General features: G+C 43.3%; 8 protein-coding genes and 1 long non-coding RNA gene across 11 annotated transcripts in view; 3 read left to right on the top strand and 6 right to left on the bottom strand.

The window, feature by feature from the left end:
- Positions 1-11,471, top strand: part of MTTP (microsomal triglyceride transfer protein) — a 58,267-nt gene extending 46,796 nt beyond the window's left edge. The window contains exons 14-18 of the mRNA XM_075609285.1: positions 256-377; positions 2,506-2,733; positions 7,781-7,905; positions 9,208-9,378; positions 10,331-11,471. Coding sequence (XP_075465400.1) covers positions 256-377; positions 2,506-2,733; positions 7,781-7,905; positions 9,208-9,378; positions 10,331-10,499 — 815 coding nt within the window. The 3' untranslated portion in view covers positions 10,500-11,471. The remainder of the gene's footprint in view (positions 1-255; positions 378-2,505; positions 2,734-7,780; positions 7,906-9,207; positions 9,379-10,330) is intronic.
- A 14,177-nt stretch (positions 11,472-25,648) lies between these two features.
- On the bottom strand, positions 25,649-41,945 carry C1H4orf54 (chromosome 1 C4orf54 homolog). The gene is made up of 2 exons (XM_075609241.1): positions 37,151-41,945; positions 25,649-29,306 (listed from the first exon to the last, which is right to left on the bottom strand). The coding sequence occupies exon 1, from the start codon at positions 41,853-41,855 to the stop codon at positions 37,164-37,166; it is 4,692 nt and encodes a 1,563-aa protein (XP_075465356.1). The 5' UTR covers positions 41,856-41,945; the 3' UTR covers positions 25,649-29,306; positions 37,151-37,163.
- DAPP1 (dual adaptor of phosphotyrosine and 3-phosphoinositides 1) lies at positions 40,272-240,721 on the top strand. 3 transcript variants are annotated; one of them, XM_075609271.1, is made up of 10 exons: positions 40,272-40,556; positions 42,182-42,238; positions 199,542-199,664; positions 204,013-204,146; positions 227,217-227,347; positions 229,407-229,454; positions 232,453-232,515; positions 235,238-235,323; positions 237,732-237,819; positions 239,022-240,721. In XM_075609271.1, exons 2-10 carry the CDS (start codon positions 42,216-42,218, stop codon positions 239,061-239,063), a joined length of 738 nt encoding a protein of 245 aa, XP_075465386.1. In that variant the 5' UTR covers positions 40,272-40,556; positions 42,182-42,215; the 3' UTR covers positions 239,064-240,721. The 3 variants fall into 3 exon arrangements, with proteins under 3 accessions (XP_075465386.1, XP_075465376.1, XP_075465367.1); XM_075609261.1 differs by lacking the exons at positions 40,272-40,556; positions 42,182-42,238 and adding an exon at positions 165,443-165,681; XM_075609252.1 differs by lacking the exons at positions 40,272-40,556; positions 42,182-42,238 and adding an exon at positions 199,224-199,381.
- Positions 100,083-107,146, bottom strand: LOC142499620 (uncharacterized). Its single transcript, XR_012802702.1, has 2 exons — positions 106,439-107,146; positions 100,083-102,490 (listed from the first exon to the last, which is right to left on the bottom strand). It is a non-coding gene; the product is annotated as an uncharacterized LOC142499620 (long non-coding RNA).
- Positions 240,722-247,714: 6,993 nt separating the features above from the next.
- On the bottom strand, positions 247,715-270,184 carry LAMTOR3 (late endosomal/lysosomal adaptor, MAPK and MTOR activator 3). Its single transcript, XM_075609220.1, has 7 exons — positions 270,026-270,184; positions 262,089-262,124; positions 260,045-260,079; positions 252,142-252,200; positions 251,235-251,368; positions 250,828-250,891; positions 247,715-249,433 (listed from the first exon to the last, which is right to left on the bottom strand). Exons 2-7 carry the CDS (start codon positions 262,095-262,097, stop codon positions 249,360-249,362), a joined length of 375 nt encoding a protein of 124 aa, XP_075465335.1. The 5' UTR covers positions 262,098-262,124; positions 270,026-270,184; the 3' UTR covers positions 247,715-249,359.
- Positions 270,185-277,442: 7,258 nt separating this feature from the next.
- DNAJB14 (DnaJ heat shock protein family (Hsp40) member B14) lies at positions 277,443-306,117 on the bottom strand. Its single transcript, XM_075609206.1, has 8 exons — positions 305,790-306,117; positions 297,103-297,277; positions 288,498-288,643; positions 286,978-287,163; positions 285,454-285,548; positions 284,206-284,315; positions 283,004-283,176; positions 277,443-281,152 (listed from the first exon to the last, which is right to left on the bottom strand). Exons 1-8 carry the CDS (start codon positions 305,920-305,922, stop codon positions 281,028-281,030), a joined length of 1,143 nt encoding a protein of 380 aa, XP_075465321.1. The 5' UTR covers positions 305,923-306,117; the 3' UTR covers positions 277,443-281,027.
- Positions 306,118-312,510: 6,393 nt separating this feature from the next.
- Positions 312,511-317,278, bottom strand: H2AZ1 (H2A.Z variant histone 1). The gene is made up of 5 exons (XM_075609191.1): positions 317,120-317,278; positions 316,571-316,648; positions 315,652-315,765; positions 313,661-313,790; positions 312,511-313,505 (listed from the first exon to the last, which is right to left on the bottom strand). The coding sequence occupies exons 1-5, from the start codon at positions 317,120-317,122 to the stop codon at positions 313,444-313,446; spliced, it is 387 nt and encodes a 128-aa protein (XP_075465306.1). The 5' UTR covers positions 317,123-317,278; the 3' UTR covers positions 312,511-313,443.
- Positions 317,279-327,734: 10,456 nt separating this feature from the next.
- LOC142471025 (uncharacterized) lies at positions 327,735-330,906 on the top strand. The gene is made up of 3 exons (XM_075577825.1): positions 327,735-328,036; positions 329,428-329,505; positions 329,869-330,906. Exons 1-3 carry the CDS (start codon positions 327,760-327,762, stop codon positions 330,891-330,893), a joined length of 1,380 nt encoding a protein of 459 aa, XP_075433940.1. The 5' UTR covers positions 327,735-327,759; the 3' UTR covers positions 330,894-330,906.
- A 92,247-nt stretch (positions 330,907-423,153) lies between these two features.
- DDIT4L (DNA damage inducible transcript 4 like) lies at positions 423,154-427,923 on the bottom strand. The gene is made up of 2 exons (XM_075577815.1): positions 427,558-427,923; positions 423,154-424,755 (listed from the first exon to the last, which is right to left on the bottom strand). The coding sequence occupies exons 1-2, from the start codon at positions 427,562-427,564 to the stop codon at positions 424,268-424,270; spliced, it is 495 nt and encodes a 164-aa protein (XP_075433930.1). The 5' UTR covers positions 427,565-427,923; the 3' UTR covers positions 423,154-424,267.
- Between the last annotated feature and the right edge of the window lie 81,168 nt (positions 427,924-509,091).

Below are 509,091 nucleotides of genomic sequence, written 5' to 3'. Positions count from 1 at the left end.
TCCGCGTGCGGCTAAGGATTTTAGTTGATATATTCATAGAAGAATCAGCGATTTCATCAAGGCAAACTTGAATTTATGGACTCGACGCTTCGTTCTAGGAACTTCTTCAAGACGTGAGAACGGTCTGGACAGGACCGAAACGTTGATTGAATAAATTCACATTTGCCTTGATGACAGCCCTGTGAGTGCTGACTCTTCTAAGAATATGCTGTATATATATTTCGTAGATGATGGTTTATTTCTTCTTGATTGCAGGTAGATCTGATTCATCAGCTACCTATAGTCTAGATATCCTCTACTCTGGATCTGGCATTCTACGGAGAAGTAACATGGATACATTTGTGTATGCCAAAAACACTGAACTACATGCCATTCAGGTAATACTCATGTATTCTTTTTATAATAAAGAAACTGATCATATGTCATTATCAACCACATAGAGGCGGTCCTCGGTTATCCAACGGAATCCGTTCTGGAAGTAACGTTGGATAGTGAAACAGTTGTAAAGTGAGTCCCATGTTAATCAGTGGCAGTGAGCATTGGATAACGCATTCAGGCATCGAAAAACAGCCCATAGGGTTGCATTGTAAAGCGTTGGATATCCCATTTGTTGTAAAGTGAAACGTTGGATAACGAGGACTATCTGTATAGCTTTTCCTTCTGCATACTCCATAAAGGTATGGAATTATATAGTGTCACCGATACATTCAGTTTTAGGGCTAGGTCTTAACTCACTTGGTTCTGTTTTGCTAAATAGTTTTGTTTTGGAGGTGTTCGGCCCCACTTTCAGGTTCTGAGCTCCTTACCAATTCTCCAATTAGCAATAAAACATTTCTGTGTCAGTCTGAAGTTCACGCTCTGTGTACACGGCGGCGAGTGTCTATGACTGACATAAATAAGAAATGCATATATTATTACTTTATATTATTACTTTTCACAAAGGAGTTTTTGATGCTATAGGAAGCTTGTTTCTGGCTTTGGCCAGTTATTAATTGCACTGAAACCCAGAAAGCATTAGGCTTAATTCATTTAACCCTTTAGACAATTTCACATATTACACTATCTTTAGTCCACAGGGCAATAAGAAATAATATGCATTTAGTTTAGGTAGCCGCTGAAATGGAGTTTACCTTGATGGGGTGACAGGCTTGAATCATTTTGTGATCAAGAGATGCAACTAAATGACCCTTTTGTTATTAGACTTCGGATCAAAATGTAGAATTTCACTAATCAGCTGCAAGCCAATTTGGGAAGAGGGTAGGGTTTGTATATTTCTTTTCCAAATAGTGTACAGACATACCCCGGTTTAAAGACACTCACTTTAAGTACACTCACGAGTAAGGACATATCGCCCAATAAGCAAATGGCAGCTCGCGCATGCACCTGTCAGCACGTCCTGATCAGCAATACCAGCCCCTACCTGTACCGAAGCTGTGCGCAAGCGGGGAGACTGTAGAGCCTATTACTAATGCGTTATTTACATCAGTTATACATGTATAGGACGATTGCAGTACAGTACATGCATCGATAAGTGGAAAAAGGGTAGGGCTTCACTTTAAGTACATTTTCGCTTTACATACATGCTCTGGACCCATTGTGTACGTTAATGCGGGGCATGTATGTACTGTTACAAATACATTATTTGCAAATCATTCTAAATTAGCAGTTCAACAGCTGTCTGTTTCTGGACTGTGGACAGGGGGTGAGCAGAAAACCACAAAGCACATGTGAACTGGCTCTTTTGTGTCTCTTGCGTATAATGTAGATAATTGAATTGAAATTACTGCCATTAGTGTTTAGATTACATTAAGATATTGATAATTGGGTGTTACTCTACTCCATTAAATTATTTATATCATTACTTCAAATGCCTTGTGTTAAAGCAGAAATCCCCTCCAAAATAAAGTCCCTTTTTTTTTAAATGAACCGAGGGTTTATTTGTAACTGAACCACAGTGCTCAAAGCTCGGGGGACCCCCTGATTGCCAAGATATATTTCATTTTTTACTATTGTCAGTACTTGCAAAGAAAAACAAAGATGGTTGCTTTCCATTTGCCACCCCAGTGACAATATTGTTTATCTCAGACAAGACTTCATAAATACAAATGTCAAAATGCAATATCTATGGGATCCCTACAGCTTAGAGGTATCCAGTGTCTTTTCACCACTTTCTAAATATGGTTGTGTGTGTTTTTAGGTACTGTAGCAACTAATGGGGTTTACTCACTAAAGTCTTTTCACTGCTAAACTAAAGAAAAAAAAGCAGTCCGTTAATTATTTATTTATTTTTAAATCCTATTGCTTTGTTTTCCTTGTAATAAATCGGTGGCTGTTTTTGTACCATTTTTGCAGCCGAGAGGTTTTCATAAATACCCCTCTTATTGTTTGTCATAAAATGTATTCAGGGTTGCATGCATTTTTAGCTGTGTCCTTGTCACTCTACCACTGTAATTAACAAAAAAAATGCAAATAAATAATTAAAAGAATGCAAAACATTGGTTCTAGGTTGTAATTGAAGCTCAAGGTCTTGAGTCCTTAATAGCTGCAACTGCTGATGAAGGCGAGGAAGAACTGGAGTCCTTTGCTGGAATGTCAGCAATCTTGTTTGACGTTCAGCTTCGGCCAGTTACCTTTTTCCAAGGATACAGCGATTTAATGTCAAAAGTGTTCTCGGCAACTGGCGACCCAATAAGTGTGGTGAAAGGACTTGTACTCTTAACGGACCATTCTGAGGTAAAAGTAACACAGTTTGAACTCGGTTGCCCATTAGTTTTATCAAGCTCTGTTATTGGTTAATGTACTGTACTCACACGGGCCTTAACTCCAAATAACTTGAATGGGAGTTAGCACCTGTGCGGGTGCATTAACACACAATGGAGCTTGATAAATAACACCCTTAGTTTGTTTTTGGACTGAGAAATAGAGCATTTAGGCCAAGGCTCCCGAACATGTTAAAACAAAATATGGATTTTAATCTGCCTATGCCAGTAACCAATATTACCCTGTATTTTGTTTTTATTTTTTCAACTTTAGTAAGGTAAAATGCAAATTCTAGATTTATGTTGTTTAATGTCATATTGCCTCCAACACAAATGTAACCTATAAAAATATTTGCACCTGGATTTAAAACTGGTTGAAGAATAGACAACAGAGAGTTGTTATAAATGAAACTTTATCAGGTTGGGTTAAAGTCGTGAGTGGCGTACCTCAAGGTTCAGTATTGGGACTACTGCTTTTTAACTTGCTTATTAATGGCCTTGAGGTTGGCATAGAGAGCAAAGTCTCCATCTTTGGTGATGACACTTAATTGTGTAAGGTAGTAGAATCAGAGCAGGATGTAATTTCTCTCCAGAAGGACTTGGAGAGACTGGAAACTTGGGCAGGTAAATGGCAGATGAGGTTTAATACAGATAAATGTAATGATATGCACTTGGGAAGCAATAATAAACAGATTACTTACAAATTAAATGGGGAAAAATTAGGTCAATCCTTGATTGAGAAGGATTTAGGAGTGCCTGTAGACAGCAGACTTGGCAATAGTGTCCAATGTCAGGCAGTAACTGCAAAGGCAAATAATATCTTATCTTGCATTAAACAGGCAATGCAACAAAAGAAAAAGCACACATAAAAAAGAATTTATACATGTGTGGTGGGGGTGCCCATTCATAGCAGCTTATTGGCTGGAAATCAAAATGTGGTCACAAAGGTTTTTCGGTTTGGACCTACCAATGGATCCCTGGTTATTTCTTTTAAACAAACCATATGACCCCTTCACGAGACATGAAAATAAATTACTCTGCCACATAGCTTCAGCCGCAAGACGCGAAATAGCGGCAGTATGGAAACAAACAATGATTCCCTCAATCTCCAAAGTTAAAAATAAAGTCTGGCAGATTTGCTACATGGAAAAAATGGTTAGTCTTAATAACGACACCTACAAAGATTTTCAGAAGGTGTGGTTACCTTGGATTCTGAGTGAAAATCAACCAAAAATTAATACCCACTTAATTTTGTTGTAACAAAAAAAAAGGAAAGAAAACAAAAAATGATATTTATATTAACTGTGTGATAGAATATTTTAAGAAATCTTGTTAGGTAAAATTGTAAATGAATGTGAACTTTCTCCCATCTCTATTTTCTGTACCTTTCCCTCCCCCCCATTTTTTATTTTCTTCATTCCTCCCCTCTCCCTAAAAAATTTTTAATAAAAATTAAGTTTAAAAATAAAATAAAAAATGAATTCAAGCGTGATAGTAATAGTGAACAAATATTAAATATAATGGGTGGATATGGAGAGGTGCAGCTGATGCAAGGGTGTTTCCCAACACCCTTAGAAGATACAGCAAGAAACCTTAAACGTATTAAACGAGCAATGGATGGAAGGGAAGTAAGCATAATGATGCCCCTTTATAAAATATTAGAAAGACACCTTGAATACAGAGTACAGTTTTGAGCACCACTTTATAAAAAAATAGACAGTATGGAACTAGAGAAAATGCAGAGAAGAGACACCAAATAAATAAAGGAGATGGATAATCTGATTTATGAAGGGAGGCTAGCTAAATTTGATTTGTTTACATTAGAAAAGTCGCGTCCAAGAGGGGATATGATAACTATATATAAATATATTCAGGGTCAATGCAAGGAGCTTTCAAAAGAACTATTCATCCTAACGGCAGTACAAATGACACAGGGTTATCTCTTAAGGTTGCAGGAAAGGAGATTTCACCAGCAATAAAGGAAAGGGTTCTTTACAAAAATGGGAGTTAGAATGTGGAATTCGTTACCCATGAAGACTGTGATGGTAGATATCTTCACGAAAAGGTTGGCCATCTTTTTAGAAAGGAAAGGGATATACAAATAAACATGGGAAGGGTGTTGATCCAGGGAGAAAACTGATTGCCACTATTGGAGTCGAGAAGGAATTTATTTTTCCACTTTATGAAACAACATTGGATAATGTTTCACTGTTTTTTTTTGTTTCCTTCCTCTGGATCAATATACTGTAAATACAAATGTATGATGACAGTATCGGTCGTCTAAATTTATAAAAGGGTGAACTCGAAGGGCATATGTATTTTTTCAACCTGATCTTCTATGTAACCACAAAAAAAATCAATGTTATCTATGTTTATTTAAAATCTTCTGTGTACACGCCCCATAATCTTGTGAGCGCCTAAGGCCGTGCTTATAGTGCCGGAGACGCGAATTCGCCCAAAAACAAAAGCATTTCTGCCGCCGCGTGCGCTTATAGAAAGCCTGTTGCCGGCAAAATTTGATTTTTCAAGGGCCGTCGCATCACGTGACAGCCCTTTAACAAATCAAATTGTGGGAATTCCGCGATGCCGCCAACCGGCGAAACATAAATTTCGCCGGTGGCGACAGCGACGGGTGACATCACCCATCGTGTCGCCGTCGGCGGCACTATAGGCAAAGCCTAAGGCTGCGCTCATAGTGCCGGCGACGCGACCGGTGATGTCACCCGTCGCCATTGCGAAAGTTGTAATCAGGTTTGGAGACGTCGCTGGCTAAAAGAGGAGTGAAGTCAGCAAGGGGGAAGACAGAGGGGCTATGTGATTGGCTTATAGGCAGTCACATGAGGAGACCGTCTCTGCAAAATCAAATTCTAGTGACTACAAGGATTTTGGTCGCGCCGTCGCTCCATCGCCATCGCATCCACTATAAGCGCACGCGATGACATCAATACAATTGTTTTGAAAAGGCGTCGTGGCATCAGCACTTTAAGCGCAGCCTTAGATGTTTCAGCTACCAACTTGTACCCCCTAATCATTTAAGAAATGAAACCAACAGTTCCTATTTTTTTCCATAATCTGAATTGGGTGGATCGTCTAAAACTAAACTGCCCTACTCACAACTCGGTATTCATCAGGACACTCTGATTAAACAGTTGACTGGAGGGAAGGAGAGAGAAGCTTCAATCTGTGGCAGCATTGTCCCTGCTCCCTCTACACAGGGGATAAAGCGATACTAGGCCACTGCACTCAGACCACTCGGTGCATGGGCCCACCAGGGATTTTTCTAGGCCTCGTTGGGCCATTCCAATCCTGCTGGAGGGTCCTTGGAGCTGAGAAAAGAAAGTTTTAGCTCTGGAGAATTTTCCATCTAAATTCTGGGGGGGGGGGGGGAATAAAAACATCTCTAAAAAATCAAATAGGGGAGATTGCTACTTAAATGGCAGTTCAGCTTAGAAGACATTTGTTTTCAACCCACTAGTTTCAATGTTTTTCTTCAACTTTAAAGAAATTGTGCCCTGTGGAAAATCACAATGTTTGTCTCCGCAACACTGCTGTAAATCTCTTACCCTGTCAATTATTGTCCGTCAACCTTAATAGTTTTACTAATAATAATCGCTTGATTATTTCATTATTTCTCAAAGAGAAAAATAACTAGGAGGAATAACAATTGGCTGGTACCAAAGGGGATTCCACAGTCTTACTACTTATCATTACCGGGGAAGCATTACGGCCCATACTTACTAGCATGCCTGTCGACAGATTTCCCAGGGGCCAAAATCTCCAGCCTTGACCTGGACACTGGCAAAGCCGTTAAGTAGGGAGGACCGAGGTTGCCCAATAGGCCCATTCCGTCAGCAGGCCAGGGACAACTATTCCTTTTTGCAAAGTGATGCTATTCCAAGTTAATGGGCCATAAGGTGTCTTGTGTAGCTAGGTGTCTTATGGAACAGAACTGATTAGTCAATATGGGCCTAAAAGTTTAACAATATTTATACTCAGAATTTTTCAAATTAGGCATCAGTCACTAATATGTAAACCTGTCTGAGATATGTGAGGGTGCGCGTACATGTTCTTTATAATTACTGTGCAGTTTAGAGTTTGTATCGTTTTCTTTACTCGCCATAACTTGTTTGTGCACCTGGTATGTAGCCGCGCATCATCCTCACACTGCTGAAAACCAAGGGCCAAACCAGCTGTGAGTAGGTTTTCTGGCCATGCACACCTTTGGCCCAGGCTTTGCTTTAATAGCTGTGTAGAATAGTAGGCAGGAGCTTAATGGGATTCATGTTAAAGTGGCTAAGAAACAAAGAGTTGAGGTATGAGTATGAGGCCTCATATGTCTGATATTACCTAGACTCCCTGTCTGCAGTGGAAGCGCTGTATGATTATGGAGTAAGGCAGGTTTCGGGGACCTGTTTATAAAATGTGCTCAAAGGTGCTCTTTATCATTGTAGGTATATATTTATTTATATAGCACCACCAATGTACTGTGGACTTTATATCATTATAATACAGACAGTGCAGGGGGGAAAATATACAAAGTTTCACAAGTGCGTTAAATAGGGACTTAAACAATACTAATTAGGAAGTCCCTGCCCTACAGAGCTTACAATCTAAATGTAATAATGGGAGATATACAGAACACAATAGGAGCAACTGCAGTATACAACATATTTGAGGGGAAAGTCAGTGTATCAGCAGTGTGAAGAGAAGCCAGAGTCCAAAATGACTATAATATTTCAAACATTAAACATATCTCCGCCATTTGTGTCTTAGGCATAAGGGTACGTTTAACCACTTAAATGATGATTGATTATAATACCTCTAGAGTAAATGTAGATGTAAAATGGAACCAAGAATTACAGACATGTTGTTTGGAAAGAAGAAACATGACTAACAGATCTGCACCTTCATCAACCCCCAGTAAAATGAGCCTGGCAACCTTTTGCCATAATAACATTGAAAATAGGTTTCAAATGTTCCCCTACAGAGTTGATAATGACACTGTGCTATTTCCCTCCTAGATCATTCAGCTGCAGTCTGGGCTGAAGGCCAGTGCGGAGTTCCAGGGTGGACTGGCCATTGATATCTCGGGTGGAATGGATTTCAGTCTGTGGTACAGAGAATCCAAAACCAGTGTTAATAATCGGTGAGATATCCAACTACACAATATTACTCGGCATGCAGAATGTTAGGTGACGACTGCCAGAAATGTTATGAAACCTGCTGTGCCCTTATTTACACCTCAAACTAATTATCGCATATTTCATCTTAATGTGCAATGCTCTGACCTTAGAAGTTGAAATGAGATTTGCTGGAGTTGTGATATTTTCTGCAGGACATGGAGGGCCATATTTACTCATTTGTGCTATGCCTTTTGATACTTTATTGCATGTGAATGAGCCAAAATGGGACTTACAGCACTGCAAGGTGTATTATGGCACAGAGCTGCTTAGCAGATATAGCCCATTCATTTGGATTAGATGTAAGGCACCTTAGTACCAGGTTAGTACAATTTAGTAAACCTGGGTTTAAACGTGGTATTTAACCCTTTCAGTGCTCGAACACAGCACCACAGAGCCAAAGCCATTCCGGCAAGTCACAACCGGGTCATTTCTTATGTAGCGATCACGTGATCGCAAGGTCACTGAGTGGGCTCTTCCTCTACTAGACAGAGCAACACAGGAAAAAAGCGCAAACCCAAACCACCTAATTATAATTGAATAATACAACATTTATATCACCATTTGGGGAGATGCAGCTGGTATAAAAGGTGTTTCTCAACACCCTAAGATTGACGCAACAAGAAAACTCCAAAGCGCAAAACTCCCCTCCGGCATGTGAAAAAAAGAAAACGTAGTGCAAATGTGTATTACACAGACAAACTATTAATACAAGGATGAGTAGAAATGTAATTCAGGCGTTTCCAGATTACTGATCTGGAGCAGATAATAGGCAGGAACTCTCCCGAACCATAAACAAAAAGAAGAGGAAATATAGCGTCACACAGTTAGTCTACTAGACAGATCAGGTTCAGTGCTCCTGTGGAGCGGTGAACTCAATGTCCCCTAGAAAATGAGCATAGAATAAGTGACGCTAAGTGGATGTCACAATGGCCACCAGTGTGCCAGCCCTGAACATCATAAGGGCAATAAAGAGCATTTACAATTTGCAAATGGGGCAGACAGACTAAAAACATGTGGAAGTGATAAAAGAAAATCAAGCAATTTGCCTAATGACGTTTCAGCCTTAACAAGCATTATTGTGAATGTATGACAGTGCTTTAGGTGAAGGGATGTAAATGTGTAAAAAGAAAACTTCTAGGTCCCAAGTTCAGCTCACCAAAACTTCTAGGTCCCAAGTTCAGCTCACCAATATTACAATTAATCTTTGTAATGTTTCAATAGTTAACTGCTCATATAACTATTAGTTTTTTACTTTATCTCAACAGAGGGGCCATGGTGATTGCCGGCAATGTAACTGTTGATTCAGTGTTTGTAAGTGCTGGTATGGAAACCCGCTTTGAAACAGAGGCATCCTTTGACTTCCTTACAACTGTGAAATTTTCCTCATATCCATTTTTGGTTTGCATGCAAATGGATAAGAGTGCATTTCCATTCAGGTAATACATTGAAATGAGCTACACAGCATATTCCTATGCGGTTCAGTATAACAGAAGTTCGTGTGATTGACTGTTCATTGCAGATCTAACTTGCGTAGCCAAGTGGAAATCAGATTGACTTGGCCTGTTTGATTCAACATTAACAGAAGGACTCGGAGTTGATCGTCAGCGCGGACAACACCAGTCAGATTTGAGGGCACTATGCTGAAAAGTTGTATTTTAATAGAAGTACTGCTTCTTATCAGTGAGACTCCATTGAAAACTTTGAGACCACATACGCTACAAACCAGTGACACATACAGAACATCAAAGAGTTGTAATATCTAAGCGCTTAGGTGGTGTTAAAAGGAAAATACCTGCCCTACAAGAGTGCAAAAAAAATAATGCGGGAATTTTCTGGCCTGAGCAAAGACAGACACTTATAGGCCAAGCTAATCAGCATGTAGTTATTCAAGACATACTTTCAGGCATGCTTAAAATATTCTTAAGAAGATTTTTGTTTATATACATATATATTTATATATGTTTACTGTATATATTAATGTGTGTGTATATATACGGTACAGTAGGTTAGTGAATTATTTCAAAAGGATGTGCCACTAGGCGTCCATATTAGATGGTCCTCTGAATAGGTTTAAAGTGTTATTTGTTAAAACAGTTGCAAAATAGAGGCTACGTTTTGAACATCATGTAATTCTATCATTGCAAAAGGCATTGAGTGTGTTGTGTTGGCTTGCAATGTGTTGCAGTATTCTGCAGCAAGGTTGAAAGTTTGGGGTTAAGCATAAATATAAATAATAACGCTTCAATAACCAAGAATGGTTGGCTAATAAGCCAAAAACCACTGTACGTTGTTTTGTCTAATAGCAAAATAAGGTTTGATTATTAGTAGTGAAAACTATATTAATCACATGGATTAACAATCAGTAAGGCAATCTCCTTGTGTTTGTAGACAATACGTCACAAAGTATGAAAGCCTGCCCTCCGGCAAATCGTATGTCTCCCGGAAAGGAAAAGTACGAACTGTGGCAGGTACAGAACTCCCTCTGCATCAAGAGAACTCCAACATGTGCAGCAAAGTGTTTGCAGAACAATCCAGCTCCGCAGACAGCTGGTTTTGAAAGCCAAAGGAAGCATTCCAAACTGCTGAATCAGTGGCATCTAGGTGGATAGTTGTGTATCTACTGTACAGGCAGTCCTCGGTTATCCGACACAATGCGTTACTCAAAATGGCGTTGGATAGCGAAACGTTGTAAAGCGAAACACGCTTTCCCATAGGAACACTGTTTAAATGAAAGGTTCCGTTCCTGAAGGCATTTTTAATGCTAACACACAAAATATTTTACGCAGACAATAAGATATGCAGCACACACAAATTATATAGTGCATATACTGTATTATATATATAATATAACATAATATATAATATAATATAAAAATATTATATAGTATAATATATATATTATATACACATAAACAACTTTGCAAAGCGTCGTAAGAGCGTTGGATAAGCCGTTTTGGCGTTGTAAAAATGAACATAGGTATGCATTGCATAGCGTTGGATAAGCCATTCGTTGTAAAACGAAGCGTTGTAAAACGAGGACTGCCTGTACGTGTTTAGTGCATGCATAAAGTTTACATATTTACATGTATTTAAGTATTTTGTTAACATTTCTAAAAGAAAAGTTGGGGGTGCACTAATGTAGAAATAAGTTTGTGTTTTTTTTAACCTCTTCAGTACTGGAGATGTCTGCAAAACATTTGCGGTGAAGAATTCACCCCCCCCCCCCCCCCATCCTCCCGGCACTGAAAAAGTTTAAGGGAACAAATTTAGCTAATTAATGCATTTGGTATTATTTTTTCCCAGTGTGTATACACAATTACATTCAAATCTGTCAGTAGCAGGCATAGAAATGACACACCAGTCCACCTTGTGTATATCTAACTCCATAACTGGTGGTTAGTTAATGAGAAGCCGGCTTCCCCATTACTAAAGGAGCTTGGGGTGCTTGTTAAGAGCCACATAGAGATCTGTTTTACTAAGTGTAACATGTGTGACAAGAGAATTTGAAAATAAAACAGGTAACATTTAATACTGCTTCTGACGTGTATGTATGGGATATAAGCAATATATGAAAATAACTGTGTGCAGCTTTATAAACAGGAGACAAAGAAGTGGGGCAAATGTTATATATTAACGCAAAAACTTCATTTTATTCAATGACATGATTGCATGTTATGCAGCCAACATGAATCTCAGATGTAATAACGACTTGGAAAAAGGTTAGCAATGCACACTTTCTAAAAATATTCTAAACAATTGAGAGGGGGTTACCGGTGTAAATATCTTGGGTGTGCAGACAACTTCGCACAACAATTCACAAATCCAGGTTGCAAAAAAAACTTCAAGTGTATACATTTTATATATTTGAAAATAGAGTGGTATATAATATACATTCATATCCTCTGACCATGGCACTGGGGCATCGGCAGAACTCAGCAGGGGACGGGGCCAATGACTGTAACCGGAAATGTGGTGTAACAAAGGTGTAAATAGTCTCCACTGTGTAGGAAAATGGGGGCCACACTTGTTAAAACATGCCTAACACATTGAATTACAGGTTGTACTAGCAAGCTGCTTAATGAACAACTTTAACATTGAAACCCGGGTTACCACTACTTCTTATCATTACTGTTTCAACATGTTGTTCCAATTTAAAAAGTACATGCTACTGGGTGGTTTTTTTGGTCTCACTTCTGCAAAATTGGAGCAAAAGTAGCACCCAAGAGGGCACCGTATCAAAGTCTCCTGGTTCAAAACTGGAGCAAATGACTGCACCCGATTTTATCAAAGTGAAATATGTCATTGCGTTCTGTGGGACATTGGAACCTATGTACTGTACTAAGATCATATTTGAGATTTTTCAGTGCTTAAAAAAAATATATTGTGCTAAAAGGTAGTACAAAAGCTGTACATCCTATGCATGAAAGTCGTTATGTGACTTTATACACAGTATGTGATGCTTAATTCATTGCTTGAACTAAGCTTGACGCGTTATGTTGAACATCTGATTGATACAATTGAAATGAAAACAGATTGATGTATTGTATTTTTTATTTATAACATGTTTAAGTACATATTATAAGTGTAAAATTATATACACTGTGAAAATAATACATTTTGTTAACCTAAATAAGGAAACATTCATAGCAACTTCATTTTGCGCTAACACTATAAGCAGACTCTTTGGGATTTACACCAGGTGCAACGTAGCAGACAATTTCCGCTACAGGTTAAACTCATTTTTTTTAGCAAAAATCCAATTATTTTTAGTATATATCTGTGCGCCAATAAATGGAACTAAAAACATGTTTTATGCTATTAGAGCACATTGAGAAAAAATGTTGGTACATAGACATACACAAGCGCAATATCATTTGTGATTTCCGTGTGTCAATTAAAAAACAAAACACAATTTGCAATGCTTAGGGGCCTATTCTAGTAGCTCTGAATTGTGACAACCCACTTTTAAAGTGCACTTTAGAAGTGAACTTGCATGTTCTGTTATTCTGTAAGCCCTTCTCGTGTCCAAAACTAGCAAAAAAAAGGCATTTTTTTAGAAGTGCAAAATGCTAAAATGCTTCTAACAATTCACCTCAATGCAGGCGAGATAGAACTTGTGATTTCCTTCCAAAGCCTGAAAAAGGGGGAGGAAGGCGAGGAGGAAACTTAATAGTGTCTCCAGTTTTAAATGTGTCCCTTCAAACTGGCCTCCACATAAATTAGGGAGAGATGCCTGTGCTGAACAATGAACATACCTGAGGTACCCTGGGAGATGTGCTAGAGCTGCCCTGAATAGTAGAGTTTGTGGGTTCAAATCCTGTTGGGACTGACACTAGTACCTCCTTCATCACAAGGGCCCATAGACTGATTGGTTTAAAGACATATTTTAGGAAGTATGACTCGTTTAAATATTCTTTGCATAGACATTAGCATATCTCCCAGGGTACCTCAGGTGTCTTCCATTTTTAGCACAGGCATCTCTCCCTAATTTATTTGGAGGGAGGTTTGAGGGGACATATATATATATAACTGGAGATATAATTAGCTTGTCTCACTGCTATAGCACGTTAACTGCCATTCAAGTCAATAGAACACAGGATAGAGGTGTGTGATAATCCATGTCAGACATGCAGAATTATTTATAGGGATACTTTTGTTGATTTTAAAACTGTGTCATTCTGTTCATTATTGAATTAGAAATATAGCTTCTTAAAAGTAAATGCAGTATTGTTGAGTGGCCCAAAGTTACATGCAGCCAATCCTGTTCTAAGATAATAAGCATTCTGAACCTGTTTCCCTGAGAAGGGTAAGCCACATACTGCAAAGACAGCCGGGCCATGCTTTACAGTGTAGGGCTAGGAAGCGGTTAGATTAAAAACTTTTACATTTGCTTGAAGCACAGGAAACAATGATACGCGAATGATTGCAAACTAGAAATGATACAGAGCAGCACTGCTCTTTTAACCGCCTTTACTGAAAGCCGAGCTCGCCACTAAATTCAAACACAGATTTATTTGTTTGGCTCTTTTGAAATTGCTGCTTCCACTCTCTTGTACGATGTTTATCGCCATCTTTTTGACACTTTCAATTCCTGAAACAAAGTCGTGATAAGCGATGTCACACAATGGATTAAAAAAAAATCTAGGGATTGTCAGCAAAACCCATAAAAAATAGCCGTAACTTCTTTATCTTTAGGAATTTTTGAATATGTGAAGTGTTGTGCCTGGTTCTAAATACATTTTGGCGGATATTTCTGATTAAGCGAATGTCAAAGTATGATATACATTATGTCCCATCTATGCAGTCACACAATTCATATACAAGAACAGAACACCCTGTCTGAAGGCCATGAAGTGGCATCTGTTGAGATACAGTGAACTTCTTTACGATTGTCACAAGACGTCTTTTGCCAGAGTGAATAAACGAGTGCTCTGTAAAACGAGGCAATTTTAGAGTTGGTAGCATGCAATATTCATAAGCTCGGTTATCATGACAGCGCACTTGTTTTTGAAAATAGCAGCTCCAAGCAGCTGGGCATAATGGGAATTCCTGCGGCTTTATACTTAACAGCTGTGAGCGCGAAGGTAATGACTAAAACGCAGAGGCTCCATGGCTACAGCAACAACAGAACTGCTAATCTTCCAAAAATAAGAATACAGCAAGGTATCCTGCAAGTGTGTATGCGTTAAACACACTATTACAATCCATGCAAAAATGTACCGCTGTCATCCTGGGACTTTTATATTTCAGTCAATTAGAACAGTCTTGATGGAATTATCACTGGGATGCCTTGTGTTATCTGTAACATTTAAAGACAGTACTGATATCGCACTGCTGACTCCTCAAGTCCTCAAACAAAACATAGCTGTTCCATAAATAACCCAGAAAATGCAAGCACTGGGAAGAGAAACAACTCTCACTTGGATGTGTACGATATATCCTGTTGCAAGCAAGCGGTGCAAAGAAAGTAAATCGCATATATATGCAACAATGGTATACAGATATATAAAGTCAAACTTTCAAAAACAAGACTTCTGATGAAATTAGGGGGGTTAGTCAATCTGGAATAATCGTTAGAACCAAAATAGCATATATTTAAAAACAAAAAACAAATTGTGATATGTGTTTTTCTTGGCTGTTTCTGATTGATTAACACCCAGATTTCAGTCAATCAGAAGCCTTGGTTTGAAAGTTTTAGCTTAGATAAGAGACCACTCAGACCGGCACATGCAAAAACATTTGGGGGGCCCCCATCGTTTACCACACAACTCAGTGAATTTCCATTCTCCCCGCAGCATCTGACAAATGCTTTTAACTTGAGCAACCACATTGATCCTACACTCCTCTGAGTGGGCATTAAAGCACTGCAAAACATGAGTCTAAATTCTGATGTGTTCTGTCTCTAATAAGAAAACTTGCTCTTTCTGTGCTCCATTGCAGTGCAGGTCTATTCAGCAGCAATGTATTTAGCTTCTACAGTGCCAGGGCTGACCACACATGGGTGCACACATCAAAAGTGGAGAAATGCAAGGCGGAGCTGTGCGCAGAGGGGGCTGCAATACTCTAAAGACCTGGGTGACCCATGGAAAGTTGCTGGAAACTTGAGGCACCAAGGAGTAAGACTTACTGTTCCCATCACCGCAGACGCACAAGCCAAAGTCTGCGCGCTGAGAACAGCGTCTGCTGCAATCGCACGGGGTCCATGCTTCTCACTGGCGGTTTTAATCCTTCGGCGCCACGACCACTGCAGTCGTGTGTCCGCGAGCGAGATCAAAAACGTACCATCACATTACAAACACGTGACATTGGTCATGACCTTACACACATAGCCTTCTACAAGTCTGTTACTTGCACTGTATTAGGGATAGACACTGTTGTTCAAGAAGAATGTATGGGTCCCTTAATATGTACGTTCAACACTGTCCAATATAAATAACCACCAGCATGCTATGAGTTTGCAAACATCATAGCCCTTTATTTCTGCTATTATGGAAATATGTGCATCATCTATCAATGCTTAGCCAGGACGCTCTCTTTTTACTTACCGTCATTGTTTAGAAAGTAGATTTTTTTATAAATGTACCTTTGCATATACAGTAGATCATTTAGAGAATAGATTATCTATCATTATTTGTCTACCTTCATTTTCAATCCTAGATATCCCAGTGTGGTTTCTTGTTATATAGAGGGGTTTTTCCAGGCTCACTCCACACACGCATCATATTAGTCCTGATCGTATTTGGTCTCATATATTTAGGAGTACAGTAGGTAGGCTTTTTAAGTCAGTGTTGTGTCTGATTTTGTGTATGTGTGTTATTTCTTTTGTTTATAGTTTTGGATCTAATTGATGTAATAAATGCGTATTTTTTCACATTTATATAGATTTGTCTGAGTGCTTTTTGTGAGGGATATTTTTCTCTTCATTGTGGTTTCTATACATTGTATATGCCTCCAGCACCACCGATAGAGGTTGTTCTATTATTTAATAGTGACTCTCTTTCAGTTTAGAGACATTTGCTAATGTTGATCAGTTTGTTTTGATGCGGTATTCTGTTTCTGTGTTGTGTGTGTGTATATATATATATATATATATATATATATATATATATATATATATATATATATATATATATATATATATATATATATATATATATATATATATATATATATATACCATATATTTTAAGTTATGGTGGGTGAAAAAGGTGACAGAAAACCTCCACCGATAGCATATAGCCAAATAAGAATATCACTTGTGAGCACATTCACGTCTTAGACAGGTCTGCAACCCTTCCTTTCAACCATTATCACCTCGCATACAGTGCTCCCACTGAAGCAAGGGATTATGGGAGATGACATGCAAATGAGCACACAATGTGTCACCTTTTGCCTGGAATATCCATGGGGTCCATGTGAATGGATATTCCAGGCAAAAGGTGACACATTGTGTGCTCATTTGCATGTCATCTCCCAGAATCACTTGCTTCAGTGGGAGCACTGTATGCAAGGTGATAATGGTTGAAAGGCAGGGTTCCAGACCTGTGAATGTGCTCACAAGTGATATTCTTTATTGGATATATATATATATCTATATCTATATCTATATATATATATATATATATATATATGCAATACGATACCGTGTGGCGACGAATATCAGAGGCAGCACTCCAAATGGTTGTCAAAAGAATATATTGTATTAACACCATTATCATTCCAACGTTTCGGTCCGCGTGCGGGACCTTTATCAAGGTGATGATCATCACCTTCTTTTGACAACCATTTGGAGTGTCGCCACACGGTATCGTATTACTTATTTGTACCATATAGGATTTGCAGCCACCTTATTGATTTCCCAGACGGAGTGCCTGTTGTTCTTTGCTATATATATATATATATATATATATATATATATATATATATATATATATATATATATATATATATATATATATATATATATATATAGCAACTGTAAATATTACTGTATGTTCATTTGCATGTCTTAGACAGGTCTGCAACCCTGTCTTTCCCCATTGTCACCCAGCATACAGCACTTCCACTGCAGCAAGGGATTCTGGGAAATGACATGCAAATGAGCACTCAGTGCCACCTTTTGTCTCAAGCTCGTATTACACAAGCCAATCCTCAAGCCAATGCATGCTGTTTTAAACACAGCTTTTAAACAGAGGCTGGGATGAGATGCAAAGCCATTAGACCTACTCACATACATGTTTCAACCTTGATGGGTATCATCAGTGTGAGGCTGGTCTTAATGGCTAGCAGGTTTGAGACTAGACTAGGTAATCACCACTGTCATTAAGGTTATGGTGGGTAAAAAAAGTGACAAAAACCCTCCACAGTAAAGCATAAAGCAACTGTAAATATTACTGTATGTTCATTTGCATGTCTTAGACAGGTCTGCAACCCTGTCTTTCCCCATTGTCACCCAGCATACAGCACTTCCACTGCAGCAAGGGATTCTGGGAAATGACATGCAAATGAGCACTCAGTGCCACCTTTTGTCTCAAGCTCGTATTACACAAGCCAATCCTCAAGCCAATGCATGCTGTTTTAAACACAGCTTTTAAACAGAGGCTGGGATGAGATGCAAAGCCATTAGACCTACTCACATACATGTTTCAACCTTGATGGGTATCATCAGTGTGAGGCTGGTCTTAATGGCTAGCAGGTTTGAGACTAGACTAGGTAATCACCACTGTCATTAAGGTTATGGTGGGTAAAAAAAGTGACAAAAACCCTCCACAGTAAAGCATATATATATATATTCATTCAGGGTTTAAGCTCACCTCACCCCACTTTTTAAGAAGCAAGTTTTTCCATGCTCCTGTGCAGGACAGGTCCATTAAGGCCATTCTCCCTCCACTGCTGAGGTAAATGAGAATTTTCACAGGTACTGTTGGGACCTTTTGCTTTGGCCAAAGGGTTTAACTAAATGACCCTTATTCATGAGAATACTAACTTTGAAGTATTTAACTATGTATTTTGTCACATTGCATGTAGCATTGAGTATTTTGGTCTTCTGTTGTATACATTTGGCCACGCTCAGTAGCACTCCTTTTTACACACACACACACACACACACACACACACACACACACACACACACACACACACACACACACACACACACACACACACACACACACACACACACACACACACACACACATCACCATTCTCACGTCCGATAAAGGATATATATATATATATATATATATATATATATATATATATATATATATATATATATGATGTGGTAGGTTCTGGTGTTTGAGCTTGCTGGAATTGTGATAAGATCACTTGTGTGCACATTCACACGTAAATGTGATTTTATATATATATATATATATATATATATATAAATATATATATATATATATTCTGACTGGCAACAGTTGCTTGGAGATTAGGTGGCACCTCCCCCCTGAACTCGCCCCTCCCCACCTTTTTAACTTGGGAGGTTCTAGCAACTTGCTGAATGGACAGTACTCACTGCAGTTCCTTCCCCTCATACAGAGGTAACAGGAAGGGTTCACAGTTTTAGTGTTAGGACCTGCATTTTTGGTTTACCTTGACGTTGGTATGCAGGCTTACGACGCTTTGGCCAAAGAGTTTAACTAAATAACCAAATTATTACTATTATTATTCAAGTATTTATACTTTATACTCATTACCATATATGTTTTGTCAATTTGATGTAGCATTGGGCACCCATGTCTTCTGTTGTACGTATACATTTGCCACGCTCAGTAGCACTCATTTTGGCATAAATATATATTCATGATGTGGTGGATGTAGGAGTTTGAGCTATCTGGGAATGTGTGTTAATATATATATATTATCTAAAGAGGGACCTTTTTTCAATATTTGGAAAGAATATCTCAGGGCGCTAAGTGAATATCACAAAAAAAGTGTCAAGAAAAACACAATTGAAAAAACAACTAGTATTGTGTAGTGACACTTCTCAGCATGTCGCTGCGCTTCTCTTTTTTCAACATTTGCCTGATATTTTGGCTTGATAACCTACACTATGTTTTCCATGAGTATTTTTCCATACAGTATTAAAGTCAACATGTAAGTAAAGTCGTTTGAGCCGTGTCAGTCTATATGGGGAGAATTCATCCCTGCATTTGGATAGCAGCCCTGAATGACTGAAACCTGTCTAAAAACAGAAGTTGAAACCTAACACATCCCTAAGTGAGAGGCCGAGCAATCTCAATGCAGCAATAACACAGGCTTAAAAATACATTTACTCGCCATATGTTAGCTTCCCACTGCAGGCATGGTTGCCTTTATATTTCCGCATTGCTTTTACGTTAACTCCAGAGCATTTTGTTACAGACAAATTCAATGCAGAAGGTGTTTATGTACATTGGGAGTTATTCGTCAAAGGGGTATGTATGTAAAAGCAAAAGTGGTGCATGTCTGGGGTAAATAAAATCTGCACCATATGTATCAAGGGGTAAATTCCATTGAAATCTACAGGATTGTTTTGTTAATGCATCTGGTGCATTTTATTTTGCCCCAAAATTGCATTACTTTTCCCTTGAAACATACACCCCAAAGTCTCAATGGTGCAATACTGGCATACAAGCAGCAGTAGATTTATACAAGAAATACAATCCATTGTTTTCCACATCAGGTTGACGTAAAGCTTGAATAAGTATGAGTCTCCTGCCTTTTTCATGAAAAAAACAATTGCCTCGTTTTTGTGACCCTTAATGGGTGGCTTTTCAGGCTTTAATATGCTACTGTTTGATCTTCTTTAAAGAGGCAATCCATGCCGGTACCTCCAGGGTTCACTATATGGCTGATTTTCAAAGCTTCCGCGGCCTGCGGGCCAATAGGAAGCCCTGACATTACCCGATACGGCTTCCTATTGGCCCATGTGATGAGCAAGCTGAACACTGCAGAACACTACAGAGGTACACCGGCACTCCCTACGGAGGGAGGGAAGTATCTCTGGAAGAAGGGAACCCCAGAGCTGAAATTAATGGGGTTCAGCGTCGGGGACCCCCTGCTTCAAATCTGTATTAAAAAAAAAATGAAGGAAATAAATAAACCCCTTTGATTGCTCCTTTAGACCAACCCGATTTCTGCTCTGTGTATCTGTATGTCTGCCCTGCACTTTCACCTCTGGCAGCATTTTGTCTACTTTTCTGTTATCTTTGAAAACTATTCCCACAAGATTCACTTGGAGACATCTTCAAGAAGATCTCCCTCTGGTACTTTGCGGAAGCTTACTACGTAGACGTCCCTTGTATTTTAAAGTTGCCGCCCAAATAACCATATCATTAAAATAACTATAACATAGGCGTCGAAATAATGTAACATTTCGAAGATTTCTAGTTGAGGTTTGAAGACAGAGCAGCGTTATTGGTAAAATAGCAGATTTCCAAAGGCACACAACAGAGAAACATTTAACCTTCCATTATAAAACTTGATATTCGACTCAAATGATCTCCAATAAATGAATAAATAATGACAAAACACCAGGTATGCTTTTCAGTATTTTATTAAAAAATACAATATACTTATAACACTTGTAGACACTATACAAATCTTTTTATAATAAAAACTTTCATATTCTAAGGTTCAAAGCATTATTTCTACCTAAACGTTATACTATTATGATCGCTCTGACATTTCTTGCATATCTGTTCTCTCGCACTCACTGCATCATATGTGATTACCTTAGACTTCAGTTACTCACTCAACAGACCACCATGAACATCCTCCAAGCTTGCACACCTTCACAAGCATGGGTATGTTAAATCCAACCACAATTCTCTTGCACTTTCCCAAGCCACCTATAACATTCTGTGCTTTCCATAAATAAAAACTCCCAATATTTCACTGGAACATCTACCTACCAATGTTTTACCTTAGCAGCAAGTGGTGTAACCAGAGGGACAAATTAGGGAACACATGGCAGGAGTTATTCCAAAAGGTACTGCAGGACTGATTGCTTATACGACACTTCCTGGATCAGATTTACTAAACACCGGTATTTAAGTCAAATTCCCAGCAGATTTGCCTTTATAAAAAAAAGTGCACATTTTATTAGGTTCAAAAAGATCATGAAGATCACTAACTATAGAATCTCCACCAATCTATTCCCTGCTCTATGACTGAAGGGTAACCTTTCAGTAATTTGCCAGTACAAAGACCCAATAAAACGGAGCCATATGTGTCTACTGCAGTGACAATTGATCCTCTGATCACCGGAGTGGCCACAACGCGTTGTTTTGCAGGTCGCACCGGAAAGTGGTTAACAAACGTTCTTCTATGTACCTAATAATACCAAAGTGAGATGTGGTGTCACATTATTGCCTAATTAGGAGTCTCGTTTAAAGCACCTGTACATATCTTACATTTAACTCAACAATAATGACAAAATAATAAGTTGTGCACCATGGCAAAAGGCAAATACAGTATGTATGGTATGTTTTTCATGCCACTTTCTTGCTTGCTTTTGAATTGAGTGTGCTGGTCGTCCATTATCTTTTCTGACTTTGGGGGTTATGTATCAAGGAATGAATCCTGCCTGCAAAACCAGGGGCAAACTGGTGCAAGAATCCATGCAGCAAATATATTAAAGCGAAAAGATTGCACTGCATCCTATGGGACTTTGTCTTTGGTAGTGCAGTTTTTTTTGCATCAGTTCGACAGATGGTCCAAGGCCCGCCGGCAAATAATGATCACGTGACCGTTCCTCAGAGTGGTCATGTGATCGTGGCGGCTCTTAACCTGGAAACAGAAGGCCTATTCCATTTCCCTGCACAACAGGTCTCCTATGGAGCACAGGATGTGATCTCCCCGGGAAAACACTCTGCGGGCATGATGTGGCCACAATGTCATGAGGCCCCTGGAGTGCCACTCCCCATAAAGTAGTGGCTACATCTGTGGGCACCCAAAGGGTTACTATTTACCAGCTAATAAATATCACGCAAAGCCTCAATAATTGGCTGATTTCTATAAAACTATGCAGTGTCAGTTTGTTACCATGGTGTTTAACCAGCATGAATTTAAGCCTTGGTAAATACAGAGGAGATTGGTTTACCCCATGGGATTGATAAATAGCACACACCGAATGACTACTAGTGTGTATGAGATCTGCCCCTTAGGCCTTAATGAAATCATTCCCATCTATGGCTAGTCGAGGCTGAGCCCCTGTACTACCCATTGCTCTTTAGCCGTATAAAAATGTTCACTCCTACACCCCCCCCCCCCCCCAAAAGGAAAATAACTTTTCTTTATTAACGGTTTGTACTATTTAGCCAAATATATCATTTCTAGCGGTAAAATAAATGCGTTATCCAATACGGATTCAACACACACTGGATGGCTTATTGATAAATTAAATATGAACGGCAGAATGAAACAAATGATTAGTATTTTTAGGCCTTACACAAGACTCGTAAAACGCATGCACAACCTTAACCCCCTGAGAGTTGTGTACAAACCTTTACTTTGTAAACTGTAAAATTAAGCGATTCACTGAGCATCAATTTAATAAAAAAATATATGACTCTGGCATTCAAACAGTTGTTACTCTTATGATGCAAAACTGAAGTCATTTACTGTACCGCCCAGTCATGGCTTTCTTCAAAGAAGCAAATCTTTGATATAAACCAGTAACACTCAACCAAAGTATTTGGAGTCAAACGTGGTAATACATTAGTTTAACAAAGCACTGCTGTGCAACATGTTGCTGGCCTCTCTGATAGCGTAAGGGTGAAGAAACTGCGGTACAGATCCACAAAAGGATGATAAGCTATAGCACGCCTCTGCTCCCATTCATAATAAGCACGCCTCCGATCCCATTCGCAATAAGCACGCCTCCACTCCCATTCATAAGCACGTCTCCGCTCCCAATTAATAATAAACACACCTCTGCTCTCATTCATAATAAGCACGCCTCCGCTCCCTTTCATAATAAGCACGCCTCCGCTCTCATTCATAATAAGCACGCCTCCGCTCTCATTCATAATAAGCACGCCTCCGCTCCCAATTAATAATAAACACACCTCTGCTCTCATTCATAATAAGCACGCCTCCGCTCCCTTTCATAATAAGCACGCCTCCACTCCTATTCATAATAAGCACGCCTCCGCTCCCATTAATAATAAGCACGCCTCCGCTCCCATTCATAATAAGCACGCCTCCCCTCCCATTCATAATAAGCACGCCTCCACTCCCATTAATAATAAGCACGCCTCCCCTCCCATTCATAATAAGCACGCCTCCACTCCCATTAATAATAAGCGCGCCTCCGCTCCCATTCATAATAAGCACGCCTCCCCTCCCATTCACATGTAGCGCGCCTCCACTCCCATTCACATGTAGCGCGCCTCCACTCCCATTCACATGTAGCGCGCCTCCACTCCCATTCACATGTAGCGCGCCTCCACTCCCATTCACATGTAGCGCGCCTCCACTCCCATTCACATGTAGCGCGCCTCCACTCCCATTCACATGTAGCGCGCCTCCACTCCCATTCACATGTAGCGCGCCTCCACTCCCATTCACATGTAGCGCGCCTCCACTCCCATTCACATGTAGCGCGCCTCCACTCCCATTCACATGTAGCGCGCCTCCACTCCCATTCACATGTAGCGCGCCTCCACTCCCATTCACATGTAGCGCGCCTCCACTCCCATTCACATGTAGCGCGCCTCCACTCCCATTCACATGTAGCGCGCCTCCACTCCCATTCACATGTAGCGCGCCTCCACTCCCATTCACATGTAGCACGCCTCCACTCCTATTCACATGTAGCGCGCCTCCACTCCCATTCACATGTAGCGCGCCTCCACTCCCATTCACATGTAGCGCGCCTCCACTCCCATTCACATGTAGCGCGCCTCCACTCCCATTCACATGTAGCGCGCCTCCACTCCCATTCACATGTAGCGCGCCTCCACTCCCATTCACATGTAACGCGCCTCCACTCCCATTCACATGTAGCGCGCCTCCACTCCCATTCACATGTAGCGCGCCTCCACTCCCATTCACATGTAGCGCGCCTCCACTCCCATTCACATGTAGCGCGCCTCCACTCCCATTCACATGTAGCGCGCCTCCACTCCCATTCACATGTAGCGCGCCTCCACTCCCATTCACATGTAGCGCGCCTCCACTCCCATTCACATGTAGCACGGCTCCACTCCCATTCACATGTAGCGCGCCTCCACTCCCATTCACATGTAGCGCGCCTCCACTCCCATTCATAGCTCTGCTAAAGCTTAGCATGCTTTTGTGGATGTGGGCCTCAGTGTAGCTTCTAACTTGGCAGAATCCGATACTGTATATCACATAACAGAGATTTAAAAAAAAACTGAAGCACAAAGCTGTCAGTGTAGGCACGGTTGGCTAAACGTAAATAGGGTTTACTGTAGCAACTGCACTAAATTCTAACCATCAACTTAAAGAGGATCTGGACGGGACAAGGCACTTTACGGATTGTTTGCCATAATTGCCTCTAACATTGATACGTTCAGAATTTCTAGACGATTGCCCAATAAAACTGAACGTACCACTGGAATAAAAGACCTGTGATCATATTGTCCCTTCACCTGTTAAAGTTATATTTTAATTTAGTTCATTTCTATTTGAGGTACTCCACATCTTCATATTTATCATGTTATTTACACATAGAATACCTGTGCACACACAGCTAAAAGGGCATCTTTTTCTATCCTTTTCAATATGAATGCTTTAGTATACCCTTAGTGGAGTACCAGTCTATGTTTACACTGAAATATCTTACACTTCCAGTACTTGTATCATATTCTTAACATGATTTGTAAACAGGATTTCAGAAACCCAAACAAGCTCTCCTCTTTGACAAACATGAGTCAGAGGAAAGCAGTTTACAGCACCAGTTCAAATGAAGACCCAGTCATACAGAATGAAAACACTGAATCGTAGTATGCAGTGTTAATTGCATTTCTAAACATTTGCGTCTATATTTACTAAGCGATGCTATGTCATAGGATGCCTGCCAGTGCTGGAAGACACGGTAGAACTGAATGGTGCATAAGGTGTCGCCCGGTGTTGCAATCTGTGCTATGTAACAGCACCGTTTTGTAAATGTAGCTCTTGATGTTTAAGTATAAATCAAAGACCCCAAACCACTTCTCTAAAAACCCAAATAATGACCATCACTGCAGTATCTTGATTAAGGAGAAAAACCATATTTACGCGAGGCAGGCTACGCCCTTTTTAAAATTAAGCCGCAAAAACGTACAAAACGGTGCAAAAAAATATCTTATACATTTGCCAAGCTTAACATACTGTATTAGTGTCCATGGGTTTTTCATAGCAGTTGCATATGATATAGAAACGTGTAGGCAGGATAGGGTCTGTAATTGTGTGAGAATAACTCCTCCACAAGCTATCTATAAATTCCCAGTCCTTCAAGTCTTCTGTGTTCATCTATGACACATGAAACCACACTAAATTCCTGCACAAGTTTTTCTCCCTGGGTTGTTAAGACACACACACCTGTAACTTTTATGCACAAGTTCATAGGGAAACAAGAAGCAACTCACGTGCTTGACGGAATTATGAGAATCATGAAAGGACAGGTCATTTAATTCACTTTCTTGTAGACAATTCCAGTATTATAATGTGGAAGTGACCAGCAATGTGATGCATCTGAAGACTGTGATGAGCAATCAAGTGGGAACACTGAAGACAAATTGGACTTGGAAAGGAAACAGATACATCTAACAGGCAGAATGGCAGCCCAAATAGGTTCATTTAAGGAAAGCAATAGTGAAGTCACAATGAGCCCAAAACCCAAAAGATGGGAGGACAATAAGTATCTGATTGTAAGGAATTTCACAGGACAGGTTGTAATTAAAACTTAATTCATATTTTGTAGGAAACAAGAGAGTAAAAGTAAAAATAGATTTTGCCTACTTTGTGACACTGCCCCTTTAGAATATCATAGTTTATTATTCCAGGAAATTAAGTACTAGAAGACATTTGTTTTCGCCTTGTGAAACAAACTTGGCAAGTATTTGGTAACTGGTAAGTAATTAGTTGTATTGAGGTATTTTGCTTGGCCGTCCTCGGATAATTATATGTTCAAATAAATATCTCATGAAGTGCAAGAGTAAACAAAAAGTTGAACTTGATCCGTGTATCTAATATTCAGCCGCAATTATTATGTTACTGCACTCTAATTTGTAATGCAGCACAAAACTACCCTCACAGGATGGAGTCCAAAATGCACAACAAAAGAAAACAAATGTCCATGTAATAACACAGGAATACCTCACTTTGTATTATCTGTGAGTGCTATTAAGCAATTTCTTTTTGCGGAAAAACTGGTTTAATTTCAGAACAATAAAAACAGTGCTATAATGATTAAAGAACAAAACACTGTAGCTTTAATCAGAGATTTAAATGTAAAATGAATCGAGGCTTTTTCACCAGTTTAATACCAGGGAGCCTTTTAGAAATGTTGATCAGAGCTGTATTGAGCAGGTGGGCACTTTTCAAAGCAAGATTCACTTGTGAGATATACACAGAATTTAATTGTGTTACAGCAGAATAATGTATACTACATTTTGAAAATACATTACCAGCCTTCCCCATGCCAATTTGCAGGGTTCTGTTGAAAAAAACCCAGAGGCATATGTATCAATACAAAACTGGTTTAATTATGGGGCAAATATCTATATCTGGCCCACATGTATCAAAGAGAAACCCCCCATTAAAATGAATATGATTTTTTTTCTTTGCTACACCTGGTGTAGTATATTTTGCCCCAGAATTGTACCATTGCCTAGAGGGTTTTCATGCCGTCCTTCCCAATCTATTCCAGCACAGTTATGTCTTAGCTGAATGATAGAATCTGCAGGACAATGAAGAGGCTACCATATGTATAAAGAATGGTCGCAAAATGTGCTTTTCGCACCTCAAATCATTTACAGCGTGTGTTGATGTTGGTGTGTTCTGTTGCATGTTCTTACATTTATTGGCCTTATTCCTTTGCATGATGTGTGTCATGTTCATACATATGGATGAACGAAGAAATATTTGCGTCTACTGGAATTTGTCATTTACGCCAAGCAAAACTGGCTAGACAACGTTGATGCATTTATGGCACACAGATGTGGCGCCTGCTTACAGTTTAATATTACATGTAACTGCAAGTGCACCACCGACAAAATGCAAACTCGTCCTCTACCCTCACCCCGTAGCACCATGTTTTCTTTGTGAAAAATAAGTTGACGCACACGCAACACATACAAATTGGTTTTATACGTTGGCGCCCGGAAATGCACACACTTGCTTCTCCTCTGTACGGCTGTTTCACGATAAAATCACTTGTGGTGACTTTTTTACACACAGCCCCCACTGTCTACATAAAGGGTTACAAAGTCAGGAAGATCATGTCATTTCCGGAGCCATGCTGGTAAGAGAGAGCACCATAGAACAGAATCAGTTGTACCGATTAAAGGGGCTATTTATCAGCCTCCCAAAAATCCTTCTGCCAGTCTGGGGCAATATTGATGTACTGCTCTACATTTATCAAAGAGGGAAAAAATCCCATTGGTGGCAGATTTTTCTTGATAAATTTGGTGCGCTTTTTCTACCCTAGTTTTGCATCCAGAAGACTTTGATAAATGACCCCAAAAAGGCCTTACTAACCCTGGCAGATAAACAAGTGATTCTATTCAAATTACATTTTAATTTTGTACGTAATTACTTCTGTCTCAAAACAATCTAAATTGCAATCCTTCTTTAAGGATTAAAGTTATTAGATAGAACATTTACCAGTGAATGTTTCACAGTGCTTCAAGGAAGATGATATAAAGTCAGCTTCGTGCTAATTCAAACTATTTGACAACTCTTCTCATGATAAGTCTGCAATGATCATGATGCCAATATAAATTAGCTGAAGGCACTTATTATACAAATAAATTTAAAAAAAAACACACACATTGCTTTTAATCCCTGTTGAGAACTCCTAAAGTGAAACATTACATTCATGTTTGTCACATTTACCTGTAATACTTGTCAGTCAGGCATGGCTTATCTACCATGAAACAGACATAAGAGGCTGGAAAATATGCCAAAACTGCACACGTTTTTTGTTTGTTTAAAAGGTCAAAGGGTGCCTGACAAAGTTAACCCTTTCACTACATAAAAGGCACTTCTGGCAGCAAAGCAGTTGGTTAATCTATGACAGTTATGTCAGAGACTGGCTGTAATTGGCCCATGGAGAATCCCATACAGTATCTGAGCTGATAATAAACCCCTATATGCTGCTCCGTAGGCAGTTTGCACAATTAATGGCATACTTTTAAAACACCTGGATAGATGAAAGTGAAATCTACTTACTGTCTTAAGGTCGTCTAAGAGAAACATTGGCAGCAGCAAAAGAACAAGAACACTGCAGAAGCGTTTATATCATTATAAGATAAGCATTCCTAAGGGGGATCCGTAGAACTTTCTCCTGCAATATTACATAAACCAACTTGTTTTCAACAAGCAGAACACAGTCGAATAAATACTAATTTGTGTAAGCACTCCAGGCTTCAATGGAAAATCTATTCTCTGCTAAGTATTCTACGTTCTATGAACCCAAACTCACACAATCCATTGGCTGTGACATTACTTTCTCCGTGGGCTCTTCCACATGCATTATTCAGAAGCTTCTGCTGTCCACGATGTTTCACAAGGCGGGTAGGAAGCATTTCTAGTAGGCTTCTTTCACGCCCTTTAAACGTTTCGTTATGCAAGTTCCGTGTCCTCTTGTACCACACGTGGAACCTGGTGCAGCGTTATCGTGTCAGCCACAAGGAAGGGATGCTCGCTGTGTGATGAATACAAAAAGTATTTATCACCATGGGATGTTAAAAGTACTAAATTAGATAGAAGTATATGTGCACTCAAATATTAAAGATACTTGTGGGTGATGAAACGCAATAGTGAAATCCCATAGAAATGTAGCAAAATGAGTAACACTCCAAAAGAGTGGTTAGAATTTATTCATGCACAACACTAAGTAATCGCTCGACCCAGGCAAATAATTAAGGTAGGTGCAAAAGGGGTAAATAAAGCATGAACAACAAGGTAAACACTCTATAGACAAGGTGTTTATAGAACCCCAGATAGCATGCACTCTAACCTATAGAATCATAGTATAAGAATAGTGAGTGCAGAAAAGAAGAGTAACTACTGAGTAATCAGTGGTGGAGGAGACGGGTACAGTAAGGTAGCCATTATGTGCAGTCTATTATTGCTGAATTTAATGGTGGATATGTAGTGTTTGGAGAGTATAGGTTATATGTAGAATAATTAGTATTCATCCGGTAATTATCAAATACTAGAATCTGATAAAAGGCAAATATGTTACTAGCAAATTTTTAACAAATCATCATAGACCTATTAGAGTGCCCAAAATAAAGACAAAAACTAACTAAATTGAAAGTGCACAAATAATGCAGTGTGTCCAAGGTAAAAAAACAACCATATTAAACTGATGTGCATCCTTACTTTCCCCAAGGGTAGGGCTGCTAGCAAATACACGAAAACTAGAGTGTAGATATTAGTATCAGTTATCAGTCTAATAGGATGCAGCTGTTTAGTATCAAGGAGAAAGTAGTTGACTTGTGCCTGGATAGGCTTTCACATACTGTACAGCGATCAGCTGATTTCCTAGTACACTTAGTAATAGGACTTAGCTGAGTCCGTGGCAGTCTGATCTAGTATCAGAGTTAATGCACGGAAGGTCAAAAACACCCCTTGTAATACTGAGAAGCAGAAACTAAATAAAGCAGATGAAAAGTGCTAGGTTTGTATCACAATGGAAATGATGGTGGCAAATGTTACGAGTAATGCCTATGTAGGAAAAGTATAGCGTTCCTATACCCTGCACTTGCCTAAGATGGCTGGCCCTATAAAGAACAGGGGTAAATGCTACGTGTCCAGACTGGTGGCCAGTAGGAGATGCACAATGAACACACTGTTGGACAGAAGCTGCAACTGTTCGTGGGCCGAGGCGCCCGGCGAGAAGCGCTCTGCCTGGATAGTGACGCAGAGGGGGATGAGTTATGCTGACATGACATCAGTGGTTCCATTTCGACGTACATTTCGAGCGTCCTGGCAAGCTTTGTTGAGGACAAAGTTTCCCATGCTGTAGTATTTATACATCCTACCTTTCAGTCCAACACAGCAGATCTTTCGCAAGGTCTCCTCCAGCATCGGCTATCAATAAGGTAGAGAAAGGTCTGTTGTGTTGGACCAAAACGTTGGATGAATAAATACTAACCACTTGACCACCATTTTGGAGGGCTACTCTTTTCGCTTAATTTCGTGTTTACAGTACTAAAATAATCCTTTGTTTTGCGGGAAGGGGGCCAAATTTAATTTTAGGGATTCTAAACCCCTACCATGATCATGGTTTTAAATTTTAAACAACTAGAATTCATTATTTATGTTTGCACCCTTTGTTTAAATTGCATTGTAAATAATGCAATCAGTGCATTGTAATGATTAAATCATTGTAAATAAAAACATTTACTAGTTGGGAGTAAACGTATTAAAAGAAGCTTGACAAATACCTCAATTTAAATAAAATGCTATAAATATGAAGGTGCTATGTATCAAGGTTCCCCTGGTACAAAACTGGGGTAAACATTTATACCAGGTTTCTAATTACATTATTTTTGTTGAAACTATGAATGTAAACATGCATGACAGAATATACATTTCATGGTACCCAGACACAAATGGATACAGACTAGCGGGAAATACAGTAATGAGTTTCTTAAGACAGAAGCCACAGCAGTTGTAGCTGGTCTTGTGAAGTCAGTGGACATGCTCAGAATGCATAGTTTGTGACGTGTGCTGGTGTGGAATATCATCTTCTCTCACCTCCCTCCCCCATCTCCTCTCTCACCCCACCCTCACCTTCTCTCACCTCCCTCCCCCTTCTCCTCTCTCACCCCACCCTCACCTTCTCTCACCCCTTACTTTTCCTCTTCTCTCATCCCTCCGTCTCCTCGCACACAATTAATGCTGACCAGTGATTTGCGGAGGTCACAGGCTGGCAGTTGCGGCGGTAGACACGGAGCAGGGTGGCAGCAGAGACCGGTGGTGGAGCCTGCTACTTTCCCGTCTCTCTCCCTCCCTCTCCTTTACCCTCTCTCTCCCCCCTCCTCTTTCCTTCCCCCTCTCCCCCTCCTCTTTCCTTCCCCCCTCTCTCCTTCCCCCCTTTTTCTGCCCCTTCCCCTCTTTCCCCTCTGTCTCTCCCCCTATATCGTTCTCCCACACCTAAGGAACACACAATATGCTGTGCGGTGTGGGGTTTAAGGGGAAGATGGTGAGATTAAATCAGGGAGGCCCTGCACCTTTAATTTATCCTGGGCCACAAGATTTCTATTTTCAGCCCAGTATGTGTGTCTGTCTCTCGGTGTGTGTGGGGTCTCTGCGGTATCTCCGTCTCAGGCTGTAGAGTGGTGTTGGTGCTGCACCGAGTGCCGAAGGCCTCTGCGCATGCACCAAGGACCCTTCTCCCGACGTCACTTATATGATGCGGGTTAGTTACCACCAATGACATTTTCCCCATCAAAACTCTGTAGGTGCCAGCAACGAAGTTTCACTTCAAAAATGTCATTGAAACCACTTTTGCCTTGATAAATGTGATTCCAACTTATAAAATCAGCCAAGTAATTAGCTCTAAAGCAAGACCCTTGAACACATTATAAGAAATACTGGTGGCATTTTGAACTGATTAACCACAGTATTATTGTGCTATATTAATGTCCTCAAACTCCCCAACCAAGTCCTCAAGCCCCCCAACAGGTCAGGTTTACAGGATATCCCTGCTTCAGCATAGGTGTCTCAATCAGTTTCTGTTTCAGCACAGGTGGCTCAGAGGCTCAGTCTTTGACTGAGCCCCTTATTGAGCCACCTGTGCTGAAGCAGGGATATCATGAATACCTGACCTGTTGGGGGGAAGGGGGGGGAGGGGCTTGAGGACTGGAGTTGAGCACCCCTGCACTAACACACAAGTAATAGCCAGCAGGAGAGTGTCGGCAATGGGACATGTGCATGAAGGGAAATGTGGTGTCATTCAGGGTCACAAGCAATGCTCTAGATGTATCAAAGCAAAAATCCTATTGCTTTCAATATGACGTATCTCTTCCATCAAAGTGCATTTCTTGGCCCCATAATTGCACCAAGTTTGATATATATAGATAGATAGATAGATAGATAGATAGATAGATAGATAGATAGATAGATAGATAGATAGATAGATAGATAGATAGAAAATATATATATATAAATATATACCCCATAGGGTTTTTAAGAATTATCTTTGGTGAATTATTATATGTATCAAGCTAAAAGTCGTGTAATTCTAGGATAGAAAACCTGCACCATATGTACTAAAGATACATATCCCATTGAAATCAATAGGATTTTGTGTGTTTTGATACACCTGTACCAATATGTCCCGCCCCCCTCCCCCCCCCCCAAGAATTGCAACACTTTTGCCATAATAAATAGGTTGATGTGAGAAATAGGACTTTTGGGGCGTATAAGCTAACAGGCTCTTTGAATCTTTTGGTGCGTCAAAATCGTTGTGCTGAAAAGTTGTACAAACCTGAATAAAAGGTGTGCAGTATGTACAGTATGAACGTGCTTATGTGACTTCTTACATAGGGCGCATAGCTTGTTGTCTGAAAATACTTTTGACGCATTGCGTTGTGTTGCATACCTGACTGATACAATTTACTCTCCAGGGTGCATACCGTCCAATTGTCATTAAACCAGCACAGAGACAAAGAAAAACAGGACAGGCACCCAATGTATAAACAGGTGAAATGTATGCTCTACGTTTCAGCTCCTAATGGAGCCTTTATCAAGAGCATCCATGCTTTTGATAAAGGATCCATTGGGAGCCACAAGGTAGAGAATACATTTCACCTATTATACATTGGGTGCCTGTCCCATTTTTCTTTATCTCTGTGCTGCTTTGCTGACTCTTGGACAGTACGCACCCTACATCGACTATCACGTGAGTGCCCCGTCTCTAGATAGATAGATAGATAGATAGATAGATAGATAGATAGATAGATAGATAGATAGATAGATAGATAGATAGATAGATAGGAGTGAAGGGATTGGGACACACACTTAACTAGTATAAGCCTGACTACTGGAGAGGGTGCTGCTATCAGAGTACCTACAAGGTACTGTGCAAAAATGACAAAGGGGTAAGCACACCATAAATAAGCAACATTTCGGCTATCCTCTGGAAGCTCTTGCTAAAGGCTCCAGAGGGTAGCCAAAATGTTGGACCAATAAAAGACATTTTTTGCATATTTTTGGTGCGCCCGTCCCTTTGTTATTTTGCATGTATGAATGAATGAATGAATGACACACACACAGAAAAAGAATCCCAAAGGGAGCACACGGGTATACCAAAAATATCTCACAATTTTATTTAAGTACACATATAATAGAAACAAGTGTAAGGGGGGATTAAAACAAATCTCTTGGACAACCAACACGAATCCTCAAAATAAAGTGCATAAACTGTGCACACAGATACGGATCACATGGAAGAAGAAAAAAGTGTAAATACACATGTGAGAGGAGAAAAGCATATCATTGACATATAGAAATGAAGAAAGCCTGCATGTGTGGATAATATTGTCCAACTAAATCAGATGAAACCACACAGCTATTCTGGGAAAGAAGATGCTGGTCAAAACGCATATGAGTGGGGTCATTCTGCTGGACACCCTTATTCTCGCTTGTTGGAGAAAAACGTATTTATAGCCTCATTGCTTTGGGATTTATTCTCTATCTTTATGGACTTGTGTTCATTTTGATTATAATATGAACGTACCTGTTTTATTATGCACACCTTTGGATTATGGGGGTTTTTCTATGGTGATTAAGGATCATGCACATGAGATATCTAATCTCTTACTGTCATATAGCATACAGTTAATGGATTTCTGATTATGAACTTTGGATCCAGTGCTGTCTCTTCATGGAAATTGATGTCATATTATAACAGTGAGAGGGGCTTTTCTGCTACAAACATTTAGGAAAGGAGACATTTTTCATGCTTGCTTGCTTTACATCTGGACACTGCTCCATGCTTTTTCTCCCCTGTATGCTGTAGGGAGTTGTTTCAATAGCAGTGTGGTTTAATCTGATTTAGTTGGACAATATTATCCACACATGCAGGCTTTCTCCATTTCCATATGTCAATTATATGCTTTTCCCCTCTCACACGTGTGTATTAACACTTTTTTCATCCATCTGGTCCGTATCTGTGTGCACAAAGCCACCTTATACCACAGCCATTCAGCCATCTTATCTTGGTTGTGAGTGAGTTTTGTGGTGCATCGTATAGAATATTTTTCAATCCATTATTCCACAACATTGGACAATTATAGTCCAAGGAATATTCGTTAATGCACTTTATTTTGAGGATTTGTGTTGGGTGTCCAAGCGATTTGTTTTAATCCCCCTTTGCACTTGTTTTTATTATACGTGTACTTAAATAAAATTGTGAGATATTTTTGGTATACCCGTGGGCTCCCTTTGAGATTCTTTTTCTCCTTCTATGAATGTATAAATGTCCCCAGAGCACCACCGGCTAACAGTAATGTACGTTTATATACACACACACACGCCTTTTTTATTTTAGGGGGAACATGTTAGAATGTGGTTCCTGTACCTTTTTTCATAGACCATGTGGTTTTAAAGTTTTATTGTGATCTAAAAAATAAAAAACTACTTGTTATGTTTTAGAAAACAATTAGAATATAATCATTTTTATTTAAAAAAATAATAACAGATTTAAAACGATTTTGAAATGTGAACAAATGTGAATATATATTATTGTGCATGTCCAAGAATAATTCCGTCCCTGGTCCCATCCTCACATCAGCGTTCCTGCACCTTTTGTTGCAGAAAAAAAAGCACTGTATATACACATACTTCCCCCCCTTGTTTTTACCTGTAATTATTTATTAGAATTTAACTATAAACATTGTTTGTTTTCTCATTGGTTCCTCTCCCCCAATGCAACCAAGAGGACTATTTATCAAATCTCATCCTGACTGTAAAACTGGGGCAAAACTTCTCCAAAACAGTGTCAGGTTTATCAAAAGGAAGCCATTTGTTTTTCCTTTGATAAATCAGGCACGAATCTATTACACTATTTTTGATGCTGTCGTGAGATGTTATACTTCTCAAAGTCTCTTTGTTTGGGATTTTTATTTGTAGAACTTTTGGATAAATTGTATATATTCCAAAACGCCAATCAGGCGGTTTTCGGACAAAAATCCCTATTGACGGAAAGAGGCATTTTCTGCCAAAAACAGCCCAAATGGCTGCTGAGACGTGTATAAAAATGTATCCTTTAGTATGCTAGCACCTCAAATTGGTAATCTTTAAAGCAGCAGTCTGTGCTGATCACCATTTTTTATTGTATTTTTTTTTACTTACTTTACAGATTTCACTTTAACATTTATTAAAATCTAATGCTACGTTTACAGTTTTTATTTTTAAATCTGATGCTCCATTCAGGAGATATACATGGTTAAACTATTATGTGTCCGGGAGTTTAAATTGGAGCTCTCCCAAAGCTCAGTGCAGTCTAAAGGTCACCACAATGACCTTAAGAGCCAGAGATGGGAAAATTAATGATTTTTAACATTAGAAACTTTTTTTTTTCTTTAAAGAGCAGAACATGCCAAGGGGACAAGATACTAACTTATATACAAGGGGATTGATACTTTTACATACAATGTATGTGCCATCTTTATTGCCACGTTAAGTTTACTCATAGCTCTAAACCTATGGATTGGCCAGGGGGAGAGGGAGGGTGAGATGTATTTTTCTGAAGATAAAGATAGATTGAGGATGTCTCTTTATCAAAGTCTCCTGGCTGCAATAGTGCAGCAACACGTGAACAAACAACAACAGATGTATCAATGTAAAGACATCCCAGTGAAATCAGTGTGACTTTTTTCCTTTCATAAATGTGATGCAAATCTATTTGCCTCGATCCTGTAACCGGGAAGCTTTAATAAATAGACCCTAAAAATGTATGGGAGCACCAAGGTCTATTTATCGAACAGAAATGTGGCTGCACAACGAGCTCAACATTGGAGCAAGGTAAATTTGGTGCATTTTCTTTGCTTCAATTCAGCCCCCAGGTTTTGCAGCTGGGCTCTATTTATCAAAGTCTCCTGGCTGCAAAACCAACGCAAAAATAGAGCCGTAATTGTCTAAGAAACGAAATCCCATTACAAGTAATTAGGGGTCTGTTTACTTAAGTCACACAGGTGCAAAAGTAGGGCAGAAAAACAGAGCTATATTCATCAAAGAAAAGCAATCCCATTGAAACCAGTGGGAGTTTTTCCTTTGATAAATCTAGTGCAATTCTTTTGCACAGACTTTACCCCAGTTTCGCAGCTAGAAGACTTTAGTAAATAACCCCATGGAGTTTTTCCATTTGATACATCTAGTGCAATTCTTTTGCACTGGTTTGGCCTTGGTTTCTCTTCCAGGCGGTCTATTTATCAAGTTCCCCTGGCTGTAAAATTGGAGCAAAATAAGCATGATTAAAAATTGCACCACAACGAGCGAGACTCAATAAACGGTGAGTTGAGATATATTTACCAGGTTCTTCTCCTCATCTGTGCTCCACGACAAACCTCATGGTGGTGCCATCAAAGGACGGCGGAGCCACGATCCTCGGCCCTGGCTGGGACAGAATGCTGATAACCTGCTTCCCCTCTGGACAGCCTAGGGAGCCCCTCCTGATATTTGTGGGTTGCCCAGTTGGTGCACTGGCTGCTGCTGCAGATCCTGTGGCCAGGTAATAAGGACACTCTGGCAACCCCATCTCCCCGGGATGCACACCCTCTCCTCCGGGCATCTCGTAACTGTGCTCGCTGCCTGGGTGGGAGAGCTGAGTCTGCAAGGTGCCGCCAGGTAGGACGGCTGTGGTGGTCGTGGGTAAATACCCGGGGTAAATCATATAGGCGGCTCCATAAGCCCCAGGGCTGAGGGCCATGGGTGGCATGTGGAGGGGCACAGGGGTGACAGGAGGAGGGGGCATGGGGACTTCCACGTACTGACCAGTTTCAGGGTCAAAGAGCCTCCTTTTGACAGGCTGCACTGGGGTGTCCACCAGGTAGTACTGACCCGTGGCTAGGTCCACAAGCATTTTGCGTTGAGTCTGCTGGAGGTACAACTCGGGGGCGGTGGCTGTGGTAAGGGGGGACGAGTAGAAGATTGGGTTGTGGGCGCTGGTCAAAGCCATGGGCAGAGTTTGGTAGGGGTGGTGGTAGATGGTGGCTGGAGGGAAAGTATCTGGGGACTGCAGCTCTGATGATGCGGAGGGCGCCCTGCTGGGCTGGAAAGTCTCCTTGTGCTTTGTGCGCCAGTCAGTGGGCGCTTTGATCGGGCTCTTTGGACTCGCCGATTGAGTTTTGTTGCTGATGGGTGGGAGGCTGCACAATGCCGCAGAATCTCGGATATTCGCCGCTGGCTCTCGGATACTCGCCGTCGGTTTCCCTCCTGCACTGTCGCTGGCAACCTTGACCGGGATGGTGAGGTAGTTTTCAAAATCGGCACTGGCTTTCCTGACCTGTGACGGCTGCTGCGCTGCTACCCTCTCCGGCTCTGCCTTCTTCCACTCCTGCACGGGGGGCTGTGGGATTTTTAGGGACCTGGGGGGCTGTGGCCGAGTGTTCTTGGTGTTCAGTGAGGACTCCAGGCTGTGGTGCTTGCTCGGAGCCGCATTCACCGTGAACACACTGCGGTTGCCGCCGCCGGGCGGGTTTTTGTCTGGTTGCTCCTGGCTTCTCCCCTCTCCAAACCTTGTCACTTGAAACGTTCTGTTCGGCGTTTTCTCCCTAGGATTCTCGGTCAGGGGCTTTGTCTGGCTCTTCTCTGCGTTCGGATATGAATTCCTGCGAACCAGAGGCTCTGGGGCTCGGGGAGTACGGGGCGCAGGTGCTTTCTTATGATCCCTTGCTTCTGCTGCTCCTATCTTTTCCCTGGTGTCCTCCGCGGCCATTGTCTTACCATCCCCTCCGGATTCCTCGCATGCGATGAGTGATAGGACGTGGCTTCCTGTCAGAGGCACTGGGTCGTTCTTCCGCTTCCACTCCTTGTCGAAGACGTACAGTTGCTCCATGGTCTTGACAGCAGCGGTGAGCTTCTCCAAAGCTGCTCGGGACTGTGGGGATTTTGGATCCGCTTTTGCTTCTTGCTCCTTCGGCTTCTCCTGCTTCCATTTAGACGCTTTGGAAACGATCTTTACCACGGGCATCCGTGGACCAGTTTTATTGGGTGCTATGGTAGCTACTGGGAGTCTGCCTGAAGCCCTGTGAACCAGGATGGTGTCAGCAGAGCCTGGCAACGACTTGTCAGCCTCAGCCCCACTGTCTGTTTCACCCTCCCCGCACCCTTCCTTATTCTTGACCGCTTGGCAGGTGATCACTATGGGTGACAACGAGGAGGAGATCTTGGATGCCACTGACAGCTTTGACCTCGAGTCTGTGTAGCTCTGATCGGACATGACGCTCCCCTTGTCACTATTGTCCCCTGTGTCATGATGATAGGAGCCCTTTAGTAGCTTCCTCACATCTCTCACCTGGTGGATGGCTCCTTGGACTTTGGGTTTGGTTTCTCTGACATCCCTCACCAGGAACTGGGGCATCTTCTCCAGAACCTCAGCTCTGGACGGGACTTGACTCCTCAGCTCTTCGGCTGCCTTTGAGAGAATGGCTGCGTTGAATGATGCTGGGTTGGGTGTTAGCAGTTTAGCAATATTAAAAGGGTTGTCTATGTTTTCAGTGGCAAGACCCAGCTTTAATTGGATCTCTTGGGGCTTGGGGGTGATCCTGCTTGTGGAAGCCTCCAAGACATGAAGTTTTTCTGTCTTAAAGTCATTTTGCACTCGGCTGAAGCAGCTCTGATGTGCATAGGTGGACATGGAGTACTTAGTAGCCTGTTTCTCAGCTTGTTTTTCTTTAGGTATGTGTTGTATGCCGGGCACATACAAACGTGACATTTTAGTGGACTTGCTGCTGGATATCTCCCCTAAATCTGCCCTCCAGTCCCTTTCCAGTGGTATCTTTATCTTCCTAGCCTTGGCAGCTTTCTCTTCTATTTTCTTTTCCATTTTTTCAATTTCCTTCTCTTTCCATGACCTGAAGGCACTATTTTGGCTAAGGAGGAAATTCCCTTTCATAGCCGCCGATGCACTTCTCTTCACATCAGAGGCACTCTCTTCCCGGGGCTCAAATGGGGACATTTGCTTAGCTACAACACTATCGAGGGGGGTGAAATCTTTGGGTGTCGATGACTTACCATCGAAAAAGTCTCCTAGATCCTCACTGCTGACCAAGGTCAAGTCTGAGCTGGCCTCTGAAAACCTGGAGTTCTGCCTCTGCAACCCCTTGTCCCTGGGGCCCTCCGTGGCGTTAGACAGACCTTTGTGGGACGTGTCCGTGAGCTCCCCTCTTTCCATCTTGAACTCCTGCTCCAGCTGCATCTTCTTGGAAATTACGTTTTTAAGCAGGCTGGAGGCGAATTTCGACTTGTGCGTCCCCTCCATGGCTGCTTCTGCTGCTGCTGCGCTGCAGGGCGCTTTGCTGAACTCATGCGCGCCCAGCTCTCTTGGCAGCGAGTCTGTAACCCCATCCGTGCAAGCTGATGCATGGTCAGGAGGTTTGCTGGCTCGCTCGTTACCGGGAGCTGCCGCTTTCACGTTGCTGCTGATCAACTTCAGCGTCTCCGTCAACGTTACCACCCGGGATCCGGTGGACTGGATGCGCTTGGCAGCGCACGGTGGGTTCCCCTTCGGCGCCAGCTCGCTGACCACCAGCTGGATGGCTTTGGTCTGGCACTTGTTGGCTTGGATGTAGACCTGCTCCTTGGAAGCGTCCTTCTTCTGCAGCCCGAAGGTGGAGGAGGAGGAGCAGGTGGAAGAGGCTGAAGAGGCATGGTGCTGGTGGGACAGGAGGCTCTGCTCCGCCTTCTGGCTGAGGAAGGATCCCCCTTTCCAGTCCAAGTAAGTGGACCAGCGGTTGGTGCCGGGGTTCAGGTCCGGCAGGGAGGCGGTGGACTCGCCGGAGCTGATGGCCTCAAAGTAAGGGTAGGCGAGGCTGCGGAAGGCGCGGGACGTCAGGCTGCGCACCTCCTTGTCCGCATCGTCCAGCTCGCTGACCGCGCTGGACGCCCCGCTGGAGATGTCCGCATGGAGCCCGCTGCGAGCCTGCAGCCGCGCCGGCACCGCCACCAGCCTGTGCGCGCCCAGCGGCCCCGGAGCGGCGGCGGCGGGAGCGGCGGCGGCGGGAGCGGCAGCGGGGTGATAGCGCTGCGGCTGCTGGAAACCTGACTTGCCCTCGGTGGCTCTGGAGACGCAGTGGCTCATGTCTGTCTCGCGTTTGGCATCAGCAGGGGCGGAGTTTTGCTTCCCCTCGGCGCCGCTAGGCTCATTTATAGCCTTGGAAGCGGTTTTGATTGATAGGAGGATCTGGCCCGCGGGGACCCCGGGCTGGGACTGAGCCTCCCCCGGGCTGGCTGTGCTGCTGCTCCCCGGGCTGGCTCTGCTACTGGCTCTGCTACTGCCCCCTGGGTTGGCTCTGCTGCTGCCCCCTGGGTTGGCTCTGCTGCTGGCTCTGCTGCTGCCCCCTGGGCTGGCTCTGCTGCTGGCTCTGCTGCTGAGCAGCTCGCTGCTGCCCGTGGGGTTGGGGTCGCTGGCGGTGCTCAGGTAGTAACTGCAGTCCTCGTCGGTCGGGGTGTCCCCCTGGCTGTCAAACGAGGCGTACTCCAGGAAGCTGCAGGGGGCGCTGTCCTCCGCCGGCGCGACCCACGTGGAGGGGGCCGGCGCAAAGTCCGGGTATTCCGGGTATCCCGGGTCGGCCTCGCACAGCTGGATCTCGTGGGTAGTGATGTAGTGAGCCTCGTCGTTGTTGCGGGGAGCCGGGGGGTGACCCGCGGTGCCCTCCTCCGGTCCGCCTTTGTCCCGCATGTTTGGGAGCTCGCCAGGCGCTTTGGCTGCGGCGGGGGAGGGTTGTGAAAGGTTTGGGCGATCTCCAGGGGGCTCATGTCTTATCCAGCTGCGCCCTTGTCCTCCCACCACCACTGGGGCAGGGTGGCAGACCCCCTCCTCGTCACCTCCTCCTCTCGCCCCTTCTGCCTCCCCCTCCTTGCGCCCCCCGCTGCCGTTGAGAGTCAGGGTGACCCCGGCGTGGCTGTCCGCTCTCCTCCCCACTGGAATCTCCACGTATCTGTGCGCTCGCTCCGGACACCCCTTCAGCTGCCTGGTTGTGGGGTCCCCGTGCGCCGGGGGGGCTGCCTGTTGCATGGCTGCTGCTGCAGCGGCTTGTGGCTGCCAGCCTGAGTGGCACCAGCGGAGAGGAGAAGCGGCCTCGGCCCTCTACCCCCCAGAAATGAAAGCAAAGCAGATGGGAAATTCTTCTTTTCCTGAATGGGATTCACACGTCACCCTGGGAGCGTTTTAAGTGACATTGACTGCCAGTGAGGGGAAGCTGACACGTGCTTTTATTTTCTGTCCTTTGTAGTCTTGTAGTATTGTCCCACACACACAGCTATGCAGACAAGGGGGTTGAAAACTCCCCTGCTGACAAAGGGATTATTATTTTAATATTCTTATTTTTCATTCATTTTCAGCCACCCCCTTGGAAATGTTCAACTTTTAGCAGTGATGGGTGATCTGAAAACCATTTGGTGAGCTGCATATCAGTGATGTGAACAATTGGGAGGTATTCCGTTCCCTTGGAAATAATGACAACTGCCATAGCCTGTAGCACAACTGGGAGGATAATAATAATAATTACGTTTCCCAGGTGTAAGATTGTTCACTTTGAAAGCAATGAGATTATTTTTTTCGTTGATCAATGTTGTGCTTCTTTAGCAGAAAGACTTTGCTACACAAGGTTACAAGAGAGACACATATTAGCTGATAGGCGCTCATGACTCCAATGTTACACAAGTATCAAGTCAGGGGTCCAGGTATCAGAGCTAAATTGGGGATGTTTTGTGACAGAACAATTGTACCAAAGGAAACATTTCTATAAATTGTTTAAAACACACACACACACACACACACACTTTTTTTGTAGGTAAGCCGTTTTACAGTGTAGTTATACAATTAGGGACAGGACTTACATTTTGACATACTGTATATAAAATTGCAGTACAAAATAGAGACAGGCATCATGGAAAGCACAATGTAAACAATAGTACAAATACTTGCTTACATAATTGAGCAACCTGCATGACTGTATGCACTTTTTTATATCTGAGAGAAGAATTAGTGTACAATTTGTTTTATGAAACATAAGCATTAACATATACAGAAAGCTCTGTGACTAATATCCAGCCTGGGAGTTTTATTGGTTACATTTAAGACATCCAACATATCAATATCAGTGGGGAACTATTTTTAGAGTGGCCGCACATTTGGTGCCAAGGAACCCAAACTTTTGGGATATTTTTAACTAAGTTATTTAGGTAGGCTGTACGTTTTTCCACCGTGACAACTTCTCACAGTGTGTTGATCATTTCTGACTTAAATGGGGAAACCGTTTTTTCTTCCAATTTCTGGCCATGGGAAATCTGACTGCACTGTTAATGTCTTATTCATTTACATGTGCAGGAGTCAAAATTAGGCAACATTAAACCCAGCAGAACAATCCAAGGGTCTTTAGGAACATCAATATCTGTCATTTGGGCTATTTAATAAAAAAAAAAATATTCTCGAGAGGAATAATTTTTGGGCAAGACCACTATATATTGGGAAATGAAACCCACTTGGCCAGAACCAGTTGGGAGCAGGATGGGGAAATCTTAATTGTGTATATATACACACTGTGAGAAGTCGTCACGATGGAAAAACGTACAGCCTAACTAAATAATTTAGTTAAAAATATCCCACAAGTTTGGGTTCCTAGGCACCAAATGTGCGGCCACTTTAAAAATAGTTTCCCACTGATATTGATATATAATCTCTCTGGTGCTGATTTTTTGCCCCAGAATTGCACCACATTTGCGTTGACACATCTACCCCCGTGAAGCCCCGTTCACCAGCGTAGAGCTTGGTAGTAACAAGGTGCATATTGTTTTACCATAAAGGTACTCATTTTACCATAAGGGTACTCATTTTACCGTAAGGGTAACCATTGAAATCAATAGGATTTTTTCTTTGATACATTTGGAGCAATGGTTTTTCCCAAAAATTGCAGCACTTTTGCTATTGATCCATATGCCTGGTAGCACTGTCACTGCTTTTGAAGTGGATGAACCCAGTTAGAATCCCAGGGGACTGTGTACAAAAGTCAAAAATGGTGAAGATCCTAGAAATTAGTCTTAAAATCCTCGATTACCTTTTGCCTGTGCCGATTGGCAGTTGTACATGGTCCTCCTTATGTATTAACTTCAGCGTTAGCGTGCCCTGTGGCAGACAATGCTCCTAGCTGCAGGAACCTATCTACTTCTCTGAAAAGGAGCGTGTTTAGGGGCGTGTCTCTATTTTTACCTGGGGCAGCATTAAAAAAACATAACGAATGAATTAACATTTGCACCCCTGTTTTGCCCTTTTTTTTCTGCCACCTCGGAGATAGTGGTAGTGTGTCAATATTCTTCAAAAGATTAGTTTAGCACCAATCCTTGGTAAGTTGGTTAATTATCAAGCAATGCCTAAACTTTTGGGTAACATTTTCAGTGAAACCGTTTAATTAAAGTATAAAATATATATTTTACAGACTTAAAGTTTAATATATATATATATATATATATATATATATATGTATATATATATGTATATATGAAAAATTATGATATGTATATAGAGTTATACATCTCTCTATTTATATATCTATATATATATATATATATATATACATAGACTCCACAGAAGCAGCCGGCACTCCACTTGCAAGTAGAAAAAATTGGGTGCTTGTCCCATAAAGCAATAATAAACCATACGATACCGTTTGAAGCACGAGATCAGGAGACAGCACTCTGGTAAGTTTGATCACAAGTTTTTGTATTGAAAAAGACACATAAACCAACGTTTCGGTCCCCCAGTGGGACCTTTCTCAAGGTGGCAGTCCCCTTAACTGTCAGAATCCCAACTGTCAGAATCTCCCAGCCCTATTGGTTGCCTGGCAACATGTGGACTGCAGCCCCTGAGGCTGTTGGAACATGCAGTTCCCTTGCTGCTATATCCTATGGAAAGGTAAGTGGACAAACAGGGCACCACGGGGACCCAGGCTATATATACATACATATGTATCAAGGCTTACTTTCCCTAGTAAGTGCGCAGACGAACAAGATAAAGTCTGTGGCCGTGGGGAAAGTGTCTGCCGCGATTACGTTGTGGAGGTCCATGCTTCTGAATGGGATCCTCCTCAGTGTTAATCCTCCGGGCCGAAGATAAGTCTTGGTACATCTGTATATGATATAGATATATATTTATTTAAAACTGCAGACCAAGCAATATCCTGCATGTGTTTTTTTTTAAATAAATCGGTTCTGTGCTATGAGAAAATACTTGTAGCATTTTTTTTTTTTAAAAACAACTGAATGACATTTTTAATGTATTATAATGTAACAGGCATTTTTGTTTCTATAGCAACCTTTTACAAAGTCAGATCCACTTCCTCTTCTGAAACAGGCTCTGACACACCCCTTTTTGTGCCCTGCCCTCTCTAGCAGTGCACCAATTGTAACAAGTGACTGCCTGGTCACATGATCTTCCCCACAGAACTTTGCATCTTTGGTCCTCTGATGCTGCACTGACAGTCATTTAGTGAACCCCCATGCCGAAACTTCACCGATCGATCACAGGAGAACGGATTGATCGGCAACTTAGCTAATTACTTATCATTGTTTGGATTCTATTGACGCATATATTAAATGTATATGTTTTTTTAAACGGAAGCTGGGACTGCTGCTTTAAAAACCTGTATATTATATATATATATATATTTAAGCATAGTGCCGACACTTGTTATTTTATAGTTCCATGTGTGTAGAAGAGAGTGAGAGAGAAAGAGAGAAACAGTTACAGTTATGTGTTTATTCAACAAATAGAGCAGTATTATTTTTTCAGCCACTGACATCTATACAAATGTATAATTTATTTAATATAACTAAATATTTTGCTTATGATTGTGTGCACATTAAAATACTTTTATTATAAATGAGTGATGAGTATTGTCATTGTCAATATTGTTTTATACACTTTTTCATTTAATCTTAACGCTAATTAACCACTAACAATGCCCAGAGGGTTTTGCATGTCCCTTCTGTTTCATTTAAACAGATTCATTACACAGGCTAATAATTAGGGTTGCTTGCGATCACACTACATTCCTGCAATCAATTAAAGGTAAAATTGTATGTATAAAGTGCAACATAAATTTGAGGCGAGCACAGTGATTAGGTTAAGTAAAAAGCATATGTCAGCATATAGGTGTGAAGGCTAAAAACCAGTTTACGTATATCGTCCCCCCACTATCAGCTCTCATTGTGACCTTGGGCAAGTCACTCAATTTCCATGTGCCTCAGGCACCAGTAATTAGATGTTAAGATCTATGGAGCGGGCACTCATTGTGTCTGTGAAACCCTATGTACAGTGCACTGCACCATGTTAGTGCTATATACGAAACAAATACTATTGTCAGTCAAAACAAGCTACGTTTTTAAGCCAAAAATATATCAATCATATGAAGTCTCCCCGATCTAAGAAATAAACACACTTGGTGAAACAACAATTGTACAAAATAATCAAATAATCATGCCTTTGAGTAACGCATATGTACCTATTTGTGTATCCATGTATATAAACCATCAATAAATATTCAGTTTACAGAAATACAAATAACACTTAGGAATTTATGGGGCATATGTATCCAGGCAAAAATGGTTCAATTCTGGAGCAAAACAAACTGCACTGGAGTCTGAGGAGATGTACAGTACCAATGTAAACAAAGTGCAAATAGAAGTTGGTTTTGGCGCATTGCTCCATTTTCTGCTCACATGTGCATCAAATTTATGAAAATGTTTCTTATATTGCACACCTTGTTAGGCAGAAATGTTTATGCCAACTCAGACCTGGTGGATTGTTTTGATGCAAATACAAGATAAAATCTTATAATCCTTTGAGTCATGTAACTGATGTTTCACTCCTTGGGGAAAAACTTGGGGCAAAGATATTGGCGCAAAGAGATGCACATGATGCAATGTTGCGCCGAATTTGCATCACCGGTTCCCCTATGTATCAAAGCATTTTGCTTCAGTGTTGCACTGTCAGCCCAAGCTTGCGACTTGGAGAGTGTCAGTAGAAGGAGTTGGGGAGGAGGTACATGGTGCAAAGATTATAATGAGATGTCGGCGTCTGTCTGCGGAATTCTTTCCCCTTCTATTTGCCAAATAAAACCCTCCATATTTGAAGTGGTGCAAGTCGAGAATTCTGCATCAGATGTAAGAAACTTTGCTTATATATGCCGCAGCTGTGCTCCAAAACACACTTCCAAACACATTTTTCTTCAGGTTCATACATAGACCCCGCTATATTTATCAAATGAAAAATCTTATTGATGTTAGTGGGATTTTTTCCTATGATACATCTGGTTCAGATTTTCACCCTAGAATTGCACCACTTTTGCATGTATACATATTATATAAAGCTTAGGTCCTTATTCTACAGTATATACTGTATGACAAATGGGCTGTTCGTTCACACCTGAAAATCCTCATTGAAGTACTGTATATGGGGATTTTCAGCTGAAAACATCCAGAACTGCCAGTTTGGCGTATATAGAGTTACTGACTTAATGTATATCATTTTGTAAATGACTCCCTTGGAGTATAGGATCAAGGGGGTTATTTATCAAAGACTCCTGGCTTTAAAACGGGTGCAAAAAATTCACTAGAATTATTAATGAAAAGCATTCCTATTGAAACCAATGGGATTCCCCTGATTGATAAATCTTTGCATTACTTTTGTAGTTGGAAGAGTTTGACAAACGACCTCCACGTGCCTTAAATAGTTGACTTCTTTAACATATTCAGAGCTTCTTCCTAAATACATTTCAGGATCTATGGGTGTTATGTATGTTTCTATACCTTTATTTGTATGGCACCATCCATGTACATAGTGCTTTACAGCCGTAATACACATGACAAACTAATGGGGGGAAGTGCTTCAGACATTAAAGTAAACATTAGTAAAAGGGAGTCCCTGTCCTGAACAGGTTACAATCTAAGTATGTATCAAAGACTCCAAAACAAGAGCAATAACATCACCAAATTTATGAAAGAAAATTAATCCTATTAAAATTACTGGGAATATTTGACTATAATAAATCTAGTGCAGTTCTCCTGCTACATTTTTACCTGCGTTTGAAGCCAGGAGATGTAAATGAATGACCCCTTATGTGTAAATGTAACAAAATGGGTTATATGGGATATGCGTTAAAGGTCTTTAGGCTGGGACCAGATATAGGAAGAGGGGGGGAAAAGAATCCCAATGTGGATTTGTAAAGAAAGTGAGCCTAGAAGTTTGTTTTGCCGCATTGCTTCCTTTTCTGCTTGTATTTGTGTCCAGTGTGATGCAAAGTATTAGCCAGAAACGGTAACACGACTTCAGACATGGTAAGCTTAGATGGGTGGGGAGCCGTGTTGGTCCTTGGTTCCATGTAGTAACAAAGGAGGGAGAGGGAGTAGGTGGTATGATACCTTTTATTGGACCAACAAGTAGTTGATATGTTACAAGCTTTTGAACCTCTCAGGGTCCTTCATCGGGTATCCTGAGAGGTTTTGAAAGCTTGTATCACCCGATGAAGGACCCTGAGAGGTCCAAAATCTTGTAACGTACTGTATCAACTACTTGTTGGTCTAATAAAAGGTATCATATCAGCTACTACCTCTTCAGACCTAGCGCATTTCTTGACGCATTCATATGTCTCTGTATCTTGTATTTGCATCTTTATACATACACCTTGATACATCTCATTAAAGAACTAGATTGGTCATCACTTGAGTCTAGGCGCAAAGTTCATCTCTCCTGTCTTGCTTTCAAATATTTTCTGGGAAAGCTACCCACCTATCTGAACAAACTCCTCACCCCTACCACATGCAGCACTTATCGGGGAGATCTGACTCCAAAAGACTGTTCATGGTCCCAAGGTTCAGCAAAGTATCCAGCCGCTCCTCCTCTTACTGTGCACCCCAAAACTGGAACAGTCTACCTGAGACTCAAAGCCGCCACCAGTCTAAGTTCTTTCAAAACTAAAGCTGTCTCACATTTTAATCTGGTCTGTAACTGTTGCATACGGTTATAATATATATTATCTATAACTGTGCATGCTATGTATTGTATATAATGTATACCCTGTTCACTTATGTAACTATATTTGTAACCATGTATTATTTGTCATCTTAACTCTGTGCCCAGGACATACTTGAAAACGAGAGGTAACTCAATGTATTACTTCCTGGTAAAACATTTTTATAAATAAATGGATAATGTGTGTTTCATGTAACGCCTCCTACTGGCATTCCCCAAATCTCAAGCTGACACACTGCAAATCTTGAGCAAAGGGCTATATGTATCAAGGCAAAAGTGGTGTAATTCTGGGGCTAAATGTCTGCACCATATGTGTCAGAGAAATAAAATCCTATTAAAATCAAACGGATTTTTTTGTCTTTGCAACATCTTGTGCCCTTTTATTTTGCCCCAGGATTGAACCAGTTTTACCTATGCCTCATAGAGACATAAGATTAAAATGATGCAATATACTTTACATTTGCTCCTGGTTTGCTTACATGCATCACTCTCATTTACTTCTATGGGAGTTTTTCCTGTGATACACCTGGTGCTGATTATTTTTTTACCAAGAATTACACCACGTTTGCTTTGATAGGGGATTATTTGCCAAAGTATAGGGGCTCTGTGTCAAAATCACATATAACTAAATGCTATTTGCTAATATCTGGTAGCCACAGATGTAGAGGTGCAGCGCACAGCGATAAACTGGATCCACGGGACAGCAGCAGTATAATGAAAATAAAGGTTCTTTATTGAGAAGTCATGGTGCAGACAGGTATGGGTGCAGGAAAAAACCTCTGTCTCTAACGCGTTTCACGCCTTGCTGGCGCTTCGTCGGAGAGTACAGTGTGGTGTGCTGTGGTTGCCCTCTTATAGAGATCCCAATTATCATAATTTGAGACCTCCGTGTAAAATTTGTAAACCGGAAGTGACGCGACTCACTTGGTATACCGGAAGTGACGTATCGCGATATGCGAGTCACTGTTATTTGCCGGCTGGGTATGGTATTAAATAGCGCGTCTTCTAGCCTCCTGGGGAGGGGTTATCTGGGAGTGTGGAGGTAAAGTAAAGCCAAATCTATCCGTATTTAGGTGTATACTAAACCGGAAATGACGTGTCACTATGGCACATACTTTTAAACCGGAAATGACATATCGCTATGATGCCCATGACAATGATTTGTTTACATAATAAATATGTGGTCATGGCAACCCGTGGATTAACCCTGGGGTGAAGACTTTATGCAAATGAGGGAAAGCACAGCACAGATATCTTTGCTGAATAGTTAATAACTCATTTCAAGCAAGATATATTAAAAACAATAGTCAACATTTACAATCCTATCAGAGGACATCAATAGATATTAATGAGAATAAAATGCAGTAATTATGATACTTGGTATGACACAGAACTAGATTAGAGAGGGAACGATATATAGTACATTCTATTGGTCAAGTTCAGAGAGATACAAAGAGATAACCATATAACTTGTGATACACAGAATTATAAAAATATGTATAATATAATATATACATGACCTGATATTAATAATAACAATAATTTTATTGCAAAAAATGTTTCAATTCCCAATCGGTATTTATACCCCCGGGTGCAAGAGACCCGAGGGTATAAATCCAAAACATTTCTCTCTGATTCAGAGTCAATTCTCTATTGCCTCCCCTAATGTGTTTGGGGATATGTTCCAATGCATGGAATGTGAAAGTTTCTAACGAGCCTTGTGGGCATTCATGAAAATGTTTTGCTACCGGTAATTCTATATGATTCTTTTTAATAGAGCGTATGTGCTCAGAAATTCTAATCTTTAACGGACGAATTGTCCTTCCAATGTACACTTTACCACATTGACAATTTATTTTATACACCACATAATTTGTATTACATGTCATGAAATGATTAATTTTATATTTCTGTCCTGTATGTTTATTGGTAATTTCTGACAAAGGGGTGACATACTTACAGTATACACAATTCCCACATTTATGGAAACCTTTGGGTAATTTTGTGTCTCTGGATTCTAGGGCAAATAAACTCGGTGATAGGTGATAACCTATAGTTTTCGCCTTTTTATAGACAAATCTTGGTGTACTAGACACATATTTATTAAGGTCTTTGTCTAATTGTAGAACCTTCCAATGTTTGTCTACAATTTGCTTAATACATTTTGCCTGATTACTGTATGTTGTGATAAAGAGTGGTGTTCCTGAATCTCGTTCCTGTGGTCTATTGTGTTTGAGTTTGTCTGGAAATTTCTTTAGTAGATGTTCTCGCTCTGTGTTAAGTGCTCTGTTGAACGCAGATTCTTCCAAGAAGGTTTCCTCAGTAGAGCAAATCCTTCTTAGTCTGAGATATTGTCCGATTGGTATACCGCGTAAAAGTGGTTTCGGATGACTGCTATTGGCCCTGAGGAGAGAATTGCGGGCATTGGTTTTGCGAAACAGGTTTGTCTGTACCGTGCAATCAGCAGTCATCCGAAACCACTTTTACGCGGTATACCAATCGGACAATATCTCAGACTAAGAAGGATTTGCTCTACTGAGGAAACCTTCTTGGAAGAATCTGAGATATTGAGTGAGAGATTTAGAAACCGAGGCTACCCTGAGGAACATATTCAATCTGCGTTCAACAGAGCACTTAACACAGAGCGAGAACATCTACTAAAGAAATTTCCAGACAAACTCAAACACAATAGACCACAGGAACGAGATTCAGGAACACCACTCTTTATCACAACATACAGTAATCAGGCAAAATGTATTAAGCAAATTGTAGACAAACATTGGAAGGTTCTACAATTAGACAAAGACCTTAATAAATATGTGTCTAGTACACCAAGATTTGTCTATAAAAAGGCGAAAACTATAGGTTATCACCTATCACCGAGTTTATTTGCCCTAGAATCCAGAGACACAAAATTACCCAAAGGTTTCCATAAATGTGGGAATTGTGTATACTGTAAGTATGTCACCCCTTTGTCAGAAATTACCAATAAACATACAGGACAGAAATATAAAATTAATCATTTCATGACATGTAATACAAATTATGTGGTGTATAAAATAAATTGTCAATGTGGTAAAGTGTACATTGGAAGGACAATTCGTCCGTTAAAGATTAGAATTTCTGAGCACATACGCTCTATTAAAAAGAATCATATAGAATTACCGGTAGCAAAACATTTTCATGAATGCCCACAAGGCTCGTTAGAAACTTTCACATTCCATGCATTGGAACATATCCCCAAACACATTAGGGGAGGCAATAGAGAATTGACTCTGAATCAGAGAGAAATGTTTTGGATTTATACCCTCGGGTCTCTTGCACCCGGGGGTATAAATACCGATTGGGAATTGAAACATTTTTTGCAATAAAATTATTGTTATTATTAATATCAGGTCATGTATATATTATATTATACATATTTTTATAATTCTGTGTATCACAAGTTATATGGTTATCTCTTTGTATCTCTCTGAACTTGACCAATAGAATGTACTATATATCGTTCCCTCTCTAATCTAGTTCTGTGTCATACCAAGTATCATAATTACTGCATTTTATTCTCATTAATATCTATTGATGTCCTCTGATAGGATTGTAAATGTTGACTATTGTTTTTAATATATCTTGCTTGAAATGAGTTATTAACTATTCAGCAAAGATATCTGTGCTGTGCTTTCCCTCATTTGCATAAAGTCTTCACCCCAGGGTTAATCCACGGGTTGCCATGACCACATATTTATTATGTAAACAAATCATTGTCATGGGCATCATAGCGATATGTCATTTCCGGTTTAAAAGTATGTGCCATAGTGACACGTCATTTCCGGTTTAGTATACACCTAAATACGGATAGATTTGGCTTTACTTTACCTCCACACTCCCAGATAACCCCTCCCCAGGAGGCTAGAAGACGCGCTATTTAATACCATACCCAGCCGGCAAATAACAGTGACTCGCATATCGCGATACGTCACTTCCGGTATACCAAGTGAGTCGCGTCACTTCCGGTTTACAAATTTTACACGGAGGTCTCAAATTATGATAATTGGGATCTCTATAAGAGGGCAACCACAGCACACCACACTGTACTCTCCGACGAAGCGCCAGCAAGGCGTGAAACGCGTTAGAGACAGAGGTTTTTTCCTGCACCCATACCTGTCTGCACCATGACTTCTCAATAAAGAACCTTTATTTTCATTATACTGCTGCTGTCCCGTGGATCCAGTTTATCGCTGTGCGCTGCACCTCTACATCTGTGGCTACCCGAATCATTTCTACAAGCAGGAGCACGCTTTCCAGAAGGCACAATGGGCAAGGTCACGTGAGTTGTACCTTCAAACAGTACATAGAGGTATTTTATTGGTGTGTTTATAAAAGTGTCAGTACCAGTCCACATTGGCAGTGAGGGGGTGGGGCTCATATATCTCCATCACCCACACTCACCAGGACATTTATTCAGGTCACAGACTACACACGCACCCATATATACCTCACTCAATCATATACCTTACACCCAGCCTATTTCCTTCAATCAAGAAATCATTGTTAATTACAGAGCATGTCACTTGAGCACTATATTTGAACATTGTTCTTCTATTTGCTAATATCACTTCCCCTAAAATAAAGGGTAATGTTCCTAAGCAAAAAAAAAAGTATATATTTTTTTTTTACATATATTAGAAGTGCAATCATTGCTAAACCTCTATGACAGTGGTAGGCAACATGATATACAGTACCTCAAGGGTTGCATGTGCAGTATTGAAGCCCTTTAAAGCTGCAGTTCAGTCAATATCCTGCATGTGTGTTTTTTTTAATAAATCAGTTCTGTAGTAAGAAAAAATACTTTTAGCATTTTCTGTTTTAAAAAAAACAACTTTGAAAGACCAATTTTCTTGTATTCTATTTTAACAGCCATTTGCTAAGGCACTGCCCCTTCATGTCCTGTCACAAGCTCTGGCACACCCCTTTGTCAGCCCTGCCCTCCCTCTTGAACATGTCAGTGCAGGAATGCTCATGAATATTCATGAGCTTCCACTGACAGACAAGCAGATTATAAACAAATCCCAGCTTTTAATATGTCACCAAATTTTGACCTATCAATACATGGAGAACAAATTGACCTGCAGCTATACTGTTCTTTAGCTAATTAGAGATTGCCCACATGAAACTATTGAAGTAAAAAAAAAATGTAAAAAAAAAAAAGAAATATATATATATATTATAACACACAGAAATATCGCTCTACACTTTAATCAATGGTGTCCAAAACACCTGTTAGTAAGTCATGAGTGGTTAGACTTAACAGTGGTGCTGAAGGTTAAATAAATATGAAAGCGACAAAGAGAAAGCAACCTTCTGAAAAGCACACGGACATAGATTAAAGTGTAACAATTTTTTTTTTATTGAAGTGAGTAAAACGGGATAAAGTTAAAAGGTGAGGGGGGGCTCAACACTACCTAGACAATGTGGACCTGGAGGCAAGGGTCTAAAAATAGATCCAAAGCAAGACATGCACAGGACACAGGGGGCTCTGTCTGAGCACACCTGTATGATATTCAACCTACACTGGAATCTTGTGACCACATAAAAAATCACTGTATAAGCTGTGAAAAGGTTGCATGATGTGGATACACAAGTTATAATAGTAACAAAGTGAAAATTACGTCACCACTCAGTGTATGGGTGTCACAGGCAGAAAGGTAGGTCAAAACTCCATGTCAGGTGGAAAAAGGTGGGGGACCCCCTCAGCAAGACTCCCACTCCAACGCGTTTCGACGAGAAACTGTCTTCTTCGACTTAATAAAGGAATATATATCATTTATGTGAATTAAGATTTGGTACTAGATTGGCTGAAGCTACTCTGTATGATCTGATCTTAGAAGCTGCCAAACCTTGGAATGTATCTGTCCACTTCAACTGTATCTATTCTAGTTATAGGTTTGAAGGCCTTAAGCCAAAATCTAAATGCCTCAATTATTGCCTTATATATTTTTCTGGTCCGTGGTCTTACCGAGGGGTTCGTTAATTCCTGAGCATTTAATTAAAGGAATTGTTCTAGTCCCCATTAGAGTTGCTCTCCAATTTGGATTGTGGGTGCTCCTGTAAAAGGTCCTCTGTGCCAAACTGTGGGGGATCCCTAATTGAATACTTAGGCCTTTCTTGACCATGTGGTTAATGGGAACCATCTCCTCAAATACTGTATCTCTTTAATTAGGAGAATCATTCTCTCCGGAAGGATAACACACTACGGGTTAGCTTTACGTGTGATAATGTGTCCACTGTTTTGTTTGTTTCTCCTAAACAAACATAGCTGATACAGAGGGCTCTGAGTGAGTGTCTTCTATTTATGTATGACACCAGCATCCTATTGTTCATCTGAATTAATACCTTTATATTCTGGTATTGATAAGGGGGAAGAGACTGAACGGCTAATTTTGCTGCTTTGAGCTCTTATACATTTATATTGAATTGTGTTTCTTTTTGTCACCACACTCCCCTTGGAGCTCTTTTCTGAGAGAACCCTCCCAAGCCTTTAAGAGACGTGTCTGTAGTGATAATTATACCCAGAAAAGTGTTCTGGATTGGCACTCCCACAGATTACACGTGAGAACAACAAAAAACAAGTATATCAAACGTCTTCCTTATTCGTGTATTAAAATAGTGCAACAGATTTAGTTGGTGGATTTTACCACTAGTGTGAAAACATTATTTTGTGAATACATGTGTATATATATATAAAAAGTGGAGGGAGATATCCATGGAATGGAAAAACCGGTGCACAGCCAAATAACGCAGCACTGGATGATGTGACCATAAAAAAGTTTATCTAGTGCTTACCTTGTAGCCAGTTGTCGGTGATTCCGGTTACCTACATTTATTCTAGTGTTCCATGCACGGACTGTCCGTTACATCTCTCTCCCCTCCCCCCTCCCCCTATCCCTTCATTTGTTCTTGTTGTGGTTCTATGGGGTGGCTTAATTGTTATACACGGATACAACAGGGACTGTATAAATACATTTGGGATGATCCAGCCTTTCCAGCATTTGTTCTTACTCTGAGCACCGGATCAGGTGACTGTCTTACAAGTCACCACACAATTATATAAAAAAGTGCAAACAAATTATTTTGCTCAAACCGCCAGGTAGGAACTTTCTCCAAAGTTCCCTTTGATGAATATGTTCTCTCCAAAGCCAGGGGAGCATAAGAAGGCACCACAAGTGAAAATAGAAAAAGGCACAAAAATAGTGCAATAACATGTTAACAAGTATCAGTGTTAGGTGAATCTTCGCTCTTGGTTTGTACTCTCGTAGGTATATCCACTAGAGCTAGACCTTCGATTAGAATTTTTTGACATTTAACGGTCACAATGAACCATCTGGCTTCAGCCCCGGAAATAAATGACTGATCCAGTCTGAAACTGTAGAGTCCACTAGCTCTATCCTGCCCTGATATAGAGCTTGATACAGGCAGGAGTCGAATCGAGAACTGCAGTTCCTTGATGAAGGGGAATCCTGGTTCAATTCCTGGTGTCGGCTCCTTGTGACTTTGGGCAAGTCACTTTATCTCTCTGTCTCTCAGGCACCAAAATCCATAGATTGTAAGCTCTACGGGGCAGGAACAGTCTGTTAAAATTCTATGTGTTGTGTTCCGCGTACTGTACTGTAATTGTGTTGCCCTTTGAGTCCCATTGGGAGAAAAGCGCTATTTGAAATTAAGTTATTATTAACCTGAAAAGGAAATCTGATTATAAATCCCTTGTTTACTTGTAACCCTTTTATCCCACCCCCCCCCCCTAAGTGAGATAGGGGGGGGGGGTACTCTCCTTCTCTGGTTACTTCAGGTGTAATGGTGCTACAGCCTGCTGGTAACAGGAGGGCTGAGGGCTCCGCGGTGGTGTGGGGAGAGCCAGGACAGGGACAGGGAACAGATTACCTTGTTTTTCCAGCTGGTGCAGTGCCTCCAGCCAGTGAGGATACTCTGGGGTCTTCAGGAAATAGACACGCGCTGACACTCCTCATGCAGAGACAGGAAGCCACACAGCAATGTCTTTTCTTGGTAGCTTTATTGCAGATACAGATACAGCATGTCACAGCAGTTTTGCCTGATCAGTCCTTTGTCTACCTAGTTCAGAGCCATGACTAGTAGCATGATCTTCTCCCCCCCCCCCCCCACCTATTCCCCTCAGCATGGGGGGAAGGGAAGAGACGGCTTTCTTCTTGTGTTGTCTCCTCTATCTCAGCTCACTCAACACACACTGACTCACTAACTGAATAACTGACCACTTAATTTAGGAGGAATGTCCCAATTTGAACATCTCAGGGGAGTGTCTCTAACTTTGACTCATTACAAGCCAAAGCCGGATACAGATTGGCCCACACACAGCAGGGGGCGTTCCAACCAATATCCACCCCTTTGATTGAAAACCTCAGAGTTGCAAGGCCCGCCCTCGAATATTGCTACACATTCAAGGCTGAAATACACATACAAACCTCTTGAAGGAATTAACCTTTCCACTGCCACTGCTCTAACAGGACTGACAGAGGAAAAGCCCAGAAAAAGAAGTAACTGCCAGGAGGCTATGTTACATACTCTTCTCAGGACCCATTTGTGTGATGTTATTTTTCCCAATTGTGACAACCCCTCCCAGTGAATTGGAATTGGAACTTACCAGATTCAGGCTGCGTCCACCTGGTTAAGAGGTCTCTTATTTTTTATAAAAGGGCTTCTTTGTTTTACCCTGTTTGGGTTTGTCTCAGATTGGTCTGTAGGGCCTGACAAACCCACCGTCCTTGTGAAAAGGTCCTATTCTCTGGGAGCCCTCTTCATATCAGAGAATGATTTTCTGACCTTATGTTTGGCCCTAACCTCATTCCGGATTTGGGGACCAAATAGATACTGTATGAGTTCTTGAAATTTGGGAACTTGTGCAACTTTGGTGCTAAGCCAGATAATACTGCTGCACTTAACCAGCAGGACATACAGACACTGGTAACGTCATTAAAGGTGTACCATCCTGCTACAATAATACATCTATTCTGCATGTAAGCTATGGCAGACGCTGGCAGTTTTGGGGTTAAACAGTTAGCACATGGCCCTGCATGTGAGTTGGCTCCTAGTTAGATTACAATGTGGCACCTTCAGGCACATGCTAGTCTGGTGGGCATGAGTCAGAGTTAGTAGGTCATGTGGTTAGTGGGGTGACGGACAGACTGCAAGTTCTGCCCAGGGACTGGGGGTAGAAAGGGTTACACCCCCTGGGTATATAAGTTGGGGACCCTCCCCTTTCTCATTCGGTGGAGTCTGTCCTGTGCTGAGTCCTGGAGTGGCTCTGGTTCCTGCCCTGGCTCTGGTTGAGGCAGGAGTTGCTCCTGAATCCTGCTAAGGCCTATCTGTCCAGGGAGGGGTGAGGGTTAATTGCCTCAGGCATCAGTTCCTGCTGAAGCCTTTCTGCCCCAGGTAAAGCTGAAGATTAATTCCCTCAGGGACCAGTCCTGTTAAGGCCTATCTATCCAGGGAACGGATGGGGAATACATACCTCAGCCATCAGTTCCTCCTGAAGCCTATCTGACCCAGGTAAGGGTGAGGATTAATTACCCCAGGTACTAGCCCCTGTTGAACATTGCCTCTGCCCAGGTAAGGGTGGAGGGTTACATTTGAAGGGCACTGTATGTAAAACTCGCTGCTGATGATATCAAGTCTCCAATAAACTCAGTTCAGTTCTACCCTTCCTGGCACTCCTGACGTGAATTCATTTAATACAAATTCCTTTGAGGGGTTAATCCCTGTAATCCCTCTTTCCCTCAGACTATAGTTCCTTTCGCTGAGGTGGGGGCCTGAGTGCTATGGATCTATATATATGTTTTACAGTGTGCGATACACGTGGTATGGGGCTGGAGCAACTGGACACAACACAACTGTAGTGATTTATATGTAACCCTCTTTCCTGCTGACTAGACAGGCTACTGATGCTGTATATACCTGCTGGCTCACCGAGATTTGAGCCTCCACTAACTGGGAGCCTGGGGCAACAATAGTAAATGGCAGCGCCTCCACTTGCCCAGGATCCCTTAGATGTGAGATTCCCCTGGACAAGAACAATAATAACAACCCACAAGTATATGTAACAGTTTACTATATATATATATATATATATATATATATATATATATATATATATATATATATATATATATACGTTGGTCCTAATAACACATATGCATGAAATAACATTAGCGAACATACACACTCATATGGCAGTTATAACCTTGAATGACATATACACATATAAGAATGATATAGCTGTATACCAGTAGTTCACAGTGCACCCACTGTGCAAGTGTCCCTTCCCCACCACTGTGTGCACCCCACACCGTGTCCAATGTACTGGACAAGTTTCTTGGTCACAACCTTTAGTGTCCCCAAGAAATCCACCCCCCAAGGCGGGATCAGCGCCTGTAGGTACCGGTGTTAGTGCACTTTATAATAATACCTGCCGGGCGCTCCAGCACCCGGTCGCTGATACTTCGAAAAGGATCCGCAGATCCAGCTTCATCTCTCATGAGTAGTTCCTCACTGTCAGGGAGGTCTCTCACGAGGCTTGACTCCGCAATGCAGTCTGATCCCAAACTACAGATCACATTGTAGCTCAGGAAGATGTTGTGTCCCTGACTGCTACTATCAGTAAATGGTAAAGTCCCTATCTAGGGCTGTTCCCTGCAGTACCACAAGCTGGTGGTGACTCAGGGCCTGCGCTGGGGCCTAGGGGAATATTCTGGCCTATGCAGTGGGTCACTGACCTCCTGCACTATGCACCTCCTCTCCCCTTGCCTCCCAGCACCAACTGACATCAACTGCCTGTTTTCTCCAGCGCGAGGAATGTTTCCGAATCAGAGAGCAGAGAGTTCTGACAACCCCATTGGCTGCTGTGACCACCTGGTATCCCAACTCCCTGAGGCTCATAGGACTTGTAGTCCCACACACAGCCTTCCCTGGTAATGGCCGCCGCAACTATCGCGCTACTGGGCATGCGCGAATCGCGCATAACATGGCGGCGCCCTGAGCCAATACCTCCAGGAGTCCCTGTCGCCGCGGCCACCCCGACAGCTCCCACTAGCACCAGGCTAAGAAGGGGTGGTACCGGAGGACTTGGCTACATCCTCCCCCTGGTGGAATCCAACGGTCCCGCTTGGGAACGTATACCAATGTCACTCATATTTACACAATAAAGCATATATATTAATTCAACTTATCACTTGTATACTCTACATGAGAATATACATTTCAATGAACATTACAATCACAGATCTCTCTCTACTGCGAGCCCACTGCTGAGCCTCATAATGGGGTGCCCCAAATTGATCATGTCATTCTCATGGGAGGTTGACCAACTCTTTGACTTCTGCTGAGCTGTTCTTCAGTCACTCCCTCTGGAGAGTAACTAACCTCACTTTGTAACTCAATCTCTTCCCTTGAGGGGCTCGGTGGTTCAACACAGTCTCTTTGAGGCACAAAGCATGGGCTCTGTGGATCTAAGGGCTGAATCACTGGAGTCACCTTATCTGACTTTTGAACATGAGGCCCTTTACCCGTAGCTCCTTTGGGAGATGCCCCTGCGGTCGGAGGGCCCCTTTGATATGTTCCCTCCATAGAGTCCTCAGGGTTGGTATTATTTACAGTCTCTGAACCAACCTCTGTTAAGTTTGGCTCCCCATCTAGAGAAGCAGCTGCTATTTCCGGCTCTTCATCTCCTACTTGAGGTATAGGAAGTAGATGATTTCTATGCCATACCTTTACCCGACCTTCTGAGTCTTTGATACGGTACACCGGGAGGCCAGGCATCTGTGACTCCACCTCATATACACCTTCTCTCCAATGGTCGGCCAGTTTATGCTTCCCGGGAACGCCCAGATTGCGAAGAAGGACAGCATCCCCCGAACGAATTTCCTTATAGCGCACTTTATGATCGTAGCGTCTCAAAAACTGGATTCTACTGATTTATTGACATCTGCTAAGAAAAAAATTTTGGTTGATAGTATTCTGTTTATTTTAACACATAATTATTTCACTTTTAACTCACAGTTTTATAATCAGGTTTGTGGAACCGCAATGGGCACCAGGTTTGCCCCAAGTTATGCAAATCTTTTTATGGACAGTTGGGAAGAAGGGTCCATTTGGAACAACTGTCCATATGGGGCAGACCTGGTGCTCTGGAAACGTTACATAGATGACGTACTTTTCATCTGGTCCGGCGGTGACACAAAATTACAACACTTTTTCACTTATTTAAACAATAATGACAAAAAACTTCAATTCACTTTTAATCACAGCACAGAGCACATTGATTTTTTAGACTTACACATTTATGTCACTAATCACACTCTTCATACTAGAACATTTTTCAAGCCAGTGCAGGCAAATACTTACCTTAGAGCTGACAGTTCGCATGATCCATTATGGATCAGGAATATACCTAGGGGTCAGTTCCTCCGCCTGAGACGCAGTTGCTCTGACATCAGGGATTTTGAGTCTCAGGCTGAGGACCTGAAGTGCAAATTTCTTAGTAGGAATTACCCTGAGCATCTTTTGGATGAGGCTATAAATCAGGTTACTAATTTGAGAAGAGAAGATCTTCTTGTATACAAGAAAAAAGATTTGAAAAAAAGTTTTTCAGAGAAGGTACCGTTTATTACGCAATATAATGGCATGGCACCTAAGATTAAAAAAATAATTAATAAACATTGGCCGATTTTAATGAGGGACACTGTTCTAGCAAGAATTTTACCTCCTAAACCACAAATCATTTTCACTAGGGCATCAAATTTAAAAACTAGAATTGCCCAAAGCTGTCCACTAATCCAACAAAAAGAGAATAGAGCTATGATAGACAAAGGTTTTTTTAAAGTGTTCCAAGTGTACGGCATGTATGTACAGTAATAATGTAAATTTTTTTAAATCAAACGTCACTAAAAAGGAATATCCTATCAAGTCACATATTGACTGTCATATGTGTTATGTCATATATCTACTCCAGTGTCCTTGTGGCCTGCAGTATGTGGGAAGGACAGGAAGAACGTATCAAAGGAGAGTGTATGAACACATATACAACATTAAAAGAGGACTGATCACCCATAGCGTATCCCACCACTTCCTCACACATCACAACAGAAATCCTAGCGGTCTCAAGTGTCAGGCCATTGAGACAATCCCTGCTAGTACAAGAGGTGGTGATAGATTACAAAAATGCAGTATGCGTGAGGCATACTGGATATATGAGCTAAAAACTTTATCCCCCAGAGGGTTAAATATTGACTTTGAGCTAGGAGTGTTCCTATAAACATCAGGTGAAAGTTTTTTATTCAGCACTTTATCTTTTTATGTTCCCACTAAGGTTTTTTTTTTATATTTTTTACTGTGTACTGACTAATATCATTGGTATAATATACATTGCCAAATAGTCACTATTTTATTCATTGTTTTTATGTTATGTTAAATGTTGTGTTAGGTTTTTTTCATGTATGCAAAGCTGAATCAAATGGCAGTGATTTAATATGCTAAACGGATTACCCCATGATTGCACTGATTGACAGACCAATCGGAGCAAATTTTGAGGGTATATAACCCAGCATCACTGCCATCACTTCATATCCCCTGAGGAAGTGTGCTTAGACACACGAAACGCGTAGGGCATTTTTATCCATATATAGGACATTTGGTGGCTTATATTTGCAAGCAGTACAAGTGCTGAGTGCTTTTTTCCAAGAACTGTGGGACAAGGAGGTGCAGATCGCCGTTTCCTGTGTCTTCAACTGGAGATTGCCAGGTTCTGACGTCATATCCGGCTACGTCATTTCCGGTCCGCCACGAGGACGGCGTCACTTCCGGTTTTTGCCAGTAGAGAGACGCAGAAGGAATACAAGGCGTCTGAGGCACCCAGCGGATCTCCCACACGCGGTCACCAGCCCCCATTGGTACTATGTGAATTACCAGCAGCCGTCCTGTGAGTGTTATCTAGGTTTAAACCCACCGGAGCGGTCTGTTAGCCATTTGTCCTTTTTTATTAATTAGTTTAATAAATAACTTTTATCATTAGCTTTGCTTAAGTGTTGTTTGTCTAGGTGTGTCTGTTTGTTTTGTCTGTCTATGTCAGCCAGTTGCAATTATGTCTGTATAAATTGTTTAAACTGTGTTGCACTAAATATTTCTTTTTTCATTGCATCAAGTCATATCTGAATATCCCAGGATACAGAGACTGTTGATTTCCTTGGGACTGGAACTATTTCTACTGGACATCCAGGATTCCATTATTTTTGGACTCAATAGGCGCCGGTATCTCTTTTGTTTATTTGTCTCTTATTACTCGCATTTAATTGAGCCAAAGCTTTCTCTGATGAATTAAATGCCAGCTGCAAACTGTCTTGTAGCCTTTGCACATACTTGAAATGCATCCTATTGGATACCCCATCGGTAGATATCCGCAGACGTACATCCACTGGTAGCCGAGCTTCTCGTCCAAACATCAGAAAGTAAGGAGTATATCCAGTGGACTCATGGCGGGTGTAATTATAAGCATGTACCAAGGACTCTACATGCTTACTCCATTCAGTCATCTGTGAGCCCTTTAGGGTACCAAGCATGTTGAGCAGCGTTCGGTTGAACCGTTCAGGCATAGCGTCCCCTTCTGGGTGGTAAGGTGTCGTCCGTGACTTGTTGATACTCAGCAACTTAAGCAGTTCTCGTATAAGATTACTTTCAAAGTCCCGGCCTTGATCCGAATGCAATCGATTTGGTAGTCCATAATGAATGAAATACTTCTCCCATAAGACTTTAGCTACAGTCACCGCCCGTTGGTCTTTAGTAGGGAAGGCTTGGGCATATCTGATGTAGTGATCTGTGATCACCCGTACATTTCCGATGCCTCGAGTGTCGGGTTCAATACAAAGAAAGTCCATACACACCAGATCCATGGGTCCCGAGCTTTTCAAATGAACCATGGGCGCCGCCCGGGTGGGTAGAGTTTTTTGTTGTATACAGCGTGTACACCGCCTACAGTGTAGTTCCACAGACTCCCTCATTTTGGGCCAAAAGAATCAATCACGAAGTAGCTCAAAGGATTTATCGATACCCAGATGACCGTGATCATCATGTAACGCTCGAAGGACCATTGGTTGTAAGATCTTAGGTTGGAATAATTGTCGTCTATCCGGGTGGTTGTGGTACGGCACTACCCTATACAGTAGACACTTATCGAGTTCGAACTTGTTCATTTCTTTAATCAACAAGGCTGCCATTTCTTCAGGGGCCCATTTAAGCAACGATGGATTATTTTGTTGGAGAGCTTGACGGACTATCCCTGCCACTGGGTCGTGAATTTGATATTGTACCAGATCCTTCCAGGTGATAATTTTATCCGGAGTGATATCCATCCCGTCTGGGTGACAGTACGCTTCTGGGATAGCCTTTGATTGACACCCTAAAGAATCCACTATCCTCAATTCAGAGAAGGCAACTCGGTCTTGCACCACCGTTGCTATGGAGCACAATGCCCGTACTCCTGGTCCCGGAATTTCTTCCCAAACACCCTCATCAGGAGTAGGATTTAATCCTGGTCGTCGAGATAGGGCGTCAGCGCCAATGTTCATAGACCCAGGCTTGTACTTAAGGGTGAATTGATAATTTGAGAGCGCTGCTAACTAGCGGTGGCCGGTAGCATCCAACTTAGCAGAGGTGTTGATGTAAGTCAAAGGGTTGTTATCAGTCCTAACTTCAAATGTGACCCCATACAAGTAGTCATGCAGCTTGTCCACAATAGCCCATTTGAGGGCTAGAAACTCCAATTTGTGTACAGGATAGTTCTGTTCATTGGGCCTTAAACTCCAACTGACATAGGCGACTGGTCGAAGTTCAATATCGTATTTCTGATGCAACACTGCTCTTAAACCGTTAAAACTGGCATCCACGTGTAGAATATATGGCCGCTCAGAGTCTGCATAGGCCAGCACAGGGGCATGTGTTAAGTTTCTCTTTAACCTCAGAAACGCCTTTTCGCAAGCTGGAGTCCACTTATCCCCGAAGGGTGCCTGAGCGGAAGCTGCTTTCCGACCCGTGTCTTCAGGGTAGATTTTGAGAAGGTTGTTGAAAACCTTCGTCTTGCTGGAATAGCCTTCCACAAACCTTCGATAATAACCGCAAAATCCTAGGAAGGATCGCAATTCCATAATGTTAACGGGTCGCGGCCAGTTCACCACAGCTTCTATCTTCCCCGGATCAGTAGATATTCCTTCCGCAGAGACAATGTGACCCACATAGGTCACCGAGGTGCGGCAAAACCGACACTTATCCATTGACAGCTTGAGTCCTTTTGCGCTTAGTCGATTCAGCACTTTTATCAGCCGCTCTTCATGTTCCTCCAGCGTCTTCCCGAACACTATAATGTTATCCAGATACACTAAGCATTCTCTGAGGTTCATATCCCCAATCATCTTTTCCATTAGATGCTGGAAAGTGGCTGGAGCACCGCATATACCTTGGGGCATACACGTGAATTGATAAAACCCCAGTGGGCAGATGAAAGCTGTTTTCTCCTGATCTTCGGAGTTCATCAGTACTTGGTAATACCCGGACCTCAGATCCAACACACTGAACCACTTATTTCCCGACAGTGCGTTTAAGAGGACTTCGATCCGAGGGAGGGTATACTGATCTGGTACAGTACGATTATTCAAGGTTCTATAGTCCACACATAGCCGTACTGACCCGTTCTTTTTCCGCACCACCACGATAGGCGATGCATATGGACTGCGAGATCCCATGACGATGCCGGCCGCCTCCATTTCTTGTAGTAGATTTCTCACATCTTCCACATCCCTAGGAGCGATGCGACGGGACCTTTCTCGAAACGGAGGCGTATCATTTAACCGAATGGTATGTTGTGCGCTGCGGCTACAGCCCACGTCCATATCACTGGTGGAGAATACTGCTCGTCTTGCTTCCAATTTGGTCAGCAACCTCTCTCATTCTTCTGTCAATTTAGAGTTCCCGAAGTCAAACGCCAGTGGGAAAGCTGCTACAGATACAGCTGCTGCCTGTGTACGAGTCTCCATCTTCTCCACAGGAGTGACAGGGTATATTCTCCCCAACTGCTGTCCATAGTCGATATACATGGGGTAGGGAGAAATGTTCTGTACACACACCTCCACTCTATTTGGTAGTTTAGACGGCCATTCCCTCACCTCGGCCAGCAGTTTGTATCCGCGCCGTTGGTCGTCTTCAGGAGTACTTTCCAGCGAGACTAGTCGATCTGTCTTGTTCCTTTCTGGATAGCAGCAGGTAGCAGTCATCACTTTCCCTCCTACTGGTGGGATCTCAGTTAACCCATACTCAATATTGTAGATGACTACGTGCTCTTCTTGTGCCGCTGTACTACAACACTCCTCTCGCAATACAGGGTATTCTGCTAGCGCCGCTAGTGGTAGTTCACCCGCCTCCTGTAGGTACATACGAATTACTGCCTGTACTATGTCAGTATTGGTTCCCAAGATTATCGGAGCACTAGGGAGTTCTTAGGGCTCCGGGCATACCAACGCTTCCACCTCCACAGGGTGATGCTTGCTAGTATTCAGCTGTGGGATTTCCAGATGAACTCGTACCACTCCATCAATAGGGTAGTCTTCATGGCTTAACCCTCGCAATCTCATTGCATCTGCAGACAGCAGGGGCAACCAGTGAAGATGTTGATGGTAGAACTGTCGGTATACTATTATTACTTGGGAACCAGTATCTAGCAACGCTGAAGCCTAGATGCCTTCAATAATGACCTTCACAATGGTAGCAGGTCCTATGCGGCAGCCTGCCTTTGGTGGTACCGATGCTTCATTTGAACTCTTCTGGTGTAGTGGTATCTTCAGATTTCAGGGTGGTACACAGCATAGATTTAGCATTTTCCGCAGCAACCTTCGTCTTCTGTGAACAGAACGAGGCGATGTGATCCTTCTTGCCGCAACGGAAACAGAGGACACCACTTCGATTAGACTGGGCCCGTGGAGTAGAGGACATCTGCCCGGAGGGAAGATCCACGGTATCAGCTTCATCATCATAAGGGTCTTCTTTTTCCTGATGTGCCTCTTTGTTAGATTTCCCTTTAATCTCTCCTCTCTTTTCATTCCTTGGAGGAAGTCCCCATCTTTTTAGCAGGACTTGAATCACGACCTAGCAGAACAGTTTCATGTGCTTGTACTCTATCCATCAATTCTTCAAAGAACAATGCTTGCCCCGGAACGAGGCTACCACTGACTTTGACAGCTACCAGGTGTAGTGACAAGAGACCCATCAGGAGCTGCGTGGTTCTCAGGCCGTTGGCCTCTGACTTGCGCACTACTTTCTTCCACACTAACGTCCAGAGATCCAGGTGAACTCGTCGAAGGAATGCGGACACCATTTCTCCTTCAGTCTGTACCAGGGCGTGGAATTTGGCCATCAAGGAAAAGCCGTCCACTGGTGTGCCGTAGGCCTTGGTGAGCACACGCAGTATGGCTTGGGAATCCGCTTCAGGGTGATCATCCCGGTAGCTCTGTAACATGTGCGAGGCGGGCGGCCGCAGGCATTCCACGATCAGCTGCCGCTTTACGGCCTCTGCGCAGTTCCACTCTGGGAGTACCTGTTCTGTGTGATCCTTCCATTCTTCAAACTCGGATTCACCTAAGGGGGTAGGTTGAATTCCCGAAAATGCTTTAAGTTTGCGGTATTGCTGTGACTGTGCAGAGTGGATGAAGGCATCCGCCAGCTGGAGGACGGCCACATTGGGTAGGGAACCCCCATTAGCCCCACTGTCCCTGGGTGCTGTGTGGTGTGTAGGGGATGGCAAGAGAGAGGAGCCATCCCACAGGGAGTGCTGACGGGTAGTGTCTGGTGCAAACGTGATGTGGGGAAAAGGCGCCTGGATGGTGGTATTGGCTGGCCACGCTGAGGATAGGGGTCTCCCCACCCCTGGTGCACGGAGTGGGGTGGTCGGAAGCTGACGCCTGGGTAGCTCAGGGTAAACCAGTGGGCAACTTCCACCCGTCAGTTCGGTTAAGTGTAGTACGTGGGGAGCAGTCTCGTGACATATTTCAGGTGTAGTTTCCAGCAGAAGCACTTTATACCCCTGGCAGTCTTTGTCATATGTATGATCTAGATACTTGTCCTGTGTAACAGGGAAGTAATCCCTGTTCAAGTAATGTGCCTTTAATCTAGCAGTGTGGTGGTTAACTGCTGGTAGTCAATTAATAAACACCACCTGCCTGATTTAGATTGCTTACAAAAGCCGTTCTGTTGAGACAGGAAGTGTGACTCCTTAGCTCATACTTGAGCTGAACTTTGGAGAGAGAGGAGAGATTTGTCTTTACTCTCACAACTTGTCTTGAGCTCTGCCAGAAGACACAGCATAGCTGATTTCAAGACACAGGGAAAACTATCCACCTGAATCCTGACACACCCTGAGGGAAGGAAGCTGAACCAGGAACAGAGAAGATTTTCCCTCCAAGGAACAGATAAGACTTTCATTCTTAAGAGACTTCTTATATCTGCTTATTTCATGCTATATGTTTTGGGGCTGGGAGACATGCTTAACTAAGGTAGTTGTGTAATTGCATGGTGTTTCACTAGGAATACTCCCAAGTGAATAGAAGCTTTGTTCCCCCCCCCCTTTTTTTTGGATGGTTTCCTGATGAAAAGGAAAAGGCACAATAAAGCCTTGTTATAATTTCACCTTACAAAAGTCTCCAATTGTGTACCTCTGTGAACGTCCATCTGCATATGGTGTCAGAAGTGGGATGAAAGGTGTCTTTGAAGTTAAAAAGGACCGGAGATTTTTTATGTGAATTTTTTTTATGCTCTTTGCCTACAAACAGTCTGAGCAACTTAGAAAAAAAAAACTCATGCAGCAGAGATCAGAGTTAAAGGGATACACACCACTGAAACTTACACTGCACTGAAACTTATAAAACCACAGATGGACTCTTTGCCCCAATCCCAAGAGGAGAGAGACTGCTGAAGCAGCTAAACCGTATTTGCCTATCACAAAGTGTAATATGGTCATTGAAATAGGGGTTTTGCCTTCCAGCCATAGTCAGGGTTCAAGAAGTGAGTCAGCCCTTAAAAAGGGATAGGTGTTTGTTGTTTTCAAAAGTTTCGCTGAAGCAGTGAATACAGATGGTGACCCACGAGTGTTACTGATTTTGCAAATAAAGGTTGCCACACCGCATAGGGCTACCAGCTGTGAATGGAGTATATGCAGAAAAGTGTGAAAATTGATACAAGACTGTGCTGAAGCAGGGGAATTTTTAGCAAACAAATGCTGAGTGAAAAATTGCCCTACAGGGGATAAAGGGATTGCGGAACTGTGTAAAAGGTTTTTCAAAGCCAATTGCTGAGTGTTGAGTCACCCTGCCGGGAATGAAAGAAATAGTCCACTGCAATGAATGTTTTTTTTCTGCAAGTTAAAAAGTCTGCCTATATATATTTTGGGAGTAAAACAGACACCCAAAGTGTGAAGTGTGAATGCCATAATACCCAATGATGAGACTGAAAATTACTGAACTCAGGCAGAAAACCAAATTCTGTTGCTGAAGTGAAGGGAATGCACCTAGCAAGTAAATGGTGTAAAGCAAACAAAAGTTTTTTTTTTACCTAGCAACCACACATTCAGCATACCTAATGAAAGATTATACCTAGCAAGTAAAGGGTGTAAAGCAAATAGATGTTTTTTTTACCTAGCAACTGCACATCTTGTATACCTGATAAGAGAAAATGCATGCACAGTACTGCTGATATTGAAAAAAAATTACCCAAGAAAGAAAAGTCTATAGAGATGCCTGTGAGAGCTACGACCTCTACAAGCAAAATATGCCCATCTGTAGGACTACCACAATTGGGGGTTCTAGCAAATACAGTGGCAACAGCTGCAATAGCGCCTCCTGAGGTCAGGAAGAAAATTACACCTGATAGCCTAAAAATGGAGGACAAGATGCAGCGTTCCTGTAATGAACCCTACCGCACGGAATAGTGGCCCTTCCAGTCCAATAAAGAGGAAGACATCTCTTACAGGGAACCCGAACCGAGTCACACCCACAAAACACCCCAAGAATGGTGGGGGTGCCTGAACTCGGCACGAACAGAAAAGACCGCTCCCTTTGATGACGAATATGATCAGCAGGAGACAGAGTGGGAGCAGCCGATCACCCAATATGTCTGTCAGCTAAAGCAACTGCAAGAAAAGCCTGGCGTATATAATGAAGCTGCTAAAGTATCAAATAAAGAAGGAGACCCCAGTATTCCGGATGGGACGGAGTCATCCAAAACAAAAAAGCGGAAAAAGAAAAGCGGTTCTTCACTTACCGTGGAAGGAACAGACACGTCCGCAGATCCTGTGGAGAAAAAGGGGGACCGAGTTGCCCTGCAGCCTAGAGAAAATGGAGAATTCGTCACGCGGTTAACCGAATATCCAGAGGGCCCAAGGCAGAAGTCGTGTACCCCAAAGAAGTGTCTGTCCGGTGCCAACAGTGAGGAACCCTCAACCAACCATCCCAGGGAAGTGGAGCCGGAACCAGTGAGTGATGATCCCTTGACCAGCCCTGAAGATGCCCTAAACAATTCCAGGCATAACTGTGATATGCTCCATGAACAATTGAAACAAAAGGAAGATGGTTACACAGAGCTACAGAAAAATAACGTGAGGCTACAAAAAGATGTGCTCACAATTTACTCTTTAGCCAGGACAGAATTGGACGATCTCAAGACTGAGCTAGATACTGCAAAGGCTACTATTTCCGCCATGGATGAAAGCAGAGCCAATCTGATAAAATGGTGGCTACGCTAAAGCGGAAGTATGAGGAGGCACTGAAGCAGATGACAGTCTTCCAGCAAGAGGTTCACACTCTTCGCATAGAGCTGAATGCCTCACAACAGGTGGTCAACAGTGTCCGGATAGAAGTGGACGTATCTCAGAAAGAGGTTCAGACACTCCGCAGATCACTGAATGCCTCACATCATGAGACCAACAGCTGCCGCACAGACCTGGAAGTTTCCAGAAAGGAACTACACAGACTCACTGAGGAGCTGGACATTGCTAATAGAAACTATTAGTAATCTTGATACAGATATCGAAGTCTCTCAGAAGGAGCTTCAGACCCTCAACCTAGAGAAGGAAGTCTCACGCCAGGAGATTGTCATTCTCAAAGCAGATGTGCGTAAATGGAAGGAGGACTGCAAAGAGGCCCTGAAGAATACAGAGACTGTAATCTTGAATTTTCTCCTTTTTCAAAGAGAAAACTTAAAACTGAAAGAAGAAAATTTTCAGTTGACAGAAGAAGTCAAGGAAAAGTTTGAAGCAGAGCACCGACTGCAGAACCAACTGCAAGGTCTGCGTACACACCTCCAGTATGCTGAGGAGAAGCAGCAAACGCTGCAGGAAGAAAAGCTGAAGGCTGCTAAAGAGGTACAAGTGCTGGAGGAACGTCTGAATACCCAGCACGTCCCCAAGAGCAGTATGAGGAGCTAAAGGCCACACTGCATGTTACCAGAGCATCATTTTAGGCAGAGCTTCGATACCAGGTGACTCTGTATGAGAGGGAGCGTGAGAAGGCTCAGAAACTGGAGCATGAGCTGGAGAGACAGAGAGACTGTTCCATTCCCTTGAGTCAGTACACCAAGGAGAAAACAGACGCAGCGGCAACCTTGACGACAAAAATTACAGAGCTCCAGAATATGAAGGAGACACTGATACAGACTCAGAGAAAGCAAAGTGTGCAGATAAATTCCCTGAGAAGAGACTTGCAAGACGCACTCAAAAAACAGGGATCTCTCGCGGATGACATTACAGTCCTACAAGGACAAGTATTGACCCTGACTAAGCGTCAGTATCCCACGGCCACAAATACCCATGATGACAAGTCTACAGTGAGAGCTGGGAATACCGCTCGTCTGAAAGACAAGGTTGCAAAATTTGAACCACCTAAACAAGCACTAGCAAAACCTTCAGCCACCCAACAGGCAACAAAGAAGGTAAACGTGCTCAAATCAAAACCAGAAGAATCCTTAGCTGATGAAGCTGAAAAGATGGGACATTCTCTGGAAGTGGGTGTGGAATTGCAACTTAATCTCAAAGAGGCTGAACTAGCAACTCCATTGAGTGGGAAAAGGGCAGAGAGACAGCTTCAAGAGCAGAAAACTCAAAGGGCTGTTTTTAAACGTTCAGCAACTGCTGCTATATAGTCTGCCTACAATAAGACAAGCACCCGACGCGAGGGAAATCTCATGACCGCGCATGTAGAAAAAAGACTATACTTTGAAAAAGTCCTCCTCGAGCGACTGAGGGGTGCTGATCTCAAGCACCTTCAGGAGAAGACACAAATAAACTGGAGAAAGGGCTCCAATCCCAGCAGGACTGAGGGTTCTCTTCCTCCATCCACTCTCATTCAAGTCACAGAGATATCTAGAATGAGAGTGGAAGGATGGGCTTTGGCCGTGGCAAGCCCGAGCTTCCCACAAACAGGGGAGGTATGTAACAGGGGAGTAATCCCTGTTCATGTAATGTGCCTTTAATCTAGCAGTGTGGTGGTTAACTGCTGGTAGTCAATTAATAAACACCACCTGCCTGATTTAGATTTCTTAGAAAAGCCGGTCTGTTGAGACAGGAAGTGTGACTCCTTAGCTCATACTTGAGCTGAACTTTGGAGAGAGAGGATAGATTTGTCTTTACTCTCACAACCTGTCTTGAGCTCTGCCAGAAGACACAGCATAGCTGATTTCAAGACACAGGGAAAACTTCTAAACCTGAATGCTGACACACCCTGAGGGAAGGGAGCTGAACCAGGAACAGAGAAGATTTTCCCTCCAAGGAACAGATAAGACTTTCATTCTTAAGAGACTTCTTATATCTGCTTATTTCATGCTATATGTTTTGGGGCTGGGAGACATGCTTAACTAAGGTAGTTGTGTAATTGCATGGTGTTTCACTAGGAATACTCCCAAGTGAATAGAAGCTTTGTTCCCCCCCCCCCCTGTGTTTGGATGGTTTCCTGATGAAAAGGAAAAGGCACAATAAAGCCTTGTTATAATTTCCCCTTACAAATGTCTCCAATTGTGTACCTCTGTGAACGTCCGTCTACAGCCTGCTGAATTATTTATTTGGTCAGACACTGAGAATACAGAAGTAGGGCCGAGGACTCTGCTCACCGCCACCACGTGTCGCGGTGATACGTTGCACCGCAAGGCCCACTCGCGAACCTCTTGCCTTGAAGGTATAGACATAATTTAGCGATAATTTTGTAAATCTACTTGGGCACACCAGGTCTGAGATCTCAGCAGCGCCTCCAAATGTAACCCTCTTTCCTGCTGACAAGACAGGCTACTGATGCTGTATATACCTGCTGGCTCACCGAGATCTGAGCCTCCGCTAACTGTGAGCCTGGGGCAACAATAGTAAATGGCAGCGCCTCCACCACTTGCCCAGAATCCCCTAGATGTGAGATTCCCCTGGACAAGAACAATAATAACAACCCACAAGTATATGTAACAGTTTACTATATATATATATATATATATATATTATGACTAAAAAGGAGGGAGAGTAGGGTCAAAAAGGTGCACTCAAATGCTGAATTATGAAAAATAGAAATGGACTTTATTAACAAAGAGTATCATGCTTCCGGAAGAAGCCTTTTTGGCGAAACGGCCGTAGGAGCAGAGCTGTGACAGCACCCCTCCATCCTGTGACCCGTGTGCCTTACCATACTGCGTGAGACTTTCCTCCGTTTTACTGCTGATGTCCCACTGCAAGACTTTGGTCTTTATCATCTGATTCTCCTGCTGCCTGACTGAGTAATGCTGGTATTTATCACTGGATTTCCTCAGTGCTTTGTGCACACCACACACAGCAGTGCTCTATGTCCCTGTGTTATTCACACACCACCACTGCTCATTATTTTTGAGCTCTGTATCTCAGGGGACTTTATATGAGCGCTACCAGTGCACTTTATAGATCTACCACTGCTGCTACTTATCTTACATGTGCAGCTCAATTTGGGCATCACTTTATTCAGCTGATTTACAGCACATTTAATGGTCACAACTTTATGTATTTCTAGCTATGGGCCTAACTATCTCTCATCATCATTAAGAGGTTTATGTATATTTACTACAATATATATCCAATCTTTTTCTTGTGGTCTGTATCTACTTACCATTTATATTCATTGCTACTCTTGTTCTGGATCGGCCGATCTCAGTAAACATTACTTGGGGAGAAATATTTTTCCCCTAGTTCTGTTATGTTATATTTGTAATGATATATTGTTACCCTGCTTTGGCTCTTATCAGACCAATTGTACCTCTTTGATGTTTTTACGTTGTGTCGCATAGCGATCTGACATGTGATTTGTGTGGGTCTGTCTTTTGTGTTTTTTATACTCTTTGTTAATAAAGTCCATTTCTATTTTTCATAATTCAGCATTTGAGTGCACCTTTTTGACCCTACTCTCCCTCCTTTTTAGTCATATTATTCCTTTGGGTCGGTAGCACCACCAGAGGGTTACCTTTTACCTTGACCTCTGGTTAACTGATTATTTAATCACACAAGGGTGATTTGATTGCGGCATCTATTGTGTGTTCTATATATATATATATATATATATATATATATATATATATATATATATATATATATATATATATATATACAGTGTTCGACAAACCTATACATTTGCTCGCCCCGGGCGAGTGGATTTAACCCCCGGGCGAGTAAATATTGGCCCAAGCAGCACACGTTTGGTACTAGGTGGCGAGTAGATTTTTTTGTGTGGCGAGTAGGTTTTTTGGTATATATATATATATATATATACACTTTGGTCCTAATAATACATATGCATGAAATAACATTAGCGAACATACACACTTATATGGCAGTTATAACCTTGAATGACATATACACATATAAGAATGATATAGCTGTATACCAGTAGTTCAGAATGCACCCACTGTGCAAGTGTCCATTCCCCACCACCGTGTGCACCGTACACCAAGTCCAATGTACTGGACAAGTTCCTTGGTCACTTAACCTTTAGTGTCCCCAAGAAATCCACCCCCCAAGGCGGGATCAGCGCCTGTAGGTACCGGTGTTGGTGCACTTTATAATAATACCTGCCGGGCGCTCCAGCACCCGGTCGCTGATACTTCGAAAAGGATCCGCAGATCCAGCTTCATCTCTCATGAGTAGTTCCTCATTGTCAGGGCGGTCTCTCACGAGGCTTGACTCCGCAATGCAGTCTGATCCCAAACTACAGATCACATTGTAGCTCAGGAAGATTTTGTGTCCCTGACTGCTACTATCAGTAAATGGTAAAGTCCTTATCTAGGGATGCTCCCTGCAGTACCACAAGCTGGTGGTGTCTCATGGCCTGCGCTGGGGCCTAGGGGAATATTCTGGCCTATGCAGTGAGTCACTGACCCCCTGCACTATGCACCTCCTCTCCCCTTGCCTCCCAGCACCAACTGACATCAACTGCCTGTTTTCTCCAGCGTGCGGAATGTTTCAGAATCAGAGAGCAGAGAGTTCTGACAACCCCATTGGCTGCTGTGACCACCTGGTATCCCAACTCCCTGAGGCCAATGGGACTTGTAGTCCCACACAGAGCCTTCCCTGGTAATGGCCGTCGCTGGGGATGCTCCTATCTAAAATGGCCGTCTCTGTTGTATCACTGCACATGCGCAACTCTATCTGTAGGAGCCGCCACAACTATCGCGCTACAGCGCATGCGCGAATCACGCATAACATGGCGGAGCCCTGAGCCAATACCTCCGGGAGTTTCCGGTGCCGCGGCAGCCCCGGCAGCTCCCACTAGCACCAGGGGAAGAAGGGGTGGTACCAGAGGACCTGGCTACATAAAACTGGCTTTATATAGATGTTATATAACTGGCTTTTATAAATGTAAATATTCCTGTATATTCATTTGCATGTCTTAGACAGGTCTGCAACCCTGTCTTTCACCATTATCACCCAGCAAACAGCATTTCCACTGCAGCAAGGGATTCTGGGAAATGACATGCAAATGAGCACACAGTGCCACCTTTTATCTCATGCTCACATTACATGAGCAACTTTTAGTCAATGCATGCTGCTTTAAACACAGATTTTAAGCAAGGACTTGGGAGATGCAAAGTCAGTTAACCCACTCACAGACATGTTTCAACCTTGATGGGTATCATCAGTGTGAGGTTGGCTCACTGACATTTGCTCAAATGAGATAAGAGTAGGTAATCACCACGACTATTAAGGTTATGGTGGGTAAAAAAAGTGACTAAAACCCTCCACAGTAAAGCATAAAGCAACTGTAAATATTCCTGTATATTCATTTGAATGTCTTAGACAGGTCTGCAACCCTGTCTTTCACCATTATCACCCAGCAAACAGCACTTCCACTGCAGCAAGGGATTCTGGGAAATGACATGCAAATGAGCACACAGTGCCACCTTTTATCTCATGCTCACATTACATGAGCAACCCTTAGTCAATGCATGCTGCTTTAAACACAGCTTTTAAGCAAGGACTTGGGAGATGCAAAGTCAGTTAACCCACTCACAGACATGTTTCAACCTTGATGGGTATCATCAAAGTCACTTTTTTTAAAGACAGGGTTGCAGACCTGTCTAAGACATGCAAATGAATATACAGGAATATTTACAGTTGCTTTATGCTTTACTGTGGAGGGTTTTAGTCACTTTTTTTACCCACCATAACCTTAATAGTCGTGGTATATATATATATATATACATACACTTTTATATAACCTGTGATCCTTAACTGCAGGATCGCCTAATACACATAAATGGGACAGTAACAATATGATCACTGCGCCACTGAGTTATAGAGTCTATTACTCTCAGGCCTCCCTGTCCTGGAGGTACTGGGAGTATGTTAGGAGGGGGGGGGGGGACACCTGTTGGAGCTCATTAGTTCGCAAAGGAACTTCTGTGCAGTATAGCTGCAGGCTGCAGGAGATATCCTCTGTTATTTAGCTATCCCACTCAAACTTGCCACATGGTCCTGCTCAGCTAGGCTCCCTTGCACAGTCTTTTTGGCTACTTTACTCCTTGTAGTGTGGTCTTGATCTGCTGGGCCCTGCTGCATGCACTGGTTCAGCTGTGCAACGCTCCCTCCAAGCAGCTCCCTGAACTCCCCCAGGGTCCTGCAGGAACTGATAGAACTGTCATGGTTGCCCCCCACTTAACAACCACTCTTTCTCTCAGTCCCTCATCCTTCACCAGCCTTCCTACTAGCTTACCACAGTCACATGTCCTGTAGAGAGGAAACTGATAGGGGGCAGTTAGCCTGTGTGCTGCAGGCACATTGGGATTACACCCCCTATCCCCCAATACACACAATACTCCCCTCCCATACTACACACAATACCACCCATCCCTAATATACACAATGCCCCCTCCCCAAAACACATTATATCCCCTCTTGTTTTTCTCCTCTAATTTTTGCAATTCCCACAAACGGATGACACACCTTTGAGCCTAGGATACAGGGGATTGCATCAGGATGCTGCACTTTTAAAGTGAGTCCTATATGGCTACACAGTACCCCTGCTAATTCCGGATGGTTGAAGGTATAGTCAGATCATTTACGCTGTTATTTCTGGACACTGTATGTGATAAACCTTTACTGCTGTGATTTGTGAGGTTTTGAAGACAAGCGTTTTCTGCACCCACCTGTTTATACCAATATGCTTATTGATACCTAAGGGTAACCACTATTTGAATTCCTAATATATGATTATATATCCGACTATCATTCTGAGCACCACACAATGTTTTTCTTTGTGTTACTGATTAACATTAGTGATATTATAGATGGCAATTGTATATGGGATTGAAAGACATCTGTATTTTATGTTATACCGTGCAAAGACTGAACTTGGAAAAAAAACAAGTTTTCATAAACCAGACTTTTTAGGTGAAACCAGATTCATTGTCTGTGTTTTCATTCATGGTTTTGCAAGGGGTCGTCTGGTATATCCCAAATGTTAAAAGCATCATTGGGTCATGGAAAGAAGCTACAAATTAGTCTCAGGTAGCATCTGGGTGACTAAACTTAGCACATGTCATTAATGCCAATGGAGTTAATTTCACATTGCGTGGTGCCAAGCTCACATAAGTGCATATGCTAGCTCACTGGCGCGCAATTTTTTTTGCTGCCCTCCCCCTGCCTGCTTTCTTCCGTGGTGCACCCCCCCCCCCTCCTAACCTCACGCGGCAGGGTCGTGTGCCGTCACGTGACCCGCAGTGTCATTTGACACTGAGTTGCCATGTTCACACGTCCTGAAGCCGGCTGAATCCCGGTAAGTAGAGGTTGCAGAGGCCTTGTGTGGTCCCTCAGCATGTAATTTAAATGCCTTAGGGAAGAGCGCAGGGTCTCTGCAACCGCCCAAGCCCCCCCAAATTAATCTCGCGCCCCCACCACTGTGCTAGTTTACTAACCCTCATATTCAGTTACATTGTCAAGAATTGGACTTCGGCTGAAGTGGATCTCAGTGGCAGGAACAGCAGGGAGCGTATTATGGGTCACAAGCAGAGGTCAGAGGCAGGCGGCAGATAGCGTAGTCAGATAACAAGCAGGGGTCAGAGGCAGACGGCAGATTGCGTAGTCAGGTAACAAGCAGAGGTCGGCAACGAGGAGACTGGAACAGGATGATAGCAATAGCTAGCACAGCAGCAAACACAGGAACCTTGCAGGAGCTAAGGAACCAGTATAAACAGGCAAGGGAGGAACAGGAAAGGGAGGTTTATATAGGCAGGCTGTGAGGTAAAGCACAGGTGCAGAGATGTCAGGTATCAGGGTCTGGAATGTTCCTTAGTTTAGCAGCAGCAATCCCGGTGGACAAGTATAGGTACTGCAGGCTAGAACAAGACATTGAGAGTGGTAGCAGTCCCAGTGGCCAAGCATGGGAACAGCAGGCTAGAGAATATGACATACATGTATTTGGAGGGATTATAAGGAAGAAGGGTTATATACAGTATCGTTTTTTGTGGTACATTTCTGGTGTAGCACAGAAATATAGCAAAGAGCTATAGGATTTGTCTTGAATAAATCTGGTGCATGGTTCCCCCAGAATGTCACCAGTTTTGCAGTAAACAGATAGCGGGTCCTAATGGTTTTCAAATGAGAAGAAAATGATGGAGTTCATTTATCACAACCTGGGGTGAAACCAGTGACAAAAAAAAAGGAATCAAATTTATATCAGGAATAACAAAAACACTGATATCAATGGGATTCATTTCTGTTGATAATTCTGGCGCACCTTTCACCCCAGTTTTGCAGCCAGAAGAATGATAGATCCCTATATCAATCCCTGTATGTATCAAGACAAAAGTGGTGCAATTGGGGGCAATAAAAATGCTCAATATTTATCAAAAAAAAGCAAAAAAACACCAAATTATGGTAAAAAGGATATTACGAAAAAGTATGCCTTTTCAGAGAGGGGTAGACCAATATGCTAACACCTTTTCATGCTTTGTATTCAGGACATGACTATCACCACTTAAAGTAGCAATACTACATTCCCCCACCCCCACCCCCATTTTTTTCTTATTATTATTTGTGTATGTAAAGCATGTGAAAATGTATAATTCCACATTCTTACCTAAGATGGTATTCGTTGGTGCTCCTGTTATAAATATGTCAAAATCCTGACAGTGTGCCTAACAAAATGGCCACCTTCTGACTGTGTGCTGCCGTCTGTGAAATGCTGCAGCTCATATGTAACATTATATTACTAAGTGTAGCACATTATTGTTACAGCTTTCAAAGTAATAGACATTCTGCTGCTTGGAACACAGCAACAGATCTGTTTGTGATACTTTGTTGCCAAAAGGCAGAACTCAAAAAGGTGTCAAAGCCTGTTTCAAAAGAGGAAGTGGATATGACTTTCTAAATGGTTGCTTTAGCAACCAAAAGATGATCAGTGTATTAAAATAATATAATTCCACATTCTTACCTAAGATGGTATTCGTTGGTGCTCCTGTTATAAATATGTCAAAATCCTGACAGTGTGCCTAACAAAATGGCCACCTTCTGACTGTGTGCTGCCGTCTGTGAAATGCTGCAGCTCATATGTAACATTATATTACTAAGTGTAGCACATTATTGTTACAGCTTTCAAAGTAATAGACATTCTGCTGTTTGGAACACAGCAACAGATCTGTTTGTGATACTTTGTTGCCAAAGGGCAGAACTCAAAAAGGTGTCAAAGCCTGTTTCAAAAGAGGAAGTGGATATGACTTTCTAAATGGTTGCTTTAGCAACCAAAAGATGATCAGTGTATTAAAATAAAAAAAATCATTACAAAGGCATTAGGAGTTTAAAAATATGCATACAGTATTATCTAATACTACAGCACTGATTTATTTAAAAAAAATATATAGGATTTTTTGCGTTTTGCTGCTTTAATGACAATATGTGCTGGGAATGTACCATGTGGTTTGCAAAAAACTAAACATCTGAAAAAGTGGCCCCAAACTCCAGATGTTTTCCGTTTTATTGCTTTGTTTACCTATACTGCCATTATTAGACATACAGTATATATACATATTAGTGGAAAAACACTAATGGGCAAATTGGATTTTGAATTAAACAAAATAGACACATTCCTCTTCACACAGGAAGCAAATAAGTGAAACTTTTACTTTCAGAGTGTTTGCTTCTTTCTACGGAAGACGATTACAGCACAATTGCATTGTTTAGATTAGAACATCTTTATTTCCGCTATGAGGGAATGTCACATTAAACCTATCACTGACCTCACTGGATCACTCTTGTCTTAAAAGGACCTTTACCTCATGTACAGATACATGTCTGCCTGCACCTCTCACAGGGACGCACAGTTGACTGACAGCTAGGCCTCAGTTCATAGTCCCCAAGTGAACAAAAGAAGTTCAGACAAGAAAAAAAGTTACATTTTGCCTTCAAGCATTATTAAATATATTTTTAAGGAAGACAATTACATTTTGGCAAGTTGTTTAAAACAATTATTTTTGTTAGCTAATTTTGGATATCCCATTACGTGGCTGTGAACAAGTGGAGTCAAATCTGAATAAATATGAATGCTCCTGGTAGCATGACCGTTTCCTACTAGAGATGTGCGCATGTTTTTACATTTGCAGACGTAGGACCATATGAGGTTTCATGGCAAAAGTTACATTTCATGGTAATCTGGCAAAATTTTGGATTTTTCCATCATTCCCAAGCAGTGTGAAATTGTTAAGGACAAAATTGCACATCAAATTGAAAAACAGAACAACTCTACTTCGAACAACGCAGACAGTGGAATATATACTTATGGGGTGAAACTAAACTAAGGGCTACTCTACCATAAGACACCTTCCTGCACCTTTAGACACCTATTCAAGTGCTGTAAGGTGTCTTATAGCTTTGTAACAATTCCAGTGTAGGGATCAACCCAACCTGCTATATCAAAGCCTGGAGGAGGCAAAGTGTTAGCCAGCTGATATCCAAATATGCTGTTCCACTGAACACATACAGTTACGAAATCCGGCAGTAGTTTATAATGGGAGATAATACAAAGAAAAGTAGTTGTAATATTTCTGAAAAATTCAGCCCTTTGGCATTTTTGAGGTTGGCCCCTTATCAAAAAAGTATGTGTTGTAAATGTCCTGGTAATTGTTATTCAAGAAGCTCCAAAGTGATCAATCACTGTGACTTCAAGTCAATGTGAGTTTTTGGTTGATCGCGGTGCAATCAGCTGCCGTGGGACCTATTTAAGCCCAAAAGTATTCTCTACATTTTGGTCATATTTTTAATTGGCAAAAATAAGTGTAATGCTAAAGGGCCTACATTTTTCCAGCATCTGAAAAGTATGAAAAAAAAAAGGTGTGTGTGCTGTGCACGCGCATAGTAAGTGAAACTTCTTTGACTTTTGTCACAGAAATTGTATTTGTGTTGGTGATGTTTTAATTAAAAATCAAAATACAATTTCATTGACAAAACGCAAATAAATTTGACTTAGAATGCGCGTGCTCGGCACACATCCCCTGTATTAGCTATTTGCACTAAGTGTGAATTCCTCATATGTGCGTGTGACTGACTGAGAGTGTGCGTGACTGAGAGTGTGCGTGACTGAGAGTGTGCGTGACTGAGAGTGTGCGTGACTGAGAGTGTGCGTGACTGAGAGTGTGCGTGACTGAGAGTGTGCGTGACACGCTGAGTGTGCGCGTGACACGCTGAGAGTGTGCGCGTGACACGCTGAGAGTGTGCGCGTGACACGCTGAGAGTGTGCGCGTGACACGCTGAGAGTGTGCGCGTGACACGCTGAGAGTGTGCGCGTGACACGCTGAGAGTGTGCGCGACACGCTGAGAGTGTGCGCGCGTGACACGCTGAGAGTGTGCGCGTGACACGCTGAGAGTGTGCGCGTGACACGCTGAGAGTGTGCGCGTTACACGCTGAGAGTGTGCGCGTGACACGCTGAGAGTGTGCGCGTGACACGCTGAGAGTGTGCGCGTGACACGCTGAGAGTGTGCGCGACACGCAGAGAGTGTGCGCGCGTGACACGCTGAGAGTGTGCGCGCGTGACACGCTGAGAGTGTGCGCGCGTGACACGCTGAGAGTGTGCGCGCGTGACACGCTGAGAGTGTGCGCGCGACGCTGAGAGTGTGCGCGCGCGACGCTGAGAGTGTGCGCGCGCGTGACGCAGAGAGTGTGCGCGCGCGTGACGCAGAGAGTGTGCGCGCGCGTGACGCAGAGAGTGCGCGTGTCAGCGGGCGCGGGGAACAGCGCATGCGCGGCATGGCAGTGCACGTTTGGGGGGAATGGCAGCTGGGACCGGCGGCCGTTAGGAGCGGCACAGCGGCCGGCCGTGTGAGGAGAGTGGCGCCCTTTAGTCAGCGGGACACAGGGAAGCGGAGGTAGGGAAGAGGGAGGAGAGAGGCTGAGCAGCGGCTCCTCCTATCTCAGCCGGAGTACTTGCGGGGCTTCCGCCATCTTATTACACCCGCAGCACCGGAAGCTCTGCGGCAGCCATCTTGCTATACCCATGGCAGTGGCCGTTAGGAGCGGCGTATCGCCGCATGTCACAGCAGGTGTGTGGGCAGCATGTCACAGCGGGTGTGTGTGGGGGAGCAGCGGCTGTTAGGAGCGGCGCCGGCGGCTATCGCCGCCGCCGCCGCATGTCACAGTAGATGCGGGGGGGGGGGGAGGGGGGGAGGGGGGGGGGAGGGGGGGGGGAGGGGGGGGGGCCGTGACGTCACTTCCGTTTCACATTTGTCCCCCATCTCTCCCGTTTTACCCCATCAGAATAGGTGCCACTAAAGAAGTTTCACTTCAAAAAAACTAGCCACAATCTACTTACAGATGCAGCGGGCGTTATTCAAACAAATCATTGCGCCGTTTTCGTGTGCGCTGCTGTACTCCACTGTGGCATTAACGCGGCCAATCGCCCCAGGGACACGTGTTTATCGCGGTTGCTTTGTTTGAATTTCATGGATTCTGTTTCTTTGTGTGCAATGAAATTAATGAATTGTAATGTGTACAGTACTGTGCTACTGCGTCACTTTCAGGTGTTTAAAAACCAGAACAATAAAATGCCATTTTCTCCACTCGCGTCTAAAGGCGGTACGGTTGGAAGAAATCACGCGCCATGACTTGGGTATTCCGAGGTAAACACCGCGTGAAGTGTTTGAATAAAGGCCGCTGCATCTATAAGCCCAGATCAACTACACTATGTTATTCACTTAACAAGAATCTTCAAAGCTCACTAACGCAATGTTAAGTACTGTTTTCAGCGGTAACGAGCCCTTGCGTTACTATAACGGACGTTAGTGCTGATGAACTGTAAAAGAGGTGTTTCCTCGAACATGCATTTCCACAGAGCTCCGTTATAGTTACTGCAAGAATTTAATGATGTGTTATTTAAGTTTTACTTAAAGATGACGTTACGTTATTTCAGACACTGAAATATGGGGTGGAAGCGAGGGAGAGAGTGTTGTTTGAGGGGCTATATAGCACTTGGAACTGTTGGAAAATAGGACCTCCCTCCACCATTTCAGTGTCTGGACGGGAGTAACACCACCTTTAGATAAGACAGGTGTAACGTGAGCCAAGTCTACCTAACGCAAGGCAGTGCTAACGTACTATGGCGTTAAGCCTCCGCGAATGAGATCAGTAACGGTTGGTGCTTTTGCATATAGTTAGCTTTGTGGATTGGTGTTAACCTCAGGACAAATAGCGTACGTTACTGATTTTGATAACATGACGTTATGTGAGCCCTGCTTTTATGGCGCGTTGTGGATCTGGGCCTTAGTATGGTTATCACACATATGAGAACACAGTCTGAGCATTCATTTAATCTTACTTATTAAGTTCATCGTTATAAGAAAGCAGTTCCCGCTGTTATTTATTTGACCCCCTCCTTTTCTTTTTATTAGGATGGGAACCGTGAGATGAAACGAGATTTTCAGCGCCGGGGAAGTTCTAGTCCCAAGATACTTACCGGTAAAAGTAATCCATTGTAGCCACCTACTGGCTGCGTCTTGAGATCGGGGAGGAGGGCCCCCCGAGGCTGAAAATCACATGGTTCAGCTCTTGGGTCCACCTATTTTCCATCCTGTTAAAAAAAGGGGGGGGTTGCGAGCCTTGTAGAGGGAATTACTTCTTTAATCACTGTCTGTAGTATTTTCGCAATGTAAACTTTCGAACTGCATGTTTACCATTCAATGGCTTATCAACTGGCGCTCCAGTTTCTTCCTTCTCTTGCTGTTTCTGTTTCCACCATGTTTATTAGTATTGTATTAAAATCTTGTAGAAAATATGAAAACATGCTCTTCAATTCTCAGAAGACTTCAGTGGCATTTGTTTATTTGACAGAGAGCCAAATCATTTGTAACCTTTTTAAAATACTGTATATATTACATGTAGAATAAGGTCCAGAACTGTGAACCTGCATCACTCTATCCTAGTGATACATTCTTGCAATCTGAAGAATGTTCAGTCAAGAATGGTTCACAAACTTATGATCACACGTGATGCACACATTGTTTGGCAAAACTGGAAAAAAAAGGTTGGTATTTTTTTTTTAACCAAAACAGAGGCATGTCACATTATCTACCTTACAAATTGAAAATGAAAAAAATCATATATGACTGCACAGAATGACCAAATAAAACCTATTTCCACCACTGGTCCAGCAATTTGTAAATGGCAGCAGTAATGTACACTCAGAAGTTTTGAAGAGCAAATGAGTCGAAAGCAGCTAGGACAAAGGACCTTCTCTCACGCTAACATTCACATGTGAAACCGTTGCCTACTGGACACCTGCCAACAATTGTTTTTTTTGGCCGAGTCCAATACATGCATTAGCGAGATCACATGAAACCATTCCGACCTTCTCGTATCCTCCCACATCATGAACGCCCTTTCTCATCTAGCAGGGTCTATGTTTGGTCAATGAAGCTGGAATTCATGGGAGTACAAGTCCAAGGGGTATTTCTCCATTCGCCCTGCAAACATATGGTGATGAAAGATTGGATCAAGCAGCTTTTAAAGCAAAGCCTAGCTCAAACCTGACCTATAAATAGACCCAATACACAGCAAAAGGAACTTCTTGCAGCCTGCCTGTGACTAATTAAAAAGGTGGTTCACTGCTATAAAAGTTGCTAAACATTTTGTAACTTCTGTACAGGTTAAATGCAATAGGATCTAATTTTTTTAACTTGAAATCCAGGAGCACCAAACCTATTACAAATGTTATTGCTTTCAAACGGTAATTGTTTCTCTGATAATAGGAGGCATTCATCTAAAAATCACAGGGGTGCTAAAATAAAAGACATTGGTTCATGATGATGTGAATCATTTCACCTACCCCATCTGTCAATCATGCTTCCATAGGAATTAAGTAGCAGACAGGGGCTGCTAATCAAATGCCCTTGATTAATTGATCATCAGCAAGTGTGACCACCTCTATAAAAGCCGAAGTTTTAGCAGTTTTCTGGTCTGGAGCATTCAGGTGTGTGTTAACACAATGCCAAGGAGGAAAGACATCAGCAATGATCTTAGAGAAGCAATTGTTGCTGCCAATCAATATGGGAAGAGTTATAAGGCCATTTCCAAACAATTTAAAGTCCATCATTCTAAAGTGAGAAAGATTATTCAAAGTGGAAAACATTCAAGACAATTGCCAATCTTCCCAGGATTGGACGTCCCAGCAAATTCACCCCAAGGTCAGACCGTGCAATGCTCAGAGAAATTGCAAAAACACCAAGAGTTACATCTCAGACTCTACAGGCCTCAGTTAGCATGTTAAATGTTAAAGTTCATGACAGTACAATTAGAAAAAGACTGAACAAGTATGGTTTGCTTGGAAGGGTTGCCAGGAGAAAGCCTCTTCTCTCTAATAAGAATATGGCAGCACGGCTTAGGTTTGCAAAGTTGCATCTGAACAAACCACAAGACTTCTGGAACAATGTCCTTTGGACAGATGAGACCAAAGTGGAGATGTTTGGCCATAATGCACAGCACCACGTTTGGCAAAAACCAAACACAGCATATCAGCACAAACACCTCATACCAACTGTCAAGCATGGTGGTGGAGGGGTGATGATTTGGGCTTGTTTTTGCAGCCACAGGACCTGGGAACCTTGCAGTCATTGAGTCGACCATGAACTCCTCTGTATACCAAAGTATTTTAGAGTCAAATGTGAGGCCATCTGTCTGACAGCTAAAGCTTGGTCGAAATTGGGTCATGCAACAGGACAATGATCCCAAGCACACCAGCAAATCTACAACAGAAAGGCTGGGGAAAAAAAAGAATCAAGGTGTTGCAATGGCCCAGTCAAAGTCCAGACCTCAATCTGATTCAAATGCTGTGGCTGGACCTTAAGAGAGCTGTGCATAAACAAATGCCCACAAACCTCAATGAACTGAAGCAACGTTGTAAAGAAGAGTGGGCCAAAATTCCTCCACAACGATGTAAGAGACTGATAAAGTCATACAGAAAACGATTACTTCAAGTTATTGCTGCTAAAGGTGGTTCTACAAGCTATTGAATCATAAGGTATACTTAGTTTTTCACACATGGCTTCTCCATTTTGGCTTTATTTTTGTTAAATAAATCATAACACGGTGTAATATGTCATGTGTTGTTGTTCATCTGAGGTTGTATTTACCTAATTTTAAGACCTGCTATGGAACAGATGATTGTTATTATGTCCTGATATGTAAAACCATGGAATTCAAAGAGGGTGTACTTTCTTTTTCACACCACTGTGTATACAATGCATTTTTATTATATAACTCTGTGTATGGTTATGTTGTTCCAAGTGGGGTCGTTGGAGTCTCCACCAGGGGGAGGATTTAATCCCAAGCCCCGTTTACCTCTGTGTGGGTGCGGGAATGTGGGGGGAGGCTGCAGAGGGACGGTTGCATTAGTGCTCTGGTGCTTCAGAGCTCCACTGCGGACGCTGTTGCAGGGCGCCGCCATATTGTACTTAGCCATGCATACGAGATAGTTCCTGCGCATGCGCAGTACAGAAGAGTTGCGGCAGCCATTTGACCGGCTCCGCAAGGGACTACAGGTCCCAGCAGCCCCCCGGGGCTGCTTACCATGTGGGCAGTATTAGCCTATTAGAAGCAGGAAATGCCGGCTAGCAATGAGTTACATTTGGCATGCTCAGGACCGCGCTAGTCAGTCGGAGCAGGGATACAGGAAGAGAAGGTAGTCTCCAGGGAGCAGTGCTCAGCTGTACTAGGCCAGATCACCCCTTAGGTCCCAGCTATGCCCCCGATTCCCTACAGGTTGTGGCTGCTGCAGGGAAGGCCAATAGATCGGGACACTTCCCAAGTAGCTGGTAGAATGTCAGTACACGGGTGATGGACGCCCCGTGGTGTGCTTGGCCTGCAGTCTAGGACCAGTAGTGGGGCCTGACTGATCCATTGCCTGACGGTGACACCTGGGTACAGGAGTGCCCAGGGAGATATCTTGCATGTGCACCAATGGTCCACAGGGGTTGTGCTGCTCCCTACATTTGGGTGGGATTGACACTGGGGACAGACATGAGGGATATTGGTGCCCCACACCATAAGTACTTTGGGAATATAGACACCCTCGGTTATTATTGTGTTGTACTGTGGTACTGTTCTATTGTGTAGTGTTGTGTTGTATGTGTTCAGTAAATACCACTGTTATATACTCTGTTTGTGACATTACTGACCATATTAGTTCCTGTGAGGGGTTATCCTGCTGCACTAGGATCCCACCCAGGTGGAGGCGCTGTAAACCGAGACACGAGACAACCCCAGGATCCCAGCGGCTGAGGCTTAGGTCTCCTGTAAGCCATGCAGGTAATCAGCAGCACGCATAGTTCCCTTAGACATGGGGAAAGGAGGCTACATATTTGAAGCAGAGGATAAGAGAAAACGGAGTACCACTACTTTTTAAATTTACAAATCTACACTTTCCCATGTTTCATTATTTATTTATTTTTTAAGAAATCCTATTTATATTAACATGGTTTCTGCCAACATAACCCTTAAGCATACATAGTTCATAAACCTTTTGATATAACTTTTTTTTTGCAATGCTATTTTACAGTAACATTATGTTGCGTTGCAGCCGTTCATCAACTTAGTTTATCACATTGCCCAACATTCACACTGTGTAACAGTAAACACTGTCCTTTGCAGCTCATTTAAGAAGACATTTTGCTGTGTCTGCAGAACTCTTATATGCCTCTCTCCAGAGCATGTTGTGAGAGCAGGTGCTGCGGCTCACATGTCAGATACACTACAGCATTTGTAGAGACAATTCTACTTCAGCCTGCCCTCCCATAATGCCCAGTTGAACTGCTACACCCTTTAAGGTTCTTCCTGAAAGCTGGAGCTTTGTCTTCGGCAGGTTACTCAGTTTTACAATAATTGAACTTCTTGAATATCAGAGGCTGAAGATTTGGGCTGTCAAATTTTTAAAGGCAGTATAAAATACAGAATATTATTTTGAAATGGTTAAAGGCCACATAATATTAATAACGTTTTTCAGATTAGGTGTAACTTTTTTCTAAAGATACACACACGTTTACTGTAAATTGTTTGTGTAAATTGAATAGCTTCACACCTTGACACTCAGTTGACTCTATTGGTTAATTTTGTAGACCAATGATTCCCAACAAGAGGTTCGGGTACTCCTAGCGGTCAGTCCAGTGTCTCGAAGGGTTTCACCCAAAGAAACATGTAATGGAGGATACCAGGCAGTATAGTGGGTTACTGAGCCCATGTGGTGACTGCTCACTTATTAAGCCCACAAACTGCATGTTAACGTGGGTGGTATAGCTGTAAATTATAGCAGGAGTTTCCAAAGTCGCTGCCCACAATGCTTTGCATCCACAGCAGCAAGGCATTGTGGGGCGTGACTTTGGAAGATCCCACAGTTTATTGACAGTTATACCACCTATCCTGTTTTCACACACAGAAGTTAAGAGTCTTATTAAGCGTGTGTTCATCCCCTCCTCCCCCACGATGAGCTCAGGATACTATATTGCCTGGGATCCATCACACAGTTTTGTGAGCAGTATGGTAATAAGATTCATCACAACTAAAGGTTCGCGGAACAAAGATATTCCAGCAGGGTGTGTGCCATGTAAAAAAGGTTTAGAACCACTGTTGTGGACAATAATGGTCTGTGCAGTCTCCACAATTGTTTCATGTATAAGCAGGAACTCGAGTCATGTACTAATGTGGGGTCACATATTCTCTGGTGCAAAATCCGATAAGGGATATTAGAGCTCAATCTGGACTTGACTGCCATACAATTCAATGGCAAATAATACCGGATCGAATACCGATAGCTCAGAACAGAGATCAGTGAAGCCCAGTGATATGATAGTGTGGAATTTGTGGAATATAATTATATTGACATTCTGAAAGAAATGGTGAACAAAGTGTGTGCTGCGCTATTCAAAATAAAAAATAAATATTTTTTATGTGACTATTAAATGCCCTAAAAATCACTTAAACTTAGATGTTGCTGTGTGATTGTGTGGCTGACAATAAGTAAATCTGACTACCGTGGTCAGATGCGGTAAATGTGAAAAGAAAAATGTACTGTGCGGCGCCTAGTATGATAATAAATCTTGTGTAAATACAAGGTGTAGCAATAAATAAAGTGGATAAACCTATCTAAACAGATACAACCATGAACAGTGTCCTTTTAGTAGTTGTCCAAATTATTCCATTGCTGATATGGGGGTTCAGCTGGAACTCGGCATATGAAAAAAAGAAAAACATAACAGACACAGTGTAATACTGTATATGAAGAGCAGGGTTAACCTAATGTTTAAGGAATAGTGAATTCCTCAGAGGTAGGAAATAGTCAACAAAGGAAGGTAAAAAAGAGACATTTAAAAAAATATATAACATATGCAATTAGCAAAATCGAATCCACTCATCACGCCGGCAAAAATTGAAATCCTACTTACAAGAGCCAAGTAGGTATTGCGCATTGAATATGTCTTTTACAGGGAGTAGCTGCCTTTCATCCCCGGCGACCACCTATGGAGTCCTAGCTGCATCTAATCCAGACCTGCTAGTGCGCGCAGGTCCACTGCTGGCTGTCGGGGTGTTTGCTCGGCTCCTCTCCCCTTCTACCAATGTCTGGGCCGCTGCTAACCCGGATACACGCTCGCTCTCTCGCGAGAGTTGATGGTGGAAAAGCCGGTTCCAGGTGTGTTGCGATTGACTCAGAAACATTCTCCACGAGGGATGAGTGCACACCTATGCACATTGGTTTGCATGGGCGTAAGGATATGGTAACTCCACCCTACGCGTTTCACGGATTACTCCGCTTCATCCGGGGTATGTTGTATAACATACCCCGGATGAAGCGGAGTAATCAGTGAAATGCGTAGCGTGGAGTTACCATATCCTTACGCCCAAGCAAACCAATGTGCATAGGTTTGCACTCATCCCTCGTGGAGAACTTTTCTGAGCCAATCTCATTATGAAGGAAAGCAGTAGGGTTTTGTGTTTCATAAAATACGTTCTATTTTTGCCACTAATAGCACCTTTTTTTTTGCACTAGACAACAATGGTTACATGTTTCCCCTTCACCTCTTACCAGGAAGCTACATGGATCTTGCATTGAAATTTCAATATTAGATATGCCACATGTATTGATCTGTAATTTGTCCATCAAAGTGATCATTGTTTTGCTCTTGTTATTGTTAGAAATACAACTCTGCTTAGATGTCTATATTGTTAGGGTGACCAGATTCTGAAAATGAAAAGACGGAACACATAAAAAATTATTAATACAACAAATGACATTACTAAAAATGAATATTATAATGATATTTATCTAATAGTGTCACCATTGATGCTGTATTATTCATTCTACCTCTCCCATTCTCTCTCTACCTTCTCCCCAATTTTCTCTCTACTCCTCCCCTCATTAGCTCCCCCCTCCCCCCCAGTCTCTCTCTCCCTTCTCTCCCCTCCATTCTCTCTCCCTCCCCTCCCCATTCTCTCCCTCCCTTCCCTCCCCAATTCCCTCTCTCCCTTCCCCATTCTCCCTCTCCCATTCTCCCTCTCCCTTCCCACCCCCATTCTTTCCTTTTCCTCCCCCTTCCCACCCATTCTCTGCCTTCCCTCCCCCCATTCTCTCCCTTCCCTCCCCCCATTGTCTGACTCTCTCTTTCTTCCTCCATTCCATTCTTTCTCTCTCTCTCTCTCTCTCTCTCTCTCTCTCTCTCTCTCCATTCTCTCTCTCCCTCCTCCATTCTCTCTCCCTCCCTCCCATTTTCTCTCCCTTCCCTCCCCTATTCTCCCTCTCCCATTCTCCCTCTCCTTCCCACCACCATTATCTCCTTTTCCTCCCCCTTCCCACCCATTCTCTCCCTTCCCTCCCCCATTCTCTCCCTCCCTCTTCCTCCGCTCCTCCATTCTCACTCCTCTCTTCTATTCTCTCTCCCCCTTCCTCCTCCATTCTCTCTCCCCCCATTCTCTCTCCCTATCCTCCTCTCTCTCTCCCTCTTCCTCCATTCTCTCTCTACCCCCACCTATTCTCTCTCTGACCTGCACAGACACACAGACACTGACCTGCACAGACACACAGACACTGACCTGCACAGATAGACCTGCACACACACACACACTCAGCCACTGACCTGCACACAGACCTGCAGACACTCACACAGCCACTGACCTGCACTGACACTTACACAACCCCTGACCTGCACAGACACTGACCTGCACAGACACACACTGACCTGCATAGACAGACCTGCACAGACGCACGCACACACAGCCACCGACTTGCATAAACACACACCGACCTGCAGACAGACCTGCACAGACACACACACAGCCATTGACCTGCGCACACAGACCTGCACAGACACACACAGCCACTGACCTGCACACACAGACCTGCACAGACACACACAGCCACTGACCTGCACACACAGACCTGCACAGACACACACACAGCCACTGACCTGCACACACAGACCTGCACAGACACATACACAGCCACTGACCTGCACCCACAGACCTGCACAGACACACACACAGCCACTGACCTGCACACACAGACCTGCACAGACACACACAGCCACTGACCTTCACACACAGACCTGCACAGACACACACAGCCACTGACCTTCACACACAGACCTGCACAGACACACACAGCCACTGACCATCACACACAGACCTGCACAGACACACACACAGCCACTGACCTTCACACACAGACCTGCACAGACACACACACAGCCACTGACCTTCACACACAGACCTGCACAGACACACACAGCCACTGACCTGCACAGACACACAATACACAAAGACTGACCATCACACAAACACACACACACACACACTGTCCCACATGAATCAGCTCTGAGGAGCAGCCAAGCATATATTACCGTTAGCAATGCTGAAAAAATAAAGACATTTTCAAACACTGTACTGTAATTACATTTATCAATGATACACTACATTTGCATTTTATTTTCCAACTAATGCTTTATTATTTGGAAACTTTAAAGAAAGAGAATCTGACATAATTAAACCAATTCTAGATTTGGGAGTTCCTAATAAGGATGAATATGAAGATAGAAGTAATCCTAAAATGCTTTCATTTTATTCATTGTCTAAAATTCATATTCTTCAGTGAGCCACCAAGTAGGTCCATTGGGGAAGATATTGGGCGACCTTACTGGGGGACCTAGTGAATACATGCCTATGGTTACAAATTAACCTACATTTTGACCCATAGGCTTATGTAATTTAATCAAGATATTTTTTCTTCCGCGTCATGGTACAGCAATGATCAAACAATTTACCCGTTTATGTGGAACTTCTTCATTTAATTTCGTTTTTCTAATAAACCCTGTTATGATGACATCACCAATGAAGCTCTTCCATATTGCAAAGTCATCATGCTTTGGTCAGGATCTGCTTCGGATGTAGTTGTCTTTTTACATTGTCAATTGTAATCTTTATAATATTACATTTAATATGGAATACAATACATTTAGTATTCATTTTCTGGATCTTAATTTCTTTTGTTCTAATGGTGGGAGTGAGATGTATCCATTTAATAAGCCTACTTCAGGTAATACTATTTTAAGAGATGAATTTTGCCATGCATCACATACCATAAAAGTATAAGTGTATGGACACTTGTTACGGTTTAAATGTAATTGTAGTAATGTAACGTTCTTTAAAAAATAATCTAAAATGTTCATTAATTATATGATATGAAACTTTTGAGTAATGCTCAAGGTCAGGTTTAAAAAGTACCCCAAAAAACAGTTGATATGTTGCAAAAAGAAAAATAGAAAATAAGTAAGGAAGTTGAATTGATACCATCTTTTATTAAACCATTTAATTCCTGTGCTAAACAGATTAGACATGTTATTGAAAATAAAAAGTGTCATATATTTATGGTACATTGCGACCGTAAAACTTTATTGGGTATAATATCTAGAGAGAAAAGCTCCTTCTCTTCAAAACCAGCTGACATCAAGTGGATTTATGGCTAAAATAAACCATGTAAGTAAAACAGGAAAGTGGCCCCTGATAGTAGCACTCAATTTATGAGCTGTAGTGAGGGCTACCTTTCCTTCCCCTTCCTCCACTCCCTTCCCCTTCCTCCACTCCCTTCCCCCCTTTGCCTCAGTACGTTTAAACAGGAAAGTGGCTTTATAATATATGGTAGTTATTAATTATATATGCATATTCAGACTTTTACTATATATCAATTAAAGGGGATTAAATGAATTATATACAGTATGAAGTATTGTGTGACATATGTACTTCCTTGATGGTGCATTGTATTTATATTTGCATTCTCTTAATTAATTGAAAGCACTTACATGTTTCCCATGCGTAAGATATCTATTTGTTGTAATGGTTATTTTCCTGCTTTACTGTATAAGAAGGAAATGTCTAGCTGAGAACCATCCACCTGACAAATGGATGTCAGGAGTGTACTTGAGACTTTATTTGAAAAATAAATGCTACTTTGCAGAACATTTTCAGGTGTGATATAACTTTATTTTCTTAATAAAAACCATGTTAACCTTCTTTCTGGCAAGCTATTTATTAACAAGGGTTTCACATATACATTTGCGTGTCAGGTATCAAGTTGCTGTTAGCCCTTTTTCAGAACAAAAAAAATATTTCACGAAATAAGGGCAACATTTATTTAAAAAAATAATAATTGCCGCATCAATCAGTATTTTATAACACCTACATGTACCGACGGATTTCATAGGAATAAAAGAGAGCACCCGCTGAGCTTTCTTCTGTGTTCAAGTCTTTGCTTTAGCCTTGTTACAGCACCTTTGTAAAATAAATATACCTGCTGTAAAGAGAAAAAAATAAGATAAACTGAAATACACCTAAAACAAGGGGTTTCACTCGGAAATGAACGCTGTTTGGGCGCTGTCCCAGATTTCCACCTGTAATCTTGCTGAAAAATGTTTTGGTGTTTGGGATTGATCTATGAAACTTTAGAAACTTATCAGAACAATCAGTATCTGCTTAAGGGTATTCGTCAGTTTATGTACTGTACCTTATGTAGAGAGAATAAGTTACTGTATGTTGCACTTAGTAAGGTCACAACCAGGGTAACTGAAGAAACTCACACACCAGCTGCCTCTGTTATTCAAGCTTTATGCTCCTGCAAGGATGGCTCAGAGCCTGGCACAACTACCATGGCATTAGTACATTTAGCAAAGTGATGCAGCTTTAACCTTATAAATGTCTTTAGAGGCCATGAATGTTATCTGCCTAACTTACAACAACTTAGCAAACCAACATGTACTCTTAACTACAACACTATGGCGACTATTGATATCATTTAGTGCAGGGGTGATATCTCTCTCTCTCTCTCTCTCTCTCTCTCTCTCTCTCTCTCTCTCTCTCATCACAGTTAGTGATGTTGCAGTTGAGTTTTACGAGCATAATATTTTAGGCAGTGAATCGTAACAATAAACATCCCTCAGTGGAAGATATTCCCTAATGGGGTAGTAAAGTTTTGTCTCTTCTACTTTCTCTAAGAAGTCACTGTAATTAAATCCAATATATGGGTCAACAGAAAGAATGAAGTAACTGTTGAGAGTCCCTGGAAACAAATTCTTTTGTCCAAGGTCAGTGTTTAATACTATAATACTTACCTAGTAAAATGTGTTTAGCGAAATCTATTCAGGTAAGAGATATTTTCATACTCTCCATGAAGCAAGTCCCAAGGGGGAGTCGAATAACCTGCAGTTGGCAACTAATTTTGACGGTTCTAAATTAGGTTCCTTAGCTACCTACACACGAGACTAACTGACCCTAATTTGCAAGCAATCCACAAGGACACATGCTTATTTAATTAAGGCTAGATATGCAACTTGGACCACAGCTAATGCAGACATTATAACTAGTGGCAACATGAGATTAACCATTTGGCAGCTAAAGCAGTTTAAGAAACAATGGTCTGAAATATATTGCAGGCTAACTAAACGGTAGGCTGCATGGTTTCACGGTGCCATGTACACAGTGCCAGTGTTCAAAGAGAAAGATAAAGACCTGGAAAATGTCAGGCTACACGATTAGGAAGCTGCCCCAAGGCTCGCTATTCCTGAGGCTCGTTTTTTTCCGTCTTTCCAGTAACCCCCTACTTGTAGATGGGACAAGAGGGGGTTAAAAAAAAATATATACCTAGTTTAAAATAACGGTCATATTATGCCAGAAACGGGTGCATGAAAGAAGAAATGTCTTTATTTTTAATTGAAGAGTTCTATTTTGATTCCTATAGTAAGTGAGAATGTACACATCATACACCGATCCCCAGAGTTAAACACAATGTCCTAACATCAGCCAATCTGCTCTCCTTACTTAATTCTTTATCCACATTAAACATGTTTAGTCTTGGTCACTTGCCATTTCCTCTCTTAATAATTCCCTTAATTCATTTAAACAACTTCTCATTTCCTGCAACATCTATTCATGATTAGTTTAATTGTGTATCAGAGTTCAGCCAAGCAATTTATTCTCCTGCAGTTGCAGAGCTGTTTCATCATAGCATATTACATTTGTTAGTGTTAATGTTAATCATAAATTAATGTAGCAGTTTTGTGTCATTGAGATTACACACAGGTTCAGAAGATTACAGATGTAGCAAGAGAAAACCTATGTTGCATGTGTCCCAAGGTCTATATTGATATCCATTCAACCCACCCTCCAAACAACAAGTGGAGACACACCTGTGTTTAAAAAGGAGCATACCTGAGATTTCTATAAGACCTATACTGACAAGCTGGGTCCTAAGGTACCTTGTGAGGAAGGGGGTGCTATTACCCCATAGAGAACAATGAATTCTACTATTCTTATGGAAAACACCTTATGTGGGTCTATTAAAAAGATACAACAAAAAAAACAAACAAAGATGCCCAAAGCTACTTCCAACGTGACAAAAATACACAGTGCAATATCTATATATTCTCTTGATAAAAGGTAATTTAGTTTAACCCTTTGACCAAAGCGTCTTAAGCCTGCTGCCACTTTCAAGGCATGACCGTTAGCAGGTCCTAACACCTCACACACATCTGTGTGTTTATTATCTATTAAAAAGATACCACAAAACACAAACAATTGAATTCCTCCTGGGTGACTTCTGTATGTGAAAGCAGTAGAGGGAGCCAGAAGAATGCTAAAGGAGGTGATTATTGTATCTGGGGGTGTGGGTAGTGATTATTGTATCTGGGGGTGTGGGTAGTGATTATTGTATCTGGGGGTGTGGGTAGTGATTGTTGTATCTGGGGGTGTGGGTAGTGATTATTGTATCTGGGGGTGTGGGTAATGATTGTTGTATCTGGGGGTGTGGGTAGTGATTATTGTATCTGGGGGTGTGGGTAGCGATTATTGTATCTGGGGGCGTGGGTAGTGATTATTGTATCTGGGGGTGTGGGTAGTGATTATTGTATCTGGGGGCGTGGGTAGTGATTATTGTATCTGGGGGTGTGGGTAGTGATTATTGTATCTGGGGGTGTGGGTAGTGATTATTGTATCTGGGGATGTGGGTAGTGATTATTGTATCTGGGGGGGTTGGGTAGTTATAATTGTGTCTGGGGCAGTGAATAGTGATAATTGTATCTGGGGCAGTTAGTAGTGATTATTGTATCTGTTGTTGTGGGTAGGGATTTTTGTATCTGGGGGGGTAGTGATTATTGTGTCTGGGGGTGTTGGTAGGGATTATTGTATCTGGGGGATGGGTAGTGATTTTTGTATCTGGGGGTGTGGGTAGTGATTATTGGGTCTGGGGGTGTTGGTAGGGATTATTGTATCTGGGGGATAGGTAGTGATTATTGTATCTGGGGGGTGGGTAGTGATTATTGTATCTGGGGTGTGGGTAGTGATTTTTGTATCTGGGGGTGTGGGTAGTGATTTTTGTATCTGGGGGTGTGGGTAGGGATTATTGTATCTGGGGGATTTGGGTAGTGATTATTGTATCTGGGGGTGTGGGTAGTGATTATTATATCTGGGGGTGTGGGTAGTGATTATTGTATCTGGGGTGTGGGTAGTGATTATTGTATCTGGTGGTGTAGGTAGTGATTATTGTTATTGGGGGTGTGGGTAGTGAATATTGTATCTGGGGGTGTGGGTAGTGATTATTGTATCTGGGGTGTGGGTAGTGATTATTGTATCTGGGGGTGTGGGTAGTGATTATTGTATCTGGGGGTGTGGGTAGTGAATATTGTATCTGGGGGTGTGGGTAGTGATTATTGTATCTGGGGGTGTGGGTAGTGATTATTGTTACTGGGGGGTGGGTAGTGATTATTGTATCTGGGGGGTGGGTAGTGATTATTGTATCTGGGGTTGTGGGTAGTGATTATTGTATCTGGGGTTGTGGGTAGTGATTATTGTATCTGGGGGTGTCAAGGGTTGATCTTTGGCTGGAGAGGATCCCAGTGGCAGGAACAGCAGGGACCGTGGTCGGGGTCACAACAGAGGCAGGCGGCAGATAGCGTAGTCGGGGTCACAAGCAGATGTCAGCAACGAGGTGACAGGAACAGGACAATAGCACCAGCAGCAGCAAACACTGGAACCTTGCAAGAGCTGGAGGAACCAGTATAAACAGGCACTGACAGACAGGGTGTCAGGTTTTAGGGTCTGGAATGTTCTTTGAGAGAGCTAGCAGAATAGCAGCAGTCCCAGTGGATAAGCAAGAGTACTGCAGGCTAGAACATAACATTACTCCGCCCTACCAAGAGCGTTCTCCGGACGATCCTTCAAAGCTTGTCTGGATATCTCCGGTGGAAGGCTCCGACAAGTCGTGGAGTAACTACGAACTCTTTGAGTTCCCAGGACCTCTCCTATGGGCAATAGCCCCCGTAGTGGACCAGGTATTGTAGTCTCCTTCGGTGTAACCTAGAGTCCAAAATTCTCTCCACAATGATTTCCTCTTCGTTATCCACAAAGACAGGGTCAGGAGGAAGAAGTTTCCAGACAGGAAACGGATTCTCACGGAATGGATTCAGCAGGGAAGTATGAAAAACAGGGTGTATTTTAATGGCCTCTGGAAGCTCTAATCTAAAGGACACTGGATTTATTAGTGCTGATATGCGAAATGGACCGATGTATTTTTGTCCCAATTTAATGGTTGAAACCTTTAATCTTAGATTTCTCATAGAAAGCCAGACCTTATCCCCAACGTTAAATTTTGAGGAGGGTCTGCGATGTTGGTCTGCTGCTCTTTTGTACCTTACTTGAACCTCACAAAGTGTCTCTTTGAGGGTCTCCTGGACGTCTCACAGAATCTCAAGTTTCTCTGTAACTGCCGGAATGGGGCCCGAAGATGGAAAAGAGGAATAAAAGTTGGATGAAATCCAAAATTTGAGAAGAAGGGACTCTTCTGTATCGATGAATGATGTGACTTGTTGTATGAAAACTCAGCTAGTGGTAGAAAATCAATCCAGTCATCGTGGAGATGGCAAACAAAACATTGTAAGTATTGTTCCAATGTCTGATTGGTCCTTTCGGTCTGGCTATTGGATTGTGGATGATAGCTAGACGATAAATTTAAATGAATTCCTAGAGAGGAGCAGAAAGTCCTCCAAAATGTTGAAGTCAATTGCACCCTCTATCAGATATGATCTCATCTGGAGCCCTGTGAAGCCGGAATATCTCTTTCATGATCGACTTGGCTGTCTGGTCTGCTGAAGGGAGATTCTGTGCAGCAATGAAGTCCATTGATATGGACCCCCAAGGACGAGTAGGAAACAGAAGAGGCTGTAGCAAACCCACAGGCGATGCTCGAGGAGTCTTGGACCTAGCACAGGTCTCAGGAGAGGACATAGTCTTTAACATTTTAGAGAGGAGTGGCTCAGTGAGTGAAGACACTGACTGGCACTGAGTTTGAAGCAGAGGAACCTGGTTCAATTCACGATGTCAGCTCCTTGTGACTTTGGGCAAGTCACTTTATCTCCCTGTGCCTCAGGCACTGAAAATAAATAGTGCCCTTTTGTATTCTCCAACGTCTTAGCGTGAAAATACACCGTCTGCCCGACTCGAGATGACTTCAAACCTCCGGAGGATTTAACCCACTCTTATAGCGCTGATGATCTGGGAAAACAAAATGGCGGACGAGCTCGGGAGAAGACAGTAATTGAGTCAGACAACCACCAAGGAAGCTTTGTCAGAAAACTGTTCTCTCATTTATTGAAGGTCTACAGCCGGTTTATATAGCAAACTTGAGCATAGAAAATAGCACAGATATGAGAACATACTTCCCCTTTTACTTCCCAGTCTGTCTATATCAGCAAAATGACAGTTAGACAATTTATGGTCTGAGAAAGGGGCTCAATACCGATTTAGGAGGCCGCTAAGGAAATGGCAGTATATTGTGAAATGCATTGTTGTGTAACTTATGCCCGGTACGGCTGAAGACAAGTTCCTGTTTTCCACAGGGCAAAAATAAGTCTGAATAAGTCTGAACAAACATAGTTCATCTAAAGATAATTAGGTGACAGGTCAGGTCACATTTCTCAGACCTGCCTGCACAGCACAATTGCATATGGCATGTGATTAGTTCCTGAGACTTAAACGTTAGTACAGAATAGTTATAGAAAAATGGTTATCCAGCAATCAAAATGGAGTCCCCCCTTATATGCACATTTACAATCCCCCCTTTTGTCATCACAAAATGACAATTAACCTCTAGGATATGGGGGTCTCGTATTGGATTTGAATGTTATCATAATCCATCAAAGGTATCTGGACTCTAGTGGCAGTAGGTCCAGAGTTATGTATCATATTTGGGAAATTGTGAATGGGGGTATTAACGTTCAGTGATGCATTTGTGTGATCAACTGACTTACCAAAAGGCATAATCATTTTACATAAAGATAAACACATAAATTTGTAACATGAAATAATAACAACTAATACTACAAATATGCAAACGATAAATATCAGTCCCATAACAATTCTCTTTCCCTCATTTTGTCGTGGGTCCATAACCTAACAACTACTATATTGTTTTTGATATTGTTGATATACTTTGTCGTACTGAAATAGTGGTGCAGGTTTTGGGGGTCCGAAGAAAATAAAAATATATATATATATATATGGCCACAGGAGTTCTTGTTTGTAGAGAGATATATATCGGTGTGGCTGGTATGATATCTTTTCTGTTTACCAAGTTGACTATTACTACAAAACCTATTACCAATTTCTAAATTACTATTCACACTGCTCTTCTGTAACTACTAGCACATTATGGCGGCTAAAATTTGTGAAAATTGGTGGGGGCTAATTTCTACCGGGAGCGATTGCACAAATATCCATCTTGCACGCATCTTTCATACTGCATTTATTCAGAATGGCAAAACAGCAAAATGGCTGCTATGGTAAAAAATGGCTGACTTATGATCCTTTCCTTGTGGCTGACACACGCCTCTGGGTGACCTCCCACTTTCCTCATAGCCTCATATCCAATCTTCTTAGTCCCCTCTTATTCTTTAGAGACAGTCTATTTAAAGAACAGTTAACCATTGCATAGTCCTGCTGGACCAGGAGATTGTCCAATTGTGCCTTGTCATTCTTTTTCGGCCATTATATCGGCACAGTTGATTTCTTCTCGGTCTCTTCTTCTGGGGGACTGCTGACATCACCGGAAAGAGGCATAGCGTCGGTGGGGGTGCAACGCACTTCTTGATCAAAGTTTACTGCATATGACACATACATAGAGAGTGATGAGTAGGACAGACACACACACAAAAGCATCCAATAGCTTCGCTTCCAGAGAACTAATCCAACCACCAAGTCCCAACAAATCCCATCCGTCATCTCTACCTTTAAACACTGGACTATTTTCCCCAAATAACATAAACTATTCTAGTTGCAGGGTAATGTTCTATCTTCCCTAGGGCAAACTCTTATTTCTACACCCTTCGTAACCAATTTCTTATAGATGGTTCTACAAATGTCTTATATCATATTGTCTTTTTCTCAAGGGGTTAAATATAACACTCATTTTTCCTGGGGTGCAACCTATTGAATATAGATAGTATATTGGATTATATTATACATAAAATATGGGCTTTGTTTACTAGGATTCCATTGTGTGACAAAAGGTGTGCATATATGCTATACACAAATCAATAAAAATAAAATAACAATTACTAAACAAAATATACCTGTTCCTACCCTATCGTCTTTGTGTGCACACTATTTACAAAAACCTAATAGACTATACATTTATAATTAAAATAACAAAACCTGTAAAGAAAAAAGATTATTAAAAAGTTCAAAGTTCATATGTTGAGGCCTGGAATTTTGGCTGTGTCTCTAGGCTTTTCCACTTTGGATACGGTGTAGATTGAAGCAACTGTGGGTGGTGCTGGGATAAGTTTCATATGCGTAACGTGGATCCAAAAAGAGACCTCTGCCACTTTATTTGCTGTAGTGGTGATGAGTAGTACTTTTAATAGTAGTAGTAGCGCCTTTTCATCTGGGATGAAGAACGTTCTTGCGTAGGAAATGCTTGACCATTAACCCATCTCTCGTAGGTGCACTTTCAACTTTGACATGTGCCTAGAGAGACTCAAAAATATATCAGTTGCATACAATACTTACTAATTGTTTTACTACACAGTCACTGTGGTCTTGACCTTGCTACAATATAAATTCATTCAAATTGGTGCCTCAGCTATTGCCAAACCAAAAGAAAAAAAAAATGGCTAAAATAATTCTGTATAGAACTCCAAACTAATTACTTGTAATATAATTTCTTTGAAAAGTGCCGAGCACACTGCCAACCTTAAAAGGCACTCAGCATTATTCTTAAAAATAATAATAATAATTTCAGATTTCGTTCATCCCGGGCACTAACCCATCTAACTTCTGGGCATAGACAGCTATATGATAAACAGCAATAATACCCCTCCTTTGTTCACATAATTTTATATATGAACAATATTACAGAAAGGATAACAGCATTCAAAACATAACTAACTATTGTTGTTTGATCTGTAGTTAAACTAACTTGAATCCTTTGGGTATAAAATTTGCATTAAAAACACTGAAAACACTACTGAATATAAATATAAGCAACTATTGTCTTCTGACAGAAACATCCTGTAATATAAGAAATTATAGACACAGATTTAAAAACTTTTTTTTTTTTTCTCGGATTGGAACAAGCTTGAAATAGCTTTCTGGGCATCCTGCCAAAACCTTGGAACAAAATAGATAAGAAAAAAAAACTGTTAATTACATTACAATATAATTTGGGACATCTAAAAATGCAGCTCCTCACACGGCCTGATAAGAGAATAAAATGTGACACACAAAAGAAACAAAAATAATACAACAAAAATTACCAAGACAAGGCAATGCAAAACTGTTTGATCCTGCTCGCAAACTATATTAATAAAACAGTTAAACCTAATTTGTAGCTACAGAGCTTCGGTTAATTTTCGTGTCTCAAATGTATCTCCGCACATTTTTTACAACTGGAGAAGGGGGGCTATCTGGGCTGCTATTCTGATTCTCTCTCTCCCTCTCTCTCTCTTGTCATGGAAATAGAGAAGTTGGAAAAGGATGTCTTTCTGGTTTTAAGAAATCATCGTCTGGCCAGAACGAATAAATCCTCAAAATATACCAGTGACCGGGCTGAATTATAATTTTTTTTTTCCTTTTTTTCTGACATTTGCCCATTTTTTGTCCTTTTCTCTATAACCAGTCAAACTCTCCCTTTCCCATTATTGATTAGTTTGCGTTTTAGTGGGGGTGTTTCTCACCTTTAAAATTTAAACTTAACATGAGCAATTAATTATGTTCTTATTTCAGAAACACTTGCAAGTACCTAGATAATAATTGTATATATACAATAAACCGACATTCATATTATTCAATGCACATAAAACTTTCACATAGTTAGGATTCACTCAGATTATACAAGCACACAGGGATTACTCAATCAACCTTTTTACCATATTTATAAAATTTAATAAAACATTCTGGGGAAAAACTAATTTTCCTACCTTGAATTTACACACAAAACATATTTTCCACTAAGATTTACAATACTTGAGATTCTCAATACCGGCGGGAAAGACCCGTCTGAATTTAGACAAGAATATTCTACTAAAAAAAATTCTCTGGTTCCCTTCTTAGGGGCTGGTTTGCAATTACTGGAAAAATATCTTGTCTCTTTACAATCATAGCACTTCCTGTCCTTTCTTTTCCCTTGCTTTCTTAGCTTCTCTGCTCTTTTTTTTTTTTTTTCTTCTTACGTTATGTTAAATATAAATACAGCAGTTTGGAGTTATAACACATTTTTTTTTTTTTTTTTTAGCGTTGTTTGACAGACCTGCATATGCCTGTGCCACAGTGTCAGTGTCTGATTCTGATTCATCCTGTGACTTTTCCCTGTCCCATGAACGGTCCCTGACAGGGGTTAATTCCTGCCTAGAGTCCGTCTCTTCCCCATCCGTACCGATCTGCCTGGCAGGCATATCAATAGGGAGTGGTCTAGGGAGCCTATTGCTTCGGGTTCCCCATGAAGCCATAAGAACTTCTTTATCGGAGACTGCCTCAGAGCCTGTGACCTAGGAAAGGTTAAGGGATCAGGGTTTTTTTTTTTTTTTAGAACAGGGACACTGGGGTAAATTGGGGCTACCTATGGAAATGGTAATTGTCCCGATGCCATAGGGGCAGGGGGCAAATATGCATTTTGAGAGTTATATATATATAAAAAAAATTCAGTTGACAGCACTTAAAAGATGCAATTTTGACACAGGCTGCAGCATATTCCTTATCAGTTTTAACAATGCTCAAATCAACCTCTGCCTCAGCACAATCCTGTGTGTCAGCTAACAATGATTCATATTCGCGTATTTTTTTTTAGCAGTGCGAATAAAATCGTTCCTAGTAGTATTTTTAGGTATGAAAACAGATGATTGCGGTGTAACTAGGACAGGTTTGGCATTACTATGTGCGGGAGTTAATGTTACAGCACATGAATCAGTCAATACCTCTTTAAATTCCTCAGCTAGTTCCCTTACAGAAGCACAAAAATCCTTAACTCTATGATTGCTGGCTCCTGCAGATGACTTAGACGTCACAGAACCTGCTGAAGCAGTGGTTTCTTTAAGTTTTCTTAAAGGCAATTGGTTACGGGGTGATGGTATATCGGAATGAGACGAATCTGAAGTATCGTCTTCCCATTCACTCTCCCTGGAGACAGGGGGTGAAACGAGAGATGAAAATTTTGTGGAGCTTACGGCATTGGGAAGCTTTCTGTTTGGGCTTTCTTTACAGGACGACTTATGATGCTCAGATTCAGATAGGTGTGCCACCTCTGATTCTGCATCGTCTCTCAACTCCACATAGGTGGGTAGAGAGGGCTGTGGGCAAATGCCATTACTCTCCTCCCTGCGTACGGATGCAGGAGGTTTGGGGTGATGACTTGCAGCATAGTGTGATAACGCTGCCAACATGTTAGGATCAAAACTTGGAAAATAGTGGCACAGGTGTGATAGGACTATATGGGGGTACTTGTAACATCACACAAGGCGGTGGCGGTGGGGGTAACACATCAGGAGGTAGAAACTCCTGTGGGGGTGCATTAGGGGCTTGGGAATACATTGTAGTGAGATTATCGGGCGGTGGTGGCCAAATTGGCTCATCACATTTTGGGGCTTTGTTTCGTCTTGCCTCATCAATGTGAGGTGCAACTTTTACCCAAATGCGGCCACATAGTGCCATATAATGCATGTCCCACTCGGGATCAGGCTGAAACCATAGCCATTCAGGATCTCCACCCAAACATAATCCTTTTATCATTATCATATGAAATGCGGCAAAACTACCTTCCCATCATTTAGACAATACAATACACACTTGATTAAAATAACCAAAATCAAGCTCGTTTTGCACTGTAAAAAGATATGGGCAACACAGCGTAATATCATGCACTTATATACTTAGCACTTATATACTTAGCACTTATATACTCAGCACTTATATATCCTACGCACTGATATACTTATCTTGTATATGTTTACGCACAGATAGACTCAGCACTTATATACTTATGCACTTATATATACTTAGCACTTTATATGTCTTATATATCTTATTTTATATATATAACGACATGCCCATGCACAATAATACAGAAAAAAGAAAAAAATCCCTTAAAAATCCCGTACAATCCTCCTCCCCCCTTAAAAAAAAAATACACTTTTCCCACAGACACTGTAAGAGTTTTTCAAGCAGATACCCAACTATATCGCTTGTTCCTATCTCTCAACAGGGACTATAACCCTGTGTATATACTTCTGTCAAGGATTCATGTAATCCTGACTTCACTTTGAGTCCTTTACTCAAGTGTCTCTATGGTTTTTCCTTAACCTTGAATCATCCGGTGCAGCGGTAACTCTAAAAAACTTCTAAACCTTAAAACCTTATGGGCTCTTTGGGCAAGGAGACACAGACGGATAATATACAGATAAAATATATATCTTGTATGCTTACCCCGAATGTGGCTTCTTTCCCAACTTCCGACACCATGAAAATAAATAGTGCCCTTTTGTATTCTCCAACGTCTTAGCGTGAAAATACACCGTCTGCCCGACTCGAGATGACTTCAAACCTCCGGAGGATTTAACCCACTCTTATAGCGCTGATGATCTGGGAAAACAAAATGGCGGACGAGCTCGGGAGAAGACAGTAATTGAGTCAGACAACCACCAAGGAAGCTTTGTCAGAAAACTGTTCTCTCATTTATTGAAGGTCTACAGCCGGTTTATATAGCAAACTTGAGCATAGAAAATAGCACAGATATGAGAACATACTTCCCCTTTTACTTCCCAGTCTGTCTATATCAGCAAAATGACAGTTAGACAATTTATGGTCTGAGAAAGGGGCTCAATACCGATTTAGGAGGCCGCTAAGGAAATGGCAGTATATTGTGAAATGCATTGTTGTGTAACTTATGCCCGGTACGGCTGAAGACAAGTTCCTGTTTTCCACAGGGCAAAAATAAGTCTGAATAAGTCTGAACAAACATAGTTCATCTAAAGATAATTAGGTGACAGGTCAAGTCACATTTCTCAGACCTGCCTGCACAGCACAATTGCATATGGCATGTGATTAGTTCCTGAGACTTAAACGTTAGTACAGAATAGTTATAGAAAAATGGTTATCCAGCAATCAAAATGGAGTCCCCCCTTATATGCACATTTACAGGCACCAAAAACATAGATTGTAAGCTCCACGGGGCAGGGACTGAGTCTGCAAAATGTCTCTGTAAAGTGCTACGTAAAACTAGCAGCGCTATACAAAAACATGCTATTATTATTATTAACATCTTGTGCTAATTTGGGCCACCAAAAAGAGTGGGACAACAATTCCTGTGTCTTGAGAACACCAGGGTGACCAGCAGGTCAGGTGCATTAATTGGAGCACATCTAACCTTACCTCTTCAGGGATGAACAGATGGTCCTTATAGTTCCACAGGCCGTCACATAGAAATAGTTCAGCTTCCGGTGGAGGTTTATTAAGAAAAGAGTAGTTTGAGTAGGCTACCTTAATTCGTGTGAGGAGATTGGCGGAAAACGTAACGCCCAGAAAATGTTTCTTTGGAAGAATAGTTTCTTCTTGCTCTTTATCTGAACAAGGATTAGGCAATAACCGTGACAAGGCGTCAGCTTTCCCATTCTTGGAGCCGGGGCGGTATGAGATGTGGAACTGAAATCTTGTGAAGAAGAGAGCCCACCTCGCTTGTCGCACAGACCGTCTCTTCGTGGAATGAATTCCAAGTTCCTGTGATACGTAAAGACGGTAACCAGATTAATGGAACTGCTACTTAATAATTCATATCTAGTTTTCAGTTAATTGTGCAGTTTCCAGGTTATCTGCTACATAAAAATAGGCTTCACATTAAAAAATGGCCTTTTCAAACATACAGATACCGTTTTTTCAGTTGATTTGTTTTTATTCTTTCTAAGGAATCATGTGTAAGATTTTTCCTTTTTTTTAAAAAGTATAAGTGCTCTATTATCTTACTCAGTGTTTAAATGTCTTGTCTGTTGTTTAAAATCACTGCTTATAGGACACTACCAGTTTGTTCATTTTGTTAATAACATTTGTAAATAAATTTTCATTGTTTTGAATACCGATGTTTGCACGCTGATGTCATAGACCACGCGTCATCTAACGAACCAGGAATTTGAGGGGACTGCTCAGCGCCAAACCTCAGTATTTAAACAGTCTGGTAAGTGTCCTCTAGCTACCTTGATAAAGGCTTTTTTAGCCTGAAACACGTAGGTGCTGTTTAGAGGCCTACATGTCTGTGTCTGTATCCCTGATTCAATACATTTTTCATTACTTTGGGAAGCGTGTTCTCTGCATAATGGAGAAATGAAGATGTAGTGCTCTGCCTTTTTCTTCGTTTCACCAACATATTAATTGAAACCTGTAGCCACCAAAATACATCATTAAATAAAATCACTAACCAATCTGTAAAAAAAAAAAAGCCATCACAATTCAAATCAATTTAATCTAAACAATAAAAAGAAATAGTCACTAGAAGAAATACATTTGCCAAAAAAAGAATTGGCTCCCACTGTATTCATCTGTACCCTAAACAGGCACAGATTAATACATTAGCAGTCAATGGGCAATGAAAAACATAAAAAAAGAAAAATCCAATCAAAAAACCTGTAAAAATAAAAGTACAAACATTCAATATTTATCTTACCTTTAGAAGCGTTGGCCCTCCGAATCCCAGGGAATCGCTGAACTCTCGTACCGTGACGTCACGAAACACAATCCAACACCATCCACTGCGAAGATCCAGGACAGATAACAAAATTCTTCTTTCTTTAATCTTCCATCGTCTTCTTCTTTCTTCATCTGTGATTATTTCTTGCTTTTCTTTATCTTCTGTCTTTATCTTCATCTGTTAATCCAATAACCCCATGTTAAATCTATGCTGTTGACCCGTCGGCTTCTTGAGCTTAAATGAGACGTCATGAACTTAAATATGGCCTGTGACATCACTTTTGGTCGGGAAATGGTTCACACGCCATCTGATTGGCAGTGAAACCCTGTGCCCCTTTTTTTTTAAATGTGACGTCATGAAAGAAACTGAAGCCAGACAACTGAAGCTCCTTATCCTCTTTCTCTCACCCCTTCTTAATTCTCTCTCACACCCCCTCCTCATCCTCTCACCCCCCTCCTCATCCTCTCACCCCCCTTCCTCTCACCCTCTCATCTCCTATATCTCCAAATCTCACCCCTCTTGTCCTCATTTTACCCCTCCCCTCCTCCTCTCACCCCCTCAACAATGCCTACCTGGCTTCGGTGGAAGAGGACTGCGGGAGAAGAGCAGAGCAGTGGCAGAGCGGGAGCGAACTTGAAACAGGATGGTAGAGGAGAATGCTGTAGCAGCGGCAGACACCGGATGTCAGTGAAGACTTCAGGGCTGAACCTCTGGGGCACACTTCTCCCCGGACATCCTCCTCTCCCGCCCTGCTTTTCTCCCACCGTCCAACTCCTCTGCCACCTTGCACCACTCTGGCGGTCCTCCATCCTCTTCTCCTGCCACTGCCCCCCAGTTTACACACCCTTGGAGTAGACACTCAATGTATCAAATCTTCCACAGCAAGAAAATATCGGCACAAATCCACAGAACTCCCTTAACACAGTGCTCAAAATGTGCTGTTACATTCCGTAATAGACGCTATGTTCCCTGAGATTAATCCGCAAAGCTAATTATATGCAGAAACAACGTCCGTTAGATGTCGCATTAGCATACTGTAGGCTTAACACAATGTTACAGTAAGTTAGCAATGCCTTACGTTAGCTTAAAATAACATGGCGTTAAGTCTGTCTTACCCAAAGGTGGCATTACTCCCATCCAGACACTGAAAAGGTGTTTAATTAAAGTTTAAAAAAAAAAAAAGACAGATGAGAAAAAAACCTCAGTAAATAACACTATGATAGCTACATCATACCTAGCTGTGGTCTTACACTTAGTCCCGACCCTGTTAGAGCTATTTCAGGGTCTGGATGGGAGTAACGCCACCTTTAGCTTTAGCTCGTAACGTTAAATCCCCGCGTTATCTATAACAGAGCTCGGCGGATATGCATGTTACAGGGCACACCTCTTTTGCATATCATTCGCACTAACGTCCTTTATTGTAAGTGCAGTTAAGGCTAAAAATACCCCTGTGTGGTTAAGCTTTCAAGATAGCTGTTAGCACTCAGCGATGCATTAACGTAAAGTAATGCATCTTTAAGTAAATGATAGAGCTCTGTGGTTCTGGGCCTGATGGTTTCTTTCCACAAAATAATTCCTCCCATAGGCGACTCCAGGGCCTCAGCTGTAACACGTGACACAGAGAGTGAGGGGGTAAGGTACTTTATTTTATATATATACATATATGTGCATTGTTTTGTATTATACCAAAGCACTACCTTGAACATGGTTACATGCTGCTGACAAAATGTCATTTCGCAATGGCACAATAACCCCATCTTTATTTGCAAAATCTGCTTGTCCACTCCTTCATCCTGCTGAAGTTTACATGGGTCAGTTGATCTTTATTTTTTCATTATCCTTATAGAAGTTTCTCTATCAGGGTAGACAGGTGAAACATGAGTATCCTGAAAGGGCAGTGCTACTGAGCCAATGTAGAGGCATAATCCGTGCTATTGATAATTCAGCACTTCTTGATAGATGAATCAGGAGGATATTATCACATACACCAACAGCGGCTATAATTGATAAAGTGAGTACCCCTGATTGGTTAAAGTCCTATGAGAGAATGAGCAAACCTGACAGTTGTAGACAGGCTGTAAAGTCCCCTCTCAATAAACAGACTGGCGACCCCCTGCCCGACAGTGAGGTGGGTGTTGCAGATAAAATTGATGAAGTAAATGGGGTACTCACAGCTTGGTGGTGTAATACTCTTTGCCAAAGTGCACCAGCACGAAACGCGTTAGAGATTATTTTGCCCATTTGTTTTGTCCGTATGCCACTTAATTAATTGTTTTAACCTTTTTGTGCCTTGGCCCATTCCTGCACTGCTAATTTTCCTCATTGGATGTTTTCTTTGTCTCTATCAGGGTAGTTCATCATAACTTTTAATACTTAGGAGTAAACTGGGAGGTTACTCTGTACCCTCATAATACCCTGCAGTGCAGTGTAAAAGTTTACAATAGTATTTTGACGATGGCACAAATATATATATATATATATATATATATATATATAATATGAAAACGCGTAATTTCCGCCCTTTTATGTTACGGGACTGCTGAGGTAGAGTTTGTGATTTACAATTGAAGGTGACCGTGATGGCCGCACAGTACTATGGGACTGTATGGGTAATAGAAGCATGTTGGACACAACAACCCCCACCCCCATAAAAATGAATGAAAGTGTAATTGTGTAATATAAATCCCCTAAATAACTAAATATACCAAAATAACAAACAACACAGACACACTCAATTCATTTCAGAAATAAATGTACAAAACCACCAGCACCGTACAGTATTTAGGTGGGCCCTTGTCAAGGTTAAAATTTACAAACATATAATGTCGTAAAACACCATCATATCTTACTAACAAATTCTACATACAGGCCTCTTCTGCACTGGAGCCTAACGTGGTGATGTCATTGCATAATGACAACGACAACCGTGATAACAAGCGCAGGTGCCTTTGCTGCATGATTGATATCATTAGTAGCAAGAAACGTGGATAGATCATTTGTCACATGGGATCTGTACTAGCTGTTATGGACTGATACATTAGAAAGCACTTCTAGTGGCCTCTTGCATAGCTTTTGTAGGGTGTAATTTATCAAAGTCTACTGGCTGACAAACTAGGGGGAGGGGTGGGGAATTGCAGCAAATGTAACAAGACAAATGTTTCCTATTGAAACCAATGGGATTTTTCTCTTTGATAAATTTAGTGCAGTATACTGTAGATTGTACCCCCTTATTTACAGCCGGGAGACTTTGATAGAAATTCCCTTTCTATGTTTGTTTCCTATTAGTGAATAAAATAGTGTGAGTTGAGAACAGGTGGTGGGGGTGAGGGAGCTGCTGATAGTTACAATAATAGAGAGTAAGGTCAACAACTGCTTTTTGAATCCTATACTTAGTGACAACTGAAAGAATATAAAGTGATTGCTAATAATTCAGCATATCATCACCCTGAAGAGTACTCCAGTTTCAAATCGACTTTCTAATTCAGGGTCAGGACAAAACCAGCAATGTATGAAAATTGGTAAACCTAGCGTTACAATAGCAAGTACTAAACTCCAACTCCAACCAATATTAAACTTTATTTTATTAAAGCAATTGAAAAACACACATCGGCACATTTGGGGGCTTACGCACTAATGTGTGCCAATGGCTTTGTTAGAGAAAGATTGGCACAATTCTACAAGTACTAAATTTCAATTGCGCTTATGTGCACTTACTGTATGTGCTAGGAGCCAATTTCTCCATCTGTGCCAAAAAAATAAATACATCTGTTTTTAGCGCTCAGAATTGGATTGCTTGGCGTACAGGTGTAAATGATATGTACTAAAAAAAAAAGAATATTTCAGCGCGGCAAAAAAAGGAGAAAGTGCTTCAAAATGGTCCACCAAGTTTAAACTTGGAATGAACACTAAAAAGGCTCCTAATAGTTTTAGCGCAGAATGAAGTTACTGTGTAACAAAACAAAAATGTATATATGATGCAGCATTGATGTTTCATTATATAGTTTCATAAATGTATTATTTTCAAAGTGTGGCTATCATGCATAATATTACTTTAATATTGGATTTTAACTAATAGCAATAGCAGCTATAACTAAAAAAACACACAATTCTGTTTTAATGTAAATTGTATCAATCAGGTATTGTACATGAAACATAATTTCAAACAACAAATTCTGCGTCTTAGGTACTGTATAAGGTCTTCATAATACGACACACGTTTTATTTTATCTTTGTATTACATTTTAGCACTGACATTTTTGATGAAACACAAATTTGAAAAAATATGTTAGTACAATGAGGTTTATTTATCAAAGTTATTTTGGCCTCTAATCCATGGGAAAAGTGTACATTATTTTTTGTAACTAGCATTAGAAAATCTCAATTATTAGTGCAATATTATTTATAAAAGCCATACTACATATATTTAAAAAAAAATCTTAACCTATATGTTGATTGTAAAAAGAAGAGGCACTCATGTAGACATTTCAATTGATAGCCAATATATTGATAGTCAGATCAACTTTCGGTCCTACCTATGGAGGAACGCAAAGCTATAGCAGCGAAACATTGATCTGACTAGATAAATATTTTGAGACATATTAATATATTGAGCATGCCCGTGTGAGCGCTGTTTCTTTGTATCCCGGCTGTTTGCAGTTATCATGAGTGCCCAATTTTTCACCAACCTATAACCTTTTTGGTTGATACATAGCATCTTCCTTCTGCTCCAACCCTAGTAACAGTTCTTTTTAGGGCTCACTCTGGTAGACGATTTTGATGCAGGTTAAAAAAAACAAAACAATTGGCACTCGGATACAAATTTTGTTAGTGCATAGCATTCACATCTGGGTGTCATCCGCATCACAGTTGTTTCCGCCAATACATCTGATTAAATCCATATTGGAAACTTAAGGTGCACAATAAGGGGGCGGGGAGGGGAGACGATGTATTTATTTATTTATAAAAAGTTTTACCAGGAAGTAATACATTGAGAGTTACCTCTCGTTTTCAAGTATGTCCTGGGCATATGAGTTAAGATGACAAATAATACATGGTTAAATAAGTGAACAGGGTATACATTATATACAAGACATTGCATGCACAGTTACAGATAATATGCTGTATATTATAGGCGTATGTAACAGTTACACACCAGATTAAAACGTGAGACAGACTTAGCTTTGAAAGAACTAGTACAGATGCACACAAGCGCAATATCATGTTTGATTTCCAGGTGTCAATTTGACACCAAAAAAAAATCTATGTTAGATGCTTAGTGCATAGGCTCCAACGGTAACAAACATTATAGTGAAGGGAAAGGTTACATTTTTTTTCTTGCCTATTGTCTTTCAGATTTGCCCTAGTTTTAGAAATATTTCCTTTACCACCCTTATTGTGAATGAAGCAATCGGAGAAACCCTGTATTGATTACAAATGTTATTGTGGCAGGGAAGGGGGGGGGTCCCCAAAAGTTAACCTGCAAATAATTAAAAGCTTCGAGAGTTGAAGGGCGCAGAGCACAGAATATGGTCTAAAAAATTATGTGAAAACGTTTCGCAAATCTCAGGAATTTGTGCCAGTTCTTAACATTTGTCCTTGACGCCCAAGTTATTATTTCAAAGGAGAGGGCAATAAACGGCTGGATCATCGGAGTTCCTAATATCAATCTAAAATGAGAAGCTGACAATCATGTTTCCTCTTGTCCTGAAACACACTATCTAGAGTTCCCAGTGCAATCGAGATGTGAACCATATTCAGGCACGTTTGTATCTTTTCATGGACACATGCAATTACAGTCAACAAATATGAGGCACTGTAGACCTGAAGCAGCACAAATTGTGTCTCACACAATGAAAGTGAAGGAAAGTGCTTTTTCCATGCAGCGGTGGACGTCTCTATTATTAGTCACAGTTAAAAGTAAAAAGAATGAACAATGCATAGCAGAAAGGAAAAATATAATCTGGGATATTTAACTTTTCTGTATTTTGAGTAAATATGGGATACCAAGGGGCTTCTTCAACACTAATCAGCTTAATAACATGGCAGTAGTTACAGGAGTTGTTATGACAACATTGCAATGTTATAAATAGCAAGGTCGGTTTCAGTTCAGCAATCTAATTTCACTACTCGTAAACCCCAAATAATCCCTCCTGCCTTCTGGCATTATTTTTTTATGGTGACCCATAGGAGTTTAACTCTTTCCACTGTTTAAAGGTTATTGTTATATGATCCTAACACCACATTAAAGTGTATCAAAATATACAATTAGGTTGTAAGCTCCTCGGAGCAGGGACTCATCTTCCTAAATGTTACGCTTATGTCTGAAGCACTTATTCCCATGACCTGTTATTTATATTATTTGTTATTTATATGATTACCACGTGTATTACTACTGTGAAGCGCTATGTACATTAATGGCGCTATATAAATAAAGACATACAATACAATACATACTAATAAAGACATACAATACAATACATACTAATAAAGACATACAATACAATACATACTAATAAAGACATACAATACAATACATACTAATAAAGACATACAATACTATACGCAACGTCACCAATAAATGAACCCAACATTATGGACTAGTCAGACGTGTAATGCATATATTTTGCTTCTGACCTTTTCAGGACAATTGTTGAGTTCGTTTTATTAAGCGATCATAATGTTGCCGTTCTCTACGTCAATATGTTTTAGCTTTAAATGATTTGGTCAAAGAAGGACAACGTATCTCCCTGTTTGTCACTGGAAGAGATTTGAATAGTTCGGAGAAGCAGCGCACTAGCTAAGACAGGGTAACTTTAGTTGACTGGTAGAACTGCTTGTCTGGACATGTACTGTAAACCCGTGGAGATATTATTTACCTTCAAGTGCAGCAGTAGAGCAGGTGCTGCCACATGATTGCTTTGAGTCAAACAAATTTGGGATATCACTCTTAACCTCTTCAGCGCCACAGGGTGCCTTAAAGTAATGAAAGAGCAGTTCTCTTGCAAGTTTCCACTAAACTAAGACATGTTTCTATATTCTTGTACTACATGTGATTTTGTCCTGTGTGCTAATCAGACTACACTATAAGAACCCAGCATTTGCAACATACATATGTAGCGCACTTACCCCCACCCCCTGGGAGATATGGTGGCTACTGTGTATGTGCTGCTTTACCTGGGGCTCACAGGAGGTCTGAGCCTCCGCTGCTGGGAGCCTGGGGTGTACCTGTTCCATTGGTCGGCAGCGCCTCCACCTGCACGGGATCCTAACAGTGTGGGATAACCCCTTGCAGGTCAATAATGAATACACACTTGTATAATATAACCGGTTTACTGTACACATATAACTAATCTTAATATAGAACCACTCAGGCCTCGCAGGGCCGCAACCCCTCACCATGCCCCAACACTATGTTCACACCCCAATGATATAGTCCCATACCTAAGGGGCCCTCGGCACCCAACCACCCCAGTGTCCATGAGTCGCAACCCCGCCCAAATGTGTAGATCAGCGCTGCCCACTAGAACTGAGGTGTACATTGGTGCACTTGTTATGTTGTGGTACCTGCCGGGTGGTTCCACACCCGGCACACTGCAGCTGTAGGATGGGACCCACAGATCCAGAGTGGTGAACCGCGACGCCTCCGCCTCTACGTGGGTTGGTCCCGCGTGGATTGTACCACTTTTAATAGTCCCTGTTGTAGCAGGTGTCTGCTCCCAGACCACCTGAGGCCAGGATAAAGCCGCGTCCTGGCTTGGTCCCTATCACTGGTGCTACAGGGGCAGTGACCCTATCTACTGGGCCTGTCCCTGCAGCAACCACAAGCTGAAAGGGGAGTCCGATCCAAACTGGGGCCTAAATGTGGGTATCTGGCCTAGTGCAGGTACCACAGACACCTGCACACACAACGTACCCCTTTCTTGTCCCAGCTCCGACTGGCATGGCTGTCAGAGCGCGCCAAATGTATCTTTTGCCCAGCAGGGAAATCCTACATCCCTATTGGCTGTTGCGCAGCACGTTATTGTAGCTCCTGGGGCTGCTGGGGATTGTAGTCCCCACAAATCACCTTCCCTAATCACAGCCGCAACTTGGGCCTATTGCGCATACGCAACTCTACTGCGCATGCGCGCTCACTCACAACATGGCGGCGCCCTGTAGAGGGTGCCGCCGGAGCCTCCGGCGAGCCACTCACCGCTCCACACACCCTGCAGTGCCTCCAGCACCCGTCGCAACACTCTCATGCTCCCTCACTGCAGCGGAGGTGCGGAGGTTAGCGGGGGGACCGGGGAAAGTACCCTGCTACACATATTTTGGAGCTATCACTGCATTTGCTGTTGTATTGATGGGCAGATGTGACCTGGCAATGCTTGATATTCTTGAGTAGACCAAGACCCAGGAGAAGAACGGAAATAATGTACTATTATTTATTCTAATTTTCCCCTTTGGTAAATGTGAGTTTTCTTTTCCTCTCTGCTTGCTGGCAGCTTGTTTCCATGGTCATTGTGCTGCAGAGACTACTTTAATCTAGGCTCAGTGGATGCAGAATAAGGTCAGTCCCCCATAAGTAACGTCCTTAACAATGTGTGCTGATGCAATGATGTGCCAACGTGAGGCAGATGGCATGATTATGCACAGACATACAGTATGTTTGTGTAAACTGTTAAAATTATGCATAACTAATGGTGCTAATCTAAGACCTCATTATCATTATCATATTTTAAAACCAGCTGCTAATGACTGTATTGCCTAACTGGATATGGAGTCATAATTCCACAAATAGCAGTGTCGCACCACTATTTATGAGACTATACCTACATTCTAAAGACATTAAGTCTGTGGGTACAGAGTAGCTATGCTATCATCTGTTTTGATAAGAGAGAATACTAGCCCCGGATGTGCATTATCCTGGCTGAGGATCATCCATAGCTACTCTATGAGTAACACTTTGCTATTGACCCCATCTTCTTCTGCATTAACTATGTAGGACTTTCATTGAAAATTATCATGCAACTACTTTTCTGTTAAATCGTCCAGTACACAATCTGTACATATGTCATTGTTTATATAAACCGGATTAAGCTGCATTTACCGATTGCTCAGTATTCTTCATTCTTTGTTGGACATGTTTGGTCATACTTAGCTTTAATTTGTATTGTAAAATGTTACCTTTTCTGAGGCAGGAGTCCCTGTGATTAAGAAACATCATTCTATTGTTTGTTACCACCGGCATCACAAGGAACTGCATGGTTTACTATAAAGGAACAGACAAAAGGCCCCAACGTGAGTTTGCGTGACCACTACCCATATCTTTAAACTCTCTGGAACCCATAAAGTACTGGATCAATTTGCAACACCATTGCTTTTCAAAGGCTCCTCAAAGTGGATAATAAACTGCTTATGCAAATGTTTTCTATTTTGCCGTGAAATATTTTACCAATCTTCTGCCTTGATCTTGACTTGCCAAGAGAACCCAAAGAAACAAAGCGCTGTGATAATGCGGACGACACAACAACGCAATGTTCTCGTGGTCTGTACGAGCTGCACTGAGCTGCTGGAGTGTGTGAGCCAGGGAAATGAGCTGGATGTATTCCCTTTCTACACAAGAGCCAGGCACGGCAGTCTGGAGCAAAAATGTTGGATTGTCCAAGCCAAGGAGGGCATTTGCCAAGACTATTTTCAGGGATATCATTCTACTACAGTAACAGAACTCATTGTGATCCATTGAATTTAAATGTTTATCTTATCTATATGTCATAAATGAATAGAAACATGAAGTAGCAACCACATTACTGTATATATTGGAGGTAGGGATCCTGGTACTGTAATTGGTATAACATACAAGTTCTTCATAGACGCAGTGCTTACGTTTTTAAGATAATACAAGTCTCTTCTCCTGATGAATGTTTAAAGAACTTCCATGTTGATACTATTTTGCGTGTCTCAGTAATTGCCAATACCTCCATTGACAAAATTATATTTAAAAATCCCTTTTTGAGGTATGGTAAACAACCCTGTGTGATGCTGCATACTTACATTTTAAAACAGAAGTACTTGCTTCAACAGAGATTATAATATAGTCACAAATAGAAACAAAGCAATGCAAAGTATATGCTCCTTTATAGAGCTCTAATAAGCATGCGCTTGTTTATTTCCCTGATCCCTCTATTATATTTCACTGATTAATACACTAAGGGCCTCATGCACTAAAGTCTGATTGAAAGAATCGCCAGGGTTTTTAATTCGCCATTTTTACAGCGTTGCTATCACGGTAATGTAGAAAATGGCTAAAGCGCTCAAATGCAGGTACAATGAGTAAGATAAGCCAAACCACTAAACCAGGGTACTAATAAAAATGATATAGTACTTAATGTGCAATAGTATGGGTATTTGATTTTAGCTTTGTTGATGTTTGCATCGTCGCAATGCGCATGCGCAGTGATTAGCACTGCTTGTATGCGTCATAGGGATGTATTGTATTAGTGGGGCAGTGATTCTCTATGACTTGCCCTTAACCAAGATGGCCACACTGCCTGTGGGACTTGCTTTGCCCTTAGAACGGCACTGGGTCGCTCTGCGCATGCGCGATGACGCGCATAGCGTCATGACGTCATCAGGTCCCGTTTTTTGGCGCGAAACGGCCCACAGGTAAGAGGGTTTTAATGGATGTTATTACATTGTGTTTTATCCTTGAAAAAGAACGCTGTGACGTTCGAAACGCATTGGATGGGTCTCTTGTCACATTAAAGTGCCCTTTTAATTATTTTTTCGTTTTGGGTCCTTCCTGCTCCGTTTATGCTGGTGCGCTTTTTGGTCTCCCTTTTCCTGTTATCACGGTATGCAGAAAGCCACGAATACCAGTGATTGCAACATTTGCAAACATATAGGGGCCTGTATCTCGGGCAGTAGGCGGTCCCGGACCTCAAAACACCAAGGTTCTGCTCCGGAGACCCCCTGCTCATCTACACTAGTAATACAATTTAAATTAAAATATGTGGTAAGCACCAATACACAGCCCACCCACTGTGCCCCCACATAAAACCATTATTTATTTATTTAGTTGAACACACGATTGATAACACAGGCCGGCGGGGTCCCCGGGTGTTCCCCACGGGCATCCGGGGTCCTTGTGTGGTCCCCGTTGGTCCCCGGTGGCCTGTGGCACCATTTGGGTTGTAAAAACAAATAAAGATGGCCTACATGTCAATAAATACACCTCCTCCCACCCCCCACCAAACACATACAGTACAGCAATGTGCAAAATCTAGTGATCCAGATATGGATAATAGATCATTTGCCCATTATTAAACAAAACATTAGCCAGGCAGCATAAATAAAGTAAATTAAAACCTTTCTACTTACCCCTGCCATCATGAAGGGTGTCCCCGTCAGCATACTGCAGGGCCATGTCCTCCAATGCCCGCAAGAATACCCATACAATATGGGCATGATAAGCTACTATAGCAGTCAATGGTCACCTAATACAAAAGCATGAATGTCCAAAATACACAATAATAAAACATATACGGAACCCAGTGACTTGGAACGGCGCTAAACAACAGTGCTGGTGCAAACAGAAAAGTGTAAATGTGAATTATAAGGTGTAACTAAAAATATTCTCAACCTTCACAGGGAATATGTACTGATTCCCTTACAAGTAGTGATGCATCCAGGGTAGGAAGGGAGCGATGGTAACAGGAACACCCAAAAAGAAAAAATGAAGAATAATGGTGCAGCAAGTAAACACAGAATGTGGATCTATGGCAAATCTGGACTCTAATAAAATGCCTACTTACAACAAGTAGATATTAAAACAGCATGTATTGGTGTGGTTCATGGAGACTTCCACTTGGAGTAACAGGTAGGTGTTAAAGCAGCATATACTGGTATTGGAATGGGAGATATTCCATGCAGGCTTCCACTCGCAGTCAGGATCATGCAAAACAGGGAGAGGCCATCGTGTAGATCATAAAAACGTAAACTTTATGTTTAAAAGCACATAAGACATGTACTCACATTGTGTACATAGAACACGATCACATAAGATTTTACTTGAGGCAGTCGGTCAGCAAACGGGATGTTAGCACTACAGCCACTTCAAAGTCCCTCCACGACAGTGCTCCCTCGCCGGATCGCCGATGGAGAGCGTCTGACGTCACGTCCGGGCCTTGGACTGACGACTTCCGGCTTGGAGTAGACAGTGAAGGGGACGGCAGGATCGCAGTGTTGACTCTGTGCCTTCAAAGATGGAGCAGCTTCCAGACTGTGTTACAGCTGTGCTGCAAGCAAGCTCTACGCGTTTCGCTGTATGAAACAGTTTCCTCAGGAGCATAATCACACCCCCAATGGGCTCACAATATATATAGTACACACAATCAAATAATTAATTAAAAGATTAATTAAACATAAACAATTTAATTGCACACAGGTTCTCCCCATTAGGGGGTACATAACTCTGTAGTCAAAAGCGACGACATTACTAAAACATACTCAAAAGCACAGGAGCAGTGCTAATTGATAATTAGCTCAGATCGTGGGAGAGAGGAGAAACTTAAGTTAGTATCAGAGATATGGAGTAATTGCATAATACACAAATATAATCAAATAAAAATTATTTATAAAAAATATATATTTATAAAGAATGAATTAATAAAGAATTATATATAATTAAGAAACATATAATTAGAAATAGAATTGGGAAAGCAAATAAAACAGATAAGAATAAAATACACATATTAAGAAGTGAGGTAAACCTCATGGGGAAAAATAATAAATCTTATACTATATTAGTGAAAGCACTGTATGCCTGCCTGCCTGTCTGGATGTCCGGTGTCCCTAGGGGAAATCTCATTGGTCCCTTGGGCCGCCCGCCCCCGCACACCTCTCATTGGCCTGAGGCGGAGTGACGGGCCACACACACACACACACACACACCCCATCACGTGCGCCGCCCTCCACCGGCTCCGGACGGGAAGCGCGGCCCTCCTACCCCAGCCGCTCCCTTACCTCCCCGGCGCTACCTCCTCCTCAAATAAGTCACAGCACTGCATGTCCCGTCTCAGCTTATGGCGCCAGTAACTCTCCTATTTCAGGCGCACAGGGCGCTTCCTGCCGCCGCCTGCACGCCTCACTCAGCCGGACCCTCGCGCCTCAGGCCCACACAGGCCCACACAGGGCGCTTCCTGCCGCCGCCTGCACGCCTCACTCAGCCGGACCCTCGCGCCTCAGGCCCACACAGGCCGCTTCCTGCCGCCGCCTGCACGCCTCACTCAGCCGGACCCTCGCGCCTCAGGCCCACATAGGCCCACACAGGGCGCTTCCTGCCGCCGCCTGCACGCCTCACTCAGCCGGACCCTCGCGCCTCAGGCCCACACAGGCCCACACAGGGCGCTTCCTGCTGCCGCCTGCACGCCTCACTCAGCCGGACCCTCGCGCCTCAGGCCCACACAGGCCCACACAGGGTGCTTCCTGCCGCCGCCTGCACGCCTCACTCAGCCGGACCCTCGCGCCTCAGGCCCACACAGGGCGCTTCCTGCCGCCGCCTGCACGCCTCACTCAGCCGGACCCTCGCGCCTCAGGCCCACACAGGGTGCTTCCTGCCGCCGCCTGCACGCCTCACTCAGCCGGACCCTCGCGCCTCAAGCCCACACAGGCCCACACAGGGCGCTTCCTGCCGCCGCCTGCACGCTTCACTCAGCCGGACGGCACATCGGGGGACAAAGCGGGCACCGGGGGGGGGGAGCACGAGTCACGGGGAACGGGGGGGGCGAGTCACAGGGAACGGGGGGGGGCGAGCCGCGAGTCACAGGGAACGGGGGGGGCGAGCCGCGAGTAACAGGGAATGGGGGGGGGAGTCACGGGGAGGGGGGGACTGAGTCACGGGGAATGGGGGGGGGGCCACCAGCCGAACCAGCAAGGGGACGGATGCATGAAAGGGGGGGGGGACATGCACATACATAAATTATGACAATACATATGCCCACTGCTCTCCACCCCGTCCCCCACTCCCCTTTCCCCCCCCACTCCCCTTTCCCCCCCACTCCCCTTTCCCCCCCCCCACTCCCCTTTCCCCCCCACTCCCCTTTCCCCCCCCCCACTCCCCTTTCCCCCCCCCACTTCCCTTCCACCACCCCCACTCCCCTTTCCCCCCCACTCCTCTTCCCCTCCCACCCCCCTTTCCCCCCCACTCCCCTTCCCCCCCACTTCCCTTTTTCCCCCCACTCCCCTTTCCCCCCCACTCCCCTTCCCCCCCAATCCCCTTTCCCCCCCCACTCCCCTTTTCCCCCCCCACTCCCCTTTCCCCCCCACTCCCCTTCCCCCCCCCACTCCCCTTTCCCCCCCCCCCCGCTCCCCTTTCCCCCCCTCCGCTCCCCTTCCCCCTCCCTCTGCTCCCCTTTCCCCCCCTCCGCTCCCCTTCCCCCCCCCTCCGCTCCCCTTTCCCCCCCCTCCGCTCCCCTTTCCCCCACCCTCCGCTCCCCTTCCCCCCCCCCTCCGCTCCCCTTTCCCCCCGCCCTCCGCTCCCCTTTTCCCTCCCCCCTCAGCTCCCCTTTTCCCCCCGCCCTCCGCTCCCCTTTTCCCAACCTTTACAACAAATACTCACCTATTGTTCCACGATTTAGAAATAATACTACCTATTACGCATTTACATCCCGGGCAACGCCGGGTCTCTCAGCTAGTATATATATATATATATATATAAACATACTAAAAACTAATATGTGAGAGTGGAAATTAAACTAGAGGAAGGGTATAATTTCGAAATCTGCATTTAGACCATTGGGCATCAGTGTATTTAATCTATGTATCCAATACATCTCCCTTTTGCTCAAATCCAGATCTCTATTGCGCCCTCTCCTATGTTGGGCTACATGCTCAATTGCAGTGAACTGCATACCTCTAGTGCTAGAATTATGGAAGTTAGCAAAGTGTTTTGAGACACTATATGTCTGCACACCCCGTCTAATGTTGCTTAGATGTTCTAAGATGCGGGTTTTAATAGCACTTTTAGTCTTCCCCACATATTGTAGCCCGCATGGGCACTCTAGGACATATATTATATATTCAGTGTAACAGTTCATTGTTTTATTTTATAGTCCTCATTTCAGTTGTTACACTTAAAGCCCTTTTTATCTGGTTGTTTGTACTCGCAGGCTTTGCAGGTTGAGCAACCATAAAATCCTTCTAATTTTTGTAACCATCCATTGTTTTTAGTTTCTAATTTCTTAATAGCACTAGGAGCAATCATATTTTTCAATAAAACATATACAACAAGCACCTAAACCCCCAGAAACAAACATTAAAAGCACTAGCCAACCAAGCAATTACCTAAATAAAACCACTAGCTAATCAATTAATAATAATAATAATTAAAGAAATTATACCACTAGGCATTCAATACAATAATTAAAACCACTAGGCAATCAATTACATAAATCATACCACTAGCCAAACAATACATTTAATACATAAAAGCAGTAATCAACACAACAATGAATTAATACAACCACTAGGCAACACATACATTAAAACCAGTCAGTTGCCAACAAAATACATCATTAAATAAAAACCCAAACAAATCTGTAAAAAAATAAAAAATAAACAAGCCATCACAATTCAAAACAATTTAATTTAAACAATAAACAGAAATAGAGAATATAACAGTCAATAGAAGAAATGCATTTGGCCCAAAATGCATTGGCTACCACTGTATTCAGCAGATGATCAGGGGGTCTCCGGAGCAGAACCGCGTTGGTTTCAGGTCCGGGGACTCCCTACTTCCTGAGATACAGGCCCCGTTATGGGATGCCGGTATCTCCTATGCATAGAAATGTCCCGATCACGTGACGTGGGAAATTTATATGGCGGAGATATCGGCACCCCATAACAGGGCCTGTATCTCAGGAAGTAGGGGGTCCCTGGACCTGAAACCAATGCGGTTCTGATCCGGAGACCCCCTACTCATCTACACTAGCAATAACATTTAAATGTAAAAATATTTAGTAAGCACTAATACACAACCCAAGCCCCCATGCCCCCAGTAAAACCATGCTTTATTTTTTTACACACACAATTTATACCCCAGGCTGGCGGGGGTCCCTGGTGGTCCTGATGGGTGTCCGCAGGCCCCACAGTGCACCCCGGGGGTACCCACTGGTGTCTAAGGGACTCCTGGTGGTCCCTGCTAGGCTCCGTGGGCCTCCAGGTGATCACCGTGGGTGTCTGGGGGTTCTCAGTTTGTTCCCACTGGAGTCTGGGGGCCCTTGGGTGGTTCCCATGGGTGTCTCAGGCTCTCGGGTGGTCCCTGCAGGTCTGCGGAGCTCCCACAGCTGTAGGGCCCCCGTTTCTTCCCTGCAGGTGTCCCCGTGGGTCTTCAGGTGGGCCCGTGGGCATCTGGGGTCCTCGGGTGGTCCCTGTGGGTCCCCACAGGCCTGCGGTACCAATCCTGTATGTCACAAAATAAAACATGGCTCTCCAAATCCCAGGGGAGTGATGGTGGATGCCATATGAAAAAGAAAAAATTACATAGTGCAATATGCTACACACAGTGAATAAATAAAATAAAAAGGAGGCTCCAAAATGACTACTTACAACAGAGCAGAAACAAAGAGCAATATGCCAGTCAGTGCTCATAGTATCTCTCGATGGTACAGGTAGAAATTCTCAGCAGTTTTGGACAAAGAGAAAGCAGACCATAGTGCAGCTCACAAATGATTTATAACACATAAAAACTCACAATTGGAGCCTTACAAGAAGGAGATGGAAAAAAGGCAGGATAGCATTATGCACTGGTAGTCTGGTGAGTCGCGTTCTCACCGCTCCGTTACTCTGCTGCACACGCCGAAAATGTCTTCCGCATTCGTCTGGGTCCGCGACGTCACTTCCGGTCACCACGTCACCGCTGTATACGTCGGGAACACCTCGAGATGCCTCTGGTTGTCTCTCTCTCTCACGTAGACCAGCCTCAAAGCCGCGTTCTATGTGTTTTGCCATACAAGGTTGACGGCTTCTCCCCCCCCCCACCAAACACATACAGTACAGTAATGGGCAAAATAACTATTATCCCGATAACATTAACCAGCATAAATAAAGTAAATAAAACCATTCTACTTACCCATGGCAATATGAAGGGTGTCCTCGTCAGCTTACTGCAGGTCTATGTCCTCCGTTGCCAGAAAAAATACATAGCAAAATACATTCTAATGGCCCTTAACCCTTTAATCAACTTAGTGGTTAATAACCGCTATAGTAATTAAGGGGTTAACCCATCTTGCCCCACAACCCACCCGGGAGGCCTAACCACCCACCCTGGGACCACTATACCCATACTGTACCCATTGATTGCTATAGTGGTACATCATACCCATATAATAATATGGGCATAATAAGCCACTATAGCAATCAATAGGCACCTAATCACAATACATTAATGCACAAAAGACACAATAATAAAACATTCCCAAACACCTAAACACCCCAATTCACAAAATAAAAACACTAGCCAACAAATGCAATTAATACAAGCACTAACCAGCAGAACAATGAATTCATTCAACCCTTACCCAACAAAGCAATTAATTAATAAAAGCACTAACCAGCATGTGACAGGGTGAAGTCAACCCCTATCAGTTATGCCTGGGAAACATATGTCTGAGTGCTTCATCCAGCACTCATAAGGGTTAACTCAGGTGGAAGCTAGCTAATCAGGATGTAAGCTGACACCTGAGAACCAGCAAGCTAGATAAGGATCTTGTTACTAGCAGTAGCTGCCTGTCTCAGATGAGAGCACATGGATAGATGTGCTGTTAGCCAGAAGGATACAGCACACTACTTACTGCAGCCAAAGTAAGATTTGTTTCATTTGTTTGCATGACTGCTTAAAAAGACTCTTACGGTTTGGGTATGGTTTAGCCAGCCAGCCTGCTAGCTAGGACTGCTGTGTTAGTCAGTTTTTCTCCCAAAGTGGAGCAGGATTTCTTTTGTTAAAGGGACAGTGTACCCGCATGTTATGTTGCTGTGGAGAAATAAAGCCACTGAACGTTTTCATTTATCCTGAAACTACACGTGTGGACTGTTCCCTGACCTCGGCTACAGGCCGTCCTGCCACAGGTGGTGTCAGAAGTGGGATGTTGGACGGGCCCTGTATCTGAAGGGCCACACACACAGACGGGAAAAAAAAATGGAGACAATTTTTTCTCAGTTCCTTGAGCAACAGCTCCAGCTAGCAGAGAAGCAAGCTGAGCGACAAGCCCAGCAAGATGAGCAACAGGCCCAGCGAGAGGAAAAGCTACTCCAATTGCTGACCGAAGGCCCAGCCCCAGGCAGACCAGGGATTCCAAATAATCCACCGGTGATGCTGCATAAAATGAAGCCAAACGAAGACCCAGAGGCATTTCTTCTCACTTTTGAAAGGGTAGCCACGGCCCACGGCTGGACAGTTGATCGCTGGGTAACGACTCTGGCTCCACTCCTCATAGGGGAAGCTCAGGCAGCCTACCAGGCTCTTCCAGCAGACGAGGCCATGGACTATCAGCAACTAAAGGCTGCTATTCTGGATCGCCTAGGCCTCACTCCAGAGACCTACCGACAGCGGTTCTGGACAGTCAAATATACAAACAGAGACAGACCCCGGGTCGTAGCCCACCGCTTAGTAGACTTATGTACCAGGTGGATACAACCGGAAAAACATGACAAGGCAGAGATCCTTGAACAGTTTGTGCTCGAGCAGTTCATACAGATACTGCCCCCCTCTTCCCGCTCCTGGGTAAAAAGACACGCTGCATTTTCCCTGGATTCAGCGGTCCGCTTGGTGGAAAACTTCCTGGGCGACGACACCCAACAGATTAGCTGGGAATGGCCGGTGCAAACACCAGTTGCTTCCGGTGATACTAGAGGCAGGAGAGCAGACAATCGAGGGGTCTACAACCCGCCAGCTCGGGAGATCCAGTCAACCCGATCGGAAGACCCGATCCCATCTCGGAGGGTTCCTGGTACAAACTCCCGCAGAGACGCCCGTCCTGGGTCCGAGACCACTGGATCACTCAAGGGAGGCCACCACCCACTGTATTCCCCGAGAACCTGGACTCCTGTCACCCACCCGGTGGAGAGGATAACCCCACCAACCAGAAGGGAGGATCCCATCCAACAGCGGAGAGGTCCAAACGCCGTGCCCCGTCGAGAGCTTCCGCTGACGACCGCGGTTGCGGATTCAGGAGATGAGATGGACTGTTCATATGGCAGAACCACTGCCACAGCTTGTCTCCGAGGGGACCACAATCCGTGGTTAGTCCCAGCATCTCTGGAGGGGACAAAAGTAAACGCCATGCTGGACTCGGGCTCTGGAAAAACCCTGATCCTAGAGGGCCTAATTCCAAGCAATCGACTATCTTATGACTCTCCTTGGAATATCGAGTGTATCCATGGGGATACAAAGAGATACCCAACGGCGAATGTTCTACTGCGTATCAAGGATCAAGAGGCTAGCCTACTAGTGGGAGTTGCTCCCTGGCTACCTGCTCCTGTTCTACTTGGCCGAGACTGGCCCTACCTCGAAACATTGTTGGCCCCTACTCCTACAGAGCCTACTTCTCTGGTACCGGAGAAGCCCGGAGACTTGTTCCCTTTTTCCCCAGAGATTTTTCCCCGTAGACACCATGTCCCAAAGACACATAAACAGGGACGTGCGGAAAAAGAGGACTGGTTAAGAAAGGCTGGGACTCTTGGTAACATCAGTCAGCCCAAAGGACTGCAGGTCATGGCCGGGGATGACCAGGGTGGGGAACAGATAGATACGGGAATTTTGCCAGACCTGGATCTTCCTGACTTCTGTCAGAGGCAGAGGGAGGACCCAGCTCTGGCTAGACAATATGAGAAGGTGGTACAGGTCAACAACAAGATAATGGATGAACAGGGTGTAAAAGTGTTTCCACATTTTGAACTGTTGAATGACATTCTATATCGTGTGAATAAGGTTACACAAACAGGGGAGGTCATTCGACAGATGCTAGTCCCTAAAGGGTTGATTAAAACTGTGTTCACCCTAGCCCATACTCTCCCATGGGGTGGTCATTTGGGCAGAGATAAAACCACGGACCGCATCTCGTCCCGGTTTTACTGGCCAGGCATACATGGTGACATCATGAAACTATGTGAGACATGTCCTGAATGCCAGTTAACTAGCCAAAGAGGACAGAAGCCGGCTCCCTTGGTTCCTCTGCGCTTGGTAGCCGTCCCATTCGAGAGAATTGGGGTAGATCTGGTCGGACCTTTAGAACCCTCTGCGAAGGGACATAAATTTATACTTGTTGTTGTAGATTATGCCACCAGATATCCTGAGGCCTTCCCTCTGAGATAAGCCACTGCTAAACAGATTGCTCACAGGCTGTTAGTACTGTTCTCTAGGGTAGGACTTCCCCAAGTAATGTTAACTGACCAGGGAACAAATTTCATGGCAAAGTTAATGCAGGATGTCCTGAAGTTATTGGAGGTAAAATCCGTCCGGATCTCAGACTACCATCCTCAGACTGATGGATTGGTAGAGAGGTTTAACCGTACTTTAAAAACCATGCTTAGGAAGTTTGTGGACACTGAAAAGCGAGCTTGGGATGAACTTCTCCCTTTCCTGTTGTTTGCGGTACGAGAAGTTCCCCAATCATCTACAAACTTCTCCCCGTTTGAGCTCCTATATGGACGCCAACCTCGGGGTATTCTCGACCTACTGAAGGAATCCTGGGAGGAGGAGCCCTCCCCCTCCAAGAATACCCTTCAGTATGTCATAGACCTTAGAAATCGCCTAGACATGATAGGTCGGTTTGCTAAGGAAAACCTCAAATCTGCTCAAGAACGTCAAGAAAAGCAGTACAAGCAGAATGCTCTCTTGAGGGTCTTCCAACCTGGGGACCAAGTGATGCTACTACTACCGACATCAGAGAGTAAACTCCTTGCGAAGTGGCAGGGTCCTTTCCAAGTTCTCTGCCGCACCGGGGAGGTGAACTATGAGATCTCTCAACCAGGGTCCAGGAAGGGTAAACAAATCTACCACATGAACCTCCTCAAACCCTGGAAAATGATGAGATCGCTGTTCATCCACCCTCGAGAAGGCGAGACGGATTTGGGTCCACAGCTTCCAAAGGGTAGTACGTACAATGACCATCAGGTTCCCATGGGAGGGCAGTTAACAACGGAACAAAGGTCAGACCTACTTGATGTATGTGACCAGTTCCCAGATGTTTTTTCTGAGCTGCCAGGGCAGACTGATTTAGTGTCCCATAGGATTGAGACAGAACCTGGCGTAAAAGTACGGTCCCGTCCCTATAGATTGCCAGAGGGCCGAAAAGACCTGGTAGAGAGGGAGATAATAGACATGTTGGAATTGGGCGTGATCGAGGAGTCCCACAGCGAATGGTGTAGCCCTATCGTGTTGGTCCCTAAACCAGATGGGAAGGTGAGGTTTTGGGTGGATCTGCGAAAGGTAAATGCTGTATCCAAATTTGATGCATATCCAATGCCTAGGGTGGATGAATTGCTTGACTCGCTTGGGAAAGGAGAGTATATCTCTACCCTAGATCTCACGAAAGGATATTGGCAGATACATCTAGCGGAAGAATCCAAATGCAAAACTGCCTTCGCCACCCCTCTCGAGTTATACCAATTCGTCACTATGCCATTTGGGTTACATGGGGCTCCAGCCACGTTCCAAAGGTTAATGGACAAGGTACTACGACCCCATAGGGCATATGCCGCGGCCTACTTGGATGACATTGTCATCTATAGCAGACACTGGCAGTCTCATATAAAAATGTTAATGGCAGTCCTAACGTCCTTAAGAGAAGCAGGGCTCACTGCAAATCCAAAAAAATGTGCCCTGGGTAAATCCACTACAAAGTACTTGGGCTATGCCGTTGGGGGAGGGATAGTAAGGCCACTAGCTAGCAAGGTGGCCGCCATAAAGGAAGTCCCCACCCCACAGACAAAGACACAGGTCCGCTCCCTTTTGGGGTTAGCAGGGTATTACCGGCGGTTTATCCCCAATTTTTCAGAAATATCTGCACCCCTAACAGATCTGACAAAAAAGAGTGCCCCGACTCAAGTTAAATGGTCTTGGGAGTGCCAAGACGCCTTTGACATGCTAAAAATGTGCCTGTCAGAGGGCCCCGCTCTTCGGAGCGCAGATTTTAAAGAGCCCTCCATCATCCAGACGGATGCCTCAGAGGTAGGACTGGGAGCAGTGCTATCTCAGCAATTTGATGGTGTTGAACACCCCATACTGTTCATCAGCCGGAAGCTGTTCCCAAGGGAAGTGAGGTATTCCGTTATTGAGAATGAGTGCCTCGCTGTAAAATGGGCAATTGAGGCCTTGAGACATTATGTCGCTGGAGTACACTTCACCCTGGTCACTGACCATGCGCCCTTGAAGTGGTTAAACACCATGAAGGACACAAATCCAAGGTTGACCAGGTGGTATATGGCCCTCCAACCCTTCTTTTTTGATATTCAGCATAGATCTGGAAAGGACCATGGAAATGCTGATTTTTTGTCAAGAGAAGGAGTGGAGGGTCGGGCTTCAGCCTTGTGGGACACTAGCCACACACAAACAGGGGAGGTATGTGACAGGGTGAAGTCAACCCCTATCAGTTATGCCTGGGAAACATATGTCTGAGTGCTTCATCCAGCACTCATAAGGGTTATCTCAGGTGGAAGCTAGCTAATCAGGATGTAAGCTGACACCTGAGAGCCAGCAAGCTAGATAAGGATCTTGTTACTAGCAGTAGCTGCCTGTCTCAGATGAGAGCACATGGATAGATGTGCTGCTAGCCAGAAGGATACAGCACACTACTTACTGCAGCCAAAGTAAGATTTGTTTCATTTGTTTGCATGACTGCTTAAAAAGACTCTTACGGTTTGGGTATGGTTTAGCCAGCCAGCCTGCTAGCTAGGACTGCTGTGTTAGTCAGTTTTTCTCCCAAAGTGGAGCAGGATTTCTTTTGTTAAAGGGACAGTGTACCCGCATGTTATGTTGCTGTGGAGAAATAAAGCCACAGAACGTTTTCATTTATCCTGAAACTACACGTGTGGACTGTTCCCTGACCTCGGCTACAGGCCGTCCTGCCACACAGCACAAGAATGAATTAATTCAACCATTAACCAATCAAAGCAATTAATTAATAAAAAAAACTCGGCAACATAACCATTAAAAGCATTACCCAACCCAAAACATCATTAATTAAAAACAAAAATCAATCGCAAAAAAACATTAAAAATAAGGCAGCAAAATCACAAACAATTACATCCACATAATAAACACACATAGAAAAAATCACACGCAATACAAAGCAAGCAATTAAAAACAAATTGTGATCTAATAATGTATTGATCTGTATCCTAAAGGGGTACAGATTAATTCATTATCAGTCAATGTGCAAAGAAAAAATTTAAAAAATACACATCTATTCGAAAAACCTGTAAAAAATTACATTTACATACATTCAATATTTTACAGACCTTTAGAAGCAGTGGCCCTGCGACTCCCGGGCAATCAGGAAGCTCACGTACCGCGAAGACCTCAAACTGCATCTGATGCAAACCGCCATGAAGATCAGGTACCCCAATTCTTCTTTCTTTTATCTTCAATCCGCTTCTATTTTCTTCTGTAATTATTTTTTTAATTTTCTATATCTTTTCTCTTCATCTGTCAATCCAAAAAGCCCCATAGTAGATCCCAACCGATGTTGTCTCGTCGTCTTTTTGGGCTCAGATGTGGCGTCACGGCCTTAAATATGGCTTGTGATGTCACATTTGGGCGGGAACTGGTTCAACAGCTAAGGTAATGAAGTCCACCCACAATCCCCCTGCAAGGCCTAAACACCTACCCAGGCCCAAATACCACCATCACCCACCCCCACTACCCACAATAAACCTGGCACAGGTGTTTAACCCCTTCATTACCTTAGCGGTTAGTCGCTACGGTAATGAAGTTGCCTGTAAACGCCTTTTTCAGGCATCAGATTCATGAAGGGGGTCTCCGGTTCTAATATTAATGGATATCAGCTCCGGAGACCCCCGGCATCAATCTGATGCAGGAGAAAGGCCTGACTTTTCCGAAATGCCTTCATCCCCACCTTCTTGCCAACTTTTTCAAAGTCATCCCTAACTCTGAATTTTTTAGGTACCTTCAGATCCGGGCTTTTTATGATAAAATTACTCCCTGCCCTCCGTTGACGAATTTTGAAAAACTCTGTATATTAGAAACATTTCCTGTCGGACTAACCTCTCAATTGTACAAGGAAGTGATCCGTTCTGGTGCTTGGTACCACAGGAAACTTTCATATATAGCTAAATTGGAAGCAGACTTAGGGGAGGAGCTTGAATCAAAAGATTGGGAAGAAATCTTCCTTGCAGCTTCAAAAAGCTCAATCTGCGCAACCTAAAAGGAGATCGCATATAAGGTCCTAATGAGGTGGTATGTTACTCCACTTAAATTATCCAAATTCATCCCAGGTTAATCCCCATTGTGCCCGAGACAATGTAGAGGGCCAGCGGACTTGTTACACATGCTGTGGTCTTGCCCTCATTTGACTCCTTTATCGGAACAAATTAAGGATTGGCTGCAGAGGATTTTGCCAGTGTCAGTGTGGCTGTGGCAGTATGGCTGTGGCAGTGGCAGTGTGGCAGTGGCAGTGTGGCAGTGCCTGTGCCTGTGCGTGTCTGTGCCTGTGCGTGTCTGTGCCTGTGCAGGTCAGTGTCTGTGCAGGTCAGTGTCTGTGCCTGTGCCTGTGCCTGTGCGTGTCTGTGCCTGTGCGTGTCTGTGCCTGTGCAGGTCAGTGCCTGTGCCTGTGCAGGTCAGTGTCTGTGCCTGTGCAGGTCAGTGTCTGTGCAGGTCAGTGTCTGTGCCTGTGCAGGTCAGTGTCTGTGCCTGTGCCTGTCTGTGCCTGTGCGTGTCTGTGCCTGTGCAGGTCAGTGCCTGTGCAGGTCAGTGTCTGTGCCTGTGCAGGTCAGTGTCTGTGCCTGTGCCTGTGCGTGTCTGTGCCTGTGCGTGTCTGTGCCTGTGCAGGTCAGTGCCTGTGCAGGTCAGTGTCTGTGCCTGTGCCTGTGCGTGTCTGTGCCTGTGCGTGTCTGTGCCTGTGCAGGTCAGTGCCTGTGCAGGTCAGTGTCTGTGCCTGTGCAGGTCAGTGTCTGTGCCTGTGCAGGTCAATGTCTGTGCAGGTCAGTGTCTGTACCTGTGCAGGTCAGTGTCTGTGCCTGTGCAGGTCAGTGTCTGTGCAGGTCAGTGTCTGTGCAGGTCAGTGTCTGTGCAGGTCTGTGCCTCTGCAGGTCATTGTCTGTGCCTGTGCAGGTCAGTGTCTGTGCCTGTGCAGGTCAATGTCTGTGCAGGTCAGTGTCTGTGCTGGTGCAGGTCAGTGTCTGTGTCTGTGCAGGTCAGTGTCTGTGCAGGTCAGTGTCTGTGTCTGTGCAGGTCAGTCTCTGTGACTGTGCAGGTCAGTGTCTGTTCAGGTCAGTGTCTGTGCCTGTGCATGTCTGTGCCTGTGCAGGTCATTGTCTGTGTCTGTGCAGGTCAGTGTCTGTTCAAGTCAGTTGTCTGTGCCTGTGCATGTCTGTGCCTGTGCAGGTCATTGTCTGTGCCTGTGCAGGTCAGTGTCTGTGCCTGTGCAGGTCAGTGTCTGTGCCTGTGCAGGTCAATGTCTGTGCAGGTCAGTGTCTGTGCCGGTGCAGGTCAGTGTCTGTGTCTGTGCAGGTCAGTGTCTGTGCAGGTCAGTGTCTGTGCAGGTCAGTGTCTGTGCCTGTGCGGGTCAGTGTCTGTGCAGGTCAGTGTCTGTGCCTGTGCAGGTCAGTGTCTGTTCAGGTCAGTGTCTGTGCCTGTGCATGTCTGGGCCAGTGCAGGTCAGTGTCTGTGCCTTTGCAGGTCAGTGGCTATGCCTGTGCAGGTCAGTGTCTGTGCCTGTGCAGGTCAGTGCCTGTTCAGGTCAGTGTCTGTGCCTGTGCATGTCTGTGCCTGTGCAGATCATTGTCTGTGCCTGTGCAGGTCAGTGTCTGTTCAGGTCAGTGTCTGTGCCTTGTGCATGTCTGTGCCTGTGCAGGTCATTGTCTGTGCCTGTGCAGGTCAGTGTCTGTGCCTGTGCAGGTCAATGTCTGTGCAGGTCAGTGTCTGTGCCGGTGCAGGTCAGTGTCTGTCTGTGCAGGTCAGTGTCTGTGTCTGTGGAGGTCAGTGTCTGTTCAGGTCAGTGTCTGTGCCTGTGCATGTCTGGGCCAGTGCGGGTCAGTGTCTGTGCCTGTGCAGGTCAGTGGCTGTGCCTGTGCAGGTCAGTGTCTGTGCCTGTGCAGGTCAGTGTCTGTGCCTGTGCAGGTCAATGTCTGTGCAGGTCAGTGTCTGTGCCTGTGCAGGTCAATGTCTGTGCAGGTCAGTGTCTGTGCCGGTGCAGGTCAGTGTCTGTGTCTGTGCAGGTCAGTGTCTGTGCCTGTGCAGGTCAGTGTCTGTTCAGGTCAGTGTCTGTGCCTGTGCATGTCTGGGCCAGTGCGGGTCAGTGTCTGTGCCTGTGCAGGTCAGTGGCTGTGCCTGTGCAGGTCAATGTCTGTGCCTGTGCAGGTCAGTGCCTGTGCAGGTCAGTATCTGTGCCTTTGCAGGTCAGTGTCTGTTCAGGTCAGTGTCTGTGCCTGTGCATGTCTGGGCCAGTGCGGGTCAGTGTCTGTGCCTGTGCAGGTCAGTGGCTGTGCCTGTGCAGGTCAGTGTCTGTGCCTGTGCAGGTCAGTGCCTGTGCAGGTCAGTATCTGTGCCTTTGCAGGTCAGTGTCTGTGCCTGTGCAGGTCAGTGTCTGTGCCTGTGCAGGTCAGTGCCTGTGCAGGTCAGTGTCTGTGCCTGTGCAGGTCAATGTCTGTGCAGGTCAGTATCTGTGCGTGGAGATTCAAACCGCACATCCGCGCAACAAAGAAACCTCCTCCTGCCCCCTCTGTGTGCCGCCGAAACCACGACGTAACAGCAAATCTGTGACAGTGTTCCAGGGCACTAAGGAAAAATTCAAAAAGGACTCCAACTTTGTACTAATTGAAAAACAAAATCATATTTCGAACACCAGTTAAAGCAGCAATACTACATTCCTCCTTTTCCTTTTTTTTCCCTTTGTATTTGTAATTGTATATATAAAGCATGATCCATCTGATCGATAATGCGCTCACTTCCCCTGACACTTATTTCAGGCGTGGGCAGAGTCTCTATACCAATACCGATAGCTACGTTATAGCTACGTTACATTCTTACCTAAACTGGCAATCGTTTGGTGCTCCTGTTATTAATCTGTCAAAATCCTGATTGTGTGACTAACATAATGGCTCTTTCAGTCAGTGAAACTCAGCAGCTACAATGTATCAATATATTACTATGGTAACATTATCTATTGTTACAGTTTGCAGCTCAAACTGCTGGAAATATTGGCAACAAATTATCCAAACAGGAAAGTGTTACAAAGATATTGCACTGCTTGGGAGGTGGGCCAAAACGTGCTATAGAAATCAATGGATGCTTTAAAGCTAGTTAAAAATGGCATTAAGAGTTGAATAAAAATAAAATAAACAAAACAATGCATTATTATCTAATACTACAGAACTGCTTTATTTTTTTTTAAACGTGTAAGATTTCACATGTTTTGCTGCTTTAATAAAAAAAGGTAAGACTTTCACCCAAACAATGTTTGCTTATTTGATTACCTTACCTATTTACCACTGCGAGATACATTTTTATGTAGGAGGAAACAGAATTTCCAGCTGGGAGGCTGGGATGTGAATGTGCGCAGCTCCGTCGGTGAAAAAAAACAAGGGCTAGAAAGCGATGCTGGTTAAAAACTATTTATTGGCACATGCAAGTTGTGCGCGGCAGTGAGAAGCAAAATCTCTAACGCGTTTCACACCAACTTGCTTTTTGTCTTTCGAAACGCGTTAGAGGTTTTGCCCTTGTGTTTTCACCAACAGAGCTGTGCATCCTTCACATCCCAGCCTCCCAGCTGGATATCCTGTTTCACTGCATTGTTGGAAGCACGCCCAAGGAATCTGGATCAAGCGGGACGTGTGAGTAAACAACCATTTCCTTTAGATTTATGGGAATATAGAATTGTTATCATCATCCCCTCAGCACAGAGGGGTTTATGCTATTGCTCCAAAGCGAGGATATCAGAGGTTTGGACTGTGGATTTGGGGTGTGGGTTTACATGGGGTATAAAGATCTTGCCCACATCCCCTCAGCATCCCATTGATTACATTATGCTGAAACTGTGAGCTAATATACATTCAGTATATCGAGGGATAAATGGTACTGAAAAACATTAAAGTCTGACCCCACTGCCTATGATACTTCCTATGGAATGTAGCATAGCATCGACTTGCGCTATAGCTCAATATATACTTACCTACATCTATACACATTCTGAAATAAATCTAAACTCTGAAGCACTGAATTTTGGGATTTGTTTCTCTTTCTCTTCATACACTTTAATGTAGCGAGTTAGATTGATAATCCACATAGGTGGGGTAGGGGAGGTTTTCACTATGTATTTATCTTTCTGAACCTGTTTCCTGGTAAAGGTGCCTGCAATGCAGAGTTACCAGCAAAGAAAAACAAGGGATGATCAGATAGCATGTGTTGCAGCTGTAGCATGTTGCAATAGGAAGCAGCAAAGAACGTATTACCAGGAAAAAGAAAAGGAGACAATAACACAAAGCAGGAAGTGATATGTGTTCTATTTCTACACACCCATATATACATTATTGTTAAGTATAATATTATTATAAGTGATATATTATATTATTATATATTCAATATAATATTATAATACTGTGTCTGTGAAAAGCCTACGTACCGCAGCACGCGCTATACTATAATTGTGAGGCGCTTTGAGTTCCCATTAGGAGAAAAGTGCTACAGGAAATAAAGTTATTATTATATTGTCAAGTTGTGAGAACTTATATTGGAGCCGCAAAATGAACATTTCAACAAACCATAAGTCTCTTCTTCCTGTGTAGCATCCACGTCAAATAAATAGGCCCAATTAGGGGGTGGATTAGGCCACCGGGAAATAGAGTCTGTGGGTCCATAGGCCGATGCATCCTCTCCATCCTCTCCCTCCTCCTGTCAGTGCTAGAGAGTCCAACATCCTCCCCGACTGGAGAAGAGAGCTGCGGAGTCCCTGCACTGACGCAGGACCGGCGCAGCACTGAGATCACCTCCTCACCCCAAGCAGGTAAGAGATTTTGGTGGTGTATATGTGTGTATATACTGTAAGGGGGGCTTCATGGCGGTAACAGAGGCCCCGCACTCTTTCTCACAACAATTAAACTGATTTCCAGGGGAGAGCACTGGCCCTATGTAAGTGTCTCATCTTCTCCTTCAGTGTTGTGTTGTCATGGTGACCTGAAGTCATGTGGTAACATGTTGCCATGATAACGCGACATCACATGATGCCACAATGTCATAATGCCGCGTCTTGGGAAGAGAGCCGGTAAGACAGATATTACCGATATCTGTCTCCAATCCACCCTCGGGCCCAATGACAGAATTGTGTTGAGTAGGTATATTTTGGTGATTGATTCGTCCTATATTTATAGTCAGGTGTGAATAATCATATTTAAATCAATTTCCTTTGCTAGATCATTTTGTATTCATGGCAACGAGATGCTTGGCTGGCACCTATGTTCCTATAGCTGCTCTTGTTTATGTAATGTCACTGCGTGTTGAGTGGGAGGTGCTCTCTCATAGTCTCGTTTGACAAATAGATGCCGGTGTTCAGTAAACGCCCATGCGGGGAATCACACTGGTGTCGCGCATTAACTTGCACAGCCGTTCCCAAGGGATTGTGTTGCGATACATTGGCGTTTAGTGAATCACTCCCAATGTGACGTCTGAAGAGATTGTGTATAAATCTGGTGACATTATCATGTGATGAGGCTCAAAGGGACCTTGCTTTATTAAACAGGATAACAGAGCTACTTTGTATGTTTTCACTGAGGCGGTCGCCAGAATCCTTCAAATCCTCAACACAACAGACATTGCCCGTACCTATTGAATGCAACAGAACATCTTTATTTAATACATTTGGTGCATTTTATTCTCCATAATTGCACCACATCCTCCTAAAGATACAGTAGACACAAGGATAATAAGGGTCATCAAAGCTCCATTCCACATTAACTGCCCCTGACTTGAAAGGGCCGTTAATGATGCATCCAGCTTTCCCACAGGGGTTTATGTATCAGATTCACCTGGCTATGAAAGTAGGACAGAGCCAAAAAAAACATCTCCAGATTTATTAATTATTTTGTTGCCCCAGTTTTGCAGGCTTTTTAGACTTTAATAATTAAGTACCATAAACCCTATTTATCTATTTTGGCCTAGATTCACAGAGCTCTGTTATTGACCTAGGAATGCACTAACTTAAGTTAATACATTAAGTGCTTACGAGTATCTTCTAAGCTCAATAACGCAGTAAGTGCTATTTTCTTCCATAATTACACTTACTGAACTTTTATGGACATTAGTACTAATTGTATGCAACAATGTACATCCACAAAGCTCCGTTATAATTAACGCAGAGATTTAACATTACGTTAGATCATGTAGACCCTGAAATAGTTATTTTAAAGGGTCTGGAATAGTGTAAGACCATAAGTAGGTATGATTTAACTAATAATAATAATAGCATGTTCTTGTGTAGCGCTGCTAGTTTTACATAGCGCTTTACAGAGACAGTTTGCAGGCACAGGTCCCTTACCATCTATGTTTTTTGGTGCCTGAGGCACAGGGAGATAAAGTGACTTGCCCAAGGTCATAAGGAGCCTCCACCAGTAATTGAACCAGGTTCCCCTGCTTCCAACTCAGGGCCAGTCGGTGTGTTTACTCACTGAGCCACTCCTTCTCCCTACAATCATACTGTTATTTACTGGGTTACTTTCCTCTCCTGTCTTCATTTTTTTAAATTGTATTAAACACCTATTCAGTGTCTGGATGGGAGTAATGCCACCTTTGGATAAGACAGACATAAAGCCATGTTATTTGAAGCTAACGCAAGGCAATGCTAACTTGACATAGCGTTAAGCCTATGCTAATGAGATCACTAACGGATGTTGTTTATGTATATAATTAGCTTTGTGGATTCATCTTACCCTCGGGGAACACAACGTCCACTATAGATTTTGATAACATGACCTCATGAGCCCTGACATTACCGACCTCTGTGGGTCTGGGCCTTGGTCACTTTATTATGTCCTGCTTGCAATCTAGGTAATGTGTATATGGAAACACAAGTGGAATAATAGAGTTACGCTTGTATTTATTGTATATATCGGTGCTGCTGCATTAACAAGTTTCTTCCATTTCATGCAGCACCTCCCCCACACCCCCCACCCCCCAAAAAAATTGTTTTAAATATTGATGTAATTCTAGATGCAGGTCTCATGTCTATTTATGTTTCAGGCTAGATACACACTGTATCTCCTGGGCTTGACCACCAGGACGCGCACAGATTGTTTCTTACAGACAGCTGACACAGAATAGTAAAGGAATCCATAAAGTGAGTTGATTTACGGTTACTGAAATAGACCAACCCCACTCAAACATGAGGAGCCAGCGACAGCAATGCGCAATGCGAAGGTTAACCCATTCGCTGCTGCAGATGGAAGCCATGCTTTGCAAAGAAATGTGTGGAGCGCCTGTGTCGGCGAAGGCATTGCCGCCTATGTTTTTCTCTGACAACAGTCCTTCTAAGCGTCATTATCGATTAACAAGCCGGCCGAACAATGGACAGTCCTCGCTTGTTTTGAACACTTTGCACAAGAATGGAACCTTCACCTGCACCGAAAAGATCAACAGAATGTCAAGTGACCTGCAATGTCTTCCTTAATGTTAGTTTTTCCGTTCTTAGAATGATTTGAGGATAAATAGAAACTAAGCATATTGACTTACAGTACTTCCTTCTATATGCCCAAATTAAAAAAAATAAACAACAACTGTCAACTAGTGAACTTTCAAATATCATTGTTTTGGAGTAATCACAGATGGTCTTCTCAGGTAAGCCTATGCCACCAGAGAGGATCTCTATTTATAACCTGCATCCCGATAGGAGTTGAGTTGAGTGTTAATGTGACAGAGTATTGGTTTTTAGACTGACCGAACTGCCTGAACTCAAACTGGAAGATGAAACTGCCAGCAGATTGTCAATGTATTATTCATATCTCTCACTGCGGTGACACACAGGAGGAACAGAAAGCGCACCAGAATATTCCCTATTTATTACCGAGAACAGTGCTATTTATTTTAAGGGAGGGTCCAAGTTATCAAACTTTGCACAAGAGTTAAAGAAGGTTCTTTGCTCACAGCAGCAGCCAGTGAGTTAAGCTTGGCCTGTCATCGACCACTTGGGAAATCCCCGGCATGCCAAACTCCTGCCTGCTGCCACATGAGTTTCTTTCTTGTACACGGGTTGCCCTGCGACGGTTTCAAACCATGCGCTTCTTTCCCGTTTCACCTCGGCAGTGGTTAGAGACGGGAAGTGAATGTGTGCATCAATGCCAAACACTACACCCGAACAGCAGCAGCAGCAGCAGTAAATAAATCACTGTCATCTGTGTGCATTTTGCTGTGCCGCAGATATATTAACACAGAGTGACAACAGCAGTTGACAAAGCAACTAAAAATATGGTAATGGGATATGCTGGCTCATCATTTACCACCAATCAGTGGTTTTTCCTAGGGTCAGCTGCTGAACATGTATCTACTCTCCAAAACAACTACAGTACACATATACTACACATATACGTTCATCCATTTAGTCTTAACAGTACATATGTACCGCAGACCATTAACAATTATTTTTATTTGTATCTACTTCTCCACCAGTGCTGCAAACTTTATAAGGATTGCACACACTGGTATCTTGATTAAAAAGAAAAACGTGCATTTAATGTGAACCCCTATCGCTTTAAGTTTTGCATCCCAAAGCAGCACTTTTTTCCCACACTTTCACATTGAAAGTGGCAGGATTCATTATTTAAAGTGGCAGTAACATATAACAGGCAAAATAGCCATTATTGACTTAAGTTAACACATTGTTATGTGCTAATGGGTATCTTCAAAGCTCAGTAACACAGTGTTAACGGAGCAATCCATGCAATATCCTACATGTGTGTTTTTTTAAATAAATCAATTAATTCTGTATTATTTGATACTACCTTATTTTATTTTATTAACTCTTTTCTTTATGCCATTTCTAATGCGTTTTAATATATTCATCTTCTTTTGATATCTATAGCAGGTTTTAGTCCACCTCCCCAGCAGTGCAAGATCATTGCAGCACATTCCTCTTTGTGATAATTTGTTGCAAATGTTCCCAGCAGATTGAGCTGCAAACTGTAACAATAGACAATGTTACCTTAGTTATATAAGAATACAGTGTATCTGCTGCATTACACTGACTTGAAAGATTGAAACTGAACGGCAGCAATTTAGTTAACCCTTTGCTGATCGATCACGGGAGAACGAATTGATTCGCAGCTTAGGCAATTAGTTTTCAATACATGAAATCAAAGGCTGAATATATTAATACCCAAAAAGTTTTTTTTCTTTTTTAAGTGGTGCTTGGATTGCCTTGAAGACCTATTTTAAGCCAGAACGCCCCTTGCATTACAATAATGGATGCTATTGCTAATGATATACAAATGAGGTGTTCCACATCGCAGCTTCATTGACCTCCGCTATCATTAACGCAGGGTTTAACGTTAAGTCATTGTGTTACATCCAAACCTTTCAGAGATCACTAGGTGACAATTAATACAGGCAGTATTTCCCCATCCCAACATCACTTATCACTGTAGCAGCTTTTTTGATAGGCAATCACTTACAATAATGTTTAGAGTGTTATACCTTCCCAAAAAAGGATGCAAAGGGAAAAATAATGTCTAATAAATAGAACACATGTATAATGTCTGTACCTTCTATCTAAGTTTTTTTCGAACTTTACTGTAACCCTTATAGTATTAAATCAATGAAAAACACCATAAAATACATTTTAAAAGTACAGTATTTATGTGTGTGTACCCCCAAAAAAATTCCGGACACCTTAATTGGGTTTTACACAAAGCAACCACAACAACAAAAAATAAAAATAATTAGGAAATCATGTTTGTAAATGAAATATTTTTTTTACTTCAGTCTTACATCATACTGCAACAATAGAACAGAAAAAGTCCAAAATCACAACATTTGGAAACAAAAAGAAATACATCTTATTTTAAAGATGCTGTGTTCTTTTGCATCTACGTGGACTAGAGGCATTAACATCCTCCCCTCCCCCCCCCCAAGCCACGTTGCAAAAGAGGCACCTTTGTGGGTGGTATTGGGTCATCTGCTGGTGTTGATAACCCACTTGACTGTGGCACAGTTGGTGAGGTTAGGCTACATTGTGGCCTGAGCACCTTGATGGCCTGTTGGAACACATTCATTATTTGTCTCTATGACCTGGCCCGTGTCTCTGATTACAGCCATAGACTCCCAATGGTGTCTCTGGCCGTCCAGAATTTGCCACTGGGTGTAGCAAAATTGATGGACAGCGAGCAACTGCTGCGGATACTGCAAGATTGTATAATCACCAAGGGCAGCATTCTCAGCATGGGCCACAGCTGGAGCAGGTGCAGGAGGAGGTGAAGCAGGAACCATAACAACAGGAGTCACTACTGGAGCAGGAGGTAGAACAGGAGCCACTACTGAAGCAGGCGGCAGAACAGGAGTCACTACTGAAGCAGGGGGCAGAACAGGAGTCAATACTGAAGCAGGTGGCAGAACAGGAGTCACTACTGAAGCAGGAGGCAGAACAGGAGCCACTTCTGGAGCAAGAGGCAGAACAGGAGTCACTACTGGAACTGGAGCAGGAGGCAGAACAGGAGTCACTACTGGAACTGGAGCAGGAGGCAGAACAGGAGTCACTACTGGAACTGGAGCAGGAGGCAGAACAGGAGTCACTACTGGAACTGGAGCAGGAGGCAGAGGTTCCACCTCAGTTAAATTTAAAATAAAGAACTCTTCTTGCTTTGGCTGAGAAGTATCCTTCTGGGAAACGTCTCCCTCTGAGGCTGGAGCTTGCGCTGGGAGTTGGTGAGATGGGCCTAAATAGAGAGAGCATACAAATAGGTATGATAACAAAACGATGCCAGATTAATTTTACAAATAAGGGCCACATCATCAAAAAGGTGCGAGATTGCAGCATGTCTTTATTCCTATTCAACTGAATAGGGACTAAAGGCGTGTTTAAGATTAGCACTCTTTTATTATTCTGGTTATATATGTGCAAAATATGTGCAACATGTATACTATATAAATGTTATGAGAAAATGGGATTATGCGTCTTCAAATGTTGAAAAGCTTTCCTAAAGGGTGTTACGTTTTCACATGACATCATTGCCAAATCTATGAATGTCAGTGACCTGAGACAAGATACAAGTTACAGCTATTCGTGCTAGTTGTCCTACTTTGTAAAATGTGCAGGTATCATTTTTTTGTGAACATGTCTAATCATTAACAATGTTTACATCAACAGATATGTGGTCTCAAACAATGGCGTGAATACCAACCAGTCAGTACTATATGGATAATGTTGCATACAGTGATGCCAACTAAAATAATAATCAAGTCACTGAAGTGACCATAGAACCGTTTAAAAAAATATCAATTGGTATACATATTTGTCTGCTGCGTGCCGGTCCACGCCAGAAGTCGGGCCTAACTTCTGCATCCGCGAGTGGACACGGTGCAGCACTGGAGGCTTCCCCCCAAAGGTAAGTATATTGTGTGTGTGTGTGTATTGTGTGTGTGTGTGTGTGTGTGTGTGTGTGTGTGTGTGTGTGTGTGTGTGTGTGTGTGTGTGTGTGTGTGTGTGTGTGTGTGTGTGTGTGTGTGTGTGTGTGTGTTAATTGGTTGGTGCCCACCCCTCTCCTGAAGTCTCAAGTGTGCCATGGGCACAAAAAGTTTGGGTACCCCTGCACTAGACTGTTAATGGACTCCAGGATATTATTCCAGATCCCATTTCTCTCAGAGATGGATGTGTGAAGACACATCTCACCAAATAACTTGACATAGTTATCAGCTATGGCATTTATGAGCAAGTCAAGTTCTTCAGGAGTCAAATCTGACCATCCATATCCTGTCTGCCTGGCTAGAAGGACAACTATCTGATGGCTGGGACATCTTGCTTACCTAGCCTAGGTATGGGATGTGAGTAACGGTTATTATACAGCTATTTATACTTGAAACCTATGCTAATGCATAGCATTGTTTTTTTGGATCTCCGTTAAACTCAGGGAAGCCAACATCTGTTACCTATTTAGGTAACATGACGTTAGTTGCTCTGACTTAACAAAGCGTTGTAGATCTCCCCCAGACGTGTTGAAAGTCATACTGGTGTCAGTTGTATCAATTCTGCTTGTTGTCTCCAATGATGCACTCACCCTCCAATAGAGATGTAGAACAACCAATCCTTAACCGGAGCTGGATGCATGAATAGGCCAGTAGGTCTTTGTTACTCCTCTCCATGGGCCTTTGGGCAAATACACACATTTGTGAAAATATGAAACTTTGCTAGAAATCACCAACTGTAAATATCTAACTTAGGCCCAGAATCCCTAAACTCTGTAAAATCAGAGTAAATAACATGATGTTACCTAAATCAGGAATGGATGTTATTTGCCCTGAGTTTTACAGCGTACTCACAAAATACTGGAGATCATTAGCATAGGGTTAATGTCCAGTTATTATAAGACATACACGTAAAGTCTGCAACCACGTGAAGGCTGTACCTTGGCGTTATTGTAAGCTTGACATGTTTTGGCCAAATATTGAACTAAATGAGCCATACTTATGAGAAGAAAAAAAACATAGAAATAAATGATATCATTTGTCATATCAGATGTGCATTTGGGCTTCTTTGTTAAAGTCAGGTTATTGCCAAATAAGGCTACATTATCTCCAAATAACGTGTCATTATTTAAGTCTTGGTGACACATTCTGAAAGACAGCTTAAGCAGGAGAGGACTAGTGAAGATGAGAAGTAAATCCCAGGATGGTGCTTCCAATGTCCAGGATGACGATTGCAATATAGCTTTAAAAGTCAAGGAACTTATATATCTATTAAATAAATGATATGTGCAGTTTGAAAGGCATAGAACTCACAATAAAGCCATAATTAAGGACTTCAATAATAGGATAAAACTCACTGTGGATGTAGGAATGAATTCCCAATGAAGAGAACCCACCCCACAGTCACGTAAGAGTAATAGTCCTCTGTCCCTAGGCTAGAGCGACAATAGCCTATCTGCATACAAAGTCATTTTAATAAATGTGAATAACTCACTGTTTAGTTGTCCATAGAAATCCTGGTTGAAATGGCGTTCCTCCATCCATAGAATGAGTGTAGATATCCGAAAAAAGATGATGGAGCACTGCTGCAAAATGAAAGGGCTGGGTGTTAGCTAGTGAGAATTAAAAATGCTTTATTCAAAGATGCATAGTAGCCATCGCTACAAAGAGGGTCCTCTAACGCGTTTCACGCCTGCGTGGCGCTTTGTATTGGCTCCATGTAACAATGGTTTTTCAGGCAAAAAGGTGACATGATGTGCTCATTTGCATGTCATTTCCCAGAATCCCTTGCTGCAGTGGAAACACTGTATGCTGGGTGATAATGGTGAAAGGCAGGTTTGCAGACCTGCCTAAGACATGTGAATGTGCTCATAAGTGATCTTTTTATTTGATATATATATATATATATATATATATATATATATATATATATATATATATATATATATATATATATATATATATATACTTGTGCAGCCAACACAACAGACCTGATGAAGGATCCATATGGGACCTGAAATGTTGTTTCTCCTCTGTTCTTGGCTGTTAAAATAAATGATGAATTGCATTGTGAACTTGTGAGTAGAGTTCTACTCTGTGTCTCTGTCCTAGATCCTAGAGGGGATCTGCATTTTATATATATAGTGTTTGCTCAATAGGTAAAGCAGGAAATTACGTTCATTTTTAACAGCTAGAATAATAGTCGAGGAAAGTTTTGTTTTCTTCTAAACGCTCCTGCCTGGCGCTGGTCGTGTGAATTTGTGGGATGGAATTCTGCCGGGACAGGAGCAGGAGACACAGTACCATGGTAGACTGCCGGTAATGAATCAAGATAGTCTCCAAGATGCAGCTCTCCCTACTAGGGGCTGATTAGAGTAAACATGGGATGTGAGCTGGTGACCTTAATGAGAGAAGTACAGTATGATTACATTAGATACTCCACTGAAATAAAAAATATACAACATCTTACCAGGAAACAGATATTGGGGCCTATGCAGAGAGCAGCGCTATTTCGAAATTCGCCATTTTTTGGAGATAATCGCGCAGAAAACAGCAGAAAATGGAGATTTCCGAAAAACGCGCCAATTTTTCTTTTCTATTTGTAAAACTCGCCTCGCGGCTGGCGAAAACCTCAATCTCGCCAGTTTTACAAATATCCTAATGCAGAGAGCCGCGAACGGCATCTAGCGGCTGTTCGCGCCAATAAAATGGCGCGATTGTCTCCTTTTTCCCTCGCCAGAAAAAATTGGCAAGAAGCGGCCGCTCGCGGCCATTGCAAAGGGAAAAAAAAAGGCGCGCATTTGTTTTTACAAGTTTCTGAAGCGCGCATCTCGCCAATTTAAACTCGCCAGACGCATCCATGTTAAACATAGCAGAATTCGCACTTTTCTGCATATGGAGAATAAAACTCTCCAAAAAAGCTACTTTTTAATAAATTCGCCATTTTTCAAATTCGCTGCTCTCTGCATAGGCCCCATTGTCTACATGACACATTTGGTTATTGCGCAACTGATTTCCTGCCATGTACATGATAAAAATGCAACCAGCCCTGTTCTTGCACTACCAAATTTCACTTCCTCTTTCTGGTCCAGTAAATGTAAGTAAACAGGTAAGAAAATGATTTCCAACTAGATTAAAAGAGGACAATATGAATATTATTAGCAGTGGTAGTATTCTTTCTTATATCAATGTATATTTGTTACTAATATTCAGTTTAATTTATATTAAGGCAAACAGATTCCTTGAACGAATCAAAAATACATCTTCAATATGCAGGCAACCTTAGACAAGTCCAATTCAAAATAACTCAAATTCATGCATTACATAATACAAAAAAACAGAGGAATAGATGTAAAACACAAGTAAAAACAAATCACGAGGCAAGAATATATCATCGAATGGATAATTGCATATAGAGTGAATAAATACTAAAGTGCTTATGAAACCTAATATCAATGACAGGAAACAAAGTTTCCAACCGACACCACATAAAAGTTCCCGGGGAAAACAATAACCAGACCACGGAACACAAAATAAATAGTACACTGACTAATCCTAAATACAGCACAAATCAGAGTAACATAAGTAATCTAATCCTGTAAAGATATCATTGCTAGTGCATAGGGCTCATGAGAGGTTGAAACTGGGTATAGAGAACCTGTTGAGTCCCCGCAGGATCACAGATGGAATACAGAAAAAAAAAAATATTGACGAATGTATAACGTCCCAAATGTACTAAATTACTGTACTGAAGTCCCGAACCAATTGTAGTAGAGAAGTACAGTATATCAATAGTAAATGGCCATGGAGGCCGCTAATGTATACTGCTGAGAGGGTCTCCACCTGGGAACAGCAAATCACTGGGTCTCCATAGGATTGTAGATGTGTTTCGTCATCAGCATAACTATGACAGGAAGACTCGCTAGCGGATGTGACGCCTGACGTACGTTTCGCAACAGCTTTGTCAAGGGCAGGAGTCCTCCAGCGTCGCTTTAATAGTGTCAGCCTGGATGACATCATACTCATTTGGTGAATATACAAATATAGAAAATAACCTGGCGCAAAGTGTACAATATAATTGTGAATATTACTATAAAAAGCAATGTCCATCAAAATAAAGGATATAAGTGATGAGAGTGGAGTCCTTCCTTTCAGATGTTTGAGTGGTAAATGGACTCAGTTCCCAAGATTTGTGAAGAAAAACAGGAGGAGTTTTTTTTCCTCCTTTTTTGCTGCAGACTGTTATCCTGTGGTATAATATAAAGTGAATACCCTAACTCAAGCGCTAAACCTAATTAAAGTGTGAATTACACGTGAATATATACCATGAAATTACAAACCAATTGTGATTACAAGAGGCCAAAGCTGCCGTAGGCTTCCCACAATGCAAATTACCTCAATTTGCATACAAAACTGTGAAGGTGAAATGAGGATACCTGGCGCTTAAAGAGTCACTGTGTCCATAGGAAACAAAACCAGTCTTTGAAGAGTGTCTCAAAGTCCAAGACTTGAAGTGAATGGCTGTAGTATTTCTTTGCTGCTGCTATTCTTCAATACACCTGGAATTGATAAAAGGGTACACCATTGCGCAGTACTACTGATGTTTGATTTTAACCCCTTAATTCAACTTCCCCAGTGTGGACTGAATGCACTTACAAGAGTGTCTCTTTCAGAATACAGTGGAGACAATCTGTGCTTTATTCCTTGTTTGTTCTTATGTACCACGAATCCCCTAGGTACTTCCTTGATCTCTTGGGATTTCATGATTCCCAGAATCACCCGAACTCCACGAATCCCCAGATAAGGCAAGTGAACAATAGCAAAAAAGGGGGTCACAAATTTATTAAAAACGGCTTAACCAAGCCTGACAAAACCGGCTACTATGCCTGCACTAAAAACAAGTGAATTGTTACTCACATGTACTCACATGAATACATGCGTTGCAAATCAACACGAGGATGCCGTCCGCAGCTTGTAATGCACCTCCTGTGCTTGCTCCGGAAGAGATGGGCTCTCTCACAGCCTGTCCTTTCCGGTTGGGTGTATTAGAGTCTCTCCCCCCACTCGGCTGCGTTCCGGTTTGCAACCGATGGTTATGGCAGACTCCTCTCCTCCCAAGCCACAGGGATTGCACTGCTCTCACGGGATCCTAACTCCTCCCACCCTAACGCGTTTCGTGACGTAGGCACGCCACTTTCTCAAAGAAACCGGAACGCAGCCGAGTGGGGGGAGAGACTCTAATACACCCAACCGGAATGGACAGGCTGTGAGAGAGCCCATCTCTTCCGGAGCAAGCACAGGAGGTGCATTACAAGCTGCGGACGGCATCCTCGTGTTGATTTGCAACGCATGTATTCATGTGAGTACATGTGAGTAACAATTCACTTGTTTTTAGTGCAGGCATAGTAGCCGGTTTTGTCAGGCTTGGTTAAGCCGTTTTTAATAAATTTGTGACCCCCTTTTTTGCTATTGTTCACTTGCCTTATCTGGGGATTCGTGGAGTTCGGGTGATTCTGGGAATCACGAAATCCCAAGAGATCAAGGAAGTACCTACTGTAGGGGATTCGTGGTACATAAGAACAAATAAGGAATAAAGCACAGATTGTCTCCACTGTACCCTGAAAGAGACACTCTTGTAAGTGCATTCAGTAGTACTGCGCAATGGTGTACCCTTTTATCAATTCCAGGTGTATTGAAGAATAGCAGCAGCAAAGAAATACTACAGCCATTCACTTCAAGTCTTGGACTTTGAGACACTCTTCAAAGACTGGTTTTGTTTCCTATGGACACAGTGACTCTTTAAGCGCCAGGTATCCTCATTTCACCTTCACTGTTATCCTGTGGTGTATGATAAAAACCATAGACAAAAAATTGCGCAGTATTGTTTCATTAAATGAATTCCCCCATATACAGCTTCAACCCGTGCCTACTTACTAGATGCAAAGCAGGCAGCATGCAGTGGAGAGAATCTGTGATTTTCCAAGTCCCAGCGTTTTCAGGCACAGCACGAACCCCACGAGGTGCGCCGTCTTCGGATAGGCTCAGATAAGATCTTTTTCTCCAGGTGTTGTCATCTGTGTCTACTCGCGTATTCCTGTATATGCAACTCCAACCAGGGATAAAAAAGGGGGCAGAGGATTGCGCAATACCTAAAAACCTTTTAATACCTCCAATGCACAAACAGACATATACTCACAGACACAGTGAGTTTTAAAATCAATAGGAGCGCCCGACCCGGCTGTCCAGCAGCAAACACCAGTCCCTGGCATTCCTTGCCGGTAGCCGCGTGTATCTCACGATGCTCCGGTGTCAGCGTGGTGATGTCACCGCTTCCGCTTCCACACAGGTAGCTGAATGTGAAAACAGGCCGGCGTCTCCTTAGGCTCCTCCCTACACGTTTCGTGACGGGGGGCGTCACTTCCTCAGGGGATATAAAAAATCATAGGTATACATCAGAGAATAGCTATAATCCATTTACATTACACTAATCATACTATCATAACTAACCAGATATTATTATCTAGATATATTAATAGGGTTAGCATATTTGATATAACACCCCAAAATAGAACATCAATATATATTAGATACAGTTAAAGTTCATAAAAAAAACCTGTGAGCTGTAATTTTTCATTAAGCCCTTTTGGTTTAACAGTTGCTTTACCGGATTAATAGCATTCGTTCTAGGCCACAGCCTCTAATTCCTAGAGAGACTTGTAAAACCCACTCTAGATCCACCATGAAACTGCAAAAAATGTCTGGCAGCCCTGTCAGCTCTTGCCTCTAGTCTCGTCACTCTGGGCATTTGTGATATTGCATGAATGCTCCAAAATAGAACATCTGTGATCCTGCGGGGACTCAGCAGGTTCTCTACACCCAGTTTCAACCTCTCTTGAGCCATATGCACTAGCAATTATATCTTTACAGGATTAGATTACTTATGTTCTATGCTCTGATTTATGCTGTGTTTAGGATTAGTCAGTGTATCATTTATTTGTGTTCTGTGGTCTGATATTGCTGTACCAGGGTACTTTTGTGGTGCTGGGGTGGAAACTTTGTTTCCTACTATCATTGATATTAGGTTTCATCAGCACTTGAGTATTTATTGACGCTATATGCAATTATCCATTTGATTATATATTCTTGCCCCGCTCCGGATTGTGATTGCTTTCACTTGTGTTTTATATCTATTTTTTTTTATCTATTCCCCCTGTGGGGGGGGGGGGGGATAGGGGGTGAGGTTGGGGACTGCCAATTTAAATAGATTTATGTTAAACCGGATATAAAACCAACTCTTTGCCAGAGAATTCAGAGGAACAATTACAAATAATACGAATTCTAGTATTGAAGATTTTTGTTTGGTGGGTCTGGTGAAACTGTTGACACCAGGAGCGCTTAGTTGTACATTCAACACAGACTGAATTAATATTTATTTTTTTACTTCCTCTGACAGATTTGATCACTGTTGAATTAAAATTTCACATAATGGTGTCATTGTCAAAAATAAATAGGTTTTTATTTTAAATAAGTCCTGTGAAATTCTTTATCTAACAGATATGTATTGGCCTCCTCTTTTTACTCTTTGGCTAATTATAATTACTGGCAAAGGATACCAAGCAGGGAATGACAATTTATCTGGATTGAAGTTCTACAAACAATTTCATATTCAAAGTTGTATGAAATAACTTACAAATAGGTACTTTTTTAAAGGCAGCAATCACCTGCATTTACACATTTAAATATATCCCCACCCTTAGATCCCATGGTCTTAACTGGAGCTGCCCCAGTAAAGGCCTTAGGGTATTTGCAGACAGAAATGCCTGCAGCACATTTCTAGCTGCACAGGGGTTATCATAGTTGGAAACTTTGGTAAGTAACAGTAGTCTAATAATTTTCTTCACCTGTGCAAGACAAATGCATTGTGACTATGGATCTACTAGTGTCGTTTCTAATGCATGCTGGGTGTATTCATTTTGGAGGTCTGCAAGCAGGACGATAACAATAATAATAATATTATTATTATTAACTATTTCATATAGCGCTTTTCTCCCAATTAGACTCAAAGTGCTTCACAATTACAGTATAATGCACCACACATAGGAATTTTTTCAGACACGGCCCCTCCCCAGATGAGCTGACAATCTATGTTTTTGGTGCCCAAGTCACAGGGAGATAAAGTGACTTGGCCAAGGTCACAAGGAGCTGACACTGTGAATTGAACCAGGCTCCCCTGCTTCAAACTACAGATCTTCTACTCGTGATATTTTACCTTCCTAGGTGACCTATAATGAGTTCCAAGTGGTGACTGAGCATGTGATTCCATGCAGACATGTGAGGACATATTACTGCAGTGCTGGACAGGAGACCAAATCCATCACTCTTGACAACATCAATCTGTTCATCTGCAGTGTAGAGACACAAATAAGTCTTGGCAAAATGTATCTGAGGTAGTGCCATCAAATTCAAAATGAATTGAGAAGCAGATTACTGGAAATCAAATATTATATTCATGGTTTAGAAAAGGGTTTCATTACTGCAGAAGATGCCATCTGTTGTTGCCCGAAGGATGCTATTTTATTCCATAGTGGAAGAGTAGAAATATAGAAATGCATCGTGTATAGTACAGCAACATTTTCCATCATTTCATATAATTCACTTAGTTACAGCAATGACAATATTGCAGGATTTCTTAATAAGCGAGATGCATATGTAAGGCTGCGTTCATAGTGCAGGAGAAGTGCGAGCGCCGAAAACAAAAACTAGGCCGGCAATTAGGCCGCCCATCGCACAAGAGCGACGGGGCGACCGGTTCTTCGCGCGACAACCTTGTGTGAATTTGCCGCGTGACGGCTGGGTCACGTGAGCGGGTCGCCCAATGATGACGAACCAGCTATGTGATGTCACGGCTGCGCCCCCCTCTCAACATGCCCCCCCCCCCGTCGCCTGTGCTTGCAGGACAGAAATCTTTCCTGCTGCATACGAGCGTGACGCCGCACGAGCAGTCGCACACACGAACGCATTCACTATGGATGAGGCCTAAGTTATGTACAAGGTACTTTGAAGACGTCCACAAATGTCATTGGTTTATAATTTGCAAATGTCAAAATGTGAATCTAACGTTGCAGGAAATTAGTATAAATACATACAACACACAATGCCGGGATTTAAGTCTCAGAGTGGATAACAACACATTATTGAGGTGCACAGGGTAGGCCATTTGAAACATATGGGTTTACGTGTGCCGTTTCGCAAATGATCTCATCGGACATAGACTCTTTAAAGATTTGACCATACCAGGTCCTGTCTAGGATCAAATCCCTTAAAAGTTATTGTGAAGCTTTAGAAGCTTGGTTCCAAAATAGGGGGAAACAGTTTCAGGCGAGGAGAATCCTACTTGTGCAGCCAACACAACAGACCTGATGAAAGATCCATATGGGACCTTAAATGTTGTTTCTCCTCTGTTCTTGGCTGTTAAAATAAATGATGAATTGCATTGTGAACTTGTGAGTAGAGTTCTACTCTGTGTCTCTGTCCTAGATCCTAGTGGGGATCTGCATTTTTGAGGAATTTGTTTGAGCTTTAGAAGCTTACCACCCAAGAACACCGCTGGTTTTCATTGTTTCATTGGACAAGAAGTGCTCTTCCAGAAATCCACCAAAAAGACCCTCATCTGGATTCCAGAAGGACTGCAATGTGTGTTACTGGTGCTAGGGTTGAGAAGAATCGAACGAAATTGCTGTATGTTTGAGGACCTTCGGCAGTGAACTGACATTATTGCTAAAGATGGTATGATTGAGCAATATGAACAATGCTGCTGCGTTTCATAGATTGTTTAACATTATCATTTTATATTTTTAGTAACCAGTTTGTCATTGGCATTATTATCTTCAAAGTGTTAATGCTATTATTTATGATACTTTTGCACAGATGCAAATTTAGGTTGCCCTATACGAGTTCACCATCTTTATGGGACTTTGTTCTCAGTGGCTCCCCAAGAAATACTGCTGCTGATATAGAATTAAAAAGAAACAGTATTTTTTTGAACAAATATGTGTATAGTTATTCTCGTCAATGGGAGAATTTTTTTTATAAGGGCTTACTTTACTGCCTTTTATGGGAAAAAAACAGTTCAAATTCTACAACCCCTTCAAATAATGCTGTATTTGTGTCTTTATTCCTTGCCTAAAAGGTAAAAGTAAGATCAGTAGGAGGTTAGCTACAAAGGAAACAGGACAGAGATTTAGCCTCCCATACAGGACACCTGCAAGCGCATATTAAACCCCCAAATTAACCACAACATATATATAAGCATATAAGTGTCACAGATGAGTGCTACTGAGCATGGCAATATATATTTAAAACCAGAGACAGAACATGAAACACAGACAGAGCTCAGTGCACATCCAGTGAAACTTATACACGGTACAGTGCCTAAATATATATGTATAGATATCTATTAAATAAAATGGTCTTTTAGTTTAACATTTTGGCCAAAGTGTTGTGATTAATTTACATTTTAAACAGAGATTTAGCCTTACAGACATTATCACTCAAAAACGTACTTGTTCTCTAACTTCATTTTAAATTAAAATATGCATTTATTGTTGATGATTTGGGCCATCTGCCAACAGCAGATTCTATTTCCATGTGAAAAGTGATTACTTGCCATACTATTTGATATTGATAACTTCAAACAGCTGAAACTACCGCTGTCACTTATCATGAATTTGAGTATACATTACTTGATAATCTTCAGTCCATTTGGCATGTGTGTACAGTGTCTGCTAGAACCACTGCCAGCGACTCTACAGATGAGTTTGTTCCCTGTAACAGAATACAGACAGCAGCAAAACCAGAACTTCGCATATATTGCTAAACTGTTTTAAAGCAGGAAGTATGAGGGTCAGAGAAATCAAATGATTGACTTACTTTAAAAAAAAAAAAAGAATAAATTGAAGGAAGACCCCTTACCACATGGTGTAGCCTTACACAGGACTCCTTGTCACAAAAGAATATTCACATAGGATGGGTTGGAACATGTATGTAAAATGGTACAAAATAGTACAAAGTTAGTAATGCCACCACGTGCGTGTATTATACGTGAATAATTACTATACCGTAACCTGTGTCTAAGTGTTTTGGGCAGTACAATAGACCAATGTAAAAATGTGCTGGATAAGTTAAAATAACTTGGACAATTGTCATGTACGAAATGTTTGCTGATGATGATTTTGTAAATTTAAAACAAATGATCATTTTACAGAAAACTTTTTCGAGAAGAAGCATTTATTCATCATAAACACCAGTACTGTACTAGTTATATACATAAATACTGATTGAAGAGCTATTAATAACGTGCTGTTACAGAAAGTGCCGCCACGCGGGTTCAATTCACAAGAGCTTCATTCTGTTAAACAAGGGGCCCCTTGGACTTCAGTTCTATAATATTTATGCCATGTTTATTTTTCTTGATAACAGACTATTTTACAAATAATAAAGGTGTCGATTTGTAAAACGTGTAATTATAAGTAAGATAAATAATATTTGGAAATATAAAGTAGTCGTACTTCATTAATCCCTGCTATCACTGATAATAATGATTAAGATCCCTGAAATGCAATGGTACTAGGTCATATAGAGAGTCAACACTTCCTGTTCCTTATAAAAAATCCCATCTATTTTAAGAGGCTCCCGCCTACTATGTCTTTATAGCACAGATGTAGCATATATACGGTATATTTTATAAATGGTGCTCAAAAATCTTTGTCACCATTTAAGAAAGGATTGTGATCTCCTGTGATGAGGAACAGTACTGTACCAATATTTCAGCAAACTAATTACTAATTACAAACAGTATTAGTTATTGTTATTGTATCTTGTAACATAAGACATTAAACGTTATTATCTTTCATCTGGATTTGTTTTTAGTTCTGTATGTGAGACAGTCTTTATACTACAGGCCAACTTGATACCGATATAATGGACACTGCTGAAGTTAAATACTTTTTTTTTAAAAAGCTGTGTGTGCTGTGCACGCGCATAGTAAGTGAAACTTCTTTGACTTTTGTCACAGAAATTGTATTTGTATTGGTGATGTTTTAATTAAAAATCAAACTACAATTTCAGTGACAAAAAGCAAATAAATTTGACTTATAATGCGCGTGCTCGGCACACATCCCCTGTATTAGCTATTTGCACTAAGTGTGAATTCCTTGTGTGTATGTGTCTCAGTGTGTGTGTGTGTCAGTCAGTGTGTATGTGTATCTGTGTCTGTCAGTGTGTATGTGTATCTGTGTCAGTCAGTGTGTGTGTGTGTGTGTGTGTGTGTGTGTGTGTGTGTGTGTGTGTGTGTGTGTGTGTGTGTGTGTGTGTGTGTGTGTGTGTGTGTGTGTGTCAGTCAGTGTGTGTGTGTGTATGTATGTGTGTCAGTCAGTGTGGGTGTATGTGTGTCAGTCAGTGTGTGTGTGTGTGTGTCAGTCAGTGCGTGTGTGTGTGTGTGTGTGTGTGTGTGTGTGTGTGTGTGTGTGTGTGTGTGTGTGTGTGTGTGTGTGTGTCAGTCAGTGCGTGTGTGTGTGTGTCAGTCAGGGTGGGTCAGTGTGTGTGTATGTGAGTCAGTGTGTGTGTGGGGGGGGGATGTGTGTGGTGTGTGTGGGGGGGGTGTGGGTGCGTGTGTGTGTGGGGGGTGTGTGTGTGTGGGGGTGTGTGTGTGTTCAGTCAGTGAGTGGGGGGGGTGTGGGTGGGTCAGTCAGTGTGCGGGGGGGTGTGGGTGGATCAGTCAGTGTGCGTGGGGGTGTGGGTGGGTCAGTCAGTGTGTGTGTGGGGGTGGGTCAGTCAGTGTGTGTAGTGGTGGGTCAGTCAGTGTGCGGGGGGGTGTGGGTGGGTCAGTCAGTGTGTGTGGGGGTGAGGGTGGGTAAGTCAGTGTGCGTGGGGGTGGGTCAGTCAGTGTGCGGGGGTGTGTGGGTGGGTCAGTCAGTGTGCGGGGGGGTGGGGGTGGGTCAGTCTGTGCGGGGGGGGTGGGGTGGTCAGTCAGTGTGCAGGGGGGGGTGGGTGACTGAGTCAGTGTGCGGGGGGGTGTGGGTGAGTCAGTGTGCGGGGGGGTGTGGGTGGGTCAGTCAGTGTGTGGGGGGTTGTGGTTGGGTCAGTCAGTGTGTGGGGGGGTGTGGGTGGGTCAGTCAGTGTGTGGGGGTGTGTGGGTGGGTCAGTCAGTGTGTGGGGGGGTGTGGGTGAGTCAGTCAGTGTGTGGGGGGGTGTGGGTGGGTCAGTCAGTGTGTGGGGGGGTGTGGGTGGGTCAGTCAGTGTGGGGGTGTGTGGGTGGGTCAGTCAGTGTGTGGGGGGTGTGGGTGGGTCAGTCAGTGTGTGGGGGGTGTGGGTGGGTCAGTCAGTGTGTGGGGAGGTGTGGGGGGGTCATTCAGTGTGTGGGGGTGTGGGGGGTCAGTCAGTGTGTGGGGGGTGTGGGGGGGTAGTCAGTGTGTGGGGGGTGTGGGTGAGTCAGTGTGTGGGGGGGTCAGTCAGTGTGTGGGGGTGTGTGTGTGGGTCAGTCAGTGTGTGGGGGTGTGTGGGGGGGTCAGTCAGTGTGTGGGGGGGTGTGGGTGGGTCAGTCAGTGTGTGGGGGGTGTGGGTGGGTCAGTCAGTGTGTGGGGGTGGTGTGGGTGGGTCAGTCAGTGTGTGGGGGGGTCAGTCAGTGTGTGGGTGGGTGTGGGTGGGTCAGTCAATGTGTGGGATGGTGTGGGTGGGTCAGTCAGGGTGTGTTCAGTCAGTGTGTGGGGGGGTCAGTCAGTGTGTGGGTGGGTCAGTCAGTGTGTGGGGGTGTGTGGGTGGGTCAGTCAGTGTGTGGGTGTGTGTGGGTGGGCCAGTCAGTGTGTGGGGGTGTGTGGGTGGGTCAGTCAGTGTGTGGGGGTGTGTGGGTGGGTCAGTCAGTGTGTGGGTGGGTCAGTCAGTGTGTGGGTGGGTCAGTCAGTGTGTGGGTGGGTCAGTCAGTGTGTGGGGGGTCAGTCAGTGTGTGGGTGGGTCAGTCAGTGTGTGGGTGGGTCAGTCAGTGTGTGGGTGGGTCAGTCAGTGTGTGGGTGGGTCAGTCAGTGTGTATGTGTCCAGCTGCAGCTAGGGGCGGGGTGTAACATTGCGCACCACCTCTCTCCCCCCCTTATGCAAATTCTGAGCGCGCGCGCACACACACAGACACACACACAGAGACACACACACACACACACACAGAGACACACACACACACCCCGCACGCAATCTGCACACACACACCCCGCACGCAATCTGCACACACACACCTCCCGCGGGGTACATGCGCCCGGCACGGGCATGAGTGACCGAGGCCCTGTGCCGCACGGGTTGCGCCCGGGTTTGCGCCATGTGCCACCGCTTCCTGCGGGCGCAAGGGGCCCGCGAACGCCAGCGGCAGTGGAAGGCTGAATGGCGCCGCTGCCAATGGGCGTGAGGAGCATGTGGGTGGGACGACGCGCTGCCAGCCACTTCTGCGCATGTGTGGCGTCCGTCAGCGGCGCCATCACAACTGCACATACGCGGCATGGCAGCGGTCGTGGAACAGTTGGGCCGTTAGGAGCGGCGGCGCGCCGCATATGTCAGCAGCCGGGTGTGTGGGGGGTGTGTGGGGGGGTGTGTGTGGGGGGGTGTGTGTGGGGGGTGCGGCGGCGATTAGGAGCGGGGACAGGGGACGTGTGAGCGGAGCGGCGTCCATTAGGTGACGTCACTTCCGTTTCACATTTCGCCCCCCATCTATCCAGTTTTGCTCTATCAGGACTAGGTGCCACGAAAGAAGTTTCACTTCAAAAATATTCCCCATTCATTGCTGTGGAAACATATTCACTATTTACTTTCCATTATTACTTGATTTATACACAGTGGCGAGAAAGTTTGTGAACCCCTTAGGATTTCCACATATTTCAAACCTAAAATGTTATTAAATCTTAATCTAATTCCTAATAATAAAGATAACCTGATCAAACAAATGACACAAAAACATGATACGTGTTAAATATTTATTTATCCACAAATGATTCAACATTCAATATCCATGTGTGAAAAAGTATGTGAACTTTTAGATTCAGTACCTGCTTCAACCCAGTGACATTTGAGGGCTTCCTTGCATGAACAGCTGGCTTCAGGTCTTGCCACAACATTTCGATGGGGTTTAGGTTCAGACATTGACTAGGCCATTCCAAAAAGCAGCATTTATTCTTCTGCAGCCATTCTTTTGTAGATCTGCTTGTATGTTTAGGATCATTGTCTTGCTGCATTACCCACTTTTGGTTCAGCTTCAGGTAATGGACGGATAGCATGACATTCTCCTCTAGAATCTTCTGATACAATGTAGAATTCATGTTTGAATCAATGATGGCAAGCCGTCCAGGTCCTGAGGCAGGAAAGCATCCCCAAACCATCACACTCCCACCACCATGCTCGATGGTTGGTATAAGGTTCTTCTGTTCGAACGCAGTGTTTGGTTTTCACCAAACATAACATTTCTCATCGAGGCCAAAAAGTTATGCCTTTGACTCGTCTATCCAGAGAACAATGTTTCAGACGTTTTGTGTATCATCTACTGTATGTGCTCTTTGGTAAACTTAAAATGGGCAGAAATGTTCTTTTTAGAGAGCAGTGGTTTCCTCCTGGGTATCCTTCCATGAACACCATTCTTGTTCAGTCTTTTTCTGATAGTTGAGTCATGACACTCACATTAGCGAGACGAGAGTGGCCTGCAGATCTGTGGATCTGTGGATGTTCTTTGTGACTTTCTGGATGATTTGCCGGTTGTTGGAGAGATTTTTGAAGGACGACCGTTCCTGGGTAGAGTGACTGTGATCTTGAACTTTCTCTATTTGTAGACTGTCTGTCTGACAGTGGATTGGTGGAGCCAAAAATCCTTAGATATGGTTTTGTAACCCTTTCTAGACTGATGAGCATCAATAACTACTTTTCTGAGGTCCTCTGAGATTTATTTTGATCATGGCATGACGTGTTTCCACACACATTTATGTGGAAGACCAAACTCACAAAGTTTCTGATCTTTATATATTGTGGGGCCTCCCAAACTGAAACCTGAAAATCTACCTAATTACTTAAACCCCTAATTCTAATTATCCCCTTTAATTTAGCTGAAATAAAATAGGGGTTTACTTACTTTCACATACCCTGACTCTTAATTACTCATTGTTTGTCTAATTCATACATAATTTTGTTTCAAAGACATGGAATTGACTAATATAAACATTATTGGACATTTAAAAAAAGATTGGTTTTGATTCAATAAGGCTATCATGGAAAAACTATGGCATTTCCATAATTATCATGGGGGTTCACAAACTTTTTCTCGCCATTGTATATTGAAAAATATATATAAAAAAAAAATAAGAATCCAGGAAGGAATAGCCAGTCCACTGCCAAAAAAGCAACGCTGGACGTAGTGACCAAAACAGCTGTTCAATATATAAAATCCATACAAGTGGGGTATTGACAAATCCGGGATTCTTCTTTTTATACATGCCTGGCAGAAGTAAATGCAGCGGACCGTGAGTTGTTCTATTAGATTTATTCAACATTATGATGCTGTATTATTATCTTATTATGTGCAGGGTTGGTATGGATTACACGCCACTGGTAGCTCCGCTCTTGCAGGATGTCCATGACTGCCTCACATCTCCCTGTTCAAGGTTCAGTCGCATCTTACATTATTATAATAATAATAATAATAATTGTTTGTGTTTAGCACTGCTAGTTTTACATAGCACTTTACAGACATTTTGCAGGCACAGGTCCCTCCCCCGTAGAACTTACGATCTGTGTTTTTGGTTCCTGAGGCACAGGGAGATAAAGTGACTTGCCCAAGGTCACAAGGAGCTGACACTGGGAATTGAACCAGGTTCCCCTGCTTCACTGAGCCACTCCTTCTCTCTACTATATTCTTGATACTCACGGTCATGCTTATATAGACAGAAGTTTGGACTCAATATAAGGAGCCTTGCAGACACATTGCTCAAAATTAAATTGTGGACTTTTATGCTTACTCACACTGCATGTTTCTTTGATGCACCCTATTTCGGGACTGGTTTCCAGCTCATTGATATGCATATTAAAAAATATAGAATTTTTTTTATATACAATTTGTGCTCTGTGTCACATGAGGACCACTACCCGAGAAGTCCTCTTAGAGAAACCAAACCTACCTCATTAAATACCCCAATCCTGGGATGAATTTCCTTAACAGACCCCAAAACATAATGTATACTGTAGTGTATTATAAAGTAACAGTATAGACAGTATCAATAAAGGGCACCTTAACAAGAACCAGGGGTGTATGCCAGCATTTGCCCAGAGTTTGGAGTTTTGGAGTACAGCCAGTGGGGCACAAATACTTGTGCTGGGCAGCAGGTATAAATAAAAGCAAATAGTGCAGCCATATGACTAGTCTGCAACAAATGGTGTCCTGGAGTAGCGCTGCCACGTGGCATTCTGGTGTGCGACTTCCCTTGGTTTGTGGTGTTTAGCAGTTAGAAGCTCTTGCTGACAATTACCAAGTGTGGGAAAGTCGTGTTCCAGAATTCCTTGCATCACTCCGCAACTCCCTGCAATTACACTCGGGGGCAGCAGGCACTGGAGTACAGGGGATACAAGTAATTTTTGTATTCACCCATACATGGTCATGACCTGCCCTAGAATAATTACTGCAAACCTATGCTTTATGTCACTTAGAGTCCTCTACAATAATATACAGTTAGGTCCAGAAATAATTGGACACTGATACAAGTTTTGTTATTTCGGCTGTGTCCCAAAATAAATTCAAGTTACAGTTAAATAATGAGCTTAAAGTGCAGTCTATCAGCTTTAATTTGAGGGTATTCACATCCAAATTGGAGGAAGGGTTTAGGAATTACATCTCTTTAATATGTAGCCCCCTCTTTTTCAAGGGACCAAAAGTAATTGGACAATTGACTCAAAAGCTGTTTCATGGACAGGTGTGGGCCATTCCTTCGTTATTTCACCATCAATTAAGCAGGTAAAAGGTCTGGAGTTGATTCCAGGTGTGGCATTTGCATTTGGAAGCTGTTACTGTGAACCCACAACATGCGGTCAAAGGAGCTCTCAATGCAAGTGAAACAGGGCATCCTTAGGCTGCAAAAAAAAAGAAAATCCAACAGTTTGGTACATTCTGAGCAAAAAAGTATGCACTGGTGAGCTCTGCAACACAAAAAAGCCTGGACGTCCACGGAATACAACAGTGGTGGATGATCATAGGATCCTTTCCATGGTAAAGAAAAACCCCTTCACAACATCCAGCCAAGTGAAGAACACTCTCCAGGAAGTAGGCATATCATTATCCAAGTCTACCATAAAGAGAAAATTTCACGAGAGCAAACACAGAGTGTTCACCACAAGGTGCAAACCATTCATAAGCCTCAAGAATAGAAAGGCCAGATTAGGCTTTGCCAAACAATATCTAAAAAAGCCAGCCCAGTTCTGGAACAGCATTCTTTGGACAGATGAAACTAAGATCAACCTGTACCAGAATGATGGGAAGATAAAAGTATGGAGAAGGCTTGGAACGGCTCATGATCCGAAGCATACCACATCATCTGTAAAACACGGTGGAGGCAGTGTTTTGGCATGCATGGCTTACAATGGCATTGGGTCACTAGTGTTTATTGATGATGTGACAGAAGACAGAAGCAGCCGGATGAATTCTGAAGTGTATAGGGATATATTGTCTGCTCAGATTCAGCCAAATTCAGCGAAGTTGATTGGACGGCGCTTCACTTTACAGATGGACAATGACCCAAAACACACTGCGAAAGCAACCCAGGAGATTTTTAAGGCAAATAAGTGGAATATTCTGCAATGGCCGAGTCAATCACCTGATCTCAACCCAATCGAGCATGCATTTCACTTGCTGAAGACAAAACTTAAGGCAGAAAGATCCACGAACAAACAACAACTGAAGACAGCTGCAGTAAAGGCCTGGCAAAGCATCACAAAGGAGGAAACCCAGCGTTTGGTGATGTCCATGCGTTCCAGACTTCAAGCAGTCATTGCCTGCAAAGGATTCTCGACAAAGTATTAAAAATGAACATTTTATTTATGATTGTGTTAATTTGTCCAATTACATTTGAGCCCCTGAAATAAGGGGACTGTGTATGAAAATGGTTGCAATTCCTAAACGTTTCATACAATATTTTTGTTCAAACCCTTGAATTAAAGCTGAAAGTCTGCACTTCTATTGCTTCATTTCAAATCCATTGTGGTGGCGTACAGAGCCAAAATTATGAAAATTGTGTCAGTGTCCAATTATTTCTGGACCTAACCGTACCTCTTGCTCGGCAGAAACCAAGCATATTCTATGTATTACTCTAGCCCTAGGATCAGACAAAAAACAAACAAAATACAGATCCCGCATAAAAGTACAGTGTATTGTGCAGTACAATACAGGAAGTCTAAATAAAGGGGTATTTAAAAAAAAAAAACGGTATCACTAAGGGACCACTAGCCAAATATACTCCTGACTGGGCAGGGACCAGACACGTCACATGTAAGTGTGGAGAACCTGGATGTGACACTTACTCTAGCCCTGGAAGCAGGGACCTGAACTGATCACAAAATGAGACGCGCCATACAACTAGAGGATTATGCAGTACAGTTTGCACAATGCTGGATTAAATATTTGAATGTGTAACATTTATCATTTGTATGCCCTATTATCACAACATTCAATCTAGGTCTACACTCCACACGTACATTACACACCTTTATTGAAATTAGACTTGTGCAATTAATTTCTGTGTAGCGCTTATATACATGTATATGTAATTTACACAAGCTAATAGGAATAACTCATTTCAGACTGTTTCGGGTAAGATCAGTTCCCTATACAGTTACATTAACTTCTTCATTGCTGAAGAACTGGCATTAAAAGTGAATCCCTGTAGCAGTGAATAGGTTACCGTTACCCACTCTAGCATCAAAGCGGTTAACCCCACAATTTTTTTTTTTACTTTCCATAGCTATTATATTTGTTTACTAAGCAGAAACAGAGCAAACAAAGCATGTTTAATTAGCAGGATTGTTTGCGCAATTTACGTCTACATTAGATAAAAAGCTGTTCATTTTTTATGTGCAAAAGTTTCCAATTTCAGCAAGCAAATCCTGTTACTTGTGTGCCTTTTAGTTCACCAGGCCCTGTATGTTTTCCACTGCACAATACACCATAGGGGACACTATATAGGGTACCTTCAAATCTGTTATCAGGGTTATGGTGATAACATTTTCGGTCTAGTCAGAATTAATTTGAAAAAGAGGTCCTTCAGTGACACAAAATATCATTTTGTAAGGTGCTCCTATATATAGTGTACTGTGTATTACACGTAGGTAGACCTGTACTTTGTGGGCTGTAATGGGGCCAGTTCTCCGGGCTAAGGTAATACTTTGAGAAAGCATAGTATTTTGTATGATGCATTGCAGAAATACATGATCTGTATTTTGGAGTCTCTTAAACGAACTGCAAAGTGAGCCTGGGTAAATAAAATGGGTCTCTCTGGGTTCTGTGCAGGCATGGCTATGTTGTGATACAGTTGGGGTTTTTTTTTTTGCTTTTATAATGGCATTAATAATAATAATAATAATAATAATAGCATGTTCTTGTATAGCGCTGCTAGCTTTACGTAGGCATTGTGTTATTTGCTGTATATCCCTGAGTAATGAAGAGTGGATATCGAATACGTTTCCAGCCTACTGTGGGTACCTGCCCAAAGGAAATCACAGTCCCCTCCTCCATTTGAACCACGTTTCACATGTAACAATTCCCCCCCTTGCAGTTTTTCTACACAGTGAGTTTCCAGTGCAAAGTGGGGCGGGCCCGAGCGACTTCCTTGTTTGTGTAGCTATGCTGCAGGTCTGGGTGGCTGAGCGTCACGGTGCCGGAGTGACTCGCAGGTGCTGCCACTCATACAGGAATTTCTAACCCGGGCTGTCTGATGAGCGCTGGAGCCCTGATGGAAGCAATGACAACATGACCTTCCATGCACAGTGGGCGAGTAGGAGGGAAGAGACACCTGTGGAGACGGAGGATGAGCAGCAGAATGAAGGCAAAGAACTGGAGTCCCTGGGGTAAAATAAAATCAGTCATACATTATCAAACAGGTGAAACTTGTCTGCCTGTAGGAAGCAGGCAGGAATATGCTGTATGCTGCGTTCATAGCTTCACTTTACTCTCTGCTTCGGATCACCTCCCAGGAAGTGCTAGGTATATTTCCCCTATCATAGAAGGTTTGCTAGGTAGTAAAGCTGATTTTTTTTTTTTTTTAACATAAAGTACACTGCATGTTTTTATTAGAATTCCCAACATATGTGATTGATGGTATCAGCTATGAATTAGTGTGATATATATACGGTACGCTTCAAAACTATGCACACTGCATGTTTCTCTTTTTTTTTTTAAAACATTGGCTGGTACTGTGTATACAATGTAATCGGGATCAAACATCAATAAAATACATGGTTGATTTTCTCATTCCATCCGATACGTCTACACGTATATTTAACTGAAAAGTTAAATATATGTTGGGTATTTGCTGTGGTGTTTTTAGTTTCTTTTTTTCTCAAAGTAGTAGTTTTTTTTTACTACAACAAGAAGTGGTTCTGGTTCAGAGATCAGTGAAACTGCAACTTGAAGTCAAAAAGGAAGAAGATACCAGAAACATCTGTTTATAGCCGGATAGAACAGGCTAGGTGGGGCAAATAACAGCACAAGGTTTATCGAAGAAATGACTTCACATTAGATTCAGTGTATGTATAAATGCAAAGAGAAGTCTGTTTTGACGCACTGCATTTCTGCTTGCAGCGGGTCACATATGTATAAAAGATGTAAGAATTTGTGTCTTACGTGATGAATTAAGTAGAAATAGACGTGCTAGTCCAGTTGCGATACTGCAGTGTAAATGAGTACGTCGGTATTAGGAGATGCCTTTTTTTAATTTGGACTAACAATTCATATTATAAGACAAGCTTTCGAGAGTTCTCTGTCTCTTCCTCATTTCAGCGATAGAGATTTGCAGAGATTCCATGGGACCTATTCACTAAACGTCGAAAAATTCATTGCAACATAGATCGGGTTGGCATGTTCCTACAGAACGCTATGAAATTTGTGTAAAAACGGTATTCACTAAAGAAAAATCTCATTTTATTTAGCGTTTGGTTAAAAAAAAATGCCACACCGCACTAGTTTGTATTTGCTTAACGAGCGAAATGAACTTAACGTTCTATTTTGCTCCAGCAGCCTGGAAGAGCAGCACAGAGAGCGCTACATCTCTCTGCACGGCTCTTACAGGCGAACGCACGGTTTTCATTTTGATTTTAATACCATAGTATGGCAGCCGGGGGGTCTCCGAAGCTGAAATGAATGCGGGTCAGCTCCGGAGACCCCCGGATTCAATCCTATTTAGTAAAAATAAAATAAACTCTGTCATATGCAAATCACGATTCCGATCTCGCCTTCCTTTAGGTAGCAAGGGATGAAAAGCAAGTTTATAACCCGCGATTTGCATCTCGGAGCTTTGTGAATAGCAGTTGCTGGCTGAAAATGCGAGTTTGGGCATTTTGTTTGAGCTGCCACACGACTTGTTACAGCCAGAGTGCTAACGCTCGTTTAAAAAGCCGTTTGCAAGCGATTTTGACGTTATCGAAGCTTTTGTGACATGCTAAATCGCTTGAAAAGTGCACTTAACCAGCGTTGTCACTTATCGAAGTTTAGTGACTAGGCCCCCATGAGTTTAACACAGATGTAAAAAAAAAAAAACAAGATAGCAATCTAAGACAGATTACATTTCATTGCAAGGAGGATGGTAAATAAATAGAGAGGGCAATAAGGGGATACTGAGATGTGAAGGTCATGCAGGACCTTGTATCCATCAGCAGTGTGAAGGAGGATGAAGCAGGGGGAGAAAGGTTTGAAATGAAGGTTAACAAAGTGGTTGGGAGAAACATAGACGCAGATTGTTAGCGAGTGATACCTTAAAGCGTTTTTTTTTTTTTAAATGGTGCACAGAATGGGATACACGCTATTATAGTATGTGTTTCACATACCCTTTCTGCTGACAGTCTCTCAATCACAAGCTGATGCAGGGCACTATAAGAGCATTGGCCCATTGATGCTAAGAGATGCAATATGAATTTAATGTAACCATGTATTGTTATAACTTTGCTCCCAGGACATACTTGAAAGCGAGAGATAACTCTCAATGTATAACTTCCTGGTTAAACATTTTTATAAATAAATATAACCCAAATTAGGTTGACATGCTCTGTGGATCATCTAACAACAAAGTTGGACAGTTAGGAGAATTACGCATTTTGTTTTTACATGAAGGGGCTATGTTTCAAAGTTTTCCGACTTGAAACCTGTGGGAAAAAAACAGAATACAGTAATCAAAATAAATAAAACTTCTTTGCTTCTGTTGTGGGTGTTTTATCCCTATCATATGAGTGGCGCATGTCAATACTGTAGCTTCTGCACTGTTCTGAATTACCACTGCAGAATCCATATTGATCTGGATTTTGTGCAGAATGTGCAGGGTTGATTGAACTGAATTGCACTTTACACAGTGCACATTAGAGCAGGCAAATTGTGCAAATTGCTTCACAAGGAAGGAAGAATGTTTCAGAGCATCAGCTTATCTTACCTTCAGATAAGGGCTTCACTTGGAAGAGAGAAGGGAAGGGGAGGATATGATTGAAGCTTTCAAATGCATAAAGGGTATCAAAAATGTAGGGGAGGGAAGCAGATTTCAGAGAAAGAATTGCTAGTATAAGAGGCCATGCCCCGAAGCTGGAGAGTGGCAGTCTAAGGGGAGATGTGAGGATGTGCAGAAAAGGTGGTGGATCTGTGGATTAGCCTCCCAGCAGAGGTGGTCGAGGCTAATAAAGTACAATAATGACATAAAAAATAAATGCCTGGGATAGACTTCATATAAAAGAAAGCCAAGGATCAAGTCTGAAGCTTCATAGCATATGGGTGAATGGGCAGGCGAGGGGGGTGATGTGGTTCTTCTGTCATATCCAATGCGTTTATACTGTATATTACTGTATGTATTATTTATTTTTTCCAATGATTTAGATTCGTTCCGGTGACGGAAAAATCATTTTTAATCTCATGTTTGCAGGGTAAATGTTATGTCATTTACTTACCTTGTAAAGCAGATTAAAACGTATCTGGTTGCCCAGTGATTGTAGAAGACATCGTGGCGCAACCAGATAACCAGCTGTCGGAGCAAAGAGATTTCCTCCTTCAGCTGATCGATGATATGCACAGCACATGCAGGAAGCCATCGGAAGGAAGGGGCGGGAGCACACATTATACAGGCACAGGGGGTACATGACATGCAATTGGTCAAAGGGGATACACATGCTGTTCCACTTACACCTTTGAGTACCCTAGGACGTCGCTACTGCATCAAGGGGTCAGGCACCCTGGGTGCCCCATGATATCATAGCTACTTCTCCCCACCCCCCAAATGCTTTTTTCAGGGGAGATCGCGTCCTGCACTCCGACGCGATCTGCACTGATGACGAATGGAAGGTGGATGACTCCCCCCCCTCCCATCATTAGTGGCGGAGCGGGCACGGGAGCGTGAGGGCTGGAAGGGTCGCGACCCCCCGGCACTCAAAGGGTTAAAAAAAAACATTTTTAAACTAGCAGAAACCTTTTATAAACCGGTTACAAAGACATATTGTATTTAGTGTAAAGAACTGAATAATAGACTTGAATGAAATCCGTATGGTTTTGAAGTCGGAAGAGTGAATGGGACAAATGGCTCAGCTTTTATCTTAAATGAGTTTCTATGGCCCTTATAAAATGGACTATTAAAATGCTCCTGTGATGGAGAATATTTAAACCCCATTCATTTGGAACGAGCTGAACTCTTCCCCAGCATTGGGAAGCAGCTTCACAGATGATTGAATAGCGGCTTGTGGGTTTCTGGAACGATATTCTCTTGCTTTGAAACCCAGTGCTACTGCTTTAAGCGGTACAGTTACACATACAGCATTCATCTTTTGGGCTCGAGAATGGGCAGCGATTCAGATTACTGAATTTAATAACTCACTGGGGGATGGGAGTTGTTGCTTTTAAATAGGGCAGAGGACAGACCGAAATGAGAGAAATGTGTAAAGATAAGAGAAAAAAGCACAAAGCTGTAGAACACTGAAATGTAGTTATATTTGATTAACAAATTCACAATGCAATTATTGAGCCTGAAGTCTCATTGTTTCTGAAGGTTCGTAAAGTGGCTCATTTACTTGTTAACTTTCTTTTGACTCCCCGAGTGACTTTTTTTTTTATCAGTATATTAATCGTATCTTTTTATCAGTATATTATAGTATAATTGTTTGTGTATTAACCTGTCTGCACTCGAGTGCAACCATATTACTACCACATGATCGCATGGGGGAAGCGATAAAAACATGATCTCCCCATGAAAATGAGCATTGACAACATGACATACATTGTATATCATTGGGACTGTGGTGTACGGGCCCCCATGATGTTGAGGGTATATTATGGGGCACAGAAATGGATTTAAGGCAGGCTACAACTGCAAAAATGTTAAGTAATATTCAAATAGTTTTTTTGTCTTTATTAAATGTAGAGGAAAGTGTGTTTTGACGCACGGCTCAGTTTTTTGGGAGTAGAACTGCAGCATACAGTATGTACGATGTTTCCTACATCTGGTGCAGAACGTGACAAGTACGCCACTTTAGATATAGCAGATGTTTGGGGGGCAAATAAAAGGGAAAAGGAATGGTACACAGAAACGCAGACTGTGATAGAAGTATAGCCGATGTTATTGCACCCGTTATCATGCGATTGTGCGTTACCACACCCGGTGATTTGCATTATCGGGTGATTTGTAATACAATTTAAAGGATCCAAGAGCTGACAAATTACTGAATTTGCTAACCGCAAGGCGCCAATTAGTGCCTTATTGAGCAATAACGGGTACAATAACATCTGCTACATCTCATTATAATCTTGTCAGGAATCGGTGTCCTCCACGCTCTCCACACAGAGCCCTCTCTCCCCTCAGGGAGTCCCTGGACACACAAAATAATCCTGCCTTACCGACCTCTGCGGCTCCTCGCCCCTGCCGCCGTCGCGGGATCACTCCCCTCGGCGATTCCTCTGCTCAGCGCCGGGCGCGCCCACGTCTTCCCGCACCATCCACTGGCTCGGTCCACAGGCGTACACGCGTTACGGAGTGCGCTCATTCTGCACACTCTTCTTCCCGTCCCCCGGACCTCAGGCTCCGCCCCCCACACCACAAGAGCATATTCAGGTTACCAACAAGACTCACCTGGCCTGTTATGCCTGCACCAATCTGCAGTGTCTCCCTGTAGCTCTTCCTGTCCCGCCTCCGTTCTTAATTGGGCCTTCCTGCTTTATCTAGCTCCTCTCTGCTCTCAGTCTTTGCTCGACATAGTCTCTGTATGCAAGTACTTCTGGATTCTCTCAGTGCTTTCACAGGTTCTGACGCAGCTCGTACGACTACCCCCTCTGGCTCTCGATCTCGGCACTCCTTGGACAACGCTCACTCTGGTAACCCCTTGAACACGGCTTGGACAACGACCTATCTCTGCTCTCCACTCCCTGACCTCGGCAAGGCATTCTTCACTCTATCCTACAACCGGTACCGGCAAGTATTGTCTACCTTACTACACCTGGCCTGGCAACACTTTATACCACACTCCGGACACGCTCCCTTTGCTGCGGGTGCGTGTATTACCACTTCCCCCTTCAGCTCAGGGTACGGGTCTGGTCTGCGGGCAGCACCGGCGTAACATTATGTCGAGCCCACAAGACGCAGACCAGACCGAACTTCAACAGTTTCTCTCCAATCTGCTTCAGCAAAACTAGGCCATGGCGGATCAAATTGTGGCACTTACACACCAGGTCGCAGTACTCTCAGACTGAGTACCGACCGCGACCTCGCCAGATGTAAGCCCCCACTCACAAGCGCAGTTAGCAGCTCCGATGTAAGGATTCCTCCCCCCAAGCCTTATGCAGGTGAACCGCAAGAATGTAGGGGGTTCCTAAACCAGTGTGAGGTGCAGTTTGAAATGGCCCCCCATCTCTACAATACTGGTCGCAAGAAGGTAGCCTATATTTATAACCTCCTCACTGGCAGCGCCCTAGCTTGGGCTTCCCCGGTTTGGGAGCGACGTTCTGATCTTACCCAAGATTACACGGCATTTAAAGCAGACTTCCAACAAGTATTCGATTCCCCCGCTCGTCGGGAGATGGCATCTCTTCTCCAGATCACTCAGGGACGGCGAATGGTGACACAGTATGCTGTGGAATTCTGGACTCTAGCAGCCGAGACTAACTGGGGACAAGAGGCTCTCGTCTCCGTATTCTGGCAAGGCCTGGCAGATCCCATCAAGGATGAACTCTCTCGCCAATCCAGGCCGGATCAATTGGAGGTCCTCATTGATTTGGCCGTCCGAGTGGATCAACGTATCCAGGTACGCCGCTCAGAGCGTCAGCGCACTCGCTTCCATAACTTTCAAGTTCCGTTCTCCAGTACTCCCAGCAGCACTCCTGCTCGCCCAAGTGCTACCACACCTCTTCGTTCTGCACTGGAGTTGCCAGAGCCAATGCAATTGGGGGTACAATGCATCCGCACACCGATACGGCAGTTCCGCCACGCCGGGGGATTGTGTTTCTACTGTGGATCCATGGAGCATCTGGTTCGGGAGTGTGCACTGCGTCCGGGAAACGGGAACACCCAGTGAGTACAGAGGGGCTCTCTCTGGGTGTAATGTCTCCACGTCCCCTTCATAAAGGTGAACTCCCTAAAAAAAATATATTTCCGGTCTCCCTTTCAGGCGATAAGTTTCAGACTTCTACCGCCGCTTTCATTGACTCAGGAGCTGGAGGAAACTTTGTGGACCTTGAATTCACCAGGTTAAACCGCATACAGCTCGTGAGGAAGAAGGTTCCCATCGCACTCGTCGGTATCGATGGACGTCCTCTTACCCCGGCCCACATCTCCTTAGAGACGGCCCCCTTGCTTCTGTCCTCACATCTACACAAGGAGATCTTAGTTCTCTATGCCATTCACGCTTCTGGGATACCCATCACCCTTGGTCTTCCTTGGCTACAGCTTAACAATCCTCGCATTGACTGGACTTCCTCTGCTCTCATTTCCTGGAGGCCGAGGTCAGGCGAGACTCATCAACTGCTGGCCAATACCTCTGTTCCCGAAGTTATTCTACCTTCTGTTTATCACCAATTCCGGGACTTTTCAATAAGGTACAGTCAGATCTTTTGCCGCCACACAGAACTTACGATTGTACGATCAATCTGGTTCCAGGTTACTCCCTACCCAAGTCCAAGACCTACCCCTTGTCGTTACTAGAATCTCACGCTATGGATGAATATATTCAGGAGAATCTCAAGAAAAGCTTTATTCGTCACTCCAATTCCCCAGCAGGGGCTGGGTTTTTCTTCGTCAAGAAAAAGGACGGGTCGTTGAGGCCTTGCATCGATTACAGGGGTTTGAACCACATAACTATCAAAAATCGTTACCCCCTTCCCCTTATTACCGAACTGTTCGATAAATTACAGGGGGCCAAAAAAAATTCCAAGTTGGATCTACGTGGTGCCTATAACCTGGTGCGCATCAGGAAGGGGGATGAATGGAAAACGGCCTTCAACACGCGTAGTGGACACTACGAGTATCTTGTAATGCCTTTCGGCTTATGTAACGCTCCTGCTGTCTTCCAGGATTTCATCAACGACGTCTTTCGTAAGGTACTCAATATTTTTGTTATAGTATACTTGGATGATATCCTGATTTTTTCCAAAGTTCTCCAAGACCATATACGCCACACCTCGTACGTCCTTTCCCGTCTCCGTGAACACCATTTGTACGCCAAACTGGAGAAGTGCACCTTTCATCAGACCTCTAATCCGTTCCTGGGGTACATAATTTCCGATGAGGGGTTTATGATGGACTCCGGTAAACTTCAAGCAGTCACTGAATGGCCAAGACCCAATTCTCTCAAGGCCATACAACGTTTTTTAGGGTTTGCTAATTACTATCGTAAATTTATACGGAGTTTTTCTACCATTGTGGCACCTCTCACTCACTCACCAAAAAAAGAGCTGATCCTTCTGCTTCATCCGAGGCCATCTCCGCCTTCGAGACACTCAAGGAAGCTTTTATATCCGCACCTATTCTCTGTCATCCCAACATTGAACTTCCCTTCGTCCTGGCGGTCGATGCTTCTGATTGCGGCGCTGGAGCCGTTCTTTCTCAGAGACCCACGCCTCAAGATAAGTTACATCCCTGTGCATATTTTTCCAAGAAAATCTCATCCGCCGAGGGGAACTATGACGTGGGTAACAGGGAACTCCTGGCCGTGAAGATGGCTCTTCAAGAGTGGAGACACCTGCTGGAGGGGTCGAAAGAGCCGTTTACTATTCTCACGGACCACAAGAATCTTCTTTACATAGAAAACGCTCGACGCCTTGGTCCACGACAGTCTCGTTGGGATCTTTTTTTTTCTCGATTCGATTTTCACCTTTCCTATATCCCCAGGACCAAGAACGTAAAGGCAGACGCACTCTCCCGAATACATTCTTCTGAAGAGAGACCAGAGGAACCTTTGGAGACTATCCTTCCACAAGAGAGGATTCTCGCCACGTCTTCTTTCAAGAATCTTGACAAGATTTTGCACTCCCAGAGACGCATTCCCAAGGGCTTGGTCGTTCCCGACCACAAACTCTTCGTACCTTCCAAATTTGTTCAAGAGGTCCTGTCTTGGGGTCACTCCTCTAAATCTGCAGGTCATCCAGGTTTTAAGAAGACTACTGATCTCATTCGTCGGAATTTCTGGTGGCTAAGGATGTCTCAAGATATTCGGGACTTTACCCGCACCTGCCCCACGTGCGCTCAAAGCAAGACTCTCCATCAAAAGCCTCAGGTTTTTCTGTTACCTCTTCCAGTTCCTGACCGCCCCTGGTCCCACATTTCGATGGACTTCATCGTGGAGTTGCCCAGGTCCAGAGGAATAAACACTATCTTGGTGGTCGTGGAAAGGTTCTCGAAGATGTCCCATTTCATTCCACTTAAAGCATTACCCACCTCCCCCGCCCTTGCTGATATCTTTACAGAGCAGATTTTCCGGATTCATGGGATCCCTTCGTCCATTGTTTCTGACAGAGGTTCTCAGTTCGTATCCAAATTTTGGAGAGCTTTCACGAAGAGATTGGGCATCTCTTCTTCTTTCTCTTCCGCCTATCATCTTCAGTCCAATGGACAAATGGAGAGAATCAATCAATCCCTGGAGAAGTACCTGAGATGTTTCATATCCGATTTCCAGGATAATTGGGCTCAACTCCTTTCTTGGGCAGAGTATGCCGTCAATTCTGCCAAAAAACAAGGCCACCCGGGAGTCGGCCTTTTTTATAAATTATGGGTTCCACCCTCCCTGTCTTCCCATCCCCAACATCTCTTCTGGAGTATCAGCCGTAGATGAACGCATTTCTTCCCTCCAAACCGCATGTCCAGGATTCAGTCTACCCTTCTCGACTCCTCCCGCAGATCGAAACTACAGGCCGATCATCGTCGTCGTTCGGCACCCAGTTTCAAATCAGGGGATTTGGTATGGCTCTCCTCTAAGAATATCCACCTCAAGGTACCATCTCCTAAACTGGCACCTAAGTTCCTGGGTCCCTTCCCTATTTGTGAACAAATCTATCCCGTGGCATACCGGCTCCAACTACCACCCAGTATGAAGATTCCCAATGTCTTTCATGTGTCCCTCTTAAAACCATTCATCTCCAGTCACTTCTTTCCGAATCAGACTCGTAAACCAGAACCCATTACTGTGCAAAATAACGAGGAATACGAAGTTCACTCTCTTTTGGATTCTCGCCTATCCAGGGGCCAGCTCCAGTTCTTGATGCAGAGGAAGGGCTTTGGCCCTGAAGAGAGATGCTGGGTACCTTTAAAGGACATTCATGCCCCGGCCCTTCTTAAGTCCTTCAGGAATTTTTTTCCAGAGAAACCGTTCATGGACCGTCCTGAGGCCGTTCCTGAAGAGGGGAGTACTGTCAGGAATCGGCGTCCTCCGCGCTCCCCACACAGAGCACTCTTTCCCCGCAGGGAGTCCCTGGACACACAAAACAATCCTGCCTTACCGACTTCTGCGACTCCTCGCCCCTGCCGCTGTCGCGGGATCACTCCCCTCAGCGATTCCTCTGCTCAGCGCCTGGCGCGCCCATGCCTCCCCGCACGCTCACCTGCACCATCCACTGGCTCGGTCCACGCACGAACACGCGTTACGGAGCGCGCTCATTCTGCACACTCTTCTTCCTATCCCCCGGACCTCAGGCTCCGCCCCCCACACCACACGAGCATATTCAGGTTACCAACAAGACTCACCTGGCCTGTTATGCCTGCACCAATCTGCAGCATCTCCCTGTAGCTCTTCCTGTCCCGCTTCCGTTCCTAATTGGACCTTCCTGCTTTATCTAGCTCCTCTCTGCTCTCAGTCTTTGCTCGACATAGTCTCTGTATGGAAGTACTTCTGGATTCTCTCAGTGTTTTCACAGGTTCTAACGCGGCTTGTACGACTACCCCCTCTGGCTCTCAATCTCGGCATTCCTTGGACAACGCTCACTCTGGTAACCCCTTGAACACGGCTTGGACTATGACCTATCTCCACTCTCCACTCCCTGACCTCGGCAAGGCATTCTTCACTCTATCTCTACAACTGATACCGGCAAGTATTGTCTACCTTACTACACCTGGCCTGGCAACACTTTATACCACACTCCGGATACGCTCCCTTTGCTGCGGGTGCGTGTATTACCACTTCCCCCTTCAGCTCAGGGGACGGGTCTGGTCTGCGGGCAGCACCGGCGTAACAAATCTGTGTGTCATGTAACGCCTCCCCAACTTCTGCTACTGACACTCCCCAAGTAGCAAACTGAGGACGACAGGGCACGATTGGAGAAAAATACTTTGATACATACAGTAGGTGCGGGGCACAATTCCCCTTATTTATAGACCCTGTAGTAATTTGGGGGTTTTTTTAACTTTTTTTTTAAGCATATTGATAAACATAAAATAAAAAATTAGGTTAACTAAACTGTCTATAGTTTGCAGGATGCAATTACAGCATAGATACCACCAACAGTCTCAAATTAAAACTTTGTATAAAAATGACACTCTTTTCACACACTCCCTCCTGTTGAGATTAAATCCAGGTCCCCGCTGGCTACTGCAGCGCCCGCTGTGGCGGACGCTTCAGGGACAAGAGCCGCCCTAAAATGGGGCCGGGCCCGCTGCGAGGGGCCCGCTGACAGAAACTCCTGCTCTCAAGAAAATTGAGGTCAGGATGCGCGATGGAGCGCTAGGCCACGCCCCCGGTGGTTCAGCCAATGAGGGCGAACCTGCCGGGTGATGTCATGGCCACGCCTCCGTCACGCCCCCCCTGTCTTTCACCCTGCAGCTCACTGCAGACCCGGGGACTCGGCTACAAGCGCCACCAGCCTGGCAGACGCTCGTGCAGCGCAGGCAGCAGGGCCATAGCCTGAGGCTACCGTCCCAGTGTTCACTGCTGCACGCGGGCCTTACGGCGCGTGCATGGGTGAAAGCCGCGGTCTGTGGTTGAGCTTCAGAAGATCGCGACGGGGGGGGGGGGCGTGGCGGGGTGCGGACATGACGTCATGCGGCTGGTTTGCCCTCATTTGCTGAACGGCCGCCGTGACGTGGCCAGCTCTCCGTCGCCACAAGAAAAGACAACATCCTTGTCTTTTAAAAAATGTGGCCGTGATCTCTACATGCGCGTGCAGGCAGCTACTGGGCCCGGCACCATAGAGGAGCGGATCTTGTTCCCGCTGCACACGCGCAGCAGCGGCCACCGGGGACTCGGCCTTATTGAGGAAATGCAATACACTCCAAAATGGTAATTTGTGCTTTTTGCTGAATGGAGCTTTTTGCTTAAAACGGTCTGAATGGCCGCTTTGGAGTATAAAGAATTATCCCGTAAACCAGGAGTGGCCAATTCCAGTCCTCAGGGGGCCACCAACCGGTCAGGTTTTAAAGATATCCCAGCTTCAGCAAAGGTGGCTCAATCAGTGGCTCAGTCATTCACAGCAGGATATCCCTGGTCAGTTGGTGGCCGTTGAGGACTGCAGTTGGTCACCCGTGCCCTAAACAAACATCCCCTCTGACAGGCAGAGCCATAAATGACATCACAGGAAGTGACAGTACCTCCGTGATGCAGGGCACTGAACATGCCAGCACACTGGGGAAGACCATGAAGTGCATTATTTTAAAGTTTGCACCAATTTACCTTGGTTACAGTGTCGTATTCTTGTTAGCCCTTTCTTGCTATTTTATGCACACAAAGTTATTACTTTGCAAGAAAACGGCTGATTATTATTAGATTATTTTCAAATCTTATTTAACATTGCCTTTGTAAAGCTTTTATCTGACGACATGCAAAACATATACAATGATGAAACTTTTTGGTATGCAAATCTAATGTATTAACAAGTAATCATGTGGCTTTCGGTATCTGCCTTTGTAATTATTTGCATCTAATGTAAGCAGTGAGTATTTCACAGGTAAATGCCTTTCTTTAAGGTGCAGTCAGATTTGGCAACATATTATGTAATACCTACTCGTTACCATTTTCCACTGTTATTTAAAATCTTGGCAAGTTTACCTTATTTTTTCAGTATCACGCTGATTATCTTAGTTTTTCCCCCACTGTTGCAGTCTGTGTTGCCTCCATTACGTTAGATGCTGCATTGAATTTTGTCAACAATAAGGAACCCATGAGTGTATCTGCAGGTCTTACTGAGGTTTCCCAAACATGCTTCATTCGCCGTCTTACTGTCACATCATATGGTGATTAACCGGCAGACCAGGATTCTGGGTAATGACATGCAAATGAGGGCAGTTTTGTAGCTTTGCCAATATTCAAAGGTTTGTACAACAGATCCCGGGATAATAAAATGCAGATCCAGAAACCCACTCAAAGGCAAGTGGCATCCTATATTGGACTGATCAGTTTAATCTTGACTAATTCTGCATTGTGAAGCTGGTACGAGTTGCAAACCTGTGACATATGTAGATACTCTCATGGATTGCTTTTCTTTGATGGATTGCTTTTCTTTGATGGATTGCTTTTCTTTGATGTATTTAGCACTGGGGAGGGTATGAAACCATTTTTTCCATTTTTTCCAGTGAACATTTGCTGATTTTCTGTAAGTCTGAAAACAAGGTGATCCTAAATGTAACGTGAAACCCTCTCACATTAAATGGTTTTTAGTGTGTAATGAGGTGTGGGAGTGCTTTACTCTGTTGCAAGTGTTCTGATGAACTATACCTTGAATAAGGTGATATGTCAGAGTATTGTCTCACACCCCACCAAAAATATAAAAAAATATATATACTGGTTCAATAATTGTGAACCTATGAATCTGTGGGGGCCCCCGATGAAGCCTATCAGGTGAAGCATATGCAGGGTATGTCCAGCGTTACTCCCTGGTGCGCAGGCTTATCGGGGAGGTCGGGTGCGATGTCCTGTCAGAGCGTTTCGGGGCCTTCACCGTGGGAAGCACAATGCTCTGACTCTGATCCTGTTTGATACCATCTGAGTTATATTTGATTCAATATCATCATTATATATATTATGTACCATCCGGTGCTACTATTACTATATAGTATGGAGTTTTAGGAGCAATTTGACCTAAGACTCCACTCCGCTTACAGGAGTGCCTTGATAGTGTTTGCTAAGTGTTCACCAGAACAGACCTACAGGCTCAAAATCTCTTGCACCTGTCGGTCTGGTGATATGTTCATGTGTATAGATAGGGGTATGGACAAAGTATATCACTTAGGCAGAGCTAACATCTGACCATAACTACAAGGAGTATAAGTCCACAGCATACAGTATCATGCATCTGATACACAACACAAACATAGGTATACAGGCTCTTTATCCCTGTACCTGTTCCTTTAGTAATATTCAGGGAGCAGAAGTCTGGATAATTTGTGTCCCTTGGATAGAGTTGTTATTCAACAAAGAAACTGAGAACCTGCAATATATCTGGCAACACTAACAACATCTATATAATTATATAATTATACCACAGATTTATAGGTTCACAATTATTGAACCAGTATATATATATTTTTATATTTTTGGTGGAGTGTGAGACAATACTCTTACATATCACCTTATTCAAGGTATAGTTAATCAGAAGACTTACAACAGAGTAAAGCACTCCCACACCTCATTATACAGTACACTAAACCCTTCTACGTGAGAGGGTTTCACGTTACATTTCGGATCACCTTGTTTTCTGACGCTTGAAGGTTTTTTCACAAAATCAGTTATCATAACAATTAATTCAATAGTATAATTGTGATTCATGATAAAGTTAATAGCTGATTTCATAACCAATATTAGCGTTCAGATTTAGCACCCTGACATCTCTCCTCATTTTAATTTATTTTAATTACTTCCTTTTGGCTCATGTTTTTGTTTACTCCACTACATGTATATTTTAATTAAATGTGTTAATAAAGTTATTTTTTAAGCCCGATTAGGGGTGTTCCTCTAGTGCAACACAATAGGGAGCTCTCTCTACCTCTGTCTATTATATTATCCACTCCCAGTCAGCACCGCCCCTTCACCACCTGTGTAGTGGAGTTTCTATAATATCTGACTAAAATCACTTGATCCGCCTTGGTTTGTGCGGGGTACATACTTACCCCTTAGGGGGTACCCACCATTCTTTTCTGTAAGTCTCACTGACTTAGAGTAATTCTCACAAACTATTACCATTCGTGTTCTAATAGACCTCAGAGGTGTCAAACTGAGAAAAATCACCAATTTTCCATTAAAGTGCTATTATTTTGGCCCAGATTATATTAATCTCACTGGTTTTGGTTCTTGGTGGTTGACATACAGTATTTCTTATTGTTTGTACATAAATGTTGAAGAATCTAAGTATTACGTTTATAAATATCACATCAATAAAAGATAATATCAATAACAAGAACATATCCTTAAAAGGCTCCATCCCTGTTTCATTGACAATTAACCAAGGAGTGAGACATTGCTGTAGAGATGGACTTTCTTGTTAGCTATTGGTGTGGGTTATAGGAAGCTGACGAGGGCCGGACTGTGACAGAGGAGGCTTCCAAGATACATATTTTAGGTCTGTTATCTTTAACTACACATAATCTGTAGCAGCTATACACATACTGTAGGAAGATACTTTGCATTAATATACCATGGACATGTACTCATGTTAAGGGTGAAAGTGGAAGCCTTAACACAATGACAAAAAACCTGCACCATGCACTGCATGTATTAAAGAGTTAAAACGTATTGGAATCAATAGGACGTTATCTCCGATACATTTGTAGCAGTCTGTTCAAGAATCAAGAATTGCACCACTTTGCTTTGATACATAGACCCAGATTTACTAAACTCTGATAAGGGGTATCGGAGATGAATCTGGCATTAACTGCTGTTGACTTGAATGGCTGTTAATATGGGTTCAAGCTCCTATACCCTTAGTAAATCTTCCCATTGCCCTGGCGTCATGGCGTCACATTGCCTCGGCGATGCGACGTCACATGACCCCATGGCGACGCGTGACCAGGAGCGTCTGAAACAAAGTAAGTAGAAGTTTACAGAGGCCCTGCAGCTCACACGTCATTATTTTAATGTATTCGGGAAGCGCGTGGGACCTCTGTAAGGCCTGGGACCCGCTGCGCTCGTTGGCGCGGGCGGCAATGTAGCGAGTTCCCCACCAGCAGGGGAATCCTCGCGAGCCGGTCCCGGTCCCCATTGGCTGCACAGCTGACTACACGCTGTGGCGCGTCAGCCGCTAGGAGACACCACAGAATGGTGTTTCCTAGCTTCGACGCGTCACGTGGTGTGGCTGTGAGCCAATGGGGAAGGGAGGCTGCGGGAGGAGGAGAGGCTTCGGGGAGCGGGGAGGAGTGTGGAGTGAAAGCAGGTGAGTGCCTGTCTGTATATGTGTGTGCCTGAGTGCCTGTGTGTGTGTGTATGTATGTGCCTGAGTGCCTGTCTGTGTGTGTGTGTGTGTGTGTATGAGTGCGTGAGTGCCTGCCTGTGTGTGTGTGTGTGTGTGTGTATGTATGTATGTATGTATGAGTGCCTGCGTGTGTGTGTTTTTTTTACTTACCTGCAGCCCGTGGCAGCCCGTGGAGGGAGGGGGGGGAAGAGTAGCGGGTCCCTCCGCTCAAGCCACGCCCCCCCTCCCTGTCAATCCTCCCAGTCAATCCGCCCACCTCCCGCTCCGGCCCCTCACGTCATGGCCGCGCCCCCCCGACCCGTTTGGCCACGCCCCCCCCCGCTCCGAGAAAAGCATCCTGTAGACCGCAGATCGCGGTACAGCGAGTTGCACGCGCCGCCGGCAAGCAAGCCAGCCGTGCGGACGCGTGCAACGGGACCTTAGCCTTAACCCCGCGCCCCCGCAGCGAGTCTCACGCCCCCCCTGGGGGGCGCCCCCCCCCCCCCACTTTGCGCACAGCTTGAGAAGAGGCATCGGTGTCTCATGTACTTTCTTCAGCAGTAATGGTGACTTTTTCCATGCTGTCAATTCTGATACAAATTTTTATTTTCGAATATTTCATTGTGCTTGATTTAAACCACCATATCCATCCTGATGTTTGCATAATGTATGAGACATGATTAGATGATGTTTCACTGGGTTTTTTTATTTGCCTTCCTCTGGATCAATATACTGTAAATACACATATAATATTATTATAATTTCCTTGTAAAGCACCAACATATTCCGCAGCGCTGTACAACGGGGGTATAGAGGATCAATATCTGTCATCTACATTTAACATAGGTTGAAATTGATGGGCAAGGTTTTTTTTTTTCCAACCTCATCTAGTACCTGTATGTAACTATATATACTGTGCTATATATTTTATTTATACCCCAGCACTTTATATAATATTAAGACATAGTACAGGAAAAATATAATGCTATTAGGGATAATAACATGAAATATGAAAGTAAATATTTAGAGAAAGGAGGCCCTGCACTGATGAGATTACATTCATTGTTATATGGAGTCACAGACACATGCAGATTGTGTAAACGTCATGTCACATGTGCACTATCGCCCTGCACTGCAGCACAACAACCAGTGGCAGATTCAGCTTTGCATACAGCAGGTCCAGTGTCAGCTTTTACCTTCTTTGCAGCTGGAGCTTGGGCCGCTCTCCCCCTTCATCATTATGAGCATCATCCCTCCATCCTGGCCTCTGTTTCTTTTCGCTCCCTTTCATATCTGTACAGATTTGTGCATTGATATCCCTGGCTCATTTCTACCGATGTTGATCTGTTTTTCTCTTTGCCATTAGAGGTCGGGAGTTCTTATCCACAAGTCCTCCTTGCCATAAGCGGAGGGACTTCATCATTTACATGGGTGTAACAGGCACTGTAGGGATAGTGGGGCAGATTTAGAAAGGGGTGCTATACCACAAGACTTTTGGCTCTACATTCAGTTGAATGGAACAAAAGGTGTATTCGGTTGCTGGTGAAATTGCATTGCTTTGTAATATGAGCCCGTGTGCTGTTGTAAATAAATCATACTCCAAATAGAACGCTTAAAGCAACATTTTGAATATGCATCTCTTCCCATAAGGATATTTGCAGCTATTTTACCTGCCTGCATCAGTTATTGATACAAGGAGTGGTTAGGAGGAGAAATAGATACATTTTGACGGAGTGACACCACATATTTCTGGTAATTTCTGGTCTATCAGTTTTATTATCTTGCTATAATTTCACTCCAATTCCTTTGCTTGAAAGACAAAAAGAAAGCATCACTGCCCCATCCAATGTTAAAGGGTCAAAGTGGGATCAAAGTAGCCTCCCCCCAAATGTAAATGTAAAAAATAAATCTTACCTAAACCGTGGGGTCTCCAGACATCGAGAGACCTCCCAATTTCCCAGATACTTGCATCTTTTCTTCTGCTGGTATTGACACAAAAAAATACAAATATGGGCGCTGTAAACAATCATGACTGCTGGGTCGCCAATAGCAATCTGCAATGTAATATGCCAAGGGCTTTGCGGCTTTTCTTTTGGCCTCCACCATTTTGTATACAGCGCAAACGTGAGATCCCAGGAGGTCATTGGACCACAGTGCAGCTCCGGGAGTACTTCCCAGTTCAGGTCAAATACAATGAAAAAATAAATAAACAAGCACTGTGCGATAATACAGGAACTGACGCATAGGTCCAAAGCAAAAGTGATGCATGTTCAACTGTGCATTACCCTTCCTACAATGTTGTATGTGTTTCTGAATTCTAGGCCCCTGATGAGTACAGTGAGAAGAGGTGTAATGCAGTTAACAATCCAGTATCTTCAATTCATCAGACTATCATATTATAATTACATTTATAAAACTCTGTGTGGGTACGGAATTTATTTCCCCTTTTATATGTGTGAAAATTCTCTGCCAAGTATGACTAGCTAACTAGAGATTTGCATCAACGTCATTATATTCAATACAGACACAGGCATATTTGTTTTTGCTGCTGCTGCATCTACAGTAGTTGCACATTTCATGACCTTGGAGCCTGCGAGGAAGCTCCCCTTCCCTCCCCCAACCCACATATAAATAAATATACAACAAAGTCTGGAGGTACAAAGGCCACGGCTTTATTTACACAAATAAACCCTGGTGAGTGCCAACCCTGCCAGCGTGCTCTCCCCCCGGGTAAAGGCCGATGGCACCCCAACCACGGCCCGTACACCCACCAAGCCGGGCGCCCGATGGACCGGCCGTTAAGCGATACTGGGCCCAGGGAATCACGTACAAATGAGCCCTGCCCACTCGCTACCCCCAGCCACCACAAGGCTTGAGGGGTTATCTGCACCATAGAACCCCCGCTGACAAGGTTAACGAACACCTACCCCCCCCCAATAGCCGCCGTGACGTAGGCAACACATGTCATGCAGTGCCCACCTCAAACATGGCAGACATAGTTACATCGTAGATGAGGTTGAAAAGACATCCATCCATCAAGTCCAGACAGATACTCCATCCTGTATCCTCACCTACAGTATTTTGATCCAGAGGAAGAAAAAAAAAAGGAAGGTGATGTGAAATAGCGCTAATGGGAATTTAAACAATTGACCCTACTCTGAGGGTGAGCCCTATGGTAGAAAGGCAGCCTGGTGATAAACTGACAGTACAATCAGAATAGACAGCATATACAAAAAAGAGATACCGGCGCCTAATGAGTCCAAAATGATGGAATCCTGGATATCCAGTAGAAATAGTTCCAGTCCCAAGATAATCAACAGTCTCTAAATCTTTGGGTGCTCAGATAGGACTTCATGCAGGGGAAGTGGAACATGTAATGAGAAAAGAGATATTTAGTGCAACACAGCTAAACAAATTATACAGACATAAAATTGCAAACTGGCTGGCACAAAGTGACAAGACAAACAGACACAACTAGACATACAACACTAAGCAAAGCTAATGATAAAAGTTAATTTATTTTAACTATGGATTAAAATAGTAGGATGAATAGCTGATACGCCGCTCCGGTGGGTTAAAACCTAGATAACACTCACAGGACGGCAGATATAAAATCGCATTGAGTCAATGGAGGCTGGTAGCCACGTGTTTGGGGTCCACAGGGTGTCTTGGAAGCCTTATATTCCTTCCGTATCTCTTTGCTGCCAATAACCGGAAGTGACGTCTCCGTCGTGGCGAACCGGTAGTGACGTCGCCAGATGTGACGTCAAAGCCTGGCAATCTCCAGTGAAGCCGCAGGAAACGGCAATCCGCACCTCCTTGCCCCTCGATCGTTCAAACAGGGCACTCAGCACTTGTACTGCTTGTACTGATATCAACCAAAATGTCCAAAATATTAATAAAAATGCCCTACGCGTTTCGTGTGTCTAAACACACTTCCTCAGGGGATATAAAGTGATGGCAGTCCTAACTCAAGGTCAACATTGAGCTCAAAACATTATCCCCTAGAGGGTTAAATGTTGACTTTGAGTTAGGAGTGTTCCTATAAACACCAGGTGGATGTTTTTTATTCGTTTTTTATTTTTTCTCCCCCCCATTAGGGTTTTTTTTATTTTACTGTTTACTGCCAAATGCTATTGGTACAAATTATATTGTCAAATAGCCACTATTTTACCCATTGTTTTTACGTTATGTTAAATGTTGTGTTAGGTTATTAATGTTTTATGTTATGCAAAGCTGAATCAAATGGCAGTGATTTAATATGCTAATTGGAGTACACCCATTATTGCACTGATTGACAGACCAATCGGAGCCAGGTTGAGGGTATTTATACCAGCATCACTGCCATCACTTTATATCCCCTGAGGAAGTGTGTTTAGACACACGAAACGCGTAGGGCATTTTTATTAATATTTTGGACATTTTGGTTGATATCAGTACAAGCAGTACAAGTGCTGAGTGCCCTGTTTGAACGATCGAGGGGCAAGGAGGTGCGGATTGCCGTTTCCTGCGGCTTCACTGGAGATTGCCAGGCTTTGACGTCACATCTGGCGACGTCACTACCGGTTCGCCACGACGGAGACGTCACTTCCGGTTATTGCTAGCAAAGAGATACGGAGGAATATAAGGCTTCCAAGACACCCTGTGGACCCCAAACACGTGGCTACCAGCCTCCATTGACTCAATGCGATTTTATATCTGCCGTCCTGTGAGTGTTATCTAGGTTTTAACCCACCGGAGCGGCATATCAGCTATTCATCCTACTATTTTAATCCATAGTTAAAATAAAGTAACTTTTATCATTAGCTTTGCTTATTGTTGTATGTCTAGTTGTGTCTGTTTGTCTTGTTACTTTGTGCCAGCCAGTTTGCAATTTTATGTCTGTATAATTTGTTTAGCTGTGTTGCACTAAATATCTCTTTTCTCATTACATGTTCCACTTCCCCTGCATGAAGTCCTTTCTGAGCACCCAAAGATTTAGAGACTGTTGATCATCTTGGGACTGGAACTATTTCTACTGGATATCCAGGATTCCATCATTTTGGACTCATTAGGCGCCGGTATCTCTTTTTTGTATATTGATCCAGAGGAAGGCAAACAAAAAACCCCACTGATATAACACAAGGGGAAAAATAAATTCCTTCCCGACTCCAAGAATTGGCAATCAGATTACTCCCTGGATCAACATCCTTCCCATGTGTACTTATTTCTGAAAAGAAGAAAATACAACATAATGTACAATATATTATACGATTGTCCTGGTATTACCCAAACAAAGGGACGGGTGGGCGGGAACTTCTTTTCAGGGACCAGACTGCCCTTTCTCCCCTGCGCTCGTTTGAATCCCCTTAGCTCCGCCCCCCGTGGCACTGGGGAAGGGAGGGGAAGCAGCACGTGAACCGGCACCAAAGGGGAGGGGGAGGGAAGAGAGGGGAGCCTAGTCCCTGCGGTCATGTGCCCCATCGCTGAGGGGCTCCAGGCTGCTTTATCTGTATACATAGCTCCCTTTGGGGTCTGCACTCGGCCACTTTGGACTTTATAGAATTAGCCCTTTTCTCTCCCTTTCTCTGACACGTTTTCTTTACCCTGACTTTTAGTAAAGCCGCAATCATTCATTCATCGTCTTTTGCTTTGTAATTAGTGTTTTCTCTATATATTTTTTAGCTCTACTATTTCACAAACTGTTCATGTCAAGGATTCTCCAGTGTCCTTATAATTTCATGCCTTGTACTATTTATACCCACGTCGTAGGGTTGCCAGGTGCCCAGTATTGAACCGGAGTGTGCTGTATTTGGACACTGTCCAGTAAAACATTACAGGTGGTAATACTGGACATGTATTTGCTCCTATTACCTCTCTGGACATAGTGACCTGTCCTGCATGGGGGCCCGTGGGATTTTCCAAGCTGGGAGAGAGCAGGGCTGTTGCTAGGGGTCTGGGAAGCTTCCTCCATCCTGATTGGCTACTGGGTAATGCAGCCAATCCGGAGTAGGTGTCAGGATTCTGGGGGTGAGGCCAAAAAGAGGAGGAAACAGCAGGGAGCAGAGAGCGAAGAGAGGTGTGTGTCTCAAAAATGTGTGTGTGTGTGTGTCTCGAGCGCATCACACCTTTCACCATTGTGTCCAGTATTTTTTAAGAAGCCACCTGGCAACCCTACCCAGAAAGGGATACATACAGGAGTGAAGGCAACAGAAACAATAAGCACGTAAACAATTGTATATCCCAAATTCTTTGTGACTTAATTAGTACATTGCCTGAAGGACTTCTTGCAGAAGAATGTTCTTCTGGAGAAAAATTATATTAAATTCAATTAGTTCTGTTGTGTATTATCAGGTATACCACGTCTAATGTTTTCTCTTCAAAGGCATAACTATTTGGGCCCAGATACGCTAAGCTCTGTCCGGCTATTTAGCACGATGTTAACCTATGTTAACATCATATTAATAGTAATGCTTATCCACTAAAGAGAATAACGTGACATTAACCCAGTTTTACTTGTTTTAAACAGTGTAGCGTTCATTTTTACAGACGTTAGTGACAATGAGATGCAAAAGGGTCTGTAACCCTAGCAACGCATATCCATTAAAGTCCGTTAAGGTAAACACAGGGACTTAACATTTCGATAGTTAAGTCATGCCTAAACTTGGCGCTACTCCAATCCAGATCCTGAAAAAGGGTGGAGGACGTAAAGGATCTGTATATTCAAATTATTTAAATTGGCATATCTCCCAGGTTTCTCTGGTGTTTCCACCGTCATCTCTCCACATAGATGAGTGTTTGGGAAGTATATAAGTCATTGGGTACTTCAAGTGTAGAGTTAGACTGTGGTAATCAGACCAAGAGTCCGTATGAGACGAGTTCAGCGATTGGTATTGCCACTCCAGGTGTTTGAGCCCTGCATTCTGCTCTATCAACTTTCTCCGTGTCTATCTTGGGTTAGGTGGAGAGGCTTCTTACCATCTCGATTTATCCGACTCAGGCCCTCCCTTAAATGAGTTTTTATAGGAGATGCCACAGCAGTGATGCTGATGAACTATAATCTCTCATCATTAAAATTGTATCCTAAAAGTATGAACGGTGGAATAGTACTTCTCTTGGCAGGTAGTTACATTCTCATTTAGGAGACTTAAATGATGTGCCCACTAACTATTTATTTATTATGCCCATCCTAGACAAACACCTAGATATTTGTTTAACCCTTAATCAACAAAGAAACAAAGTAAAGCAACAATTGTATATGCTGTGAATCTGTCTGTCATTTGCACATCATTACCCAGAATCCCTGGCTGCAGTCGAAGCATTGTAAGCTAAGAGATAATGGGGAAAGAAGGTTTGCAGACCTGTCTGAGACATGTAAATGTACCCAAAGCTGGTATTTTTATTTGCTGTAATGCTTGAAAAGAGTTTAGCTCTCCTCATATAAAGGGAACTAAAATCTTCTTCCAGCTCGATGGGAGCCAGCGTCACAGCACATTGAATAGGGATCATATAGGTAACACAGGTAAAACTGTGACAGAACTTCAGCTCCAGCAGTAAGACACACAGTATACATCTGCTGTACTAACTGTACAATTCAATAGACTCATGAGCGTAAAGTTCCATTCAGTATCACAAGATTACGTGTCCAAAAATGCTACGCAATTATTTCTGCTTAGGTCAAATGTTTAGCTAAATTTGTTTAGTGCTTGTGTGTACTTTATTAGGAACTTGTGTGTTTAGGGCAGAAGAAAAAAAATTGTATTCCCCTTTGAAAGTCACCAAAACATTGTATGGTGATTTATTTTCCCTTCCAATGTTGCCAAGCTATGTCAAATGAGAGGGAGTGGCTCAGTGAGTAAAGACACTGACTGACACTGTGTGTGAAACAGGGGAGCCTGGTTCAATTTCCAGTGTTGACTCCTTGTGACCTTGGGCAAGTCTCCCTGTGCAGGCACCAAAAAAAACATAGATTTTTAAGCTCCACATGGCAGGGACCTGTGCCTGCAAAAATGTCTCTTTAAAGTACTACATAAAACTAGCAGCACTATACAAGAACATGTTGTTGTTATTATTATTAAATAATGATTTTGTGTGTTCTGTATACCCCACAGTCCTGTAACCCACAGTAATTACTGAACATCCTTCCCCACATTACAGATTGTTGTATTGATATTTTAGGAAGTTAGAAGTCATTAGTGTCAACCAGTAGGAGTCAGTCAATGATTGTAAATGTTTATCATTTTGGCAGAGCCTTAATATTTTGCTTCTTGATGCTGTTTCTCTATTAAAAGAAGCTGTGGATGGCCGGGAGTGCTTTTTCTATTGCTGCATGTTCATCTTCAGGTTGAGGGGAGTCCCACATGGTTGATGCACTTTTACCTATTTAAGCTGTACTTGTATTTACATCCTTTATCATGTCAAAAGAATAATCTGTGGGTCTGCCCATTAAAACATTGTGTTGGTTTTCATGTTTCCTATTGGCATTCAGGACCACGTCTAATGTTTTCTCAGACATGAACAGACATGACTTCCTTGTACTCATGATCAACAGAATACTATTCATGGTTTCTCCGAAGCTTCTCAAAGCAAAAAGCTGTTGAAGTGCAAATGCCCGAGTAACCCTACTAACTCAACCACATACCTGGAATAATGACAGTATTACTGAATCATATGTTCCATGTAGCTATTATAAAACAGTCACCCCATACAGGGCAGGGAGGGGAACGGTTAAGAATGTTGTCTCAGGCTCGGTGAGAGCCCAGGCAGGTGCCCAGGTTGGAGACAGCAGCATTTGACCTCTTTTACTCCTTTCCCATACTATATGAGTCTGTTTGGAGGAAGGAGAACATTAAACAAATCGGAGTGACTAGAAAGGGCTCAGGGAAGCCTCAGAAACTGAAGATGGCCCCTTTTCCCCTTTTATTAATGACAGCAGGGCGGCAGGATGCCCCATAAATGTGTGTGAGCATGTGTATGTGAGTGTAGTAGGGTTCCCCATAGATGTGTGTAAGGGCAGTAAGGGGTCACATGGATGGGTTTATGAAGGCAACAGGGAGTCCAGTGCATGTTGGAGAGGGAAGCAGGCTGCAGCACATGTGATTGTATAAGGCCGTGTCCATGCTGCCTCCTAGCGAGCGCGAGACGGAGCGCCTTGACGTCACGCTCGCTTGCAGTAGGGGTGATTCCTGGCCTGAGCTGTTGCCCGTGGGGGGGGGGGGAAAGGCGTGTCGGGGACGTAGCCGTGACATCACAGAGCATGTTCACCCTCATTGGGCGAACCGCTCACGTGACCCAGCCGTCACGCCGCAAATACAAAATGATTTGTCTCGGCAAGCAGCTCTCCAGCCAATGCTCACGTGCGCACGCACCATACACAATCACATTATCCCAATGTGATTCATCGCGCAGCTGCATGGACGCGGCCTAAGATCAGTAGGGTGTCTCGTGCATGCGAGTCTGTAAGGGTAGCAGGGTGGCCAGTGCATATCAAACCAGCACTTCTAGTGGAGAAATGAAATGACAACATAGAAACAAAAGTACCAGAAGGTACCTTTTAAAGGGTCAGAATAGGGGCAGTATCAAAGATGATAAAAAACCTTTTCACTACAAACAAGCACAGGATGATAACCCTCGCCCAGAGGGGTGCAGACACCCCTTGTGTGTAGGGTGCCCACCACTTAATGAAATGTCTCCAGAGTGTCTCTCTCCCTCTCTAGCATGAAGGCTCTTTGACTTTGGTAGTTGCAATGTCTGCTGAAAGTGGTAGTCGTGAGGTAGGGATACAACTAGGTGTGGCTGATACTGGATGGCCAACTGTAGGCACCATAAAAAGGTGTGTTAAAAGACGAGCCATGATTTTTGTGTGTGTTTGTTTTTGTCAATTTGAGTATCATGGTCGAGCCCATTGTAGCTGCAGTGACCTGCAATGGACTTCCTAAGCAGCAAAATATCTAATGTGTTGGGCACACGTCTTTCCCAAGTATATTGACAAAGGCAGTCGTGCTACTGTGTTACTGTGGTGATTATGTCTGCGAGATGAGATGTAAAAGATAATGATAGTCACAGAACAAGCTATCGCATTGTAAGACACTGACATCTGTTCCACCTGCCTCAAAGATAACGCTCTACTGTTGTGGTACCAGATCTGGCAGTGACGACTTCTGATCCTGAACGTGGCTGAAAATCAGCAAAATCTTCTTCTTGCAAAAAGTATTATGAGTGCTCTTATTTACCTGTATTTCTACAGTACCTCTGTTTTTCCTTTGTAAGATCACTTCTGTTGTCTCCCACTGCTTCATCACATCAATACAGTTACAAGAAGTTTGAGCTACTCTGTGTCTCATATTGACAACTCCATATTGGGTAGCCTTCACATTTCCTAGTATGTCTGAATTGGCTGGTGTACATGTAATTAAGGTGTAGAAGAGAGAGTGCTCAACAGCCCTCTGAGAATACGAAGGATGACAGAACTCAGGAAAGAATTACCAGAGGGAAAGGATCGGGCAAAGCAAAGTCAAGTACAGTTCCGAGGTCATACACAATCTGACAGAAATGTACTTGAGCGTTAGGCAAAGTCAAAACAACAGAACACAGGCAGGGTACTTAGCTTGACAGATAGAGTAGTACAGTACTGCGCAAACAGGGGCGCACGCCCCCCAGTGGTGTGGGAGAATTTCTAGGGGGGGGCGCACGGGCGGTTACAGAGGCCCCGCTCTCTTCCCCAATGCCATTAAATGCCAGGGGAGGCGTGAGGCCTCTGTAACTCCCTTACCTGCTCTCTGCCGGGTCTTTGGCGACGCGGCGCCATGGCAACACGGTGTCAAATTACGCCGCGGAGTCAAGTGACGTCACGGGTCGCCATGGCAACGCACGTGAAATGATGTGGCGGGGTGACGTCACATGACCCACGACGTCATTTGACGATGAGTCATTGGAGAGGGGGGGGGGGGCACGAACGTTGCGGCTCCTGAGCAGGGGGGCGCAGGTCAAGAAGTTTGCGCACCCCTGCAATAGTAGATGTGAACTGTTTAGGAACAAAGTTGCAAGGCAGGGAGCAATTGACTTCCTGGCCTTTTAAAAAGGACCTAGCAAGGAAGTGGGAGGGTCCTACATTGCAATGCTTCTGGGAGTTGTAGTTCTTCTTTTCTCTCCAGTCTGGTGGACACATGCAATACTGCAGCCAGGACAAGCTCCCACGAGGGCAGGTTTTCCTGATGGTGCATATCCTTATTTAAGTACACAGTGAAGCGCTTCCCTGTGCTGGGGAAGACTTTAGTCCCATTTATTTGAATGGAGCTGATCTTTTCCCCAGCAAAGGGGTCAGTGGCTTCACAACATATTGAATAGGGAACAAAGTGTGATGCTACCATGTGTTTCCAAGTCCCGCTACCTTTAAAATGGAGATCCTGCTGCACCACTACTGTTTAAATTACATAAATTGTCATTTTGAGCCCAAATTAATTTTTTTAAGGTTTTCATTTCGTTAGAGTATAAATATTATGTAGTAGGCTACCTATAATACCTTAATACCTGTAAGGAAGTTCAAACATGCTTTGAGAAGCCACAAGGCAATAATAAATATGAATAAAAGCAAAGCATCTAATATCTGCCATCAATTTCTATGTTTTCATAATCCTTTCTAAAATAAGGTGCAAAGCAGGCACAGTACCATTACTTTTTTTTAATGCACCCGGTAGAGATGTTGAGACCACAAGTTCAAAAGGTTTGTTGCATACTGATGCTATAGGACAGGGCTGGCCCACTCCAGTCATCAATGGCCACCAACAGGTCAGGTTTTCAGGATAGCCCTGCTTCAGCACAGGTGGCTCAGTCAGAATGACTGAGCCCCTGATTGAGCCACCTGTGCTGAAGCAGGAATATCCTGAAAACCTGACCTGTTGGTTGCCCTTAAGGACTGGAGTTGTCCAGCCCTGCTATAGAAGAAGAATGGGCGAGATCCTTTTGAATAAAATAATACTTTTTTTTATGTTAATGAGAACTGGATGTTTAGGTTTTTGATGAAGAAGAACGTTACAATACTCTGGACTCTTATGTACTATTATATGTACTATATCATACATCGATAACTGGGTTAGTGCCAAGAACAGATCACCTTCGCACAGAAAGAGTAACAAGTACGGGTAGTAGAGTTCAGTAGGGTTTTCCCACAATCCTGCATTGCTGTCTTTGTACGCTAATCCTTTCATCCCCAGTAGGATGTTGTGTATTTTTAGTCGCTACCGAGAACCCACGTTAGAACTGGTAAGCCCTCTGCTTTGATATGGATATGTGACCTTTATCTGTTAATTAAGCTGGCTCTTAGAAACCCAGTTTTCGCCAGTAGATGTTTTAACAGAGGATCTTTGACCTTTAAACAGGTATTATATTTTTCGTTTTAACTCTGGATGTTGTTGAAGGTGTTGAAGCTAAAACCCACTGTTACACTTAGAAAGCAAGTCCCATTTGAGTTGTATTGGGTTTCTGTAAGTGTTACGTTGCCTAAACTCTAGTCACCCAATGAGCCTTAAAGTACAGGGGGAATAATAAAGGCATTGACAGGTCCATGTGTAGTTGCAGTGGTAAGCATCTTTTGGCTGCAAAATGCGGATAAACATGCACAGAAGCCAGAAGCCAATTCTACCACTGTGAACCTATTTAATAGTTGAATGCTGTACCTGTAGGTGATTATTCCCCCAGTACTTGCAAATTTTAAATCATTATTTGATTTTATGTAACTTTAAAATACAAATGACCCCAACCGACTTTTTCTTTTGCTGAATCTGATGCTATAATTTTGCACCCAGCAGACTTTAACCCATTGATTGCCCTCAGGATGTAGTTACTGAGTCATGGGTACTGAGGCCCAGGACGTACTGAGGCCCATGCTCAAAAGTCTGGGGGGGTTTTCCTGGTTAGATCGCGCCCTGCATTCCCATGTACCAGTGATGTCCCTCATCTTTCGTTTCCTCCAAATGGCTGCCACTGTCTCGGGCACCACGACCTACCTGGCTCTCAAATGGTTAATACATAGCTCCCTCCCCCCCAACCCCCAACCCCAAAGTGTCAATGAAACAAAGCAATTTAATTATTTTCACTAACACACCTATTCCCACCTTATTTTGTGCCAGCGTTGGAGCAAAATGGACACAAGGAGCTTTTCTTTTCACTGTACGCCTCTTAGCGTCAATATATCCAGGTACTTGGGTCAATTTTGCTTCTCAGCTTGTGATCTGTCACTATGAGCAGCATGGGGAGGAGTTACATGAAGCCCAGAGTGGAAAAAGATGAATGACTTCCAAGGGGAATTTCTTCTGTAACGGCCCGATATTAGCCACTTCTGCGGATATACAATAAGCCCTGTAGTGGGATATGCAGGAAGCATCGCAAGGCCACTCTTGTGTCAATGTCGATTTTGCACGCGGGAATCTCTGACACACAACCTCCAAGGAGAGTTATTCAAGTGGGTTATGTACCAAAGTCTCAACAGCAAAGTCTCGGGGGCAAAAATTGGTGCAAAAAAAAAAAAGAACACCAGGTTTATCAAAGTTTTTAAAAAAAATCACATTGAAAGCAATGGAGTTTTTCTTCTTTGGTAAATCTGGTGCTAATATTTATTTATTTTTGCCCCATTTTGCAGCTGCTGTCCGTCTTTGATGCATAAACCCCATTGGCCAATCTGGACACATTTGGTAAAATTACGTCAAATACATAAAAGTAAAGCCTATCCGGCATGAAAAAAAAGATATTAGAAAAGACGGTCGAGTAGTTGACCTAAATGTGTTAAAGTGCTCTGATCCATGGCTTGAATTTCTGAAGTTTATGTCTGTCAGCAGGGGATAAGCAACGTCCTAGGACTAGGGACAAAGTGAACATGGCACACAGCATATTACTTTACAGACTGATGAAGGAGTACATATAACACTGTACCTAAGCGTTACCCCTTCCTCCACGTGGAAACATTTTTGCATGCTGTGTGTTCCTGCCTTTTTTTGAGATGTGATTTCCTGATCACCATAACGGGAGTTATTTATAGCAATGCAAGGCTTCAGAAAGAGCTAATTGAGCAGCTCACAAGGCTGAAATGTGAGTCCCATTCCCATTACAGAGAATAGGCTTACTGCACTGTTACAGGGGTCGTGCACACACGCAGAACGCTGGTGCCCATTTCTAAACACCAGCAAATTCCTTGAGATTTTTGCTGATGTTTTTCCCAGTGCAATTTCCTTAAGACTTTCCTGTTATTTTTAGAATAGATTATGAGAGTTATTCAGTAAAGTATTCTAACTGCAAAACTAAAAACACACGCCAATTATCATTGTAAAGGAATCCTACTGAAAGCAATGGGGGGTTTGCCTTTGACTCATTTGGTGCCATTTTTTTTAACACTGGTTTTGCCCTAGGTCTACAAATCTGAAAAGTTCTAGTGGCTTTATTCCTAATGGAACTGGTAAATCAAGTCTTCAAAAACAAAAAAGCCACATTGAAAAAACAATTAGCAAGAACAAAATGGGCTTCTTTAACGATGGTGTTGGTAAATGACTCCTTGATTCAGTGGTTTTCAGCCTTTTTTTTTCTCGGTGCACCCCTAACCACAGTGCTTAGTTGCTGTGGCACCCCTACAACAGGACAGGGTCACAGAAAACACAGGACAGAGAGGTTGTCACAGGAGAAAGAGACAGTCAGAGGGGGCGGGGGAGTCAGAAAACACAAACAGGACAGTCACAGAAAACACAACCCTCCCCCCTCTCCTGATTGGCTTTATTACCCAGCAGCAGCCAATCAGGATAGAGGAAACTACCCTGCTCTCTCCCTGCTCTGAGAGATTGGAGAAATCCCGCTGCAGATCCTCTCACGGAACCCCAGGGTGCCACTGAACCCTGGTTGGGAAACACTGCCTTCGTTAATAAATGACTCCCAGTGTAGCAAATAACCTTAGTAGTGTCTGTGTATCAAAATCTCACGGCTGCAAAACTGGGGAATGCAATTGGGGCACACTATACAGTATTTAGTGTGTCAGTACGGATATAGGATAGCGTATCTGTCGTCTAACTTTAGCATGGGTTGAACTTGATGGACACATGTCTTTTTCAACATCTACTATGTAATTATGTAACTATGTAATAAGACGGTAACAATGGTATTTGAGACTAAGGCTAAATTTCTAATGCTACCAATGACGGAGCTACAGATCAGAATCAACTCTACTACCATCCTAGCCCCTCTCACTAGTTTTAAATATCTGGGCATATGATTTGCTTCCCATTTAACATTAGGGTTGCACATTGATACCCTGACATCCAAAACTAGGTGTGCTGTACAGGAACAAGTCTTCCCTCAGCCAGCTGGTCAGAAAGTGCATTGCACAGTGGATCCTAATGCCAATTATAGACTATGGGGACATAGTATATGGCACGGCACCCTAAACTGAAATTAGCAAACTATACACCCTCTACAACTCAATATGCTGCTTTGTCCTCCAATGTACCTACAACACACATCACTGCGAAATACTCAAAGAACTAGATTGGCCATTACCTGAGTCTAGGCACAAAGTTCATTTTTCCTGTCTTGCCTTCAAATACTTTCTGGGCAAGCTACCTGCTTAATTGAACAAATGCCTCACACTTAACACACACAGCTCTTATCACCTCAAAAAGTCTGTTCACGGTCCCAAGGTTCAACAAGGAATCCATCTGCTCCTCCTGCGATGTTAAGCCTATGCTAGTGAGATGTAGTATGGCTATTTTTGCATATAATTCGCTTTTTGGATACAGTATTAACTCGGCAAAAATGTCCTTTCCAGTTCTAGGTAAAGTCCAATTATGAGCCCTGAGTTTATGAAGCTTTGTGCATCTAGATCAAAGTAATCAATACAAAGCAAAAAATGGTGTGGTGCTAAGATAAAGCGTTGATAAAGCGTCACGGCGTGAAACGCGTAGGTGGGGTGACACCAACGTTTTTTGTCTATGTGACTAATAAATAATCATAAATTATTTATGGAAACGCACTCTGAATCATTTTTTGATTGTTCCATCTGTTAGTGCTTCGTTTTTCTCCTTATATTTTTGTGCAAAGTAAGCAATAGGAATATGCAGAAAAAGATTGGTGCAAATAGCGCTACAAGCTAAAACAATGAATGTAGTGTGTAGTGAAAGCTGATATTCTAACACTCAAATTTACCCAATAATTACTGGGCAAGGCTGCCAGGAATAATTGACCCAAAACTAAGTCAACCAAAACCACAACAAAAACAATACAAACCTAAAAATGTGTCCAAAATCAGTCTGATTAGAGTCCAAGTGAAATAACTGTTTAAATGATGCACTTGAACTTCTGTGATTCCAAACTTGAATGAGTCCACTGCCACTTGACTCGTGATATGTGGAATAAAGAAAAGAGATAACACTCTCCCGGATCTTGAAGTCCTTAGTTGGATGTGTGCTGGGGTCTTGCTTCTACTGCTGCCGAACACTGCACCTTACTGCGTCGCCTGCGACTGTTTACAATGACGCACTCTTACACTCTGACCCTACGCATTTCGTGCGCATGCATGATGAAGTGCACATGCGCACGAAACGCGTAGGGTCAGAGTGTAAGAGTGCGTCATTGTAAACAGTCGCAGGCGACGCAGTAAGGTGCAGCACACCTCCAACTAAGGACTTCAAGATCCGGGAGAGCATGGGAGTGTCTGAAAACGGAGTCATACGGAGTCAGACACCAGCGGAGGACAAGCTGCTTCCAAAGACTGCCATTCACTGTGATTTTCCTCACAGTCTCTTGTGAGTAGGATTCAAGTTTTACATCAACCGGACCAGTTGCCTGTTTATTGTTTTTATTTGTCAATATGTGTTTTATTTTGGATTAAATTAGCTCTTCTTTTTCAGCCTTGCTTTCTATTGTCTATTGTTGTTAGTGGTGTTTGTCCTGTGTTTGTGGTACATGTTTGTTTGGTCTACAGTATTACACTATTATCTCTTTTCTTTATTCCACATATCACGAGTCAAGTAGCAGTGGACTCATTCAAGTTTGGTATCACAGAAGTTCAAGTGCATCATTGAAACAGTTATTTCACTTGGACTCTAATCAGACTGATTTTGGACACATTTGTAGGTGCCGGTTTGTATTGTTTTTGCAATAGGAATATGCACTACAAATGAGCATTGGTGTCTACAGGACGATTTGTGCCAAAAAAATACAGAGATTGACTTCAAACGAGTGACACTCACAGGAAAGCAGTGAGTTGGCACATCTCCTCAAAGGTGCTGTGTCATGTTAAAATACATACAGCTGTACACTGTACTGTCGGGCAGTTCTTTGTCTTGATCTTTTTTCTATGTTAGCCCTGGTAGAGAAGCTTAGCTTATGCAAGTTTGCAGATACTGCAGCACAATATTGTGCAATTTCTTCCTCAGGCGGCTTCCTTGTGCAAAAAAAAAACCATTCGCTTCCATTTCCTCTTGGCCAGAAAAGAAGAAGGTTACAACACTAGCTGCGCTGCTTATTTTTTTTTTTAGGGTGTAACTTTCGAGCAGGGATGTTTGAGGTAACGCATTAACCCTTCAAGTGCCTTATGACGTTGGGGCAATGTCATATTAAGTGGAACCTTGGGGGCGTTATGATGTCACAGAGGTTTTGCTCATTTGTTGGGGAGATTATGACTTCAGCTCTCAGTGAGCGAACACAAGAATGGCACAAAAGAGGAAGTGATCCTTCAGTTTCGTTCCTGACCTCGGGGGCAGATGAACTGGAAACCGGACGGTACGTGGCACCTGTTGCCACAAACCTTCTGACGCCCCAAAAGGGTTCAACATCGCAATGGCAGAAACGTTCGTTTTGTACAAGAAAACCTGTGTGATGTTTTTATTTTTGTATATTTAGCTGCTGGTAGCAGTGAATAACACACTTAATTTCCTGATAGGTGGTACCACGAAAACCTCTCGCGCCATGCAGCCGAGGCTCTCCTTCTTTCAAATGGCAGTGATGGAAGCTATCTCTTAAGGAAAAGTGACTCAAAGCCAAGCCTATACTCGCTGTCAGTAAGGTAGGTCGCTGTGTTTTGTCATTGGTGCCTAATGCTGGGCTGATTTCTATGTGTAAGCGATGGCTTATGGGCTTTCATTTGTAAGACACCTCAGATTTTATTCACTAAAGCTGTGGTGGCCATCTCCAGTCCTCAAGGGCAACCATTGAGCCACCTGTGCTGAAGCGGGAATATCCTTAAAACCTGACCTGTTGATGGCCCTTGAGGACTGGAGTTGACCACCCTTGTAATAGTCTCCAAGCTGCATAACTGGGGCAAAAACCGGTGCAGAAATCATCCTCGTGTCTGTCAAAGAGCAGGAATCCTGTTGAAAGTAACTTGATTACTTTTTTGTTGCATTTGTTTATTTTTTGCCCTGGTTTTGTCCCAGCTGGGCACCTGGGTAAATAATCCCTGTCAACTGAGTGATGGTATCTGTATTGTCAAGAACAATACAGTTAACGTGTCCAGAACTGGAGAGTTCGGCACAAATAATATTACAAGGAGCATCATATCTTAGAAGTCTGCGAAAAAGGATGTACAGTATTACTTCATTATTCATCAAAGTCTCCTGGCGGCACAATATTAATACTAATATATGTTGATGTTAGAGCTCTGCCAGTGTACCCAGCGCCATGCATATCATTTTGCAGGCACAACAGTCAGTTCATGTCACAAAGAGCTTACAATCTAATTCTGGTGCCTGAGCCACAGGGAGATATGACTTGCACAAGGTCAAAGTCACTAGCAGAGGTGACACTGGGCTGTCATCCTTGTTCCCCGGCTTCACAGGTAGTAACGTTAGGGGGCGGCCCCAGTACCTTCTACAGCGCACGCCTCGGCGTGCGCTGTGCGTTCAAGCTCCGCCCCCCAAGTCAGGCTTGTCCCAGTTACTACCCTGTCACGCACATTTCTCCAGCGGTGCGTGACAGGTTTTCAGTCAGGCAGGGGAAATTAAACTCAAGAGTTTGCGACGGAGGTGTGGCCACGCCCCCGCCGGCGGTTCAGCCAACGAGGGCAAACCAGCCACGTGAGGTCATGGCCACGCTCCCGCAAACCCACCGCCACGCCCCCTCCCGTCGCAAATGCTCCCTCTCTCCCAGGACTGTAGATCGCGGTGCAGCGCTGTGCACGCGGCAGCCCCCCGTCCCCCCCCCCCCGGTCGGGCGCGCGTGCAACAGAACGCACTGGGACCTCACCCTTACCACTAAGCTTCTACTTTTACAAAAACCTGGGGTAGGGTAGGTATAGTACACTAGATTCATTGAAATAAATAAACTATTGCTGTGAATGGGATTCATTATATTAAATCAATCTGATATTGTATTTTCCACCAGATTTGCCCCGTTTTAGAGGTAAGAAACCATGATAAATAAATCAATGCAGTTTGCGCCAATTTTGGGGTATGCTTACCAAAGTTTCCAGCCAGCAAACAGTCAACTGTACCACATTTATCAATGGAAAAGTCTTACCATTCAAACCAATGTGATGTTTTTCTTTAATAAATGCAGCGCAATGTCTTTGCACACTTTGTACCCCACTTTTGCAGCTGCGGGACTTTGATACATTTTTGCCGAACTAGAGTTACCTGTAGCTTCTTGAAATATTTGCAAATTGTGTTATTTGGCCATCTCTTAGCACGTATAAAACAGTCTTATAGTTTGCAATGCAAATTGTTCTTTTCCCCCCCCTAGTTGAGCTTCAATTGTAATACTTTTGCTTCTCTGTCTGCGTACAATTATAAATAGCTCTATATATGAGGAAGTGTAGAAACCTGTGTACCAGATTGCACTGCTCATGTGCGTTAGGCTGCGTCCATAGTTTAGCAGTCAGCGCTCCTCCGCGCTCACGCTGAGGCTCGTCAACTCAATCAGGAGCGATTGCATGACCTAGCAGACGAGCCAGCGTGCGCGATCGGGAGGCGGGGGGAGGCGAGTCACTCACGTCACTGGGCCAATAGCCCGCGAAGCACCAACGTTAACGTCACGGTGCCGACGTCACGGAGAGAGAGAGATCATCCCTAGCAAGGGAAGACAAAGGACAGCACTCAAGGATAAATGGCAACAAAAAAAACTGTATTCAGATGGTACAGCACAAACAAGACCAAATATATATATCTATATATATAGATATATATATCTATATATATATATATATATACAGTGTTCGACAAACCTATACATTTGCTCGCCCCGGGCGAGTGGATTTAACCCCCGGGCGAGTAAATATTGGCCCAAGCAGCACACGTTTGGTACTAGGTGGCGAGTAGATTTGTTTGTGTGGCGAGTAGATTTTTTGGTGATTTGTCAACCACTGTATATATATATATATATATATATATATATATAGACAAATACTCTATTTGCCAATAAAATACATTTTATTTGCATATTTTTGGTGTGCCTATCTCTTTGATATATATATATATATATCAAAGAGATAGGCACACCAAAAATATGCAAATAAAATGTATTTTATTGGCAAATAGAGTATTTGTTTTGTATATTCACAGTGTGCCTATCCCTTTGTTATTTGTGTACAGTACCTATTGTGTGCCTGTGTGTGTGTGTGTGTGTGTGTATACAGTATATATACAGTGGTTGACAAATCACCCAAAAATCTACTCGCCGAACCAAAAAATCTACTCGCCACCTAGTCCCGCCCCCAATCCAGCCATGCTTGGGCGGCCATGAGGAGGTCGCATATATATATATATATATAGTGGTGTGAAAAAGAAAGTACACCCTCTTTGAATTCTATGGTTTTACATATCAGGACATAATAACAATCATCAGTTCCTTAGCAAATCTTAAAATTAGGTAAATACAACCTCGGGTGAACAACACATGACATATTACACCGTGTCTGAACGATGTTGTTGTATTTGGAAAAACCATTCGTAGAGTGCGGCTGCCAAATGCTCGCCAAGGTACCTAGTGGGCCCAGCCTCATTGAGGGGCAGTACTTGTTGGTACAGCGCACGCCGAGCCGTGTGCTGTAGAATGCACTGGGACCGCAGCCTTAGTGTGAATCAGGCTGGGATGTGAATATAATCTGATCCACACCGAGTAAAAACCTGCCTTCTTTTGTATCAATTTCATTTGCAAGCAGTGCAGGGCTAGAATGTTACTAGACTGACACATACTGTATATTTTGACAAATGCAGGACGTTTTAAGGGAACTGTCATACGGTCGCTTTGAAAGTACCGTTTCTGCCTTGATAAAACAAGTTTGTAGTTAATTATCACGTTATAACAAACAAAAAAAACTCGATAAAAATAGATATTGTAAAATAATAGCTTAGTTTGAAAAACATATATGCTAATCGAGTTCAACTTTCTGCAGAAGTGTCACTGAATGAGATGCTCATATATATTTATACTGATCCAAAAGAAGGCAGTAAAAACAAGCAATAAAACTAGTACAAGATTTGTGTATATCAATGATGTTGTTAATACAGCCACCATTTACATGAAATCGTGGCACCTCACTCGTTTTTTTTTGTTCCGTATCATAACACAAATACAGTTAGAAAAACGGAGGTAAGGGAAGATACAGTGTATTCGCCTAAAAACTATTATTTTTCACTAAAATCAATGGCAGTTAACACTGGTCTAGGTGTGATTTAGTTAATCTCGGTGTTAATGGTGTTAACGTCCTGAAATCCTAACCACATTGATCTGAGAAGCACTTTTTAAATATGTATTTCTGTATTTCTCCGCATGTCCCTTTGCTATTAAATACTGTAGATTCAGAGCTAGAGATGCTCATCCCGGTTTCCTTTCGAGTCCCGGCAATTTTTTTCCGCAATTTTGTTAATCGACAAAAACGTTGGAGCGCTGGCTGTTTCTTGGCAAAACTCGCGCTCTGTTATGGAGTTTTTTGGTGAGCAGCGCGTTAGAAAAAAGCTAGAAATCAATAAGCGTTGTGAAAAAGTAACGCAGTGACACTTGGAGTAAATGTGCTCATTTCAATAAGACATTCATAGTTGGTGATTTTTGATGGCTGGTAATTTAATATTTCACCCACTTTTTCGACAGTCCGGAATGGCCAGATATTTCTGAATTCATGAACTTGCATAAAAATTTCGCCCATGTCTATCCCCCCCCACCCCCCACCCAGCCCTAAAGGGATTAGGTGGTTATGAGGTTTTTTTTCTTGTTATTCCTATGACTTGATCCGAACTGATAATACAATATACAAACCTGCACCTATGCCAACAATGTAAATGTGGGTTACCTGCAATTACCTGGCAATGTTCAGAGTACAAACTCCAGGCTGATGTATTTTGCACATGCAAATGTAATTCTCATATATAAATTCTCATATTCTCAAATTAAACATTGCACTGTATGTACCGTTGTTTTAGGGCCAAGGAGTCTGTCAAACATTTTCAAGTGCAGCAATGTGGATCTTCATTCAAGTTTGGCTTCAATGAATTTTCATCGTTATCAGAGTTTATTCAACATTTTGCCAACCTGCCATTGATTGGAAGTGAATCAGGTAAGAGGTGAAAACTAAGATCTGAATAATGCGACTAACTAAAAAATACCCTAAAGCTCAGCGCTACAACCAATTAAATGTGATATCACAGGTGAAAAATAATAATAAATGTGATTACAATGACCAAACTCTGTATGTGATTGGTGAAGCTGCCATGGGGTTCCCTCCTAGCAAATTAACTCACAAATTCGCATACAAAATACAATGATAAAACAACGTGGGATCCCCGGCGCTTAAGAATACAGTTTACCGCAGTCCATAGAAATGTCCATAAGGCGCTAAAGTTCTCTTGATGGTTCAAACGGAAATGAAGCAGAGAATCTACTGCTGGCTGGCACCTCGGCAATCCTCCTATAGATGAATAGATAAGGACACACGCACCATTGCGCAGAATCGAGCACTAGGTTACAGGTCTAAAAACCAGAGTGAATGCCTAATTACAAGAAAAATTCTTGATATGTTCAATTGAGAGAATCTGTTCTTTTGCCCACGTTTTCTCCTGGACTCCACGAATCCCACGTGTAGTCACTGCTCAGTCAGCCTCATCTGTTAGTTCACCACAGCTTGTACTTAAAGTATCCTCCGTGGGTCCCCAAGAATAAAATGACAATGGGAGAAATAGTGCAGACTGCTAGAAAATGTAATAAAATGAAAAACAGCCAAGAGCTTACTTACACAAACCTTGCTGCTATAAAACAATTGACAATGTGCCGTCCGCAGCTTGTGGTCGGGTGTTGGGTCTATTACAATGTGCTGCAAACGCTCTCACTGCTCGCAGCCCCAATACCAGCGTGACTCTCCGTGCACCTCGTTGACGTCACACAAATGTTCTGCCAGTCTACACTTTAAAGGTAAGTAAGCTCTTGGCTGTTTTTCTCTGCTTCATTTCTGTTTGAACCATCAAGAGAACTTTAGCGCCTTATGGGCATTTCTATGGACTGGGGTAAACTGTATTCTTAAGCGCCGGGGATCCCACATTGTTTTATCAGTGAAAACTAACATGTTTTATTCTTTAAAGTCTTGATCAATGTAAAACATCACAAACAAGCTAGTAATAAAGTAGACACTACATTCATGTTCTTCTTAATGTATCTTAAAGGTGCACGACCTGTTACTTTACACACATGAATGTACTGATCACCCTTTAGTTGCTACAGCTACATTTAGAAAGTCATATCCACTTCCTCTTTTGATACAGGCTCTGACACCTTTTTTTAGCTCTGCCTTTTGGCAACAAAGTATCACAAACAGATCTGTTGCTGTGTTCCAAACAGCACGTTGTCTATTATTCTGGAAGCTATAAGAATAATATGTTACACTTAGTAATATAATGTTACATTGCAGCTGCAGCATTTCCCTGACTGCAGCGTAGAGACAGAAGGCGGCCATTTCGTTAGGCACACAATCAGGATTTTTACAGATTTAAAACAGGAGCACCAAACGATTGCCATCTTAGGTAAGAATGTAGAATTATACATTGCCACATGTTTTACATATAAAAATAATAAGAAAAAACTAGGGGGAATGCAGTATTGCTTCTTTAAGCTACACGGAAACAAAAATCAATGGTTACTGTCATTAAGTAAAATACACTGTAATAGATTAGGGCACAAGTGAAGCCTTTAATTGAGTATTAAAGTGGCATCCAATAATTGGACATACACTCACAAACTTATCTTCGTGAGAAAAGAATTTCCAAGGCATGCTATTGTGGGCATGTGGTCTCCTCCTTAGTCTGCAGATGCAGTATCTTGGTCTTCCAGGTGGTGGTGTGGAGTCTGGACCTTGCATGTGGTGCCGTGTGAGGACATCACATAGAACTACAAACATGTAGCGGGACCAGGGCAGCCACAGGTGTCCAACGCATTTCACAGGTAGAAGACTGCTTCTTCAAAGCATAGGAGCAGTAGAGCCCACTTGGTCTAATACCAAGATCAAATGTTATAGATGTAATAATAATAATAATAGCATGTTTTTGTATAGCGCTGCTAGTTATACGTAGCGCTTTACAGAGACATTTTGCAGGCACAGGTCTCTGCCCCGTAGAGCTTACAATCTATGTTTTTGGTGCCTGAGGCACAGGGAGATAAAGTGACAAGGTCACAAGGAGCCGACACCGGGAATTGAACCAGGCTCCCCTGCTTCAAACTCTCAGTGCCAGTCAGTGTCTTTTACTCACTGAGCCACTACTTCTCGCCTATTTATACTGTATATGTATGTGCGTGTGCGTGCGTGCGTGCGTGCGTGCCTGTGTGTATATATATATATATATATATATATATATATATATACGCACATTAAAAAATAAAAGGTAAAAATATCTAAAAAAGAAAATAGACCATGAAAAATATTGAAATCTAAAGAAAAATCACAGTAAAACAATCATTATTATTGTATGCCACTTAACAAAAGGTTGTACACTATTAGAGGCTTCTCTCGCTATCTGTTTCCGTTTATTGCTATAATAAATGGCAAAGGGCATAGAAAAGATCTTTGAACCAGGCAGTAACCTCTGGTATCTGTTTCCCATGTGGCTTATGTGGGGCCATATTTACTAAAGGGTGCTATTCTTTTGCACACCGTAGCCCAGAAATATTCCAGTATTGAATATACATAGTGACTGTTGTTCTATGTCCAGTCACCAATAAATTTGGGAAGCTATCAGCAAGAAGTGTGGCCTTATTCCCCTAGTTATAAAGAAGACAATTAGGATCTTCTTGATCAGACTGTGTTGTGAATTCCATAGAATTGGCGTATTAACATATGCATACCTTCAATGCAGTTGTGCAGTGGGAACGAGTCCCAACGGGGTACTGCTAAACTCCTCTAGATGTGGTATATGAATATTTGTAGCAATTGATTAACTCAAGAAAACTCTTTGATAAAGTGCCTGTTGGCAAGAAACGCGTCAGAGGAACCCATCCGTTTTGTTATATGTCTCGAGGCATTATGCCTCAATAAATTTGCCTTATTCTTACCCGCCTCCAGCCCGGATTTTGTTGCAGTGCTTGTTCCTGTTCTTTTTCAATTGTTGCTGTATACCTTCAATACACTCCGTGTTAAAACCTGGCGAGGCAGGAATACAGACGAAGTGGAAAATATGAAAAACTCGAGGCACATAATGTAACTGCCCATATCTCATATGCATATCACCACATCGTTGTCCCTAGGGCTCATTATCATTGTTGGAAATCGTATCTTTAATAGCCGGGGCACAAGTGCGTGTATTGAGGTACGAGCTGGCATCAGGCAGAAAATCAACATGGAAAAGATTAGTGCTTCATAATGGAAAGAATGTGTATCGTTGAACATGTATTTAGATAATCAGGGCTGTCTTACTATATACTCATTGTTATGACATAGGAATGATCTAATTGGCAATTAGTTGGAAATGCTCTCAGCAGACTGAGCTGCTTGACTGAGAGCTTGGGGGTTACAGTATGTATCAAAGTGGTGCAATTCTGGGGCAAAAAGTCTGCATCAAAGGAAACAACCCCATTGACCGCATTAGGAATTTTTCCCCCTCTGATACAGATGGTGCAACTTTTTGCCCCAGAATTGCACCACTTTTGCCTTAATACATAACCCCCTTTTGTGTGCAACAAAATGTGTTATTCTCATGTCGGTTCAACACGCGGCCTGAAAATGAACCCAGCTTGAAGCTGCTTGTGCCTTTTATCTGCTCCAGTGCTCCGTGCTTCTCCGCTGAAATCTCATTTAAGGAAGGATTAACACCAGCAGTGTGAGTGGGTGGCTCGGCTTTCATGCCCATTCAGTCCCCGTGCTTCTGAAGCTGCCAGCAAGGATAGTGTTTTTTTGTGGGTTGTGAGCACCTGTCTGTTGGGAACTGGTCTGAGAGCACAAACTCATTGCACACAGGTCACCAAACAGCTGTCAGCTGCTACTCATTTTATGCTGCACTTGGCCAGGGTCACATTTGAAGTTGATTCCTAGAGGGGAAAGCTGGTTCACCAAGACGCCTCCATGTTAAACCCTGCTAGTGACAGGCAGGCCTGCAGTGCATTGCAGAGCCATGGTGGGAATCCATCCTCGTCAGTCACCTGTGCGTGATGTTACTCGGGAGTGCAAAGTACAACTACTTCTCTATCTACAAACCTACGGTGGGTTTTTTAATCACACACAATGATTTCACACGGGATTGATTTTAAAATCTCACAACACCCCTGTTTATATAACATAAAAAAATTACATGGCAGCCCCAAAAGCTGTGCTCAATGTATTTAATTATATATATATATATATATATATATATATATATATATATATATATATATATATACACACAAAAAGATAGAATCCACAGCACACTCAAAATGAAAAGTTATTTAATCTTTAGAAATACATCAGGCAATCACAGGAACTCCAGAGCGACGTATGTTTCTGACCACAAGGTCTTTTCTCAAGCTCTGTCAGAAACGTACGTCGCTCTGGAGTTCCTGTGATTGCCTGATGTATTTCTAAAGATTAAATAACTTTTAATTTTGAGGGTGCTGCGGATTCTATCTTTTTGTATATCTTACAGACCGGTTGGTGTTCCCTGTCTGTGTGTGTGTGTGTGTGTGTGTGTGTGTGTGTGTGTGTGTGTGTGTGTGTGTGTGTGTGTGTGTGTGTGTGTGTGTGTGTGTGTGTGTGTGTGTGTGTGTATATATATATATATACAGTGCTTGACAAATCACCCAAAAATCTACTCGCCGAACCAAAAAATCTACTCGCCACCTAGTCCCACTAACCCCCCTCTAGTTCCGCCCCAACCCCCCTCTAGTCCCGCCCCTAGTCTCGCCCCCAACCCCGCATTTAAAAAAAAACATAAATGAAATAAATTGAATAAATTCCTAGGAGGAACATTCGTTTTTGACATAAGTTTATTTATTGTATTACATTATACTACAATTAGTCCTTGTTATGTGTGTGTGTGTGTGTGTGTGTGTGTGTATGTGTGTATAAATGTCGAATCTAGAAAAAAAAGTCAGATGTCAATGACTAGTTTCCTGCACCCCTTAACTAGTGCCTGGATGCCCCCGCTTCACAATATTTAAAGCAGCAATCCTGCCTGGGATCTTACCTGATCTGCAGTCCCTCAATGTCCAGGTACCTCATTCCCGCAATGTTATACATTGGAGGGGAGGTGTTCCCTACCTGTCTTCTGGGTTACGGGGGATTCCGATGTCTTACGTGTGAAGCTTGAGTCAGATCTGGAAGAAAGCAGTATAGGTTATTTCGGTGTAGTATAGGGCAGTTAAGATATACAGGGTAAATAAGATATCCAGATCCAGATTGTGAGACAGAGAGAGGGTGAGAGAGAGAGAGGGTGAGAGAGGGTGAGAGAGGGTGAGAGAGACGGAGAGAGGGTGAGAGAGACGGAGAGAGGGTGAGAGAGAGGGTGAGAGAGACGGAGAGAGTGTGAGAGACGGAGAGAGGGTGTGAGAGACGGAGAGAGGGTGAGAGACAGAGAGAGGGTGACTGTGGGGGGATGGGGTGACTGGGTGGGGTGATTGGGGGTGTGGGGTGACTGGGTGGGGTGATTGAGGGTGTGGGGTGACTGGGTGGGGTGATTTGGGGGTGGGTTGACTGGGTGGGGTGATTGGGGGGGTGGGGTGACTGACTTGGTGATTGGGGGGGTGGGGTGACTGGGTGATTGGGTGGGGTGACGGGGTGGGGTGATTGGGGGTGGGGTGATGGGGTGGGGTGACGGGGTGTCTGACTGGGTGGGGATTACTGACTGTCTGACTGGGTGGGGTGACTGGGCGACTGGGCAGGGAGTGGGGGGGTGGGATGACTGACTTTTGACTGACTTTTGACTGACTTTTGACTGACTGGGTGGGGGGGGGGGATGACTGACTGACTTTTGACTGACTGACAATCAGGGCTGTGGGAACCATTTGACGAAAATGTGACGTCATAGGCCTATAAAAGCCTATGTCGTCTAATTTTGAAGCTAGACGCCGAGGAGGATGGACCTCCTACATAGAGAAGAGGACCAGGGCGTGGTGCTAGAAGTAAAGAAGACTCGGAAGAAGACTCAGAAGAAGACAGAAGACAGAAGAAAGAAGAATACAGATTACAGATGAAGCCCCCCTTTGTCGAAATGGATTACAAATAGAAGACAGAAGACACACATGGATTGTAAGTGTTTATTATTTCATGGTTACCTTTGGATTGGTTCGAGAGCTTCCGGTTCACCTGGATTTCGATGAGTGGGCATCTAATGGTAAGTAAACAAAAGAAAAGTTTATTATTTTAACTTTTACAGGTTTTTTTGAGTTTTTATTCATGTTTTTTTTTTTTTTTTTCATTTAATGCCCCTGAATTGATCTATGTCCCTATGGATATACATACATTCAGGGACACTGAATGGGTGTATTCTATGTGATTTTTTTTTATGGAAATGCATTGTTTTGTATGCTCTTGTATTGCCCCTGTATGTTATGTTTATATATATGGATAGACATACAGGTATAATAAATGATTGATTTGCTAATGTTGATGTTTTTTCATGTATTTCAAATGTATTTAGCTGCTTTATTTCTACATTGGTGTCTGTGTAATTTAATTTGTATTTAGTTCAATGTCATTTTTATTGCTCTTTGCAGGAGTATATTTCAGGGTCTTGCTTTTGAATAATGGCTTATTTCTGGTAGTTAGATTTGTATGATGGTTGTTACTTTGAATTATAATTATTTTCTCATTCGTTTGTATTTAGGAATTGAATAGTGAATTGTATAATTGAGTGGGATTGTATTATAATTGATGTAGGAAATTGATTGATTGATGTTAAATGTATTATGTTTACTTGCTTTGTTTCTATTTGAATTTGTGGCTGGCATTGTATGTATAGTGGCTGGCATTGTATGTATAGTGGCTGGCATAATGTATTTTATTTTTAAATTGATTTTGCTAGTGTTACGTGATGCATACATTAATTGCATCATGTACACACAATGCAATTGTGTGACATTTGATATGCATTTGTCTAGCTGCTGTTTTAATTGTAAGATGCAATGTGGTGATTTTAAGATTAACATTTCATGTTTTTATTTATGCATGTTTTATGTGTTTCATAATGGGCAAATAGTCTATTATCCATATCTGGATAATAGTTATTTTGCACATTACTGTACTGTAAGTGTGGGGTGGGGGCGGGGGGGGGGGGTTATTTATGTATTTAAATGGATAAGACAGGTTTATTTTTTTTACATACAGGGTTGGTTCCTTTTGGTCTGCGGGGACCTTTGGAGACCACCTGAGGTCTCCTCGGGCTTCTCACAGGTAAACGGCTGGCATGTCCACGGGGGACACCTGCGGGGAAGAACCGGTGGCCCCATCTGTGCGGGCACCACGGACCCATAGGGACCACCCGTGGGCCACCAGACCCTCGTGGGAACCACCCGAGGCCCCTCAGACACCTGTGGGTCTGACCCGAGGCCCCCCAGACAGCCACGGGCCTACCCGTGGAGACCCCATTGTGGCCCATGGTGACCTGCGGAGACCACCTGGTGGACCACGGCGCCTGGCGGGGACCACCCGTAGGCCTCCAGACTCTGTTCGAAACATGGTGCTGGGCTACTGTGAGGTCTACGGACACCCGTCAGGCCCACCGGGGACTCCCGTGGCCCTGGGGTATTAACCCTGTATGTAAAATAATAAATCATGTATTTATGGGGGGGCACAGGGGGTGGGTTATGTATTTAATAAATATAATGATGTTTATTGTGGGGCTGTGTATTGTTTTTATTGTAGGTACTGGGGGTGGGGGAAGGGGGTATTGGCCCAAGGGTATGTAGGTAGGCCTCCCGCCTAGGTAGTGGCTGAGGGTGGTTAGGCATCACGGGTTGGGTAGTGGGGGAGGGTATTTAGGTCTCCCGAGTTGTGGGTGAGGGTGGGTTAACCCCTTAATGACTGTAGCGGTTAATAACCGCTATGGTGATTAAGGGGTTAGGGGACATTACATTGGCTTTTGTTATTCTTATTTATATTTTGCAGCATCGGAGGGGGCATGGACGGTGATGAAGATGAGGATGGCCTTCATCGTGGCAGCCGGACAAGGGTGACTGCAATATGTATTGAATGTATTTATTATTCTTTATGTATTTTAAATGGGCAAATGCACTATTATTCATTTGTGGATAATAGTAATTTTGCGCATTACTACACTGTATTTGTTGGGGGGGGGGTGTATTTTTTTAAAATGTATTTGTGTTTTGTAAAATTTTTTGGGGTGGCACTGAATTGGTTCTGCAGGCCCGCGGGGACACCTGCGGGTAACACCCGAGGGCCACCGCCAGCCTATAGTATCATTGCTGTGCATATACTGTATGTACTGTATGTTAGGGGGGTATAGGGGTTGTTGGTGTAATGTAATATATATATGTAACGGGTTTCCCCCCCCCAATCTCACATTGGCCCGGGTACTCTAACAACCAACCCCCATTACGTGTTCGTGTTTGGTGGTGCACCTGTAGGCAACAGGACTCCTGAGTCTCCCGCTTGATGGTATTAGGGGATGTCATCAGGACAGGTAGCTGAGGTAGTGGGTGCGAGTTCAACTTACATCATGTGCAGCGCCTCCACCTCATCAGGATCTGTGCTTCCGCAGGGAGATGGTCCTGGTGAGGAACTCCTTCTTGGTGCTGAGTCCACTGCTCACATCCACTGCTGAGTAATTTCACACTCACACAGTGGGGGTATCGTTAACAAGATCATCTTTATTGTAGATTGGGAGGTAGCAGACTGCCCCATGCAGCTGCCGGCTCTAGCCGCACATCTCTCCGTGCTGTCCCTTCGCCAGGTACGCCCTCCCAAATTGAAGTGGGATTCCCTCTTCTCCTAGGGAGATCCTCTCTGTGCCCGGTCCCTGGACACAGAGTGGCTTAGACAGGCTGATTGGTCAACCTGGACCGCTAGTTACTTCACTAGGGTCACAAAGTGTTCCTACAATCCCTTAGGCAGGAAAATACAACTTCCCAACAACTTCCCACAGCTGCTGGAACACACTGTAACTAACTGTGTTGTGCCTTATATACTTCAGGAGGCAGGCGCATCCCTGATGTCACTATCCAGGGACTCAGAGCATACAGCCACTCCCCTCCATACATAGGGCACCTCACCATGGTGTGAGGGAAAACCTCCATAACTACTGCTGGCATACCTGTACTTACCAGGACTTACTGCCAACAGAGAGAAAGTAATATACCATTATTATGCATGGCTATATATATATATATATATATATATATATATATATATATATATATATATATATATATATATATATATAGCCATGCATAATAATGGTATATTATATATATATATTTATTTATTGTGGGGCTGTTGTGTGTGTATTTTTTTTATTGTGGGTAGCGGGGGTGGGTGAAGGGGGTATTAACCCCAACGGTGGTTGTTTAGGGCTTGCGGGTGGGTACCGGGAGGGCTTAACCCCTTCATGACCGTAGCGGTATTAACCGCTAAGGTAATGAAGGGGTTAAGTAAACCCGCAACCCCCCCGCAAGCCCTAAACACCCACCAAGGGCCAAATACCCCCTTCACCCATCCCCGCTACCCACAATAAACCTGGCACAGCTGGTTAACCCCTTCATTGCCTTAGCGGGTAGCCGCTAAGGTAATGAAGTGGGCTTTAAATGCATTTTTCCTGCCTCGGATGCATGCTGGGGGGCTCCGGTGCTGGTATTAATGGGTATCAGCTCCGGAGACCCCCGGCATCAATCCCAGGCAGGAAAAAGGCCTGATTTTTTCTAAGTGCCGTTCCGCCGCTCATCCGCAGCCTCTCCCCAGCAACTTGCCAACTTTTTGGGCAGAGACGGATTGCCGTGAAAATCTCAATTCTAGAGTGGCGAATAGCGGTGCAAAGCTACTCGCCACTACTAGAATTGAGCGGATTTCAAAACATGGCTAGTTGCGGTGCAAAGTGCCTTTTCGCTGCGCCGATGGCGGAAAAAAAACCCGCCAACAAACTTGGCGTTTGTTTTGCTTTTCGCCAAGTTTTTGGGGCTTACTGAATCGTGGTATGCATTTTTGGCACAAAACGGGCTAAATGTGACTTTGCGCCGCTTCCTGCATGAGGCTCATTGTCTGCTCAGATTCAGCCAAATTCAGCGAAGTTGATTGGACGGCACTTCACTTTACAGATGGACAATGACCCAAAACATACTGTGAAAGCAACCTAGGAGTTTTTTTAAGGCAAAAAAGTGGAATATTCTGCAAAGGTCGAGTCAATCACTTGATCTCAACCCAATCGAGCATGCAAGGCAGAAAGACCCATGAATAAACAACAACTGAAGACAGCTGCAGTAAAGGCCTGGCAAAGCATCACAAAGGAGGAAACCCAGCGTTTGGTGATGTCCATGCGTTCCAGACTTCAAGCGGTCATTGCCTGCAAAGGATTCTAGACAAAGTATTAAAAATCAACCTTTTATTTATGATTGTGTTAATTTGTCCAATTACATTTGAGCCCCTGAAATAAGGGGACTGTGTATGAAAATGGTTGCAATTCCTAAACGTTTCATACAATATTTTTGTTAAACCCCCTGAATTAAAGCTGAAAGTCTGGACTTCTATTGCATCTCGGTTGTTTCATTTCAAATCCATTGTGGTGGCGTACAGAGCCAAAATTATGAAAATTGTGTCAGTGTCCAATTATTTCCAGACCAAACTGTATATAGAAAAATAATAATATCATATAAAACAATTGAATTAAAAATTCAGACAATCAATATAACCAATGAAATACAGGGAAATATGATTGAAATATATATTATATTAAAAATTAGACAAGGGATGGTGGATGCTGTATCCCATAGAACAAAGAGGAATGAACCTTGAGGGTTAATGACATTTCTATTAGATGTGTGTGTGTGTGTAAATATAGACCTCCTTGGAAGTGGGGTTAAGATGATAGGTAACTCCAGTAAAAGATGTACATAGACAAACTAACAGTTCCAGTGGTAGTTGGTAGGTAACTGCATATTCTAACAGCAGCTAGATGCGCTGTAGCAGTGGCGTGGAAAAAGACACTCCCGCCCTCCAGAAGAGAGGTTATTAGAAGGGTCAATGATGTCCAATTAATGGAGAAACTTACCTCATTTCTGAACCACACCGCTAGGAAGTACTGTATGATAGGGTCGGGGAGCCCAGGGATGCTGGATAGGGGTGCGCTCCCAGAGGGGGAGAGGATATGGGAGGGCTGAAAAAATATGGTGTTTACCAAATGTTGTATGATATGTACTGTAACTGTTGTTGTTTGTAAGAAATTTGATACAAAATGGTTGTTTCCTCCCCTTTTATTTTTTGTATCCTTCCCCTTTCCATTTATGTGTGAAAAAAATAATAAAAATATACGTTAAAAATATATTTATTTTTTTCAATGATTTGTATATGTATTGGTATATTTCCTTCTTCTAAAATGTACTGGACCATCAAATGTATAATTCTTTGTTTTTTATTCCTCTATTTTTGACTTTGAAAAAAATAAATTATCCGGAGTAATATTAATTGTTCCAGTAGATAGCGATCATCCCTCCAACAAGTCACCTCTAGCTGGTCAGATATTATACTGTACAGTAGTTACTATTATTACCATGCTCATTTAGCAATGCTAGTGTATACACAACACTTTATAATATAAATATGCAACCTCCGTTATTTACCAAACAGAAAATGTATCATAGGGAATTGCTTAAGCTTATTTTGTACATTTAGCATTGAACTATCTACACTATGATTAATGAATGAAGGAAGATCTCTACTGGCTGCAAAACTGCTGCAAAAAAACCATCTTTCAAAACTAATCTCACATAAAGTAATGTTTTTTACTCCCCTGCTCCCTCCTTAACAGCGCGCGGCCTGACTCCCCTGCTCCCTCCTTAACAGCGCGCGGCCTGACTCCCCTGCTCCCTCCTTAACAGCGCGCGGCCTGACTCCCCTGCTCCTTCCTTAACAGCGCGCGGCCTGACTCCCCTGCTCCCTCCTTAACAGCGCGCGGCCTGACTCCCCTGCTCCTTCCTTAACAGCGCGCGGCCTGACTCCCCTGCTCCTTCCTTAACAGCGCGCGGCCTGACTCCCCTGCTCCCTCCTTAACAGCGCGCGGCCTGACTCCCCTGCTCCCTCCTTAACAGCGCGCGGCCTGACTCCCCTGCTCCCTCCTTAACAGCGCGCGGCCTGACTCCCCTGCTCCCTCCTTAACAGCGCGCGGCCTGACTCCCCTGCTCCCTCCTCAACAGCACATGGCAGGACTCCCCTGCTCCCTCCTTAACAGCGCGCGGCCTGACTCCCCTGCTTCCTCCTTAACAGCGCGCGGCCTGACTCCCCTGCTCCCTCCTTAACGGCGCTAGGCCTGACTCCTCTGCTCCCTCCTTAACAGCGCGCGGCCTGACTCCCCTGCTCCCTCCTTAACGGCGCTAGGCCTGACTCCCCTGCTCCCTCCTTAACAGCGCTAGGCCTGACTCCCCTGCTCCCTCCTTAACAGCGCTAGGCCTGACTCCCCTGCTCCCTCCTTAACGGCGCTAGGCCTGACTCCCCTGCTCCCTCCTTAACAGCGCTTGGCCTGACTCCCCTGCTCCTGCCTTTACAGCACACGGCCTGTCTCCCCTGCTCCCTCCTTAACAGCGTGCGGCTTGACTCCCCTGCTCCCTCCTTAACAGCGCGCGGCCTGACTCCCCTGCTCCCTCCTTAACGGCGCTAGGCCTGACTCCCCTGCTCCCTCCTTAACAGCGCTAGGCCTGACTCCCCTGCTCCCTCCTTAACAGCGCTAGGCCTGACTCCCCTGCTCCCTCCTTAACGGCGCTAGGCCTGACTCCCCTGCTCCCTCCTTAACAGCGCTAGGCCTGACTCCCCTGCTCCCTCCTTAACAGCGCTAGGCCTGACTCCCCTGCTCCCTCCTTAACGGCGCTAGGCCTGACTCCCCTGCTCCCTCCTTAACAGCGCTTGGCCTGACTCCCCTGCTCCTGCCTTTACAGCACACGGCCTGTCTCCCCTGCTCCCTCCTTAACAGCGTGCGGCTTGACTCCCCTGCTCCCTCCTTAACAGCGTGCGGCCTGACTCCCCTGCTCCCTCCTTAACGGCGCTAGGCCTGACTCCTCTGCTCCCTCCTTAACAGCGCGCGGCCTGACTCCCCTGCTCCCTCCTTAACGGTGCTAGGCCTGACTCCTCTGCTCCCTCCTTAACAGCGCGCGGCCTGACTCCTCTGCTCCCTCCTTATCAGCGCGCGGCCTGACTCCTCTGCTCCCTCCTTAACAGCGCTTGGCCTGACTCCCCTGCTCCCGCCTTTACAGCGTGCGGCCTGACTACCCTGCTCCCTCCTTAACAGCGTGCGGCCTGACTACCCTGCTCCCTCCTTAAGGCTGCGATTATACAACCGATATGCAGGGCGCGTGCGCATCTGTGACATATGTGCACAAGCACATTCTTCTGCGCACGCGGCTGCTGGCTGAAATCTGTTTTTTTGATTGGACGAATGCGTCACGTGACGCAGCAGTCGCAACCAGAAAACAAATTTCGAAAATGCTCCAACTGTCGCCCGCATTGCAGTAGCGGCGTGACAGTCGCGGTTGCTATAAGCGTTTTGAGGGGATGCATAGTATTTGTTTTTGCTCTACAAGGCGCCACGTGCAGTTTTCTGTATGTTCATGTCCTAACAGCGTACGGCCTGACTCCCCTGCTCCCTCCTTAACAGCGCGCGGCCTGACTCCCCTGCTCCTTCCTTAACAGCGCGCGGCCTGACTCCCCTGCTCCTTCCTTAACAGCGCGCGGCCTGACTCCCCTGCTCCCTCCTTAACAGCGCGCGGCCTGACTCCCCTGCTCCCTCCTTAACAGCGCGCGGCCTGACTCCCCTGCTCCCTCCTTAACAGCGCGCGGCCTGACTCCCCTGCTCCCTCCTTAACAGCGCGCGGCCTGACTCCCCTGCTCCCTCCTCAACAGCACATGGCAGGACTCCCCTGCTCCCTCCTTAACAGCGCGCGGCCTGACTCCCCTGCTTCCTCCTTAACAGCGCGCGGCCTGACTCCCCTGCTCCCTCCTTAACGGCGCTAGGCCTGACTCCTCTGCTCCCTCCTTAACAGCGCGCGGCCTGACTCCCCTGCTCCCTCCTTAACGGCGCTAGGCCTGACTCCCCTGCTCCCTCCTTAACAGCGCTAGGCCTGACTCCCCTGCTCCCTCCTTAACAGCGCTAGGCCTGACTCCCCTGCTCCCTCCTTAACGGCGCTAGGCCTGACTCCCCTGCTCCCTCCTTAACAGCGCTTGGCCTGACTCCCCTGCTCCTGCCTTTACAGCACACGGCCTGTCTCCCCTGCTCCCTCCTTAACAGCGTGCGGCTTGACTCCCCTGCTCCCTCCTTAACAGCGCGCGGCCTGACTCCCCTGCTCCCTCCTTAACGGCGCTAGGCCTGACTCCCCTGCTCCCTCCTTAACAGCGCTAGGCCTGACTCCCCTGCTCCCTCCTTAACAGCGCTAGGCCTGACTCCCCTGCTCCCTCCTTAACGGCGCTAGGCCTGACTCCCCTGCTCCCTCCTTAACAGCGCTAGGCCTGACTCCCCTGCTCCCTCCTTAACAGCGCTAGGCCTGACTCCCCTGCTCCCTCCTTAACGGCGCTAGGCCTGACTCCCCTGCTCCCTCCTTAACAGCGCTTGGCCTGACTCCCCTGCTCCTGCCTTTACAGCACACGGCCTGTCTCCCCTGCTCCCTCCTTAACAGCGTGCGGCTTGACTCCCCTGCTCCCTCCTTAACAGCGTGCGGCCTGACTCCCCTGCTCCCTCCTTAACGGCGCTAGGCCTGACTCCTCTGCTCCCTCCTTAACAGCGCGCGGCCTGACTCCCCTGCTCCCTCCTTAACGGTGCTAGGCCTGACTCCTCTGCTCCCTCCTTAACAGCGCGCGGCCTGACTCCTCTGCTCCCTCCTTATCAGCGCGCGGCCTGACTCCTCTGCTCCCTCCTTAACAGCGCTTGGCCTGACTCCCCTGCTCCCGCCTTTACAGCGTGCGGCCTGACTACCCTGCTCCCTCCTTAACAGCGTGCGGCCTGACTACCCTGCTCCCTCCTTAAGGCTGCGATTATACAACCGATATGCAGGGCGCGTGCGCATCTGTGACATATGTGCACAAGCACATTCTTCTGCGCACGCGGCTGCTGGCTGAAATCTGTTTTTTTGATTGGACGAATGCGTCACGTGACGCAGCAGTCGCAACCAGAAAACAAATTTCGAAAATGCTCCAACTGTCGCCCGCATTGCAGTAGCGGCGTGACAGTCGCGGTTGCTATAAGCGTTTTGAGGGGATGCATAGTATTTGTTTTTGCTCTACAAGGCGCCACGTGCAGTTTTCTGTATGTTCATGTCCTAACAGCGTACGGCCTGACTCTTCTGCTCCTTCCTTAACAGCGTGCGGCCCTGACTCCCCTGCTCCCTCCTTAACAGCTCACTGGCCTGACTCCCCTGCTCCCTCCTTAAAAGCGTATGGCCTGACTCCTCTGCTCCCTCCTTTACAGCGTACGGCCTGACTCCCCTGCTCCCTCCTTAACAGCGTATGGCCTGACTCCCCTGCTCCCTCCTTAACAACTCACAGGCCCGACTCGCCTGCTCCCTCCTTAACAGCTCACAGGCCCGACTCGCCTGCTCCCTCCTTAACAGCTCACTGGCCTGACTCCCCTGCTCCCTCCTTAAAAGCGTATGGCCTGACTCCTCTGCTCCCTCCTTTACAGCGTACGGCCTGACTCCCCTGCTCCCTCCTTAACAGCGTATGGCCTGACTCCCCTGCTCCCTCCTTAACAACTCACAGGCCCGACTCGCCTGCTCCCTCCTTAACAGCTCACAGGCCCGACTCGCCTGCTCCCTCCTTAACAGCGCGCGGCCCGACTCGCCTGCTCCCTCCTTAACAGCGTACGGCCTGACTCCTCTGCTCCCTCCTTTACAGCGCGTGGCCTGACTCCCCTGCTCCCTCCTTAACAGCGCACGACCTGACTCCCCTGCTCCCTCCTTAACAGCATATGGCCTGACTCCCCTGCTCCCTCCTTAACAGAGTATGGCCTGACTCCCCTGCTCCCTCTTTAACAGAGTATGGCCTGACTCCCTTGCTCCTTCCTTAACAGCTCACAGGCCTGGCTCTCCTGCTCCCTCCTTAACAGCGCAAAAACAGACTCCCCTGCTCCCTAATTAGCAGTGCACGGCCTGGCTCCCCTCCTCCCCCCTTATGGTCTCGTCCAGGCTTAGAGCAAGCGCGTTCTCGCTCGAACATCGGGGCTGTTCCCGTGAGCGGTGCATACAATGAGGGTGACCAGGGCAAGCACGCCAAATTCAAAAGTATTTGTCTCGGCAAGCAGCTGAGCGTGGAGCACTCACGAGCACGTGTGCGCACACTCAGGGCAAACACATTGTCGCAATGTGTTTGATCGCGCTGAGCACGACCGCGCATGCGCACTCAGCTTCACCCTGAAAGCGGCCTGGCTCCCCTGCTCCCTCCGTAACAGAATCCATGGGAGTGGAGTTGGGACTCTAAATGCATAGCACAACATGTTCACATAATGTAACTTACAAATTCATGTATTTAACTTATTCACCACACCCCACCTATTTTACTGTGAGAATGGTTTCTTGGGGGTAACAGTGCTGGGTCTCTTTTGCACTTATATTTTCATTTTTTTAGATTTAGATTTTGCTTGAATATTTTTGAGTTTCTAGTTTATATTATTTTTTCCCCTGAATATCCTAAGCAAACTGAGGGCTTCAATATAAATATCTTGCAGATTCTTAAGCAACAAGGTTTATGCTACAAGAGACCTGACAGATTGTAACCCTTTCATTGCTCTTATGACAGGCCCGGTACATTATTAGGGTCTGTATGTTAAGGGCCCTCATGGTATTCAAGTTTGGAACTTATGTTCAATTATTCTTCCCCATACTGTAAATGGTTAGCATTGTATTTGTATTGTATCACTACTGTTCCATTTTATTCTGTGTGTACATTGGCAATATAATGTAAAAATGAATGTATACTTATAGATTTAAAAAAAAAATGTACAAAGGATTTACAGCTTAACCACTTTAAAGCGCGATCCGCTACAATGCGGATCCGCAAACAATGCAGTGTGAGCGTGGCTCCCGTTTTTAAAAAAAATTACTTTTTGGGAGGGGGAGGGGATCCTGCGACGGCGGCAGGGGCGAGGAGCCGCAGAGGTCGGTAAGGCAGGATTGTTTTGTGTGTCCAGGGACTCCCTGAGGGGAAAGAGTGCTCTGTGTGGGGAGCGTGGAGGACGTCGATTCCGTACAGTACCCCCCTCTTCAGGACCGGCCTCAGGACGGTCCATGAACGGACTTCTTGAGCAATGTCCTTTCGACAGATGAGAATAAAGTGGAGTTGTTTGGCCATAATATACAGCGCCACGTTTGGCGAAAACCAAACACAGCATATCAGCACAAACACCTCATACCAACTGCCAAGCACGATGGTGGAGGGGCGATGATTTGGGCTTGTTTTGCAGCCACAAGACCTGGGAACCTTGCAGTCATTGAGTCGACCATGAACTCCTCTGTATACCAAAGTATTCTAGAGTCAAATGTGAGGCCATCTGTTCGACAGCTAATGCTTGGCCGAAATTGGGTCATGCAACCGGACAATGATCCCAAGCACACAATCAAATCTACAACAGAATGGCTGAAAAAGAAAAGAATCAAGGTGTTGCAATGGCCCAGTCAAAGCCAAGACCTCAATCCGATTGAAATGCTGTGCCTGGACCTTAAGAGAGCTGTGCATAAACAAATGCCCACAAACCTCAATGAACGGAAGCAACGTTGTAAAGAAGAGTGGGCCCAAATTCCTCCACAACGATGTGAGAGACTGATAAAGTCATACAGAAAACGATTACTTCAAGTTATTGCTGTTAAAGGTGGTTCTACAAGCTATTGAATCATAAGGTATACTTAGTTTTTCACACGTGGCTTCTCCATTTTGGCTTTATTTTTGTTAAATAAATCATGACACGGTGTAATTTGTCATGTGTTGCTGTTCATCTGAGGTTGTATTTACCTAATTGTAAGACCTCCTAAGGAACAGATGTTTGTTATTATGTCCTGATATGTAAAACCATAGAATTCAAAAAGGGTGTACTTTCTTTTTCACACCACTGTATACACACACACACACTGTCCCCTAATTCTGTCACTGTTACACACACACACACACACACACACACACACACACACACACACACATACATACACACATACACATACACACACACACACTGTCCCCTCAGTCTGTCACTGTTACACACACACATACACGCATGCACGCACATGCACATACACACACCTCTCCCTCCCTCCCTGTACCTCTGCTGGGGGGTGGAGAGAAGGAGCTGGTTCCCGCCCGGCTTCTCGTGGCTCCGTGAGATCCTTCACCCGCTCCCCCCCTCTCGCAGACTCACAGCTTCTCTGCACAGCACACAGATCAGCTGCTGCTGCTGCAGATGCCGGGTAGTGCTACGCAGGGGGGGTGCTGCAGCTGCAAAGTCGGCTTCAGGGAAAGCTGTGAGAGTTATCCCAGCTCTCCCCCTCCGGTGGACGTGGAATCCCTGATCGCGGCTGCCATTTTTTTTTACATCGCGATTCTGGTTATAGCGCGGTCTCATTTTGTGGTCCCCGAGCACCGCGTTATAATGGGCTGTATAATACATCCTGCTTATACATGTGTCGAATACATTGAGTCTTCACACAGAATCGTGATATTTTTCGAGGATGCTTGACATTATCTATATTATAGATACCTGAAAACACACACAATGACCCTTATTCTATAAAGTATGATACTGCTGTACGTAAATCCTTCACTGACTGCAATGGCACTATAATACTTTATAGAATAAAATGCTATGCAGTCCTATGCAAAACCCTCTGCAATCTCAGCCTATTTAGCAATCATGGTTTTTTTTGCATTGCCAAACATGATGATTCATAACAGGTTTTGAAATGTTACAGTCTGTCGTTAACTGCATCTGTTTAAGGGTAATGACCTAGAAATAAACACGTTTTAATTCTAATAAAACAGTGACATTAAGCAAACCCTCATTTTAAGTGAAGTACCTGACATATAGTCATAAACAGATGTTCAGAGATAAAACAATATTACTCTGTGAGGTAAAGCACCACAATTTCCTGGTATCGGTCTTTCTGACTCATATTCTTGCAAGCACTTAGTCACGTGAACTTATTACTTCTCTCTGTAACAATATTTACCATTAGGGCGTTACTGTAATATTATGTAGGACTCTGCAAATGTGCGTAAAGATCTTGGAGGGTTCATATCAAAGTGAAAGACAGCATGTTTGCAGTCGATTTGACACTAAGGCATTTTGACTGTGGATTACAAAGTGACAGACTTAGAGCAAATTGCCCCTATTGTATTCTATTCATAGCACTAAGCAGTTTTAAAAAGGTAGTTACATGGGTAAATTGGGACAGTTATACTGTACAGAAAATAACCAAAGATGCCCAAAGCTACCACCAATGTGACAAAAATACACAGTGCAATACCTATATATTCTCTTGAAAAAGGATCATTTAGTTTAGTTTAACCCTTTGGTCAAAGCGTCTTAAGCTTGCTCCCACTTTAAGACATGACTGTTAGCAGGTCCTAACACTACCTGAGTTAAAATTCTTATTTACCTGTATAATTACAAGAAGAATGATCTGCATTGGATCTGTCTTAACCCAGCAAAATGAAACTGACCTGCCAACTTGGAAAGTGGGGAGGGACAGGCTTAAACCCTGGGGTAGAAGGGGCCACTAACCTCCCAAAAACAGCGGAGACCAGCTGCACAAAGTTAATAAACACACAGATACCCAACAAGCTCTGAGAAACCCCAAACATTACCACATAATATATATTATGTGAGAAGGTGCCGATCGGGGGGTAATATTAAATTATATTGGCGTAGTGCACAGAGCTATCTTAGCAAACGTGTTTCCGCGATGACGTCACACGCATACCCCTCTGAAAATTATTTTGATATATGACATGAACAGTGGAGTCTATGGGGGCTATGCACTAAGCTCAATGGCTTTGCGTTCTGATGTTCAAAAAAAGCACGTCCGTTAAAAAGTGAATCCAGGGACGCGATTCACTAAGGCCTTGAGCTCATTTTTTAACGTACCTGCTCAAAACACCCACAGCGCACGTGTTGCTTTTTTCCCCCTGCTAGTGTACTTAAACCTCACGTATGCTAGCTGATAGAAAAAAAAGCCGCATGTAACATTTGCATGGAGATTTGCCATCTCCATGCAAGGCTGTTACAGGCGATCGTACACTAAATAAATACATTTGATTAATAGAGTACATACGCAGGGGGTCTCCGGAGCTGAACAGCATTGGTTTCAGGTTCGAGGACCCCCTACTTCAGGAGATACAGGCCCCGTTATCCCCTGCAGAATTTCAATGTCCCGGTCACGTGACGCAGAAGCTTGAAAGTGAAGGGGATACCGGCACCCCATAACGGGGCCTGTATCTCCTGAAGTAGGGGGTCGTCGGACCTGAAACCAATGCTGTTCAGCTCCGGAGACCCCCTGCTCATGTACACTAGTAATCAAATGTATATTAAAAAAAGATTTAACAAACATCAATACACAACCCCCCTCCCCCCTCCGCCCTAACACATACAGTACAATAATGTGCAAAATATCTATTATCCAGATATGGATAATAGATTATTTGCCCATTATTAAACACTGCATTAGCATACCTAAATAAAGTCAATAAAAACAGTAGCCACCTATCAGCCACCACAAGCAGTAACAACATCAACAATGAATTAATTAAACCATTAACCAATTAAACCAATTAATTCCTAAACCAACTCAAAATGAATAGTAACACTAACCAATCAAACCAATGAATTACTACAACATTAATTAATGTAACCATTAAAAGACAAAGAAATACATTCAAACAATCTCTGAAGTAACCATAAAACACATTAGCTAACATAATACAACAATATAATTTTTTTACATGACGTCACTTAAAGGGAATGATGCCAGCCAATCAGAATGGCTGTTCTTCATTTGCCTTTAAGATGACGGTGACAGATAAAGATAGAAGAAGGTGATTAAAGAAATGAAAAAAGAAGATTTGGGTACCTGATCCGGATCTTCATGGCGGATGGCATCGGATGCTGTTGGAGGCCTTCAAGGTACGTGAGCTTCCTGTTACCCCGGGAGTCGGAGGACCACCGCTTCTAATGGTAAGTAATATATTGAATGTTTATAAATGTCTCTTTTTACAGGTTTCTTCATTAGATGTGTTTTTTTATTTTTGGGGGGAGGCACATTGACTGATAATATATTAATCTGTACCACTTTAAGGTACAGATTAATACATTATTATGACAATATTTGGGGGGCATTTGTGGCTTGGTATTGCTGTTGGTGTTTTTAATGTCAGTTTTTTATGTGGATGTCATTATTTGTTTTTTCATGCTTAATGTAATAAAATGTTTGCGATTGGTGTTCGCTTGTAGTTAATGTTGTATTATGTTAGCTAATGCGTTTTATGGTTACTTCAGTGATTGTTTGAATGTATTTCTTTGTCTTTTAATGGTTACATTCATTAATGTTGTAGTAATTCATTGGTTTGATTTGTTAGTGTTATTGTTCATTTTGAGTTGGTTTAGGAATTAATTGGTTTAATTGGTTAATGGTTTAATTAATTCCTTGTTGATGTTGTTATTGCTTGTATTCATTGAATTAGCTGGCAACTGTTTTTATTTAGTGAAGTATGTTTTTTTGGAGTTAGGTTTTATTATTGTGTATCTGGTGCATTAATGTATTGTAATTAGGGTGCCCGTTGAGTGCTATAGAGGCTTATCATGTCCATATTATTATTATATGGGTATGATGTACCACTATACTACTCAATGGGTACAGGGTGGGTATAGTCAGTTCAGGGTGGGTGCTTATTGTACTGTATGTGTTAGGGGGGTGTATTTAGTTAGAAATAATGTTTATTATTTTTGTAGGCACAACATTGGTACCGCAGGCCCGCGGGTACCCCGGGACTCCCGCGGGGACCCCGGGACAGCTGCGGGGTCAGCCGGGGACAACCGCGTGACCCCCGGCCTCCCTCGGGGACCCCCACGGGGTCAGCTGGGGACACCCGCCGGACTGTTGTATGGGTGTTGTGCATGCAAAAATGTAAAGCAGGAAATTTTTCAAAGTCCAGCTTTTTTTGCGTCTACTTTGAGCTGACGTGTTCTGTTCAACGCAACTTTCGCATACGCTAAGGTTGCGTTGCTTAGAGCATCCCGCTTAAGGGCAGAATTTAACGCAAACAGGGTAACGAACGAGCAAAGTTGGACTTAGAAAAATGTCCTGAAAAAAGTCAGTTTTAGAGCGCAAAGTGCCTGTTTGCGTCGCTTAGTGCATCGTGTTCAGCACTACGAGCACTTTGCACTCTAACAGTGATTTAACGGAGCTTAGTGCATGACCCCCTATGTATATGGGCAATTTTGAGCGAAATTGGTGCAAATTGCGTTCCCAGAATTTTGCACTCACAGTTCTAACGAGGGAATTTCATAAATGAACTAGCTGAGGGGTAAAGCCCTAAATTAATTTGTACTAAGAGAAAAATCAATATTAGATTTATCAGTGAAATTATATCAATGGAAATTCATCTGTACAGAATGAGGGAAAAAGCCCAAAGGTCTTTATACCTTCTTTTATCAATATATTTCTCCCTTATTTGAACGATTTTTGCCTCTCTCCTGTTATGTTCTCTTCACATTTTACCGGACAAATTAGCCGACTCTTTCTGTTCCAAATCTGTCATTGGAACACCTTGTAATAATAGAAAAGTCTTTGTGTATCAAGTCAATGTTTGTGTTGCCCCAGTTTATGATCATATGCGTCAGCTTGTTTTGTGGGGAGTGTCATCAGGAGCAGTTACATGACGCAGTACACAGATTATAATTAGATCGATCCAACTGCTATGTTTTCTGTGCATTGATACATAGGCCGCAATGTGTACTTTATAACATCATTGTTTATTTTTCTTTCACTGCAGGCAGCCTGATTTTATTGCAACATCCTTATCCTCGTGAGGTAGAGGAGCCCTCAATATATGAGTCTGTTCGGGTTCATACTGCCATGCAGACGGGACGCTCCGAATCTGATCTTGTACCTGTTGCACCCTCAGTAAGTCATAATTAGTCCATCGGATCAACCTTTGCCATTTTTGTTTTCTATTTGTTTTGTTTTTAAGCGTAGTTAGGTTGAGTTGTTACGGATATTGCCGCTGTTTGACCAAACCAGACTATAACATGGTTTCAAAATAACAAATCTAACTTAGTCCAAAAATACTTTCTCTAAATAAAGAATTGTTAGTGGTTTACCATTCTTAATTTGAAGAGTCGCTAGCTGCGAAGTGGCTGCTAAGCTATTATGGCTACTAATGTGCTTCTGAGCCTGGCCTCCACTGTCCTGTGCCTCCACTGTCCTGGGCCTACTCCTCGAGTACTTACTTCTAAAATGTTTTATCAGGAAGTAATACATTGAGAATTACCTCTCGTTTTCAAGTATGTAGACATGCCCCCTCATATTACTACTGTACCTCCTGCAGCAATAAGGAGCACTACAGGGGTTATTCATTAAGCTCCGTTATGGTGTTAACTCTTTCAACACAATGGTAATTTAAACCCATTCAGATGCGCTAACCTGTAACTGAGTTTGATTAATCTAGGGGGATTAGCAGTAAACAGGTCCTCAAAACCTAGGCTCTGTAACCCCTTTATTTAATGTACCTTACAACCTTTGTTAGAGTATAGATGAGAAAATGGCTAGTATCTCCTGTCTGTAGTTTGGGTCAAGGCAGGAAACTGTAATATCATTAAAAATAGAGAGTGGTTTAGCCACGGTCTGGTGTCATTGGCCCATTGCCTACTGCTGAAATTCCACAGATTGCTATCACAAAATATTTGAACTGAGGATTTAAGGAGTCATACAAGAAATAGAAACAAAAATAATAATTGTAGGCCATGAACTCACTGACTTTGAAAAAAAAAATGTTTTTGGAAAAGGCCACACTTTAAAGGTGTGGTTGCGCCTAGTTTTTTGTTGTTTTCCTCGGTGAAAATAGGGTGAGCCCGGAGCTCAACTGCATTCATTTCAGCTTCAGCTCGTCCGCTGTAGCATCCCTAGCTGGGGAAACAAAATGGAAGTTTAAATCTCCTGCGGCACGTAGGACAATAGGAAGTGGCGGCTTCTTTTCGGCCTGTGCATGCGTGCGAGTTAAGGACCAGGAAGTACCGGCAGCACCTACGACGTAAGTATCTCGGGAACAAGAAGGTATCCTGAGCTGAAATGACCACGGTTAAGCTCTGGGCACCCCCTGCTTCATAACTATTAAACAAAAATGAAACTTTAGCAGTGGATTGCTCCATTAAAGCTGCAGTTCAAGCTGCCATTTTTACAAATATTTTTTTTTTACATCCATATGTGCATCCATACAATCTGCACACTAACAAGTGATTAGCTAAGTTGCAGATCAATCGATATGACACTGGGGGGGTTTGTTTGCCTTCCTCTGGATCAATAAGTAAGAATATGTATAGGATAAAGTATCTGTTTTCTAAATGTAGCATAGGTTGAACTTGATGGACGTATGTCTTTTTTCAACCTCATCTACTATGTAACTATGATCCGTTCTCCTGTAATTGATTGCTTTGCACAGGGTTATTTAATTCAATTATTGCTGCGAAACAGTAAACACAATGCAAATTTCTGTGGGGAAGATCATGTGACCAGGCAGTTACTAGATACATTGGTGCACTGCTAGAGAGAGGGCAGGGCTCAAGGGCCAGAGCCTCTCAGAAGAGGAAGGGGGTGTGACTTTGTAAATGGTTGCTATAAAAACAAAAATGCTTGCTACATTAGAATACATTAAAAATGTCTTTTAAAATTAAAATGAAAAAAAAAAATGCTACAAGTATTTTCTCATAGTACAGAACTGATTCATTAAAAAAAAACACATGTAGAATATTGTTTGAACGGCAGCTTTAAGATCTGCAGCCTAAAGGGAAAATAAGTAATTTTCAATGTGTTGGGGACAGTTTGTAATCCCAAGGGACAAGACTGGAAGTGATTGAAGAAGACCATGAGTTTGACATGTTCGTGAGCGCCAAGTAAATTAGTTAACCGGAATACCATATGCGATGAGCACATGTGACATCACTTCTTCATTGTTTTTTTTTTCCAGCTGGGCACCAAAGAAGGATTCCTTACAAAACAGGGCGGGCGTGTAAGGGTAAGGCACCACTGTGGCACTTATCTTTCTACGGATACATTGTGTACGTAAAAAAGATTGCTCTAGAAAAATAAATCAAGTTTGTTTTTTTCATCATATAACTATATTTTTGGGGCTCACGTTTCATGATACATCCAACAATATGTCTGTTGTAACCAGATTCATCGTACTTTCAGCTATAGTAGTTGTTGTGTGGAGCCTCTGCATTATGCTTAGTGTGCTTTCTGTACAGATATTATGGCTTTTACCCCCCCCCCCCCCCCCTTGTCACTCAAGGGAGTTGTTTACTGCAGCAGTAAGGAGCATGCATTTAACCCTAAAACGGCCTGCGCTGGTACCAGGGCTTATGAGTTAGGCAGAGAAATTAGTAGCCCAGGGGGTACCTGGCTACATAAGGTTAGCTGATTTGTCCTACCTATATGAAGAACATAGCAGGAGATGGCAAAAATAATTCATACGTTTGGGGAAATAAGAAGTTATAATGAGATTGGGGCTTTATTTCTCATTCTGCACAAGTGAAGTTCCATTGATAAAGCAGACAACGTGTCACTGATAAATAAAATGTTTGTTCTTAGTAAGACCTGATTTAGAGCTTTGCCCCCCATCTAATTTCTAACATTCCCTTCTTATACTATGTAACCCTTATATGGTACCCCACCCGACATGAGATTGGGGGGTACACTCCTTCTGGTCACTCTGAGTGGTCTTGGTGCTGTGACATGCTGGTCAACAGGAGGGCTGAGTGCTTCGCGGTGTTGTGGGGAGAACCCAGGACAGGGACAGGAGGTGTGGTGTGGGACAGGTTACCTTGTTCTCTCAGGGTGCACAGCGCCTCCAGCCAGCAGGGATCCCCTGGGGTCTCCAGAGGAGAGACCCAGACTGACACTCCATTCTCCGGACACAGGAACAGGGACACACACAGCAGCTTCTTTTCTGTGGATCTGTATTCAGCATAGGTGTGCAGACAGCATACAGCATGATATCACAGGCATGGTGTAATCTCTGCCTCTCTGCTCATGGCAGCTTGAATTCCTCCCCTTCTTACCCAGATGGGGCAAGAGGGGGAGACCTCTTCTTGGCTTCTTATCTCTCTCAGCTCTCTCTCTAGACTAACTGATCACTAACTGAATTTGGGAATATGTCTCAATTTGAATATCCTCAGGGAGTGTCTCTAGCTTTTAATCATTACAACTCAAAGCTGGATACCGATTGGCTCACACACACATCAGGGGGTGTTCCAACCCATATCCACTCTTTGGATTAACGCATTCAAATGTTGCTTAGCCCTGCCCCTGAATATTGCTACATATTCAGAGCTGAAATGCAAAACTGAAGGAATTAACCTTTCCACTGCCTGTTCTAACAGGACTGACAGAGAAAAGGCCCAGAAGAATACATAGCTGCCGAAGGCCAGGCTATACTATAACTGTGGAGTACAAAATGCAATTCTAAAAAATATCACTGTTTGCATATTACTGTAGTCGGATCTGTTTTGCAAGCTGCTTTTCTAATACCTTATTCCTTTAATAGTGATATCTCTAACCCCACTTCCTGATTTTTGCTATAGAGACACGTATGTTTATGGAAACTTTAAAAAAACAAAACATACATTTTAGATAAGAATAATACTACATCATCCGACTGACTTGAATGGGACAATGTTAACACCAGCTTGGTTATGTTGTGATTAATCGGCAAATACAAGTGAATGACAGCAGTTTCTGTACTTACATTTCTTTTTCTGGATAGGCCTGTGACATTCTGCAGCCACGCCATGCTCTGAAAATGTCTCTTCCTGAGCAGATAAGATTTGAACCTGAACATGTGACAATATAATGTGCTAGTGAAAGTCCAAGGCCCGGATCCACAAAAGGGTGCTAATTCTTTAGCACACCTTTATTCCCATTAATCTGAATGGGAGTAAAGGCGGGCTAAAGTTTAGCACCCTTTTGTGGATCTCGGCCTATAATTGTTGACTGAAATGATAACAAGCTAAAATGAAAACGTTCACATTGTGTTATTTCAGCAGCTCCCTGGAGACAGAAAGGAGACAGAAATTGTTTTTCAAAACATGAATAATTAGTTTGGGTATCTTCCAAGTTACAGCACAAAGCAACTCTATGCAGCAAAGGAGAGTCCAAAGGGATTGCTATTGACCTTATTTTAATCCTAGAGCACTATGGCATTTGTGTCAGTTTTACCACGTTTACTGCCACAGGATCCAGCAATGCGTTGCAAACTACTGTATAATAAAACAAGAACATCTAACAGTAACCTCTGACCAATGAAGGCATTGTGTAGGATGTCCCATACACGACATTGTGTAGGATCTCCCATACAGGGCATTGTGTAGGATGTCCCATACCCGACATTGTGTAGGATCTCCCATACAGGGCATTGTGTAGGATCTCCCATACAGGGCATTGTGTAGGATCTCCCATACAGGGCATTGTGTAGGATCTCCCATACAGGGCATTGTGTAGGATCTCCCATACAGGGCATTGTGTAGGATCTCCCATACAAGCCATTGGAGTTTTCCAATGTACTGATGCAGCGGCCGTTATTCGAACACATCACGGCGCCGATTTTGAGTTCTCTGCTGTTCCCCACGCAGCATGAACGCAGCCAATCGCCCCAGGCACCCGCGCTTATCGCGGATGTTTTGTTTGATTTCATGGATTCTGTTTCTTCGTTTGCAATAAAATGGATGAATTGTAATGTGTACAGTACTGTGCTACTGTGCTACTGTGTCAATTTCATGTCTTTAAAAGCCAGAACACTAAAATTCATTTTTCTGCACTTGCCGCGCTCGCATCTTAGTGCGGGAAGGCTGGAATTCATCCCACGGTTTCAAATCAGGATTCCGACGTACATGACGCTGCATCAGTAGGTGGCATCTCCGTGTTTACTTGTGTAAAACTGCTTTATCAACATTTCATTGTGTACTGTGTTCATCATATTACCTAAAAGGTGCTAATAGTTATCTTGTTTATTTCAGAGCTGGAAAACCAGATGGTTTATACTAAATCGTAATGAACTTAAATATTTTAAGGACCAATTGGTAAGTTCTGTTTTCTCAGCCTTTAAAAGTGGGTGTGGTGTGGTTTTTTTCTCTCTCTCTCATATATATACAGTACTAGCTGATATACCCGGCGTTGCCCGGGCGTGGAAGGGCAGGGGGCATGGAGTGGAAGGGCAGGGGGCATGGAGTGGAAGGGCGGGGGGGGAGTGGAAGGGCGGGGGGGAGTGGAAGGGCGGGGGGGGGTGGAAGGGCGTGGAAGTGCGGGGGGGGGCCAAGGGGCGTGGAAGGGCGGGGAGGGCAAAGGCCAGGGGGGCAAAGGGCAGGGAGGGGCGGGGGGGCAAAGGGGTGGGGGGGGAAAGGGCAGGGAGGGGCGGGGGGGCAAAGGGCAGGGAGGGGTGGGGGGGGGGGAAAGGGCAGGGAGGGGCGGGGGGTGGCAAAAGGCAGGGAGGGGCAAAGGGCAGGGAGGGGTGGGGGGGCAAAGGGCAGGGAGGGGCGGCGGGGGCAAAGGGCAGGGAGGGGCGGGGGGCAAAGGGCAGGGAGGGGCAGGGGGGGCAAAGGGCAGGGAGGGGCAGGGGGGGCAAAGGGCAGGTAGGGGCGGGGGGGCAAAGGGTGGGGGGGCAAAGGGCAGGGAGGGGCGGAGGGGCAAAGGGCAGGGAGGGGCGGGGGGGGGCAAGGGGCAGGGAGGGGCGGGGGGGCTAAGGACAGGGAGGTGCAAGAGGGCAGGGAGGGGCAAGAGGGCAGGGGGGCAAGAGGGCAGGAGGGCAAGAGGGCAGGGAGGGAGGGGGGCGGAAAAAGCACGGGTCCCGATGAGCGCCGCGCAGTGTGGTGTTAAGTTTTGTGATCAGTTAAAACATTATTCCTCCAAATACACAATAACACATCTAATAAATGTATGTAGATCATTTCACATTTAAGTATTTGGGATCTGGGAGCTTATGATTAAGGAAGAAAGAACAGCAGACACTCTCAAGTGCTATTTCTACGATGTAAAGCGTTATTGGCTCATCATTAAAGTTATAATATTTTGGTCCCCGACTTTTGTAAGTAGAAGGTAACGTAATTTATTTATTTGCTTAGCTGTGGCGGTCTCCTCCTTGCTGCAGCCCCCCTCCTCCTCCTGAACCACCGCGTCAAATGACGCCGCGGACGTCACCAATGTGACGCCGTGTTGCCGTGGTAACGCAAACGCATGACGTCATTTGTTGCTGCGACATCACGTTGGTGATGTCGACGCCGCGGTTCAGAAGGAGGAGGGGGCGGCAGGTAAGGAGCCGGCCACCACAGCGAAGTGACTTCCCATCAGGTCCGATAGGCCCGAGAATGCAGCTAAAGTGTATGGAGGCAGGCATTTTTGCCGCCCCCAAATCTTGCCGCCCTAGGCCCGGGCCTAGTGGGAATTCCACCATTTTAAAATCCAGATTTGGCGGTACTGTATAATTACTCAGATCTACATTGAATGTAAAGTTCTTCATTGTAGGGGATGTTTAAAAAAAAAATGTATGAAGTGACTGCTGCAAATAATACAAGAATATATATGAACACACTCAGGAAGTGGGGGAAAAGGGCCAAAATAAATGCGGGCATGCTTTAGTATGCTTCTTTTAAAGAACCTGTAACGTTGGCTTACAGTACCTGTTACGCTTCTCACAGAAACAATGTTAGGCTGAGTCCCCAGTCTTCACTGTGGCACGCGTGCCCGGCGGGGGGGGGCGGCGCGTGCACAGCGCTACACCGCGATCTGCGGTCTGGGGGGAGAGGGAAGGGAAGGGAGGGGGCGTGGCTGTGGGTTTCCAGGGTCGTGGCCATGACGTCCCGTGGCTTGTTCGCCCTTATTGGCTGAACCGCCGGCGGGGGCGTGACCACGCCCCCGTCGCAGATGTCAAGGTCAAATTCTCCTGCCTCCCTGAAAACCTGTCGCGCACCGCTGGGGAAAGGTGCGCGACAAGGTAGGGACTGGGACCGGCCGGACTGGGGGGGCGGGGCCTGATAGCACAGAGCACGCCGAGCCGTGCACTGTGGCGGTGACTGGGACCGCAGCCTTAAGGTGAAATGTAATCATACACACATTTGACACTTTGTTGCCAAAATAGCAAAGAGGAAGATGGGAACTGTATGATATTTCCTCTCTTCTGGTCCCAAAAAAAGAACAAACTAAAGCATATCATTCACACTACGCAGTATTTCGGTGCTTCAGTAGATGGACTGTTGCGCAGTATCAGTCACAAAAATGTCACTTGTCCATTATAAGTTATACTGTACATAAAACGGTACAAATTACTGCCTTACAGGAATCATTATACAGATCCCTCCCAATAATCAAACAGGCACCCTCTCACCCCAATAATCATACACACCCCCTCTTCAATTATCATGAACACCCCAGCCCATATTATTAAAACCCTTACTCTTAGCATGGGACAGCGCTGCGGGAAGAGAACTATCTGCGTTCTACTTTGTTCATGAGCCTGATGTTGGACATGATGTAGTATAGTCATCAATCACCACAGTGCCTACCCAAGTCGTGCTCCATAATGCCTTGCAGTTACGCTCATTCCCACATTGGGTTTAAAACAACGTCATGATACTGGGACTAACCAATATTACCACTAGTCCAGGATAAGTAAACAAGTCCATTTTCTGAGCCTTGCTGATGCTACTGTACATCACTTAATTGATGAGATAGACAAGAAGGGGAATCTAGCTTGGTGTTGTGCATTTCTCTAAATGTCTCTCCACTAATGGACCTTTCTTCATTCTGTAGTCCCCAGAGCCAATACGGACATTAGATCTTACAGAGTGCAGTGCTGTACAGTTTGATTATTCACAAGAGAGGGTCAACTGTTTTTGGTAAGTGTGTTGTCAAGTGGAAGATTTGGAGATCTTCTACACATCAAGACTTATCTAGCGTTTGCATTACAGCAGCACCGAGCTACAGTACAAATGTTTGGGCAGCACTGCTCTGTGTAATATTCTTAAATGTGGGCAACATATTCCTTATGCCACTCATACATAGATGCTTTGGTACGTTTCCAAGTTGATATCAACCATTTGAAATAGGGTTTTCAGAAGCCAAGGAGAGGTACATTTACATCCAGCCTGTTACACCTGTGCTCACACTATCCCTTACCTGTGAATGGATAGGAGATTATAAAACATGTAAAACAAGTCTACAGGTAACACATCTTGTTTCATAACTTGGCGGAAATATAGTTAATTGTAGACTCTAATAGCAAGATAAATCAAATGGTGTGCTGGATTATATGCCTAATTCCTTTGTTCTTACATTTAGTTTGTAGCGAAAATAGTAGCCCTCCAAATAGCGGTCAAGTGGTTAATATTAATTCATCCAACGTTTCGGTCCAACACAGCAAACCTTTCAGGTCTTTCATGTCTGCTGTGTTGGACCGAAATGTTGGATGAATAAATATTAACTACTTGACCACTATTTTGAAGGGCTACTATTTTCCCTACAAACTAAATGTGATTCACATTTCTCAATGTCCATGTGAAGATTTGCGTAATATGGAGCTATGTTACATCCCATAGCAGTTCCTTGTCTTTGAATGTGTGTTTTTTTACTCAAGTGAGTAATAACTCTTTTCTAATATAATTCTCATTCATTTTAATATGAGCTCCATTGGAATCTCAAACTTGTGACCAGATGGTGGCCTTATATTTGCTAAGTAGCTGACGATTTCCCGGGGCACAGGACTGGAGTTGCTGCCCCCCCCCCCCCCTCCATGTCAGCGGCCTCGCGAGATCCCCCTCAATCCCTCCTTCTCCTCCCATGTATTTGTCTTCCCTCCCCCTCCTCTATCACTTAATTACCCATCCCCTCCCCGCAAAACACATTACTACAACCCCCCACCCAAAACACAATACCACCCCCCCACATCCCCCAAAACACAATACACCCCCCTACCCACACCCAAAACACAATACACCCCTCTCCCCACAATCAAAACACCATACACCCCCACACCCAAAACACAATACACCCCTTCCTCGCACCGAAAACTCAATACACCCCCCTCACACCCAAAACACAATAGACCCCCCCCCTCACACCAAAAATACAATACAAACCCTCTCCATACACCAATACCCCCCTCCTCACACCCAAAACACAATACACCTCCCCGCACCCAGAACACAATACAGCCCCCTGCCCCCACACCCAAAACACAATATACCTCCCCGCACCCAGAACACAATACAGCCCCCCTGCCCCCCACACCCAAAACACAATACACCCCCTGTAACAGGGACTTATTACTGTTGAGAAAAACTGTCACTAAATCTAGCAGTGTGCTGGATAATTGCCAGGCAATCAACCAGATTCCACCTGCCTAATCAGAGCTCTGTGAAATTGTGTCATGTGAGACACAGGAATGAGATTTCCTTAGCCCACAACTAGGGCTGACCAGAGGAACAGACGTCTTAAGCTGCAGAAGGACTGTATGCTTATAGCAAGACAAGGGGACAGACCTCCAGGAGAGATACCTGGACACAGACATTGTCATAGCACACAAGGGTGTTGATCCAGGAGAGCAGAAAGGCCTTCCCCTACAGCTACAACAACCAGATAAGAGACTTTCTTATTGGACTGTTGTATATCTATATGTATATATATTTGGTGGTGGTAATTAGCTTAGCTACCCACCCAGTTAGAAAGGGACGGAGTAAAGGTGTAGATATTCTCCAAAGAGGAGTAGGCCTTTATTTGGTTTATTTTTAATGTTTTTGCCGTGTTAAAGCAACAGGCTCAGTAAAGCCTCATTTTAGTTTCACCTTAAAACGGTCTCCATTGCATACCACTGCACACATCTCTTACACCCCCCCAAACAATACACTCCTGCACATCCAAAACACAATACCCCGCCCACACCAAAAACACAATACACCTCCACACCCAAAACACAACACACACCCAAAACACAATACACCCCCTCCATCCCCCCACCACACCATAACATAATCCCCCACCCTCCACAAATACACTTATCTCTGCTTGCCACTGCCTAGCCCCAGCTCTCCCCAGCTGCTGCTGTCTCTTCCCACGCTAGGCCTGCGCTTCTCTCCCGCCAGTGTGTGCCAAAAAGGTGTGCCTGACTTCCGGGGGCATTCCAGTGATTTCTATTAATAGGCAATTAGACAAAAGTTGTGCATATGCAATTTAAGGTACCTTTAATACAGTATCATGTGTATTTGCTTGTATTCATGATTATTTCCCCTTTCTTTGTGTTTGTTTAAAGTTTAGTGTTTCCATTAAGGACATATTACATGTGCGCAAAGACAGGGGCAGAAGCTGATGAGTGGATTAAGATTTTAAGGTGGAAAATGGTAAGTGCTTCTCTACATTGTGCTGTCTGTCACTGAGCAAATAGAAACCTGAAAAATTGGAGCACTCCAATGAAACCAGCTGCTGCCATCAATGTCTGTCTCATGTATATCTATTAATGTAATATATAATCACATACTTTAATGAATTACTTTTCTGTAAATACTTACATAGCATTAGAGAAAACACTGTGAACAGCCAATGGAAGAGACACTGTTTTAGAAGAGTACCCATTGACTTATATACCTCCCTGAACATGCCCCTATACAACATATTGGGAGATTCCAGGAGTTCCTGGGAAATATGCCAATTTAAATCATTTGAATATTATTTTGATATTCAAATTTGGTTATTTCCCAGGTATAATGGGTGTGTTCACAGGTTGGCTCAGAGATACTGTTCAACCAATCCTGAGTCAGAAGCTCCTCGTGCTGTTGCTATTATAGAACCTCCATGGTAATTCTGAGCCTCGATGGAGCAAACGTCCCTCTTCCTTTTGCACAGCTTCCCTTTTATGTATGTCTTCATTTATATAGCGCCAACGGCTACTCAGCGCTTCACAAAGACAATACAGTACAGGGAATTATAATAATACAATAAGCGCAGCAAAGTCAGACAAAAGAAAAGGAAATCCCTGCCCCGGAGACCTTACAATTTAAGTGGTGTGGTGGGAGACTTACAGAGACAGCAGGTGAGGGAATAAGTGCAGTCGATGGCAGTGCTTGGCCACAATTGTTAGTTGGAGTGACTGTGGGATAGTAGCAATGAGTCCAGGCTATTATGATGCATCCTTTGCGATGTGAGTTTTATGGTTGGTTGGTATTAAATTAGATAGGTTAATACCATTAGCAGGGAAAGAAGTGGCATGGAGGTGTGGGTCAGAGCAGATGTGTATATGGCTGGGTCCAGGATTAGGAGAGATATCCCCAGCAGCCGGAAGGAGTAGAGCGAGAAAGAAGGTCAATAGAAGATTTGTAGGGGGTGATTTTTATTTAGGGGTGTAGAAGTTGTTGGGAAAGAGGTGTGTACATAGTGGTGCAGTGTATGGGCACATGCATAGGTGGAGGGGAGGAGCTTCCCATTTCTTTTAGAAACATGAATGGCAGAAGGGGCTAATATTAGAAAGGGGAGCCTCTGATTGATCTCTTATCGGTCCGGATGTACTGTGGTTGATTTATTGCTATTTGTTGCTTCTTTTTCACAGTCACACTTAAAGAAACCGACGAGTCGGCGTGAAAAACATTAGCAAACCTTCATGATCTTTGAGACCCATGCACAGTTATAAGAAGCATCCCGGTCGTCTACGAAGCCACACTATGCCTACAGCACGCTCCACAAAACCAGGAGTGTTTGGTACTAGTGTGTGACAAAACCCCACATTGCCTTGTTAATTATCGTATGTAATAGAAAAAAAGAATACATTGTACTTTTAGTAACCTTTCTACAATAATGTTGAAAGCAACAATAAGATTAACTGACTGCCACTGAGAATGGAGTAGATACTCCAAGCTGACGGGACATATGTATTTAAAATGTGTCCCAGACACCTATCCACCTTCAGCCTCAAATACCCCAACATTGTCCTTGATCATGTAGATCTAGTTTACTCCTGGTGTCTTAGAGATATTGTGTGTCCAATGAGGCCCTGCATTTCTCCCGAACCATCTCAAAACTGGATTATATTTTTGCCTTCTCGGAATGACCCCACCGCCTAGACATTGTATTTGCTATTGTGAATTTCTTGAGGGAAACACTAATCTCATAAATACAATTAATGAAGTATCTTGGTAAGGTTATCGGTGATCTAGCCCCTGGGACCTATGGGGATTTATGATCAGTCATGTATTTAAGGAATTATTTGAAAAGTGCAAAATTCAAGTATAGATGATGAGAACTACTAAGTTAGCGTCCATTCATTATACTGTGCAGAGATAATGGGGGCTAGGTTTTATAGATCGTTGGAAATATACTCTAGCAACATTTCTTCCCAACAGCATTCTGGAAGGTTTTGGCAAATCTTGACCACAAATGGCAATGCATATAGATATTGCATTGTTTGTATGTAAAACTTTGATAAACTCATCAGACAAAGAGCTAGCAGGATTTGCTTTTCAATATTGTGGTGTATGTGTAAGGTATTAAGAAGGTAATAAGAAGTTGAGTTTAATTTATGCTGTACAACTGTTGTAGTGATAGAGGGGAAAAAAGGCAACTACTGCCTAAACATCTCACGTGCAGTCATGTTTGTAGCAGACGTTACTGCATTCACTGGCATGTTACTTCGGGATATCAACAAGATGCCAGCGGGAGAAGTGCGCTAGTCAAGAATCAGCCACACGTGGAAAGGGTGCAGGGCAAATACAATATTTCACCTACCCGGGAGCAGGCCAGTGGGTGCAATAACATTTGCATATATCGACACAAGAATACCATACAAAGGTAATGTCGTACTGTACATTTACAGAGCCTCACTTATTCTGAAGTCACTTATGTCCTAGCTATGTTGACCCAATTGAAATAAATGCCATTAATTTATAGATTTTCCTGACCATTACAGTTTTGTCCGTCCCAGCATAAATCCAAGTAATGTGGTATAAGAGAAAAACATGTTTTTGTAGGTAAAAATCTGAAAGAGATTGGTAGTTATTTAGGAAAAGAATAGAATAAATTTGTAACCATGTGCTGGGTTGTTTATGTTCACAGAAGGTTCTTCTACAAATTCATTCATTCATACAGATTCATTCTACAAATGAATGGTTCAAAATACATATTTTCTTTCAAATGAAACTGGTGTTGAAGAGTTGTGGTAGTCCATGTCCCCTTACAGCCACACCCCCACCCCTGTTTTCACATCCTGAATTGTCCGATTACATGAGAGGAGGAGCTTTTCCTCCCTGTCTCACACACACAGCCTGATTCGCCAAGTCATAAGGCATTGCAAACATAATTGGGTTCTGGATATCCTAAACAAATACATAGCAAATGATAAATGTCCCATAAAGATACTATAACAACCTAGCATTCTCTCACCAAACCTACATATCCTTACAATAACAATGCAAAGCAGACTTCCTATGCCACTCAGCTTACCACAAAGTATTGTTTTGGAATCTGTTTTTTTTTTTTTAACGATGTGGATGTATTTTCCCCAATGAGCCATATTATCGAGCTCTATAGAGAACGCGACTTGGAAAACTTGTGCCGATGCTGCATGAGACCCAATGGGATTTGCACTCCTGTCGTTTGTATTCAGAATAGCAAGACAAGTAAAAATACTTAACTTACTAACAAACAGACCTGTCCAAAAAATAGCATATGTCTCACACTTGGCAGTTACTACGCTTAATCTAATAAAAGAGCTCACGTACCAAATAAACCTAAATTGTAATTTAAGTGTAACTGTTTCATTCCTGTACGACTTATTTTTTTAAAATAAAGTTTACATTTAAAACATTTTAAAGCTCAGCTCTGGTTAAAGCAACATAGAATCAATGTAACATGACATTTGTGGGTAATATGGAGGAAGACTCTCTATATAAAACATCTTCTAAGACTATTTCTACATACTGTATATACTGGTGTAGGGCCTTCACTCTAAACGCCAATATACATTTCTAAGCAGATGTTCTTACACCATTGCTCATCAACCCAAGTCCTGAAGAACCCCGACGCTCAATTGAAGGTTGCCAAGAGTTTGCTGGAAAAAAAATCTCGTAATGGTGGATTTTATTTTGAAAACTGTTTGTTTTTCTTTATATTTAATGTAATCATTCAAAAAGGAGAAAATGTATTGAATTAACGTAATTTTTTTCCCCCCTGTACTCCACTAATTGCAGTGAGTACTAATGGGCATTAGCTCTTCCTTCAGCATTGTAGGCCAGGAAACGCTTCTGCAGGGCTCCTGTATATAAGGACCTCCCTCCACCTGCAGAGCAGTCTTCGGTTTCTCCCATAGCTACAAAAATATATAACTGAGACATGTTAATCACAGGGAGGGTACGATGTGCCCACTGCCATTGGTGGAGTACAGGAAAAGAAAATGACGGTAAATTGAATAAATGTTCTCCTTTCCTGTTCCCCACATGGAAGTGGGTACTAATGGGGATATACCAACGCTGACACAATGGGAGGGAAATAAGACAATGACATCAACTTCGAGTTAACTGTTTATTTAATCTATAACCAGTTGCTGAACTTTTCTGCCAAAGCTTGCTTCAGCTGAGGCTTGTACCCCAAGCTTGTAGTATTTAATGAATGTGTGAAATGAGGACCAAACCACAGCTTTACAGATCTGCGTTGGGGGATTCTTGGGCTTTTAATGCACATGAGATAGAAACTGCTCTGGTCGAATATGCCTTTATTCCCTGCTGGACTGGTTTGCATTTAAGGTTGTAGGTCAACTTGATAGTTGAAGTAATGTATCGTGATATGGTTGCCCTTAAAGCTTGTTGCCTTCTTCTAGGACCCTCTGGGATTATAAACAGCCTCTATGATTTTCTGTATTTTTGAACGCTGTGTAGGTATGTCTGCAAACACCTTACTGCATCTAAGTTATGTAGTCTTTCATCTTTATGATTAGTCTGATTAAGGCAGATGGATGGAAGAATTATCTCTTGATTTAGATGAAACGAAGAGATAACATTTGGAAGGAACTGTGATACCGGTCTTAAGAATGCCTTATCCAGGTGAAAAACGAGAAAAAGTTCCTTGCACGAGAGACTAACTCTCCTACTCTTCTTACAGATGTAATTACTATAAAAAATACTGTTTTCCATGTTAGTAGTCTTAATGATGGTATTTGCTGCAATGGCTCAAATGGATGATCTACTAGAGCCTCCAACACTTGCGAGAGATCCCACAGTGGTGCTGTACTTCTTACGTGGGGTCGCAGGTGCCTAACTACCTGTAGAAATCTCATCACTAGCAATATCTGATACGATATCTGCTTTATTAGAAAAGGATAATGCTGACACTTGGACTTTTAAAGAACTTAAACTGAGTTTTTTCTCAAACCCAGATTGCAAGAATTCTACCAGGGTGACAGAAGGGTTGAGACAATAGATGTCCATTTTCTAACCCCATTCCTTAAAATAGCACCAGATAATAAACCGAAGAGGTTGACACTTTCCTGGCTGACATTGGCGTTGATATTGCTCTATCGGAACAGCCTTTTTTCTTTAATGTTTGCTGCTCAAACTCAATGCTGCCAAGGCCAATTTCTTCGGTTCTGGGTGCTACACTGGGCCTTGTTTCAGAAGCTTCTGGGACAGTGGGAGATGCAATGGTAAATCTAGAACTATATTCACTAGATGTGGATACCACATCATTCTTGGCCAGTAAGGTACTCCTGCTACTACCTCTCTGCCTTGTCTCTTCTTATCTTGCTTAGGACCTTCGCTATAAGGAAGTACTGGTGGAAAAATATACGGCAGATCGAGGTTTCAAGGGAAAGTGAAAGCATCCACCTGGCTGGCGAGATTATGAGAGTACCTTGCCAGAAATTGTCCACCTTTCTGTTTTGATATGTCGCCATAAGATCTATTTGGGGTTGTCCCCAACAAAGTATGAATTGTTGAAAAACCTGCGAGTACAATGCCCACTCTCCGGGATGGATAGTGGCTTGGCTTAAGAAATCGTCCGTCGTATTCTGGCGTCCAGGAATGTGAACCGCTGTGATATTGAGATGCCGTCCAGCCCAACTAAGAATTGATGCAGCAAAGGTTAACAACCTTCTGCTTCTGGCACCTCCTTACTTCGCCACGTACTTCATGGTCATGCTGAGGTCGGATTCTCAGAGAGTGGAGGTAAATTTTCCCAACAAAGCCATGCAGTCTCTTGCTGAGACCCGTCTTCACCATCAGCTTTGTGGCTTGTGCTGCCAATTGCTGCATTCTGCTTGGAGTTCGATCAACTCTTCCTTGTTCTGTTTGGAATAGGACTCCCACGAATGTTAGGGACAGAGATGGAATTAATGGACCCTTGTGGACGGTTATTATCCATCCTTGCAGCTCTAAGAGGACAATCACTCTCTGCGTTTGCCATACGAAGATTCCTCTGATATTTCATTAGCAGGTCATCTAGGTAAGGATAGATTTGAATCCTTTCTTTCCAGAGTTCTGCTATCAATGCAACCAGCACTTTGGTGCAAGTCCTGGGAGAGGTCGCTATTCCGAATGGAAGGGCGGTTTACTGGTATTGCTTTCCATATACCATGAATCTTAATTTTTGTGCTCTTGTGCAATTTGTATGTGCAGATACGTATCTTTCAGATCTATGAAGACTAAACATTCTCCGCGTTTGACCTCTTGAATCACATTGTTTCGAGCCATTTTTAATTTCCTTGTATGTAGAAAGGTATTTTACTTCCTTGAGATCCAGAACTCCAGAAGGAAAGAAAGAGAGAGAGAGCTGGATATTGTGATATTCGAAACTGGTTACATCGAGGTTCTTGTTTGAATTGCAGTTGGTAATCTGATGTGACAATCTGCAGAACCCAGTTGTCTTTTATGGACAGCGCCAATACAGCAGCGAGCCAGTCTTCCCCTGGCCGCACACTGCAGGTCACGCCTTATTTCATGCGAACTTGCCTCTCCTGAAGAATCCTCTTCCTTGGGGGTCATGAAAAAGGCTACCTTGTCCCCATCTCCATGTTTGCTTTCAGGCAAAAGGCTTTCCTGGTCGGTAGGATTGCACTTTCCTATAAGGCATGGTTTTGATGTGGTTTAAAGAATCTTTGATTTTCTCCTGGAGAAGAAAAGCACTCTTTCCTCCTGATACCTTTGCTATTATAGTGTTTAGTATTTTTTCCCCCAAATAGCAACTCGCCTTCAAAAAGGTAAAAAGCAATGGTTGTTTTTGGAAGTAGAATCTACTACCCAATGCCTTTGCCACAAGGTCATGCTTCTTGCGGACAGACGTACTACATCCCATGAAGCTTCGGTTATATACTCCGTTGCTAACTTAATTTCGGATAACGTCGACAGAATTGAGGCTCTCGAGACTGCTTTCCAACGCCTCTTCCACATTGGATAACGATATTCTCATAGCTCTGGAAAGTGACACTGTGGTTACCACGGGCTGGCAAGCAAGCCCTGCTGCCAAAAAGGATTTTAGTAGGACACTTCATCCTGTCCATGTTGATATCATCCACTGGTTATGTGCTCCTTCCTGCAATGCGTGTGATTGCAGCATCCACCTTTTGGGGATTTTCCCACCTTTTGACTGTCAGCGAATGGGGACATCATGGAAAATCTATTTGGGGTTATCGCTTTCTTATCAGGCTGACTCCATTCAGCCTCCACCATTGCTTTTATGACACAATGCAACAGAAAACTTCAAGGTTTTTTCCCGGAGAACTCCATTTTTTTGACGCAAATTTTCTAGGTCATCCAGCATCAGCACCTCTCGCATTGCTTTAATCAATGGATTGACTAGATCCAAATTGCATTGATTCTTCATCACACATTTCACGATCAGATGAATCCCAGTACTCCCCTTCAGAGTGATGCTGTATTACTTTGGAGTCCTCCAACGAAGATGCCCCTCTCCCATCCAGGCTTGTTACCTTATCGTCCGGATCTGCTTCATTGCTTGCACCACTGCTGAAACCACAGATTGAGAGACCGTATCCTTCTTCCAGAATGAGAGTAGACATCTGGCTATTGGTTTCAATGGCTGCAGCCTTTGGACTCATCCCAACGTTTTTCTTCTAGGTCTGGCTTACTACAAGCCGCACACATTGTGGCCTTGTTTGGCACCCTTTTCTCATGTATTAAGGAATCCATGCGTGTTTTAGATTATCCCTGATGAAGTAGAGTAATCTACGAAACATGTAGGATTGTCTTTTGATATTGTGGACAAGGAGAGCTTGTTCCAATGTGTCTTCTATGTAACCCTGTGGATACTGGGTCACAGACTTTGCTACATACTATACTTGGATGTTTCATGCTGCAACAGATGAGAAAGGCTTCTGATCAGATAGGAGGCTGTGCGTGCAGATTTTTCCTCGTGAAGCAAGTCACCTGTATCCAGGAGTGGTAACATGTACCCTAAGCACGCCCTGCTTGTTTGAATAACCTTCTTGTACGTGCATTTCTTACACTCTATATTGTCACAATATAATTACTTATTTACCCTATGAGTCGTGCGCTTTGGTTTCTTCTCTTTTGCATGATTGCTGTATGATGTTGAGCCATCCACACTAACAGGCTGCAGACTCTCTACAAATGAGTAAAGGTTTTTGTATTTATTATAATTCACTTATTTCACTATTTAAGAGAACAATTTTGTGGGTTTCTTTAAACCCACCCAGTGCACTTTTTATTTATCATTGGTATAATATATATTTTAGGATTGCATCATATTTATTACATTTATCACAAAATCATGGTTTAGTGCGCAGTTTTTTGTTTTTTCGCGTTTTAGATGACCCTTCGGCCTGAATTTCAAGAACTGTCCCAAAATGAAACAAAACAAACAAAAAAATAAATACCACATGGTATACCACAAATAAATGTATTTCCTATCAATGTTTCGCACTTGTTTCCTAACTAGGGACTCACCTAGAAGATTTTAGCAGGGACCGGTTGCCTGTTCAAGCTTCCATACTCCATTTCAAAAAGCAGCCTTTTGCCTCATAAAAGCTTCAAGAACATCCAGCACCATTAGATGGTATTGCCACTTTAAATACTGTGGTGGGGTCCGCATGGCAGTCGTGTGTGATGTCAGAGCATCATTGCCGTTTAAGGGAATGCGCAGGCGTGTTAGCGCCTGCTCTCCGATTCAACCTTACTGTTCAAAAGGGGCCAGCATGTCTTACCTCCACCTTATGCTCCACACTGCTTGCATTATCGGACGCTTTCTGCCTGGTCACAGGGCCTCCGGACAGTTCTTTCTGTTGGAGCTTCAGGGGTTGAGAGGCTGAGAACCCCCCAGATTGAACTGCAATGAGCCAAGGAGGACCAAGAATTTTGTATTCGCAGCTGAATTCAATCTGAACCCCTTCAGAGTACATCTGCATTGCCCCAAAGGCGGACGCCTGATGGGGCTCCCCGAGAGCTGCTCCCCTCTGCACAGGACCAGCGTGCTAAGGGTTAACATGTGCTTGTACTTTGTGGAACGTCAGCCCCACCCACTGGAATGTTAATGAGGCAAGAGGATAAAGAACTTTGTATACACAGCTGCATTCAATCTAAACCCCTTCAGTGTACAGTACATCTGCGTTGCCCCAAAGGTGGGCAGCCAAAGCGTGTGAGCTGTTTGCTTATGTTAAAGCTGCTCTATTTCAAATCTAAAACTCACCAGGCCTTTATCCCCTGTACCCAATTTTCCAACTCTATCGGTCCATGAAATGTCTGTGAATTGGACTGTGGAACGTCTGATCTTTTAATGTAACCATGTATTATTATCTCTGTGCCCAGGATATACTTGAAAACGAGAGTTAACTCTCAATATATTACTTCCTGGTAAAACATTTTTATAAATAAATATAAACTAATGCAGTCCCGGCGAGTCCTCCTTAAAATAACAAAACCTACTGCTACACTGTGGGACAGGAAAGAGACTGTTCTGCAGGAAGTGGGAGGGCCTTATATACTGTACCAGAGCCCTGCAGAAGTTTCCTGTCCTACAACGCTGGAGGAGGTGGTAATCCCCATTAGTAGCCACTGCCATGTGGGGAACAGGAAAACTTATTAAATATTATGCTGTAGTGACATGGCAATAGTATTCTGATCTACATATAATAAGTGAGCTGGGGTCCTGCAAAGTGCCAATACATTTTAAAGGGTTCCCCATCCTATAAGTTTTTTTTTTTGGGGGGGGGGGGGGTAGAGAGTAATGGTAGTGTAGGGAAAAAATAAATAAAAACAAATTCTGCTGAAATATTTCCAAAGTCACTTTTTTCATACAAATTTGTTTATTTCAAAAATTGTACAATTGCATTACAATATTATGCAAAATGTATCAGAGACACGCTGCACACTTTTTTTTATGTGCATAATTACATTGGAGCGGAAGAGACTGACCAGAACAATATGAATCTTAAGGCAGGGATACCCATTTACCAAGTCAAGAGGACACCAAAAAATAAAAAATTGGAAAAAAGATTCAGCCTATTCACTGCTGTTGTGTACAACACCCAAGTGTAGAATTGAGTAGGGGGGAATAAAATGAATCTCTGTGTTACTTTACTAGTTCTGGTGTCATAAAGGACATCACAAATCAAGACACCCAACTCCGGAGAGAAATGTAATCTTTCTATTTTATACTTGATTTGGAACTGATAGGGCACCTCTGCAGTTTATAGCATTTTGAATCTTTTTATGCATATTGTATGCTACCGTTCAGAAAGAAAGTAAAATTGAGAGACGTGAACTGCACGAATAGAACAATAACAAAACCACAATGAGACTGCATGAGTTCCTGTATGAAGAGCAAAACCAGATGGCAGGTCAGACTGGTATACGATGGATTCTGGGCTGCATTCTTTGTCCCAGATGTCTTTCTACCGTCCTCACAATTTGAAAAGGAGAGTGGAGGTGCATACATGGGTACAAAGCCTTGGTGCGCTACAAGAATTGAGCTATCTCGGTACACAGAGGCATTACGCATGATAGACTTCCCAACAGTTATAAACACATCAAGAGTTGTGCTAAAAACATGCATCATAACTAGAGGCAGAACATGGACACCTTTACTGCAATCACTGATTATCAAGTTGTAACACGTGTGTGTGTGTGGGGGTTGGGGGAGTGGGGGTTGGGGGAGTGGGGGGGGGGGGAGTAAATGGATGCCATCTTCTGATACTACCCCAAATCTTGGTGCTTGCCGCGTTGGTGCTCATCAAGGTCTTCACTTTTTGGCATCTACAAATAAAGCTCTCCAGATTCTTTGATGCAAAAGATCCCCTACAATTTAAACTGCCGTGGTACCCATTGTGTCTGAACTAGATGGGCATATTTCTCCCAGATCCTCATTCACAAGAAATGGTTCCAATTATTTTCACTTGTTTCCTCATATGGGTGCAACCTGACTTGCAAACACCAGAACTGCAGCAGAAGGAAACGACGCAAGCACAAATCTTAAACAATACCAATAATGGGATTTTAATCAGGCATTTAACAAATGAAAAACAGCAACAACAAAAAAAATCCAGTACAGTATTTCATATTGTTTAGTGCACCAGTACGCCCTTTATTGGCATAAGAGCCAGCAAAGCATGGAAGAGAAATGTTGCAGGGCGAACTTGCACTGAAGCTTTTTCTCCACCCCTCTCTATGGTCAAAATCTTCTGCTGGAGGGTCTGCAGCACTTTCTAGAGCAATGGTTGTCAATAATTCTAAGCAGTGCGACATATCAATATTATAAGTAGGGCAGCATGTACCTTCCACAGCACAAGGGTTAAGACAGAGCTTCATACAGATCCGGGCGCTGAGGTAAAGGTTCTCTAGGATGTACACAAGTTTATATTTTTGTCACTTGCTGGTTTGGAAACGGCTTCTGTTCTTTACGCTGAACATGATGCAGGATACACAAGTCCACGTCAAGAAATCTCCACCACCTGCCTCAGCTCTTCAAACAAGGACCCGAGCTCCTTCTCCAAGCTGAGGATCAGACCTGCCAAAGAAATGATAGAACAGAGATACTAAGCACAATGTACATAAACCACTTCTACTGGAGAGCGGGCCCACTTCCACCACAATATCAGTAATAACCAGGAGTCGGCACCACAAAGTCAATAATAAAAAAATAACCCTATCAATAATGAAAAAGAAACTGAGCATTAAGTGGATTGACAAAAAGGTGTACTTTTTATTTTGGGGTTCAAGGAAAAGTGCAGAGGGGCCACAAAAGTTACAAGTCCAAACTTTTACACGTTCACCACTCAGTACTTAAAGTATTGTAAGGCTAAGGCCCCGCTGCACGCGCCCGCACGGCAAGATTGCTTGCTTGCCGGCGGCGCGTGCAAATCACTGCACCGCGATTTGCGGTCTGCAGTGAACTGTGTTGCGCGCTGGGGGGTGCGTTGCCAAACGGGTCGGGTGGGCAGGGGCAATGACGAGGGGGGGCGCTGCCATGTCGTGTGTCAGGGAGGAGGGGAATCTGGTTTATGTTCCAACAGGGACTCATTCCGCCCACAATACATACAGCTCCCAGCAAATACTATTTAGGGCATTGAAATAAATAATAATGCAGAAGTTTGTTCCCACATCCTGCTGATGGTTCTGGACCTCTTGCTTTTGCCTGGAAAATACTGAAGAACATCCATTTCCAGAAGCACGTTTTTAACACAAGCCGGAAGGACCTGCGCCCCCCCCCCCCCCGCGCTGTGCGTCCCCCCTGTCTCTCCCACCACACATACACACACACACACAACACACACTTCCCCCCCCCCCCCCCCCCACACCTTTTGGAGGGGGGGGGGGAGAGGGAGGGAGAGCCATGCACGGCTGCCTCAAAGACTTCCCTCCCAAGCCGCCTCCCTCCCGTAGCTCCTTCCTCCTCCCCTCATTGGCTGTCGCGTGCACCACGTGACGCGTTAGCACTGCAAAATACAAGGAGCTGGTAGCTCCGGCAGGCTGACGCATCACAGCACGTAGTCAGCTGTGCAGTGAGGAGGGACTGGGACCGGCTCGGGAGGCTATCGGGAGATTGTGAGTAGCGATAGATTGTCAGTGCCTCTTCTGAAAAAGACTGCACTATGTAATGATACCAAAGTTCTAGCTTTGTCCCAGCTGCCGACACAAAGGGTTCTGGGTAGCTATGTGCACAGACGTCTTTTTTAGATTTTGAAACATCAACTTGCAAAAATGTCCTAATTTACAGAATAGCAGGGATTACAAATATTGAAGCATGAAGAACTGCAGAGCTAGAGTAACAAGGCCAAGGAAAGCAAAGTCTGTATTCAGCTGGTTCATTCTTGTGTCATGGCCTGAGAGTGATGATTGAAATCTGACCACAGAAACAAACATGCATTTTACAGAGCAAACATGCAAGTGAAATGTATATACCTGTGTTAGCATCACTGCTTGCTATGAAGCTCACTACCAGAGGTAGCCTGTTAAACTGGATCACCTAAAAAGGAAACAAGAACCAAATTCAATATCCTGTGAAGTCTTCTCTCTCTTTGCTTGTAGAGATTGAAAATTACAAAAAGGTGTCTTTAAAAAAAGCAAAAAAAAAAAAAAAGCCCTCAAATGACTACTAACCATGAGATTTCAAGGATACTTTATGGGCATATACAGAAAAGTTTGCAAACAAACCAACCAACTTATGGGAAGCAGCAGTGAGTAACGGAGATTACACCCTACTGTAACTGTATTCTTCCAGAGTTATGTTGGAACAGCTAAATGTGCAGAACAGCATGTCAGGGCGCTAACTGTATTATTACACCGCCGCACTACAGAACAGCCTGTACCTGGTATGTGTTGTAGTAACAGATGATGCTCTTGTTTTTGGAAAGTCCTAGTTTGCTTCCCTGGTCAGTTGCCAGTGCGAATGTGGACAAGAAACCCGGTCGCAAGGCGTGTTCAGGGGCGTTATCGTTAGCCACTGAAAAGAGAGAGGGGAGAACATAAAGAGATAGATATAACATTTCTGCAAGTACTGTTTTCTTATTGTTCCGTAAAACAAATAAACACATGTAATCACAGTACTTGAGTCATTTGGCTTTTTTAATTTGGAATTAAGAATGTTTTTCTTCAATGAGGACTCAATGGTGGTGATGCTTAGTCAAATTAATCATTAGACCACACTCTCTGCCTGTCTAAAAGGAGGGAGAAAGACCGATCTATAGCTACTAGAATGAAAAAGACCGACTGACTTAGGGAATGGGGAGGGGTGAGCTTAAAACTCTGGGAAGGAGGAGCCACTAACCACCAACAGCTGAGACATATTCGCTTGAAAAAGCCAAGTATTTTACTGTGTATTTTTGGCATATTGGATGTAGCATTGGGCTTCTCTGTTGCTTGTTGTATACATTTGCCACGCTCAATAGTTCTCCTTTTTGACATTTATGTACATATGTATTTTGTGGGGGCTCAGGGGTTCTGTGTTGTTTGATCTCAATATAACAATATAAAAGTGTATTTAACATTACACAACTATCACATTCCTTCTCTCTGCCCCTTGAGTATTACTATAAACTTTAGGACATTTTAGAGTTAACCATTAAATTAATTCCTCTCCCCCCACCCCAGGAGGCGCTATGCCTTTGTCACATTGATAATATAGCACATCAGACTAAGCAAGAGGAGAGACAGGAATAACAGGACATGTCCTATTGTAAGATTATGTCAAGCCATGCATTACAGGATATATCTTACCTTTAATAACTGGTACGCCATCCCTGTCCGATACTACAATGGCATGGAGACCTTCCACACTGAAAACAGACAAAAATAATTCACGGTAAATTAATTAATAACAGTGACGATTTTACTCCATCTGTGTAAATGAAGCAGTTGTAATTGGTGTTCGAAAGAAGAATCTCCTGCCAAGTAACATGGATCCACGGTAACAAACTAACATCTGCTGCATATCAGACTTTCTAATCATTAGTCGGATTAAGGCAAGCAACCAAAATATTGACCAATATTATGCAAGGAGTTTGTTGAATAAAATGCAACTTCTGTGGTTCGATGTGACCAGGATGATTTTGTCAAATCCTGTTAAAGCAAAAGGGGAAAATCTGCAAAATAATTTTCTAAACATTTATGGAATATGTACTATAATAAGAGAAATAGAAGGGCTCGATTTTAAACATATTTCCTTTTTAACAAGATGGCCATTCCACTAGTAATCATCCTTATTAGCATGGATTAGCAGAGCTGAAAATCAGTATGTCCGTATCTTATAGCAAATGTGACAAGGTGATAGTGTAAAGAAGGCGCGGAAACAATACTAGTGTTCACCACTCTATAAGTGAATAATTAATAAAGTGTATAAAAATACTTATAATAACTTAAGTGCATATAATATATAAGTGACTGATAATAGTGAAAAAACCGTATATAAATGGTTGTAACCCCTGCTCAAACCCTCTGGAAGGGACTGTCTTCACTGGTCCCAGATGATCGATATATGTTCTCACAACCCAGGGGGAGCATAAAGGAAAAAAACAACGAAAAACACAAACTAAGTGCAGACTGTAAACTTCAATATAGCCGTATGTGAGGAAACTTGGCTCTTCTGTAAAGCCTACTCCCAGGATGGCAGATGAATAAGGGCAATAACTGGATCTGTTGAATCTGTGATGTCGTCTGGATAGACAGGACAGCTCTCACACAAGCATCAGGTAGTTAGGAACATGGAAGAATAAAAAGAAATCTCCATGGTGCAGATCAGTATAAAAAGGATAACTTTATGGTGTAGTTTAAAAATGTGCACTTACAATAACAAAGACAATATCAAGCATTTAGCACTTATACCAAGTGACTAGGAGTGTCTGGATGTGGCCACCGCTCACCGCACCGCAGCTGCTTGTCCTCTCCACGCAGCAGTGATACTGGAATTGCCTCCAGGAACAGGCGTGACTGCCACACCTCCAAGGTATCCCCTCTGTGCCCCGATAAGGCAGGCTCGATCACCGCGCTGCTGTATCTGTCCCCTGGATGCCAGGTGAATCACCTCCAGTCTGATTTTCGTGGCGATCCGTCACTTCCGGTTTGCGCGGGGCTCCGCCGCGTCACTTCCGGCACTGCAGTTTGACAGGCGGCTGGCAGGGCCAATCAACACGTATCCTGGGCGGGTCCTCTCTACGCGTTTCGCCCAATAGGACAATAGGCTTTGTCAGGAGTATAGGACCCCCCCCTCCCCTCTCTACCCTTTTATATTAGAGTCAATTATTAATTAACCCCTGAAATGCTTAACGGAGTATTCGGACCATCATATAGGTTAAGGGTTTCAGCTGTGCATTGGGAGACTATTAATTAAATGTTTAAATGCATATAATACATTTTAAAATTGGTTAAAAATATATAGATTAGTACGAATGGGAAAAGTGACATTTAGATTTTAATGAAGATAGACTTATATGATGGTGTGAATGCCTCAAATTAGAACAACATACAGATTTGAATCGTTCACAAATAATCTTTTTTTATTATATAAAAGAATTAAAAACCCTTTACCAACTTTGGTAAATGTCACTTTTCCCATTCGTACTAATCTATATATTTTTAACCAATTTTAAAATGTATTATATGCATTTAAACATTTAATTAATAGTCTCCCAATGCACAGCTGAAACCCTTAACCTATATGATGGTCCGAATACTCCGTTAGGCATTTCAGGGGTTAATTAATAATTGACTCTAATATAAAAGGGTAGAGAGGGGAGGGGGGGTCCTATACTCCTGACGAAGCCTATTGTCCTATTGGGCGAAACGCGTAGAGAGGACCCGCCCAGGATACGTGTTGATTGGCCCTGCCAGCCGCCTGTCAAACTGCAGTGCCGGAAGTGACGCGGCGGAGCCCCGCGCAAACCGGAAGTGACGGATCGCCACGAAAATCAGACTGGAGGTGATTCACCCGGCATCCAGGGGACAGATACAGCAGCGCGGTGATCGAGCCTGCCTTCTCGGGGCACAGAGGGGATACCTTGGAGGTGTGGCAGTCACGCCTGTTCCTGGAGGCAATTCCAGTATCACTGCTGCGTGGAGAGGACAAGCAGCTGCGGTGCGGTGAGCGGTGGCCACATCCAGACACTCCTAGTCACTTGGTATAAGTGCTAAATGCTTGATATTGTCTTTGTTATTGTAAGTGCACATTTTTAAACTACACCATAAAGTTATCCTTTTTATACTGATCTGCACCATGGAGATTTCTTTTTATTCTTCCATGTTCCTATCTACCTGATGCTTGTGTGAGAGCTGTCCTGTCTATCCAGACGACATCACAGATTCAACAGATCCAGTTATTGCCCTTATTCATCTGCCATCCTGGGAGTAGGCTTTACAGAAGAGCCAAGTTTCCTCACATACGGCTATATTGAAGTTTACAGTCTGCACTTAGTTTGTGTTTTTCGTTGTTTTTTCCTTTATGCTCCCACTGGGTTGTGAGAACACGTATCTAATTACAAACATCCATTCACACCAAACACAGACAAGGGGACATTTTTCTTTTGATCAATACGATGCTACCTCCCTGTGTCAGTTTTGTAGCAGAGAGACTTAAATAACTATCACAGGTTTGAGATGAAAATCTGTTCCCCTGACGAATTGAACCTGCATTATCTAAATGCAGCTCAAGCCTTCTCAGTCAATGGAAATACTGTTTCACAGCGCACCCAGCAGGGGCCCTACATGGACATCACAGCGCACCCAGCAGGGGCCTACATGGACATCACAGCGCACCCAGCAGGGGCCCTACATGGACATCACAGCGCACCCAGCAGGGGGCCTACGTGGAGATCACAGCGCACCCAGCAGGGGGCCTACATGGACATCACAGCGCACCCAGCAGGGGCCCTACATGGACATCACAGAGCACCCAGCAGGGGGCCCTACATGGACATCACAGAGCACCCAGCAGGGGGCCCTACATGGAGATCACAGCGCACCCAGCAGGGGGCCCTATATGGAGATCACAGCGCCACCAGCAGGGGCCCACATGGAGATCACAGCGCACCCAGCAGGGGCCTACATGGAGATCACAGCGCCCCCAGCAGGGGCCTTACATGGAGATCACAGCGCACCCAGCAGGGGCCTACATGGAGATCACCGCGCACCCAGCAGGGGGCCCTACATGGATATCACAGCGCCCCCAGCAGAGGGCCCTATATGGAGATCACAGCGCCCCCAGCAGGGGGCCCTACATGGACATCACAGAGCACCCAGCAGGGGCCTACATGGAGATCACAGCGCCCCCAGCAGGGGGCCCTATATGGAGATCACAGCGCCCCCAGCAGGGGCCTACATGGAGATCACAGCGCACCCAGCAGGGGCCTACATGGAGATCACAGCGCACCCAGCAGGGGCCTTACATGGAGATCACAGCGCACCCAGCAGGGGCCTACATGGAGATCACAGCGCCCCCAGCAGGGGCCTTACATGGAGATCACAGCGCCCCCAGCAGGGGCCTTACATGGAGATCACAGCGCCCCCAGCAGGGGCCTTACATGGAGATCACAGCGCCCCCAGCAGGGGCCTTACATGGAGATCACAGCGCACCCAGCAGGGGGCCCTACATGGAGATCACAGCGCCCCCAGCAGGGGCCTACATGGAGATCACAGCGCCCCCAGCAGGGCCCTACATGGAGATCACAGCGCACCCAGCAGGGGCCTACATGGAGATCACAGCGCACCCAGCAGGGGCCTACATGGAGATCACAGCGCCCCCAGCAGGGGCCTACATGGAGATCACCGCGCACCCAGCAGGGGGCCCTACATGGAGATCACAGCGCCCCCAGCAGGGCCCTACATGGAGATCACAGCGCACCCAGCAGGGGGCCCTACATGGACATCACAGAGCACCCAGCAGGGGCCTACATGGAGATCACAGCGCCCCCAGCAGGGGGCCTACATGGAGATCACAGCGCCCCCAGCAGGGGGCCCTACATGGACATCACAGAGCACCCAGCAGGGGCCTACATGGAGATTACAGCGCCCCCAGCAGGGGCCCTATATGGAGATCACAGCGCCCCCAGCAGGGGCCTACATGGAGATCACAGCGCCCCCAGCAGGGGCCTACATGGAGATCACAGCGCCCCCAGCAGGGGCCTACATGGAGATCACAGCGCACCCAGCAGGGGCCCTACATGGAGATCACAGCGCCCCCAGCAGGGGCCTACATGGAGATCACCGCGCCCCCAGCAGGGCCCTACATGGAGATCACAGCGCCCCCAGCAGGGGCCCTACATGGAGATCAAAGCGCACCCAGCAGGGGGCCCTATATGGAGATCACAGCGCCCCCAGCAGGGGGCCCTACATGGACATCACAGAGCACCCAGCAGGGGCCTACATGGAGATCACAGCGCACCCAGCAGGGGCCCTATATGGAGATCACAGCGCCCCCAGCAGGGGCCCTACATGGAGATCACAGCGCCCCCAGCAGGGGGCCCTATATGGAGATCACAGCGCCCCCAGCAGGGGGCCCTACATGGAGATCACAGCGCCCCCAGCAGGGGGCCCTACATGGAGATCACAGCGCACCCAGCAGGGGCCTACATGGATATCACAGCGCACCCAGCAGGGGCCCTACATGGAGATCACAGCGCCCCCAGCAGGGGCCCTACATGGAGATTACAGCGCCCCCAGCAGGGGCCTTACATGGAGATCACAGCGCCCCCAGCAGGGGCCCTACATGGAGATTACAGCGCCCCCAGCAGGTGCCTTACATGGAGATCACAGCGCCCCCAGCAGGGGCCCTACATGGAGATCACAGCGCCCCCAGCAGGGGCCCTACATGGAGATCACAGCGCCCCCAGCAGGGCCCTACATGGAGATCACAGCGCCCCCAGCAGGGGCCTACATGGAGATCACAGCGCCCCCAGCAGGGGCCCTACATGGAGATTACAGCGCCCCCAGCAGGGCCCTACATGGAGATCACAGCGCCCCCAGCAGGGGCCCTACATGGAGATCACAGCGCACCCAGCAGGGGCCCTACATGGAAATCACAGCGCCCCCAGCAGGGGGCCTACATGGAGATCACAGCGCCCCCAGCAGGGGGCCCTACATGGAGATCACAGCGCCCCCAGTAGGGGGCCCTACATGGATATCACAGCGCCCCCAGCAGGGGGCCCTACATGGAGATCACAGCGCACCCAGCAGGGGGCCCTACATGGAGATCACAGCGCCCCCAGGAGGGGCCCTACATGGAAATCACAGCGCCCCCAGCAGGGGCCTTACATGGAGATCACAGCGCACCCAGCAGGGGCCCTACATGGAGATCACAGCGCCCCCAGCAGGGGCCCTACATGGAGATCACAGCGCCCCCAGCAGGGGCCTTACATGGAGATCACAGCGCACCCAGCAGGGGGCCTTACATGGAGATCACAGCGCCCCCAGCAGGGGGCCTTACATGGAGATCACAGCGCCCCCAGCAGGGGCCTACATGGAGATCACAGCGCACCCAGCAGGGGCCCTACATGGACATCACAGCGCACCCAGCAGGGGCCCTACATGGAGATCACAGCGCCCCCAGCAGGGGCCCTACATGGACATCACAGCGCCCCCAGCAGGGGGCCTACATGGAGATCACAGCGCCCCCAGCAGGGGCCCTACATGGACATCACAGCGCCCCCAGCAGGGGCCTTACATGGAGATCACAGCGCCCCCAGCAGGGGCCCTACATGGAGATCCCAGCGCTCCCAGCAGGGGCCCTACATGGACATCACAGCGCTCCCAGCAGGGGCCCTACATGGACATCACAGCGCCCCCAGCAGGGGCCTACATGGAGATCACAGCGCCCCCAGCAGGGGCCCTACATGGACATCACAGCGCCCCCAGCAGGGGCCTACATGGAGATCACAGCGCACCCAGCAGGGGCCCTACATGGAGATCACAGCGCCCCCAGCAGGGGCCCTACATGGAGATCACAGCGCCCCCAGCAGAGGCCCTACATGGAGATCACAGCGCCCCCAGCAGGGGCCCTACATGGAGATCACAGCGCCCCCAGCAGGGGCCCTACATGGAGATCACAGCGCCCCCAGCAGGGGCCTACATGGAGATCACAGCGCCCCCAGCAGGGGCCCTACATGGAGATCACAGCGCCCCCAGCAGGGGCCTACATGGAGATCACAGCGCCCCCAGCAGGGGCCCTACATGGAGATCACAGCGCACCCAGCAGGGGCCCTACATGGAGATCACAGCGCCCCCAGCAGGGGCCCTACATGGAGATCACAGCGCACCCAGCAGGGGCCCTACATGGAGATCACAGCGCACCCAGCAGGGGGCCCACATGAAATCACAGCGCCCCCAGCAGGGGCCCTACATGGACATCACAGCGCCCCCAGCAGGGGCCTACATGGAGATCACAGCGCCCCCAGCAGGGGCCCTACATGGAGATCACAGCGCCCCCAGCAGGGGCCCTACATGGAGATCACAGCGCCCCCAGCAGGGGCCTACATGGAGATCACAGCGCCCCCAGCAGGGGCCCTACATGGAGATCACAGCGCTCCCAGCAGGGGCCCTACATGGAGATCACAGCGCCCCCAGCAGGGGCCCTACATGAAATCACAGCGCCCCCAGCAGGGGCCCTACATGGATATCACCGCGCCCCCAGCAGGGGCCCTACATGGATATCACCGCGCACCCAGCAGGGGCCTTACATGGAGATCACAGCGCCCCCAGCAGGGGTCTTACATGGAGATCACAGCGCCCCCAGCAGGGGCCTACATGGAGATCACAGCGCCCCCAGCAGGGGGCCTACATGGAGATCACAGCGCCCCCAGCAGGGGGCCCTACATGGATATCACCGCGCACCCAGCAGGGGCCCTACATGGAGATCACAGCGCCCCCAGCAGGGGCCTACATGGAGATCACAGCGCACCCAGCAGGGCCCTACATGAAATCACAGCGCACCCAGCAGGGGCCCTACATGGAGATCACAGCGCCCCCAGCAGGGGCCTACATGGATATCACAGCGCCCCCAGCAGGGGGCCTACATGGAGATCACAGCGCCCCCAGCAGAGGCCCTACATGGAGATCACAGCGCCCCCAGCAGGGGGCCTACATGGAGAACACAGCGCCCCCAGCAGGGGCCCTACATGGAGATCACAGCGCCCCCAGCAGGGGGCCTACATGGAGAACACAGCGCCCCCAGCAGGGGCCTACATGAAATCACAGCGCCCCCAGCAGAGGCCCTACATGGATATCATCGCGCCCCCAGCAGGGGGCCTACATGGATATCACAGCGCCCCCAGCAGAGGCCCTACATGGAGATCACAGCGCCCCCAGCAGGGGGCCTACATGGAGAACACAGCGCCCCCAGCAGGGGCCTACATGAAATCACAGCGCCCCCAGCAGAGGCCCTACATGGATATCATCGCGCCCCCAGCAGGGGGCCCTACATGGAGATCACCGCGCACCCAGCAGGGGGCCCTACATGGATATCACCGCGCACCCAGCAGGGGGCCCTACATGGAGATTACAGCGCCCCCAGCAGGGGCCCTACATGGAGATCACAGCGCCCCCAGCAGGGGCCTACATGGAGAACACAGCGCACCCAGCAGGGGCCTACATGGATAGCCACACAACTGCATTGTCAAATGTAAAATATTTACCCTACCTTGGAAGCTTCTTGTACAGAAATCTCTTCAAGTCCTAGATTAGAAAACAGAAGTAACGGTTATTAGATCATTTATATGTCACACTGGTACATGCAAGCCAAGTCATTCCACTTATTGGGATTAGAGCAGCCGTCTAATTTAGCAAATACAAAAAAGTTACATACACACTAATTATTATAATGCACCAAAATAATCTGCAGCACAGTACAATGGGGCACGCAAACTTTTTTTGCTGTGCCCTTTCCCCCCGCCTGCTCTCCTCCGTTGTGCGCCCCCCCCCCCCTCACACGGCGTCAAATGACGCTGCGGGGTCATGTGATGTCACGTGACCCCACGGCGTCATTTGACCTCGCATTACCAAGGCAACCGTGACGTCACATGACCCTGTGGGTGTCATTTGACGCCGCGTTGCCATGGTCACGTGTCCTGAAGCCGGCTGAATCCAGGTAGTAGAGGTTGCAGAGACGTCGTGCGGCCCCCCGGCATTTAAATGCCTTTGGGATGAGCGCGGGAGCTCTGCAACCGCCTGTGCCCCCCCCCGCACCCCTCCCACCACTGCAATGGGGTGTGAAGACTGTCACGTAAGGCACACCTGTGAGCACGTGGCCTGCATGCGGGACAATGGTTAATACACAGCTCGCACGCTGGCCCAATTTTCACCTTCGCAAAGGTCCCTCAAATGAATATCGCCCCTCCATGCGTCCCAATATACCCTCCTCTCTCTAATACTTATACACGTGAATTGTATCAATAGATTCAGGCGATTATGACGGATGCTAGACTAATTGACCATTTTGCTCCTAAATTTGAATGTCACAGATATCTGGCCTTGGCACCTCTTACCCATGTAGTGTGTGGGGTACGGTTTGATTTGTATAATCGCAATGGTGACATATGTACCTCCTATTATGAAGAGTATATGACATCACATGATACTCATTTTTAATAAAGTCCTCCAACTAAGGCGTGACCTGTGTTTCACCCCTCTCTAATCTCAGGAATGTTAGTTTCCTTTGAGGCTGACAGCCTTGTATCTGGCTATCGTTTATGGCCCTCTAAACTGACATTTCACTTTTAGTGATAGCCCTCCTCAATTAAACCCTCTTTCTAGATTAGCACAGACCCAGAAAGGGTCTCTGTCTGTCATAAACCCAATATATTGTATTTTAAGACAAAACGATAACCCCATTAATCCCTGAAGCACCAGATTGATTAAAATACATAATATCTCAGGGTATTATCATGACAGACCATAAAATAGTAACATTAACATACACTAGTACAGTAAGGAGGCCTTAGAATACACACGTGTGTAAACGGATGTTGGCTGCTAAACAATGATTTAATTCCTGCCGGTTCACTTACTAGCTGTCTCTAATATGATTTCTGAACGCTACAGGACTTTGCTCAAACATTTACACAAGCATAATGATCTGTTGCTATCAAATTTCCCTTCTCCCGCTTCAGTTACCCATGGGAAATTTAGAATAATAAATAACGGTTTATTTTTGCCATGTGGAACGTATGGCGTCAACCAACTGTATATAGTAAAATTTGCAGAAGTTGTCAGTCAATCAATATCATGGATCTTACAATTGAAGTTCTGTGACACAGACAAACATAACTTGAAAAGTTTCTAGAAGGCACGGAATCTAAGATACTTCCAGCTTCTAGTGGTAAAGAATCTGGTCAAAGGTCACTTGTTCTCCTACAGAAAAAGGATTACAAGATTGCCTTCTATTGTCTGGGGAAGTGACCCCAGCATGCAAATAAAGATAAGAACAGCAAAGCGAAGAGCAGATTAATCCAACCTGACCAACTGCCAGCAAAAGGACTAATGTAATTTTATAACAACATCTCACGTTAACGTGTCTCTATACTGAAGAATGACGACTACTCATGTGAAATAAACACTAAAGTCGCTGTCAGGTTTCTCCCATTATTCACAAAAATGACAACACATTTGCAACTGTTCATACACTTAACTCTTTCGCTGCCAGTGACCAGCAACGTATTGCAAAGCAAAAGGGCTGATATACTTACATCTGCCATATTTAACTGCTGTGTTTTGTCAAAGACCTGTGAAAGAAGAAAACACATATTAATACTAGCTGTACCTGGCGTAACATACACCGATCTAGCAGATCTTAAAGGCTATTAAACATAACTCTATTGTCACCCCTCCCTTGAATGCCTTGCTGTCTCTTATCCACCATAGGGCTGTATTATAGTGCACGCGCGTCAATTATAATTGGCTGTGTAAGCCAGACATTTGTATACTTTGGACGTGCGTGCACGGCCGTGACGCTATGAACCAACCACAGCGTGGTCTAACGCTGTGATGTCATAGCCACTCCCCCTAGTTGCACACATCACAGCTTGCCCTATACAAATGAAATACCCACACCATGTGCAACGCCGGGCGTGCGCCCGCACACCAGCGCCTACTATATAACAAGCCTTACCCTCTCCTAGATCATGCTCTGCTCCTTTGTACTTCCTGCCTCCTCTGTGCAAACTACACCCTCCCATTCATCTCATCTGTCTCCTCTTCTCCTTGCTATCTGTTTCCTCCTCCTCCTCCTCTCCTCTCTGCACTCCCTCCTGCCCCACGTGCTCACTGCTTTCCATTCCCACCTCATCTCCTCTACCCTGCCTTGCTGTTTCTCCGTCTCCTTCCCTCGTGCCTGTCTCTCCATCTCCTTCCCCCGTGCCTTGCGTGACGTCGGCGCCGTGGTGAAGGTGTGTGTGTGTCACTGAGGGGTGAAGGTGTGTGTGTGTGTGTCACTGAGGGGTGAAGGTGTGTGTGTCACTGAGGGGTGAAGGTGTGTGTGTCACGGAGGGGTGAAGGTGTGTGTGTGTCACTGAGGGGTGAAGGTGTGTGAGTGTCACGGAGGGGTGAAGGTGTGTGTGTGTGTCACTGAGGGGTGAAGGTGTGTGTGTGTGTCACGGAGGGGTGAAGGTGTGTGTGTGTCACGGAGGGGTGAAGGTGTGTGTGTCACAGAGGGGTGAAGGTGTGTGTGTGTGTCACGGAGGGGTGAAGGTGTGTGAGTGTCACGGAGGGGTGAAGGTGTGTGTGTGTCACGGAGGGGTGAAGGTGTGTGTGTGTCACGGAGGGGTGAAGGTGTGTGTGTGTCACGGAGGGGTGAAGGTGTGTGCGTGTGTCACGGAGGGGTGAAGGTGTGTGAGTGTCACGGAGGGGTGAAGGTGTGTGAGTGTCACGGAGGGGTGAAGGTGTGTGTGCATCACGGAGGGGTGAAGGTGTGTGCATCACGGAGGGGTGAAGGTGTGTGCATCACGGAGGGGTGAAGGTGTGTGCGTGCGTCACAAAGGGGTGAAGGTGTGTGTGTGCGTCACTGAGGGGTGAAGGTGTGTGTTGTGAAGGTGTACATCCCTAAAGTCCGTGTGTGGTGAAGGTATGTGTCACGGAGGTCCGTGTATATAATGCACTCCCCAGGGAACTCCACATTGTAGTCTGTGTGTGTCCCTTTTAATGTTGGCGGCGCTCGTGCGTGCAGCGACAGATACTCCTGTGCATGGTGCCGGCTACTCCTGCGCACTGGTCCTGTGCATGTGTGCTGCATCCGCTACTGTAACCAACGGTTCTGCGCATGCACGAGCGACAGCCACTTCTGCGCATGCCGACTGTCTCTTCTGCCAGCACGGATCTCACTTCCATTACCAACTTTCGTCACCATGAAGGAGATTTCTGCACGCTAAATTTTGGTAGGTGCCAGCAAACAAGTTTCACTTCAAAAACACTGCTTGTAAACACATTCATATCGGGTTACACTAATATTTCTAAAGCTCAATATCAGACTAAAAATACTTATGCATATATATATATATATATAATAAATAAAAAAAGGGGGAGCAATCCAAGCAGTCTTTTCCCTTTTATAAAACAGGTTTAAAGCAGGAACACCTGTTTGCAGAGATGCTTACCTCCGAAGGGGGTGCTGGTATCTCCAGTTTTCAGCTTCCTTGTCACATGGGCCAATAGGAAGCCGAGCATTATGTCGTAACTTCCTATTGGCCCACAGGCCCGGGAGCTATGAAAAGTTGGCATAGTTAACACCCGAGTGGCTACCAGCACCCACTACGGAGGTATCTCCGGGATGCTTCAATCCTGTATTAAAAAAAAAAAGCAACACACACTCCCTCTTTCAAATACCACTTTTATTCAGAAAGTAGAAAATAGGTATTAAAGTTTCACGCTTTTCGCTTGACAAAGGGCTCTGTATAGCCCAAAACAATGCATGTCCGGATGCTTTTCAAAATAACTAAAAGGTTATCGACTTCTCCAAGTGTTTATGAAGCAAGAATGGCAAGATACAGGTGTAGCAACTTTCATGTATTGGATTAGTTTGTCACGTTTGGCGCCAGCCTGAGGAGTATGCAATCTTGAATGTTGTTATCATTGTAAAGTTCTGCACTTGTTTGTTTTTTGGGAGGGGGTTCAGTTTGTTCAATTAAGAGATCACTGCAGTTTATTACATCTGCTATTGAGACATGCTGACAGATGTGTCCTATTTTGTGTTTGTCAATCGATTATTTCAAGTGGCAGCAGGGTTTTGTTTGATTGTTTTTTTTACATTTGGAAAAATGTATATAATTACTTTTTCTTAGACCGGTTTGCAGAGCAAACAATAAATCTTTTTAAACTGGGAAGTGTTGATCTAACTTTAGTTATTCTGGATGTGCAAAGGCAATGACAGACAACACCAACCACATTTTTTAAATGTTGATGTTTAACACTCTGGTAGTACTGCATGAAACTTTAATACCTATTTTCTACTTTCTGAATAAAAGTGGTGGGGGGGGAGGAGACTCAGACAGAGCCACCCTTGTCCGCAACTCTGCGGGGAGTCAGTGAGGGGGGGGGGGGGCAGGACACAGAGAGAGACATACACACCAGAGAGAGACAACCGAACGAGAAAGAGACAGACACACACACACAAGTAATTCAGTTACTATAAATAGACGTGCAAATAGCTAAAACACGCGGTCAAACTTCTTTGTTTTGGAACTGAAATTGTGTTTTGATTTTTAATTAAAAACCATCACAAATACAATTTCTGTGACAAAAGACAGAAGTTTCACTTAAAATGCGTGTGCTCGCCACACACACACACTTTTTAAATTTAATGAGCGCAAGTATTTTTAGCCGGATGTTGAGCTTTAGAAATATGTAGTGTAAACTGATATGAATGTGTTTACAAGCAGTGTTTTTGAAGTGAAACTTCTTTACTGGCACCTACCAAAATTTAGCATGCAGAAATGTTGTGGTGATGTCACCAACTTTCCAAGCATGAGCGTTGGACTGTCCTGCAACTTTTCTGGTAAGCGCCAGCGGGGTGTGGCCTAAACAGTGACTTGCGCTGATTGGCTGAGGTCATGTGACCCCTCAGTGCGCCTCAAACTCAATTTAATGTCTCGGCAAGCGCCCGCGAGTGTATGTGCACGTACCGCGTGGGCGTGGCCAGACATATTTAAATTGATTGTGCTGACCGCGCCAAGCGCAGTCAGCGGCGTCGCAGCCTTAAGTGGAGCTAATGCATGGAGCAACATTGCCAAGATACGAACGATATAGACACGAGGTGAAAAACACTTCGCTTTGCGTTGGCAAAGAATTAGATTACAGTGACTCTTCTAACTGAAAACACAAAAACTAAGGACCTGGCCAGTTTATGAAAAATTGCCTACCAACAATACGGATGACAGCAGCCTTAGGCTAAGGCCCCGCTCCCTCAGTCAGCACGCCCGCACTGCAGACAGGCAGGGCGCTGACAGGCACAGACCGCGATATGCGGTCTGTAGGGAGCCGGAGTGGGAGGGAGGGGGGCGGGATCTGATCGTGGTGCCGTCCACCCCCCCACACACATACACACACACAAACATACATACACACATACACACATACACACACACACTTTATTAGCGAAACGCAGCACAAACCCCAAACATGAATCTCATCCTGGGAGTATCCCTACAGTCCCACCCCCTCCCAACACTGCCCACAATTTTCAATTTAGCCCAGTATCTGAAGAGGAGATTACACAACCGCTCCTCAAACTAAAACTAAGCAGCCAATGTGGACCCGACTTACTACAATCTAGGTTCTTACGACTTGGTGCCCAAGCCATTGCCAAACCAATTGCGTCCATAGTCAACTCTATCCTGTCTGCAGGCCAAATCCCTAAGACCTGGAAAACTGCCAGAGTTGTCCCAATCTTCAAAAGTGGGGACAAAAACACTGTCTCAAACTACAGGCCAATCTCACTTCTCCCAATTCTATCCAAAGTTATGGAAAAATGTGTCCACTCCCAATTAAGCGATTTCTACACCAAGACAAATTTCCCTAGCCAATTCCAGTCTGGGTTTCGTCCCAAACACTCCACCGTAACTACCCTGCTAAAAGTTTGCAATAAAATCCAGTGTGGAATGGAACGGGGTCAACTCACTGGTGCAGTATTCCTAGATTTTGCAAAGGCTTTTGACACAGTTGATCATGTTATCCTGCAAAACAAACTCCAGAGCTCTGGAACAGGGAAGCATGCTTTAAACTGGTATCAGTCCTACCTATCAGGAAGATCCCAACATGTGTCCATCTCAGGCTCTAACTCCAACCCCCTGGATATCACCTGTGGTGTCCCGCAAGGCTCTGTTCTGGGGCCCCTACTCTTCTCAGTGTTCATTAATGATCTTCCCACAGCTTGTAAGGAAGCCTCAATACACATGTATGCAGATGACACAAACCTATATGCACACAGCCATAGCCTCTCTGACCTTCAACACATACTTCAGTCTGACTTTTTGAGACTCGAAAACTGGATTTCCCAAAACAAACTGTTTTTAAACACTGACAAGACTGTAACAATGGTATTTGGGACCAAGACTAAATTTGGAAAGCTTCCAGTGACTGAGCTCCTGATTAGAACCAACACTAACACCACCCTAACACCTGTCACTAGTTTTAAATACCTGGCTTATGGTTTGACTCCCACTTAACATTCGGGATGCACATTGATACCCTGACAACCAAGACCTATGCCAAACTAGGGGTACTTTACAGGAACAAAGCCTCCCTAAGTCTCCTGGTCAGAAAGCGTATTGCACAGCAGATGCTAATGCCAATTATTGACTATGGAGACATAGTATATGGCTCGGCTCCTCAAACCCACCTTAGCAAACTTGACACCCTCTACAATTCAATTTGTCGTTTTGTTCTCCAATGCAACTACAACACACATCACTGCGAAATGCTCAAAGAACTAGATTGGTCATCACTAGAGTCTAGGCGCAAAGTTCACCTTTCCTGTCTCACCCTCAAATACTTTCTGGGCAAGCTACCCAGCTACCTGAACAAGCTCCTCACCCCTACCACATGCAGCACTTATCTGAGATCAGACTCCAAAAGACTATTCATGGTCCCAAGGCTCAACAAAGTATCCGGACGTTCCACCTTCTCCTTCCGTGCACCTCACAACAGGAACAACCTACCAGAGACTCTCATATCCACCACCAGCTTAAGTTCTTTCAAATCTAAGGCTGTCTCACACTTTAATCTGGTCTGTAACTGTTTCATACGCTCATAATATATATTTTCTTTAACTGTGCACGCAATGTCTTGTATATAATGTAAACCTTGTTCATTTATGTAACTGTACTTGTAACCATGTATTATTTGTTTTACTCTGTGCCCAGGACATACTTGAAAACGAGAGGTAACTCTCAATGTATTACTTCCTGGTAAAATATTTTATAAATAAATAAACCTGCAGCTCCTTCCCTGCTCCCCGCCCAAAGCGCCTCCCATCTAGCTCCTTCCCTCCCCTCCATTGGCCGACTCGCGTACCATGTGACGCGTCGCCGCACGGGAACACAGTTCTCTGGTATCCCCTGCTGGCTGACGCGTCACAGTACGTAGTCAGTTGGCAGTGAGGAGGGACTGGGACCGGATCGTGAGGCTACAAGGCAATGGAGAGTAGCGCTCACGCGGCCGCCCGCGCCACCGGGCGCAGCGGGTCCCAGCCCTTAGGCCTCGTTCAGGGTGCCAGAGACAGGAGTTGGAGGGAGGGAGGGCGGCAGTCTGCTGGGCGATGTGTGTTCATCCCCAGCAGACGTTTTCAGGAGGCGGGGGAGGGGGCGGGGCTACAGACCTGAGGTTAGGGATCGAGGCAGCAGTTTTGAAATCATTCTCAAGAATGATTTCATTGGCTGCCGAGGTCCCAGTGACGCTGCTGCAGCTTTAAAAAACGATTTTTTCATTTAGTGAAACTGTAGCCAGCGTCAACTCCGGGCTTCGGAGACAGAGCAGCTGCTACCTTGACAACCAGTATTCAATTTGAATACTTTGTGTCCCACGGCAGTACGCCCTCCCTCCGAAGCCTGCATCCTGAACGAGGCCTTAAACATCAACTATGAGAAGAACAAGGCCCATAGACCCCACCCAACATGTCTAAGGAGCGATTGTGTTCAAAAAAAAAAAAAAAAGTTATGATGCATTTAATAAATGGACAAGAAAAGATAACCGTCAAAGGTTGGGAGGTGTGCGGCTAAATTGAACCCCATGAATTGACAATACCACCCCCTCGTCAGCTCTGTGCAAAGTGCATCACAAGCTCTGTCTTCCTGTTTTCACTTCCTTCTATCTAGCTAAGTGGTCTCCAAACCTTCCAGTAACGAGGGACACATCGTATATTTCCACGGGCCAATGGGAGAAAAAAAATCCTTATATAAATGAATTTGTTTTATTTGGATCTTTTGTGGGTAATCAGCATATGATATGATTCAGAACAAGAGAAATGTGACAATTACAAAGAAAGGATGCCGTGCTTACACTGGGAAATTATTTATAATGAGCAAAAATATATATATTTCACGTTGCTGCGGACCGGATAAAATCTTGATCAGGCCCACAGGCCGTAGTTTGGAGACCTTGATCTAGCTTAATTTAAGGGCGAGCTTGGTATACTCAGCCAGTATGCACAGTAATAATCTTCAGAACCTGAATAGGAGTGTTGGGATGTGAAAAGGCAAAAACTAAAAATCGAATATTTTTTTAAACCCTTTTTTGTTTCTGGATTTCTAAAGGCACGCCGTTAATTATGCAGCAAAGAAAGATATAGCAGCAGCGTCTAACCCCATTACCGCCATGGCACTTTGTTAAAAGGGGTGCCACCTTACAGTCCCTGTAACTTAACTTTTGCCAGGTTCTCAAATTGCCACAATATAAAAAACAAGTTGGGTTGCGTCCCCCCCCTCCCCCCCTCCCCCCCCCCCCACACACACAAAATAAAAACAAAAAATTAAAAAGGTGTTCTCTTATCTCGCCCGATGATTTTAAAAAAAAGTCTTGGTGAAGTGGACCAGCGGTGCGACATCGTTTGCACTAAAACTGTTACAGTCAAGATAAAATAAGTTGTTGGCCATTGCATGGCAACATTATCCAGTCCCTAAACTGGTCATTTCATTAAGAGACACGAAATGACACAACCACCACACTACTAACAGCATAACGCTCCCACTGTCTGCAGTAAGATAGGAGAGGGGAGAGAATAGCAATTACATTCTAAATAGTAAACAAACATGGGGACTTGAACAAGGGGTGGGAGCGCTGCAGTCCTCCCCTCCCCCAAGCATTTTTACATACGGGATAATAGATAGATTACTGATTTTATATGTATATTATTATTATTGCACACCCATCCACCACGTAGTTCCGGCACTACTGTGAATAAATGTAAAGGACTGACTGATGTGAGGTTACATGGCTCGGGTGTATGATATGACCGGATTATAAATGAGAGCGGCTCCAGCTTCCCATTACATGGCTCGGGTGTATGATATGACCGGATTATAAATGAGAGCGGCTCCAGCTTCCCAGGGAGTGACACTTGGCCACTGATCCGGGCCCCGCCTGCGCACAGAACCCTGCCTCTAACATCCGAACCCTGCCGCTAACATCCGAACCCTACCTGCCTTCCACCGTCCGTGACGTCACAAAGCCAGCCAACCTGTCATGTGATCAGCGGCATGGTACGCCAGGAAGTGAGGTCACAAGTCTCGCTCTCTACACCGGCCATAGCCACCCCACTCCCACAATCTCTCGGCGGCCATGTTTCCTGAGGGCAAGGAGCCGCCCGTAAACCACTCACTGAATGTATGGACCAAGAGACCAATCATCCGAGTCGAGCCGATCACATGACATATGGTTACACCATGCAGACGAACTCAATGTTGTCAGCAATGTAATCACTTCCTGCTTTGTAGCGATGGCCACAGAATTGCTGGACTTCTTGTCACGTGGTTAATACAGTAAACAAACTTTAGCGTTGTATCTATTTGTGTAATTGGTTGACGCTCGGAACCTTCAGTTAATTACAGCATCTGAGACTGATGATTTTTCTAATAATGACTATTAGTGGGGAGGGGTGGTGTGTACACGCCTACATACAAAATCCCAAAATACACATTTATTAGTAATATGATTTTTGCACATAGTAAATTGCATGTCGTACAATGCCTACTATGGCTGTGCTTATAGTGCCAGCAACAGCGACGCCGCCTCAAAACAAACGCATTGCCGCCATAGCGTGCGTTTATGGTAAGCGCGACGGCTTGGTCGCGATCGCTGGAAGTCATCTCAATTAGATTTTTCCTGACGTCACCAGCACTATAAGCGTAGCCTGAGGCCTCGTTCAGACAGAAAGCCATGCTACGTTCGCCACTCTTTCGCTGTGTTCTATGGGAGTTTTCAAACTGAAAACGACCCCCGGTGGCTAAGTACAGCGTTGACGCTGCTGCACTTGGAGACAACTGAAGTTGTAATTTCAAGTGGCAGCCGCGTCACGTGTACTTCGCCAGCCAATCACAAACACGCACTTTTTTTTTTTCTTTTTAAAGTCCCGCCTCCAATCATGTCATTCGCTCAGACAGACCGCTCCTTAGTTGTGCTTGCGTTCGCGCCTGCGACGCGCGCTCCTGCAGCCCAGTGATCTCTACTCAAACTGCAGAAGTTGGGTCGCGGCGTGGCGGGGGGCGTAACGCACACGTCACGGTGCTGGTTCACCTTAATTGGCTGAATCAGCTCGTCACGCAACAGTAGCACCAAATTTCAATTTTGGTTGTGGCAGCAAAATGTCACAGTGATAACTCCACTGGTGACAAAGTTCAGCGTTTTCAGTTAGAAAACTCCCACCGAACAACCAGAAATTGCGACGGACGTCGCAACATGTCTGAGCGAGGCCTCAGGCCTCGTCCAGGGTGGCGATGAGCGGGCGCGCTCACGCTGGCCACGATGAAACACATTGCGGAATGTGTGTGGCCAGCGTGAGCAAGCGCCAGCGCCCTCTCGGCGCTTAGAGCAAGAAAATTTGAATTTGCCGCTCGCAAGCGCGCCACGTGAGCGGTTCGCCCAATGAGGGCGAACTAGCTCAGTGACGTCGTGGCCGTGCCCCAAGACGAGCGGTCGACTAGCCGGCCAAGAATCGTCCGGCCGAGCAGGGCGCAGTGCACGAGCGCCAGCGCGCTCGTTCCCTGCCGGTCAGCGGCATCGCGGGATTCCCGCAATTTGATTTGTTAAAGGGCCGTCACGTGACGCGACGGCCCTTGAAAAATCAAATTTTGCCGGCGGTGGGTTTTGGCGATGGCGACATCGCTCCGTCGCTTGTCGCGTGCACTATAAGCACACGCGGCAGCGGCGGCAATGCTTTTGTTTTCGGGCAAATTCGCATCGCCGTCACTATAAGCGCAGCCTATGAAGGGTCTCTTGGTTGGAAACTCCTCAAACATGCACTGGTGTAGTAGATAAAGTGTATCTATTTTCATGTTACAAATGATGGATTGTCTGGGACAGACATCTTTCACCCCTCATATTTTAAAATATTTGAGGCTTTGGGCCCCAGGTTTAATTACTGAGAAAGGATTAAAAAAAAAAACCCATCTAGATTAACTTTTGAATCCAGATATGGGCTTCCTTTCTTGATGTAAAACCTAAGCAGAATACAGGTTAAAAACCATGGCACTACTCTTCCACCAGAGTCCATCCACAACAGCCAGAAACAGCCAGACATTTATCTATGAATATCCCCTCCCCAACTAAAAAAAATTCTAATAAGAAAATGTCATTGCAGGGAAATACCAAATCATGTTAGAATTCAGAGAGATTGAGTGCAGAGCTCCAGTGAGTAAGACCCCCCCCCCCCCCCCCAAAAGGAGTGAGCCATAATATAATAATTTCTCCTTTTCCATTCAACTTTGCTATTAGAAAAATTATCCCAAAAGGGATAAACTGGGGCTCAAAGGGATGGGAAACACTGACATAATGAAGAACATATGCGTAGTCTGGGTAATCCTTCAATAGTAGATATGTTGATATGAAAGACCTGGCCCTTTAGCAAGTAAATAGAATGTAAAATTGGTACATCTTGTGGAGGATAGTACTAGACTAGACTCTTAGGCCGCGGGCATGGTCAGCGCTTAGGCGCTGACTCGCGCTTGGCAGTGAGCCCCTGCAGCCGCAATGAGAGCGACTTTAGCAGGGGCTCGCGTGCGGAAGCGTAGCCAACAATTTCTTTTTAGTTTAAGCGCTCACGGGAGCGCAGGGCCGGTCACGTGAGCGGTTCGCCCAATGAGGACGAACCAGCTTCGTGATGTCACTGGCCCACCCCCCCCGACGGCACGCAAACTAAGGCCAGGGAAAGCATCCGCTTTCCCTCAGCCTCCGCACGGCTGAAGTCTCTATGGACTCAGCCTTACTCTACATAGAGACCAGAAAAAGTCATGCATGTCCTTGTACAGGGGTACGCAGATTTTTTTTTTTTTGCGTGCACCCCCCTTGCCTTAAGAGTTCCAGCTTTCGTGCCCCCCTTGGTAAGAACCCAGCATCAAATGACGTCGCGGGTCATCACGTGACATTTGGCGCGCGTTGTCATGGTGACACGTCGCTGAAGACCCGGCTTGCAGCTGGTAAGTGATGTTACAGAGGCCTAACGCCTCCCCCAGCATTTAATTTAAATGCTTTGGGGGAAGGGCGCAGAGCCTCTGTAATTACCGTGCCCCCCCCCCCCCCACTCTCCCCCTCCCCCAGCAAATCTTTTGGTCCTCACTGCTGGGCACACTCCCCAGTTTGCGCAGCGCTGTCCTAGTACATAGAAAAACCTCCAATTATACAAGACTCTAAGCATAAATGTGATTGCACTCACAATGAGGTGATTTGTTGAATCCACAACTTTTCAAACTTGCAGGTCATCGTTCCAGGCGTGCTTTGCGTGGAAGTAGTAGACGAGAAAAACTGGCAAAGTTGATAAAGCTCTTCTGAGAGAAACATGTCATTGTGATCCTCCACTTGCAATTAAATTATTTTTTTACTTCACCCTCTTGTACTGGAATTCGTTTGTGGGGCGGCGATTTTTGGCTGTTTGCCAGTTTTTCTCTGGTCAACTTTGCTATTAGCATTATTAGATTTCTTTAGAGAAGCCGGTTGGACTGTTAAAAGTAAGTTTCCTGGACGATTATGTGGTATTGCACATTTAAATGCTTTAAAGCGTTAAACAGACGAGGACATGCAACCTCTCTTCATAAAGTCACTGACTATTGGTTACTAAAAATAATGGCGAGTATAAACTGGGCAAATCTCTTCAACCCCATTCGCAATTTCATTCTAATTATATATTAAATGGCTTTAACATTCAAGAAATAACATCCTAATGAATTAATGTTTATTTCTTACAAGGCAGATTTTAGATTCACAAAAAAAAAAGAGAAAAATGGGTACCTACAGTATTTACTAAGCAGTGCCAAACACCGCCTTCTAGCATTGGAAACACCTAATGGCGCATTCAAGGGAATTCTGGTGCAAGAAAGGTGTCTAATAGTGTAGCATCGTTTAGCTTGTATATCCAAATATGTTTGGCTTCATCTGTATATTCCTGATCTACAGAGTTAATGTTTCTGCTGCTGGGGAACCTACAGAATCCTGACCGCAGTGTCCCCAGGCAGTGGGGAAACCTCTCTGTGAGGGGTCACATTCAAAGAACAGACCCACCTTCAGCCAACAGCAGCGGCTTTTCCGGTACCGGAGCCACAGAATTTTGCTGCCCTCCAGGGACAGTAAATGGGGCTGCAACTGTACGACCTAGCTGCAAACCCTAAAGACCAGAGAGGGCCGTCCACAGAAATGTGCAAGGGAGAAAAAGATGTAGCCAACCCGTGGAGTGCTCCTGTGAAATAGTGTCAGCGCTGCCCCCATTTGAAACAAGGGGCGCTTCTCTGCCTGGAGCATAGTGTATGTCCTGCTGCAGCAATAATGTTAGCTACATCAGTACATTCAGGATTAAAGTAGAAAAAGGTGAAAAATCTCAAATTAAATTTATTTATTTTAATATATCAGTTCTGTAGTAGTAGATAATACCGTCTGCATTTTTTAATGCCATTTTCAATGTACTGATCCTTTTGTTGCTATAGCAACTATTTAGAAAGTCATACCCACTTCCTCTTTTGAAACAGGCTGACCCACACACCTTTCTGAGCTCTGCACTTGGCAACAAAGTATTACAAACAGATCTGTTGTTATGTTTCAAACAGCAGACTATTCTTCCAGATTCCACAGTAATGGATAATGTCTTACACTTAGTAATATAATATTGTATATTAGCTGCAGCATTTCACAGACGGCAGCACACAGTTAGAAGGCGGCCATTTAGTTTACAGATTCATAACAGGAGCACCAAACGATTGCCAGCTTAGGTAAGAATGTAGAATTATATATTGTCACATGCTTTACATATAAAAATAAGAAAAAACAAGGGGGGAATACGTATTTCTGCTTTAAACTACACAAACAAAAATTAATGGGAACAGTTATTAAGTATACATTGCCACAAGCTTTACATATACAAATACGAGGGGGGAAAGTGGGTAATATAGTATTGCCGCTTTAAAATTAGCATGCATTATAGATCATGAATATATGCCGACAGCACCGGTGTCCAGAATAACCGGGATAGCTGGCAATACAAGTTTTAGTTCTCTACTGCCAACTAGTTTTACCTATAAGATACTAGAAGCTATCTCGCGAACAAAAAATGGAAGGCGATTAATCATGTCTGCCCGAGGTCATCTTTGTTACACTGAAGCCATTTAGTGTAGTTGTTACAATCCACTCCAGCACTAAAGATGGTAAAATAACATGACATTTACATTGCTAAATATTACTGGGCATAATGTTTGGGACAATATTTCCAAAATACCCTGAGCCGCTTACAAAGAAAAGGTACATAAAACAAGTAGTGTGAACGAAATTCATTTTGTTTGCTCTTACTAAATATTAGGTAGAAGAAAAAAAAACATTCAACCCGGAAATCAAACAAACAAAAAAACCTCATGTGTCACATGTAAAATAATTTTATTTAGATATATGTCTGTTATTTATTACATGAAACATTAAATAATTTAAAAAAAACTTCAAAACCAACTTTGAAATCTTATATTTACGGTTAAGGTATAAACAAAGTCCAATAATCTTGCTTTCATACATTTTATGTTTTCCATTGCAAGGCTTTCATTAACATCTTAGCAAGTTTATGCACAAGCTGCCAACATAAAATCGAAATGCAAGTGGGACAGAAATGGTAAAATAGTGACTTTGAACCTTTATGGAATGGAATGGAGTACAGTTCAGAACCCAGTCACTTCTGGGGAAGAGTACTAGGACACAAACCTCGCTAATGAGAGCCTTGCTGTGCGCAAATGTACCATGGTACACAATAATTATATCTGAGGTATTAGCAGGAAGAATTATGTAAATCCACAGAGCGCTGTCAATTGTAGTATTTGCAAGACCTGTGAACATCCAAGTCAAAAAAAGTAAAGAACCAGGAAAGCAGGGTGGGGGTGGGGGGTGGGGTTAAGGAGAAATGCAAAAATGCAAATATAAAATATATTTAACAATAGCTGAACTGGTCCTTAATATAAGGAGTAGTGTTTAACATACCACACCTGCTGAAAGAAATGGCTTTATTGGTTGAAACAATAATTCACATGTTGGGGGAAGGATGACATCTATACAATTTATTGAGATGTGGGCAGTCTTGAGTACCATAAATAAATGTGCATATGGTTTAACACTTTAATTGTAATGAAAGGAGAGACAGGTTAGAGATACCACCAAAAAATAAAAAGGTGTCTTACTCATGTGGCATTTATGCTAAGCTTTTACAATTTGAAAATTAAGTAAATTGAGTGCCCATGGTAACAGTAAATAACATATTGGCAGAAACAATGACTAATTTGAAGAGTACAAATCTTTATCTGAACCTCAGTGTAAATGGAGTGAGTTATTGTAAGAGAATTGAATGGATAGATTTCAGAAACGTAACAAAACACTGTCAGAATCCAACTGACATTTCCTAAATGTGTTCAATGTATGTACCAGGCAGAGTAAAACAAAGGTTACAGAATCATCCTTAAAGCAGCAATCTGTGTGCTCTGTTTTACTTTTTGTTATTAATACTATGAAACAGGTAGTTCCTGTGAGCAAAACTACCCGGGTGTGAACTCTGACAACCCTCACATCTCAACAATCTCCAGCGTTTCACTTCTGTCCGGCTGAAACAAAACAATATGGTTCAGGGAAGGTTAAAAAACAAACAGATCTGGGGGCATTTCTGCTACAAATACAGATCAGTGTAGAATATGGTCACTGAAGTCATGCTTTATATCAGAAGGAGCTGCAGTGGGAGGTAAAACAACGGCTTTAGCTTCCGTATTGCAAGCCACTTTTGCAAAGAATTGTTTAAGCCGCAATTTGTCAACCATGTGCTGTGGATCAATTTAAACATTCCCTCCCCTCCCCTGGAAAACAAATTCTAAGTGGGATTTCCCTGTATTATTGATTAAATATCGTCATTTTAAGGATTTGTCTTTTAAAAGATTGAGAGATTTAATGAGGCAATCCAAGCACCTTAAAAAAATAAAACTATGTGTTTTAATATATGCAGCCTTTGAAGGTCTTTATTGAAAACCAATTACCTAAGCTGCCAATCGATTGGTTCTCCTGTGATCGATCAGCAAAGATTCTGCTTCCCAGGGTTCACTAAATGACTGCGTTTCAAATCAATCCTTCAGTCAGTGTAACTCAGCAGCTACAATGTATTCTTAGATTATGAAGGTAAAGTGTTACAAAGATGTTACACTGCTGGGGAGGTGGACTAAAGCCTGCTATATAAATCAAAGAATGCTCATTATATTAAAACTTATTAAAAATACCATTAAGAGTTGAATTGTAAACTTAAAAAAAGTAGTAAGTAATATCTAATACTACAGAACGGAGATATATATATATATACATATATATATATATATATAATATATATATATATATATATATATATATATAAATAACACAAAACATGTAGAATATTGCTTGGATTGCTCCTTTAAGACATACATGGTAATTAAGAATTACACTTCAGAGTACTGTAATTGACACAAATTATTATACATGTAATTCCAAATGTTAGCTCTATTTAAATGTTTGATTAGTTTTAATAAATTCTTGAGACTAAAGAGATGTATAGACTCTTTAATAATGTTAAATAAAAAAGTAATGCAGTGCTTCAGCACTCAAGTTTAATGCTGTTTCAGCCATCTGCTAATTTTTCATAAACAATCATTTTCCTCTATTTACCTTTTTCCTACCCCCAATATACTTCCCACTGGTTAAAGGGGAATGGGAATTAAAAAATTTTTTTTTAAAAAAATGGGTCTGCACATATAACAAGTTATTACTATTCAAATGGAATGTATTTTATACATATAAACACGTGATTGAATTAAAAAAAATAAAGTTGTTTGTGGTTACAGAAAAAGATGAAAAAGTAGTGGACAGTAAATGTGTGAAAGAGATTAATCTTCTGTGTAATTTAATATTGCTTCATTAACAGACTTATCGTTTGCTACTTTGACATTCGTTTAACCATACAGTGACAAACCAACTACACATTACCATTCAAGTGGGTTATTAATTATTATTATTATTGTAACTTTAGGGGGAAACAAAACACAGGTTTTCTTAAGAAAAGGAAATTCGTGGAACTTTGTGAAGTACGTCATGCCAAACTGTGGGTGTATACAGGCATACCCCGGTTTAAGGACACTCACTTTAAGTACACTTGCGAGTAAGTACATCTAGCTCAATAGGCAAACGGCAGCTCACGCATGCGCCTGTCTGCACGTCCTGAACAACAATACTGTCTCCCTACCTGTACCGAAGCTGTGTGCAAGCAGGGAGACTACAGAGCCTGTTACACATCAGTTATGCACGTATATGACGATTGCAGTACAGTACATGCATCGATAAGTGGGGAAAAAGGTAGTGCTTCACTTTAAGTACTTTTTCGCTTTACATACATGCTCCGGTCCCATTGCGTATGTTAATGCAGGGTATGCCTGTATATTTTAACAACAAAAAAAGCTCAGAGGCCAGCAACTTGGGGATGCATCAAAAGGTTGTAAAGACTCATGGGTAAAACCAGGTATTGTGCCAAGACCAAATGTTTCTTGGTCAAGATTTAAAAAAAAAAAAAAAGTCATAAGAAAGCAATTGTCATGCACACCAAAGAAATATAGCAAGTCGAAGAAGTAAAGTCATTTTTATGACAAGTAAAAAAAAAAAATGACTTTCTTTTGACTTGCTATATTTTTTGTGGTGTGCTTGTATATATTTTTAGATATGCTTTTACACTATACATCGGGACTTACCAAGTTCACGCCAACCAATAGGTCTGGTTTTCAGGGCAACGCATATCTAGGCACGTTATTAGAGCTAGGTTAATTGGTCAAATAAGTGTTAGAGGATTAATTGATCTCGATATCCTGGCTGCTTAGTCACGTTATTAGAGCTAGGTTAATTGGTCAAATAAGTGTTAGATGATTAATTGATCTCGATATCCTGGCTGCTTAGTCTAGAGTATTGAATTTAATTAGCCCTGTTGTACACTATGGAAAAGAACAAGTTTATTACAGTAACTTAAATGAGCAACTCATGCTTTTTTTATTAAATTACTGTTTAACATAGGCTTGAAGCAGAGTGTCTCTGGATCTGAACCACACTAATTGCAGCTCTGTGGACTTACTGCTCCCCGAGATACAGACCACCGAAGGGGGTGCCGGTATCTCGACAAAATGTAAAGCCCCTGCATCACACAGGCCAACAGCAAGCAGAACCCGATGACATCACAGCTGCCTATTGTCCCGAAGGACATGGGAACTTCGAAACTCTGCCTTTATGTGAACTCTGCTGGCCAAGCGGAGAGGCTACTGACACCCCCTACGGAGCGAAGTATCTCCATAAGCAGGGTGTCACAGGGCTGAAATTAATGGGGTTCAGCTTCGGAGACTCCATACTTCAGATTAACCTATGTTTAATTTTTTTTTTACAAATTGCCAGCTTGGATTGCCTCTTTAATGAAGAACTTGGAAAACAAAACATCCAACCGCCGCTTCTCCAAAATAGCATTATCAATACCAATCTCAGTACCTAAAGTCTTTATCCGTAACCTTAGAACAGATATCCAGTTGCAGCACCATGCGATGCCGGCCCATCCAGCAGTGAAAGGGTCAAGACAATCGCATAACTTGAACCGCCAAAATGACAGCTCGCAAAGGTAGAACGTGTCATTTTTGTGCTGGATAATGGAATGGATTTAAGAAAGTGCATGACAATGTGATTTGTTATCTATTCGGGGGGGGAAAACAATTGCTCAAACATTAGGTTTTCCTGTAAATCTGTTCTACTCTAGTCTCGGTGGCAAATTGTACAGACTAGATGCAAAAGAAAAAAAAAATACACACGTAAATGGAGAGGAAAGGCACAGTGTTATAAGCAGAAATATTTAAAGCAGTCAAGATATGGACTATTCACACATCTGTTATGGCTACATTTAAAAAGACCCTAGAATGTGACACAGGAATTTAGAACAGTCTCCTTTAGTATAAGTGGGTACAGAAGAATTGTCAAGATCAATTTGTTTCCACCTCTAAGCATCACAAGTATGATTTAGTTCTCACTTCATTTGTGAGTTTTGACTTCACCCTTCCCTGGTGGCACAGTTGCTTCCGATTACCTAATAACCTAGTGCAGGACAATGTATGACTATGTACAACTCGGGAGTCTAGCAACAACAACTCTGAGATGCAAGGCATGGTGGACCCCTCTGCCTGTTAAGGTGGCAAAAAACAAAAACCCAAGGAGCACACATCTAATCATTGAAATAAGCCATCAATACTAGCCTGACATGGCAAAAGTTCTGCGCTTCTTTGCACCCTATCTTTATTTTAATACACAGAAAAAAAAAATCAAAGGAATGTTTTTACATTTCACAACTGTAAAGGTTTGATATTTGGTGTCCTGTGAGAACGGTCATTAAAAGGGTGAAAATGTTCACAGTTTAGCTTTATTGCACTGCATCAGCGTTCACTCCGAGCACGAGAATATTCACCACTATGTTGTAAGTTTCTTTACACTACTGTGTAGCCAGACTATATTTAATTTTTGTATGATATATTGGAACAATTAAAAAAAAAAGGATTTTTTTTTTTTTAAATCTGACCAAATTGGTGAAGATGCACCTATAAATTCTGCAACGGTTATATACAAAACAATCTCGTGGAATATTTACATGCCACACAAGAACTCAAAGAAACCAATGTCACCCTGGCATTGGCTACACCTAAAGTGTACACTCCTTAAATAATTTGTTACCATTTGAAAGGAAACCAAAATAACAATTAAAAAAAAAAAAAAATGGACTTTGTCACCTTCAAGTTGTGCCAGGAAGTTATGGATGAGCCATAATTAGCTCACTAAATGGATCATGTTTTACTCCCTACATTAGCTCTCATGATAAAACTACAGTTCTTATTTTACAGGGGAAAAAAAAAAGTATGTATATTAGTATGCAGACTGCACATGATGTTTCATCCACCTCGATAGAGAGAGGTTAGTCGTTGAAGTTCTTTGCAGTTGTCCATGGATACAGACTCTGCTCTTAATTTTAATCCCTGATCCCGATACACTTTTGCAGCGTGTAATAAATCGGATTCTGAAAGAAAAGAAAAAAATGTCAGTGTTTGGCATGTGTATGTTTATTAGTTTGTTACCTTATGGTAACCACTAGAGGGACAGTCTCACTAAGCCTGTCAAACATTTTCTTTGCTCAAAGGTGAGAGTGAAACCCTGGTTTCATCAGCTAAATGTAAATAACTAGGTAGATCTTCAGGTGGGAGTTTGGGAGGCCCCACCCAATATAAAGATCAGAAACGTCGCCATACAGGTGTGTGGAAACATGTCATGCAATGATCAAAAGAAGTCTTGGCGGACCTCAGAAAAGCAGTTATTGATGCTCATCAGTTTAGAAAGGGTTAAAAAAAACATTTATAAGAATTTGCGGCTTTACCAGTTCACTGTCAGATAGTCTACAAATGGAGAAAATTCAAGACCGCAGTCACTCTAGCCAGGAGAGGTCGTCATACCAAAATCTCTCCAAGAACAAACCAGCAAATCATCGAGGAAGTCACAAAGAACCCCAAAGTAACATCCCAAGATCTGCAGGCCGCTCGCGCCTTGGCTAATGTGAGTATTCATGACTCAACTATCAGAAAAAGACTGAACAAGAACAGTGCATGGAAGAATAGCCAAGAGAAAACCACTGCTCTCGAAATAAAAACATTATTACTCATCTGAAGGCCGCCAAAGAGCACATAGATGATCCACAAGACTTCTGGGAAAAAATTCTATGGACAGACGAGTCAAAGGTTGAACTTTTTGGCCACAATGAGAAAGATTGTGTTCAACAAGAACCAAACACTACGTTCGAACAGAAGAACCTCATCCTAATCATCAAGTATGGTGGTGGGAGTGTGATGCTCTGCTTGCAGACCTGGGTGGCTTGCCAGGAGACAGTCAGGTCACCTGTCTGTGAACTGAAGCGAAAGTGGGTAATGCAGCAAGAGAATGATACTAAAAATACAAGCAGATCTACAAAAGAATGGATGCAGAAGAAGAAAGTGTGTGTTTTAGAATGGCCTAGTCTAAGACCGGACCTAAACCCAATTGAAATGTTGTGGCAGGACATGAAGCGAGATGACCATGCAAGGAAGTCCTCAAATGTCCCCGAGTTGAAGCAGTTCTGCAAGGTTGGAATGGGCCAACATTCCACAAAACCGATGTGAGAGACTTACCAACAGTTACAGGAAACGCTTATATGAAGTTATTGCTGCTCAAGTGGGTGTCACCAGGTACTGAATCTAAAGGCTCACCTACTTTTTCACACATGGATATTGAATGTTTAATCATTTGCGGATAAATAAATGTTAAAAGTTAATTTTTTTGCATGGATGGGAAGCAGGGAGTCCGTGGAGTTGAAAAGAATCATTTGCAGCTACGGGGACCCCCTGGTTCCTAATATACATACCTGTAAAAGGTAGCACCGATACCGTCCCCTCCAACAAACAAAATGGCGGTGTAAATGCCCCATATCACGCAGGCTTCCTATTGGCCCGCGTGATGCAGGTGATTTAAATACACGAAAGAACAGTACCAGTGCTACCTTTAACAGTATGTATACTGGGAACCAAGGGGTTCCCAGAACATAATTTATGCGGCTCCGTTCCAGGGACTCCTTGTTCCCCATCTAAGTATATATGTTAAATAAACAAAAATGAAAAAGGGGGGAAGACGGTGCAGAAGGCGGAACGGCTCCTTTCCAACAAGGATCTAGATAAAATGCCACCTACCCAAGAAATGTTTCAGAACTAAAGTCAAATCAGGATTCACCAAAAACTTCACAAAATAGATGCAACTTTCCCAGCAAGTGGAGCAGAACAAGTTACAGGTAGCTGGGACACACTGTGTGGAACTATTTAGGTAATGCACACGGTATATAGCCTCTTACTCTGTTGCCTCTCTCTCCAGCAGTTATTCCGGACATTAGCCACATAATCCTCTTCAATGTTCTTCTCTACTTTCTGTAGCAACAAGCCAGTGTATTCCGACTGAAAGTCTTTATTGACATAGTAGGCAATGCCAAGGTTCTCTGTAAAATGTTTAATGGTTTGACCTACACCACTGTGAAAAGAAATGATATTTGTCAGTAAAGCGACAGACAGCAAAGCTTGCTATGCGTGTTATCACAGCTAGTCTGAACAACGTGCCAGTGCACACATTAATAATAATAATAAGAATAATAAGATATCTTTCTTAGTTGGAATCACCAAACCCCCACAATGTGGATTCAAAATGTGCAGTCACTTATTACTATTATTTGTCGTCTGGGAAAAAAACAAAAACAAATAGAAACATTTCATGGATTAAGTCCATATAATATGTAATTGAAAATGCTTGGCACAATCAGCATTAAAGTCTAGGGATGGAAAGCATACTTTGGTCCCAGAATAAAGTTCTGCTTTTTCCAGTAATAGTCCATCAGAGCACTCCTTAATCACAGAATAGCCTCAGTTCACCCACACTATGAACCACATGGAAACCTTTTCATTTCAACCCAGTCTTCACTTGAGAGTTTCTGCTTTACAAAAGTATGTTTACATGTGTGTCTTTAGCACTGTTCAAGTCAGACGCCTGACATTTTTGGAGCGGTGTGGCTGATGGAGATTCGATTGTAAGCTCTTCAGCGCAGGGATTCCTTGACATGTAATATATAATGGGAATGTTATTTTATTGCATCTGCTACTGCTGTGAAGTGCTATATTACATGGATAGCACAATACAAATACAGATATACACACACATCTAATAACTATGCCTAGGCAAAAGAGTGACTAAAATTCAATTATTCATTCGTGGGTATTATAATTTGAGGTTACCACGGGCTATTATTGCATCTGGAAAAACAGGTGTTAACAAACATCAACATTTACACTGTTTTTAAATAATTAAAAAAAAAACAACATTTAAATATATACATCTATATGTGTTTGTATGTCTGTCAATCTGCCTCATTTATAGACCTGTTTGTAGTGAGAAAAGAAAAAGCAACAAAAACAAAGGACCCCTAGCATAAAAAAAAAAAAAATCTAAATTGTAATGCTAAGACGATGCTGTTTATATTAAGCGCTCAGTTTAATATAGCATACTTACGATCTAGGATAGAGGCTGTATGGTGGGTTGGAGACCATTAACTGGCTAAGTAATGAAACGAGAATCAACACAACTATAGGCATCAGCTGGATGAACGTGGAGAAACCACCCTGTGTAACAAGTCAGAGAGAGAGGAGGTTTACATATAATAGTGTTCAAACCCAAGGAAAGGTGCTTGCACCAATCATTCTGCACACTTTGTTGCCATCGCTCAGACATCCTGCATAAAGCCTCCAAGAGGATTACACACTAAATAAAGGCACACACAATTTGTGTAGCGCTACTTGCCATAACTGCTCCGAGCACTTTGTAATTAGAACTGGGGGCAGGGTTAACGTGAGACTGGGAGACTACCACAGGACTGGGTCAACAATTGTGGAAGCGAGGAAGGTGAAGGGACGCGGAGCCCTTCTGACCCGCCAACAATCAACTAAAGCAGAACATTGTTTATTTAATATTTTTTTAAATAGGATTAAAGCAGGGGTTATCCGCAGCTGAACCTCGTTAATCTCAAGTCCGGGGGTCCCAGCGCCCAGGGATGCTTACCTCCGTAGCATGTATCTCTGAGACAAGTAACAAATACATACAAAAGGGAGGCAGCAGCTTGCTATGATTAAGGGCCAGATTAAAATAAATAAGTGTTTGACATTAACATGGTAGCAGAGACTACGCCACGTACACTGTGGGACAGGCTAAGAGCCGAGTTGGGGACAAGTCCACTGGTCCACAACAGCGAACCAAGACAACCTGGAACAAAAATAATTGAGGGGAAAAGAAAGAAAAAGGAACTGAGCCCACCCCCTCAATTTACAGAAACTATTCACCCAAAAAAGTCTGTAAAGAAATCAAGATGCATCTCTCTAGATTCCCAATTTAATTGCACTAAATCTGGAGAAGAAAAAAAAAGTGATTCTAGTACACGCAAAAATCCCATAACCAAATACAAATGACAGGTAAGTGTAAAATATGCAGTGCTTCCATTATTTTCATAAAGTATCAATTTCTGAAGGTTGGGCCGACTGCAAATAATGTCTACTCTAAGGCTACAATGCCATGGAATCTCTGCGACAGGCGTCAGTGGTCTTATACCTATCAGGCAAGTGTGAGAAGCATGAATAGTGACAAGATAAGATCTGCAGAATGGAGCATTATGACTGGCTAGTATCCCAAACCTGACTTCTTATTGCACATCATAATTGTAGGGCTGAATGACAAAACGTATCTGACGATCATTCATACAACACTCACATCTGCCCTCTCCTCTTCCCTATCGTGACCACTGTGATGCTGATGCTGGTGATGGCTGTACCTAGCCCGGCCATTGGAAAAGGAGTGCACACTTCCTGGGGATGAAAAAGAGACACGTGCCCTTATTTATATCTTATAACATGCAATGCAGAGCAAACCTGTGTAAGCACAAAGACTGCAAATACAAAGCCCTCGGATCAATAATGTAGTGTCTCCAAATAGAAGTATATGCACAGATTCTTCAGCAGAGTACACGTTGAGACTTTCTGCATAGCAACTTTAACTCCTTCACACCCAACACAAGACGCTCAAGGATTGCAAGCCCCCCCGCTTTCTAAATATAACTGACTCAGAAACTGACTCAGAAACTGACTCAGAAACTGACTCAGAAACTGACTCAGAAACTGACTCAGAAACTGACTCAGAAACTGACTCAGAAACTGACTCAGAAACTGACTCAGAAACTGACTCAGAAACTGACTCAGAAACTGACTCAGAAACTGACTCAGAAACTGACTCAGAAACTGACTCAGAAACTGACTCAGAAACTGACTCAGAAACTGACTCAGAAACTGACTCAGAAACTGACTCAGAAACTGACTCAGAAACTGACTCAGAAACTGACTCAGAAACTGACTCAGAAACTGACTCAGAAACTGACTCAGAAACTGACTCAGAAACTGACTCAGAAACTGACTCAGAAACTGACTCAGAAACTGACTCAGAAACTGACTCAGAAACTGACTCAGAAACTGACTCAGAAACTGACTCAGAAACTGACTCAGAAACTGACTCAGAAACTGACTCAGAAACTGACTCAGAAACTGACTCAGAAACCAAGGAAAATATGGAAATACAAGATACAAGGTGTTTTTTTTTTTTAGTGTTCGATATAGGCAAATGTGAGCACATTCTTAAAACATTATTAAGAATGCAACATTACACTAATCCACACTCTTAATCTAAACAACATACAAACCAAATTGCAATACACTGTACTTGTTTTATATCTACTTAACAGCATCTCCCTTAGAGTTCCCATAAAGGGGCTGCAGCAATGAACGTAACTTCGTGCCGTACTTTCAGTTGTTTCTTCAAGGTATTCCTGCTGGTGTCCGTGATGTGATCTTCACCGGGTGCTTGGTCACCACCACCATTGCCTTGAGCACCATTTAAGAATGGCCACAAGTCACCACGCGTCAACATAGTCCTAGGCCCCCCGCCTTCACTTCCACCAAGTTAGATAGGAGCGAAACAATGTACATAAATATAGCAATTATATAAAAAGCCTGCCCTGGTTTCTCACACATTGCATCACTGAACTTAAATGCTTCCATATGTATTTAAACAGCATTATTTTCAAACTACTTGCTTCTGAGACCTTGTTAAAACATGTATTGCTGTACTATTACCAAGCACAGTTGTGCCATTGCAAGGGAATTTGAAAGACAAACCAACCCTGTGTTCAGTTGTCACTTCTTCACATGAAGCGGGTAGTGAAAATGCTGAGGCATACAGTAATACCTGATGGGAAGCCTCCGCCAAAGAACATGTTGAACAAATCCTCTGGAGTTATGTCAGCTTCAAAGCCTCTGTGGAAGTCGAAGCCGCCGTTGCTGTGGTTGTTCTGCACCTGATCTTCACTTCCGGTCAGGTCATATTGCTTGCGCTTTTCTGGATTGCTCAATACTGCATATGCATTTCCAATTTCTGGGGGAAAGGAAGACAGCGTGGCTCAGGGAAACAGACATGTAGGTGGCCAAACTCGAAGACTGCACTCCCTGTAAAATGGATGTGCCCTGAATTGCAAAATTATGCCGTCTCGGTAACTCCAAATAGGAGACGTGGCTACATATTGTGTTGAAACAATTTGACAACTATTCACATTTGGGTACCATAAAACATGGTATGTATGGGAAATTATTGATTGTGGCCATACCGATGTGTCGGCTATTTTAAACGCACCAGTGATTTACTAATGGCATTCTGCGCACCACCACTAGCTCCATTCCATTGCTTTGTAAATATATTATATATAGTGGGACTACAACTTTAAACTCGCCCAACCAAAATAGTACAAGCAAAACGGGACAATACCAGGAACAATAAGCAGCCTTAAAAATATCTCAGAAATCGTATAAAAGCATTTGAAACATAACAGAATGGTGGACATTTTGTAATACCAACAGAGCACGAACAATACAAGATTATACCTTGCAAATGTAGTATGATAAAATAAACGTTGAAATTCTGTGCAGGCCCACAAAAAAATGAAACTAATCGTGTGTGTGTGTGTGTGTGTGTGTGTGTGTGTGTGTGTGTGTGTGTGTGTGTGTGTGTGTGTGTGTGTGTGTGTATATATATATATATATATATATATATGTATATATATATATGTATATATATATATATATATATATATATATATATATATATATATATATATGTGTGTATATATATATATATATGTGTATATATATATATATATATATGTATATGTGTATATATATACACACACATACACACACACACACACACACACACACACACACCTTTATTCAATGTGCTATGAAGCCACTTCCCCTTTCAGGAGAATAGTCATTTGAAGGCAGCTGAACTCTTATCCAGAAGTGGGAAGTGGCAAAACAGCAGAGGCCTTATAGTGACATCTGATATCGCAGTAAGACAACAGTGTTAACATATTTTTCCGCACTCTTAAGCCGCCATTGTCAAAAAATTGATGCAAGAACGTCAGTCTCCATTTATCCCTCAGGTGGGGAAACAAGAGTAACAACTAATGAAAGAAAAAAAGGGGGGGAAATTTCCAGACTTTCCAAAATAATTTCCACTTGTCTGGTATTTCTTGAAAAAGGAACAACCCGTTTAGTTTTCACCTATCTAATTTGGCCATATGGGAGACTGCATTTTAAAATGGTTGCATTAACAAAATGGGTGCTGGATAGGTGTTGCAGGAACCCCGTCTGTGACTTGAAGATCATGTTGCCCTTTCCCAAAAATGTAAGGGAGACCAAAGGAGTATTTACTTTTAAATGCGTCGGTGGCTCCTGGTGCATGGTTTTTATCCGGATGAAACTTCAGTGCAAGCTTTCGATAGGCCCTCTTTAAGTCTTCATCTTCTGCATCGTTACTCAAACCTAGCACCTCGTAGTAACTCTTACATTTCTTTATTCTGTGAACAAACAAGAAACAGCTATACATAAGTAACAGGTTTTGTGTATAAAGGTCCTGGTAGGTCTTATTTAACCAAGTGTGAAAAAGAAATTCAAGCAGTTGGTAGGGAAAAATAAATTGGTTTTTATGCAAGGCATTTTTCATACATTGTAGATAAAAGAACAGAAAAACACAAGTATACATATAAAAGTGTGCAGTCTTGTAACAGACGACCTAATTAGGGGGAGAACTCTAAAACATAATATACTAAACATAGTATTTCACCATTTAAGACTTTGGGTGCCGTTTGACATGGCTACCAAGTCATTGGGTCTGGCATTGCAGGAGCCTCATGATGCAGTAACTACGTCATAATGTAGTTGCTTATTTTTGTAGCAGAGGTTGTGCTACAGACTGTAATCTGGCAGGAAGAGGAACGAAAAAGGAACGCTCTTCCGTTCCGTGATCAAGGAAGCGGTCCCCTGATCACGAGTGCCGGAGGGGACGTGGCACGAAAGGGTTGGGTTAAGAATCAAAATCGTCTCCAGACTGACTGCCCTTACTGTAGGAATTTCTGTGTTGGAGACGGAGTTCTGTAACCAAATGAGACACTAAAATATTAATTGTATTTCATAGAGTTCTGCAAATATTGTGTGATTTAGCCCGGCTATAAAGTAGTTTGATAATAGACACAAATAAACTGTTGTAAAATAGATTAACCTTTTGAAATTGAGCAACACCGTCACTTGCACCATACCCTATCACCTTAATCTCCCTCCCTTCTTAACTTTCAGTCTTCTTTTTAATTGTACATTTTAAATGCGAGTTATAAATATAAATTAATTAATACAGACATATACGACTGGGCAGATAGGATGACTTGCTGGTGCAACTGCCTGTAACCACATCCATTAAAGAAAACAGTTATAAAATGCAACGCAGTTGGTATCTAACTCCCGGTCATTTAAATAAATGGTACAGGAATGTGTATCCCTGCTGCTCCAGAGGTTGTGGGCAGATCGGGTCCAAGATTCACACTTGGTGGCAATGTTGCATATCAAGTTTTTGGAAATGTGTTCACTTACTAACAGAATTTTGGGGCTGACCCGTAATGCAAAAATACTCTGTGTTACTGAATAGACCTATCCCTCATATACCAAGGAACGCCATCAAGCGCATCTCCCACGTATTCGCTGCCGCTAGATGCTGCGTTGCAACTGATTGGAAGAGACCCCAGCACGTCGACGTTCAATAGCAAAGTGTACTCATTGTGTGATGAACATGCAGAGATTGACTAGCCTTAATAGGGATTCCCTTACGTTTCATGGTATGGGATCCTTGGTGTAGTCATACGGCAGACTCATTTCGGTAGATCTTTTAAATCAATATAACCAAGTTTCCCATTTGAAAGGGCAAATTGTGTGTTGGTTTTTGGTAACAGAAGTCGTCTACTTTGTAATTGGTACTCTGTTATTGGATTTATCGGTCCAGCTATAGTTCAGTGGTATCTTGCTCAGCACAATTTATAATTGATTCAAAGAAATAGAGTTATACCTTCACTTGTACCATACCCTTTCCCCATAATCTCCCATCTTAACTTTCTGGGTTATTTTAACTTGTGCATTTTAAAAATTCAACAAAATGCGAGTTATAACTACAAATTAATACAGGCACACGACTGAGCAGAAAGGGTGACTTGCTGTTGCAACTGCCTGCAAGAAACAAGGTGCAGTAATTATGCAACCCACACACAGGTATTGCATCTCTCTCATGTAGCTAACAATACCCGCAGGGATCTAATGAGCAAAGTCGTGTAATCCTTTAATAACGGAATGGTAAAATATTTACAAAGCATCCTCAGAGGAAAGAGACTTACTGTGCATTAGCAGTTAAATGACAGAAAACAAAAACACACGACTCAACGGTCTATGCTCTTCAATATATAATATTGTTTTATTTTTATAGCACAGGCAGTGTGTACCCTGCGCTGCACATAGAATTTTGCCGACACAATGAGTCCCGGCTCCGTGGAGCTTACAATCGCATGTTAGTGTGTGGGGTACAGGGAGATAAAAATGACTTGCACAAGGTCACAAGCAGAGTCGATACTGGGATTCAAATCAGGTTCACCTGCTTCTAAGGCCGTGACATTACCACTGAGCTACTGCTTTAGGCAATGATTTATACTGATATATTATCTAGTGGCAGAGGTAAATAGATAGCAAGGTAGCGCCATTTGCAGATGACAAAGTTGTGCAACATATTTCCCCACTCCACTTGTTTATAGGGGGTAATTCGTTCACCAGGGTTTATTCCTACCATGTTCCTTACTTGGCACAGGAAGCAGACGGGTGGAAAAAGGAGGGGGGCAGCCAATAACGGCTGGCAGCCTGCCTCCCCCCTAAACATATTGATGTGGAAACCAGAGTTAAGCCCAATCACAACCCAAAAAGCTACAGGTGGAGCCAACACCACGTCAAAATGGCAAAAAAGACGTTCAGTGTTAATCATGCCGATGGGAGAAAAATCCAAAAGACAAAAATGTAGATATACACTGATACTACAGATACCATATAATACAACCAAAGCATGAAGTCTCACAATCAGTGGGGCGATCTCAATGCAAATATCAGTTCAATGCGCAGCAGAAATCAAGATGGCAGATAAAATGTTCGTTATAACTAAGGTTTTAAAAATAAAACAGGAAATATAATAATGGCATTCTATTAAACAATGATGTGCCAATATCTACAATACTGTGCAAATTACAGGTCATAGCTGACCTGTAAGAAAACAAAAACATAATGAAGTACAGAAATACAACACAAATGAAGCCACTTTTGAGACTGCAGGAATCCAATTGTGCTCAGGGATGGATTAAACATTACAAGTAAAATCTGCAGTCAAATGTCAGAATATAGGTAGTCCAATCACAGAATGTCCATAAAAATGTGCCTTCTCTTTCAAGAGTATGTCCAAGCCCTTGTGGAAGATTCAACACCGTAAGGGGATAGAGAAGCACACAAACACCACTTGTATCGTGCAGAAAACCCCTTTAATAATTAAAATAATAAAAATACTGCACTCACAAAACCAGTGCTTGGGAATCAGCACATCAAGTAGGGTCACCCTCAGCAAGTCCCAGGGGGAAGGTACGCAAACTTTCTGCGCTGCGCCCCCCTGCCTGATCAGCCCCAGTACTCACGCCCCCCATTACTAGGAAATCGGCGTCAAAGGATGCTGCGGGGTCATGTGACGTCATTTGACGCGCGTTGCCATGGCCACACAGTGTCCGAAGCCAAGGTAAGCAAGTTACAGAGATGTCGCGCGCGCTCCCCGGGATTTAATTTAAATGCTTTGGGGAAGAGCGTGGGACCTCTGTAACCGCTGCACCTTAAACCCCCCCCCCCCCAAAAAAAAATCTAGCACCCCCCAGTTTTAATGGACCGTAAGCAGCGTGTGGGCAATCATATAATTAGCCCTGTTTACAGTAGAGGCAGAACAAACTGTTAGAATACGCACCTACATGCTGACATGTTCCAACTAAAGAATACCCTAACTGCATGCCGACCCGTTCCACCTAAAACATACCCCATCTGCATGCCGACCCGTTCCACCTAAAACATACCCCATCTGCATGCCGACCCGTTCCACCTAAAACATACCCCATCTGCATGCTGACCCGTTCCACATAAAACATACCCCATCTGCATGCTGACCCGTTCCACATAAAACATACCCCAACTGCATGCTGAGCCGTTCCACCTAAAACATACCCCAACTGCATGCTGAGCCGTTCCACCTAAAACATACCCTAACTGCATGCTGAGCCGTTCCACCTAAAACATACCCCATCTGCATGCTGACCCGTTCCACATAAAACATACCCCAACTGCATGCTGAGCCGTTCCACCTAAAACATACCCCAACTGCATGCTGAGCCGTTCCACCTAAAACATACCCCATCTGCATGCTGACCCGTTCCACCTAAAACATACCCCAACTGCATGCTGAGCCGTTCCACCTAAAACATACCCCAACTGCATTCTGACCCGTTCCACCTAAAACATACCCCAACTGCATGCTGAGCCGTTCCACCTAAAACATACCCTAACTGCATGCTGAGCCGTTCCACCTAAAACATACCCCAACTGCATGCTGACCCGTTCCACCTAAAACATACCCCAACTGCATGCTGACCCGTTCCACCTAAAACATACCCCAACTGCATGCTGAGCCGTTCCACATAAAACATACCCCAACTGCATGCTGAGCCGTTCCACATAAAACATACCCCAACTGCATGCTGAGCCGTTCCACCTAAAACATACCCCACCTGCATGCCGACCCGTTCCACCTAAAACATACCCCATCTGCATGCTGACCCGTTCCACCTAAAACATACCCCAACTGCATTCTTACCCGTTCCACCTAAAACATACCCCAACTGCATGCTGAGCCGTTCCACCTAAAACATACCCCATCTGCATGCTGAGCCGTTCCACATAAAACATACCCCAACTGCATGCCGACCCGTTCCACCTAAAACATACCCCAACTGCATTCTGACCCGTTCCACCTAAAACATACCCCAACTGCATGCTGAGCCGTTCCACCTAAAACATACCCCAACTGCATGCTGAGCCGTTCCACCTAAAACATACCCCAACTGCATGCTGAGCCGTTCCACCTAAAACATACCCCAACTGCATGCTGAGCCGTTCCACCTAAAACATACCCTAACTGCATGCTGAGCCGTTCCACCTAAAACATACCCTAACTGCATGCTGAGCCGTTCCACCTAAAACATACCCCAACTGCATGCTGAGCCGTTCCACCTAAAACATACCCCAACTGCATGCTGAGCCGTTCCACCTAAAACATACCCCAACTGCATGCTGAGCCGTTCCACCTAAAACATACCCTAACTGCATGCTGAGCCGTTCCACCTAAAACATACCCCAACTGCATGCTGAGCCGTTCCACCTAAAACATACCCCAACTGCATGCCGAGCCGTTCCACCTAAAACATACCCTAACTGCATGCCGAGCCGTTCCACCTAAAACATACCCCAACTGCATGCTGAGCCGTTCCACCTAAAACATACCCCAACTGCATGCTGAGCCGTTCCACCTAAAACATACCCTAACTGCATGCTGAGCCGTTCCACCTAAAACATACCCTAACTGCATGCTGACCCGTTCCACCTAAAACATACCCCAACTGCATGCTGACCCGTTCCACCTAAAACATACCCCAACTGCATGCTGACCCGTTCCACCTAAAACATACCCCAACTGCATGCTGAGCCGTTCCACCTAAAACATACCCCAACTGCATGCTGAGCCGTTCCACCTAAAACATACCCCAACTGCATGCTGAGCCGTTCCACCTAAAACATACCCTAACTGCATGCTGAGCCGTTCCACCTAAAACATACCCCAACTGCATGCTGAGCCGTTCCACCTAAAACATAACCCAACTGCATGCTGAGCCGTTCCACCTAAAACATAACCCAACTGCATGCTGAGCCGTTCCACCTAAAACATACCCCAACTGCATGCTGAGCCGTTCCACCTAAAACATACCCCAACTGCATGCTGAGCCGTTCCACCTAAAACATACTCCAACTGCATGCTGAGCCGTTCCACCTAAAACATACCCTAACTGCATGCTGAGCCGTTCCACCTAAAACATACCCCAACTGCATGCTGAGCCGTTCCACCTAAAACATACCCCAACTGCATGCTGAGCCGTTCCACCTAAAACATACCCCAACTGCATGCCGACCCGTTCCACCTAAAACATACCCCATCTGCATGCCGACCCGTTCCACCTAAAACATACCCCATCTGCATGCTGACCCGTTCCACCTAAAACATACCTTAACTGCATGCTGAGCCGTTCCACCTAAAACATACCCCAACTGCATGCTGAGCCGTTCCACCTAAAACATACCCCAACTGCATGCTGAGCCGTTCCACCTAAAACATACCCCATCTGCATGCTGACCCGTTCCACCTAAAACATACCCCAACTGCATGCTGACCCGTTCCACCTAAAACATACCCCAACTGCATGTTGACCCGTTCCACCTAAAACATACCCCAACTGCATTCTGACCCGTTCCACCTAAAACATACCCCAACTGCATGCTGACCCGGTCCACCTAAAACATACCCCAACTGCATTCTGAACCGTTCCACCTAAAACATACCCCAACTGCATGCCGACCCGTTCCACCTAAAACATACCCCATCTGCATGCCGACCCGTTCCACCTAAAACATACCCCATCTGCATGCTGACCCGTTCCACCTAAAACATACCTTAACTGCATGCTGAGCCGTTCCACCTAAAACATACCCCAACTGCATGCTGAGCCGTTCCACCTAAAACATACCCCATCTGCATGCTGACCCGTTCCACCTAAAACATACCCCAACTGCATGCTGACCCGTTCCACCTAAAACATACCCCAACTGCATTCTGACCCGTTCCACCTAAAACATACCCCAACTGCATGCTGAGCCGTTCCACCTAAAACATACCCCAACTGCATGCTGACCCGTTCCACCTAAAACATACCTCAACTGCATGCTGAGCCGTTCCACCTAAAACATACCCCAACTGCATGCTGACCCGTTCCACCTAAAACATACCCCAACTGCATGCTGACCCGTTCCACCTAAAACATACCCCAACTGCATGCTGAGCCGTTCCACCTAAAACATACCCTAACTGCATGCTGAGCCGTTCCACCTAAAAACATACCCCAACTGCATGCTGACCCGTTCCACCTAAAACATACCCCAACTGCATGCTGACCCGTTCCACCTAAGACATACACCAACTGCATGCTGACCCGTTCCACCTAAAACATACCCCAACTGCATTCTGACCCGTTCCACCTAAAACATACCCTAACTGCATGCTGACCCGGTCCACCTAAAACATACCCCAACTGCATTCTGAACCGTTCCACCTAAAACATACCCCAACTGCATGCCGACCCGTTCCACCTAAAACATACCCCATCTGCATGCCGACCCGTTCCACCTAAAACATACCCCATCTGCATGCTGACCCGTTCCACCTAAAACATACCTTAACTGCATGCTGAGCCGTTCCACCTAAAACATACCCCAACTGCATGCTGAGCCGTTCCACCTAAAACATACCCCATCTGCATGCTGACCCGTTCCACCTAAAACATACCCCAACTGCATGCTGACCCGTTCCACCTAAAACATACCCCAACTGCATTCTGACCCGTTCCACCTAAAACATACCCCAACTGCATGCTGAGCCGTTCCACCTAAAACATACCCCAACTGCATGCTGACCCGTTCCACCTAAAACATACCCCAACTGCATGCTGACCCGTTCCACCTAAAACATACCCCAACTGCATGCTGAGCCGTTCCACCTAAAACATACCCTAACTGCATGCTGAGCCGTTCCACCGAAAACATACCCCAACTGCATTCTGACCCGTTCCACCTAAAACATACCCCAACTGCATGCTGACCCGGTCCACCTAAAACATACCCCAACTGCATGCTGAGCCGTTCCACATAAAGAATACATAATTGCATGCTGAACAGTTACATCTGAGATGTTGCTACATTTCTTCAGGTACCCAATGAAACAGTAACTGTGCTAGGTGAAAGTGGCTAATCTTGTTCGATACTCTTATCCCAAATCGCCTCATCTTGTGGTTATAATCAGTACTGTACAATTTTATTTCAACAATTTTCCTCAACACATATTCCTCTTCCCAAGAAGAAGTAACATGGCTTGCAAATCGATCTGAACACACTACTGGCAAAACACCCCACGTAAAAGTGAAAGCGACAGGAAATGCTACTCGCGTACACAGAGGGGAAAGAAAAAATGATGGCGCTTTAAAAATCTGAGAGAATAGAGACTTGTGTGAACAGGGAAAGTTATTGTGTGTGCGTGCGTGTGTATGTACGTATGGAAGTACGTGTAAAAGTACATTTCCCTTTCTCTCTGCCAATTTTGCGTTCTCATTTCAGCTCTCCACTTCACACTGAAAAGGTCTGAAATCCCCATGAAATGCCACACACGTACAAACCTAGTAAGAGTAATGCACAATTTACTCACCATGTTTGCTACATTGAAAAAGTCATAATATCAGTTTCTTGTATAGCAGTTGTACATACAATAGTGCACTTACAATGAGTCCCTGTCCCGAAGAGTTTGCAATATCATTTTGGTGACTGAAGCACTAGGAGATGACGTTACTTTGTATATCTGAGAAATATTGATGCAGAATATTAGAACTAAGAATTGCACATTTACATAACGTTATAGGTATTTTTGGATGTTTAAGTGCCACAAAGATGATATAATGAAGTTGCAGTCTAAGTGTGATGCTTTTCTTGCGTCCAAATGTTTACAGTCACAGTGGAGCAGGAAACGGAACTATACATAAGAAGACCAATACCATACCTTTGTACCCCCTCTAACTGGTCTTTGGTGAAACTTTTCCCAACTTCCCCAGAACCAGACGCACCGCTTTCTTTTTCAGTACCGGGCTTGCTTTGCTCTGGGCCACATGACTTCTTTCCGCAATGAGGTCCATTTCCTGCTGCGCTTTCATTTCTTGCAAGGGTCTCCAACAAATCTGCAGAGAAGTCAAACACAGGAGGCGTTAGAGAAGGATATTTGGAGGTGAATGCCTGGTAAAGCAAAATGAAGACAGCTGTCGCCATTTTAATTCCAACTGTTAAAAGAATCTATGAATGCACAACACTTAGCCAAATCTTTCAAATAATTCACCTAAAACACAAAAAAAACCTGTATAGGTGAAGACTATAGCGATAAATATTCTTGAATCAGTATTGGTCAATATCAGTAAAAACCATTGACATTCCCACATATTTAACCGAGTTTAAAGCAAGTTGCTACAGAACAGTACAAGAAATTCACCAACTAAAGCCAATTGTGCTTCTGCAACCCATTTACTCCTAACGTAGCTAAGCAATAGTGACCACAGCACTCGTACACGCATTAGGCCGAGTTCAGGGTGGCTGCTACGCGACGTCCGTCGCAATTTCAGGTTGTTCGGTGGGAGTGTTCAAATTGAAAACTCCACCGGCGGCAAAGTGCCGCGTTGACGCTGCAACATTTTGCCGCTACAACCCGAAATGATATTTCGGGCTACAGTCGTGTCACGTGAGCTGGTTCAGTGAACCAGCTTCGTGACACGTTCGCCACGCCACCAAACTCCGCGACCGACTCCTGCAGCCTGAACACAGATCATACTAAGGAAATAAGCCATTAATATGGAAGACATGTTGAAGACCAGTGACCTTACACAACCATCTCTCTTTACGTGCTGGATGCTCTACCATACAAAAACTAAAGCTTATCCTGATGGCTTTCTGGAAAAAAGTCCTAAATAACAACAAGCAGTTGCACTTACCAGCCACTTGAGAAAAACACTACTGCACTGTGATAACAGACCAAATAGAAGCGTAATCCTGTGATCCACGGAAACCATGATGACAGAAGATGCAAATGGTATAATCCTATATCACCGGAGGAGTCCCAGGGCACAAAATCAATCAAACTAAAACAGGCAGGTTCTGTCATACAATGTCGTACACTAGGCACCACATACAGAATCGCTAAAACAAATAATGCAGCCCTCATCCTGTCAAGTGCAACAGTCCACATCCTACTAAATCAGCCGTCTTGCAGATACACTACAAAATGTGTAGAATTATTTATGTAAATCACAATGGAGTTAAAAAAATTATTCCATGAAGCAGGTTGCAGTGTTTACATTGGCCAATGTGGTTCCTCAATAGTACGACTTCTATTGCAGCTTAGATCTCATAAATACCTATTAAATATGGTAATGCACAGTTAACAATGTTAATCACCATGCATTGAATAGGAGAGATAGGCGTCTCTCCTTGCTGCAAAAGAGTGCTAACCTTTACTACAAAAGCTCCACCAACCAAGACAATTCTATTTGTAGCTCAGATACGGATTGCCTCACAATCTTCTCTTGGGTCCCATTTTGCTTTGGGCACGAGCTATGTACACTACAAACAATAAGAAACTAGATATATGATGCTGAAACATGTTTATGATACAATGACCGACTCAACTTGCAGATTAACCCGCTAGCCGCCAGAGTGTCTGCAATGCAAGCGGACCCCTCTGGTAGGAGAAGAGTTCATTGTTGGGGGGGGGGGGCTTTTGCAAACTTCTCTCCCGAGGTACAATCAAAAGGTCGATGTGCAATTATATTGTATTTGGGCTTGAACCACAAATGCATTGCAGTGACACTGCTGTGACTGGCTCAAGAGTGGCCAATTAACTAGGACAACAATCATCATCATAACCGCACATGGAGGGACAGTATATAAAAAAAAAATAGTATTCAATTGAATTATTACATATCAGAAACAGATCACACAAAGAAGACATACATAGAATACAGCAATAACAGTTAAAACATGCTGAATCCAGTCCAGAGAAAAACATGTCCCCTCATAGCAGTTAATGTAGTCACATCAGGGCAGTCAAAACATTAGGGGGGTGGGGTGTGTGGTGTGTGGTGTGTGGTGTGTGTTGATATATAAAGCGTCCTACCTGTTAGACCGGCCAGTCAAAACGGAACTGGTATGTACAGTAGTTGCCACATGATAAAATATGACATTCTAACAAACATTTTGCTGATAACAGACTTGGCCCAGATAATACTCAATCCCCGTGGCCAGAAAGAAGGCCTCTGTCATACTGGTATATCCCTCATGTCAAGTCCAAAGTTGCAGCCATTCCTCTGAATCAATGAGGGTAGATAAGTCTGGAGCCACCAAAACAGATAATTCATTGGATATTACTTTTGTATTCAAATTGTATTGTAAGTTCACTCTGCCTTATACAATATTTGAATGCACGTCAAACATTTTAAACAACAAAAAAAGGTAAAGAAACAATGAGTGGAAGAGAATACAATATAGTTTTACAGGAGTACTGGTAAATTGACTAAGATTCTGCACTTCCCATATAATCATTATCCACACAAAGTGAATACTTTACATTATTCGATATAGGAGGGACATTGGTATTGTCGGCACAATAGATCAGTTCAAAACAATTGCTAAACTGCTCTGTTATATCCATAATAAAGAGACCAGATCTTGTTATATTTTGATATTTAAGAACATATGTTAGCTTTTCCATTATTCTAAGAAATTCTACTATTTTCCACCATTCTTCCATAGTTGGGATGGAGAGAGGGGGTTGAGGCACGGGGTGTCTTTTTTATCCACGTTCTGACCAAGATATTTTTGGCTGAAAAAAATGAGATGCCTAATTAAGTTTTTGTATGTCTTGGGATGCCTGCTTCAATCAACATAGCCCAAGCAGGGCATTTTCGGGCTGGGTGGAGACATCTCTCTGTGTAATCATTTGAATCTCTCTAAAGATCCTTCATCATAAGTTAGTTAATTCTGGGGTAACTTGCATGCCATCAGTTTAACAGGAGTCAAATCGGTTATATAAAAGATTTTATAGCTCGCTTCTGTTTTATTATTCCAAAAGAATCCCACATTAGGTTTCCTATTTTTTTTTTTTTTTCAAAAAATATTTTGTCGCAGAAATGGGAAGGTAAATAAATAAACCGGTTTAGGAAGCACTGTAATTTTGCCTCACCAAATCAACAGAATTTATTTCCACGAATTCAACAAGGCACCCAGGTCAGTGAGTGCTTTACCATAGGTCAGTTCATACAATCGCTGTAATTTAGCTGGCATCAGCTCCCCGAGGTAAGTAATGTGATCAACTTCTGCCTGGAATTTAATTCCTGGGAAGGTGAATCCTGCCACATCAATTCAGACGTTGCACGATTCATCTTGTATCCCGCTTCCTCTCCATTTATCCGTAGAGTTAGGTCAAGCTGACAAGTATTAGCTGGATGTGGACTTGCAAAAAAGCATATCAGCCCAGATCTTACCCTGTCCACTGGCAATACATGATCCTTAGTAAAGGAAGCAGGGGAGAGGCACTAAACAAGTGCCTCCAGCTCGGATTATCCATTTGAAATTCTGTAGCAGTATAATAAATCCTGGCATGGCGATGCCGCTGTGGTAATGCCCATCACAACAGCTACACACATCACTTGCTCGCAGCCTGTTATAAGTTGCCGTTTGTAAGGCAGACTAGCCTGGGGTCCTTCTGCTTGTTCAAGAGGTCTCACCGATGTCATTCCTCCTACAGTTTGTCACAGATGTACCGATGAGTATATTGGCTGGTTTCTCACTGGGCATCCAATTACAAGAAGAACGCTTTGATGCCCGTCAAAGATCACCGCAAAACAAGGAAAGGCAGCTAAGTAGGTACCCACATACGATGGAATAGCAGAGGGATTAGACGCTGGAAGGACTTGATCAGAGGGGCCTGCAGCCATGTGCCCCGAAGCCTTTCTCCATCTCGCTGGCTTCTTCTGGAGACGTAAAAAAAAGCGGCTTCTCAACAATACGTGCAACGGAAAAGCAGGTCCCAATTACAACCAAAAACACTAATTATGTTCTCACCAGTTATAGAAAGCAGATAATAAACAAAGATATATGAAAATACTAATAAATAGAAGCTATATTTAGAGGAGAATATGAACTCATCATTTAAGCTGTTGCGTATATGTCTTTAATGTACATAGCGCTTCACAGCCGTAATACACGTGACAATCATATACTGTAAATAACAATAATAATAATACAATAATAATACAAATAACACATAATGGGAAGAAGTGCTTCAGACATAAAAGTAATATTTAGGAAAAGGAGTCCCTGCTCCGAAGAGCTCACAAGAGTTGTGTATAGATCCACTTGGCCTCTAATTAAAACAGCTATGGAATTCGAATCAAGATTAAATGTTGAATATTCATTCCTCAAATCACTCAAATTATTTTGACATGTTGATGCTAAGTTTTTGCGTAGCTATTCAAACATACACGAATCCACAAGGACATATCAGTTGATAGAGAACATAGGATGTTTCAGAACTGATATAATGGGACAAACTCTTAGTTGAAGTAGAACCTAAAAAAACTAAATCAGAGGTGAAGACAAATCTGCATATGGTACAACCTGTGCAGTAAAAATAAATAACCTTTAGTCTAAATGGATCCCAGGAAACACCAATTCCCCCCAAATAACCGTGTCTTTATTGATATAGCGCCATTAATGTAAATAGCGCTTCACAGTCGTAATACACGTGACAATCATATAAATAACAAATAACCGTGTATTAACCGACATGTTAAGAATGTCGATAAGTAATGTGTATGTGTAAGGAGAAGCATAAAATCAAGCTCCAGGTGTAAAATGTAATCACCCGCTTCAGATTGTAATATAAAAAGATATGAATAAAAACATCATCAAGATCTTCTCTCTTTTCAAAAATCAACTCTGCCCTATTAGCAGATGGTGCTCAATGAAATGCTTATTTTAAAACCGCAATCCATGCAATATCCTGCATGGGTTTATTTATTTTCAAATAAAATCAGTTCTGTAGTATTAGGTAATATTTACTGCATTTTTTTTAAATTCAACTCTTAATGTCATTTTTAATGAGTTGTAATATACTGAGCATCTTTTGATTTCTATAGCAGATTTAGCAAACCTCCCAAGCAGTGCAAGATCTTTGTAACACTTTCATGTTTGTGATAATTTGTTGCAAATTGTAATAATAATGTTACCTTAGTAATATTAGGATACATTGTATCTGTTGAGTTACATTGACTGAAGGATTGATTGAAACAGATACATTGATACATTGAAACTGAAAGGCGGCCATTACGTGAATCTCTAGGACGCAAGATCAGTCCTGATCAATCAAGGGAGAACTAATCGATCGGCAGCTTAGGTCATTAGTTTTCAATAAAAAGGTAATCAAAGGCTGCATATATTAAAATAAAAATATATATTAAAGGACCAGGCACACTTGGTGTCTATCGCTATTCCCTGGGTTTGTTGTAAATGTTGCCCAATGAAAAAATATATATAATGATTGAGAATTAAATGTGCCAACTTGTACAAGAACTCCGCATGTTCTCTGTGAACACTACTTTGGATAATAAGAAAGTACCTTGCTGCCCTAATGTCTAAATTATGGGAATCGACATCTAAGGAAATTAATTCGACATCTAGGGAAATCAATATTGCCCCAGGGGAAATGCCAATATCTTCAATAACCCTGAGCAAACCATTTAGATAGGTAGGAAATTCCAAAACAAACGTCTCATGTGTCAGTCAGTCAATGAACAGACGCATTTCTCTGAGCCACTATAGAAGTAGGATTGATGCCATATACAAATGCATCCATTTCAAGATAAGTGTGTCAAGTAACTTATTTGTAACCAAGCCAAACTTGTCTGGGGAAGAACACAGATCCTAACAGATGGCTGCATCAGGTTTAGCATTTCAACAGTTTTTTCTCTTTTAATAATAATAATAATAATTAGAAAAAAGGTGGTATTGTATAGGAGAAAAAACAATAATTCTGCAGGTAAACCAAGGCTGCGGCCATGCTGCCGCAGAGCTTGCTCGTGCTCGAGAGCCGTGACATCACCAGCTCTCCAAGCATGAGCGATCGGCTGTCCTGCAATAATTTTAGAGCAGGAGCTGGGGCGTGGCTATAAAGGGAGGGGGCCTGTCATTGGCTGGATCGGGGGACACATCTGTCTGTGTCCCTCCATTTTCTCTCCCCCCCTCGTCAGAGCATGGTCATGTGACCCTGCTCTACGCTCAAAATACTCTTTCCCTTGTCTCCTCAAGCACCAGGCTTGGGAGAGCGTGCGGGCCTGCGCATGAGCGCGCAACCGCGTTAGCGTCGACGGGAGGATGAAGATTCAAAGCGGCCCCCAGTAGGGACTCAGCCTTATGCAGACAATAAAGGCATCATCACTCGTCTTCCTCCTTGGAAGAAACGCTACAGAAAGAAAATATATCTCAGCATTGTAAATTCTGGAAAGTAAATGGCCCCCAAAATAAAAAGTCAGACAATACAATCCCCACTACTGTCTACTAATATTTAAGGGATACATATGAAAGATGCTAAAACTGATGCAAAAATAACGGCAGATTAACTGCAGCGTGAAGAGCAACTACAAGACTAGAAGTAATTGTTATTTAGGCCAGTGTTTCCCAACCAGGGTCCCATGGTACCATAGAGCTCCGTGAGAGGATCGAAAGGGTGCCGTGGGCTTTCCCTGAGCTCCCTGAGAAAGCAGGGCAGTTGTTAGGGGGCTCCGCAGTTTCCTCTATCCCGATTGACTGCTGTTGGGTAATGCAGCCAATCAGGAGGTGGTGTCAGGAGTTTGGGGGGTGTGACCAAGCAGAGGAGGAAGCAGCAAGGGTCTGGAAAGAGGGGTGTGTGCATCTCCTGTGACTCTCTGCTCCCTCAGTCTCCTGTGACGGTCTGTCCTGTTGTGGGGGTGCTTCAGCAACTGAGCACTGTGATTAGGGGTTCCTCAAGAGAAGAAAAAAAAAGTTCATAAGTTCATAAAAGGGTCATAAGAAGAAAACCTCCCACTGTATACACACAAATAGATGGGAAGGAGTAGTTTGGTGCCTTTTAAGAAGACAAACTTGGTTCGAATCACTATCAGCACTAAGAGGGGGAAAGAAAAAAAAATAAGAGATAGTATAAACAGAAATAGATGTGGACGCAGAGGGACAGGGAACCCCAAACAAGTCTAGTAAATATATAACAGAGAAAGGGTCCATGGCACTCTCCAGATGAATAGAAGAAATGTATTGAAACTTAGGGCAGCCAACGTAAAACATACAGAGATAGATCTATATACATACAATACCCAGCCATACAAAAAAAAAACAAATATTAAGTACATACACACATCATTCACAAGATAAATGCCACATGTGCACTATATACAGCACCAAATAGAAATATGTAAATGTAGGTAAACCACAAAACTAAAACGACACAAAAAAGTATACTATAATTTTCATTAAAAATAAAAAAACTGCATGAGTTGCCAATACATCATATTGTACAAGCAATGTATGTTGAGTCTATGAATGAGAGTTGCTGGACTCTAATATTGTGCTGTGTGTAAGTGGTTATGGATTATTACACAGGGTTATACCAATGCAAGAAGTTATGATACTAACCATTTAAAAATCACACAGGAGGAAACAAACAGATCATAGTTACATACATCATAAAGCTGTGATATTCTATTATATTATGTGCAGAGTCTCAGTGATAAGAAAGGTTATAATAATATAACATTATATATGATCACTGGGTAAAATATCAGCGCTCAGTGAGGTCCTCTGTATTAATGTAAAATATCCTCTATCACCCAAGTGGTTATGTTATCAACTTGTGACAGGCCTGATCCTTCTTGTCTTTCAGTGTTGCTGTCCCATTTAAGATGCATCACCACAGGAGGTTATGCATGACCAGAAGGTTGTAAATTGTCACAAAAGAGTATATATATACATACATACATACACATACACTTCACTGTATGTTATGCCCCCTCTTCCTCAAATGTCGGTTATATCATCACACATGGTATCTATACACACAAATACATATCCTCCCCATCATTCCTCACCCTGACACATATATATATATATACACATATATATATATATATATACATATATACACATACATATATATATATATATATATATATATATATATATATATATATATATATATATACACATACATATATATATCCCTTCCTCCTGTGTCATAGTCATGTCATCACACATTTGGTATATTATTGCACCATAGGGATTATTCATTCAACTGCAACAATGCCAATCAGTGATTGGCACGAAAACACTCAATGAAGTTAATAGTAAATTTCTGTACCATAGTCACATTCCAGTGTCATTAACCACTGACCTATCTCCTCTTCAATATCATATCAGTGTGTGTGTGTATCCTCCCCCTGTATCATGTCACACATTCGATATATCAGTGTGTGTGTGTGTGTGTGTGTGTGTGTGTGTGTGTGTGTGTGTGTGTGTGTGTGTGTGTGTGTGTGTGTGTGTGTGTGTGTGTGTGTGTGTGTGTGTGTGTGTGTGTGTGTGTGTGTGTGTGTGTGTGTGTGTGTCCGGCCTCCTCCTGACCTCGGGCTGCTCTGCTCGGGTACAGTTTGTCCGCTTTGCTCAGGAAGCGCCGGGCTCTCTCCCAATCTCCGGCCTCCAGCGCCGCCCGCCCGATCCGCACACACCGCTCCGCTTCGTCCCGGTTACCCTCCATGATCCCGGGGCTCCTCTCCTCCTCCGGCCCCGCTCAGTCAGCGGAACACATGGAAGGGGAAGCGGACGTACAGAAGAGGGAGGAGAGAGGCTGAGCAGCGGCCCCTCCTCCTCTCAGAGCCGGCGGACTTGCGGGGCTTCCGCCATTTTACTACACCCACACCCGAGACTGCATCAGAATCCCCGCGCCAGCCATCTTGCTACACCTTTCTTGCAGATACCCTCAAAAGCACCGGAAGCTCTGCGCCAGCCATTTTAGTATACCCATTTTTCCTGTCTGACAAACAGCAAAACGGAAGCGCTTAGGCAGCCATATTGTTACACCCAGTAAGTCAAACAGCAAAACGGAAGCGCTTAGGCAGCCATATTGTTACACCCAGTAAGTCAAAATAGCTGTGAAAAAAACCCCGCGTTTACTTTGCTACAATTCCCATGGCTGACAAGAAGAGCTGCAGAACCCTCTTCACACATTAGGAAATTATTGACCCACCAGACCTTGTTGACCAAATCATGTTTGACAACCCATATCTGTAGTAACACTGTGTAGTGATGTGCAATATGAAGACCTAAACAAGTTATATTTACCAATTCCGTAACAATACATTCCGTATTAATATAACATGTTGTCCCCAAAGCAGGAGTCTCATTTGAAATATATGGTTACCTTGATGTTATAAAAGTGACTGGACAAGTCTAGTAATATTAATCACTCATTTTATGTAAATTTAATCTGTTTATTCTAATTTTAGGAACCTGAATCTATCACATTTTTAGATTAACACCTAATCCCTGGGTAGATTATGTCCTAGACCAGGATTTAAAACTTTTCTCCTTTAAGGAGTAAAAGGGCAGAGAAATAAAATACTGTATATAGGGAAAAACTTCCTAGTTACAGAATAGCCCTTTAATTTTCCTTGATCTTAGCCCAGCAGGCTTTATAAACCTTTATGAACTTGCATACATGAGTATAAATAGTGAAAATAATATTTCTTGATCCCTAAAAAAACAGGCTTCATAAGATTGTTATTTTTTTTTTTTTTAAATATGAAAGGTTCAGAGGAATACTACAAACGTGTTCCTGCAATAATCTCTGAAACAGTCGATTTCACCATGCTTCAGTTTATTGAATAAGGGCCTAAATGAGACTTTGAAGAGTGTTAACCATGCTTGACCTTGAACTCATTTTACTAGTTTTACTTCTACCACATTAAAAAATTAGTGTTTATGTAACGGTTTTTGTGAACCGGCCTGACCCACCCAATCTCACTTTGGCCCCTGTGGTCTAACCGGTCCCCATTACAGTGTGATAGTGTCTGGTGGTGCACCTGTTGGCAACAGGACTCCTGAGTCTCCCGCATGATGGTGTATGGGGAGGACCTGTCCAGACAGGCAGCTGAGGTAGTGTGCTTGAGTCCTACCTAGGTCCAGTGCAGCGCCTCCACCTCATCAGGGTCCCTTCGGTCACTTGGGGATGGTCCTGGCGAGGAACTCCTCTGTGGTGCTCCTCTCTGTACAATCACTCCACACATGTACACGAGAGGGTTTGTAATTAAGAGCATCTTTATTGCTTGAGGTGGGCTAGCTGCCCCTCGCAGTAGTTTCTCTAGCCACTCATAATCATTAGTGCTTCCCTTTGAAAGGTGTAATTCTCCTTAAATAGGGATTCCCTATCCCAGCCGGGATGTCTTTACTCTGTGCCAGGTCCGTGGACAGTCTTCTTACTCAGCTACTATAACATAACTCTTACTCCTCTCAGAACTCTGGCAGAACTCCCCAGAACCACGCAGAACTAACTCTTAGACACAGTGCTGTGCCTTATGTACACTCTGGAAACTGACACACCTCTGACATCACTAACCATGGAGTCAGAGCCTGTGACCACTCCCACCCATACACAAGGCACCTCACCAGGGTGTGAGGGCAAACCTCCATAATTACTGCTGGCATGCCCACAACTTACCAAGCCTTACTGTCAGCAGGAGAGATGACTGTAGCCATTTTACATGACCGCTACATTTATAAAAAAAAAAAAAAATGCATTTACATCAGTGCATACACCGAAATATTATTTAGAATAGTGCACTGCAATAAAAAAAAAATATTAACTTCATTCCAAAGCCAGAACAAAATGAAACATTTAGAAAAATGTCAAGACCAGTTTCTTGCTGGTAGTTTTAGATTAAATCTGTTTGGTAGCAGGAGAAGTGGAATGCTAAATAGACTTCCACAATAAAAATATCAGAGATGGGGGGGGGGGGGGGGGAGGTGATAAGAAGCAGAGCTGGCTGGTAACCTTTCTCCTGAACTCTGCTGCCTACACTACAGCCATTATTGTCATAAAATTACCTCCTTTAACTCATCATGATAAAAATATAACTCTGGAGATATTTCTGGACACCAGCTAAATATCCACTTTTCTCAATTAAATAAAAGTACTAGGTTATAGTGTATGACCAAGAGCCCCAATAGAGCGTTGCCAAATACAATACTTAAACAATGACATCCATATTTACTACACCTATAAAGCCCAATAACAGCAGCATAGATAACACTTTAGCTGGACACAACGGTGAAAAAACCTGCTGTACCATAGTTACGTGAACTTTCAGATTAATTTTAAATAAGTTACCAATATGTCCCAGCAAAGCAAAATGACATTGGCTCGAAAAGGTCTCGCAATTCTTCACAAATGGAAACGGAGCAAGCACAAATACACAGGACCTATCCATCTTGCATCCCAACTTGGTCTCACAAACAAACATGGAGCTATGTTCCCTGACGAGACACGCTATGGAGTTTTTCATGGACACCAGAATGACATTACAAAAGAAGCACCACAAAGCTGTAAACAAGTTGAAGCACTAAATTACCGCGTTAGGAACTGGCCCAAATCTTTTGGAGCAGACAATTGACATTCAGCAAAGACCTTATTGAACTGAAGACGCAAATACTGGAACTACAAAATTACCAGGAAGACTTAGAAAACAGAAATTGGCGTAACAACCGTATAATTGGGCATTTTGGAAGAAATTGAACAGGTCAAAGTTCCTTGGGACAGCACAACAGTTGGATACTGCCTCACGCCTCTGACAACTCACGTTTGTGTATATATAATATAAATGTTTTAACTATTGCTACATTAAAATACATTATTTCCAACTTATTACAGAAAATATTAAAATGTAGTACACATTACAACAATTTATAGCAGGAATGGCCCCTTCAGGGAAAACAAACGGGAGCTCTGACTGCAGAGACCATAGAGACATGGAAGAGAAGGCAGACCACCCCCTAACCAGCTCCCAAGCTGCACGGGGTACAGTGAGTATATACCCTGCTGCTGAGAGCTCCATGTGGAGACTGAAGAGCAAGGTAGGGACAATCACTCCACTGCCCCATCCCTTGTCCCCCATTGCCATATGTCACTCCCTCCCCACGTTGTGTCCCCCTCCCCATGTGTCTTCTCGTGTCACCCCATCTTCCCACCCCCACCCACTTGTTAGGTTATATACTGTGTCAGTGTATAGTGCGGAGTATAACCTGACGGCACTACACACTGACAGGATCAGGCTATGCACTGTCAGTGTATATAGGTATTAATGTGAATGTTATTCTTATTGTGGCCCTATGGGAGATTGAAGCCACAATGTACTTGTCTCTGTTAGTCAGGTTGCCCACCCCTGATTCAGAGGATACTGACTTTGCTTTTTTCAAAGAGGGTATCAGTCATCGTATTCATTGTACTACTCTGGATTGCAATTCCACAGTTGGATCCTTTAATGATTTCATTTAGGTGTTAGAAATGATCTTTCTGGACATCCTGAGTTTGGACCATTTTGGTCAAGGTATTCTCTGTGGTCTTTGAGTTTGGCTTATCAGGTCAGGAATGTCCCGTTTCTAATCCTAGCTTTCGGAGGAGCAGTTCCAAACCACCCAATGTTGCAGGAAGATTTGGGATCCGTTATAGTTTACCAGAAATTTGAAGGTAAATCCCCTCTATATCAAATGCCTTTGGACCAAAGTATCTCCAAGACACAGTTAAGGGATCTTATTTTTTTTCAAGGGTGGTAGGAGCTAGGTCGCAAAATCTCATGATGGCTGATCCGATTCAAAAAGGATGCGCTACCTAAACTGAAAAAAATAAACAGTTGCCGGATGATATATGTAGCTCTTTTAGTGTCTTCCAACATATTTATTTATAAAAATGTTTTACCAGGCAGTAATACATTGAGAGTTACCTCACATTTTCAAATATGTCCTGGGCATAGAGTTATGATGACATATAATACATGGTGACAAATGCAGTTACATAAGTGAACAGGGTATACATTATATACAAGACATTGCATGCACAGTAAGATAATATATATTATAGGCGTATGTAACAGTTACAGACCAGATTAAAATGTGAGACAGCTTTAGTTTTGAAAGAATTTAGACTGGTGGCGGCTTTGAGTTTCAGGTAGATTGTTCCATTTGTGGGGAGCACAGTAAGAGGAGGAGCGGCCGGATACTTTGTTGAACCTTGGGATCGTGAAGTCTTTTTTCGAGTCTGATCTCAGTTAAGTCCAACATAGGCCCAAGGGCATTAACTAATAACAGTTTGTCTTTGGCATGTCTGGAGAGAGATAGGAATGTAGTAGTTCGCGGTACTCTATATTTCTGGGCAGAAAGTGGATTAAATGTTGCTGCGTGTAATAAATCCTGAATCTTTAAGTAATTGCGTCTAGTTAGATATATTTTAATTACCATCTTTTCCTTTTAAATTTCCTTTGAGAATTATTACTGTTCCAAGTCTGACAGTGAGTGCTTAGCTAGACAGAAAAGTGCTTTCTCACAAATTATTGTATTGATGTGTTGGATCTTTGGTTATGGTGGTAAGTTTTTCATCCTCAGACAGGGTAGGTTGTAGATCTTTGATGATACAATATAGTATGAGAATGGGGTTGTACGTTATGACTAGAGGGATCTGTTCAGTATTTCCTATTAATTTGTACTGTAGTTACCCTTCTCTTGGGACCTGTATTGCTCCATTTCTCTTTGGCTGGCAGTGGCAAAAGCATTAGAAGCAGATTCTTTGATACACAAGGGTCTGTCTGAAAAGTCACTTTTTTCCTGGTGTGGTTGAAAGCGGATTTATCATGGTTGGTATTTCAATGGCAGTTTCCATGCAGACATCTTTTATGGCGATAGGGAAGCGTTTCCCAAATGGTGGGTCGCGACCCGGCACCAAAATTGCCGGGTCGCGAGGCTGGCCGCCCGGTGTCTCCCGCCCCCCCCCCCCCCCAAGTTAAAAAAAATGGCGGCGATTCCCCCCGCGTATGCGCAGGGCCCGCTCCCTTCCTCCCCCCCACTCCCAACGTGGGACAGAGGAGGAAGTACCTGCGATCGGGCAATAAATTAACTGTAGTGGGGGAACATTACATGGTCAGTTTTGTTGAGGGTTGGAAGCTGCTGCAGTCCATGTAAAAGCGAGTAATTGTGCACTGTTGATTCCAATTATAAATATGGTGTGCGTCAACAATACATCAGGCGTTTGATGTTCTTGCAGCAATGCCTCCTCTAGGCTAGATGAAGGTGTTGGACAGGGATACAATAGGGGAGGAAGTGGCCAAAATCTCAATTTGTACCTTGCAAAGTGACATGTTATAGCCATATAGTGATGTAATCTTGCTCTTTAAGATCACCTGTTTGCTGGAGAAACTGGCTAGATTAGAATTTGCTACCATGTGTGGTAGGTAGTCTTTCCCCAAGATCTTACAGTTGAGAAATAAATCTAAAATACTGTCATTTTTCATTCCTTGACACAAAAGGTGGTACTCCTGTGTTTGCCTTTACAGAGGCAAAGCCAGAAGGTCACAAGCAGATACCAAAGGCTAGGAATTTACGTTTTACTATCAATGTCATATAGCCTATACAGAGTTACATCCCAAGTATTTTCAGAGTAAACACGTTAACTGCAGCGGGGTGTAATGTTTGCTTGGGTGTGAATAAACTAGCTGTATCCCATGCAAAGCTTATGTACTTGTTCGTGCTGTTATGTCTGCCAGTGGGTTCTGTCTTATACATCTCCTCAAAACAAGCTGAATGTTTAAATGCATGTATACTTTTTACCTCCTTCCCAAAGTGTTGTGCGCCCGCACCCCACCCAAAAAAAACAAAAACCATTAGAGTAGTCTACCCATTGTAATGCACAACCACGTGCTAAGTGGGGGTTAGCAGCTATTTAAACAACACTTAGGCTTTAGTGATTTAGATATGCCTGAAGCTAGTTTCTACAGGATGGGTTTGACACCTATCCAAATAAGTCAATGGCTCATTCGGGATGACACACAGAAGGGAACCGAAAGGCTTCCATGTAACTAGTGACTAATTTGATTTACTGCCCTATTCCAAATGGAAAACTAACCAGGTATTTTCCCAATTTTGGGGAAAAAATGCTGCAAGGATACCCGTTTAGCATAGACCAAGAAGTTGGGAGGAAAAAAACAAAAAACCAGTCCTGTTCCTCAGCTGTTACCAATGCAGAAGATTTTTGGATGGCAGTGCAGCTGCCTTGGAAAAAATTCGTGGGACCAAACTTGCAAGAAACTGGGTAAAACAAAGTTTAATGGCACTTAAACAGCAACAAACAAACTGACGTGTTTCAGCCGCAACTGGCCTTTGTCAAAGAGTCCTTTTTTCACTGTACCCATGGCCTGAGACACCGATACAAAATATACCCCCTACAGAGGTTAGTGGGAGTCCACAAAGAGTGGCCCTAAGGGTTATTAGTGACAAAGGATTACTGATACGACTACAAAGCTGTGTGTATATGGAACAATATTACTGTTTTCATTGATACATGGACGTTCCCTGTGAGCATTGCATAGGAATTCTATCTCCTATTCCTCCACCTCAGCTGTTACCAAATGAAAATGCAGTGTTAACTGAAGTGGTACCCAACAACAAGGTTAGTGCAGGACTATGTAGCTCATATCAAGTCTTTGTCTCGATTCATCTCCCTTAAGGCAGGATTTAAAGGCACTGCTGTTGTATGGAATATTTGAAGGAACGTGGACACAAAGTGTAAATCTGTTTTTGTCCCCTAATTGCAGCTATCTTGGGGGAAATAGGAAGTAAACAATTGTACATTATTATGCACCAAAGTAGAAAATGGCGGTGGCCAAACAAGGCACACAGCTAAAGTTTGTTTGTACATTTATTGAACAAATTAACTAATGTTAATGGAACAATTGCTGTCTAAGCCTGTACAAAAGAATGCTTGTAACAACTTCAGAATTGGTAAAAAACAATTAAAACCACCCACCAAAATGAGCCACTTTAGAATCAATAGCTTCTTTGAAGCAACAGTAATGTAAATCTGGTTTAAGACTTCAAATCGAGAAACTTTGTTGGTTCAAAATCTCAGTGGAGCCCAAAACAATGTAAAAACAGAACAAAGTTGTGTTTCCAGAGAAGCAGGCCACACAAGTCCATAGCTTAGTTGAGTTTAGAGTCCTGGAATAAATACTGCCATCAACTAAACGGTCTTCTGTTGTCCTTTCTTTCCAATCAGGGACTTGTGAATATGTGGAATGACACCTGGGGGGGGGGAAATAAATTGGTATATTTGAGAACCAATACACTACTCCAATGTAAGGTCACAAGCGTGACCTTCAAACAGTTGCTATACAAATAAATATTAATAAGATCTCATCTACAAGTAGAAGTTGTCTTGAATAGTTTTATGTACTTACCACCACCAGCAATTGTAGCCTTAATAAGGGAGTCCAATTCTTCATCGCCTCTGATGGCGAGCTGCAAGTGCCGTGGAGTGATACGCTTCACCTTAAGGTCTTTGGAAGCATTTCCTGCCAACTCAAGGACCTGAAACAGGATTAAAGGCATTAAAAACCTCTGATGTTTGTTCACAGGGATGCTTTCTTTATTTGTACAACACTAATGTTTGACTAAAGGATGCAAGCCTACACGACAGTAGAACAGTATAGGTAAACCAAAAACCCCTTTCAAAACACATACAGCTGGTGTTTTTCAACCAAGGAATCCCCAAGGGGTTCCCTGTAATGTTCAAATCTTAAAATAGAGGGGGTGGGGGACAGTCAGTCTCTACAACATTTTGACAAGATGGTCACATAAAGTCCCTTTATCGTGATGAAAGCCAGTAAACCCCGTATATAAAGAAGGGACTGAACTAGAGTCCTATAGCTAGTGGAAAACTGCTGCAGAGCTCGTGGGCTCAGGGAAACGCCTCATGTATTGTCATCACAGCGACCTGCGTGAATACCATGACGACCTGTAACACCTCTATGTGTTGTGTCACATACGCAGTCAGGGGGTGGGACTAGATCTATAAACACACGATGAAGCGCATGTGATGCAAAACAATGTGATTTTGTATGTTAATTTATATAAAGTGATTTTATCTTTTAATTGATACTGTCTTTCCTTTGCGCTTTTTAGTTTGCTGCTCTACAGTGTGCCCCATTCAATCGCGGGAAAAAGTTTGAGCATTCTGACTTAATTGGAATTTCCTGGGAGGTCCTAGGATCAGCGCAGACCCAATCCTTAATTTTAAAATTTTACCAAAAACAGAAGAATTTACAAGGCATCTGATCTCAGACGCACTGTTAGAAGGTTGAGGTTTCTCAGAATTTTAAAGGGTTCCTTAAAAAAAAAAAAAAAAAAAGTTGGAAACCACTGACCTAGACATGGAACACCAAGTGTCTACATATAGATAGTTTGAGATATTTGAATTATAATAAAATACAGTTTGAAACCTGGTTCAATTCCTGGTGGCAGCTCCACAGGGACAGTGCCTGCAAAATGTCTCTGTAAAGTGCTACGTAAAACTAGCAGCGCTATACAAGAACAAAAATAAATAAATAAACACTGAAACCTTTATACAATATGGTGCCATGTTTAAAACAGGACTCATGTTTACCAAAACAATAATGCCTTTTTGGTATTCCAACACAAAGCACAATGTTATGGCGTTACAATATTTTGTCCATAAAAGGATATAGATAGAAAAAGAAAAAAAATCTACAGTTCATGCACTACGATAGTATGTGGTTCTTTCGAGATCTTCCCAAACGCCATGTACTCAGCTAGAATAGAGGTTGTTGGTGTGCATCATTTACTCTAGAAACTAGAGCTTTATACAGCAACATAGCATAAAATAGGGCTACAAGCTCATAGCGCCCAATAAAGACACCAACTTTATGCGATGCTGTCTTAAAGGATCAATTCATACGCTTATTTAAAATTTAACAGGAAGGAAGCTGGGACTCTGGATATGAACCCTGTTAATTTCAGCCCCGGGCCCACCCTGCTTCCCAAGATACTTGCCTCCAAAAGGGGGTGCCAGCATCTTTGCAAAGTTTAAAGCTACCCAGAGTCACGCAGACCATTATGAAGCCAAACCGGATGACAGATTCCCATCAGCCCACAGGGAGTGGGAGCTTTGAAGCACCGCCATTATGTGAACCTGCTAGCCGAGTAGCTACCGGCACCCCCCACAGAAATATCTCCAGAAACTGAGGGTCCCCCACTGCTTCAATTCTATCTAAAAAAAAAAAAAAGCCCTCTTGGATGGTCTTAATCACATTATTTATATTACCCCCTCAAACCACTGAAGGTCAACGAGATCAGAGGTGATCCACTCGCCGCCCTCCCACTCATCAGGTTTAGGACTGCAGTACCCTTGACCTAGAATACAGTACTTTACCTCAGCAGTCAGATACTCCAAGATGGCAGCACTATACACTGCAGCCGTAGCACCCACACGTCCGTGACTGGTGGTCCTGGTCTTCAGGTGCCGATGGATACGACCCACTGGAAACTACAAAGGATAAATTAACAAGACGAATAAATGTAAGCTTGTTTGCAAGAGTCAGTGCAAATAAGTTTGCAATCTTTACATATTGCTGGGGTCACTTCCTGCATTCGTAGGGTACGATGGTATTCAACTGCACATAATAAACATGCGATAACCCTGTTCTTCCATCAGTATGTAAACCTAAAGCTTGGTGTATACGTATATTTGAGGCACTTGTCGTCCCCCCCCCCACCTGTACCATCAGATGCATTAGGTCCTACATAGACAACATGTATACTTTACAGTCACCATGCAAATAGAAACAATAGTTAAAACTATACATCTGAAAAAGAAACCAAACAAGCATAAACCTTTCATAAAAGCCAGTTTTTCAAAATGTGGCAGCTACACATTTATAACGAGATGGGGCTCGGTGCAAGCAAATGAGCTGCTCGCTTTGAAGAAAACGTACAGCCTAGAGAATTATTCAATAGAAAGACTATCCTCTAAGATAGAGACAAATAGAACCGTGTGCATCACACACACACACACACACACACACACACACACACACACACACACACACACACACACACACACACACACACACACACACACACACACACACACACACACACACACACACACACACACACACACACACACACACACACACACACACACACACACACACACACACACGATCCAGTTTTTTGTGTTTACACATCGTACAAACTAAAAAATATAGTTTCAAAATAACCATGTGGCACAGCAGCACTCGGTTATAAGCCACCTCTACCTCCCACGTCGTGCTATACACGGCACTGACCTGCAGACCTGCTCTCTGCGAGCGGGAAACCGCCTTTGTCTTGGTCTTCCCGGAGTCCTTCCCAGCCTTGCCGCCAGCCTGCGGGGGGAGAGGAAAGCAGTGAGCAGCGCGGGGCACAGGCAGCGGGGGCCAGAGCAAAGCTAAACAGCGGGCTGAACGCAACCCGGCTACTCAACCCGCCAGTGATCGCCAATGCATCCGCTTCGCCCGCCCGGTGCGGTGCCATAGAGGGGCCCTACAAAGCATTGAATGGGGTTACACTGGGATCGGAAACAAATGTGCAGGGAAAAGGGCGAGGAGACAGACTGCAGGAGCATGGTGAGCAGATGTAGAGCGCGTGATAAAAGCTGCAGTCATGCAGCGCCACAGGAGGCCGGCTAAATAATGTAGTCGATGAACAGCACACAATAAGCACGCACATGCGGGGGCGATTACACCGGGGCAGGCGGGAGCGGGGTCAGGAAGGAGCGATCCCACATTCTAGCAATGCAGCCGCGAGCTGGGCTGAAAGCACACGCGTGCTCAGTGCAAGGCGCCCTCGCGCCTCACCATGCTCTCGAACGGGTTTCAGAACGCTCCACGAAGGATCCACACGAACTTTCCGGCCTGCACGAGATTCAAAAAACGCAACGACTCCCGCTCTCCCCGGCCCACCTTTTATATACAGCGTCTCCTGCATCCGGGAACCCGCGGCCAGCGCAGAACCAATGGGGGAAAGGCCTCGCTGCCCGTACGGAGCGACCAATAGGAGGGAGTGGGGAGGGGTTCTAGAAGTGGAATAGTTAATGACGTGACCGGGTAGGTTTGCGCGCCAAAAAGTTGAAAAGTGAAGGAGACAGCTAACTCAAAGAGCACTAACTCAAAAGTGATAGTAGACCCCCACCCCCCAAAACCAATTGTCTGGAACTTTACACACACACACACACACCTCAAAATGTACGGTTAAAACTTGGCTTCAACTTGGTGTGACTAAAAGTAAAGCACTGTTTTTTCAACTTAATATGTAATTGGAAAGTATTTTTGTATGTTTCTGTTTTTAATGTTATTGTATGATGTTTATTATATGCTTTGCCAATAAAAAAATATTTGAAACAAAAAAAAAAAACGGAGGAAGACAACTTGTAATAATGTATGGTGCATGTGGCATCAGTGACAGCTTTTAGTTGTAGCTCAAGCATTAATTTGAAAACCTGGCATGACTTGTGTTTTTTTTTTTTTTTGTAACTGGAAACCCTCAAATAGTTAGCAATATTTTTATACATTTAGCGCTGCTTCCCCCACCCTCTGGGAGATGAGACGCAACTCGGGCCTCGTTCAAGGTGGCAGAGACAGGTGGAAGGCGCGCGTCCATGTGTCAGTCTGCTGGGCGATGTGTGCACATCATTCCCAGCAGACCTCAAGCGTTCAGGAGGCGGGTCTACAGACCTGAGGTTAGGGATGGGTGTTGCTCTTCTCACTACACTTTCCCGAATGATTTAATTGGCTGCCGAAGTACAAGTGACGCTGCTGCAGCTTGAAAAAACAACTTGAGTTGTTTATGCAAACTGTAGCAAGCGTCAACTCCGTACTTCGGCGACAGGGTAGCTTCTACCATGACAACTGATATTTACTTTAAACACTTTGTTTCGAACGTGCGCGCACACATAAGCACGCGCACGTCGCGAAGCAGGCACCCTGAACGAGGCCTAAGGCTGCGGTCCCAGTCAGCACTGTAGCACGCGTGCCCGGCGGGGGGCGACACGTGCACAGCGCTAACCGCGATCTTCCAGGGAGAGAGGGAGATTGCGATGGGAGGGGGCATGGTGGGGGTTTTGCGGGGGCATGGCCATGACCTCACGCGGCTGGTTCGCCCTCTTTGGGTGAACCGCCGGCGGAGTGGCCACGCCTCCGTCGCAAGTTCTAAACTCAATTTCATTGAGTTTAAAAAACCTGGCAGTACGGCGCGGCTGCACCTTCAGCGGGAAGGTGCGTACTGGGCCCAGCCCCATTGAGGAGTGGTGCTTATACGCACAGAGCATGCCGAGGCGTGCTCTGTAGCAGTCACTGGGACCGCAGCCTAAGTGTAATGTGGTGTGTTTTACCTGTAGGCTTACAGGAGGCCTGAACCTCCGCTGCTGGGAGTCAGGAGTGTACCTGGTTGGTTTCTGTGACAGCGCCTCCATCTGCGAAGGATCTAGGTAGTACCAGATAACCCCCTTCACAGGACCTGAGCACACCCTCACCCTTCCGTGTCCCAGCTCCGACTGGCGTGGCTCTGTTTCGTGCCAAACTGTACTCTCTGAGGCTCGTGAATGCAGTAGCCCTTTGGCTGTGTAATACCCCATGATCGGGCCACCCCAAAGGATCCTGGGAGGTGTAGTTCCTTTGCGGAGTACTTGCTGTAACGGCCACCGCTATCTTGTGCTCTGCACATGCGCGAGGTGTACCAATATGGCCGCCGCAACTCTGAGGTGCCACTGCGCATGCGCGGGTTGCCCGTGCGCCTGCGTGGCCATCCAAGATTGCGCCCTGTTCCTCCGTCCGCCATGGGACACCGGCGACCCGGTAGCCCCATCTATGCGAAGGGGGTCGAAGGGTGGGGGGCGAAGGGCGAAGGGCAGGGGGTGGGGGGCGAAGGATGGGGAGCGAAGGACAGGGGGTGGGGGGCGAGGGCAGGGTGTGGGGGGCGAAGGGCAGGGGTAGGGGGTAGGGGGCGAAGGGCAGGGGTAGGGGATAGGCGGCGAAGGGTGGGGGGTGGGGGTGAAGGGCAGGGGTAGAGGGTGGGGGGTGAAGGGTAGGGGGTAGGGGGTGGGGGGCAGGAGTAGGGGGTGGGGGGCAGTAGTAGGGGGTGGGGGGTGAAGGGCAGGGGGTGGGGGTGAAGGGCAGGGGTAGGTGGTGAAGGGTAGGGGTAGGAGGTGGGGGGTGAAGGGCAGGGGTAGGGCGTGGGGGGTGAAGGGCAGGGGTAGGGGGGGTGAAGGGCAGGGGTAGGGGGTGAAGGGCAGGAGTAGCGGGTGGGGGTGAAGGGCAGGTGGGGGGGTGAAAGTGAGGCACAAATTGTTGGCAGGAGTAAAATGTCCCTCTCCACACACACATGACGGGAGTGAGAGGTGGTGGAGAGTGGGACTGGCGCAGATCCGAGGAGGCTGCTTGGCCCCCCAGCAGCCGGGGAGGTAGCGCCGGGGAGGTAAGGGAGCGCCGGGGAGGTAAGGGAGCGCCGGGGAGGTAAGTGAGCGTTGGCGGCTGGGTTAGGAGGGCCGTGCCGCGCTTCCCTTCCGTCCGGGAGCCGGTTAAGAACGAGGGGGGAGGAGCCTGAAGTTGGCAGCTGTGGCAGGAGGGCCGCGCCGCGCTTCCCCTCCGTCCGGGAGCCGGTGCAGTGCGGCGCACATGATGGGGGGTGGGGGACAGAGGGGGGGGAGAGAGAGTGAGAGTGAGTGTGTGTGTGTGTGTGTGTCCTTTGGCCCGTCACTCCGCCTCAGGCCAATAAGAGGTGTGCGGGGGCGGGCAGGCCAAGGGAGCCATCTCATTGGCCTGAGGCGGAGTGACGGGCCAAAGGTCCAATGTGATTGCCCCTAGGGACAGGGAGACACAGGACAGACAGACAGGCATACAACGGTTTGAGAAATATATATATATATATATATATATATATATATATATATATATATATATATATATACATGAGAACGAAAAGAAAACAGCGCGGCTCCCATAGCATAATACTGTGATTTAATAATTAAAATATACATGCAGATGAATCACGGACACTTACAATGTGCAAGTTAAAATAAGACATAGATGTAAAATCTTTTACAATCACACGATGGAGCCTCCGTGGATGAGTGACATGAGTGACATGTGTGGTGTCCAACACACTCCTGCCGTGGGTGCCAGGAGGGTGCGCGCGCACCCGGTCTCCCCTTGGTTGTAAATCCCGCGAGAGTGTGTGTCCTCCAATGTCACAGGATGCTGACGCGGCAGTCAGACTTCCTGCATCAACCGTAATGAAAATGTACCGGCTCCAAAAGCGATCGAGATGCTAATAAGCTCAAGATATTCTCAAATTATGAGTGCTGTATTAAAAAGTCCAATGCTAGCTCCTTCCCTACGCGTTTCGTCACAATATGCAACTTCCTCAGGGGATGAAGCTATACTGACAGAGATGCCAAATATATATATGCCATTAAAAATAAAGCACATTAGAAACACCTGAATATTGATTGATTGTTAAAACCATTAACTCTTGAAGCGCTGGGGAAGGGGAGGGAGTTGAAACATAAGGAAAACAAAGGGTAAATACATATACATAAAACATGGTGAAAGCTATAAACATAAATATATGTATACATAGGTATGTAACATCTGTATATACGCAATAAGAATGATATTTATGATGATGTTACTAAACACAAATATGAAAACAAAACACAGTTCAAATGTTATTATACAATACACAATGATAAACATATTAGTTGTGTTATTAGTTGTGTTATATAACATATTAGTTGTTATATGAAATAACAGCTTAAAAATAGTAATAATAATGAAAAATAAAAAAGAAAAGAAAAATGAATGTAAAACTAAAAATGAATGTGAAAATAAAAATGAAAATAAAAATAAAAATGAAAAGGGAAATGAATATGATTAAAATGAAGACAACAAACAATGCAATTATGTACATGAAAATAGATACTTCATTTCCCAGTAATAAACACAGGCATCAATTAGAATGGTGTCATTGAGTTGATAATTATATATACACCTGAGATGATGTAGTCATTAGGCGAGTAGGGGGACTACAGAACACTAGACCAGTGTACTGGTATCTATATGTTCATTGAACCCTTTTGGTGACAAAGTGTCCAATGTGTAGATCCAAAAGGTATCTCGCAAACATAACCTCTTGAATCTGTCACCGCCAATGAGAGACACTGGTATATGTTCAATACCCCTAATTGTTAGAGATGCCGGATCTTTGTTATGACAAATAGAAAAATGTTTAGAGAGACTATGAGCCAGATTTCCATTTATGATGTTATGTCTGTGCTCTAGAAACCTGGTACTCATAGGTCGAATCGTTCTCCCTATGTACTGTAGACCACAGGAGCACAAGAGGAGATACACTACGTAGGTGGAGAGACAGTTTATCCTACCCTTGACCTCATGCCCTCTCTTGTTGGAGAAAGAACAGAATTTCTCACCGGCAATAAGATGTTTACATGTAAGACATCTAGTACGTCCACAGGAAAAATTGCCGGAGAGACGGTCAGAGGAAACTGAATCTCCACCGGTAGTCATTCTCAAACGACTGGGGGCCACAATGTTTTTGATGTTTCTAGCTTTTTTGTATGTGACCGGAATATATGCAGGTAGACTAGGTCCCAGAAAAGGACCATTCTTGAGAATGTCCCAGTGGTTGTTCAATATATGTTTAATTTTGTATGCAGACTGATTGAATTTGGTGATAAATCTAGGACACTTGTCTTGATTTGAACCCATATCATGTTTCTTAAGGGGATGGGTAGTGACTTTGGATTTAGATTGAGCAAGAAGAACATCCCTACTAATATTCCTAACCTCATTGAGAGCACCAGTGACAGCCCCTTCCTTATAGCCCTTATGAATAAATTTGGAAACCAATTCCTGTCTCTGAATTTCGAAATCTTTCTGAGATGAGCACACACAATAGCCCCTGAACTTATCCCTGCTCAGGCTCCACCCCCAAACACCACACGGTTACACCACACGGTTACAATCTGGCTTTTGCTGAGTGTCACCTGAGTGTCACCTGGGCTCTAAGAACAGCAGCCAATGCTCTGAAGCTCCCTGGGCTCCTTCAGGCATGCCCTATTTTTCTCCCTCTCCTGGTTGGCTGTTCCAGCTTTATATACCCTCTCTGCCTGTGCTTCCTCGCTCGTCATAGTTTTTGTATGGGTGTTTCACAGTGCTTGTTTTTTGATTCTCTCGCTTTTGACGCGGCTTGGCAGACTTCCCCCTTTGGCTCTCGACTTCGGATTGTTCCTGTTTACATACCTTCTGGCTCCCTTCGACCACAGCTCTCACCTCGATCCTTCCATACTTCTCCTACCCCTGATCTCGGCAACGGCAACGACCATTCTTCTGGAAAAAACGGTATCGGCAAGTATTCACGCAATACTCCCCATCTGGCCTGGCACCATCTAATACCACAACCCGGACACGTCCCTCGCTCTGTCGGTGTGTATTCATACCTGCCACCTCAGTTCTAGGGACAGGTCTGGTCTGCGGGCTACTCCGGCATAACATTATGACGAGCCCACAAGACGCAGACCAGGCCGAACTGAGGCAAGCAATCTCTACGTGGATACAGCAAAACCAGGTCATGGCCGATCAGATTGTGGTTCTAACACGCCAAATGGCCAAACTTTCGGCTCAGGTACCGGAAGCACCTGTTCCTCTTTCTCCTCCACAGACTGCAGAACCAGTCAGACCCAGCAGTCAGGACGTGAGGATACCGCCTCCCAAGCCGTACGCCGGCAACCCGCAGGAGTGCAGAGGTTTCCTTATCCAGTGCGAGGTTCAATTTGAAATGGCACCCCTTCAGTACGACACCGGCCGGAAGAAGGTAGCCTACGTGTACAACCTACTGACGGGCAGCGCGCTGGCATGGGCCTCGCCTGTCTGGGAGTTGCGCCCGGACCTGACACAAGACTACCTAGCATTCAAGAGTGAGTTCCAACAAGTCTTTGATTCCCCTGCACGCCGGGAGAGGTGTCTGTTTCCCATCTCCAGATAACTCAGGGGCGAAGATCGGTGACACAGTATGCGGTGGAATTTCACACGCTTGCTGCTGAGACAAACTGGGGACAAGAGCCGCTCGTCTCCATCTTCTGGCAAGGTCTCTCGGAGTCCATCAAGGATGAGCTTGCTCGGCAACCCAGGCCAGACCAATTGGAGGCACTCATCGACTTGGCCATATGCATTGATCAACGCATCCAGGTACGACGTTCGGAGCGTCAGCATGCCCGGCTACTAACATTCTAAGCACCCTTCCCCAACTCTCCTCAGGTTCCTAGACCGCCTCCTTCACAGCAGCTGGCACTGGAGCCTCCCGAGCCAATGCAATTAGGGGTGCAACAAATCCGGAATCTACTACGACAACACCGCTACGCCGGCGGACTCTGTTTCTACTGTGGATCCCCTGAACATCTGTTCCGTGCATGCCCTTTGCGTCCGGGAAATGGGAACACTCAGTGAGTATGGAGGGGCTCTCACTGGGTGTTATCTCTTCTCGTCCCCTCCCCAGGGAGGCACTGCCTAAGAAACTCACAATTCCTATTTCTCTCGCAGTCGCTGAGTTTCGCACATCTACTGCTGCCTTTATCGACTCTGGTGCTGGAGGAAACTTTGTAGACCTCGATTTCGCCAAACAGAACCGGATACCTTTGGTGAAGAAGGCCCAACCTATTGCCTTGGTTGGGATTGATGTACGTTCGCTGTCTCCAGCCTTTATCTCGCTACAGACCGTACCTCTCCTCCTATCTACCTACTCCCACAGCGAGACCCTGGTCCTTGACTCCATCCAGGCCCCAGGTACACCGGTAACCCTCGGCCTACCTTGGTTGCAGAAGAACAACCCTCCAATTGACTGGGTCTCACCTACCCCCATCACCTGGAAACCGAGGTCAGGGAAGTCTCCCAAACTCTTGGCTAACACAATGACTCAGGATTCCATTCTTCCCCCCGTGTACCACCCTTTCCGCGAGGTCTTTAACAAGGCCCACTCAGAACAATTGCCTCCTCATCGGTCCTACGATTGCCCCATTGATTTGGTCCCAGGATACACCTTGCTCAAGTCCAAGACTTACCCATTGTCGATACCTGAGTCTCAAGCCATGGAAGACTACATAAAGGAGAATCTTGAGAAAGGATTCATACGGCCCTCCAGTTCCCCGGCGGGAGCGGGGTTCTTCGTGAAGAAAAAGGATGGTACTCTGAGGCCATGTATTGATTACCGGGGCTTGAACGGTATCACCATCAAGAACCGCTATCCTCTCCCCTTGATCACGGAACTCTTTGATAAACTGCGAGGGGCTAAGATCTTTTCCAAATTGGATCTCCGTGGGGCTTACAACTTGGTCCGCATCAGGCAGGGCGACGAGTGGAAGACGGCCTTCAACACCCGCTGTGGGCATTATGAGTACCTCGTCATGCCTTTTGGTTTATGTAACGCCCCGGCTGTCTTTCAGGACTTTATTAATGACGTATTTCGTGAGGTGCTCAACATCTTTGTTATTGTCTATTTAGATGACATTTTGATCTTCTCCAAAAATCTCCAGGATTACATTCGTCACACCTCGTACGTCCTCTCACGACTACTCAAACATATCCTGTACCTTCCATCAACACTCTACTCAATTTCTGGGCTACATTATTTCGGACGGATGAATCCAGGTAAACTCCAGGCAGTTACGGAATGGCCCAGACCAGAAACTCTCAAGGCTATCTAGCGCTTTTTAGGATTTGCGAACTACTATCGGAAGTTCATTCGTAATTTCTCTACCCTAGTGGCCCCCATCATGGCGTTGACTAGGAAAGGGGCTGACCCTTCTGCCTGGTCCGCCGAAGCTATCTCCGCCTTCCAGGCCCTTAAAGAGGCATTCGTCACGGAACCGATCCTGCGCCACCCCAACACGGATCTTCCCTTTGTAATAGAAGTTGACGCATCGGACTGCGGTGCAGGGGCTGTACTATCACAGAGGTTCTCGCCCCAGGATAAACTTCACCCTTGTGCGTATTTCTCCAAGAAATTCTCCTCTGCCGAGAGGAATTACGACGTCGGCAACAGAGAGTTATTGGCCGTTAAGATGGCACTACAAGAGTGGAGACATCTGTTGAAAGGGTCAAGGGAGCCATTTTCTATCTTAACGGACCACAAAAATTTACTGTATATTGAAGGAGCACGTCGCCTCGGCCCTCGACAAGCTCGCTGGGCACTCTTCTTCTCTCGCTTCAACTATCACCTATCCTACATCCCTGGAACGAAGAACGTGAAGTTCCCAATCGTATTTATACCCCCGGGTACAAGTGACCCGAGGGTATATATCCCAAACATTTCTTTCTGGTTAAGGACTGCTTCTCTATTGCCCCCTCTAGCATGTCTGGGAACATGTTCTAGGGCATTGAATGTGAAAGTACTAATCGAACCCACAGGACAAGTAGAAAAATGCAGAGAGACAGGAAATCTGTCATCTTTTTTCTTAATTGATCTGAGATGTTCAGATATTCTAATTTTTAGGGGTCTTATTGTTCTCCCTATATATATTCTAATTTTTAGAGGTCCCACAAAGATATACACACAGCATACATGCGAGCTCTAGAAACAAATCGCATAGAACTATTAAAAAAGACCAAGAACAATAAAAGGAATACAATGTCATCAATTAGTGGTGCTAATAACGATAATACAGAGGTACCATTATTCATCACTACATACAGTAATCAAGCAAATCAAATAAAAACAATTATAGAAAAACATTGGAATATCCCACACCTTGACAAAGATATAGGATCTATGATGCAAACTTTTACTAAATGTGTATACAAGAAAGCGAAAACTATTGGTTATCATCTCTCCCCTAGTCTCTATGGGCCTCATGCAGTAAGCGACGATTATGTGAAATCGGCAAGCTTATCGATTAGTCATGTTATTGGCGTTTTTCCCTCTCCGTATGCAGTAAGTGCCGAATACATTCAAAATCAACCAGAAAACAAATCCGCCCACTCTCACGATGATGAGCCGATCACACACAGGTGTATCGGCGTGCGTGGCGGGGTGCTGTTAGGTTGCACAATCACAAATCTTGCTGAATCAGGCGAAACAAGCATGTTTTTGATTGCGCGCCATATTTAAAGGCAACGTGTACTGCTAATCATTCTCTGTGTTGTTGGGAGTGAGAGAGAGAGAGAGATGCACAGAGCTGGACGATTGAAGATTTGCATATTGACTGAGAGACTTGTTGTGTATTGGGTGAGCTTTGTCCTTTGTTGTTTTGTTTACATCTTTGTCTTGTTTTATATGTGGAAGTGGGTCGTGTGATTGCCTGTACATTTCTTGTCTGTTTTTTGTGAGTGCTGGAAGTATGCCCGCAAAGCGTGGGAAGAGTGATGCTGGTGGGAGTGGGAGTGCTACTCGTGGGAGTACGCGTCAGAGTGAACGTTCTGTTCAGGGGAGTGATGTTGCTGGTGCACCGAGTGGTGTTGCTGGGAGTGGGAGTGCTGTTGTTGGGAGTGGGAGTGCTGGTGCTGCGAGTGGTGTTGCTGGGAGTGGGAGTGCTGGTGCTGGGAGTGGGAGTGCTGTTGTTGGGAGTGGGAGTGCTGGTGCTGCGAGTGGTGTTGCTGGGAGTGGGAGTGCTGTTGTTGGGAGTGGGAGTGCTGTTGCTGTGAGTGGGAGTGCTGGTGCTGGGAGTGGGAGTGCTGTTGCTGTGAGTGGGAGTGCTGGTGCTGGGAGTGCTGGTGCTAGGAGTGTGAGTGCTGGTGCTAGGAGTGTGAGTGCTGGTGCTAGGAGTGTGAGTGCTGGTGCTAGGAGTGGGAGTGCTGGTGCTGGGAGTGCTGCTGGTGGCGCAGTTGCTGATGGGGTGTCTGGTGGTGGCGTGCTTGCTGGTGGCCAGCTTTTGGAGGCTCTTCCATTGGAAGAAGGAGAGTCCAGTCAGCACCAGCCAAGCTCTGACCCTAAACCTGCTCGGAAAAAACGTGTGGAGAAGCCACGTAATCCTCGCTTCAATGACCAGGAAAATAGGGCTCTTGTCACTGGCATTCTGGAGCACTATGACAGTCTCTATGGACATTTAGTAGGTAAGTGTAACTTTACATTTATTATTCAAATACATGTGATCCTAGGTCATCTGAGTTTTGTTCATATGCAAATATGGGTACACAATATCTTTCTATGTTCATTAGTGTGGAAACACAGCTTTTTATCATGCCTTACAAGGACAAATAAACACAGGCGGTCAATTTGCCAGAACTGCATACAATATGAATGCAACCTTGCTTACATGTATAGGTTTAGTAGTGAATGCTCATGTGCTGCACATATTACACATAAAACAGCATGTTTGCTATCTCTTGGAACAGCTAGCAGTGTAGGAAACTGGTGCTTATATTATTATTAATTTACCTCATATCTTTTATATGTTTTTCAAGGGCGGACAAGTGCAGCAAGCAAAAAAGAAATGTGGGACACAATAGTCATTGGTGTCAATGCCTGTGGGAATAGTGTCAGGGACAAGTATCATTGTCGGAAAAGATTTGATGATATTAGGTCCAAATTGAAAAAGAAAATACAAGACCAACGCGTGCATGCTACTGGCACTGGAGGTGGGCCCACACCACAACGTCTCATATTGACTCCATTGGAGGAGCTGCTTCGGCCAAAATTACTTACCGTCGTCGTGGAAGGCTTGGCTGGTGACCGTGACATTGGAATTTATCCGTCACAATTTCCAGCAGGTGATAAATATTACTGTACTAGGCGTGTTGTTGCTTACAGTTATTTTGCATATTTACACTGCTTTTTATACTGTCTTCACAATATAAGCATACCTGCATCTATATATGTATATGTCTGATTCTGTATATATATATCTCAAAATAGACATATATGTAGTAGTCCTACTAAAAGCAGTAACTAATATAGCACGTGCCATTGCGTGCTCATTTACATGTGAATTCCCAAAATGCATAGCTGCAGTGGAAGCAATTGATGGTGGGCGAAGATGGGGAACAACAGGGTAGTACACATGTGTAACACATGTTCATGAGAAATTATTAGTAGCTACAGGTACAGAACAGAAATATGTATCATATTATTGTGTATTTTATTGATTTTACTCCGACAAACATGACATTACTGCCTATTTTAAGCATGCATCAAAGAAATTGCATGTAACGGCCTACAAACATCACTGGCACTAACACATCTATAGTTGCTTATGAAAAGGTCCATTTTTGCTTTATGTCATATACAGACAGCATAATGAGGCACACGTATCATATGTTATGTCATTGTTTTCATAACTTAAACACTGCAGATGACTACTTAGCTCATCTACCATTGTGTTAAAGCAGCTGCAATTAATATCTCATCACAGCATACACTTCAACAGAGGGGGTGGGGTTCAGCACACACACTAATTACAGCCTCATTTCACGGTCAACTTAGTTCACACCATTTGCACCTGTTTCAAGTCATTGAAAGGTGTGGCTGATTAGGCTTTTTGGGGAAGGGAATACCTTTCTTACAACCTGAATAGCACAACTGAAGTTAATCACACTCATTTGAAAGCTTAACTCTAGCTACTAAATGCCCCAACAACTCATTACTTATCAAAGCGTACGTCACACATTAGTTCACTCATATCTATAGTTGAACTACTATCAAAGACACATTATCACACACTGCATGTGTTGTCTTGTTGAGTCACAGCCACATTCAGGTGTGCCACATCTTCGATTAATGTACCACACATATCCTCTACCAAAAACAACACTTTTTGCAATATGACCACCTTCATGATAACCATTGTGAATGGTCATCTCATGATAGTTATGTACATTATGATACTGATATCACTACACAACATATGATTTTTATGTACTCATTTAATCTATTTATCCTCACGCATTACTGCAGAAACATAGTATGTTGTATGTTAGGGAACTCAAAAATTCTAAGTACACAGGCATGTACAGTGTTATTACAACTATTTATGTTCACTTTCACACACATTTTCGGTTAAGGAACTGATGTTGTTAGTTAATCATAAATACAGAACATACAATAAGTGTTTGTTCAATATTTACACATGTAAATGTAAAACTTATGTTATTGTTATATATAGTTGCCCCTGGAGGACATGTGTCACCTGAGATGGAACAAGTGTCTTCACCTGGGTCAGCCAGCTCAACACTACTAGAAGGTGAGTGTATCATTTGCTGGCCATATAATATGTGCTCTTCTATATGTTATGTTGTCATGTGCATTATTTGTTTTGCACATCTTCTTTAAATAGGATTACTTAGTGTCAGTGAAAATTAAGTGTAAGGCAACATGTATTGTGTTAGTGATGTTAATTATCATGTAGGACTTCTGAGTTTAGAGCAACTTTTCATTCATTCATATTTCATACTGAGTCCAAACATTATTCGTAAGTCAAGGTAGTTTTTAATGAGGTTATAAAACGTATGCTAACATGTTAGGTGTTACTTAGGACACAGTACAATTACATAGTAACACAGCATACATTAACATGCCATTTAATAATGTGTACATTTCTTTTTAGAACATCATGGTGATGAGGATGATGAGTATGATGAGGATGACGCCACAGAAGAGACTGAAATACAATCATGTGACCATGAAGAGGTGCCAATAGAAACTGTTGTACCGCCAAATCGTCCATCAACTTCCACATACGATGCAATTGTAGCTTCAGAGGGAAAAATAGTGGACGCAGAAAATCGTCGCCATTCAGACATGATGACAGTGCTGGAAAGGATGATTGGACTGCAGGAAGAAACAGTATCACAATTGGCACATCTCCACAGAGTCTTCATTGAAGTGCCTAAACAGTTGCAAAAAATCAACACCTCATTCGAAGCATTAGTTGTTCAGCAAACACAAGCTAATTACTGGAGAATGACTAATGTACCACAATTCAACACCTCCCAGCCAGGATCTGTTCATGCAGGTCAGTTTTCACCACATTCATCTGATATTCATTCACCAGGCCCAAATGTTACCGGTCAAGTAGCAGACATTGCTGTGCAGGTTCCTGATGACATCCTACCGCTGCCATCTGTACAAATTCAGCAGCAGACACCTACAAAGGAGGCGACAAAAACAAAACAAGACACACATGAAACAGACCAACCATCACTTGTGCAGTGTCTACCAACTTGCTCACATGTGTCACTGGGCACAAGCCCTGTCCGTGAACAGTCACTACCCAAAAGCCCTGTAGGTGAATCGCTGCCCAAAAGCCCTGTAGGTGAGTCGCTGCCCAAAAGCCCTGTAGGTGAATCGCTGCCCAAAAGCCCTGTAGGTGAATCGCTGCCCAAAAGCCCTGTAGGTGAATCACTGCCCAAAAGCCCTGTAGGTGAGTCACTGGCCACAAGCCCTGTAGGTGAGTCACTGGCCACAAGCCCCGTAGGTGAACAGTCACTGGCCACAAGCCCTGCCCGTGAAGTGCCAGAGGCCACTCAAAGTGGCTCTGTTGTGCCTAAAGTTGGTGGCAAAAGAAAAAGGAAAATTCAAGAGACAACAAGCAGGCCTGTTACTCGCTCGCAAAAGGAACAAAAAAAATAAATGTTATAATTCAGAAAATATGTCTTTGGCCTTGTTTTGTTGACTTCAGATTATCTAATTACTATTGTATGTATGCTGAAGACTGTGTTGTTTCCAAACTTTCAACTATGTTCTTGTACACGTGAAGTTTTGGAAATGTTAACACTCATAATTAATTGTGTTATAAATATTTATGTTGTAATCGTCTGTTCAGTAATGGTCCACCAGGAGCCAGTTGCTAAGTTTAGAGAAGCTGCCATTGACTTTGCAGCAAAACATTGCATTTGGGTGTGTTAATTGATGTAAGAATTGCATATGCATATTAGTCACATGCAATTATTAAAACACCTAAGTAAGTGCAAACATCTTTCTTGTACGTGTACAGCAGGATTATGTGTAAATTATTACTTACCTTTGCCTTGCTTGGCCATTGTAATTTTGTCCTTTAATCAGTTGTGTGTTCGTTTCTATAACATCTCAGAATGTATAATAATATATATACACACACACACACACACACACACACACACACTGAGTGAGTGTGAGTGAGTGTGAGTGTGTGAGTGTGTATATATATATATGTATATATGTGTATATATATATGTATATATGTGTATATATATATGTATATATGTGTATATATATATGTATATATGTGTATATATATATGTATATATGTGTATATGTGTATATATATATGTATATATGTGTATATATATATGTATATATGTGTATATATATATGTATATATGTGTATATATATATGTATATATGTGTGTATATATATATATATATATATATATATATATATATATATATATATAGTACTATATAAACTGGTATACACAAACTAATACACTTCATGCTTCCTTGTGAAAGCACACTATTTTAATAATACAGGCCTAATGTTTGAGAAATATCCTAAGTATGAGACTCTAACAGTATTGTGCTTAAACAAATGTTTATTACTTCATTCAATCATGTTTCTCACCATTTAAATAGGTTTCATACAAGGTATACTTAATGCCATCAATGTTGTGTGTACTCCTGCAATATAAAAAAAAATAAAATATTATATATAAATATATATATATTTTTATAAGAGATATATTTATATATATATATATATATATATATATATATATATACACACGTATTTAAACTCATGCAGACAGGGAGTTAACCAGACTTTCACATACACACAGAAATGTAAGCGGGGAAAAAACATTTCTTTTTGCAGGTGTGTTTTTACTGATATGCCTGGCTAAGAAATATTTTCACACACTGGTATTTGTTAGTTTTCAAAAAAACACTATGTGAACGCATTCACAGTCTAGGGATGTTTTTCACAAACGAGATAAAAGAAGGAGAAATGTTTCTCCCACAGTCCCATATCACGAACCACAACTGTTAACCCAATTAGACAAACAAATCCAATTGGCGTTTGAAATAAGGAGTCAAAGTAGTTACTTTTGTTGACCTTGACAAGGAAAAACAGGAGTTTGTTAGCCATTCAGCACATTCATTTTGATGAGCAAATAACACAGACCTGCACACAGCTTTTGTGCTACTCAGACATGGCTGATGAATTCGTTAACAATATTAATCCCCTTTTAGGGTATAAGTACATGATCTGTGAAGCCATCTTGAACAGTCGCGGACAGAAAGCAAGCACACGCCAAATCGATGATTTCATTCGAGCAAAATATCCTTATTACCAAGACCGTAAGCATGCACGGAATTTTAATTCCTCAATAAGATTCACTTTATCAAGTAATGACTTTTTTGAACGTGACCAGGATAAGCTACAACACACCTATGGTTTCTGGAAGATTGCCCCGGAAAAACAATTTATCCTGAAAGACGGCACTTATATTGTCGTGAAAGGCATATTTATTCCTAATGGCAATAGCAATGTATCCGCTACTACTGATCCGTTTGAATCGATACGTGCTGCAATATCTGCAGCCTCCATTCCTGAAACCCACATTGTACAAGAACAAAAGTACTATGATTATGTACCAAGCCTTTCAGCTGAAATTGCATTGGAATGGGAACCGGAAGAAATGAACCTACCTCCCGACCAATTATTTGAAGAAAGCAGTGGCGATTCCTATGAGCGCATCCTGGAGGAGATATGTGCCATACTGGATTCAGCGGTTGGGTTAAGCGTGGATGAAAATGGCTTGCATTTCTGGAGCGACCAGTTGCAGCCAGGCGAAGAGTTAATTCTAGAAGAATGGTAAATATAACAATCGTTATGCGTTGACTCTGCGTTTAAATTTTTTTTTTTTTTGTAACCACCATTTTCACTTTCAATGCGTGGATACAGCGTAACATTGCAGACTGCATAACATGTAGCGATCACAAACAAATTGTTTCCTAATACAATATAGTAGGACCTGAAAGAGTAGTACACATTGCTGACGGAATAAATATACGTACTTTCCTATCCCTTTAAACATATTAGCAACATTTTACCATTACTCTAACACATACCTGTTTTGTTATCATGCAACATCTACAACATTGAAAACCGGGTCCACCACGTATGACGTGGGACCCTTGTCATGGGCCAAGGCGTCCTTAAAAAGGATTAGTGATGTAAGTCCCGCCCCCAAGCGACGTGCGCGCCTCAAAGCCTATTGGCTGTCATGTTTTGTTATAGTAACGGTAACTGCAGTGTGTGATGCGTGCGGCTCAGTGTTTGTAGGCGTACCCTGGGCGTTAGCCGAATGTTAATTGAGTGGGAGGAGTGTTAGCGTGCGTTTCACGCTGGCTTAACATGACGTCACACGTATTGCATTTGCGCATTGTGTTATCGGCCGTGCTTTCTGTTCAAACACGTCTGTTTAAAAAGAATACAGATGTACTCGTTTAGAACGAATGTAGTTTCGTCTTCATTGTATTTGAAATAAAGATGTTATGTTTACTGGTATTTTCAACATGTATTGAACGCACAACGTACGCTTTGTTTTGCGCATGCGCTAACAGTTAGTGGAGCCAAGCGTGAAGTGCGTGCGCACACAAAGATGTGCGCGCACATCTTTCAGTATACAGGCAACGTTCACTTCTTATACATAGTTGTGCCTGCTACAAATTTAAAGAAACATTACATACTGATGAACAGTTTTACTTCTAACATATAAGTGAGTGACGTGTGTATCTACACAATCATATAGAGCTGCGTAACGCGTTGTCACGGATGCATATCTAGTAAGGTGCCATCTTTGACCATCATGTGTTTGCTGTATTTCAGAGATGTCGGGGAAGATACAATCGGATCAATGTATGATTTCAGAAGAGTCTACCTTTATATGAGATGATTGTGAGGAGGAGCCACCGACTACTATACTACATATGGAACTAATTTTATATTGCTTGCAGCGCTTATTAACAAACAATTAAAAATGTGATACCCTTATGCCTATATTGCATAAGCACTTAATTAACATAATGATGTTGCAAAAGAGTGCCTCATGAATTTTTATTGAGTGTTCTTTAATGACTACTAACATTTTATGACATGGTGTGTTTTATATATAACAACCATTCCCACTCTGCTAACACATTTGTGTATTCTAATATGTAATGGAACGTATGACTGTCGAAACTATGTAACAATAATAATAATAATATGAGCATGTTCATGTATAGGGCTGCTAGTTGTACGCAGCGATTTACAGACACATGTTTCAGCCTGAGGTCCCTGGCCCGTGGAACGTACAAATGTTTTTTTGCCGCATGAGGCACAGGGAGATAAAGTGACTTGGCCAAGGTCACAAGGAGCCCACACCGGGAATTGAACCAGACTCCCCTGCTTCAAACTATCAGTGCCAGTGTGTGTCTTTACTCAGTGAGCCACTCCTTCTCCCAATGTAAAGGACACTTACAACCAAGTAGCCATTTATTTTTAAAATCTCTTGTTACATGGGTATGTAGATAAAATGGTTTGGGACTGTAGCAAATAATGTTACTGGCCAGATGTTATGGTCCCCTCCAATGCATGATGTTCTGAATATGACATCACCATCATGTTATGAAGTACGTTTCTGTGTATATTTCATTAACCTAACTAACTATAGTTTACTGTGTTTATTAATCGTTTAGAAATACATAGTATAGTCAATATGATGATATAAGCTACCATAATAAAGCTGGTGTTATCATTTGTCGGTGTTATACATGGATCCTACACCAATTGATAGAGACACAAACAGTTGTCTTAAAAAGTGTGTCTATGCTAGTGATGAATGTGCTCCCGTAAGTAAACAAATAAGTACAGTTATCCCCTTTTCTCCAACCACCTCTATATTACATTAATGGAAATTATAAGGAAACCTACATAAAATGTGATGAAATGTGAGTAATCATTTTGTAATACAATGCACATGAAAGCTCAAGAGTAGCTAAATGCATATACATGATACAGAAAGTACATATATGTAACATTTGTGTTTAAACCAATATGTTGGGTTTTTAGTTCCAATAATTATAGGAAGATTGAGGTAGCCACATCTTATGAGAGATGTCAGCAAATATACATACCATGATCAGTCATACTGGAGATATACCTATAATGCAAAGGAACAATATATAAATTGCAAACATTGACATGCCATCTTCAGTACCGTAAACAACACAGCAAAGTGTGTATTTGGTGTTAAATGTACAACACCATGTATATTTCATGACATTCAAAATGTAAATCAGCCTGGTGTACACATCATATGGATGTACATGTTACACTGCACCAATAACATTGTATGTAAGCATACTAGAAGCATGAATGATTATGGGCATAATATGTGTTTTGTCTTAGCATAAGGAATAACACAATGCTAAAATATTATTGCTTTGTTACCCAAGTTGTATTCACATACACACAACTAAAGTACAATTGAAGAGGGATTATATAACCTGTGCAACAATAACATACCGGTGCCACATCCCTTTGTGCACACAGCAGAGAAAAGAAAGGTGTGCAACCCATATTCATCTGTGTCCTAACAGAAGGTTATATAAAGAAACATTATTGTTAATATAACATAATTAAACTATAAAAGTAGTACTAGGAACATATGAGTTTGTACTTACAAGAAAAAAATGAATTGATGAGATTCTGTCGTGTCTGGCCACCACTGGCTGTTTGTTCATTTTCAGCAGCTACATGGGTGGGATGCTCGTCTACCAAAGCCTCAGCTAGGTCTGACTGTACATTGTGCCTGAGTGCAACATTGTGCAAAATGCAACAGGCAAGGATAATATCAGACACTTTTTGAGGCTTGTATAGAAGAGCCCCACCAGTTCTGTCCAGACACCTAAACCTGGTCTTGAGTAGGCCAAATGTCCTCTCTATAACAGATCTTGTAGATATATGGGCTGCATTGTACCTGTCCTCTGCTTCAGTTTGAGGGTTTAGCACCGGAGTCAAGAGCCACGGCCTAATTCCGTATCCTGAGTCACCTATAATGAATGGAGCACACATAAGCTGACATTAGTGATCAAATTGTACAATGCCAACATTCCTAAATCAACATGTGTTTTGTGTTAGAACATGTAAATATGTACTCACCCAGCAGCCAACCAGGTTCAAAATGTCCCTCTTCGAACGCATGGAAGACTGAAGAGTTCCTCAGGATAGAGGAATCGTGACTGGAACCAGGGAACTTGGGTACCACATGCATTATCCTCATCGTGGCATCACATACCACCTGTACATTGAGTGAATGGTAGTGCTTCCGATTGCGGTACACATGCTCACTCTGACTAGGTGCAATCAAAGCAACATGTGTGCAATCGATTGCACCCAGCACACATGGTATCCCTGCTATATTATAAAAGCCAGTCCTGACTTCCAGCCACTCTGTCGCCTCTGTAGGAAAATGAATATAATTCCTAGCGCGTCTATTGAGTGCATAGAGAAACTGGGTCAAGGCCCGCGAGAATGTAGATTGCGAGACCCCGCCCACTATGCCCACAGTTGTCTGGTATGACGCGGAAGCAAGATAATGTAATGAGCACAGCATTTTAACAAGCCCAGGGACTGCACGACCTCTGGCTGTGAAAAAATCTAAATCCCCCCTTATCTCCTCATAAAGAGCTAAGATTGCTGCTGAACTCAAACGATAGCGACTTACAATCTCCTCCTCACTCATCCCATCTAACAGGGTTCTCTCCCTGTACAGACGCGGACGAGGCACAAGTTGTCTCCTCTGTCTTCTCCTCTGATCTCCTGTCCCTCTACCTGTCCCTCGGCCTGTCCCTCTCCCTGTCCCTGTCGTATCCGCGTCACTGTCACTGTCCCTCGGTGTGTCCCTCCCTTGCCCTATATGATTGTCTTCATCATCAAGCATGTCATAGAAAAGAATGTTCCTCCGTCTCCTAAACATTCGCAACATTTTGAAATGAGTAGCTGTGAATGAGCAGGTAATGTGCGTCCTTTAAATAGGTATGTGATGATGTCAGGTGACATAGTAAAATGCAAGGTGTTACATTAACATAATAAAGTACTTCTGTGGCAAGCTGTGTGCACTTGTTGTTCTAAGTATTTGTTGTGTGTATTCTGCAGGGAATGATGATATTTGGCAATGATGTGACGTGAAGCTTTGTACAAAGATTGCTTGCAAATAAATAGTTGCATGTGCAATGCATGTAACACTTGTGAACGCAAGAGTCAGTCATGTAATGAGACAAAAAGGCTGAGATTGACGTGGGAAAAGTTTTGTGTAACATGTGTAATTATCCATGTTATTGTGACATGTTGGCAACAATGAATAGTCGTGTGCATATGCATGCATTTGTGTAAGGAGGATAGTTGGTATAGAATGAGTTTACAAGGTGTCCCAATGATGAATTACTGTACATGTGTGTATAAGTTAGGTTGAAGTGCTTGTAATGCAACGGTTACAATGTAAACATGCAATGTGATTGAGCGTCCAATAAGTGACGTCATGAAAATAGGGAGGACCCAAAAGTATATGTAAACATGAGAAGACAGATGTACATGAACGTTTAAAGATGCGTGTCACATTACAAGCATTGTGTAATGTAAAGGAAGATGAATATACTGTGTATGAGTGACATGTGTGACATGTGTGACATCATGTAAATAATTGTCGCTGAGTTGAGTAAAATGTGTGATATGATGTGAGGTTCTCCTTTAAGAGTGTAGTATAGTATTTTCCCTTGCCACATCATCACATGATGAGTAATGTGACCCGCAAATGCTGAAAACATGTAAAAGTCGAATGTTATGCAAATAAGACACATCAGCTGTGACACAATGCAGGGAATGCCCCCACACTGTAATGCAAATCCCCCTTGTATTGTGAGCAATGAAACGTAAACAGTACTATACTGTTATACGTCCCCGCTCCATTGACTTCCATTGATGTACAGAAGATGTTTTTTTTCTAAGTGCCGTTCCGGCAGCCTTAGCGATCGTTCTCCCGTCCAAACTGCCAACTTTAGTTGGCGGGAGAAATCGGCCATAACATCTCAATTTCGTAGTGCCGATCAGCCCCGATAAGCTGTTTTTTTTTGTTGAATCCAGCCGATTTAAAAAAGTGGCGATCAGTGTCGAAAACAGGCTTATCGGCAGGCGACTGGCCATAACCAAATTATCGGCTCCGAAACCTGGCGATATGAAGCACTTATCGGCGCTTACTGAATCTCAAACCCAATTTTGGCTATAACATGGCCATATTTCCCTTATCAACGCTTACTGCATGAGGCCCTATGTTTCGTCTAAACAGAACAAATCTAATTTACCAATGGGTTTCCACAAATGTGGTAACTGTAACTATTGTAAATATGCCACCCCACTCTCAAAAATTGATTGCAAACACACAGGACAAAAATATAAGATAAAACAGTTTATGACATGTGCTACTAACTATGTTATTTACAAACTAAACTGCGCATGTGGCAATATATATATAGGGAGAACAATAAGACCCCTAAAAATTAGAATATCTGAACATCTCAGATCAATTAAGAAAGAAGATGACAGATTTCCTGTCTCTCTGCATTTTTCTACTTGTCCTGTGGGTTCGATTAGTACTTTCACATTCAATGCCCGCCTAGAACATGTTCCCAGACATGCTAGAGGGGGCAATAGAGATGCAGTCCTTAACCAGAAAGAAATGTTTGGGATTTATACCCTCGGGTCACTTGTACCCGGGGGTATAAATACAGATTGGGAACTTTAACACTTTTTGACATAGTTCTGCTCTTTTTCAATGATTTATTCATTGCCCAATTAATTATCTCTTTATATGTCGTTCTAACCATTATGAATTCTCTGCCTTACTGACTATTATTATGACAATGACTATGTATTTATTATATAGTTCATATTGATTATTCCTATAGATTATTTGATCACTTATATTATTAATTATTATTATTATAGACAGCTCTATTTATTTATATGTATACATTTTTAATCTTAAATATATTTATTTTTTTCATATACAGTGGCGGCCGCCTTTATCCTAATGCGGCCGAATCGGCGCAACTTAGATAACCGCAGGCAGATGCGGGTTTTTTTTTTTTGTCCGGAGTGTATTGCGGTATTTTAGAGCTCGTAATATTAGCATTTTATTATTGCTGTCTGCAATACTGCAATACCGTCTAAAAACTCAGGGGGGGCATTCGCGAGCTGTTGTCTTGGAAGTCTAATACTTTAGCAGTTCAACCTACGTCAGTACACAGTCTGCGTGTGCGCACGCAGTAATTGTAAATTTGCATATTTATACATGCATTTGCAGTGCTGTATATCTCATTTGAAAATTGTTGAAATGCATAGGAGTGTGCTGTAACAGTATCACATTTCGGCATATACAGCGCTCTCCCATCGCTCGCCCCCGCACGCACACAGGATAATTTACTGCACTGCAGTATTTCAACTTCTTATCTTATCTATAGTGCAGTACACCTCTCCCACACCATTCCTTTGAATGTGTGTCTTTCTGGTTTCAATCACATTCCTGCTTGATAGCTGATGATTACTGCGCATGCACCTGTAAATTCACCACTGCTTGCTTGCAAAATTCACAAGCCTGCCTAGACCAACTTGATATTACGATATTCAATCTGTGCTGTAGCTTTTGACTGCGACCCTGTGTGTTTGACTGCACATGGTTGATTTGTGTGCTTTTTATGTACTGTATTTGGGGGTGTAGGGATAAAATTATTATGATGACCTGCCTTTTGAAATTATGTCATTTCTTTGAACTGCAGTACAGCTAATCCTTCATGCTGCTGTACCGTGTACCCCCCTCCCACACGCACACACACAAGGCTCACTCAAGGATTTGAAACTCTCATCGACAGACACCTCTACAGTCATTCAGTTTCTGAAGCTTGCCATTGTGTTTTTAATCCGTGCCTAGCCGAGCATCACCTCTCTGCTGCGCCTGCGTGTAATCCTTTTTGGGATGGGAGCTAGTTGATGATTACTGCGCATGGCAATTTCCCCTCCCCCCAACCCTTTGAGGCTTTGTTTACGGTAACGCTTTTGAAAATCCCTTCTCGAATTTGATATGTAAATCTGATTTGCACAGCACTGTGAGAATTGAAAGTTTAAAAAACATTATCTGATTCATGTTGTTGATGCAGTAAATTACCACTTTTTGTCATTCTTTCTTTTTCTTTGGTGTAGGTGTGGGGGGGGGGTTGTTGTCAATGATTATGATTATCATGAATGTAAATAAATATTTATTTTATTTTATCAGGAACAAAAAAAACAAATATAAAAATAATCATGAATAATACAAAATGCAGTCTTTATTAAGTTCTTCTGTCAGATAGAAATTGAGGGCCGGTGGATAATCATGAATAATGCACATTGATAATAATATTAATTAATAATATATAATATATAATATATATATATATAGTAATATAATTTTTCCCATCTTTATCTTCTTACTCATTCTGTGTACAGTACAGTAGTTCATTGAGAGAGGAGAGGTTTTGTGTACATCATGACTGCAGTTTAGATACTGTACACTTAACTGTACAAACAGTTCACAGACTTTACACGATACCCCCTCTCCCCCAGTCCATACTTTTTTTCTGAAAAGACAAGAAAACAAAAAATTAGTGCAGTTATGTGCATACTGTATTATGGCATTGTGTGCTGTGTAGTACTGTCAAACTAGTCTATACTGGAACTACTGTATACTGTGACTACTGTTAAATAGTTTGGAACCAGAAGGCTGGTGCTGCTCTCTCTGGAAATAAATAAATTGAGCAGTTAGGTGCATACTGTATTATGGCATTGTGTACTGTATACTGTAGCTACTCCATATTGGACTACAGTACGCAGTTGGTACTGTCAAACTAGTCTATACTGGAACTACTGTATACTCTGACTACTGTTAAATACTTTGTAACCAGATGGCTGGTGCTGCTCTCTCTGGAAAGAAAAAAATTGAGCAGTTACTGTAGGTGCATACTGTATTATGACATTGTGTACTGTATAGCTACTCCATATTGGACTACAGTATGCAGTTAGTACTGTCAAACTAGTCTATACTGGAACTACTGTATACTCTGACTACTAGGAAAGAAAAAATCTGTGCCATACTTACCTGTATCATACTGTACTTACAATACTACAGTACAGTACTATACCATACTACCTTCCTGATGCTTGACCATTACGCGCGATCACAATGGGCAACACAGTGGCAATATGGTCAATATATTTATTGCATCGTTCCACGGTGAGTACATCGTTCCAAAAACTCAGTATGCCTTGCGCCAACTCATCCTTTTTGGAGGGTTTCACGACTTTTCGGATATGGTCCTTCAGCTGATGCCAGACCATTTCGATAGGATTGAAGTCTGGCGATCTGTCATTGGAGGGAGGGGGAAAAAAGGACAATTAGTTTAAGAGATACAGTACACAGTAAAAACAGTGGGAAAAAATGAGACACGGTTACCGCACTTACTCCGCTGGCGTCTTCACCCAGTTGATACCGCGCTCAAGGATATGCGCTGTTGACGCGGTGTGCTTCGGATCATTGTCCTGGTAGAAACGGTGACCATCCGGGAACTCACGTGTGATGTATTCCACAATCTCAGGCACAATTTTCTTTTGGAAGAAAGCTTTATTCATGATTCCTATAACAAGAAAAGAAAAGTGCTCAAAAAACTGCACACTAGTACAGTACAGTGCGTAAGGCACAAGCGTGTGACATACATTTTACTGTACCTTCAAAGATGACGATGCATCCTGGTCCACGCCTAGAGATTGCACCCCACACATGGATCTTCACTGGGTGTTTTGGACGCGGCTTCATAGATATGCGACCTTTTTTGTGGAATTCAAAGGTGGCAAATCTCTCCAGCGAAACTAGTAGACTGTCAGTGAAGATCCAATCCTGGAAAGTTTCTCCACTGTCGATCCATGCCTGGGCCTGGACCACTCTCTTGATTTTGTTAACGTTCCTTATCATAGGGTACGCTCTGTAATGACAAGGAATAAATCATTTTATAGTTACAGTACAGTTTCTTAAACAACACTTTTACCTCCTGTACTGTCCAGTACTAACCTCACATGTCCATATTTCCATCCAATTCTGCATCTCATCTTCTTTATGCTGGTCTCGGATACAGTGAGATTGTGATTTTGCTGCAGAGTGTATTTGACCCTTAATGCACTCTTCTCGTCATTCTCTTCACTTATTTTGTCGACTAGAAGAGTTGTCTCCCTACAATGTACAGAAAAACAACAATCCGGTAAGTTACAGTGCAGTCGGCCACAAGCACAGCACATCATTTGCAGTAAAAATAGAGAGATCTAAAAAATATATAGTTCTATTAATATGCAGCAATATAAACAATATACAGGTAAACCCCGTTATAGCGCGGTCCTCAGGGGCCAACCCGATCCGACCGCGCTAGTCCTGGGGTCGCGCTAATTTAAAAAATGGCCGCCGCGCGCCTCATCGGGAGGGAGGAAGTGAGGAGGGAAGGAAGGGGTGGCCGGAAGCCCTACACGTCCCCTAGCAACGGCGAGTCCTCCCACCACCGGCATCCATTTCCTCCCCCCCAGACCCCACACCTACCGGCCCTCCGCGGCATAGCGGGGGTTAAGATGGCGGCGCCCGTGCTGAGAGTGTCTGTGCAGTGGTGGGAGAGCGGGGCCCAGTACACGGTGTGCGCGCTGGGGATCCTACTGGCCCTCTACGCCTACCACGTGGAGAGGGAGAAGGAGAGGGACCCCGGCTACCAGGCAATGTGCAACCTCAGCGAGTGGGTGCGTTGCTCCAGCGTCTTATCCCCAGGTACCGGGGAGGGAGGGGGAGACCCGCACACCGGTCCTGACATGCAGTGAGGGGGAGACCCACACACCAGTCCTGACATGCAGCCGCAGGGAGGAAGGACACCAGAGCAAGGGACCGGTCCTGATCACCACCTCCCCGTGTCAGGAGAGATAAGGACTAAAGGGGGACGAGGGGGTGTGCTTCCCTCACTGGAAGTCTCATCCTCTGAGGGGTTAATATGGCTGTAACAGGGGGGATATGACTTCTGTGCGGTTGTGAGTTTTTTTTTTATTGTAGGTAGGGCTACATTAAACCCCATGCGTGTCAGGGGAGGGGGAGAGAGACAGCACTCATTGCTCTGCACTGACATTCAAGTGGTTAAGGTGTTCATTGTGGCACTCAAGGGGTTAAGGTGCTGAGGTCTGTGGGGGACCTACCTGTCTGAGAGAGATATCTGTTTAGAGTGTGTGCAGTGTGAGCAGTGTATAGCGTGTGCAGTGTGTGCAGTGTAGAGTGTGCATTGTGTGCAGTGTAGAGTGTGTGCAGTGAGTGCTGGGAGTGTATGCAGTGTGTGTGCAGTGTGTGTGCAGTGTGTGTGCAGTGTGCAAAAAAAATAATTTACATTTAAAAAAAATTATTATTTTTTTTTTAAAAACGGGAGCCACGTGAAAACCGCGTTATAACCGATTTCGCGGTATAACGGGGTGCGCTATAACAGGGTTTACCTGTATATACTGTAGTTATATAAATATACCGAAATAACTATAAAATTAGAGAGATCTACACAATATATAGTTCTATTAATATGCAGCAATATAAACAATATACTGTATATACTGTTGTTATTTAAATATACCGAAATAACTATAAAATTAGAGAGATCTACACAATACAGTATATTGTTCTATTAATATGTAGCAATATATTATATATTATTGTATTATATAGTTATATAAATATACTTACGCGTTAGTTACCGTTTTTGTCCTCGTGCATTGTTTGGTTTTTCCGTGTGCATGATAGCACACGGTGGTTGCTGGCACAACAAGGCCAGAAGCAGCTAACCAGCGTTGGATATCTGCAATTCGGTGTCCGCTCGTGTACATCTCCTTAATTCTCATGCTGAGATCCTTTGAAATCTTTTTAACGGGCATTGCTGCAAGTAGAAAGAAATACAAACACAAGAATGTATATTCGATGTTTAGTCGATGTGTATTCAATGTGCAGTGAATCCACAAAATGGATGGTGTATGTATACGTTAATGACTCACATTAGAGTACGCCCACTTTCAACACCTGTACCTCGTCGCCATGCATAAAAGGTTACACACTTTGCATAGCCCACCACTCGATGATCTGTATCTGAACTTGCCCTTGTCCAGATACTGCATTGTGCCGTCTGCTTCCATGGATCAACCCCGATTCTACGGACGCAGGAACCCACTCGCCTCTGCCGTGCCTGTCATGCAGAAAAAGCGAAAGGCAGGAGCCGTTTCCAAGCCAAGGCCAAAGCGACAGGCTAAGGCCAATAAAGAAAACTTTCTGCTGACCCCAAAGGCTAAGGGTTTTAAAACACGTAAGCCTTATTATGTCAAGAAGAAATACGGTGATGTACACTCAACGCAAAACAAATGGCAGCCAACCCATCGAACCCGCAGATCACTTCCTCCAAAAGACTTCGACGACTCTGCCACCGCTCTCCCGGAAATCTACAGCCCATCTTCTCCACTACTCGTCCACGACACTGCCGCCGCTCTCCCGGAAACCCACAGGCCATCTTAGCCACTGCTCTTCGACGATGCTGCCGCTGGTGCCCCTGAAATCCACGGGTCACTTTCTCCATTATGCTATGACGACTCTGCCGCTTCTCGCCCGGAAATCCACAGGTCGCTTTCTCCATCCCTCTTCGACGATGCTGCCGCTTCTCCTCTCCCGGAAATCCACAGGTCACCTTCTCCATCCTTATTCGGCGACGCTGCCGCTTCTCTCCATGGAACCCCCATCTCATCCTCCATAGCACCCATCCACCCAGATGTCCACAGCACGCCATGCACAAGAACCAGCTCTTTAGACCGCATGCTGAATGTGTTAAGTGTGGATATCCCCGGGAACTCTACTGTGCTGGTAAAGATAGATCTGCTTCTGGAGACCATGCTAAATATGGATCAACGGATGCAGAATATGGATCAACGGATGGAGAAGATGGATCAACGGATGGAGAAGATAGAGACTGACATTGTGGGGATACATAATTTGCTCGATGTTCATGCCCCTGTATCCCTGACGCCGGAGCAGGAGGGTGGCATGGATCTGAGGAATGGGACCTTCGACCACCTTCCATCATCAAGCGCACCCCCTCCGCCAGAAGATTTTGTGTACATGTATGCCGTTGAGGAGGAGGATAACATGACAATCCCGTCAAGACCACGCCAGGAGAAAACACGCCGACCAAGACAGGAGGAAAGTTTACTCCCAGACAACCTACCCTCGCCCCCCGCCGCCACAAGCACACCCGCTCACAGAAGAACACCCGCTCCCAGAACCCAACCTACATACGCTTGCATCGATACGGTGCCCGACATCATCCTGCGCGAGCTGCCACCGGCACTCAGGGAGATGTATAGGGTGATGAGTGCTGGTTTACCCCACAAGTATGCCATGTTAATTTTTAAGCACCATGTGTCCTACTTTGTGTACTGCGAGTGGGCCTACAAAGTGAACTATGAAGGAAATCGCGAAAAAAGGGCGCTTCCTGAAAATTTAAGAAGGACTATTGTGGAGGAATTGCGGCGCTATTTTTCAATGACAGATCCTTTAATGAAAAGCGTTCGAGACTCCATTAATGGCATTTTGCGCCATACAACGCATCGGCCCTGGAAGGACAATCTAGTGGGGATCAAATTTGCATGACTGTTCCACTGTTGTTTATTTTTTGTAAATGTTTTTGTAAATGTTTTGACTTTCTGTACTTTAATAAAGGCGATGTTGCATTTTGTATATTTTATGAATAAAGAATTTTTTTAAATAACACCATACTGTTGTCCTGTACTGTACATGTTTTGACTTTCTGTACTTTAATAAAGGAGATGTTGCGTGTTTTAACTTGTATTAATAAAGAAATGTTTTTACTTACTGTACACACAGGACCTGCACAATTCCAGTCCCCGAGGGCCGCAAACAGGCCCGGTTTTCAACGTTATCCTGAAAACCGGGCCTGTTTGCGGCCCTCGAGGACTGGAGTTGTGCAGGACTGACTGACTGTTCTGTACACCATGCTACTGTAAATGTTTTGACTTTCTGTACTTTAATAAAGGCGATGTTGCGTTTTGTATATTTTATGAATAAAGATTTTTTTTTAATAACACCATGTGACTGTTAACCATACTGACTGACTGTAAATGTTTTGACTTTCTGTACATAAATGTTTTCAGTAGCAGTAAACCATACACCTGTTGATGTTTTGAATTGCTGTACACTTTAAATGTTTTTACATTGTACAGTATTTGTAAATAATTTTTTTAGTACTTACTCCACCAATAAAAAAAAATATTGATTTGTTTAAAATTGTTCCATTGTCTCCTTTTATACTGTAATAAAATACAGTGTTTCTAGAATGTACAGTACTGTCCAGGCATACTGTACTGTATACTGTAGGCATGCTCAGTACTGTACATCACAAGAGTATTAAAACAATACATGCTGTACGGTATAGAATACAGTACACATATGTACTGGAATACATGTAGAATAAATGCATACTTTTTATTTTCTCGGGTTTATTATACAGTATATATATAAAAAGTATTGTATACGGTCTGAAAACAACAGCATACTGTTTCAGGTATTCTATCCTGATCAATAACAACGGCCACTAAACTGTAGACTCCGGTACGTGGTTTTTTAAATCCGATTCAGCAATGTGCAGGCATTGTTACACAAAGCGATATTATCCATCGAAATCCCTCCATTAGCCGTTTCCGCATGAGATGACAAAGTTTTCTTTTCTGAGGAAAAACAAAAGTAAAAGTTTTACTGTAATGGTCAGTCCCCTGTTCACATGCGCATGCGCCTACCGTCGATGTGATGACACGCATATGCCAATTTACCAATATACCAATTGTGCAGTATCTACTGTAGAATCTGCTCAGCCAATGATATTGCTTACAGGAGAATCGCTTGACTTTTGAATCGCATTGATATTTTCAAAATAAAAAAAACAGAATAAGATACGGCAACATTACTCACCATAGACTTTCCCAATCAGCTGGCGCCGAGCCGCTGCCAGTCCCATATTCTTGATCATACACGTCGTTGACAGGTGACAGCGGGACTACTACACCTGTAGTCAGCTGATGAGGCTGGAAATCGCTTAGGTACATGCAGGCTTGCTCGAAACTGTATGCGAAATCCAGCTCAGGCTGCAGGTATCCGTGCGGGGACAGACAGCAAGAGTTGTCACTGACGGTCGGACCATTATTGGAAGCCGGTGCTGGTGCTGGCGCATTGCTTGCCAGCGACTGACGTTTCTTAGTTGGTTTTAACACGACCTTTCTCCTTTTGCCGTCTGCATGATCATAGATACGGGAAAAACCCGGTGATACACACCAATACCCTCCAATAAAATCGGGATCAATACGAAAAAAACATGGATCGCTACATAATTTTTTCCTTATTGCACGCTTTCACACATGAGGATCTGGCGAAAATTTGTAAAAGTCATAGTTTTCGATAAAATACTGATAAATTTGAACAACTGTTGCCATCTTATCATCTGTTGCATTAATCGCGGTCCATATTAAATAAGCGTACGTTCTGTCGGGTTTTTGGAACACGGACTGCAATTGTGCACTCATGGCGGGACTCTCAGGACAATAACCAGACCGGAAACGGTGCTTGTCTTTTTTTAATATGAAAAGCCTAAATTGATACATTGTTGTAACTTGTTCCTTCAGTCCCAAGGCCAATTTACAATGGACCACTGTGGTATTAAACGAAACACCTGCAAGTCAACACATTACTGAAGCGCATGCGCATTACAATACATGAATATCTGCCATCTGGCGGATACGCAAAGAATTGCAACCAATTAAATCCGAATCATTATCAATAAACACATCAACCGCGCATCAACCGCGGCTGTGAATGCAACATGAATGCGGTATGAATGCGGTCAGAATGCGGCATGAACGCGGTGAAGTTCGTGACATTCGAAAAAAAATCCCGGAAAAATGCGGTGATGTTGGAGAATAAAAGGGGCCGCGGCTGTACATATTATTATGATCTTTCTTTATTTGTTTCACTATTATCATTATAGATTTATATGCACTATTAATTAATTCATTAAAGTTAAATAGCACACATTTATTATTAGCTGATTAACTTTATATATACTGTATATATTGTTTACTTATTTCTATAAGGATAAATGACCTACTTACTATTCTCTCTATACTTATCTGATATGATATGTCATATATATTTATATATAATATATTAGAGATAATATGATTCTAATTTCCTCAAGATATTCACACAATACAGCATTTTCTGCTTGGATTTTAATTATTGTTGTTTTTAATCACTATATGTTTATCCGCATTGATTGTATAAACTCTGCAGATCATTTGGATAAATGTGACTCCTCTCTCATTGCCATATGATAAAATTGTTCGTTTTCTTTTAGAAACAGTTAGTTTTGACATATATATACACTATTGTCATCTTTGTTGTAAAATACTAGTGTACTTCGATACGTCACTTCCGGGAGGGAGAAGGATGTACTGAGTCTATGAGCCCTCCCTCACTACCATAGGACACTTTTTGTCCTCCTTCTCCACCCGTAGCTCAAGTATTATCTGACGTCTATCTCCATCACCAGCCAATGACTGGACTTATACACTCCGATACGTCACTTCCGGTATCGAGTAACCGGAAATAAGGGACTCACACACAAATTCTGTATACTCTCTGACGAAGCACCGCGTGCGGTGTGAAATGCATAAGAGGGATCTTTTACTTGTCTGCACCATGTTGTCTCATTAATAAAGAAGTTTTTCATTGGATTTTTTGGCCCTGAACTCACTTCTTGCTTGCACGGCTGTGCTCCATCTCTCTTCCCTGCTGGGATGATCCTTCTGCCTTTCTCATCTGGATGCACGCTACTGGAGGAAGTACAGCAGGGCCCTGGGTATACGGCGGGTTCCGTTCCAGAGGCCCGTCGTATAGTGAAAATCGCAGGAAAGCGGATCCGGCGATTTTCAGTGCTACGCATGCGTAAACCGACATTTTCGCTGTTCTGCGCATATGCGACCTGTGGTCTGTGCGCGCAACCGGCGGTCTGCGCATGTACCCGCCCGTTCTGTGCATGCGCGATGTTAAATTCAACAAAAAAATAATAATCTGAGGTTACTGGATATAAAAATAGTTTTCTGCAGCTGCCGCCGTAGCAGCGGATCGCCGAAAAGCAGATTGCCGAGAAGCGGGACCCTGCTGTACAGGCGACCTGATGTGAGATAAGAAACCAATTTTGCATATCTTTGGTTTGCTGGGACACTGTATATGGTATTTTACACTCTGGAGAAGCAGTCCTAATAGGAGGTGACGTAGTGGATAACATTAATCTCTCACATGTATCACCTACTATACATTTTTTCATATGCATCTCACGCATATACGCGTATATACCTATAGACTCCAGCACTCATTGTGATTTAGGTCACCTGTTTTATTTGCCCTCTTCAATCAAGCATTATACTGATTATTCTACATATTCATGTGAATAGTGTCCTGACCCATTTGAGCACTGTAACTACTGAACTTTGTTCTACATACTGTACCATGGAACAAAACCACACTGGGAATACGCAATGTTACTACGCGTGTTGGCAATTATGCACAGCAGCTCGAGCAGGCAATAACGCAATTAAGGACTGATCACTCGTGCTACCAAGAGCTGTCAGAGACATAAATCACTTACCTGACCAGGGCCAACACCGGCAAAAGCCTGCAAGAAAGAGACTTACAGAGTAACATTGACCTGACACGTGACAGCCGCCTTCGAAAAACTATCACGGAAGCTGAGAGTATGGGAAAAGACCTTTTGCTGGAAACCGCATCACAGCGCTACAGCACATCCAGGCATTCATCAAGGTCAGCAAGATCCGTGCAATATAACACGTCCAGCGCAAGCGCTACCAAGGCGTGAGCCACCGCAGAGGCCGCACGCACTAGGACCGAATATGGTCGGAAAGAGGCAGCCATAAGAGCAGAAAGAGAACGCATAGAAGAGGAGGAGCAGACAGCCGCCGCCACTGCCGCCGCCAATGCTGCCGCAGCCACTGCAGCCGCCAATGCCGCCACCGCAGCAGAAACAGCCGCCGCAGCCACTGCGAGTAGGAAGGCCAAATTGGACCCAGACTTAGAAGCCCTAAGCAAGGAAGAGGATGCCGCAGCTGCTCCAGCCAAAGCCGAAATCTTAGAAGCAGCCGTGAGAAAGGACAGCGGGGAGCAACCGTTTAGTCGGATAGCCTCAGAGGATTCAACCCAATGCACTGAAGACTATGTGAGGAGCCTGCTCAGCGTAAACACCAGCGTGCCATCTCAACACAAGAGTGACATCACAGATGCCTTAGACTTACTCGTCCACGTGGCGAAAATGCTGTTCCTTCAAGGGCACACGCAACCTGGGATAGCCACAGCCGCAACAGTGATCCACACGCCAGCACTCATACAGATGCATTACAATAGGCTCGCGATCCAGGTATGCCCACGCGGGGAAACACAGCTCCTCACACTAACCAGCAGGCAACATACGCACGCACCAAGCAAGACGCGACCGCAGGGCTCTCCCGCAAACCATATCAACCAACACACCGATGCATCAGGCCTAACAGACATGGGCAAATACATGATCCGGCATGACATGGTGCAAACAGGACTCACCAACTTCGACGACCGTCCTGAGAATTACCGAATATGGAAATTCACATTCAAGGACACTATCAAGAGTCTGGGCTTCTCCGCAAGGGAAGAACTGAGCCTACTAACCAAATGGCTGGGGAAAGAACATGCGAAGAGGCTCAGGGCAGCGAACGTGAACTACCCCAAGTAGGTCTTGACTTAGTATGGGAAAGGCTAGAGGAGTGCTATGGTAGCCCCGAAGCAGTCGAAGATGCTCTCTTCAAAAGAGTCGACGACTTTCCTAGAATCACAGCCAAAGACTACTTGAAGTTACGAGAGGTCGGGGATCTGCTGCTGGAGCTGGAGTCTGCAAGAACAGACCAATCCCTGACAGGTCTCAACGTCCTGGACTCCGCTCGTGGAGTGAGACCTATCTTGCAGAAGCTACCCTACAACCACCAACAAAGATGGACTTCACAAGGCTCCAAATACAAAAGGGAGAAGCAAGTCGCCTTTCCTCGCCTCACATTCTTCTTGAGCTACATTCGCGAAGCAGCAAGGACAAGAAACGATCCCAGTTTCATCTTAGGTGCGCAGACCACACACAGTGCAAGCTACCTGAAGACTGAAAGGCCTGCGGCGAGATACGGTAACGCTAGAACACCTATCTCGGTCCACAGGACGGACGTGTCCCCCACTACCCAAACAAGTCCTGACCAGTTGATAGCTGGAAACAAGAAACCAAGGGACCCAAACAGGGAATGTCCCATACACAAGAAACCACACCCACATAACAGGTGCATTGGGTTCAGGATGAAGTCCATAGAGGAACGCAAGAAGTTACTCGGAGAGTTCGGAGTTTGCTTTAGGTGCTGCGATTCCACAGCCCATCTAGCCAAAGACTGTAAAGAAGCCATCAAATGTGTAGTGTGCAACAGTGACAAGCATGTAACATCGCTACATCCAGAGGCGCTGACACTCCACCAACTCAACAACCCTCCCTCCATAGCGGAGCATGGTGGGGAGAAAGGAGAAGGAGAGCCAACATCTGTCACGTCTCAGTGCACCGAGGTTTGCAGAAAAGGATGTGACAAAAGGTCCTGAATCAAAATATGCCTTGTCGCAGTGCACCCCCAGGGACAACCTGAGAGGGCGGTTCGGATGTACGCCATTATCGGTGATCAAAGCAACAGATCATTGGCGAAGACGGAATTCTTCAGCTTGTTCAACGCATGAGACAATGCCTCACCCTACACACTCAGAACCTGTGCAGGATTAACTGAGACAACAGGGGGAGAGCAAATGGCTACACCATATGTTAAGTGGACAACAGAGTGAAGATTGCTCTCCCCACACTCATCGAGTGCAATCACATGGCGGCAAACAGGGATGAGATTCCCACACAAAACGTGGCATGCCATCACCCACACCTCAGGGGAATAGCTAACTACATCCCACTGGTAGAACAAGGCGCAAAGATCTTGCTGCTGCTCGGTAGGGACATCCTGAGGGTACACAAAGTCCGCAAACAGTGCAACGGACCCAACAATGCCCCATTTGCTCAAAGACTTGACCTAGGATGGGTGATAGTGGGCAACGTGTGCATTGACAAAGGGCACGAACCAGACTATGTTGACGCCCGCAGAACAGTGATAACAGAATGTGGACACACATCTCTCTCCAAACCATGTCTTGGCCACATCCAAGTGACAGGAAGACCTAGCAAGGAGGAGAGACAAGGCCATACCCCAGAGAACAACAAAAACACCTTCGCATCAGGGGAATGTGACGATGGCCTAGGATGCTCAGTAGTCCAGACAACAAGGGATGACAAGTCAACTTCACTAAAGGATCAAACAACCTCCTGAAGGTGAATGGATAGTCCCAAAGGGAGAACTGGAGCACAGCAGACCAAATGAACTGGTAGAAGCAGGATTCAAAAAATCAAAAAATAAAGTATATTAGATTAAAAGCAAGTACATGGACAGACTTTGAGTACCTGCCAAGACTGTCCATGTACTTGCTTTTAATCTAATAAACTTTATTTTTTGATTTTTTGAATCCTGCTTCTACCAGCTCATTTGGTCTGCTGTGCTCCGGTTCTTCCTTTGGGACTATCCATTCACTTCTACATGCGCACGGATGCACACTATACTGGAGGTCACCTGATCTGCCTTCCATCTCCTGCTTCCTGCTGACGGCACAGAGAGTTTACACAGAGGCAAAACTTCATCCAGCTGATTTTCCGGTGATTCCAGTCATGACGACGTCGGCCATACAAGGCTTAACTGACGCAGACGGTTCCTTCTACCGGAGGGGCTCTCAGACCTCTGTCAGCCCTTTTGAGGAGATTTTCAGCATTCATCTACTCCCTCCTCAACAGCTGTTCTCTAGCTTTGACCTACGTCGCTATATCGGCTTCTCCCTTCCCTCAAACACTCCCCCCATGATCCACAAGCTGGTAACCGTGAGTACCTTGCAGGCAAACTACTGGTGCTATATGCGTTTAGCCAGTTGCCTCTCTGACTGTGTAATTATTACTATCATCATTCAATGGTGGATGTGAGGAAGAGGATTATAAGATTATACATATATATTATACCTTATGTCTAGGATCTCCAGTCACCCAATATACATACTCATTTGTATTCATTGAGCTCCGATATCACTGAGGGCTGGCATCAGCCCTGAGTAATAATTCTAACCTCCTGAAGGTGACCGACAAAGTGATCGTTCAAAATAAGAGAAACAATCGGACAATCTTCCTCCGAACAATGGCACATCTGAGACGAACAGCCTTTCCACTCTGCCAGGTGGCAAAGCAGCCAGCCGCCACTGCTGGCATAGCTGCAAAAGGTTGCTCCCTGCAGGTGAAACTACTGTTCTCTCACAAGCCTAAAAGGAGACAGTCACAGAGACATTTCACAGAGGATGTTACAGGGGCAAAAGAGACTGTTTTTCGTCATGTCCAGGGAGAAAACAACCTCCTGAGAGCAGTTAACAAAGAGACACAAAGGCGTATTACCAAAATACATGTAGACGTTCTCGTGCCAGAGAAATGTACCGATGACCTAGGGTGCACAGCGTTCTAGGCAACAAGGGATGATAACAAGCAAGCACCATCGATGGAAGATAGAGGATTCCTGAGGTTAATGGATAAGGAGCTCTTCAAAGATGGATCGGACAGTTGGGTGACCCCGTTACCATTCCGTTCACATTGCCGCAACCTACAAAGGAAAGCAGACATCAAGAATCACTTTGTGGCCTTCATGCAGATGAGATTCTTTAGCGGGCATGGAGAGCCAGCGCTCCCACTGAAGGAACATGAAGAATGCTGGTACCTCCCATCATTTGGTGTCTACCACCAACAGAAACCTGGTTAAATCCGAGTAGTATTCGATTCCAGTGCTCAGCATCAGGGAGTCTCCCTAAACGATGTTCTCCTCACTGGACTGGACTTGACAAACAATCTTCTAGGATTATCGATCTGCTTCCGCAAGGAGCCAATATCCATCTCCTTCAGCCAAATGTCAGGTGATAAAGAGACAAGCAGCCACGACTGGCACATCTACAAGGGGATGCACTCTGTAGATAAAAGTACAGAAACAAAAAGACTGTTCTCCCGCAAGTTTAAAAAGAAACAGTGCCAGAAACTTTCATAGAGAGACATTTTGGTGCACCCAGCTAACCTGGACCGGTGCATCCACCCGGCATCTTTTGCCAAAGAACTTTGGCCAAGGGACTTTGGAGCCAGTGGTACCGGCCGGTATCACATCGTTATGTGGACATGGACTTTCGCATTGTTTTGTGAATATGATGTTATGCATTATTATGTATTTTACATATGTTCCACATTATCCAGTTATAGTGGTATCTCCAGATACCAGGCGGGGAGTGTCCTGGAACAGGATTGTTGTTTCTGTCCCCCCCCCCTTTGCAGCATCTGCCTGTCAGCTCCTTATTCAGTTGCATGCTTCTCTGCTCTGAAGACTGACAGTGTCTGTGTTATAGACACATTGTTTCAATCCCTTCCCTTTCCACTCAGTCAGTGGGTTGCTATAGCAACCACTCAGTTTTTCTATCTGAGAAGGGGCTATTCTACCCCCCCTACGTCTGCTGACAAGATAGTTCAGTCACATTACTTTCCTGTGTGACACTTCTCCCCTTACTTCCTTTTCAAGCCAAAGGACACTGAATGAGTACCTTCCATGCTATCACCCCTGGCAAGGCCATTCCGTTTTTACCACGTCCTTCCATTGATACAGAGCACTCCTCTTAGAGAAGTACTCTCTACCACACTACTACACCTACAAGCACCTTTTATTTTCCCTGACTTTTGCAATAAAGCTAGAAAAGACAAAATGACTTGTTGTGCTTTGGAAGAGGGAAGGGATGAATTAAGCTATCTGGCTCCATTCACATCCTACACGTGACCCTGGTTCCAGAATAACTTGAGCGACTGCTGTAATGCTGATGCAGCAGTCAAATCCACCTCTGATGGGAGTTAATAATGAAGCCCCACACAACCTCCCGCCAGGGATACACACTGCCCCCTGCTTGTCTGGGATGTATTTACACCAGTGCAATCCGAGTTCGCACAGTCAAAGCTGTGCATAGAAGTCACACAGTGTGACCAAGAGAAAACGTCCTCCGCGTTATAGCATGATGACGTAGCCTTACATGTTTCGTCATACCAAGAACAAGATTTCATCAGTGGGAATGTCTTATAATGTTCTGAATGATACTTAAATACCCAATGGCTGTCATAGTTACTTATCAATCAATAAAGTGTGTGTCCAATGAATAATTTATAAAAAAAAAAGTGTCTAACTTAGTGTCCAAAAGTGCCGGGGACATGGGCACCTTCGTAGATGCACACCAACCAAAATGGAGATGAATCGTGTCTGACGTCCCAACCTGGGACCCACGTAATCTCAGGACAGTGAAACGTTACATAGGTTACATGAACTTGTTGTGGGTAACATACAGATGATCTGATTGGATTGAGACATACGGATGAGACATTGGATAGTCACAGTGTTACCTTTGCGTGTTCCTTCGCTTATAAAACCGTTAAAACATTTGTCAGCGAGAGTAACACAAGTCAGGGGTTACTCCAGGGAGCATGGATTAAACATGTCTCTCTGTCTCTCTCTCTCTCTCTCTCTGTGGATTTTGAAAAATTCGTCCAAGAATGGTCTGTTCTTTGCCTCTATAAGAAAAAAGTCAAATTGCGGATTGCTCTTCTGGAGAGTGATCCGTGGAAATCCGCGGACCAAAAGGAACCGAGCGATCCGAGGCGGATTCAAATCCACAAAGGAAAACGTGCCCATCTCTAGGCCCAAGGATATATTCCTTTAATTTTTTTATTCTGTTCTCTCTTCTCAATAATTATTGTTTCCATTGTTTTGAGTGTTATAAACTTATATGTATCAAACACTGACCCAGCCACTGCCACATGTCCTAGACTAGTTACTTATGATTGAAGAATGACTTTGAAGGAGGTTCGCCAGAAGGAAGTCAAGCTGCCCAGAGGATGTGTCTGGCACAGGAGATGGACTTACCTCAGGAGCCTAAAGTAAGGACAATTTAGTCTGCTTTTCTTGCACTGCCTATGAATGAACTATCCCTGAGTTTTGTTTATCTGGTACTGTAAGTGGGGTAGCTGTCCCAGATAGTTAAGGGCAAGATGGATACTGTGTAGTTAGTTCTCACAGAGGAACTAGGCGTTTTGTTTTATTGTTGTTTTATTTTATGCCTTTAAGAATTAACCTGATTCTTCTGCTTCCTGACTTTGATGTGAGAGCAAGGATTCTAAAAAGTGGCTGAGTTGTCCTATAGTGCCGGCTACGGCTACGGATTACGTCATTTGTCTCCGTAGCCCTTGCGAAAGTTGTAATTTGAGTTTGGGAGAACATCTCTTGCTACAAGGGGAGTGAAATCAGGCAAGGGGGAAGGCAGTGGGGCAGAGATAAGAGCAAGGGGGAAGGCTGAAACGGAGAGGAGTTGTAATTTCTGTTTGTATGCTGAATTTACTTTAAATTACGGCAGAATTTACTATTTTAAAATTGTTATATAGAGTGTTTCACTTGCCAGATACACAATCACACACAGGGCTGCCAACAGAAATCATGGGGCCCAGGACAAATGAAAGGAGCACAGCCGCCCCCCCCCCACCCAACCCATAGCGCACCTACCACAGAATTTTTTTTTGTTAGCGCGCAACTTTTACTTAACCCTCCAATACATATAAAAAAAACACACCCAACCCCAATACTTATACAAATATACCCCATCCCCCCCAATACATATACAAATATACCCCAACACCCCCAATACATCTAAAAAATACCCCAACACCCCCAATACATATATAAAATACACCCTCAATACATAAATAAAATTCACCCCCAATACATATATAAAATTCACCCCCAATACATATAAAAATCATGCTTACCTTGTGGATAATCTCAGGTCAGGCCGGTGGCTGCAGGGGCTGGGGGGGGGGGCGGTGGTGTTCCGGTGGCTGCAGGGGGGGCGGTATTCCGGTGGCTGCACGGGGGGCGGTGCTGCGGGGGGCTGTTACTGCGGGGGCTGGCGGTGTTGCAGGGGTGGGGGGGAATAGAGCATTTAGTAGGTACATTTGGAGAGGAGGGCGACCCAGAATAGCATTAAAAAAAACTACAACTATGCAGAGAATCGGGGGGACTAAATTTCCCCGATATCAGAAAGTACAAATTAGCATGTATTATAAGGCATGCGGGCCATTGGATATTAGAGAAAAGTTTCCACTCAAATTTAGAGATAGAGCAGTAGCAGGTATGGCCTATGAATCTAAGAGATGTACTACATACAAAATGGGGATCATTGCCGCGAGAGATCAAAGATAATATATTGGTAAGGGATACTTACGCAGCATGGAAGACAATAAGGTCGAATATGGGATTTTCATACACAATCTCTAAATGTCTGCCTATTAAGGGAAATGCAAACATCCTCCCAGGCCAAAATCAGACATCCTTTCAATTGTGGGAAGGCAAGGGCTTAAGGTGTATAGGACATTTGATAAAGGAAGACCAGGAAAGGCTCCTTACCTTTGAAAAATTAAAGGAAAAGTGGGAGATACCTAGTTCACATGGTTATTCATATGCAAAGGTAACACGTTATTGTAAATCACTGGAGAACTATAAAAAGGAAGTATTGTCAAATAATACATTTGATAATTTTTTTAGGCGTTCCAGAGAGAATAGATACACTATATCAGATATATATATATAATTTAGTAAGAGACAAAAATTATGAGAGGATTTTGCAAAAGGTTTTTGTGGCCTGGAACGCAGATTTCAAGGAAATAATGGAACTAGATGTAATATTTACTGGTTTAGATAGAATTGTAAAATTGTAGTAGATGCTGAATAGATACAATGTAAAGGATAAAAATTAAATTGAGGATCTGTTAACCTCTAAAAAGATAAATTAGTACTTTGATCAGCTGGCACTCTAGTCTTGTTGATGTAAGGTTAAATACACTGTTAGTAAAAAAATAGTAAAAAAATAGTTTGAATATAAACATATTAAAATACCATCATATAAAGTCCATTTGAATGTAGGCTGAGTCCAGTCCCAATAATAAATAGGTAATGCTGCTTCTTCAAATTGGATTCAACCCACGAGTCCAAGAGTGAACTACAGAAACAGAGAAAAAAGAGAAAAAAGCGCAAAATGCAGTATTTCTATTTTAATGCTGTAAAGACATCCACCGGAATGGCCGTAGTGTCCCCGTCTCCTGTCCTGAGGTGGCTCCAGTCCCAAACACCCTCCTCTGTTGGTCGGCGCTGTTTTGCTTCCGCGTCACGTGCGCGCGTGACGTCACTGCATTCGCGTACTCGCGCCGTCTCTCAGGGGGTTGGGCTTATGGCTGTTGCGTCCCCACTTGCAGGTTGATGCGGACAGATTTTGAATCCTCCGATGGTGCTCAAATTTCATGCAGCCTTAGTAGATAGAGCCCTACGCGTTTCGAGGAGCAATTCCTCTTCATAAGGGGCACTGTACCTACATGGCTGCTGAGTTTCCTATTTGTAATACCTCCTTGGCATCCTAACCAATGTGAATGCTTCCCCAATAGACCTATCATAGCTGTTGTATATAATTAACTCCAGTTGATACGTGTTACGCTGATTCAACAGCATGGAACCAAAGTTAACGAGATTGGTTACTTACTAACATAAATAAAAAACGACGAACTCTTCATAGAGAGTACAATACGCTTAATAATTGATGATGGATTCCTGGTAAATCGTTAAAAAATATTTATATATTTAAAAATTGATTAAAAAGTACAAGAATTAATGTGTACTAGAGTACTAATTTTATAAATTCTATTATCTAAAATATCAATTTTGCTATAAAATTTGACTCTAATCTAATGTTAAATAGTGTCATTAAATCCAACAGCTATAATATTAACAATCAAATGCACAGAAATACACATTACAATAACACAATATATTTTACAATGTCATAATAAGGATTAAGTTATAAAAATGCAGCTAGGTCTATATCCTCATTGAGACCGTTAGGGGACATGGTACCCAACTGGTGTATCCAGTACGTTTCCCTTTGTCTGAGATGTGCTGGAGCGCTGTGATGAGGTTTCCAGCAAAAGGAATTTTAATAGTCAGCTTCCGTGATAGTGGTTTGCACGCGGTTGTCACGTGTCAGGTCAATGTTACTCTGTAAGTCTCTTTCTTGCAGGCTTTCGCCGGTGTTGGCCCTGGTCAGGTAAGTGATTTATGTCTCTGACAGCTCTTGGTAGCACGAGTGATCAGTCCTTAATTGCGTTATTGCCTGCTCGAGCTGCTGTGCATAACTGCCAATGCTAGTAACATTGCGTATTCCCAGTGTGGTTTTTTCCCAGGCCTTCTCTAATTTGGCGCGGTGCGCTTCAATGTCAGTCTCATATTTTTCGCGGGCCTTTTGTGTCAGTGACTGTCCGTTTAGGCCTTGCGCCTGCCTGCGCCTGTTGCAGTTGTGCAGTGGTCTCAGTGTCTGAGTTATCACTCTCCTGCGTGGTGTCTGGTGAGGGTCTGAGTTCTGCCATGCTCCAGGTGTATGTAGGCCTCTTGCGTGGGGTGTGCGGTCTGTTACCTGCATCAGCGATGGACGACTGTCTCAGATGGTGCCGATCGGTGTCCTGCAGCGGTCAGCTGTACTCACAGGTGTCCAATGGCTCCGACCCGTGTCCTGGCGGATGTCCGGTGGCGTGGCCCTTGGTAGCCCTAGCTTTGGGGACGTGTGCAGGGGTAGGTGGGATGGTGGTTCCTCACTGTGTAGCAGTGCAGAGGGTGGACTCAAACAGAAAAGGCAATCAAAGTTCTGTGTATAGTGCACTGTCTGACTGTTGTGCTGCTGCCTTGTGTAAAGCTGCAGGCTCTGTGTGCAGTGTAAAGCTGCTTGCTTGTACTGCTGTAGAAGCTGTGTAAGATGCTTGCTTGTTTGTGAGGCTTTTGCTGGTGCTGGTGGGCAGAGACTGCTCTATATAAGCTGTGTAAGCTGCTTGCTTGTGTAGCTGTAGAGGTTGCTCTGTTTCTTTAGCATAAAGGCTGTGAGTAGCTTCTGTGTGCTGACCCCAAAGCGCACGGTCTCCATTTTTACTATTCTGGAACCAGGGTCACACGTAGGATGTGAATGGAGCCAGATAGCTTAACTCATCCCTTCCCTCTTCCAAAGCACAACAAGTCCTTTTGTCTTTTCTAGCTATATCACAAAAGTCAGGGAAATAAAAGGTGCTTGTAGGTGTAGTAGTGTGTTAGAGAGTGCTTCTCTAAGAGGAGTGCTCTGTATCAAAGGAAGGACGTGGTAAAAACAGAATGGCCTTGCCAGGGGTGAAGCATGGAAAGGTACTCACTCTGTGTCCATTGGCTTGATAAGGAAGTAAGGGGAGAAGTGTCACACAGGAAAGTAATGGGACTGAACTATCTTGTCAGCAGAGACAGGGGAGGGGGTGTGTGGAATAGTTAGGGTGACCAGGTGTCCCGTTTTAGCCGGGACAGTCCCATTTTTTAATGGCTGTCTCGGTTTTTAATGGCTGTCCTGGCTGCCCCGCATTTTTTTAAATGTCCCATTTTTTTGAGCTGTTCCGGATTTGGCCATCAGAGCAGGGGGGCAGCAGAGAGCACAGAATGCAGGCAGAGAGGAGGCCGGTCTGACAGCAGAGGGTGGGGGCGGGGCTAGTGTCAGCGGAGCCTCAGCAGTGAGAGCCGGAAGTGAGGTACCTGCTGCCAGTCACGGTGGCTTCCTCCCCCCTCCATGCTCCACAGTGACAGGTAGGACACAGAGAGAGAGTGTGTGAGTGGCTCTGTGTGTGTCACTTGCTCTGTGTGTGTCACTTGTTCTGTATGTCACTGGCTCTGTGTGTGTGTGGGGGGGGGTCAGTGGCTCTGTGTGTGTGTGGGTCAGTGGCTCTGTGTGTGTGTGTGGGGGTCAGTGGCTCTGTGTGTGTGGGTCAGTGGCTCTGTGTGTGTGTGTGGGGGTCAGTGGCTCTGTGTGTGTGGGTCAGTGGCTCCGTGTGTGGGTGTATGGGTCAGTGGCTCTCTGTGTGTAGGTCAGTGACTCTGTGGGTGTGTGGGTCAGTGGCTCTGTGTGGAGATAACATTTTTTTAGATCTATTTATTATATATTTATTTATTTTGCATTTGGCTGTATCCTCCCCTCCAAATTCCGTTAACATGGCTGCGCAATGTCACGTAATGCTCATTGTCATAACAACGAGACGCTCCGTGACGTAACGCGGCATCAAGTTGGCATGACAACGGGACGCATTATGGCGCAGAGGCATCAGGTGATGCCACATTGTCATGGCAACATGTCACCGCCTGACGTCAGTGTCTCGTTGTCATGGCAACAGGGTGCGTCATGTGATGTAATTTGTTTTATAAATCATTTTTTAATGTGTCCCGGTTTTTCATTTTGAAAATCTGGTCACCCTAGGAATAGTCCATTTCCATAAGGAGACTGAAAGGTTGCTCTAGCAACCCACTGACTGAGTGGATAGAGCAGGGATTGAAACAATGGGCTCTATGCAGTAAGCGCCGAAAAAGTGCAATCACCAAGGGTACCTTATCGGCATGATTCTGCCGATTTTCCCTCTCCGTATGCAATAAGTGCCGAATACCTTCCGAATCAAGCCGAAAACATTTGTTCCCACTCTGCCGATGATTTGCCGATCACACACAGGTGTATCGGCGTGCATGGCGAGGTGGTGTTAGGTTCCCCAATGAAACTTCTTGCTGAATCTGCCGAAGCAAGCATGTTTTGGATTGAGCGGCCCATTTAAAGGCAGCGTGTATTTTTATTCATTCTCTGTGTTGTTGGGAGAGAGAGAGACACACAGAGCTGGGCGATTTACATATTTCATATTGACTGAGACAGTTGTGGGGTCTTGTGAGAGGTTTGTCCTGTGTTGTTTTGTTTACATCTTTGTCTTGTTTTCACTTTGTAAGTGTTCAGTGCGATTGTGTTTAAATTTCTTTTCTTTGTGAGTGCTAGAGGTATGGCCGAAAGGCGTGGGAAGAGTGATGCTGGTGTGAGTGGTGCTGGTAGTCGTATGAGTACGCGTCTGAGTGAACGTAGGATTCAGGGGAGTGCTGTTGCTGCGAGTGCTACTGGTGTTGCTGGGAGTGCGAGTGGTGTTGCTGTGAGTGCGAGTGCTGGTGGTGGCTCTGTTGCTGGTGCTGCTGGGGTGTCTGTTGCTGGTGCTGCTGGGGTGTCTGGTGGTGGGGTGGTTGCTTGTGGCCCGCTTTTGGAGTCTCTTCCATTGGAAGAAGGAGAGTCCAGTCAGCAGCAGCCAAGCTCTGGGCCTGCACGTATTCGGAAGAAACGTCTTGAGCGGCCACGTAATCCTCGGTTCAATGAAGAGGAAAACAGAGTTCTTGTCACGGGGATTCTGGAGCACTATGACTGTCTGTATGGGCATTTACTAGGTAAGTCTATCTTGCATTGATTCTTCAAAGACATGTTATCCTAGGTCATGTGAGATGTCTTAATATAGAACTATTATTCTATAATATCTATCAATTAAAGTTAATTGTTACACACATATTCCTTCATGCTTTAGAACGACCATAACAATCAGTCTAAAATTTTGGGCAACGTTCATACAATCTTCATGCAAGCTTCCTTACATTTGGTTGTTTACACGTAAATGCTCATGTGGTACACATATTACACCTAAACCAGCATGTTTGGTATCTCTTGGAAAAGGTAGCAGTTTAGGAAACTGCTCGTTTTTATAATAATAATTAACGTCATATATTTTGTATGTATTTCAAGGGCGGACAAGTTCAGCATCAAAAAAAGAAATGTGGGATCAAATAACCTTGGCTGTGTCTGCGTGTGGGAATCATGTCCGGGACCGGCCAAATTGTCGGAAGAGATTCGATGATATCAGGGCAAACTTAAAGAAAAAAATACAAGCACAATGGATGCATGCTTCTGGCACTGGAGGTGGGCCGCCAGCACAAGCTCTAATCTTAACACCATTGGAGGAGCAGATTCGGGAAAAAATTCTTCCTGTCGTCGTATAGGGTTTGCCCGGGGACAGAGATATCGGAATTTATTCTGCTCCATTTCCACCAGGTGACAAATGTTACTGTACTAGGCGTGTCGTAGGTTACAGTTCTTATCTATATTTCCGCTGCAACTTATACTTTCTTCCCAATATAAGCATACCTACATATATATCTGTATATATGTCTCTCTCTCTCTATATCTATCTATCTATCTATCTATCTATCTATCTATCTATCTATCTATCTATCTATTTGTCCTACAAAAAGTAAAAATTAATATATATGGTGGCAAAAGGTGGCACTGAGTGCTCATTTGCATGTCATTTCCCAGAATCCCTTGCTGCAGTGGAAGCGCTGTATGCTCGGCGATAATGGGGAAAGACAGGGTTTTGCAGACCTGTCTAAGACATGCAAATGAGCATACAGTAATATTTACAGTTGCTTTATATATATATAGATATATACCTCTATGTGTGTGTTTGGAAACATGTATTGGCTCAGCTATCGTGGATGACATCATTATGAGTAAACATACACAACTTGACCTGCATGAAGGGATTATGTGTAATGATCTTCCAAATAACACACACTGCAACCTTCTACCTTACAAAGCATTCAACATGTTTGCCCTATAGTTGAAAGCAGAATGTATGTGTGAATCTTTGTACAAACAATGGGTTAACATGCATAACCACAAAGCACATCCGCACTCATTCTTTGCCACAGTAATGTATAACTTTGTTATACTGTGTCTGTGCACACAAATGCCTAATTCACTTTTTCATGTATGTGTCGATACATATATACATATAATATATCTATATATTTATATATATATATATATATATATATATATATATATATATATATATATATATATATAAATTAGTGATAATCTATGTTACACCTATAAACAGGCCATTACTGCCTCATCAAGTCTTGCATGGAAGATTGTGCCTTCAAAGGCAAACATTCATAATTTGCACAAACCCATTTCGTTATGTTTAATTAAAGCTCTTTTTTCGCTTCATGTAGTATACTGAGAGCATAAATAGGAACATGTACCATATGGTATTTAATTGTGTTCATATGTAGCTCACTTCAGATTTTTATTTTGCTCATGTACCGGTGTGTGAAACCAGCTGCAATTAATATGTAATCACAGCATAGAGGAGAACACAGGGGGTGGGGTTGGGCACCGAGCCAGATCACAGGGTCATGTTACGGTCAAGTCTTGTGGGACGGCTTACAGGTGGTAGAAACAAATAAAAGGTCAGGGTGCTGTCACATCTCGGGGGAGGGACTACAGTTGTTTGAAGCTGACAAGGTGAACAGAAGTTCATCACATTAATTTGAAATGGTAATTCTCTGAAGACTTTCACCCACCAGGCCACTATATATGAAAACGTACGTTAGTCATTCGTTCACTCATATCTTCTTTTTACCTTATAGATACGCCACATTATTACACCAGTACCATCTGTGAGCTACACACTGCATGTGTTGATGAGTGTCAGCCACATTGAGCGCTACACCTGCTTCTCTTAAATGTTCAGACAGATCACTAAAAACATTCATTCACATTTCCACAATTAGGTACTGAATTATAAGCAGAGTCAACTTTGCTGTCATGGTAGTGATGTACATTATTATTGTTATATTACTACACAACATATGCAGTGTATGTACAACAGAACACTTAATTTTACAACGCATTCCTGCATGAACATTGTATGTTGTATGGTTTTTACAATAAATGTGCCAATTAGGTTCACATGTACATTGATGTTAAGATGGATAATGTACAGTTTGCCAGAAACATATCATTGTCATTTCGTTATGTGATGCTGATATTTAGCCATAAATACTCCCACTACACAAACTTAATGTTAATTATGTACACATGTCAATAAAATTCTTATGTTATTCTTCTATATAGTTGCTCCTGAAGCTCTTGTGTAACTTGACACTGAACATGTCTCATCACCTGGCTCATCCAGCTCATCATCAAGCATGGAAGGTGAGTGTATGAGGTGCAGCACATCTAATGTGTACATTTGTAGATGTTAATTTGCCATGCTAAATAAATGCCTTTCACATGTAATTAACTTCACATCAGTTATTGTCACAGAAGATGTAGTGTTTCCTGACAACATGTATTGTGTGTGTTGTAAACTATCAGCTAGGAGTTGTGAGGTTACAACAAACTTTCATTCATTCTTCTTTCACACTGAGTCGAAACATCATTGTTACTTCAAGCATAAACTTTTAATTTGACCCAAATTAAAAATTATGGAAACATGTTATGTGTTACACTATGAGAACAACTATCATTATATTGAAAAACAAGTGAAAGTTCCAGTCCAGTTCATAATGTCTTTCTTTATTTGTAGAACCAGATGTTGCCACTCAAGGACAAATTCACTCAAGTGACCATGAAGATGTTCCCACTCCTGGATTAACCCAGCATTCAAGTCCTCCTGCTCGTGACACCTACTCAGCTATTGCAGCTTCTGAAGAAAGAATCTTGGGTGAAGAAAATCGTCGCCATTCAGAAATGATGTCAGTGCTTGAAAGGATGATATCACTGCAGGAAAGGTCAATATCACAAATGTCACAAATTGAAAGAGTCATCATCCAAGTTCCTAAAGAAATCCAAAATGTAAACAGGACATTACAAGCAATAGTTGTGAATCTAAGCCAAGCAAATCAGTTGCGAATTACTGCAAGAGAACAACAATTCCACTTTACCCCATCTGAGGATGGATCTTTACATGCTGCTACTTTTTCTCCAGAGTCATCAGTTCTTCATTCCCCAGTTCTGGATGATACCGGTACAGTAGGTGCAAGTTCTGTGCAGGTCCCTATCAACATCCAACCGCTTACATCTGTTCAAAATCAGGAACGGACACCTACAAATGAGACACGAAAAAGAAAGTTAGGGCAACAATTACTACTAACCAGCTTTTGGAAAAAGATTAAAACACCAAAACAAGAAACTGCTCCACCATCAGTCATGCAATGTTTAGCAACTGGTTCACAACTGCCACAGTCCACACCCAGTGCCTCTGAAGTGCAACAGACCACACCCAGTGCCACTGAAGTGCCACAGCCCACACCCAGTGCCCCTGAAGTGCGACAGCCCACACCCAGTGCCACTGAAGTGCCACAGCCCACACCCAGTGCCACTGAAGTGCCACAGCCCACACCCAGTGCCCCTGGAGTGCAACAGCCCACACTCAGTGCCACTGAAGTGCCACAGCCCACACCCAGTGCCCCTGAAGTGCAAAAGTCCACAATTAGTGCCACTGAAGTGCCACACCCAGTGCCCCTGAAGTGCAACAGACAGCCTTAGTGCCACTGAAGTGCAACAGCCCACAAACAGTGCCACAGAACTGCCACAGGCCAGTACAAGTCGTACAGTTAAGGCCAAAGCTGACTCAAATAGGCCCTCAATCATACTCACCCAGTAATGTTATAAACTGTAATGAAGTGTTAAGAGAATTACAACAAGGCCTGTTTGCACACAAGGCCTTCAATGTACAGATATATATATATATATATATATAAATATATAGATATATATAGATATATAGATATCTATATATATCTATATATATATATATATCTACACACAATATATAGTTAATTATATATAGATAAATATATATGTTGATATATTTATATATATATAATTATATATATATTTATTTATATATATATATATATATCTATATCTATGTATATATCAAGAGAGACTAACAGAGAGAGTCAAAGAGAGAGAGAAACAGAGAGAGAAAGAGAGAGAAAGAGAGATAAACAGACAGAGAGAAAAACAGAAAAAGAGACAAACATAGAGATGTGTGTGTATGGTTACATCTAGCTAAGTGTAACCAGAAATCTGTTCATCATAGCACTGTAGATGATTTCACACACATTGTTATTCTAATTCAAAGAGTCTACTTGTTTTGCACATGTTGATTGCCTAAGCCGAAAGTAAAGTTTCGATTCCTGTGAAAAGAGTATCTTACCCAAAGAATTTCAGCCAATTATTGTAACAAATTTCTTGTGGGAGAAAACCTAGGCGTTTAACTGCTAGGTTGTATTATAACCTTGGAAGAAACCGCGAAGATAACATGTAACTATTCACACATTCAGCAGACATCCATATGCGTTCAACTTCACACAACGAACACTTGAAGAGAGAAGAAATGGCAGAAGCTTCCACATTGCACAGCCATCCACGTAAATCATACAAATTTATGATTTATGAAGCAATCGAATCAACGCCAGAGAAATGTGCAAACGAGGCCAAAATCTATGACTTGATCCAAAAGAAATATCCATACTACCAACAACCTGACAAACAACGAAATTTTAAAACTTCTGTACGATTCACTTTATCCGCAAATGAATGTTTTGAGCGTGTCCATGATCGGCTAGATCAACGATATGAATGCAGGCATGTTGCGCCATCATTTAAACTTACCATGGAACATGGAACATATCTTCTGTTAAATAGCATATTTTTGCCTAATACCAGTGACACTGAAGCTGCACCGACTGTCGCGTCTGCTGATCTACCTGCACCCTCCATTCATCAAGACCAGATGCAAGATGGACATAACTACTATGATATGTATCCAAACTTATATGGGCAATACCAATGTGGATGGGAAAACAACCAACAACTGTACGTACCTGCGGACGTCTTGTTTGAAGAAGCCACGGCAGATCCATATGACGCCCTCATGGAGATGTGTGTGATTCAGGATTCAACGGTTGCCTCAACCATGGATGATACTGTTGTGCCTTCCTGGAGCGAGCAGTTGCAGCCAAATCAGTTTGGACTTCTACAAGAATGGTAAATACAAATTTTGTTATGCCTTTACTCAAATTATATATGTCTACATTAATAATATACACCATTTGTTAGCCAAATGAGTGGATACAGCTTAACATTGCAGACAGGCTTACATGTAGCGTGCACAAAGACATTATTTCCTATAACAATATACTACATGACGAACCTTTAGTACACATTGGTGACGGAGTCCTAAATCCTAGATTATTATCGCTTTTAAAGTATCATTTCAACATGTTACACTAACTGTAACACATACACACACCTCATTGTTTAGCATTCAACATATAAAAACAAAGTGTCGCCCACATATGACGTGGGACCGTGGTAATGTCCCAAAGCGTCCTTAAAAAGGTTACCGATGCAAGCCCCACCCCCAACCGATGTGCGCACATGAAACCGTATTGGCTGTGCCCGTAGCTTATTGTTACGGTCAGTGCAGTGTGTCATGCGCGCGTCGGTGGGGCGGTGCGTGCATAGCGCTGGAGGCCAATGTTAATTCAGTGGGAGGGGTGTTTTTTTGTGCATTTCACGGTGCCTTAACATGACGTCACACGTCTTTTGTTCGCTCATTGGCTGATAGTCCGTTTTTTCCGTGGGCACACGTCCGTTTACAAAGTTTAGATATGTACGTGTGTAGAAGTGAATTTGTTTCGCTTCCATATCATAACTTTCAGCCATGATATGCGTACTACTAGCAGCACCATGGAGGGACATGTATTGAACACACAGCGTACACATCGTTTTGCGCATGCGCTAATACTTAGTCTACACATTCGTGACGTGCACGTGCAACAGACGTTGTGCGCGCACATTATTATGTATACAGGCACCGGAAAAAACATATCAGTAGTAATGCCAGCAACGCCATTAGAAAAATGAGACAGTTCTGTATCTGTAGTTTTATCCTTGCAGTTTAAACATATACGTTACTTATGCGTGAATATCCACAATCATATAGAGATGTGTTAAGCGTTGTCATGCTGAGACATATATAAATGTGCTATCTTTGACCATCATGTGTTTGCTGTATTTCACAGATGTCGCGGATGAATACATGGGACCAATGTATGATTTCAGATGAGCCAATCGTTATATTAGATGATTGTGATGACTAGCGAACAACTATTATAATAAATATGTAACAATGCTTTCAATGATTGGTGCGCAGATTAACAATCACTACATAATGTTATCCTATTATGCAAATATTTACTATGCACTTAATTAACATAATGATGTTTCTAAGCACTGAAGTTCGAACTTATATTGTTTTTTTATTCTTTTCTACTAAGATTATATGTATTGCCATGTGATATATGCAACCAACATTATCACTCAGCAAACACATTAATCTACTATATATTATAATCTCACGTGTGACTTTTCAAAGAATGTAAATGCTACATTACAACTCGTAGACATTGTATCTGAACGTACACAAAAACAATAGTGAGGTGATAGAAACTGTTTAGTCGTGTGCATTTTATATTATCACCTAAGTTGTAGTGCTAACCTAACATGCATGAGTTAATGAATGTTAGTTAAAGATCATGAAACATGAACATTTGTGTGTACATTTTATTCACACGACTAACTATAGTTTAGTGTTATTAGTAAACGTTCAACACATACATAGCTAAGTGAGGCCGATGATAAAAGAAACATTATTATGTTGGTTTATATTATTTCACGTAGAAATACATGCATCACACAAAAACTACAACACTCACAAACACACACTGTTGCTGAAATGTGTGCGTATACAAATGTCCACTTCATTTATGTTCATATGTTGACATTAGTTATAAAGGATCATGATCATTATGAATAACTAACGTGAATGAAATAAAAATTATATTAACAACATTGTCATTGTGTTGAATGAATTAGGAAAAGTTGAGAATCCAAAGAACTATACTTTGGAATGGTGTTAACATTTTGACACATGTTACATGTACGTCAAATCAACACACATCTTTCACTTATTCATACACGTGACAATGTAGTAATCAACATGAAGATGAAGTGATACAACAACTAATCACATACATTGCAATGTTAATGATGTTTAAAACATTGGGGTCTTTTCATACAAACATGCATTGAGTGTTAACATCGCTCATGTGCATCAATGGATGTTCTCCTCCCATAATCAATAGCTGAGCAGGGTTTATCCCCTTCTCTCCCCCCACCCCTATATTCCATGAATGGATGTTGTTACGTTTGCTAAATTACATGTTATATAATGTCCCTAATGATTTTAAAAAGACACTGCACAATAACCACCAAGTGTAGCTAAACGCACGTACACAATACAGAAACGACATGTTTCAATTGTCACATCTTTTTCATTACGTTCTGTTTATACATCCTGTAACTATACCTGTATCGAGGTTTGCACATCTTATGACAGATGTGAATTCAAATACATACCATGAGCAGTCCTTGGAGTGATATACCTTGAAAAAGAAACCATGAATGAATATAAATCATTGTCATGACATGTTCATTAAGGTAAGCAACACACAGAATTGACAATTTTGTATGTGATATGAAACAACATCTATAATACGTCAAATATGATCTGAAATACACAATAGTGTACACATCATTGTGACTCACATGTCAAACTCCAAAAGAAAAATTGTATGTAACCATACTGCACTAGCTATTGGCTATCGACATAGTAGGTTTATTGTGTATGCCTAACCAAAAATAGCATGTACAGAAAATATAGATTTAGTACACATTACACACAACACCTTTTAGTGGTAAAAAGTATAATACAACCTGTTGATGAATGACATACCGGTGCCACATGCAATTGTCCACACAGCAGAGAAGAGAAAGGTGTGCGAACCATATTCATCTGTTTCCTAAGTGAATGGTATTTGGAGAAATGTATTTATCATAACTGTAACAGGGGACTTATCCCTGTTCACAAATGTGCCTCTAATCCAGCAGTGTGGTGGTTAACTGCTGGTAGGCAATTAACTAACACCACCTGCCTGATTGCTTAGAAAAGCCTGTCTTTTGAGACAGGAAGTGAGACTCTTTAGCTCACACCTGAGCTGAACTTGGAGACACTTATCTTGAGCCCTGCCAGAAGAAAAGCAGAGCTGCTTTCAAGACACAGGGGAAACTTCTAAACCTGAATGCTGACACACCCTGAGGAAAAGGGAGCTGAACCAGGGACAGAGAAGATTTTCCCTCCAAACCACAAGGAACAGATAAGACTTTCATTTATAAGACTTTCTATATCTGCTTATTTCATGCTATATATTTGGGGCTGGTAAAGAGCCTAGCTAACCAACCCAGTCAGAGAGGGCTGAGCTATATGTGTAGATAGTCTCCAAAGCAGAGATAGGTTTTCTTTGTTTGGCTCACTATTTCACTTATGTTGATTTTTGCTGTGTTTTAAGCGACAGGCACAATAAAGCCTTGTTATAATTTCACCTTACAACAGTCTCCATTGTGTACCTCTGCACATGTCCTCCTACAATAACAAAGAATGAATACATCTATGTAGTACTATGAACATATATGTATTTGCTTACATGAAAAAAATGTGTTTATGACATTCAGCCGTGTCTCAACACCACTGGCTGTTTGGTCAGTGTCAGCAGGTAAATTGACGGGATGCTCCTCCTCCAAAGCCTGACGTATGTCTGTTTGTACATTATTGCGGAGTGCCACATTGTGCAAAATGCAACATGCAATTATAATATCAGACACTTTAGCAGGCTTATATTGAAGTGCCCCACCAGTTCTATCGAGACACCTAAATCTTGTCTTGAGAAGCCCAAATGTCCTCTCTATGACGGATCGCGTAGATATATGGGCAACATTGTACCTCTCCTCTGCTTCACATTGAGGGTTTGCCACAGGGGTCAACAGCCACGGCCTAATTCCGTATCCTGAGTCACCTTTAATCCATTGTGCACAAATATGAAACAATTTGTGTTAACATTATTACATACATTTCCTAGAAAACCAAGAGTTGTTTGTTAACACATCATAATATGTACTCACCCACCAGCCAAACAGGTCCAAAATAGCCTTCTTCGAAAGCATGGAAGACTGATGAGTTTCTCAGGATAGCGGAATCGTGACTGGAACCAGGGAATTTGGCTACCACATGCATAATCTTCATCGTGGCATCGCATACCACCTGTACATTCAGGGGATGGTAGTGCTTACGGTTGCGGTAAGCATGCTCACTCTGACTAGGCGGGATCAAAGTAACATGGGTGCAATCGATTGCACCCATCACACATGGTATCCCGGCTATGGTATAAAAGCCATTCCTGACTTCCAGCCACTCTGTGTGCTCTGTAGGAAAATGAATATAATTCCTAGCGCGTCTATTCGGTGCACATAGAAACTGGGTAAAGGCCCGCGAGAATGTAGATTGCGAGACCCCGCCCACTATGCCCACAGTTGTCTGGAATGACGCGGAAGTAAGATAATGTAATGAGCACAGTATTTTAACAAGCCCACGGACTGCACGACCTCTGGCTGTCACAAAATCTAAATCTCCCCGTATCTCTTCATAAAGAGCTAAGATTGCTGCTGAACTCAAACGATAGCGACTTACAATCTCCTCCTCACTCATCCCATCTAACAGGGTTCTCTCCCTGTACAAACGAGGACGAGGCACAACTTCTCTCCTCTCTCTTCTCCTCCCATATCCTTGCCCTCTCCCTCTCCTGTCCGCGTGCCTGTCCCTGTCACTGTCCCTGCCACTGTCCCTGCCTCTGTCCCTGTCCCTTCCTTGGCCTGTGACATCCTCTCCATCAGCAAGCCTCTCGTCCAATAGAATCTTCCTCCGTCTCATAAACATTCGCATCATTTTCAGGTCTGTAGCTGTGAATGCACAGGTAATTGCCCTCCTTTAAATACCTATGTGATGATGTCAGGTGACTTGCTGAAGTGCAAGGTGTTGCATTAACATATCCAAGTTGTTCACTCCCAACGTGTATCCAGTACCAATTAAAAGGATTATTTATGTGTTCACCAGGCAATCATGATATTTGAGAATGATGTAACATTAACCTTTGTGCAACCATTTATTGGCAAGTATTTCTGGAATGTGTAATGCATGTACTACTTCAGAACGCAACACTCAGTCATCTAATTAGGATACAACCATGACATTGACGTTGAGAAACTACGTTGCAACATGTGTAATTTTGCATGTTATTGTCACCTGTTCACATGAACTAATTGTAATTTGCATATGCATAATTTAATGCCAGAAGGATAGTTGCTATTGATTCAGTTTGAATCGTGTAAAAATGAGTAACTATTATAGATGTGTGTATAAGTTAGCATGAAGTGATTCTAATGCATCGTGTACAATGTAAGCATGCAATGTTATTGAGTGTCCAATTGCGGACGTCATCAAAAGAGGGAGGTCACAAAGTACATGTAAACATGAAAACAAACAGCTACATTGACATTAGATCATGTGTTACACATTCAAAGCATTCTGTAATGTGTACCAACATTATTATACCCTGGATCTGTTAGATGTGTGAAATGTGTTACATCATATAATAAATTGAAGCACACTTAAGTAACATGTTTCATATTATGTGACCTGTTCCTTTAAGAGTTGAGTATAGGATTTTCCATTGACACATCATAACATTAAGACTAATGTGACACGCAAATCATCATAACATATAAAAGTACAATGTTATGCCAATAATAAACGTAAGCGCTGACACGATGAAGTGAATGACCTCGACACTGTAATACCAAGCACAATTTTATTATGAGCAATAGAACGTAAACAGTCCTATAATGTTATAAGTCCCCGCTCCATTGATGTAGAGATGAGGTTTTTTTTCTAAGTGCCGTCCCGGCAACCTTGCCGATCCTTCTCCCCTCCAACTTGCCAACTTTAGTTGGCGGGACCAATTGCCAATGAAATCTCCATTTCTGAGTGCTGATCAGCACCGATAAGCTGATCGGGGCTACTTAAATACAGCCGATTTCAAAAAGTGCCGAAAAGTGCTGATAAGTTGGTTATCGGCATCGGCAAGAAAAACTGCCGAATTTGAGCACTTATCGGAGCTTACTGAATCTCTAATCCAATTTTGGCGGGAAAATCCTGATAAAAGCCTTATCGGCGCTTACTGCATGAGGCCCAATGTGTCTATAACACAGACACTGTCAGTCTTCAGAGCAGAGAAGCATGCAACTGAATAAGGAGCTGACAGGCAGAAGCTGTAAAGGGGGCGGGGGGACAGAAACAACAGTCCTGTTCCAGGACAATTGCTATCGTTCACCTCTCATCTTCTGTTTTTATTGGGTTAAGCGTTCAAAAATATGGTTGAAATAGCTTTCTGTCCTGAAGAGTTCCAGCAACTAATTGGAGATGTCAACGGAGCAAGTATGAAGGTTAACAGATGAATCTCAGCTAGACCAAAATGATGTTTAACAAATGTGTCAACTCTATAAAGATCTAATTAAAAGGAATTAGAAGAAATTGAAGACTGTATACCTTGGCCAGCAAGTAACAATGCATAGAAACCTTTTTAATTAAATCAATAGGAGAATGAAGATGGCTACCGAGCAAATACAAGTCTGTGACATCATTAAAAGGGTGAAGAAAATAAATGGCATTGTGCCGGACATACCGCAAGAAGAAATTACCATCTTTGGATAGGGATGGTACCCAACTGCATTCCAAAGAATATCAAAAGACCAACACACAGACCAAAAGTAAGATGGGAGGAGGAAATCAGAAAAATTGTTGGAGCAACATGGAGAAAAGAGGCTTACAACCACAGTACAAGGAGTATCTTTAAGGAGGCTTTCTTCCACCAATGGATCAACAAAGGCTGAAGATGAAGATATACCTGTACATATATTTGTATATAATTTTTCCTCACTATGTCTCCTGTGGACTTGTTATTCGCCAGTCCGACGCTGACAATCTTTAATTATTTTACTTTTATGTTTGTGTTTGGCACAGTACCACTACATTTTTTAAAGCTACTTTGACAACTGATCTTAAATAGTTTTTTTTCTCAATATGTTTGCAACACACACAATTGAACTGCACTGCATAAATACTGTGTTTCACGGTTTCTAAAGTAGCCTTCACAATACATACAGTATAGGCATAATACATCTCTAGTACATCTTTTGTAGCAGGAAAAGATGATATCCTTGCATCACTGCCCCATCCTTTCACTGTGGACATTGAAGAGTGAACATCCCAATTACTTTCTTTGTGTACACTCGATTTTCTTACTAGTTGCTCTTTGGCAGCAGGATCGGTTGTAAATAAAGCAGGTTGCATTTTTAAAAACAACAGGTGGCATCGATGAAATCGAGATTTGTTTGCCCGAAAACACTTTCTTGGAATGCAGAGATTGCAACTTTCATGGAAACAGCTATGTGAGACCCAGCATTCGGCATCAATGTGGAATTCCAGTAAGGGTGCAGTGCAATGTAAGCTCTGAGAGTTAGGCGTATCAAGCTGCTTCCTAATAAATGTGAGTCTCGCATTCTGCAAATTGAAATCTCCCATGACATCTGTATGAATGGGACAGTCTCATAAACCTATAAAGATATAGAATGCCTGAGTCACTCCTTAAGTTCAGGGCTCAGTTTGCTGTGCGTGCTGCATCTGCTGAAATGGAGCAATTTCATTAGCTAATTACATGTTATGTTATGATAATTACATGTGTGATGTTCACAAAAAGGAAAAGAGAACCGGGAAGGCTACCTGTTTTAAGAGTGACTGGCTTCTGCATGTTGTGCTGGGTCCATATGGTAGAGTTTAAAAGGATTGAGCCAAAAATCCTCTCTGTCACTGGATAAGCTGATCACTCATTAACAAAACACCTGGTCCCACGTAAAGAGATTTAAAGACTCATCTTGACATGACAGATAAAATAAATCTCGATATATTTAATTTGTTTTATTTATTAGTGTTTTTTGTAGAGAAAGGTGTAAAACATTTTTTTTTCTTTCTTGGTAAACAGAGCTTGTATAGTACCAGAAATGTGAAAATTGATGTCATATGGCACTATGGGGTCTTATTCTATATCAGTCGAACTGACCGATCAGGCTGTTTTAGGCAGAAATTGTAACACTTGCGCTCACCATGAACAAGGCGGGACCCCGGTACTGAGGTGGGAAAGTACAAGACTGTGCACCCACAGCAGCGGGAGCACGCCTGGAGGGTGGATAGTCAGCGTAGCCGGGTCTGGGTTGGAGAGAGTGGGTTAGTATGAGTATTTGCCAAAGTCCGGGGGCGGAGCCAGTGGGGTGGTCAGTGTCCGTTGTGCCGTGGTCTAGGGTAGGAGCCAGGAGAGTGGTAGATTGTCCGTAAGCCGAGGTCTGGGATCGAGAGGTGCGGGTAGTCAGGTACAAGCCGGGGTCTTTTTCCAGAAGAGGTCCAATAGTCAAGCTGGGGTCTTTATCCAGAGGGGATCCTATAGTCAAGCCAGGTCGGTACACAGAAAAGCAACAGATAACCCATCAAGGCACAAGCAAAGCGGTGCACGGCGTCACGTGGGTGCGCCGCGCATGAGAGAAGCGCGGCGCATTCGGGTGGCGGAGCTAGGCTCCGTGGCACGTGTACAAGAGCTGCGCGTGCGCGCACGCTCTGTAAACAGAGCGGGGATGCACGCACGATCAGCAACCAGCGCAGAGGGCTGTGAAGAAGCAGGTAAGGAGGGAACACGCCGGAAAGGACGTGTTCCCCGATTCCTTACAGAAATAACCCATGGACTTCAATAAGGATTTGCGGCCGAAAACAGCCAAACTGCAGCTGCGGGGGATAAAGAATTACCCCTTATATCTAGAATGTTCCGTTTTGTTTTCAAACTGCATTTCACATATCACAGAAGAGAAGAAAACAAACAAACAATTGTGTTGATTGAATTGATTTCTAAAGGACTGTTGTCCCTTGTTGTACTTGCACAATCTGATTCTCCTAATAACCTATTTTTTAACTCATATCCAGCCATGTAATTCTGAGGTTCGTAATGCACCATCGATGTCAAGTATTGAACCACATGGAACATAAAGGGCATTAGGTATTAAGACAATTTTGGAGCAAAGAAATTGTGTCTTGAAATATTACAGCATTTTTTGAGCCACATTAAATGAAATGCATGAAAACGTTTCCTACATTTGGGGCACATTGTTTGAAGCCAAAAAGTTAAGCCACCTTAAACACATTTTTTGAATGACAAAAAATTACACTGAATGGACAAAAAAAAGGGACGCGCTGATGTGCACCATTTGTTACATCTCATTACAATACGCGTGTCATATAACTCCTCCTTAACGCCTAGCGACGCTCCCCAAATTGCAAGCTGAAGCCCACGGTGCAACAATTGCAGCAATTGACGCAAAGAGATGCAAAATTAAAATGACGCTGTTTGCATACATTTTGCTCAAAAACGGCCTTCGTGCATAACCCTAAATGTGTCCAAAACTTGCCAGCATTTTGAATTATATATATTATATTTTGATAATATTCAAAGATTGACAAAGATTTTTGCCAATCTGGTAATGCCATGCAGTGATATCTTTACCTGAAAATCGAAATATAAGGTCTATTTCCAATGGAAGTCATACTGTACTTGTCAGTTAATCCAGAGTCAACATGGATCAAAATGTAAAGTGTTGAACTGACTTTTCAGGCCTGATATTAATTTCCTTGGCTTCTAATCTGATAAAGATGTTGCTTCAGACTTTGGAAATGTCTTGCACACATGAAATAGGGTGATGTGGGTGCTGCTTATGATGTATATAACTATAATTACAGACAAAACATAGGTGGGGGAGGCAATAGGTAGGAGTAGAGGTACCTGTGCTGATAATACAGCTAATGGAATAGCTTTGCATTATATTGTTTAGATAGTATGGCGGATCGGTTGAGATACCGTCATGTTTAGACTAGTATTCTATCTCCGATCTACAATACCCAGACGCGGACTATTCAGTGTCTCCCTCCCTTCCTCCGTAGATGTCACTGCCTCACGTTTGCTCATGGCATGTGACATCACATGTCACGTAAAAGACCGACGTACATTTCGCAGACACAATCAGCTTTTTCCAGGGTAAAGTATCATACTGCTGTCAACTTAATTTTAAGAGATCTGATTTCACTTTAATAAATACAATATTAGCCCTATGGAGTGCTGCCTTTTTTTTCCTGATTGGAAGGATTATACATTGCTTCAACTTAATTTTAAGAAAAAGCACGGTGTGGGGATACACGGTGGTGGGACAACGCCCTGTGCGGCGAGGTATAACTGTAACCATTAGTATTGCCTGTATGTGGTTTATGGTTATTGCTCACAGTAAATGTTATTATTGTTATTCTTATAACCTGTGGACTGTTATTAATAGTTCCTGCTCGGGGTTATCCCATCCAATTGGGATCCCGTGCAGGTGGAGGCACTGCCACTCAGTATATTCGTTACCCCAGGCTCCCAGTAGCGGAGGCTCAGATTTCTGTGAGCCGACAGGTACTGCAAGCACTAGTAGACCCTTCACATTAGAGGGAAAGAGGGATATAGATATATATATATATATATATATATATATATATATATATATATATATATATTTTTTTTTTGTTTTGTTATATTGCTGTAGCAGTTTCTATATCCCTGGAATTATTGTATGTAGCAAGCTTCTAGCTAATTAATAGTTACTTTCCAGTTTTCCACTTGAACGTAGAACTGCATGCATGTCAATTAGCACTGATTTTCTAACCAAACAGCTGTGCGACCAATGAGGTCATCAGCGTGTCTTTTAAATGTCTGGACTCTTTTCAAGTGAAAAGCCCCTGAGGAATCTGTAAGATAACAGTGAAATGCAAAGGCAAGGGTGACCAGAGGGACTGCATACTGGACAGTACAGCGGATCCCTGGTATCAGCAGGGTTTGACTTGGTAAACAGGCTGCAACAATTAAAAGCTTAATGCATTTGCGTTAGAGTAAGGCACTGTATCAAAGGCGCACAGCCTGATGGGGCCCCCCCCAAGAACTGCTCCCCTCTGCACAGGACCAGCGTGCTAAGGGTTAACATGTGCTTGATCTTTCTTGAATCAGCAACCCCACCCACTGGAATGTTAATGAGCCACGGGGACACAAAGGAAAGATCTTTTTGTTCACTCCAGCGTACATCTGCGTTGCCCCCAAAGGCGCACAGCCTTTGGCGCAGCCGAAGGGCAGCCAAAGGGCGTGAGCCGTTTGCTGCCGCTCGCTGATGTTAGTTGATGTTAAAGCTGCTCTATTTCTATCTGAAACTCACAAGCCCTTTATCCCCTGTACCCAATTTTCCTACTTTATCTGTCCATAAAATGTCTGTGAAGTGACTATATAACCCTGTTCTTTTATTGTAACCATGTATTTTTTATAACTCTGTGCCCAGGACATACTTGAAAACGAGAGGTATCTCTCAATGTATTACTTCCTGGTAAAACATTTTTTATAAATAAATAAAAAAGGATAAAACAATCATGTTTAGCATTCTTTTAATACCACCTGTCTTAAAGACACATCTGGACTAAACATTTTAACTACTTTATTCTGGTGATAAGAAATCAAGTGTCATAATGGGTTGTTGTTTAGTGCAATAAAAGATTGCATCCTGCATCTAAAAGCCATTCTTTAAATCTACTGTATATACTTTTCTGTTTGTCTCTTCCTTTAGTTTCTCCTGTAGTTATTTCAATATCACTACAGTATGTTTTCGCTCCTCAAAAGTTGCACTCATACTTTTTTGACAAAGAATATTGAAGAAAATATCTTATTAAAGACCATGAAAACACATAAATAACAAATAGATTTAAATTCCTGCACAAAGCAATACATAAGGGAAAATGTGATGATATGCAATAAAAAGATAATTGTATTATCCTGGGAGAACAGTCAAATCAAAATATATTAAGATTTTGCTAAAGCCACAGAAATCAAAAGGAAACCTTTCTGCAAAGCAAGCATAATAATAATAAAAAATGAATGCAATAAAGTGGCATTAGAAAAACATTGCTTTCTTTTGCTTCACTATGTTTATCTGTACTGACATTGTTAAAAAAAAATATTTGGAGAGATATCGTTTTTTAAAATAAATGTTGAAAAATCGGAAGTTATTCTTTTATCAGAATGACATGCTAGTCACTGGAAAGAGAACATACCTTTAAATGGACTAACAAAGCTATGACATATGTGTATATTCAAATCCCCAAACAATTAGATTCATTCTATTCCTTACATTTTACACCAACAATTCAACAAATACTACAAGACCTCGACAAAAAGTACCCCTTACATTTTTAGGTCGTCGCAATCTAATAGCGATGATCTTTTTTCCGAAACTATTATACAAGATTCCAATGCTCCCGCTATATATTAGAAATACATATCTAAAACTGTTAAACAGTAGGTTTCCAAAATGAGTTTTGAATGGGCATAAATTTCAAACCAGCTGATTAAAAGTGCAACAAACTAAAGAGAATGAAGGCTTAAACTTTCCGAACATCAAACTATGGCAATAGAAAGAGTAAGTGCAACAAATCTTCACATAAAGTTCAGACGAATTAATACATTTATAGAAATACTTTACATTCCTTTGATAGAACGCCGCTCCAAAGATTCAGCCTTTCCAAGAGTCTATAGAAGAATATCCAAAAACAGATTTTTAGGCGCAAAAAATATCAAGATCAAGATAAACGTAGTCCTCTAATAAAGCTTGAAAATCAAGGAAAGAGAAGAACCATAATGTAAAAGCTTTTGTTACAATAAAAAAGATTAAAACTCACACGTTGCACTCACAATGAGTGGATAAAGTCAATAAATCGCCTTGCGATGCATAAGGCCTCATCCGGGGTGGGTAGAGGCGCGCTGGCGCTCCAGCGCTGCGCCCTGCTCGGCCGTGCTTTTCCTGGCCGGCTAGGTGCACGCGCGTCTGGGGTCACGGCCTCTACGTCACGGAGCTGATTCTCCCTGAATGAGCGAACCGCTCACCTGAAGCGCATGCGAGCGGCAAATTCAACTTTGTATATGAGAAATACGGCTGTCCAATACAGAAAAAAGATTAGGTGCAGAACAGCGCTAATAATACAAATTAAATATTAATAAATAACACAGGCAGCCAGGTGAATGACTGGTGGTACAACCAGTCAGAATGACATAACAAAAGAAGGGTAACCGGCGCCAAATGAGTTAAATTCAAACCAATTGGGGTGTAAAAGTCCAAAGGAAGTCCTTGGGACGATGGGATGTGATGATTCTCGCCTCGAACGAAATATATGTGGAAGAAAGAAAAGACAAACAGATAATGGTGCAGTAAATTAACACTGGGGGGGTGAGTGAACACTAACAACACAGGACACACAAGACAAACAAACACTAAACACTAGCACGGCCTATATAATAAAAGAAAAGCAATTTATTTGGGGTGTGGAGGGTGCATAACCGCATCCGGAGGGGTAAAATTACTATTTACTAGTAAAATTACTATTATTATTATTGCTGTCCAATAGCAACGCTTCTGCTCCTGCTCCGGTCACGTGGTTCCCCAGCTCACACTGCTATGGTGTTCTGCAGCTCCCGCGCAGGCTGAACATACACTGCTGATGCTGCCACTGCCACAGGACCTCTGCTGACCTGCCTAGATGTTGCCACCATCTTCCTCCACCCCCAGGTAATTTCCAACCGAGTAACCGGCCGAGTAGATCATTTGATTTTGGCCAGGTACCCGTTACCCGTTTTTTTTTTAAAAGTAGGACCCGGTCCAACACTAGTGTCAGTATATACTGTTGTATATACCCGGTTGTGTGTAATTACTGTCTGCATTGGGTTCCTGGGAGAGGCTATCCTACTGTGTTAGGATCTCTCCCGGATGGAGGCGCTGTGTACCACGAACGTGATCACCCCAGGCTCACAGCGGTGGAGGATCAGGCCTCCTGTACGCCACTCAGGTAATACAGCACTGGTAGTCCCTTTAGTCAGAGGGAAAGAGGGCTATACTGATAAGCAAAATACACAGAGTATATATTGAATATGTGTTGCCATGAGCAGAATTCTACCATATCATCATACAGCACCTAAATTAAAGCATAGATGAGAGCAAGTCCCACAATCTCTGATTTGCAGATTGCGATGCAGACTCTTAATGCAAAAAAGTTTGTAGCCACAGACTGGAGCAGAAGGAAACTCACAGTCAGCATGCGTGCACACCAGTGTGCGTCACGTGTCATCCGCGTCATAAAGGACGTTCTAAGATCCGCTCCAACGCACGATTCGCCACAGCTTCTTCTGGGGACGTGAGTGACAGCTGTGGTGACCAATCTTATATCCCTGAGATGGCTCCGAAATGTAGGACACATTTGGATATGGATGACATACCTTTCTTTTATCTACATGTGTCTTCTTCCCTGGTCATTTGACTTTGGTGAAGTTTCTTTTTTATGCTATTTATGCCGCGTTCACTTGCCAATTATGAGCTAATTTTTGGTATATATGGTGTGCTTTCTCTCCCCTTGTGTGTGTGTGTGTGTATATATACAGTATATGGGAAAAGAAAGATATCAATTTAATGTCTACAAAGCGGACAGGTCATGTCATTTCAGGACTAAAATAAAAATATGAGCATCCAAATAATGACATTTATATCCATACAAGTTACATAGGCAATAGACACTCAAAATTCTTAGAAGCATCTCCAAGGAATATATATATATATACATACAGAAATAGACAAATATATAAATATATCAAAAACCTTAGACAGATCCACCTCTGTAATGTACAGTACAAAATTGGCCAAAAACAACATGATTACACGACATCTAAACATGGTGTTTATAACTGGATAGAAGCCTTTCCATATCTGGAAATAGAAGGGTTTTTGAAAGGATTCATCAAAAGACTAAAAGCTACATCATCATCAGGCTTTCATGAAATGGTCTACAAACTGACATACATTTCGCCATGGAACAGGTTTAAAATGGGTCTAATCAGAAACGGTAATTGTGTTCAATGCAATTTTCTAAAAGAAGATGTTGTACATAATGTCTGAAACTGTCCCAAGATATAAAGTTTCTGGGCAAAAACCCTAGAGGTAATTGAGAAAATGTACAATATTGATTTCACATCAGACCGTGTGGCAATTTTGCTAGGGGCGTACAATGTAAATATAACCTCAAAACATCCAATAGCAGAAATTGGAGATATACTGTAGCTATTCTAGCAGCCATGAAAACAATCCTATATTACTGGACACAAGACAAAAGCCCACCAATAAAAGTTTTATTTATTCTAAAATGGAATGGCTAAACTCAATACAGGAGAAAGAAACAAAGAGATGCAATATTCTATAGATTTAGAATTCCTACACTATATAACACAAACACCTAGCAAAACTTAAAAATTAATATCTGATTGCATTAAATACAAGTCTGTGGTAACTAGGAAACAACTTCATAATCCATTTTTGGAGTCCCTAGCATGAGCTGACCTTGACCAGTCAAGTAATGGTGTCCAATTATAGCAATTAATTAAATACAATATGTTGGGAAGCTGAGAGATACGAAGACCAATAATCACAGCCTCTGATTTCACTGTTTACCCCTAAGTTCTTCCGAGCTCGTTCAAATGCCTATATATGAATCTCTGTTATAGGGAAGGACATGGTTGGTGCTTGTATAGCTGGGGAGAGGTCACCTGAGAGATGCGAAGGGGGGGTGGAGCAGAGATGCAAAGGGGGAGGGAGAAGGGAGCAGGGGGGGAGAGGGAAGAGGGGAAGAGAGAGGAGGGAAGGGGGAGGGAGAGAATGGACTCACACAGACACACACAGCCCTGATCCAGCCAATGACACGACCCTTCCCTTCATAGCCGCGCCCCCCGCTTCTGCTCTAAAATTACTGCAGGACAGCAGAACGCTCATGATTGAAGAGTTGGTGACATCACCACTCACAAGCATGAGCGCGGTCAGTGGTAGCGGAGACTCAGTCTAAGGCTGTGTTTAAAGTAAACACACTAGCAGTGCTGTTGTGGGGGATGAGAACACACTTAGGCCATAAGGAGTTCGGAGTTGGTTTTAGTTTTTAGCGATTGTTAAGATTTCTGAATGAGTGGCCCTTTGCTATTTGTAGTTTGTGTGTGAGTGCCTGTGTATTATTTGTCTATTGTAATATGTGTAAGTGGTCTTTGTTGTGTGATAGTGATGTATAGTGTGTGTTCAATTGTGAGTGCGTGCTTTTTGTCAGAGATGGAAGAGGGGAAATTGAGTGGAGTGAGTGTTGGTGAGAGGAGGAGTGGTGGGAGGGTTGAGAAGAGGTGTGGTGGGAGGGGTGAGAGGAGGTGTAGTGGGGAGAAGATTAGAAGGGGTGGGAGACAGCTGAGGAGAGAAATAGTGCAGGTTTTGGGGACTTGAGGAGGGGAGAGAAAGATAGGGCAGTTGGGAGTGTGGGGTGGGGGTTTGTGAGGAGGGAGACAGGGCTCAGTACCACGCCCACAGAGAGATAGAGACAACTGAAGCCAGTACTGCAGCTAAAGAGACACAGAGAATGAGGAATGTCAAATTATCTGTAAATGATAGAGGTCTTTGACCAGATCATGGGGCGCCTTATGCAGAAGACCTCGACAGCGATATAGTACCGCAACTGGTGCAATATTGCTGACTCTGGAAACAGCATAGGGGTCGTTCCAAGAGTGGTCCAGCACTGCAAGAAGCGCTTTTCAGAAATGTAAAGAAAATGTGTACTACAGAAAATCTGTCAGTCATAATGAAATAATTGAAGACAACTGTTGATTTACTGATACAGGTGGTCATGTGCATGGGGAAGAAAAAGCTGGCAAGTTGAGCACTATTCACAAACACCTTAATATGCGTAACTCATGTCATGATACTGTAGGTGTTGTCCATCATCTTATAGTAGGGCTGCACAAACTGGGGGCGCAAGATTTTCTGGGAGGGGTGCTTAAGGAGTACCCGGGCTCTTCCACAAAGCATTTAAATTAAATGCTGGGGAGCACCTGTGAGTGAGGCTTCTGTAAGTTCCCTTGATCTCCGCGGTTTCTGGCAAATGACACCGCGGGGTCACGTGACATCACAAAAGGCCAGACAAGAGGTAAGGGGGGGGGGGCGTGAGCCAGGGGGGAGAGCAGACAGGGGGGGGGGCGCAGACTGAAAAGTTTGAGCACCCCTGCCTTATGGCAACAAAGAGAGATTATTTTTAGTTAACAAAGACAAATATTTTTAATACACAAGTATTATAGTAAATGATTTATGCAGAAAATAACATATTTGTATTTATACAATAACATATCATTCATTCGATCACAAAAAATATGAATTTTCCATAATTACATAAAACATATATTTCATATTAACATATTAAGGCATACAGTTCCCAAATAAACATAACAATACATTTATATTTCTGCAATGTGTAACATATCTGATTGTCTTTCTTGTATTGGTCCTTCCTGGCATCATGAAAGAACGGAATCAACAGGTTCCAATGTTAGTGCTCAAGAGTGTACAAAAATATAGTCCATAATTTAAGGTTTCATGTATATATGGAGTATATGTCATTCGTATATGACTTCTTGATTAATGGTAATAGAATCAGACTCTTATATGTATAAAGAAAAAAGTCATGTTTGTTCCGAGTAGGAGGAGAAGCAGGCTTATGTTAATACCCAGAGGGGATTTCTGCAGAACCCACACGAGGTAGGAGACCCAGACCACCTCACGATTTTGAGGCAATCTCCCTCCGGAGCTAGACTGTAGGGAAACTTCTTAAATGTCCATAAACAACCTTATGATAAGGTACTCACGACCTTGTCCGCGTGCTCTCAGCCTGAGGGCGAACACAGGAAGTAGTATTCCATTGGGGAAAGGTTAGGCGGTGCACAGCGTCTGAAAAATGATGATGGACGGTGGATCGTTCAAATGTAGAAACAACTATTTATTTGATCTTCAGCAACATAGTAGCAGGAAACAGTGGAGGAAGCTCTAACATGTTTTGCGCATGCATGCACTTTATCAAAGAGTATGGTTCCTCCAGTAACACAGCGCTATATAGGGATCAGAAACCGGAAGCTCCGCCCCTCGTGTTCCATCAATGCTGGTCCCCATGGTGCAAAACACCACGAGTAAAGAATCGAAGACCAAGTGGCGGCTCCTCTGGTCAAGAGCCCCATGACATGTATATGGATCTGTACATGAATACAAAACCACAAATACATTCAACCATGGAAATATATATACCCTTAGAGCCCAATGTGAAGTCAATATCACATGAGAATCAATACTGGCCATGAAATATACACATGTTTTATAATAACCTAGCTTGTGATCTCAATTGTGAAACCTGACACAGATCAAATATGATTAAAACAGGGTTGAAATGGTTCTTGTATGCTTTATAACCATAAAAGTGAACAAAAATGGGAATTAGGCGCTTCTACACATTCAACGTGTGAAGTGTTATATTCAAGTGACAAAAAAATAAGAAAGTGTCTCATATGTATAATTTGTGACTTTATGCAATACACAATATGATTTAGTGCACAGTGAAAAGTAAATACAATTGCAACTTGCTGCTCAAACCCTCTGTTAGGACTGTCCTCGTTGGTCCCAGTAGATTCAAGATTTCTTCAAAAATCCAGGGGAGCATGGGAAAAGGCAAAACAGAAAAACAGAACTAAGTGCAGATTATTCAAGTCTAGTGACTCAATGTGGTGTCTTGGTTCTTATGTGATGCCTACTCACAATGTAGCAGGTTATTTAAAGCACATCACAACCTTGGCAATCTGTTCTTTGTGGTTCATGGAGTTGGTACCTCAGTATATAAAAGAAAAAGGGACCATTGCGCAGATCAAAAATATGTACATTTTACTAATTTAAATGAATAATAAATTAACTTTCAATTTGTGCATAAGTAAAAGGCATATCACACTAAATAGTGTACCTTATTAGACATCGCAATTCTCTCACCGCTACCGCTCCCTCTGGTGTTGTTGGTACCGTAGCTGGATCCCCAGCTGTGCCGACCGGTCTCCAGGGCTCCCCGGCATCTCCTCCACGATTCCCCAGCTGATCTTGGTGGTATGGAGTAGTGTCTCTGCTCTACGGGCATCTCCCTGAGTCCCGATAATCAGTTCTCATGGTTCCCCACGTCACATCCGGTTGCAGACTTACAGTTGGCAAATGCGTCTATAGCTGCAGAGTGTCTGGTAGGCTCACACTCTACTTGTTTCACGTATGCAAGCTTCGCCAGGAGTGTGCCTCCCCCTACTATTGACTAGTTTATATAGCACCATCAATCATATGTAATAAAAGCACAAACCGGCGGAAATACATATGAGTTCATGTTCACAGTGACAACATTTTCTTTTGGTAGACAGGAACCAATTGAATAAGATCTCTCTTGCATATGGACATATTGTATTGAATATCCTATATGGCAAGGATGAAATCAGAGGAAGGTGGATATTTAATGGGTTAATCATTACATTATTTCAAAGGAAGAGATGAATTGGACTAATTATACTGCATTATGTTTTTTTGATTAATCCAAATATTCGAGTTAATGGAAAGTGTAATTTTTATGGTGACAGCATTTATTACTGTCACTTTCTATCATTTTAGAATTAAAACCCACTTTTCTGGGACATTGTTTTCTTTATAATTGCAACACAGGCATCTGGTCTTATTGTTTTCTTATTAAATATTGAGTGTAACTATTGCACATATATAAATATATTCTAAATTCTAAGTTTGAAAGACCAATTTTCACAGGTATTGTCAAAATTACATTCTGTATATAGCGCATTTCCCCCCACCCTATAGAAGATATGGCGGCTACGGTGTGTGGTCCATTACCTGTTGCTCACAGAAGGCCTGAACCTCCGCCGCTTGGAGCCTGGGGAGTTCCTTGATTCTTATGGTAACAGCGCCTCCATCTGCAAGGGATCCCGACTTGGTGGGATGAACCTAAACAGGAACAATACTAATAATACATGCACACAAATATATGCTAACAACCTTTACTGAACACAATAATATTGGTACCTTGTACCACACAGTAATATAGACCCCAACCTGATACCAACAGTGAGTGTCCGCAGAGTATATTGGGTGCCAGGCACCAATACCCTGATGTCCCTTTCCCAATATCAAGGCCCACCCACAATGTTGGAGATAGCACTATCCCGCGGAGTGGTGGTGCACTTAGTTAGGTACCTGCCCGGGGTTCCAGCTCCCGGGTGATGCATAGGAACAAAGAGGATCCGTCTGATCCAACGTTGTCATCTGCGATGGCGTCCACCTCCGCGTGGTGTGAATTCCGGCGTGGATAATATCACCTTACCGTCTTTACCATGTAGCTGGTCTGGTTCCAGACCACAGGCCGCAGTCACTGCATGGAGTCTCACCGGTGCTGTTCCTGACTATATGCAGCTACTGGGGAAAGGTCCCTGACTATGGGCTTTCCCTATAGCAGCTGCAAGCTACAGTGAGTTGGGGCCTAACTGGGGCCTAAGGTGGGAAATCTGGCCTACTCCGGGGGAGAACTGCTCCCTGGACACTACCTATTCCTCAGAGGTCCCTCTTCCGACTGGCGTGGTCCCAGATGCATCAAATGTATCAATAGTCCAGCAGGGGAGATCTTTGCAGTCCTATTGGCCTGTCCGTGACACCTGACTACTTGCCCCTGTGCACTATTGGGTTTGTAGTCCCCGCAAAGCCATATCTCCCTAATGGCCACCTTGTGCTATTGCATTGCGCATGCGCCACTTGGTAATGGCCGCCGGGCTCCCTTTGCGCATGCGCAAACCTTCGCGAATGCCCTGTCTCCCACAAGATGGCGACGCCCTACTACAGGAGCCGCCACAGCCTCCAGCAAGCCCATCGCCGGCTCACACCTGCCCGCAACGCTGCCCGCTTGCTCACGGAGGTAAGCGGGGGACCGGAGGGGGAACCCAGGCCACATGTCAATAAATATGCTTATTGATTATTGCAAGGAGGCAAATGTTCAATTTTCACTTAGAATTTGTATAGATCTTTAAGCCACTCTTTTAACAGACTTGAATTTGTCTATATAGATAGATAAATGTAGAAAATATATTTCAAAAATATATACTAAGAACTTTAATGTGTGTGTGTATATATATATACAGTGTTCGACAATCCTATACATTTACACGCCCGGGGCGAGTGGATTTAACCTCCGGGCGAGTAAATATTGGCCCAAGCAACACACGTGTTTGTTTTTTTAAATTTTCCCTGCTCGCGCTGAAATTTTCCTGCTCGCGCTGCCTGAAAAAAAATAAATCTCTCCCTACCTGACAGCTGATTGGCGCGCGCACCCAGGCTTTGTGGGTGCGCGGCCAGGCTCTATTAGAGCCCGCCCCCAACGAGCGCCCATTCTTTTTGCCAGAAGATCTGTTGGAGAGTAAGTACTCTCCAATCCTCCATCCTGAGGCCCCTCTGCTCCTTCCCTGCAAGCCAAGGTGTTCCTGCTTCCCCCCCCCGATACCCGCGCCACGGGGCGGGTGATGGTATTGGGGGTGCTCCCCCCCTTCTCTCCCCTGTCCCCGTGCCACTTCCCACTTCCCCCGATACCCGCACCGTGGGGCGGGTGATGGTAGTGGGGTTGTTCCCCCCCTTCTCTCCCCGGTCCCCGTGCCACTTCCCCCGATACCCGCACCGCGGGACGGGTGATGGTAGTGGGGGTGTTCTCTCCCAGGTCCCCGTGCCACTTCCCGCTTCCCCCGATACCCGCGGGGTGGGTGATGGTAGTGGTGGTGTTCCCCCCCTTCTCTCCCCGGCTTCCCATGCCACTTCCCGCTTCCCCCGATACCCGCACGGGGCGGAGGTGTTCCCCCTTAAGCCCCACCCCGATCCCCGCGCGGGGTGGGAGATGGTAGCGGGGGTGTTAGCCCTTACCTGCTTGGTCTCTGCTTCCCCACGGTCCCGTGGCTGCCCGCGCAGGGAGGGAGATGGTCATGGGGGGGCGAGCGGGGCAGTGGTGGTGGTGCTCGGTCGCATGGCCTTTCCTCTTCTTCCCCCTGTCGTATGGGAGTGTGTGTGTGTGTGCGCATGGGAGTGTGTGTGTGTGTGTGTGCATGGGAGAGTGTGTGTGTGTGTGTGTGCATGGGAGAGTGTGTGTGTGTGTGTGTGTGCATGGGAGAGTGTGTGTGTGTGCATGGGAGAGTGTGTGTGCGTGTGCATGGGAGAGTGTGTGTGCGTGTGCATGGGAGAGTGTGTGTGTGTGCATGGGAGAGTGTGTGTGCATGGGAGTGTGTGTGTGCATGGGACAGTGTGCGTGTGTGTGTTACCAGAAGTCACATCACCCCACCCCCCCAATCACCCCACCACCCAATCGCCCCACCCAATAACCCCGTCACCCCACCCAATCACCCCGTCACCCCACCCAATCACCCCGTCACCCCACCCAATCACCCCACCCAATCACCCCACCCAATCACCCCGTCACCCCACCCAATCACTCCCTCTGTCTCTCGCCCTCTGTCTCTCTCTCTCACCCTCTCTCTCACACCCTCTCTCTCTCACACCCTCTCTCTCTCACACCTCTCTCTCTCACCCTCTCTCACCCTCTCTCACCCTCTCTCACCCTCTCTCACCCTCTCTCACCCTCTCTCTCTCTCTCTCTCTCTCTCCCTCTCTCACCCTCTCTCACCCTCTCTCTCACCCTCTCTCTCACTCTCTCTCTCTCACCCTCTCTCTCACCCTCTCTCTCACTCTCTCTCTCTCACCCTCTCTCTCACTCTCTCTCTCTCACCCTCTCTCTCACCCTCTCTCTTTCTCTCTCGCACATGCTCTCTCTCTCTCACCCTGTCTCTTTCTCTCTCTCTCACCCTCTCTCTCTCACCCTCTCTCTCGCCCTCTCTCTCTCTCACCCTTTCTCTCTCTCTATCTCTCTCACCCTCTCTCTCTCTCACCCTCTCTCTCTCTCACCCTCTCTCTCTCTCACCCTCTCTCTCTCGCTCTCTCTCTCTCTCTCTCACCCTCTCTCTCTCACCCCCTCTCTCTCTCACCCTCTCTCTCTCTCACCCTCTCTCTCTCTCACCCTCTCTCTCTCTCACCCTCACTCTCTCTCACCCTCTCTCTTTCTCTCTCTCTCACGCTCTCTCTCTCACCCTCTCCCTCGCCCTCTCTCTCTCACCCTTTCTCTCTCTCTATCTCTCTCACCCTCTCTCTCTCTCTCTCTCTCTCTCACACACACCCCTCTCTCTCTCTCACCCCCTCTCTCTCTCACCCTCTCTCTCTCACCCTCTCTCTCACCCTCACTCTCTCTCATCCTCTCTCTCACCCTCTCTTTCTCTCACCCTCTCTCTCTCTCTCTCTCCCTCTCTCTCTCCCACCCTCTGTCTCCCACCCTCTGTCTCCCACCCTCTGTCTCACCCTCTCTCTCTCACCCTCTCTCACCCTCTCTCACCCTCTCTCTCTCACCCTCCCTCTCTCACTCTCTCACTCACCCTCTCTCTCTCTCTCTCTCTCTCTCACCCTCTCTCTCTCCCTCTCTCTCCCTCTCTCTCACCCTTTCTCACCCTCTCTCTCTCTCTCACCCTCTCTCTCTCTCACCCTCTGTCTCTCACCCTCTCTCTCACCCTCTCTCTCACCATCTCTCTCACCATCTCTCTCACCATCTCTCTCACCATCTCTCTCTCACCCTCTCTCTCTCACCCTCTCTCTCTCACCCACTCTCTCTCACCCACTCTCTCTCATCCTCTCTCTCTCATCCTCTCTCTCTCCCTCTCTCTCCCTCTCTCTCCCTCTCTCTCCCTCTCTCTCACCCTTTCTCACCCTCTCTCTCTCTCTCTCTCTCACCCTCTCTCTCTCTCACCCTCTGTCTCTCACCCTCTCTCTCACCCTCTCTCTCTCACCCTCTCTCTCTCACCCTCTCTCTCTCACCCTCTCTCTCTCACCCTCTCACTCACCCTCTCTCTCTCTCTCTCTCTCTCTCTCACCCTCCCTCACCCTCTCTCTCTCACCCTCGCTCTCTCACCCTCGCTCTCTCACTCTCTCTCTCACCCTCTCTCTCTCTCACCCTCTCTCTCTCTCACCCTCTCTCTCTCTCACCCTCTCTCTCTCTCACCCTCTCTCTCTCTCACCCTCTCTCTCTCACCCTCTCTCTCACCCTCTCTCTCACCCTCTCTCTCCCCCTCTCCCTCCCTCTCTCTCACCCTTTCTCACCCTCTCTCTCTCTCTCTCTCTCACCCTCTCTCTCTCTCACCCTCTGTCTCTCACCCTCTCTCTCACCATCTCTCTCTCTCTCTCTCTCTCTCACCCTCTCTCTCTCACCCTCTCTCTCTCACTCTCTCACTCACCCTCTCTCTCTCACCATCTCTCTCTCTCTCACCCTCTCTCTCTCTCTCACCCTCTCTCTCACCCCCTCTCTCACCCCCTCTCTCTCTCACCCTCTCTCTGTGTCTGTCTCACACTCTGTTTCTGGATTTCTTATTTACCCTATATATCTTAACTGCCCTATACTACACCGAAATAACCTATACTGCTTTCTTCAAGATCTTACTCAAGCTTCACACGGAAGACATCAGAATCCCCCCTAACCCAGAAGACAGGTAGGGAACACCTCCCCTCCAATGTATAACATTGTGGGAATGAGGGTACCTGGACATTGGGGGACTGTGGATCAGGTAAGAACCCAGGTGGGATTGCTGCTTTAGATATTGTGAAGCGGGGGCATCCAGACACTGGTTAAGGGGTTCAGGAAACTAGTCATTCACACCTGGCTTTTATTTCTAGATCGACATTTACACACACACACACACGTAACAAGGACTAATTGTAGTATAATGTAATACAATAAATACATTTATGTCAAAAACGAATGTTGTTCTGACTAGGAATTTATTAAATGTATTTTATTTATATATTTTATTTTAAAGCGGGGTTGGGGGCGGGACTAGGGTTGGGGGCAGGACTAGGGGCGGGGTTGTGGACGGGACTAGGTGGCGAGTAGATTTTTTGGTTGGGCGAGTAGATTTTTGGGTGATTTGTCGAACACTGTATATATATATATATATATATATATATATATATATATATATATATATATATATATATATATATATATATATATATATATATATATATATATATATATGCAAATACACCTGTATGCTCATCTGCATGTCTTAGGCAGGTCTGCAACCCCGCCTTTCCCCATTATCACCCAGCATACAGCACTTCCACTGCAGCAAGGGATTCTGGGAAATGACATGCAAATGAGCACACAGTGTCACTTTTTGCCTCAAAAACCATTTTTAACATGGTTCCCTATAGGCTTAAGCTTGCTGCATGGTCACAGCTTTGAGCACAGCCAGGGTTAAGGTGCATACCCAGAAAACCACCCACAGACAGCTGTTTCAACCTTGATGGGTCTCATCAGTGTGGGGTTGATTTTAACTGGGTATGCAAAGAGGCTATGGGATAGGCTATCCCATAAGAGAAGAGAGGATAACTCTCGAAAGCTTGTCCTATGACATAAATTGTTAGTCCAATAAAAAAAGTATCACCGAATACTGAAGAACTATATAATACTGAATACTGAAGAAATATATATATGTGTGTGTGTGTGTGTGTGTGTGTGAAAGAATGCTACCATTCCCTGATGAAGCTTATTCTTTAGCGAAACTAGAAGGATTGTGGATCTTATAGTTCAGACTTTTGGAGAGGTAGCCAGCTGAGACTGAGGCAACTGTGAGATTTTATCATTTACACGTATGCACAGACTGCACAGTGAGATGCTGTGAGAGGGTGAAGATATTATATGCAGTTGGGGAAGACACTGACAGGGACCGAGACCGTGAAATGGTCGTGTCTGTAGTTCAACCAAGGATCTGGCCCCGTTACCTGCTCGTCACTACTCCAGTTATCTTATACCATTGCCTTAAAGAACTGGAAGAGTGAGAGTGAGAGCATTGTATGGTTTGCAATACAGATTATTTGTAAACAAATGCACTATTGGCCCTCTCTTTCTTCTCTTATTATTTTTTTATCATCTCTATTTGTTTGATTTCTGTTTGTTATACCTTTGTTTCGCTGGCTGTCCTATTCTTTTAGTCATTTGAGTAGCGCACTATATTGGACTTTTATTGGTTCTTGCCAAGTAGGTGAGATATGTCTTGGTAACATATATGATCGGACCTCAGTTGAGTTATAGCTTGCTAAAGCTGTTTTTCATGATTGCCAGTATTTGTAACATTAAAAGTTCAGTATTCTCCCAGGCCTTTTCTAACTTGTCACAGTGTTCATCAATGTCAGATTAATATTTATGTGGGCCTTCTGTGTAAGTGTGACTGTCTGTTTAGGCTTTATGCTCTCTTGCGGGTGTGTATAGGACTCAGCATCTGTGTTGTCAACCAGTTGCATGGTCTCTGGTGAGAGTCTGAGTTCTGCCATGCAGCAGGTGTAAGTAGGCATTTGCCAATATGTGTGGCGTGCAGTCTGTTACCTGTGTTAATGGCGGATGCCTGTCTCTGATAGTGCGGTCGTGTCTTGTAGTGGTCAGTGTAGTTATAGCTCGCAGGTGTCCGTGTTTCTGATCCGTGTCCTGACTGGATGTCCGCAACGTGGTCCTTGGTAGCCCAAGCTTTGGGGACATAGTTCAAGCTGCAGTTCAGTCTTTTTTTTTTTTTTTTTTTTTTTTTACTTCAATAGTTTCATGTGTGCAATCTCTAATTACCTAAAGAACTGTATAGCTGCCAGTCAATTCGTTCTCCATGTATTGATAGGTCGAAATTTGGTGACATAATTAGTGAAGGGATCTGTTTATATTCTGCTTGTCTGTCAGTGGAAGCTCATGAATATTCATGAGCACTCCTGCACTGACAAGTGCTAGAGGGAGGGCAGGGCTGACAAAGGGGTGTGCCAGGGCTTGTGACAGGACATGAAGGGGCAGTGCCTTAGCAAATGGCTGTTAAAATAGAATACAAGAAAATTGGTCTTTCAAAGTTGTTTTTTTAAAAACAGAAAATACTAAAAGTATTTTTTCTTACTACAGAACTGATTTATTAAAAAAACACACATGCAGGATATTGACTGAACTGCAGCTTTCATGGGTGGATCTGAAGGGCTTGTAACCTGGCTTGTACAGCTGTGCTGAGGTGCTGTGTATCTACTCACTCTGCAGCTTGTCTGTGTCCAAAAGCAATTTTTTACTGTTCTGTCCTAAGCTTCCTGCGGCTCAGTAAGCTTTGACAGGCAGTTAAACTCATCCCCTTCTTTCATGCAAAGATGGAGTCTTCTTTGAATCTCTGATTAACTTTTAACAAGAATAAACAGAAATGAATTGAAATCGTTCAGAATGCACAAAATAAGGTGTTTGGTCAAAGAAAACAAAAAAAAACAACCCTATCCCTAGGAGAGCAGGGCTGAGACAATGTCACAGACTGACAGAGCAGAGGGTAATTAGCTTGCACCGCTCGCTCAGCACGCTCAGCGCTAGCTTGGACGCAGCTTAAGGAGGGAGAAGAGTAGTTGCTGATGGCAACAGGCAGAAAGAAAGCTCTACAGAGATACATTGTTACAGATGAGACAGAGAAGCTGAAGCAAAGGGTTACTAAGCAACAGCAGGAGCAAAAATACAGAGATGGAGACAGCCTAATAATAATAATAATAATAATAAGTTATTTTTTGTTTATCTTAGTTGGATTGCATCAGATGTATTATGCACTTTGAACACTAGATGTCACTATGTGACTTTTGAAAACATTTGTATATAAGGGGTTCAAGCATTATACATTCTGTGTTTTCCCATCTCCTAAATGGAATTATGTAAAGTATATTTTAATATGAAATCTTTGTTACGGGAGATAAAACTGTTGATTTGTTTTTTATATGTTTCAAATGCATTCCTGGTTTTATCAGATATATAGAAATACGTTTTATTTTTTTCTTGATGTATTAAATGCTTAGACTGGAAATAATTGTTGTTCCCCAATCCTCTGGCAGCACTTGTATGTAATTAATAATGCAAAACCGTTTTCCAACATCATAGAAACAGCATTAGAGGCATGAAAAACTACTGTACAAATTACAGCAACATACAGTATGTGACAAACGCCCCTCTTTTGTAGTGCTGACGTCTGTCTGGGTTCTTCCCGACACAGTCTTCTAGGGTTAATTATACAACAAACAGGATCATGCAAAGTATTATGCTGCTTAACTCAGGCTTCTGCCTGCTTTATTTTCATCCAAGTAAGGTACTGCAGCTTTAACATGTGTAGGTTAGAGGTACTCAGATACTTTCATTCAGCAGTTCACACATTTCAGTGTTACAATATTTCCCACACTGTTATTTCAAGAAATAAAACCAAAATCATATAAGCAAATCCTATCCCTTTCAGGGATCTAACTACACATCAGAATCAGTCTCTCTAACAGCTGCTGGCCAACTAAACTGGTTCCCCAGCTTAAAACAATGCTCTCTCATTTAGGGACACAAGATACAGCACAGTCTTTTAGCAACAGCAGTAATCATTTGTTTTGTCTTATCTGTTCGTGGTGTCCAGGCAAATCCTCTGGTACTGTCATACGTGGAGAGGCCGTCAACCTCGATACTGGATGCAGGAGAGTAGCGACACCCCCAGCCCCCAGGCTCCAAGGAGAGAGAGTGAAATGCAAAACCTCTCTGCTCTAAATACCTGTGCATGTGATTAGAAGAGCAGGTGAGGGAGAACTAGAGCCATTGTAATCTGTGGTCTGGATTTTCCATCCAGCTGCCTGAGGTAATGGGAAGCTGTGGAACGGATCATTTGTAACTATTCCTGCACTTTCTGCTCTAAAATGGGGCAGAAAGCTGCCTAACATCTTTGGACTATGTCACAAGTAGTAAATTAAATGAATCCTTAATGACAAACATTTGCCATACCTCTGCAAAAAATACAGCGCAGAGTACCAGTAGCTGCATTAGTCTTACATACCTTTATTGTGCTTTATCACACTCATATTGTACTATGTGATTGTGACAGTGAAGGGGTTAACCAGGCTTTATAATAAAGGTCAAGCCCACTTGGTTAACCCTGACCCATGTGTTAGGGTCTTAGAGTGTCAGCTCTGGGACCCAGGTGTCGAAAATGTATTGCTGCCTGTATACTAATTTTGCGACAATAAAGAATGATGTGATTTTTGCCTTTCCTGGGGTGCTGGGGTCGGGAGATTTCAAGGCTGTAAGTTTCAGGGTGGGTTTGTCGGAGAAAGTCTTTACAGAATGTGGCTATGTATCGGGGTTCCAAAGTTGTGGAATACCCCAAAAGTTGTATCCGGGGATTGAGTGAGATTCTCGGATACAGCCAAGCACATTACTCCGCCAAACTCTGACTCGGAAAGCATTCTTGTGACTCACCGCCAGGATCCCTGCTGCTGCAGCATCACCTAGACAAGGTAAATAGGTAGGAATGGGGTTAAACTATATCTGCAACTATTCACGGAATACCTAGTGTAGCAGGGCTTCCCCAATATAGCAGAGATACCCAGATACATGCCCAGGTATACTGAACCTAGGGTTCAGGGGCTGCTCCAGTTAGGTTATAAAGCTGAGCAGGTTTTTAAAGTGTCTAAAAGTTTTTAAAGTTATTTTCTCATGTGTGCCAGAAATGAGGCTCGTGATTGTAGGGAATATATACACTCACTCCATTCATGACACCAGAATAGGAACCCATAACTTTTAGCACACAGAAGCAGGACTCCATATCTTTTATTAGACGGGTATAGTTTAATGTGCATAGATATTGATAACCTGTATGTAACGGGTATTCCACCCCACCCAATCTCATATATATAGTGTGAGTGAGTAGAACATGTAGTGTTACCGGTGTGGTGCGTATACCTGCAGGCTCACAGGAGATCTGAGCCTCCGCTAATGAGAGCCTGGGGTGAATCCTCTGGAACGTTTCTTGGTTCAGCGCCTCCACCTATGTAGGATTCTAGGGAAGTGTAGAATGACCCTACATAGGAACCCAATAGAAACCACACACACAGTGATTTATATTATAACTAATGACTTTACTACAAAGAATAATAATAACCTGTGTCCCTCTCACGAGGGGACACTGACAGTGACGTCTCGCAGGACGATTCCCCGACACCAGGTGATCCCACCCAGTATCCCAAGAACCCCACCCAATGTCCCGTACTCCTACAGAGATAGTCACTGGGTGACTGCGCAGTCACTAAAACCTCTAGGCCTGTTGGTGCACATGTGATGACATAATACCTGCCGAGCACTCCGGTGCTCGGGTCAGCAACAAGCTTCTAAAAGGATCAGTCGAGCGATGCCTCCTTCTGATCCTCCACTGCACTCCTTGAAACGTGGACCGCTCGAGCGATCCCATTCCGGAACAGTCTCTGTGGACCCCAACGTGGGTCCAACCGCTTCACGGGAACAACGATATTTCTCTGTGTCCCTACCTACATAAGGGACACGTGCTGCACTATAGGCCGTCCCTATAAATACAGCAACCTATGGTGGCTTAAGGGTCAATCTCCTAGGGCATTCGGGGTTGCCTATCCTATATAGGTAGGTCTTGTACCCACCCTACTCATAATACGGGCCCTGGGCCATGGATCCCCGGACTGGTTACCGCTATGAACCCCCCCCAGTTGCCTCGTACTACGCGCAACGCCGCCCTGGGCAATGGCTCCCCGGATTGGTTACCGCTATGAACCCCCCCAGTGGCCTCGCCACTCGCAACACGGACCCTGGGCTATGGCTCCCCGGACTGGTTACCACTATGAACCCCCCAGCTGTCTCGGGCCACTAATTCACCTAAACGCCTGCCGCAACGCTCTGCAGACTAACCTCAGTCCCCTTTATCCCTGGCTATTCCCCAGCTCTGACTACCATGAGTGACAGGGTCCCTCTCTGAGACTATCCTTGGCAACACTCACTAACCTGGGGGAATACAGGGTTAACTAGGGCCTTAGTGCAGGGAGTCTCCGGCTCCTGCACCCTACCTCCTTCCTTCCTTGGGCTCCTGACTCTGACTCCTGACTGACACGCAGCTCCAGCCCGCCAAATGTATCCTTTTCTGTCCAGGGCAGTCCTGCAGCCCTATTGGCTCCTGCGAGGCACCTGGTGCCTCCCTCGCTAGGCCCTATGGGAATTGTAGTCCCGGGGCACCTGTAATAACACTGGGGCCGCGTGCGCGCCTTCCCTGTGCTTACACTAACCCCTAATGGCCGCCGCAACATCCCTCTCACTGTCCCTACTCTCGCGCGACTCCTCCCTAACTCTGGCCTATCTTCTGCGCATGCGCGACTCTCTCGGCTGGCTCCTACACTCGCGCGATCACTGCGCATGCGCGACTGGTGGAGTAATGGCGGCGCCCTGCTCTGCGGCTGCCGGGACCTTAGAGACGCGATCGCGGCCTTAGCAACGGCCCGATCGCGTCCCCGGCAACCGGCCGCAGGCAGGAGAAGCCGCGCTGCTCCCTGCTCCAGCCCCCACCCTTGGAAGCAGCCGTCGGGTTTTTCAGTACCCGCGATCGAGCTGCGCCAGGGAAGGGAGGTCTCCAGGGAGAAAAAGGTGACCTGGCTACATGTATATGAATTGAGGGCTTTCTAAGTCATGGATTCCGAAAACCCAGCTGGTGACCAAGCTTGGTGCCTCTGTGTCTGTCAAGAGTGCATACTTGAAAGGATCAGGGATGCCAAGGTGTTAGAACAGGAGGGGCACTACAGTTATCCTTGAGTACCCACGTCCTGGCTAACACAAGACGATCCAACAACCATCTGCCCAAAATCCAGACTGTGGAGCCTGAGCAGAGGGTGGGCTCAGTATGCAAAGAGGCAGAGGGGCCAGGTTAACCCATGCCCCCTTGCTACCTGAGAAAAGGTGCTCGCCCTTCTTTACAATACCGGCAAATTGGTGATTGGCTGGCAGGAGAATTCCCACGCTCTGATAAGCTGACCAGGTTAGTGAGTGGAAGCCTGAAAACCTTAAGAGTGCTTGCAGCCAATGAGGAGTGCAGTTTTCAAGCGCAAAACCAACAGCGGCGAATTCAAAGATGCTCAGAACTGAATAGACGCGAGCCAGCTTCAAGGATTTTAAAAGCAGAAACGTTTCTAAGTCCAGCTTTTTACAACGTAGTGGTTGCAGCAGGCATTGCATGCAGAAAGCAGTTCCAGGACTTTTGTGAGTAACTACCGGTCATTGGAAAATGCTCTAAAAAGGTGATCTTAAGGACTTTCGTTCCGGAAATGGATTTACTCGTTAGCCCCATTCCCAGTAAGTGTGTTTATCTTGAATTGTGTAACTTCGTGTGTCTGTATTTTATAAGAAAGAAATTACCATTTATTTTACCATCTTGTTTTGCTCAATCAAATGATCCAGTTATAAAAAGGTGATGTAGAACCTGGTCTCCCGTGACTATGATACCTGATATTAACCCTTTGAGTGCTGGAGGGGAGGCACTCAATCACTTGACCACTTTTCCCAAGTGTAAAATATGAACTTTCAAAGAAATTATCTGGAAGCACATTGGAAGACAATCACACATCTGTAGCATTATTTTATCATGTGAATGCCATGTATTAAATATGTAACACAGCTAAGCCTGTAAAAAGGAGGAGGCAGAATTGGTGGACCCACTCAAAGATCCATAAAAGCTCAGTTAAGTGACTTAATACGACAACCTAAGTTAATATCACGTAATGCTTTAATGTGTATCTTGAAAGGTCAATAACACAACGTTAGGCCATGTTTTCGTCCGGAAATTAGGTAGTTATGAGATGCAAAAAGGCTTTCCCCTAACAGGGCCTATCCACAAAGGTCCGTTACGAGGGTTTGTTATATCTTCTTCCAAGATGATAAGTTTGAGCATTCAAGTTGGCAGATGTTGCGCTGTCGTCCCCCCCCCCCTCTGGGAGATTTTGGCTAGGCTATAGGTACGTGTGGTGCTGGTTACCTGTGAGGGTCCAGGAGAGATGAGCTTCCGCGATGCTGTGGGGAACATGACAGGCAATCCTCAGGTTCTTTTCATTTGGTGACAGCGCCTCCAGTCACAGCAGGCTACAGCAGAGCTGCAGGCAGTCCCTACCATGACAGTTCTTTTCTCCTATACTTCTGTCCAATAGACTGCGACTCAGCCAGAAGTATATAAAAGGGGTCTTTATTTGATGCAGCCACTGCAGATGGTATAACAGCGTTTGCATATATAGTGGAGAATGGGTTTCAGGCCCTTGTATGGTGCTGGCAAGCAGATAATATTGAGGTCTTGTGCTATGCACAGATCTTGGTTCAATCAGCCCCAGGAGGGGCTAAGCTCCTTTCCCTTCCCTGGGTGGGAAGGCACTGACACTATAATTTGGAAGGCATCCTCCCTAATGCAAAAGGGGAGTGCAAAGGGTCAGCACCATGATTGGCTGCAACACAGACCAAGTGTCACCTCCTCTCTTGCCACTCAAGAAGGCTGCGTGAGGGGGGTAAACCCCACAGGATAGCCTGTCACTGCCTGTAGCTACTAGGACTTACGTGACAGGAGGGAAGAAAGATAGTCTGGACCAGCCATGGCTATACAGATAAAGAAATATTGTATTCAAATCAAGTTCTTACATGTGATGGTAACTTGTAACTCGTCCTTCCTGATTTATCCCTTCTTTACTCTTTGGTGTTTTTCCTCTTCTAAGTGACCGGGTATTCTGCTAAGTCTTTATACAGAGAAATACTACACAATATTTCCTATTCTGAATATTTCTCTGTATAAGGCCTTGCCAAATGATTATCTATCTGCATATAGTATGAATAGCATTTTTCATGTAAAGATCTCAACATTGTTTGACTTTCAGAATCAATGACCATATATTCACAGGACTGTTCAACAGCTGTCTGTCATATAATCTTTCCAGCCACACTATCTTTAGGAGTTAAAACCACAACCCTTACTTTCAGATAATCTATCTCAGCAGCTGTCTATAATCAATCATACACTCCTTAGAAATTCTCTCCAAACAGACAGTGAGGAGAGAGAGTCTATTTTACTAGAGTACTACAAAGACCAGATGTCCTGGTTTTTAATAACCGGTCCAGGTGTACCGTTAATTCTAAAAGAATCTCGGTTTGGGCCAGGAGAAGGTGAGCAGGGCTGCCCGGCTGCTTAAAGACTGCAGTTTCCGGGCAGCAAAAGGCACTGCAGAGCAATCAATAGCTGCTCCTCCCTAAATCTCCAGGCTCATCTCTACAGTGTGTGTTGGTAAGTGTGTGATACATAAACTTAATGTTAGGTCTATTCGTGAGATAAACAACTGATATTGTTTTTGCATATAACTAGCTTTGTGGATATGCGCTAACCTCAGGGAAAATAACTTGTGTTACTGATTATGGTAAAGTCCCTTTATGAGCACCGAATTGATAGAACTTTGTGGATTTGGCCAAAAGACAACAAGATATCTATTTTGTCACTGTTTTCAACCCTTTTTTAGCTTAGTCTCTGTGATGAAGTGAGATCCCAAAATAAAGATAGTTAACTGTAAGAGACATATGTAGAGGTATAACAAGGGAGATGTATTTAAGGGAAAATAAGCATTGGCTTTAATTTAGCCCGTGGCTTTAAACATTACAGCTTCCTGTTAGCATGAAAAACAATAAAACAGGCCTATCTCTTTTAAAGGGCTAACTCACACTTCCCAGTTCCTATCTGCAGGGATGGACCTCTTACCAACCTTGGACCCCAAAAGTTCAAAGAGATACCTATAGGCAGGTTCTCTTTCTATCAGTCTAGGTCTGGGTTAGTGTCTGTGAGTTGCACTATCTGGTGGTCTGCTGTATCCGGGAATAGAGGGTCTGGTTCCCTGAGATCTCTCTCTGACAGCACACACACACTACTTCAGTACTAAAGAGATCTGTTTCCTGGGGGATCTCTCTGGCAGCACAATCCTTCTGTGCTTCAGGACACTATGCAGTTTGTGCAGCAAACCTTTAAACCTGCTTGATGATCCAGGTGGATACTGGCTAAGTGACTCTAGCTGCAACTAACCAGCTCCTTGCTGGACTCATCAGCTATAGACAGGCTTTATGTGTGCTGCTTTTTAAACCGGGGAAAGGCCCTTTCACAGGAGCCCTGAACTCCAACCCAGTCCGTGATTAGCCCACCACTGATGCGCATGGTGAAGCTTTGTGCTCAGGAGCTAGTACAGAGCTTGAGGGAATCCTCAGCGTGCAGAGTTTGAGGTCTGTGTGGAAAGACCCCACTAGAGCCACCCTGAGCCCAGGAGCTTTTGAACGTGAGTCATCAGTGAGAGACTCCAGTGGAGTATAACAGCATGGGGAGCCTGTGATCTGTGTTTGCAGACCCCGCTTGGGTGCATCTCTACACACAGACATTTCTACACACGTGAGTGTTGCGGGACCAGAGGGATTCTATTTTCCCGAGGTCTTAATCCCCTGCCCTGAGGAGTGGGCTAACTGGAGAGCCAAGCCTCGGCAGCCTTTCTTGGTGTTCTTGTTCTTCTATTTGGGGCGTCCAGCTTCAGCGTGCGCCGGTCCCACCACACAGGGCAAGGTAGCCAGAAGGTTACTAGCCACTTTTGACCACTGTTCCCATGGAAGTCTAGAAGTTTCCGGAGAACTCCTTTTGTGGTTCTGGACTTGAACTTGGGCTTTCTGGAGTCATCCTACATTGATTATAGTGCCAAAGTTTGCACAGATTCGTCAGGATCCTGGAAGGAAGTGATTTCCCCTTTTTTTTGTGATTTTTTGTCCGTTGTTGTAACTGTACTGGAATGTTGGATTAACCTGTTGCTGTATCCTGCAAATAATACACCAAACGTTTACTTCCCTGTGTCTGGCTAGTTGTAACATCTGTCTTGGGGAAGCCCATAAGGGATATAGAAGGGTTGAGGCTACCCTACCAGCTTTGGTGGCAGCGGGCATTGATGAGCCTGGGCACAGATCTGGTATCTCTGGCAGTATGGTACCCCATGATGTGACAGTCACTGATTCTGCATTGTGAAGTTTGTAGAATTGACATAGTAGATGATTTTGAAAAAAGACATATGTCCGTCGAGTTCAACATATATTAAAAGGTTGAAAACTTATAGCCCCATAAGGTACCTTATATTACAGTCGCATACGTCACTGTGTACTGTCCAGGAGACAGACCCGCTAGGCAGAGGTGGAGAGTAGAGATCGACCCGTACCTGGGATCCGAATCCTGAATAGTAGAATAGTGAGGTCAGGGCAGGAGAAGGCAGGATAATTGTGGTCACTGTTCCAGGGTCAGGGCTGGGAAAGGCAGAATAGTAGGGGTCACAGTTCCGAGGTCAGGGCTGGAGAAGGCAGAATCATTAAGGCTAGGTAGTTCGGCAACAGGCAAAGAACACGGCAGGCAGGACACGGCTTCCAGCGGAGTCAATGTAAACAGAAACTTGCACAGCCGAGGAAGAGAGGGGAATGAAGCCTTATAAAGGGAGCAGGCAGGGGCAGGCAATAGATCCAGAATGAGGCTGCCTTCCTGCCTCGGTGGCCATGTTGGTGGAGTCAGACGTCCTGCCTCGGCAGCCATGTTGGGAGATCCTTACACCTTACGACTTAGATTAGTAGATATGGCAGAAAAGCCTAGATTCACTTAACTCTGATAAATAAATAGTTGTTATATTCTGTGCATGCGTGCTGTAAAGAAGCGTCCTCCGGTAACCATGGCAAATGTATTTCGACGTACACAGCGTTCTGCGCATGTGTACTGGTGGGAGAATAATAAACATGCAGCATGAAAGACAAAGAAGTGGGACGTAATGCAGGGGACACCCCAAAATATTGGGATGAGTGATAAGGGAATAAGGAGAGTGTGTGGGGTATGGGGTAAGGTAGTAATATATGAAGAACGCATAAAATGCGGGAACAACAATGCATGAACAAAAAGTCTGATTACAGGAAGCAGCCAAGCTTTAGGTCTTCATTCAGTCCCAATGGTGACATTGTTTTAAGTTCAAAATTAAGTCTTGCTTCTTGTTGTAAAAGGAGCCTGTTCCTGTCCCCTCCACGAGATGGTACCTGCGCTTGTAGAATCGGCATGTACCGCATTGTAGCCAGAATGTGCCTGCGTTGTTTAAAATGCCTGGCCACAGGAAGATATTTGAGATCTGCAAGCTCATCAGTGCTCTGTAAAGCCTTTCTGATAGTTGAACGATGAATTGCTATTCTTTCCTTTAGCATTCTTGTGGTCTTGACAATGTAGTATAGCCCACAGGGTCATTTGATCAGGTATACTACATATCTTGACTCACAGTTGAGATAATGTTTGATTTCGGGATTCCACTGTCAGGATGTGAGAATGTTGATCAGTTTGCATAGATTGATAATTGGTGTATCTGTGGCACCTATACGCCCCAGGTTTTCTTGCCAACCATGTTTTGTAAGGTGCATATTTGCTAACTGGGTCTGATTGAGTTAATAAATCCCCCAGGCTATGTCTGCCCCGGAACAAAACAATGGTAGCTCTTGGAAGAAATCGCCAATCCTATTATCATTAGACAGTATGTGTCAGTTCTTCTGTACGCTCCTCTTGATAAAACTGGAAGCTGTACTGTATGTACTGACAATCTCAAAGCGATTTTTCCCAGAGTCTCTCACAATGGGTGTTAGAAGTGTGTCTCTGTCTGTTTGTCTTACATTGGTAAGAGCATCCTCAATATCCTTTGAGCAATATCCTGTTTCATAAAAGCGGTTAGCCATTCGTAGAAGAGCGCTTTCTACTTCTTGTGGATCACTGGGAGACCAGGTTTATTAACACCTTTTTATACTAGGATCATTGATTGAGCAAAGCAAGGTGGTAAAATAAATTGTCATTTGTTTCAGGAAAAGACATACACACAATGTAACACAATTTACATGGTTAACACAGTTACTGGGAACGGGCTAACAAATAAATCTATCCTCTAAATGAAATTCACAAAAATTACCTCTGTAGGAGCCCTTTTCCTTGACCGGTACTGTAGGTACTCACGAAAGTCCTGGAACTGATTTTGGCATGCAATGCCAACCACGACCGCTACGTTCTCAAAAGCAGGACTTAGAAACTTTTCTGAGTTGAAAATCCGTGAAGCCGGTTCGCGTCTATTAAGTACAGAGCATCTTTGAATTTGCCGCTGTTGGTTTGGCACTTGGAATCTGCGCTACTGTTTGGCTGCAAGTCCCCTCATGGGTTTCAGTGTCTCCTTCACTAACTTCTACAGCCTATCAGAGCATGGGAATTTCCCTGCCAGCCAATCACCGATTTGCCGGTATTGTATAGCCAGGCGGGCACCTTTTCTCAGTCTGTAAAGTGGCATACGCCAACCGGGCACCTCTGCCTCTGCATACTGAGCCCACCCGCTGTCCAAGCTCCACAGAGTCTGGGTTCTGGCAAATGGTGGCCGGATAGCCCTGTGTTAGCCCAGGATGTGGGTACTCAAGAAGAACTGCAGTACTCTTCCTGTTCTAACACCTTGGCATCCCTGAGGCTTTCAAGTCAGGACTCCACATAGACCCATAGGCACCAAGCTTGGTAGCCATCTGGTCTGCTTGGAATTCATGACTTGGAAGTTCATTTACAGGTTAACAGTACATATACCTATTAAATATAATCCTTTATTAAAATATACTGTGTCATGTCTTATGTGTGGTAAAATATATAAGTCCCTGTTATGGTGTCATTGATGGAGTGAGTGTATATATTACCTACATTCACTAGCCTCATACTTGGCACACTTTAGAAAAATAACTTTTACAACTTTTACACACACGAACCACTCTCAGCTTTATAGCTGGACTGCCCCCTGAAGCCCTATATTAGGTGCATGGTATCTGGGCATGTATCTGGGTACCACTCTTTATACTAGGGACCCCTCTGTCTACTAGGGACCCTGTAGGTGATCGCAGGAATACATTAACCCCTTCATGCCCGGTTACCTTCTCTGGAAGATGCTGCAGCAGGAATCTTGGCGGTGAGTCGTAATAGCGTTTTCAGAGTCAGAGTTTTGGCGTGAGTCGTAATAGAGTTTTCCCAGAGCAATGTGCTTGGCTGGATTCGAGAATCTCACTCGATTCCCGGATCCACTTCCTGGCGTATTCCATAACTCTGGAACCCCAATATATAGCCACATTCTGTAAAGACGTTCTCCGACAAACCCACTCTGAAACTTACAGGCTAGAAATCTCCCAGTCCCAGCATCCCAGGAAAGGCAAAACACACAGAAATCTTTAATGTCGCATAATTTGCACACAGTCACAGTAATGCATTTAGGACATCTGGATCCAAGAGCTGACACTTTAGGACCTCAACACACAGATTAGGGGTAACCAAGTGGGCTGAACCTTTATTAGTGAGACTGGTTAACCCCTTCACCAGTCCCCTTTTGAGTTGCATAGGGTGATTTATTTATTTTATTATTTGTATTTATAAACTATTTTACCAGGAAGTAATACAATGAAGTTACCGCTCATTTTCAAGTATGTCCTGGGTGATGAGTAGTAGCATGTAGCAATGTATTTTTGTCTGTTGGTTTATGAAATAATGGAGTGAAAGAGGCGGTGCAGCTGCTGTCTTCTTGGTACAAAAATTACTTTAAAGCACATTAAAAACAGCAAGAGCAAACACTTACGCGTTTCACGTGGTTCACCGCGCTTTATCTCACTCCATTACTTCATTGGTCTTGTCTGGTAGGGGCACGCTGACAATACCGGAGTCTCATGGTGTATCGAGTGAGTAACCATTTTATTTGTTTACACTTGCCACGCTTTTGCAACTATTGGCTACTAAGTATACCACTGCATGTTCATCTAAGACATGAATGAGTTAGGAGAAAAGTGCGCAACTATTGTTAACGGTGATGTAGTGAAAATAAATACGTGACCTTAATAATAATTAGCGTCTGCAGCTGTGTTGGAAGGGAGGGCTCAGGAACCCCCTAGAGCTAACAGAAAAAACACAAAAAACACAGCGCATGACACTCATAGTGCATTAAAAATTATATTGACATAAAAAATGATAAAGGTGAGTATTAAGCATACATCAAGATAATAATAATCAGGCAATTTTGGGATAATGTTACCCAACACCACGTGGAAGCCGGATCAGATGTCCTCTCATACGAATGGAGGCTGGTTCCTCTCACACCGGTTCCTGTGCAGGTAAGTGGGAAGTCTTTGAAAGTCCTTACTCCCAAGAGTCAATAAACACGTTTACAGCTCTGTCCTCGATCGCTGCTTTAGACGGAGCTCCACACCAGCAGAAAACCTCTCTCACTCCCCTCCGTTAGAACACTTCCGGATTGGTGACGTCACCGCGGGGTTTCTCGCCGATACTGGCACCGGTTAACACTGGGTATGCTCGTTGTAATATGGCAGTAAAGTTAGTAGTAATACTGCTCTAGGCTCTTCCAACGCGTTTCGAAACCCGTAGGTTTCTTCATCAGGGTAAAATGTATAAGTGGAATTATTAGGGTTTTAAATACCCCACGCCATGACCCCATTGGTCCACTCAGTTGATTTTTCCTCTCCAGTTGATTTTTCCTCCAATGAGAGGATGGCGGGGAGGAGTCAAAAATACCCAGACTGCACATATTATTTGTTGGCATTAGCAACATAACAAAAACAAAATAAACTTTATTAACAAACAAAATTGTGAACACCAATAGACATAAGCAATAAATGACGCGATAGGTGATTCTAAAACCAAAAAGAGGAGTATTAGTGCATGAAAAAGGTTAATGCAACATATTGGAGACACGTTTTTCCTCCCCTCTAATCACCTTGCTCAATAGAAAAAGCACGAAATCGAGTACCATAAATTTATAGAAATTCTAATTAAAAAACACAATAGGACATGCTAAATAACGCATGCTATATAATGGTATATATACACAAGAAGGGGAATATACCTATGTTGTAATTAAAAGGACATAGAGGCTAAGGTTTAAAATAATGAATCATAATATTAAAAAAGGTAAATAATACATTCCGGCATAAATCTCAAATTTCATGAGGACAAATTAATATAGAGACCAAATATCTATATCCTCATTTAGACCTCCTGGATGCAAAGTATTAAGTTTATGTATCCAGAAGGTCTCCTGTCTAGATAATTCTTTGACTCTATCTCCCCCTCTTCTATTCCTTGGTATATACTTAATACCCTTGAATAGAAGGGAGGAGGGGTCACTGTTGTGACATTGTGCATAATGTTTGGACAGACTATGCTTCATATACCCTATTCTAATATTACGCAGATGTTCTTGAATGCGAACTTTTAACGGGCGTTTAGTGCGTCCCACATATAATAGGCCACATGGACATTCTATTAAGTATACTACATGGTTTGTGTTGCAGTAAATAAAGTCTTTTATGTCATGGTTTACTCCAGTTTTACACATAAATGTCTTATTATCAGGGTGCAGATGCTTACATACTGAGCATTTCCCACATTTAAAGTTCCCAATAGGTTTACTATTCAGCCATTTTTTATCCCCATTTTGATGTTCTTTTGGCCTTATATCACTTGGGGATAGTGTGTTTTTCAAATTTTTTGCCTTTCTGTAGATACATTTTGGGAACTTAGAAATGTGTGCACTCAGTAGTGAGTCACTTGAGAGAATAGACCAATGTTTTTTTATTATTTTCTCAATCTGCCCTGTCATTGAATTAAAATTAGTGATAACATTACATTTTCTCTCATTCTCTTGCAAGCTCTTTGATTTTTTATTTTTCTTTGGCAGTAACATAGTACTTCTATCTATTTTCCTCACTTTTTCCAGGTCATTATTTAATTTATCAAGATGATAGCCCCTCTCCACAAATCTCAAAGTCAATTTTTTGGCCTGTTCTTCAAAATCTGTATCTGTATTACAATTTTTCCTCAATCTATAGTATTGACCACTCGGTATATTTTTTATCCACGTTTTTTTGTGGTTACTGGTGGCTATGAGGAGATTGTTTGAATCAACTTCTTTGAAATATGATCTCGTCACTAGCCTCCCTTCATCTGACACCACCAGACTAAGATCTAGAAAATTTATTTCTTTCTGGTGGTCTACATGCGTGAATGATAAATTCCTATCGTTATCATTTAAGTACTTTATAAAGTGGCCAACTGAACACTGGTCGCCGTCCCATACACACAGAATATCGTCTATGAAACGACGCCATACAATTATATTGGTTTTGAAAGGGTTGTTATTGTATATATAATCATTTTCCCATCCTCCCATGTACAGGTTCGCGAAACTGGGGGCAAATCTTGTGCCCATTGCAGTTCTGCAAACCTGCAGAAAAAATTCATCCAAAAACATAAAATAGTTGTGTTTTAAAATATAATTTATTGAATCCACAATGAATTTCCTATTGAGAGGATGCAAATTTACATCATTCAATAGAAAAGAATGAATGGCTGTGAGGCCTGCCCCATGTGGGATGTTTGTATACAGGGCCTGCACATCACATGTGAGCCACCTATAGGATTCCTTCCACTCAAAACCTTCCAACAAATTCAACACTGATGTTGAGTCTCTTAAATATGACGGACGTTTTGCCACATAGGGTTGAAGGAAGTGGTCCACATATTGGGACAAATTGGCAGTCAAACTCTCTATTCCCGATATAATCGGTCTGCCAGGTGGATTTATTAAGCTTTTATGTGTTTTTGGGAGGTGGTAGAAGATGGCAATTCTTGGACAGCTAGAGTATAGGAAATCATATTCACTTTTTACTATTACATTGTTAGTGAGGGCTTCATCTAAGAGGCCTTTCAGAAGAATTAAAAACTCCCCTGTAGGATCTTTATTCAATCTTTTGTAGGAGGAGGTGTCGTTAAGGAGTCTGAGGGCCTCCCCCTCATAATCCTTCCTATTTTGTAACACAACACCTCCCCCCTTATCAGCTTGCCTGATAATTAGGTCCTTATTTTGTTGTAGGAGTTTTAAAGCAAGAGTTTCATTTTTATTTAAATTGTGTCTTATAGCACCATTCCGAACATTATTTGTTAGCAAATTAAAATCTTTATTGACCATGTTAAAGAATGTCTCTATGTGATGGCCTTTTGAATGCGCAGGGTAAAATTTCGATTTCCCTCTAAAGTGGGTATGTGTGCAGGTTACATCATTTTTCGCAGTCTCTGTCTGAAGAGTTCCAGATGGAGCAGAACTACTTTCAGTTGTTTCATTCTGTAAACTATTTTCCAAATCAGATTTTATAAAATGTCTCTTCAGAGTGAGGTTGCGAACAAACTTGTGGAGATCTGTGTATAGTTGGAATGCATTTGTACCACATGAACGAGAGAAGGTAAGGCCTCTATCCAAAACTTTTTTCTGGTCATCTGTTAAGATCACCGTAGAAAGATTGAAAATTCCTTTAGGGGATAATGTTTTTAGACTGTCTCGCAATCTCTTTTCTTTAAGTCTGGCCCCCCCTCTTGTTCCTCTCCTGATAGTACCCTTTTCCTTCTTTCCTTTATTTCTGGTTTCTGTAAAGGGCCCTGACTCTCTTCCTTCCTTAGGGGATCTATATGCCTGTTTTTTACTGAGTCTAAAAAACCCGATGGAGAGGGTTGGGCAGGTGATCCATACCTTGCACTTGATTTATAAACCTTTTGGTTAAAATTTGAGTCATATCTTTCATATTCTCTTTGTCCATATCTAAAATTAGGAATGTAATTTCTCCCTTTATAATTGGGGTTTCTAAAATGTCCCTCAAATCTAGGGTGAGGTGGGTACCCATTATTTGATGTGAAACCTTTTCTTTCATCATATACTTGGTTGTCCCTACCCCTATCATTCCAATTCTCCCATCCTCTATGGTTGGGATAAAACTTTGAATTTCTTTGCTGTTCACTACTTCTATTTAGAGATTGGGAGGATTCTCTACCACCCCCTCCTTTGGGATTAGTTTTTTGAGATCTACTTCTATCAGGATCCTTTGCCCAATTTCTCTGTCTGTTGTTATCGTAGTCAGCTTTATCCCTAAAAAAAAATTCGTGCTTTTTCTTCAGAGTTTCCTCCTCCGCATGTTCAAGTTTCATGCGTAGGTCATGCTCAAGCTCCGAGCAATCATATTCGATTACTAGGGGCTCAAGCAACTTAACTACATCAGAAATCTCTTTATCCATGGTTTTTAATGTTTTAGTTCTTTCATAGATAATGAGCTTCATAAGTGATATTGAGCAGTCATCCAATATTCTATTCCACTCTTTTAAAAAATGTTCATTATCCTTTCCGAAAGTAGGTGATTTCTTAAATCATAGTCCCCTTGGGACTCTATCACACTCCACATATTTTTGTATAGTCCTTTTTTCAAGGTGGATTTTACTTTCGGTAAGGAGTAATTGCTCTAAAACTTTAAAATGTTGTTCAATAGACCCCTTAACATTTCCCTTGTCAGGAACCACATTGTGTCCCTCCGAAAATAGTGTGTCAAAATTATTTAGCATGTCCTATTGTGTTTTTTAATTAGAATTTCTATAAATTTATGGTACTCGATTTCGTGCTTTTTCTATTGAGCAAGGTGATTAGAGGGGAGGAAAAACGTGTCTCCAATATGTTGCATAAACCTTTTTCATGCACTAATACTCCTCTTTTTGGTTTTAGAATCACCTATCGTGTCATTTATTGCTTATGTCTATTGGTGTTCACAATTTTGTTTGTTAATAAAGTTTATTTTGTTTTTGTTATGTTGCTAATGCCAACAAATAATACGTGCAGTCTGGGTATTTTTGACTCCTCCCCGCCATCCTCTCATTGGAGGAAAAATCAACTGAGTGGACCAATGGGTCATGGCGTGGGGTATTTAAAACCCTAATAATTCCACTTATACATTTTACCCTGATGAAGAAACCTACGGGTTTCGAAACGCGTTGGAAGAGCCTAGAGCAGTATTACTACTAACTTTACTGCCATATTACAACGAGTATACCCAGTACCCAGTGTTAACCGGCGCCAGTATCGGCGAGAAACCACGCGGTGACGTCACCAATCCGGAAGTGTTCTAACGGAGGGGAGTGAGAGAGGTTTTCTGCTGGTGTGGAGCTCCGTCTAAAGCAGCGATCGAGGACAGAGCTGTAAACGTGTTTATTGACTCTTGGGAGTAAGGACTTTCAAAGACTTCCCACTTACCTGCACAGGAACCGGTGTGAGAGGAACCAGCCTCCATTCGTATGAGAGGACATCTGATCCGGCTTCCACGTGGTGTTGGGTAACATTATCCCAAAATTGCCTGATTATTATTATCTTGATGCACGCTTAATACTCACCTTTATCATTTTTTATGTCAATATAATTTTTAATGCACTATGAGTGTCGTGCGCTGTGTTTTTTGTGTTTTTTTCATCTAAGACATACCTTGTTCTCAAGGCTATTGAGCAAGCATACTAAGTGGTGCCTCCTAAGTGTTTGGATTTCAAAGCATAATATACACCATTGACTGCGTGGGGCATTGTTTACCGGGCTTATAAAATTGTCTCTCAGCAAAGAAAAAGGAGATTTTATGTGTCATACATTAAATATGTATTTACATGGACATTACTCAGGTTAGCATCGCTGGGGGTTGCTTCTCACATCTTTCTGGTTTATGAAAGAGCCTGGTGGCTAATGCGCCTTTCGACTTATAGACAGACCACTGTATTCAGGTACGTGATCTCCTTTGTGCTGAAATTAACAGTAAACTGGATAGTTGAGGGGATGTTATTAAGATGGTTGAGGAATTCAAGTAAATCAGATTCCAGTCCACTCCAAACGATGAACACGTCATCGATATAACGTATGTACATCTAAATGCATTGTGCATGTGTGGCATCATGGAGTATATGTGTCTGTTTGTATACTTCCATAACAGTTTGGCGTAGGAGGGTGCCATATTAGAGCCCATGGCCATCCCCATAAATTGCAGGTAATAATTTCTTTCAAATCGGAAGTGATTTTTATGTAGTATTACCTCTGTGAGCAATAACAAAAATTCTGGGGGTGGGCCTGTATGTGCCCTAAAGGCACCAAATTTGGTCTGGATGGCCTCAAGACCACCCGTATAAGCAATGTTGGTGTATAGACTTGAAACATCAAGAGTTACGAGTCTACAGTGCATTAGACCCATCGTTAAATTGTTGAGCTGAGTAATAAAATCGGTGGTGTCTTTTACATATGTTTCCATGCATGTGACCATAAGCTGTAGGAAGAAATCCCCGAACTGCGATATGGGATGGCACAGCGATCTTCTTGCTGATATAATTGGTTTTCCTGGTAGTGTTGTTGTTGACTTATATATCTTTGGGAGCATGTACAATATTGGCATTATAGGATGTAACAGTGAGTGAGGGAGTGGGGGAAGTGGATGGACTGGGCGCTTCCTAAACAGTATATTATTCAGTGTGATAAGTGACACACCTTAAGTACACACAATAAACCTTACACCATATAGTGCTAAATAAAATGAAATACAGTGTACAACAGCAGCTCAACTTCCTCTGGTGGGACCGTTCCAAATCCCAGGATGTAGAGTATTCTTTTCTTGGGGTTGAGGAGGAGCGCAGGATAAGCTCGTGATATGTAAAAAAATATAAATATATATAGTGCAGATGGTAATTCACTGCTACAGAAAATATAAAAAACGTAAGAAATGAACTCACAAAAATCGTATTAAATCACCGCATGTCAGAGATCCTTCTCTCTCTGACTGGAGCCCTTTGTGTAACTGGAGTCTGTATACCTCTCAGTGAAGTGGATGATATGAAAATAAGGAAAACCACAAATAGTGCATATAGTATAAACTATACATATGTATTATACACAGGTATTCAGGAAACTCACATTTTCCATAATAAAGATGGGTGGTGGAGAGAACCGCCGATAGAAGGTTGGTTGAGAAGTAAGCTGCTGCTCGGTACTTCACTTTCCCCTCACAGTGTAGTTCCGTATCAGTCAGTGCCGTCGCGCCACTTCCGGTTTCGCGTCACGGGTGAGGGCGGGAGGCCAGAATGGGAGCAATCTCAGCAGTGGTTTGCCAGTCCTTCCAGGCGCAGGATCTCTCAGAACTCTAACTCTACGCGTTTCACAACAGCTTCGTCAGGAGTACAATTGTATGGGTGTGCTCTAGTATAATATATAGGCCCATCAATTAATGTAGAAAAAATCGTGATTTCATTAAAAAGTAAAAATTAACCCCCTCAGCGCTCATACATAGCGCGAAGTCCAAAGCCCCTATGGTGAATAAATACATCAATACATGACTAAATAATCTTTATTAAACTGTTAAAAGATAAAAAATAAGGTATTTTGATTCAGAACATATTTGTGTAAATAAAAATGTTTCAAAATAATATATACACACTAAAATGTTCCTATATACTCAAGGCTATTGAGCAAGCATACTAAGTGGTGCCTCCTAAGTGTTTGGATTTCAAAGCATAATATACACCATTGACTGCGTGGGACATTGTTTACCGGGCTTATAAAATTGTCTCTCAGCAAAGAAAAAGGAGATTTTATGTGTCATACATTAAATATGTATTTACATGGACATTACTCAGGTTAGCATCGCTGGGGGTTGCTTCTCACATCTTTCTGGTTTATGAAAGAGCCTGGTGGCTAATGCGCCTTTCGACTTATAGACCACTGTATTCAGGTACGTGATCTCCTTTGTGCTGAAATTAACAGTAAACTGGATAGTTGAGGGGATGTTATTAAGATGGTTGAGGAATTCAAGTAAATCAGATTCCAGTCCACTCCAAACGATGAACACGTCATCGATATAACGTATGTACTTCTAAATGCATTGTGCATGTGTGGCATCATGGAGTATATGTGTCTGTTTGTATACTTCCATTGCATTCCAGTGCGTTAGACCCATCGTTAAATTGTTGAGCTGAGTAATAAAATCGGTGGTGTCTTTTACATATGTTTCCATGCATGTGACCATAAGCTGCAGGAAGAAATCCCCGAACTGCGATATGGGATGGCACTGCGATCTTCTTGCTGATATAATTGGTCTTCCTGGTAGTGTTGTTGTTGACTTATGTATCTTTGGGAGCGTGTACAATATTGGCATTATAGGATGTGTTTGCGTAAGAAACGTGCCCTGTTCCTCCGTAATCCATCTGTATGATCGAATCTATCGCTTTTTTAAAAGAGATAGTTGGTTCCCCCGGCAATCGTATATAGTGGCAATCCTTTGGCCTCAAATGTCGATTAAAAACCTGTACATATCAACCTCCCAATTGAAAGGGTTCTGAATATAGGTAGGTACTGTATATATACCATTATTATAATTTATAAGTAAAAGCTATTCTGGGAAGGCTTTCTGTAAGTCCCTTTATCATTAGCTGTATAAAAAGCTGTATAAAGATAGTATTTTCTATACCACTCTTGATATTGCTATGGTGTTCAATTTCCTCAACTCTCCGAACTAGTAAATGCAGTCTGGCTTACACTATACTATATTATACCTTTTAGTCTATGACTGACTTAATCTGTCCTTACATCTTCACTTATTGCGACTGAAGAACTCTTGCTCCACCAGGGATCCAGTACACTTTCACTTACATTTGATAACTCTCTGACTTGGTGTTGATGTTTCTATTTAAACTCTTTATATTCATGTTTCTTCCCTCTGCTCATACAGAAAAAAGTAAATAGTCAAGGTTTTTTTTTTAACCTGAGAATTACCTACATAACTTGATGTCTTGCCAAATTATTGTTGGACAAAAGGATAAAGAGAAGTTCCCTATATGCCGCACAAGAAAACACCTGTACCTGTATTAAAACTTACTATTTATTAATAAACAATTAAAATATATTTATTGCAGCAGTAGTGTAACCAAAAAATTAAAAAGTAAATTAAAAACGGAGAGGTTAGCTGTATGCCTAATTCGGACTAACAATGTAGATAGAAACCACTATTGTAAGTATGAGTGTCCCACAACTATATGATTATACTAGAAGTGGTAGTGGTTCTGTAACAATTCTGATGTCCTTAGAACACTACTCCCAAATGTTGAGGGATGTACCTAAAATAATGTATAGATACAAAAAGAGTGTGGTTAAGCCTGGTAGAGTGTAGATCAAATATACATACCCCCGATGAAGCCACTACAGGTGAAACATATGTAGGGCAAGCTAAGCGTTACCACCTAGTTCGCTGGCTATATCGGAGAGGTCTGCTGCCTAACCTTCTTTCAGAGTGTTTCGGAGACTTCAATAGGAAGCACAACACTCTGACTACTCCTATCTGGTGTATGGTTCTAAGTACAAGACACATACCTTGTGATCTTGCGACGGCTGCTGAAGCTTATCATAACAGACCCTCAGGCTCATTTAATCTTGAACCTGACGGCCTGGCACAAATGTGTATGTATATTTGATCTACACTCTACCAGGCTTAACCACACTCTTTTTGTATCTATACATTATTTTAGGTACATCCCTCAACATTTGGGAGTAGTGTTCTAATGACATCAGAATTGTTACAGAACCACTACCACTTCTAGTATAATCATATAGTTGTGGGACACTCATACTTACAATAGTGGTTTCTATCTACATTGTTAGTCCGAATTAGGCATACAGCTAACCTCTCCGTTTTTAATTTACTTTTTAATTTTTTGGTTACACTACTGCTGCAATAAATATATTTTAATTGTTTATTAATAAATAGTAAGTTTTAATACAGGTACAGGTGTTTTCTTGTGCGGCATATAGGGAACTTCTCTTTATCCTTTTGTTCAATATTAACCCCTTCCCTGCCAGCACCACCTCCACACTTTATTGCAGTTTTTGTTCCTACACTACACAGGTTATACCATTTAGTTTTCCCTCCTTTTACAATTGGTATAGTGCAAGGTGCACACCCTATGACCCTTCTGGGCCATTCCATCCCCCTCTGTACAAATTATTGTTGGGGTTGATGTTATTTGTTTCTGTTGACTGTCATTGCTGCCAGTCTGTTTATTAAGATATGTCAACTTTTCGGTACCTTGAAAGGTGCTACAGGGGCCCTCTAGCAGTAAAAGTGCTGAAATTGACAAAATCAAGTATAACTGCAAGGAATAAACTTGTTACTGTACTTTCTAATATAATTCTAAAATTCTCCACAACCTCTGAAGATGTTCATTCAGATAAGCTTTAGTAGTAGAGTTTATTTAAGGACACTCCAGATATCTAACAGTTACTTCAGCATGTGCACTGTAAAAGGTAGATCCCACACATTTCTTCAACATTTCTTATTCACCAGATGATTTTAGGTTAAAAGTAGAATAGGGCTGAGAGGAACAAGCGTTTTCTGATCACTCACAAACTGTAGTTAGAGCTATGAGAGCAGCCAGGCACTTTTCTTGGTTAAGTTCAAGGGAAATGTAAATATTAGCCCCCTCTGTATCTTGGTATAAATGGGAAATTCAAGTAATTTGTATGCCATTATCTTTTAATCTTTTGGTTCAGTTTAAAATGATAAATATATGCAACTTATTCTGTGCTTACACAGCACAAACCCATAAGACTTTTGGTGCATTTGTTTGCACTGTCGCAGGAGTTCAGTTTCGTCAATAAATAAGCAAAAATGCAAATAAATATTATCACCTCATCTGCTTTACATTACTTATTTATGCACAACTAATCAACACAAAATGTTGCATTGTAATTGAAATAGCCAGCTAATGCAGAACAAGTAGTGTGGATGCAAGCCGTTTATACTCAGAGATCTTTACAGTTCAATTGTAAATGCAAATAACACACTGCTGAAATTGTTCGCTTGTTCTGACCTATGTACTGAATATTATTATGCTAAACAACGCTTACACCACTTTAATATTCTTTGCTTTAAAGCAGTGTTTTTTTCATGTTTTATCCTTTACCTGTGAGGTTTCATGGTTTGCTGCTAATTACCAGTGAAGAAAACCTAGCAACACCAGATCAAAGAAAACCAAAGGTTTATTTATGACATTTATTTCTTCAAAGCTTTGATGGTCCCGTCTCCTTCAGTAACACTAACGTGTATTCAGAACAACAAAAGATTTAAAGATTATTTATATATTGATTCGCTTATTTATGTAGTTTTTATCTGCTCTGATGTATCAGAAAACCAACCCAGAAGATCCAACTCTAGTGGGGAATGAAGGGTAATAGTACATGGAGTACCACTGTGCTATATGCTTGCACACTTCTACATATTTTTATATATATATTTAAGAAAGAGGCGGTTATTTTAGAAACGTGTCATTCTGTTGATAACAGAAATATTTTCGAAAGTTTTCTAAAATACAATCCACTGAGCCTTGCCCCAGTGTTTAATTTATGCAGAAACCGGCAACAGAACCACTACTTTTTCAAACCACTTAAAACGCAGCCCTCAAAAGAACTTTGCTTCTTTGCTGTACTGACTAGATGGGCGAATTTGTTGCCGATTTTAATTCACCTTGGATTGACCAGTTCCTTTGGTCCGTGGATTTCCACAGATCAGTCACAAAATAGGCAATCAACCTTTTCCGATTTATTTATTTATTTAATCATTGGCAATCCACATAACGGATGAAGAGTTCAAACCGTAATCCGTGATCTGCGGATGAGGAGGAGTACAAATAGGAGGTTCAGCCCCCAGAACATAATTTTGATTATCTAAAAAATAAAAAAAACGTATAACAATTATTATTATTGGGTTCTTATCAGTGTATATGAAAGTTTGCATCTCTTCAAAAGCTGACCTGCTATGGGACTTTTGCCTACCGGAGGACGGCCGCCGTGAGTTAGAGCTTCTAATTACTACCGGGATTTAATGAACGCTTTTGGAGCTGGAATCGCCTCGGCTGACCAGCTGCTGGCACCACACAATGCAGGGTTAATTATCTCCTTGACTAGCTTGCAGTTACTTATGTGATCTTACCCTCTGTCATCAATGATTCACGAACCAGCAGACCATCATCCGCATCCTTATCTTATTGCCAAAACAAGCTATTTTGGCATCATATATTAGTCCTACTTGAATGTTGAACATCTAGAAGTAGTGGTGTCCCAATCAAACCAGCCCCTTAAGTGCAGTCTTTGTTGTGCCAGGTAGGCAATGCTATGTCCGTCCCCAACGTATGTCAGAATTGACAAATTTTATCTGGCAGCCACTCACCAATTACATCATGTCCATGTTGAATGTAAAAAAAATCAGTGTCTGCAGGGCCGCCGACAGATTTCCCGGGACCCAGGACTAGGGTTACGTTCGCCCCCCCCGCCCCTGCCAGTATTGCAAGCCCCCCCCATCCATTTCACACCTCATGAGCCCCTCTATTTCCCACCCTCTTCCCATGTATTTCTCTCTGCTTCGTCTCACTCCCTCTTCCTAATTTACCCCCCTCCCACCTTGCATGTATTTCTCTCCCCTGCTTCTCACTCTTACTCCCAATTTTCCTCACTCACTCACTCAATCCCCCCCACAAAATACATATAACCCCACTCCCCCCAATACATTTTAAAAAGCCCCCCACTGCCCCAATACATATTAAAATGCCCCCCACTGCCCCAATACATTTTAAAAAGCACCCCAGTGCCCCTATGCATTTTAAAAAGCCGCCAACTGCCCCAATACATTTTAAAAGCCCCCCACTGCCCCAATACATATTAAAAAGACCCTCACCCCAATACATATAAAAAAAAGACCCCCCACCCCTCAATTCATATAAACAAGACACCCAATACATATTTTAAAAATACCAGACTTACCTTGTGGATGGTCTGGGGGGGCTTGTCCAGCCGGCATTGCAAGTTGGGCCCGACCTCTGTCCAGGCCCGGCTGCCGGTCCTCTTGCAGCCAGGTCCGGCTCTCCATCACTGCAGGTCTCTACACACTGAGATGGCACGTACTGGGCCTCCATCCATACCATCGCGCACCGGAAGCTGGGAAAAGCCTACTTCCGGTGCTGACGTCACAGAGGCCAGTCGGCATGGGACAGTGATAGAGGACACTTGAAAAGGCAACGTGTGATTGACGCATAACTTTATCAAGTTCATACAGTAATATTGAAGTCCGCTCCATAGAGTTGAACCCGCAGTACGCTGTTTTGTCTGTTTGTATATGGGGGTTGCGCAAACCGGAGGTAACTAATGCAAATCACCAATTAGAAACATACTTTCACCATCAAAGTTGGTTTCAACATTTCTAGTGATCTGTTTTAGTCGGGCGTCTATTTGAGACAGAAACTCGGCACCTATCATACTGACTTCATCAATGATGATGACTCGCACGTATTTGAAGAGCGTTCGATATTGTTGAGCTACTTCAATGGACAGTGGTACATTTCGAGATATGGATATCTTCAGAGCGGTGTGCACAGTAGTGCCATCAATTGCTACAGCAGCTCTACCTCTGGAGGCACATGTAAGATACGCATTTCAGTAACCATCTGTGTTAGTGAAGCGATTGTATATGTCCATCAAAAGGCGTATGACAAAAGGTTTGCAACAGCCAACAGGTACAGTTAGGAATATGTGAAGTGGGTCATGTGCTGTAGATAATATGCTCCAAATTGCATGCATTAAAAAGCCTTTTTGTTAGTCATTTTCCATTTGCATTAGTTGGCAGAATTTTTCCTTTGACATTATATTGTCACATTTGTTTGCAATCTCAGCAAGTTTGTTGAGTGTGGCGAGCTTAAGATCAGCATTCATTTCACTGTCTGGATGCTCATAAAAGTGCTGAAAAGCATTTTGGTCTTGTTGTAATGTAGTGATGAAGTTCTGTAAGTCACTTCCGCATGCCTCGTCGGGATCGGCAGTGCCGCCATCGCGGCACATCTCTTTGCAGATGTCCATTGTTTTGCGAATGTCTAAGTCCGATTCATAGACCTTGCGGCGCTGTGAAATGAGCTCTTCATTATCATCATAGATTGATAGAAATTTCAATTTGGATAGAATGCCACTCTCCTCTTTTACAAAAGTTACGTGTAGAGTGACCATTTCACGCTTGTATTCGTTGAGATCTTGTGTCATGTTATAATTGCGATAGCGTATTATGCGCGTATACTTTCATTTCTTATAAAGTCCTTTGACATTACATGTGTAATTGGCCACAAAATATGCAACAGTTATATATCGTCCAAGTTTTCTGGCCTATTTTCATAGTTGTCAAACCAGTTCTGTTTCCATATGTCATTGGAATCATCTGCAATGTTTCTTTGTTCATCTCCTCGTTGGATTTCCTCGCGTGCTGTCATTCGATGGGCCACACCGTTGGAATGTAGACAATGACCAGGGATCTTTGAGACATGGGTTGGTGCAGCAAATACCATGCTGCTTCTTGGCTTGTGATTTCAATCATGGTCGGCTTCCTTGTAATTTCAATAATGTTAAACTCTGGATGTTCCTTCATTATAGTAATGATGTTCCATTGTAAATTACTAATACCTCTATTTGTCTTGTTAACATATTCAACAACATAGACAGCACAAGAGTAAAGTATGTGATTTAAAGTGTGCAGCTAATAAAACTTCACAGTGATAAGAAAATAGTGACTTAAATCAACCAGGAGTGTATACCCATATGCCCAATAAAGGGAAACAATTAGTATATAATAAATACAAAACCGTTACAGGTGAATAGATCAGCGTCTGCAGCCGTATCAAATAGAGTGGCTCACACCCTTTGCACTATAGAAACGAAAACACAAGAAAACAGCGCAAAAACGCACATGGTGAAGTACATAAAAATAAGTTTTATCAATTTAAATTGTAAGTAATCTGTGTACATCAGATAAGAAGGGTACAAGCATTGACTGTGATAAACACAGAGGTTACCAGTCAGCAGGTAGGTACACGAAAGGGAAACATCTCGTAATGATGGTATCAGGGGGTCGCCACGGCTCGTCAGTGGCGGTGGCTTCTCTCAATAATGGCACTAAAGATCCATCTCAGAGCTGGCGTCCCTTCAATCAGGATGGTGTCGTTCCGGTCAGGTAAATACTTTGTATTCAAAGCATCATAGCAGGTATATGCAAAAACGTGGCGTTTCAGGACAGACACGTCTTCTCCTCAGCCCATAGGTGTATGGAACACTACACTGAATATATGCAGTTTCTTATTGTCCTATGGACTAAACTTTGTGAAATATGTGAACGTGCCCGAAGGGGTTAAATAAAGGAAAAATATGTTTATTGGTGATATAGTGCTGTTAAAAGCTGGCCAAAGCCTGTAACAAAATTCCCTTATTATAAAGGTAAACTGTGGGTGCACAAATACCCTAGTGTGAAATATTAATCCTTAGACATATTTCTTCTTTTGTGATATCAGTAAACTTCAAAGGGTATTATTATCTGAGAGGTTCAGGATAAAACTGTTTCTTTGATAGGTCTCTAAAGTCTAAGCTGCGTGGTGGGGTGGAGCAAGTGAGAAGAAACAGAAAAGGTTGCCACGTGAACAGCACACTGCAGGTATTTGTCCTTTTAAAAAAAATGAAAGTATGTAAAATGTAAAAAAAAAAATAGCTAGAAAAATATGAAAATAAGGTTAGCAGTCTGCTTTAAAGAGCATCTCATTGATCTCATTAAACAAGATTGGTCATTTTTTGGTTGAGCTACACTTTTAAACGAAACTAAAAATGACACCCTGTGTTTGGAGAATATATTAAAATTACTGACGTTAGAACTTTAATATTGTCTTGTGACAATATAAGAGTAAATTCTATACTGTAAATTCCAAAGTTGCCATATACGTCTATGGAAATTTTCAGCCAAAAACAGCCGCTTTGGCACATATAGAATTTACCCAATAATGTGTGTAGGATGTTGAACATATAAATACTAAGTATGACCTAGCAATCTTCAGTTACTGTTCCCACAATTGAAGAATACAATTTTCTTTTGACAAGAAGAAACTTGGGACTTAGTTTTAAGACACTCCTGAAAAGCAATGGAAAACAGGTTTTAGTGGTGAGAAAATCTCTGAAATTGTTCCATCTCGGACTATCCTGCATTAACACCAGTGTCAGCTCAAAGGTTGGCACAACACTAGAGTCATAAACCAACGTGTCTAGTTTTATACACTTATTTTCACTTTCCAGGTTCACATTCATAATACAACCTCGCAGTCCACAGGGCTCTGTTAGAGAGAGTTCCAAGACATCCTGAGCCACTCTGCTGGTTAGTTCTTTGGGCACAAGAACTTTTGAGCACTGGAGTTTGGTGTGCTTTGCTTTGTACAGGCAGCTTTCCAACATTGACACCAAGTGGTAGGTTCTCACCTCGGACAAAGCTTCACTGAAATTAGGTTCAATGGCAAAGGGATCCAAGCAGCAATGGCCTGTGTAGAAGTACAAAAATACATAAGCAGGAAAGTACTAGCAATATCACTAACTAGTTAAGAAATATTACCTGCTTTAAGAATTACATATTTCATTGAATTACTATGACCTAGATTTGCTAAACAGTGCTAAGAATTTGTGCACCTTTTGAAACGATAGATTTTGTGCCAGTAATAAGTATATATATATTTTTTTTTTAAGTCTCAACATGTGTTTTTCTGGGAATCTACCCATCACCATGGACATTTTTTCCCCCCATAAACTGAATTATTTAAATTTTTTGTGGAAATTAAAATGAGAATTTCTACGAAATCACACTGGCAGCAAGGTGTTGGTACAAGACCTCCTGATACTCAACTTAACTCAGACTCTCAGTCTACCTTGACTATGTTCAAGTTTTAATACTGAATTGTAGGTCTGTCTGGATATTGCTTTTTATTGATTATAATTTGATTGAACACTGACATCAGTGCGGTCTGTCTTCGTTTCTTCTTGCAGCTGTTGAAAACGGAGGCACACAGATATCCAGAAGGACTACCATTGAAATATACCTCACCAAACATGAGTTATTATACTCTTGTTCATTTATTCTTGCATATCCACTCTGATGTGACTTTGACTGGACACCAGGGGTGTGGATTCTCACCGCAGTGCAAGTGGAATCCTGGCCAGCTATTCGGAAATATTGTGGAGTTACATAATTGCCTGTTTATTCATAAAGTGGGGTATATCATCTTGTTTATCGAGGATATCATCACTATGTATATAATTACAAATGTTTAAGGACTGTGCACTGATTAGTCTGAAGTTTGGAGCATCACACAGCTTTCTACAATCTATTTGTTTCTTCTTGTTCTGTTTTGAGATCGTGTTGTTGGTGGGGGATCTGAATCACCCTTTTTTCCCCCGAAGAGGAGCTGCTAGAGGGATTTCAAGTTAGTGTTGCGGGACTTACAGATCCTTTTGCACAGTTAACTTTGTTTTTTTCATCAAATAGGAGAACCATTTATATTTGTTATATTAGCTGTTTTTGCAATTCTCCTCAGCATTTCTTATTTTTTGGAAATATGTTATTACATATTTTCCTGGGGAGTTTTCCAAAAAGAATGACTTGCATAGATTTTAAAGACGGCATATACATTATGTCAAGGAGGAATGTATACTCCCAAACGTACAGAATTATCCTTTTGCGCAGTGGACTTTGTTTTTTTGGCCTTATGTCCCACTGCGGCTAAAGGAAGGAGATATCCCATTCAGTACACACTGCCATGTGGAGAACAGGAAAATATAGTTTGTTAACAGTATGTCATGCCAGTTCTCTTCTCACTTTTGGCACAATTGAAACCTCCAAGACTGAACTGAGACTTCTGTGCTGGTCCCAGAAACACCTCAAAATGAACTTAAAGCTGCTCCCTCCTTTGTGTGTATTCCATAGCATGTACTTGAAAGGGTTAATATGAAATGGCACTTTAACATTAAAGGCTATTTAGGCCTAATTAGATACAGTATATGGGAAGGGAATTCTAAAGTATCCACATAATAAGTAGAGCCTTCTTTCAGTCACACGATTCCCAAATCTCAGAACTGTGTATTGTCGGTAAAGCGTTTCATTCTATACATTCCAAACACGCTGACTTTCACACATGCAAAATACAGCAAATAAACGATTTGCCTTTGTGATTGAGGCAAAGTGGCAATACGAATGCACAAAATAACTTTATATCCTTTAGTGAGTCTAGTTATAACAAACCGGCAACAAATGCATCAGCCTTGACGTATAAAAAAACCTTTTAAGTACACATGCTGCATGTCATTTGTACAGTCTGACTCAAACATATGTACAGTGGCTGTTCTTATTTTCATACTTGAAGTACATACAAAAATCACGTCTGCTTAATAAGAAAATTCAAATCATGATGTTAAATATACACAGTTAATATTGAGCTGCATAATGTATATATGTAAACATGTATAAAATGTGTGTCAATTAGGTTGATTTCTCTATCTTTCTGTCTTCTTAGTTCTACTGTTGCCTTACTTGTTTGTATACTGTATATATATTTCTTTTGTTTAAACAAAAATTGGAATAGACTTGTGAGTATGAAGTTGTGGTAAATGAATTCGTTATTTTGCAAACTTCAGAATGAAACGTTACAGAGTACATTTCTTGCCATGGTATTTGATTTTGTCATAAAGTTTTTTTAGTCTATCAGTATTAGAAATGCCATTGTCCTGTAAACAGCGATTTTAAGCCTTCTTTAAAGGCATAAACATCATAACCCTTAATTGGTCCAAATTGTTAATTTTGTGTGTGATGCTTATATTACAACTGTATTGTTGTTGAAGTGCCTGTATTTAAATTGCCTCATGACCTCTATTGTAATAGAAAGAATTAAGGAGAAATGGGCTGAAGACGATGCCTCATTTTTTACCCACCATGTTCACGTACAACCCTTCCCTTCCTCGGAACCACAGAAGTGGTCCTGACACGTAATTGGACCAGCACCTTATGTGGCCATTCTTCACTTCCTGGTTAGTGCAGATGTATAACCAAATGAGTATGGCAACATGAGCCCCACTTTGCTTCATTCCGAAAACATTTTACAGCCGATAGGAATATTACCTTTACCCAAAAGTCCCAAACACATGTTGGTATTCCATTCTCAAATTGCATGTTCTGTGGGATAACATTGCTTACTCCCTTTGCTTCACAATACATGCTAAGACCAATATTTTGTGATAAAGTCACTGTCGTTTTTCATTAATATTCATTAAGTTGTTGTAAAAATGGGAGTACTCACCATTCATACTTGCACTGTGAAAGTCTACCAGTCGTGAAAAGATTTCTGAATTCTTAAGGCTTTAAGCCCTAGACGCAAGCTTTGTAATTAATATGATATATCCAGCACACAGTACACTGTGTCGGGGCTTCTTGTAACAAAATGGAAACACAGCGTGAGTACATAAGATTATAAAAGCCCCTTTTAACTGTGAACCGTGTCATTTAGTTCTTATTTCTTGGCAGCAGCTATCTTTCTGAGGAGCAGCTGGGGTGTTATCTCTGAAAATATGAAGGCGCTATCTTCTCAGATAACCAATGCATTGTAACAAAACACCTCCACTTTATTAAAAGGTCAGTACTAATTAAGAGAAAAGTTCTGTCTGCAATTTCTCTGATCATATTAAGATTACATCTTGCTGTTTTGAAATTTTGAACTATTAAAAAGAAAAACAGCTAGTATGTTAGCCTGTATAACCTGCCATATATATTGTAAAGGGATATTAAAGAAAACAAAACATGATACATGCCTAGATACTGAACATTTGCTTTTTTTCACTCACTTCTACTAAATATAGCACAGCTGCCAGATGGATAAAGCATTGGCATAGTGACATACCTAATGTCCCCGAACTGCTACCACAGCATGTTCTATCAAGGAGAATATGCTGCTGTATCAGTCAGTGGGCATAAAATACAAGGAGAAATGCAGCAAATCATTATGTTGATATAATACAGTAAGGGAGAGACCTTTGACTCACTGTGAATTAGATTGCAAGTTTATCAGACAGTGACTCATTCTGCAGCATCAGCCCTACATAATCTACATTTTTCAAAACTATTGTTTTATTGGCTTAGTCATGTGTACTGATGCAGCGGCCGTTATTCGAACACATCACGGCGCCGATTTTGAGATCTCTGCTGTTCCCCACGCAGCATGAACGCGGCCAATCGCCCCAGGTACCCGCGCTTATCTCGGATGTTTTGTTTGAATTTCATGGATTCTGTTTCTTCGTTTGCAATAAAATGGATGAATTGTAATGTGTACAGTACTGTGCTACTGTGCTACTGTGTCAATTTCATGTTTTTAATAGCCAGAACACTCAAATTCGATTTTCTGCACTCGCTGCGCTCGCATCTTAACGCGGGGAGGCTGGAATTCATCCCGCGGTTTCAAATCGGGATTCCGACGTACATGACGCGTGAAGTGTTCGAATAACGGCCGCTGCATCAGTAGATGCAAGTTTTCTACACTCAAGCCTCTTGATGTGGCATCTTATCTTCACACTACAAGACATCTACAAGTTGTTTTCTTAAAAGGAAAGGATAGTACTGTAGATGTCTTAAAAGCTAATTCTCCTTGTGATCTGAGGCAAATCCCTTTAGCTACCTGTACTTCATGTACCCAAATTAGATTTTGCCCAGGAACCTGTACCTGAAAAATTATATGCATAACTGTTTGCTTGGTAGAGTCCAATCCCAGCAGAAAGCCATAATTCCAGCCCATGACTGCTTCTCCTTAACCAATAGCTTTTTAGATCCTTACTTACAGTGACACTGACTTACAGTACATCAATGAGGATGTGAATTAAAGGGGCAGTCTCACATAGCAAGGCAATATGTTTTTGTGTGTGACAGCTGTGACAGGGTCATTGACTCTGTATACATTAGTAGGAGATGGCAGTATGCCTGCTTTCCAGTAGACGAGGGGTTAACCCAGTTTATTAAGCAGTCCACAGGTGATTCAAATTAAGCTAGCTCACCTGCTTTAAAACAGGAAGAGGAAATGCCTCTGGAGCAGCAGTCTCTCTCAGGCAGAGAGAGAAGACAGAGGAGTGTTGACAGACAGACACAGGCTGCTCAAATTGATCCTGTCCCAAGGGGGAATAAAGCTCCCAAGTAAGGAGCCAACTGGTGTTGTTGAACATTGTTGGGCTGGACTAGGTTAGCTAGCCAGCCAGGTAAATAGCCTGCACTTTTGTTTAGTCAGTTCCCCGACCAGGGATAGGTTTTTGTTTACGTTTTTGCACTTAAAGGGACAGAGTACCCATTGTTTTGGTTACACTTTTGGACAAATAAAGCCACCAGCATATTATTTCACCAGAAGAGTCGTGCTGTCTCCTCACTAACCACGGTCATCCTGCCACACAGCATAGATCAGTATAATCAGCTTCTTATTCAATCATCCTTTCCATTTGCAGTGCCCTTGTGATGTACGAGGTAAGACATGGGCACTTGCTAGTTTTCTAGGGGGTGATCCTCCTTCACTTCTATTTTCGGCATTTGGGCACCAGTTATGGTCATGTGATCTCTCCTGGAATAGTCACATGACCAGAAGTGCTGCTGGATCCCTGGTACTGTAAAGGTGAAAGTAAATATTGCATCCTGTTCAATATGAATATGCTTTCTTTTTCACAATGTTCTTTGAATTGAAGTGTATCAGCTACTTATGTCCTTCTGTTTTACTAGCTGTGGCACTACAATTAGCATACAAATAATGGACAAAACTTCACTATTCATTTTAAGGGTTGAGAAATAATCTTACCAGGATTGTAAAAAAAAAAAAAAAAAACCTTTACAAGCCATTTGTTTACCATGTAAAAGTGAAAAATGTAAACAAATGTAAAACAATTATTATACAGTACCTGTCTGTTCTTTTTTTTAAACGTCAATCAGTTTCTTTTAGCCTATTAAACATGACACTAACCTTAGTTTTTAACCAATGGTCTACTGTCCTATTTGCCACCTTTGGGCTAGAGCATAGAGGTGGGGGCTAAGTTTGTTGGAGTGAGTGTTGAGGGTATGTGCCCAAGGAAGTGATGCAATTACTTTCTAAACCTGTTGGTAAGAAAGGGGGGATGATGGTGGCTAGTTAGTGTAGTTTAAGATATATATATTAATTAACCCCTTTATAGTCCTTGGTTTAGGGCTTAACAGAGCTTAGTAAATCTTCCCTTTACCTACATACATTTAATTGTAACCAGTGGGTGGAGTGGAAAATATGGGATGTCAACTCATAGAAACAGTACACACATGTTGGTGTAAACTTAACATGTTTGTGATGTACTGCAAGTTGTGATGTTGAAAATTGCTCACAAAGGGTTATTTACCTGTTCAATTTCTTTGTAAAGTGATGCAATTACTAACAGATGCTGTGTGCTGATGCAGTATGTTTATGTGAATTATGCAAATATAGTGTTTTTGTTATTTTTTTTTTAAGACCCCCTCAAGTCAACATCATAAGGCCACACTTTTATCCCAAGACTCCTTTATGCAAGTTGAAACTTAATGTTTGAACTTTTTAAATGGGATTGTAGGTTTCTGCGGCTGGATTTATGTGTAAAACTTGGAATTAACATGGTACATTTTGAGAACATGAACTCGCACATATATTTCAGGCTCTCTTTTGCTCTACCAATAGAAATTTACAAACACAAACAGTTCCTGACAGCTTAAAACCCAAACCCACCACACCATATATATTTGTGTCAAAAGGAGTGCTGCTTAGATTGTGACCTCATGTACAGTATTATGTAGCCCTCTTTCCCCCACCCTCTGGGAAATGGTCTTGCAACTGTGGCCAGGTCTCCCCTTTGGGCTTCCCCTTGGCCCCTTGGTCTCTCCCCCTTACCACCGCGGGTGGTGCGGGTGCCGCCGGAGGCTGCGGTTAGACCACCGTAGCCAGGGAAGTGCAGGGAGGTCGAGGCAGGGGCGACTGGGTCACCGGAAATCCGCGGGGGCTCCTGTAGCAGGGTGCCGCCATGTTTAGTATGTGCACGCATGCGCAGACGGTTTGCACATGCGTAGATAGGTCACCAGAGAGTTACACAGAGGCGGCCATTACAATGAGTGCTCCCAGGGGAACTACAATCCCCAGCAGCCCCTGTGGCTGCTAGACACATAGGCTGCAGCAGCCAGTCGCACAGCCAGATCCCCCTGCAACTTAGTGGATACATTTGGTGCATTGACGAGACCACGCCAGTCGGAGCTGGGACATCAGATGGTAATGGTGTAGGTGCAGGGTGTCAGAAGGCCCCTGCACTAGGCCAGAGACCCCTTGTTAGGCCCCAGCTAGGCCCCGACTCCCACATAACTTGTGGCTGCTACAGGGACAGGCCCTTTAGATAGGACATTGCCCAACTTAAAATCATTAGTGTCAGGGACACAGCGGAACGCCGCGCAGCAGTTGCGGCCTGTGGTCTGGGACCGGACCACCACCGCACGGCCAGAGACTCTCATCATGGTGGGACACTCCAACTGTATACGACCCTACGTGGAGGCGGATGCCTTCGCTGATGGCGATGTAGTGGGACAGACGGTTCTCATCTGTCGGTGATACCAGATGCAGAACAGGCGGATGCTCAGGCAACAGGCGGAGGATCAGGCAATAGGCAGATTCTCAGGCAATAGGCAGAGGATCAGGCAATAGGCGGAGGATCAGGCAATAGGCAGAGGATCAGGCAATAGGCGTATGCTCTGGCAATAGACGAGTGATTAGGCAATAGGTTGATGCTCAAGTAATAGTCGGATAATCAGGTAATAGGCGGATGATCAGGCAATAGGCGGATGATCAGGCAATAGGCGGATGATCAGGCAGATGAGTCAGGAATGCTGGTTTCAAAGGCACTAAGCACATTGATCTGACACAGGAAGCAGGAACTGGCTGGTTTAAATAGCAAGTTAAGGGCTGATCCAGAACAGCTGTGTGAAGCAGCAGCAGCAGCAGTAGTAGTATTAGCAGGAGCTCAAAGGCACACTGAGGCCACAGAGCTGTCCAGTTGATGATCTCTCTCTCTGTCAGAGAAGTTGCCTTGAGCAGAAGGGGTTGTACGCTCAAATCCCACCAGGCCTGATAATGTAAACCTACTCAACAGACTGAAAGCTATAATAATTATACTTTCCTTAACAAACCATGCCAAAACTGTCCCAGAACTGTTCCAGCCAATCAGGTGCATGTTTACTATACAATGTCAGCAATATTTCTTGCAGTGTCAGCGGTCAAACAAACTCCTGTAGATGTCGCAATGACCATGAAATACACCACCATTATTCCTCTGTTCCATTAACAGATACATTCAGATCAGTAGGGTTTACTCTTGCATAATCACTGGACCAGGAACTTATCTACACGTGCTTATCTTCGAAAGGCACATTGTATCTGCTTGACCTTTCCTGCTTATCTTGAAGAATCCTGTAGAATGACTTCTCCTTCTCTTGTCATAGAATCTGCAGAAATTTAGGAACACCAGAAGTCAGAGCCGTCTTAACACATGGGCACGCTGGGCAGTTGCCCGGGGGCCCGACGAGTTTAGGGGCCCCATGCTAATCTATGCACAGACTGAATTTAACACTCATTTTCCGACCACCCGCCTCAACATTCAATCTCCCGCTAACTTGGTAGAAGGAGAAAAATGACGACTTGTAGCGGAGAGTTGGCATGTCTGCATTCACGAGAGAAAGTTTGCAGGGCCCAGTGCACTGCTTTGCCCGGGGGCCTATAATGCAGTTAAGACGGCCCTGCCAGAAGTAGCAATATATGTTTCCTTATTTTTCCAATTGATGCACACTCACACGCTTCTGGGGAGAATACATTGGTGTGCAATATTTGGCTACTCAGCCAAGGTTAACCTTGATTTTGGGTGCTCGATTCAGGAGACTGGGTGAAGGGAGGTTCGTCACATCCTTAAAACTACATGGCTATATCACATGGTATTACAGCCAATGGGATTGAAGACAATTGTATACCATGTGATAGGTAACATTAGTTCAAAAGGATGAGACATCACTTTAATGGATGATCCGTTGGGACTTACCATGGGGTTGGATTAACAGATGAAGAAAGAAGAGAAGATTAAAGAAATGAAAGACATAATGACAGAAGAAGATAGAAGAAGGAGATAGAAGATAAAATAATTTTGTTACCTGTTCCGGATCTTCAAGGTGGATGGCGTTGGATTTACTTTGATGACGTTGCGGTACAACAGCTTGCAGAAACGCTAGGATTCGGAGGGTCAATGCTTCTAAAGGTAAGACAAATATTCAATGTATCTCATTTTATTTTTACAGGTTTTTTTATTGTATTTTTTTCTTTTTTGTTTTTCATTGCCCTTAGACTGATGTGCCGTTTAGGGCACAGATAAATACAGTGACAGACAATGCTTTTTTTCTATTGATTGTTGTTTTTTCTTTTTCTGTTTATTGTTTGGCTTAAATTGTTTGTCATTTGGATGGCTTGTTTTTATTTCATTTTCAGATTGTTTAGCATTTTTAATTCATTATTTCTTTTGTTGGCTACTGGTTTTAATTGATGTGTTGGCTAGTGGTTTTATTAATTAATTGATTTGGCTAGTGGTTTTATTCATTAATTGATTTGTTGGCTATTGGTTTTATGTATTGAATTGCTTGTTTGGCTAGTGGTTTTATTTCTTGAATAGTTTGCTTGGCTCGGTGTTTATTGAATTGTATTCTTATGTTTTAGAATAACAGATATTTTATTATTGTGCTGTTTTGGAGATAGATAAATGTTTTTGATGTGGCTTACTATTAGGATTTTTAGTTCTTTTATTTTTGGGGTGTTTAGGTGCTTTTTAAATGCTTGTGTATATCTTTTATTTTTGTGGATTTTGGGCCTTCCTGCTTTTTAATTAGGGTGACAATTGGCTGCTATATGTTCCCCGATACCAGGGAAAACTGCAGGAACCCAACTGAAGCATTCCCCAGCATTAGGGATTAACGCTTCAGGGAGGGGCAATAGCAAAGAAGGTCCACCCTGTGTCTCCTACCATCTCCACAACCACCCAAAAATGCCCCCCCCCCCATAGTCCTGGGAAAATTATGTATTGCTACATCTGTATATGTATATGCGCAATTTTCATATATTTTACTTACCAGTACTACCCCCTAGATTGACGACGTCTGATAAAGTTGGTAAAACATCCCTGTTTTATCAACTTTTTCAGACATCGTAATATAAAAATCGTAATATAAATGGTTGAACGACACCATAATAATGTAATAGTATCTGAGCAGCATAAGACAATCAATGAATTCCAAAGCAGCAGAGAGCACAGTATTCCTATATTCCCAGTGCCACATAATCACAGAAGAATACAAGATTATAAATTATTTTTAGATGACAACAAACAGCTTTAGTCGAACAGTAAAAAACAAAGCAACGATTTTCAGCTACAGTATGTGGGCAGACGCCTCTGTGCCTTTGTGTATATCAGTTGACAGGAAGAATTGTAGTATAATTCTTTCAGTAGATTAATGGGAAAAACACATTGTGCAAAGAATATTATATACACCAAAACATATTACAATAAAAAATTATAATAATGCAATAAATACAAGTATTACAAAGAACATTGCTCAGTGGAATAGGTTATAGTGTGTTAATCAGCAAATAAAAGTACACATATAAAAGTACATTATACAGATGCTCTAGAATGTATGTAGAACTTGGGACCATCATGCTTAATAGGATAACATTTTGAAAATAATTTGTAGTGTGTATATATATATATATATATATATATATATGTATATTAGACAGAAGGAGAAAGTGCACAACCCATAGCGTAAAAACATTAAAAAAGTTTAATAAAAATATATAGAGAGGGAAACAAGCTCACTCACAAACATAAAATGTAATTAGGCATGTATGCTAATAATATCACCACCACGGGAACAGCACGGCAAGATCTCCTGCAGCGTCAGATGTAGCAAACGCCGCCCGCTCGTGTCCCACGGTCTCAGACCTCATGGATGGTGTTGAAACCTGTAATCTTAGGAGTCCTGAGTGGTCAGTCTCTCCACACCAGACCGGCTATGAACCGCGCCAATTCTGGGGCTGTGTGCAGCAGGGCTGGAAGATTGCCACTGCTTCCTAACGCGTTTCGTCAGACACACTGACTTTGAAAATGCCTTAAATGTAGTTAAAAAAATAGCATACTTAGTGGAAAATATATCATATGGAAACTAGAAATGATGACTGGCCCTGGTGTTTTGGTTTTGCCTGTAAAATCAATGTTGTGATTTGCCTAAAACCCGTGGTTATTTTGGATTATGGTGCTATGTGAGCTTAATTGAATGAAATCATATGATCTGGATCTGTTTTCTTCATATTTCTCTATTTTTGTCTTTTTAAAATCTATCTAGCAAAAATATAAAAATAATATGCTTGATTGTTATTAAAAAAGTAATAATAATAATAAATAATGGAACTGACTATCAGTGGTTTCCAACCTGTTTTTGGTTAAGGAACCCTATGTGAAATTCTGAGGAACCCCAACCCTCTCTAACAGCGAGTCTGAGATCAGATGCATTGTAAATTCTTCTGTGAAAAGAAAAAATTAGCTAAAACATATACTAAGCACTCAACCTGTTGCAAAATAGTGATTATTCTAACAATGAAAAACCAACTGATAAAAGTGATATCGAAGGAATAACAACCCTTGTGGTGCAAGGAGAATAATAGTGATGAAATGAATGTGGAACCCCCACGTGTATGTGAATAAATGTAAGGGGATGGCTGCCTAAGGACAAACAACAGGCCTATCCATAGAGGCTAGTATTGAAATAGTAGAATGTATGAGGACAGTCCTTGGCGCACTGCCAGGTAAATAAACCTGGATAATACAGTCCAGAATCTCAGAGTGAAGGAACAGTTCGTATGCCACACAGATGAACTTTCTGGAATCCCTTGGAGGTGAATCAATATCTGAAACCAAACAAGACAGAAAAGACCATTGCGCAGTACTCTCTGACCGTGGAGATCACACACACACACAGAAGCGAACGACTTACATATACAAGCAGATAGCATAGGACCTTGAAAGGTATCTTTATCTTGTGCTTTAGTGTATGGGACTGGATGGCAGTTAGTCTCAGATTCCTCTGCACTTCTGCCTTCTGCCTTCTCCACAACTCGACCAATTTGCAGTCACGATATACATAAAATGCAAGGATAATGCAAATGGGGTAGTACTGTAACACATTTAATAAAATAATTAAGATCACAAACAATTGCACTCACATGCTGATGGATTTTACAATCAGATTACAGACGTGCCGTCCGCAGGCTTGAATAACGGGTGCATGGTGCATGTGTTGAGGCTGGATCCTGTGTCTGTCTCCTCCTCTAAGCCGCGACTCGGAGCACCAGTCCACCTCTGTTGACGTCACCAATGCACCGCCGTTCCCCTCCTTAGCCCGCTTGTGCACGTCGTTGACGTTCAGTCCTAGCTCCACCCTACGTGCGTTTTGTGACTCGCGACGTCACTTCGTCAGGGGTATGGAGCACTAGTGGATGTGTGTGCTATTTTGCCAAGGGCCAAATGCCATCTTCACCCATCCTCGTTACCCACAATAAACATTCAAAAACACAAACAATCGATTTGGGGCTGTACCATCTGACCCTAAAATGTGACGCCACAGGCCCTATATAAGGCCTGTTCAGTCTCATTTTAGCTGAAGATGGCATTTGGATTACAAAGAAAGAAGATGGCAGAAAAGAATTACAGAAGAAGATGGAAGAAGATGAAAGAAGATGTAAGAAAGAAGATTTTTTTTTTTACCTGATGCTGATTTTCGCAGAGGATGGAGGCGGATTGTGGTGGATGAAGTCATAGGTCGAGAGCTTCCTGATATGCCAAGATTGGAGGGTGAAGACTTCTAAAGGTAAGATAAATATTGTAAGTATGTGACTGTTTTTTTTCAGGTTATTGATTGCATGTTGTTCTTTTTAGTTTTTGTTTGCCCATTGACTTCCAATGTATTTATCTGTGCCCTTTTAGGGTACAGATAGATACAGTGACAGACAATGCATAATTTGGCAAATGCTTGGTTTGAATTTATTGATATTTTTTCCATTTGTTTATTGTTTTGACTAAATTGTTATGTATTTGGATGGCTTGTTTTCATTTCATTTTTGGATTGGGTAGCGGTTTTATTTCTTTCTTTGTTTTGTTGGTTAGGTCTTTATTTCATTTTATTCTAGTATTTTCGGATAACATAATTTTTATTCTTTTGCAGTTTTGGTGTTAGATTCATTTTATTGATGTGTATGCTGTTTAGTTATTTTAATCTTGTGGTGTTTATGTGCTTGTTTATTTCTTTCTTTTTATTTTATTTTGGGGCTTTATGATTTTTTTTATTGGTTGGCCATTGACTGCTATAGTGGCTTATTATGCCCATATTATATGGGTAGGATGCACCACTGTGCCAATCAATGGATAAAGGATGGGTATAGTGGCCTCAGGGTGGGTGGTTAGGCCTCCCGGGTGGGTAGCGGGGGAGGGCGTCAACCCATTAATTACTATATCAGTTACTAATTGCTATGGTGATTAAGGGTTAGGGGCCATTAGATTGTATTTTTTATTGTACTCTTGCTGCCAACAGAGGACATGGACCTGGAGTATGGTGTGGAGGACGCCCTTCATCATGGCAGGGGTAAGAAAAAGTTTTAATTTCTTTATTTATGCTAGCTGGCTAATGTTTTATTTAGAATGGGAAAATGAGCTATCATCCATATTTGGATAATAGTAATTTTGCCCATTACTGTACTGTATGTGATGGGGGTTGGGGGAGGGGGGGTGTTGTTGGGGTAGACGAGGGTGGTAGTAGGGTTGTTGTGTTTATTTTTTGGGGGTAGAGAGATTGGGTGATGGGGGTAGTTGCCCCAAGGATGGATATTTAGGCCTACAGGGTGGGTGGTAGGACTGGTTAACCCCTTAATTACCAGAGCGCTGTGGTAGTAAGTGGTTAACTCACTTTTTTGTGAGGTCAGTTAATGGGGCTGCAACTTCTGAGTAGTTGGGAATGAACCACCGATAGTACCCTGCTAAAAGCAGCAGAGAGCGTACCTGCGTTTTTGTTTGGGGGGTCGGAACTTCTTTCAGGGCAGCTACCTTATCGGCTAGTGGCCTTACTTTTCCACCACCCACTCCATAATCCAGGTACTTGGTTTCCGCCTTACCTAAGGCACATTTCTTAGGGTTGGCTGTGAGCCCTGCCTCTCTTAGCGACTTGAGGACCGCTTTCAGCCTATTTAGATGGGCCCGCCAGTTTTTACTATAAATGACAATGTCATCAAGATAGGCCGCGGCATAAGCCCTATGAGGTCTCAGTACTTTATCCATGAGCCTCTGAAATGGGGCTTCATGCAGTCCAAATGGCATTGTCACAAACTGGTATAAAAGCATGGGAGTGGCAAAGGCTGTTTTGCACTTGGACTTTTCCTCTAAATGTATTTGCCAGTATCCTTTTGTTAAGTCCAGCGTGGATATATATTCCGCGTTACCAAGGGTGTCAATTAACTCGTCCACCCTTGGCATCGGATATGCGTCAAACTTGGATACCGCATTGACCTTTCGGTGGTCCTCACAAATTTTACCTTCCCATCGGGTTCAGGGACCATAAATAGTGGACTACACCACTCACTGCATGATTCCTCAATAACGCCTAAATGTAACATTGTAACACCTCCTTCTCTACCAGGGCTTACGGCTTTCAGGCAACCTGTAAGGACGAGAACGTATTTTTACCCCAGGTGCTGTCTCTATCACATGGGAAACTAAATTAGTTTGCCCTGGTAAATCAGAAAAAACATTATTGAATTGTGTAATTATTTCTAACAAGTCCCCTTTTTGTTCAGAGGACAATTGTCTATCCATTGGGATTTTATCGTCACCAATGATGTTCTCCCATGGGGGCTGAGGACCCAGGTCCATTTCCTCCTCCACGGGTGGATGAATAGAGACCGCTGCACCTTCCAGGGTTTAAGCAAGTTCACATGGTAAATTTGTTTACTTTTCCTGGACCCTGGTTGAGCGATCTCGTAATCCACATCACTCGTGCGGCGGAGTACTTCAAATGGGCCCTGCCATTTGGCTAGGAGTTTACTCTCACAACTGGGTAATAATAACATCACCTGGTCTCCCGGGTGAAACACTCTCATGCGAGCATTGTGATTGTAATGTCTCTCCTGACTGTCCTGAGCTGATCTAAGATTCTCCCTAGCAAAATTGCCGACCACATCTAGGCGCTTCCTAAGGTCTAGTACATATTGCAGGGTATTCTTAGAAGGGGACCGCTGTTCCTCCCAGGACTCCTTTAGGAGGTCAAGGATACCCCGGGGTTGGCGGCCATACAGCAATTCAAATGGAGAGAATCCCGTGGAGGCCTGGGGAACTTCCCACACTGCAAACAGCAGAAAAGGGAGAAGTTCATCCCTGGCTCTCTTCTCTGAATCTACAAATTTTCTCAGCATCCCTTTAAGAGTTCGGTTAAATCTTTCCACCAATCCGTCAGTTTGTGGATGGTAGACCTATGTCCGAACAGACTTGACCTCTAGTAATTTTAAGACATCCTGCATCAGTTTAGCCATAAAATTTGTACCTTGGTCTGTCAACATAACCTGGGGAAGTCCAACCCGAGAGAACAGCTCCAACAATTTGTTGGCTACTTGCTTCGCCGTTGCTGTCCTCAGGGGGAACGCCTCAGGATATCTTGTTGCATAGTCGACTATTACGAGAATAAACCTGTGCCCTTTCGCAGAAGGCTCCACAGGTCCTACCAAGTCTACACCAGTCCTCTCAAAGGGAATGGACACCAAGGGTAGAGGAACCAAGGGGGCTGGTTTTTGTCCCTTCCGACTAGTTAGCTGGCACTCAGGACATGCCGCACATAACTTAGCAATGTCACTATGCATCCCTGGACAATAGAAGCGGAACGAAATACGGTCCAATGTTTTATCTCTACCTAGGTGACCACCCCAAGGGACAGTATGGGCTAGAGTGAAGACAGTTTTAACAAACGTCTTGGGAACCAATATTTGTCTGGTGACCTCCCCTGTTTGTGTCTGCTTGTTCACCTTATACAGGATATCATTCGACAATTCAAAATGAGGGAACACCATTACCCTTTGTGCATTCAATATCTGGTCATCAATCTTTACCACTTTATCATATTGTTTGGCCAGGACTGTGTCTTCCCTGTGCCTCTGGCAAAAATCAGGAAGACATAGTTCTGGTAAATCCCCAGGGCCTATCTCTCCCTCTTCCTGGCCATCCCCAGTCATGACTTATGACTTATGCCTATTAGTATGGCCACCTTGAGTCCCAGATTTCTGCAACCAGTCCTGTTTGTCACAGCGTCTTTGCCTCCGAGTCTTTGGAACCCGGTATCTACTGGGGAACAGGATGGCCGAAAAGGGGAACAGTTTACCAGGTTTCTCCTGAGTCAGAGAATGAGGCTCCTCCTGAGAGACTTGAGCCATTAGGTTTGAAAAGAAAGGCCAGTCATGGCCGAGCAAAACGTGGGCAGGGAGACAAGGAGGGACTCCTACTTTGATCCTGGCCTCCTGACCTTTCACCTGTAGCAGGATTTTGGCCGTCGGACACCATTTTACATCGCCGTGTATACACTCCATACTCCATGGGGAGTCAGAGGAAAGCACGTCAGGCGGTAACAGTTCCCGGAAGACCAGCGTTTTTCCAGAGCCTGAATCTATAAGGGCCTGGACGGTTTTACCACCAATCTGGACTGGAAGTAGCCAGGCTTGCAACTTTCTCTGGGGAAGGCCGAGGCGACTGCCCCGCTTTAGGAGCATTCCATCTGTGGACAGTCCACATGACGGTGGCCTTGTTCTCCGCAGGCCGAACATGGAGAGGGGTTTCCTTGCTGGAGGTGCCGTGGATACCGCTCAGCGGGACCGGATACTGGAGACCAGGCCTCCAATGGGTCCTGTGTGCGACGTCCTCTGAAGTTCCTCTCATTTGGCGATGAGCCGACATCAGGAAGGGGATGAGGGTCTCGGTGGTGCCTGGCATTTTGACTTCTTCCTTGTTGGAAGGACTGCTCAATTCGTGCCACTTAGCGTATGGGGGGGCGTAGTTTTCCCGTTGTTCCGATCTCCTTCTTTGGGTGTCCGCAAGTGCCGGTGAATATGGATCCGTCAGGTCCAGGGCACTTGCCAGATCCTCGGCCCCAAGGAAGTTCTCAACGAGTTGGACCGCCAAAGCTAGGGTTTCAGCAGCATGGCGTTTTACCCACGAGAATGCGGAAGGGGGAATTATCTGTAGGAATTGTTGCAAAACAACTTGCTCAAGAATTGCCTCCTTAGTGCGCTCCTCGGGTTGTATCCAGCAAGTACACATGTCCAATAACCGCTGAGCGAGGACCCGGGGTCTCATCTTAGCATTGTACTTCAGGTTCCTGAACTGCTGCCGGTAGGACTCTGGGGTCAGACATAACCTATCCAGTATGGCGGCTTTTGCTTGTTGGTAGTCCATTGCCTGATCTGCTGGGAGGCCCTGAAATGAGGCCTGGGCTTCTCCTATGAGGAGCGGGGCCAAAGCAGTTGCCCAGCGATCTGCAGACCAGCCCTGAGCTTCGGCAACCCTTTCAAACATCAGTAAAAAATCCTCTGGATCCTCGTTCGGAGCCATTTTCCTCAGGAGGACCGGGTGTTTGTTCGTAAGTTCTGGACTGGCAGACCCCTGGAATTGGGTCAGCAGCCTGGCCATCCGCTCATCCTGTGCTGCCTGCTGCTGGGTTAGGAGCTGGGTTTGCTGCTGCAATAGTAGTTGGGCCTGCTCCTGCATTAACTGTCCCTGATGTTTGGTCTGCTCCTGCATTAACAATCCCTGCTGTCTGGTCTGCTCGCACCGAAACTCTTTGAAAAATTCTTCCATTTGTCGTTTTGTCATTATTTTTTTTGTGTTTGTAGCACTTCAACTGCAGGGGCCTCTTAACACCCCGCCACTTCTGACACCATATGTTGCAGAGTACATGCAACCACACGCGGGTTCTCTTGATAAGGCTTATTTATTGAGCCTTTAAAAATACAGCACACCAGTATTCTTAACCAGCACACCTGTAAAACAGCTTCTTTTTCAGCATACAAAAACAAGACAGCTTCTTTTCAGCATGTAGAACACAGACAGTTCATCGAAACATATACTTTGAAGACAGACCTTGTAGCAGTCACTTCAAAGTTACTTCAGCATTTCACTCCTATCTCTTGACCAGCTAGCCTGCATGTGTGTACAGCCTGGGGGTTTTAAAACACCTTGATGAGGCAGCTGGTATCAGACTAATTAAGCAGCCCTCTCACCTGAAACTTAACCTCGTCACTGCTGCACTGCAAAACTAAACATAGGTCTGCCAGGTATATGGCTGGTGACGTCTATTCACCCTGTCACACATGGCTACAAATAGGCAGTATTGATGTTCTTATCGGATTGATATTTCAAAGAGATGCATTGATGCAATCAGCAGTCTCACCAGTACCACGATCGTCAACTGAATGACAGGCTCTGGTGAGAGATTAATGAAGAAATGAAAGTATCATGTAAGTAGAAAAGTAAATGTAGGTTTTACAATATGTTTAATAACTTATAAAGTAGTGTTATACATGTAGCACCTATTCCCCCTCCCTCACTTGCTGATACTGGTTGAAGTGTTGTGCTGGAGTTGTGCTGGTGCTCACCTGTCAGTAAAGGAGATTCTTGCGCTGTGACCCATGGGATTGTGTGCGTGAGCAGCTGCGGGGCATGGTGTCTCATCGCCGCTGCAGCGCCTCCATCCCATGAGTGCACCGTCAAGCAGGTTGTCCCCACGTTCAGTCTCATTGTGCGTCATGAACTCAGGTCACAACAAGTGTATATCATAATGTTTTTTTTTTTAAATTGCTACACAATCCTCTAATTTTCTCACTCGCCCACGTAGCTGACAGAAGGGCCTTGATTCCCCAATAGCCCGTCCTGATCTCCCCTACCCCCTCTGACTAGATAGGGAGTCCAATCACTGAACTATGAGGGAGTAGATGGAACTTTCCTCTGATGTCTGTCTTCTAAATTTATACAGTTTTATACTTGTCCTGTAATATTTGTTTACTAATAACTTATAAATATTATTTTTGTAGCCGGCTCATTGAAGTCAAAATGGAAGAACCTCAGGGACTCCTATCGAAGAGAATGAAAAAAATAAAAAATCCCCCGTTCCGGCGATGCAGGGCCAAGCATCGGTCAGAGGGAGTCTGACCGGCCGCATTTCAAGCAGCTGGATTTTCTTCGGCCACAACTTCCTCAAATTTGATTTCCGAATCTGAACAACAGGAACAAGTGGTAGAGCTCAGCAACGTTGACGACAGTGCGTGTGATACACCAGCATCAGCTGAATGTGTTTCACCTCCTCCCAAAAAAGAAAATATCCCTTCTGGAGTTACGCACCAAGATGGTCAATATAGAGGAAAGAAAATTGGAGATCAGAGAAGAATAATGCTGATGAGGATGTTGCATTCTTGAACAGTATTTTACCTTCCATGCGACAACTGGACCCTGTGCCTAAATTAGTGTTAAGGCAGGAGATACATGCTTTGGTGCTAAAAGCAGTACAGGCAAAGCATGCTCATATGTACTTGTTTATACAGTATTTTGATTGGACAGTGGTTACTTAATGTTAAGTTATGTTAATATATGTATATTACTTTTTAACACGTGCTCACAGTTGTAATTGTTAAATGTTTAATGTATAATAAAAATTATATTTGATTTACACAATGGCTATGTTTCTGTATGAATAAAGTTATTATGGTTATAGAGAATGATATTCTCAGCTGGCGGATCCAAGGATGTAAGCAACAGAGTAATAAATTCACTTTCAACGCTCACCTCTCTCTTCAACACTCACCTATCTCTACTCCTGGCTCACCCTCCCTGTCGACTCCACCGTACCCCTACCTTCCCCTCTCCCTTCCCCTCTCTCTCCCTTCTCCTCTCTCCCTTCCCCCCTCTCTTCCTTCCTCCATTGTCCCCACATTCTGAAATAATATTGCATAAATTAAATTTAATGAACTCAAAACTTTTATTGCATGTTGAACATCAGTGCTGGAAAAAGGTTTTATTCAAAAAGGTATACAGTAATCTTAGAAAATATGCAAGGGAACAAAATTAGTCACTAGCTCAAGGATGGACATCTGACTTACAATACTATAACAAGCTCAAATTCACAGTTTCACTTCCAACCACACCTCTGCTATAATGTCAGTTGGTTGCAGAAATGCTAAAAAGCAGCGCCACAATAGAAGCAGCGCCTTAGGCTCAGTGACAATACAGACATTGTTAGTGTCTGACTTTATCTCTCATATTTGTAAATTCTGAATTAACCTGTCACTATCATGTTGGTATATGAAATTCCTCAACGTTGCATGTCTCCCAGTCACTTTAACAAAATGCTTCCATATCCTTTGAGTCTATTAATGCCGGATTGTAGAATTCCAGATTCTCATGAACATTTTGAGCCTAGGAGCACACCTGGTGATGAACTGGGTCAATGGGAAGATACGTTTAGGAAACGCTCTATGCATATGTATATAAGGGAAGAAGATAGAGGAGGGGAGTGTAAGGGTAGAAGAGAAAAGGGGAGGGAGTATGAGGGGGACAGAGTGGGACGTAGTGTGAGGGGGCATAGAGGGGGCAGGGACTGAGTGGGGGACAGAGAGAGGGAGTGTGAGTAGGAACAGAGGGGGGAGGGACTTTGAGGGGAGACAGAGAGAGGGAGTGTGAGGGGGGGCAGAGAGGGGGATGGAGTGTGAAGGGAATAGAGGGGGGAGGGAGTGTGAGAGGGGACAAAGAGGGAGGGACTTTGAGGGGGGACAGAGTGAGGGTGTGTGAGTTAGACACAGAGAGGGAAGGAGTGTGAGGGAGACAGGGAGAGGGAGGGAGTGTTAAGGGGGACAGAGAGAGGGAGGGAGTGTGAGGGGGACAGAGAGGGGGAGGGAGTGTGAGGGGGAAAGAGAGCGGGAGGGACTTTGAGGGGGATAGAGAGAGGGAGATGTGTGAGGGGGACAGAGAGAGAGTGAGGGAGTGTGAGGGGGACAGAGAGAGAGAGTGTGAGGGGGACAGAGAGAGCAAAGGAGTGTGAGGGGGACAGAGAGAGGGAGGGAGTTTGAGGGGGGACTGAGGGATGGAGTGTTAGGGGGACAGAGAGAGGGAGGGAGTGTGAGGGGGACAGAGAGAGGGAGGGACTTTGAGGGGGGACAGAGAGAGGGAGGGAGTGTGAAGGGGACAGAGAGAGGGAGGGAGTGTGAGGGGGACAGAGAGAGGGTGTGAGAGGGACAGAGAGGGAGGGAGTGTGAGGGGGACAGAGAGAGGGAGGGAGTGTGAGGGGGACAGAGAGAGGGAGGGACTTTGAGGGGGGACAGAGAGAGGAAGGGAGTGTGAGGGGGACAGAGAGAGGGAGGGAGTGTGAGGGGGACAGAGAGAGGGTGTGAGAGGGACAGAGAGGGAGGGACTTTGAGGGGGACGGAATGTGAGGGGGGAGTGAAAGGGGCCTGCCACCTGTCCTGACTTTAGAATGCCCAGCTACCCATTCTCCTGCTTCCCTTTGGACGCTCTATGGACCATCGCTCCTCTTATCTGGTTTCCTGCTCCAGTTTTCTAATAATTTTTTATTATTTCCAGATTATTCTGCACTTCTGACTCTCCCCGTGGATTTCCCCCCTTCAGACCTGACATACTGCTGCTTGCGTCCTTGTTACTTCCTCGCAATGTTCACTTATGATGATGGCTCATGTGCTTTATAACTGGAAAGGTACACAGATGAGTCCCCATTTTCCACTGCCTCACAATAGCATGGCACAAACAACAGATGATTACACCCACATCTGCACCGGCTAGTTAAAAAAACTCCCATATCTTGATTTTTAAACACGTGATGAAATAGGTTGAGACTGTCTGTCCTGACTTAAAGACCTAGAGGGTGCTTCTAGGCTTGATAAAAGAGAGCTACATATTATTGCTGTTGCCAAAGTGTCCTTCTAGAAGCTATCTGGCTCCTCCTCCCTTATTTCTGTGCTTTGCCTGCCACTCCCACTATGCTCAGGATCATCATCATCACCATCACCATCTCCTCATCCTCCTCATTTTAATCTTGTGGAACCTCTACAGTGCTGGGTGTTGTGCGACAGCCAGAGCGCCCGGGTCCTGCAAGTACTCATGATGCACTTGGTGCCGGAAACAGGTGAAGGGGGCTCAACGTCTGTTTTGATTGAGCTGGCCGCTCCACTGGAGAGGTCAGTTCCATCTGCCCCTAGATAGCAAGCAGTTGCACATCTCTTTCGACAATGTATTCACAGACGAAAGGATTACATTTGATATCAGTCTAAGATATTGACATCTAGCAATTTTTAGTGAACTATACCTTTTTCTCTTCTTTATTGAAATACACATAGGCGCACAATGACCCCAGTTTACGCATCTTTACTGTAAAGGGATAGCTATGAGGGCATCACAGTAAGGAAATAACTAAGGGTAAAATTACATAAAACAGATGAACCAGACTGCTCTCCATAAATGTTATGTCCAAATATAGATAGGGAGAGCTGGTGCAAGGAGGTAAACCATATAGCATACAGAAAGAACCCACAGAAAGGGATCAAGGAACCCCACTAGAATGCACTCATAGCATTAGTACAAAGATACCCTCTTGAAGTCAAATGACCAAATCAGAATAGGGATATAAGAGTGACCAATTATATTTATACTCTGAGTACATTAGTGCTCCCCCTTGTACAATATTTACACTTGGACCGCAGGACATTAAGAGTGTGTAGCCAACAGTCTAATTATAGCTATCCAGTGCTAATAATTCCTCTTTTTCTCCGGATCTCCTCTGTGGGGACAATTTTATGGATTTTAACTATTTAGTGAGATTTTGATGTAATAAACTTTTTTTGTTTTTGGTCACTCTTATATCCCTATTATGATGTGGTCATTTGACTTCAAGAGGGTATCTATGTACTAATGCTATGAGTGCATTCTAGTGGGGTTCTTTGAGCCCTTTCTGTGCGCTATGGGTAAAATAACTAATGTTTTTCCAACCAGTTTACAGTATAATTCTTATTTCCACAGATGACATTATTGGGCTATTGATTAGTTATTAAGTAATCTTGGTGGGCTAATAAAAGCAATACAATTTAGGAAATACAGCTTGCTACTCTGAAAACTTCAAATTGTATTCCAAAGTTAAATCTTAGAAATGTAAGAAAACATTGTGCAAGACAATCCCCTTATTAACCTTGTCAGTTCGATCACAATGCTTCTAGGTTTACTGCAGAGAAATATACAAGGGTCTATGCATGTATAAAGCAAGAAGAATACTTGGTGAAACAGTCATGTCATTTGATTTAGGCTCACTTCATCTTCATCAGCTGCTTATTTTGCTCACCAGTGGACAGGAGTTACAACCTTATGTTCTGACTCCTGCAGCATCGTGTGCAGGTAAGAAAGATCTCAGCCATTACTGTATATCACACTGTACATCTTGACAGCAAGTAAATGTGAAGTTACTTTAGCTGACTCAAACTTGAATCTTATATGCCGGTGTGTTAAGAAGGTTCTGTGCATACTTTGTTATTTAAAGTAAAATGCAACTGCATTAGTGTCAATTTCATTCATCTCCTTAATAAAGACATTTTTGATTATACAGCATCTATTTTTAACATAGGGCAGATGCAGTCCGTGGACTTTATTAACTATTTAAGCCGCTTTCTTGTTATGAATATATTGTGCATTGTTTATAAAAGTTTCAAAATCTAATAGATTTAATTGGACAGACCAGGTTATTCTTGATCAAATGTTGCACATTCTAGTTTGCATGAAATAGGAAAATGTATTTTCCTTGTCCTCTTAAGTTTCCTATTGATACTATTCATAATTGTAAGTAATGTAAATTAAATGGAAACAAAACGAACTTCCCAAACTTTTGATTCACAACAAAGCACTCATTATTTTGAGAGTTTAAAGATGCTACACTGTCTACTAAAGATTTGACATGACATATTGTGATTCATATTTGATATGGCATAGATACAGGCTTCTTTTCTGTATTTAAGATGTATTCATTTTCCATAAAGATAACTATTAGTAATGTCTAACTAGTCAGACTATTGCAACATTTGCTTCTGGAGTTTATCGGAATTGAACTTGTCCGCTAGCCCAACACTTCTATAGCAGTTTTGCATTTCCATTTTCATTACTATCTTTTTTCAAATGTGAAAAGTGTGTATATTTAAAGCATGTCTGTTTTCTGTTTTCATATTAGTAATTATAAAACCAACAAAATAAAAAAAAATACTCTTAAATATCCACTGCTTGAACCCTTCTTACTTTTGGTAAGCAGGTACCCCCACCTGAGTTGGAGTGTCCTAACATTTTTATATTTTATGTATTATATGTATTTTTAATGATATGCTTTATTAAATGTGTTTGTAATTAGTCACCTGTTGTTCTCAGTGTCCGTCTCATGTTATATGTTTGTATGTATGCCTAACAGTATTACACTATGTTGTGAATTTTTTTCCCTTACATGGTATCCCATCACTTGTGGAACTTCCATTCCCAGGAGAAACATCCACGCCACTGGTTGTATATTTCCATTACTATATAATATATGTTTTTAATGTCTTAGTGCAGAGCGCCATTGATATATTTTTTTGTACTATAAAACCAACAAAGCTACCCTATATTTTTTCTTAGAAAACTGTACCCTAAATATCAAATGTTGTCCTCTGCAGCTAGTCCTTTAGTTTTGTCAGTTGTTGCCTATCTGCCTATAATCTATGGTTAAACGCTTCGAAACCAACATCCCCAATCATCTACTATTTCAGTGTGGATGGATGGATCAAGCATTCTTATGTTCAGTGAGTTTTAAGTAGTGGTGCAATCCATTTGATTACATTTTAGGTCATTAGAAAGCAAAGCACCACAAGAAAGCATACCATTAAATACCCGCCTTACATAGCTGTGTGACAGTGCTGGTGAAGGTAAAGAGAAGTGTCCAGGCACACGGTCTTAACACAAAGTAGAAACTTTTTTCCAGCATAAATCCAACGTTTCGGCTGCACACAGGCAGCCTTTGTCAAGGTGAGAGCTCTCACCTTGACAAAGGCTGCCTGTGTGCAGCCGAAACGTTGGACTTATGCTGGATTAAAGCTGCAGTTCAGTCAATATCCTGCATGTGTGTTTTTTTTTAATAAATCAGTTCTGTCGTAAGAAAAAATACTTTTAGCATTTTCTGTTTTAAAAAAAACAACTTTGAAAGACCAATTTTCTTGTATTCTATTTTAACAGCCATTTGCTAAGGCACTGCCCCTTCATGTCCTGTCACAAGCTTTGGCACACCCCCTTGTCAGCCCTGCCCTCCCTCTAGCACTTGTCAGTGCAGGAGTGCTCATGAATATTCATGAGCTTCCACTGACTGACAGAAGCAAATAAAAACATATGCCAGCTCTAATTATGTCACCAAATTTCGCCTATCAATACATGGAGAACGAATTGACCGGCAGCTATGCAGTTCTTTAGATAATTAGAGATTGCACACATAAAACTATTGAAGTAAAAAAATAAATTAAAAAAGTTAAAAAAAAAAAGACTGAACTGCAGCTTTAAAGTTTCTACTTTGTGATAAGACCGTGTGCCTGGACTATCCTCTTTACCTTGATACCACTTGGGGACTTGGCAGGACGACCCCCCTTGGTCCGTGGGCACCGGCAGGTGACATTTTAGTGCTTCATTGATTGTGTGCCAAATCACCCATTTCTATTGACTGTCATAGTGCTGGTGAAGAACAGTGACCCAAGGCATTTTAGATCACAGTATTAAAATGCAGAAGCCTCATCTATAAAATCTGATGTGTCATCATTCATTTAATTCTGTGGTTGCCACATGCCCCCGACACGTGTGAGATCAGGAATAAGGAATTCAATAGAAAATGATGCCTGTTTTGCGCTTAACTAAAAAAATTAAGCTGCTGAGTACAAAAGCACAGTTGTCAGGTAAAGATGGTGTTGTCATAGAAATCATTTCACATAGATTCATTCATACCTTGGTGGGTGAAAGAACATGGCAGTGATGATAATCATTTTAAATGTGGTTTCCCGTAGGAAACTATTATTTTCATAAAATAACTGTAGGGAGATATCTGCCTGTTGGGAAATGATGGAAGAATATGCAGATATTTTGTGGTTGTGGTACAGTTTTCACACTTCTTTTTTGGCAGCGTTTTTAGGTGATGTATGTGTAACCTCTCAATTTCCTAACCCCCAGGCTAATACCTGATGCTGAAGTGTGGGTCTTAGTCTTTATTTCCGGATGATAAGCCACAAGTGGCATGAGGTCAGACAACGGGAGACAACAGCAATGGTGTTTGTAATATAACTGAGTTTATATATATTTATTGATACTTGGGAACCTTGTGATCACTGCATTTGTATTACAGCACATCAACATAACATTCCCTATAAATTCTGCACACGTGTATGTCAGTGAGGATGCAGCCACCCAGTCCCGGGTATCTAGGCCTCTGTGATGGTGCCCAGGAATGCAACTGAGTGTACGAAGCGGGCCTGTACTTCGAAAAGTATTTCAAAACCACTTTAATCTGCGACAGTTGAGCATCACCTCTGACGGCACTCACTCCTCCATGAGGCTTCCCGGTGACGATCTGCTGGGCCTCCCTGCACAATATACTTCTCTCCCTCCAGTCAATGCCCGCTCTCTCTTAGCAGGACACATACTGGCCATGGATCACACTCGATCGAGTCTGAAGTCATCCAGGCTCATGCAGATGTGACTCATGTGCCCTGCTAACCTCTCTTAAAGGCCCCTCTCTCCTAAGTCACCTCTTCCACAGCCTTGTTTATTGGCTGATCCTATGTCCGTCATAAGTCATATGTCCATGACACGCTTGAGAGGAACATGAGAGGAACATGTGTTGCTCGCATCACCTACTGGGCTGCATACAGATTTTCTGGTGCCCAAGACTAGAGTTACAACTGCCCCTCCCCCCATTACAACTGGGGCCCCCGACCCCCATGTCGGCGAGCCTCCTCATTTCACACCTCGTGAGCCCCTCTTTTCCCCCCCCCCTCTTCCCATGTATTTCTCTCCAGTCCGTCTCACTCCCTCTCTTCCTCACTCACCCCTCTCTCCTCTCACTCTTCCCTCCCTCTCCCCTCCCTCCATCAATTACCCCACTCTTACTCAATCACTCCCCCGCCTCGTATGGATTTCTCTCCCCTCCGTCTCACTCTTATTCCCTCTTTACCTCACTTCATCACTCACCCCCTCTCTTACACCCCCTCTCTACTCTTATTCTCCCCCCTCCATCAATTACCCCACTCTCACTCAATCCCCCTCGTCACACCCCCCCTACCCCTACACACATAATCCTTGCCTCCCCCTACACACACAATTCCCACAAAATACACACAAAAAATCCCCCAAAATATATACCAAACCCCCCACCCCCCAAATATATACCAAATCCCCCACCCACCAAATACATACCAAACCCTCCCCGTCCCCAAAATATATACCAAATCCTCTCTGCCCACAAAATGTATACCAAACCCCCCACTCCCCAAATACATACCAAACCGCCACCCCCAAAATGCATACAAATTCCCCTACCCCCAAATACATACAAAAACCTCCCCCATCCCCAAATACATACAAACACCCAAATACACACAACCCCCTACCACCCAAATACATTAAAAAAAAAACCACACCAAATAAGTACAAACTTACCTAAATTGGCGATGGTCTCAGGCCTCTGCTGCACCAGCTCTCCTCCCCAACTCCTTTGCCGGCTGTCGGTCCTCTCATTGCCACCTGGCCCAGCTATCCCCAGCTACAGCCCTCCTTCACTTACTGTCCCACGCCTAGCTTCTGACGCTGGCACGCACCTGGCCTCTCTCATGCTGGTGAATGCTGGAAGCTGAGCCCGAGGTTTGGTGTGGTATAGTCAGTGAGGGAGGCCCGCAGCTGGGGGAGTTGGGTTTGGCCCAACTGCTTTTTCCTACCGCTTGCCCCACCCACCCCCCCGCAGCCAGCGGGCCCGGGGCACTTGTCTCAGCTCTCCCCCCCCGGTCTGCGGCCCTGGTTACATATGTAAAAATTGTAACATGAAAAAAATTAATACAAACACAACATTTAAATTATTTTGTCAAAAATAGAATGCTTACATTTTCTCAAAAACTGTTTCTGAAACAATAATAAAATTAAAGCTGCAATAAAGCAATATACAAACACAAATAATTGTTGCCGTGTGACGGTGAAGAGGTAGCCAGGCTCACTAATAACGGTTAAGCCCATTTGGTTACCTCTGATCCATGTTTTGGGGTCCAGAAGTGTCAGCTCTTGGACCCAACTGTTGTAAATGCATTACCTGTAATTATGCGTCAATAAAGAATTTTTGTGTTTTTACCTTTCCAGGGATGCCAGCAAGCAGGGATTGCTGTGGTAAGAGTGTGAGGGGGAGGGGGGAGTTTCGGAGAAAGATTGTGTCTATCTAGTCAGGGCCCAGAGTTGCTTGTTCCCCTAAAAATGTACCCAGGAATCAGGTAGGATGCCTGGATGCATGTAGACATGGTAATATTGCCCCTTGAAAGCGCTTGCGCGACTCACCACTAGGGGTCCCTGCTTCAGCACAGCCCAGGAAGGTAAATGGGGCGTAGGAATGTGAGGTGTCCCTGAAACAGTCAAGGGGTCCCTAGGTTAACGGGGATACCCAGAAAATGTCCAGGTCACCCAGAACCTGTATAGGGGTTCTGGGGTGCTCCAACCATGCTCAGCACAGACCAGAATGGTAAATGGGGCATAGGGATGTGTCCCTGAAACAATCAAGGGGTCCCTAGGTTGATGGGGATACCCAGTAAATGCCCACGTCACCCAGAACCCGTATAAGGGTTCTAGGGCTACTCCAACCATCTACAAGGATGTGAGGGGGCTTTTAAAAGTCCAGTCCTAAGTTTATTGTATACAGTGTGGAGAATATGGCTAGTAAGAAATAACGTGCAGCTTCTTATTCTATTTCCCATAACCAAAAGACTTAGGATATTTTTAAAGTGTATATTTTATGAAACAGTGTTTTAATATGTATATTTTATGGAACAGTGTGTTTTAAAACAAATCTGTTTATGCACAGAGATGAGCTAGGACGTTCAGAGCCAGTGTTCTGAGTGAGCCATTGGACTACATACTGGACACCTAACAAGCTCCTATTGAACCCCCAAAATGACCACAACATATATATAAGCATATGGGTGTCACAGAGGAGTGCTACTGAGCATGGCAATATATACTTAAAACCAGAGACAGAACATAAAACACAGACAAAGCTCAGTTTTTAGCACATCCAGTGAGACTCATACACGGTACAGTGCCTAAATATATATGTATAAATATCTAATAAGTAAAATGGTCTTTTAGTTTGACATTTTTGGCCAAAATTGTTGTAAGCCCCTGAGCCAACGCCAAGGCAGACCACATTGGACTACCAACTTGGGTGCCACTGTGTCTACTCACATGGTGGAGATGAAAGCCACAGAGGATGTGTCTGAAGTGTCAAGATCATTTTGACAGGAAAGAAGGACAAGTATCCACATCCTATGATCAATGGACACCCTTTGCATTTCCATTGATCCCACCAGACTGGCAGGAGCCTGTCACCACGGATGGCATTGAGGGAACCAGGGTCGAGGTGCCAAATTGCCCATGCCCCTTGGTTCATTCAAATTTCCAGGTAACCCTGTTGTGTCTACCAGCTTGTCTCTGATTGGCAGCAGAGAAATTTGTCATGGTTTGGATTGGGCTATAGTATTTTTTGAATGAAAGTCAGAGGTATTCTAACCCCTTGCGTCCATTAGATAGAGTGTTCTCCAGTGTTTTCCAGTGTTCTCCAAGGTCTCTCAAAATTCTCTCAAAGTTTTCTAAGATTCTAAGTACTGTACCAAGTGAATTCCAGAACTTTGGAGTGAGAGGGGAGCTGTGGCGTTTGGAACTGCAGGTTGATTTCAGTTCCAAGACTTTTTAGGGTAAGCTTTGGATTGATAAGCCCCTACACCTAGGAAAGTATAGTTTTTCAACCCCAATTCCCAAATAAGTGTGTCTTTTTGCTGTAGTTTGTGTAAAATTATGTTTGCCTTTTCCTGTGAATAAATGTACAATTTATTTTATTAATTCGTTTTGCTCAATGCATGATCCCGGTGTAAAGGTGTAAATGGCCTGGTCTCCCGTGACAAACCGTATATGCTATATACCTATGTCACCTGTGATGCTAGTGCTGAATGCTTAAAATAGGGAATTGAACTTGAAAAATAATTAGAATAATGTTAGCCTCTCTCATTTAATGGTGCTAATAACTGTTATTGAACAGGATGCAAACAAATAACAATCATCTGGTCTGTGCAGTCCAGGGTCATGCTGTTCGTGGTCTTTAAGTTTTTTCAGTTACTGCTAACTGGAAGCTTATCCCATAGCCAGATAAGTGTGACCTTCTCCAAGGGCAAAGCAAGGGCATAAAGGTCAGGGCCTTTCTAATCCTATTCCATGTCGTGCATCCTAAGCTTTCCAACATAGATCCATCCTGTTGGCCAGAGGCTCTAGCAGGCCAGTGGGTTCTTGAGTAGAGGGCTCCTTTGTCTTAGGCCATGGGCATGGTCAGTGCTTAGGCGCTGACCCGTGCTGACGCTCGACAGTGAGCCCCTGCAGCCGCAATGAGAGCGGCTTTAGCAGGGGCTCGCGCACGCTTCCGCAGGCATGCGGAAGCCTGCTGACTTTCACCCGACAGTGAAATTTTAGATTGAGCGCTGCGTCCGCTCACGTGACCTCCAAAGCAACCAATGAGGAGAGGTGAGTGGAGCAGGGAGAGAGATGTGGATGGGAGCGGGGTGAGTTGTTGGGTGGGAGGGGGGGGAGAAGTGTCCCAAGGGAACAGGGGAGAGACTGCCTGCCAGCGGGGTGGGTGAGTTTATGCTCGGGGGAGTTGGGGGGGGGGAAGTGTCCCAAGTACCACCTCCCGTCCCGCCTCCAGCCCACCTCGCAAGTGTGCTCACTGCCTCGCCAGCCAGGCAAATGCTCCTGCTTGCGCTGGCCAGGCACAGCGTGAGCGCGCCTCAGCATGAGAGGCAGGAGTATGGACGCGGCCTAAGTTTCTCTATAGTTGTTCCCAATAACCTAACATAGATGCTGCTATTTATAGTCTAGTCTTAGACCACACCCCTAGCTAACATTTACTAAGAGCTCCTGTTGGGTGGGACAGGGGCGCGCAAACTTTTTTTGCGGTGCTCCCCTGCCTTACCTTCTCTGTTGGCCGCCCCCCTCTTTAACTCGTGCGGCGTCAAATGACGCCGCGGGGTCATATGACGTCACGTCACATAACCCGTGGCGGCATTTGACGTCATGTTACCATAGCAACTGGGACGTCACATGACCCTGCGGCTTCATTTGACGCTGCGTTACCATAGTCACATGTGCTGAAGCCAGCAGAATTCTGGTAAGTAGAGGTTGCAGAGGCCTCACGCGATCCCCCAGTCAACCGCCCGCGCCCCCAAAAAAAATCTCGCGCACCCCCTGGGGGTCGCGACCCTCAGTTTGCGCACATCTGCCCTAGAGCAGTGGAGTTAACTCATTCCTGTCTAAATGGCTTGCTACACATACATATGTAAAAGATAACATGATGAAGGTAACGAAAACATGGACCACTATATATTATGCTCCATAACATAAACTTTATATGGTTTAGGCACTGCAGATATTTACAAGTAAGCATTTGAAATGTATTACTTTTAATATGCACCCATTATTAGGAGATACAAAGAAAAAATGTCTCCTTTTTTGTTCTTGTGGATGAGGATAACTATGGCCGAGCTCAATTGTTCTTGATTTTCTTTGTTTTGTTCACAGGTTTGCAAGGTTTTCCTCTACTTCCCCAGCTTCTTTCAAGATTTCAGTTGTCAAACACACAAAACCCCAGCAAGCTCTTTTTGGAAACTCCTGAGTCCCCACAAAATATATATGTATATAAGTGTCAAAAAGGAGAGCTATTGAGTGTGGCAAATGTATACAACAAACGACAGAGAAGCCCAATGCTACATCCAATTCCAATTTCAGTTGTAATTCGATATTCCCCGGAGCCTTCCCATTGTTCATGGATTTTATTGTGTTTGCCAATTCTTCTGGGAGGATACATGGTACATCATGGATGGTTTCTTCTCACTCTTCCTCTACTAGATTATACACCATGTTATCCTTGTTCTTGTACAATATAATGTAGAAGTGTTCATCTCTTTATGATAAGTCCACGGTCTTTTATTATTGTTCCATCATCTTGTTTCAGTGCAATGATTTGCTTTTTCCAGATCATAAGTTGCTGCATTGTCTTCTTTAAGTTTATGTTACCTTCGATAGTCTTTACCATATGATAGTCACATTTCTTCCATCTTCCGTTGTAGGATCATCATGCACAGCTCTGTATATTCAATTGTTGTTTTTGTATCTTGGAATTGTTTCATTTCTTGTTGTTTCCTCAGTAACTGCTTTGTTTAATTTGCTGTTTTCTTATTTTTTTCTGCGCTTTCAACTACAATTTTTTTAATTCTTCACATACTTTTTAAAGTCTTCCCATGCATTTCGAGCAAGCTGAAGTGATTTTTTTCAGTTTTAGTTGAAATTCACTGCTGTGGTTCTTGATGTTGATTGCTTTTGTCTACTTTTTAATCAGTTTTCTTCTTTCCATCTTCGCATTCAGATGTAATCTGCAGTGAACCGATTAGTGATCACTCCTTGTGTCACAGCGATTAAGGACTGTGCAGTCTTCAATCACGTGCTTCTTGTTAGCTACAATATAGTCCATTTCATTCTTTATTCCATTGCGTCAACTCCGTGTCCATGTTCTATTTGAATTCTTCTTAAAGAATGTAGTAATGATGTAGAAGTTTTTACATGTGGCAAATTCTACCAATCTGTCTTCACGTCCATTTTGTTGCTGTAACCATACTTAGCAACTGATGTTTCCTGTTTCTGATGGGCACCAAACTTTGCACTGAAATCTCCCATAATGATCCTGAGGTGCCAATTTCTTTGAAGTTGGTTGATATCATAGCCTTTCACTGTTTTTTCCATGTGACTTGATGTTGGGACATACACTTGGATAATTGGAATCTTGTATCTCTTTGTCAACTGAATGATGATTCTGGCTGCTCTTTCGATGAGCTTTCCTACCACTAATTATATTTTAATAATGAAGCCTACTCCACTGAATCTTCCATCTTCTGTACCTCTATAATAGAATGGGTGTCCGCTTTGAGCTCAATGAGATCTTAATCTTTCCTTCTTACTTCACGTAGACCAATAATATTCCATTTTAATCTTTTCAAGCTCCTCTTCCATCACTGGAGAGAGTCTGGCAGTTGCAGGTAACCAGATGGATTTTAGTGTGAATGATAGCTTGTGTTTAAACACGGTGGATTCTTAGCACCCTGTGCCTTCATGCCTTCTTCCTGAAGACTGTCAAGCCCAGTGACAATGCTGGAGAATGAGAGTTATTGCTTTTTGGTGTATTCCATATTTGGTGGTGGAAGCCTCATTTACACTCATTTTAGCTGGGTATACTGTTTAAACTTTCATAGTGGCCAGCATAAGTGCCACTATACTTTAAATCTTCATGAACCCCTGTTGCCACCTTCCCGCCAGTTTAAGGCAGTGAGATAAGGATGAGATACGGATTTGAGAGAATTCATACAGTATTTATAACAGGCTTGGATAATTTTGTGATCAAAAGATACCACTTAATGACTCCTTTGTTAGTAAACTTAGGATCAAAATTTAGAATTTCACTAATAAATTGCACATAATATAAATTATGGTGAGTAAAAAAGTGACAAAATCCCTCCACTGCACAGTGTATAGTAAATAACAATATCACTTGAGCACATTAATATTTCGCAGGCAGTTCTGCAACCCTTATTTCACCCTTATCTCTTAGCATACTATAAATTGCAAGCCAATTTGAGAGGAAAGCAGCGTTTTGTATTTGTTTTTCATAAATGTAAGGCCAATTCTTTTCCAGTTGCATACTCCAAAAAGATATTGATTGATATAGTGTTATTGATGCATTCTGTTATAAGGGTAGCTATGAGCTCACCTAATTCTGTTTTGTGAAATAGTTTTTTGGCGCTGTTTGGCCCCTCTTTTCAGCTTCTGAGCGCCTTGCCAATTCTCCAATTAGCAAATAGGTATAAAACATTTCTGTGCCAGTCTGAAGTTCACTCTTTACTGAAGAGGTGGCGAGTGTCCATGACTGACATAAATAAGAAATGTGTGTATATATTATAACTTAATATTATTACTTTTAACTAAGGACCTTGTGCACTCACATTTTTCCTTCGTGATGCTAAGGGAACCTTGTTTCTGGCTTTTGCTAGTTTTTAATTGCTCTAAATCACAGATAGCCTTTTGCTTCATTCATGTAACCCTCTAGGCACTTTCACATACAGTATTACACTAACTTTAGTCCACAGGAAAATAAGAAATAATATGCATTTAGTGTTGATACCTGCTGAAATGCAGTTTATCTTGACAGAGTGACAGGCTTAAATCTTTTTTTGATCAAGTGATGCAACGAAATACTATAACTCCGTTGTCATTAGCTATAGGGATCAAAAAGTCTGTCACAATTCTCCTGGGGCCTCTGTCCCCCCCTCCCCCACTGGGCCACAAGTTTGGGGGCAGGGCTTGCCCTATATAGGGCTGAGCATGCCACTGGAGAAACACCTAGTTCCATCTGCACAATAGCATCTGACCTGGACAGTGCTGTTGTCTGCTGCAATTCTCCTGCAATCTCCACTCCCCCCCCACCTCCCACTGGGCCACCATATTGGGAGTGGGGTTTGCCCTCTTTAGGGCTGAGCATGCCACTGACATCGCCGCTGTCGCCGTTTGCGCCGGTTGAGTGGCTTTGTTCTGTTCCCCCTATCCTTTTTTTGCCCCTCCAATCCATCCTCCAAATTATTGTTTTCTGCACCCACATTCCTTGCCCTAGCCATTTTCTTCCCTACCCTTTTGTAACTCTGTTTTGGCCTATCCTGTCTCGTTATCACTTGTGGCCTGTATTGTCCCTACTCTGCTTTATTGTGTGTAGTATTGTTTTCCTATTGTATTGTTTTGGTTTCATTTTGCTCTTTCTTTTGTTCGCTGCTACCCTTCCTTCCGTGTGGCTGCCTTGTGACAGCGGTAACCACTTCCCCCTTTTTCTCCTAGTGCACGATGAGAGCTTGTTTTCTTTTTAAACCCTCTTTTATCCTCTGTTTATCCAGTTGCGTTGGTAGGTTTTCCTACCACTGCCCTCCCCCTCCCTCTTCTTTTTCTGGTATGCAGCTTTCAATTTCTTTTCCCCCTCTTTTTCTTTTCACTTCCCTTTTTTTTCTTTTCTTTTTCGTACTCTCTCTTTTCTGTTCCCCTCACTATGGTTCCTCCATCTCCCTCCTCCTTTATTGGATTATGGAACCCTCCTTCTGCCTGTAACAAATTTTCTCTTATTCTTGAAATTTTTATTTCCCACCATCTTGACTTTTTTGCCCTGATGAAAACATGGATATCCCCTTCTAACCATGCTTCTCCTGCTGCATTTATCTCTTCTGCCTCCCTCTTCCACCACACCTCTCGTCCCCTTGGGGTTGGGGTGTTGGTATCCTCTATAACCCTCACTGGACTCTTCTTCCACTTTATTTCTCTTCTTTTCCTACATTTCAATTCAAACTTTCATAATTTTCTGGTCCTACTTCTATTATTTTTCTTATCATCTATCGGCCCCCATGTCCTCTTCTCACTTTTCTCGATCTTGATCCTCTGTTTTCTCTTATTTTTTCTTCTATCTCTCCCTTGGTCATTCTCAACAATTTCAAGCCCCATCTTGAGCTTCCCGTTATTGCTTCTTCATTCCTACCTCTCATGGATTCCTTTTGTCTCACCTTTCTCTCTTCTCCTTCACTAATGTTCATGGTGCTTGTTTAGATTCCCCCCCCCCTATTCTTGCTAATTTTCTCCCCCATCTATCTTTTCTTCCTCCCACTGATCATTTTCTTTTCTGACTACTCCTCCTTGTCTTCCTGTCCCTTCCACTACGACATTCTTTAATTGTAAATCTTCTTTCTCCTGATTTTTCTGCTTTTTCTTCTGCTATTACTTCAGTTCTTCCTTCTCTTTCCTCTCTTGATTCTAGCACTTCTCTTACTATCTTCTCTTCTTCTCTGACCACTGCGGTTGATTATCTTTACCCTCTTCATCTTTTCTGTCCCTCTCTTAAGCCCCCAAGCCCTGGCTTACTCCTGCTATCCATTCTCTTCATACTCGCTCTCAGCCTTTTGGCGAAGAGCAAGTGTAGTGTCTATCCTACCTGTTGCAGTAGGATGGACAGTGGCTCACATTTGGTCCTTATGTCTGGTCGAGAGGTGGGATGAGCCCAAGATTTCTTGGCTCCATGCACCCCGGCATGAGTAATTCAGAGGGGGGTTCCTAGTAGAGTACCGACCGTGGGTAGCACACTGTGGGCAAGGTTATGCCCTTCCGATGCTACAGCACTGGTATGTCGAACAGTTCCCAGCATCGAAAATTGAATGAGCATGTAGGTATAAAAACCAATAACTATCTGTATGAGCATGAAAGTTATACATGGAGGAATAGTAGTGAGTGAAGGTCTTGTTTATTTAAATCATATTGTGTCTGAACATTTTCTTTATTTTTAATTGATGTAGTTCTATTTTTATTTAATTTTCCCTAAGTTTATTGGCCAAAAGCCTATCTGCTTTATTGACTTTGGTGTAGAATTTTTTTGTTTAGTCCACCTTAGATATTTTTTACTTTTTCCATGTAATGGGAATTAAGTTTATTTCTAATTTGAGATAATTGTTTTGTGGTTTCTGCACTTGTAGTACTTTTATTTGTTAATTATATTTTACTAAATTTTCCTTGTAAATCCTCCACCTCTTTAGCTCTTTTTTGTTGTTGTAAAGATCAGATGCTAGACTAGTAATAAGTCTTCTCATAACTGATTTATGGGCTTCCCGAAAAGTATATTCACTAACTTCATTCAAGGTTAAGGGACATGTAATCTTCCAGGTATCTAGCTATAAGATCCACATTCTCTGGGAAATCCAGAAGAGAATAATTAAATCTCCAAGAAGTCTTAAACATTGATTATTTTGGGATAATTTCATGTTAAATAGATCGGGGCATGATCTGACCATGTAATCAGACCTATATATGCCAATTAAGTGAAGATACTAGTGAAGTCTAATGTCTTCAAAAAAACAAAAAACACTTCCCCAGGCAGGGGAATCCTTTACAGACAGGTCATTCATGATATTTTGAAAAGTTCTGGATATTCCTCTTTCTGATGTAACACTGCATTTTAGGGCTAAGAGATTTGTCCATGGTAGGGTTCAACACTAGATTAAAGTTGTCACGAATAACTACAACACCCTTGTGAACCTCCACTAGTCGAACAGATCATTTTTTGTGGAAAGTTATTTTATTGGTGTTGGGTAAGTATATGTTATCAATTGTATAGATGGAATCTCTTATACAGCAGATCAAAAGAATGTACCATACCTGCCGTCTTTATCTGTGACAGTTTCTAAATGCTGAAAAAACAGATTTTTATTTATCCAGATTCCAACCCCTCTCTTTTTACCCATAGAAGAAGACATAAAATAAGTAGGAAATCTTTTATCATAAAAGTTCAGAGTTTTATCTTTAAGAAAATGAGTTTCCTGCAGACATATTACCTCATGTCAGCCCTTTGCGAATGACATCAGAGAAAGTCTTCTTTAAGCTGGAGAATTCAGTCCCTGAACATTCTGAGAGATCTTTATAAACATTTTGTTCATGGATTGATATATGAGAAAAATAATAGCACAATATGTGAGAGAGATAATAGTACAATAGAAATACGCAGTACAGAATTGTTGACGCATTACTATGTGAGAGATAATAGTACTGTATGAAGTAGCAATGTTCGGGCTTATTCATGAGAGAAATAATAGAAAAATAGAAATAAAGCTGTGTTGTTCAAACATTAATATATGAGAGATTATACAATAGGAATATAGCAATGTTGTACAATTAAGTAAAAAATGGAAGCTCAACTTGTGTCTTGTTTGTTGTGCCAGGGGGAAAAGGGGATATCAAAAAACTTAGGGTAACATGGCTTCACTGGTGTATTTACTCTGGTATAACTACCAAACAACCAAGCAAATGAAAAAACTATTAAGGGAGACGTGAATTGAGCCAGACCTGAGATGCCCAGCGAAAGCCAAGTCAGGACAGGAAAAGAGGTAATCAGTCAATGATAACACAACAGTGCAAAAAGTAATGTAGCTGCACCCTGTAGAAGCTGAAACACATGACTACTATGGACCTCCTAAGGTTCCCAGCATGGGATTTCCATTTTAATTTTTTTAAACTTATTCCCGCCTCCCCCCCGCTCTGCATACTGTACACAAAACTTCAATGTGTTCCCATGACTTTAGGATAACAAAATGGAAAAGAGGTCTATTTTCTCCAGAGTGTTGTTTGTAAACATAATTGAGCATGCACACATGCTTTAATTTTTTTTTTTTTTAATATAGATATTTGAATTTATGTTGTATTAGTTAGATCAGATGCATATGCCTAATGTATGCCAATTGGCTTATGCAACCCATACCAGACAGAAACAGAAAATCCCTTTAACATGAATAATCAATGTGTAAACCACAAATGCGAGCCAGTTGGCACTGGTGGAACATTATATAAGCAAGAACGGGACAATGATTCATTGCTGGCAAGAAAAATTAAATAAATCTAAATTTATTGTTAATGGAGGATATCTAGACTAAGCAAAAAAATAAGTATCAGGCTACATTACTTTAAAAGAATGTCTGCTCATTTAGTAATACATATTACTTCCTAGTGTTAGGTAGTAATCTCAAAAACACAGCAAATCAATGTATGCTTGGTTAAATATGACAATACCAATATCTCAAGATAAAAAAGAAAAAATATTGATCCCACAAAAATACAAAATAAAGTGTAGAAAGAAACCAAAGACATTACCAAAATATGTCTCTCGATTGCTGGATTTAATAAAGAATGAACTTAAAAAAGATTTTAAAACATGCATTGCAGGGTGACATTCTTAAAATGACATGACATCATAGAATACACCGACAAGAAAAAAAAAGGAAATGCTCAACAATCAGTGCATAACAATGGTAAAAGGTTAAAAAAAATACAAAAACAGACCATAGATTGGTGCAAACTTGGATTTGCCACCTAGCAACAGTTAATGGGAGAATAGCTCTCACATGGTGGTTTCTCTGGTGAGAAAGGTGTGGGCAGAGGCCCATTGCATTGCACGCATGATAATGGCTAGAGACAACCTGAGGAGCTGCTATTTTGGCAGTAGAAACTCTGATAGAATGTCCTTTGAATGGTGTGATGCCAGACTAGTTAATTGCTGAGAGTTTCCAAACTCGAACAGTATTCATTTCAACAGAGAAGGGAAAAAAAACGCTTGACAATCAGGGCAGCCGACAGGGGGGGAGAGCCACAACAGATGTCCCAGGTCCGGTGGCTAAGGGGGGCTCGGCAGCTGCAGGGGGGCTGGTGCCTGCCAGGGACCTGGAGAGCCCTGGAAGTTGGCCTTGGTTGTTGCCGGGCCCTGGCTCTCCACAGCTCCTGCGGGCCTGCCTCTCTCTCCTGTGCCAGGCCTCTCTCCCTTTTCTTTCACTGATGCTCGCAGGAAGCTGGTCCTTACTTCTGTCAGGGACCAGCTTCCAACGTGCACCGACGGGGGAGAGAAAGGCATGCCCGCAGTGGGAGAGAGAGCCGCAGGAGCTGGGGAGAGCCTGGGCCCAGCAGTCTCAGACCACCAGCAAGGTAAGTGTGTGTTGAATTTTGTGTGTGTATTGCAGTGTGTGTGTGTTGCATTGTGTGTGTGTGTGTGTGTGTGTGTGCATGTGTTGTATTTTGTGTGTGTTGCATTCTTTGTGTTGCATTTTTGTGTGTGTGTTGCATTTTGTGTGTGTGCGTGTGTTGCATTTTATGTGTGTGTTGCATTGTGCGAGTTGCATTTTGTGTGTGTGTGCGTGTTGCATTTTGTGTTTTGGAGGGGAGTAATTACTTGGGGGGGGCTTGTGTGGATATTCTGGGAGGGAAATTGTATGGCTATAGGGGGTAGTTTGTGTGTGTGTGTGTGTGGGGGGGAGGGAGTTTGTGTTGGGGGGGGAATGAGTGAGGAGGGGGGATTAAGAGAGCAGGATTGAATGAGAGCGGGGTAATTAAATGATAGCGGAGAGAGAGGGTAGAAGGATGTTGGAGAGGGGAGAGTAAGAGAAATACACAGGGAGAGGGGGGGGATAGAGGAGGTGGCTCATCAAGTGAAAGGGAGGGGGAAGTTCAACAGGGCCATCAGCACGTGAAGGGCTCTGGGCCCCAGGAAATCTGTTGGTGGCCCTGCCGACAATCAGTGCACAATAATTTTAAAAGGTAAAAAAATAAACATTTTTATAGGGTTGCCAGGTGTCCAGTATTGAACTGGACTTTCCTGTATTTGGACACTCTGTCTAGTAAAAAATGAGACGTAATATGTGTCTGGTATTACCTCTCTAGACAAGTCTAGTGACCTGACCTGCTTGGGTGGTCGCAGGATTTCCCAGTGCAAGGAGAGAGCAGGGCTGTTGCTAGGGGCTGGGTAGCTTCCTCCATCCTGATTGGCTGCTGATGGGTAATGCAGCCAATCAGGTGGAGGTGTCAGGAGACTGATGGTGGGGCCAAGGAGAGGAGGAACCAGATTGGAGCATAGAGCAGAGAGAGAGGTGTGTAATTGTCTCTCGAGCATGGGTGTATGTGTCTCAGGGTTGTCTTGAGTGTGTGTTCGAGTGCGTTGCACGTTTCACCATTGTGTCCAGTATTTTTGCAGAAGCCGCCTGGCAACCCTAATCATAGATTCCTGCAAACTTGGATTTGACACCTAGTAACAGGTGATGAGAGAATAGCTCTCACATGGTGGTTTCTCTGGCAAACTAAATAAGGAAAGACAAATGTATGAGCAGAGGCCCACTGCCTCCCACACATGATAATGGGTAAAGAGACACCCAGAGGAGCCACTTTTTTGGCAGTAGCAACTCTGATAGAATGTCCTTTGAACTGTGTGATATTAATGCCAGACTAGTTCATTGCTGAGAGTATCCAAACTCGAACAGTGTTAATTTTAGCTTGTCTAAAATATTTCTTAAAGGTTACTTGGAGAAAATCAACTAATGGGTAATATCCTTTCTTGAGAGTAGATGTTATTTCTAGATAAATAGATAGACATTTGACTGTACAAATGGAAGTGTCCTTGGTATCCCTGTCAAAGTCAAACTCTGGTTGAGATCTGTCCATTGTACCTGCCCCCCCCCACTACTTTTAAGAATGAGGTAAAACCTGCTGGAGTCTGTACTAGCCCGAGATCTGAGGTGTGAACTAGTGAAAGCTTGGGGCCTCAAGCTGCAAAGGCTAGAGACAGTAAAGAGAATAATTAAAGTATATGGAAGCATTGTCTAAAGAGGACAAAAAGGTTAATACGGGTTACATATGCCAACTGAAACTACATTTAGGTAACATTGGCCTAGCCAAGGAAGCACCCAAAGGCAGCAGATAACCTTTTTGGGGTCGTGAGTCAGGTAGCAGTATGCCTAAAGCTGCACAGAACCACCTAAGAGGAGAGAAGGCTAAACCCTCCTGAAATGTATAGCGTGAACAGGGGTGCGCAAACTTTTCCCTGTGCGCACCCCTGCATGCTGTCCCCCCCTTCTTGCACTTACCCCTTACCTTGGCCCGAGAGTCAAAAAGCACAGGAAGTACTCCCACGGTGGAGTGGTAAGGCGATGCATAGCAGAAAAACGATGGCAACTGGAGTGAAAAATCACAAGTCAGCATGAAACGCGTAAGAGTTTGTTCTGCGGTGTGTTTTTAAACTGTTGCCACAATGATTGAACATTAAACTTTTTCTTATCGAGCGATATCTTCCAAGTGAGGGTAAGCTGACACAGGGATGATGCAGCAGTCTTCCTGTATTACTCATAAAATGATGAAACAATATGTGCACAAAATATTTCTTATACATACTATGCTATGAGAGTCTCTTTCATCATTTTATGAGTGACACTGGAAGACTGCTGCATCATCCCTGTGTGAACTTACCAAGGTCCCAGCCAGCCTTTGCTCCATTCAGAGAGAGGTTGAGTCTCTGATATGTGAATCTGTGACTGAACTGAAACATATTGGTCGCGCTATTTTGTGTTTTTTTTATCTTTTTCATATTCATGCTGTGAACTCCTGCGCTCCCCTCACTTGGAAGACATCATGGAGTATGGTCCATCCTGACAGCTGATCCCATGAAGGTTTGAGGGTGGGGATGTTAGGGGATGTTACATAGTGTCGAGATTGGTCCAGCCACACAGCTGGTCCCAATGGGGTTGGATTGGGGAGGAGTTGGATGTTAGAGGTATGCTAGATTGGCTTCCTTGAAAAGGGCTTTAAATGTATGAAATCTGGGGGAGAGTCTCATGGTAAGTGGAATTCCAGAGAGAGTGGACAGCATGGGAAAAGTCTTGTAGGCGGGAGTAAGATGAGATAATAAGGCAAGAGGAAAGGTGGATTTCGTAGGCAGAATGTACAGGGTGTTTATGTATATATTTGGGGTGAGGGCTGAGATTTAAGGGGCAGCAGAGTAATTGAGAGCTTTTTAAGCCAGAGCTAGGGTTTTAATTTTGATTCTAGAATATATGGAAAGCCAGCTTAAGAATTTGCATAGTGGAGCTAGCCGGAAAAGGGTAATTAACTATGAACTCCTGTAAGGACTGAAGCTTCAAGAGAGGAACACTGAGTGATAGAGACCGATTATCTAACGTGAAGCCTAGATACTAGATAGATTGATTAGGTGTAAATAAGGCAACTAAATGTTTTAAGGCGCAGATAAGTCAATACTGACTTTCTTACCCTGGAAAAAGTATAAGGAGTGTCGGATAGGCCGCAAACCTTGACCGTACATTGATATACGGTATCTGACTATTTCACCTTAATCTGAGCAGCCTCCTGTGATTGGAAGAAATAGGAATGGCATTAAAGGTGTCTTTAAGGTCTATTTTCACGCAGAAAGAATGAAGGCGAACTAAAGTTGACATGTTGGAAAAGTCTTTTTGGAATATTTGAATTAATTGATTCAGTTTTTTACATTAAGAAAAGGACAAACTACAGTAAACTGTCTGAATTCAGTGCTGGAAAATTATGGTTTGCCCAGCCTGAGACAGAAAGGTCTGCCAAAGAGAGAGTGGGATCTGGATGAGGCCTGCAATGTATTTTGACAGGAAAAAACTGAAATGGAATATTCCTGAGTGGGAAGAGACTTCCTTTTTTCCCCCAGTTTGAGGACCCACTTGTCTGATGTGATCTGCTACTGTGACAATGTCCCTTTTATAGACCTGGGAGTTGAAAGGAATCCTACCGGTCTTCAGTCTGCAACCGCCTCCCTCAGTTTTGAATGAAGAATGAATTTGTGGTTAATATGTCCTTCTCTATTCGGCTCTGTCTATAGGTCGTTCCATAGGGTATATAAAATGGTGCTTGCTGCCTGCCAATGCACAATCGATGCTTGCCAGTCGCTCGTGCGCATGGACGGCCAGCAAATGCCGATCACACATGTGGCTGGAGAGCACCAATCGTGCATGTGCGGCTGGTGAGCACCTATTGTGCGTGTGCGTCAGTCAACGTGATGTCACACGGTGTTGCACTGCCATGGCAAGGGGATGGTAGCACTGGAGGATGAGGGCAGCACTAGGTAACTGACTATGGGCTGTATTTTTTTTTAATCCGACACTAGAATCCGTCTTATTGCAAGAGAAGGACTTCTGTCCCTTATGTCTGAACTTGAGTTCATCCAGGAGACCAAATACATTTGAGTACTCAAGTTTGAGCATTCATGAGCCTGAGAAACTAGGTCAGACAAACCAACAGAGTTTAACCAATGGAAGCTAAGGATGTTTGTGGTCACGGGAGATCAGCACTTTTAACAATTTTTATGTTCTGGGATTATTCACTAAGCAAAACAAGGTAGTGGAATAAAATGAGATTTATTCGGGTGAAACCCGCATACACACAATGAATATATAAAATACAGACAGAATACACACTTACTGAGGGCCTGGGGTTGAAAACTAGCCTCAAATAGGTACAGGGCGCCTGCTTCAGAAGGCTTACCCTGACCAGGACCTCGTCCCGGGCTTCCTGGTACTCTTTTCCGGGAGAATACCAAACCGTGACCACTACGTTCTATTCTGAGAACTTGGATTTCATATCTGACTTTGTCTCAGCTAGGCAGGCTTTCCTAGCTCAAAAAATGAAGCCGGTTGCTCTGCTATTCACAACAGGCTCATCGGATACTTTCACTGGAGAACTGGTAACTTTGGTTCCCATCCCGTATGCATATTCTGAACACAATTTGACCCAAATATCACCCTTAAAACTCATACACAAGAAATCTCTGATTCCCTGCTGACCTGGAAATGTGAAAATACACAGAGAGCTTTTTATTACAGACATGCATTTGATCATTACACACAAAAACACTGTGCCCGGCTTATGGTGCTACTTAGCTACCGGGACACACTTTTTTTTAGGGGTAACCAGTCGGGCTTCACCTTTATTTATGAAGACTGGCTACCCCCACGTCACATTTGTAATATAATTTTAAAGTCTAACCTATAATTAAAGTGGCCTTACTAAGAACCTTAAGGATTGCTAATTTGGAAGATGATAAAACCTTCTTGGATAGCTATGGTTCCTGGTTATCCTCCCTCTCAGTCTTTTCTAGTGTAGCCCTGTTTCCCCCTCCCCCCCAATCTCAGATAGGGTCTCCTTGGGAATCTAATGCTCAGGCTACATGTCTTTGTGTGGTGCATACCTGCTGGCAACAGGGGGCCCTGAGTCTCCCGCGATGACATTGGGGAGAACAGGACAGGCTTCTGGGGTTGTGCCTCCGTTTCTTCTACTGGTGCAGCACCTCCATCTCCTGCAGCCCCCAGCGGTATGGGGTGAAGTACCTACACGAGAGTTCTCCTTCCCCTCCTCCCAATACACTTCACTCTCAGGCAGGAGTTTAGGTAAAAGTGCAAGGTCTTTATTGGTCTCTCTATTCAGCAGCCAGATCACACTGCAGGCTGTCTTCCCCCAGGATGTCCCTGACCTCACTCCCGGCCTAGGGCACCAAGAGTGGGTCCATCTCTTCCCCTACCCTCTTCGCAGGGTAGGAGGTATGGGTGCACACTCTCACTCCCTGCAGGGAGGCCTCGTCTTGTGCCAGCTACAGTCATCTGCTTTGAGATCTCAGGAGATTTATTTGACAGACCCCAAACATGGAAACAAATCCTGTCCTCCTTTTTCCCTTAGACCCATAACAAGGTTTCTTGGATGTTTTTCTAAATTTTTAATGCTGTGATTCCTCCTCAGAATCATCAGGAGAAGAGGAACTAGAGAGTCGTATGATTTTTCTCTTTCTTATTGGTACTTGTTCCTCAGAAGTGTCTGGAGAATATACTGTATATAGTGTTATTAGACCTTTTAAACTTATAGGCTGGGAAAATGAATTGACTCCTTGGTGAAAACGGCAATGAATCTATGGCAATGACTGAAGCTGCATCCTCCATTTCATCAAAGAAAACACTGACATTTATTTAAATGAGCAGGCTGCTTTTCATACCACTTTCAGCCAGTCTACAGCCATTCTTACATTTCCACCAGCTGTTGCTAGGTGGCAAGACTCCTGAAGAAAAAAATCCCATTGCTTCTAATGGGATTTTTCTTTGCCTGTGATATATTTACTGTTGTTTTGGCGCCATTTTGCAAATGTGTAAACTGGAGAAATTCTGATCTTACTCATGGACTGTCAAGGATGAACTGAGTAGCTGCCAATTAATGGAGACCACACAGGTAGGAATTAAATTGTGAGTATTAGGTTCCCTAACTATATTTGAGGGCACAAAGATACTTGAGGGATTTACCAATAAAACATGTGGAGCCAACGATGTGTCCTCAGACATATAGATGCAGCAGCCTTTATCCGATCATTTCTCAGGTTGAATTCCTTGGTACACCCGGTCTTGGTACATGATTTCTTGAAATTTTCCCGCGTTAAGACGTGAGTTTACTAGTGTTTTGATCGAGAGCAGAAAATGGAATTTTAGCGCTGCCTGCAATACCATCGAGAAACTCAAATGGGCAATCGCGAGTTGTCTTAAAAATCTAATTGCAATGCGACCTGTCTTTTATTCCTGTACAGTACTTCAAGTATGTGTGTAATTGTAATAAGAAGATTAACAATATGAACTCACACAACAAAAAAGTATTTTTAACAAATTAAATGTTTTATTTGTACAGGATAATAAAGTTAAAATGAATAATACAAAAATACAACGTCGCCTCTTCGTCCGAATGTAAAATGTATATTCCGCGAATGTGTGTATGTCTTAATGGAACCTTGTTGAAACGCATATGCGTGTCATCACAGTTCTGCTCATGCGTGTCATTATATATCCTTGTTCAGAATTAAATGACTGTACAGTAAAAAACAATCATTTCCTCACTGTACTGTAAGTGTATGTAAACAGTACATGCAATGTATTTTAAAGATTTTCAAAGTGTATGCCAAAGATATATTTAGATACAGTATATTTAAATGATATCAGTACTTTATTTATAGTACTACTGTAAGTTTATTTAAGTACTTAAAGCAACTTAATATCAAAATTTATATATACATGGTATGTCAGATATTTATATATATTTAAATGCCTTTACAACTTTATATTACAGTATGTACAGTATAGTGCTACTGTAAGTGTATTTAAACAATAAATGCACCATATTTGCAAGATGTTTATACTGTATACAGTACTGTACAGTATGTCAACGATATATATATATATCAAAAATAAGTATATTAAAATGCCTTTAGTACTTTATGTATAGTTTTACTGTAAGTATCTAAACAGTAAAAACATGAACTCGCCAAAAAGTATTTTCAAAGAATGAAATTTTTTATTTATACAGGATAATAAAGGAAAAAAGAATAGTACAAAAATACAACGTCGCCTCTTCTTCAAAATTTGCAATCTTGTCTATTTCGTCTTCGCAATGGCTGGTGCTTCTTGGACATCTGTGTCTGTAAATAAAGGGATAATATTCTATATAATCAATCGCACCGTAAATTACGCAATCCTGATTTTTGGGGGGTTTGGGGAGAAAGGGTATGACATGGGGAATAAATAGTACATTATGACTACATTGTACCTAACATGAATAAACTATTAAACCATGATGTAAGTAGAGCCCATTTTAATATCTTCTGCTTTTTGGGGTGTTGGGGGAGACAAAGCATGCATGGCATGGGGTACAGCACTTTACATGAGGACTAGAGGTTTACATTAGGTTTTGGGGGTTTTGGGGGGAAAGGATATGGCATGCATGGGTTTGAGCACTGTGTCTTGCCTGGCAGTATTGCTGGAAGAGTTTCCTGCACCAAGGGGGGGGGGGGTATTTCCGGCACGTTGTATTTGCACAGCTCCAGACATGCAAAATAGAAAAAAAGCATTAAACAATGAAATAATTTAAAACAATCAACTTTTTTAAAATTAGATTAAAAACATTTGCGCATCTTTATTTGTAGAAAAAAACACCTCGAACGAGGGGAAAGTGGAGCACTGCAATGGGGTATAGCACGGAGGAAAACGGCACACCAATAATAAAAACTAATTTATTGAGTGACTGCGTTTGACATCCAAAAAACAGGAACAACTAACCACTCTGATGCGTTTTGGGCTAAGCCCTTTGTCAAAGGGCTCCCAGGATCCTCAATCCTACTCCCAGGATCAAGATCAATCGCTCAGTTACAAGGGGATTGATAGGCTGTTATAGTATATGCCTGTGAACTGTTCCTATTGCACCGACGGTGGACTGTGTGTCTTTCCTCTGCTACATCTTTATTTGTAAATACATTTATATCGTGTAGCCATCCAACAAGTTGATGGACCTCCAGGGAAAAGCCCTTTTATGCCTCAAAAGACCATTGATGCTGTCTCTCATGGTTTTCACAAGAAGACTGGTAACATTAAAATAGACCTTCACTTCGTCCATAATTGTTCTCCTTAAATTTGCAGGAAGCACCTTCTTGTACTTGTTGCCTTCATAATTGACATCTTGACTCCACTCGCTGTACATCTGAAAACTGACGTGGTGTTTGAAGATGAACTGGGCATATTTCTGAGGTTGACCAACATATCTGATCTTGTATTTCTCTCGGACACTCTGGGGCAGGTCGTTCAGCATGATCCTGGGTGCTGGTGTGCTTCTGGCAGTGGGCGGGAGTAGATGGTCTGGGAGGATGCTTTCCAACTGTCGTGGCCTAGCTCATACCGGTGTTGTCATTGTCTCCAACATAAGGGGATACGTGTATCCTGGAGATGGAGGGGGTCAGCGTGGGGGATCCCGTGGTGTGCCTGTTGTTGGCACAGTGAAGGTCAAATCCAGGGATTGAGAGGGTGAACGGGGTGGAGGGGTAGGGGGGGGGCAGGGGGCTATGAGGTTCCTCCATGGGAGAATAAGGCGCCTCCAGGTCACCATCCTGCTCCTGCGTCCGACATACAGGGGCAGGGACTTCAAGCAAAGAATAGAGCCCCGCAATGTTCCTTTCAATCTTCTCCATGCAAACACCCATGCACCTATCCATCCTCTCCATTTTCTCTAAAAGACGATACATCTTGGTCTCCATTCTGTCCCTGTATTGCTCGGTTAAGTTGTCAGTCAATTCGATACCACTAAAAACATCCAGCATGTTGATGACCGAGCTGAATCTGGTGCAAGGAGTGATGGTGTCATCCGGACGAACGTCAGCGTGTATGGGTGCTGGAGGAGGTGACCTGTGGGTTTGTGTACGAACATCAGCGTGGTTGGCTGCTGGAGGAGGTGAGCTGGGGACTTCTGGATGAACATCGGCGGGGCTGGGTGTTGGAGGAGGTGACCTGGGTTTTCTGGTCAACCATCGGTATGGCTGGGTGCTGGAGGAGGTGACCTGGTGGTTTCTGGATGAACATTGGCTTAGGTAGGTGCTGGAGGAGGTGAGCTGGGGGTTTCCGGACAAACATCGGTGTGGCTGGGTGCTGGAGGAGGTGAGCTGGGGGTTTCCGGACAAACATCGGTGTGGCTGGGTGCTGGAGGAGGTGAGCTGGGGGATTCTGGACAAACATCAGTGTGGTTGGGCGCTGAAGGAGGTGACATGGAGGTTTCTGGATTAACATCGGCGTTGCTGGGTGCTGGAGAAGTTGACCTGAGGGTTTCTGGATGAACATCGGTGTGGCTCGGGGCTGGAGGAGGTGAGCTACGGTTTCCAGATGAGCATCGGTGGGCAAAGGGTCAGTGCGGGCGGATGTTTGGTAATCGGTTGCAGTGGGTGAAGACAGTGAAAAGTCTGGGATGTCCGATTCAGCTTCTGTGGGTGCAGAGGCACTGGAGGGGCCTGTCCAAACAACTTCATCATCGCAGACTTTGGCTATTTTCTTCTTCACATACAAAGGGCCAGGGACCTTTGCCTTGTGAGCCTTCGGAACCTTTTCTTTAGGCATCTTTGGCTTAGGCTTGGAAACAGCTTCCGACTTTCGCTTTCTCATGGTCGGCACAACAGAACAAAGCATGTTCCTGCATCCGTAGAATCGGGGTTGATCCATGGAAGCAGATGGAAGAATGCAAAATACAGTATCTGGACACGAGCTCATTCCGATAGAGATCAGTGTGTGGGAGGCTATGCAATTTGTGTCACCTTTTATGCACTGTGTCCCTGGCGGAACTGTGTCATGAGCTGCAGGTGTTAAAAGTGGGCATATACTTTACCTGTCGAGGTCCATTATAAATACACCATCACTTCTGTTGATTCAATGCACATTGAATATACTGTACATCTAATACACATCGAATATACGTTCCTCTGTGCTTGATTTATTTTCTAAAGCAGCGATTCCAAGGAAAGATATTTCAAAGGATCTCAGCATGAGAATACAGGATATGTTCAAGAGAGGACATGGAATTTTACAAATCAAACACTGGTTACTTACTTCGGGCCTCAATTTATCACAAAGCACGGTCTGCTATCATGCCCATGGTCAAACTAACAGTGTAAAGCAGAGTCCCCCAGTCACAACAGAGTAAGTATTTTTGTTTATTTCTGCAATTACTATATTACTCTAAAAGATTCTTCCATATCAAAATGCCAAAAAATGACTGTACTAATTTTAGATGAAAATATAAAATGTATTTTTTTCTCTTGCTGCTTTCATTACTATAAAAACTTCTTGCATATCAAAATGCATTTTTTTGTTTACGTACTTTCTGTGCAATTCTTTTAGAGCCAAAAAATGTTGTATTAATTTTAGAAGTATAATTTTAAATATATTTCATGTATTTGTTTTGAATTAGTTTTAGGCCTAACAAATTGTTCTCTTTTCCTTTAAACTGTAGGTTGGCAAAGCATCTGGTGGACGAAATCAGCGAGGCTAATGATGAGCGCTGTGCAGCAACAGTCAAGACTGTTCTAGGGAACAGTCACAATATCACAGCATTTGAGTCCAGCATCAGGGTTATGAGATGCCAATTGGAATGGACATGTGGACGTGTGAAGTAAGTGTCTTACTGTAAAAAAGTATACAGGCATACCCCGCATTAACATACGCAATGGGACCGGAGCATGTATGTAAAGCGAAAAGGTACTTAAAGTGAAGCACTACCTTTTGCCACTTATCGATGCATGTGCTGTACTGCAATCGTTATATACGTGCATTACTGATGTAAATAACGCATTTGTAACAGGCTCTATAGTCTCCCTGCTTGCGCACAGCTTCGGTACAGGTAGGGAGCCGGTATTGCTGTTCAGGACGTGATGACATGCGCATGCGTGAGCTGCCGTTTGCCTATTGGGCGATATGTACTTACTCGCGAGTTTACTTAAAGTGAGTGTACTTAAAGCAGGGTATGCCTGTAGTATAATACAATAGTATACAGAGTGACAGAACAGAGTGACAGAACAGGGTTGATATTGTAATTACTGTGCCATAGTTAGTGCAGTGCGGTACTGTATACCTGTAGGACAGTACAGATAATGTGTTGTACACTACTGTAGGTAAAACTGTGTTTTTTCTGTGTAATATTCTTCCTTGTCATTACAGAGCGTATCCTATGATAAGGGAGGCCAACAAGATAAAAAGAGTGGACCAAGCACGGGCATGGATCAAAAGTGGTGAGACTTTTCAGGATGTCATCTTTTCTGACGAGACAACTATAGCTCTTGAGAGATTTGCCACTTTTGCATTCCGGCAAACAAGGCTGCCTATCCCAGAAACCGTGGCCCAAGCACCTACTGAAGATGCATGTGGGGGGTGTGAAATCTACACATGGACCAGGATGCATAATCATATTTGATGGTAAAGTAATGTACAAATTCACATGCTGTAGCCTTATGCACTGTACTGCTGTAGTTTATTCTGTACCCTAATGTTCATTTTTTTCATAATTTTTTCTTCTCTTGGTCCAGGAATCATGGATAAAGAATTTTTCTAAGAGCAAATTGTGACCTGTATTGTTAAACACATTAGGCATGATTTCCCATCTGGTGGTCACCGGTTCTTCCAAAACAATGACCCCAAACATACCGCCTCTCCTGCCCACATTCTTTAGAGCGGGATCAACTGGGTTAAGACACCACCGGAGTAAGCGCTCCAGTGTGCAGTAACTGTTTCTCATTGTTTTAAACTGGTTTTATCTGTTCAACTAATTCGCCGTTTTTTCCCCTCCCATTTCAGATAACAAGATTTGAACCCTAATTGAACTGGTGTGGCATGCGCTGAATGATCAAATAAGAAAGGTTGTGAAATCGTCCAACAAGGCGGACAATTAGTAAAAGGAATAAAGAGTTTCTGGAGAGATATACAGACTGAACAAAAATGCAACAACTACATTAATTATATTTTTGCAGCTTTTTGCCCGTTCTTTTAGAGCGTAATGGGAATGCCACCGGCATGTAGAAAGGTAATGTACTGTAGTAAGGTAAGTTCAGGTACAGTAAGTATAGTACAGGTAAATATGGTACTGACAGTAACCTGTTTAAAGCCTTATATTAAAGGTAATTGAACGTTAACCATTTTATGTCTGCACTTACTCTCCACTTTGTATATATTATATTCTGTATGTACAGTATTTGTATTAGACATGTGTGTATTACCTATTATTTCTAAGCATAGTTTACAGGTTCGGTAAGTTATAGTTTATTCATTTTATGTGGCTGTCAATAGTGTTAAACAGTCAAGGTCTTCAATTAACTAATCCGGCAGACATTTTTTTTCTTTCACAGGAGAAGCAGCAATACTGGATGGGGGGGGGGGGTCCAATCTTATTGTACTGTGGGCATAATAACAGTCAATAGTTTGTCCTAATCCCCCCTCTCTCAATGACAGAATAAATCCACGGTCGTTTACATCGGGTGACTCAGCTAAACCCCATGGAATTAAAAACCCCAAGAGCCAAAGCTATTTGAACTGCTTGCAAATGTGCTGTAATAAAAGTTACAGTATCCCTTCAAATGCCTTTTGCTTGGCTTTGTAAGGGTGGGGGGTGGGGGTGGAAAGGGCCGGGAAGGTGCAACTCATTTGGTCTGTCTTGGTCTAATGCTGAGATGAGCGTGAAGGTTTAGAAATAAACTGTTTGAACTGTTTAAAAATGTAATAAAATTTATCACTCCCAGAGACCATGTTTGTGTGTGTGTAATTTTCCATAAACAGTATGAAAAGCAGACTAGGCCTAACAAAAGTTGAAGGTATGAAATAGAATCCCCTACCCCCAACCCACAATTTATTTTCGGGGTTTCTTACCCAAATAATTTACATATGCAAAGTCTAATTATACAGCAAAATACAACATCATTAAGAAATTTAAAATGTTGTGATTTTAACAATGTCAAAATTGATTAAATATGAAAATAATGCATCACAAAAGGTTTTGTTGAAAGCTCACAATAATTCTCTCCTCAAGGAAAAAAAATGTTACTTTAAATTTGTTTGTTTTTCCCCGTTGAATTTCTAAGTCCGATTGACAGTGAAGGCTTTCTACACTAGTTCACAATGCGCATGTGTGTGTAACCAAGAAATGGAAATTTCTATACCAGTAGCCAAATCATGAAACCGTCTGAGGGCCTCATGCAGTAAAGTCTGATAGAAAAAATCGGCAGGGTTTTTAAATCACCATTTTTGACAGAGTTGCTATCACAGTATGCAGAATGCACTGAATACCAGTGATAGCAACATTTGCAAACATGGTGAGTAGCCGGCGATGTGAAGATTGGCCCTCTGAAAAGAGCTCACCCGGCGAGTTCTATCTGCTGCAGAGAGAGACAGAGACGCCTCTATCTGCGCAAATCTCAGCTGAAAAATAATGTTTTTAAATAAAATTTTATTAATAGTGTAGATGAGCAGGGTGTCTCCAGAGAAGAACAGCATTGATTTCATGTCCGGCGACCCCCTGCTTCCTGAGATACAGGCCTTGTTATGGGGTGCCGGTATCTCCAAAGCATTTAAATGTTCCGGTCACGTAACGTGCAACATTTCCATGTATATGAGATACCGGCATCCCATAACGGGGCCTGTATCTCGGGAAGCAGGGGGTCCTCAGACATAAAAACAATGTGGTTCTGCTCTGGAGACCCCCTGCTCATCTACACTAGTCTTAAAATGTATGTTAAAACGCACAACCCACCCCCTGTGCCCCCACATAAAACCATTATTTATTTATTTTAACACACGATTGATAACATAGGCCACCGGAGGTCACCGGGTTGTTGCCACGGGTGTCTGCGGCCCTCGGGTGGTCCCCGTGGGTGTCTGGTGGCCCCATTGCAGTCCTCGGGTGGTCGCATGGGCGTCCGGGGGTCCTTGGATGGTCCCTGTGGGTCCCTGCTGGCCTGTGGTACCATTCATGTTGTAAAAATAAATAAAGATGGCCTACATTTAAATAAATACACCTCCTCCCCAAACACATACAGTACAGTAATGTGCAAAATAACTATTATCCAGATATGGATAATAGATAATTGTTAAACAAAACATTAGCTTGCCAGCATAATTAAAGTAAATAGAAACTGTTCTGTTACCCCTGCCATTATGAAGGGCGTCCTCGTCAGCTTACTGCAGGGCCATGTCCTCCGTTGCCAGAAAGAATTCATAAAAAATACAATCTAATGGCCTCTAACCCTTTTATCACCTTAGCGGCTAATAATCGCTAAAGTAATTAAGAGGTTAATCCACCCTCCCCCATTACCCACCCGGGAGGCCTAATAACCCGCCCCGGACCAACTATACCCACCCTGTACCCATTATCTGGAATAGTAGAACATCCTAACCATATAATACGGGCATGATAAGCTACTATAGCACTCAATGGTCACCTTAGTACAAAAGCATGTATGTCCAAAATACACAATAATCAATCATATACAACAAGAACTTAAACCCCAAAACAAAAAATTAAAAGCACTAGCCAACTGATGAATTACCTAATTAAAACCACTAGCTAATCAATTTAAGAATTAAAACCACTAGACATTCAATTAAAGAAATAAAACCACTAGGCATTCAATTAAATAAATCACACCACTAGCCAAACAATACATTTAATGCATAAAAGCAGTAACCAACACAACAATTAATTAATACAACCACTAGGCAACACATCAATTAAAACCAGTAGCCAACAAAATACATCATTAAATAAGAACGCTATACAATCTGAAAAATTAAAACAAGCCATCACAATTCAAAACAATTTAATTTAAACAATAAACAGAAATAGAGAATATAACAAATCAATAGAAGAAATGCATTTGGCTAAAAATGACTTGGCTACCACTGTATTCATCTGTACCCTAAACAGGCACAGATTAATACATTAGCAGACAATGGGCATTGAAAAACATCAAAAAATAAAAATTCAATAAAAAACCTGTAAAAATAAAATGTCATACATTCAATATTTATCTTACCTTTAGAAGCGTTGGCCCTCCAAATCCTGTGTACTCAGGAAGGTCTTGTACCGTGACGTCATGAAACTCAATCCAATGCCATCCACCTTGAACATCCAGGACAGGTAACAAAATTCTTCTTTCTTTAATCTTCTATCATCTTCTTCTTTCTTCATCTGTGATTATCTATTTCTTTTCTTTATCTTCTGTCTTCATCTGTTAATCCAATAACCCCATGTTAAATTCACGATGTTGACCCGTCAGCTTCTTGAGCTCAAATGAGACGTCCCAGCCTTAAATATGGCCTGTGATGTCACATTTGAGGGGTAAATGGTTCACACGCCATCTGATTGGCTGTGAAAACCATGTGCTTTTTTTCATATGTGACGTCATGTAAAGGAACTGAGGCCAGCAAATCAGAATGGCTGTGCTTCATTTCCCTTTAACATGATGTCACAAAATCCAACATGGCTGCCGTCACATGGTACTTCAGCCTATCAGATTGTGAGAACTATATGCCCAATCTGATTGGCTGAAGTACCATGTGACGACAGCCATGTTGGAGTTTGTGGGGTTAGCCGCTAAGGTAATGAAGTTGCATGTAAATGCATTTTTCATGCATCTGATTCATGCCGGGGATCTTCGGTGGTGATATTAATGGGTATCAGCTCCGGAGTCTTCCGGCATGAATCCGATGCAGTCAAAATGCATTTTTTTTCTAAGTATTGCCTCGCCACTTATCGGCAGCTTCTCATCACCTACTTGCCAACTTTTCCTGGCGAGACAATTTGGAGAGAAACCCCACCCCCACCCACCTATCTGGCGGATACATGCAGAACTGTACCCAAACAAATCAGAATCCAGGTAATCAAGGAAATCAACAACGATAAACAGAGGTGTGATTGTCAGCCTTCACGGAAGATTAACGAGTGAATGCCGCGTGGAATAAAGCAGACTTTACGAAAATGGCTCAGTGAAATGATTGGATAAATGCCGCTGCATCTGAATGTGGGGGAACAGGAAGTGTTTAAACGTTAGAAAATATTTGGGGTACACAAGGTTCCCTCAGATGTATTTGGGGGGCACAGAAAATGTTTTTGGAAGTAGATATTTAAAGGATGTGCATGCTTTACAACCATGTATTTTTCTGTGCATAAATTATTGTAGCCTCTCAGTGAAACCAAAATGTTGATGTCAGACGTGTTTTTTTTTATAGCACTTATGCACAGCATGGTTGCTTTACAATCATAGTCTAATCTCATGAATGGAAAACCAAAGACCTAAGCCAAAAATCCTAGCCTAAGTAGGATTTAATAAAAAGTTAAATGAAAAAAATGTATCTGGCCCAGTATGTTGTGCTTGCCTCCCAAACTACAAAGTGCCAGCCATTACTTGACAATTTTTTTTAATGCATATTACATACTGTGACTTCTGCACATGCGTGATCCAAACCTAGGCTTGTGATCCCGGGAACAGATCAGTGTTCTCGTGTGTTAACAGAGGAAGGGAGCAACGTTGATTGAGAAGACCCTAGGGAGTGATTCATGATTGGACTCTCAAGCTTCACACGGGAGACATCGGAATCCCCCTAATCCAGAAGACAGGTTGGGAACACTTCCCCTCCAACATATAACATTGCGGGAATGAGGGTGCCTGGACATTGAGGGACTGCGGATCAGCTCCTTGTGGATACAGAGAGACCCCAACCATTCATCTCTTCATTTATTAAGAGCAAACAAGAGGAGAATATCTTCAAATGCAGCTTCTCCTGGCTAATAATTTTAAAACCATATTGGCACCAATGGCATTAACTAGAAGGAAGGAACACAAACCTCTGCCTGCTGACTACCTCTGAGCCAGACATCCACAGAGCGAGGCAACCAGGAGATAAATCTGCATCAGATGCTCTGGACAGCAGACTTTTAATGTGTAAGTTACTATTTGCATTTGTCTGTTTTGTTCAATATACACCTTTCACCATTGGTGCGCCTTGTGCTTTCTTTTCTTTGTAATTAGTCCTCCTGTGGATTTTTCCTCCGGTGGACACCTGTGGAGGAGGGGAATACCTCCACGCACGAGTGCTGCAAGAGGGTGAGAGCTGTCCATTGTCAAGGTCTTTTTTGGACGCAAGAGCACGGATAAAAGACTTTACATACTGTGACCAATTGTATTTTTTTGGAACTTTGGCCACTAGTGCTTTATGTAATATTTAGCCTTAAACAGTACAAGCAAGTACTGTACCTTTAAGAGAATGACTGAGGTAAACAAAAGGGCACATGTCAGCTATCTTGTAAAGGGAGAGTTCTAAACAGTGTTTCCACTTCCTGGAAATTTCCAGGTTCCCAGGAAATTTGATCCCTCACCCTCCCTGTCCCTGAACCCCCCTGTCTCTCACCCTCTGTCCCTCAGCATCCCCTGCCCCTCACTGCCCCCTCCCCTGTCACTCACCCCCTTTGTCCCTTACCTCCCCCATCTCCCACGTCCCCCTGTCTCTCACTCCCCCAACCTATTCCTCACTGCCACAACCATCCCTCACTGCCTCAACCAACCCTCACTGCCACTGTACCATCCTCTTTTCACCCTCACAACCACATGTCACCCCAGCACCATTCCCTTGTCTGCCCTTGTTCCCCCCTTTGAACCTCCTACCCCCTGTCATCCCCTACTCCCCCACTGCCCTCCATCATCCCCTTTTCCCCCACTACCACCCGTCATTCCCTTGTCCCCCACCTCGCTCTGTCATCCCACTGTCAGCCCTACTGCCCTCCCTCGTCCCCACTTCTCTATCCCCCGGTCCATTTTGTCAACCTCTTTGCCCCTTTCCACCATGTGTCACCCTCTCTTCCCCCCACTTGTACTTTGTGTCAGGTTATACAGTGTGTTGGTGTATAGTGCCATCAGATTATACTCATGTTGGTGTATATTGTTGTGTGGTTATATACTCTGATTCTGTGTATATACTGACAATAAGTATAACCTGACTATACTATACATATAATATAACCAGATTGTTTTGGTACAATATTGCACCCAAAAAATGTCTTGGTCGCCGCTTCCACAGTGAATCTCAGTGAAAATAATAAGTAATATGTAAAGTGTTAGTAAATGCTAGAACAAAGTGAAATATCAAATGATATTCTTGGGCATAAATAAATGCACAATGTGCAAGCAGTAATGTTAATATATTAAAAATGAATTCAAACAATTACACACACACAGACGTGGTAATGATAAAAAAAAAGGTGACCCACAAAATTATCCACACGAACCTTAATATAAGGAATCGTCTCCTAAGTTCCTCAGTGTTCATAGTTTTCTCTAAGCAAAAGGCAAGTGTGGGACAGCACCAAAAATGAGTGAACAGAGAAAAATACAGCAATACATGTGAGCACATATTTTCTCAGATAAAAAAAAGGCATCAATCAAACATTTTCTCTTTCTTGATATATGGTCTGAAGGATGGAGATGATCTCTGGAGAGATGGAAACAAAAGACACAATAGTGTAGATAGTACAACAAATATATATTCATATTTTTGAAAATCTTCCGAATGTGCACTTACAATAGGCACATTCTTTATGTATTAAAAACAGAGAGAAATTGAAAACAGAATCTCTTGGAACAAGGGGCCCACTTCAATCTCATCACCTCGGTGTGAGTCGTCACCTCACATGATCGTCCTGTCTGTCTTTCCAGTAGTGGCTGCCGGGAACAAGGGACATGTGTCTTGCGGTCGTCTCCTCTCAGTACCTGGACTCCAGACTATAGAAATATGTGTTTCGCTGACAAATATCGTTATCAGGAGTCAATAGAGTTTGACTTCTGAGGATACTGTCAGTCAGTGAAACGTGTAGAGTCTGAGGAAGCCGACTCCCACATAGGTAGTGAGGTTGAAGCAGGCCCTTGCCCCGCCGGTAAAACAAAACGGGGGTGGGGAAAGGGACTGATGTTTTAAGCTTATGCCTGTGGTTTCATGCAGCTTTTAAATGAAAGCCTTGGTCAAAGAAATGCACGGCCAGCAAACCCACTCACAGCTCTTTTGACCTTTAGTTTCTCTCAGTGTGAGGATGGTTGCTGGCCTTGCATTGTGGAGATGGTTCATGGCTATTATTATTAGAACTTACACGCACCATTTATTCACTGAATGTATCACAGAGATATGGTCAACTGGTGCTCTGGTCCTGCACTCTCACCACAAGGTACTTGAATTCTGAATATAGTCTGTGATTAGACCAGCACTCAAAAAGTTAAAACTGAAAAGAACTCTTTGAATCCATCAAATCCGTTGCAAAATTATCTTGTTTAATTCAAATGTTGCTTGAGGTTTACACGTGAAAAAGGAATTTCTTGTTGCATATATTCATTGTAGAAAAAAGCCTGAGGAAAGGACCATGGGCCCTGAAATGTTGCTTCGTTATGCAATTTTGTACCTAGTTTTTTCTACAAGCTGATTTATTTTATCCATGGGTGGTGTAACAGAGCATAACTTAAATTTAGCAACCTTTTGAACTTGTAAATCAAGAGAGCACATACAGCACATGTAGTTAACAACCAAGCAAAATGTTGTATTTTTTTTGTTTGTTTTTTAGGAGCACAGAAAAAAAAAAAAAATAAGGTTTCTTCACCTACAAATCTTACATTTTATAAACAAATGCACCTAAAATAACACATTTGAAACCTTACAGCTACCAACACTTCTTGAATATATTTAGAATGAATGTGTACTTAGAGGGAAAAAAAATACGTGGAGATTTAGAGGAATAAAAAGGAAGTAATAGTTTGTTTGGAAAACAAATTGCCTGGCTTAGAGAAAATCCTTCATGAATTGATTTAATTTACTGGCTGACAGTCAAGTATTGCGTGCAGCATATGCAGCAGTTCTAATATTCATATATATTCGATGTGCTGCAGCCTAGTAAATAAAATGCTCTATGATTGCATCAAATAGTTCTGGCCTATTAAAGTTAAGATATTTGCACACTTGAAATATGTTTGAAAACTAGATTGCTTTCTTCTAGTCAATAACATTACCTCGGTACCTTGTACACTTGCTTTGGCATTGCCTCTTGTTCAATGTGCTGTCGTCGTTGCATATAATTTGCTTTGTTGATATGCTTTATATTTATGGAAAATAACTTCTGTTACTATGTGAAGAAACCTAATGCTATTTGCCCTGATTTACTGAAGCTTAGTGTATTTGACTTTGTGCACTATTTACTAATATATAAGTACATAAGGTTGGGTACGTTTGCGGGTTCAAAATCCAAACGTCGCAGTTCGTTTGGAAGTTTGAGAATTAGAACCATATTTTAAATTCGAGCAAAATTTTAAATAAAACCGGAAAAATGGCTAATTTTTGGATTCATATTTTATTTTTTATAATGTGATCGAACATTTGCATTGAGGAACACAATCTGTAAAGTTTGGTGTTCAAAAATGTGGCAAAGTGTCCCTGCATATTTTGTGCTTTTTTGTTTTAGTACATTTAATAGAAACAACAACAAAAAACAAGAAAGGCTGGGCTAAGGTCATGAGTGGAGTACCTCAGGGATCGGTACTGGAACCGCTGCATGCTAACTTGTTTATTAATGAAATTGAGGTTGGCATCGAGAGTAAAGTCTCCAGCTTTGCTGATGATAATAAATTGTGCAAGGTAGTAGAATCAGAGCAGGATGTAATTTCTCTCCAGAAGGACATGGAGAGACTGGAAACTTGAGCAGGTAAATGTCAGATGAGGTTTAATACAGATAAATGTAAGGTTATGCATTTCGGAAGCAAGGATAAATAGGCGATTCACAAATTAAATGCGGATACATTGGTGGAATCCTTGATGGAGAAGGATTTGGGAGTGCTTGTAGGCAGCAAACTTAGCAATAGTGCCAAAAGTCATGCAGTAGCTGCAAAGGCAAACAAGATCTTATCTTGCATTAAGCGATTAATGGATGGAATTATGCCCCTTTACAAATCATTAGTAAGACCACACATTGAATATGGAGTACAATTTTGGGCACCACTCCTTAGAAAAGACATTATGGATCTAGAGAGAGTGCAAAGAAGAGCCACCAAATGAATAAAAGGGATGGACAATCTAACTTGTTAGGAGAGGCTAGCTAAATTAGATTTATTTACATTAGAAAAGCAGCATCTAAAAGGGGACATGATAACTATATACAAATATATTCGGGGACAGTAAAAGGAGCTTTCAAAAGAACTATTCATCCCAAGGGCAGTACAAAGGACTTGGGTTCATCCCTTAAGGTTGGAGGAAAGGAGATTTCACCAGCAACAAAGGAAAGGGTTCTTTACAGTAAAGGAAGTTTGGCATCCATTACCCATGGAGACTGTGATGGCAGATACAATACATTTGTTAAAAAAAGGTTGGACATCTTTTTAGAAAGGAAAGGTATACATGGATATACAGTACCAAATAAGTAAACATGGGAAAGATGTTGATCCAGGGAGTAATCCCATAGCAAATTCTTGAAGTCAGGAAGGAATTTATTTTTCCCCTTATGAGATATCATTGGATGATGTGTCACTGGGGTCTTTTGTTTGCCTTCCTCTGGATCAATAAGTAAAGATACAGGATAAAGTATCTGTTGTCTAAATTTAGCATAGGTTGAACTTGATGGACACATGTCTTTTTCAACTTAATCTACTATGTAACTATGTAACAATAATCAAGTTTCATAAAAATCAAAACCAAATCACACAGAAGTTTTAGAATCAACACCGAAAAAAACAGTGAAAGTGCCCACCCTATCCAATACATTACCCTTCAATAATGAGTTCAGTTTATTTTCTCAGTCAATGAGAATAATGTAGGCAAAGGTTTGCCTGTGTTATTTACACAAAGAACTGTCGAGGAAAAAACTCAGTTCACACTTATTATTATTTAGGCAAAAGCAATCTGTTGAGAAACTTTATTGCAGTGGCCTCTTGCAAGAGTGCACTCAATACGAATCAAACATTCTTGTCTGACTTACATAAAAAGCACTAATAAAGAGAAGTGCCCGGGCGCTATCTCAAAATAAAATGTATGGGGAAAATAAATAAGATATTACGACCTTATTAAGTTTATTAGGCTCCCCTTGGCTTCGTAGTCCCTTCCTATGACTCAGACCCCGATAGGATCTATCCAGGATCCTTAATGATACAGGAATACAAAAAAGAAGGGGGAGCACAGGTTAAGGGATTTTGGGGGTAATAAAAATGAGGTGATTAAGTTCGAGTGTATTGGTCCTCAAACTAGTGATACTGGGGGTGGTACTGTATAAAATAACAGAATCACTTTCACGGCCTTGTGCAAAAGGCTGTCGCATCAAGGTTTGTTTTGTTCTTTACTTCTTTGTTCTGCTGTTGTGGTGTTCTGTCTCCCCTGGTCCAAGTGGTGACTTCTTCGATTTGCCTGCAGCTCTTGGTTGTGGTATCCCCCTCAGATAAAATGAATGAACAGATGTTAAGGGACAGAGCAGATGTTAATCCAACAATAATGCCTGGCTTCGGTAATTGCAAAAATATAAAGCAGAATAAACTGTAATCACTCACACGGGCAAGTGTGAGTGTGATCTTTAGGGGTGTATCTTTCCTCCTCTCCACATAAAGAGTCTCTATGCTCTGGACTCGTGAGACACCAAAAGATAGTGGGGATGAATAATTCAATGAATAAATAAATCAAAATGATACTCACACGGCCTCGTGTGAGCGCACACTGTAAATTGTATCTTTGTGTTCTCTGTTAAGCTTCAATCCTGGCTCTGTAGCGCAGTTGAAGTTTGAAAACACCCTCCGTGTGTTAGTGTAAACAAGTGATAAATCACTCTTACGTGGAAATACTTCCCAACTCTAATTGGCTCTAGTACCATGTGAAAGGCTTTCAAAGACGTCAAATCCGTTCTCCTCCAAGCCTCTGTCACATGGTCTACTAGAGCCAATCAGAGATGAGATGGAGTTGCCACGCTCTGATTGGCTACGGTACCATGTGAGGCCGGCCATGTTTCTTTTAATGACATCATCTTAAAGGCAATTGAAGCAAAGCCATTCTGATTGGCTGTGCTTTCATTGCCTTTAAATGACGTCATCATTTTTTTTCCATCGGCCAAATCACATGTTTTTCACGGCCCAATCAGGACTGTGGGAAACATTTGACCAAAATGTGACGTCATAGGCCTATAAAAGCCTATGTCGCCTCATTTTGAAGCTAGTCGCCGAGGAGGGAACATCTCCCCTCCTAAGAAGAGAAGAAGGGCGTGGCCTAAGACGACGGAAGAAGCCGGAAGAAGATGGAAGAAGATGGAAGAAGACCCCAGAAGACTCCAAAGAAGAAAGAAGACACAGACGTGGATTTGTTATGGTTTTTTTATTTTATGGCTTACCTGTGGATTGGTTCCTGTGCTTCCGGGTCGCTTCGATTTCGGAGAGTGGACATCTAATGGTGAGTAAACAAAAGAAAAGTTTATTATTTTTACTTTTACAGGTTTTTATGATTTTTCATGCGTGTCTTTTATTTTTTCAATCCCATTTAATGCCCGTTAATGTATCCATGTATATAATACATTCACGGACACTGAATGGGTGTATTGTATGTGACTTTTGTATGTAAATGCATTGTATTTGATGCTGTATTTTTGCCCCTGTATATTATGTTTATCTATCTGTATGGATAGACATACAGGGATAATAATTGATTGTTTGGCTCATGTTTAGGTTCTTTTCATGTATGGATAATGTATTTAGCATCTTTATTTTGTCATTGTTGTGAATAATGTAATTTGTATTTAGCTAAAGGCTTCTTTATGGTAGTAAGATTAGAATGATGGTGGTTAATTTAAATTAGAATTATTTTGGCAATGGTTTGGCTTTAGCAATTGAATAGGGAATTGTATAATTGATTTGTATTGTATTTTAATTGTTTGAGGAAATGGATTAATTGATTGATGCTAATTGTATAGATGTTGGTTAGTTTCTAACTGATTTTCAGGATGCATTGGTGGTTAGGGGACATTGTTCATAGTGTATTTTATTGTTACATATATTTTGCATAGTGTTATATGATGCACAGATTAATTGCATCATGTACACACTCAATGCAATTGTGTGACATTTCATAGACATTTGTGTAGCTGCAGTTTGGTTGTTTTATATTTGCAATGGCTGCTGTATTTATTTTAACATGCAATGTGGTGGTTTTAAGATTAAAAATTCATGTTTTGATTTGTGGATGTTTTATGTGTTTCATAATGGGCAAATAATATATTATCCATATCTGGACAATAGTTATTTGGCACATTATTGTACTATAGGTGTTGGGGGGGGGATGTATGTATTGAATGTATAGGCCAGGTTAATTTATTTTACATTGGTTCTGCGTGAGACCTCTGGAGACCACCTGCGGTCTCCTCGGGTATCTCACGGGTATCAGGCTGGTGGTTCCACGGGTGACACCTGCGGGGATGAAGCGGTGGTCCCACATCTGTGGGGGCACCACGGACCCGTAGTCTGCAGGGAAGAACCAGTGGTCCCACATCCGTGGGGGCACCGCGGACCCGTAGTGAGCACTCGTGAGTTCCCCAGGCCCCCCGTGAGAACCACCCGAGGTCCCGCAGACACCTGTGGGTCTGACCCGGGGCTCCCAGACATCCGCGGGCCTACCGTGGGGACTCAATTGTGGCCCACGGTGACCCAAGGAGACCACCTGGGGGCAATGGCGCTTGGCGGGACCCACCAACAGGCCTCCAGAACCTGTGTGAAACAAGTTGCTGGTACCCTGTAGGTCTGTCAGGTGCCCCACCATCCCGCTTGGGACTAGCGTGGGGCTGGGGTATGAACCCTGTATGTAAAAGAATAAATCATGTATTTATGGGGGGGCACAGGGGGTGGGTTTTGTATTTAATAAATAGAATGATGTTTAATGTGGGGCTGTGTATTGTTTTTATTGTGGGTACCGGGGGTGGGGGGAGGGGTATTGGCCCCAAGGGTATGTGGGTAGGCCTCCCTTGTGGGTAGTGGGTGGGGTGGTTAGGCCTCATGGGGTGGGGGGTTAGTGTGGGAGGGTATGTTGGCCTCCCGAGTGGTGGGTGAGGGTGGGTTAACCCCTTAATGACTGTAGCGGTTAATAACCGCTATGGTGATTAAGTGGTTAGGGGACATTACATTGGCTATTGTAATTGTTGTGCATGTTTTGCAGCACCATAGGGGCATGGGCAGAATGAAGATGAGGATGAATACGGCCTTCATTGTGGGTGCCTGTTAAAGGTAAGTGTAATATGTTTTGACTGTATTTATTGAATGTTATATGTATTTATAATGGCCAAATGCATTATTATCCATATTTGGATAATAGTAATTTTGGCCATTACTGTATAGTATGTGTTAGGGGGTGTATTTAGTTAGAATTGTTGTTTTTTATTTTTGGAGGTGCAACATTGGTACCGCAGGCCCGCGGGTACCTCGGGACTCCCGCGGGGACCCCGGGATGGCCGCGGGGACCGCCGGACTCACGCAGGGACCCCCGCACTCCCGTGGGGACCCTTGCTTGGTGAGCCGGGGACCCCCGGACCCCGCAGGGTCAGCCGGGGACACCCATGCGACCCGTGGGCTCCATCGGGACCCCCACGGGGTCAGCCGGGGACACCCGCCGGCCTGCTGTATGGGTTTTGTGCATGCAAAAAAAAGAATCCCTGAAAAAAGTCATTTTTAGACCGCAAAGTGCCTGTTTGCGTTGCTTAGTGCATCGGGTTGAGCCAAAATGCACGATCGAAGAGCACTTTGGGACATTAAAACTTGTCAAAAATACCGGCACCCAATATGGAGACCTGAACTTCAGGAAGCAGGGGGTCCCTGGACCTGAAGTAATGCAGTTCAGCTCTAGAGACCCCCTGCTTCAATCCTACTGTATTTATTACAAATAAAAATTTAATTTTAAAGAGTTGTGCGGGGAGAGACAGAGAGAGGGACCGCTTCTCTCTGCGCAGCTCTTCCAGACTGGTGTGGTCCCGTAGGACTCCCAGCAGGAGTCTCACTCAGAAGCATGGACCCCTGCTTCATTAATCCTTATCGAATATTCCACCTGCACTGGGCACTGATCATGTTTGGCCGTAATCATGGCCACACTTGGACCATGGTCCACCTGCTCCAAGTGACACGCAGGGTGAAAATTAATCGTTATATCGGAAATTAATGGAATATATCATATCATATTAAATTAAAGGCATATCATATTATATGAAATGAATGTCATATTATATACCGGTAATATGAAATGAATAGAATAGCATATCATATCAATAGAAAGGAATCATATTATATGAAATTAATGGAATACTGTGACAAGGTGAATGAACGTCACCAGCCATATACCTGGCAATATATGCTGAAGAGGAGCTGCCTTGTTTTCTATGCTGAAGAGAAGCTATTTTGTTTTTGTCTGCTGAAGAGAAGCTATTTTGTTTTTGTATGCTGAAGAGAAGCTATTTTGTTTTTGTGTGCTGTATTTTTTGAAGGCTCAATAAATAAGCCTTATCAAGAGAACCCACGTGTGTGGTTGCATGTACCCTGCAACACATGGTGTCAGAAGTGCCGGAATTTTGAGAGGCCCCTGCAGTTGAAGGGCCACACACACACATAAAAATGAAAAAAATGGAAGAATTTTTAAAAGAGTTTCTGTGCGAGCAGACCAGACAGCAGGGACTGTTAATGTAGGAGCAGGCCCAACTACTATTGCAGCAGCAAACCCAGCTCCTAACCCAGCAGCAGGCAGCACAGGATGAGCGGATGGCCAAGCTGCTGACCCAATTCCAGGGGTCTGCCAGTCCAGAACTTGCGAACAAACCCCCGGTCCGAACAAAGATCCAGAGGCTTTTCTACTGACATTTGAAAGGGTTGCCGAAGCTCAGGGCTGGGCTGCAGATTGCTGGGCAACTGCTTTGGCCCCACTCCTCATAGGAGAAGCCCAGGCCTCATATCAGGGCCTCCCAGCAGATCAGGCAATGGACTACCAGCAAGTAAAAGCCGCCATACTGGATCGCTTAGGTCTTACCCCAGAGACCTACCGGCAGCAGTTCCGGAACTTGAAGTACACCACTAAGATGAGACCCCGGGTCCTCGCTCAGCGGTTATAGGACTTGTGTACTCGCTGGATACAACCCGAAGAGCGCAGTAAGGAGGCAATTCTTGAGCAAGTGTTTATGTAACAATTCCTACAGATAATTCTGCACGCTCGTGGGTAAAACGCCATGCTGATGAAACCCTAGCTTTGGCGGTCCGACTCGTTGAGAACTTCCTTGGGGCCGAGGATCAGGCTAGTGCCCTGGACCTGACGGATTCAACTTCACCAGCACTTGCGGATACCCAAAGAGTGAGATTGGAACAACGGGGAAACTACGGCCCCTCCATACGCAACCGCCAAGTGCCACGAAAGAAGCAGTCTTTAAAAAAGGAAGAAGTCAAAATGCCGGGCACCGCCGAGACCAGGGCCGCCAACAGAAATCATGGGGCCCGGGACAAATGAAAGGAGCAGGGCCCCACCCCCAACCCATAGTGCACCCCTCCCCCCCAAACCCATAGGTCACCTACCACGAAAAAATATCTTTTAGTTAACTGTTTTCTTATTGTGATATAGAAAAAAACATTACAATGCAACCTGTTTATTTTTATATTTTCAACAAAAGACATGTGTCTTGTTGGTACATATTCTTTTCAATCTAATCAGTTGGCCTTTAGGAATTCCTCTGATGATAGATTTGGGATGGCAACTGTCAGCACGCAAAAATGTGTTGCGTGAATTTGTTTTACGATAAACCGTGGTAGTGATATTTTTGTGTATATCAATAAATAATAATCAATCTAAATAGTGGATGTGATAAGAATCATAATTGATAGTGAATTTCAAATTTAAATCATTATTATTAAGGTGCTCAGTGAATAATAAAAGTGAGTGCTCAACCCCATTCCAAATAAAAATAAGATCATCAATGTACCGTTTATAAAAGGTGATAAAGTGTCTAAAAGGATTTCTATCTCCAAACACGTGGATCGACTCCCACCAACCCAAAAATAGGTTGGCGTACAGTAGGAGGGGGCGAAACTTGTGCCCATTGCAGTACCACGTGTTTGGAGATAAAAATCCCCATCAAACATAAAATAATTATGTGTTAAAAGAAATTGAATTGCATTTAAAATAAACGTGCTCTGTGCCGGTGAAAGATCAGAATGTTGTAAATAAAATCTGACAGCTGCCAACCCATGTTCATGTATTATGACTGTATATAATGATGTAACTTCAAGAGTAAGACAAATAAAATTTCTTTCCCATCTGATAGAGCTGAGTTGAGTCTGGAGATCTCCACTATCCTTAATGTACGAAGGTAGTGATTGGACCATACCTTGTAAGAAATGATCACCATATCTTGAAACACCAACAACATTACAATGCAACCTGTTTATTTTTATATTTTCAACAAAAGACATGTGCCTGTCTGCCTGGGTGAGTGGGTGGGTGAATGACGGTGGCTGGGTGGGTGAATGACGGTGGCTGGGTGGGTGAATGACGGTGGCTTGGTGGGTGACAGTGAATGACGGTGGGTGGGAGACAGTGAATGACGGTGGGTGGGAGACAGTGAATGACGGTGGGTGGAAGACAGTGACTTGGAGACAGTGACTGGGTGGGTGACAGAGACTGGGTGGGTGACAGTGACTGGGTGAGTGAGTGAGTGACTGGGTGGGTGAGTGACTGGGTGGGTGAGTGCCTGGGTGGGTGAGTGAGTGGGTGAGTGAGTGACTGGGTGGGTGAGTGAGTGGGTGAGTGAGTGACTGAGTGGGTGACAGTGACTGGGTGGTTGATAGTGACTGACTGGGTGGGTGGATGACAGTGACTGGGTGGGTGACAGTGGGTGGGTGACAGTGGGTGGGTGATGGTTTTACCTTGACCGGTGGGTGCTGCTTCCTTGCCGCCAGACACTACCTCCTATTGCCCCCAATTTCACCGGCAGCTGCCAGGGGCGGAAGGGGGGCTCGGGTAGGGGGGCGGTGTAGGTGGGCGGCTGGGGGGGGCGAGGCGGACTAGGGCAGGAGGCACGCGAGGGGGATGTTGAGTTGGCGCTTCCCCCTCCGTATCAAGTTGGGAGCGGGGGGTGGGGGGCGGGGTTGCGTGCGCGGGGGTTGTGCGCATGGGCGCGGCGATTTCCCATCCATCCCACGTGGGCAGCAGGGAGGCTGGGTTGCGCGGGCCTGTCTTGGTTCCACTTGGGGAGCGGAGGGCGGGGGGGGCTCGTTGCGCGCAGGGCCTGTCTTGGCGCTTCCCCCACTGTCCCACGTGGGGAGCGGGGGTGGGCTGGGTTGCATTCGCGGGGCCTGTCTTGGCGTTTCCCCCTCCGTCCTACGTGGGGAGCGGGGGAGCGGGGGAACAGGGAGTGGGCCCACAGGGATCAGGCAGGACACCCTGCTTGCCCTGCGCATGCGCGGGGACCACGAGAATCGCCGTCATTTATAATTGTTTTTTTTTTTAATGTAATTAACTGGCGCCCGGCTGAGCAGGGGGCCCGGTCCCCCATGACTCATGGGGCCCGGGACGCCAGTATCCTTTGTTCCCCCCTGTTGGCGGCCCTGGCCAAGACCCTCATCTCCTTCCTGATGTTGGCTTGTCGCCAAATGAGAGGAACTTCCGAGGACGTCACCCACAGGACCCACCAGATGCCTGGTCTCCAGTATCCGGTCCAGCGGAGCGCTATCCGCGGTACCCTCCTGCAAGGGAACCCTCTCCATGTTCTGCCTGCGGAGAACAAGGCCACCGGCATGTGGACTGTCCACAGATGGATTGTTCCTTCAGCAGGACCGTCGCCGTGGCCTTCACTGGAGAAAATTACAAGCCCTGGCTAATTCCAGCTCAGGTTGGGGGAAGAAACGTCCAGGCCCTTGTAGATTCAGGCTCTGGGAAAACTCTGGACTTCCAGGAACTGTTACCACCTAACGTGTGTTCTTTTGACTCCCCATGGAGTATAGAATGTATACACGGCGATGTAAAACGGTATCCGACGGCCAAAATCCGGCTACAGGTAAAAGGTCAGAAGGCCTACCTCGAAGTAGGAGTCGCTCCTTGGCTCCCTGCCCCCGTTGTGCTCGGCTGGGACTGGCCTTTCTTTTCGGAACTAATGGCTCCAGTCTCTCATGAGAAGCCTTATTCTATGGCTCAGGAGATCCCTGGCAAACTGTTCCCCTTCTCGGCACACCATTTTCCCAGAAGACACCGGGTTCAAAAGACTCGGAAGCAAATACGCTCTGACAAACAGGACTGGTTGCAGAAATCTGGGTTTCAAGGTGACCATTCTAGTAGCCAGAAATCACAAGTGATGGCTGGGGATGGCCAGAGGGAGGGGGATATGGGCCCTTGAGATTTACCAGACCTATACCGCCCTGATTTTCGCCAGAGGCAAAGGGAAGACCCAGTACTTGCTAGACAGTATGATAAAGTGGTAAAAATTGATGAGCAGATATTGAATGTACAGGGGGTGATAGTATTCCCCCATTTTGAATTATCAAATGATATCATGTATAGGGTGAATAGGCAGACACAAACAGGGGAGGTCACCAGACAGATATTGGTTCCAAAGGCGTTTGTTAAATCTGTGTTCACTCTAGCCCATACTGTCCCTTGGGGTGGTCACTTTGGCAGGGATAAAACATTGGACCGTATTTCGTCCCGATTCTATTGGCCAGGGATGCATAGTGATATTGCTAAGTTATGTGCGGCATGTCCGGAGTGCCAGCTAACTAATCCGAAGGGACAAAAACCAGCCCCTTTGGTTCCTCTACCATTGGTGTCAGTTCCCTTTGAGAGGATTGGGGTAGACTTGGTAGGACCTCTAGAACCTTCTGCAAAAGGACACAGGTTTATTCTTGTAATAGTTGACTATGCAACAAGATATCCTGAGGCATTCCCCCTGAGAACAGCAACGGCGAAGCAAGTAGCCAACAAGTTGTTGGAGCTGTTCTCACGGGTTGGACTTCCCAGGTTATGTTGACAGACCAAGGTACAAATTTTATGGCTAAACTGATGCAGGATGTCTTAAAATTACTAGAGGTCAAATCTGTTCGGACATCGATCTATCATCCACAGACTGACGGATTGGTGGAAAGATTTAACCGAACTCTTAAAGGGATACTGAGAAAATGTGAAGATTCAGAGAAGAGAGCCTGGGATGAACTTCTCCCTTTTCTGCTGTTTGCAGTGCGGGAAGTTCCCCAGGCCTCCGCGGGATTCTCTCCATTTGAATTGCTGTATGGCCGCCAACCCCGGGGTATCCTAGACTTCCTAAAGGAGTCCTGGGAGGAACAGCGGTCCACTTCTAAGAATACCCTGCAATATGTATTGGACCTTAGGAAGCGCCTAGATGTGGTCGGGCATTTTGCTATAGAGAATCTTAGATCAGCCCAGGACAGTCAGGAGAGACATTACAATCAAAATGCTCGTATGAGAGTGTTTCACCCAGGAGATCAAGTGATGTTGTTGTTACCCAGTTGTGAGAGCAAACACCTAGCCAAATGGCAGGGCCCATTCGAAGTACTCCACCGCACGGGTTATGTGGATTACGAGATCGCTCAACCAGGGTCCAGGAAGGGTAAGCAAATTTACCATGTGAACTTGCTGAAACCCTGGAAGATGCAGCGGTCTCTATTCATCCACCCGGTGGAGGAGGAAACGGACTCGGGAGAACATCGTGGGTGATGATAAAATCCCAATGGGTAGACAGTTATCCTCTGAACAAAAAGGGGACTTGTTAGAAATAATTACACAATTCCATGATGTTTTTTCTGATTTGCCAGGGCAAACTAATTTAATTTCACATGTGATCGAGACAGCACCTGGGGTAAAAGTACGTTCCCGTCCTTATAGGTTGCCTGAAAGTCGTAGGGCCCTGGTAGAGAAGGAGGTACAAGAAATGTTACACTAAGGAGTGATTGAGGAATCATGCAGTGAGTGGTGTAGTCCACTAGTTATGGTCCCTAAACCCGATGGGAAGGTAAGATTTTGTGTGGACCTCCGAAAGGTCAATGCGGTATCCAAGTTTGACGCATATCCGATGCAAAGGGTGGACGAGTTAAGTGATGCCCTTGGAATATATATCCACGCTGGACTTAACAAAAGGATACTGGCAAATACATTTAGAGGAAAAGTCCAAGTGCAAAACAGCCTTTACAACTCCCATGGGTTTATACCAGTTTGTGACAATGCCATTTGGACTGCATGGAGCCCCAGGCACATTTCAGAGACTCATGGATAAAGTGCTGAGACCCCATAGGGCTTATGCCGCAGCCTACCTAGATGACATTGTCATTTATAGTAAACACTGGCGGGCCCATCTAAATAGGCTGAAAGCGGTCCTCAAATCTCTAAGAGAGGCAGGGCTCACAGCCAACCCTAAGAAATGTGCCTTAGGTAAGGCGAAAACCAAATACTTAGGGTATGCAGTGGGAGGTTGAAAAGTAGGCCACTAGCCGACAAGGTAGTTGCCCTGAAAGAAGTTCCGACCCCCCAAACAAAAACGCAGGTACGCTCTCTGCTGGGTTTAGCAGGGTACTATCGGCGGTTCATCCCCAACAACTCGGAAGTTACAGCCCCATTAACGGACCTCACAATAAAGTGTGCCCCTACACAAGTGGTATGGGAGGTGTCAGAGAGCTTTGAGGACATAAAAAGGTGTCTATCAGAGGTTCCCTTCCTTAGAAACCCAGACTTCAACAGGCCTTTTGTAGTGCAAACCGATGCCAGAGATAGGGCTAAGGGCAGTGTTGTCACAACAGTTTGAGGGAGTGGAACATCCAATCCTTTTTCTGAGTAGGAAATTGTTCCCGAGGGAAAAAAACTACTCAGTGATTGAGAAGGAGTGCCTCGCAATAAAGTGGGCAATCGAGGCTTTGAGGCATTTCCTTGTAGGAGTCCTTTTACTCTGGTGACGGACCATGCTCTATTAAAGTGGTTAAATAGTATGAAGCACTCCAATGCAACATTGACCAGGTGGTATATGGCCCTCCAACCCTTTTCATTTGAAATTCAGCACAGACCTGGAAAAGAAAATGCAAATGCTGACTTCTTTTCTAGAGAAGGGGTGGATGATCGGGCTTCAGCCGTACGTGGCCCCAGCCACACACTAACAGCGGAGGAATGTGACAGGGTTAATTAACGTCACCAGCCATATATCTGACAAACCTATGTTTAGGCTTGCAGTGCAGCAGTGATGAGGTTAAGTTTCAGTTGAATAGGGCTGCTTAATTAGTCTGACCCAGCTGCATAATCAAGGTGTTTTAAAACCCCCAGGCTGTACACACAGGCAGGCTAGCTGGTCAGGAGACAGGACTGAAACACTGAAGAGATTACTGCTATAAGGTCTGTTTTTCAAAGTACATGTGTGATAACTGTCTGTGTCCTGCATGCTGAAGGGGAGCTGCCTTGTTTTCTATGCTGAAGAGAAGCTATTTTGTTTTTGTGTGCTGTATGTTTTTAAGGCTCAATAAATAAGCCTTATCAAGAGAACCTACGTGTGTGGTTGCATGTACCCTGCAACAAATACGATATCATATCATATCAAAAGAATGGAATATTATATCATATTATATGAAATTAATGACATTTGATATCATATGAAATTATTGGAATATTATATAATTTCACATGAAAGCAATGGAATATCATATCAAATAAATGGAATATCATATCAAATTAATAGAATATCATATCTTATCAAATTAATGGAATACTGATGTGGCCAGATTAATTTCCTACATTTCTCATCCTACCCTGCACTTGGAGCGGGTGAACTGCGGCACAAGTGCGGCCTGATCACAGCCAAGTACAGCGCATGAGGGAATTTCCCATCTGGATTAACACAGCGGGGGTTCCTGCTTCTTAATGGGACTCTTGCTGCATTAATCCTACCATATCACACCACAATTACGCCACCACAAGTCTGGAAGAGCTGCGCAGTGAGAGCAGAAGGAAGCGGACCCTATCTGTGCACATCTTTAACAAGCGATCGTGCTGTTTTTATTTGTATTACAAAGAATTGAAGCATGTGGTCTCCGGAGCTAAACTTCGTAGATTTCAGGAATGTAGAAACTCCTCCGGTGGGAGGCAAGGCAAAGCACAGCCGGAGAAAGAAATGCCGGGGGACTGATGTAAGCTAGAACATCTTTATTGGCACAGTATACTGACGGATCCTCTAACGGCCAGTAGGCTGAAACGCGTTAGAGGATCCGTCAGTATACTGTGCCAATAAAGATGTTCTAGCTTACATCAGTCCCCCGGCATTTCTTTCTCCGGCTGTGCTTTGCCTTGCCTCCCACCGGAGGAGTTTCTACATTCCTGTCTACCACAGAGCACGCCGGGCTGTTGATTCAGAGCTTGCTTCACCGGACATGACGTAACCCCCGCCGGTCACGTGACCACCCGCTGTGAAGGATCGCACACAGCAGGGTAGGCGGCAGAAGAGTGGATCAAAGGGCCGCCTTCAAACGGAGATCCCAGCTGATATCAGCCGAGCTGTGACCAGAGGAGTACTGGAGGAAAGAGCGGCGAGAGGATCGTGGAGCACACGGCACTACACATGTCTACGTGAGTTTCTTTTTATCTTTAGTCTATCTGGAGCTCACTCTGAGCCAACTGCTGGAAAAGATTTATCACTAGTGTGTAGTTTGCCTGACCCCCATCCCCAGTCATACAGCGAGAAGGCTCAACAGTGTTCATTGCTTCTGAGCGCCTGAGGGGTTAACTGTTGTTCACCCATACATACTTCGTAGATTTCAGGTCTGGTGATCCCTGCTTCTTGAGGTACAGACCTTCATATCGGGTGCCGGTGTCTCCTGCATGTTTCAATGTCCCGCATCACGGCCCACGTGACTGGGACATTTAAACTTTCTGGAGGTACTAGCACCCCATTCTAGGACCTAGTAGTACTTAATGGTACGGACTGACCCAGTGCACAGTAAATAAAACCTCAAACTTTATATCTCCTAAACCTGGTTTCTTCCGCAGCTCCTCATGTATAACTGGAAGGAACATGATCAGCATTTTTTTGTTCAGAAAGTTCTGAGAATGGTGAGATTTCTTTCCACTTTAAAATTCCACTTATTTATTTAATGTATTACTTTACGGGATTCCTGAAATTGAGAATCTGTGTGCAATGATTTTTTAATTAAGAGAAAAAAAACATAAAAAAAGTAAAATTTTAATCTGAATATATTGTCACTCCATAATATAAAAACAGTTAGTAGGGGTGTGTATCTTACAATGTTTCTGTCCCGCTGTGTCCCTTCTTGGTGTTCTGCAGTTTTCTCTCTCTTAATGCTCATGATTTTATGCGACAGCCTAATATCTGTCTGTCTGTCTGTCTGTCCGTCCGTCCGTCCGTCCGTCCATCTGTCTGTCTATCTATTTATCATGTGATACCATCACTGCCCTCTAAGGGCTGGAACAGTGCAGTAAGTGTGCTTTCAAGTCCAAGAAAGTGGTTTAAAAGACAGACTGAAAGCTGCTATGCTGAGAGACTGTTTTCCCAAGAGAAGGGGGGAGATAGAAGAGCTCCCCAGCTGCTGAAGCTGGTACAGAGGACCTACAGAGGAGTTTCTCTGGGCTCAATGTGGGGCTGAGTTCCCCTAGGAAGAAAGAAGGAGAGACTGTGCTGAAGCAGGGACTATGCTCCAAAAGGACTAGATAAGCAAAACCCGTATTATTGTATGCAGAGACTGTGTTACGCTGTGTCATATGCCATGGCATGTTTTTGGCTTGGGAACCAGCTTAGCTGGCCATCCAGTTAGCAAGGGCTAAAGCTATTGTGCAGTCAGTTTTCCCTAAAGGGAATAGGTGTTATTTGTATGTGTTTTGATTTAAAGTGACAGTGGGCCTGTTAGCATTTGATTTAATCCCTGTAAATAAACTCCATGTAAGAGAAGTACGACATTTCCTGCCTTTATCTGGGACTAAAACATGCTACAACGTGGTGTGGGCCTCACTATGTATATATACTTGGCATACAGTGCTTCCACTGCAGCAAGGAATTCTGGGAAATTACATGCAAATGAGCACACAGTGTGACACTGTGCTCATTTGCATGTCATTTCCCAGAATCCCTTGCTGCAGTGGAAGCACTGTATGCTAGGTGATAGTGGTGAAAGGCAGGTTTGCAGACCTGTCTAAGACATGTGAATGTGCTCACAAGTGATATTTGAATTAGCTATATATGTATGTATATTCACATATAAACCTACCAATTTTCCCCGCTCCTTTTTTTGGGCAACCTCTAATTGGATTGCTTCAACTTGGATTTCATTTCTTACACTTTTGATTTCTAATTTATTATCAATCTATACTATATTTCTAAGTTTGTTATTCCGTTTGTTTGTTTGTATGTCCGAAGCATCGAATTCTCACAAACAGCAAGACGTAGCACAACAAAACTTTTACTGGACATTCAGCTGCGGATTTGTAGGTCAGCGCAACTATTTTGAACTTCCAATATGACTCACCTCCCTAATTATGGACATTCTAAGTTTCCATGGGGTGTCCTCCAAAAATGTTAGAGCGTGAGCAGGGGGGGGGGGAGTGTCACGCCTGTATGCCCGGAGACCAAGCTAGACCTTAGTACTGAGGTGGGAACGGTATGATACCACACACCCACAGCAGTGGGAGCAAGCCCGGAGTGTGGTATAGCGTTGCTGAGCCTGTTGGAAGAGTTGTTAGAGTATACTTGAAACGCTTGGGGAGTGTCCGTAAGAATAGTCGTGTCCATTAGCCAATGTCCAGGGATCCAGAGGGTAGAGTCGTCAGAGGGCAAGCCAGGTCCTAGGAAGCCAGAGGTCAGCGAAGTAGTACGTGGAGCAGAGTTCAAGGGATACCAGAGAGCAGAGTAGTCAAGGGTCAGCAGGGGTCAAAGCCAGGGAAATCCAAAGTATCACAGGAGCAGGTAATCACAGGAGCACAGAGGGAGCACAGCATAGGTCAGGTACACACAGGGAAACAGGAACTATGCAGAGCTAGGAAGAGCTGGACAGACAGGGATTATAAAGGAAGGTGCACCAATGACAGAGAGGGGAGGAGTAGAGAGAGAAGTGGGAGAAGCTGGAGATAGGTCAGGGGAAGAAGAGGAGGAGACAGAAGGGGCAGTCAGGGGAATGGCCTGTACAGCTTGGGAGGCGGAGACAGAGGAAAGCTGATAAGAAGCGTCTATGCGCGCGCCCCCTGTAAGCTGGGGATGTGCGCACACAGGTTGCAACACAGACACGGCCCGTACGGAGCAAGGGAAGACCGCAGGAGGAGGACAGAGCCAAGAGGAGGGGAAGGCACGCGAGGCCTGTGCCCGCGCGATGGCCAGCAAGGGCAAGGAGGAGCATGCACGTGCTTCCTCCTTGGGCTGAGGGGACGCGCGCACCGGACGCAACACCAGGCGTGTGGAGCATTGCGCCGTGGCACCACGCGAGGAGGAGGCAACGGGACGGATGGCACCACAGGGGAAGGTAACGGAGCTACCGCGGGGAGATGGAATGGGGAGGATCAAGGCAGGGGCTAAGGGAGCGCGTGGGTATGCGGGACCTGCGGGGGATGCGCTGCAGTAAAGGGAGAGAGGTAGAAGGTGAAGGAGAGGAGTGAGAAGGAATAGAAAGGGTGACAGGAGATGGGAGAGAGGGACAAGGAGAGGAAGGAATCTCCTGAGTCGTCACAGGGAGGGGGCATGGCTACTAAGGGAGGGGCGTGTCCTTGGCTGGATCCGTGCTGTGTGTGTGTGTCTCTGTGTGTGATGTGAGATGTGCGGGGGAGATGTACCAGCGGGGGGGGGGGGGGAGGGGTTAGGGGGGAGGCGGGGAGATGTGCCGACAGCGAGGGGAGATGCGGCAGCAGTGCGGGGAGATGTGTCAGCAGCGGGGGGCGGGGGGGGGGGAAAGGGGGAGGCGGGGAGATTTGCCGGCAGCAAGGTTTAGATGTGCCGGCATCGAGGGGAGATGTGGCAGCAGCGCGGGGACATGTGCCAGCAGCGGAGGGAGAGGGGAGGGGGAGATGTTCCAGCAGCAGGGAGGGTGGGGAGATGTGCCAGCAGTGAGGGGAGATGTTCCGGCAGTGGGGGGGGGGGGGGGTGGGCAGGGAGATGTGCCGGCAGCTAGGGGAGATGTGGCAGTGCAGGGAGGTGTCGGAATCTCCCTGGGCGAAGCCGAGTACAAAAGCAAGTTATTATATAATACATTATCTTTAATTAAAATATTTTACACTATACAGTTTTTCCCTTTTATGATGACTTGAGAATATTTTAGAAGAATTTCATCGTACACATTTGAGTGCGTAAATAATTCATTCATATTTACAATAATTGTCTTGAGGAACCACACCATCATTATCTTTTCTTCATTTGTATGCTCCTATACTGTTGCGCTCCCCATTTCAAGATTTCAAAGTGGGTCTGACTGGGCATTATTTTGCTGGAGGAGAAACACTCAATATAGATATATGTAGTCATGTCTGGTTTTGGCTACTACCCTGCCCTGCCTATCATGTAAGTTCTGGTACAATGGAGGCAGTGATAGGCCCAATCCAGGTTTCCCCAAGCAGTGAGCAGCTCACTTGAGTGACAAAGGGGGGGAGGGGCAGGACAAGGCCTGTGTTCTGCCCAATCCTGGGCTCAGACCTTGAACCCTCCCCAAGGGTACTTAAGGGGCTGCACTTCCTACATTTAGTCAGTGTGTCTCTCCCATGTGAGAGACTGGTCCCACAGAGGAGGTGTATAGGGCTCTGTCACCTATCTCCTCCCTTAGGGGAGTGGAAGTGAGGACCATACCTCCTGCTCCATCAGGGAGTAGGGTAAGAGCTAGGACCGACCTTTGGGGCCCATACCTGGGGGTTGAGTCCGGGGACCATCCTAAGGCTGGAGACCAAGTGTTAGTGTATGCAGTGTCTGACTGTTTGCTGTATTCTTTGCTGAGAGAATACAGCTGTTCCAGTTACAAAATATACTCCTGTCTGAGTTTGAGTCTATCAGGGGTAGTATCCGAGAGCTTTTCCAGCTCGATAGAAGGAGAAGAATTATGACTTGTAGCGGAGAGTTGGCAGGGCCCAGTGCATTGCTTTGCCCGGGGGCCTATAATGCTTTTAAGACGGCCCTGCCAATATTAGCTACTGTAATACATGAAATGTGCACATGGATCAAATAGCACCCTCTGCACTGCATCACCTGAGAATATAGAGAACCCAAGAGTCCTTGAAGCATAGTCACATTAAACAGCTGCCTTTGTTGACTTTTGTGATTCAAGACAGTTGGGGTTAAAGGACATTGTTTTCTGGAATCACATTCCATGATACTTGTTGCAGGAATCCATTTTACCATTATTGTTCTAGGTTGGATGTGATATGCATAAATATTATGATCAACAATAAAATAGAGATGTCTGTTCTATTCTGAGCAGGCAAAATTAGAAATGTATAGTGTTAATAGTCATACAGTGTCTCAGCATACAAGAATGTAAATCTAACAACATTTGCTCTGACTAAAACAATATATTAAAACAGGTTACCTCTTTATAACGATTAGAGATGATATTTTCCAGATGGTAATTTATGTTAGGGAGTTTCTTTGGGTGTTATATTGCAGCAACAGGTTTAATAAAGCATGTGCCTGGAAAGCTTTAGCCTAACGAATCTGATAGACACATCATCCATCATACTTCGTACTGAATATTCATGTATGCAAAAGTTTTAAACAGAAGTAAATAAATGAGTCCACTTGTTACAGGAGACATCTCTGGTTGCAAAAATAAGTTTTAGTTTGCTACAGCCTACCAGGGCACTCAGAGTTAATGAGACTGATGTAAGAAAATGCTGCCTTTCCTTTCTTCCCTCAGAACTGCATTGCCCAAAGTGGTTACAAATTATCGTGGCTTTCCAAGCTGTTCAGCAGAAATAAAACACATTTGAATTGGATCATGTACAGTAGGCAGCTGAGCAATCCATCATGATGTTGGAAATTTAGAAAGAGCTAACTGACAGCAGCAAGAATGATAATGTAATTTTAAGCACAGTGTCTCTAGCATAAATACATTGCAACCAAAATGTACCGTAATATTGAATATCTTAATAAAATCTGGGTTTAAATTATTAGCCTAGCACAGAGTGTTCCCTACTAGATCATAGTTCTATATATGCATACAATAATACAGTGCATTGTTTTAAACCTAGGCTGCTGTTACTGTATATGCTTTACATTTGCTGCTCAAACACATTACAGACAGCAGCTACTCATGGAAGACCCCTCGTGCAGTTCTTGAAACATGTCTTAAAATGTCAGTTCATGAGCAGAACATTATGATTCTTTTTACAGCCTGAAAAAGGATACTCTGCAGACATTACATTATTTATTTGTGACATAGATATGATGCTCTCTCAGTAAGATTATTCATATTCCAATAAGGAGGAGGAGCTGTGCAGTGAGTAAGGACACTGACCCTAATAACAATAACGCTGAGTTTGAAGCAATTGAATCTGGTTCAACTCCCGGTGTCAGCTCCTCGTGACTTTGAGCAAGTCACTTTATCTCCCTGTGGCTCAGGCACCAAAAACATAGATTGTAAGCTCCTCTGGGTAGGGACTGTAACATGTGCTGCATGCCGCGCAGTATTCTGTAACCATGAAGCACTTTGAGTCCCATTGGGAGAAAAGCACTATATAAGACTGCAAGATCCATAGTAGAGAAATATAAATGGCCAAATAGGTTGAATGACAGATAAAAAAGATGGGCATTCAGGGGGGAGCATGTACGACCAATGTAGGTAATCCGGAGAGAGTAAATATGTTACCTCTGAGTCCAAGAACAAACTTGGAAGTTTCTTCCCCATGCCTCTTATCTTCACGGTGAGGAGTTTTTCCTACTCCACACATTACACTGTCTCCGGTCAAACTAGCCAGCCTTCAGCGTTCAGCGTTGAGGCAAGTGTAAGATGCAGCTAATCAGTATAGCCCCTGCGCGTCGCTCAAATAAAGAGAGTAGGACAGCAAAAGCACAGGAGATTGGTGGGACAGCGGACCCATGAAAAAACATCAGAAACTCACAGGATTGTTCAAAAAATAAAAAAGATTTATTAATTACATGCTAAAAAACACAAAACAAACTACGAACAAAACAAAAATCTCCTCCCACACGTTTCCCGTCAGAAGGCACTTTCTCAAGAAGTACTTACTCTTAAGTACAACTATTGAACATATATTGTTAAACTGACTGTGTACAGTATGTCTACAAATTACAGGTATCACAACACTTTTGTGGGGCTAGTTCCCTATGTGTGACTAAAGACAATAAGTTACCTGTAGATCTGCAGAACTAGAAAGAAACCAGGTGAAGGGGAAACAGGGAAAGACTCAGGGCTAAGGAAAAAAGGAAAACCTGACTGCTGACCATTAAAACAGAAAATTTGACAAGAAAAGAAACTAACAGACTGGGTGGGGTTTTATACCCAAACTAAGATGGCAGCTGGCCTCATGGACAGTTCTGGTTCCAACCGACCCAGAGCCAGAACATAACTCCTCTGTGCACCCCTGCAGGTCTGCAAGGAGTACTGCGGGGGGGAATCATGACACTGCACCTTGACATCATTTTTTAACTTGGGGCACCAAAAGGTCCTCTAGATAAACTCCAATGTTTTACAGACACCCGGATGATCCACGACCTTCGTGTCCCCATTTTAATAAATTCTTGATGAAGAGGGGAGGGAACAAATATCTTAGACTGAGGGGGAAAAAAGCCCTGTGGGTAACTTGGACTGAGCTTTCATGTAACGATGAGGGTAGTAGGGATGACTGCAACAATGAACCTTGAAAAAGGAATGATAGAACCCTTTTCAGCAGTATCCAAGTCCTCCATGTAGAATTACCAGGAAAGATCATCCGCCTTCACGTTCTTAGACCCAGGAAGATATGATATAATGTAGTTGAATCGGCTGAAAAAGAGTGCCCATCTTACCTGTCGAGTATTAATCTTGCAAGTTCCTTTGAGATACGCCAAATTTCTGTGGCCAGTGAGTATAGTGACTGGTACTGAGGTTGCCTCAAGGAGATGCCTCCACTCCTCCAGGGCCATTTTCACAGCTCAAAGCTCTCGATTGTCTACATCATAATTGCATTCAACAGGTGAAAACTTCCTTGAAGAATGAGCATTGATGTAATATAATATCCAATAGGGTTTATATTAACCAATCCCATGTCTTTTGAAATAAAATGATGTATGAATTAGACAAACAATGAGTAATTAAGAGTCAGGATATGTGCAAAAGTAAGTGAAACCCTGGTTTTATCAGCTAAATTAAATGCGATAATTAGAATTAGGGGTTTAAATAATTAGGTACATTTTCAGATGTAAGGTTGGGAGGTCCCATCCTATATAAAGATCAGAAACTTTGTGAGTTTGGTCTTCACCATACATGTGTTTGGAAACACATCATGCCACGATCAAAAGAAATCTCTGAAGACCTCAGAAAAGCTGGTATTGATGCACATCAGTCAGTAAAGGGTTACAAAACCATTTCTTTTTTGTTTCAAATTTTTTTATTAAGCATTTGTACATTATACAATTATACAGACATATCTTAGCCTAATACATGGATTTTTTGTTTTTAACATTGAAAGCCTCGACATGCCTCCAATCCCTTTTAGTGGATCGAGAAGAGCAAAACCATTTCTAAGGATTTGGGGCTCCACCAATCCACTGCCAGACAGATAATCTACAAATGGAGAAAGTTCAAGACCACAGTAACTCTACCCAGCAGTCGTCCTACCAAAATCTCTCAAAGAACAAACCGGCAAATCATCCAGAAAGTCAACAAAGAACCCGAGAGTAACATCCAAGGATCTGCAGGCCACTCTTGCCTTGGCTAATGTGATTGTTGAGTCACGAACAATCAGAAAAAGACTGAACAAGAATGGTGTTCATGACAGGATAGTCAAGAGGAAACCACTGCTCTCTAAAAAGAACATTGCTGCCTGTATGAAATTCGCCAAAGATCACATGAATGAGCTACAGGACTTCTGGAACAATGTTCTCTGGACAGACATGGTGGTGGGAGTGTGATGGTTTGGGGCTGCTTTGCTGCCTCGGGACCTGTATGGCTCATTATCATTGACACAACCATGAATTTTGCATTATATCAGAAGATTCTAGAGGAGAATGTCAGGCCATCCATCCGTGAGCTGAAGCTGAAGCAGTAATGGGTCAGACAGAAAGACAATGGTCTTAAACATACAAGCAGATCTACAAAAGAATGGCTGCAGAAGAAGAAATGTCACGTTTTAGAATGGCCTTGTCAAAGTCTGGAGTGAGATCACATTTTGGGAGCTTTTTTAAGTCTTTTCATGAATCAGATTTAACTTGGATTCTAATTCTGCCAACAGTGATTGCTTTCACCCTGAATGTATACCTTCCAACTGGTTTAAGAGACAAACAATTCCATAAGGACATGCCTATCTACTGTATGAGATCCCCCTGATTTCCATATGACTACATTTTTTAATTTGGCTTCTATTTCCTGTTTTTTATATATTGCCTATCTTGCATGTTTTTGTGAGCGAGCAATTGTTTATGTTGTTTATTAACATAAACATTACCCTATTTTTATGGACATATATTTTTGGAGTTAACAGTTTACCCTCTCTCATACCTTCCCTGTAACAGTCTAGCTCTGCCTTTACTCAGCCATTTAAACATCCCCTGCCTTTTCAGGAGAAAAATCGGCCTTGTAGCAGTCTTCTGGACTGCGTTTTGGGTGACATTTCCTCAGACATCTCAATACTCTTGTCACTGCCAAAGAACTCCAACTTCAATTTATTTCCCCTTTTTTCTTCTTCTTTGATTTACAGTCTATCAAGGCCCCAAACTACTCAACAGTCTTTTCTATGTGTAGCCAGGTCCCCCTCTTACCTCCAGGCTGCATGAGGGGGACAGCTGTGAGGTTGCTGCAGTGCAGGGAGCGGGCGAGTGCTCACCGGCGTTCTGCCGAGGGTGCCACCATCTTGCCCAAATTCTGCGCATGCGCAGTAGCAGCTCGCGCATGCGCAGATGACATCTGGAGTTGCGGCGGCTATCCTACTACACCCGGCACATGTGCAGTGCACTAAGAGCGATGGCAATTACACCCATAGCTCTGCTGGGGAACTGCAACTCCCATGAGCCTCTGGGAGTAGGGACACCTGACCCACAGCAGCCAATAGGGCTCCCAGAATTCCATGCAATACACTGATAAATTTGGCTCACTCAGCGGAACCATGCCAGTCGGAAGAGGGAGCCGGATCCAGCAGGTATTGTCTCAGAGCTAGTGGCTCTGAGACTAGGCCTAGTATATTCCCCCTTAGGCCCCAGCTAGACCCCGGCTCACAGAAGCTGGTAGTTGCTGCAGGGAAGGCCCCTTAGATAGGGATGCTTCCCCATTGTATTGTCTAGTGTCAGGGACACAGTGAGGACACCGCAAAGTGATTGCGGCCTGTGGTCTGGGACCAGACCACCTCCATTGTAAGAGACCCTGCATGGTGATATTATCCACGCTGGAATTCACCCAACGCCGAGGCAGATGC

Source organism: Ascaphus truei, chromosome 1 (genome assembly GCF_040206685.1).
Source record: "Ascaphus truei isolate aAscTru1 chromosome 1, aAscTru1.hap1, whole genome shotgun sequence".
NCBI classification, from domain to species: Eukaryota; Metazoa; Chordata; class Amphibia; order Anura; family Ascaphidae; genus Ascaphus; species Ascaphus truei.
This window is presented reverse-complemented; position numbering and strand designations above follow the sequence as displayed.

Coding starts and splice junctions, on each gene's coding strand:
- C1H4orf54 (XM_075609241.1), bottom strand. CDS start 41,855: ATGCAACAGGCAGCCCCCCCGGCGCACGGGGACCCCACAACCAGGCAG.
- DAPP1 (XM_075609252.1), top strand. CDS start 199,239: ATGATGTCACAGAGGTTTTGCTCATTTGTTGGGGAGATTATGACTTCA. Junction 199,665..204,012: donor CTATACTCGCTGTCAGTAAG/GTAGGTCGCTGT, acceptor CCGTTGTTTTAG/GGCCAAGGAGTCTGTCAAAC. Junction 232,516..235,237: donor AATATTTTAAGGACCAATTG/GTAAGTTCTGTT, acceptor TTCATTCTGTAG/TCCCCAGAGCCAATACGGAC.
- LAMTOR3 (XM_075609220.1), bottom strand. Junction 250,892..251,234: donor GTTACTACAACACATACCAG/GTACAGGCTGTT, acceptor TTTCCTTTTTAG/GTGATCCAGTTTAACAGGCT. Junction 249,434..250,827: donor AAGCAGTGATGCTAACACAG/GTATATACATTT, acceptor TTTCTTTGGCAG/GTCTGATCCTCAGCTTGGAG.
- DNAJB14 (XM_075609206.1), bottom strand. CDS start 305,922: ATGGAGGGTAACCGGGACGAAGCGGAGCGGTGTGTGCGGATCGGGCGG. Junction 297,278..305,789: donor CCCGAGCAGAGCAGCCCGAG/GTCAGGAGGAGG, acceptor ACTTCTCTGCAG/ATTTGTTGGAGACCCTTGCA. Junction 281,153..283,003: donor CTGGAGAGAGAGGCAACAGA/GTAAGAGGCTAT, acceptor CTTTTCTTTCAG/AATCCGATTTATTACACGCT.
- H2AZ1 (XM_075609191.1), bottom strand. Junction 313,791..315,651: donor TGGAGTATCTGACTGCTGAG/GTAAAGTACTGT, acceptor ATCCTGTTTCAG/GTCCTTGAGTTGGCAGGAAA. Junction 313,506..313,660: donor GGCTACAATTGCTGGTGGTG/GTAAGTACATAA, acceptor CCCCCCCCCCAG/GTGTCATTCCACATATTCAC.
- LOC142471025 (XM_075577825.1), top strand. CDS start 327,760: ATGTGGGACACAATAGTCATTGGTGTCAATGCCTGTGGGAATAGTGTC. Junction 328,037..329,427: donor TCCGTCACAATTTCCAGCAG/GTGATAAATATT, acceptor TGTTATATATAG/TTGCCCCTGGAGGACATGTG. Junction 329,506..329,868: donor CAGCTCAACACTACTAGAAG/GTGAGTGTATCA, acceptor ATTTCTTTTTAG/AACATCATGGTGATGAGGAT.